The sequence below is a fragment of the Emys orbicularis genome, chromosome 8, assembly GCF_028017835.1.
Source record: "Emys orbicularis isolate rEmyOrb1 chromosome 8, rEmyOrb1.hap1, whole genome shotgun sequence".
Taxonomy (NCBI): Eukaryota; Metazoa; Chordata; order Testudines; family Emydidae; genus Emys; species Emys orbicularis.
Genome location: NC_088690.1, coordinates 89,293,661 through 89,870,376, shown reverse-complemented (window position 1 = coordinate 89,870,376; position 576,716 = coordinate 89,293,661). Strand labels below are relative to the sequence as shown.

The 576,716-nt window shown below is 41.2% G+C and overlaps 2 protein-coding genes and 1 pseudogene across 3 annotated transcripts; 2 read left to right on the top strand and 1 right to left on the bottom strand.

Moving 5' to 3' along the window:
• Positions 1 to 123,223: 123,223 nt before the first annotated feature.
• On the bottom strand, positions 123,224 to 376,446 carry GABRB2 (gamma-aminobutyric acid type A receptor subunit beta2). 2 transcript variants are annotated; one of them, XM_065409096.1, is made up of 10 exons: positions 376,370 to 376,446; positions 376,165 to 376,256; positions 375,201 to 375,268; positions 282,080 to 282,300; positions 222,959 to 223,041; positions 149,862 to 149,999; positions 148,057 to 148,209; positions 146,703 to 146,947; positions 141,807 to 141,917; positions 123,224 to 123,571 (listed from the first exon to the last, which is right to left on the bottom strand). In XM_065409096.1, exons 1-10 carry the CDS (start codon positions 376,444 to 376,446, stop codon positions 123,224 to 123,226), a joined length of 1,536 nt encoding a protein of 511 aa, XP_065265168.1. The 2 variants fall into 2 exon arrangements, with proteins under 2 accessions (XP_065265168.1, XP_065265169.1); XM_065409097.1 differs by lacking the exon at positions 141,807 to 141,917.
• A 64,139-nt stretch (positions 376,447 to 440,585) lies between these two features.
• LOC135882962 (uncharacterized) lies at positions 440,586 to 450,448 on the top strand (annotated as a pseudogene).
• Positions 450,449 to 457,513: 7,065 nt separating this feature from the next.
• GABRA6 (gamma-aminobutyric acid type A receptor subunit alpha6) lies at positions 457,514 to 481,404 on the top strand. Its single transcript, XM_065408853.1, has 9 exons — positions 457,514 to 457,551; positions 457,768 to 457,886; positions 458,415 to 458,482; positions 459,916 to 460,136; positions 460,224 to 460,306; positions 461,465 to 461,608; positions 462,054 to 462,206; positions 466,587 to 466,846; positions 481,108 to 481,404. Exons 1-9 carry the CDS (start codon positions 457,514 to 457,516, stop codon positions 481,402 to 481,404), a joined length of 1,383 nt encoding a protein of 460 aa, XP_065264925.1.
• The last annotated feature ends 95,312 nt before the right edge of the window (positions 481,405 to 576,716 follow it).

Here is a 576,716-nt window from a genome sequence, read left to right as displayed (position 1 = left end):
TTAGAAGTGTTGTAAGCAGGGAAGGAGAAAGAATAAAAACCTCAGGGAAAAGTCCCTGAGGGTTTTTTTTGGCTTTCTGGCTACCACAGACCAGGCGTTCTGTTTCCTTTCTTCTCTCGTCGCCACAGCTGGTGACCCCGACGTGATAACCCCCTGCTCACCGGCTGGATACGCCGAGTGCACCCCCGCGGCCGTTTGCTGCCCCTGATTCGTGAGTATGGGGGGGGGACTTTCCAGTGCCCAGAAGGAGCACGCAAGAGAGTTACAAAAGATTATACGGCAGCGATCATGTGTCGTTGTCTCGGTCGCTCATATTGAGGACCTTCTAAGGGAGATAGATCGCCAGTGCCCCTGGTATCTGGACTGCGGGTCGTTACGGCTTCTTGATTGGATACGGATTGGGACCACCTTGTATAGTGAACCCCGTGCCCCAGTCCAGCACCTGCTGCTCTGGCAGCGTTGCAAGGAGGAGCTGGAGGGGGTCGGCCCCGACGGTCCCAGGCCGGTTTCCCTCTTGCCCCCAGGTGATGGGCCACCCCCCTCCTACCCGCAGCTGACCCTCCGCGGCGGCACCCCCCTGCCCACCGGTCGGGCGGGAGGGCGCTGTCGCCGCGGCGGTGCGGCGAGCGCGCGAGGCCGGTCTCTTGACCAATGAGGAATCTAGCTGTGGGTTCGAGGCGTTCCCCGTCTCTTGGCGGGATAATGGTAACGGGGGGCAGATTGTGGACTGGGAGGCTCTCCCCTACTCGGTTCTGCGCGAGCTCCGCAAGGCGGTTCGTGAGACCGGGGTGCGGTCCACTTTCACCCTGGGGATCTTGGAAGGTGTGTCAAATGGTTATTTCTTGCTCCCCCAAGATTGGAAAGACATGTGTCGCATGGTGCTGTCTCCCGCGCAATACGTTGTGTGGGATAGCGAGTACCAGCGAGAGGCGCTTGCGGCAGCAGCACAGGGTGGGGGGGCTTATTTCGCTGAGCAGGGGGCGTGCAAAAACAAGCCCCGAACAGACCAGAGGCCCCGCACGCTGTGTCCAAAATGCAAAAAGGGCTACCATTGGGCCGCGCAGTGTCGCTCAGCCGGGGGTGACAACCGGGTCTTGGCTGCCAGCCAAGATAACCCCCCAGGAAACTAGTAGTCGGGCCTGCGACCAGCCCGAGGCCCAAGGCCGCGCCCCTCTCCGTGCACGACGTCCCCGCCGCCACAAGGGGCAGTGCGGGGATTGACCTTGTTAATCAGCAAGATATGGATATAATTCTCCCCGGGGAGGTCCTCCTCATGCCGTCCCAGATCCAGAGCCCGCTGCCGGAGGGCATGGTGGGCCTTGTCCTACCCCGCTCGTCCGCCAGCAAGCAGGGCTTGTTTGTGGTGCCTGGGGTGGTGGATTCGGACTATGGTGGAATTATTTATGTTCAGCTGTGGAGTCATCTCCCGAAACAGCTGTTTCAGGGAGATGCCTGGGCGCAACTCATACTTGTGCCCTACTCCCTTCCGGCAGGGGGAAGAATCGTTCCCCGAACCGGAGGCTTCGGGTCCACCGGCCAGCGCACTGTTCACCCGCAAGTGGCAGCGGTTGTTAAAGATATTGGATCACCCCAACCTAAACGCATTTATTGCCTCAACGATCAGCCGATCGAGGGTGTTATCGACTCTGGGGCAGACGTCACCGTCATCGCCGCCGCGCAGTGGCCCGCCCATTGGCCCACGGAGCAGGCTCCGGCTGTCTGGGGTGTGGGCGGGGCGCAGGACTCGCAACGGAGTGCCCGATGGTTGGAGGTTAGGGCGCCCCAGGGCACCCGCCGCGCCCGTATCTGGCCTATTATTCTCCCCGTTCACCTCAACCTGTGGGGCCGTGATTTATTAACAAAGTTCACTGCCACCATCCATATTGATGATTAGGCGTACGGCCCTCCCCCTCCGTTGGCTCACTGACGAGCCCGTATGGGTTGCGCAGTGGCCGCTTCCTTTGGAAAAGCTGGAGGCCCTCCAGCACTTGGTCAATGACCAGCTACGGGCAGGGCATTTGGAGGAGTCCACTAGCCCCTTTAATACCCCCGTGTTTGTAATTAAAAAGAAATCTGGTAAGTGGCGCCTTCTGCAGGATCTTCGCGCCATTAATAAAATTATACAGCCTATGGGTCCCCTGCAGTGTGGTACCCCCAATCCCAATCTTATTCCTTGTGATTACCGGTTATTTGTAATAGATTTAAAAGATTGTTTTTTTACCATCCCCCTGCACCCTGAGGACCGGGCGCGTTTTGCCTTTACCGTTCCAGTCTTAAATCATTCTCAGCCCACTCCACGCTATCAGTGGAATGTGCTCCCTCAGGGCATGTTGAACAGCCCCACCTTGTGTCAGCATTTTGTTGCGCAAGCCTTACGGCCGTTCCGCGCAGCACACCCGGATGCTTTAATTTATCACTATATGGACGACATCCTGGTGGCTCACCCCATCCTTCCTGATGACTGGCTGGACGAACTGCGCCACCAGCTTGCGGCGTGTGGCCTGGTTATAGCACCGGACAAAGTCCAGCGCCAGCCGCCCTTTTTGTATCTTGGTCACCGTATGCTCCAGTCATATGCCCGCCCAGTTTGTCCCGAGCTGGTGCTGCCCGACCCTCTTACGTTTGTGCAGCTCCAACAGTTATTAGGGTCCCTCAATTGGATCCTCCCTTTTTGCCCTCTGACTACCTCCATGCTGTCCCCTCTTTTTTCTGGCCTTCGGCAGGGCCGCCTCCCCGGGGATGTTATTTCCGTTTCCCAGGAACAGCGCCAAGCGGTCACCCTCATTAACCGGACCCTGGCCCAGGTGTGGGTCGACCGCCGAGAAAGGGAACAGCCCCTTTTTGCCATTCTGCTTCCCACACTTTCACAACCGACAGCTGTCCTCGCCCAGGAGGGGGCGGCAGCGCGTCTTCGTTTAATTGAATGGATTTATTTGACCCACTCCCCTCCGCATACTATCCAAACACCGCATATAAAATAGAATAGGGGGGGATGTAGAGACGCATAGCTCCCGAATCGTCAGCTCACAGGTGCGGCACACTGTGTCTGTGGCTACGAGGCAGGAGTGGCCTTCACCCCAGCGTCTGTGATTAGGAAACTTACTGGCTGACTTGATCATCACCCTCGCAGCTGGCTTTCACGTGCACAAGATATGGGTTTGTTATCTTATGTTGTTGTACACTGTATGCTTCTTCTATGCGCAAGAATTTAACCAGTTAGAAGTGTTGTAAGCAGGGAAGGAGAAAGAATAAAAACCTCAGGGAAAAGTCCCTGAGGGTTTTTTTTTTGGCTTTCTGGCTACCACAGACCAGGCGTTCTGTTTCCTTTCTTCTCTCGTCGCCACACCCTCTAGTGAACCTTGGGAAAGGCTTCTGCAGATTTTGGGGGAAAGTGAGCATTGCCACAGTCTCTACAGCTTTATATCCCCTCCCGGCTAGTTTTACTAGACATGCCAAGGCATGGACTGGGTCTCCTATATTTATTGCTTGTCAGTGACATAATCATATAATATTTTTAGGGCCCTACCAATTTCATGGCCATGAAAAAATGTGTCACAGACTGTGAAATAAGCCCTTCCCTGTGAAATCTGATCTCCCCCTTGCTGCTGGGAGCACCGCAGCCGGCCAGGCTGGGGAAGGACAGGACTTGTATCTCTTGCATGGCCTCTCTCGAGGGGAGATCAGACCCCCCTCTAAGTGCGTCTACCTGCTGCAGGAAGCTCTGGGGCTGGACAGCAGGCCCGGAAGTTCCTGCAGCCAGAGGAGGCTTGTAGAAGTGGGTCCAATCTCCCACTGCTGCTGAGAGCATCCTAGCAGGGGGCTCCTAGCTGTTAGTCCCTGCCAGGCTGGGGAGGGACAGGACTTGTCCTTCCCCTGCATGGCTGCTTGAGGGGTGGGGGGCGAGAATCAGACCCACCTCTGGGGTACCTTTGGGGTTGGGACCCCCACAGTTACAACACTGCGAAATGTCAGATGTAAACCTCTGAAAAACATGAAATTGACCAATTTTAAACCTTCTGACCATGAAATTGATAAAAATGGACGGTGAATTAGGTAGGGCTACAAATATTTTATGCATTTACATAAAGTTTAATGCACTTGTGTAATGACTCAGACTTCCTCCTATATGGACTTCCATATGCTCCCATTATATTTGGACCAGTGTTTGGTAGCTGAGATCTTCTTCAGACTCACTATGTCAGCAGCCGTTAGAACCTTGTGTAAAGCTGCTGAAGTTCTGCTGTCTCAAAGTGGCAAATGCAACTAATTAACTCCACCCAGCATACAAAAGAAGTGGGGGCTGCTCTCTACAGAAAGGAGCAGAAAAGAGCTTGACTGATAGGTTTATGCTGTGTTATTATTCTTGAGCAGGGGTTGGTAAGCACCCTGGCGGGCCGGGCCAGTTTATTTACCTGCTGACGCGGCAGGTTCGGCCGATCACGGCCCCCCACTGGCCGCGGTTCACCATCCCCGGCCAATGGGGGCGGCAGGAAGCGGCGCGGGCGAGGGATGTGCTGGCCACGGCTTCCCGCCGCCCCCATTGGCCCGGGACGGCGAACCTGGGGGGGGGGGGCCGCGATCGGAGCCAGTGGGGGCCGCGATCGGCTGAACCTGCCGCGTCAGCAGGTAAATAAACTGGCCCGGCCCGCTAGGGTGCTTACCCTGGCGAGCCGCGTGCCAAACGTTGCCAACCCCCAAGAAGCTGGTTAGTTTGGATGCTAATTCAGGCTATGTGGGATCTTTTAAAACAGAGTATAAACTCCTCTCATTATTTAATAGAATAAATACACTGTGTACAGAACAGCAGTAGCAGTGATAAAGCTTTCTCTGTATTGGTTTCTTGCAGTGTTGGTTTTATGGAAGTTCACACTGACAAAAACTAACATTCTTCTAAGCTTATTTAATGAAACCCAGAAAGGGCTTCCAGATTTACTCAAACATTTACATTGTCTTGTCCCTTGAATATATTGACCTTTCATGTGTTGTTAAGTCTTTCATTCATCACCCTTAGCCACTCTTCCTCTACTGGGGGTTTATCCTGTAAAGAGAACTGGGGCAGGGACAAGATCTGTGCAGCTTGTGAGAAGCATCACAAGAGTGACAGCAGGAAGAAAAGATACCCTCTTTAGGATTTAAGGGTTTTTATTTTAGTTTGTTCAGTTCTAGTGAAACCCAAGAATAAAAAAAATCTCCAAACCCCTCATGGACTCTGCCTACATTCCTGTCATTGCAGCTTAAATCCTTCAGCACCAAAATCAACAAACACAAAACAATATGAGCAAGGCAACTCTTCTGTCTCTAAAGGTTTGTCTACACATAGAGGTGATTTGGAATAGCTTTGTGGATTAAGCTAAACTGGAACAAAACACTTTTTTGCAATAAGTGTGTTCAGACATGGAGTTATTCTGGAATAGTTACTGCGATTTAAAATCTTTTTCCTGCAGCTTGCTCACAAAATCTATTGAGAGAGTTTTGGTAGACTCTCATGTTCATTAAGACATCTATAAATTACAGCAGATATACAGTTATGATTTACACATAGGGTTCATACCTTATCCTTTTAACTTTTGATATTTGTGACGACTGTACAGATTTCTGGTGCTCTAACAGGTATACTGTGATTAAATGGGGGAGGGGGTTCAGCTGCTGCTTTCAAATAATTTCCAACTCTTTTGGAAAATGTTATTTTATTGGACAATGTCAGTTCATTCCTATTGCTCATACAGTTCCATATGTGGAAGTCATCATCAGATAAAACCCTAACAGCCAAATTCAGTTATTCAGCAAACAAGCAGTGCGAGGCCAGTTCACTATAATGGAACCATTTCGGTACGTGAGAGCAGAATTTGGTCATTGATGCAGGGCAGCTAGTGAACTACAAAAATGTTTGTTGTATGAGTATGGATGGCCCTTTGCCTAATTTGGTTTGGCGTATCAGTGCTTAATTCATATATGAAGAACTACCTCCCTCTTTCAATGTGAATTTTAATCCCTACTACTTATTTAAGACAAAATTAAAATAAGTAATCAGTGTTTATTGTACATCTAAACCTGTCCAGGCCATAAGCCACTTTATATTTTTCATAATGGACAGCAAATTATCTAAACTTCCATAGAATTAGAAATAACCCATGATCAATGCCCAGGACAGAAGCAAAAGAGAAGTAATCTTTCAGACGACACCATGAAGATAGTTGGATTAGACACAACACCTGACTGAATGACAGTATTAAAATTGAGTTGTCCCATTTAATATTAGGGCTGGGGGAAGGGACAAGAACAGCATTAAGGAAAAGTGAATCGAATACAACTGCTGAAGGTGACATAGATATTGCCTAATGGCTAGAGCCCTGGACTGGGACTCAAGAGCCCAGAGTTCTAGTCCTGACTCTGCCACTGCCCAACTGGGTGACCTTTGGCAAGTCACTTCTCTGTGCTTCATTTTCCACATCTTCAAAATGACAATAAGGACTCTGACCTCCTTTGTAAAATGTTCTGAACAGATGAACAGAGCTAGATATTATTATTACTGTGACCCTACACCCCATATTCTTCATAGAGACATGCTTGAGATATGAATATGGCACAACTAAGATATGTTTTATGCAAGAGGGGTCATGTGAGGTATCAGTGGAAAGGGTATGATTTACTGAACGTGACTATGCAATTTGTATGCATGTATCATCTCTGAATCTGAAGTTAGAAATATTGACTATGTAATAATTACAACTGTGTTTTCACCTAGGGAACGCCCACCAGACAGTATGCAAACAGCCTGGATGGGCCATTAGGAAGGACAATAGGACTTTGAAGATACTAATCTCCCTCCTTCCTGAGACATTTCCTGGGATACTGCTTTAACACCGCAAGGTCAGGCTATCATGTCACCTGGTATTGGACATAATTTTGGACTTCTGGTATTTTTCCACAGGAAGGAGGTGGGGGTCAAACTAGGAAACAAAGGATTCTCACCATATGCAAATCCTATTTAAGGCTGGGTAGTGAGTTAATCAGAGCTCTTCTTCACTGCCTCCCCCTGGGGAAAACAACTAAAGAAAAAAAGGAACTAAGTGGGCGGGGGGGCAGGGACTGAGACCAGCACAGAAAGGTCAGCCTGTGAAAGGTATACCTGGAGGTTTAAGCTGCAAGCAGTGCAGTTTACCTTCAAGAAACTCTGCAACCTGCATAAAACAACATTTAGGGTGAGAAATTACCATTTGTAGCCAATTTCTTTAATGTATTAAGCTTTGTTTGTGTTTTGTTTTACTTGCTCAGTGATCTGTTTTGTTCTGTTTGCTATCCCTTACAATCACTTAAAATTTACCTTTTGTAGTTAATAAACTTGTTTTTTGTTTATTCTAAAACCCAGTTTGTACAATTCATAACTGCGGGGAGGGGTTTAAAAAGCTGTGCATATCTTCCTCCAAGTTGAGGGAGGAAGCGAATTTCATGAGCTTATGCTGTGTAGATCTCTACACAGCACAAGGCAATATAATTTTGGGTTTACACTCCAGAAGGTGTGTGCACCGGAGTGCTGGACAACTCCCCGAGCGGAGTCTTCCCACACAGAGTGGATTGCAGACTGTGTGATTTTACACCTGTCTGTGTGTGTGCGCAACAGGAAAGGGTGAGGGAGCCAAGCTGGTGGAATGGGCGGGCTCAGTGAGACCCCCCAGGACATCAGGTGGCACCCAGAAGGGTGGTCCAACCCATCACAATTACATTTTTCAGAAATTAGATTTAGCAAACTTGCATAACACTACTATGTGCCTCAGCTAGGCATTTCAGCTGGATGAGCATGCTGAGAAGTATATCTCCCATATAGAGGAAAATAGGATTTGCCATCCTACAGCAGATTATTAGACCATCTAGTTTGTCTCTGGCAAAATAATTACAAACAAATAAAGAACAAGAACAATTAATCTAGACAATTTTGCAAAGGCTTCCAAAGGGAACAAAATTCCTTCCTGACCCTCTCAGGCAGTCAGTTTAATTCTGAAGCATGAGATTGAATTATCATGTCATTATTTTAGCTTGCAAAGCTACAAATGTTATTAATATCAAGTTATGAAGACAAATGCTATGGCTGGATAACCCCAAGTTTTGAATATACATGATTAAGAAGTATACTTAACCTTGCCCTAAATGAGTACTCAAGAGAGCAGCTGAGATTGGTTGTAGAAAACAGATGGGGCCTTTAACCAAAGCTAAAGGCTAATGGCTTAGGAGCACAAGTCCTGTTGACACTATAAGGGAGTGGGAGACAGCTCTTCCTTGCTAGTCATTCTGTCTAACTAGAGGAAGCAGACATAAAGAGACAGAAAAGTTTTGAATTCCTAAGGTAAAAGCAATAGAAAACCAGGGCAACCCGGAGAGTCATCTGCCTACATGGGCTACAGGCAGCTGATGAGACCACCATTTTTAGTGACTTATGAGTGTAAATGGGATTCATTATTAAATACCCACCCCTAATTGAAACAATGTAAGATAAAACATAAAAACCTGTTATTTAGTTCTTTTTCTGAGTCCTTGCTAAAATTAATCTGTTTTTTTAAATTATTAGTTTTTATTGGATTACCATGCTCTATAATTCTGTTTTGCATACTCAGGGGAGAGGGGGCAGTGTTACTAAATATATTTGCATTTAATTGTACAAACACCAATAAGGAAATCTTATTTTTTTCGTTAATTAAACTCCAAAGAGCAAATCATCATTTAGAAGTCATCCTGCAGGGACAGAGATTAGAGTTACAAAAATGAACCTGAAATTTTGTTTTTTTATTTCTTCAGTGTAATATATACATATCTACATCAGGACAGTTTGTGTACCTATTAAAGCAACAAGAACATGGCGGGAAATATGCACTCCCCTCTCCTTTTTCTCCTATGCAAAATCTGCCCCAGTGAATGGACAAAGTGGAAGGAATAAAGTGGAGTCCCAAAATACAAACTGATCTTCAAAAGGAGCACTTGTCACAGTTTCGGAGAACTACACCAGTCAGGTCTCAGGCAGGGATCCTGGTCCTACTCCATTCTGACAGGAGGTTTTAAGGCTGCATATTCTGCTGTCATACACTGTGATATCCCCAGCAAGCCATGGCCAGCTGCTGTAATTTGCTTGATTGCTGAGGGTTATAAACAGCATATTGACAGCAGTTACAAGGTACCACACAACTCTTTCTAAGCAAGCACATTTATTCTGAAAGTAAAAGTATTGCATAATAAAAACAATAAAGAGAAGTAAACATACCACGAGCCACCCATCAGTCTTATGGGGCCTTAGTAGGCCAAAGTCTTTTCAAACTTTCTGCAAAGGTTCTTCCTCTTGGGCAGAAGGTCCTGTCCATTTGCTCCGTGTGTCAGTTCAAACTCAGCCTTTTTTATACCAAAACCCCTCCTTGTGTCTGAGTCTCTGGAAAACTCTGTTTGAACCAGTATATGCTAACGTCCCAGCAGGTAGAACCTCTCTAGTTCTTTAGTCTCAATGACTCACCCCCAAACACTGTTTTTAGTTCCTAGAGGGGCTGCAATAACCCTTCTCCATGAAGACCACCACCACCACACATGAACCATTCATAAAGTTAATATAATGGCCCCAAAGACACTGCATGGGGTTTCAATATTTGTCACAACACTGTATTTTCTGTAACTGCTCCACCTTGTTTACCATGATCTGGGCATCTTAGTATTTGCAACATTCACTTATACTGTATTTAAGATAATTTCTCCTTCTTTAACATGTCAAACTCACTCCTGGGCCAGATCCTCAGCTGGTGTAAATCAGCAAAGGTCCACTGTCTGCAATAAATACAACAGTACTGCTAGACCCAGGCATACAAAAATCATGAGTCACACCTCAGAAGATGATGAAATTGGCTTAAAAATAATGAGATTTAAAAAAAAAAATCAATACACATTCTTGGTTTCTTTTTATTTTACAACTGCTTTCTCAGCCTTTTGAATACTCTTGGGTCACATGTCCAAACTTTTATCTGAAACCATGAGGGCTAGAATTGTATTTTAAAAACATAAAACTGAGATTCTTACATAATCACATGATTCCAGGGGCTGATGCTTGAAGGTAAACACCATATATGGTGAGACTCATGCTAAAAATTAAATTAGCTGGCAACACTGAGTTACAGTCAAATCTAAACTAGAGCTACATCAATTTACAGCAGCAGAGGATCTGGTCTGAAATTCTGTCTCTAATCATTGCTGCAGCGTTCTTCCAGCCTACATTTGCCTGTTTAATAAAACATTAAGACATTTAAGCTAAAAGTTCAACATTCAAAGCAAAAATATTTCAGAGCTAGGGTTTGATTCAGCCCCAGAGTATAGGCCCCCAGTGTCAGAAAGACCACTAGTGTACAGGAGGAGATACAGCAGTGTAATACACCCAGTTTCTACACTCCCTTTAAGATGTCAGAGCTGGCAAACATAGCCCCAAAGTTGGTGGTGCTAGCCTGCAATGGGGCATGGCCAAGATAGAGGATGCATAATTCAGTACACCTTCCATAAAGCTCCTCCTATGGAGCCTGATTGGATGTTAATTTTTCCTTTTCCTGGCCGAACTTCTGGGGGTTAGCAATATTCACATTTTCTTCAAACCCTCCTTGGTAAAAATTCCCATGGGGAGCAGCATTTCAGCATTTACCTGTGGGCAGATGGGACACATACATGATGTCTGGTGGAATTGCTTGAATACGTTTCAGGAAGCTGAGAAATCTGGCCTGGGATTTGTTTTTGAATGTGATAGTTGCAAAGTGTTAGCTAATCAAATCTGCCCCAGTGTCAGTCACATTATTCTCCTGAGGTGAAATTCATGGAGGTAGCAATCTCCACTGGTGACAATTACTGGTTAACTTCAGAGGAGATTTTTTTCTTCCACTTTCCTCCTCTACTACCCTCTAGCAGTGACCTTGGTGTGCAATACAATGATTATTTAAGGATATGAATATCCTGGAAGATAGGGTTGCCTTCTGGGATTTGTGGCCATTATTTTTAAAGATCTGCATTGTCCCTATTGATTGAGGCATGTTAGTGAGGTTCCCTTGCTGGTTTAGTTTTCCCTGAATTACTCCTCCTGCATTCTACTGGCTGAAGATTGCTGTCAGACTGCAGCTGTGAAGTTTCATCGGTTTAGCTGTTCCTGCACACTGCACTGTGTATTAAGAGCTAAGCTGCTTCTTGGCTTTGTGACTGCTGCTGACTTGTGTAATTCAGTACATTCTGCATCTTCCATTTCCTCTCTATTGTAACTCCTTCTTTCACTGATGGCTTCAGCTCCTGTTATTGGTTGTGCAACTGAAACGTTACCTACTGCTATTCAGTATAGACTTCTGTTCCCTATTTCTGCCTTAACTGCAGGGCTGTGACTAGGGTTATTTGACTCTAAATAAAGATCCCTATAGGCCATGCTGGGTTGTGCACACAAACATGGATCTGGAGAGATCAGCCATTAAGCGATATTCTATTCAATTGATTTTACTTGTCCTTAATGTGTACTAGTGAAATCTGCAAGCCATTTGCTATCTATTCATGCCACATGGATTTATGGACATTTGCAGCAGTAGTCGTCTCGTTTTCAGGCTTTATGGTTGATGCACTTGTAGTGTAAATCTTTGGGAGGCTAGGGCACCTGCCATTAGTCAATGTTTTCATATAATCACACTTTACTAGTTTTCCATGATAATGAAACATTAAATGTAACATTCTGCAGTAAATTTGTATCATTCACCAGAAGCGCTCATTAAATCCCGATTGTTTTATTCCCTGAGTTCATTATGCTCTTAAAATGCCATGTGGTCCCTACTATGAAAAGTGACTCTGTAGAAATGGTCTCACAGGGTTTCCATCCTTATCATGTCTCAATGGTTTCTATGTCAAAGGTGCTCAGGTTACAAGTAAAGATTTCCCCCCCCCCCCCCCCCTAAATTCCAGATCTACAAACCCAGCCTGTGATTTGAAAGTCACACACTGTTCTTCCTGGCTTGTACCTTAGCACCACGAGTAATTCTGACCTAGCTGAGATGCATATCAGGTGCCACTAAGGTATGTTTTGTGTGTTCACCTGGCAATAAAGATTTTACAGTTAGAACTTGGTTAGCAATTCTGCTGATGTGTGATGTGCAAATCAAAAAGGAAATCCAGCTCACTTTCCCATCCTCTTGTGGATCTACAGAATTAAATTCACCAATAAAAACTCAGGCCCTAATCCTGCAAAGATTTATGCACATGCTTAACTTTCCACACAGGGAGTACTCCCATGCAGGATTAAGTCACTTATTAGAGTCACTAAAATCAGGAGATTCACTCTGAGGGTGAAATCCTGGCTTAATTGAAGTTAATGGGAGATTTGCCATTGACTTAATGAGTCACAAGGAATACACACAGGGTGGAAGATCTGTTAGGTAAAACAGATTTGTAAATATTCACTTTTGTGACCAGAAATGAACTTTCAAAGCCTTTCTGGACACTGTGTCCCTTAGAGACAATGTTTCACCATAGGGCTATCTGCATATCAACATGGCTTCATCATGAGTTATATTCCAAGTTCTGACCTCAAGGTTTGATTTATTCAGTGAGATTCTGTTTACTTTATGAGATTTATCATAAAGGCGTTAGCCACAACATAGTCCATTGTTTCCCCACATTTCAGTGGGGGCTTCCCACCCATTGATGATAAATCTATGATGGATTGTCAATTGCATTTTCAAGAAGCATCCTGACCACTAAGCTCGTTTTCTAAAATATGCACAGAAGGTGAATACAAAAAGGTCATGAACCCAAATGGAGAAATTATATTGCAAAATTTGAGCATGTTTGCAGAAATCCTTTTCCAGTATTTATGCAGCTCTTGTGTCTGTTACAATGTATGATTATGAATTTTTCAGACAATCTCTCTCACACAAACTAGTCCTCTGCAGGATTGAATAGCTGGAAGAAGAAATCTGACCACAAGAGATACAGTAATTTCTGGATAGAGCAGTTCTGTCTCTGAAAATATTCTGCATCATTGCTCTTTTTATTAAAATGTTTGGTTTGGTTGAATTTACCTCTCACTGATTTGAATATCCTCCAAGTCTATAATTGTGGATGGCTGCATCTCGGATGCTGTTCAAAGGTATTGCAGAATCTGATGTGACTCTCAATTTAGGCTACTGCTGCCAAATCTGCATTCTCTTTTAGTGCTTTAATTTGTAATCATGATGTAATTTGTTATTAAAGACTGAACTCATTTTGACAAATTTCAGAACTAGGGCATTTAAATAGGATTAAAATTCAGCAGCAGCATGAACATTTTAAATTTCATATCGCATTCAAATTGCTGGAATTCTCCTTTCACACTCACTCTATCACTGTGTTATCTTCACTCCTAGCATCTTAATGTCTTCCTCATGCTCTTTGAGGTACCTATACTATTTCTTCAAGCCCCCTTCCTGAATGACTGGGAAGAGGGATTTGATCTGGGAACGGGTAGCAGTAGCTGAGTGGTTCACAGAGTGACTGATTGTGAACAGGACTGTGTGTGTTGGTTCAATGCGGTTATTGGCCTACTGGATAGAGGGGAAGTAGTAGACATGGTTTATCTTGACATGAGATTCTTATAAGTAAAGTAGGGAAATGTGGTCTAGATGAAATTGCTATAAGGTGGGTGCACAACTGGTTGAAAGACTGTACTCAAAGAGTAGTTATCAGTGGTTCACTGTCAAACTGGGAGGGCATACCTAGTGGGGGCCCCTCAGGAGTCAGTCCTGGGTCCAGTACTATTTAATAGTTTCACTAATGACTTGGATAATGGAGTGGAGAGTACGCTTATTAAATTTGCAGATGACACCAAGCTTGGAGGTGTTGTAAGCACTTTGGAGGACAGGATTAGATTTCAAAAGACCTTAGCAAATTGGATAATTGGTCTGAAATCAGCAAGACAAAATTGAATAAAGACAAGTGAAAAGTACTTTATTTAAGAAGGAAAAATCAAATGCACAATTACAAAATGGGGAATTACTGGCTAGGTGGCAATACTGCTGAAAAGGATCTGGGGGTTATAGTGGATCATAAATTGATTATGAGTCAACAATGTAATGCAGTTGTGAAAAAGGCTTATTTCATTCTGGGGTGTATTAACAGAGTGTCACATTAAAGACCTGAGATGTAATTGTCCCACTCTACTTGGCACTGGTGTGGCCTCAGCTGGACTAGTGTGTCCAATTCTGAGCATCACACTTTAAGAAAGATGTGCGCAAATTGGAGAGAATCTAGAGGAGGCAACTAAAATGATATAAAGTTTAGAGAACTTAATCTATGAGGAAAGGTTAAAAAAACTGGGGCTATTTAGTTTTGAGAAAAGAAGAATGAGAGGAGACCCAATAACATTTTTCAAATATGTTAAGGGCTGTTATAAAGAGAAGAGTGGCCAATTGTTCTCAGTGTCCACTGAAAGTAGGAAAGAAGTAATGGGCTTAATCTGCAGCAAGGGAGATTCAGATTAAATGTTAGGAAAAGCTTTCTAACTATAAGGATAGTTAAGATCTGGAATAGGATTGCAAAGGAGGTTGTGGAATACCCATGACTAGAGATCCTTAAGAACAGGTTGGACGAACATCTGTCAGGGATGATTTAGGTTTACTTAGTCCTGCCTCAGCACATGTGGCTGGACTTGATGACCTCTTGAGGTTCCTTCCAGCCCTACATTTCTATGATTCTATGAACATTGTGAGAGATTACCTCACTGTGGGATAAAGGTTGGAGCCCTAGAAGTAGCATTAAGGTTTTTCCCAAATATACCTTCCTTCCAAATCAAGACTCAGGTTTACAGATCTCTCAAGTTGTTTTTTATTATTATTTTGTCATAGTCATGATGATCTTTGGCAGAAGGGAGAAGGGAAAAGCAATGTGAAGGTAAAAATAATGCAAGGGAAAGCTACTGATGAAAGGGTTAAACTGGATTTCAGGAGACAAGAAAAGGTCTCAAAAGAAAAAAAAAATGAAGATGCATCAAAGGGACAAAATAAGGATAGGAGGGATGGGAAGCAATAGATGATAATTTGCCCTCAGTCTGCCTTGGTACTGGGGTAGCCTTAGTATTAATAAGCAAAATATGTGTCTACCCTTACTTCTCCTCGAAGAAGGTGCCACTGCATGGAGAGAACTCAAATAGTCCTCACCTATCCTACTCCTTCCTAACTAAGAATGTTCTTTTTCCAGCTTGGCTACTTGCCGTTCAGCATCTTCAGCTCCAGATTAACCCCAGAGTATTTGGACCATCTGGCCAGACTACTCTCTAAAATTTTGCAGCAGCCATCCAAATAATTCTGGGCTACCTTTTATAAATGAGGGCACAGAGTTGCAAGCAGCAGAGATATGAATGGTGAGGATCTTTTCTGAGTGGCCTGGGTGGGAAATTCAGCTGAGTGGAGGTGGTAAAAAACAGGAATTGCATTGGAATAAAGAACTAGCTAGACACTAAATTGCTTCTTGGGTTGGGGCCAACTATTTCTGAAAGTTATAAGGTTGCTTCACCAGATAGTGGGAAATACGTGAATTTATAAAGCACACACATTTGGATATTTTTTCCAGGATTCTAGTCCACCTTACATATAGGAGCCTCTAGGTACTATCATACTTTTCATAATACAGAATGATATCCCTGCTACAAAATTCTACAGGATGATTTAGAAACCTATAGAAAGGATATAATTCTTTATTTATTTCTATAGGATTTTAGTAGTAGTATGTATTGGTTGTATTACCACAGTATCCAGAGGCTCCAAATGAGATCAGGGCCCCATTGTGCTGGGCCCTGTATAAACACATAGTAAGATACAATCCCCCCACCTCCAAAAATCTTATGATCTAAAATACAGCAATTTTAATTTTACAATATGTATCAACCCATTTTAAATTCTATAGGATTTGTCCATACAAGAAAGCCAGCCTTTCCTTCAGAAATTTGGCAAAATCAAACAGCTAAAAAAGGAATTGCTGGTGAAATAGAGGGATAAACATGGTCAACGATAGAAAGATTGATTTGATAGGAAAGTCATGCACCAAACCTGTCACACTCTGCCTGCATAGTCTCAGAGATTAATTATTACAAGTTATTATCGCTAGCTCTCAGTTTGTTCCTTATGGGATTCTTTGACAGTAAAGAATCCAGCAGTCACAGTGGCTTCTGAAAGTAAATTGTCTGATTTCATCTTATAAGTATTACTCTACAATCCCTTTACTCACAAAGCTTAGAATGGTCTCATTCAAATTAGATCGCTTCAATCCGTATACTCCATTTTCTAACCAGGTTTACTCAAGATTTTGAGTTCTATTTAAATCATGGAGCTAGATCAATTATTTGGTCATTCTCCTTTTCTTTAAGCCATTTACACCTTAAGGGCTCAAACAAATGGACTTTTCAGATCACATCTGAAGGACTCTTTGATTAATCCAGAGCATAGTAACTCCAGGAGTAGTTTGCCTCCTGCTTAATTGCTATGTTACATTTTCACAAAAATGATGGTTAGTACATTTAAATTGGCAGTTACACTGTTTAATTTAAGATGATGCAATATTAAGTCTCAGCATTTTTATAAACCTGATGCATCATTTTGTTTCTCTACTTTCATTAGATTAAGTACAAATGGCAGCATCAGCTACACACAATTCTTTCCCTGTTCCTGGGGAGGGCCCGAAGGGAAAGTAATTTAGGGCCTGATCCAAAGCCCAGTGAAGTCAAGGAGAGTCTTTTAATTGATTTCAATGGAATTCGACTAAAGCCATGGAGCCCCTTCCTGGGTACTCTGACTCTCCCCCCCTTGTATTGGCTTAGCATCGTTGGGAAGCAGAGCCAAAACTCTACCTACTTCCTGAGCTTCTCCATCCTTCCCTGCATATCTGTAGGTCCTGGGTATGTGGCCTTTATCCCCTCTGGCACCTGAAGCTGCAATCAGGGGAGTGATAAAGCACCACCTAGGAAAGTAATCGGGAGATCATACTCATCTTTACTTGGCTGTGCAGCCTCACATCAATACTTACTGAGGGCTAGGTTACAAGCCAGCCCTTAGAAGTATTGACACAGCAGACTGTATTGTTTTCCCTCTTGTTTTAAACAAACAGCCTTTCCATTTGTGTTGGAATTATTTATGGCGTAGGCCCACGTTTAACATCATTGGACCCAATCCATCCTTGATGCTGTTCAAAAGGATATGAAGTTACAGCAGGGATCAATTGTGTCTCTAGGTCTTGTATACCTGGAAAAAGCAGTTTCCAAAAAGATAATGGCTTATGCACTGGCATTATAGTGCACTAATGGAATAGCTAGAGTAAATTTAATTAATATACAGCAGGAAATGGCATCATTCCCAGTCTGGTTTCCTTCCATTTATTTATAAAAGTATTATTTGGAGTTTTACTGAAATGGTGGCTTTCTAACTGCATTTTGTTTACCTTCCTATTACTTAGTAGCTATTTGAGAGTTAAGATGAAATGGACAGTTGACGACATAAAGTGCACCACCTAAGTAATTGAAATTACACGGTTATTCAGTTTATGTTCCAGGGAGCCATTACCAGTAATGGCCGGTACTCACCTAACACTACCACAGAACTTACAATTGTTCATGTGACCAGGTTGGAACTAGGTGACTCAGAACATAGGGAAACATCCCAAGCTTGGACAGTAAATATTTGTGGCATAGGTTATTCTGGGGTCTTAAATGTTTATATGAAGATTTTAAAAAAACATTGTTTTGCTTAGGAGAGTCCTGGTCAAGCTTTGATTTGTGAATGGGGTATGTGTTTGTATTCCATGCACACTAATATTACAATTTTTCTACACTCTTCCTCCTCCCAAATCCTTCTGAGATTACAACATATAAAGAAAGAAACCAAAACAAATGCTTGCACTTCAAATGGTATTCAGTGATTTGCATTGCTGAAGTCCCGTTTTACCTTCTCTCAAGATAGACAAATTGTCAGTGCTGTTAAGGCACTAAATAAGCACTCTGTTGACAAGCATGTTTTCCAGACAAGACTTGATTTAAATCTTTTAGCGCAGAAATAGATTATGTTGACATCCTTATCTGTAATGATGTGCTCAAGCTTATTTTAAAAAGTTATTTCAAAGGGGAAAAGATATATAAAAATATATATAACAGTGCCTAAAAGTCTTTAGAAAGTTGTTTCTTCCATATAAATATTTTGATCAGTTGTCAACTGTGCTTTTTAGTTTATCTTCACAGTTTTGTTCTCAAATGCAGCTTTGAATATTCATACTCCAACAAGAAAAACATGGATAGATTATTATAAAATCTGTTTATTACAGCTTTCCCATATCACAAAAAGTTTAATAAAATCCACAAATTTTAAAAGTTAAAAATGTTTAAACAAAAGGTGCAACATTTTTGAGGGCAAGTATAGCGTAATTTGGGGGACATCTATTTTCTTTGTCAATTTAAAGCACTTCTCTCCTCTAGGTGCATGTACCAATAAATAAAATATTATATACACCCATCAATTAAATACAAAGTAACCATAACAAGCACTCAACGCCCTCTAAAAGTGGAAAAGGGATAGAGAACTTTTGACTCAGACTGAGAGTTCAAATAGAGCCTCAGCTGGTAGTGGATGAAAGTGATTGCCAGTTAATGGCTGATCATTGGTCTATGTGAAATGAGCTTGAAGTTGTCACTTGAATTCTATGTGCATTAGTGCCTAGATTATTAAAAAAAACCATTGCAATTGGCTTCAACTGACACCTTGTTAGTAGTCTCAGTGAAAGACTGAGTGGGCATGGCGAGGAAACTCCTTATTCCAGTTGAAGTACTTTGGGGGTGGGCAACAGGGGAAAGTGTGCGCTGCTGCTGCATAAGCTGTTGTTCTGTAGATAAATGGCTAGATTTCTTCCAGGGCATATGCTAGAATTTGATATAGGTTTACACCAGGTGGTATTAAGTCTGCCAGATCATCGGACGGACATGGTACAAGGCACCTACAACCTCCCCTCCAACTGAGATCCTGCAACAACACAGTGCTAACTACAAGAGAGAGTGTGTAAAACTGTTGGGGTTGTGCAAGTTCACCAGGGGGCCTGATCCAAACCTGATCCAAACCCTATTGAAGTCAATGGGTTTGAAAACAGACCCAACAGTCTGTGAAGTTCATTAATAAACTTTCCCCGTGGCGATGTTATTGCAGATTTGTCCATTATGGGGATTTCACACGTTCTTCTTAAGCCAATGATACTGGCCACAGTTGGAGACTGGTTACCAGACTAAGTGGAGGATTGATCTGAGCCAGAATTGCAGTCCCTGTATTTTTATGTAATAAACTAAATTATTCTTTCATTTATTATCACTGACAACCCAATGGAAAGCTTCAGAGGACTGAAATGGCTTCATAATGAAATATTAGACAAGAATTTTTAAATGGCATGTGGATTTTGGGTGGTTGAGGTTTTAGATACTCAACTTGATACACTTAAAGTGGCCTGATTTGCAGTGAAAGTACTTTGTGAAAACCAGGCCCCTTTAAGTTGCCTCAAGGTGGACAACCCAAAAATCACTAATACATTTTTAATATCTTGGCTATTCACTGTATATTTTTAAAGCATCCATACCAATACCTATTTGTTTTTTAAACTTGCATTTGTTCAACTGGGTATGGCATAAATTTCATAAGAGTTATCAGTGCTTTATTCATTCAAATCATTTACTCATAATACGTCACACTTGGATACTATGAGTGAGAGTTTGTGCTGTGTCATCTTAGGGCCCAGAGGAAAGAGGGACTAATGTGCCATCATGTCATTTTTGTATCCTCCCTAATAGAGCTGGCCCAAAACTTCAGTATTCTTTGATGGGGGAAAAAAGGAGACATTTTCAAAAGAAGTTAATTAAAAAAAAAAATCCAATTTTCCTGCCAGCTCTACTGCCCATACAGGTCTACTACACCTGGTTTAATCTGGACACTGCCACCCAGAATCACCATAATAGCTTCCACTTTAGCCCTGACACCATCCCACCTTTGGCTCACCTCAAACTTGATAGGGGAGCTGTGACTATCTTATTCAGCTCTTATGCTGGAGGAATTCTTTCCTGGCTCAGTCTGGGTTTTTATGGCCCCTTTATACTGTTGCAGTATAAAGCAGCCATAATGTGCAGTAGAATCCCTTCCCATACGTGTATCATATGAGTGTTTCATACATTTATATGTGTTACACGTATGTCAGGTTTCTCCCTGGAAAACACAATGCATAGTTTACAAGGTACAAGAAATGCATCCCTTCACAAAAAACGAAGCACATTTGAAACAATGAGAATTTTATTTTATTTTGAAAACTTCCTGGCTATGCATTGTATATGATACAAGCAATCTGCTCATTTCTAATGATCAGGTAAATGACAGCTTTAAAAAAAAAAAAAAAAAAAAAACCACTATGGAACAGAAGAAATAGAGCTTTAAAAAGGAGAACAGGAGGCAATTCACAACCAGCAGTTGAAACTCCAATTACTCCAAGTAGGCCCCAAGGACAGGGCAATGGGTTTAACAAAATTTAGCTAAGACAAAAGATCCTAATAGAAAATAAACACAAAGTATAATTGTTTCATGATGAAGTTGCTAGATATGCAACAGCCCAATTAAATAAAAGCTTTGATGTATCCTTGCAGAAGAAGCATGTGGAATTTATATAATCTAATTGAACCTCATATTCTAGGCCTGGCATAATCTGGATTCAGGCCAGAGCACAGAACTGAAACTCCTTGATTGATAGATGACCTCCTGCTGCCAATGGATGGTGGGCAGATATCCATTCTCATGGGCCTCTCTACAGCGTATGACACTGTCTACCATCAATGATACTGCTGTCTCACCTGAAAGAGTTGGCAGGGGTCCAAGAGAACACACTAAAATGGTTTCAGTCCCTCCTGGAGGGACGCACCCAATGAGTAGTGGACACTGTACCTCCATCACTAGACCCCTCACTTGTAGAATCCCATAAGGATCAGTTCTTTCTGGTACTGGTCAGACAACATAGACAGAAGTGCCACCAATATGCAAATGACACACCTTACTACTTAGCCTTCATCACAAAGAACTAAACCACTACTGCCAAGATGGCCCAGTGCTTGGACAAGATCAGCTCATGAAGGAAGATCAGCTCATGAAGGAAGAACAGCTAGTTGAAGCTGAACCCAGACAAGATGGTGGTGATTCTAGTAGGCAGAGGAAAGCATTTTGAAGAGTTTGTGCCACAGTACAGACACCTTTGATTGAAGGCACATACCCACAATTAATTGAATCAGTCCATAACTTAGCAAGCTTTTGGATTCCTCACTGATGCTGAGCTCTCACGCAATAGCATACATGAGCAATGCTTTGTAAGATTTCCAAGTGGCTTGAGACTGTTCCCTATAACTGGAAAATATGACCACCACCACCAACTTCACTCCTCTGTCAAAGCAACTTTCTATAATAAGGTAAACAGAAGATCTTTCATTTCAGCTGAACTGATAGTCCTCCAAATACTTCTCAACAGTTTGCAGAGCATAATAATAGAAAAGAGCTAATAATGCTTATTATGATTATATATATTTTGTATTTTACTAATGCCTAGAGGCCTGGGAGCCACGTTGTGTGAAACAATGTAAAAATAAAAAAATAAAACACAAGCAGGAGACAGTTTCTGCCCCAAAGAACTTACACTCAAAGTAAGAGTGAAATGGCCATACAGGGTCAGACCAATGGTCCATCTAGCCCACCATCTTGTCTTCTAACAGTGGCCAGTGGCAGATGCTTCAGAGGAAATGAACAGGGCAATTATTGCGTGATCCATCCCCTGTCGTCCAGTCCCAGCTTCTGGCAGTCAGAGGGTCAGGGACAACCAGAGCATGGGGTTGCTTTCCTGATCATCTTGGTTAATAGCCATTGATGGACCTATCCTCCAAGAGCTTGTCTAATTCTTTTTTGAACCCAGTTATACTTTTGGCCTTCACAACATCCCCTGGAAACAAGTCCAACAGGTTAACTGTGCATTGTGTGAAGAAGTCCTTCCTTATGTTTGTTTTAAACCTGCTGTTTACTAATCCCTGGCTTTTATGTTATGTGAAGGGGTAAATAATATTTCCCAATTCATTGTCTAGACAAGTCAGGCAAAGAGATAGAAGAGATATGTCAGTAGGCAACACAAATATTGAGGGTTTGTCAGCCTCATGTAACTTCCATGCTTCTCACTCCACTCTTTAGTTGTGAGGTTTTTTTTAAAATAAAAATTTTACTAATTTATTAATAATAAAGTGAAACAATCAAAATCCCACCCCAAGTTTTTATTATTATTAATCTATCACTTTTTGAATTGCACCATGTCTGAGTTACTTGAGTTTTGTTATATTAAATGTATTATAGGGCATGTGTCAGAGAGGGGACGAAGGAATGGAGAAAGGAGGGATAGAAGGAAGGAAAGGAGTATAGAAGGAAGTTGGAGTGAGATTGAAGAGCAGTGACTGTGAGGGAGGTGACAGAAAGGACTGGGAGCCAGCAGCCAAATCAGCAGGAGAGAAAAAGTTCAGAATAAAACCTATAGATAGCACACTGATGACATTATCAGCATTCAGTGGCCCTGCTTAAGTTGTTTCTTTAGTTGGCTCCTTCTGACTTGAGTTTCATTACCCTCACTACTGAGGCCGGCTTCACCTTTCTTCCCCAAGCCCATGTGTCTAAAAGCAAGTTGAGGACACCCAATGGAAAACAGTGGAGTCCCCCCGTGCAGTTCGGATTCTAAAGGTCTCTGGGAGGTGGAGTGGTAGACCTGACTGAGCCTGATCTTTCCACCTCTAGCCTTGGTGCTACAGTACCCACTTGAGACTTTGTTCTACATTTGTTCTTGCTGGCTTGAGTTTCTCTGGCCCTCAGGACTGGCTCAAAAGTTTCTTTTGATGTTGGTGATATACTGAATAAGAATTCAGGCTAGTGGTTCTGGAATTGGGTTCAGAGCTGGAGTATACTCAAAAGGAGTTACAGGGGCTCTTTTCTGAAATAAGAAAAAAAATCCTAAAAAAATCTGACTTTAAGAGTACTGTGTGATTAGAATTACACTCGGTCTACTTGGCATATTTTAGATCTTTTGCAGTTTTTCCTTTGAAATGCTTTTGTAATTTGTGCTGTGATTTATTTAAACATATGGAAATCATTATTTCATTTACTCTTACATTTACCTGTTTCTCAACAAGTCATTATGGTCATATAGTCATATTCATTATTTTGTCATTCTTGATTCATACTTATTGGTTTATACTTATTGGCAATGCAAACTGGCCTTTAAGGAAAAGATAGGCAGCTGTGTGTGAAAAACAGTTCCTGGTACAGAGCTGAAGACTGCAATCAACAAAAGGAGTGGCTCTGGTTGTAATTCACCATTAAGGCCACAGTTCAGCAAAGTATTTAAGTGTGTGCTTAATTCTCTCCATATTCAGTGAAGTAAGCAAGCTTGTACATAAATCCCATTGACTTAAAATTATAAAGGACACAGACACCTATAATTATAGCACTTATAGTTGCCTGACACTTTCCATTTTAAGACCCTGTTTTCACTTGCTTATACCTTTGCCATACTTTTACCATTTAGGCTGAAATTTTCTATGCTGGGTGATTGCCACAGGCTGACTTTTGTGGAAAATTTCAGCAAAAGTGGTTCACTGTTTCGGAGAATAAAGTTAGGGTAAAATGCATTGTTTTTACCCATGTTTAAAAAAAAAATCGTACAACTTTTTCATTGAGAAGATCTAGCATCTCCATGGAATTTGGTCAAAGTTTGCCCTGGTATCAGAGATACCTGACTGCCTTTTGTTGTCCCTGTGAAAATCCACCCAAGTTTGTTCAAGTTATGACCCTCCGAAAATCTCAGTTGACTCATGAAACCTTAATTCAACATCCTTATGTACACGCATTGTGATACAGTCCTTAAATACATGATGGCATAATATTTTTTCCCACATGACTCTTACATTCAGTGTAAAGTATGAATGGTGCTCAGGGAATGAATTAGAGTTGTGTAGTGAATGAATATCTATTTACCCATAGGTGAATACCTATATATGCACTAAGGTGACCAAAAAGCAAATGTGAAAAATCGGGACAGGGGGTGTGGGGTGGAGGGAATATCCGTGTAACAAATGGAGATGATAGCATGTAATAGATTACAGACACATGATATATTTACTATATACATCACAAAAATAAAAAGTCTTAGGCATTTGAGATAAATGTGAAATTATTTGCTATTACCACTGCTGTTCATTATCACCCTGATCCGGCAAGCACTTAATCACCTGAGTAATGTCATCCATGTAAGGACTCTCACTGAAATCTGTGGGACTCCTCAAGATACACAAATGTTTAAGTGTTCATAAGATTGGGCTGTCTGCTGGGAAAAGATGAGTGTTTGACTGAAACCACACTTAAATTCTGCTGTATAGTGGACAAACACAGGGTATTGGTTTAATATCTTGAAGGATATCTGCAGGAGGCATGGGACCTTTTAACTGCCTAGGATTGTTCAAGTTTGCCTAATTTTAATTGCATAAAAACTAGGAGGAAAAAAGGAAGTTTCTACCTTAAATTACTTCTCTGAAAACCCAATAGAACTCTCAAAGATTATTCAGTTACAGAATGTTCTGAAAGTAGAAAATAATATGATTTGTTTGGGATATTTGTCTCTGAACCGTAGGACATTCACTTCACAGTTCATTTATGATATAATCACTGATGTATACCGGAGACTTAGAGCCTGGACCTAGTATTGCAACTCACACACCCTTTAATACAAATGGAGTGATCATATACATTCACAACAGAAAACCAAAATAGGCAAAGCCTTTCAGCATTATTATTTGTTGTGAGAAGGTACATGTTTATCAGAACTGTTGATCTGGACTGGAATGGCTGAACTGTTATGTTTATGTGGCTTTGGATAGTATTTGATTTGCTTTTGGCACATGTCTCCTCCACCCTTTGCGATGTCCTCCAGGGTTCTTTGCCTCAGGCATCCTGTGACATCTTGGCACCCCAATATTCACCACAGTCATGTAATTAGGATGCGTTTTGTACAAAATATGCCTTGTGAGGTATCATTCTAAAAGTCTTGATCTGCTAGACATTAATATCTTGTTGGACTGTATGTGCTATCGTCATATGTGAAGTTATGAAGGTTGGCTATGTATGTGTTACTGAAATATGTTGTGAGGTTGAAAACACCCATAAGCAACCTTTCAGGGACAACATTAAAAAGGCCAAACAATGTTAATGGCTTATTGAGGAATTGTGTACTATAGAAACATCTTAGAGATAGCACTACACAGTGGGAACTGTTTGACCCAGGACACAGCAAAAGTGCTTTCCAGCAAGTAGGGGAAGATATAAAAGGGGGGAAATGACATCATGAGGGGTCCTCACTCTCCCTACAACACACCTGGAAACACCTGAAGAACAAGGACTGAACTGTGGCAAGTGAGCATACCAGACTGGAAGGATTTCTAGCCTGTGTATGAAAACTTGGAAAACCCAAGCTGCAGAGCCAAGGCTTAAGAATCTGCCAGCCTGTTTATCACTCAGGGTGAGAATTTGATAATTCATGGCCTACCTATCTAGTGTGTTAAGCTCAGTTTGAGGTTTTGTTTGCTATCACTTATAATCTATTCTTTTGTAGTTAATAAACTTATTTTATGTTTTAATCTAAACCAGTGAGCTTTGACTGGATTGCTTGGGGAAAATCTCAGCTTGGTTACCACAAGCGTGCATGGTCCTCTTCACATTGAGGGAGAGGCTGATCGGGTGTTAAACCCATAAACTGGCCAGATTTGACCAGGGCAGGATGGTACTGCTCTGGGGTCCTAGGCTGGTGGTTAGAGAGCCTGCGTGTAACTGCAGCTGGGTGTGTCCCTACCTGTGTGAATGCTGGTGAAAGTGCAAGCTTGGAGGGCTTTTCAGCTTGTCACAGCAGCACAGTGAGAGAGGAAGCCCATGCTGGTGGGTCAGAGGGCTCAGTGGCACCCCAGTTCCAGGTGGCACACCTGGGGGAACCCGTCACACATCCATTATACATTTGAAATGTAATCAGTACCCTTTTCCTTTGAACAACCCTTACCATTTTACAGGAAAACATAGAAGACATATGACATTTAAAATACTCATTTTGTTCACACATGTTGAATACTAGCCAAACTAAATACACTTTTGATTGACAGAAAAAGGCATTTTGCTGTGGTATTCTATTAATCATCAACTTTTGCTCTGCATATTATTCTATGCCATACCTATGTTTGTTGCTGCTGTTTAATCTGTATTCATATAAGCCACACCATGGAGCCTTTGTTAGAACTCACTTTTTTTAAGCAAATGAGATTACCCTTGTATCAAAACCTTTAGAGAAAACTAATCGTTCTGGTATTTGAACATTTCCTGCAAACATGAAATATATGAAAGCAAATGCTAGATTTTAATGTTCAATTCATTAGACAAGAGAACGTCTAGTTTGATTCCCAAAGGGCCCAATGCCGTGAGGTGCTGAACACTGTCATGATGGAGGATCAGACAGTAGAAGAGCGAAGTCTGTAACACTCAGAAGTTGAAGCTCACTGCGACACTCTATTTAAGCAAGCCATCATGAGGAAGCAGAATAAAGGCAAGAAGTTCTCTGATGGACTATTTTAAATGAATACATGTAAACGATATGAAACCATGTCATGTCCCTAACTATTGTAAACCTGGTTAAGAAAAAGGTTTTCATTGTTCAGCATGATGGTTTCTCAACTTGTGCAAACTATTTCTGTATCTGTCTGGCAGAGGGAAAAGGAAGTTGTGATGGGTTGGACCCCTTAAGGTGCCACCTGATGTGCTGAGATACCACTGAGCCCACCTGTGGATTTGCATTTCCTCTCCAGGGTTAAGCCCATGTGAAGAATCCACCCCTACTCCTGGGATTCCTTTGAGCTGCCCACCCCCATCACTCAGTGTCTGGTGCTTAGCTGTTGGGAGGGGCTTACCTGTCCAGGAAGTGGCTGTCTCCACCCTTCCACAAGGTGGTTTGTTAGCACATTCACTGACACCAGAATGCTTGGAAGAACCCCCTCCCCCACCCCCGCCTTAGAGGGACAGAGTTAGTTTTCACAAGTACAACAGGAAAAACATTTTGCAACAGTGGGACTTGGATTGGGGTACTCTCGGTCACCTCTCTCTCTGTTCCCCAGAGGTCAGCTGTATAGCTGCTCCCCTCAGGGAGGTCAGTTATACAGTTCCCTCTTAAAACCTGAGTCACTGGTGAGGTGCCTGGGATTACAGATGCAGATCCAGCAAATTTATCCTGGGCAAACCCTTCCCTGTAATAAATGGGAAGACACTCCTATACTCCCCCACATTCCTTCTCAAGTTCTTTCTCCGGGCCCCCTTCTAAGGCACACACCGTGTTCTTTAGAGCGTAATCTGCAACAGACCCTTCACTGGTAAGCTTTGTACCCTCCTCCCTCTTTGAATTGGGTTTGCCTCCAGTTACAGAGTCCATGGAATCCTTAATCACCACAGCAATTCCCAGGATTCCACCCCCTTTCTCTGGTCTTTCTCCTAGGACACATTTTTCTATGCATTCTAGAGAGAGTTCTGTTTCTTGCTTAACAGCCACTTCCTGGCAGCCAGCAACCTGGAAAGACTCCCTCCCCCCAGGAGAAAAGCCTGTCTGTAGCCTCTGGGTAAGAGCTGGCCTCAAACACACCCACCCTTGTCAGCAGACAGTGCTCTACTGCTGTAGAGGAATTAAAGAGACACTCTCCCACTTCCTCAGCAGTTTCTGTAGCTTTGCTCCTTCCCACTGGGGCTTCAGCACAAGATTCCTCCTTGCCACTGACACTATCAGGGTCACAGCGAAGCAGGGCCTGGACAAGCATCTACAAATACACAACATTGTCCCATCCCAGAGTAGGGCATAGACATTGTCATAGAAATTCCTGTCCGTTCCAGCTGAGGAATAAGGAGAGACGGACACAGCTAATCAAGCAAGGAGCCCCAGGAGGGGCGATCCATTTATTTCAATTGCAATTGAGTTCGAGCTCATAAGTCAGCAAGAACCAAGAAAACACTTACACCAAAGCATTATATGCAGTTGCTTATGATAATCTATCGCTCTATGATTGGCCAAAATTTGCCATCATTACCATACATAATTAGCAAGCTACATGTATCTGCCCCTTTTATGACCCCTTATTGTTCATCTACTTGCCCCCTCCTCCTTGCTTATTTTGCAAACTAAGCAGTTAGGTATCTACAGGACGCAGGCATAGAAAGGTCCATTGTTTCCAGGTTTGGAGTTTGGCTACATTTCCTCTTGAAGGAACTTCCTGAGTTAAGACATAGCAATAGCTGTGCTGTATATCTTCCATGTGTACGTGACAAATTTGCCCCCTGGCAGTTAAGCAGAATAATTTTATATCAACATTAAAGCAGCTTTAAAAAAACAGCACCAATGTGCCTCTACCTGGAGGAACTGGCCCTGCACAATCTCCTTCACAGACAGGAGCTGCTCAAAACCCAGCTACCCCAGTACTGAGATAAGAGCTGTGGCTCAACTCTACATGTGCTGAACAGTCGGTGCATGCTTCCTGACCTTCCCAGCACCTTTTTTTTTTGAGACAGAAATGTTTCCTACAATTGAACAACACATTTCTCAAAACAAGGACAGCTAAGTGGACAAAGCACCACAAACTGGGGAAACAGGCCTCAACTCCCCACTTTCTTGTAGTGCAGTGGTTCTCAAACTTTTGTACTGGTGACCCCTTTCACATAGCAAGCCCCTGAGTGCGACACCCCCCCCCATTATAAATATATAAAAAGTGTTTTTAATTTAATAGCATTATAAATGCTGGAGGCAAAGCGGGGTTTCAGGTGGAGGCTGACAGCTCGCGACCCCCCCTGGAATAACCTTGCGACCCCCTGAGGGGTCCCGACCCCTAGTTTGAGAACCCCTGTTGTAGTGCTATCGAAAAAGTTACTGGTCTCTGCCTGATTCAAAGGAGGGATTTGTATCCACATCCCCTACCTTCCACGTGACTGCCTTAATCACCAATCTATAGAGTTGTTCTCTCTCTCTCTGGCCCAATGAATAATTATTTATACAAAGTGGAACAGCTTCAATATTAGAGACTGAGAGCAACCCACCCCAAAATAGCCTATAGCCTGGTGGTTATGATATGCACCTGGGTTGCTTTTTTACCAAAATCAACCAGAATTTGCAAACTGGTTCAGTTGACCCAAATCTGCATTTTTCAGTGAAAAAAGATTTTGTGCAAAGATGTTTGCCCAGCTCTACAGCTGAACTTTCAGTCTCCTAACTTGACCACTTGACCTGCACTCACTTGAAGCTACTTAGCTGTTTCATTCATAGCACATTTCACTTGCTCAATTCCCTTTTCAGAAGCCAACTGCCCCTTTCAATTCTGCTCCTTTGGCAGAGCCTTGCTAAGCCAGATTTTGGTTCTCTGACCTTTCATCTGCACACTGCTGTGCACTGATTCTTCTAGAAGCTTCCCTACATTTAACATCAGAGAGAAGTCAATGAGGTCAGTGACTGCAGTGAGCCATGTTCCTGCACAACGAGGCACAGCAATATTATCCTAACTGCCTACAACAGAACTTGTTATCTTAGGCTACAAAACCCTTAACCTCCACCATTTCAGTTAAGTGGGAATCTTTATGATCAAACTCAATACTAGTAGTGCTCATATCCTTGACTTTACACCTTCATTCAACACAGTGTGGGGCCATTACAAGACTCCTATATCCCCATATTCCATCCAGTAGAGGACAATGGTCACATAAGCATGTTCACCTGAATGTAAACTGTCCCCATCAATTCCCCTTGCAATGCTAATGAACCCACAACTAATAACCAACCATAACACAAATGAAACTAGCATCCTAAATTATATTCTGTTATTACTCCTGTCCTCCATATATTTGTTGTAATCATTTCGTTTATACTTGGACTGTAGTCTCTTCCAGAGTTAAGAGGTGTGTGTTTTATTGGTTTGTAAAACATCATTCACGCTTATGGTGTTATATAATTAATTGATTAAATAAAAATAAACCAGAATGTCATTACATGTAGCTCTTTCCCCAGCAGTCCACAAACAAAATATCTAAGCATCATAACAAGTGTTTTAGGCTGTAAATAAAAACAAAAACAACAAACAAACCCCCCAAAACCCCAAGAAGGTGAGTGAAGGCAGAAAATGAAAAGGTGAATAGTCACTAGGGTTGCCAACTTTCTAATTGCACAAAACCAAAAACACTAGCCAGAGGATGGAGATGGATGGCAGGAGAGAGATCACTTGATCATTGCCTGTTAGGTTCACTCCCTCTGGGGCACCTGGCATTGGCCACTGTCAGTAGACAGATACTGGGCTAGATGGACCTTTGGTCTGACCCAGTACGGCCTTTCTTATGTTCTTATGTTCTTATGTAGCCCCGCCCCTTCCCAAGGCTCTGCCCCTGCTCCACCCCTTCCCCGAGGCCCCATCCCTGCTCACTACATTCCCTCTCCCTCAGTGGCTTGCTCTTCCCCACCCTCACTCACATTCACTGGGCTGGGGCAGGGGGTTGGGGTGCAGGAGGAGGGGAGGGCTCTAACTAGGGGTGCAGGCTCTCAGGTGGGGCCAGAAATGAGGGGTTCATGGTGCGGGAGGGGGCTCCGGGCTAGGGCAGGAGTTGGGGTGTGGGAGGCGATGAGGGCTCCTGCTGGGGGTGTAGGCTCTGGGGTGGGGCTAAAGAATTCAGAGTGTGGGAGGGGACTGCGAGTTGAGGCAGGGGTTGGGGTGCAGGTGGGGGTACCGGCTCTGGGCTGGGGGTGCAGGCGCTGGGGATGAGGTGTTTAGGGTGGGCTCAGGACTGGGGCTTGGGCACGGGCTTACCTCAGGCAGGTCCCAGTTAGTGGCACAGCAGGGCTAAAGCAGGCTCCCTGCCTGTCCTGGCACCGTGCTGCACCCTGGAAGTGGGCAGCAGCAGGTCCGGCTCCTAGGTAGGTGGGGCCAGGAGTCTCCGTGCGCTGCTTTCGCCCATAGGCGCCACCCCCAGCCCCCATTGGCCGTGGTTCCGGGCCAACAGGCATGCAGAGCCGGTGCTCGGGGCAGGGACAGTGTGCGGAGCCCTGTGGGCCCCCCCCCTACCTCGGAGCTGGACGTGCTGGCTGCTTTCAGGGCGCAGCACGGTGCTAGGACAGGTAGGAACTAGCCTGCCTTAGCCCTGCAGCACCGCCAACCGGGCTTTTAATGGCCCAGTCAGCAGTGCTGACCGGAGCTGCCAGGGTCCCTTTTCGACCAGGCGTTCTGATCAAAAACTGGACGCCTGGCAACCCTAATAGTCAGGGTTATTTCTTACCACTTAAGGGCTTCAGTGTTCTTGGTAGCCTGTGGGAAAATACAAACATTTCCCATTTATTGTTTACAAAAAGTGTGCATGATCAATTTGTAACAGCAGCTTTCTGGAGGGAAGATACTAATATAAAGGATTTGGTTTCACCCGTATTAAGTGAATTGATATAAATGTCACACATGCTGAGGATCATGTTAAAACCATTCACAGAATCATAAGAGTGTAGGACTGGAGGGGACTTTGATAGGTCATCTAGTCAAGTCCTCTGCACTCATAGCAGGACTACGTATTATCTAGACCATTCCTGGCAGATGTTTGTCTAATTTGCTCTTAAAAACCTCCAGTGGCAGTTTCCACAACCTCACCAGGCAATTTGTTCCGGTGCTTAACTACCCTGACAGGAAGTTTTCCCTAACGTCCAACCTAAACCTCCCTTACTGCAATTTAAGCCCATTGCTTCTTATCCTATCCTCAGAGGTTAAAGAGAACAATTTTTCACCCTCCTCCTTGTAACCACCTTTTATGTACTTGAAAACTGTTATGTCCCCTCTCAGTCTTCTCTTCTCCAAACTAAACAAACCCAGTTTTTTCAATCTTTCCTCATAGGTCATGTTTTCTAGACCGTTAATCATTTGTGTTGCTCTCCTCCGGACTTTTTCCAATTTGTCCACATCTTTCCTGAAATGTGGCACCCAGAACTGGGAAATAATGTCTGTTATCACTCTGAAAAGGAGTTGCAGAAGCTATAGAGGGCTTAGCTAGTAATGAGAAAACTGATGGATGAGTTCATAGTTGGCTCATAGGTAATCTCAGGGTTTCTGTCTGCTAGACCTAGAGTAGCTTTCATATTCAAGCAGAATACTTAATTTTCCATTTGCAAGCCCAACTATTGCCACTAGTTGAGGGGGTCACCACATGGGCTGTTTATAATGGGTGACACCTAAAACAAGAGAAGGATAAGTGAATGCTGCTTACTGTGTTCACAAATGCAGGTGATAATAAAACTGTAACTAGTCCACAAAACAGCCAGCAATGTAATATCTATTTTACAGATAGGAAAATGAGACACAGAGAGGTTATATGATCTGGCAGGAACCATACAAGTAGTCAGTAAAAGAGCAGCAAATAGAACTCTCCATAGGCGCCGACTCCATGGGTGCTCCGTGGCTGGAGCACCCCTGGGGAAAAATTAGTGCGTGCTCTGCACCCACCAGCAGCCAAGCTCCCCCCGCCCCCGCTTCGCCTTGCCTCCCCCTCCTGATTGTGCTGCGTCCCCACTCCCCCCCCCCCCATCTCCTAACAGCTGTTTGGCGGCGCGTAGGACTTTCCAGGAGAGAGGGGGAGGAGCAGGGGACGCATGGTGCTCAGGGGAGGAGGCGGTGAAAGGGCGGGGACTTGGGGGAAGGGGGTGGAATGGGGGCAGGCCCGGGTGGTTGAGCACCCACCGGGCAGAGGGGAAGTCGGCGGCTATGGAACTCTCATTTTTCTGGATCCCAGATCTATACTTAGTCCCTTTGAATGCTTCCTCTCTAGGTACATGGAATGCAAGGTCTTTCTAGTGAAGAGGGCGTAGAATAAGAATCCTTTCCTGATGGGGACCATTATTTGGCAGAGTAACATAGTTAGCTGCCCAAATATTGTAGAAAAAGTTCAGAAATAGTTTCACATTTATGCTGCTGATAGCTAGGCAAACATCTTGCTCTGACATACAACACCCTTAAGCACTTGCAAGCAAGTTGGGAAAACCTTGTTTGTTCACAGTCATGGAAATGATGGAATGTGTCATTCTCAACCTGCTATCAGAATTGGTCAAGTCAGTGTTGAATACTTAGCTCTTAGCCTCTTGTAACCCATCATCATTTTGAAAAGTAAAAACAGCCAACCACCCCTTATACGGTGTTCATCTGAAAAAGTAAAAACACAAAAATAACATTCTCTTTAAAAATGCTTCTTGGAAATGGGAAATATGATTCAAAGTGACACTTTGAATAATATTTTTCCATTTTATTCTGGGCTCTCCTCAGGCTCTCGTAAAATAAATAATATTATCAGAGAAAGGAAACTAGAGAAACTAATAAATAAGAGGGGCATGAAATGAGAAAGTCACCCATAAATTAGGCAAAGAGATACAGAGTAGCAGGGCAACAGGTAAATTTTAAATGCTGAGTAATAAACTATGGCATATAACACTCATATAGTAATTTTGTTTGGCAGAACTCAAAGCATTCTGTAAAGGAGGGTAAAGGATCATTAACTATTTTATAGTTAGGAAAACTGAAGCACGGAATTGCCATCTTTCTCAGGAACAGGGACCGGAGCAGATGACATTCTAATGTTGTTGAAGCCAGCCCATGGAGTGTCATAAATAGATACATTCTTTTGGTTTCATTTGATATTATGTTTGTCTAATAATAATCTAGATGCTGGTATTTGCCAGTGTGGGACTCATGAGACAGGCAGACACGTGGAAGGTAAGGTTCTGTGAAGACCATGAGGCGGGCAAAACCAGGGAAGCACAGAACTTCCATGGCTGCAAGTCAATGGAAGAGCACCTTGTTGGAATGGTGCCAAGTTGGTGTTGCCATACTGACTGAATGGTGTGAGCATAACTTGACATGACTTAAACATGGCTGAATGGCTGCAGAGGATCCTGGGAGCAGGGTCCCTTTAAGCAGATTTGATAAAGGACTGGCAAAGTCTGCGTGTGTGAACAATATTGAACCTATTGGTCAGGAAATATGGGCCCATGCAAAAGTAAATATCCCATGTATAAAGTTCGAGCATGGGGCACAGGTCGACCTGGTTATAGTGACCTTACAGCAAGGACACCACGCAGAGAGCCAGAGTGAATGATTAATGAGTGAGTAAATGTGGGGTGAGCTTCATTCGGTACCACCCCCCCAGCCCATTCTAAAATACTAATCAGATAAAATTAATAGCCACACGCCCACTGGGCATGCTTTTAAGACATGTGACTCCTTTGGGGGGGGGGGCGGGGGAAGTATAAGAATCAAGAAAAAGTAAATTACTGTGGTTGGGATTCCTTAATTGACACTTGAAGAAGCAACACTGCTAGACAGAGTAGCCAAAACTTTGCTCCGTGGGCTTGAGTAGGACTGTGAACCAGAGGGATCTCAAGACAACCAAGGCCTTGCCTCAAGGGAATCCAAGACAGATTCGGGCTGAGAAGAACAGACCTGGAATGAAGAAGCCATCTATAAAATTGGTAACCACCTTCTCTGTTTGCCAACCAGGAACTGCGTGAGGCTAGCGCAGGACGTGTTTGTGAAAGAGAGACTCGTTAAGAGGAATGTATAGCTCTTAATATCTAACACAGGAGTTATGTGCTTGATATAACCCTTTACTGCTTGTGTAATTCCTTCTCAAACTGCTGTGCATTGAAGATAATTACCGTGGACCTTTTTCACTGGTACGACAGTAATCTGCTCCACCAGGAGGCAGTAAAGATCCATTTCAGGGGGAGTAGTGGCCCCTGTTGTCAACACACCTGAGGCAGCTCAGCAGGCATCAAGTGAAAAAACTGTCCATTAAGCAGACTTCTTAAGGGAAGGGAAATCCTTATTATCAGGGGAGGGAAATCTTGGACAAGAGAGTCTGAGAGAGCTCACCTTTGACATCCTCTTTAAAGTCAAGGTGAATACTCAAAAGAACAACAATAAGGTGGATTAATTCTTCAATGTCGAAGGTGTTTTCATAGAACTCTATGGTGTTTGCAATGCTACATGTTCAGCAGAAGAAAGAATTAAACCCTCTAGGAATAGGAAATTGATAGCTCCATTAGTCAAAGAACTAGCCTTAGTTTCTGTATGTTTATTACTTTCATACTTGGTCAAAATGATTTATGATCCAATCTCCATATTTTATTTTGTCTTACACATCTTTCACTATTATGACTGACCATAATTCCCTGCAGTCATTCTAATAATAAAATAAGTCTGTTCATATGATTTTTTCCATAGACCATTTAATTATCATTATACCTGGATAACAAATGATTTGTCACATAAGCGGAAGAAAAACCGGCTCTGTTTATAACTGAATTTTTTAGGTATGGTTAGAGGTGTCTTATTATATATCTCTATTACACCAATTGACCCATTTTAACTTCAGATCTTCTGGATGAAAGTGAGCTTCGAGCCAGACCTCAATGCTAAAGCTTTGTACTATGTATATAGATCACAATATAGGCTGGTCATGACGGGTCACCTTTATGAAGATCAGTTTTAATTATTGCAACATAATAAATATACACATGAAAGTAAAGTGAGTCACAGTGTTGACTACGTAGGGTGAATCCCAGGTCCCACTGAAGTCAATGACAAAACTCCTACTGACTTCAATGGGACCAGGAATTCACCTGTAGCCTTTAGATTTCAAGATTAGTTTTACGCAATGCAAATGAAAATAACTTACCGTAAGTTTGCAGGTGTACTGTAAAGCTCTAGCAGGGTCTGATCCTGAAACATTTGTACACTTAAAGCACCTATTCAGATCCTTGGCTGATTAGTTTTGCACTCACGGTTGCTCATAGGACTTGTATGACTTGTTTCTTTTTGCTTGATATTTTAGGAAGTATTACTTTTTCTTACATAACTTCCTGGAATATTTGTTAAATACCAACAATAAAAAAAAACAGATTTGTCTGTCTAGGTAGTTACATGGTCCCCCATCACCTGGATTGCCTGATGAGGTAAGAAGTATTACTGTCCCCATTTTACAGATGGGAAGCTGAGGCAGGGAAGCTGGACTCTACAAATTAGCCTAAAGAAGATAAACACCCAAACATGGCTAAACTTCCTTTGGCTCCTTTAAAAATTCCATACAGAGAAATTAAGTGACTCACCCAATGCATATTCGAGGGGTGTAGAAGAGCCAGCAATCATATCCAGGTCATTTGAATTCCAGTCCAGTTCTTAACCACAAGACCATTCTTGTGAACACACGATAACCCTTCTAATTCATAGTATGTATTATTTGAATTGCTTATGAATCAGCCCTACTTACTCCTTCCTGAGATCGGTGCAGGCAAGGATTGTAGCCTATGCCACTGCATTAGTTGCAGCACACAGCAGTTATGGCAGCCCTTGACTACAATGGCTTGCATACTAAATGTGTGTTGGGAAACACATGGTTATATGTCTGTCTTTGGGATTTCTTAAAAGAGTATTGAGAAGTCAGGGTGGGGTGGGGAGGGGAGAAGAAAATAGTAAGGTCAAGCAGTTTCCTTTAACACATCCTAATGAAAAACCCCACAATCCTATCAATTCTGTGCTTTTAAACCATACTTTGGGTGAAAGAGAGAGTCTTCATTTGCATTAACAATAAAACCATGTAGCATTACATGCTCTTACCTTTCGCAAAGTGTTTGAAAAGGCTTTCAAATCACCAAGAGTGGGAAAAAGGCCATTAATAACCCCAATTTCTGGTTTGTAGCAAGTACTGTACTTTTACTAGATTCAACAACCTCCTGCATAAAACAGAACTCTCAATATTTTTGTAGGCTGTAAAATAAATATTCTCGCTGCAGGTGGTAATCCTTTCTTTTCAGACTTTCATTTCACATGCTTGTCCAGGCAACGTGAGCTTTAACTCATCAGTGGCATTTACTTGTGGCTATGGAAACCTTTTGGCATTCATACACACAGCTCTCTGCAGCCTTTGAGATAGATGATCAGAAGTGCTGCTGACCTGCTTACAAAACCTATCTAAGCAAGAATGAGGCAGCACAATTATGGCTTAAATCATGCCTCTCGAACAAGAGACACAGTTGTGATGGGTAGCTGCTTTTCACATTCAAGGACCTGATCAAAAATCCGCTGAAGTCAATGGAAACACTCCCGTTGACTTCAGCAGGCTTTGGATGAGGCCCTAAGAGTCCTTATAACCTGCAAATTTCACCGGGATCAATACCGTACACTCTGCTCTTCAATATCTGAGATCTTGGAGAAGCTTTGAGCTGACATGGGCTGTGTTAGCAACAATGCACTCTCTTAGGTGGAAAGCTGTTCAAAGCAGGGCCTGCATCTTTATGCACGTACATGTATATGAAGAGTCTACCACACTGTAGGAACCACCACAATAATAATGGTAATATAAACATGTACGTTTATATTTCTTTCTCAGAAAATGCAACCATTGCTGTTACTAAAATGTCTACAAGAGATTAGCACCTGGATGAAGAACAACTGGCTTGAACTGAACCCAAGTATGACTGAGCTGAGGCAGGTGGAAATGCTTCAAGAAGCTAGCCAGGACATTCAGTTCTCCCTTTATTAAAGGCATTTGCACTCTAATTGACAATGTAAAAGTCTTGGGGTTTTAGTGGCTCCATCACTAGTTCCGGAATACCCAGGTAACAACAATGGCAGGAATTGCCTTCTGCCACCTCCAACTTGTCAGGACACTATGCCTTTCATCTCAGATTTCACTGCAGTGATCTATGTACATGCTCCTTGCCACCAGGAGGAACTATTGTATTTTGCTGTTCATGGAGCTGAAGATATAAGCAATACAGTAAATACAACTGGTACAGAATGCTGCAGCCCATTTCCATGGCAAGGAAAACCACCAAGGACACATATCAGTACCCCACTGGCTCCCGATTTGCTTCTGGTGCTTATTTAAGCCTTGATATTAATCTTTAAGGCCCTCAATGGGTTGGGCTCTGGTTACATCTGAGACTGCCCTTCCATTTGTGGCCCACCAGCCTTGCTCTTCTGGGAAAAGACTGCTAACAGCATCCACTGTGAAGCTCTCAAAAGCTGGAGATAAGAGATTCTTGATCAAGGACTCTTGACAATGAAACAACTTACTAGAGAAAACAAAGGCAGATTCCCATAGCTGACCACTTTCAGAGCACATTGCAAGACCTATTTTTGTAAAAGCCTTTTTGCAATAACCAAAAGGCACCAAAATAAAATACTGTACATAAAACAGTAAACAAAATGTCTCTCCTGGAAAGCCAGGAGAAGGGCAAAGGTCACTATGGGATTCTTACCATATTTGGTGCATAGAAATCATGGGGATATATACCCCTGACATAACTTACAGAGATTGTATTACATAGCAGCATCCAGGGCCGGTGCTACCATTAAGGCAAACTAGGTGGTTGCCTTTGGTGCCCCCAAATCTTGGCGCCCTAAAGTGGTGCCCCCAATTTTTTTTTTTTTTTTTTTTTTTTTTAAAAACAGCGTTCCTGGGCTGGGCTGCTGGCGGTGCTCTGACACATGCGGCTCAAACTCCCTCTCCCAGCGCAGCGGCCGCTCCACTTCTCTCGCCTCCCAGGCTTGCGGTGCCAATCAGCTGTTTGGCGCTGCAAGCCTGGAGGGGAGGAGAATTAGAGCAGGGGCGGCGTGCTCGGGGAGGAGGCAGAGCAGAGGTGAGCTGGGGTGGGGAGCTGCCGCACAGCTCCCCGGGGGGGGGGGGGGAGGGTGCCTCAGGGCGGGGAGCTGCCGCAGGGCTGGGGGGGGGAGGGGAGGAGGGGCGCAAGGTAGAAGTTTCGCCTAGGGCACGAAATTTCCTTGCACCGGCCCTGGCAGCATCCTGGCAAAGTTTGTGATCCAGCCAATGATCTCCTTAGCCTTCCATTCCATACAAGCCTATAGGAAAGAAAAAACGTTAGCCATTCTCAGAATCCCAGGGCAAACAATCTGCACCTCTGTGATGAAAATGTCTCCCCAGCTCTAAGGGCAAACATGAGTTTGTATATAATTTCCTATTAAAGCTCCAAGTGGATTACAACATGCACAGTTATTTATTACCTTCCACTTTTCAAACTAGCTAAGGGGGTGGTACATGACTTTGGGCCCAATCCTACATTTTTTTAATGCAGGTAAAATTTCCATTGATTACAGATGGAATTTTGTCTGAGCAAAGATGGAAGAGTCAGGGCCTTTCACAAGAATGTATGTGCTTTCGAGTGAGAAGAGATTCTGTGTGTGTCACTCTGGGTCCACACCAAGCTATTTTTTAGTTGCCTTTTTGGAGCACTTCCAGTACAACATATTTGTTCCTATATTGGCCTGAGGTGAGTGTCAGGGGTATTGATGCTTTTTTTGCGAAGAATAAATACTTACAACTTCTTCAGAGTGAAAAACTCTACAACTAAAAGCTACTCATTGTACAGAGCATAGAACAAACCAGGCCCCTGCACTCAGGGGCTTGCAATCATTGAACCTGACCAATAAAAGGACTCCCACTAAATGTAAAGGGCTTTGGAGGCGGCCAGTAGACCCCCCCACTTCAGCAAATGGAGCTGCAAATCTCTGTACTTACGTATAAACCTATAGACTCAATAAGGCTCTGAAAAAAGCAAAAAAGGGACCATATATGAAGAACCAATTGTAGGATCAGGGCCTAAGTACATATTGTTTACGGGGGGGGGAGGGGAACTAACCCATTAGATACCAACCAAATACAAGTCATACAGCATTTCAGGAGAACCACAAAATGGAGAAGTACCAACCTTGCAGAGCAACCAACAGAGTTCTTCGAGCCATTACCCAGTTGTGAGAAAGTTCTTTTAGAAGAAAAAAAAAAAAAAAAAAAAACGAACAAAAAATTATGCTTGAGATTCTTTGGAAACAGGCTCCCCCTACAGCTCCTGTAAAACCTAGCTGCTAAGCCTTCTTTCTGAATTACGCAGCATGCACAGTCCAGCAGAAAACCACATGTCTTTTTGCTGTTTATACTGCAGGTACATTACAACGTGATATAGAGCTACCTTCTTGCTCCCTTGCTCAGCCTTTTATACTGTTTGCTTTCTTCTCAGAGCTACCCAGCTGGTCAGTTAATTAGCTCATCAGGTTCCCTACAGGTGCAAGTGCTCCTTTGTACCCTTCCAAACAAACTACTTAAGTCCCTCCTACTCTAATTACACCCAGTGCTGGCTTCCAAAGGGCTCAGTTCATAACTGCTAACCGCACCCTATCACATGAATTTATCAAAACTAGTTGCTATAGCTGGTGGGTTGGGCTCCATTAACTCAGGGTGTTGAGTCTATGTTTCAGGAGTTTTCCATGTTCCGTACCTTACCACAACAATATGAGTTAAGAATTAGGTATCACTTGCACACAACTCAACATTTTTGAAAAGTGCAAAGGCATTTTTTCACATGCTTGACTTGTACATGTGTGCAAGCAAGGGATATGCAGATACATATAGCTCTGTGCACACATAACCCTAACTTGCTTATGCATGGCAGGAAATAGGGCTATAAACCCCACTACATTTAATATCACTGTTCATTACAAATGTCCCAGCTGGGCTTCTCATGGGCACAGGGATCCACACTAGTGGATCACAGAACAGGATCAAGGCCTAAGATAGGAAAAGAGTTTTCCCTTTATAACTAGATCGTTCCTTTGCCGCCACTATGGTTTGTGAAACCATAAATATTGCTTTTATCATAGAGGACTATGGGCACAGGGATCCACACTAGTGGATCACAGAACAGGATCAAGGCCTAAGATAGGAAAAGAGTTTTCCCTTTATAACTAGATTGTTCCTTTGCCGCCACTATGGTTTGTGAAACCATAAATATTGCTTTTATCATAGAGGACTATGATAGTGGGTTTAGCATCAGAGTGCAACTCTAGATGTCAGCGCAATATACCTTAAAATCACATCAGCGTTATTAACTCTGAGGGTCCAATAGGAGTTGTGAGCAGAAGACATGAGGTTACGATAGGGTGACTATATTTCCCTATGCTGAATATGGGACACCTGGTAAAATTACTCATATTCAAGTGAGTTCAATGGCAATCAATTACAACTATGCAGTCCAAACGTTCAAATTGAGATCAAGTTGTCTGAGCCCCTGTTAAAAAGAAATACTGCATAGTTGGATTCTTTTTATTTACCTTCTTATCTTTAAGGCTTTAAGGTTCACACGGGGAGAGGTGACACACACACGGGGAGAGGTGACACACCCACACTCCCGTCCACCTCCCTTACATGGGGGGGGGGGGTGACCAACCGACCCAACCCTCCCTGCCTGGCGCTGCCCCCGGGACAGACTCTCCTAGTACCTGGTGCCACGTCTTACCAAGACAACACGTGGGGGGGCGCAGGCACGCAAAGTCACATGCCCCCCATCCCCAGATTTCTGCAGGGTTCATACCAGAATGTGGCCAGCAGCCTTTCAGCACTGTAAAGGAGGGATGGGAGCTGCTTCCAGCCATGGAGGCGGGGGTGGGGGGGTGGGGAGAGATGACCTGGCCCAGATCTTCAGGTCTTTGCAGAGCTCACCTCTTCTCCCCCGCCCCCTGCTCACCTGTGGCTGGAAGCAGCTTGTCCCTTCCTGCCCACACAGTGTTAAAAAGCAGCTAACACCTCCAGGCTGCTGCTGGCCACCGATATAACCCAGGCGCCTCCTGCCCCTGGCTACAGCACGGGCAGGAAGGGGTTAAGCCCTAAGGATGCATTGTGCACCAGGACCCAGGGAACCTGACTGCAGGGGCTTCAGCGAACCTGGCTAGAGAAGTGGCTCAGCAGGGGAGGCTGCCTAGGGGATGGACCAGCCCCACGCTCCCTGGGGGCAGGACCCAGGGTGGTGGGGGAGAAAGAGGGTGCTAAGCTCCTGCCCTGGGGCTCCTGTGGAGTCTCCAGGATTGGGATGTGAACAGGCTGGAAATCGCTTCCCCCATGCCACTCCAGAGCTTAGCTGAGGGGCGGAGAGGCTTCCCCATGGTTCCTTCTGGCCAGCACTCCGGGCCGGAGGGTCTTGGGGTTTACTGGGGCACCGGCCCAGCCAGAGGCAGTGGGGGAAGGAAGGAGCCTGCCGGTCAGGCTGTTGGTGAGCTGAGTGCTCCGACTGGGGGCTGGTTCTCTGCACAGGGCCGGGGGGATTATGGAGGAGCAGTGGGGCTGGGGTGTGTGTGTGTGTGAAGGGGAGGAGGAGCCCGTAACGGGTTGATTGGTGAGCAGCAGAGGTGATATGTAACTGGCTACCCCCTGGTGCCTACCCACACTCACCAGCCACCACAGCTCGCAGCCAGTGCTGGCTGAAAACAGAACGGGGCCTGCTGGCCAAGAGCCAGCACACAGCGGGGGCTGCGCTGATGGACCAGGAGGGAGAGCGGCCAGCACTGTGTGCTGCAGCTTTGCCTCACCACCAGCCTTGCACGCCCACCCCCATTGCTGGCTACTGGACACCCCCCCCCACACACACACACACTCACCGCTGGTGGGCTGGCGCCTGGCGAGCAGGGATCCGGCCAGCAGCAGGACCCACAAGTACTGATGGCGGGGGAGACAGCAAATATGAGACAGTTTGCCCATTTTTAAGAAAAAGTCAGGACATCTGCAGGGGGGGCTTAAATACGGGACTGTCCCTTTAAAAACAGGACATCTGGTCACCCTAGGTTATTATAACATTTGAAAAGGAACAGAAAGTTATGTGTGGGACTACAAATTGTTACATTCACATAGAAAAATTCAAAGAAACATAAAATGATCTTTCTGGAAAGCTGCTACACTGCAGCATAATACTAACACACACAAAGGCAGAACAAATAGCAAGCTGCTGCCTAAGGCAGAGACAACACAACCCACCTTGCTCCTGGCTGGCTCTTTGCAGACTGCACACTGAGGACCCTGATCACATGGCTTCCCTCAAAGTCTACAGACCTACAATTTAAAGGGATAGGTATAATTTTACCACAATTTTCAGTACACCACACAAATGTGTAACTAAATATGTAGATAATTTCAGACAACCAACAAACACAAATGTGGCCTGTGATCAGGTGATAAGACAAATACAACAGCACACAACAAATGTTTTAACAGCCACGATACCAAAAATAGCATTTAAACAAAAGAGAACGCTCAGTGATACTTTTTAGTTCAAAGTGGAGGTGAAACCACTTGCCTTCATACAAGTTATTATTCAGAAAAAATATAAAGGAAACTTAGAAAATAAAGATCCAGTTTGCCAAGTCTACTAGGCTTTGTGATTAAATCCAGAATACTGATGCACACCTGCCTGGGTAGCATTTGTAAGGGGCCCACTTAAAACAAACAAACACTACTCACACCAGTGCAGTCTGTAAACTTGCTGCTTTTCTCAACCACATAACAGAGTGGAAGGAAACTTCCACTTACAAACCAGGAAGTAAGAGAGGGGTGGAATATGGCTCCAAACCTTAATACTGTGGGTAATTTAGTTAACCCCTTTACTGCAGTAGCTGCCCTGATTTCCCCTACTGTATCAAACTGCTGGTACCCTTTAGTGTCTATAGCAGATGTTATGTTCTAAATACAGGACATGGAGCTATGGATGCCTGGATTCTAATCCTAGCAGTGACATCCTTTATGCAGTTGGACAAGGTACTCAATACACATTCTGTTTCAGTTTTCCCAGTTGTAAAATGGGGACAATAAACAGAGCACCCACCTCACAGGACTGAAGGTTGTATAAGATTTGTAAAGCACTTTGAAGAACTCCAAAATACTATTAAAGCATTGTTACAATAGAGAACTCCATTTAGCCATTAAGGCCCAGTTCCCCAAAGTTCAGTTTATGGCAGAGTTTTATATATTTTGCTTAAAGTATATCCCTTAAGTGCTGAATTTCCTGGCTTTTATAGGTCGAAGTCAGACTCATGCTATGAGTTACAAGCAGGGTTGTGGGGGGTTTTGGGGCAGAGTTTAACCGAAATAATAGCGTGCCACCATTATAGAAGGTGGATCCCATTATAGAAGAGTTTGCACAAAGAGAAACATTCCATTTGTCATGTCAGATTGGTACAGCAAGGTACTAAATATGGTGTTTTGTGTTAACTGTATTAGTAGCATGTGATGAACTCTCCTAACCCCTCTGAGCAAGTGCATTTATCACTGCTGTAGTAAGACCTGTAAAACAAATTGTAAGTAACTCTTGTTTTGTACCTATTGGTAGATTACATGATATTGCTGCCAAACAAGCCTCACAAGCTGCCATACCAGCTGGAGATACTTCTGTTTAGTATAATATAAGTGTGATTCTGAACAGCTTTTATAGTTATGGCTAATTCAGTGTAACTTCATTGTAAATTAAAGAATTGGGACAGCCAATAGTATAGCTATTAAATGAATGAAATGGCTGTGGGACTGTCAAAATTTCTCCCTCAACCTGCATTTAAGAAGACAATCTGAGCTACAGAGGTCTCCTGTCAGAAATAAAGTCAATAATATATTACATTCAAACATGGCTGCTTTGGTATTCTTGCAGGACAAACCCAAGCAAAACAAAACAGTAAAACCCTCTGAACAAGACATCATGATATATATTTTAATGTATTTTAAAACACACCCTTCATTACTTCTCTGGGCATTTGTACTATGACTAAAGAAATCAAAATGTAGTTGATTTCAGTTAACTTGACAAAAGAACTAACTCTGCAATTAAATAAAATGCCCCCCATCAAGCCAAAGTCTGTCCAAACAGATGGGCTTTGCAATGAGATTGAAGGTCAACAGGTTCTGGTGCTGTTTGTACAAATTTTGTCAGTAATTGCCATAGTTTATAACCCTTCTTAGCTACTACTCTAACAAGACTGCACATAGCTTATAAGGAATGGAACCTATAGCAGAGTATCTAGCCAGGAAAACTGAGAACATAATTAGCTCCTCTTATATACAAGATTTTGTTGGCCCTCTTTGGGACAGGGTTAATAAGAAGGTTTAGCTCACCTGTGGGCTGTTTCAACTTTGCCTGCAAGTATAAAAACATCATTTAGGAGCTTAGGGCAGAGGCATTTTGCAAGGGGTTTATTTTTCCTCTTATCTTTTTCCTTCTAGAGGTTTTGTCCCAGAGGCTGAAAGAAGAGGTATTTCCTTGGGACTTGCTGCCTGTGGGCTGGGGGGATGTGGGAATTGATTTAGGCTGGTTAAATCTCCAAGGGAGTTTCCTGTCTGTTTGGAACTCTCTCCTGTTATTTCATTAAATGTTCAAGTATTATTTATGGTGCAACACTTCTGTGAGGTTTAAAGGCCTATTATGTGTGACACGTTATTTTGCACAAACACACTCTTCTGTATGGAATACTCTTGGCTTAGGACTGCTTAATAGACACCCAAACCATAGAGATATATGAAGGAAAATCAAATCTGAGCCCTGTTGAAGTTCAGTGGAGGGGAGGTTGGATTTGAATTCCCAAATTTTAATCCCAGGTCAGATCCCATACTGAGTAGGATCTGCTTTCAACTTCTGTATCAGATGAGGCCTGACAATGGTTCTTATGAGATTTCAGCCAAGATGATAGAATCTTGTTAGATTGAAACCCTCAGATCCCTAATTTGTACTGAGCATTCTACCCCAAACACAATCCTGATACAACTATCACCACTTTGATTTATTTCTACTAGCACTATTGAAGGCTTAATTCTCTTCTTTGTTACTCTGGTGTCAATCTCAAATAACTCCATTAAAATCAATGGAGTTACTCCAAATTTAAAACAGCATAACTTCAAAGCGGCTCCTCTGGACAGAGTGTAACTGAGAGCAGAATTTGGCTCTAAATCTGGTATATGCACATTTTCATGTATCCCCTTTAGCAATTGCTGAGCCTTATCTGCTTTTTATTCTTTGCTTATATTTTTCTGAGCTTTTGTTTGTCTCTCTCTCTCTCTCTTTACCCCCCCCCCGAGTCTTCCAAAGTTTCTGTTTGAATAAGCAGCACCAATATTTTGATACTTATCCAAGTTACCTGAATGTCTTGTTCTCAGTGAAATTATGTGATTGCTCTTATTTTGTTCCAGCTAATTCATATATCTCTGCTTTCATCCTCCCTTTCTCTCTCTCTCTCCTCCACCCCCTTTTTAGGGCCATTTACTCACTGCATACAGAACAAATCCCTAAACCAGGGGTCGGCAACGTTCGGCACGCGGCTCGCCAGGGTAAGCACCCTGGCGGGCCGGGCCAGTTTTATTTACCTGCTGACGCGGCAGGTTCGGCCGATCGCGGCCCCCACTGGCCGCGGTTCGCCGTCCCGGGTCAATGGGGGCGGCGGGAAGCCGCGGCCAGCACATCGCTCGCCCGCGCCGCTTCTCGCCGCCCCCATTGGCCCGGGACGGCAAACCGCGGCCAGTGGGGGCCGCGATCGGCCGAACCTGCCGCGTCAGCAGGTAAATAAAACTGGCCCGGCCCGCCAGGGTGCTTACCCTGGCGAGCCGCGTGCCGAACGTTGCCGACCCCTGCCCTAAACCTTTAAAAAATACTCCACCTTTTCTGATCAATTCATATTAGGTAAGAAAGAAAAATCAAAAGAGATTGTAATCAACTGAGACCACTCTCTCCCAGGGATTTGGAACTCCACTTATTGACCCAAACCTTTAGTCTGGTCTGCAAGACATGGGAGCAAACAATCCCCAACCAGCTTCCCTTTAACACCCGAAAGGAACCTTCCCTCTACCCAATATTTCCTTTTTAAGCACCTCGTCACCAGCTTTGCCACAAGAAACCCAAGGATCTCCCACCCTTAACTTAGATGCGGTTGGAGATGGGGAGGAGTGTAGGGTGCATTGGAGGACAGGCAAGGAACTCAGCAGAGGTGAGAGAAGTTCATCTTCTTGCTAACTGTATGAAGAACCTGTCTCTGTATAGCTATTGTGATAGCTGGGAAATAGTGGGCTTAGGCCCTCCCCATCAACCACTGAGCCCAGGTTACAAATGATTTCTTGGGACAACAAATGAGAAAACAGGAATGCAAGTGAGGATCAAAGGTTAAAAATCAGCGATCCAGAAGAGGACACTGAACAGAGAATCCTGGACAGCACCTGCTGCTCCTCAAAGGTCTTGTCGGTGTCTAGAAAACCTTTGAAACTATACATGGATTGTAACCTACTGCTCCCAACTCCAATTGATTACCCCATGACCTTTTTCTAAAAAAAAATTCTGAAATTAAGCTTTAGAGATAAATGTTGTGGAATCTTGCACACCGGCTCTCTACAAATGTACACACACATCCACTAGAAATCATAACAGGGGCTGATGCTATTTTAAAGAACCATTTTCCCGGGTAGCATCAGTGCAAGTGTGCAATGAAGCAGAGATTCCTAGAAAAATGAAAAGCTATCTGTGCTGCTTTAGCAAAATTAATCATTTGTGTAGCAACATGCTTTAGCAAATCAGAAACTGGATACACTGAATGTGTTAAGGATTAGCTGCCTGAAAGGAAAGTAAGTCTGCTCTTGCTGGAAACCCTTTCATTTTAAGTCATTAGAGTTTGCAGACCCCGGACATATACTTCACCTTCTCTGTAACTCTCCCCTGGAACCAAGCATTTATGGCTGTGATGAATGTAGCCTCAATTTCTGTTTGTTGCAAAATTTCTTCCAGTAGAGTTATTATTCAGTTTTCAATACTTTTTTTTTCTTCTGAACCCTTTGGTCTCCCCCATGGATTGATCACAAACAATTAGATACTCATATTTGATTCCTGATTCTGAAATTCAAGCAGATCCCTGTTTGACTCATTTAATTGTTTCTGTGATGTGAGGGCTCCGGCGAGGGTCTTAGGGTGACCTACCCCAGCTGTATCATACTGTGTCCAAACCCATATTAAAATATCCCAGTTGTAGGTAAGGTGTCAAGCTTGCATTCTGCTAACATTCATGTGCATATAATTCAATCCCCCAAAAGATCATGGATGGTGACAACCAAAGAGGCAAAATCACAAATTAAGTGAATTAATTTGAGCAAATACTCAATGAAAATTGATGCTTGTATTAGCCCAGCTGTTTAATAGATTTACTTGATGTGCATCCAGAGGCATGAAACTGTGAAAAATAGCCCTAATTCCTTTTAAGTTTAAACATTATTGGGGCTAGTGGATTTTTCATTATCAGGAAGACATCTTATAAGACAATGTGCAATTTCTAGTTTGCAGGGATAGTATGACTGACTGGAGTGTGTACAGGAATTTGAGATAGGGTGACCAGATGTCCCAATTTTATAGGGACAATCCTGATTTGGGGGTCTTTTTCTTCTATAGGCTCCTATTACCCCCCACCCCCGTCCCAATTTTTCACATTTGCTGTCTGGTCACCCTAATTTGAGACATATTTGTGATGTCTGTTTAAAAATGTGAAATCACTAAATCTCTCTCCATGTCATCTTGCTGACAAATGTCACTATATTTTGTTCAGCTGTGGCTGAAGCTATACCACTTAAGAGTCCATAGGTGATTTTAGGGGAAAAAGCAACTGTGTTTCTATCAGGGTTGCCAACCCTCCAGCAGGGCCGGCTCTAGCATTTTTGCTGTCCCAAGCACAAAATAAATCAATAAATCAATAAAAAAATCAGCGATCGCGATCGTCAGCCGGGTCCTTCGCTCCCAGAGGGAGTGATGGCCCCACTGCTGAATTGCTGCCGAACAGCCGGACATGCCGCCCTCCTCTTCATTGGCCGCCCCAGGCACCTGCTTGCTACACTGGTGCCTAGAGCCGGCCCTGCCCTCCAGGAATCAAAGATTAATCTTTAATTAAAGATTATGTCATGGGATGAAACCTCCAGGAATACATCCAGCCAAAATTGGCAACCATAATATCTTGATAAAAGCATCTGGTAGAGAGAATATTCAAGCTTCTCCAGATCTCTGTGTCCCAAACTCTTGAGCAGAAATGCAAATGTCAACATACTCAAGCTAGAAAGCAATCTATCGCGAACATTCCCAGCAAGATACCATTTCCTGCAAAATCTGAGAGCTGCAAATATAGATCTGAGTCTTGAAATCCTCCCCTCTCCTGTAAAGTTTGGATAGATTCAGATCTAAAATTTTGTTTCTTGAGGGCAAAATGAGTTCATGTCTATAATTAACTCTTTCACAGATGGCATTTAAACTTCCAGTTTTATAAAAAGATAACAAAATAATCAATTCTCATTTTCTCTCTCTCTCTTTCCCATCTCCCTCACAAGAAATTTACCCCTGATTCCAGCAATGCTAACAGAGAAGCAAGGGATCTTTTATGCCCAGTTTTGCCAATGAGAAACTTGTGCATTATACTGAAACAGAGCTTGGGAAAACCCATCTGGCAAGCAAGCTTGGGAGCCTACAAAGAGCTTAATTAAAGTCAATGGAGAGTTCTTTTAAAAAAGGTGGTGTTGAGGGAGTGGAGAATATTAATCATTTTTTGTTCTGGTTTGATTTGCACAATGAAACAACTCAATCTCCAAGTACACAGAGACTGGCAGCTTTCAGGCATGCTTTCATCCCAAGCCCATACTGCCATGTGCCAATGAGTTCTCAAGATCTGCTGCTTTTTCGGAGGGACCTGAGAGAGAAAACCTCATGATCTGCAGATCTTCTTCCCAAGTGAACAAAGTTGGGTGCAACCCTGCATTGTATAAAGCAAATAACTAAATAAATACCCAAATGATCCAGGGCCGTTTCTTATTTCTTATGAAAGCCTAGACAGCCCATTTCAAACATCAGTGTGTGTACAGACAGCACAACCAAGCGAAAACCAGGAGAGGCAGGTTTCCTCTCTAAATCATAACAAATAGTTGGTGGAAAGAGTGTGTGATAATTATGAAGAATCAAGTAATGGAATCACATTCTCTGTGTCACTTCATGTGAACAATTTTCAGCTTGCTACAAGTCATTTGAAATGTCTTTATATATGATCCATTTTTATTCTCCCTGGACCTGAATTGGGAGATTATTTCACTTTCTGATGCAATGATAATTTGTAACACAACATACAATCATTTTTCACATCAGGCCAGTCTTCCCAACCTACACTTCATATTTCACACACCTACTCATGCTGCCCCATCTTTCCAAGCCCCCCTCATTTGAGTGAAACGCCCAGACCCTGAAATCTGTGCCTTAGAAATGTGCACAAGAACATGTTCCTTGGCAGTGTGACTCACTACAGTGTTTTAGCCTCATTAGTAGGCAAGGCAGATGCCCAGCTACAGATGCTGTCTGCAGCATATACATTTTTATATAACACCTCGTTATTTATATATAAAAAAGGCTTGCCTTGGGAACAGGGCATTAATTATTGGTTGAACAATAGTAAGTAAGATTCTCCTGTACTTACAAGTGCCTTGTTTATTTTAAGCTTACTGTATGGTTTTCTTTTTTAATTTTGTCATGAATTATGCTTACTTAGAAGAAAGTAAACCCCCTTTGGGACCTTTTCCCCTGAATGCAGTGCATATTCCAAAATGTCAATGACAGAGCCTCTTACAATGTAGCAGATGACAGTTTGCATACTTTAATCAAGCTAGAAAGTTTTAATTATACTGCTGAAGGCATCCCATTAACATTTATTTTCTTTAATAAGGACTTGGTGTGGGAGATTAAAAAAAAAAGGTATTGCCTGAAGTTCATAGAAAAGGAAAAGGAGGGACTTCTTGGCATCTTAAACACTACCAAATCTGAACATGATCGCTATGAAACAAAGATATAATTTGTTTTCCTAAATGGCAAAGAGGAGAAAATCATGTGCTTCCTAGTGTTAATTATAATCCATTTGGACATTGTAACTGCTCTAACAATAGTAGGACCTTTAAATACAATTCTCCTCCCTACCCATTTCCCCTTCTCTTGCTTGCTGGTATTCAGTACTGGGAATGGGTGGCCCCATGCAGTTGGGAACAGTGCACCTGAACAAATACAGTTGTATGAACAGCATGCTTGCTTGGCCTATTTAAGCTCACCTTGAACAATGACAAGGCAGGGGATTTTAGTATGGGAACTGGAGCATCAAATATGAGGCCTCCTCAGATGCTTGCTTTGGGAAAGAAAGAGAACATTACAAAATGATTTCACTTTGTAGTTCCTCTTGGTCTTTGAAACAGATTCAAAAAAAGAGAGCAGAAGGGCTTGTCTGTCATCTGGTTCAGATAGATATTTTTGCCCCAATTAAAGGGTAGCAAAACTTCTGAAAGAAATTTAATTTAGATTTAAATAAAGTCCTGGTGTCACCATTTCACCTGTAACCTCAGATACTTTTGAAATATATTTCATGATATGAAACTATAAAGGCGACTAGTGAGTTTAAATGAGAACTTTTGCAACTGGGGCCCTGCCCACTTGTAGGCCTTATACTATAGATTGCTTAGTATTTTTTGTAAGAGTAGGCCAGTTAGCCCCAGTGTGCCATATTTCAAATCAGGTACATTCTGCCTCTGTAAAATTTCTTCTGCAGTCTGAGTCAGATACATTATTTTTCACTCTCCATCCTGAAAGCATTATTTGTGTAGTGCTACTGAAAAAAGATAACTGTTATATCTCTGCCCTAGTGGTGGCAAGGGAGAGTGAAACGATTCCTAGACAATCTATAAAGTGTTTTGGGTTCTTGTTGTGTGAAATGTGCTATATGAATATTGTTAAATGTATATCACAAAGTAAAGTGAATGGTTCAGTTTCACTGCAGTATGAACTACAGGATAGATAGGATGATCATATGGTTAAGGACTGGGACTCCAGAGATCTGGCTTCAGTTTCCAGATTGGCTCAGCTGCAGCCTCCCTCAGTGACCTTGGGTGACTCACTTGCAGACAGATTTACAACGGTATTTAAGGCACCTAAAGATATGGACAGGTGCCTAGTGGGATTTTCAGATGTGCTGGAAATTAGATGCCTAACTTACTTAGGTGCTTTTGAAAATCCCACTAGATATCCATCTGCATCTTCAGTCACCTAAACACCTTTGAAAATCTGGCCCATACAGCCTAATGCAAAACCCATTGAAGTCAATGGAGAGACTCAACCGACTTCAGAATCAGGCCCTTCCTTTGTCTGTACTTGATCCACAAAGGTGCTTAGGTACCTAACTGCCTGTTAGGCACCACTGACAGTCTCACAATCACCACTCTGCTGCCACCTAACTCTGTAGGTCTCTAAAGTCCTGTAGGTGCCTATCCCCAAGTAGGCATGCACAAATCATGGTGCCACCCTACAGCTAATGACCAGCTCAGAGCCTTCACCCACACCTAAGGCCAGGCAAGATTATCAGATGAGGCATTCCCCCATCTACCTCCCCACGGCGGCCAGATCCCATAAGCATTTTCAGAGCATGCACTCTGGATCAGGCCTTACACAAAAGACAGCCAGGGGAAGCAGGTTAGGAAAAGCATGTGGAAGTAATACCCAATAGCACAGTTACGGCACTCACCTGGGAAGTGGAAGACCCAGATTAAAGTGTCTGCTGCGTCTGAGTTGAACCCAAGTCTCTCCCCCTTTTAGGAAAGGGCCCTAGCCATCATGCTATAGCATATTCTGGGGTTTTGCTCAATCTTCCCCATGGGAGCTGTTTAACTTTGTATAAATAATTAAATATTCATGAGGGTGGAGAAAGATTGATTCCATCGCCTCGTGGTTAGGGCACTGATCTGGCATGTGGGAGAGTCAGGTGCTAGTCCTGCTATAATGCCTATTTGAAGTGCTCAGATACTACAGAGAAGAGGGCCATACAAATACTTAGATACGTTTGCTGACCTCTTTAAAATTTTAACTGTGTAACCTAATACTACATTTTATGTATTCATTTATTGATTGCATTGAATTAGTTATAACTTTCCTCTCTTATTCTTAAAAAATAAATCAAGCAAAAAGCTCTTTTTTATGTTTGAACCAAGACAAATTGTTCTCAGCATTTCAGAACACCAATAATTTTAACCAGAACACCATTTTAGATCTACAGACCCTCTCCACAGGTCATTGGACAGGTGGGGTGGGTCTAATGCCTCATCTTCACGCTCTCCTGCCTGCATCTTTTTGGATGGTTTGCAATCCCAGGGGCAGTATGAAGAAGCATAGTCCATGAGGCCACGCATGGCTATTTTGTTGACTTTTGCATGGGCTGTGCAAGGCGAGGGCCACTACAATCTAGTTCTTGGCCACTGGAGTTTGATTAGGACCAGATTCCCAAGGAAGTGTTGTTATAGGACTCCTGCACCCTGAAAGTCTCAGTGAGAACCTCAATTGTGTTTTTCATCTAGAAGAATTCAATTTTCTTAGCTATATTCTCCTACTGAGAAAAACAGATCCTGGCAGAAGGAAAGCAAGTTAGAAAATTGGGTTCAGTTATCTTTTTTTCTATGTTTATGTTTCTAATATTTTGGCCTATATGCTTTAGCGCCATGTCGGAGTGATATTTCTATTAAGAGTTTCCTCTTTCTTTTGACCATTCCCTAGATATCCACCTAGCTCCTACTTTCAGTAGTAGTTAACCAGCTATGTGATTAATTTTCTACTTTCCTTTACCATTATTGAATTTTTATCTGTTTCTTGATCTGAAATAATTTTGAAAGTTTTCCCCATTTCATTCTCTCGTATCTTGGTCTCAGGCAATTCTTCAAGAATAATCTTAGAATATATAGTGTATAGAGGTTTGTTAACCTATTTGTATTTATTTTGGTGTGAATCGACATTAGTTAGGCCAGGAAGACTGCAGATGAGTTAGTCATTTCTCTTAACAAGCAAGAGATTTGAAACAGAGATGTGCAAAAGAAATACTTAGATATTACAGAAATAGCTATGTGTAAGAAGGTCATGTGTTGTCCTAGCTGGATCTTATAAAGCAAACATCAACTGTTCAGCAACTTGACTTATTACCTGGAAAAGCCTGCTTAGACTTGGCCCAGATTGCTATTTAGTCATCACTTGAGTCATAGCATAGAACAGGGGTGGGCAAACTACTGCCCTCGGGCCGGATCTGGCCCCTCAGGGCTTTGGATCCAGCCCGTGGGATTGCCCCCCGTGGTGCCGTGGGCCCCGCGCTGCTCTCAGCAGCAGCCGGCCCAACATCCCTGCAGCCCCCAGGGCCTTGCCTCCAGGCACCACCCCCCGCAGCTCCCATTGGCCAGGAACGGGGAACCGCGGCCAATGGGAGCTTTGGGGGAGGTACCTGGAGGCACGGCAAGGGCAGCGCATGCGGAGTCCTCTGCCCCCTCCTCCCCCAGGGACCATGGCGTGGGGCTGGGGCTGGGCATGCAGGGAGCCTGCCCTGGTCCCGGTGTGTACCACTGCCACCCCGGAGCCGGAACCCCTCCTGCACCCCACCTCCCAACTCCCTGCCCTAAGCCCCCTGCCTGCACCACGCACCCCTCCTGCACCCCAACTCCCTGCTCTGAGCCCCCTCGTACACCCCGTACCCCTCCTGCACCCTAACCCCCTGCCCTGAGCCCCCTGCTGCACCCTGAACCCCTGTGCACCCCAACCCCGTCATGAGCCCCCTCCCGCAGTCCGCATCCCTCCTGCACCTCTGCCCTGAGCCCCCTCCTGCACCCAACCCCCTGCCCTCAACCCCCTCATACACTCCGCACCCCTCCTCTGCCCCAATCCCTTGCCCTGAGCCCATTCCTGCACACCGCACCCCCTCCCACACCCCACATTCCCTCCCACACCCCAACCCCCTGTATACAATTTCCGCACCCAGATGTGGCCCTCGGCCCAAAAAGTTTGCCCACTCCGGCATAGAATCATAGAACTGGAAGGGACCTTGAGAGGTCATCTAGTCCAGTCCCCTGCACTCAAGGCAGGAGTAAGTATTATCTAGACCATCCCTGACAGGTGTTTGTCCAACATGCTCTTAAAAATCCCCAATGATGGAGATTCCACCACCTCCCTAGGCAATTTATTCCAGTGCTTAACCACTCTGACAGTTAGGAAGTTTTTTCTAATGTCCAACCTAAACCGCCCTTGCTGCAATTTAAGCCCATTGCTTCTTGTCCTATCCTCAGAGGTTAAGAAGAACAATTTTTCTCCCTCCTCCGTGTAACAACCTTTTATGTACTTGAAAACTGTTATCATGTCCCCTCTCAGGCTTCTGTTCTCCAGACTAGGTCATGTTTTCTAGACCTTTAATCATTTTTGTTGCTCTTCTCTGGACTTTCTTCAATTTGTCCACATCTTTCCTGAAATATGGCACCCAGAAATGGACACAATACTCTAGTTAAGGCCTAATCAGCGCGGAGTAGAGCGGAAGAATTACTTCTCGTGTCTTGCTTACAGTTCTCCTGCTAATACATCCCAGAATGATGTTTGCTTTTTTGCAACAGTGTTACACTGTTGACTCATATTTAGCTTGTGATCCGCTATGACCCCCAGATCCCTTTCCGCAGTACTCCTTCCTAGGCAGTCATTTCCCATTTTGTATGTGTGCAACTGATTGTTTCTTCCGAAGTGGAGTACTTTGCATTCGTCCTTATTGAATTTCATCCTATTTACTTCAGACCATTTCTCCAGTTTGTCCAGATCATTTTGAATTTTAATCTTATCTTCCAAAGCATTTGCAACCCCTCCCAGCTTGGTATCGTCCCCAAACTTTATAAGTGAACTCTCTATGCCATTATGTAAATCATTAATGAAGATATTGAACAGAACCAGACCCAGAACCGATCCCTGCAGGACCCCACTTATTACACCCTTCCAGCATGATTGTGAACCACTGATATTGGAACGATTTTCCAACCAGTTATGCATCCACCTTATAGTAGTTCCATCTAGGTTGTATTTCCCTAGTTTGTTTATGAGAAGGTCATGTGAAACCGTATCAAAAGCCTTACTAAAGTCAAGATATACCACATCTACCGCTTCCCTCATCCACAAGGCTTGTTACCCTGTCAAAGAAAGCTATCAGGTTGGCTTGACACGATTTGTTCTTGACAAATCCATGGTGACTGTTATTTATCACCTTATTATTTTCTAGGTGTTTGAAGGAGAAGAAAGCACAAACATGCTATAAAGAAATAAAAGATAAAAAATGCTGTTTAACTATGCTGAGGTCTCTGTCGTGCTTGCTTTTCAAATGGAGCCACCTAGCAGCTCAAACTTACTCAAGCAATTGGTACAGTCTATGGCATGTATTGTGGCTGGTTAAGCAACAGCATAGTTACAGGTGTGCCCATCTAGAGCACAAGTATCCCCCCTGATATTTTCTTGGCTAGCCAGTCAGCATAAAGATTTTTTGCAGATCAGCCACAGTCATATCACTGAGAGAAGAGTCCCTTCTCACTGCTGCTAATTATAATAATAATTTCCTCCATAATAAGCAACGCCTTTGAGGCAAAGTGATTAGTTTCTCTTTCCCTCCTGACTCAGAGTCACTGTTATATTGCCCAACCTTCTCTCAGTGAAAACGATCAAATTGTTTAGACTACAATGAGACCAGATCAGGAGGACCTATGTGTTGCAAGTTCTTTGGTGATTCTCAGTCTCTCTCACTCTTCAGTTTTTAGCTGTAAAACAGGAGAAAGAGAACCTTACAAGATTTCATGCTATCATTAGATAACAGACAGCATTCATTTGCAATATGACACTCACATGGAAAAGTTATTTGGGTTAGTAGGTACCTGAAAGACACTGGACACAACAGCAACAACAACGTCTAAAGTGATTGCTTGCCCATCTTCATTAACTCACCTAGGGTGAATGAAAAAGAAGCACTTCCAGAGGTTGGGAAATGGTAGAATGGTAAGTGGCCAATTTTCCTTTTTTTAAAGAATTGTGCCAAGTTACTTAGAGCTTTGCTAGACTACATATAGCCTGTATTCAACTAAGTTAAATCCGTGCTCCTTCTGCCAAGATGAGAACTACAGAAATAAAAAGTAAATAAATAGGGGAAATGGTAATTGACATGTTAGGTAAAAGCAATGCAGATAATGACACTTTAAAAGTTAGGACCTTATAAAGATGTCAGATTGAGAGATCTGAAGATTGAAATCTCTGTACACACACACTAGGTTCAGCAACAGAAGCCTTAGTATAGGTTCCTCTAACTGTTCCACAAGTGTGGGGGTTTTACTCTGAAAATTGATTGTAAAATTAGCATTGTGAGGTTGAGTGTTCATTGACTCTCAATGACTTACAACCCAATGTACTTCCTTTCCAAATACACAGATATTTATTTCTAATTGCTAACTCTGGTTGGCCTCAAATCTGAAAGTCATGCTAGATTCTTTCTGCCTTGTGTATTATTAGCAATACAGATGCTGTAATCCAAATTCTGCCCTCATCTATTGTGCAAACCCAATTTTACTTTCAATTACATTTTTGAAATGCAAAACCCAGTGAACAACTGGCACAGTGATAACCAAGGAAAGGATTTAGTTTTACAAATGGAACTTAGTTAACAATTCTTGTAAGGATGCATGAGCCAGAATAGACTGTCTAAATACATACAGAGTGAAAGAAGGATCTGTTTCAATAGTCATTTTTCAGAGAAGAACCATACTTTAATAAGACCCACCTCTAAGACCCTTTCACTCCATAGCCTTTTTTTCTGAGACTACCAAATACAGTAACACTGAGTAACATATATTGGTGGTTTTCGGCATTTAGACTCCTGTTCACTAGTAACTGAATTGGGACAATCACATGATTCCACCTGGGCCAACAAACTGCTAGAAGATAATTCCTTGCCTCTGATGTGGGATAAAGCAAACCATTAGCCAATATGTTAAAGTCTCTGTAACCTAGTGCCACTCAGTTGAGCTATCTAGTTCTTTCCTATTATATAGAAATGTAAAGTCAAATTTTCTACCCATGTTGTTGAGCAACTATGCACTTCATTTGTGCATTTGCAAATGGTTAATTAGGCACATTTGCACACAATTACCAATATATGTAATAATTACACTTGTAAATTAAGGAAACAATTGCATTGTTTGCAAATCCTTGAAACATTTCCTGTTACCACTACTACATTTCTAAGTTTCATGTGTATAGCTCCAGACAAGATACTGAAATGAAAATATTCATTTCTTGCATGGTAATGCAAGGTCACCATACACTTTTCAGAATCTCTATGGTAGATACCAAATGTCAAATTATTAAATTTACCCACATCTTACGGAACTTCAGTCGTGGTTCTGAACTTCTTCTCAGACTTAGTGTCCATAAGCATTCTTAAGAGATTAGGATAACCTTGAGGTAAAACAAAGCAGAAGTAATTTGTCACAAGTAATACAACCACAGAGGGGATTATGTTGATAAAGGAATAGCTCTGGAACATGACAAATGCAAAATAAGTCAGGCAGTAATGTACTGCATGTTTAAGAACTGTTTATAAAATAGGTATGCTTTGGGAAAAATCATTTCACATACCGTATGGCAGTGTTTGATATATTTCATAAACAGCAACATGCTGCTCTCCAGACGCAATGTTGCTTATCAATCCCCCTCCCCCATCACTCTTTTTAAAGAATTATTAAGGACAATCAAATTCAATTCAAATAAACTATTTTTTATATCTAAAACAGTATGTGTATGAAATTAATTTAAAGTCAATCAGTTCAAAATACATTTGAGAGTAAGTTATTGCAACCATATTTAAAGCAAGAGGAAACATTCTCTGGACAATACTTCAAATGGAGGAAAGGTAGTTATGACAACAATAAAAGTAACTGAAGGTTAATAGCTGAAAAATATTCAGAAAGAGCATAGCTCATCCAGTTATAGTAAATAATGACCAAATAACAGAAGATGAACGAGAACAGGATACATTTTTGTGCCCTAATCTGTAGCAGAAGCTTACGAAATTCTACTCCTTTGCTGTAGAGTATGTCTGGAATCAGTTTGGATTCTTCTAGCTTTTTGTTTGACTTTTCTGGAATTTGGCATGGCAATGTACAGATGAGGTGCTAGACTTATCCAAAGTAGAGTTAACTAGGCAGAACTTCACTCAGAACAACCCAATTCTTGCTCATTTTATCATCCCTTTCAATTCCTCCTCAAGGTTCTGAAGAATTTTCAAGCAAGTTCCATTCTTTTTACCTCCATGCACTTTAGACAGCTCTGTTTCCAATGTTTTTAGTCTAGATACCTTCTGTCCTGTCAATTATTCTCATATATGATGAAGCAGTGTCAGCTCAAAAGACTAGGAACTATCAGTCATTGTTGGTTTGTTAAAGAATTCCTTCATTGTGCATTCCTACTCAAATCTAGCAAACCTTAGCAGTTATCTTCCTCTCAGGGGCTTGTTTCAGAAAGCATTTGTCCATGCAGAACACTTATATGATACAGTTCAACTTTGATTTGTCTTTTGCAGAACTACACCCCCTAATTCTTCACAGAGTTAACGAACAGTAGAGGGAGAGATAAATTAAAAGGAATGATGAGGAAAGATACATTTTTCAAATGATATTTGAAAAGTGATGTAACGTAGACACATACAATAAAGTCCTTTAATTTGTTTTACAGATATATGTACTCCATATACTGAAAAAAAATGGCAGAAAAGTATCATCATTCTCTCTACATTATTTAAAGGCTTTTCTATGGCACTCATCATTGTAGTATCTGAACACCTTACTAACCTCAGTTAATTGAAACTCATAACAGCATCCCTGTGAGGTAAGAAATTAACAATTATAACTGTTTTGCAGATGGGAAAATGAGGCACAATGGCCCAGATCCACTTTAGGGTCCTGACTTTTATTAAATTCAATGGAAGTCAGAAATTTAGACACCTTGTCATCAAATAAACAATTGGCAAGAGGCTTTAGGGAATAGCCACAGCATTTCAATTTGTAGCACATTTAAGCAGCTACAATTCTACATTGTTCAGAGGATCTTTATATCATCTTCCCTATTTATGAAAATTTGTTCTTGATGGGGGAAAATAATGTAAATATTGCCTTTTTCTGTACTGCACAATTATTAATTTGTAAACATAAAGTCACACCCAGAAGGCTCTTAATGGTTACTAATTTGGAATTCTGCTCTGGTTTTAGTGATTTATGAGCAGATTTATTAGAATCTATTTTTACCTAGCTTCGGAACTTCTTATCCTAATGCCAATTAGCACATTGTGAATATTTTTTCTAAAATTCACATACTGAACTGGAGGAACTGAGAATTGGGAAGCTTTTTGGCTTTTACACTACTAGCTAAAGAGAAAAATCTTCATTTGGAGCCATAGAACTTTATAACGTTCACCTCACACGCTGGTGCACAATTTCTCAGTCTCTCTGCAGTTCTATCTGGATTATTGTTGTTTAGCTTTTAGCTAGTTTGTCTTCTTTTCCCCTAATTTGTTTTTTTATGAGCCCTGCACCTTACAATTGAAAATGCTAACATCTAATAATTCCTCCATTTAAAGTCCCTTTTGGTGCCCAAGTGAAAGTTAGAGATGGATCTGGCACTTTCTTTAAATAAGCAGAGAGTAATGGCAATACCCCAACCAACATTCTTGATCCCAGTAAAGCAGATTCTATGGTCTGATGTCTTGGGGAGCTTGTGTTGAGAAAATTGCGGTTACTTCCTACACAGTCACTGGGTCAGCAGTATCTAGCTCATTATTGAAAATTGCTTTAGAACACCTTGAGCATGAAAGGTGCAATTACAGTGCCAAAAATTGTACTCTAGTCTGTATTTCAGATTCTTGATTAAAACAGTGCATGGGCCAGTAGGGTTCCCATTATCATCTCACCTATATACTTTATCCTTCTATTGCTTTCTAAATGAATTTTACAGCTAAGCAAAGTTATTGTAATAGTTTTTTGTTATTATTATAATGTTAGATTGCAATGTTAACATTGTATAACATTCCATTCAACCCTCTGTTGCTGACAGTACCTACTTGCAAAAACTTCTGGGCTGAATGCGCTGTGTCATTTGGAGGTTAATCTCATTTTGTATCATCATAACTATATGCTCATTGAGGTAACCTAGATGAGCAATAGACAGTAGAGCCTGCTGATATTGTGAAAACTTGTTTATAGCAAATGAAAGTCCTAAATTGCTTCAATTGCATTGCACTATAAACTAACATTTCAGTTACAGTCAGCCTCCATTTAGAGTGAAATTATTCTGTGAAATGAATGTCTTCACTGTGAGAGTTCCACGGTACTGGCTTTTTTGTGTAAAAAAAAAAAAAAACAACAGTATGCATCTCTAATTGTACTAGTATGGACAGAAAGTGTTATCTTACAGTTAGAAGGCAGGTCTGGGTGTCAGGATTTCTAATCTAGCATCTATTACTGAGGCTATGTCTACACTACCGTGGTAAGTCGACCTATGCTATGCAACTCCAGCTTTGTGATTAACGTAGCTGGAGTCGATGTACCTTAGGTCAAGTTACCACAGGGTCAACACCACGGGGGGGTCTACAGGAGAAACTCTCCCATCAACTTACCTTACTCTTCTCGTCAGGGGTAGAGTTCAGGGGTTGACTGGAGAGCAATCTGCAGTCGATTTGGCAGGTCTTTACTAGACAAGTTAAATCAACCGCCGGTGGATCGATCTCAGAGCATCGATCCCCGCTGTAGTGTAGACTTGCCCTGACTCATGTGGTCTTGAGCAAGTCACTTAACTTCACTGTACCTCCATATATTCATCTGCAGATAATCATTTTAGTAGCTCTTGTACATAATGAAGGGTATATATTATAGCATTCTGAGATCCTCAAATGAAAAGCAAGCTGTAAATTCAAAATATTAATTATTATTGATATTAAATCATGAGACCATTTGACCTAGGATTGTGGCAGGTCTTACAGGCCATTCACCGATCCCAGGTAGGATCCTGCAACCCTACTGCCCTCCCCTAGGACATACCCTAGTAAGCTGGCTGTAAGGCCTGCAGCAGGTTTCTACCACCCCAGTTATAGTCCAACATGGTTTTCAAGAGTGGTTTCTCTGAGGCCTGGTCTACACTACCCGCCTGAATCGGCGGGTAGAAATCGACCTCTCGGGGATCGATTTATCGCGTCCCGTCAGGACGCGACAATCGATCCCCGAATCGACGCTCTTACTCCACCAGCGAAGGTGGGAGTAAGAGCCGTCGACGGGAAGCCGCGGAGGTCGATTTTGCCGCCGTCCTCACAGCGGGGTAAGTCGGCTGCGATACGTCGAATTCAGCTACGCTATTCGCGTAGCTGAATTTGCGTATCTTAAATCGACCCCCCCCCGTAGTGTAGATGTAGCCTGAGATTTGGTAATGAGGTGCAACTGAAGCAAATTAGGTACAGAGCCTTAAAAAGTGCCTGCACTACTCTCTTGCGAGGGACAGACAAGAGTTTGCTGAATAGAAGCCCAAAGTTGGAGTTCTGGGGACATAACAGCCTGTTTATGCTCTATTGTTGTTTGTTTGATTTCATTGTTTTGTATAGGTCACAAATTGTTGAGCAACATGAAGGGAATGTGGCCAGAGGCTGCATTGCTTTGTGTCTGTTTGGTTGAAAACAATCTATGTAAATACACTGGAAGCCCCGGGGGTATTTTTCTTTTTCCCCCCACTTTGGGTGTCCTGTGAACTCTGGGTGGGGTTTTCAAAATTGCTCATCATTGGCCTGACAACGTTTCCACTGACTGAAATTCCAGTTGACTTCAGTGGGAGCCAATCTAGCTGGGCTGCTGGGAAACCCAGAATTTCAGGGTCTGTGGCTCTGCTCTGGAACAGCCACCATGTGGACATAGCTGGGGCTGGGTATCAGACAACTTCCATGGTCTTCAGCGCCAGGACAACATGCCAGGTGGACAGCCTCAGAATCATGGACCCTGGAATTACCTTTCTCTGCATAAATCTAGGTGAAAGGAAAAACAAGAGAGAGAGAGAATGCCTCAGGATAGGCCAACCCCTCAGCAAACACTTGAGGGCTGTTAAGAGACATTCCCATATTGTTAGCTTTGAAGAGTTTACCTCCGCTCCAGCCAATTTGCAAAACTAGTTTTGTCCATAACCCCAGCCAAATCCCAGGAACACAGAAAAACAAAAGACTACAATAGTTTAAAAAGGAACTCTCCAAGAGAACAAGGAATTATTCACAGGCAGGCTGAGAGAGAGGTTTCTGAGGAAGTTAGGCCTGCCTAGATGACTATCAGAGGATGTTCATTGTTTTAAAATCCTTTTTCTCTAATTTCTTTTGCCTGGTCTACACTAGAAAATTAGATTGACCCAGCCACATTGCTCAGGGGTTTAAAAATCCACACCCCTGAGCAGTTCAGCTAAACTGACTTAAGTACCCATGTAGACAGCACTAGATTGATGGAAGAATTCTTCCGTTGCCTAGCTACCACTCCTGTCTCTGTAGTAAGTGTCTACACTTAAGCACTACAGTAGTATAGCTGCAGTGCTACAGCTGTGCCACTGTAGCATTTTAATTCTCCTGATTCATATTGAGAAAGTAGTGCAATTGTCTAGTTATATTAGGTGCCTGTATATGAAAGCAAGAAGCCTGGGAAACAAGCAGGAAGAACTGGAAATCCTGGCACAGTAAAGGAACTATGATGTGATTGGAATAACAGAGATTTGGTGGGGTAACTCATATAACTGGAGCACTGTCATGGATGGGTATAAACTGTTCAGGAAGAACAGGCGGGGGAGAAAAGGTGGAGGAGTTGCACTGTATGTAAGAGAGCAGTATGATTGCTCAGAGCTCCAGTATGAAACTGGAGAAAAGCCTGTTGAGAGTCTTTGGGTTAAGTTTAGAGGTGAGAGCAACAAAGGTGATGTTGTGGTGGGTGTCTGCTATAGACCACCAGATCAGGAGGATGAGGCTTTCTTCGAACAACTAACAGAAGTTTCCAGATCACAGGCCCTGGTTCTCATGGGGGACTTCAATCACCCTGACATCTGCTGGGAGAGAAATACAGCAGTGCATAGACAATCCAGGAAGTTTTTGGAGAGTGTTGGGGACAACTTCCTGGTGCAAGTGCTGGAGGAACCAACTAGGAGCCATGCTCCTCTTGACCTGCTGCTGACAAACAGGGAAGAATTGGTAGGGGAAGTAGAAGTGGGTGGCAATCTGGGCAGCAGTGACCATGAGATGGTAGAGTTCAGGATCCTGACAAAAGGAAGGAAGGAGAGCAGCAGAATACAGACCCTGGACTTCAGAAAAGCAGACTTTGACTCCCTCAGGGAACTGATGGGCAGGATCCCCTAGGAGTCCAGGAGAGCTGGCTGTATTTTAAAGAACCCTTATTGAGGTGCAGAAAGAATAGCAAATATGACAGACGACCAGATTCACAGAAGTCTTTGGTGAGCTTAAATGCAAAAAGGAAGCTTGCAAGAAGTGGAAACTTGGACAGATGACTAGGGAGGAGTATAAAAATATTGTTCGAGCATGCAGGGGTGTAATCAGGAAGGCCAAAGCACAATTGAAGTTGCAGCTAGCAAGGGATGTGCAGGGTAACAAGAAGAGCTTCTACATGTATGTTAACAACAACAAGGTCAGGGAAAGTGTGGGACTCTTACTAAATGGGGGAGGCAACCTAGTGACAGATGAAGGCGGAAAAAGCTGAAGTACTCAATGCTTTTTTTTGCCTCGGTCTTCACAGACAAAGTCAGCTCCCAGACTGCTGCACTGGGCAGTACACTATGGGGAGGAGGTGAGCAGCCCTCAATGGTGAAAGAACAGGTTAAGAACTATTTAGAAAAGCTGGACATGCACAAGTCCATGGGGCCAGATGCAATGCATCCAAGGGTGCTGAGGGAGTTGGCTGATGTGATTGCAGAGCCATTGGTCATTATCTTTGAAAACTCATGGTGATCAGGGGAGGTCCCGGACAATTGGAAAAAGGCAAATATAGTGCCCATCTTTAAAAAAGGGAACAAGGAGAATCCAGGGAACTACAAACCGGTCAGCCTCATCTCAGTCTCCGGAAAAATCATGACCAACCTGATTGCCTTCTATGATGAGATAACTGGCCCTGTGGATATGGGGAAAGTGGTGCATGTGATATACCTTGATTTTAGCAAAGCTTTTGATATGGTCTCTCACAGTATTCTTGCCAGCAAGTAAAAGTAGTATCGATTGGATGAATGGACTGTAAGGTGGATAAAAAGCTGGCTAGATCGTCGGGCTCAATGGGTAGTGATCAATGGCTCGATGTCTAGTTGGCAGCCAGTATCAAGTGGAGTGCCCCAGGGGTTGGTCCTGGGGCTGGTTTTGTTTAACATCTTCATTAATGATCTGGATAATGGGATGGACTGCACCCTCAGCAAGTTCATGGATGACACTAAGCTGGGGGGAGAGATAGATACGCTGGAGGGTAGGAATAGGGTCCAGAGTGACTTAGACAAATTGGAGGATTGGGCCAAAAGAAATCTGATGAGGTTCAACAAGGACAAGTGCAGAGTCCTGCACTTAGGATGGAAGAATCCCATGCACCGCTACAGGCTGGGGACTGACTGGCTAAGCAGCAGTTCTGCAGAAAAGGACCTGGGGATTACAGTGGATGAGAAGCTGGATATGAGTCAACAGTGTGCCCTTGTTGCCAAGAAGGCTAATGGCATATTGGGCTGCATTAGTAGGAGCATTGCCAGCAGATCCAGGGAAGTGATTATTCCCCTCTATTCGGCACTGGTGAAGTCACACCTGGAGTACAGTACTATGTCCAGTTTTGGGCCCCCGATACAGAAAGGATGTGGACAAATTGGAGAGTCCAGCGGAGGGCAATGAAAATTATTAGGGGGCTGTGGCACACAATTTATGAGGAGAGGCTGAGGGAACTGGGCTTATTTAGTCTGCAGAAAAGAAAAGTGAGGGGGGATTTGATAGCAGCCTTCAACTACCTGAAGGGGCGCTCCAAAGAAGATGGAGCTAGACTGTTCTCAGTGGTGGCAGATGACAGAACAAGGAGCAATGGTCTTAAGTTGACAAAGCCCCGGCTGGGATGATTTGGTTCGGGCTGGTCCTGCTTTGAGCAGGGGGTTGGACTAGATGACTTCCTGAGGTCTCTTCCAACCCTAATCTTCTATGATACTAAGTGTAGACATAGCCTTAGTTCTTACTGTTAAAATAAATAATGCTTTGTTTTTAAAAAGGCTGTTGTGTCACTGTATTCACAACTTGTCACAAAGTCCCAAAGAAAAGAACCACAAATGCCAAAACTCAGTCAGACCTGCTGGGTAAGCATGCTTGATGCTCAGGGTTGATGCTTAGACTGTAGCACAGTCTAAGATTCCCACACCAGGATAGGTAAAGTCACAAGGCCCGACTCCTGAGGGGGTGCCCTCAGAGAGACCACTGAGGTGACAGAGATACTGCTGGTCCTGGATCTGTGACACCCACATTTCCACAAATGGGTCAGTTAAATAATTCCAGAAAAAATAAAATAAAGTGGGAATTTAGACGTGAGGGAAATTTCCATCCCCAGTGAAAAATGTAATATATCATTTCATGATATTATAGCTCAATCCTTGCATAACTTGCCTCCTATTTACATCTCTTTTACAAAGCCTTTTGAATGAAACATTCAAAGAAAAAAATTCACAACTTCTGGAGAACTATGCATATTGGTATTTCCTGAATATCTAGCATTGGTTAACAGTTAACCCCAGATCTTAGGGTTCAGTGGGTGAAAGCAATTTAAAGATGGTATTTCATTTAATAATAATTTAAGTTATACAGAAAAACCATCACTTCCAGCCATAAATAAGAAATGAAATCAATCAGTTAGAAATAGAATTTTGATTTTAAAAAGTTCAAAATGGCTGTTTTGTCACTTATGTTCTCTATCAGGATAAAATAAAAAGTCTGAAGTCATGGATTTCACAGATAATAATAAAGCAACTGCTGTCTTATGTTAACAGTCATTTGGGCCTTCCTCTTTTATAGCTCTTGAAATGTCTGCACAGAAAAAAACTGAATGAAGAGTTTATTTTTGTTTTCTCACAATGCTTTCTTCATTCTGAATATAGCATCTCAGCTGGTATAGATGGGCATAGCTTGCTCTTAGTCAATGGAGTTGCACCACTATCTTAATTTCCTGATAGCATTCAGTCTTTCAAAGCTTCTTCAATAAGGACTCAGTCCCGAAGGGTGCTGAGCACATACAACTCCCGTTGATTTCAGTGGGATCACCTCTCAGGATCAGACCCAAAGGGTCTATCTAGAATTATGTTTAGGAAATGAATTAGTGAACACATGTTAATTAACATGCTTTGAAACACCGCTTATTACCACGTATAGACAAAGACAATACTTTTTAAAAACATGTTAAGTTGTCATGGTCAAGCAACATGATAATTAACACGTTGGCTAATATGTTTGCTAAACACACTTCATTTTTCCAGTCCAAACAAGACCTATGCCTTAATTCTTCTCTTCACTTTATTGCTTTAGATTTGAATAGCATGTATCATTTGTCCCAATCTGACAGTGTAACAAATTCTAATTATTTTCTAGCCATTTCAGTTATTTTTTTATTTCATAATTGTATTAAATGAGACCATGGTCTTCTACATATTCATCCTGAGTCTTTCTTTGTGGGAACCTTCCCAATAATTGCCGAAAGCTCTTTCAGAAATTTCAGCAAAGGCAACCATGTCATCAGCAAATCAGAGATCATTCAGGAAATTCTTGTCAATGACCTTTTCTTCCCATGCAAGGTTTTTGAAGATTTTCAGACAAGAGGTGAAATATTGGTTGAGATTTTGTCTCCTTATCTAACACGTCACTTCAGCTTGCTATCTTCACTCGACTTGTCAAGTTTTAAAAGTTGCTACGCTGTTCGTGTAAATTCAGCTGAATTCAATTTAGTTTTATCTTGTCTTTTTCATACAAAGGATTTTAAAAAGGCTTTACAGTGAATGATAAGAAATAAGAATGGATTACTTTACTAAATTGGGTACAGTTGCTCTCATACAAACAAAGCAAAATGAAGCAAAATGATTTCTGGAGATTGGCTGGAGTAGCAATTTAAAAATCAGTAATAATGTAAATAATCATACCGGTACACTTGCACAGAGGGGAAACAAGGGAAAGATATAGAAATGTGGGGTATATTTTCCAGAATTGCATGATAAATTGTGGGTTCACTCATGTCTTTGTCCAATTTCCCAACACAGAAAGGTATTTTCACAAACCTTGATTTGTTCTTGCATATTGGTATGTGCAATTTGTGCTCCTCAAGCATAGGGTCTGTGTATACACACAAGCGCTTGTTCAAGCGCTTGGAAGACAAGTGAAGGTATAGGGCAAAATCCTACCCTCAGTCCACCCCTGCTACCCCACTGCAGTAACTAAGAGAATTTGGAAATAGCACTTTCAGTCAAGAGGAAAGGGATGGACTCAGCTGCTCTCTGAGAGGAAGTGAGATAATTCCACAGATGGGGGAAACAAAAGTGACCCCAAATTTGCAGAGTAAAAGAAAGAGGCTACAATTGGTCTTGGGAAGAAACATGCAATGGAACAAGCCTCTGGAAAGTGAAAGAGCAACTTTGATTTGGGAATAGATGGGGACATCAATGAAAAATGATAAAGAAATGTGATGTTTTGGAATGGCCATAATAGAAATAAACTGTAATCAGGAAGACAGGCTGTGGGAAAAGACAAGAATGGCTTGTAGAGGTCCCCATTCTCTAGAATTTAATTCACTCTCCACAGGTGATTCAAGTTTGAGAAATTACCTCCGAATCTTGCCAGGGATTATTAAAGCCCTGAAGTAGTTTTAGGAGCTTTTTGCTTAACACTGATAACACTGGTCTACAATTTTTGAGAAGTCGTCTGCTTCAGAGATAAAATGTGCTATTTATTATGTATTTTGATGTGCTTAATTCAAATATGACAATTAAAACAACTGATTGGCTACTGTTTCTAAGATATTTAAGTTTTTACATTTTATGTCTATGTATATTGTGTAGATAGTAGAGTTTTAATCGTAAATTGTAAACCTAGGTCTTTTCATGTGTTTATGGTTGCTTTACATGATGATATTTCACCTGTCCTGTTTATGTAACACTTTAAAAATCAGCAAAAGGGTTATATAAATAAAATTTATTATGAAACAAAAGGCAAAAAACTATTCTGTACATAGTTTAGTCCTATTCAGTGTCTACTCGGCGCTTCTTGGCTTGTCTCTTGTATTCATTAAATGGAGCATCTCCTGTCACTGTCCAGCAATAGTCTGCAAGCATTGATGGGCTCCATTTGCTCTGATAGCGTTTTTCCATTGTTGCAATGTCCTGGTGAAATCGCTCGCCGTGCTCGTCGCTCACTGCTTCGCAGTTCGGTGGAAAAAAATCTAGATGAGAGTGCAAAAAATGTATCTTTAGTGACATGTTGCAACCAAGGCTTTTGTATGCCTTGAGGAGATTTTCCACCAACAACCTGTAGTTGTCTGCCTTGTTGTTTCCGAGAACATTTATTTCCACTAACTGGAAGGCTTTCCATGCCGTCTTTTCCTTGCCACGCAGTGCATGGTCAAATGCATCATCTCGAAGAAGTTCACGAATCTGAGGACCAACAAAGACACCTTCCTTTATCTTAGCTTCACTTAACCTTGGAAATTTTCCACGGAGGTACTTGAAAGCAGCTTGTGTTTTGTCAATGGCCTTGACAAAGTTCTTCATCAGACCCAGCTTGATGTGTAAGGGTGGTAACAAAATCTTCCTTGATTCAACAAGTGGTGGATGCTGAACACTTTTCCTCCCAGGCTCCAATGACTGTCGGAGTGGCCAATCTTTCTTGATGTAGTAGGAATCTCTTGCACGACTATCCCATTCGCAGAGAAAACAGCAGTACTTTGTGTATCTAGTATGCAGTCCAAGCAAGAGAGCAACAACCTTCAAATCGCCACAAAGCTGCCACTGATGTTGGTCATAGTTTATGCACCTCAAAAGTTGTTTCATGTTGTCATAGGTTTCCTTCATATGGACTGCATGACCAACTGGAATTGATGGCAAAACATTGCCATTATGCAGTAAAACAGCTTTAAGACTCGTCTTCGATGAATCAATGAACAGTCTCCACTCATCTGGATCATGAACGATGCTGAGGGCTGCCATCACACCATCGATGTTGTTGCAGGCTACAAGATCACCTTCCATGAAGAAGAATGGGACAAGGTCCTTTTGACGGTCACGGAACATGGAAACCCTAACATCACCTGCCAGGAGATTCCACTGCTGTAGTCTGGAGCCCAACAGCTCTGCCTTACTCTTGGGTTGTTCCAAATCCCTGACAAGGTCATTCAGTTCACCTTGTGTTATGAGTGTGGTTCAGAGGAGGAGGATGGGAGAAAATGTGGGTCCTGTGACATTGATAGTTCAGGACCAGAAGTTTCATCCTCGTCCTCTTCCTCATCTGACTCAAGTGAGAATGATTCTGGTGCATCAGGAACCGGCAGTCCTTCTCCGTGGGGTACTGGGCGTATAGCTGATGGAATGTTTGGATAATGCACAGTCCACTTTTTCTTCTTTGACACACCTTTCCCAACTGGAGGCACCATGCAGAAGTAACAATTGCTGGTATGATCTGTTGGCTCTTTCCAAATCATTGGCACTGCAAAAGGCATAGATTTCCTTTTCCTGTTCAACCACTGGCGAAGATTTGTTGCACAAGTGTTGCAGCATATGTGTGGGGCCCACCTCTTGTCCTGATCTCCAATTTTGCAGCCAAAATAAAGGTGATAGGCTTTCTTAACCATAGTGGTTATACTGCGCTTTTGTGACGCAAAAGTCACTTCACCACAAACATAGCAGAAGTTATCTGCACTGTTCACACAAGTACGAGGCATCTCTGCTCACTTTGGCTAAACAGAAATGTGTCCCTTTGCAAAATCAAACACTGACAAATAAGAGAGCACGACACTGTATGATTTCTAGAGCTGATATAGGGCAATTTGTTCAGCAGAGTGATGTAAGCTTCGTTATGATTGCATCATCCATGACTCCTAGGAATAACATGATGCAATTCATATCATGTATGATGCAATACCAGCTTCCGATTGCATCATTCATTGTTTTGCCTAAAAAGCAAGTACTGTCCAAACCCAGTCATAGATTTATTCATAGATCCAGTCAAAGATGCATTTTAGTCATTTCTGGTTTAAATTGAGATCCCTTCCCTTTATAACTCACTTATCCTCCGCCATTCCCAAGTCAAGGGTCGTATATACTGACCCAATAGCATATCTTGAAAACTAGAGCCAATCAACAATTTTAAGCATCATTTTCGTTCTCAGTGACCCAGAATTAGTAAAGTTTGACTACATTTATTTCAGAAGCATTTTGGCTGTAGAGCAGTGTAATAGGCTGATTTTTCTATAGTAGTTGAAGTCCTTAATAATTCCTTTCTTATAATGTAGTATCAAGAGGTTCGTAAAAAGGTATGAACCAAAACTGAGCAAGAGTGCCATGACTTGACCATTTATTTTTCAGGATATAACTCTTCTTAAAGAAGAGTCTGAATCAAAGTCCTAGCCCTTAATTCCCCCCAAATTTGGGCATGTTTGGGTTCAAATATGAATGTGAACTTTATTGCTTGGGCTCATTTATAACTATTTGTAAGTCTTCATATATTTTCTGGTACATAGTTGGAATTCTAAGTAGGTTTCTTCCCCACTTCATAACTTCAGTTCATTTTAAAAGAATCCAGGAAGAAATGTAGAGGACAGATGAGAAGAGGTACACACAGGAATTTTCAAAGTGTGAGTGCTCCCATTACCTTTATCTATTTAATCAAATGTATTTATTTTATGTATCACTAAGATGCCTATCACCTTGTTATTTTATCTAAACTTTGGTAGTAGGTGTTTGGGCCTTTAATTTGGAGTAAGGAAAGAAGTTGTGTGTCTTATTTCTGGCAACTTTTATATCTTCATTACACTAAGAGCAGCAAATGAGAAGATAGGTATGAAATATAATACAGACAGTTTTAAGACTCAGCATAAAGAATGAAATATAGGCAAGCGTTCTAGAAGAATATCTGAAGGGAAGGCAGAGTTAACGAATGTGCCTATAGAGGAGAAGGTATCATCCACATTCCTAATGGTAATACTAAGAGCCGGGGTTAGCAGGATAACTTGACAGGAAACTTTATCATCATAAAATGACTGATGCGAAACTGAGCTTAAAGTTAAAGCTTATCATTTAAACTTCAGGACTAAAATCACTCTGACAGGAAGTTATAGGCTGAGGCAGTTGCTGTTGCCAGAAGGAGTTTGTATTATTTCTTGGATCCTAGAGATAAAAGCTCTATTCATAAATAATTATTTGAATAATTTTGGAGCAAATGAACTTTGAGTGGATTAATTTTGATACACAGAAAACACATGGAACGAGCCAGTTGCTACCAATAAAAAAACACGAGTTTGCACTAAGTGAAGGCAGGGTCCTCCTTCCGCACACTAACACACAGAGGGGTATTTTTCTGTTACATACTGTATTCTAGAGTGCATGTAAAAGAACCAATCCTAGGCAACAGAAGCATGCCAAGTGAAGGCATCATCCCTACCTCAAGCTCGACCTTGGATCTGTAAATGACTTAATTTTACACCAATACATGTTTGTTCTGACTAAAATGTAAACGTTTCTATTAACAACAATACAGGAACAATAATGTGGACTGAAACAACGTTTTTAAAGGAAATATGCACTGAACTGTCTTCTAAAGGCCAAATTATGCCTGGAATAAGCATAGCTCCCTTTGGCTTCAAAGAACATGGATCAACAAACAGTTTTGGTTAAAATCAGAGCGTAGCATAGCCCTCAGCCTTTACCTGAACCACACCTATTTTAAGGTTAGAAAACATTCATATAAAGGTTTTTTTTTTTGTCCTGAGAGCCCGACTTCAACCAGACCTCGAACAGGAACATTTTCCTCTTCAAGACTTCCAAGATTCCAAGTCTTTTCCTCATTCTCCATAACACCTCCCACAGCTTTCCTACAAATGATAAGCCTAGAGCTCTCCCTCTGTAACCACAAAGATGAGTATCTGATCCCCAACACAGTCACTCTCAATTTCTCCCATCACTGCCCAATGTGACAGTACTGCCAAACACACCTGAAAACTTATTATTTAATTTAGTATCATTCAGTTTGTTAGGCCCAGAATTTAACAATCTGGTATATTTTTTCTTATATCTTTTTGTAAATCCCATGCAATTATTTTTATTTGATATTTTAAACAAAAACCACCTTTAATAAAGATTTTTTTTGTATTAGTCAGCGGCCCACTGAATGGTAGAGCTGGGAAAATTGCAAAAAAAAAAAAAAAAAAAAAAAAACCCACCTAGTTTGAATAAAAACTGTGAATTCTACTAAATAATCCATAAAAGGGGTTGGAAATACTTTCTGCAAACATGTATATGAGCATGTTTTTCTTCACAGTAATATTTGTGCAAAAAGGGCTGGTCTAAGGAACAGGTGATCAGAGCAATCACCCTGGGCACCAACTTCTTGGGAGTGCCACTCACTCAACTGCTCAGCTCTGTACTTGGAAGTGTAACAAATATTTGTGCAAATGTGTGTTTGCACCACAAGTGGCTTATTCAAACACCCCTCCGGTCTATGATTCATTGACCCAATCAGGGAGAAGAAACAATACCATGTGACTCCGGAGCTCAGTCATACAGAGCAAATAAAAAATACCTGAAGCAACAGTTGCAGTGAATAGTTCATGAGCCATATACAGTGAAATTTGCTCTGATATAATATTTATAAAATAATCTTGAACAGACACATTTGTATAAATCACAGTCTATTTGCAGGTGGTCTAAAAGCAGAAAAAGGTCTAAATTGACTGAGTAAATTGTTTTCTACTCATGACCAACACTAAAATCAGCATTAAATCAGAGCATAGATCTGGGCAAATAACTGATGTTTTAGTTTAGTGGCACTTCCAACATTTTTTTTTGGCTCAGGTCAAACCAAATCCAAAAATTGCAAAAATTGTTGGTGAATTGAAAAAAAAAAATGATGTTCATCTATTCATCGTCATCCATAGTGGCAGTTCATTGTCATTCAAAGTGGAAACAAGGTGTAAATTTGATAGTGAGGGTAAATTAACCATTGGAACAATTTACCAAGGGTAGTGATGGATTCTCCGTCATTGACCATTTTAAATCAAGATTGGATATTTTTCTAAAAGATGTGCTCTAGGAATTATTTTGGGGACATTCTATGGCCTGTGTTACACAGGCGGTCAGACTAGGTGATCGCAGTGATACCTTCTGGCCTTGCAATCTATGAATTTATGTAATGACAATGAATAGTCATTGGCCCAGGGCAAAAGAGTGAGAGACTCTGTAGCCTGATAGATAGAGCCCTCATCTAAGCTGTGGGAGACTTGATTAGCACACGCAAGTGAATGAGGACAGACACAGGGATGAATTTTAAGTGGCAGAATGCAACTTTATTAAAATTTAACATTTATGGGTCATCTATCATATATCCCATAATTCGGGTAAACTCTCCACTGTCTACCCCAAAGACATAAGGTACCAAAGAGGGACCCTGTTCTGCAAGGACATTAGGTCTGCCTTTTGCCCATAGACCTGGAGTCCACAAGTGTCTCTTATTTTCTGGTCACTGGCCCTTTGGCCTTTCATGCACTCTGGACACAAATTGCAACAAACTAACAGTCACACAATTTTCTAAATCCTCTACCTATTTAATCTAACTGTGTCTCCATGCTGATACGAGGAAGGCAAAAAAACCAATGTAGCCCCAAAGGGAAAAATTGCTTCCTGACCCCTTAAGCAAGTGATCAGTCAGACCCACAGCAACCTAAAAACCCAGTTCCTATACCATATAACTATAAGAGGAAGGGTGGATTCAGGCAAGAGGCCTGAGAAACTCTGCGGGGGAGGGGAAAGGAGGTTAAATAAATGATTGTGGGAAGCAAAAACTAGTTGGCTTGCACCTTTCTGGCTGTCCAATGGACAACAGGGGGAGGACGGGCCAAAGTTCAAGTCCCTGCTCCAGGGACTATTTAATTGTTTATACACAAGGGAACAGCTTCAAAAAGAGAGACCCATGCCAGAATATCCCACAGCCCAGGCACTGTCCTGGAATGTGGGAGACCAAAATTCAAATCCACATGCTGCAGAGGGGGGAATTGAACCAATGTTTCCCACATCCCAGGTGAGTGCTTTAAACCCCAGGCTAAAAGCAGAGTATGAGCCCACCAACATTCCATTTGTTGGAAAATAAGCTGTTGTCCTGAAAAGTTTCACCCTGCTCCATTAGTGTGTGCTTGTGACAAAAGGAGCTGCCTATTCAAGGGAAAAAAATCTCCTTTTGGAACTCCATGATAGTTCTCCACTCTCTGCATGTGCACAACTTGATTTTGAATCAGAATGTCAAGGATATTGTCCATCATTCAGATTTGTGAAGAGAATTTTGCACTTATTTAGGAAGCAGAAATCTTTGCAGTCTTTTAAATGCTACTATAACAAGTAAACAAAAGGCTGTGAAAAATACCTTGATGCTGCTTTTAAAATAGGGCCTGAAGGTGAATTTCAGACAGTTATTGCAAAATTTTCTAGGAGACATTAGCTGCCCAGTAATTTTTTACCTGAGTAGTTATAAGTCTGATCACCTTTATGAAATGTTTTAAAAACGGACAGAAAATCTGCTGTTACTACAGATAACTTTTTGTGAATGTGCACGGCTATATTTTGAATAGATTGGTGATGTACTGAAAATCATCACTGTACATTTGAATGTGACAATAAACAGCACCTTCATTTATTGTCTCCATAGTTAATAAATATTTTCCTCGCTTCTGTATTTAAAATATATGCTGATGAGCATATAAGACAGATATATGGGACTAGCTCCTCAGCAGGTAGAAATCAGAGTCGCTTCATAGATGTCAATGAAGCAACATCAATTTACATCTGTAGCTGGGCAAAATTTTTCAATCAAACCTTATTTCGGGGGATGGTGGAAGCAGAGTCAGAAATGCAGATTTGGTGATACCAAAACATTTCATGTCAATTTCACCAAATTGTTTTGGTTGGGGAAAAATAAATCTAAAAAAAAAAAAATCGGAAAAAATTGAAATGTTTTATTTTGACATTTTAAAGGGAAACTTTTCAATTTTTTGATGCCAAATGACTTATTGTTTTTAAATTTCCTTTAAGATGATTAAAAATGCTGAAAATCAAAATTAAATGTTTTAGTAAGGGTCAAGTGTTTGATCCAAAACCATTTTTTGTTCAATTTTTCTGAATTGCCAACAAACCAAAAAAAAAAAAAATCTATTATTTGCCCAACTCTGTTTACACCAGCCAAGGTTCTGGCCAACAGTATCTGCGAAAGCTTCAGAAAGTATTGAAAAGCTCATACAACACAACTTTCAAATACTCATGAGTTTTTCTTACCTTATCTTACAACAAATAGATGATATATTGAGGATTCCAGTAAGCGACTGTAATAAAATACTTTCCCCAGTAGAAATTGCAATCTCTTGTGCTGCACAAGAAATGTCACAAAAATATTTGTGATTGTGTTAAAAAAGTTAAAAATATATTAGCATTTTTCTTCCTTGCTTCAAAGACAAGTTTTACCTTCAAGTATTGAAAATCTTTGAATATCAATTTATTACGATTTTTTTCCAGCTTCACTGAAATAATAAAAGCAAGATAATTCATCCATATCTGTACTAGCTTTATTATTCTAAGCAAAATTCCAAAAAAGGAAAGGATTTTACATATAAATACATTACCAACAGTGTTCCTTCCAGCACCTCATCATTTAGATATAAAATTGACTTAATGGATTGTATGAAAGATGGTGTTTCAGTTGTGGAAGAAAGGCTTCATTGAAAGGAGTATTAGTGGAATTAGCCCCTCATGCAGTAATGGCATTCAGCAACCAATATTAAATTTTCAAATCCAGTGTGAAACAAATGACGCAGATGGACATAAAAATATGGGCTGACATGGATATAGATGCTGAAAGGCATTTGGGCAAAAGTGCATTTCATCTATTTGGCCAGTCGATGCAGGAGAAAGAAAACACAGAAGAGGAACCCAGCGCTAGCTCCAATGGTGAGACACTGTGCTTTGATTCCATACTGTAACTCCCACCAGGAGTAAATTGTGAAGGAGTAAAAGAGTTAAAATTGTTAAGGAATTATTTTAAAGGACTAGACATTAAACAAACATTAATTCTGCTTTGCTTAACTACATCTCAACACCTTTAAGTATCGTTGAGCAACCTGCTACTCTGCTGGGACATCAGACTAGGACCAGACTTCCCCTTCTTGAAACTGCATAGGATAAGACTCAAAGATGGACTTAACCAAGTGCAGGAGGAAAACTAAAGACATAAGGAAGATACAAGGTTTCACTATGACAAAATTGCTGCAAAGCAAGGAGTTTGAACAGGGAGAAGTTGTTGGAATTTGGGTGGCACTTGGAGAGACAGGGCTATGGACATACACCTAGTTGCCTCAAGACCATACGAGATTACAATAGAATGAAGATTTCTATTGTGAGGAAACTGCAAACATATGTTACTGGTTGCAATAATTTGCAGAACAAATGCCTTAAGAGTACACACACAGAAGAATGTGCCTGTGACCTCACCTATATGACAACTAGTGGGCTGCCCTGTGGATGCTCCTGCTTTTATAGATATGGGACAACTTGCTTGAACTCCAAGGGAAAAAAAATCACTTGGCACACAGCCATTGAGCGGTCATACATACCAATGCAACAAGAGGCAGTTGTATTTCTAGGACCTGGAGCTGACTGACTTGTCACAGCACCTGAAAAAACAACACATAGTTCATAGTAAATAGTTAAAAAATAACCAGACTCATTAAGAGTAGTTGAGTATTTGTGGGATGTAATGTATTGATAAAAGAAAAAGGGTTAACTTAATTGTTTCTTTTACAGACTGAGGAGTCTGTCTGTAACACTTCTGAATTGTGGATGAATTGATGAAATTGTGTCAGGAAGTTATTGTGTCTTGGAGAGCCTATATGTATGTGAATCCATGCTGAGTTAGTGGGGTTGTGTCACGTCAGGCCAGAGACAATGGTGAGTGATCAGAACTTTGGGTTAAAGTTGGCTACTGGAGCAAGCTCCACCATCATAGATGCCACCCTCACCGTCCCCTGGGACCACAGACCTCCTTCATCTTAATCATATGAGATGTCCTGACCAGACTGGGCCAGAAAGAAAGAAAGACAAACCCAGATGACATCACTAGCTGAATCCCAAATAGTACCTGTGATGTGAGACTTCCTCGCTCTCTCTCTCTTCCCCAAAACGCGCCCCCCCCCCTCCTTGGGTGTTCTTTTCCTTCCAGATCTTATTTCTTCTCTGTCCTATCTCTCTCCTTTTTCCTTCTGTCTAACAAGACTATGGCACAGCCAGCCAGCCTGCATATTTTGCAACACTGCTGTAAGCCTGTAACTAGAAAAAAAAGCAGCTAAATGTAATGCCCAAAACAGCCCAGTGCTAGTACAAGTTTACCAGGACTCAAAGTGGCTGACAAGACTGCATACTGTGCCTGTGTTTCTCCAGCAGTGAGTCTGTAAGTGACAGTCAATACCAGAGATAGAAGCTACATTTTCTATCCTTGCTATTATTTTCTCTCCCCTTTTGTGTTTGTCTTTTTTTGTCTTCTAGGAAATGGGATCAGGCTTTAACAGCAGCAATAACAACAGCTCCAGCCCATCTCAACTAACTTCTTTTCTTTTTCCCCAAAAGGACAGTTATTACCATCTTTAATACCATCTAAAAGATGTCAAACAAGGAGGGGGGAATTTTTCCTCCTAAAATCTCTGTCCAGCTAAAGGGAAAGTGAACAAGGGATGTTTTTAAAATAAAAGCCTTGTCTGATGGTTTACATTTCAAATGCTTTGACTGTTTTTCCTTCATTTCTGTACTTTTAATAAAAGGTTAAAACAATTTTTAATGGTGTGATTGCCATGGTGCTAAGCAGGCTAAGGTTTCTGTATACCAAGTCCCAAACCTAGTTTAATGTTGGACAGTGTTAGGGTTCTGTGGTTCAGGTTAACATCTTTGATTCTTTGAGCCCTTTTTTGCCATATAAATTAATACAACAGGTCTGCCACCCTGAGAGTGTGTCTAGATACCCTGAGTTTGGGGTGGGGTCTGTACTTTGTTCAGACTCCAGGCATAGGTGCTGGAACAAGGTGTGCTGGGGGTGCTGCCGCACCCCCGGTCTTAAAGTGAAGTGGTATACAGGATTTAAAGGGTGGGTCTCAGCACCCCACTATACAAATTGTTCCAGCACCCCTGGCTCCAGGGGCTTGACACACTCTAGGGATCCCTCACAGCAGCCCTCAGCATGGTCTACACCACAAAGTTAGGTTTATACAAGTCACCTTGCAACAATCTGTGTGTGTTTCTGGCCAAGTTAAGTGCCCAGTTACAGGGACACAGTAAAACCACCTCCCCAAATGGTGTAGAGCCATAGTTGACCTACTGAGGCTGGTACCGTGTGAGTGTAGACACTGTGTCCACTCTAAAACTCCTTCAGCAGCCATCCCACAATACCCTATTCCCTGCAACAGTGACCGCTCTGGTAACAATTTAAAACTTCAGTGCCCAGGGTTCACAGAGACCAACAGCCACACACACTCTTTAAAGCTCCTTGCATGTTTTCAAATGCCTTTTCCTGATTGTCTACTTCGGCGAGCACCCCCAGTAGCTCACCCTTCTTGTCTGCAACTGCCCATCTGACCAGGCTGAGTCCGCGCACTAGACGTGCTCCTGCCTGGAGTAGACAGGAAGCATTGGATCTCCTGGGAAGAAGAGGTTGTGCAATTACAGCTACGGACCAGCTGAAGAAATGTGGACGCCTGTGAGCAGATTACACAGGGGATGCAGGCAAAGGGGTGTGACAGGGATCAGCAGCACTGCCATGTGAAAATGAAGAAACTTTGCCAGGGACACCACAAGTCCAGGGAGCACAACAGCCGCTCTGGTGCTGTGCCATTTCTATAGTGAGCTGCATGTGGAAACTGCATCAGCACTCCATAGATCAACTGGATACCTTGGAGGCATCCGAGACAGAGACCCCTGCCATCAACAGCGAGGAGGACGACGATGGGGGAAAATATGGAAGAGAACTCCAGACAAACCATGAACCAGGACCTGTTTGAGACTCTACCATACACTAGCCAGTCCCACCAAGCAAGTGCAGATGAGCCTTGTGAAGGGGAAAGGACCTTGGGTAAATGTGTGCATGCATTTTTCCTTACAATGCTTAAGATGGCACCCAGCCCAGCCCCAAGCAAACAAGACAAAGTTATTCACTGTTCATTGTTTTACTCGTATGAGAAGAGGTAGAGGTACAACAAATAGAGGTAGAGTTGGTATCTCCTTTTCATTCCCTGTAGGGTTTGGCAGGAGTGGGGGGGATATCGGGAGGAGTTTATTTATGGGCACAGGGATGTCCCTTTTATCCTCCTCAGAGATCTTGATGAAGCATTTGTGGAGATACTCTGCAATCCACTCCTGAAGTCTTCTAGGGGTAACTGCCTTATTTCTTCTTCCACAGTAAGACACTTTCCCATGGCACTCCACAATGAGTTGAGCTGGCACCATTGAAGTAAACAGGCTAGTGGCATACGGGCCCAGCTGGCTTCAGGACACCAGTAGTAGTTGTGCTCTTTGTGCCTTTGTGACCCTCAGCAGATATCAGCTAAAAATAGTGAAAATAGTGCCAATATTCAGTACCACTGTGCTATACTCATACCAATAGGGATCAAAATTTTATACCTTCATGCAATAAATATCCTTCTGCTTTCCTACCTTTGCCCCTGTGGGCCATAGTCACCATGGCTGGGCTGGAGAGCGGTGTTGTGCCAAGGCACTCCAGAGCGGAAGTGTCAAAAAGCATTTCTTATTAAAAGTGTTTATGGGAATAAGGGAAGGGCATTCTGAAACTTCTCTTGTGCCTGTAAATCCAATGGTACATCTGTCTGTTTTATCAGCAAGTTCTGGTGTGGTTGCCTCCAGGGTGCCCACTCCATGCCCATAGAAAACCTGACCCTGATGAGGAGAAAGCAGCAGACTAGGCAGGACATGCTCTGTAAGATCCTATGCCAATGCAGCATCAGACCATGAAAAAAGGGCTAGGAGGGTCAAATATGACCAACAGCATGTGGAAAGACAGAGAGGACAGGAAAAAGGCACAGGAGTCACAGCAGGACAAGGAGAAAGAAAAGCACCAGGGCTTAATCACTTTTTGAAGGCAGCAAAACCAAGTTCTGCAGACCCTGGTTGACCTACTCGTCCAAAAATCCCAGACTCCCCAGCCTTTGAAGTCCTTGGAGAACTCCATGGTCACTGCTCTTCGCCCCTCCCCCACCAATATACACCACATAGCATCACAGAGTGCACCATTACCCTTACCACTCTGCGCCAAGGGACAGCAAGTAAAACCACAGCTTCACATATCCTAACCATGGTTCTCACAGGTCAGTGTATTTGTAGTAGTCACAACAGACTACATGCACTCAAATGGGCATAAATGTTTACTTCCTTTCTAATTTTAAATTATCATCCCGTTATGTTAAAAAATATATATATATAACCCTGCCTGTATGGTTTTGTACACATTGATTTCCCCCATGCAATAAAGTTCTATTTTTGGAAAATCAAATTATCTTTATTAGTTCGCCACCAATATTGCAGAACGCATAGCAGTACTCAAAGCACACAGTCCTTCTAAATGCACACCAGCCACCACATAATTTATAGATTCAGGAAAACACACAGTCATGGACAGAAAATGTACAGCAAGCAGTTCTTAGCAGCACTCAAAGCTTCAGGCCCAGAGAATGATCCAGCACAGAACACTACTGCAGCAGATGGATAAAATGCTCTTTCAAAGTCTCCCTCAGCTGCATAGCTCCATTTTGGGCCCTTGTAATAGCCCTGGTGTTTGGCTGTTCAAAGTCAGCAGACAGATGCTCCACCTCAGTTCTCCATTCTGGCAGTAGCTTTTCCCACTTTGCTTCACAGATACTACGCAGGAGACAACAGGCAGCTGTAACCATTTAGATATTTTTCTCACTGAGATCCAAGATAGTGAGTAGACACTGGCAGCATCCTTTCAATTTACCAAAACCACATTCAACAGACATTCTTTACTTGCTGAGCTGGTAGTTGAATCTTTCCTGGGTGCTGTCGAGCTGGCCAGTGTATGGCTTCCCAAGTTAGGGGAACAATTCATAGGCTGTTTACCCCAAAATCTCTATTCCCATTTCAATATTGCCAATGGTAATCCACCGGTCTGGAAAGAATGTCCCTGCTTACAGCTGATGAACCATTCTGAGAGTGGCCAGGAAGGGGTGATCTCTAGGAACTGTGACAGTTTCATTTAAAAAAAAAAAAAAAAAAAAAAAAAAAGGGAAGGATGTTTGGAATACTGGTTGTTGTTAGTGTTGTGTCAAAGTAAACTAGGTGTCTGCAGAGGTCAGAATTTGACCCTTCATATCAAAATACAAGGTTCTACAATTGCTGAGCCCAGCAAAAAGCTGCAGGCTGAGTAAAGTAAGAATAAGAGTATAGAATTGTTGAATGCAAGCTGTTTCTACTGACATTAGAAAAAACACACCACTCAGGCAACCACAGTGTACAATTGAGCCCTGAATATTAGTAAAAACAATTGAAAGACATATTTGAAAGGTTGTAAAGCACTTTGAGATCTCCTTATGAAAACTACTATATAAGAGCTAGGTATTATTATTATTATATATGGCATATATAAAAGGCCCAATACTTGATTTCAATGGTGGCAGTACTGAGTCCAAAGAACCACAATGAACTTCTTTGCAAAAAAAATTAACCTCCTCCATGAAGCATAGCAGGTCATTTTGGGGGGCTTACCACTTTCCTAAAGTTCCTTTAAATAACAAAGACAAAGGCAAAAAATAAATTACGTTAAAACAAATCTGTCGGTCTTTCACTACCGAGTGACATTTGAATCTGTAGCATTTCATCACAGTATGACATATTTGAACCTGTATCAATATTTATTATATTTATCTTTCCCAGGAGGCAGGAGCCAGTTTTCCTATGCTTGAAGAAGCTGTCACTATACCACTATTCCAGTCACATATCCAGTGCAAGAGCTGATGGTTTTAATGCCATTTGAAAAAGAGCAGGGGTGAAATGGATTTTCCCCTTCTGCCCATTTTTCCAAACAGCAATTTTTATTACCTGGTTAAAAGTTTCTTACTGCTGCTTATGTGTGGACCACATTCCCACAGAGAGCTCAGTCAGCACTTTCTGGCAACAGGCTGCCTTGGATAGAAGCTTCTTTTTGTGAAAATTCTAGCTCAGCATGGAGTATGTAGTGTGACCAGTCCCAACCAGAGTGGCATGTGATTGCTATATGGTTGCAGTTTGAAATGGAGACAGGTAGATATATGAGGCTTACAGCTTCATTCTCATTGCACCTTATTTCCAGTGGCTGACAAAAAAGAGCAAATGTTGGTTAGTAATGAAAGGGTAAAAATATTGAGTAAACTCATACTGTATCTCAAGGTCAGTGGAGGCGAGGGATGAGCGAGCTGGGAAGAAAGGACTAAGTGTAACAGAGACATCTAGAATGACAATGGACTGGAGATCATGAAAAGTTGGGCAGAGGGGCAAAGGGTGAGTGGACAATGTTGAATGAAGAGGGGTGGTGGTAGGATAGACAGTACTTGTTTCTTGATAGATCAGAAGGGGAGTAGGATTGGTAAAGAATCTGATTAAGAAACAGTCTAATGAGTGGCCATTTTGGCAGGTGAAAGAGTAGTTCCCAGGCTGACGATCAACCAAGGAGGTCTGAAGAATAGATTGCTGACAGGTTGGAAGAGACATCAATAGGGAAAGTGAATCACCAAGGATGGGGATGATAAATTGTGATGAGTGGAAAAGGAAGAGCTAGGAAGAGCAAACTCAGAAAGGAAGAAGGTGGCTGAAGGGCAGTTCAAGATGAGAGCTACATGGAAAGAGGAGGTAGAAGTAGTGTCTGAAGGAGTATTCCCAAGGGAAGAGCCTACACCATGGTCCTTCAGGATCAGTTCAGAAGACGGTGTGCGAGAGAAGAGGCCACTGTAAGGACACCCCACATGACCCTGCTTTGAAACAGGACTAAATTAAAGTGCACTAATAAACTGTTAGTGCACATCAGCAAGATCCTCATAGACAGTTAGTGCACAGCAGGCTAGTGTGGGGTAGATTCACATTCCAGCTTGCTGCAAACTAGATGTTCATGTAGACAAGCTCTCTGTTGATGGTGAGAGAGAAAATGCAAGGAGGTCCAGGATGGGGGAAAGTGTCACCCAAATCAAGAAGAAGATAGAGGAGAATATGAAGGCAGGGTACAAACTGGTGGTAGGTTGTGGGGTAGTAGGATAAAGGAGTAGGGAGAGAGGGTGAGCATCAGGAGTAAGAGCTGGTAGAGGAGAGAAAAGGTAGAAAGGAGAGAAGGGAGGGGGAAATTAAGATGTGGGGAAGGGTGGTGGGGAAAATGAGGCCATAGAGGATCAATAGATAGATGAGTAGGGTGACTAGACAAGTAGATGAGCAAAGAATACACAAGGGGTGAACTGTCTGGCAAAATTATATTATGCAAAGAAACAAGCAGCTGTTAAAGTTAGTTATATTTACTTTCCAGAGGTGCCCAGTTTTAAAAGCTCTCTAAATTGTAAGTATTGAACAAGGTTCTCACTCAGTCTCTGAGGATTCTGGCAGAACTCAGTCATCCATAGTATGCAGACCTCCTGTCAAGCAAAGACATTCTGCAAGACAGTCAATGTTTTGTGTTCAGCTTTCACGCCTATTGGGAGAGCCTAGTGGTGTATGAAATTTCTGTCCATCAACAAAGTAGGAAGGCTTTTAAATTTTATCTCATTACTCTAGACACTAGAATGAGGGAGGCAACCTAGTGACAGAGGATGTGGAAAAAGTTAATGTACCCAATGCTTTTTTTGCCTCTGTCTTCACGAACAAGGTCAGCTCCCAGACTGCTGCACTGGGCAGCAGAGCATGGGGAGGAGATGATTAGCCCTCTGTGGAGAAAGAAGTGGTTCGGGACTATTTAGAAAAGCTGGACGAGCACAAATCCATGGGGCCGGATGGTGCTAAAGGAGTTGGCGGATGTGATTGCAGAGCCATTGGCCATTATTTTTGAAAAATCATGGCAATCGGGGGAGTTCCCGGATGACTTAAAAAAGGCTAATGTAGCGCCCATCTTTAAAAAAGGGAAGAAGGGGGATCCGGGGAACTACAGGCGAGACAGTCTCACCTCAGTCCCTGGAAAAATCATGGAGCAGGTCCTCAAGGAATCAATTCTGAAGCACTTAGAGGAGAGGAAAGTGATCAGGAACAGTCAGCATGGATTCACCAAGGGCAAGTCATGCCTGACTAACCTAATTGCCTTCTATGATGAGATAACTGGCTCTGTGGATGAGGGGAAAGCAGCGGATGTGTCATTCCTTGACTTTAGAAAACCTTTTGATACTGTCTCCCACAGTATTCTTGCCGGCAAGTTAAAGAAGTATGGGCTGGATGAATGGACTATAAGGTGGATAGAAAGCTGGCTAGATCGTCGGGCTCAATGGATAGTGATCAATGGCTCCATGTCTAGTTGGCAGCCAGTATCAAGTGGAGTGCCCCAAGGCTCGGTCCTGGGGCCGGTTTTGTTCAATATCTTCATTAATGATCTGAAGGATGGTGTGGACTGCACTCTCAGCAAGTTTGCAGATGACACTAAACTGGGAGGAGTGGTAGATAGGATAGGATACAGAGGGACCTAGACAAATTAGAGGATTGGGCCAAAGGAAACCTGATGAGGTTCAACAAGGACAAGTGCAGAGTCCTGCACTGAGGACAGAAGAATCCCATACACTGCTACAGACTAGGGACCGAATGGCTAGGCAGCAGTTCTGCAGAAAAGGACCTAGGGGTTACAGTGGATGAGAAGCTGGATATGAGTCAACAGTGTGCCCTTGTTGCCACAAAGGCTAACGGCATTTTGGGCTGTATAAGTAGGGGCATTGCCAGCATATTGACGGACGTGATCATTCCCCTCTATTCGACATTGGTGAGGCCTTATCTGCAGGGCTGGATTAACTTTTTGTGGGCCCGGCCCCAAACATATTGGTGGGCCCCCATGTGGTTGTGATGAACCCCTTCCAGATATGGTCCTAGCGTGACAGCACCATTGATGCCATAGTAAATGTGGTATTGCCGGGATGGGAATGAAAACATGTATTCAAAAACAAAATAAGATATTTGAAGCCAAACTGAGACCTCCACTCAGCCCATAGAGAACAAACTGGGCTAACATCAATGTACTCAGAACACCACTGAATTTGGTTTGTGTGGGAGTGGGGTTGTTTGTTAGTTTTGTCTTTTTTCTTTAAATACTCAGGGCCTGCTTAGGGCACTGAACACAAGTGCTTAATTAGCACACTTGTGAGCCATATTAAGCCCGGATGCAGCAGTCAGTGGTGTCGCACCTGCATCTCCCCACCACCACCTCCTCCACCCAAAGTTATGTTTCCTAAATACATTTTTTGAAAGCTGCATTTTCTACTTTGGTACAATAATGTTTACAAAACTTTGGTGCGGGGTGTGGGGAGGAAAATTGCTGGTGCCCAGCTTTTGCAGGGAGAAAGGGCCACTGAAACACACACACTTTACCACAAAGGCTACCACAATCCAGCCTCAAGTTCCTACCCCAGTCTTCACACCTGGGCTCTCCTTCCATCCCTCCTACTGTCCCAATCCCACACAACTAACCCCCTAACAAAGGCTCTCCTCAATCTCCCTGCTACTGTCCACTCCCTACACACTTTCACTCCAGGGCTGTCACCTCCCTCTCTTCTACTACCCCCTTCCACACACACACACACACACACACACACACACACACTCACTCACAACCCCCACCTTCAACCCAGACTCTCCCCTCCCTCCCTCCCTCTGCCCCCTGCCACACCAACCCCCACCTTAACACCCTGCTTCTCCTACACCCCCCACACGGAGTAACCGCCAGCTCCCCCATCGCACCCGGACTTGCCCCACAACTGCCCCTTTCCCCCAAAACTGGGCTGCGCCCCCTCCCCTCCCCGGAGTGCAGGGAGGTAGTTTCTGGGCATTCCCACTGGCAGGGGGCGTGGCAGCCAGCACTGACAAGTCCCGCTGTCACTGCCCCCCCTGCTCCCAGGCACCACAGACAATCCGTGTGTGAGGGGGTGCTGAGGAGGTGTGAGGGGAGTGCAGGGTCAGGGCAGGGGCTCAGGGGGCTAGGGGGGTGCAGGGATTAGGGTGGGCTGGGGGATGGGCTGGGGTCGGGGGAGTGCTCACGCAGGGGCTGGAGGGGGTATGCCCCAATTCCAGCCCCTTCCCCAAGGCCTCACCCCAGCTCGTCTTCTCCTCCTCCCTGGAGTGGCATGCTGCAGCTTGCTCCTCCTTGCCCCCCTCCTGCCTGCAAGGCTGATTCAACTGACCAGCGGGGGGCGGGGGAGGGGGAGGAACGTAGCACGCTGGGGAAAGAGGCGGGGGAGAGGCCTCATCCCCACCTCTTCTTCTCCTCCTCCCCCCCGGACTCGGAGCAGCGTGCTGCGGCTCCCTCTTCCCTCCTCCCCCCTCCCCCCGGCAAGACGTACGTAGCACGCTGGGAAAAGGGGCGGGGCAGGAGCCAGGCTGCCGGCAGAGGCTGCCACAGAGCCACAGCAGCCGGCAGCATCAAGCTCTGACCCCTCAGGAGAGAGAGGGGGGGGCGCGGAGGACAGCGTGCCGGGGCCCCTTTTGACCGTAGGCCCGGCGCCATGGCGCAACTGGCGCCATTATAAATCCAGTATTGCTTATCTGGAGTACTGTGTCCAGTTTTGGGCCCCACACTACAAGGATGTGGAAAAATTGGAGAGTCCAGCGGAGGGCAACAAAAATGATTAGGGATCTGGAGCACATGACTTATGAGGAGAGGCTGAGGGAACTGGGATTGTTTAGTCTGCAGAAGAGAAGAACGAGGGGGGATTTGATAGCTGCTTTCAACTACCTGAAAGAGGGTTCCAAAGAGGATGGATCTAGACTGTTCTCAGTGGTACCAGATGACAGAACAATGAGTAATGGTCTCAAGTTGCAGTGGGGGAGGTTTAGGTTGGATATTAGGAAAACTTTTTCACTAGGAGGGTGGTGAAGCACTGGAATGGGTTACCTAGGGAGATGGTGGAATCTCCTTCCTTAGAGGTTTTTAAGGTCAGGCTTGACAAAGCCCTGGCTGGGATGATTTAGTTGGGGATTGATCCTGCTTTGAGCAGGGGATTGGACTAGATGACCTCCTTCCTTCCAACCCTGATATTCTATGATTTGCACATAACCTAGACTTCCTCAGCTATGCAGTTACATCCCCATCTCAGCACCTTTATGGTAGGCAGAGCTGTACACTCATCCAAGTCACAGCACCAGATGTCTTATCAGGCTTAGCTAGTGCCACCATAGCAATATTCACTTGAGTCTCTCTACTAAAGAGAGTAGCTTATTCCAACTTTTAGAAGCATAGTTTTCTCTATCTATCCATCCATGCAGGTTTATAAAGCACCCATACCCATGTTATCTGAGTGTCCCCAAAATTAGAGTAAATGCATAAAGTTGGATCTCACTGTTTCTTCCCTCGAGGCTGCAGAGACTAGACTTTGTGCACTTTTTAAAATTGAGAGAGAGAAAAAGTATCATATTTTCAGGCTTGGGTCCATTGTATGTTTCCTGGTATTCTGAGAGGCTGTCATTTTATCTGAGAAGCAGGCTGATAGTTCTTTGCTGTGGGAGCTGCTGGTTCCAGAAATGAGTCAAGGCATTTTGGATTAACAAGGCAATTTATATTATGGAGTAATTCAGCCAGCTATGATTTAGCAGCTGCTATAGTGAAGGAGAGATGACATTTCTTAGCTTCTTTTATGTTCTGGGCATAGGGATGCAACAATTGGTTGTGTCAGAATCTGTCCATGTTTGCTTATGTTTTGTGCCACTGACACTTGGGTTTTCTTTTTCCCTTCTTCTTTCATGGGTGGTCAGAGAACCATGGATGCTCCAGTAACAGTGTGTTACATGGAAGGATTTTTTGGAATTTGACTGGCTGACAGAGCTTCTGAGGATAGACAATTATGATTGCTTCCTTATATTTGGAGACTGGAGGAAGTGGTGGTCACCGCAGTATTTGTTCCCTGTATCCACTTCCAGTCTGAAAATCAGGTCTAGGAATTATATATATGTGTATAAAAGCCCAAAAAGTTACCTGTGAGAAAGTAAGGGTGAAAAGTATAAAGGAGCCAGTTTCAGACCATCATATCAGAGGATTGTCCACATGGTTGCTGAAATTTACCACAACAATAAGTCTTGGGAAGTTCATCATTATGTCAGACAGTATCTCAGTCAGCTTTTCTAGGAAACCTTTGATTTTTGAAGCTGTAAATTAGCAGGAGACATGTGGGACTTGTCTGTTGATTTGAAGAGTAGCTGGATGTTTTCTCTCGAGGTGGCTTCTCTTAGATTTTAGGCTGGATGTCTCCCTCCATCCTTTCTAGATCTGTGACGTAAAGAAGAGCTTGTACTGGGCTGGAAGCATTGTTTAGCCAGAGTGGTTGTTTCTCTTCTGATTAGGTCCTGGAGACTAAAGCAGCAAGGAAAACAAAACAATGCATCTAAACCAATAGCATATAACCTCCTATCTGCCATGTGTAATCTCAGTGAAGTCAACAGGGCTGTATGGAGAATAACCACTGAAGAATTTGGTCCACTGACCTCAGAGTTCACTTATAAATCTTGGCTGAAGTGGTATATTTGCAGCTTACAGAATGGCTCCAGATACAAACCAGGGGACCAACTGCAGAGGTGAGTCTAAGTACATCTAAATAAGTCTTGAGGAAGTCTAATTTCATGTGATCTACACCTTCCTCTGGACGCCTCAACATGCATTTTTAACAAACAGTCTTTATCTTGTTTTAGACTTATTTAGATTCACACCTACTTACCAACATGTAACTTATGCTCCCTTTACGGTTACACAGCACTTCTGAGTTTGATCCACTGACCCTAAGGGAGGGTATGTCTAGACTAGGATAAGAGTTGTATGTTGTTAGAACACGTTAGCCAGCATGTTCTAACCAATATGTTCTAAACCTCTAGGGTAGACAAGGCAAGTTGTAATTTGGTACACGCTGGCTGGTCGAGTTGAGGGCAGGAGGTCAAAATTTAGAGGAGAGGGGAATCTCTTTGGAAGTTTAGGCTTCAACTCAGCCAGATTAGTGCCAAAGTACAATTTGCCTTGTTCAGATTAGAGTTTTAAGATGTGTTAGTGAGAATGGACTGACTAACACCCAGTTTTTTATTTTAGGAAAACCAGAAGTTGTGACAAAGTAAGAATTTCTTGTGATATTTTTATGAATCCAGTGTGTGCCTTAGTTCCCCCGAGCCCCCGCTACTTTGCATTGTTATCCAGTGAGGGGGAAAGGATTAAGTTTGCTCTCAGGGCAGACTAAGAGACATAGGTGAGTGTGTCTCACCTATCTGTCTGAGCAGACTGAATGGGTCACTGAAAGGACTGGCCGAGGCCAACCCATATCAATGAAAAAGATGAGAAGATAAGGACAGAACATGGACACCTAGCAACCAACAACCCAGAGGGAGGAGGATTTCCCAGCCTCTCAGCAGGGAAGCTGAGCAGAGATCCCAGCTCCAGAACAAAGGATGGAAAGGTGTCAAGGTGGGGGAAATAAAGTGTGGGCTCTGAAAATAGCTTGCAGCTCTCTTCTGGGACTGATTAAGGAAGTCAGAGAGAGACAGAGCCTGAAAAATGGATCTCACTGCAGTTTGGCTGGTGAATTGCTCTGGCTTGACCAGAATGGACTATGCTTTAACCTTTATTTCTCTATGCTAACCTAAGGACTTCCAATGCTGTGCTATAGCTGACTAATAAATCCTCCCGTTTTCAAAACACCACATGGTGTCAGTGCAAATACTTGCTGGGGTGTAGGAGTCCTTGAAGAGTGTACAAGACTTTAACAGGAGTCTATCTCAGTTGGACTCACTGGACGAAACTCATGGTGTGAAGCGGGAGTGCTGAAGCCCAGAAGCTTGAGTCTAGTACAAGGGTGGGCAAACTACGGCCCACCAGCCATTTTAATCCAACCCTCGAGCTCCCACTGGGGAGCGGTGTCTAGGGCTTACCCTGCTCCGGCGCTCCAGCTGGGGAGCAGGGTCGGGAGCCGCTCTGTGTGGGTCCCGGAAACAGCAGCATGACCCCCTTCTGGCTCCTATGCATAGGGGCACCCAGGGGCCTCCACTCCACATGCTGCCCCCACCCCAAGTGCCTCCCCCACAGCTCCCATTGGCCAGGAACCATGGCCAATGGGAGCTGTGGGGGCGGCACCTGTGGGTGGGGCAGCACACAGCAGAGCTGCCTGGCCACGCCACCGTGTAGGAGCCAGAGGGGGGACATGTTGCTACTATGGGACTCCTTGGGGGTCTGCCATACTGAAGGGTTTGCTCTAAGAGACTGTTCAAAAGCTGGGGGACAGCACAGAGCCTGTGGATCCATGACAGAATTCTAAGTTGATTTAGCTTGTTAGAAAAGAGGCAAGAAAAACAATTAACAAGAGTTGATAAAATAAAAAAATATTATAGTAGGCCACTTCCTCCTTTATCACACATCCTTCTCCTTTGGCCCTGGGCATGTGAATGCCACCAATCTTCACTTTCTTACATTTACTCACACTTTGGGAAGTGGGCCTAAGCAGGTCTGAGGACATGTTACCAAGCTTAAGGAACCTTAGTGTAAAAGAGTCTGATTTACATCTCTTCTGAAATTGCCTGAGTGACTCAACTAAGGGGTGGATCCTGCATTGCGTCAGAAGGCCAAATAACCACTATAGTCAATAAATATTTTATCTGAGCCAGAAGTGCAGATGTGTGCCCCTATTCGCCAAGTCCATTTTGAGTGTCTTGCTACCAGTTGGCAGACAAATACCAGTATGTAGATGTAGCTAGACCAACGGTTCTCAAACTTCATTGCACCGTGACCCCCTTCTGACAACAAAAATTACTACAGGACCCCAGGAGGGTCATGGGAGGGCTAAAGCCCAAGCCCCACTGCCCTGGTCAGGGGGCCAAGCCAAAGCCTGAGCCGGGGGGGAGGAAGGGGAAGTGCGCAAAGCCAAAGGGCTTCAGCCCTGGGCAGGGGGCATGTAACCTGAGTCCTGCCGCCCAGGGCTAAAGCCCTTGGTCGTCAGTTTAAGGCCCGGGCCCCAGCAAGTCTAATACCATCCCTGGGGACCCCATTAAAATGTGGTCCCAGCCCACTTTGTGACCCGACCCACAGTTTGAGAACCGTTGAGCTAGACATTACTCGCACTTTCCACAACACCTTTGAGGAAATGTTAAACTGTACTACTTGTTAGGCTGCAAAGAATTGTTCTATTACCTACTAGTTAACATCAGAACCAGAATTAATCAAGTTCTTCTTCAACAACCTTCATTTTTGTTATTTCTTGATGAAAATGGAATGACTAGAATTCTTGTGCTCTTAGTCTGAGGCCCAGCCGTGTCATGATCACAGGTGAGGAGACAATCCTCATACATAGCATTTCTCCTGCGTGGGCTCTTTCCACTAATGCTGAACATGTGCACATGTTTTCTATACTTTTTGACATCATCAGGCTGGCAACTGTCTCATCCAATTAGCTGTCTCATCCAATTAGCAAATCAAGTTACTGCTGTCTCCTTCTTGAATGGTAAATATAATCACTGCATGTGTAACAACTGAGAATGGTGCCCACAGCATCTGCCCACAGACTGCAGGATTAACTGGCACATCCGCAACCCGTCTGCTATTAGGAAAGTGGGGAAAAACCCAGATCAAATCTAGTTAAAGTTAACACTTGCCTCACCACCAAAAACGTTAGTACCCCAACACGTCCTTCAATCAATGAGGTTGAAGTGACAAATTCACTTATCCTCTAGCCACGTACCACCTTCAAATCTGCAAAAATGATACAGACACTGGAAGAAGAAATTCTTTCAAATGTTATGCGGTTACTGTTGCTTGGGAAACGACTTCCTTGGTAACTACAACACATTCTCAGTATGTCTTGGTATCAAATTTTCTCTTGTTCTGAGAGAAGCTAGCCTGCAGTATGTGTGAAGAAAAAAACCCCAAAGAAATCAACCCTGGGAAAGGAAAATGAAGGAGCAAATTATATATGCTTGTTTTTTATTTAAATGTCAAAAGGAAACAAGTATTTGAAAAAAAAATTGGGATATTTTTATATATTATAAGTGAGCATGAGGTCTGACCTAGATGCCTACATGATGCTGAAGTATTAACAATTTAAACAACACTGAGTATAACACAGCAGCTTTTACTGTGGTTGTTTTTTCTGTGATTCAGCTGCCATGGTATTTGCTGCAGAATCCACCCTATGATGTAAATTTGAGCTCCAGAATCATCTTTTAAAAACAATTCTAGCCCTTATGATGCCAAAGAAAATCACTAAAGTATGACATTCAGTTGTCTTCCTATGTAGATCAGTGGTTCTCAACCAGGGGTATGTATATCTCTGGGGTAGGCAGAAATCTTCCAGTGGGTACATCAACTGATTTAGATATTTGCCTAGTTTTACACAAGGCTACATAAAAGCACCAGTGAAGTCAGTACAAACTGTAATTTCACACAGACAAAATGAGAAAGTAAGCAATTTTTTAGGAATGGTGTGCTATGACACTTTTCTATTTTTATGTCTGATTTTGTAAGCAAGTAGTTTTTAAGTGAAGTGAAACTTCAGGTACACAAGACAAATCAGACTCTTGAAAGGGATACAGTAGTCTGGAAAGATTGAGAACCACTGACCTAAAAAAAAACAACATAGGTCTCAGAGAAGTATGAATAACTGCCCAATCGTTTCAACTAGATGTTGACTATGAACCTATTCATGGGAAATTAAATGTCAACATCCTTAATTATTTCAGTGTGGATCATTTTTGCAGAAACGCTCAGAATAAAGGTCTGAATAAAGACTGGGAATGGATGGGTCACTACAAAAACTAATTCCCCCCTGCTGAAACTCACACCTTCTTGTCAACAGTTTGAAATGGGCCACCTTGATTACATTGGCCTCATTAGCACACACAAGTGATTTTTCCTCCCTTGGTATTCACCCCTTCTTGTCAACTGTTGAGAATAGCCCACTTCCACCTAAATTGAATTGGCTAGTTAGCTCTGAACCCTCACTTGGTAAGGCAACTCCCATCTTTTCATATGCTCTGTATTTATACCTGCCTACTGTATTTTCCACTCCATGAATCTGATGAAGTGGGTTTTAGCCCACGAAAGCTTATGCCCAAATAAATTTGTTAGTCTCTAAGGTGCCACAAGGACTCCTCGTTGTTTTTACTCAGCACTCAGTTTTCCAGGCATCCTCTTTGCCATCCTGGATACTAAAAGCTCAACTTCCCCTTATTAGAACTTCCATTTCCATCTTGATATCCTCAACAATGCAGCCAGTATAAAGACCTACAGTATGGTAAAATGTATGGGACGCACGAAAGGAATTAAATTTTATATAACACAAGTAATACTATACTGATGGTATGATTCATTTTCATATTTAATGTTTAATTTAAGTTCAGTGGGCCTGCCTGTTCCCCAGTCACAGCCAACAACGAGCCACTCTGCCAGCCCAAAATAACTAAGCACAGAGTGAACAAGGAAGCGCAGAGGCTCAGATCCTCGCCCTGACAAAGTCTTTCTTGCACCATTCCAACAGCGTAAACCAGGCCTCTGGAGGTATCTGAGGATTCTCCTTGCAGAGACAAAATCCTCTTGTGGCAAAGATCAGGCATTGCCATTCCTCTGTTGCTCCCCCTTCATGACTCGCTCTATGATCGAGGAGAGTATCTTGTCAAGACCTGAGGACTGGGCCCTGAGGACATGAACATAAAATAATCAAATAAAAAGGGTGACGTAAATGTTATCAACTGCATTAACGTGTTTTATATATATATATATAAACTCTGACCTCTACATGACTGGTGGTGTGTCCTTAAGTGACTCTGGTCTAGAGAAACTAACTTGTCTACACCGATGCAGCTGCACCACTGTAGCACATCTGGTGAAGATGATCTATGTCAAAGGGAGAGTGCTCTCCTACCAGCATAATGAAACCACCTTCTTCACACCCCTAAGCAACATAAGTGGTAGTGCGGGGGTTCTCAAACTGGGGGTCGGGACCCTTCAGGGGGTCGTGAGGTTCTTACATGGGGGGGGGGGGTCACGAGCTGTCAGCCTCCACCCAAAACCCCGCTTTGCCTCCAGAATTTATAATGGTGTTAAATATATTTAAAAGTGTTTTTAATTTATAAGGGGGGGGGGTCAAACTCAGAAGCTTGCTGTGTGAAAGGGGTCACCAGTACAAAAGTTTGAAAATTGCTGTGGTAGTGTGTAAAAGCCCTTAGAGAAGTGGTTCCCAAACTTTAACAGTCCGCGAACCCCTTTCACTAAATTGTGACATCTCGTGAACCCCCTCCTAAAAATGAATATTTCCAGGGATTTAAGTTTAAATTTCCTCAGTGTGATGGATTCGCTTGCTTTGCTCTGCATAGCTCTAGGAAGTCTGGAACCACTGGAGAAAGATAAAGTCTCAGGTCTGGTTCGGCATCAAGTCTGTTTCTGTATTTGGTTTTCAGATGTGCATACGAGGAAAATGCTTTCTCGCATAAGTATGTTGTTGAAAATGGTAACAAAACTGCAGCAGCTTTTTCTGCCAGAAAGGGGTACTCGTTTCTTAAACTCAGCCAAAAGTTGATCAATGATAGATTTCTGAAACTCCTTTTCAGTTCGTAATCACAGGAGATCTCAATCAATTTCTCTTTTTCCTTCGTGTTTAATATCTGTGTTGAGAAAGTGGTATCATCAAAAGGGTTGCGAATTCATTATCGCCTGACATAGCTGGAAAGTATTCCCTGAAAGTTGTGCAAAGTCCTTTTAGGTGTGCAATTATATTGGTTTTAGTGCACTGATCCAACTGAAGTTTATGTTCTGCCAGGAAGTCATGAAGATTACTGAAACACTCAGTTTGATTGTTTTCCAAACAACTTTCCCAGAACTGCAACTTCTTTATCAGGGATTCAACTCGCTCTTGCACATTGAAAACTGTTATATTGAGGCTTTGAAGAGATAAATTTAGGTCATTAATTCTTGAGAAAATATCTGCTAAATAAGCTAGGCTCTTGAGCCAGACATTATTTTCCATACAGCTGGCAAGATGGAAAGGGTGGCTGTTGAAAAAAAACTAGGATTTCCGTTCTAACCTCAAACAAGCGCACAAGGATTTTACCCCTTGAGAGCCATCTAACTTCAGTATGGGTCAACACACAGTCGTGTATACTACCCATTTCTTCACAAAGTACGTGAAATATTCTGGAATTTGTTGGCCATGATTTTATGAAATTCACCATTTTCACTGCATTGTCTAGCACTTCCTTCAGTCCCTCTGGCATGCGTTTTGTTGCAAGGGCTTGTCTATGGATGCTGCAATGAGTCCAAGAGACTTTTGATGCAACCTTTTTTGTTCGAGCTACAAATCCAGTATACTTCCCCGTCATTGATGTGGCCCCATCAGTGCAAATGCCTAGGCAACGAGACCAATCTATTTCCTTTTCTTGAAAATATGCATTAGTCAGATTGAAGATATCTTCTCCAGTTGTACGTTCTTCCAATGGTCGGCAAAACAACAAATCTTCTTCAACCATACCTTCATTCACATAACGTACAAACAGTAGCAAAATAGCTAGATTAGCTACATCAGTTGATTCATCCAACTGTATAGCATAATATGGACTATTTTTCACTCTATGTACAATTGTGGTCTCTACATTATTTGACATGTCATTAATTCTTCGTGACAATGTATTATTGGACAAAGGTACCATGGCAATCCTTTTTGCAGCCTTTTCTCCGAGCATGCAATGAACTACGTCTTTTATACATGGACCAATCAAGTTTTCTGCTATGGTATGGGCTTCTGATGCTTTTGCTACTCGGTAGCTCACACGATATGACGCTTTAAGTGCATTTTCATTATCAGTACTTGCTTTGGATATAAAACTGGTAATGTCACTTTTCTTCTCAGCTAATTTTCGCTTGAAAAAATCAACAGGCTTGTCGAGTTGTGCAGGATGCCTAGTTTCTAAATGGCACCGAAGTAGAGAAGGTTTGAGGCTGCTGTTTGCTAGAACATCACCACAAATCACACACAGTGGTTTTGGATGTTCTTGATCACCAATGCATGTAAAGCCATATTTTATATAATCATCGTCATATTTTCTTTTCTTTGTAAGTGACTTTCCAGGACCATCATGATCATTAGACTTAGATTTTCCACAGTGTGGACTTGAGGAAACACTAGCTGATTCCAGCGTCTTTACACTTTCCTTTTTCAGCCACTTATCCATTGAATTTGTGTACAAAAGTTCTAATAAAAATAACAGAGAGAGACTGCTAACAACCAACAAACTAGAAACTGAGAAGATTCACTCACTGAAGCAAATCAGCACTCCAGAGAGAAGGACAATTACTGAGATACCTTAACACTCCTACACTGGCTACAACGTGCTTCTGGCTGGTTTGGCTCGCAAACAGCTGTTCTTCCGCCGGGGAAGGTTCCCTGGGAGGGACAAATTAGCTTGGACCACCCCCCACATGCAGCGTGGCCCCCTGCTGACTGCCCTGGATGCAAACTTCCCCTGCCTGACAAGGACAGGGATCCGAGCTGCCACCTGCACCCCGCATGGAGTGCTGGGGTTCGGGGCTGCTGGCTCCCCCGCTGACAGGGGAGGGCTGGGACTGCCGGCTCAAACTGCCCAGCCCTGCTCTCCATGAGGCTCGGGCTGCTGGCTCCCTGGCTGACAGGAGGGCTCGGGCTGCTGGCTCAAACTGCCCGCTCTCCCCGAGGCTCGGGTTGCTGGCTCCACCGCTGACGGGGAGGGCTCGGGCTGCCGGCTCAAACTGCCCGCTCTCCATGAGGCTCGGGCTGCCGATTCCCTGGCTGACAGGGAAGGGGCTCGGGCTGCTGGATCAAACTGCCCTGCTCCGCTCTCCCTGGGACTCGGGCTGCTGGCTCCCCCGCTGACAGGGGAGGGGCTTGGGCTGCCAACTCAAACTGCCCGGCCTCGCTCTCCCTGGGGCTCGGGCTGCCGGTTCCCTGGCTGACAGGGGAGGGCTGGGGCTGCCGACTCAAACTGCCCGCTCTCCACGAGGCTCGGGCTGCCGGCTCCCTGGCTGACAGGGGAGGGCTCGGGCTGCCTGCTCAAACTGCCCGGCCCGCTCTCCCTGGGGCTCGGGCTGTCTGCCCTGCAACTGGGTCCCAGCAGAGTCCTCTGGCCGCCATTAATGAAATTTTTCTTGCGAACCCCCTGAAACATTTTGCGAACCCCACTTTGGGAACCACTGCCTTAGAGGGAGCATGATTACTGCCATTAGCAGGGACAATTCAATACCTTCAACTCAACCATGTCCACCTCCTCCCACTCCAAATGGTGGTGGTTGTATTTAAATCACCTCTCTTTCAGGAAGTGAGTGCCTTACTAAAAGTCAATGGAAACTTTAATCCCAATATACAGTGTGTACATTCCAGTTCCAGTGGCTTCCCCCATTTCCAGTATTTGGGGACTAATTCAGAAACCTGCACTAACTCTAAAACTCAAACAAACTTTTAAAGTATTCCCACAGTGTAGGCAGTCATTTCTATCAATACTTGCAGTATGTTTTTAGGGGTGGAATTACTCTTCATTTTTTTGTTTTCTGGTCTTGAAAAGGAGCTGGAGGGATGCAAAAGGGGTATGAGAGTGAGACAAAGGGATAATTAGTACTGTCTGTAGTGTGCCTGTCTGAGTCAGCTCTAGTTTCTCATCAAGTGTAATAATGTCCTAATTACAAAAGTTAATGACAAAATAGAGATAAATCAGAGTTAAAGTACATTCTGCCAGGCCTCTCAGGTAGACCCAAAATACTCAGGAGTATAAAGTTGCGCTGCCTTGCCATCCTTGTAAGCATACTTTGGGGAATGCCAGAACTTTTCAGCAATGCCATAATGATGTGGCAATGCACTGGAAGTAGAATTAGGCCGACACTGAGTGCTTATGAAAATTCTCAGCACTCTAGACTTGCACCTCTGGCATGTGATTTTCAATCCATTTCAGGTGAATGTACTTTCATGGCCTGGTAATGTGAGGTGTTGGGTGGCCTCAATTTTAAAGTCAATAGGATCTGAGGAGAGCTGAGTATCTCACATAATCAGGCCCTAATAGGATATAGCTAGAGGTCTGGAAGTTGCTAATGACTTAAAATTCTAAGGGACCTATTGGAGGTAGTGTTGACTAATGTATAGAGCACTGGACTGCAGGAGACTAAGGAGGCCCAGATTCTATTCCCAGCTCAGCCATTGAGCTTCTGGGTGACCTTGGTCAAGTCACTTCACTGCTCTGTGCCTCTGTTTCCCCATATGTAAAATGGGGATAATTATACTGACCTCCTTTATAAAGCACTTTGAGCTCTACTGATGAAAAACACTAGGTAAGAGGTAGGAATTATGATTATGTTATAGGGAGCAGAGAGCCATCTTTCCAATGTGCTTTCTACTCTTCATAGTAAGCATGAAAGTCTGGTGTCTTTAGTTTTAGGGTGAAGATGAAGGGAAAGGACAGGCATTAAAGCTCTCTGAAGATCTGGATTCTGTAATCCTCACTATCTTGTTATTATAGATTTAAGGAAACAAAGCTTCTCCAATAAAGACTCAATCATCTTAATTAATGCCTCCTAATATGTGCTGAGATAGGGACATGTTTAAACGTTTGATCTGTTTTTGGTTTATGAAAATAACTCTAATAATCCAAGTGTTTTGTTTGTTTACAAATAAGAGACTGTTAACTGTCTGATGCTAGTTCTCAGAAATATAAAAAAATATGAATACAGAGGTATTCATTGGGGGTGGCGAGGCAGTTCTGACATTCCACGTAAAAGAATGAGCATATGTTGCAAAGTTATGCCACCTTAACCAAATGATTGAATAGAATAGTATATATATTCTTGGTTTAGGAACTACCTTCACAGGCAATAGCTGTGTGATCTGGATTTACTGCACTGGACACTGGTGAGGTGAATGGATATTTCTGCTTTGCATTGCTATGAAAATGTACCTTGAACCAGAAAATTCAAGGTTTCATTGTCTATCAAAAAAGGATCAGACAGTCCATCAGAATGTCTTTTCATTTCAGTATTTAAATGAAGCAGAAGGATTTCTGCAAATGTTCTGATAAGCCACACTCTTTCTGAATCAAGTCTAGATTATAATTTCAGGTTCTTTTCATGTTGCAGTTTCAGCTTCTATGTCTCCAAAATCAACGGAAGCAGCTAATTGGAAAACGAATTGTTCAAGGCTAGATTCTGATGCCCTTAACTTATATTGAGTAATGTCTTGCTGCAAGTGTAGTCCTATTTGTTTGAGGGGGGAATGCTGCCCAGAATACTCATGCCTACTGTGAATTACAACCAATTATTTGCAGGCACACAACTCTAGGTGCAAAATGGGAGGTTTGTTAGAAGCCAGGCCCAGGTTTAACTGCATGTGTTTTGTTTTTGTTGTACAATGAGATTTTTATATCTCAATGTATTACATATTGCTGGCTTGATTCAAGCAAATTCCTTTAACTTTAAAAAAAATCAATTTGTCGTATACTTAATTTCTCCAAGGGTTCGCTTATATCTGCATTTCATAGGAATTTAATTAAGATCACTGTTCTTTCCTTCACTTTGAGCTTACATTTGCAGGTACATCCTCTGGAGAGATGTTTTATACAAATTTGCAAATGCCCATTTCCATAAATGTGAAGGAGGAGGCATTTTATAGTAGAATGAATCACAAGCTAGCATTTGTCTTCTGGAGTGTTGCAAACAGACCTATTAGTATCATGTTACCTTATGGTGTAAGAAGGGATATGTGGTTTCCTTTGATAGGATGAAGTATAACTGTGCAATAAAACCTAACTACTCCATAGCAGACTCGAGTAAGTGCCTCAATAGTTGGGTACTGCCACAAATGTTTCTTCCTTGTTTCACCTTTTTTGACAACCCATGTTTCCAAAAAAAAGACTGTGGAACTAGGTCCTGTTGAGGTCATTAAAACAGCCTCCCTTCCAATAGGCAGAGTTGCTAAGGATCATCTCTAAAGAGAGTTCTTTCCAGTGTATCTCACTGCAGATGGGCATGCACTGTTGGTGTAATAGTCCCTGTTGGATAGCATGTACAACTAGAGGCTGACCAATTGGTGCCAAGCTGTGCAGCACAGCTGTTCTGTTTTGCAAAGGAGTTGGAGATTTTGAAATTTGGCTTTGTTCCAAATTGGGAGGAAACCCAAACATTTCTAAATTCTGGGGGAAAAAAATCAATTTGGGGTCATATTATATGATAATATAGACTACAAAATAAAAAAATCAAAACAAAGTCTTTTCAAAATGAAAAAATAAAAATGTTTCTTTCTGAAAATGCCAAAATAGGATGTTCCAACACTGTTGACTTTTTCCCCTTTGTTCGGCAACAAAATTTCAGCAAGATCAAACTTTTGAAAGACAGTTTCCTATCAACAGAGCTGCATGGACTATGGTTCTGTTGGAATTTCTCTGATTAACAGTCAGTCACCAATGTCATAATTTGAGGCTTTGCTCAGTTCTCCAGTTATGATACTAATTTAACCTTGGTTTCCTACATACATTAGCTTTAGAAAGAGAAAGAAAAGATCCTTCGCAACAATAAACTCACTCTCCCAACTCTTGGGTGAATTGCATACTTCTATCAAAGGTTCGCCACTGTCCCCAGATTAAACTATATCCAGACCAGCTAAAATGCTGGAGGCCAACCAGCGCCCTGTCAACACGAGTGCTCCTACCTGCCATTGCTAAAGCTGAACCAGTGAGAGCAGCAGGTGGAAGTTCTAGCAAAAATATCCTAATGTCGACATAGCCCAAAACATTCCAAGCAAAATGGCTTCTGTCCTGATGAGTAGCAACTTTTGCCCCAATCAGTTTAACATTCTCCAAACCCATGAGCTGGTTATTTCTCTCTTCTCTGTTTTTAATTGCCAGTTTAGTCACAGCCCACACATTCTAAGATCTCCTTAATATTTATTTGGATCAAACACCATTTCATCTGGATGGTAGCTTAGGGTACGTCTACACTTACTTCCTGGTTCGGCGGCAGGCAATCGATCTTCTGGGATCAATTCATCACGTCTTGTCTAGCCGCGATAAATCGATCCCGGAAGTGCTCGCCGTCGACGCCGGTACTCCAGCTCGGCGAGAGGAGTACGCGGCATCGACGGGGGAGCCTGCCTGCCGCGTCTGGACCCGCGGTAAGTTCGGACTAAGGTACTTCGAATTCAGCTACGTTATTAATGTAGCTGAATTTGCGTACCTTAGTCCGAAGTGGGGGGTTAGTGTGGACCAGGCCTTAGACCATCACAGTGTTATCAAAGCATTTAATAAAGCAAATACCTTAGAGCTAATGTTAATATGGCTGTGACTTCCAAATCTTCTATCTACTATTAGGCTATTTTGCTTTTGCTCTGGCATGTCGTGATAGCATTCCTATGAGAGACTATTTAGGGAAGTGAACACTTTTCTGTTACTTTTGCAACACTTCTAACACAGCAACCAAAAATCAATGACTATAAGCTGAGAGGCACTTACCTTGTCTCTCTCATTTTAAAATATGATTAAGTAGCATTTATGTCTTGATACAGCTGCTTAAAACCATTGTGCCCAACCTTGTGTGGATGCACAGAGCAGGAGAGACTGCAAGAAGCTTCCCAAGCCCCTGCATATAGATAAGCTCTGCCAGGATCCTAGTGAATCTCTTGAGTGAAAGAACTCCGAGTCCAGTGTTGTGACTGTTTCCAGACTCCCCAAGTTAGACATGCAATCTGGCACCTCCATTAGGGGTGGGGGGGGGGAGGGTGTCACTCAGTCTCCCATCAAAGGTGGCACAGAGGTCACCGTCCTCCTACACTTCTAGAGACAGTTACACATTGCTAGACAAAACTCTGTGGTAAATTGAGAATTTGGGAGTGGGATAAAGTAATGTGAATGTAATATGAAGAAAAGAAACACAAGGAAAATTATACTGACTGTACTGTATTAGGAAGGGCAGTGCCAGATGTTACGGGGTCTCTGCTGCATGATTTAGGGCTCATCTCTGCCAGCCCCATCATGGAGTCTACATCACTGCCAGTGCAGTTCAGAGTCAGCTTCCCACCGCTGCTGCAGGTCTAACTGGTCATTGCTACATGTCTTCACCAATCAGGGGTCATCTCTGTTCCCTGGTCTGCTGCAAATGCTGATCGAGACAAGCCTCATCATAGAATCACCCTTACTCCTTGATCTGGTCAAACCTCATCCACTGACTCCTCCTCTCAGGATCTTTGAATAGGGGAACCCAAAGCAAACAATACCTTTAGACAGAGTCATTGCTCCTTCCGATACATCTCGTTTATCGCCTACTTTCCCCCTGTCTTTTTTTCCACTGGACCCAAGCTCCATTACATAGTCTTATTTCACATCTTATACCCTAGTGGAGATCCCTCATTCAGAGCATATTTAGCACAGTTTATATGCCCTTTCATTAGACAATAAGGATAATTATTTATCATCACATATGCACTTACATTTTAACCAAAACACAATGAAAACGTACAGGGTAGAATTATGGGTAACAATATGCAAAGGAAGCAGGCCTAAAATGGCTTTGTCCCTCTTTGCCAATAGAGGGCTCCATCCCTTAAATCATGGAGATTAGAACCAGAGTTGGCTGGCAAACAGCCTTTTACTTCCATTAAAATTTCATTTATCCTAAATCAGGACAAAAGATCAAAATTTTACATTTTTCACCAGAAGGAAAGACTGGAAAAATTCCATTTTGGGAGAACTGACAAAGTTCAGCTTGCTCCCCAATGTGCCTGGGGAGCCAGGCAGCCCAGAGAGCCACCTACCTGGGGAATCAGGGAGCCTGCTGCCGGGGCTGTCAGACAGTCCACCAAGCCAGTTGCCTGGGAATCCAGGCAACTGAAGAGCAGGAAGCTCAGGGAGTCCACTAGGAGGACTATCAAGGAGCCAGGGAGTGCGGGTTGGCAGGCATGTGAGCTGACCGGAAACCAGGCAGGTTTCAGTCAAAAATCTGCATAATTTCCACTGAAAGTTTCAGCATTTCAAATTTGACCAGGCAGCATTTCTGACAGAAAAACATTCCATCAGAATAGGTACAACCAATTCTACTTACAAATTTAATCACAACAGTATTTCTTGACTTTGCATACTGCATGGAATAATCCTGCAGTGAGCACACTCATGAGCAAGCCTTATGTGGCTATGTAACAGGGTACTGGCCAGGAAGTCCTGATCCAGCCCTCTGTTATCCCAGCTCCAATTAAGAAGCATTAATTGGGGCTGGCTGGGTATGCCATGACTAAGGCCTGGTCCACACTACCCCCCCACTTCGGACTAAGGTACGCAAATTCAGCTACATTAATAACGTAGCTGAATTCGAAGTACCTTAGTCCGAACTTACCGCGGGTCCAGACGCAGCAGGAAGGCTCCCCCGTCGATGCCGCGTACTCCTCTCGCTGAGCTGGAGTACCGGCGTCGACGGCAAGCACTTCTGGGATCGATCCGGGATCGATTTATCGCGTCTAGACAAGATGCGATAAATCGATCCCAGAACATCGATTGCCTGCCGTCGGACCCGGAGGTAAGTGTAGACATACCCTAATTGATAGAAGGGAAGCACCTGCAGGCCTCATTAGCCAGGGGGCTATATAGGGCTGGCAGGAAGGCAGTAAAGGGGGGGGGGAGGGGAGAGAGAGCAGAAAGGGAAGAGCGAAGGGCTGTGCAGCCTTGTTGGTTGGAGAAGATAGCTGTCCCCCAGGTTGTTAGTTTGCAATGGTCTGTAAATTGAAGGTGGTGGGAGCTGTCACTGTAAATAAAAGGCACTGGTAATTGCACTCCAGCTGATTTGTTGTGAGGACATGCAAACTCCTTGCTATAGGCTACATGGCTGTGAAAGGCCTTTGGACAGGCTGCATATGTATAGAGGGACAGAGGGAAGGAAGAGGCTCACCTTGCCTGTGGTGTGTTTTGCATCTACCATGAGCACCAGTAGCATTTACTGCTGCCTGTGTATGATCATAAGCTCCACAAAGCCATCTGAAATGAGGGGAAGGAGGAGCCAGGAGTGTTGTGCTATTTGTTCACCCCATGAAACTGTTGATTAGCAATCTTGTTCCTGATTTGCTTTGTAAACTGAGTAATGGAAGGAGGTGGGTGAGAAATTGGTTGTGCTGCTGGTGTGACACTGGCAAACCAGGTCATGCTAGAGTGTATTCAGGTCAATTCACTTGTGTATTAGTAGAGATCAAAATGAATGTAAATGTAAGTATTCAGGTGTTTAATTTCATGAAAATTAGTAAAATGTTCCTTGTATTATTATTTCAACTTCTGTTCCTGTGATAATGTAATAGCAAACATTTATATTGTGTATACCCCTATAAGTAAATAACCATCTGTAGCCAGGCATAGGAGGGTTCCCCTTGGTCCTGCTGCTGCTCTGCTCCAAAAATCACTCAGACTTCTGACTGGTGCAGTTTATTTACATCGTGCAAACCCACCACCTCTCACCGCATATCGCTGGGGCTTTTCTTTCTTGCAGCCAGGAGGGGAGAGCTACCCCTCTCCTTCCACTCTCTGGCTTCTCCCCTCCCCCTTCTGTCTGCCCTTTTGGATTCCTTCCTCTGAGGCTTTTATGCAGCCCCAGTCTAATAAGGTTGGCTGCTGTTCTGCCTCTGCCAATCAGGCTCAGGTTCCTCAAGTCAACTCCAATTCATGTCCCTTAATTGGAGCTGGAGTGAGAGAGGGATGGCTAAGCCATTCCTAATCAGCACCCTGTCACACCATCAAATACATCTTGAAATGATAATGAAGGACTTAAAGACTTTGACAGAAAAGGCTAATTCCAAAGCCAATGGCCATTGTGTATGATGACCTGAGGTCAGAGACAACGTGTAGTGCATGTGCATTCCTCACTCATTGTCATCAAAGGAAAAACTGACATGGGTAGAGCCACTGTCAGCTTGTCTTCTGTCAGAAGAGGATATAAGAATGGAGTAAAAGAAAGCTCCTTCATCTCTGAACTGTTTGGATGTTTACAGGGAAGTGTACCAGATGCAAAGCAGAGAACCTCCGAGATGATCTGGGTACCCTGAAAAGACTTTTGGGAAATTGGCAGTTCATTACATTACGGCCACGATTTGGAATTAGAAACTCTGACTCACCTGTACATAAATTTTACCTGCTTTAACCCCTCAATAACTCTCATTCTTTTTTCTTAGCTAATAAACCTTTAGTTAGTTTACTACAGAATTGGCCCGAGTTGTCTGTGGTGAAAGATGTGGAATACCATTTGATCTGGGGTAAGTGACTGGTCTCTTGGGACTGGGAGAAACCTGCAGTGGTGTTATTTTTGGCTTAAGTGACCATTATCACAAAGTCCAGGCAGGAGAGTCTAAGGGGACTGTCTGTGACTCCATGGTAAGAGTGGTATAGTGATCCAGGAGTTCACATTTGGTACTGGCTTGGTGAAATCTAATTATAGAACACAGCTTGGGATATCTTCCTGGTGTCTGACAGTCTGCTCTGAGGTAGGTACTCACAGTTGTGAGCCACTCCAGACAGAAGGGGGAAGCAGCTGTTCCTGAAGGCAATATAGTTAGAGGGCAGAGGAGGAGTGACAGATGAGAAGGTGACAGCAAGGGGGAAGCAGAAGGGGTTGTTTTGATAGTTGTGGGCATGGAAAGAAGATGGATCTGAAGGCAGGTGGACAGACCCCGCTAAGTATCAGGAGAAAAATGAAGGAGGGAAGCAGGGGAAATTGTTGGCAGCTTTTTGCTGAGGCAGAATAAAAAAGTGGTAAATAGATGTTATCATATTGGGATCAAGGTGGAGAGAAAGAACTGAGGAGGAGACAAACTCACAGCTGCTGGCTTATGTAACAGCACCTGGCTGACATGGAGGGGCAGGGAACTGTTTTTCATGTAGCCTCTGGGACAGAAACAGCAAGTCAGCTCACAGTGGGAAAGATTGGGAGAAGGAGATGCTCCTCGTTGGATTCTGAAACATGAAAGGGTTTAGCAAACCCAGGAGCACTGCGCCAAGCCTATGAGAAGTTCACTGGCATGGTACATTGGATCCAAGGGAGCAATTTTGGTCTAGCAGGTTCAGAATTCTATGTAATATGAAACACAGGATTTGCTGAAGAATGAGCTGTTTAAGATATCCTAATAAACCCAGGCTTTATATCTGATTATGTTAAGGCTCTTCTAATTAGATTCATTTCTATCCAAAAGTGAGCAAAGTTGTCATCTAATTGAAAATCAAGCTTTACCCTTTTTAATTTGTCTCTAATTACAACACATTAATTGTGCAACTGTAAATACAGTACATGCATATGGTTTTGACAAAGGGAACCACTTTTATGTGTAATAAACCTAATGAAGGAGTTCATTCTGCAATCTAAGTAACGTTAATTACACCAAAGTTTCTATACAGTCATCTATGAAATGGAAAAGGAGAAATGAGCCCAGTTTAACATTTTATTAGAATAGCAATATTGAACATGAAGGTTGTGGTAGGAAATTCTGCTCCTGAAAGCACAACTAAATGCATCACACAGACTAAAACTGGTTGTTAGTAAAGCAGAATTCTGTATTCTCACTCCATTTTACAGTAAAGATGTTCTCATATGCTGAACCCTGACCTTTTCACTGTGTTTCTGTCTTCCACCTCCAATTTTAAAGTGCACCTTACATAATCATGAGACCCGGCACACAAGCATTTGACTGTGATACTAAAAATGATTTTCATTATAGAATTATTTCCCCTACCCAAACAAAGAAGCAACAAAGTTATACTGTGCTCCCAGTCATCTCAGTAGACACCATAGCTATTTTAGCTCATCCTAACCTTCTTCCATTCCAAACCTAACCTGTGAACGCTCTAGGCCTCCATAAACATCAACTTAAGGAAAGCCTTCATTATTTATGAACCTCTAGGTCATACGTGAACTTTCCTAATGTCCAGTTGAGCAGAGAGGAGTTTATTTCCCAGCCTTTATGCAGTTTGCAAGGGAATGCGAAGGTTCAAACTTCATTAGAAAAAAATCCTTAAAACTCTGTCTCCTTCCCTCTGCCCAGATTCCTGACATTTTCTCTAATATCATTCGCAACAGTGATATTTACACTGTATATTTATTTGAGTCTGATTTGGTTATTTCCTCTCACCCCAGCCTTGTAAGGCCAACAGGAGTTGATAAACATGTACACAGTAGCATGTCTTATACAAAACTAGAGAGGTCTGGATAGCAAATTGCTTGAGAAAAGAAAATACTAGCTATGCAAGTATATTTTAATCTCCATTTGAGCCATCAGAATATTGTACAACGCTCAGATTTTCATCAAGTGTTTTGAAGATGGGGTTTTGGCTAAGTGGGGCTGTTTGGCCTAATGTACATTGGTATTAGCAGACACACCCAATCTTTAGTTAATTATAAGTTTCACTTTAACAAACAATTTCTGGTATCTGATGTACACGTCTTTGCTCTTTTGGATTCCCGATGGCTAACCATTTTTGGTTCCTGTCCCTTTGGTTCTGTAAAACAAGTGGAATCGCTGATCTCCATGGGTGAGATACTCGTTTGTAAAGCCTGAAGCCAGCCTGAACCCTAACATAGTCCAAGAGGCACTCAAATACTATAGTGTAAACTGTGTACCCTCTGTGCTCAGGTATCTTGGCTGATCCTAACACAATGATAAGCAAGCAGTATCCAGGGAAACCCATGCAGTTGCCTTTCATGTATCACAAAGGAGTTCACTAATTCTCCTGATGTCCCAGGACCACGAAGATATTTTTACAAAGAACTATTTTCCCTCCTGTTTGATATGAAAAATTGTTCTTCATCTTCACTTGCTCTTCTTCCTCCTTACGTTTGCTTCTGAATGCCTATCAATTTAAATACAGCCTCAGCTTCTATTGCCATAGTGAATGGGGCACATCAATTAGTAGTATAGCATTCTTACTTGATTTTTCTTATTATGGAAGTAGTAGGGTACAGTACTGGAGGCAGGTTTACCGGGGAGGTCCTTTATGTAGCTAATTGTGCACTTATTAACATTAGAGTTGCTTGCCATCATTATGGGCCTGATTCTGCTTTCTCGTCTCATACTACAAATCAGTACTAGCACCACTGATTTACACTGATGTAAAACCCATGTAGATGCAGAATCAGGCTCAGTGATTTTTTGGGGGAAATTAGTGAGTTTCCTTTTTTTATCTTTTTGTAGTAATTGGTTTGGGTACAGGGGTTCTCTACAGCTTAAATGAATATTGCTTTCAAATTGTATCATATTACATTTTGAAATTGTGCAACTGAACTCTCATAATCTATTGTGTCAGGTCGACTTGTGCTTCACACATCAACCCTACTGTTGTTTTCACTATCCAGTGTACAAACTGCTTAAGAGAAGAAAAAGCTAGAAACTCTAGGAACCAATCTGCTCCTGTCTGTTTATATATTCCCATAGACTTTTACATGAGCTGGCAGAGAAAATTGCCCTTTGCATGCTTTTGTCTCTAGAGGAGAATTGAAAGTATGTCCAATTCTTATAAAATAAGAACAATCACATTACACACCAAACAGATTTTCCAAGGCCCTGCTCTGAAGTAGAGAAAAAAACATGGTCTGAAAGAAAATACAGGACAATTAAAAAAAAAAAAAGCCCATTTATACATCAAAATTAAACTGGGTCATTATGTAACGTAAAGTACATTTTTGGTGGGTATAAATTTAGCAGCTTTTATTGGCATTATGCATGACAGCAGTCTTGTGGTATTTCAAGTACAGAACAGGTCCCTGGAGACAGTGTCTAATTTATAATGGGCTAACTATAATAAATTGTAGCAGTCAGAAAATGAACTGGTTCTGATGAAATGAGGCATTTCAGTTTATTTGTCTTACATGGAAGTCCTGTGGAAGCTTTAACTTATTTGAGGTCAGATGGAAACATGGGGTTGGGGAGGGGGTGTTTAAAAATATAGAAGCAAGAGTGACAGCTATTTTTTCTCTCTCTTTCCGATAAGTAAATAATTAAAAGAAAGATACTGTGAATGCAAAAGTGATACCAGCACATTTTCTCAGCAGACTAATAAATAACACACATTCCCTTCAAGTGCATAGCATATGGCTTACTGACTATGGGAAGGCAATGTTTTATCATAATTGGTGCAGTAGCAGTACCTGGAGATACACCTGCAGAGGCCACCAACACTGCTTACCTCAGCTTTCCTGCAAATTATTTGTCAACTGTCTTCAGAGAAGCTCTTTATTTTCAACAAGTGTATAGCAGCATTAATTTCACACAGTGCTTGCAGGTATATGGTGGGCGTCTATGCATCTGCATAGACGGTCTGTCTGTCTGTCTCTCTCTGTCTCACACACATACACACAAAGCTGAGTGATCAAAAGCAGATTTGACTTGTCCACTGATGGCTCTACTGACTTTACAGCTAAAGACAAAATGTTTTTTTTTCCAGCACTATTTAAGGCCTGGGGATTCCAGCCTTTTACTGGGCTTTGGCCATTAAGAATTAACTATAAAAGGCTTACTTAGAATCCCTGAGGAGGCCACATCTCTTGAGATCCTTTCATTCTATTATTGGGTCTTTGGAAATAACAGCCAGACATGCTCTGGTCCCACCATCATCCATTCTTCATCCATTCTAAGGGTACATTATTTTGATGTGGAAACAGAAACAAATGAGACCATTATGTGGTTAAATGTGGAGGACACAATTTTACATAACAAATAATAATTAACTGGAGTAAACTGTCCCAAACTAGCTGGTAAGGTTATTCTAGAAGAGACCTCAAACTCCCATCAGTGGCCTATGATGTACGAGGAACCCAAGGGCGAGGGTGAAGGCCATGCCTCCTGATGCTAGGCTTTCATGTTTGAATTCTCATAGGTAGCAAACTTTTTATTTTGTTTCCATCATCCATTCTTCTTATAACTAGGCTCATCCAATCAGAGATACCATACTATGTGATGATGTGACCAATCACAACTAAACAACACTGCTCAAAAATTAAACAAAATTCATTAAAAATAATCAAATGCCTTCAAGCAGCACATAAATGTGAGAAAACAGCAACCTTAGACATTCCTTTAACAAGAACAGAGATAAAGATCATCTAATAAATTATTTGTTACATATCACTCACTAAGGTCTGGCTACCAGGTACATATCCCTGATATAAACACTAGTACAGAGTATGTTCACATAGACTAGAAACTTATAAGGGACATTCTACAACACTCCACCAAGTAGTTAAGGTCTTTAACACAATAACTCCATATCTTCCTCCTTTCTCATACTTTCATTTCATTAGAATTAAAGCCTCCAGTGTAAATTTCCTGGGGTATCTAAGCAGAGCCAACTATGTTCTAATTAAAGTACAGCTTCTCATATGCTATTGTTTCCAGTTCAGTAACATGCATGACTGCCCACAAAATATAAACAAGATGTTCTAGTTTACAGCCTAACAGATGGGTCTAGTTATCCCAGTTATTAAAAGAGGAACATTTCCCCCCATTGTTTAACTGTTCTGACAATTTTCAGGATTTGCTTAGTAGTTGAAAAAGGTGGTTTGTCAACAAGATGTTTGGGTGGAATACGTTGGGGGCAAATCCTACTCACTGGGAGGAAGGGGAAGGAAATTTGGCATTTTTTTTTAAGTGCTGCAGAATGTACAACACATGTCCAGTGAAGGGGAAGTCAGATGGGCACATGTTGTGCAGCCTTCCATTCCATCAGCAAAAATAGAGCTTATTGCAAATGGCTTCACTCTCTGAAGACTAAGGAGTAATGTGGGGAAAGCAGATGCTGAGTAGGTGAGATGCATTTAAGGGTAAAGGAAACATACTGTACCACAAAAGGAACTTGTAGCATTCTTTAGAATCCCATATGATCAGTGAGAAAATGACAGTTTTTCTTTTTTTCTTTTTTCTTTTCTTCTTTGTTTTGTCCTCCTGGAAATTGTTATCTGGATGTCATATTAAACAGGTTCTCTCTCTCTATGATCTTAAGTTAATCTGTAAGTCAAACCTGTTCAGATATTGTGTAACTGTCACTAATTAATGCAGGCAAATAATATCATTGTTTAACCTTCCTTAGCCTGATTTGGAGACCTTCCTTAAGACGTTTCAGGTGTGTCTGATTGACTGGAATCAGCTAACATCTTCATGTTGAGATCCCAAATTCATAGCATCAGGGTAAAGCTAATACTATGAAATACAGGGGGCTTATCCCTGCCCACAATATCAAAACATCTTCTATTTATTTATTTTGAGATATTTATTGTGAATGGGGAAAAGAGAGAGAGAGGGAGAGAGAGAGAGATGAGAGTCCCACTGTCTTGAGTCAGCCATTGCTTGGGAAGGCATTGTCTACATTCCCCCATACTCCATTCCACTTCTTGTCAGTTCTTTTGATTCTTTATATTTCAGTCACGATCTTGAAAGGTGATTATCATATGGTATTTTACCAAGCTGTTGTGGGTTGACTTTACATTGGATGTTGGGAACTAGATTGAGACCAAATTTCATTTGTGACGTGAGACATATTTGATCCTGTAAGGTCTGCCTGTGTAATAATACCCACCCTGCCTCCTTGGTTTGATCTTAGATATGAAAGCTTGGGAGTATAATACATTTGTCTGGTTTATTTCTACTTGAACAGTGTGGCTCAAATGTGTGAAAGGAGGAGTGCTCTTATTGTGTGTGACCAGTGCCTAATCCAGGTGTGCAGATTTAGAGTTTGCATGGGCACCTTTGCAAATGCATATTACTGTACATACAACCTAGGTATGTGGAAAATGTTCACATTCTTTTAAAATATGAGCCTTTATTTTACATCGTGAAATATATGAATAGGAGTGAAAATGATTAAAGTCTTTTTCCTGACATAAGTGCTCATTCTTCTGTTTTTATTATTCTGCCATGTTTCATATCTTCTCATTTTACTTTTACTGAAGGAGAGATTACCGTACAAAGCTTTCACGAAAGAATACCATACTTGATAATGCTACCAAATTTGTCCTTCTGTTGCTTGGTGACAGTTGTGCTGTGTGTACATCACTGCATCTTTTCCTTTGTTGCTATTGTCAAAGAGCATATGCAAGGACTTAGTTTACTCTAACTTGTGCTGCATTGTTCTCTTATGCCTGTTTGTGATCTCTTTTACTTTGCAGTATGTTCATGAATGTTAATGTTATAAAATATGAACAAACAACTGAAGATCAAAGACAAAGGTGATCAGTGAGAGTCTTCAAGATAACAACTTTGTAAATTTTCTAATCTGGAAATTAGTACTTTTTTGGACTGAGAGGTCTGAGACTAGGTTCATGTGGGCTGAAGTAGAAAACAGGGAAAATTAATTAGACCTATCAATTAAAGCATAAGTATGCCAAGGTTTTTTCATGTACACTTTGAAAAAGAGTAGAATAGCGTTGTAGTGCCAAAAGTGTATATACACAGATTATATGGCTTTTTTTCAAATGTTTAGTAAGAAAAAATAACAAACATCAGGAGATTTCATTTTCCAGGTTATGTTCTTTCAAAAAAAAGGGAAAGTTTAAAGGGAATGGTTGCAGCTAGAAGCATTGCATTAGACACTAAAGTGCCAAAATGAATGCACTATGTCAGGTCTGACAACCTGTCATAAAGAGTGAACAAAATATTCTTGTCCACGGAATGAGCTGTATTCTAAAGGTTTCTCCCTGAAATATAACCAGTGTACAGGATTGACAAGATCTTCAATTGATGTAAGTCAGCATATCTCCATTGACTTTAGTGATTTTCACCAACTGAGTGTCTGGCCCTTTTTCTGTATCTATTCACCATTTGTTAATTTATTAATTTCTCTCACTAATAAGCATTCTGCTAAACCAGCCACGCCGAATATCCTTCAAACTATGAGGAGTGTAACAAATTAATAATGTCACAGTGGTCATTAATGTTGATAGTCTAAGGATTTATATTAATGAACATACTTGCTATTTATGTATCAATGTTAAATTTATTAATGTTTAACTGTTACAATCTGTTTGGAGCCAATTTTCATTACTTGACTCGCATGTAATTGTGCAATATTCATGACAGCTATAAATACAAGTAAATTTGTTACTTTAAATAAAAAGAGAAGTTTAATTCACAAAGGGAAAGGTGTTTTATTAGATACTAATTCTTTGTGTGTGTGTGTGTGTATATATATAGATGCATAGTGTATTTCCTTAACTAATCTCATACTCTTTAAAAATATTTGGCAAAACATTTGAATGAGAAAGGTGAATATTATTCCCATTTTACAGTTGAGGAAACTAATGCTCAGAGAGATTAAATGAGTTATTCAAGGTTACACAGTGAGTTAGTGTCAAAGCTGAAGACAGAACAAAGCTATCTTAATTATTCAAACCACTATTGAGTGCTTTTTAATTCTTTTTCATTGATTAGATCTCAGATATTGGAAACATTTACACCATTTAAGAATATTATTTTATTTCAATTTTGGAGATGAGATTTACTAATGAGGCATAAATATTTGTATGCTACTGAAGTGTTGAGCCAAGCTTAAAACATATTTTGTTTGAGCTAGAACAACACTTTTGGAAATTACGCTAATGCATATATCGCACATATGCCACAGATGAGACAAACATGTTGGCATTTTAGTATGTCCCAGGAATCCTTTTGGACCCTCATACTAGAACCCTTCCTTGAAGACCAGCAGGGATATAATGAATTTCTAAGATACATACCCCACCCCAAGCACAAATTCAAAATAAAGTTTTCCTAAACAAGTCTGTAGTGTCTTCCTCCTCATGCCCTGCCTCTGCTGACACTCACTCAAAACGTACCTCTTAATGCCAGTATCTCTTCACCTTGCTGTCAGATGTGTCTCTTGTGGCTCTTCCCCTCTCCAAGACTCTGTGTATGTCTGCTTCTCTCCGTAGTTCTAGTGGCGTCTGTGCACACTGAAGACTAGTAAAACAGGTCAGTCAGTGGAGTTGAGGGATCAGGGGTCAGGTGGAGAAAATAGGCAGGTGAACAGTTTCAAAGAAGCCACCAGCGGCTGTGTGCACTTCCTGACAGGAATGGGAACCGCCTGCAGTGAAGATGGGGATTTGGTTGTTGTTGTCCCCACAGACCCTTTGTTCTCCCTTCTGGTGCCCTTACTTTTCCACTTCGTCCTTCCACATAGGCCAAACTGAAGGCTTTTTGTGTATGTATGTATGTATGTATGTGCAATATTGTAGAAAGTCATCCTGTCTTATCCCCACAAAGTGGCCAGAGACAACTGCTACTCATGCTCTCCCTCCCTGGGATGTTCTTAAGTCAGTATAGCTCTGCACTGCCCTCTTTTCGGGCTGGGGCTTGAATGCCACAATTAGTCATAGAATCAGGGACTGCTCTAAGGCAGTGGCTCTCAATCTTTCCAGATTACTGTATCCTTTTCAGGAGTCTGATTTGGCTTGCGTACCCCGAGTTTCACCTCACTTAAAAAGCTACTTGCTTACAAAATCAGACATAAAAATACAAAAGTATCACAGCATACTGTTACTGAAAAACTGCTTACTTTCTCATTTTTACCATATAATTATAAAATAAATCAATTGGAATATAAATATTGTACTTACATTTCAGTGTATAGTTTATTAAGCAGTATAAACAAGTCATTGTCCATATGAAATTTTAGTTTGTACTGACTTGGCTAGTGCTTTTTATGTAGCCTGTTGTAAAACTAGGCAAATATCTAAATGAGTTGATGTACTCCCTGGAAGACTTCTGCGTACCCCTGGCTGAGAACCACTGATCTAAGGGACTGGCTCTCCACAGAGCAGTAGCCCCCACCAGTCCTCCTTGCCCCTACCCAGTTTCTTTTGGAGTGCCTCGTGAAATCCTTGAGCACAATTGAGGCAAATTTATACCCATGAAGATTTAGGTTCTTTTCATCCTGTTCTGAAGGTTTCTATTCTATGTACCTGGAGCTATGCACAGCCAGAATCCAGAAGATTTCATAGCATCCCAGACCTCTGCTGTTGATTCAGAATATTGTGGGTATCAATTAAAATGAAACCCTATTCTCAGGGGGTAAAATTGCAAGTATGTAAAGATAGACATGATGTTTCATATAATACAACATCTGTGAGTTACACATCTCAGACTCACAGCTACTAATGGTAATTCCCCTCCATTGACCTCCAAACCTTCAGGTTCTTATAAATGCCCAGAGGAAGAGACTCTGATGAGGGAAATCTCTGTACGGAACTCCTTATGGAGCTCTTCCCCAATAATTACATCATGGAATAGTCCACATGGTCTGGTCTGCAAACCTGGCATATTCCTAGGTAAATGTGGAAGGCCAGGGCCTTCTGTGTGGACTTCCCCGCTGTTTTACTCTGTGTCTCCTTGTTGTCCCCCAAACTGAAGTAGCAATACTCCATTGAAGCTATGCTACCAAGTTCTTCCTCCAGTCATGGCTGCTCCCAGGAGGAGGTTTTCAAAGAAAAGATAAAACTTCTGCAGGCTGTATTCACTTTTCAGGTGGATATATGGCCAGATGGACGACTGTGTGTTCCACAGTTCCCAGCTACTCATCTCTATGAATAGACATTGGAACCATGAGGGCTCTATAGCATCTGCAGGAATGATGCCACACAAGCAGTTGACCAATCTCCTTCTATGCTGGAGGGGGAAGATACGCATCAGATGTTTAGAGGTTCTCCTTAGACGTATGGACCTAGTTTTGCCAGAACCATTGATTTCAGTAGGAGTAATGCTAGAATAAAGGCAAAATGAAAACTGAGGCCCTCAAGATGAGGGTAATTAACCACTGGAACAATTTACACCAAGGGTCTTGGTGGATTCGCCATCACAGGCAATTTTTAAATCAAGCTTGGATGTTTGTCTAAAAGATATGGTCTCTGAATTATTTTGGGAAAGCTCTAGGGCCTGTGTTATACAAGAGTAGTAAGACTAGGTGATCACCATGGTCCCTTCTGATCTTCTTTACATCTATGAGATTTCACTCTAAAAATCTATGGTGTGAATAACATGCCTTCCCAACATTACACAACTACATGTACATTCTGTTAGGTTTTCTTTATTTTTTTTAGTTCAAGAATTACACACTAGCCAACATTATTATTATATATTTACATGCTGAAACTGGCTGCAATAAGTTTAAATTCAAGAAAATATCTCTTATGTGCTACTCATTTACAATCATCATTTTACTACCTCATTTATCCCAGAGGTTAGCAGTCCTTTTGAGAAAGACATGAAGATCTGATGCAATGATATCCACTAGTATTTTGCATTTTCTAGCCATTGGAAAATGTGCATTATGTGCATATAAGAAAGGCTACAAGGTCATTAGTAAGGCTGATGATTACTACATTATGAAGTAAATAGTACTAAGTAAAAAAGAGATAAATCAGAACTGTGCAAAGACAGTACTAACAGAACCATTTAAACACCCATGCAAATAAAAATGTGAAGGAAGTCAAATCATAGTCAGCTTGTTAGAATTACTTATGTTTCAAATGTCCATATGATCTTTAACTCAATCCATACGATGGACCATAAACAATAAAGCCTGGTGAATATTTGTCAAATGGCAGTAACAGTGCAAACATACAAAATGTTTATCAAATTGGAATAGATGACCTCATGGCTGAGAGAAACATTAAAAAAAATAGTATGACAGTATAGCTAAGATTTCCAACATTTCATATTCACTGTCAAAGCATTTACTAAAAAAAAAAAAAATCCTTTGATACATATAAATGCGTGTCTTGCATATACTTGCAGAGATGATCTATTTCAATTTAGAATTAATTAATGGATATTTAAAGTGTTGTTATTTTTACAAAGTAGAATAGGGCAGTGGTTTTGATTAACATTCCATTTGCTCCTTAAAAATTTTGACAAAGTTCCTAGTGCATTTTGTTAAACTTTACCTTTGGTGTTAAGCAGTGACTTATTAGTTTTCCCTTTTTAAACAATTTCTGGAGTGAAGGTTCTTTGGCTTTGGGGGACTATGCTAGCTAATGACGGTCAAACATGTTTTTATTTTAAAGTCTACTAATATATATCATAAGAGAGACAGATTTCAGGAACAGATGCAGTAGACAGGCTTTCTGTAGTGAAATCATTATGGACTGGATTCTCCTTTACACTAAAATCCCTTTACTGAACTGGCCAGAGTAGTGTAAAAGGGACTCTCTGTAAATGAGAATCAGGTCCTACCATCTTAATGTTGATCTGAGTACTGAGTGCTGAACTACAATCTTCTGTTGCTTTAATTTTTTAACCATACAAAAATAACCTGTTATGCAAGCAGTAACATTGTTGCAATGACTATTTTACACTACAGTACTTTCCTTGAATGTTTGTATTAAAACTCGTATCTCAAATCCAAATCTGTTTATGCAAAAGGGTGTTTAAATTACTCTGCTAGAGCACTGCAATTATTGTACTTAGTAAAAAAAAAAAAAAAGTCACTAAACAATTACTGTATCTATTGACTGCTCATTTACAGCTTATTTAGTTATTTACATAATTTTAGGACACATTAACCTAAACCATAAATAGAATCAGCTTTTTGCCTTACCATAAAGTACAAATTAGAAGTTAAAAATGTTTAAGAAATCTGATAATATTTACACAAGTTCAGCTTAAATCATGGTTGCTCACATTATATGTTCTATATACACATAGCAAAATGTTATGATCACTACTATTGTAATATTGTACCCTGGCCATCCCCCGCCCTAGGTTATTTTTTTCTATAAATATTTAATATTTTTGCTTTTTTTTTCTTCTTGGTATCAATAGGACTTTTTGTTATTGAAAAGTTACTAGTGGACAGTGTTGTTATTAAAAAAAAGAAGAAATAGGCAAGCAATGTGAGGACTAGACTAATTTCAGATGCGAGGAGGTACAGTATATCATAAATGTCAAACTGTGCAATGCTTCATAAGAATTATATGCATTGATCTGCTGATATAGAAATGCCCAGTTACCCTGTATAGTAAGATTTTTTTTAATACATTAATTTGTTTTCTCAAAAAATTATTCATACTCTGGGTGATGATAGAAACAAAACTGTTATTAGCTTATTCCTTTAACACACCAACATATGAATATGTGTATTTATATAATGTGTATATAAACACATATGCATATATAGATATATAGATATATAAATATATTTGTCTATATACACATACACTTGGATAATGTTTAACATTTTTTTACTTCTCTTATGTTAAGTACTGTGTTAATTATGGAATTGGAACACGGTTTAATATTTATAGTAAAAGTTATCTGACCTTTAATTTTAATGCACACTTTGCCTAAAATGAATTTTTTCCCTAGGTATAAGACCATCCCTCACTTTCTTTATGCATTGTGCTTTTGTACCTGACAGATTTTATGTCCTCTGTATTAGAGTGTAAAAACTCTCTGAAGTATTCTGTAACATATTATTTAAGACTCTGGTTCTCCGTCCCACCCCCGGGAATGATAAAGGAAATATTCAGAATGACATTGCTTGAGTCTTTCTTCCCAGTCATTAAACCGCAATAGGATAGAAACGTAACATTCCTTATGCAAACACAGAAATATGCTGCATGAGTTTTCAGTTCTGAAAATGCATATCATACTTACTAGCAGTCATATACAGTTTATATTTACATATTGATCTCAAATATATCATTAATTAAAACTGTGCCATATTATAGTCATAATTTCCCCATGAATTTCACAAAGATGAAAAACACCTTAATTGCTGGCTGTTCTGTATAATGAAATAACAACATGTGTATTTCTAATTATATTACAAACATTATCTAAATTATAACGTTAATATTTTAGTTAGTGGATCTAACAACAGTGAACAGGAGTGGAAAGGTTTGGAGTATTCTTTGTAGGTAAATTCTAAGGTAAAAGCTAGTCTGGTTGGTCTAATTTACTCAGAGGGTAGTACACATGATAAAAAGCACAGCTGTTGTATGCTGGCGTAATTTATCACTTTTGTCACAAATGTCCCAAGAAGAGGAGGTAATGACTCACACTCCCTTGGTTCTGGTTCTTCCATACCAGGGTCTTGTCAGTTCTCCTCCCCTACACTACCCCCACCTCCCACCCTATTCACATCACAGTGTTTAGCTTTAGTACAAAATTATACCAATCCATATTTGGAAGGGTCTTCCAAAATTTTTTGTACATGACCTTAGTAGCCAAAAGGAAATTAAAGTGCTCCTTCCTCCTATTGATACATCCTTCCCAGTGACACCTGAGCAGAAACCAGACATTTTCTTTTACCCAACAAATAGCAACATTGGAGAGTATTATGGCTTGTACTATAACTTCAAATAAATTAATATGCAGTACTAGGATCTGATCTCCCTGGTTTTGACTACAGCTGACCTGCTAAACCAATGCAGAAAGTAAACATACTCTCTATTAGGTTTTATATTTGAGGCATATCTACCATGTGTGTGCACTGTGCTCCCTGTATTTAAATTATGCTTCTGTGAAACACAAGTGTTAAAGGCTCTTAGTGCATTGAATGAAAACTGTGAGTATAAGACAGCATTAGGTTATCACAAAGGGTGCCATATATAAAAAATAGACTTCTAAGACTGTTACCAATTTGTGGTGTGGATCCTTTCCCGAGAAGTTAGAATGAGTTTGCATGCATGATTCATAGAAGTTCAAACTTCAAATGCATCTACAAAAGCACATTGTTCTGGTTTGTGAAATGCACTGCGAACTCATGTGTGAATGCCATGGAAAGGCTAATCACATAGTCAAAAGCTTGAATATATGCAGTTCAGGGTTTGACCATTGAGGCAGTACTGAGTACCCACCATTCCCCTAAAAAAGAGAGTTGGGGTACCCAGTGCATCTAATTTTCAGGTTCTTTCCCAATAACATTCAAAGCTGTTTTTTCTCTCTTTCTGAAGCAGAAGCCCATGGTAATGTGGCAGAGAAGTAAAAAATAATGGTGTAAACTCGGCCTATTAATTCTCAAAGCTGTTTTCCTCTAATCATTTGTCTCCCCTAAACCCCCTCCACAGAAATTTCCACGAGCTACTACTTTTTTAAAGGAAAGAGAAAAAAATCTGCTTTTTATGAAAAACGTTAAGTAATCATTCTTAAAAGGACTGGCAATTGAATCCTTAAATAGGGAAAACATAGCTGTAAATTTTCCTCGACTATATCAGAAATACTATTATTCAGAGCATGCTGGAATTTGTGGTTCTTTTAAGAAATCTGTATATAGCTGAGAGGTAGCATAGTTAAAACAGGATGTGGCTGCTGCTATCATAACTATTTTTCGTCGAACAGTAGACCGAATAATTCTGTGGAAGTCATTAGAAGTTGGTGCTTTTTTCTTACCACAGTTGTCAATTTTTATTTTTCATTAAATGAGCACATTTTTTACCTTGCCTCGTCCTTTAGGAATAGTTCTCCTATAAAAAAAAATAAAATTACATGGAAGGAAAAACAAGAGGATACTATTTTTTTTTTAAATAAAAAACTCCCATATTTTCTAAGGCAAAATTGAATTTTGCCAGTTTTTAAAGGTAGCCATTAGACCTTCTAAAGCAGGAAATACTGAACAGCGTAGTTAATCTCTTAAAGGCATGCCTACCAAATCATTCCCTTTATAATATCTTATTAAATTAAAAAAAAACAATGCATGGCACTGTCTAGTCCAGCTGGAGAAAATATCCTATCTGTAAATTTTCTATTGAAGTTACAAAACTGGAAACTTTCTGAAATCTGAATTCTTCAAACAGCTAAGATATTAATTCCTGTAACTGTCTGCTCTCTCAATAACTCTCTTTAAATTGGATGTTAGATGCTAAATATAAAAGCATTCTCAGGTGTAAAGCACGGAAGCCTACAAACCTGAAAGAAAATTCCATATGAATCTTTTGGACTAATACAGGGACTATGACTGACAACATTCATTTGTACAATATAATTCTAGCCTTCCTTTTCTCTGGGGCGCAATCTTGAATGGTTGCCACTTGTATCCCTTTTTCTATCCTAAAAGAGCAGGGCACCAATGGTTTCCATTAGCCATCTGTAAAGTTATTATTTGGCCAATCAACATTTGGCACTTTGGACAAATGACTCCATCTCCCAGGAACTGAGCATATCAACATGTCCACCATTTAGGCCATGACAGGTTGGTCCATCTCTAAATCTGATTTCCACATTCCCCCACATATCAAAAGTACAATGAATTGTGACTATGACCTTATGCCAACTCTTTAAAATCCAAAACAAAACTAGTGTTACTTGCTTAAGTTTCTGTGCAAACTCCTAACCCACTCATAATATCAGTCAAAGGTTTAGTCTTTCAATAAAAAATAGCAATTACCTGACTACTGCTCAGAAATCTTTGACCATCATCATCATGAAGGTGAGATGATAGGCACTACTTGTTTTCAAGTTTACACATTTAGAAGGTAATGTATATGTTTCATAAGCATGATAGCATCTTAGTACACTCTTTAATCAAGTATAGATGCATATGTACTTGATGTGCAATTTCACAAAGAAATGGCACATTCTGCTGTTAAAACTCAAACCTGTCTCCCAAATTTCCCTTTTTTATAGTTTAAGGTTTAAACTCAGATATGAGTGTTGAAAAAAAATGACTGAATGGAATTTTGCCTTCACTCTTCATATATACCCACATTTTTAAAAGGGGGAACCAGTTTCTACTGTAACTAAGAATGTGTTTATGACTTAGCAGAAGCAACCGAAACATTATAAAACAGACCGTAGAGTGGGCCAGCAACTAAGGTGTTTTAAAGTAACTTTTGTCCTGAATAGAATTTTTCTAAGTCCCACTTTTGGCTGTACAACCAAATTGAAGAGAAATCCAGTTCTTGCTTTCTGTGTGGCTTTGTTTTTTAGTTCACATAGTAAAGCCAATAGACAATATTGAAGAAGGAAAAAACAACAGGGAAGAATATGCGTGACCATCGATCTATGGCATTTACATCAGTCAAGTCAGGGATGTTAATTTTCAGTTGAGAGGCACGTCTCCGTAGCCTACTTTTCTTTTGTGCCACATGTCGCTCCAGGGCATTGCGACCAAAGCTGTGTCTGGGCAAGCCAGCTTTCCGGTACTGGATGCTTGAAGTATCGTAGGCCAGCATAGTGCTTCTAGGGTCCCCAAGCCCCATAACAGCCTCGGAGGCGGCCATCTCATTTTTAATTTCAAGTGTGCTCAACAAAATGTTTTCATGTGGATCCATCTGTAAGATATAAGAAGGCAGCTTTAGCATGGGGGAAAGAAAAGCCCAATCAGTTGTAAACTGAGACCACACTGACAAAGGTTGGACCTAACAATACCAATCCACTGGATGCCTATCTAAAAAACTTCTACTCCTGTCCTTTAAATACAACCATTACCGTTTTTACTGTCATTCTTTTGTAAATGGTAAGAGTAATAAGGCCTGTCCTGTACATCTGAACAGATTATATTTGCTGGATCCCAGATTTTGTGAGCAGAGGCAATACACAGTTATGACCCAGAGTCAGTGGCCATATCCTAATCTCACATACCTAGCACAAACCTCCATGCATCTTGAAAAAGTACGGTACTGCCCTTGTGCACACATATCTGGGTTTAATATAGTGCTAGGAGTTTTTGTTTTGTTTTGTTTTCTACTTCCACGAAATGCAGCCTCTGTTTTAGCAAAACCTCCAAATGTGCACAACATAGGTGAATTCAGTACTGCTATACATGAATGCTGGAGCATGCCTATGAGGATAAAGCAAACATGATTTCCTCCCCCAAGATATTCAGCAGTTTTGTAAGAAGATCATATAAGAAATCTTGAAATTCTAACACAACCACTGGCTACTGGGAGAGAAAATACAGACATACTCTATGTTATACCTATAGGCAGTCTCCACTCTCCAATGCTCATGATCTTCATAAGCACAGTGCATGTTGGGTCATCTCATCAGACCATAGCACTGGCAATAACACAGGGCTGAACTTTAGAGGCAAGAAAAATATGCATTTATTTCGGAGTGTAATCACATTAAATGTAATTGCACATTTGTTTCAAATGCGGTTACTAACTTTTAAAAAAAATTAATAACTCAAACAAGGCAATTCAATTAAAAAAGTATTCAGTGAAAAAAGCATTAATGCAATGTTATGATTAAAAGCCTGAGTAATCAAAGATATGGGACTAAATTCTACTCTAGTTTAAATCAGGAGTGCAACAGTGGACCTTAAAACTTTTCCATTTAAAAAAAAAAAAATACATAAGCTTACCTAAATACCTGTACTTTTCCCTGCAATTCCCCATGTAGTTATCATAAGAAATATTTTGAATTATGGAAATACTGAGGTTAACTAATGGAAAATATTAGATAATTAATTAGGACAAATTATGAGTTACGAGCTCCTTTGAAAGTTTCTTTTTCCATATTGTCTAATCCAGATATGAGGGGTGAAAATCTGGCCCTACTAAAATCAATGGGAGATTTGTCAGTCACCCCAATAGGGCCAGGATTTCACCCAAGAGGTTTAACAAAGGTCAGGCCTATTACTTTGGTTTTAAAAGGAAGATAGACAGCTGTACATTGATAAGAATCTACCGTAAGAATGGCTTTGGTTTAACCAAATTTGGCCACAGCTGAAGTTCTTTGAGACTGAACTGAATCTGAACAGTTTATCTACCCTCTGGTTCGCACTGATATCAGCCCACAAGGTGTTCTTTAAAGAACATTATAGAATATACTTTGTTTGAAAATACAAGCACAGGAAAAGTTTTATTATAGTCAAATAGACTTGGAACTAGACATGCTACAGTAAACAGCTAAGAACTTTTCTCCACTTAACTATCTATTTCTTTTGCACTGAGTCTTGTATGGCTGCTGTTGATATGTCATTAAGATCACTGAAATGTTAGCGTGCACCCAGCAAATATGGCAGCAGAGCAAGCTGCTACATATACCTGATATATATATGTATATATAGGCAGCAGATAGTGGATTAGTATCACTAAACAGAAAGGAAGTAGTTGCGAGAATATATTTTGTTTTAGATCCTTTATTTATTTAAAATTCTAAACTAGTCTCTGGGGATAGGGGTCTTCTTTTGCACATATCACGTTTGTCTAACAACATGAAAGCTGGAGAGGAGGTTTTGCAAAACCTCAACAACTTTTCTGAAGGAAAATAGAAGTAACCCCGAATACAGTAAATTAGTGTTGGGCGAACCTCCAAATGGTTGAATGCTCAGATAAGCACACAAAAGTTCACATGCGTCTCCAGAACTAATCTGACCTTCCCACACCTGGAACATTTGTTTGAACATCTCACAAGAATAGTATTTTTCACGGTATTTCAGATCTTTCACTTCCAATCCAGGAAGCACAGAGGGATGTGAAAATGAAAAACAATGAAAAAAAATCAACCTAACTTTTGAACCTCAAAAAAGGTTCACTATGAGATTAGAGTGAGGAGTGTCATTTGAACTTACCAGGTTCGCCCAGCTCTAAATAAAATGTACAGGTATTTTTGTTACTAAATTGATGTTTGAGATAGAATGATAATGAATCATGTTTACTGTACACAGCAGGATCCCAAAGCGCTTTACAATCTTTAGAAAGAAGAATCACTTCACAAGCCAGTGAAATGCAATCACCTGTCAGGTGAAATGTGGTGACTGTCTATCAGTGCAGAACAACACACTTTATTTTAATACAGGAAATGAAGAATGCTGTAGCCAATTGAAACTATGGGGTGGGTGGGTGGTGGTGGGAAGGTCAAATAAGCAGAACATAATTACACAAATTGAAATTTGGCCAGGAGGCTTGGGGTTGTGGTACCTACTCTTACAAAAAGTGCCATGGGATCTTTAATGACCATAAATGGTCAGGACCTCAATTTTAAGTCTCTAAGGATAAAAACATTTAAAAAACAATGAAAGATACCTTTGTTGAATACATTTCTGGACAATGATATGTGCCAATTATTCTTCTGTCCTGTAAGTTAATAAAATCAAGACCAGTTTCCTTAGAGATAAGGTAGCTGTTATCTTTCAGTAAAAATTAATGCACTATAGGGTATTAATAGGATATGCATTTTTAATTAAAGGTACAGGGCCCTCTAAGCCAACAACCAGCATAAGTATATTCTGGCTTTAGAGATGCTATTACTGCCTTGGCCCTGCCACTGTAGGTAACAAATTAGTGATGTAAATGTATTTTTTCCGAGTGGTCATTCTGACCCAGGAAGATATGATGATATGAAAAGAATCATAGAAATTATTTTTGGGGGGAAGTGGGCATACAAGTGGTTTCAAAGGTGGTAGGAGAAGGTTAAAAAAATCTTTTGGTGCTGAATGGTTGTTCAACCATACAACAGGACTCCTTATGGTGAACAACAGAGTTCAAACATAATGGAGAAATTCCCAGGGGAGGAGGAAGGGAAGAAGGGAGGATGGGAATATGATGAAAAAAGTAGCAATAAGAACTATGGAAATAAAAGGTGAATTCAGAAGTGGAAAAGTGGTGCCTAGAGCACAGCACACATGCAAGAGTTTTCATCACCAGTCGAATAAGGAGGATGGCAAAATAAATGGCCTAAATGGTATTCATAGGTCCAGGTTGATGTGAGAAAAAAATGACCCTGGAGCCCTATAAGAGGGTTGCTGATCTTTTCTGATGGCCTCCCAAACAAAAGAAATACACAGAGAAGAGTGCTTAAATGTTACCATTGTATGTTCTCCCTGCTATACAGAAACTCCAAAATGATGGCTATCTAAAGGAATTCCTGTTACACTTATTAATCATCCAATGTACAATATCTTAAATGTACAACTTCTACATTCATTCTCATGTGTATATAAGTTTAGGAGGATTCACTTCCACAAACAATCACTCTTCTCTCTAGATGCTGGTAGGGAATCAGTATCTTGGTTTTGGAGTATTATCTCCTGCTGTGTTCAACATTTATTCAGAAGGTATATTTGTAATGGATAACTTAGCTATTCAAAACACATAATATCACTGACATCTTTACTTTCTGGTATTTAAACAAAATTCTTGTTTAATCTATATAGTATAGATACTTGCAGATACCGATTGCTCATTTTAAACACAGAGTGGTACAGAAGAAATGTATAAGAAAGATATGATGGCTGGTATTTCTGTGAAATCTGGGTGAAACAAGAACATAGGTGAGAAATGCATAGAAATAATTCACAATTTCATTAGGTATGGTTAACTCCTGCCATATTTGCCAAAGCAAAATTGGTCCACTCTGCCAGGACAGGAAAAGCAAAATTACCTAATTTGTTCAGAAGCTTAAACTGTACGATTGGGCCTCATCATTTACATGTACTGTGAGCAAACAACTTAGAATCAACTCTCTAGACTGGAATTGAAGGAAACATGCCTTGGAAAGGCTCACATACGTGAAATGCCAAAGGACATAAAATAATCCCTCTAGAAAGAAAACTACTTGAATCTTATCTACAGGAATTGCACTGGCTATAAGGGATAAGGTGTGTAAGAAGGAACGGAGACACTATGGAGGAATTCTCTGTATACACTATTGGGGAAGTTTCTGTATTAGTCTCTCTAATTTCACTCTAGAAAATATTCAAAAAATTTAATGGTTTACAAATGGCAGCCCAACTATATGTAGCTGTTCTGGAGTGGTAAATGTGTTACTAAAACTAAACATGTATGCACTTCAAAATGCATGGTCAATATTTCAAAATCTCCAAAAATGGAACTGTGCCACTAAACATGCACATGTGCTTTTGTGCCTCCATAGAAGAAAGAGGGCTTTACTTTCAGAGCTGTAGGAATTGTTCAGAAAGAAACCTGACACAAAGCAAAGCTCACATGGGTCAGATTTTGTAACAACTTGAAATGTGAGTGAAGTTCACAGACTCTGCAGTTAACCTGAGGTGAGTTGTGAGCAAACATGGGCTGAGTTATGATTTCAGGTGACTTTGTTTGATTTCAGGCCAAGGTCGAAATTCAACAAAACTCTGCAGAGTCCTTCAGGTTCTTGGGTTTATCTAAACCAGGGGTCGGCAACGTTTGGCACGCGGCTCGCCAGGGTAAGCACCCTGGCCAGTTTTATTTACCTGCTAACGCGGCAGGTTCGGCCGATCGCGGCCCCCACTGGCCGCGGTTCGCCGTCCCGGACCAATGGGGGCGGCGAGAAGCGGCGCGGGCGAGCGATGTGCTGGCTGCGGCTTCTCGCCGCCCCCATTGGCCCGGGACGGCGAACCGCGGCCAGTGGGGGCCGCGATCGGCCGAACCTGCCGCGTCAGCAGGTAAATAAAACTGGCCCGGCCCGCCAGGGTGCTTACCCTGGCGAGCCGCGTGCCAAACGTTGCCGACACCTGATCTAAACCCTAAAACTCAAAGTAAATCAAGGGAGTTTAACTCACACAGATAGGAAACTTAGAAAACAAACTGAAAAAAACAATGTGAACCAAGACTGCTGAGCTTTACACATCTCTAATTACTTGCAACAAAATTCCCAGGGCCTAATTTCACCCTCAGATGTGTGTTGCTTTTATGGATTTCAGTGGGAGCTGTGAATGTATACATCTGAGAGCATAATCTGTCATAAATGCTTCAGTATCCTGAACATACAAAATGGCCATGCACCAGAAACAAAAAAATGTATATGGTTTTTAATATCCACTGCACATTCACAGCATTCCAGGACGTGAGGACTTTTATTTTGCAACAGTTATGCAGCATAGAAGAGGAAAAGGCGAGTCTTTGGGCATGACAATGGGGGTTAAAAAAAAAATTCAGCAAACTCCACAACATCCACACTCCGGACCTGTCTCTATGTTCCCTCGGGGTTTGAGCCAAAGCCCACTGAGGTCCATGGAAAGACTCATTAATTTCAAAGGATTTTGAATCAAAAGCTGAATTTGCTCCATGGCTTACAATGTGGAGGACACTGTTGGGAAAGGCCAGAAATGTGATTCTTGGTCTCCTTATATCCAGTCTTGGTCCCTCGACTCTAGTTTACAGCAGCCATTTTGTAGTACCAGTTATCCTTACCTATTTCCAGGAGCAAATGGACACAGGCACCTGAACCAGCCAGTGGAGAGAAGGATGAGGAGCAGTCTCTATAGATACAATTTCTTCCTCCCTACTTTTAGACAGGGAAAGTTTAGCCCTACCTTATCCCCTAGCAAAATGGGAGGGACTAGGAATAAACAAAACCTTTAAATTGTGTATTCAATTTCCATTTCCTTATAGCAACTTTAGTTGACTATAACCCGCAACTAAGTCCCTGAATCAGGGAACCATCCCAATTCAGGATAGCACTGAAGCAGATGCTTAATTTTAATGGGTCTTAAGCACATTCTTAATGTTAAGCATAGACTTAAGTGCTTTCCTGAATCGGGGCTTAAAATATTACATTAATATTAAGCTCCTCACCCCCAAATCTACAGTAGTAATGTATGTAATAGTTGTTAGCTATTATGAATCCTCAGGGGAAGGAAGAAGCATTCATTAGGAGAAGGAAGGAATTTTACAAGACAAAGCAGGTAAGACAACACAGCAATGAACTGATATATAGGAAAACAATAGTGAAGTATTTCAGCTATCCCAAAGGAATCAGCTTACACACACATAACAAACAGACCTTTTTTATCTCTGTAATGATATCTGGCAAGTTAAATACCTGTTATTACTAGAAACACATTATTTAAGCTACACTGCAATTTAGAAACCTAAAAAAAAAGAAAAAGTATGCATTTAAAAATGTAATTAGAACTTCATTGATTGTATTTAAGGCAATCACCACCTCTTTAAGAAATCTGAGTGGAGACAAAAAGGGATGTCTGTAAAAATATGACATCACAAACCACTATAACTGAAGTGGAAAAAAACATTTCATTGTAACCTGTACTAGTTGTAGCTTAAAGCAAACAAAAAAACTGTGAACCAAATTTTCTCAAATGTGCATACAGCATAAACATTTTTTTTCCTGATTGGAAACTAATCTGAAGGTTCTGAAGTTTAAAATTGGACCTGTCTGAACTATCTGATTTTTTTTTTAAATGGGACACTTTTTGTGTACTAGGGGAGGGAGGAAACAAACCTTTACCTGAAGTAATATATAAGGAAGTTTTTTAGTAGAGCTGACTGAAAATTTGAAAATTTAATGTAAATTTTCAGTAAAACTATAAAAATTTTGAGAAATTTAAGAAGTAGTGAAGATAAGGGATTTTAAATCCTTTACTAGGCCATTCATCTGTTTACTGGATGCCCTCCCTATGGAGTACCTGCACTGGACATCCACCCCACACTTACAAATTAAGTTGCGACATATAGCCTACCACCTTTTCTTCTTATCAGAAAAGGTCCTTCCTGACACCCACTGTGGGGAAGGCGAAAAACCTCACTCCACCGAAGCCAATTCCTTCCCAGCCCCTCTAAAAAGGAGTGACTAGCACAATGCCCACAGCAGGTCCTAACCCAACCTGATATTATCCACCTCTCAGGGAGGGAGGGGGGCTTCCGCCTTGCCTGCTGCGTGGAAAAGGGGCTTCCAACGCCATGGGCTTGCACCTTTATGCCTTCTGACCTCAGATTCCTGGGGGGTGAGTCAGCGCCACAAATCTGACCACAAATCTGACCACTGCTCACCTTTTGCAGCAGTTTGACCCCCTTTCCCCCCTCCGCCATAAAGCACTGCTGCCTTCCTTCGGCAAGCCCAGACAAAGTTCCCCCCACTTCAGGTGTGGTGCGGTCATTCTCACTCTTTTTGGGAGGTCATTATCACACATCTTATTCTAATCACATTTACATATGTCTACCTTCTGGGAGGAACATGCAAAACTGCTTTTGTTGCGAGGGAAATCTTTGCAGTTCATTTTAAAGTAGCAGATTAACGGAACACAACATTACCCTAGATAATAATTTAAGAGCAAGAAATTTATTTCCTTTAAAAAGAAATGAATTATAATTGATAATGTAAGCCTGGGGAGGAGGGGCTGAGCAACATTTCAGATGATGATTAGCTGTGTGGGTTATGACCTAACTAAGACAGAAACAAGCTGACGAACAGGAAGCATGTGCAAAAATGTGTCATGTATGTTTTCAGTATCTTAAAGACATTTGTTTTTGTCTTGCGTATGAAAATGTTTCTGTACATAAGGCAAAACTCTCACAGACTTGCTCTCAGTAGCGTCTACGGGAGTGGGATCTTAATATTAATTAAGCTTATGAAGTACCTCAACATAAGGAGCATGCATCAAAAGCCACTATAGAAAGAGCGCCGAATGGCTTATCTCCAAACATTTATAACATCAAATTCTCTATTGCAGCTCTTTGAATGTTTTCTGAAAAGCCAACTATGCTGGAAATATTGATTGTTAACTGGTGGTAGCAATTTGAAAAGATAGACACACAGATCTTACGCCATCATTTGGAAATAGTTGTGTTTTTGATACACAAGCTAGACAGTCAACATAATGCTGATAAGTTTTGGCATATCTAGCCCATTCTCAAAACAAACTGCTGTAAAATGTAGACAAATTATTTTTCCTCCATGAAGTCAAATATATGAAGCCTTATGTGGCAAGCACTCAGGCACCTGGAGATGTTTAATCACAACTTGGAAGATAAGAAACTGGAGAGAAGATTGCATGGCATGTTCCATTCATCTTCATACGATATAATTACTTCGATGCAGGTTTAACTTCAGGATTTTGGAGAGTGTCAGAATTATGATTCTTTGGCGCTCTACTCAAAGCTTAAGGGAGGCACAGGTGTCACTGGACTTAAGAAGCAGTGGCAAAGACTGTGAATAAGAAATGTGGTGACATTTCTCTTGACTACAACAGGGCCAGAATTTCATTCATGATTATTATGGAGAATTATTAGCAAATTTCTAGCCAAAGGAAAATGTTTATATTTTTGAAGGTTATCTTCACAACAAAGGGGCTAGAAATGTATTTGTAAACACAAATGAAAGAAAATGAGTAAAGGAGTGATTTCAAGGTCTGAAAAATTGGCTGTGGCTGTGGGCTTCACTGATTGTTTGGCATCATTAAAATTAGCAGTGCTCTGTTGTAAAGTAATTAGAAAAGCTCCTCTATCATTTAATTTGTTAGAATTAGAACAATAATGTGTGGCTTACCTGTACCTTGATATTCTAGTTTTAGGGCATGTTTGGGGGAAATATGCGTGACAAGAACAGAATGAGGGTTTCTGTTGCAGAAGAAACAGAGGCATTTTAGGCTTTTTTCCCAGTAAAATTCTGCATGGATGTCGAAAATATCCAAGTACATTATATAATTAGATTTATACGTACACTCATTCTACAGTTGGTAAAGAAAGGGAATACATTGTTTTGCCCCTTTTTGCCATTTTCACTTGGAAATTTGATTTTTTTTATGTTCAGATTAGCTATAACACACACACACACACACACACACACACACACACACACACACACACACTAATGTATATAGCCACTCTGTAAATTCCAGAAAATTCAAATTATCAACAAAAAATAGGGTGGGAAAAATTATTTTTGGTGGAAATTTTCTTCTGTTTATTTACCAGCTCTTGTGTGTATGTGCATGTCTATATTGTATATCTATAAACGACAATGTATTGAAAACATTTGCTTGCATGCACACATGCGCACACACACACATACAGAGCACGTGTAACATAGGACTCTATAGCAACATCTTCACTCCAGGTATTTTAAGAACATATTGGGTTTAATCCCAGCAAATCAAACAAAAATGTTATGTCTTGGAAAAAAGTGTAAAATGACTAACAGTTTATTAGGCAACTGTCACACTCAATTATTATATACAGGGGTATCAATATTTTCAGGTCGCAACTGACCTGGGTTATTCAGGTCATCCCAAATGAGTGCTGATAAAATTGTTATGCCACACCACACTATATATTTGGTATATATCATGTTACAACAACCTATTTTACAAGTGTTTTTTAAATTATTTGGATTTGGAATTTTCTTTTGTAGCCCTCTGGCTGTAAAGCCATGTGCTTTAGTTACCATGAGTCCTAGTCTACAGGGCTCAGAGGGAGCCATGCTGCCACGCTTAAAAGTTCTACACCTCTGTTGTCTGATATCTCAGAACTTTATGGAGCAAGAAGCAAGGAAAATTCTCTCATTTCTAAAGGTAATGTTTCCTGCTTCTAGCCCTGCAGGAACCTGAGATAATGGAGGAGTGAATGGTCAGAGGGTGAGTCAGAAACAATGTTACCCGGAAAAATAGCTTTTCTGTAGTTTCCCCCAGCGGAGACTGAAGGCAGCTGTGGCTGTGAAATCTCTGGCAGTTAGGGAGCTGAAGTCCATTTTGGGGTCAGAGCCAGTGTGGGAGTAGAGGGCCTTTGTGTGGAGGGACTCTGGACCCATCAGGTTTGTGAGTAGGCCCCTCCATATTTACTGGGAGAGAGGAAGGTAAAGCACATCCTTCTGCCTCCATTCTGACTGCATGTTGCAAGGTAATCTCCTTGAAGAAATCCTTATGGATATATCAGTGAAAAAAGTCACATCCAGTGACTTTTCAAGGCAGACGGTGGGGACTGAGCAGAGACTGAGGATGATCTGGCCCTTTGTGTTTCAATATAACAGGTAACCTTAATCAGGGCCGGCTCCAGGCACGAGCCCAGCAAGCAGGTGCTTGGGGCGGCCAAGGGGAAGGGGCGGCACGTCGGGCTGTTCGGCGGCAATTCGGCGGCGGGTCCCTCTCGGAGGGAAGCACCTGCCGCCGAATTCCCGCTGAAGAAGAAAGCGGCGCAGTGGAGCTGCCGCTGGAATGCCGCTGATCGCAATTGCGATCGTGGCTTTTTTCCCCCCCCCCCGCCGCTTGGGACGGCAAAAACCCTGGAGCCGGTCCTGACCTTAATGCTGCATTAATGTAGCTGTTTGTCCTGTTTCAGACTGAGGCTGATTTCAGGATAATATATTTAAAACTGGAAAGTAAGAAATAAAGGAAATAAAGGAGAAATAAAATAAAGAGTTAAAAAAAAATAACTTTTCAGCCTACTCTCGCTCTAGCCTGGGGACTCTCACTCAGGAACCTGCTTCCAGTTTTTTTCTGTCCATTTAAAGAATTCTGTGTGAGCCAACAAAAAAAAGTGCAGCAGTGCCCAAAAGAATGTCTGGCAACTTTAAGCTTCTGGGTGAATTTAACCTTTATAGCACAGGGTTGTTTTTTTACCCCCTCCCATTTAATATAATATAACTTTGGAGCAAGGACCGTCTTTTTGTTCTGTGTTTGTACAACACTTAGCACAATGGGGTCCGTTGGATTTACAACTTACGTGCCCCTAGGCACAGCATCTTTAGTGCCCCCCGGCGTACAGCTGACCTTCGTGTTTTCTGTAAAAAATGAAACTTTAACCCACTTTTAACTTTTAGGCGCCTCTAGAATGCAGCCGCCCCTAGGCACGCGCCTACTGTGCCTAATTGGAAATTTGGCCCTGACTGGAACACCTAGATGTTACAATAATACAAATAATAAATAATAATAATACACATGCAGAATATGTCTACATGGAATATTGCAATGTGAGTGCACATTAAGGCCCTCCTGAGAATCAGTACTTTCCACTACTGAAAATCCAAGAATCATAGAATTGTAGGACTGGAAGGGACCTTGAGAGGTCATCTAGTCCAGTTCCCTGCACACATGGCAGGACTAAATATTATCTAGAACACCTGACAGGTGTTTGTCTACCCTGCTCATAAAAATCTCCAATGATGGACATTCCACAACCTCCCCAGGCAATTTATTCCAGTGTTTAACTACCCTGACAGTTAGGAAGTTTTTCCTAATGTTCAATCTAAACTGCCTTTGCTTCAATTTAAGCCCACTACTTCTTGTCCTTTCCTCAGAGGTTAAGGAGAACAATTTTCTCCCTCCTCCTTGTAACAACCTTTTTTGTACTTGAAAAAAAGACAGTTACCTTTTCAATAACTGGTGTTTTTCGAGATGTGTTGCTCATGTCCATTCAGCTTAGGTGTGTGCTCGCCATGTGCACCAGTGCCAGAAGTTTTCCCCTCAGCAGTATCTGTAGAGGACCGGCTCCAGAGCCCCCTGGAGTGGTGCGCACATGCTGCGGTATACAGGGCACTGCCAGTTCTCCCCACCCTCAGTTCCTTCTTGCTGGAAACTCCGACAGTGGGGAAGGAGGGTGGGTTGTGGAATGAACATGAGCAACACATCTCGAATAACACCAGTTATAGAAAAGTAATTGTCTTTTCTTCTTCGAATGATTGCTCATGTCCATTCAACTTAGGTGACTCCCAAGCAGTACCCTTCAGCGGTCCCTGGAGCAGTACCGCGGTCTCAGAGATGCCGCATGCCAGGACCAGACTCCTGCTGGGGGGCGCGTGCCTCCAAAGGTCTGGGCCCGGTGGCTGGCGAGCTGCGCCTCAAGCCTCTCTGCCCGTGTGCAAGGTCAGGGACCAAATGGGGCTGTGCTGTGTCTGCCTATTGCGGTCAGATGCGTGGTGGCTACAGGAGGGCGAGCGCTGGCAGGACTTCCCCCGCGACAGGGAAGGGTGTCGCTGAGGTGGGGACCGAAGTGGTCCGAACGCAGGTTTACCCCGTGACTAGGGAACCGCAGGGGCTGGTGCGGGTGGCACTGGAAGGGACATGATCTCCTGCGCCGCCTGCAGGCCTCCGGCGTGGACGGCACCCGGAGTTGATGGAGGCCTCTGCTACTATCTGGGGTAGCCGGCGGGGAGCGGGTTGGGCTACATCGCTCCACCGGAGCTTGGGCCCGAGATCCCGGTGTGGATGAAGACTTGCCCGGCATGGGACATAGCTCATACCCAGTCTTATCCTTTCCCTTGCGGGAGGTTGGAGACTGGCCTCATCCTGCTTTCTTGGGCTTCTTCGTCGGAGCCACGGATGGGGACGGGTGCCGGCCGGGGGGCGCTGGGTACTGAGATCACAGTACTCGGCACCAACTCGGAGCGTTGCTCCAGTGCCGGGGTGCGGGCTGACTCCATAAGGAGAGCTCTTAAATGCTGCTTCTTAGTCCTTGGCTTGAAGGACTTGCAAATTTTGCACTTCTCACTAATATGTCCTTTGCCCATGCAACGCAGACAACTGCTGTGTGGATCACTAATGGGCATGGGCCTCTTGCAGCGATCACAGGGCTTAAATTCTGGGGATCGGGGCATGTCCTGTTCTGAGGCAAAGTCCCGTACGGAACCTACAAATTCTCTAACTATAGCTATGGGATTTATAAACACTAATAGAAAACTATATACAATATAATACAGTTGATAACTAGCTTGTATGAACGAGGAGCTACAGCACTAGCTGAAGCAGCAACAGTTCCAGAACCATCACTGGTGGCAAGAAGGAACTGAGGGTGGGGCGAGCACACACACCTAAGTTGAATAGACATGAGCAATCACTTGAAGAAGTACTATTATCATGTCCCCTCTCAGTCTTCTCTTCTCCAGTCTAAACAAACCCAATTGTTTCAATCTTTCCTCATAGGTCATGTTTTCTAGGTCACTAATCATTTTTGTTGCTCTTCTCTGGACTATCTCCAAATTGTCCACCTCTTTCCTGAAATGTGGCACCCAGAACTGTACACAGTACTCCAGTTGAGGCCTAATCAGTGCAGAGTACAGCAGAAGAATTACTTCTTGTGTCTTGCTTACAACACTCCTGAAGGTAAGGTAGCAATCATTTCCACTATTTTGAAAATAAGGGAAATAACTCAGGTTTGAGATCTGACACAGCAATTTTGTTTCTCAAATAGTGTTGAGGAGTTAATGGCCTCTGTCTAGTAGAACTTAAAAAAATATTGACAAGGTGTTAAAGTGCTTTTGTATCTTTTACAAGAGCACAAGACACTCAAAATATATAGTTATTTGGTGGGGAAACGTTGCAAAAGATGGACTCAAAGACGTCTAATATCTCTCTCATCAAAACTACATATAGGTAAATCCCAGTTATCCTAATGCTCATGACCTGAATTTTGGATTACCTGAAATGTTTCTCTCTCTAAATTAAAATACTAATAAAAACCTTAAAAACACTCAAAACAAATTTAATTTATCTAAATAATCAGATTTAATACAGGGTTCAGACACACTGAGACATGAGGATAATGAGTTCGTATGTGGTATTCTTGTACATCCCTATGATGATAATATTAATGGTCCTTGCTTCAGCCAATAACCTCAACATTCTTATGCACAGTACCCTAAAAGGTAAGGTTTACTATACTGATTTTAAAAAGGTGCAAATGACTTGTCCAAGGTCACAAGGCTGAAGTCTTTGGTAGGACCAGGCAGAATCTAGCAGTGTGGTTTCCAGTCCCTTCCCTGTTGTAACTAGGCAGAGGTCCCCTTATGTTTTATTTGCAATAAGCTTGATAAGCCAAAAGTTCTTACACTTGACTGTATTAGTGTTTTGTTTGGCATAGTTGTGTCTGCTGTTACAAAATCTGAAATACAAATCTGAAATGCATAAGAATTATATGGGCGAGTTTCTTAATTTAGGGTCAGTGTTGGATGACAGGTTCTTAGATGATGCAAGTAGCCTGATGTGCCTTAAACAAGCAGAGTGTGTGCACACTGTTCTTACATGAATTAAAGATGGCATTGTGAGGATCACAGCCCCAGACAGAAAACCCCACATGGCTGACTTGACCTTTATTCTGATGTCATTTGGAATATCACTATGCACTGTAGAGATAAGTCACCTTCTGATCACTTCTGTAAAAGGCCACAGGCTAAGATGGGAACTTTCTCAAATTGCATTCATATCAAACTCCTAGACAATGCTAATGGGGCAGAGGGTTTACTTTTTATTTTATTTTATTTGGTTTTCAGGTGTTCTTCTGTGATGTGTGAATGGCAAATTTAGGATGAAAGATGTGGGGTCAATACTGGGCTTTTCTGTTTATGGTGCTTTTATTATCACTGTCCATTTTTATGACAGATCTCGTAATCTGATTCAGCAAGGAGGATAGCCTCAGGCTCGGCATCAAGAATAACTCCCAATACAGTTTTAGTAGTAGTGTAAACAAAACAAAAACAAAACACTCATCTTTATAAGGTAGTAAAAAATGGTTTAGCTGAAAATATAGCAGAGTGTTGTTAGTGCTGAATGCCCCCAAAAGCACAGAGGAAAGGGGCATGTGTGATATAGCAGATATTAAATGGAACTTTTTAGGCCCCTGAAAGTGGTGATGTAATAGAATACTGCATGGTTCAGTTCTAGTAATTGATTGTGCATTTGTTTTAAAACTCATGTTGTTTTCCTAGGCTCTTGATGTTTGTGGGCCAGATTTCGCTGTCCTTACTCATGTTGAATAGACTCTACTCTACAAGTAGTCCCAAATATTTCAATAGCACTGCACAGGAATAAAGTATTGTTCAGTGTGAATAAGGATGAAAGAATCTGACCGCATTGTAAGAGGCCTCTGCCTCAACCCTTCTATACTGCACAGTCTCTACACTATTCACATGGCCATGCCATTCTCCATTCCTCCTCACTACAGCCTCCCTTCATCTAAAGTAAAACCTGCTTCCACTTTATTTCTCTCATCTCTGTGCTTAATGACCTTGGAGTATAGTTATTCCACTTTAATACTTAGGGCAAGATCCTGACCCCCACTCTAGCTCATTCTATGCTGTTCTGGTGGTGTGACGGGGCTGGAAAACAGGTTTGAACAGACAGTCAGTGATTCGTCCAGCAAAGGAGTAGCCTCAGGTGATAAGACACTAGCATATCCAGCTCTACACCATTTAAACCATACTCTCCTCCTTGTGCTAGTTCAGATCTGACAGCCTCTGTGTGCAAGTCGGCGTGGTACTCTCCAAACCCTCCCCACCTACCTACTTGGCAGGGAGAGTAGCGAATGTGCATCCCCTGCTTCCCCTCTTCCCTCACATCCAGACCCATGGTCCAGTGAGACCCATGGCTGCACAGGGGTGTGCACACAAGGGATATGTGTCTTATTCCCCAGCCAAACTATGGTGGCTCTGATTTGCTTAGTTGGTGAAACAGTTTCTCAAAATCCCTTTGCCTCCAAAGAGCAACATTTCTACTGTAACTAAAATCTAAAAAGATGTGGTTCCATCTGAATATTGTATTATGGGTTTCAACATTTCCAGAATGAATTTCTCCTATCCCATTTTTTGGCAGAACGTCATCTTTCATTTGATTATTCTACTAGATTGTCACTTGGGGTTGGGTAACAGAAATATACTGTAACTATCAGTCATTCTGACTTTAGCCACCTTATAGAACAGAAACTACTGAATAAAGAATCGTTGTTCTAAAAAAACCCCCACAGTATATTTAAAAAAGCTGTTGTGTCCAGACAAAATATCTTTTCTAAACAGAGATGTCAGCAGTCAGCTCACATTTTAAAAAAATAATCTTCTGACTCAAAGAATCAATTTAAACTGTCTTATAAAATGTTTAATAATATATGTAAATAGGCTTGGTGTTAGACTTCAAGGGGGCAATCACTGAATTAATGTTCACATTAAGATAAAATAGGACCTTGAGTATAGTAAAGTATAAGTATTTGTGTGCATCACATGTTGTAGGTACACAACCTGTTTCAGTTAAAACATCCCGGTTCTTCAAGCTATTTTGGAACTATCTGGGCTTTAAATATAAATAAACTGTATAAGCTGTGGAACAATACAGTTGGTGACACATCACATTGTAAAAAAGTGTTTTGAACATTGAAAAACTAAAATTATTATTTTGAGTTGAACTAGCAAAATGTTGATTTTAAATAAGCAGGGTTCTTCAATAAAATTTTACAATTTTTGCTTGAAATAATGTGGCTTAATGTACAATGGACCACCAACATTATTGCATGGGACTGTGTTGGACCCTTCAGCATGTTAATAAACAAAAACACTGATTGCAAAGAAAAATTAAATATTTGTAGTTAGAAAATGACTAAGTGCAGTATGAGCAAACTGTGTTTACGCAATAGAAAAACTGAGGTAAAGTGTCTGCATATGCACATATGGGGCTGGCTTCCGGACATACACATTGTACCTGCCAGCATCAAGTAGTGCCCTGGTGAGGAAGGTATATTCACTCCTGGGGGAAGTTAAGGAAAACACTTTTATTTCAGTGCTCCATACAAAGAGTCAGCTTTAGCTTTCTGTTAAATAAGAGTCCCTTTGCGAAAGCTGTAGCAGAAATACTCTGTGCTAATATATCCCCCTGCTGCACTGCCCATACCCGCTCTTCCTAGCCTGTGCTGCCTCACAGTTTTGAGGTAGCATTTCCCTACTCTGCTGGTGAAAGGTACTTCACAGTGCTTTCCACCACCACAGTCTCCCCCAGGCAAAATTTCTACTGGCAAGGCCCTTAACACTAGTTTATGGAAGAAGAGGGTATAGAACAGTCCTGCAATTAGCCCAGCATGTTTACTATATGCTTCACTGTGCCATCTATAACATCCATTAAATCGTCATGTTGCAATGAGGGAGTTTTGCTAGTTAATCATTATTATTGCCATTTCAGTGCTCAAGATTTGTTATACCTCCAGAGAAGCCACTAAAAGTGTTAGTCTGAGTCAAGTGGGATGGAGTACTAACGAGAATATTTGTAGAGAAAATATTGACAATTCTGAAGGACATAATGATGGAAGCTCAGCATGGCAAACCATAGGCTGCTTGGATAAATTCAGGGCTAAAAAGAAGCTATATTGGAAATAGAAAGTCAAGAGGTATCTAGTCAGGATTACATGTCCTGCATGGGAGAAGGAAGAGAAGCAGAGACAGTAGAAAATATTGCTTACTAATGGGGACAGAGCTATAAGCTACATCAAGGATAAGACAAATCCAAAATGAAATGTCTGCTAAGCAGTCAGGAAATCAGTGAGAGTGATGGAAGATGGCAGAACTAATGCATTTAGTACCCCTATTTAATAACAGCAAAGACAACATTACTAGGCTCAACAATGTAAGAATAAATCCACAACTTAAAAAGAGATAGAACTTAGCAAAAAGTTACTTGAAGAACCTGCAAGTCTAATGGCAAGCAGACCTACACCCCAGAATTCTGGGGGATACGTGGGTACTGAGATAATAATCATCAGCTAATATCTATATAAGCTGTGGAGACCTTGAGGTCCCAGAAGATGCAAGTGTTTCAACCTGGTACCATTATTGTTTCCACCCTTAAAACTTCACATCCATCCTTTGCAAAGTAATGAAGCAAACAGGGAACAAAATTATAATAATCTAGAAGCAAAAGCATCATGGGGCTAAACATGGGTTAAGAACAAATTCTGCCAGACCAATTTCATAGTCTATTTTGATATGATTGCAAAATTAGTAGATGAAGGGAATGCAGTAGACATTATGTCTGGATTTCAGAAAAGCACTTGATACAGTATCACAGGGGAGGGGAGCCAACACAAGATGTCTTGGACAGAAATACAATTAAAATGGATCAAAAACTGGCTATCTAACCGTATACAGAGAGTAATCGTAATTGGTAGTCCGTCTAGTTGGGGAGAGATTTCCAGTGGGGTCCAGGGATCGGAATTCGGTCCCATTTTGTTTAATATCTTTATAAAAGACCTGGAAGACAAAGTAGAGAATAGGGAATGGTGGTCAAACCTAGAGGCGGCATAGAAAAATGCAAAAGCATTTTAGGAACTATAAGGACAAACTAATAAAAATGAGATTTTTCACTAAAATAAAAGAAAGATTATACATTTGTGACAAAATAATTCTAAATGTCCATACAAAATGGAAAGAAAGGTTTATTGACCTCTAATGCTATTCTTAGCCAGATAGAGAAGTTCACGGTTAGAAAATAAAATCCAATATAATATTAGTTTGGGGCGTATAAGTCATATTATCTCTTCAAGGTGCAGAGAGGCAATACTCCTGCTTTACTACATCAGCACTTGCAATACTGTGTATCATTTTGGGCATTTCAGTATGAAAAGGATAATAAATTGAAGGTACTACCAAGATGACAAAGGTAGGAGGAAACATCACACGGTATGAGGATAGACTGGGAACATTAAATATATACCTATATAGGCTGGAAAAGAGCGGTCAAGAAAGAATGTGTTAACTATATGCAAATGACTTGAGTGTCCGCAATAAAGGGAAGCAGGAACTGTTGAAGTCAGCACAGGAAGGCAAACTTGGAAGTAATAGTATGAAATTGCTTACAAGAAAAACAATGAGACTTGACATGAGGTTGTTAAAAGAGTTAAAACATGGAATAAATTGGCGAGGTCAGCTGATGAAGCTTCAACTTTAAAATATAGGCAGGTGAGGACAAAACACCTGAGAAATACAAAAGGGAAATTCCTGCATACTGCAGGAAGGTGGGGTTTGATCATCTACATGGTCTTTCCAAGCTGAAGTGGCTATGAAGTAAAATAGAGTTTTTCATATAGGATTTGTTTTTAACTAGTCCATGGTTACATATTTCCAGATAATCTATTGTGAAATTTTCCTTGCTCTTGTGTACTTTTTAACAATCCTTGATTTCATTATTGAAACTACACACTGCAAAACACAAAACAAACAAAAAGGATATAGGACCCCCCCCCCCAAAAAAAAAAGAAAGAAAGAAAAGAAAGACAGACAGACATTGGGTTTCTGTCCTACCTGAATTCTCAAAGATAAATAGATGCAAGGCATTTCACATGAATATAGTATGAAATGTAATTGAAAATATTAGATTAGAACACACTGTCATATGGAAAAGCTCATAGGAGGTCCTGGATGAGGGCTGGTGGGGTTCAGTCCAATGTCATAAACCAGAGGCTAATACTTCTGACTCTCAGAACCCCCAACCTCCACACAGATCACAAGGGATTCACAGGAGGCCCTGGACATAAAAAACAAGTCCCTGTGCCTTTCTACTGATTCTGGAACTCTCTACTCCTGGACATCAAGGAGCAAGTGGAGCCAGGCTGCCAATGTTTCTGCCTGCCCTGGAACAGCTGCCTGGAAGGGAGCAGAGCCCTGCAGCACACTGGGATCCCACAGATCCTGCAGGATGTGCTGCCATAATAGCAGGAGTAGGTACAATATATTTTCTTGCGGGAGGGTTTGGGTGGCCAGAAAAAAAAAGAAAAAAGACTGTGATAATTTGCAGGAAAACACTTTAAAACTTTTAATACTTAAATTTAAGCGAGGGATAGAAAGAGATTTGATGTCTATTATAACCAGAGTTAAAGTATTTTTATATGGTTTAAGCAAGATTTGTTTTATTCTTTTAGTGGTAAAATTTCTGTCTATATAAAAACTGACTGTGGGTTTTTTTGTTTTTAGTAGCATAGGCGAATCCATCTCACTGGTGAGATTTGTGGGATCTAAGGCTTTTGTGGCTGGGAGCAAGATAAAAATGCAAGAAACAATACAGGAGTGGTTGGGAGTGGTTATTGCAGGGCGGGATGGGAGTGGGATTAAAAAAATAGTCCCACGCAGGACTCTCCAGGGGAGTTCAGCTGTGCAAGCGGGAGATGTGTTCATTTTTTCCACTGATTCCTCCTGAGAGGACTCAAGGATGGAGGGGATGATGAGTATTCCCTCAAGGGGTAGAGGAGTTGTAGCAAGAAAAATGTGAACCTCTGCTGGTTTCTGTGTTAAACCTTGAGGAAATATATTCCAGATTTATTGGACCAATGGGTAGTTCTACAAAATATAAATCTACCAACCTGGTGAATTGCAACATTTCCAGTGATTATGGATCCTCTTTCTAGCCCACTTCTCTATGATGTTTGTAGTAGTACAGCTGTATGACAATTTAAAGTTTATGGGCCAGATTTTCAATAAGGATCCAGAACTTTTGTGCTGCTCCAGAGATGTAAGAGAGATTCTGGCTGTAACTGGGCAACTGAAAATTCCCTTGGCAAGGGCAAAAGCTCAGCTAGGGAAAGCTGGCTCCTGCATCAATTGCCCCCTCCCTGCCCAGTATAGGGGGCGCATTTTTGGAGGGAAGAGGCAGGGTGGAGCTCTGCTCTGCTTCACTCCACTCCACTGACTCCCACCTGGCATAAACTAGAGCAGGCCCAGCAAAAACAGGTCAGAATCAGGAAGCTGTAACTGACTCCCTGACACCTCCCATTTCCGGCACAGGAAAGAATTTGACCCTCACTGAAGTTATTTAACTCATTGAGATGCAGGGTTAAAACTGAGAATCTCTGACTATGATCCATATCAATGTGCTTGTTAGTGCCTGAATTTTAAGATTAACAGGATGAGCCAAATGGGCGCAGTTTGTCACTGGATGAAGTTATTGGTCATGCCATTATGTGACTGGCTGTGTGTGGGGATAATTATACAGAGGATAGCACAAGGGAACCTGTGAGCTGCAAAGATATACAGTGCAAACTGCACCCGGTAGCTCGGATGACATCATAGTAATTATGTGCCTGAATCTTTTCATTGATTTCACTTGGTTTTGAATTAGGCCATCTGAGAGCAAAATTGGTTTGGATGGTGATGATAGAACCCTAAGATGTGTAACTTTATTCACAATTCTCTGTGTTGTGTTCAGTATATATTTTGATTTTCCTAAGATTCTAACAAGAAAAAAAGTGCTTCTTATTGTAAGTTTACACAAAATACCCTGTTGGGTTTTTGAGGGACATGGTTCTGTTTGTTAAAGGAAAACCAGTTTAAAAAAAAACAAGTGAAATAAAATCTTGTGATTTTTTAAAATTGGTTTTAATTTAATTTAATTATGAATAGTGGAATGATGAAGGGTGAATGGGATGAGCTGTAAGAGTGTAACATCAAAGGTAAATACCAGTTCTCATGCATTTGCCTTAATTCATTTGCATACTACAATCCCATTATATAAAAGCTGTTGTCTTATGGTTTTCTCATATTACAAAAAAATAAAATTAAAATAAAAAAAACATGGCTAGTATATGAAATCTGAGCCATGAAATATAATCCTCCAATTGAAAACATTCAGTAAAGAATGTTTTTTTAGGTGCCAGCTGATAGTGGAATATTAGTGCCTGCTGTTAAAAATACATACTCCCTTTCCATTCCCCTACACCCACACTTAGTACATCAGCATAAAAATATGGGCAGATATTAAGTATTCCGCCCCCAGAGCTGTGTGAAACTTCTCCATTTCCATCCATGCAAACTTTTTCCTCTAGTTTTGAATTTGCACCCTTTGAGTTTCATGTTGAGTGACACAAGTGAAAAATCCCCCAAATTAAAAAAAAAAAAACAGCTGAAATTTGTACATTTCATCTGGCCTCTGAAAATTAGAACTCTGAGAGAAATCACAATTTTTATTTCGTTTTGTGGATTTACACACTTTTTTGCCATTTTGTGCTTGGCATGATTTGGTGCTTGCCCCCCAATTTTGCTTTATGTGAAATTTTACTGAAACTGCTACTTTGAATAATGGCCCCATTTTCATTACACAAAAGGAATGTATGCACTTGAAAAAAGCATGTATATTAGCAACTTTCCCCACCCCAAATGGGCCCATTTTCAGATTCATAACTGAATGCATAAAAAAACTAACAGCATAATTCTGACCCATTTTGCATTTTGCCAAGAATATTTGAGACACTTGTAGCTGATAACATGCAAAACCACCAAGTTTCAATAGTTTCCTTAAAAAAGAAAACCCACATCACATCACTTCAGTTTCTCTGAAACGTTTTAGGAATCTGGTTCAAGTTTGGGGTTTGTTACCAAGGTTTCATACAGCTCTTTCTAACACATGAGCTTATAGCCATCATTTTGGATTTGCTCATTAAGGCCTCTAAGGAACAGGTTAATCTTTGTGGTTTATTTTGAAGCTTTCCTACCTCCATTTTAAGTGAGAACGCATCTGTGAGCTCAGCCTATTCCGAGTATGTGCTTTAAAAGCAGGGGCGGCTCTATGTATTTTGCTGCCCCAAGCACGGCACTCAGGCGGCTTTCGGCGGCGCGCCTGCGGGAGATCCGGCTGGTAATGTGGATTCGGCGGCATGCCTGCGGGAGGTCTGCCGGTCCCGCGGCTTCGGCGTACCCGCCGCTGAATTGCCGCCAAAGCCGCGGGACCGGCGGACATCCCGCAGGCATGCCGCCGAAGGCTCCCTGACTGCCGCCCCCTGCGGCTTGCCGCCCCAGGCACGCGCTTGGAGCACTGGTGCCTGGAGCTGCCCCTGTTTAAAAGAACATTCTAACAATCATAGTTCCAGCTAGAGGAGCATGCATTGCTGAGATAGCTAAGTTTAATGCTTTGCAGAGCTAAGATATGCTTCTAGGAATCTGACTTGATACGTTCTACACAAGAAATGATACTTTTAAGCTCTGTTTGGAAGAAGTGAATTGGCTGTGGTCGCTATGAATGGCTAAAACATATTCCCCACTTCAATTTACCTTATTGACGTCCATTCGCAACTTCTCATTGTTGGCACTGGCAGCTTTTTCTGCCGCTTTCTTTTGACGTTGGGGTCCCCTGCCAAAGAAGATGTAGTTGACCAATGCATATTCCAGCAGGGCCATAAAAACGAAGACAAAGCATCCCATCAGATACATGTCAATGGCTTTCACATAGGGAATTTTGGGAAGAGTCTCTCGAAGATGGGTATTGATGGTTGTCATAGTGAGCACAGTTGTGATTCCTGGAAAAAGGAAGACAGTTCCATTGATTATATTCATGGTAATCTTCTATCATTATAACTCAATCTTTAAATGCCAGCACTGCAGGGACGTTAGGAAGGTATTTTTGTTCTTTGTTAAAAAAGCGTGGTGTTAGTGCAACTTATTACAGTTGAAATTGTCTCAAGACAAATGCACAGTAATCTCGACTCATGCAAATATGCTTTCTTAATGGGAACTGTAGACTCTCCTAGCTACCTGGGTTATCAGCTACCAGCATAGACACACTACATCTTGCCTTACTGCTTTCCTCTAGAATGTTCTTGCTGCCTATCTTTAGATTTGAATTCCTGGGAAGAAATCCTGGCCCCACTGAAGTCAGTGGCAAAATTCCCATTGGATTCAATGGTGCCATGATGTCACCCACTCCTCCCTACAGGCTCCAGTTCTGATTTCCATGGATGGAGGAAGTATCAGCAGGAGTGGGCTTGATTTGTGTTAATTTTTGGCAAGCACCATTCACATTTATATTTGCAATGTATGCTCAGATACCATGACAAGGGGCATAATATAAACAAACCCTGAAAGGATAATTGATAAGATACATTAATATAAACAGCAGTGTTCTCAGCATTATAAGGAGAAGTGTTTTGCTTGTGGAATTTAAGGTAACACTATGGAGAGGACGCCCTCTACCTGGCAAGGGAGATTGGTTAGTCAAATGCACAGCCTGCCACAATTGTATCTACTTCACACCTGAAAGGAAAAGCAATGTATATTTTATACTACAGTATTGTAGGTTTGCTCTGGACTGCCATGAGCAGAAACAAATAAAATACATGCTATTTTTAGACTAAAAACAAGTGCAATAAAAAAACCTGATTGAGACAATCAGGCTAATTCCAATTACAATGATTATATAGTTAGCTAATTCAGACATGAAATCACTTTCAATTTTTATTTAAATTGTGATGATTTAAATGCTGAATCAGATAATACAAAGCTTAACAAGCTAGGCAAAGAAACCCAACAGAGATTTTTTTTTTTTCAAATCATGCATTATACGTTACACCAGAAGCAAGAAAATATATTCTACTAATACACAATGCATGATAGGAGTAAAAATGCCTACCTAAAGCAACTCTTGCAGCTGAAGCATCATAATTAATCCAGAATGAAACCCAGGAGAGGATAGTGATCAGAATGGAAGGCATGTAGGTCTGCAGAATGAAGTAGCCAATGTTTCTCTTAAGTTTAAAGCTGAGAGACAGCCTTGGGTAGGCACCTAAAAAGGGAATATTTAGGCATGGCTGTGATTTACTTTAGTATACCCTTAAAGTTCTTTGCATCATTTCAGTTTTACACTCTGTTTCCTATGTTACTGATTTAGCATACACACAGTATTGCCTTAGCTTGGGGACAACCAACTGCAGATTTTATAATGAAGTCTGTATTCAACAGTATTTTGTACTAAAGGTGTTGAGTCAGTAATACATAGATTCACAGCTGCTGATAATTAAAATCTCCTATAATCAGCTGTCAAAATACATTTCAGAGTGCCAAACTGTGCAAAGGCTTCAGTCTTACATGACTATTGAATACCAAGTAAGGTGTCAAGCAATCTTCCCTATCTGAAGTGCCATACATGGTCACCAGGTGCTAAGGAGTACTGCAGGAGTGCGACTCAGGCAGGGTGATAGTGACCCTGGTGTACAAGGCCCTCACCAACCTATGCACACTGAAATTCCACTATTTTGAAGATTTCAGAACACACATTTTTTGTATAAGTCTCTCCCATAGAGCTGAACTTCACCCAGAATGAGCAAGTGAATGGGACTTTCCTGAACTTGGTTACAGACAGCAGCCGTGTCAGGTACTTAGGAAACAACAGTCAAATGAACAGTACGGGTATGATTCTGCTACCTCTCACATTGGTGTCACTACACTGTCTTAAATGGAGTTACCTCTGATTTACACTAATATAAGAACAGATCTAGGTGCTGTGTCCCAAATGGATCAAGCACCCAAGATTTAAGTCCCTCAGATAATAAAGAAAGCCTCCTCCTTGGGGAGAAGTGAAGCCATAAAAGAAATGTAGCGATCAAAATGGAAGGTTGGAGACCAAATAGTATTGACACTGGTTTTATTTCAATAGCTCCAGCTGGAGTGACACTCAGTTCTCCTAAGAGGTGAGCACATCTCTGTTAGCACAGTCCAGTGTCTTGAAGGTGGAGTTAGAAAAGGGAAATGCTAATGGGACAGATCCACAAGGGCTCTAAGAACCATAAAAACCCAACCCACATGGAGAAAATATTAACAGGCTTTTTTTTTATGCATATGTTGCCAATTCTGCTTCCCCTCTTTGGGCTACATACCGTCTTCCCGACCCTGCTGAAAATCATTTAATTGTCGACCAAGGGAGAATTACAAAATCCTGTTGAACCAGGATTAGAAGCTTGTACAGCAGAAGGTGAACTAATTTGCATAAGACCTCTGTAGCTTGGCTCCATCAACCAAAATAAGAGAAGAGAGACAGAAAGGTTTTCCTGTGGGCTAGGTTATGTCTGGAAGAATTTAGCTCGCTGAGGTGCACAACCAATTTCTTCAGCTTTCATGGGCTAACTTACTGCAGAAGCCAGACAATATAGTTTATTGGAGCGAGCCATAATACTAGAGATTAATGTTTCCTAATTAGAATGAAAGGTCATGAGGGCCAAACACACAGCAATTCTCTGTGTCAATTCATCAGTGATGTTGTATGTACTATACTGTGAACATTCCATCAGAATATCTCATTTGAAAATTCAGAATTGTTTCTCTAAGCTACTCCTGTTACATTTTCATTCAGATCAAGGACTGCACCCTTGCAACTAATCTATTTCTAAAATCATTTTCAGTGAGCAAATACAGTTCCCCTTAAACTCCCCTTCTACAAACCTGTAGAGAAAACAACATTCTTGGTGACAAGCCTGAAGTCTACAATGGAGAATTGTGGCAGTTCAATCTTTGTCACTCCTGTGACTGCATTATCTCCCCCACGCCAGTAAAATTCAATGTCATCTGTTGTATAGCCATCTATAAAACAGAAGCAAAGGGTTATGGCTCTGATATCATGCAAGGCTGTAATGAACAGTTCAGTACATTCATTCAGGAACTTGGAGTAATGTTAATTGTATTTCCTAAAATAAAAATATGAATAATGTAACAGATGTGTACACATAGTCACCAATAATGTACACTCTAGTTATAAAGATGATTATGTAAAATGGCAATTTTAAATATATATATAAAATTTATTGATTCAGTCAGATTACTTTAATAAAATAAACTGATAAAAGGAAATTAGATTATACAAGTACTCAGTACAGGTGGAGTCCAGTATACAGTGTCTTACAGATTTATTTAATCTCAACCATCAGAAAATAGCATGTAATGTGCAATATAATCAGTCTATTGTTAAATATGGAACTTCAGATTCTATATTAAAAACCTATTTTATTTGTTTTTAATTAAAAAGTAAATTCACCCTTTTATTGCCCAGAAATTAGAAGTCAAACAAAAATAGACACAATTAGTGTAGACATCATAAATAAATGTGAGCCCCACCATTTTGGCTGTACAGCAGCACATAAATTGCCCCTAAAGCTGTGCACATATGACATCTGCCCTCTTGGCCAACACAGGGATTGACTAGGGATCCCCAGAACTGAAAGCAGGAGACTCTACAGCAGGGGTCGGCAATGTTTGGCACGCGGCTCGCCAGGGTAAGCACCCTAGCGGGCCGGGCCAGTTTATTTACCTGCTGACGCGGCAGGTTCGGCTGATCGCGGCCCCCACTGGCCGCGGTTCGCCGTCCCGGGCCAATGGGGGCGGCGGAAAGCCGCAGCCAGAACATCCCTCGGCCCGCGCCGGTTCCCGCCGCCCCCATTGGCCCGGGACGGCAAACTGCGGCGAGTGGGGGCTGCGATCGGCCGAACCTGCCGCGTCAGCAGGTAAATAAACTGGCCCGGCCCGCCAGGGTGCTTACCCTGGTGAGCCACGTGCCAAACGTTGCCGACCCCTGCTCTACAGCATGAGCTAAAGAAAGAGGCAGGCTCTGTAGCTCCTGGGTGTAACAGACTCACATCCTCTGTGGACTGGGCACAGAGGGGGGCACATAACACACACTGACAGCAAGAGTATATAAACTAGGGCTGTCAAGCGATTAAAAGAATTAATCACAATTAATTGCACGATTAAAAAAAATAATAAGAATTAATTGCACTGTTAAACAATAATAAAATACCATTTATTTAAATATTTTTGGATGTTTTCTATATTTTCAAATATATTAATTTCAACTACAACCCAGAATACAAAGTGCACAGTGCTCACTTTATATTTATTTTTGATTACAAATATTTGCACTGTAAAAAACAAAATAGTATATTTAAATTCACCTAATACAAGCACTGTAGTGCAATCTCTTTATAATGAAAGTGGAACTTACAAATATAGAATTATGTACAAAAAATAACTGCATTCAAAAATAAAACAATGTAAAACTTTAGAACCTACAAGTCCACTCAGTCCTACTTCAGCCAATCGCTCAGACAAACAAGTTTGGTTACAATTTGCAGGAGGTAATGCTACCCACGTCTTGTTTACAATGTCACCTGAAAGTGAGAATAGGCGTTCACATGGCACTGTTCTAGCCGGCATCACAAGATATTTATGTGCCAGATGCACTAAAGAGTCGTATGTCCCTTCATCTTCAGCCACCATTCCAGAAGACATGCATCTATGCTGATGAAGGGTTCTGCTCGATAATGATCCAAAGCAGAGCGGACCGACGCATATTCATTTTCATCATCAGAGTCAGATGCCACCAGCAGAAGGTTGATTTTCTTTTTCGGTGGTTCGGGTTCTGTAGTTTCCACATCTGAGTGTTGCTCTTTTAAGAACTCTGAAAGCATGCTCCACACCTCGTCCCTCTCAGATTTTGGAAGGCACTTCAGATTTTTAAACCTTGGGTCAAGTGCTGTATCTATCCTTAAAAATCTCACATTGGTACCTTCTTTGCATTTTGTCAAATCTACTGTGAAAGTGTTCTTAAAACAAACATGTGCTGGGTCATCATCCGAGACTGCTATAACATGAAATATATGGCAGAATGCAGGTAAAATAGAACAGGATACATAGAATTCTCCCCCAAGGAGTTCAGTCACAAATTTAATTAATGAATTATTTTTAACGAGCATCATCAGCATGGAAGCATGTCCTCTGGAATATTGGCCGAAGTAAGAAGGGGCATATGAATGTTTAGCATATCTGGCACATAAATACTTTGCAATGCCGGCTACAAAAGTGCCAGACGAACGCCTGTTCTCACTTTCAGGTGACTTTGTAAATAAGAAGCATTCATCAGTATCTCCCGTAAATGTAAACAAATTTGTTTGTCTTAGCAATTGGCTGAACAAGAAGTAGGACTGAGTGGACTTGTAGGCTCTAAAGTTTTACATTGTTTTGTTTTTGAGTGCAGTTATGTAACAAAAAAACCTACATTTGTAAGTTAGACTTTCAGGATAAAGAGATTGCACTACAGTACTTGTTTGAGGTGAATTGAAAAATACTATTTTGTTTATCATTTTTACAGTGCAAATATTTGTAATAAAAATAATAATATAAAGTGAGCACTGTACACTTTTGTATTCTGCACTGTAATAGAAATAAATATATTTGAAAATGTAGAAAAACATCCAAAATATTTAATAAATTTCAGTTGGGTTCTATTGTTTAACAGTGCAATTAATCGTGATTAATTTTTTTAATCGCAGTTAATTTTTTTTGAGTTAATCACGTGAGTTAACTGCGATTAATCGACAGCCCTAGTATAAACTACTAACATTAATGAAGGAGGTGCAAAAGCAAGTAAATAAACTAGGCACAATGGCTTGTAATGTACTAAAAACTCAGGAAAATAAATGTTTGTTAACTATAAAGGACAATTGTGATAGGGACAGAAATTTTATCTGTAGTCTTCGAGGGTAACTGCATAAGAAAGCTTGATGTGCAGTTGAGCATGATTGTAAAATTTTACAATAGGTTAAAAATAAAACCTTTTTTACATTGCTTGAACATACTTGATTTCAAGGATAATGGCCATTTATAGCAAACTGGCAAAACACTGCACAGTTCACAACTATCTGAAAACGTATTAAACAGTCTCCAAATCTCTTAATTTCTGATCAGCCAAGTGTAGAATAGTAGCACTGAAAAGGTAAGGAAATGTACAGTGCTTCATCAATTTATGAAGATGAGAACTCAGGAATCCTTCAGAACATTAGAATGGCTGGGTTCAAAAGCCTGCTCAACATACAGAATTAGTTTTAAAGCAGGCTCATAGTGTGTATTTTTCTATAGCACTGTTTTTGTCAGTTTCAGCTTTCTCTGAAAGTGACTGCTTTCCTTCTATATTTTAGGGTACTAATTGGAAGTCTAACACTCTTTGAGGAAGCAGACAAAGAAAATATAACAACAACAGGAGACGTGAAAAGTAAATCAGAACGCATGAAAATTTTCTCCTGCTGTAAGTGGGATATTTTCTCACTTTGGGCTCTATCCCATGAGGTGCCGAGCACCATCAATTAATCAGCATGCAGGATTAAGCCCCAATACACGGGGCCAAAACTCTGCATGCTATAAAATCTTGCTTTACTCAATGTGGGGGGGGGGTTCATGGTTTGTTAGGTTAGGGCAGAATGTGGCCCAATGTGTTTTCAATTAATTTGTTATCTTTTATTCATAGTATTCATGTAACTGGCCTGATTCATTCTAGTGTAATTGCTTTTGTTTTATTCCCTTTTGAAAACTCCATGCACAACAATTTGTTAAAGTCATCCGTGAAAACAGACAAATAAGCTTTCTATTTATTGTGGACGAGTGCCATTCCAGGGTGTCCCATTGTGACCTAAAGGAGCCCTGCAGGCACCCTGCCCTCAATAGTCTCTCAGTTCTTTGTAATGGCTCACTCTGTAATGGGCTAGAGCACTTGAACAAGATTCTCCCTGTGTGGGGTCTTATTTAGTCTTAACCCTCCCCCCCAAAAAAAAATCCAAAACAAACTCTGAGGCCCTCAGCCCACAGCCCTTCATCTTGGGATCTGTGTAGCTTCATTCAGGTGTCTCCTCCAGGGAGCAGAAATCCCACAGTCTGCCTTCTGTCTGTGCTGTTCCCACGTGGGAACCCCAATTAACAAATGCTAAGGAAGTTGGAGAAATCAGGATATTTAGAGATGTCTTGCCACAACATTTCCTTAATCTTAGCCACAATTAAAAACGTTACATATCAGTCAATGATTGAATAGATTGTCAGCAATTGACACTGACAAACAACCTGGTCAGAAAATGGAGAAAAAATGTGCACATTTTTGTGAAATTTTGTTTTTCCTCAGAAATTTGACTAGTTTTGGTTGGCAAACGCTACTGGTAAAGGACCCAATACTTCTCCACTAGGAAGAGTAAGGATCCATAGCTCAAGATTCAGCAGGACATTCTCCCCAACATACCCAGAACCTCCATAAGTGACATGGGCTTGAGTTCAAGCAGAGAGGACCCAAAAATTGATCGCTCATTTATTACAGGACATGATTTTTCTCCTTTGTTTCACTTACAGACCTTTTCCCCCTGTCACATGTAGGTTTGCCAGAGGAGCCAAGTGTAGTTTGGATGGACAACCTTTACACCAAATGGATCATCCCTTTCTCTGCCTGTGAACTAGGCAATGCCATCAATAGGATTAAAGTTGGCAAAGTTCAGCACTGGCAAGCAACCACAGTGATTTTTTTATAGAACAGAGTCCTCATGGAAGGTCATGGTGTTTGATATTTATAAATACAGTAGATGTCTAATAGTCTAAAATAATGCAAGTCTGGGAAAGAACCAAGATCACTGCAATCTGTCAACAGGAGCCTGATCACGTGTGGTCCAGGAAGCATCACGCATGATTGAAGAATGAGTTATACTGATGCTCCTGAAGTGCTACAGTTGCCACAATAACCAATGATCAACATGCTTTTTGATCTTCAAGATCCACCTGCTGCTAGTCGTTTACATATTTGGAAACTAGAACCATTAGTATACTACAGAAAATTATCTTCATAGAAAGCTACATAGTGGACTTTAAGGTTTCAGAGCATTAATCAACAGTGCATTGTATTTAGCACACACAGATATTTTCCTATGGATAGCAAAGCTTCTGTACAACTTCCATAGTTCAGATTGGGTTGAAATTCTTCTACTATATTGGCTAGATGATTAAAAAAGCAAATTACATACTTACTCCCGAGATGGGAATTATTTTGTTCTGTAGGGGAAATAAAGCATTTCACAGCTTAATTATGCTTTCCTGAAAACTGCCTAATTACACAAGAACCCCCTCTCAATCCCTCATTTTTTCAATGAACCCTATTCTCTTTTGTCCGCAGCCTGGAAATATCTAAAGGTAGATATGGAAGAATGTGCAATACTTTAAATGTTTTTTTCCAACAGAGACGGCCTGAAACTCATGAGCCGGAGTTGCTGGACATGTTTAAGGAACACATAGGCAAGACATACATTTTTCCCTTTGCCACATCTGGCTCTGTAATCGATACCATTGTAATTTCTGAATTAATGGACTGTAACTTATGTGGAAAATGCAACTGATAACCACTTACAGGGTTTTCTACTCCCTTTATATTCATCACTCCACTATGTTACTCATGGTAAATATGCATCGCACATTGTTAGGGTTAGTCCTTTGGTCCTCCAGCATCTTCTGCATGTTACTGTACTCAATGTACTCCACATAAGTTTGTACAAAAACTGTTTTTTTTGGGGGGGGGGGGATCTATCTAAAGCTGACTCCACTTATAACCAAATCTGTTATAATTTCCCCCACTGCCATATAGAAAGAAGACTTTCTTTTCATGCTATGCAGCAGCTACTCCAGAATGAAGAGCAAATGAAGATCTGCCTACCAAAGAAACTGATGACAAAAAGTGGGACACTGGTTACTAACAAGATGTTTCTACTCTGTGCAGAATCCTTGATTTCAAGTGCTATGAGGAAATGTGCTTCATTCTCTCATTCTCTCTCTCTCGCTCTCAAAAAAGGGGGAGACTAGGGTAAGGGGTGCATGGATGGACTTTGTTAAAGATAGATTTAGAGGACCGACTACTATGTTTTATTCTTCCATGTTTCAATGGAAACAATTGTCTACACATTTATCCTGAACAAAAATCCCTTATTCTATGTACTCAGGTCTCTGATCATACTTCAATGCCTAAAAGGGTTTTTACCAAAGATGCCTGGAAATTCTGCAATAGATCAGGTCATCATGATGCCCTTTTCCTTCCCTATTCATGGTTTCTTTTCCAGGAAAGAGGTGAACATTTTAATGAGATATAATGTTTTCTGGTCTACCGCCATCTCTGTTAAATCTTTAGAATCTAAATTTCTGTTTTCGAAGGTAAAAAAATAAAAATGCAGCAACAAACACGCCAGCACAGATCAGTAAAGAAAGGCAGTTGTATGCTATGAAAAAAAATGTAAAAACAGTGTCCTTTGAGAGGTTATGCAAAAGGATTCTACATGATTTATTGTGCAGTTTATTTTTATTTATAGGAAAATTGCTAGGAAAACATCTGCTCACACCATATTCCAAATTAACATTTATTTAATTTCAACATTAAGCTCAGGATTCTAGGAGATCTTCTTGAGCCCTCTAGGAAGAAATCAACAGCATGTTTTGATGTCAGGGTTAATTACTGTACTTTAGAACTATAAAAAGAATAGGAAAAGAAAACAAAAAATAAATTAGCAAAACAAGTTTATTAGTGTCTATAAACTGCATGGTGTGTACACATTAAAACATCAGGATAAATATTTTTTCATTTGGGAAAATAGTTTGAAGAAAGTGTTTTAAAAACCTAAGCCAAACTTTTATGAAACACAACTTATTACAAGTCCTTTTCTGAATCTTTCCTAATGGATATTTAATTACACGTCTCCCACTCAAACTTGGGTTCACCCAACAAATGGCTGTTGATTTCTCTGCCAACACTTTCTGAAGCATTCCAACTTTCCCTTTAGTTTCTTCAAGAAAGAGTGTGTCAGTTAAACAACTCCTGTGTTCTCAATGGGAGTTGCCAGGTGCTGAGCACTTCTGGAAATCTGGCTTCTTCATTTAGGTACCGTGAGGGGAGTTGAGCTCTTTTGAAAATCTTGCCACAAGAATCTAAGCAAAAGATTCCAAAACATTCAGTTTCGCTGTGGTAAAGCTGTGCACAACCCCCTGCTATTTAAGGCACTAGAGAACATTTATGCTACAGAGAAGTTAAAATGGTGTTGAATGAAAAAGCTGTTAATATTCATCAGTAACAGAAGAAAGAATTTTAGGAAATGTCTACAAGTATTCAGAACCCCATTAAAACATTTCTTTCCCCGGTCTAGGTAGAATGAATAGTTCCATTGATTTCATTGCATGGAGGAGGAGAGAGGAATATTACGGGGGGAATTGCAAATGAATGCCATTGTGTACTGCTAAAATACGTACAGGTAATCTGAGACAAACCTAATACCTACAAAACATCAGCCAGTAAAATGAACTGATGCATTCATTTCCCCGGTGGATGTTTTGCCAGTAATAGTTATAGGTCCAATTACCTGTGAACATAATATACAATGTCAGCAGGTATTTAGGCTTCAGGACATCTCTATTTGCTAGTTAAATGATTTAATGCCCAGGCAATTTTAAAGAGTAATAGCAGCCTGGGAAAAAAATCAACTTATAACAATGATAAAGAAAACATAAAAAGAATGAGTAATAGATCAATATTTCTAAATGATCAGAACACTTATGGATCCTGCACACCGAGCATGTAAAGCACACCAAGACTAATACTTCATCATTCATTTTGTACAAGAAGATTCCTAGCAGAAGGCACTGTCTATTTGATTTAAAATGTAATACGATTGTAAGAGAGTTATTGTTCTACTGTATATTAGCCTGTATCTAAGTACGTTACCAGGAATGACTGATTGCTTTCCCCCGCCCTAAATCATCTATATATCATCAGAAGCACGATTCACTTCACATTTAGAAAGTTTCATTTCTCGTTCCTGTCATTTGTCACACATCAAGAGTCAACCAAATCAATACATTGTTCCTGCAAATATAGGATCTGATTCTGAGAGGAGCTAAGCATTCTTAACTCCCAGTAACTTGGAGAGCAGTTTATGCTGTCTTAATACTTCACATGAAAGGGACAATGGACTATGGAGTATTTTGAAAGAAGAAAACAACACACACACAAACTACAGAAAAAGAGCCATGTACTTTTTGCAATTTAACATAAGTTGAAACATTTAAGACACCAGTTAAAACATGCAAACACTATTGCTTAAGACAGAATGGTTTTGCATTTTAAACTGAAGAGGTGGTTAATATATACAGTACATAAAAAAAGCCTTTGTGAGAAGTCTATAAAATCTAATGCAAGGTTTATTGTGTGGAAGTATTTTTGTTCACACAGGGCAACAACAATCAAGACAACTGGGCTATTTTAGAGATATGCACACACACATTATATTGCACACACACACACACACATTATCTATATAATATATAAAAAATGGCAGGCAGTGGCTCATATTTTAGTATTTATATTGTGGTAGCACTGGAGATAAGGGATCAGGTCCCCATTGTGCCCAATATATATATAATGAAGAGGAAATCCCTGTCTCAAAGAGTTTATAATCGAAGTATAATAAACATAAACAAACCACAAAAAAGTGAGAAACTGTTAGAATCTAGTAGACAAACCCAGGTGAGGGTTCTAACTCTGGTTGTCTCTCAGCTTCAGGTGCAGTCACTGTCAGATATGAGTTATCATGCTGGTCCCGTATTTGTGGAGCTACATTAACTGCAAGGAAGCAGAAGCCTACAGCGAGCCCTTTTCAGCTACCTCCTGCTTGGTCTTGGACCAACTGACAGCTATAAGATGGAAGGAATTGCCCCTCAAATTGGCATACACTTTCAACAGTTATAGGTGTCAGCAAGTGTGGCAGCAGAGAAGGGGCAGAACATGACCACCTCCTTCCCCCTACAGGCCTGAAGCCCCAAGACACAGACAGAATTGATGGTACGTGGCCCTTCCTCTCCCCCGGCTCTTCTTCTTTTCACACAGTGACATGAGGCACATCAGAATTAGGCTGCAGATGGCTTTTGAGTGAAACACTATCCACCACACTATCCACTTTTTTCTTCATTATCGCAAAGAGTAGTATAAGAAGGCACCCAATATAAATATGCTGGTGAATTTTTATTACAGAAAAAAAGCATGTTCATAACTGAGAACAAACAGGTGTTGTATTGTATACACAGAAATTATATTTAAAAAAAAAAAAATCTACTGACCAACTTGGAAGGAAAGACTACAAAGCTATTTTAGGTCTCATACCCTGCCTCTGTCAACCAGATTTTCTTTGGCAAGCCAAGGATGTAATCATGAAACAATAGCCTCCCAAAACAATAAAATGGAAAGAACTGGTGGATGAGATTAAATATTAGGTTGAATGCTTTCACTAATAATATATAAGTTTGTCAGAAGCTCTTGGGCTTAAGGCATATGAACCTATTCAAATAAATGAGTTGCTCTGTAAGAAGTCTAATTCAGGATCTTGACATTTGTAGATCCTTTACCATGGAATAAATTGTATACAGAAAAAGGGCTTGGAAGATAAAATTTTACATTTCTAGTACAGTGTATGGCTGAGTACATTTACTTTAAAGGTAACATTCTCCAGTTTTATTTATAGAGTACTTGTGCATACTACCTGCTTCAGGTGATTTCTTTACTGCTGCAGTAGTTTGTAATAACCTACAATGGTATTTAAAGATTATCATCACTATTTTACAGATGGAGAACCTGATACACAACTATGGGTTAGTCATGGACTGTTTACTTTAACTACTTATTATTCATGATGTGTGACTGTCATTTAAATCACATAGGAGGGAGCAATGTATGTATGCATCACATAGGAGGGAGCAGTACACCCCTTGCCATAATATATGTACATATGTACTTTTTATTTATGTAGATTTTGGTCTTACACAAAGTTGACATCACAGGCCTCCCTTTCAAACTTCTGCATATAAAAACACAAGGACATAGAGGACAAAGATGTAGAAGTCAGCCAAAGCATCAGCACTTTTTTCTCCATTGTTGCCATCTATCATTTGACTACTATTCACGTGACCAATACAGGTTAAACCCGCTCACTGCACTTTCCCATTACCCAGAAATCCTAGCCTCAACAGCTCCTGCCCTCTTGTAATGCCTTGTCAAACAGATGGGCTTTGTAGCTTGTGTGTGTGTGTGTGTGAAAATGGGGATTACAGCACTTCCCTACCTCACAGGGGTGTTGTGATGAAAAATGAATTAGATTGTGAAGCATTTTGAGATCTACTGATGAAAAGTGCTATACAATAGTAATTAATTATAGCACTGCCTATGATTAAGGATGCCTGACCCATTTTCAGCTGCTTTTAACTTTGACAAATATTAATTGTTCAGGCTGTAATTGTCTGTGCTGGGTATCTGCGCGAAGCTAATTTTTGTGTGTGGAGAGTCCACAACCTCCCCTGGAAGGCTATTCCACAGTTTTACTACCCTTATAGTTAGGAAGTTCTTCCTAATATCTAACCTAAATCTCCCTTGCTGCAGATTAAGTCCATTACTTTCTTTTCTTACCTTCAGTGGACATGAAGAACAATTGATCAGCGTTCTCTTTATAATAGCCTTTAACAAATATGAAGACAATTGTCAGGTCCCCCCTCAAGTCTTTTCTCAAGACTAAACAAGCCCAGTATTTTTTAACTTTCCTCATAGGTCAGGTTCTCTAAACCTTTTTATCATTTTTGTTGTTCTCCTCTGCATTCTCTCTCCAATTTCTCCACGTTTCCTGAAGTGTGACACACAGAATTGCACACAGTACTGTACTCCAGCTAAGGCCTCCCCAGAGCCATGCACAGAAGGACAATTATCTCTACTTCATTCAATTACCCGTACCTTCATATGAAGCCAATCTAAATGTATGGCCCAGGTAACCAAAACATTTAGACTGGGATTTTCAAAGGAAACAAAGGCAGTTAGATATCTAACTCACACTGAATTTCAGTGGGATTTGGACTCCTCACTCCTTTAGGCTGCTTTGAAAATGCCAGCCTTAATGAATTAATTGAAGATCTTACTTTGACCTTATAGGGTTATTTAAAGCAGAGGAAAATCCAAGTCACCTTACTCATGTTGAAGTCAATAGGACAACTTATGTAAATAAGGGCAACAGGATTTTGCCTATAGTCTAATTCATCTGGCGATGGAAGAAACATTGCACATGGACCATTACTAATGATCCAAGAAATATAAACAAGTTCCCCTCCCCTGCCCCAATATGTGGTCTTTCTGCATAAAGCATTAACATTCTTTTTGCATTTAACTTCAAAAACTCTCCCCCTGGCCTTCAGGCTCTAAGAATTTAAACAGAGAGTAGGTTGTACAATTTTCTGACTACAGTGAAACTCAACTGAGTCTCCCAGCTGCCAGTTGCAGTGATCAATCAGAAGTGAAGGGGGGTGGGGCCGCCACCCTCTTTGGGTGGTACAACAGCAGGGCCAACACAAAAAAGTCTTGGCAGCCAGAACTCTGGGCCTGAAGCTTCCAAGCTGGGACAGTGGGTTCTGGGGACCAACCAGAATCCAGGACAGCTGGGAGGGATGTGATTGTTCAAAAACTATTTTGAAAGTGCTTGCAGATAAAAAAAATAGTTACTTGTGCTTTAAATACCTTTGAAATGTATTTAAATACAAGAACTAAGTACAGAATATTTAAAGTACTTAAGTGGAAATATGTAGAGCACTTTAAATGACTTAAGTGCAAATGTACTTCAGGCCCTGAGTTCTGGCTGCAAGGGCCCTTTTTTTTTTTTTTTTTTTAGTACAAATGTTCTTAAATACATGGGAACACTGATGCATGTGCGCGCGCACACACCCACAAAGAGACGTACAAATAGCCTTTAAGTAACTTTGTGGCCTCAGATCCCTGATGATATATTCTCACTGCATCTGCTCCTTCTAGCCCATGTTCACTTTTTGTCTGCATAGTCCTTATACATGGTTTTCTTCTACTGACAGAGTACTCAGGCTTCCCCTTCATGGAGTGTAGTGTTGACGGCAGACTGTCAGCTCTTTTATTAACTGCATCTGGAACATCTTTGGACTCGTTCCTTTTGTGAAAGAGTTGATGTCAAGAATGGTCTCATCTTAGCAGAACAAAATGGCACCAACTTCTCAGACACAAAGAATAGAATCTTCATTCTTTTCCTTAAGGCATTGTTCCTTTCTTCCTTGAATGAGACTTTAGTTTTCCTCATACACATTATTTTTTCTACTGCAATGAATAGTGAAATGTACACAGAACATATCATATTAAACAGCGTTTTCAATTTGGAAAATTCACAAAACAAATCAGTTTATATTACTAACCTACAGCCAAGTGTCAGACTGCATTTAATTCCGTATTAATCCTCCAAAAAAACTACAAAAATGATTCACAAACACACAGTTGGTTGTGCCAAGCACATCAGGACTGACCAGAGTTCTAAAAAGTAAAATTTCTTTATATCTGAGGAACAGTTGAATAAGAAAAGAAGGTTGTTGCCGTATTTTTATTAAATACTCTTTCACAGCAACACATTCAATTTCAGTAATATTACAATTTAAAAGTGTACTAGGTGGACTACAAGGATGCTAAATAATTATGAGTCAAAGATATTGGAGTGTCCTCATAAATCACAGTTTGAGCATCTAAGTAGGTGTGGTAAGAAATACATGTTTACTACTCTTAAAAGGAGATTTTCAAAGGCATAAAGGTGAATTGCAGTATCAAAGCATGTAGTTGTTACGTATCTCTGTTATGAAGAATGATATTTAGATGGTAACAATTTGCTATTTAAATTTGAATCTCTATCAGTTGTAAGTAATCGGTGAAGATTTAATATAGTAACAGCAATCTCATTAATTCTTATGTATACATGATCTATTTTGTACCTATTTCATCACTGATTGAATCAACTTTGCTGAAAATCTCAATTTCTAAAAGACATATGCAATCAAATACTAGCCGTTTCTAAACAATATCTAAATATACACTCACAAAAAAATAGCGACTTTAATCTTTTCATAGCAGTGCCCAGTATGAAAATATAAATATGCTTCACTATTACATAGAATGTTGATGAAGTTCCAAAGCACAGGAAATGTCACAGCATCATTCATAACTGTCTTCCACACTCAGGTAAAAAAAAGTGAAATGGAAGGAATAAATATTCTCTTCAACACCTAAAGGTTTGCCATGAAAACTTACTTAAAGAAAAACAATGTCCATTTTGCTCATCCCAGCAGAATTAAGGTTCAGGAGAAAAAACAAAACATAACACCTTTCACCATAAATAAACTGTGAAATGCACTAAATGAAACTATTAATCCATGTAGGGGGTCACTGTTATACCTTCCTGCTACGAAGGTCATCAACACCACTGCTTCAATCTAAATACAAATTTCAGAGTGGAGTCTAAAAGGCAAAAATCAACAGAGAAAATGAAACACCCACTAGCTGGATATGGAAGTGTGCCATTTGGCGTTTCACAGATACCAAGCAGATCTCTGAGTTATCAGCATCTGGACAATCAACCAATTCATCAAGAACATCAATATCATTCCAGTTTCACAAAACAGGGTAGAATAGATTTAGGGCTAAAATAAACTTATTACAATTTCCATTATTTTTATACCTTCTAGGTTATAAAATCATCTCCGAAAATTGAATTTTCATGTTCAGGAACCACTTATTATTATTATTCAGGACTCAAGTATAAATTGGATTCTTTTTACTTCTAACCTTCTAAATCAATAGCTCACAGTATCAGCACTGTCCTTAAAAATGAAGTATTGTAGCCATGTTAGTCCCAGGATATTACAGACACAAGGTGGGTGAGGTTCTTTAATTGGACCAACTTCTGTTGGTGAGAGATACACGCTTTTGAGATACATGGAGAAGAAGAGCTCTGTGTAGCTTGAAAGCATGTCTCTCTGACCAACAGAAGTTAGTCCAATAAAAGATATTACCTCACTCACCTTGTCTCGTAGAAATGAAGACCGCTGTATGGAGAGACCAAAAGCATAAACCCAGATGGTGCATAACAAACATCATACATTTGAAAACCACTTTAATAAGATAAAGAATGCCCTTGATTGAATATTTTGAGGCACCATAACTAGTTTAAGAATCCTAGTTCTGTCCTTATTTCCAGGTTATGTCCATAGCAGTAAGCGCTCTGTATCAGGTCTTGCAGTAGCATTTTCTCCTTGAAAAATACTACAACTGAAAAGAATTTTAAATTAAAACTGAGCTAGAAAGAAGCTTAAATGCTTATGACTGATTCAGAATGCCTAGACATTGCCCTTTTCACTCCAAACTCTGCTCCTCCTCACCAGACCCTGAACCTTCAACATACAGAGTGTACCAGATACATTCACACACAGTGCCGAGTATGTGACAGATGATATCATACGTCAGATTCAAAATTTTCATCTGAACCCAACTCTGTGAATGAATCATTTATTTCTTAAGGATTAACTGGGTCATTATATTAAATCCTCCCTTAAACTGGTGGACATGTATTTTGTTTGACTAACATTTCCACTGGATTTGCATTGCATTCTGTTCACTTGCTTCTTAAGGGATTACATAACCTAACATGTACAGTATAAAATCAACTCTCTATTTCATTTCAAGATCTGTAGCCTGATTTTCTGCATCTTCAGATTCACGAGTCCATTGTGACTGGATGTATTCATGAAGACTAGCAAGTCATCACCACCAATAGTGAGGAGGCCACAGCTGAGTCCTGAGATGTAGGTGAATCTAAGCGGTGAAAATCCATAGGTACCTGAGGTGGTAAGTTCAACCCTGCTGTTCAGTGAAGAGAAACACTCACTGCCAGTGCTGCCTAGCGGTTGGGTGGGGGTGTGGCAGGCTGACTTCCTCCCATCCCGGGCATTTCCCTTTTCCACTGTAACTCCACCCTGCAGTGGTCTGTTCTTTCAGGGTAGGTCTACTCAGCAAAGAAAAACCTGCAGCTGGCCTGTGCCAGTCGATTCGGGCTCACGGGGCTTGAGCTGCGGGGCTTTTTCATTGCTATGTAGTCACAGTCCTTCCCATAACTGCTAAATCCAGGTCAGGACTTGGAGAGACCTTGTGATGGACTTTAGACACCACAGGCTATTTATTTAGTCTTGGAGTTAGAGAGTCAGACATTTACAGGATCTGTCTATATCCAGAGTCCTTAGTAAACGATACTCTGCATATTCACTACAACTGAATCCTGACTCTCCTCTATCACATTAGAGATGGAGTTGAACAGGCTTCAGCACATTCAGGTGCTTATCCAAACCAAGCTTCTGAATCTTTTGAAGATTACCACCCATCAGTACCCTGCATGGAAAATTGAGTATCTCCATAGCCAACATGTATATTCTTAAAAACATAATGCAACCAGAAATATAGTTCAAACAGTCATGCATGAATATCACAGTGCTCACCATTTCTCAGCTATGAACCAGGTACTGTACATGAACAAAGTGTATTGGGATGTCTCTGAGACATCTTGGTATAAGGCCACTAAATCTGAATTTAGAAGCCCACGTTAAGCTATTTTTGCAGATTTTGTGCCTCATGACTATTGTTCCCACGTCCACACTATAGGCCACATTTTCCGAAGGGCAGTCTCCCCTTTGAAGGAGCAAATTTCCCCCACAAAAATTTCATCCACAATTGAATTGGACACGTTTGAGTGTATGTGCCTCCAACTATCTGATTGAAAGAGTTAATCAGATACCTAGGAGTATAATTACTTAGCTTTGCACTGAGGATACACTTTGTCAGTGCAAACTGCATTTAGGCCAGTCCTTATCTTTTCTGAAAATTTATCCCTGATAGTGAGTAGGGCCAGAATTTGGCTATATCTAATTGAAATTTATTCCACAGAAAACTGATGTCCAAACAAATATATTCTCTGGAAATAGAGGGGTTAATTTAAAAACAACTTTTTTCACACATTAAAACAATTACTGGAATTTACAAGACATATCAATTTGAATCAATGTGTTTTGGACGCTGCTCCCCTTATCTTACTTAAAATGTTGCTGGTGTTCCAAAATTGCTAGTGTGAGTTTCCAAGGTGACCATTAAAAGTGCTATTAAGGAGTCATATGAGGGAAGAAGGACAACACGATCGTCAGCTCAAATGTTGTTTGTACATAAAAACACTGGTTCTCGATGTCTAGGTTCTCAATGACCCCATCAATAGCCTAGAGTTCTAATGGTGCTATACATTAAAAAACGAAAGGAAAAAATGAACAACATCTGGCAACCTTAATATATTAATAGCAAAACTGCATTAATACTCCACTTTGCTTAATTATTCCATAGCTATATTAAAAATCCAAAGCCGCAAGGAGAAAAACATAATCTGTAAAAGGAAGCCCTGCTGATTGGTGTTCATGCTGTTTGTTCAATTTAGGAAAATATTATTCATTAAGATCTGTTCAATTGCAACTACTTGCAAGGCAATGTTATGACAAATTACCTCATCCTTACCTGCAGTATTCCGGGCAAGAATACGTTTGATTATGGGGGGAAAGGGATGCTGTTCTACACTATTCCTGGAGGGGAAAAACATGCCTTGCAAAAATCATTACATTAAGGAGTTAAGGCTTTAAATAGGTATAATCAATTAGTTAAGAAAAAAGCCACAACTGCACATGGGTTAGAGTTAGGGTCTGGACCCTTAACTATGAGTTTCCAGAAATTATTTTCTTGTAATAACACACGTTACAATAAAACTTCTTTTGTTACATATAATATATATTTGCAAACTTTTTCTTAGCCTAGACATTTGTCTGGATAATTCTCTTCTTTTCATAATGTTGTCAAGGAGAATTACTGGTACTCTTTCCACATGGAACTATTTACACACTAAATGTGTAAAACAGAACACAGCTATTTTGATTAGATACATTTGTCTTCATGTTGGGACAGAACCAATATTTCTTCAAAGCTACAGTAAATTTCACAGAAGTCTTCACACAGGTTGGTTTGCCTCTGAATTTTGAGTGATCATTAGACTGCTCCTGCTGATTTCTCAAATTCTTTCTACCTGCATTTACTGCTCGAAGGCAAGGGCCTGGAAACTCTGTGACTATTGCAGAAGGGAACATACTGCTTAGCAGTTAGAGGCCCAGATGCTTTGCTAGGATACTGAAATAGTGGAGTAAATTTCTACATCCCCAATTCCTCCTGTAAGGATCCAGTTCGAAAAAACGGGGATACAAACATATCAGATGTTTTGTGTTGTGAACAGGCCCGCCAATGGGTGGGGGGGCAAAGGGACAATTGCCCAGGGGCAATTTAGAAGGGCAGTAGTGGTGGCCAGGGGCCCCGGGCCCCGGGCCCTTTTGAATTACCCAGGAGGGCTGCAGGGCTCTTAGGCATGCTCGGGGTGGTACCAGTGGTGGCGAAGGCAGCCGGGCGGGCATGTGGAAGCCCTGGCTTAAGAGAGTCAATTATTATTCAGGTTTAGTTTTGGTTTTCAGGTACCATAAAACTGAAAAAAACTTTTAAAATAGTTTTCAGAGCATCCTTTAAATTTAATATTTCCTTTCCCACCCTTGCTGGTCCTGTATTGCTATTCTCAGATTTCCCTTGTATGGTACCATTCAGGAACTATCATCTTCACAATTCAGAAATCAAGCAACAGCTCCTTCCTCATGTTGAGAGAATCCTTTGGAATGCATTTCTGACAATCGGTGTTCACCTGAGAGTTAATTCCTGGCATGCACAGCTAGAGACGGTACCTATAATTGAAGCAGTTGCCATAAAGCCCTGGTGATACCAAGTTTTTAAGGAGCTGTATTCCACCAGTAGGGTTTTAACCTGCTCATGAGACTTTTATTTTGTTTTCTTCCAGTTCTAGTATCATAACTATGTCCATATGCAAATGTATATTACATAAAGTTGCCTCGTGGGCTGGAAAAGCAGGATATCTGCATGTAAATGTTCATTAAAAAGAACCAACAACAATATTTTAACATATATAAAAGGTAATCAGCCTCAAATATAAGAGTTAAAACACTAAATTTTTATGCTGAGAACCCCATGTGGACTGCACGTCACTTGTGCCTTTCAAATAGATGCCTTTCTTAAAAAAGTCATACACCAACAGCTAAATACATGAATAATAAAATAATGTATAATACACAATGCAGCAATGAAACCACTATTAACATTTTATAATCACTATATTTTCAGAAGGACACATCTGCACAGCTTCACTAATGAAAAGACTGATTAAGATGCAAATTCTGTCCCAATTTTTTTTTTTTTTAAATTGCCCAGCTATATTTGCTTGGAAGATTATGCAGTGAATCAAACTTGTTACTAACTCCACCCCTTCTCTGCTCTCTTCTGCTGCCCAGAACCTCTTATAGCAGCAAATCTCTCCTCCATCCCAACATATACATACAACCCAGTGCTCATCTACATGATACACCATATCACCAACTACACTGTAATTATCAGTTTCAACGCCTCCCTGCCTAGAAAGTGCCACTCTTTACTTGTCTGTCAAATTCCTCAACCAGAAGAATGATTATTTTTGGAAAATGGATCAGCACATGAAACAGAGAGGGCTCTGTAGGGGTATGAATGCACAACCCACAGAAGCCAGTCTCCCAGCCCGGGTTGACAGACTCATGCTAGCACCCTAAAAATAGCGGTGTAGACAGTGCTTTGAAATTGTGGCTTACGCTGGAGCTTCAGCTCTGAAGCCCACCCAACCAAATAGGCTGGGTCCTGTGCCTCTAAAAATTGCTTTGCACCCTTGTTTCATATCAGCTAAAGTTCTCTACCCTTCGGGGCATGCTGCCAACCTCATCTTCATTTCTTGGCCATTTGGAGGTGAGTGAGACAGGGATGGAGCGGGATTCTGGCGGCAATTTTGTCCATGGGTTTATTAAATCATTGTTATATTTATGTTGCTGTCAGGGTTGTGTTGCATTGAGGTAATTGCTGGGATTTGTTTATTTTGTAAGATGACAGATTTTTACGATTATAAGTTTTATTAATATATTGTATGAGATAACATTTTTGTCTGCAACAGCCCACCACCAATCTCTCCCCTCTTCAAGGCCCCAAACTAAATTCACAACCAGTCTTGCAGGGCTTTATTTATTTTCCAAAATCAACAAACCAAAATGAAAAACAACATTAGGCAATTACCCAACTGGCCTTAGTCTCTGCCCTCAAGGTCTTTCCTCCTGTCTCTGGCAGTGCCCCAGCCCTCTGGCCCTTAGAGGGGCAAGCCAGCCTGTTAAGTACCACTGAGCCACAGCCTGGAAATGAGGGCAGTGAAGAGTGGCACTGCCCCAGAGTAAGCAACAGGAGCCACTCAGCTTCAGTGTGGCCGAACAGGGCCGCCCAGAGGGGGTGGCAAGTGGGGCAATTTGCCCCAGGCCCCGGGCCCTGCAGGGGCCCTGCAACCCCTGGCCGAGAAACCCTTTCCTGGCTAGAGGCGCCTTTTTACTTACCCGGCGGCGGTCTGGGTCTTTGGCAGCATTTTGGTGGCGGGGGGCCCTTCAGTCGCTCCGGGTCTTTGGCCGCATTTCGGCGGCGGGTCCTTCAGTGCTGCCAAAGACGCGGAGCGACTGAAGGACCCGCTGCCGCCGCAGACTCGGAGCGCCGCCCGGTGAGTATGTCCGCTCCCCCACTTTGCCCCAGGCCCCCTGAATCCTCTGGGCGACTCTGTGGCCGAATAGCTCCCAGAGCTGTCTATTGCGGTAGGGCAACATGCACTCTGCTACACACCTACCCCAGCCCCTTGTGCAGCCTGCCAGCTCTACTGACTGGTGTGTGAAAGAGCAATGGCTCTGCCCCTTTGGGGCAACATTAGCCTGTAGGGAGAGTAGAGACAGACCAGTCCTTGTGTTCCCTTGTGGAAAGAGACAAAGGATGGTGCAGCGATTAGGGTGCTAGCCTAGGACTTGGAAAAGCTGGGTTCAATCCCATGCTCTAAGGGCTAACAATGCAGGATAGTCTTCAAAATGGCAATATAAATACATTCTAAAATAACATAGTTGAAAGCCTGCCTTGACTCTGCCCTTGCCCAATCTTAGACCCAAATTCTGGTAGGGTGGTTGGTCCCCACTATGCTTGGAAAAACATGGACTTCAGTGGGACTTCACGTGGGCCACACTCTCCATACTGCTGGCACAATCTGGCCTTACCACTGTCATAAATGGGTAGTATATGGGTAGGTCTATACTTACGGTGGCATGTAGAGTACAGACACTGCACAACCAGCTAGCATGGGTATAAATAGCAATGTAGGCAAGTAGAGTGCCCTACACGCTTGAACTCTAACATATGTACCCTACACGCCCAAGCAGTGCCTCCCTCCCTCTACACTGCTATTTTTAGCACTGTAATGTCCCAGTGCCGGAGCCTTTCCCTGTTACAGTGAAAGAATCTGGCAGCAGGAAAAGGCTCGGGCAGGGATGAGGAAACGGGAAAGGCTCCAGCAGCTCCCCCTGATGGAGCTGCAGTGATGGGGAAAGGCTCTGGCAGCTCCCCCCAATGGAGCCTTTCACTGCCATGTGTAGCTACACACAGCAGTGAGCATGGCCACAGCTTGCCTTTCACTATGGCTTGTAGGTACACGTTCCTTACACGCTGCTGCAAGCTTAGAAAAGGTCTGTGGGTGATCCTTTAATAGCATAAGCCAATATACAGGCTCTTATGCTGTTTTTACCACTGGTATAACAAGGAAAAAGGGCAGAGATGGAGGAAAGGAGTATGGCCAGCTGATCTATCACAGGGCTGGGGACCAGCCTAGAGGTCTGCTCTGGAGTAATTTTAAAGCGTGACCCAAGCCAGAGTAGACCACAGCCAGATCTGACTCAAGACCTAGCACATCAGGTTGTTTTCATACCTGACCCAAACCCAACACTTGTAGTCAAATCCTGTTGGGTTGCAAGGGTCTAGCCAGTGGCTCAGACTCCATTTTCTTTCCTTTGTTTCCTCTGCAGAGCTGCTGGATCTAATTGCCGCATGGCCCAATCTCTCTCCCCGCCCACCGGTCCCCTGGCTGCTGCTCGCTGCCCTGGCAACGTGCACCCAAAGGGCAGCCAGTTCTGTGCCCCAGGTTGCTCCCACCAAACCTCTGTCAGAGCCACCTCACCCTTGGGGCTAAGCTGGGTAGGACTTCCAGCTCCCCATGTTTGCAACCCATCTCAGGCCTCCTCCTGCCAGTGGATTTGGCATGGTGGCATTGCCTTGCTGCACTGCGTATGCTGCAGAGTGAGAGGTGGTGCGACTCATCAGCATGCTCACTCCTCAGCACGCACAGCGAGGTGTCAGTGGCTAGCAGATGATGGGCATGGAGCTGCTGCCACCCCAAACCCCTGGGCAGGAGGAGGTGATCAGAAACAACACCCAAGAGAGCCGGGTTGTTTTCATACCCGACCTGAACCCGACACTTGTATTTGGGTCCATTTGGGTTTGAGTCGGGTTGCAAAGCTCTACACTAGCCCTGTAGAAGGATCAGAGGAGTGCAAAGGTGAGCTTTGAACTACACACTTCCCTGTCCTGTGCTCTTGTTCAGACACACCACAGAATCTGGCAGACAGCCTTATTATGTATGTAGATGATCTCCTCCTATGGATTAAAAGCCCCTTGACATCCTTTATAAAACGGATCAACATCTATGAAAGACTTGCTAGCTATAAAATTAATTGAGGAAAATATGATCTGTTTAGAATTTCTTAATGTTAAATACATGACAACTTGTCCACACCCTTTCTTTCTACAATATATGATAAAAATCACATACCTTTGAGTAAACCAATAATCTCAATTAAAATCAAATAAAAAAAACTGGAAATCTGGAATGTGCTGATCAAGACCTGCTGCTTCTCTACCAAAATAAATCCTTTCATGCCCTTGTTCATTACAAATACTTGAGTACAACAAACAAGTGCTTTATTTAATGAGGAACATGGCAACATTTTGTTAAATTGTTAACATTTTCTGTAGGATATGCAGTATGCCTAGTTTGTCTAAGGGTCAACAGCTGAGGATTTGAAATTCATATAATACCATCATTTTGAAAAGGGCAAACTGTAATGATCAGGGTGTGGGTGGTCAAACCTAAAGGTTAGAGTAAGGTGCCAACCCAGGGGTCAGAGCGGATACAGAGTCATGGGTAAGGCACAGGAGCAGGGACCTGGAGTGAGGAAAGCAGGAAATAGGAAGAGATGGGGGTCTGGGATAAGGAGAACAGGAGTCAGGAGCAGGCGGGGATGAAGGCAGGGAAGCAGAACGGGTCCGTAGTGCAGCCAGTCAGGGATTCCTCTCGTTACTCAAACAACTTCCTAGGCCTATTCCTGATTTAAATAGTGCTCCCCAGCCAATCAGGGGTCCTGGACATTTCCCTCAGATGAGGAGCTTTGGGGGTCGGGCCCTTTGTGAGCTAGTGCTTTGCTGGTTCCTTTCTCCAATTGCTCAGCTGAGATGCTGGGTAGCGGCCAGGTTCAAGGTCCATGATCGCTCACACCAACAGGCCAAAAGCAAACAAACCATTAAAAGAACACTGGAGGTGTTAAAAAAATGTAACAAAAACAACACCGAAACAGATCTTTCCCCCCCCAAAATGTGCACAAATATACGTCCCTATTTTCATTGAAAAATTTCAGATTTAGAAATTTTTGACCAGATCTAAACTACACAATTTAGTAAACTGTGGGATAATTCTTATATTATATATACATATTACACACACACACAGAAATGCATTATACATATAAATGTATCAGAAAGTTGGCACTTCTGTTTTCTGTGCTTTTCATCAAAGGCATTACACGTGTCAAAATTTCACAACCAGGGAATAAATCAGAACTTGCATTGAAAAACTGTATATAAGGGGAAGAAATAGTTGTGGAGGAAGTGATAGATACTCAGCTGGTGTCAACTGTCAGTGTAACGATGACAGTTTACACCCACTAAGAATCTGCTGTGTGGACTTTTTTCAGGCTGGGGAAAGAATCAGAGAGAAACAGTGACTCCATAGCTATCATATTGGTTAATTACTTTTAATTATTTGAATGGTTATGACAATATTAGTAAATAGCTGATTTCTGATCAATACGATAAGTTGGGAAGAACTCACTATTAAGAGGGAAAATTAATTCAGATATGGAAAGTCCAGGATCATTTGAGCATCTAAGCTCATGGATGACAACCACAGTGCAAAACAGATGAATTCAGAAAAATGAGTCTTGAAATAAAGATTAAAAAGAGTAGATAATTCCTAAACTAGGAGATAGTTTAGAATATAGACTGAGAAAGGCATTTGGGAAAGCATTTAATTTTCAGCCTTATTTGTGGGTTCAGTAAGTAATTAGGTTGCTGAGTTTTATTGCAAGCTAAATATAATTTAAACCGAAGAGGCAAATGTGTGTAAATAAATATGTCCTATCCTCAGAGGTTAAGAAGAATATTTTTTCTCCCTTCACCATTCACAAATCAAAATTTACATTAAATTGCAGCAAGGGAGGTTTAGGTTGGACATTAGGAAAAACTTCCTAACTGTCAGGCTGGTTAAGTACTGGAATAAATTGCCTACGGAGGTTGTGGAATCTCCATCATTGGGGATTTTTAAGAGCAGGTTGGACAAACACCTGTCAAGGATGATCTAGATAATACTTAGTCCTGCCATGAGTGCAGGGGACTGGACTAGATGAGCTCTCAAGGTCCCTTCCAGTTCTATAATTCTACGAAGTCTTCCTGAGGACTTATAGCTGCTTTGACACTGCAGGGTCACGTGATCATGTCACCTGGTACTGGACTCAATCTTGGACTGCTAGTATTTGTCCATAAAGGGTATGTGGATCAAACTGGGAAACAAAGGATTCCTTTGTAAATCCTATTTAAGGCAGGGAAGTGAGTTAATCAGGGTCGGTTCTTTACTGAATCTCTGCCCAAGATGACTGCTGAAAACACCCAAGACTGATCTGGGGAAGAAAGGACTGGACCCAGGCTAGAAGGTGTCTGGCATGTGAAAGGAATACCTGGAGTTCTAAGCTGCAAACAAGAGCAGCTTGTCTTCAAGAAACTGCAACCTGCTTAAAACAACATTTAGGGTGAGAAATTACTACTTGTAGCCAACGTATTATTAATATTCTTTCTTCTCTTTTCTGGGAAACATCTGGGACCATATCCTAGCACGTCACTCAAGATGCCCTTATTCCACAAGCAGCTCTATTAAAATCAAAGTGAGTATGCATACTACTTATGATGAATGAGTGCAGCAAGAACTATTCCTTAGACTGGGACAAACACAGGCCTAGTTACAGTATCCACTACAATGTAGCAATAATAGACTGTACGTTGTTTAGTGTAGATGAGAAAGCTGAATGGCTCTGCATACTCCTAACAGATAAGGAAAAGACAGTGTAGGTCAAACCTGTCTGGCTTTTTCTTGCACAGATTTCCTCAACACTGGTACACTCCCAACCTGCTTCAAACTCCTGGAGTTTGTGCCATTGCATGTTAGTGAGGGAAGTCAGCGTGGGGTGAGGAAGGAGTACCAGTGACCACAGACAGGCCTTTTTGGCCAATTTTGACCCTCCAAACTTCTAAGCACAGTAAACATTTGGGACACTACTATTTATCTCCTCTCAGTTGCAGGATTAATGAAAATATGCTTTTGAGCCAGCGGGGCTGCCACCTTCCATAAAGGCAAAATTCCTCTTCATTTCAGCCAGTGCTGGAGAACGTGGGGGAGGCAAGAGGGACAAGAATGAGGAGGAAACTTAAATGTTACACCTATTGTAGCTGGTAAATACAATATACATCAGTAACAATTATATACCATGCACTTTTATCTCCAAGACCAGCCCAGTGGTCTAACGGCAATGTAATCAAGGGCTACGAGTTTGGAACAGAGTTTAGTCCCTTGTTCCTTTGGATGATATGGCCTGGGAGAACTGCAGAGGCAGCATCCTTATGCAATGAGAGAGAGCTCTGTGATATTGTAGATGGAGCTCTTCTGCAGCAATGCTGAAAAAAAAAGAATCTAAAAAGAGTGCTGTATCATCAGCTGGAATGAGGATCACTGTTACATGGCGGTCCTTGAATGGGATGGTGCATGGAAAAAGAGATATATCTTGGTGTTCTTCACAAAACCACTTATTAGAAATGATCTGATCATTGTCTGAAGAAGGTTTTTTTAAAAGACTACACCTTTAACAAATCTATTTTTAACTGTCTTTTCAAAAGCCAAGTTTGAAAAATGCTGGCAAGAAAGACTTCAGGGCGTGATTTGTACTGTGAAAATGCCACCTATGTGCTGAAGGCATTTTCTTCCTAACTCATTGCACACCTATGGCATTTGGATACCCTAGTTCAACTCCCACCCAGCAAATGAAATTAACTATCCACTATAAAGTGGCCCTGAGCTATTAGCTAAGGAAATAACACACTTTGTGATTTCACCTAACATCAATTATACATCCGGATCTGTAAAATCATGTCTTTTAACTCTTCCCATTGCTGGTAGATTTCAAATCATTGCAATATGTAAATTGCGTTTTCAAAATTGAGACGGGTGATTTTGGGTGCCCAACTGGAGACACATTAAAGGAGAATGTTTTCAAAAGGTATGGAGCTCAGCAATTTCTGAAAATTGGGCCCTTTGAAGGTGTCTCAAAAGCTAGAGAAGGCTGGGATTTGTAAAGCACAATCCTAATGATTTCTAGCATAGTTGGTTGAACCATCGCACCGCAACTTCTCCCTCCCCTCAACACTGAAAAAGACTTAGGCAGACCTCAGAGCTTACTCACAAAGAAAGCTTATTATATACACTCTATGGTGTGCATATAAAACCATGAAGGAGGAATTATTGCTGCATCTTCTGGTCTTGAGCATCTATACTTTTTGGGGGCTGCTACAGGCATCTTTCTACTGTATGAAGCTCAATTCTGGACATATTTTTCCATGGAGCCACCCCAGTTCGTCTCCATGACAAACTCCACAGTGGAGTCAGTATATACCCAAAATGTGTTGGCAAAAGCTGTGATAGAAGTGATAGGGTATAGCTATACTTGAATTTTTAGTCACGTTTTAACACATTATTCAACACACTTGTAAGTTTCCAAACAAGACACAAGCCAATAAAAAGCAAAGATAAAAAAATAACTACAACGGAGAAAGAACAAAAAAACAGATAGGCAGAGCATTTCAATGATGTTCTCAATAGCCCCACTGCAGCACCAAATTTTGATGAAATGTGAACCTGATCAACTTGATATTAACATCAGTCCAATAGAGATGTCAAAAGTACAGGTTGCAATCATAAAAGCTGAAAAATAAAGTAGTGGAAGATGACCAAACTATAGCAGAAATGCTGATACCAACAACAAAATTGACAGAGCTGTTCAGTGAAGTTTGGAGAAAAGACTCCTCCACGGAAATGCAAGTCTGGAAGGGACCTTAAAAAGTCATCCTGCTCTGAGGCAGGCCCAAGTAAGCTTAGACTACCCCTGAAAGGTGTTTGACTTTATCCAACTTGTATTTTAAAACTTCCATTGATGGGGATTCCACAACCTCCTTTGGAAACCTATTCCAGAGCTTAGCTACCCTTATAGTGAGGAAGATTTTCCTCATATCTTACCTAAATCTCCCTTGTTGCAGCTTATGCCCATTACTTCTTGTCCTATTTTCAGTTGACATGGAGAACAATTGATCACCGTCCTCTTTATAACAGCCCTTAACATATTTGAAGACAGTTGTCAGGTTCCTCAGTCTTCTTTTCTCAAGACTAAACACACCCCATTTTTTAACCTTTCCTCATAGGTCGGGTTTTCTAAACCTTTTATCATTTTTGTTGTTCTCCTCTGGACTCTCTCCAAGTTGTCCACATCCTTCCTAAAGCGTAGCATCCAGATTTGGACACAGTACTCCAGCTGAGGCTTCATCAGTGCCAAGTAGAGCGGGATAATTACCTTTCTTGTCTTCCCTATGACACTCCGGTTAATACACTCCAGAATGAAATTAGCCTTTTTTGCAGTTGCATCAAGTTGTCGCCCCTTATTCAATTTCTGATCCATTATAACCCTCATATCCTTTTCAACTGTACTATCACCTAGACAGTTATTTCCTGTTTTGTAGTTGTGCATTCAAGTTTTCCTTTCTAACTGAAGTGCTTTGCACTTGTCTTTATTGAATTTAATCTTGATGATTTGAGATGAATTCTCTAATTTGTTAAGGTGTTTTGAAGTCTAATCCTGTCCTCCAAAGTGCTTGTAACCCTTCCCAGCTTGGTGTCATCTGCAAATTTGACAAGCATACTGAATAGTACCAGGTCCAGGACTCACCCCTGGGAAACCACACTAGATGCGTCCTCCCAGTTTTGAACTACTCTTTGAATACAGTCTTTCAACTAGTTGTACACTGTAGCCTACTGGGCTAGCTTGCCTTTATTATATTCACTGCTTTGTATTATATTCTGCTTTGCATTATATTCAGCAGTAATTCAAGAAACCTACAGGCCTGTATCCTATAAGACATTAGCTTCAGCAAGTTAGCATAAGGCTTGAGGCCTAGGAACTTTGAACAGAAACTTTGCACAGATAAATGGCCCAACAAAAACCCCCACCTATTTGGGGAGTTGAAAATAGAGTTTAAGGGGAAGTTCTGACCACAGGTACATGAGTCAACCACAGAAGTGTCCTGGCAATGAACTGACATACATAACAGGTACATGAGATACATCTAAGGCTAGCCTGCTTGCTTGCCTATATATATTTTCTTATAAGTTTCTTATTTTCTTTTGGGTTTATTTGTTTTGTTATAATAGGTTTATATTAGAGTATATTTTGGCTGTAACATAAGGTACTTACAGGCCACATCCCATATGTTGAGCTAAGGCAGAGTTAGCATACATATGTTTGGGACCTTTCACCTAGATAGATGGTGATGAGCTAAAGCATAAGGTCCATATATGGCTGCAACCTTTAACATAGAGGATGCGTTGAAGTAGGCTGGCAAAGGGGGCAAAGTTCATATGCTTTTAAACTTACCAGGTACACCACAACTTGGAACTTGGAAAGAACCGAAAGAACTGGTTAGGACAGAAATAACAAACGTGATAGCAAGCCACAAAAGGGCCATGGTAATGAATGAAGGTCAGGAAATACAAATAAGGAAAAAGGGAAAAAAATCCCCTACTGAATATGCATCAAACATAACGCCGTCAGCATAACATATTATAAAAGTGGCATCGCAGCCGAGGGACAGTAGGATAAAGAGATGTAGTCCTTGGGAGATGCCAGAATGATGGTCACTAGTGATGATGGGGAAGGTGATGGTGACGAGAAAGACAATGGCTAACACTTCAGGTAGTTTTACAAGGGATGTGTGAGTATATGGATGTGCAGATGTACATTCTGTAGTATCTCTATCTACCTTACTGAGCTGGGGTGTTTGTGACTGTGCTAAATGTATTTAATAAATTATATTTGTAAATATAAAACAGTTCCTATAATATGAGTGTTCCAACTGTGCACATCGGGGTTCCCATCTATATAATAATTTAAATACTACTGGGCCTGATCTTGGGGCAAGAACCTGTCAATCCTCAAAGTGATAACTGGGGATTCTTAAGTAACACTGGTCTACAATTTTTGAGACGTCGTCTGCTTCAGAGATAAAATGTGCTATTTATTATGTATTTTGATGTGCTGAATTAAAATATGACAATTAAAACAACTGATTGGCTACTGTTTCTAAGATATTTAAGTTTTTACATTTTATGTCTATGTATATTGTGTAGATAGTAGAGTTTTAATCATAAATTGTAAACCTAGGTCTTTTCATGTGTTTAAGGTTGCTTTACATGATAATATTTCACCTGTCCTGTTTATGTAACACTTTAAAAATCAGCAAAAGGGTTATATAAATAAAATTTATTATGAAACAAAAGGCAAAAAACTATTATGTACATAGTTTAGTCCTATTCAGTGTCTACTCGGTGCTTCTTGGCTTGTCTCTTGTATTCATTAAATGGAGCATCTCTTGTCACTGTCCAGCAATAGTCTGCAAGCATTGATGGGCTCCATTTGCCCTGATAGCGTTTCTCCATTGTTACAATGTCCTGGTGAAATCGCTCGCCGTGCTCGTCGCTCACTGCTCCGCAGTTCGGTGGAAAAAAATCTAGATGAGAGTGCAAAAAATGTACACGAATCTGAGGACCAACAAAGACACCTTCCTTTATCATAGCTTCACTTAACCCTGGAAATTTTCCACAGAGGTACTTGAAAGCTACTTGTGTTTTGTCAATGGCTTTGACAAAGTTCTTCATCAGACCCAGCTTGATGTGTAAGGGTGGTAACAAAATCTTCCTTGATTCAACAAGTGGTGGATGCTGAACACTTTTCCTCCCAGGCTCCAATGACTGTCGGAGTGGCCAATCTTTCTTGATGTAGTGGGAATCTCTTGCACGACTATCCCATTCGCAGAGAAAACAGCAGTACTTTGTGTATCCAGTCTGCAGACCAAGCAAGAGAGCAACAACCTTCAAATCGCCACAAAGCTGCCACTGATGTTGGTCATATAGTTTATGCACCTCAAAAGTTGTTTCATGTTGTCATAGGTTTCCTTCATATGGACTGCATGACCAACTGGAATTGATGGCAAAACATTGCCATTATGCAGTAAAACAGCTTTAAGACTCGTCTTTGATGAATCAATGAACAGTCTCCACTCATCTGGATCGTGAACGATGTTGAGGGCTGCCATCACACCATTGATGTTGTTGCAGGCTACAAGATCACCGTCCATTAAGAAGAATGGGACAAGTTCCTTTTGACGGTCACGGAACATGGAAACCCTAACATCACCTGCCAGGAGATTCCACTGCTGTAGTCTGGAGCCCAACAGCTCTGCCTTACTCTTGGGTAGTTCCAAATCCCTGACAAGGTCATTCAGTTCACCTTGTGTTATGAGGTGTGGTTCAGAGGAGGAGGATGGGAGAAAATGTGGGTCCTGTGTCATTGATGGTACAGGACCAGAAGTTTCATCCTCTTCCTCTTCCTCGTCTGACTCAAATGAGAATGATTCTGATGCATCAGGAATCGGCAGTCCTTCTCCGTGGGGTACTGGGCGTATAGCTGATGGAATGTTTGGATAATGCACAGTCCACTTTTTCTTCTTTGACACTCCTTTCCCAACTGGAGGCACCATGCAGAAGTAACAATTGCTGGTATGATCTGTTGGCTCTCTCCAAATCATTGGCACTGCAAAAGGCATAGATTTCCTTTTCCTGTTCAACCACTGGCGAAGATTTGTTGCACAAGTGTTGCAGCATATGTGTGGGGCCCACCTGATCTCCAATTTTGCAGCCAAAATAAAGGTGATAGGCTTTCTTAACCATCGTGGTTATACTGCGCTTTTGTGATGCAAAAGTCACTTCACCACAAACATAGCAGAAGTTATCTGCACTGTTCACACAAGTACGAGGCATCTCTGCTCACTTTGGCTAAACAGAAATGTGTCCCTTTGCAAAATCAAACACTGACAAATAAGAGAGCACGACACTGTATGATTTCTAGAGCTGATATAGGGCAATTTGTTCAGCAGAGTGATGTAAGCTTCGTTATGATTGCATCATCCATGACTTCTAGGAATAACATGATGCAATTCATATCATGTATGATGCAATACCAGCTTCAGATTGCATCATTCATTGTTTTGCCTAAAAAGCAAGTACTGTCCAAACCCAGTCATAGATTTATTCATAGATCCAGTCAAAGATGTATTTTAGTCATTTCTGGTTTAAATTGAGATCCCTTCCCTTTATAACTCACTTATCCTCCGCCATTCCCAAGTCAAGGGTCGTATATACTGACCCAATAGCATATCTTGAAAACTAGAGCCAATCAACAATTTTAAGCATCATTTTCGTTCTCAGTGACCCAGAATTAGTAAAGTTTGACTACATTTATTTCAGAAGCATTTTGGCTGTAGAGCAGTGTAATCAATATAATTAATACGTAATTTAAAGATCGGGCAAGAACAAATCCATGCTGGCTATTCCGTATAACCGTAGTGATATCCTCCAGTGCCTACAAAATTTATTGTTTAATAATTTGTTCCAGTATTTTTCTAGATATCGAAGTTTTGCTAATTGGACTACAATTCCCCGGGTCCTCTTTCTTCCCCCTTATTAAAGATAGGTGCTATGTTTTCCCTTCTCCAGTCTTCTGAGATCTCACCCATCCTCCAAGAGTGATAAAAAATAATTGTTAATGGTTCCAAGATGGCTTCAGCTAGTTCCTTAAGTACCCTAGGATGAATTTCATCAGGATCTGTCGACTTGAGTACACGTAACTTATCTAAATACTCTTTAACCTGTTCTTTCCCTGGGCAGCACCATATTGGCCAACACAGACCTCAAGAAAGACGTGGTATCATGAATAGGAAAGGCATCCCCAACATTTACTAAACTCAACAATGTATAGGAATCAAAGATACACAGAACTGAGAATTTTCAATTCAAATGTAATCTCAGTGCGAACTTATGGCTGCGAAAGCTGGAGATCTACTAAAACGTCAGAGAGGCCTTCGAAAATAAGTGCCTAGGAAAGATTCTGGACATTGATTGGAAAGACTTAATCACTAATAAACATCTGAGAAATCACAAACCAGAAGCTCATTTCCACCAGATTCAGAAGGAAGCACTTGCCATATTTGGGGCATGCACTCTGGATGCCAACATGCAGACTCCCACATAAAGCTATGTGATGGGGTACACAAACCCCCCACTGGACAAGAAGGGGTTAAGGAGCTGCTCTGTGCTCAGCCAACTCTGTCCTGCCACAAGCTGGAGGAGGACTTAAAATAGAAGCAGAACACACTTGAGGGCAGACCAGGGAAGAGAACAGTCCTACAACCCTCAGCTCCTGAGGAAAGAGCCAAGGGAAGGCAGGAACTTCCCAACAGCCACTGCCTGAAGGTCCCTACCTGAGAGAAGGGAGGGCCTGATCCTGATAGTGAGTCATTCCTTGCTCTCTCATTAAATCGGATTTTTTTTTGTTTATTAACTACCCCAGAAGTGAAATACTTTGAAGTGACCTGGCCAGAGCAGGAAGAGGCCGGCCACTGCAGAGGCAGAGCAACAAGCAGCAGCAGACTCCCCTGGAGAGTGTGCTGCCATGCTGTGCCATAAGGATAAGTTAGCAGTGAGCTGACCCCTTTGCAAGCTGTCAAGTGGAAGCCAAGTGGGGTGAAGAAACAAGGGCATTCAAGAGAAACTTTAAAAAGAACCCTTTGCAGGGAGGGCAGCAGAGTCGATCCCAACACAATAGAGCAAATGACAGCCGCAGCAAATGACAGAGAGGAATGGAAGTGATTGGTTTCCATTCTGTGCAGCAACATTGGTGCAGAAAGTATATAAAAACACATGTAGACAGGACACAAATGTTTATTCTAGGTTTAGCTGTAATTAGGGACAAATTTATGTGTCATGGAAGATTTGAGTAGCGCCCACATTAGAATTTACAATTGATGCATTTGAATGCACTATGAGCCAAATGTTTGTGCTACATGACAGTGAACTGGATATCGTAATTGATTTTTTTATGCTTTTAATAGCAAAACACCGAACAAGTTATCAGGCTGGCCAATGGTTTAAATAATAAATTAATGGGAAACATGATATTTTTTAAGAATCAAATATGCAAGAAAATTGGGTCAATTTTTTGGGTGATATTGGAGATTCAGCAAAAAATCCCAAGACTTTTGATTATTTTGTGTGCATAGCATTACTTAACACTTGAGTATTTAGCGAGGGATGCATTCCTTTTGAATCCATTTCTCCTTTCTGTTGGTCTTCTGTGCACTAGCTTTCATAATTAAATAACTGGAATTTTAGATTTTTACTCTAAAGGTAATTTGCCAAATACTGAAAATAGGCAATATTTGACATTTATGGAGGAAATAATTGTATAATTTTTTTCATATTCTTGAAATTGTATACCCTTAAAGCAAACCAGTTCCAAGGCTATCATTACCTTGTTTACAGCTTTTTCCAGAGAGTGTTTAAAAATTACTGCCCTTTTCTTAAGGCTTACAATGGAGTATGCCAGTGTTTCCCAAACTTGGGACGCCGCTTGTTTAGGGAAAGCCTCTGGTAGGCCGGGCCGGTTTGTTTACTTGCCGCGTCCGCAGGTTCAGCCAATCACGGCCGCTGCTCCAGGCCAATGGCAGCTGCTGGAAGCGGCGCGGGCCGAGGGACGTACTGGCCGCCGCTTCCAGCAGTTCCCATTGGCCTAAACAAGCGGCATCCCAAGTTTGTGAAACACTGGAGTATGGGAATTAATTTAACAATTCTTAATTATCTAAGGATAAAACAGACCTAGACTAGATCACAAGGACTTGATGAAGAAGGGCTAAACCCTGATTAGCATAACTGGTACAAATTCCAGCTGGTTCTTGTCTACTCTGACGGGTTAACACTGTTACAGCTAGACCAACTGCTAGCAGCCAATGCCTGAATTGGGCCACTCTGAAGTTTAGACAAGGTCTTAATCTCTGGCTAATTCCCCATTTTGAGGAGTAGTTAGTGCTGACAATCTATCTACACATTCAAAAAAAAAAAAAAAAAAGACATCTATGCTTCTTATTGACTACTTAGTCAACTTCTCCCCCTGCCCCAGATTTTTTTTTTCCAGTCAAGGGATTTGTTCCCTTCATCAGAAAAAGAATATTTGTGAATGAAATGATATCAGTGTCCAAAAGCAAATTTCAATCAACAGTAGATTTGGGAACTCTGCAGGGAACATGCTCATGCACTCTACCTTGACTTTATCCATCATGTATTTCATGCATCTAGCAACCTCAAAGCTAATGCATGATGTTGGATCTATTCAGGATTTGATTGTATTTATCCACGCTATTCCTGTGATTTAGCTTCACTCCTGTGAATGTTGATAACATCTGCAGCTTTTATTCTGAGACTAATTCAATGACACCAAACTTACTACTCCTGGGGGAATTCTGCATCAAAAAATTAAAAATTCTGCACCAAAAAATAAACATTTTGCACACGATATTTTAAAACTCTGCAAAATTCTGCAAATTTTATTTGTCAAAATAACACTACATAATCACGCCAGTTTCAATTATTTTGGTAATTTATTTCAAAATATCTGTCAGCAAGTATGTCTGTAACAATACACACACACAAAATTCCCCCAGGAGTAGAGAGTTAAAGAAACCCATATGACAACCCAGTTCCTGTTTCTCTCCCTCCTCCCTCCACCCCAAGCCCAGCCAGGGGCCAGACACCCACAACCCCTCCCCGCCCCCCCGAGTCCAGCCGCGGCACCCCTGCAAGGCCAGACAACCCCCCCAGAGCCCAGCTGTATCCCCCACCCCAGGCCAGACACCAGCCTCCCCCTCCCTGAGCCCAGCCATGCTCCCCCAGGCCAGACACCCATCCCCCCTCTCCAAGCCCAGCTGTGCTCCCCCCCCCACAAGGCCAGACACCCATCCCCCTACCGCCCAGGGATCCAGAAGGAGATACAGCTTGTTGCTGGGTCCCAGGCTTGAGTGGAGTTTCCTGCATGCCGCCATTTCCTTCCTTCAGGGCATGCAGGGAAATGCAGCTGCTAGGAACTCTCTCCCACCCCCCACCCCGCCACCCAGTGTCTTCTATGTGTGAGCTTGGCTTTGCTGGGTCCAGTGGCCCCTAGTGGCAGCCAGCAGCTGCAGCCCATTTCTGTTAGGGAAAGGAAATTATGTGCAAAAAACATTAATTTCTACAACATTCTGCATTGTGCAATGGCGCAGAATTCCCCCAGGAGTAACTTATTTTGAGCTCTAAAAATCATTGCTAAGTGGCAGTGCTTTCAGAATTTATTTTCCTACTCCACACCAATTTTGAATATAATTAGTTAACAAACCAGGTAATGTTATGGTCTAAGCATCACTCAAACTTATCTCTGTGCCTTGTACATTACATGTAGTATCACCAGTAGCTAGTTGAAGCCTTTCATATCATATTACTTACATTTAAGTATATAAAGTATATATGATTGCTGCAATTTGCCCTATAGCTTCAAAGTCACTTTCATTAAAAGGTATTAGCTTATTATCTTTATTTCTTAATTGATCAGTAAGTAAATTTCCTAACTTAACACCACTTTTCTGAAGATGTTACATTTGACTCCTGTGTCCAGTTGGATCAGATTGCCATTCTCACAAGTTACTGCAGCCCCATGTTTTTCTCTAGGGTATGTACCAAGTTCCATACATATCCACAAGCAAGGCCAATCTATCTGTGTGTTCACTTAGTGTCCACATGTGCACATAACGCTGGACAATTTGGCTATTTTCTCCTATTATTTAATAGAAAAATCATTATTGGACAAGGGATTTTCAAAGTCACAAAAGGCAGTTAGACACCTAAATCCCAAGACAATGTGAAAAAAGTGCTTAACTCTCATTTATGCCTTTCAAAATCTCCCCTTAATTTATTTTTGGAGGGAGGGCTCCCTTGTATAGAATGGAAGGGCTTTTATGGCAATTTTGCTTCCTTCTTCCATTTAGAACTATTTTCTCAGATAGTCACTATCAGAGTGATAATTTGGTCTTCTTTTACTAGTTTTCCAGGAACCACCCTCTCTCTTTCCTACTACTGCTGCATTACTTTGTGAGTGTTGGATACTTCACTTTTTCTGTAGGTGGTGTTAAATCCACAATTACCTACTGGACCCTGGCAAGGCTCTTCCTAAATATTCAAGGTTTTCTTTTTCAGTCTTTGCTTTCTTCTTTTCTTCCTTTACATAAAGCATTTTGCCACAGCTGGGACTTGTACTTTTCATCCACTTCAATTTCAAATGTATTGCCAAGTGTATTCACAGCTACACCCACTCTGCATATGTTTACGGTCTGAATCGTTGTTTCTAACAAGAAGAGATGGGCTGGGACATGGAGCAGGACACTATGTTACAAATGCAAGCCCCAGAGGATATGCTTCTCCAGGCAGTTGCAGACAGCCACCCACTGTAAATACTGGTTCTGGTGGATGGTTCAGGGAGATGGTAGTATTAGGGGTTGTGGCAGCTCGATGGCAGTGAGTGGTACTGCTGAGACTGAGGGATAGACTTATCTACTTTGTTGATCACTGGCTCAGGAGGACCAGCACTCAAAAATGCTTAGTGGTCCTGGAAGCATTTTGTACTGGTCTGCCAGAGTGGTTCTGTCTTGACAAGTCACAAAACATTGGACCTTAAAGCACACATTGGATGGATCACATAAGGGTAGTCCCATCAGTTTCAGTGGTCATATGTGTAAGTGTTATCTGAATTGGAGATTTATGATATACACTATCTGAGATCTTGTAATCCATCTTTGCAAATGACAGAGTGCATTAAACTATGAGGCTGGGAAATTGTGGGAATATTAGTTGCAAAATCATATTGGAATTAAAGTTGTGGAAAAAAGCAGATACCATATTGGTCCCTCAAACCAGGCGAAGTGCAAGTTCTGTAAATGTCAGATACTGCCAAGTATTTGGTGAACTATGCTTGGAGTAAAAATTTAAAATTCTAATGATTTAATTATCAAAACTAATGCACAGAAAACCAGTGGAAAAGCAGCAACCCAAAAAGGAAAGTAATATGCACTAAATGCTCAAGTATAAAGTGGTGCCATGCACCTAAATCCAAACTCTTGGGGTTCTTCTGTGTATGATGAAAGTCACTACGATATTCTTCACCAAAAAATGGGATCACTCTCCCCACCCCCATAATTTATTGTTTAAGCCATTGGCCAGCCTTAATTAATCTTTCCTTCCTTTCCCCTGCTGTTATTCTTCCTTTCTTACAAATTATTACACACATCCCTTTCTGAGTATCTTTGTATGCATTCATTTGGATCATTGGGTATTCAATTATGTTAATCAATATGATTGTAAATTCTAGCGCGGGCACTACAGAAATGTATATTCAAAGATACACATAATTGTCCGTGTTCTGTGTAACCCTAGAACAAAAATGCGTGTCCTAAACACAGAAGGATTTAGCATTGTGTTAAATAACACGTTAAAACACGATTAAAAATTCAAGTGTAAACACTCCCTATTAGTCTCTATCTATCATACCTTATGCCTAGACAGATTTGAGAAACATGCTGTCTCTGTCAGGCCAGTCAAGAGTTGGCTGGGTCAGAATACCAGGAGATCAAAAGCAGAAGACAAACTGGAAAGCAGAACCACAAGTCAGGAACCATTGTCAGGCCAGGTCAGAGGAAGGAGACAAACCAGAGATCACAAGTCAGATTCCAGGAATCACACTGGGTCAGGATACCAGGAAATCAAGCTGGGGAAGCAGGAGCAAGAAGCACAGAATCCAGAGCAGAGTGGAGCATAGTTGTTCAGACAGCTTCCTGTTACTGCTGCTGGCTTAAGTAGGGCTAATGGCCAATCAGCCATTCTGGGACTCCACCAATCAGACCTCGAGGGCGGAGCCTTACTCTAGGGCTGGGCAAGCAGTTAAGCAACTGTCAGCAAGCTGCCAGGTTGGCGAGTGGCTGCTTCCATGAGTTCTGCAGACCTGGGTTTGAGACCTGTGGGTCATGACACAGGTTTTTCTCAGTAACACTCTATTTTGCCTACAGAGTAGCAAAGAATAATAACCCACAGTATGAAATGTATTCTTCTTCATCCCTCAATGCATGTGGCGGACCGCCCATTTCTTTTGCATATAATAGTTGAATGTAGATCCCTTTTAATGGGGTCAGCAATTCCTTTCATAACTTCCACAATATAAATTTGTGGGTATCAGCCATACCAATATAAGTACCTTTACACTAGTATAACTACATCCTCAATAGGGGTTTCCCCATCTTTAATTGTGTTGGTCTCCAAACTGATAAAATGGTACAAAAACAATTTATAGAGCAGCCCATACTCCAGTCCAGGACTTAGGAGACTGTCACAGGGTGCCTCCATCACTACCCAGTGAACTTCACTGTCCGGCCAGTTCAGTTGGTTTCTCAGTCACAAACACACACTGGGCTGTTTGTCTTACATCTCAAGGTGTGTATTTATTTCACTTTTACATAGCAAGACTTGTGCAATACAGGCTTATTGCAAAGGTAGGCTTCCCTGCTGCCCAGCCCAGGCTCATCCTCTGAGTTCCTTCTCCTGAGCTGCCCTGTGCTTCCTGTTTCCTCCCCTTACATTCTCCCCAATTACCTTGTTAGCCCAGTGATTGTCACCGAGGTCCCCACAATCCTCCACCAGAAAAATGTATAGTTTCCCTCAGCTGGGCCTGCAGCCTTATCCAGGCTGCAGCAATGTCAGTGATCAGGGTGCTGCTGTTAGCACCCTCTCACAGAGACTTTGTAGTGTCATTAGGCAGACCAGGATGTGTGTTTAAGTACCTGGGAGTTTGAAATCCAGGGAGAACTGCACAGCATGTTGGAGCTAGTGATCCATGCCTGTCCTTAAAGCCATCAACTCTCCTAGTCAGGATGGACCCAGAACCCTAATGGTTACTACAGAAACACACAAAAATCTATTCATATGTCTTAAAGAAATTAAAGCCTGTAATGTGCAATCTGGTTCTTTCTGCAATATGATAAACACTTCTGATAATGATTTTTAGCACAAACCTATAACTATGCTGGAAACACTCTCCTCCAGAGTAAACTGTCATGAGTATAGTCTCTTAGGATTCAAATGTATTTTCAATCAATTAGTTGCTAATGGGTAAGAATTAAGGCACACCAGTGAAGCGCTCAGCTTCTCAGGATGTTGTTTGGATATCAAAATACATATCACATACATGTTAGAGATGGGGACAAAAGTGATGTGCGAGTCCGACTGGGGGAACAGAATCCAGCTCAGATGAGCAAGCTGTACAAATCCAAAATTAACATGGAGAGACTTTCAAGAAAAAAAACTGCTTTTAAAATTTTAGAGCAGGGATCGGCAACGTTTGGCACACGGCTCGCCAGGGTAAGCACCCTGGCGGGCCGGGCCAGTTTATTTACCTGCTGATGCGGCAGATTTGGCTGATCGCGGCCCCCACTGGCCGCGGTTCGCCGTCCTGGGCCAATGGGGGCGGCAAGAAGCCGTGGCCAGCACATTGCTCGCCCGCGCCGCTTCCTGCTGCCCCCATTGGCCCGGGACGGCGAACTGCGGCCAGTGGGGGCCGCGATCGGCTGAACCTGCCACGTCAGCAGGTAAATAAACTGGCCTGGCCCACCAGGGTGCTTACCCTGGCGAGCCGCGTGCCAAACGTTGCCGACCCCTGCTTTAGAGAAACGTGTAGCTGGAAATTTTTAAAATATTTTATTTATTTATTAATATTGAAATGGCAAACACTTTTGTAAAATGGATACTTGTGAATATGTTAGTTAAATGCAAATCTCCAATTATTACTGCTATGTAATAATTACTAATGTAGTAATTATAGAATATAGTAATGTAGTAATGTAGTAATTATAGTATAGTAATGTAGTATTTATAGAAACATAGAAGATTAGGGTTGGAAGAGACCTCAGGAGGTCATCTAGTCCGACCCCCTGCTCAAAGCAGGATCAACCCCATCTAAATCATCCCAGCCAAGGCTTTGTAAAGCCGGGCCTTAAAAACCTCTAAGGATGGAGATTCCACCACCTCCCTAGGAAACCCATTCCAGTGCTTCACCGCCCTCCTAGTGAAATAGTGTTTCCTAATATCCAACCTAAACCTCCCGCACTGCAACTTAAGACCATTGCTTCTTGTTCTGTCATCTGCCACCACTGAGAACAGCCTAGCTCCATCCTCTTTGGAACCCCCCTTCAGGTAGTTGAAGGCTGCTATCAAATCCCCCCTCACTCTTCTCTTCTGCGGACTAAATAAGCCCAGTTCCCTCAGCCGCTCCTCATAAGTCATGTGCCCCGGCCCCCTAATCATTTTCATTGCCCGCCACTGGACTCTCTCCAATTTGTCCACATCCTTTCTGTAGTGAGGGGAGCCCAAAACTGGATGCAATACTCACCAGTGCCGAATAGAGGGGAATAATCACTTCCCTCGATCTGCTGGCGATGCTCCTACTAATGCAGCCCAATATGCTGTTAGTCTTCTTGGCAACAAGGGCACACTGCTGACTCAGCTTCAGCTTCTCATCCACTGTAATCCCCAGGTCCTTTTCTGCAGAACTGCTGCTTAGCCAGTCAGTCCCCAGCCTGTAGCGGTGCATGGGATTCTTCCATCCTAAGTGCAGGACTCTGCACTTGTCCTTGTTGAACCTCATCAGATTTCTTTTGGCCCAATCTTTCAATTTGTCTAGGTCACTCTGGACCCTATCCCTACCCTTCAGTGTATCTACCTCTCCTCCCAGTTTAGTGTTATCCGCGAACTTGCTGAGGGTGCAATCCATCCCATCATCCACATCATTAATGAAGATGTTGAACAAAACCGGCCTCAGGACCGACCCCGGGGGCACCCCGCTTGATACACCCATGAGTTGGCAGTAGGAGAAACAATCCGTAAAAAGCTGGCCTACCATTTCTTATTTCTCAAAACTAAATACAATACTTTTAGTATTTTTAACATAAAATTACTTTACATCCAAAAATTGGAAAATACCCATTTCTACCCCACAACCTTTTGGGCAAGAAGCCAGTAAAAGAGAAATGTTTCTGAACTCCAGTAACAGCATCTGAATATTCAGCCCATGCATAACTGTTGACACAATGTAAACTAGAAATGACTAACTGTGCTACATAAGTGAAAGAGATCATAGTTAACCAAATACAGGATGATTTTTGAGAAGGCAATATTATGATATTATAAATCACCTTTACTCAAAAGTAGGTGAACTGAAAATGAAAATGTATCATAGACAGAAAGACAGACAGATTGGACTCATATAGGAATATGAAGAGCACAATCTCACTGTGACTCTCAAACATAGCTGGAATCATTTTTTTCACATAATTGCTTCCTTGTAAGATGTAGGGTCATGATAATCAGCCATGCAAATTGCAATGCATTGAAATAATTCAGGACTTTTGTTCTACTTGGCTATAAATAGAGCTTTTCTGAGTCCAAGTTCCAAGTGGGTTCCATTTCATTTTCCCCAATGCGGGAGTTTGAATAAAGTTATGTCTCCTAGTTCAGCAAGTCAGTTCCATACTTTATATTATACTTCCATCTCCTTTCATTTCTGGGCTCCCATACTTCAGTGCCCAGAGCAATAACCTATGATAATAGGACTACATCAGCACTGCAGGGTTCCATACAGAGTACTGCCAATCTTCTGCATAAACCAAACTAGATACATTATTTCTGTTTTCATAGATTGTGCACAGGAGAAGAAGAAATAGTTATGGTTCAGGTAACATCAAATGTTTATGAGCAAGCCTCATTCTTTGCACTGTAACAAAAACATTACATCTTTTATTATCCTAATAAATTAACAAGAAATGATAGTACTGTTGCAATTATGTTATATAAACATCTCATCATAAAGATATATCAATACAGTATATTTTAAGCTCTCATATGTCATTAGAATTCATGCTGAAATAACCTTACAATGCAATCTTTATGGACAGATTTCTGTGGATTAACCAGTTTCAGTTTTCTCTGACATTTTGTTAAAACTTTAATACTCTGAGCAATGGCATTTGACATGCTTTCTGCAGCTACTTTTGCCAAGCACCAGCATGTCACAAAATAGTAAATGATGCCCTTCAGATTTAGGACTGTTAGCTAGAAACCATTTTTTTACAGCAATACTGTATGTTGATTTAAGTAAGATCAATATTGAATAACACTGTACTTTAAGCATGTATGATTTTACTTCCACACCTGTCCCATTAGTCTTATGAATATCTTTAGAAGGAGCATTCAATCAGGATATTCTGAAAACTAGAAACCCTTAAGTTGTTTAAAGATTTTGTCCTTATTCTTTCCTACAATAACAAAACTTACTAAGATTAACTAAATGTCATAAAGTAATATAAATATCACATGTTATTTTATAATATAGGCAGCAGTACTTCAAGTAACATCCTTTTGTCTTGTAGTCTAAGATTAATGAATTGAACTAAAATTGACTTTCTTATAAACGCTAATTGAAAAGAGGTAACTATTATCCCTGTAAAATATCAAATCAATAATGGAAAACAATCAGTTCTGGGCTTTTAAGCCATGGTTTATATTGAGGTAATGAGGGAGAGGGAGATTTCTGCTGCATCAGGAACACTAGCTGGATTTCTGTCTGATTCCTCAAAAAATCATCTTAGAGCTTCTGAAAACACATACTAGAGTAGTAACTCCAGCATTCTCTGAAAGGGTCTAGCAAGAGATTCCCCTACATGCCAAGTCAACAAGGCACAGGGGAGATAACACCACAGTGCCAACATTGCTCATTCACATCTGTCTCCGTTGGGATACTAACTCTAACTCTAGCCAGAGTCAATGCCTATGCTTCTCAATAGCATTGGGCCCATTCCTGCACTGCCATAGGAGTGGAGCCTGAACAGCAGTAATGCCATAAGAGACTTAGGGGTGATAATGGAAAAAAGATTAGATACTAACTTCTGATGCAAAAAAAAAAAAAGAGGTGAATATTATTTTGGGCTACATGCAAACCACAAAAGAGAGGTTATTGGTCCCATAACAGCACCTAGAATATTGTTCTTGGGCACCTCAAGGCCAGAAATATTGACAAATTGAAATACCACAGAGGACAGCAACAAAAGGGCTAGGCACTGGTGGAAATTCCAGGTGAAGCAGAAGAACATCCTTTCATCAAGTTCACATTGTTCTCAATGAAGTGACATTGTATAGTTTATATAGTTTTATTTCCTATCCCACACTAAACCAGGAAAAGAAATACAGCCAGCAGTCAAAAGTAATGAAGCCAGTCCATGGCTCCATGTATCAGCTAAATATCAAATATCAGTTCTCTAGCTCAGAACTCAGCACACTAGCATTCCTCTCTTTTCACCTGCTGTTTTGAAAGCATAAAAATATCTACGTCAAGAAGACACAATCTTCAAAACAACTATTTATTCTCCATAGATGGACCACAGAGAAATGTACAAGATTAGTTGCTTCACAGCACAACACATCATGGCAATTGTAAATATCAAAAGCACATTTCCTATGCATACTGTACCACTTCTCAGTTGGATACCAATAAACTCAATATATTATGTTTTGGACCTTTCATGGGTATCAAGAGGAACTGTGTAGATCATCCATAGGAAGTATCTCACACTTTGTATTAAAAATATATATCTGAACAGCCTATTTTAACATGTTTTTTGGGTAGATCCAACAGAAAAGGCAAGAGAAAGAACAACAGACGCTCACTGCTAGGTACTGCAGTCAAAGGTATTTTATTTCTGCTGTGTGACAGACCGTGGAAGTGACAGAGCATGAATTTATCTTTCTAGATGGGAGGTTCTTAGAGAGTTTACCTTGTGGACTACCTTCTCTCCCATCTAAGATCACAAAACATCCCTGTAGAAGCTACAATTGCCTAAATGGAAATATAACAAAAGTATTGATATATTTGTAGTTTTGTTTTGTTGCTATCTTTTGGGCATTAAGAGGGTTGTCTGCTTTGGGGGGAAAAAAGTGAATCTCACTGTCTACATTTGCTTTTAATTTCCTCTCACCCTCCCATCTGATCTATCCTGCACAGCTAGAACCAAGGACAGCCAGCATCAGGTGACCAGCCAGTGATCTGTACATGACCTGCAAATACCTTGCTGCTGATCACAGGTGGTCCAAGGACACAATGCTGAAGAGGAATTCTCAACTCAAACTATAAACATGTATTTCAGCATCACTTTACATTTAAAGTATTTGCACTGACACAAATTAGGGCCTAGGTGAACAGCTTTGTAGACCAGAGCATTAAGAAATATATAATGCAAAACTATTCACCAATTTATCATGTGACCTCACAGAAGTGTTTTCCCCCCCAAAAAAAGAATGTTTCAAAATTACGGTAATCCAGCCTGGCCTTGTAGGTCTAGTGATGGTGATTTGCTCTGCCATGATGAAGACCAAGGTAACATTGTGGATTTAGGTTTCTGCCCTTAGAGAGAGAAAAGGCATAATATGCATTTAGCTCTTGAGAGATGGAAGCGTCTCATATTGTTGAGCAGTGGCTTCTCCAGTCAATGAAGGCTAAGGCCTGGTCTACACTAGACATTTATGTCGAATTTAGCGCCGTTACATCGAATTAACCCTGCACCCGTCCACACCACGAAGCTATTTAGTTCGACATAGAGCTCTCTTAAATTCGACTTCTGTACTCCTCCCCAACGAGAGGAGTAGCGCTAAATTCGAAATGGCCATATCGAATTAGGCTAGGTGTGGATGGAAATCGACGGTAATAGCTCCGGGAGCTATCCCACAGTGCACCACTCTGTTGACGCTCTGGACAGCAGTCCGAGCTCGGATGCTCTGATCAGCCACACAGGAAAAGCCCCGGGAAAATTTGAATTCCTTTTCCTGTCTGGGCAGTTTGAATCTCATTCCCTGTTTGGACAGCGTGGCGAGCTCAGCAGCACTGGCAACGATGCAGAGTTCTCCAGCAGAGATGGCCGTGCAATCTAATAGAAGGAGGGCCCCAGCATGGACTGATCGGGAAGTCTTGGATCTCATCACTGTGTGGGGCGATAAGTCCGTGCTTTCAGAGCTGCGCTCCAAAAGACGGAATGCAAAGATCTACGAGAAGATCTCTAAAGCCATGGCAGAGAGAGGATACAGCCGGGATGCAACGCAGTGCCGCGTGAAAATCAAGGAGCTGAGACAAGGCTACCAAAAAACCAAAGAGGCAAACGGACGCTCCGGATCCCATCCCCACACATCCCGTTTCTACGAGGCACTGCATTCCATCCTAGGTGCGTCCGCCACCACTACCCCACCACTGACCGTGGACTCTGAGGATGGGATATTGTCCGCGGCAGGTTCCTCGTCGGACATGTTAGCGGACGGGGAAGATGAAGAAGGAGATGAGGAGGACGAGGCAGTCGACAGCGCTTGCACCGCTGATTTCCCCGACAGCCAGGAGCTCTTCATCACCCTTACCGAGATCCCCTACCAACCGTCCCCATCCCTTACCCCGGAGACAGAATCAGGGGAAGGATCAAGCAGTAAGTGCTTTAAATATCTAAACATTTATTTTTACAAGAACTGAAATATTTATAATATTAACAATGGCTGTTTCCTAAAGTGCTTAAACATGTAAACAATTATCTGCAAAAAAACTGGAATATTTACAATAGTAACAAAGGGTTTTTCATGATTTGTCTGCCTTAGGCTCTTCACAATTTAGTCCCAAGTATTTAAAATTTTTTTTACAATGTCCGGTAAGTCATGATTATGCTGCCCAAGACGCTCCACTCTTTAGTCCCAGTGCACCTACGCGAAAATCCGGTCAATATGGCCGGGGATAGAGGCGAAATCCTCATAGGAGAACTCCTCGTAGGTCTCATGAAGGTACATTTCCAGCCTGTTCATCAGGTTCCTGGGTAGGGCGATCTTATTGGGCCCTCCGTGGTAGGACACGTTACCGCGCCACGACACCATCAGATACTCTGGTATTATTGCCCTGCAGAGCATGGCGGCAAACGGCCCTGGTTTCTGAAGGCTTTCTCGAAGCATCCTTTCCCTCTGGGACTCCGAGATCCTCAGCAGGGTGATGTCGCTCATGACGCCCTGCTTTGAATTAGGGAGGGGAATGTTAGTATTGGGACTGCTTTACAGCCACGCGGTGGAGGGAGAGGGGCAGCATACAGGGATCTTTCCCTGGGACAGCCGCGAGGGGGTGGGACAGGGGCATAGTTCATGCTGTCCTGATTGCTGGCAGCAGAGACTGGCATTGCTTTCAATGTGAAAGGAGGCCAGTGCTACTAGTACAGTTTTAAGCAGCCAGAAGTCTACGGCTTACCATGATTGCACGCTACAGAAGTTCAGGTGTCCTGCCACGCTTCTCAGATAACTGCAAGACCACTGCAAGACCCCAGGCACTGAAGGCGAGGGCCGAAAATTCGACCTTGTCCTGAGTGCGCATGTGAGAGGTGCAGTGCATGGTCTTGTTCACAGAGAAAGACTAGGTTCTTTGTACACAACTTCATTTATCTGTCTCAGGAATTCACTCCATTTTTCCCATTCACACAGACACATCTGCGACTGTCTCCCAACCCAGCCTGTCAGCACACTCCCAGAGGCTAGCGCAGATTAGGAGGAGGAAGAAGAAGACGCGGGAGGACATGTTCTCAGAACTAATGAGCTGCTCCCGAGCCCAGGCAGCCCAGCAGACACAGTGGAGGGAGAACTTGTCACAAATGCACCGAGCAGTCATGGAACGGGAGGAGAGGTGGCATCAGGAGGACCAGCAGGCTACTGAAAAGCTGCTTGGACTAATGAGGGAGCAAACGGACACGCTCCGGCGCCTTGTGGATGTTCTGCAAGACCGGAGGCAGGAGGACAGAGCCCCGCTGCAGTCTATCTCTAACCGCCCTCCCCCGCCACCAAGTCCCACACCCCCCTCACCCAAAGTACAAAGAAGGAGGGGCGGCAAGGGCCGTTAAAACTTTCAGTCAACCCCTGCAGACTGCTCTAGCACTAGAAGGCTCTCATTCCCCAAAATGTTAAAAGTCCTTTCCTACACACCTCACAGAAGCCTCCGTGCAAGTTTCAACCCCCACGTTTCATGTCTGGTTCATAATAAAATATTTGTTTCTGTTAATTACTGTTTCCATGATTTTATTTTGGAGGAGAGTCTGTCTGAACGAGGGGAAGGGGCATGGTAATTGGACAGGACAGTCACCTTTACCAGGGTACAGAGGCGGGGTCAGGTCCAGCATCAGGACACATACCCAGTGCAGTGACTAGTGACCCTGGTCAATCTGGGAGGTGGTTTTCATGTTCTGTAAACCCTCCTCCCCCTGCCAGACAGTCACATAGCCGACACATACACGCTGTCCCGCCCAGGAGGTCTGGCAGGCTCTGTTGAAACAACCAGTCCACCACTGCGGAACCTGTCATTCCTGGAGTTTAGAAGCATCATTTGCATCACAACACTAAACCCGCACCCCGCCACAGTCTGCATCCCAGGTTTAAAACATTCCCGCGAAAACAGTAATAAAGACAACGGTGTTCATTAACAAAACAGAACAGATTTTATTTTTTGGGAAGGAGGTGAAGGGGGTATGTAACTGGAGAGGACAGTCAACGGTAACTGGGTAAAGAAACGGTGGCAAGTTCAGGTTCTGAGTCCACAAACTTAAAATTCACTGGTGACCCTGCTCAGTCTGGAAACTGTCTTTCAAAGCCTCCCGGATGCACAGTGCGTCCCGCTGGGCTCTTCTAATCTCCCGGCTGTCTGGCTGGGAGTAATCAGCAGCCAGGCGATTTGCCTCAACCTCCCACCCTGCCATAAAGGTCTCCCCCTTGCTCTCACAGAGATTGTGGAGCACACAGCAAGCTGCAATAACAATGGGGATATTGGTTTCGCTGAGATCACAGCGAGTCAGTAAGCTTCTCCATCTCCCCTTGAGACGGCCAAAAGCACACTCCACCACCATTCTGCACTTGCTCAGCCGGTAGTTGAAGAGTTCTTTTTCTGTGTCCAGGGCGCCAGTATAGGGCTTCATGAGCCAGGGCATTAGCGGGTATGCTGGGTCCCCGAGGATCACTGTAGGCATCTCCACATCCCCAAGAGTTATTTTGTGGTCCGGGAAGTAAATACCTTCCTGCAGCCGTCTAAACAGACCAGAGTTCCTGAAGACGCGAGCGTCATGAACCTTGCCCGGCCATCCAACGTTGATGTTAGTAAAACGTCCCTTATGGTCCACCAGTGCTTGCAGCACCATTGAAAAGTAGCCCTTTCGGTTGATGTACTGGCTGGCCTGGTGGTCCGGTCCCAGGATAGGGATGTGAGTCCCATCTATAGCCCCACCGCAGTTTGGGAATCCCATCGCGGCGAAGCCATCTATGATGGCCTGCGCGTTTCCCAGGGTCACTACCTTTGACAGCAGTACCTTCACGATTGCCTTGGCTACTTGCATGACAACAACCCCAACGGTAGATTTGCCCACACCAAACTGGTTCGCGACTGACCGGTAGCTGTCCGGCGTTGCAAGCTTCCAGAGGGCTATGGCCACTCGCTTCTGGACAGTCAGGGCTGCTCGCATCCGGGTGTCCTTGCGCTTCAGGGCAGGGGACAGCAACTCACAAAGTTCCATGAAAATCCCCTTCCGCATGCGAAAGTTTCGCAGCCACTGGGATTCATCCCAGACCTGAAGCACTATGCGGTCCCACCAGTCCGTGCTTGTTTCACGGGCCCAGAATCGCCGTTCCACAGTATCCACAAGACCCATTGCCACCGTGATGTCCTCGGCACTGGGTGTCGTGGTTTCAGACAGGTGTGTGCTACTCTCGGAGTTCAGGTCCTCACCCCGCTGCCGTAGCCTCCTCGCCTGATTTCTCTCTATCTGCCTCAGTGAAAGGTCGATGATGAGCTGCGATGCGTTGACAACGGCCACAACTGCAGCGATGGTCGCAGCGGGATCCATGCTCGCAGTGCTGTGGCGTCCGCGCTGTCACTGACCAGAAAAGTGCGCGAACTGATTTCCCGCCGGTGCTTTCAGGGAGGGAGGGAGGGCTGTAGTGACGGACGGATGAGGACAGTTACCCAAAAGCACCCTCGACAAATTTTTTTACCCAGAAGGCAATGGCGGCTCGACCCAGAATTCCAATGGGCAGCGGGGACTGCGGGAACTGTGGGATAGCTGCCCACAGTGCACCGCTTCCAATGTCGATGCTTGCCCCGTTAGTGTGGACTGACAAAGTCGAATTACTGTCCTTAGTGTGGACACACACGTTCGACTTTGTAATATCGATTCCACATATTCGATTTAACTAAAATCGAACTACTCTCGTAGTGTAGACATACCCTAAGAATTGACAGGCTCTGGAGAAAACCCTATCAGAGTCCTCAGCTGAAATTATGGTGCTTGATGGCCCCTTGACTAAAGGAAACATCCTGACATTCAACTGGCATTTCAATGACTAATAATCTATTTTGCTTGCTGTATAGACTTGAAATGGCTTTTCTTATATCATATAGTTTCTCTAGGATGCTGTTTTTACTGTCTCAGAGTTAACAAACTTATTGAAACAGTCACAGCAGTTAAACTAAGTGTGTGATTCTGGTCTAAGATCAACCAGAAAAGATAACACATTTGTCCCTCTGAGATAAGGTTTTGTCACCACAATAGAAAACTCCTCACAAATGGTAAAATATATCTGACTGCTTACAAGCAGCGAAGACAAGATCACTAACATGCAGATTTATTACCTGCAGATTTATTCTAATGGGTGAGACTTCACAAATGCAGTGGCGGAAGAGAACAAGATTTTCTTGAACTTTTAAAGTTCTTTATGCCACAAACTATTTATCTGAATGCACAATTTTCAGCATTGGCATTCCAATTTGTGTCCCATACTTTCCATCTGTGAACATAGTGATCTTGTGAAAGAGATATAGGAAGAGGATGCATAAGAACAACTGTATTTGCTGGTAACAAACAAGAGATTGCAGCATGTTCTACCAGGATCACTGGTTGAAAAGTATTCACCCTTAAAGAGTTTTGAAATCAAAGTGAGTACCATAAGGGGCCATAGGAAAACCACCGAATCTAGTCTTTCATCCTGATAGGAACAAGTAATACATGATCTTGACTTTCAGTACATTGTAGTCTGACCATGACCAAAGTGTAATCTTTACTGGTTTTGTCAAAAAAGTCTTGGCCAAATATAAGATCCAGATTATGTTCATACAGAATGCAGAGCACCAGAAATCAACAGGGATAGGCCCTGGCTGCTCTGAGATCACAAGTTAATTCTGATGAAACATTGTTCACAAGGACATCAGAGTCACATAAGAAAATAAGGCTAGCTCAGTGCTGTAGAGGTCAAAATCATGACCAGATCTCATGGAGTTCTGCAGTGACCTGAACTCTACTAATCACATGTAATATTCATCTTGGAACTCTCAAACCAGGTGAGTACATTCAAATTAAATACCTGATTTTAAAATGAAATACCTTCTGATGCTAAAGGCAGCTGCAAGTAACACAGGCACAGCACCTGCCTAATCCTCTATGGGTTGCAGCTGCCAGAAAAGAGCTGATTTAACACTGGGCAAGTTTGGTTATACCTACCAGGTCAGGGCCTCTTTGAAGACTGAACCATCGGTAGAAACATCTTTATGAGCTACAGCTTGCATTAAACAGTATGAATTAATACTGGGACCCTTACTGCTGATACCCTCTGCTCCAAAGATTAAACCAATGGTGTTAAATTGTCTAATCAAAGCCGTATATCTGATGCATGCCCTGCCTAGGCTCCACAAAGCTCAAACCACAGAAACCAGAGAACCAAAGATTCCAAAAATAATCTTCCTTCCAGACTTCTGCATCTCCAATATAAACCTGTGTTTCAATCTCGTAACCACCAACTGCCAGTTATCCAAGCGGTGCAGTTACTGCTGCTGAGTCCCAGGTAGAGTTGTGTAGAGTAGAGTGCAAGATTGACTTCCTAACTGATTGTCACCTCTTCCTCACAATCCAATCAAACTCAGATAAGTGGAAAAGCAAAAACCTCTCCAAACAACCCCCAATCCCTTCAACCATGTCATCCAATTTAGTTCTTCTACTTCCTATCACCCTGTCATTAAAACCACTCATTACCAGACAATTTGAAAATTATGAATTAATCAAGGTGAACTAATAAAATCTGGTCCGGGACAACTCTTCATCATTTATATGACATGCACAGATGGATATTTCAGATCAATTAGCCAGGTAATAATAAGAATAAGTACTTACATCATACCTTGCATCAGAGTACCTCAGAAAGAAAATTTAATTAAGCTGCCGAATGATTATTTGAAGTATTATCATCTCAGTTTTACGTCGGGGGGGAAAAATGACAAATAGTGGCTACCAGACAAAAGTTTGTTTTCATAAACATATAACAGGTTTCAGTGCTTTAACTTATGTTGGTATTAACTCAATTTTTTTTCTAAAAAATAATGCCATAGAAATTGTTGTATATATAGAAATATATAATGCATATGTGTATAACAGTGAGTGTTACATATCTGTACCTATCTAAATCAATCATATAATCTAATGTACTAATATTAATAAGTGGTTGTGTCACATGACAGGGTTAGTTTAATAAAATAATATTGTAAAGGATTTTTTTCCCTATAGCCACACACAGGTATTTAATTGCACACATAGTTTAATGAGTAAGTTAAGCCACTCAGATGTTGTTTTGTAAAAACTAAAATCTTAGTTTCACTTTTAAGTCATTGTTCAATTAATGTATCACAGAGCTTATGTTGAACTAGGACAACCCCCCATTTGTGTGCTTTTAGAAATGCTTAGGGGAATAACCTTGGGTGGGCTTTTTAAAAGCACTCTGTGTTGGTCTATCTCTGCTTCCAATGAAATCAATGGGAGTTTTACCATTAATTTAATTGGGTGTAGAGTGAGACCAACCCTGAGTACTTTTGAAAATTCCACTCAGAAAAGTCTCCCTCCACTCCCATTTGTTGGCTGGATTTTCTCATGGATTGCAGCATATCTACCATGTTTCTGGAAATAGTCTCCTGTTTTAATTTACCGTCTTGTACAAAAAAAGTTTTAATTAATTAGGAACATGTGTATTAAAAAAATCCTCAAATGATGGAAGAGATATTGACCTGATTCCTTGGCATACAGGAGAAGTGGTTTAAAAGATTTTGTTTTCTTATATATTAGATCATAATATCATGAGACAGACTAACGAGCAATTGCAGTTAAAATATTTGTAAGAGGAAATATAATGAATTTGGAAATTAAATAAGAATGCCAATGTTCACACACCAAGCAAGCACAATTCTAGCAATTTATTTTATATTGTTGTTGAAAATGAGTTTTTGTAAGTGAGTTAACAAGACCAAGCTTCTGAACAGCAGTTTTGGTTTTCCTTGTTGTGAAAGGCAAGCTGATGTCTAATCTCATTAACAGATGGCACACATGGTCATTATACTGGCCTAAGGCACACATTAGGGCTATTATACTGACCATGTGCCCACTTCTCAACTTCTCACTCACAGTAGTCTTAAATGCTGAGGTATACTTGAATAAAGAGTTCAGGATTAGATTCTATGTTGGCAAGACATAATACCATTTTTGTGACCATGTTCAACCAGTTCTCTTATGTAAAAATATGAAAACTACACTGGGTGAAGAAAGAAAATTCTGAGGAATGTCAATGCTATTTTGAATATATGGTTCTAGTCTGTGGTTAACTCCAGAATAAAAGATGTTCCTCGCTCAAGAAAAAAGACCACTGGCAGTCACAACCCCTGTCGTGTTTGGGTGTGGCTGGTGGAAAGGGGGGCACAACGTCGCCCTCCATGGACCTACAAATCCAAAGAAGAATGAGTATATAAGCAAATGTGTGAAATTAGGAGCACATATTGGAGCACAAGGAAAATAGCTAAGAGCTTGCACACACGACACCCAGCAGCACAAGTAACAGATTGTCATGTATTGTGCTCAAGCACTTATATCTGCATCATTTACTGGTTCCTAAAACAAAACACCCTTTACACTGCCTGACACACACAGATATCCAGGCAGGTAAAGAATAAACTGGTAACTGCCATAGGCCCCGACCTCTTACTCCTCTCTACTTTTCTCCCATATTCAGTGGGCTGCTAATGTGGGTTTGCAGATGAAAAGCAATTTTATTTAGACACACATATACAGCAATCAAAAATATGTTTTTATTTTTACAGCAATATAAAATATGTAGTTAATAAAACCTATGTTTGTTATAATAAAAATAAGCCATATGAACAAACAAACAACACAACAAAAAATATTGCAGCGCATGAGATGTCATAACAGGGTCCAGAAAAAAATATCAGATTACACTGTAAACAGCATATGCCACATTGTACAATATAAATCTCAGATAGAGAATGACCTCTGAACCTTTTACTCTCAGAGCAAAATGCAAAACCCACTTCTTCTACCAAGCTTGCCCACAATAACAGCAAAAATAAATACAAGTGCACAAAGTTGACCAGAGACGGGTACTTCTTTCTTTGCTAGAACACGCTAGCACTCAGAGACCATGGAGATAAGAACCTCGCTAGACTGGGGGAGGGGCAGAAATGTAACACATTTACCTACTGTGCTTCAGGGAGCTTCCTCAGGTTCAAGAATGCTGTTCTTAATTCTGAAAGAAAAAGAGTGCCCTAGTTAATATAATATGTACACAATGCTCAAGTCAGATGTCTCATAGAAATGTAAAGGAACTTACTCAGACTTACAGAGCAGCCAACCCCCAGTACCCATGGCCTCATAGTACCACTGGCTTAGTGGTAGTTGTGTGTGAGGAGTGCAAAGCTATTTAGCCAGGAATCTATCCCCAACCAAATGCTGACAGAAACTGGACCCGTTGTTGTTACTGTTTATATGACTAATTGGTATGGTTCATTTGGTCCCTGAAAGGAAACAAAAGAGAGAGTGTGTGATAGTCAAAGAGAAGAACAGGGCCCAGGACTGCAGCCAGACCCAGGTATCTCCCAGTGAAGGCAATGGGACTTTGATCACTGGGTTCGTAGCCTGCACTCTGGTCAAAAAGAAACAAATTAACAACCCAAACCATATTTTAAAATAAGTGACTTACCATCCTTTTTTATATCACTCAGGAGGTCTTGGCAACGTCTTGGTACAAGCCAGGTTTCAGACAGTGAGCTGCTGAGACGGCCTTGTATGGCTGAGGTATGTCTATTTCTGCTCTTGTCGAGCACCAGGACTGCAAAGATGAACGCACACGGGACAGAAGTGCCTGCTAAACTTAGATACAAGAATTTCCTATACCAAAACACTATAAGTATCAGCCTTCAGCATGGGCTGTGCCTGCTACCGAAGTCAACTCTCAGCTCTGTCAAGTGCAAAATGCTTCCTCAAATAGGACCATGAACAGGGAGACCTGTAGGGACCTTAGAGGGAGGATGCTGTATTAGGATATGCAGAGCAGCCCTCAAACACTTGTTGGGGATTGCAGTGGCTGAGTGAATAGCAACCTCCTAGTACAGATTTAGATACCTGTATTTGACATGATACCAAACACCCTTCATGACTGGGATGTTCTTAACTTCTCCTGCTGTGGTACTCCAGCCACCATTAGTTCTCTCCTTCTGCTCAGGGTGCTGTACTTGAGAGGGGCTATGTCAACAGAGCAGAAAGGGATATCCTTCCGTGTACATGGCTGAACAGTGATTTCCATCACTGAGTCCTTTTCTTCCATTGTCTTACCTTCTAAAAGTTATAAATGGTAATCGCATTGGAGTGAAGTGGCATCTGTTACATTCTGGTGACCACAGGTATTGCAAAACAATGTCATCAATCGTAAACACCAGAACTGACAAGGAACCACAACACAGAGTCATTACCCACTGGAGCATCTTTACTGCTGATATTGGACAATAAATAATAATAATATACTATACAGCAAATTCCAAAGTTGTAAACTGAGGCATGCCTTTCCAATATGTTCCAATGGAACTGTCCAGTTTCATGACCCCATACACAGTAAAGGCAAACACCATGTTGGGCAGATGTGTAGTATCTGAGAGAATGGATTTTTATTGGACGGAGTAAGTGACTTTCTATTTGGCCAGTGATGGTGTCACAAAAGTTTTCAGGCAATTGTTCCTATGGGCACATTTTCAGGTGAAGGCAACTCCTTATTTGGGGGGGGGGTTGCCTTTAAAAATAAACTGGGGACACCGGTGTATATGCAGAATCTAGCCTCTAGGTAAATGTCAGGAGAAGTAATTTCACATTTTTGCCAATACAGTTCAAAAGGTGTGTGGTAGCTTCTTGGTCTGTGTGCAAGAGATATTCACTTGATTATGTTCCACTTGGGAACCAATCAGATGTCTAATAGCCATCTACTTTACCTTTACTTTGTAATACAGTATAAAATTCTGAAGTAAGACTAAAATCAAACATATGATAGAGCGACTCTTGTTACACATTTATCTCAATTAAGCCGCATTCAGAACATTCTCATGGTAATGCCATTTACAAACATTGCTTATAACTCTTCATAGTTCTTCTGAACTGTCTGTACTGCATGTAATGTAAAAAGAATTGTGAAAACATCATTTCTAGTCTCATAGTGGTAAATAATTACTTAAGAGGCAGATGGAGTGTGTTGGAGACGTATAAACCAATAAGGCAGTCCCTTTTCACAGTTAGAATGAAACATGCGTTGTGAAATGTGCAGACATATTATTAATCTATTTCATTGCTTTCTCTTCTCTTTCCCCAAGTAAAAGGCAACATTAAAAAAAATTCACATCACTAAAAATCGTCACCATAAATGACAACCTCATTGGTTGTTTCAAGGAGGCTCTTCAGATCAGACTAAGGGTATGTCTACACTGCCGCGCTAGTTCGGCGGCTGGGGATCGAAGTTCCGGGTTCGATTTATCGCGTCTGGTGTGGACGCGATAAATCGAACCAGGAAGTGCTCGCCGTCGACTGCGGTACTCCAGCTAGACGAGAGGAGTACCGCGGAGTCGACGGGGGAGCCTGCCTGCCGCGTGTGGACCGCGTCTGAACCGCGGTAAGTTCGAAGTAAGGTATGTCGAATTCAGCTACATTATTCACGTAGCTGAATTTGCGTACCTTACTTCGACTTGGGGGGTAAGTGTAGACCAAGCCTAAGATACACTGGCAAGGGGCAGTGAATATGGAAATATACTTTAAGGCCACTGTATACTGCCAGAGTGGTATAAAGCAGCCTTATCATAAATGAGAATCAGGCCCTTTGTGTTTTCACCAACACAATGAATTCATGGCAAATAGGGATTCTTAATTTTTGGATAGCATTCACTACTAGTGAATAAAGGCACTTAAAAAGCTAAAAAAAACATGCTTGAAAATATAATCTGTGTAATATTTCTCCCAGCTAATTACATATCCTTCTCTTTATAAAGATTATCTTGGAAGCCGGCATGTTTACTTGTGTTGTGTATTGTTACAGAAGCATCAGCCTTTGTATTTAGTCTTGTTATGATACAAGCTGAATATGAGACATGAATATGAATTATGAAACAGTTCAACGTTTTATAATCCAAGGCTTTGATAGGACTAAAATAATGAACTTTTGATATATAAACAAATATCAACATTTCAAATTAGAATCAATGCTTTGCCCATGTCAAATTTACATATGCATGATGGACTACCATATGTGCTTTAAATTTTCCTAAAGCTGGTAGAATTCATAGAATCATAGGGTTGGAAGGAGGTCATCTAGTCCAACCCACTGCTCAAAGCATAACCAATCCCCAGACAGATTTTTGCCCCAGATCCCTAAATGGATTGAACTCACAACCCTGGGTTTAGCAGGCCAATGCTCAAACCACTGAGCTAGCCCTCCCCCCCAAAGAAAGTAGTTTTTCACCTCAGCTGGGACATGAACCCACAATCTCTGGTTTAGGAAGCCAATGCCTTATCCATAAGGCCACTGGGCCATCTAAAGCATTTATATTACAATTTGCATGCCAATATGCTCTAGCAAACTTGCAACGGCATTTTCACACATCGATTACAGTAGCTTTAGATTGATAGGAGATGACAACTGCATCCCCTAGCATTGCTAAAAGTTAGATAAAGGCATAACTGAACTCTCTTTAAATGAACTACTGCTATCATAAGGCAATACTAACTTTCAACTCTATATTCTATAGATGTAAGGCACAGGAAAACAGGACTACTTCCAACAACAGAAAGTAGCTATATTTTCTGATACAGACGGATTTTAAACAGGCTGAATTACCAGTACAAAGCAGTACAAAACAACATGACCAAAATGAATAAAAATAATTTCAGTTCACAGTGTGCTCATCATCAGAAAGCTGCCATTCAGTGACTTGATCTCAAAGGGATGCTAAAGTATCAGAATGGTTAATTTTATACTTGCTCTGCTATTCAAAATCTTCACACTGATTGCAATGATTGAGCTAATCGAGGTTTACCCAGGCTTGTCATTGTCTACACTTAGTGGTCAGGACTGCTGTAGCTGCATCAACTGCTATCCATCATCAATTGCTGAATCCAGGCTATTCCCAACCATTGGCAGAGCCAGAGACACATTTAAACTCTTACAGTCCTGACTACAAATCCTGAGCTCTGGCCACAAATTTTAATATAGAACTGTGTTTCTTTAAATTTCTAACATTATAAGTTGGGGGGGAAAATACCAACACTTTTTTTCTAGTCCTTGTGAAATATTGATCGGCCCCAGACAATAAAGTCCTCTGCATATCCACAGCAGAGATACATAACTGACGAAGAAGTGGGTTGTAGCCCACGAAAGCTTATGCTCTAATAAATTTGTTAGTCTCTAAGGTGCCACAAGTACTCCTGTTATTTTTGCGGATACAGACTAACACGGCTGCTACTCTGATAACTGACAATGGCAATTTAAGGGTTAGTCCACCAATATGTCTTCTCCACCCTCTCTTGGGGGCAGGGGGTGGGGTGGGGTGGGGTAGGGAGGAAATAGCCTCAAGGAGCAAGATGGTAGTATGGTCTTCATGGCCATTTAAATTACTTGTTTCTAAGGGTCTGAGTGTATTTCAGAACGTCTTACATATTATCAAAAAATTCTGTTCTAAACACTAACCAAAAAAATCACAGTCCAAGTATACTCAAAATATACTGTTTTATCCAAGCTAGAGAACTATTACGTATTTAAAACTTACCCTTCATTCATGCAAAGTTGTATATTTTTACTATCATTTAATTTACTATTTTGTATAGTTTTCCTTCTCCATATACTATAAATTTCAAAGTTAAACAAAACTATCATAATTTACATGCTTTGCCAAAGAAAGACGATAGGTTATTTGTATCACGCATTTCCAGGCAGTTTAACAAAATGTGGGGTTACAGTAGGCAAAACAGTTGCAATTATACTTTTAATGTATAATCTACATGCAGAAACATTATTAAGCTAAAGGGCTACATCAACTGATTTTCTCTAACAGAACCCTTATGGGAGGTTGGCAATGCAAACAACACCTTGTGCTTCCTGAAAGCTGAATTCAAATGCGTATCGATAATTAGCAAAACTTAGAAAGGAAACAAGACATATTTATAAGCTAAAAATGACTAGGTAATTTTCTGTTTAAATAGTAAAATACCTACAGAAATATCACATATTGGACTACTAACAGTGATTCCCGAGTCTCAACTGACACACACAACACAGATGGACCATGCTGGTGACCTGCAGTGCAACTGCAACACCACTTTACAAAGTTTGCTACTTTTCCCCCCTGAGCCCCAGACTAACTTTTGTATGAAGCCAGATTATCCAGGAAGTAGTTTGTTTTAGCTCAGATATGTTGTTCAACTGTTTTAATGATATATACCAGCTCTTGGTAATTGTAAGAACAATTAGAGGGATCAAACATAAAAGAGGCTAGGAAATCACATTCCAGAAAATTTCTTCCTTTACTGGAAACAACCTCTCAGAGGGTTAGGGAGTTGATATAGTTTCCATGAAATACTATGAAAATATTAGTACTAAAAACTGTTTTCTTTGCTGCCAATTTTGTAATGAATGTTCAGTACTAACTCTTTAAGAAGTCTGTAGTAAAGCAATGACAATTGTCAAAATGCTTTTCTATTTCTTTTAATGATGTAGACTGTTCACACTATTTTCAGAACAGAGAATAAACATCTGTGGAGAGCGGTTCTCAAACTTCATTGCATCGTGACTCCCTTCTGACAACAAAAATTACTACACAACCCCAGGAGGGGCGACCAAAGCCTGAGCCTGTCCGAACCCCGCCGCCCTGGGTGGGGTGGGGGGCCAAAGCCAAAGTCCTACGGCCCCAGGCAGGGGGACTATAACCTGAACCCGCCGCCCAGGGCTGAAGCCCTCGGGCGTTGGCTTCAGCCCTGGGCAGTGCAGCTTGGGCATCGGCTTCAGCCCCAAGCCTTAGCAAGTCTAACGACACCCTAGCAACCCCATTAAAAGGGGGTTATGACCCACTTTGAGGTCCTGACCCACAGTTTGAGAAACGCTGATCTAAGGGTATCAATAGTACTGGAAGTCACCTACGATATTAATAAGATAAGCTCCAGATTCTTTGATCCCTCTGATGTGTTCAAGCAATGGTTAGGAAGTGAAACAAAAGGATACATTTTGGTCTCCCATGTTTCACACAGCGTAGATGAATTAATGCACCGTATTTATTTTTTCTAAAATGTAGAGGTATGCTTATTTTTGCAGAGCAAAGTAGTTTATGACAATAAAATGACAAGTAGTTAGCATCTTACACCAAGGAAAACATCTGAAACATTGTATTTCAATTATTTTGCACAGTGTATGAGAGATATCCTAAGTAAGGGTAAGTCATGGGTATGTGTTTATCATGAGATGAAACATGTCTCAGTGTCATATATGCATTGTCAAGCATGAAACTTGAGGTCAAGTACCTACCTTCATTATCTCAGAAGTGTAACTATTTCGTAAAGGACAGTTACCTGTTCCGTAACTGGCGTTCTTCGAGATGTGTTGTTCCTGTCTATTCCACAGTAGGTGTGCGTGCTCGCCACGTGCACCGGTGCCAGAAGTTTTTCCCTTAGCAGCATCCGTAGTGGGGGAGCACCGCTGTGACCCCTGGAGTGGCGCCGACATATCGCGCCATAAAGGGGGCTGCGTGCTCCCCCAACCCTCAGTTCCTTCTTGCCAGACAACTCCGACAGAGGGGAAGGAGGATGGGATGTGGAATAGACAGGAGCAACACATCTTGAAGAACGCCAGTTACAGAACAGGTAACTGTCCTTTCTTCTTCGAGTGATTGCTCCTGTGTATTCCACAGTAGGTGACTCCAAGCTATACCTAACGGAGGTGGGTAGGAGTTCTAAACGATAAGTGTTAAGGGTTACCCGGGCGGAGCACCGCCCTACCAAACCCGGCGTCATCCCTTGCTTGGGAGACGATCGCATAGTGTGATGAAAAAGTGTGGACAGAGGACCACGTAGCAGCCCTGCAGATGTCCTGAATAGGGACATGAGCCACATAGGCAACCAATGAGGCCTGAGCTCTCGTCGAGTGCGCCTTGACAATAGGAGGTGGGGGAACCCCAGCCAGGTCACAACACGTGCGTATGCAGGAGGTGATCCAGTGGGAGATCCGCTGGGTGGAAACCGGTTGCCCTCTCATGCGCTCGGCCGTAGCAATGAAAAGCTGAGGGGATTTCCGGAATGGCCTCGTCTGGTCTAAGTAAAAGGCCAGCGCCCTACGCACATCTAGCATGTGTAGGCATCGTTCCTCATTGGAGGAATGGGGCTTAGGACACAGGACTGGCAGAAAAATGTCCTGGTCCATATGAAACGCTGAGACTACCTTCGGCAGGAAGGCCGGGTGTGGTCGAAGCTGGACCTTCCCCTTATGGAAAACAGTGTACGGGGGTTCAGAGGTCAGTGCCCTAAGCTCCGACACCCTGTGGGCTTAGGTGATAGCCACCAAAAACGCCACTTTCTCCGATAAGTGGGACCTGGAGCACGTGGCCAGGGGCTCAAAGGGTGGCCCCGTGAGGCGCGACAGTTCAGGTCCCACGGTGGGACCGGGAGTCTTTCAGCAAAAAAGTTCACTGAGACTGGACACCACTAAGGCTATAAGTATCAGAGGGATGAGCCGTGTTAGTCTGGATCTGTAAAAAGCAACAGAGAGTCCGGTGGCACCTTTAAGACTAACAGATGTATTGGAGCATAAGCTTTCGTGGGTGAATGCCCACTTCGTCGGATGCAAGCATTCACCCACGAAAGCTTATGCTCCAATACATCTGTTAGTCTTAAAGGTGCCACAGGACTCTCTGTTGCTTTTTACTAAGGCTATAAACGCTGCAGCCAAGGCTGGAGCACAAAGTTCCGTCTACCTTCACTGGCGGCAAGAAGGAACTGAGGGTGGGGGGGAGCACGCAGCCCCCTTTTTGGCGCGATATGTCGGCGCCACTCCAGGGGTCGCAGCGGTGATCCCCCACTATGGATGCTGCTAAGGGAAAAACTTCTGGCACCGGTGCACGTGGCGAGCACGCACACCTACTGTGGAATACACAGGAGCAATCACTCGAAGAAGAACAACCATACTCCCTTGAGTATGTTATTCCACTTAGTAAAAGGTATAACTGACCTCTCAGATAAAACAGATATTAAAGGAGAGGAATTAATCAACAGGATGCATGTGGAAACATTGGGGACGGAGGATGCTAGCCCACCACAGATAACTACAGCAGCACAACAGGAGGGAGGAGAACCAGCTGCTCTACAGGGTGGAGACTGACAGATGTCCACTTCAGGCAGTGGACAGTACTCCACCCCTCACCCAGGTCCCCTGTTCATAGAGGTGAAGAATCAGTATGTATTGGCAACAGGAAGTGATAACAATGGCTGTGGAGGAGCAGTGACCTGCCCCCAAAGCTAGGAAGCTCATGGCCACTGCCCCCAAAAGGAGAAGGTATAGGGTGCTGGTGGTTGGGGCCTCCCACCTTAGGGATACAGAAGCCTCCATCTGACGACCTGACACGATGACCTGGGAGGTGTGCTGCCTGCCTGGAGCCCGCATTCAAGATGTTATGGAAAGAGGCCGAGGCTCATCCACTTTCTGACCACTACCGCATGCTGCTCATCCATGTGGGCACTAACAACACTTTCAGGTATGACCCTGAGCAGATCAGTGGTGACTTCAGGGCTCTGGAAGCGAAGGTGAAGGAGTATGGGATGCAGGTGGTGTTCTCATCCATCTTCCCAGTTGAGGGTAAGGGCCCGGAGAGGGATGCACATCCTGGATTTGAATCCATGACTGCGCAGATGGTGTTGACATGAGGGCTTCCGCTTCTTCGACCATGAGATGCTGTTCCCCTGCTTGGTCAGGTGAACCCCTTCTCTTCCCAGCAGACCTTCTTCCTGGAACAGCATCTCATGGCTGAGGAAGCCAAAGCCCTGCTCTGTGGAATCTCCATTGTTGGGAGTTTTTAAAAAGAGGTCAGAGATGTTCTAGGCTTACTTGGTCCTGACTCAGTACAGGGGGCTTGACTTGATAACTTCTTGAAGACCCATCCAGCCCTACATTTCTAATATTTTATTATTATTATTAGCTTCCTAAACCCATTTTATTGCCAACCAAGAAAAGGACATAAACAAAAAGGGTCTGATCTTGGGATATTCCACTGTCCAGAAGAATCTTTAAAAGTCTCTCCCCTCTCTCTTCTGCTCTCACTCTTTCTGACTTACCTTCAAAAGATCATTTAGTAACTTCACAGAAAGATAACCACGGGATCTATTATAATTCGAATACAAAGATCTATTTCAATCCCGGTTTTCTAGAGGAAAAAAATTATCTTCTCTCCTCAACAGAACAGTCATAAAAAAAAAAACTTTTCCCTTTAGACTCTAGAGTCTGAAGAAGTTATAAAGAGAAGAAATGTTGCACTAAACCTTTCAATGAGATGTGACTGCATGTAATCTTGTGGGTATGGAAAGAAACAAACTCCTGAAGAAACAAAACTACCCTCAGCTTTTGATACAAAATTTCTTCCACTCAGTTAAAGAAAGGGTACATTCCATGAGAACACCCATCAGAAAGCATGTACATGATCATCTGTAGTTCTTAGTTTCCCTAATCTTTTTCTCCCCCTCTGTGACCATACTCAGACATTTAAAAAACACTATATCCCCAAATATGAACACTTTACAATATTAAACTAAAATGTTCCTCTGTTAACCCATGGTACGTAATAGGTGGGCATAGGATCAATGGGCACATGGATGCCACCCACCGCCTCCCTACTTGTATGGGAGAAGAGGGGACAGAGTAACTTGGGCTCCCACTGGTCTCCCTTCCCTGGCCTCTGAGCTTGTCCTACCTGCTCCTGCTTCCACAGGATGAGTGGAATCTAAGGAGACTGATGGGCTCATCGAAGGAGAGGCAGGGGGAGGAAGGAAGGGTTGTTTCTGCCCACTGCTAACCTGTAGTCATTTTGCCTTTTTCTTAGGGTGCCAGGGTTTATGCTTATCACCAAATTTTATTTGAGGTCTGAAAGGTCAATTTTCCCATATGGCAAAACTGGCAAACCTTGTGCAAGGTTTTTCACCTTCCATCTAGTATACTAGAGGTCTGGTTCCATTGGAGTTGGTGGGTTAAAAAAGGGTCCAGTGTGAGGTCACTGTAACCCAATGGGCTGCATGGACATGGGCCTTGAGCATGATGAGGGGTATGCCACCATGTCTTGCACAGCATGCAGGTCCCCTTAACTCTCCTACCTCTATAATGGATGACGGGACTAGGACTCTGGCTGCCCGCTTGGGTCCCCAGACAGGCTCTGGGGACATTGCCTGCATACGCTCCTCAGATTTATAGAATCTAGGGCAACTAAGGAAGGGGGACATCAGACTGGATGAAAAATGATCCCCAAACTCAGCCACGAGGATACATCCCAGCCGTGAGTGTACCCTGTTACACATGGGCAGTTTTATAATAATAAAATGTATGGAAAAGTGAGAGAGAGAGAGAGAGAGAGAGAGAGAGAGAGAGTGTGTGTGTGTGTGTGTGTGTGTGTGTAAGAGAGAGAGAGAGATCTACACTGGGCCATGATCGTGGACATACTGGTGAACCATGAAAGGAGGATGGACTGTTCTGTCTCCCGTTTTTCCTCTGAGCAGTATAGGACAGCAGTAGCCTCTCTTTCTTTTATACCCCCTCTTTCACTCTGATGAAATTACAGCCTCGGGTTTAACTCAACCCATATCATTCCCCCATCAATAGGAAAATAAATAAAACACAACCAGACTGAATTTATTAAACAGTGTCCTAGCTCTGAATGGGATGCTTTGTTTCAGATGAATCATGCTCCCAACAAAATAACTAAATTTCTCACTTGCCTCTGACGCACAGATTTTAATGCATCATTCAAGTTTGTTCCTCATGGTGTGCCTAATGGATTACTCAGCTCAGCATGAAATGAAGACATCTACTGGGCTTAAGGCAGGAAGCCTGAAAGCTCTGAGTGGACTGTGCACCTAAACCCACTGACTAGGAGAACAATTCATTCTACCACAAAAAAAAAAGTTGTAGCAGTTAGATGTGTGTGTGCGTGCGCACACGTGTGAGTGCAGATGTGCATGATGGATGTTACATGTTGGTCTGGAGTGGCATAAAAAGTTTCTTGACGGAATCTGGGACAACTGCATTAATCACAAATGGCACAAGTGAGTTATCCAGGTCATCCAAACAAGCATTGCTAAAAGCTGCACACAATACCCTACTCGTATGTATTCTGTATATGCCACATACAGTAACTCCTCACTTAAAGTTGTCCCGGTTAACGTTGTTTTGTTGTTACGTTGCTGATCAATTAGACAACATGCTTGTTTAAAGTTGCGCAATGCTCCCATATAACGTTGTTATATAATGTTGTTTGGCAGCTACCTGCTTTGTCCACTGCTTGCAGAAAGAGCAGGCTGTTGCAGCTAGCTGGTGGGGGCTTGGAACCAGGGTAGACCGGCAGCTCCCTCTCCCCCCATCAGCTCTCCGCTCCCCTAGGTTCCCTGTGTGGCAGCCACCCAGCAGGCTATCAATTGCTGGCAGTTCAGCTGTCCCTCCCCCCACTGCCATGTGCTTCTCCTGCCCTCTGCCTTGGAGCTGCTCCCAGGAGCCTCCTGCTTGCTGTGCGAGGGGGGGGAGAGGAAGAGGGGGCTAATGTCAGGGTGTCCCCCTCCCCCCGTTCCTGCCCCCCCCCGCTTACCCCATCTCAGGTAAGCAGGGGAAGGGGGGGACACGACAGGAGGACTCAGGACGGAGGGAGCTTGCTGGCAGTAGCTGCGGTCTCAACTTGCTGATCTACTTAAAAAGGCAGTGTACTTACAGTGGGGTCAGCGTACTTAAAGGGGCAATGCGCATCTCTCTCTCTCTTTCTTTCTCTCTCTCTCACACACACACACACACACACACACACACACACAAGGTGTGTGTCTCTGTCTCCCGTGCTGTCTCCTCTCCCTCCATTTGTGCTGTCTTGTAGAGTGTGAGGCTACATTAACAACAATGGGTTAACCCTTGAGGGCTCAGCTGTTCCAGTCCATCATTTAGCAGTAAGGCATTCCCTGGGAAATATCCCACCCTCTGACTTCACCACCTCAACCAAGCTTCACAATCATCATTGCTGTGTACATTATTTAATTGTTTGTTTAAAATTTATACTGTGTGTGTGTGTGTGTGTGTGTGTGTGTGTGTGTGTATCTATATCTATATCTTTTGTCTGGTGAAAAACATTTCCCTGGAACCCCCTGCATTTACATTAATTCTTATGGGAAAATTGGATTTGCTTAAGATCGTTTCGCTTAAAGTCGCATTTTTCAGGAACATAACTACAATGTTAAGCGAGGAGTTACTGTACTTTACGGGGGGGGGGAACTACCTTAGGAAAGTTTTAGAGAGTTTTAAAAAGATATTATTTTTTAAATTCCTCTATCTGGAAAGTCATATGCCTTAGTTACCATGAAGCCAAGGTAAAGAACTCAAAGGGAGCCACACAAACTTCTACAATTACCTATGTGTCATACTTTTAAACTCTTATTTTAAGATCTTCCAAGATTAGAACTAAGTGCTTCTATGGCTCAATGGAAAGTCTGGAAGCTCCCTTTCACAAGATGCTCCCTGTTTATAGCCCTGTAGTACTGCAAGGTAGCCAACTCGAAAGCTTGTGAAACGTATATCAAAATCAGTCATGGGCCTAGGGCTGAATGATGATTCTGCCTTAGTTGGGTATATTTTTCAGTGGAAATTCCATACTGGGGGGAGAGAAAGAAACGATTCTTAGGCAGGTTGAAGCTGCTTTGGAATGTTAGAATAAGTCTCAGAGCAGATGAGTATGTAGGACAGGCGGTCAGAGATGCACGATGGTTGTCCAAAGCATGTGAAAAACTCATTGAACACATGATCTGAAATTGATCACATGGATATCACATCTCCATGTGTGTTTATATATATCAGAGATATATACAGATAAATAATGAATTTAATATTACTTTTTATGTTTATGTCTCTATACTGTATTATACAGAGTGTGAATATAACAGCATCATTAAAGCAAAATAAGACATCACTGATGCTTTAATTCAGTGATTAGGAAGCTGTTTTTCCCAGTTACTGTTGTTGCCATTTGAACACAATGGCTTGTTATTACCATGAACCACGGTGTATTATATAACCTGTCTTGCATTGCTAGAAGGGAAGATAGTATGTGTCACCACTGGATATATTTTTATGCCCCCTGAAGCGATTCGTGTGGACTCAACTGAGATTTTACATTTATTAATGACCAGCTTTGGCAGTCTCAGAAGCACCAGGCACAAAGTGAAAATCGTAGGTAAGCAGACTTCTGTTTACATTGACTCAGCAATTGCTTTTTGGGCCCAAATTGATATAGGAGACCATGGAAGAGCAATACACTGCTGATAAATTTAGCTCATCCCAGAAATGCTGGCTGCATCACACACTGACTGAGGAAGGGGTTTAAAGGGTTTGAATTACAACCCAGATTTTCTCTACATTTTAGAAAAAAAGTATTTACATTCTGTAGAGGGTCATAAAGAAGCAACCATTTCATATCAGATGCCATGCACATCTCAGACACTTGTCAGCATGTCAATATTCCACATCTGATAACTCACCTACATAGCTCAAAGAGATGACCAGTTCACAAGGCGTTTGATATGAATGTTAGGCCTTTTATGAGAGAAAATCCACTTTAACTGTGATATGTTATTACTGCCAGTGCTCTTATTAGCAGGTAACTCCTCAGCTTAGACAGAGCATAGAGCTGTCTAAATATCAGCTTACAAATACTCAGAACGCTAGGAACCACATGTTCAAACTGGGGGATTCAATTCAGCTTTTCATCCTTCCAGAGAAGATAAACTGAAGTCCACATAGTTTACTGTGTTTGGGCTTTCAGAAAACAAACAAAAACTTTACAATCAAGGTTCTCTCTGTTTTGCATAACCACTAAACACTGTACGGCATGTTTCAAGAACAGGTGATTGTCTTTCAGTTTTTCACCAAAATACTCCCTTTTCCTCCTGTTGTGGTGCTCTATGCATAAGATGTCCTTTTGGCTGTCTCACTTTCCCTGAAGAAATGGCTGCACTGCACCCACGTACATACAATTTGTACAGAACTTCCGTTTGTTTTGGAAGAAAGGTACCATTTTAAAAGTAAATGCAATGCATTCCACCCTTGTATCAGCGAACCATTTCATGGAGTTCCTCAGGGCAGAAACCATGTTTTCCTCTGTGGCTTTGGCAATCTCCTTTCAAGATCTCAAATATTCACTCTTCAAATATTCAGGGGAAAACTCACATCTTGGTAGCATGAAATATGTTGGGAATAGTGGTAAGAACACTGGTTTAATGCAGAGCAGCAGGGCCGGCTCCAGGGTTTTGGCCGCCCCAAGCAGCCAAAAAAAAAAAAAAAAAAAGCCGCGATCGCAATGGCAATTCGGCGGGAGGTCCTTCGCTCCAAGCCGGAGTGAGGGACTGTCCGCCGAATTGCCACCGAAGAGCTTGACGTGCCGCCCCTCTCGGGAGTGGCCGCCCCAAGCACCTGCTTGGCAAGCTGGTGCCTGGAGCCGGCCCTGCAGAGCAGGCAGTTTCTGAATATTCCATACTAGAGCTAAGCAATATTTTTTGACTTAAAACTTTATTTGGCAAAAACTGCAGATTTGGTGATACCAAAACATTTAATGAATTTGTGCCAATTTTCCTAAATTGTTTTGGTCAGAAAAACCCTGAACAAAATTGCAAAATAACTGAAACATTTCAATATTTTCAAAATGCAACATTTTGAGTGATTTGTTTCAAACGTTACTCTAATTTAAAAAAATAAATAAAATAAAAAAACATTTCAAATGGGCTCATTCTACTTAAAATGAAGGATTTTTGTTGTTTTTTTAACTTTTCAATGTGCCAATAATTTTGAAAATTTTCATTTTTGATTTGACCCAAAACAATTTGTTTTCTGATTTTTCAGAACTGAACTGAAAAATCCAATATTTTCATAGCTCTAATCCTGGTTGTTTCAGTAAGGTCTGGACAAATGCATTCTGTAGCTATTTTTACTGCTGCTCCAAATAGGAGCAGTATGGGCTTCCCCTCTACACATGCTGCCAATGGCACTGGCAGTATGTATTTAGGTGTATGTGGGGTTCTGGCATGACCTTAGCACAGCTGACTAAACTTTCTTGGGACCACAGAGTATGCTGAGCACATCAGCCAGGCTTTTTGCCCAGCACTCAAAGGAGAATTTAGGTCAGTATATTTTCCTGCTCTTAATTGGGTACACTAAGGGGAGGTGAGAGTGAAAAGCTACCTGTATTTTCTGCTATTCCTTAATGCACCTTCATAAGAGATGCCGAGGATTGTGCCATAAAACATCTTTCTGAAGTAGAAATATTTACAATACAAGTGAGCAACCTATAGTACAGAAAGGTTAAGTGAACTACCTATGCTCATGCCATAAGTCAGTGGAAAAGAATCCAAGATCTTAACTTTTAATCTCTTGCATCGACACTTGACAACACTTCCTGTCAATGGGAGTTACAGAGAGAAATTCCCTCAGTGCACATTAAAAATGTACCCCTACACTGCTCACTTTGGAGAATATCCTTACAGCCAAGAGAAAAAAGGGCAAGAAAATGCAAAAAGCAAACAATATTTGAAAGCATTTTTCTTTTTTCTACGCAATCTGTACTTTTAAATGATTAGAAACATATATAAGCTTTAAATTATATATGGAAAAATATCTATTTTTATCAGTTTGTATTTCTGAGCAGCCATTTGCTCAAAATTTTGTAGCATATGTGATATCCTCATCATAAGCCTATAAAGAGAGATTATACAGAAATTTCCCTTCTGTTTGTTTTATATTTCAGCAGCAACTGGGCTAAATATTTAAAACCTTACAGGAGACATTTTCAAAAGGTGGTCTCTTATGTGCACTTATGGAGCAATTACCAGTACTTGCTTTTTGTTGGATAAGAACACAGACATGGACAGAGATACAGTACTGTAATAAGGTGGACAGATTCACTATGATATTTCAGTATAGATAATGGTTACCTGCATGATGTGATTGCCAGAATGTTAACACTGCTGTACTGAACACATTATTTTGTAATGAGATGAGTAAGAATTGAAATGAACTTTAAAGCCTGTAAGTGTCATTGTGTAATTGAAATGGATAATAGTCCAAACGCACCACATGAAACTAGAGTAACTGCATTTGAATATATTCAGAAAAATCCATGATCAAATCCATGATCAATCTGAATGATTTTATAGTGAAAGGCTCCACTGTTTCAGAATAGATTTGTGTGTGGACGGCATCACTTGAAATCCGGAGTCCAGCAGATGTGCAAGAAGGTATTCTATTTATTTATTTATGTACACCTCTACCCCGATATAACGCTGTCCTCGGGAGCCAAAAAATCCTACCGCGTTATAGGTGAAACTGCGTTATATAGAACTTGCTTTGCTCTGCCAGAGCACGCAGCCCCGCCCCCTGGAGCGCTGCTTTACCGCATTATATCCGAATTCGTGTTATATCGGGTCGTGTTATATCGGGATAGAGGTGTTTTTAAATTAGGTGAACCAATGTTCCATGTACTTTCTAAAACATCTGTTTGCCTCCAAGCTCCTTCTAGACTTGTGACTCATTTGCTTACACATGTGGTTCTTTTCAATCACTAGAACTTCAACACACAAATGAATGGAAGGTGGGAGGATCAACTAATCTAGGATGCCACAAGGAGCTTAGCTGTTCATACAGCAGTAGCAGAGGTAGAAGGCTGAAGAGAAGAGTGATCTACCTTCTGATATCAACACTTCATTGAAAAGGAAGCTCTCTCTGTTGCCATTATCCCACTGGGAAGGTGATGACCAGCTGACTTTACTCTAATGTCTCATTTTTACTACTCAGCAATGACCTGTTCATTGGCTGCCAGCAGAAAGAGAGAAGAGGAAAGAGAGATGAAAGAAGATTGAAGACAGGGAAGCTCTGATCTTACCCACCCAGGAAAGAGCTATTTGATAGTAGTAGTACAAAAGCATCACAGAAATAGAAAGCAGATTTTCAAGACATTTCAGTTTTTTATGGATGAACTGTACAAGCCATGATCACAGAAAAACAATGTACCGGTATGTCCACAGATGTCTAAGGCAGTAGCATATATCTCATATTTCAGTCAAAAACTATGGCCCTATTTTAATTAATTGCTTTTTCTGCTTACAGTATACAGATAACGCTGGGCATTAATCCTACTCTTTGAACTGATACTGTAAAAATGCTGTCTTCTGCTTCTCTTGATTGATGATACCATATAGCCTCATATTTTACCTAATAGTAAAACTCTCCATCACAGTAATTTCTTAATCCATGTTTGCAGGAAATTAAATCAAACTCATCCTTTGGCCCAGGACAATACATTTTTTTTTAGATCTGCAGCAAATTTCAATCTGGAAAATTTGACTCAAGCAGTTGTAACGGTTGGACAGATTTGCATTTCTACCTGGACATGCAGATCCATTAATAATTTCAATATGGAGGATTGACATAGGGCTTCAGAACACCATATTAAAGTATTAACATCTGTCTGACTGTTTTCTTATATGGCTCTCAACATCATAATATCTTGAAAGGCGGGTTAAATACAGTCCCGCTTTATCATCTCAATTTTACATTTTGGAACACCGAGCCGCAGACAGGGCGAGTGCCTTGCTGAAAGTTGAACCATATGATAATGACAAAGCTGAGACTGGAACTCTTGAGCACTTGGTCTTCAAATCTCTGTTTAAACCACAAATTTTACTGCCTCTCCAACAAGGACACACACAGAAATGCATTTTTTAGGTTATTCCATGTTTGATTTTTACTCTCCATTGTTCATACATCTCTGCTTCAATATTTTTTTTCTGTCAGATTTGTTCTTTTCCACTTTGCTTATAAACGAATCTCGACCTTAACCAGAGCACAGTTACTGCTCCTCTTACACACAGGCAGTTGGTGCAAACTAAATGAAATGAAAGGCATGCCATCCTGATGATACCATATAAAAGTTCAGAGCTGGCAATATTTCTAATGGATTGTGCTGGAACATTTTCTGAAGCAGAGAACAATATTCGGGAGGTGTGTGTGGGGAGGCAGGGGAGATTCCTTTCACTAAAACATTATTCTCCGCAGACTTAAATCCACAGGATCATTGCTGTTATGCCAGTAGATAAATTGATTCGCAGTATTTCTCTCCTATTAAGTAATGTACTAGCATAGTTTGTTCAGCGATGCTTAAACACTGCAAATTAACAGTGAAATCCTGGCCCATTGAAATCAATGGGAGTCCTGCTACTGACTTCAAGAGAAGGAGGATTTTACCATATATAGATTTCCAAAAGCAAAGTCAGTCACAATATTTGCAACTCAAATATTCCAGTATAAAATAAGGACATTTAAAAAAAAGCAACAACCACTATAACATCAATAATGCTTAGCTTTATGCACTGTGAATGATTTCAATGAGAATACTCAGAGGGTCTAATTCAGGAAAGTATCCCTGTTCAGGAAAGCATAGAAGAATATGTTTAAATAAAATGGAAGTGAATGGGACTTGAACACATGCTTAAAGTTAAGCATGTTCTGAAGTGCTTTCCTGAATAGGGGAAACAGTATGGGAATTAAATGTATGTGTAAATCTAGGCAACTAACGTACACATATACCATATATAGCTATATAATCAAAGTTGTTTTAAAGTATAAAGAGTATAACTGTTTTAACGAATGCTGCAAATTTCATATATTAAAACATTCAAATTATTTTTGTTTGCTTGCAAATCACTCAATAAATTCCACTCAGAGAAAGTGAAATATGTCACATTTCAGCTTCATGATGTACCACAGTTGAGTGATCTACTGTTCTACTAAAAAACAGAGCTCACCATGGAAGTGCTGACGCAATCTTAATTACTATGTCAAATAACTTGTTGCCTGCAATATTGTATTTATCATATGACCATACATTATTTTGTTCCCTGATATATTAAAATTTTCCAAAGAGCTTTCAATGTAAACAGATTTTAAATTTTATTTCACAGCACATGTCTTAGTTGTATGGAAAGCCTGACCTTTAACAGAGAGACTAGTTATTCAATCAACACATATAATAGACTGTATTACACATGCACCGAAAGTCTAACTACGGTGTCGGTGATAAAAAAACATCGACTGTAAAGAAAAATCTAAGCCCTTGTTTAAAAATGAAAACAACCAACAACACAGTTCAGCAGCAGAGAAGGATAAAGAAATGATAGTAATCCTCTTGCTCCTCACATGAACTACAACAAGCCATTTGAGTGAGACTTTTAAAGCTGAAAATTGTCCATCAAAACACAAAATAAATTCCTCTAATCCTTGTGCCACAAATTACTAATCCATCTGGCAAGCTAAATGTGGTGTGCATGTTTACAAGGGTCTAAATATCATCTGACAGAAAGGCAACTAGGTTAGTAACATGTACCCAAATAAATAAATAAATAAATAAATAAATAAATAAAACGTCTGAAACAGTTTGACCATACAGTAAGCAGGATTTACAAAAGTACTTACAGCTCTCAATCTCCAGTGTGCAGTTTTGTTCATCCAGCGGGTATCTTCGTAGATCCATCATACAAGCAGCTGTTGTTGTAATTCTAGAAGAGAATCATATATGAGGGCAATTGTTATTATGTGCGATTCATATCTCTGTTTGATTAAACGGAGTTGAAACAACAGAGAATGGATTCTGCATGATAAGCAATTTTGCCTCTTGGCTTATTACTAAGCTATTGCATGTGCTGGCTATTCGTAAGGGTATGGTACTACTAATCTAGTTTATGGAAGCAAACTCATATGCCAATTTGGTGGACAAGTGGACAGTTTATTATATTTATATGTTCTCCATCACCATAGTATCTCAGAGCCTCACAATCTTCAATCTAGTTATACTGACAACATCCCTGTGAAGTAAGGCAATATTATTATCCCCATTTTACAGATGGGGAACTCAGGCAGAGAAAGACTAAGGGGGTGTCTACACTGCAAAAAGGTATATTCTTAACTCAAGTTAGCAACCCCATGTGACCTAACCTGAGTTAAAATAGTAGTGAAGACATGGTGACAACTTTTAACTCAGGTTAGCAGCTCAAATTCAACCCCATTCTCTCCTATAGGCTGTTACTTGGGGTACGTCTACACTTACCTCCGGGTCCGACGGCAGGCAATCGATGTTCTAGGATCGATTTATCGCGTCTTGTCTAGACGCGATAAATCGATCCCGGATCGATCCCGGAAGTGCTCGCCGTCGACGCCGGTACTCCAGCTCGGCGAGAGGAGTACGCGGCATCGACGGGGGAGCCTGCCTGCAGCGTCTGGACCCGCGGTAAGTTCGGACTAAGGTACTTCGAATTCAGCTACGTTATTAACGTAGCTGAATTTGTGTACTTTAGTCCGAAGTGGGGGGGTAGTGTGGACCAGGCCTTGAGCTGCTAACCCGAGATGCTGTGTCTTCACTGCCATTTTAACCAAAGTTAGGAACACACCTTTTGTTCCAGTATATTCACTTGTACCTAATCCTGCCTAAGGTCACACAGGAAGTCTGTGGCAGAGCAGTGAACTGAATGCAGGTCTCTCAAGTCCTAGGCTAGTGCCCTAGCCACTGAACCCTGCCTCTTCTCAAGTGGAGTGCTGTTCGCTGCCTTGAGAGGCACCATGGTTTCATTCCCAGCTTTGATTTCTCATTTTCCAGATGAGAGTAACCAGCTGGATCATGAGTCAGACAGACGTCCCACAGATTCTCTTTGCTCACCAACTGGGTGATCCTATGAATTTCCTTAGTGCCACTGAATAGTGCCAAATTAGTGTGCGTAAAACAGGCTTTGCATAAAAGACAATTAACAAATAATATTTATTCTGCACAATTGCATATAAAACTCAATTCTCCATTCTCTCTTACACTCAATAACACTGTGCAAATGAAGGCTTATTTTAGTGGTGCATCCTCAACAGCAGCACAACAAATATTTTCAGGACTGTTTTCACAAAGTATTTAGAACGTATTTGTGCCTTGACATTACACTAACATTAACATGCGTCAATTGTGCCTTTTAGATGTTGTTAGAAACATCTGTACCATCAAAAATCATTTACTGCTAGATTTCAGGGAGGAATAGCCCTGAGCTGAATGTGAACCAATGCACAGAGCACAGCAGCAATATTTTATTCTTAAATCTTTCTATTGTGTAGACAAAATCAATTTTTGGTCTTTCTCCCCCACCCCCAAACCACACAATGTTGTATAGAACTCCACTGCACTTGAAAAATAGTACATTTTGGAATCTGCCAGTATACACATGAAACAGCTATGTTCTATCCTCCTTCTAACTTGGGATGTGGGAACCCTTCGGGATTAGTTTACAGATTGATAAACTTTTCCGTGAGATATACAGAACTTCTTTTCTCTGACACAGTACTGACCCTCAGTACGTGCGCTAATATCCATGGGGAGAAGGAATAGGAAAGGGCATGAGGCCTAAACTTCCTCCAGTTGGACTCTTCTTCAAGACCTAGGAAACCCCTCCATTGCTGGGCTCCATTTTTCCATCTCTAAACATCATGGCCTACTTCCAGTCCCAATGACTTATTTAGAAGCAAGAACCATAGCAGTGCCTGGAGAGACCCAAAGATCACTCAAGACCCTTTAGCAATCCTCTCGGGGCAAATATGGCCTTTGGGGCAGTATAACCACCTCACCAGCACCCTTTTTGGTATCATAGCCCCAGAAATAGAGTTGCCTGAGCACGACAGAGATGCTAAAAAGAGCAAAAGGAAGCTCAGCTACATAAACTCTAAAATTGACAACCTCATTACTGGTGAATGAGTCCTTCAAGCATGAGCTGCCGGGTGAGGACTCAACAGAAAGCAGAGGCTGTTATGTCAGGCTGTAAACTGGATAAATGCTGGGGGGCCAATAGCTGGGTGTAACTGTTGTGGTATGCTCATCCCAACAGCAAACACCAACTTTGCATCACATATAGCCATCAACTTAATGGGATAAATATGTTTTGTATTTCTGTAGGCTTCATTTTCACCATTTGATATCTCTCAAAGTACCTTCCACAATGTGTACCATCTATAATGCCTAGTTCAGGTGAGACATTCTCCATGACCCAGAATTCCTGCATAATTTGGTACTGGGACTGCCTATCCATAGGGGACCAGATGTGGTCCAGTGCGGTACTGCAGCCTGTTCCTGGGCTGTCACACTCCTCCTAATTACTACAGTGACCCCCTCACTTTAGGTTTGCACCAGCCTCTTTATAATGCCTACATTTGCCTCTCCTACTCACAGCTCTAATCCTGACACTTTTCCTTTTTCTCTACATTGATCCTATAAACACTCACCAAATCTCCTCTGTCTGTCTCTTTCAAATCTGTGCACACAAACAGTGTGGAAGGTGGGTCTTTAATCTATGTATTGTCTATGTTCAGGGGAGACAGACTTCAAGCTCAATGCTGCTTGAGCATCTTAACATACATTTCCTGAGTTTGACGTGCCTCTGGCACCTGGAGCAGCTCTCCAGCACTCCTGGCCCCTTCCAAAATTACTAGGTGGGCATCCATTCTCCAGGACCATGCCCCTGGCCCACTGTGCAGACAATTCAGGAACAAAGAAGCAGCATCTTTGGGTACGTCTACACTACCAGCCGGATCGGCGGGTAGTGATCGATCTATTGGGGATCGATTCATCGCGTCTAGTGTAGACGCGATAAAATCGATCCCCGATCGCTCTGCCGTCGACTCCGGAACTCCACCGCGTTGAAAGGCGGAAGCGGAGTCGACGGGGGAGCGGCAGCAGTTGATTCTCCACCATCCTCATGGCCAGGTAAATTGACCTAAGATACGCCGACTTCAGCTACGCTATTCACGTAGCTGAAGTTGCATATCTTAGGTCGACCCCCGCCCCCAGTGTAGACCTAACCTTTGAAAATCACCTTCGTACTAAACTCTCTCTTTAACCTATAGATGGACACCCAAAGAGCTATTCTGCATCTGCCAAAGTTTTCAACAATGTTGATCTCAATTTTTCAATCAATGGGCATCACCGCATGTGCTTCAGCAGCTACTTCCTGCTTCAGAATACCGGGGCAGTGGTTGGAAGCCTAAAGAAGAGACCTGCCTGAAGGGGAAAGAAGAAGAGAGACAGAAGACAGCTGTTGAGTCCCATGAAGGGGGGAACTCCCGGAAGTAGAAGGGGTAAACAACTGAAGAAAATACCTGTCCAGACATTGAGGATTATTATAGGTTGAGCAGGTAGCACCACCTGTATTTAAGATTGTCCAACACTTTCCATTATAAGACTGTTTTCTGTGGCTATTAACTTTGCCATTCAGGCTAAAAGTGTTAATTCTGGGTGCCTGCCTCAGGCTGATTATTTTGGGGAAAGTTTCAGCAAAAATGTTTCAGCTGTTTCCAATAATGAGACTAAGGACAGAAATGTTTTGCATATGTTAAAAATATAAAACAAACCCTACAACTGTTTGTCTGAGAAGTTCTAGCACCTTCAGGCTTTACAGAAGAGATTTGAAATTTGGCAGGAGGTTTGTTCTTTTGTCAGGGAAGCGTCCAACATTTGCCAAATTATAAGTTCACACATGTTCAGTATAGACTTCTTAAAATTTGGTAGCTACATTTTTCTGAAGATTCTGTCAGCACTGAGCATGCCTCATCCTATGTGCAGATCAATCTGTAGGTGTGCTATCCCCAGCAACTTTAATTCTGGTATTTCTTCATTTTGAGTGCTTGACTTTGCAACCTTAACATTGTTTTAATGTAATGTGTATGTTTGTGTGAGTATGTAATTACTACTTATAATACAAGAGCACCCAGAGGCATCAGTCAGGAGCAAAGCCCCACATATAATGCTGTATGAACACAAAGACAGTATTTTGCTTCCTCAGAAATGGGAGTAAGAAAGAATAGTTGGTGGTGAGTAGAGTATGGCCTTAATCAAACCTAAATAATAGTTTATGATGATTTATTTCAACCCAGCTAGTTTGTTCATTCCTATCCACAGTGCAGTGTGGCTCTTAGATTTTAACATACATCACAAACTAGTAATAATACAGAAAATAATAATTACAGTACTTCTTGTTTCTCAAGGTCATTTAAACAAAGCACAACTACTCAGTTTTGTCAGCACTGCAAACTCCACCTGGTATCAGAAACGTAAACTGGGATCTTAATAGTTCTGATGTCACCAGTAATAAAGGTACTTAGAGGAGAATAGGTGAACAATTCTGTTGATGTGTGAAGTAGGCCAACACCCTTCCCTACAGCTGTATTGTATTGTATTGTATTCCCTACAGTTGTATTGCCTCTGCGGGGCTAATCAAAGTAAGAAATAGGGGAAACTTATTTTGGCCCCTAAGTAAGTAGATATGACTGAATACACACAGGGAACGAAGCAGCTGAGTAAGGCAGTGTGTGAGTATTTCTGGAGAACTGTCTAAGGCATTCCTAGCTATCATGCTTGCTTGGAGGCTGATCCAGCTCCTATTTAAATAAAGGGCAAAATCTATACCAGAGGAAAGTAAGAAGGCCAAATTCTTCCCTCAGATGCATGCACACAACTCCCACTGAAGACAATAGCAGAATCTGGCTCTTAATTAGCAATCCCACTATCAATTCACAAAAGCTTTGATGTAAATTATGTTCTGCAGCTGACCATGTCGCTTTATCACTATCATTATCAGACTCCTCTGCACATGATGAGTAAGAGTCACTGGCTCTTCCCCTATCTGAATTAGTTATCTAAGCCATGTACTGTAGCTATGCTCAGTGTTCACTTCAACTCCTTGGAAACAGACCTGCTGTGTGACAGTTGGAAATGTTGGCAGCAGTAGGCAGCAGACCCAATTACAAATACGTGGAAATCTGGAGACAAAACTGCATTGTGGTTAATCTCTCTCCGGCACAGGAATATCAGCTTTAAAGAGACATGATCAAGGTTGTTAGAAATATTTGACCTATCTTTAAACCAAAATATATCTCTTTACAAGTTAACTATAAGTGGCAAAGCCCATAGAATTCTGTTTTCTCCTTCCCTCTCCAGTAAAAAATGTCATAAGTGCTTCCTCCTTATAATGATGGGGTAGGGGGTAGCTTTAGCAGAGCATCTATAATAGTGACATTTCTAAAAATATATTGGTAAAGCAGAATGTTCTGTAACTAACTACCAAGATTTTTGGAGTGCAAATGCTTTTCTGCGTGGAGAGCTTCTTGACACATTTTTATAGAGAAAACTAGCATCTGGAATTATTGATGGTAAACTGAGAGAGGCAATAATTCCTAGATTATCACAGAACCCAAAATTGCTACAGAGGTTTCATGGGCATCCTGGCCTATGTAGTCACATAGGAAATGTCCGAGTCCCCTTTGGCCACCAAACAACATTTAGACATTTTGTGCTCGTCTGATTCTACCTGTATAATTTCTGTATGTGGGAACCAGGCTTCAAGAGGACTCAGTCAGCTTGATAAAGCTGGGGGTGTGACATTCTCTGGCTTATTTATGAAGCCGCAAAAGCAATGTTGAAGGAGTTGATAGGCCCCAAGCTGACATCTCTCTGGTTGAACTTTGGAAATGAACTCAGGAAAGAAGAGGTGCCAGACTCATCTAACCATGGAGTTCCCCACCCAAATGGCGATACAAAGGGTAAAGGAACTGTCACAGTTCTACTGCGGCATGGATAAAAAATGGGAAATAGGAGCATTGAACCCCTATTCAAGTCTTTTTTTTTTAAATTAAGACAGCTAGACTGGAAATGGAGTCCACAGCTCCATGGGGGGGGAAAGAATTAGATGTTGGATAGTGTACAATAAGTGCTTGTCTACACTTCACCACAGTTTGGACTATGGGAGCATGAATAGCAATGTACACCAAAGTGCTGTGCTGTAACTCCCTCGTGTGGCTGCTGCAGGTGTGAAGTAAAAGGATCCTAATTTGCATTAACGCAGTCTTCTTCAAACAGGACAAAGTAATGCAAACTAGCGATATTTTAGTTCACACCAAGGGGAGTTACAGCTGAGCACTTTGGTGTACACTGCTATTCACAACCGCATAGTCCAAACAGCAGACAGATATAGCCTAAGAGTAGCTGTCTATTAGCTTTCCTCCTAAATAAGCAGCTCTGCTACTCTCTGCTGAAGAGACAGTTCTGCTCTTTTTGGTTCTGCAAAATGGAATGATCATTACCCTGCTGTGCCACCAGCATGAAAAACTGGAATAAATAGGGTGATTTCTGATGTTGTTTCATGGTGGAGGAATGAATGTCACTGGTTCAAATTTTGTCAACTGATTTGAATAGAGTCAGGATCAGCCTTCCTCCCCACTGCCTCCCCACCAACAGCGCTCTGGTGCAGAACTAAGTTAGAGAGGTAGTATTGACCATTATCCTGAACATACAATTGGAAACCTGGAACAGAACCACAACATCATGTTCATTGTTTAAATCCATCTAAATAGTATGCCATTTTGCTACAATTCAATCTACCACTACAACATCCCTGGCATTAGATTTGGTCTGTAGCTATTCTGACCTTTCCTTATATTATTGCAGTCTACTCCAGATGATAAAATCCATATAATCACAATGGGATAACCATGCAGAACAACTAGGAAGAGCAATTTAAAATTTCAATATTTTATCACTGAGAAATGCATACCTGTCTCAAAACATTCACTTCACTTCATCCTTTCCAAAAAAATATGTAATACACATAGTGCTTGCAGAACATCAGAATCTCATGAGAATGATAGCAGGGTGACTCTGAATAAAACAAGCAAAGTAAAGGACCAATATGGCTGCTCCGCCAATATGTAGTTCACTGACCCCTTACCTTATTACCAACGTTGGAAAACTGAAAGAATTTGTAAGCATTTTTCAAAATATGTTCTTTACTCCACTTGGAAAGAGTTCATGTATATTTCATTCTGATAATGTAAGGTGAACAGTAAATAAAGAATGCATCCTTTCTGCTCTTTTCTGTTGCAATTTTATATCGTTACTGATCAAGTCACCATTCATAGTCCTTGCAGCTGAGAAAGCACTGCAGGTCATTTATACAAAGGAACTTTATTTAGCCTCTGCCAGAAAAAAAAATACTAATAAACTCCTAGGAATGAACTGTTTAAATTAATGGATTTCAGAGCACATGAAGCAAGTGGCACCAGGAAGGCTGCTGACCACCCTTCTGTGCAGGAAGGGGAAAGCCACATGTGTGGGGCTTGATCTGGCAAGATGATATTTCCATATCATAAAGAATCAAGTCTTCACCTGAATTTCAAAATTAATGTGAAAGTCAAAACAACCTTGGGAAGAAAAGGCGCATTTAGCCGTATGAATGCAGCTTATTTAGTAATTCTAATAGAAGACCTAAGATAAGAGCCCAAAGCTCTTATTCTTCTGGCTTTTGTGATTCAGAACAAGAAGGCTGGTTTTCCACAGGGAAAAGTCAATTGAACAAATAGGTTTAAATGGACTCTTCGTGAACAGGGCTACTCTCCAATCCAAAAAGGAAAAAAAAGGGCTAGTAAAAGACTCTACAATAGATCTCAAATTACCATGTACTTCTGCCAAGAATCTTTACAATGGGGCAATAACACACTCTGCAGGTGTCCTCATGAAATTCTAAGACCACAGTGAAATGCACTCTCACTGTCCTAAATTTCAATCATGCTTTAAATTCTGTCGATCAATGCAACAGTCAATGATTTAAGACAAGAGGCAGACAGTCCTCCGAGGCATCGCTCCTGCACAGCAGAAAAAGGGTAAGTGTGTTGTTTATTGTAGCAGTTATTGTTAGGCATTTGTAGCTACATAGATGGGTTGTGAACAAAACTAGCCCTAGCTGAAGACAGGATTTCAGCCCAACCTATGCCACTCTGCCATCTTTTCCATTCAGCAACTGACCCACTACTTTCACAACAGGAGAATAACCCAACAAATTTCTTTCCTTACTTCACATTGATTAAAGGGAGTTTGTCCACATCTAGCTATGAAGAATTTGCCCTCTATCATTGTCTCACTTCCTCCTCCAAAATGGTATTTCATTTCTGCTCAGCTATATGCAATGGGCAACCTGAAGTTCCTTAAAGAACTGGGGAACCTTTTGAAGGATGTCCTGAAGCAAAATATTTTGGGTAATGTGTTACGCATAAAGCAGAAAAAATGGGGTGGAGAAAGGGCCACATCTTTGGGCAGAAGCTCTGCCATCTTGGAAAATCGACTGCGAGTAACCATCTCAGCCAGTAACCATAATGGTTCCAGCCAGCGGCGTATTATCGCCTAGGCCGACAAGGCCTAGGCCTAGGGCGGCAAATTTGAAGGGGCGGCAAATTTGAGCACCCACGGAGAAACTCCCCTTCCCTCCCCGCCCCCCCTACTCCAGCTCGCCTCCACCTCCTCCGCAAGCGCGCCGCCACGTCCTGTTTCTCTCCCCTCCCTCCCAGCGCTTGCACCGCGAAACAGCTGTTTTGTGGGGCAGGGAGGGAGGGGGGAGCAGGGGGAAAACGGCGCGCTGGGGGAAGAGGCGGGGCCGGGGCGGGGATTTGGGGAAGGGATCCAATAGGGGCAGGGAGGGGGTGGAGACTTTGGGGAAGGGGTTGGAATGGGGGCGAGGAAAGGGTGGAGTCGAGGCGGGGCCAGGGGCGGGCAGGGCGGCAAAATCATTAATCCGCCACTGGTTCCAGCACATTTCTAGTGATCCACTTCTATAAGCATTCTAGGCAGCACCTGATTTCCCCTTTGCCTAACACTGCCTCTGGTTATGAATCTATTTATGTATTTCCTCTGATTTCTTTTACAGCCAACACACCCTCAGTGAAAGAAACATGTTTCTTTCTACATTTTTTGTTTGTTTGGATGAGTGGAAACACTTTAGTGCTATCCCACAGAAATTCAGTTTTGAGATATTGATATTTAAAGACCTGATTCTGTTTGGCACTGCCAAGGTGTACAAGCTTTCCCCCCTCCCCCCTCACTCTCTTGAGAAGGGCGAGGATCCACTTGAGATGCTTTCCCTGACAGTGTGCCAGTGAGTATAAAGAGTCAAATTCATCCCTGATGTAACTCCACTGAAATTAATGGTGTTATATAAAGTGATGAATTAAGACTGAGCTATCTAAAATGCAGCAGAGAGGAGCAATCAGTAGAATGAACTGGAAATGGAGCATCCTGCACTGTCCTTGAGAATGACAGAGCTACAGCTCTAGCACGTCACTTTGGAGATCACTAGGAAGAATTTCATGTGACTAAATTTGAATTTTCCTAGGTGCTCTTGCTGCAATGCGTTTTGTCTGCATCACCTGGTGGTATGGCTCCAGCATGCAGGGCAGTTACCATTAGCGATACATTTCTTTCCTCCTACCTCTGAGAATAAGCCCAGTCAGAGAAGATGACTTTATAAAACCAGGACAATGATGAGACTTTTTCTTATGTTTTTAATTCCTTGATGAAAGCTGAAAACTTAGCAATCAGTTTATTCATATATGTACTGAGAACATTAGATAGAAAGGCCTCAACTATAGATTTATTGCCCTGTAATTGGCTGAAGTGCACACACGCACACACACACACACACACACACACAAAAGGTTGGTTCTCTAAGCCTACTGGAATGCAACAGTCAATAATGGGAATGAGTTACGGTGACTCCATTGCACTAGCATCTATTGAATACACCAATTAAATCCACACTTATAATTTGGTACAACAGACACAATGTGATTGTAATTGAATATTGTCGTAGGATCAATGTTTCCTTCTCCTCAAATAAACATTTCAGCTTTGCTCTGGTATTTATGGAGCAGCAGGAGACAATTACCCAGAAACACAGTTCCATCCCATTGACATTATCTTTGTAAATATCACTGTATTATCAACCTTTGACAACACAGCAAAAATTATGCATAAATAATCCAGAAGGTTTTAAAGCATGGAAATTCAACAACTAAAGTATTGCATTGGCACGTTATGTGATAAGCACTAATAGCACCACTGAGATAACACAATGATACGAAGCTATCATTTCAAGGTTCAGTGTGGCCAATGACCATTATTAGGAGAAAACAGTTGGTAATACTCCACCCCATCGTAGTACCAAGCTATTTTTTCAGTCTACTGCAAGATATCTTGGGGGATTTGTGAGACATCTTGCAGCGTTAAGGAATTTAGATGTCAGTACTATTGGCAAAACAGAAAACGATGGAGTACATTTTCAGTCAGGCTAAGAGCCAGCCTATCTTCATTCAGTTGTATCTTGCACCAATAATATTTACATATACAAAATTAATTGCAAGCATATTCTGAGTACCTGGATCTCTAATTAAATGATTAGCGCTTCCATGGGCAAGTACTCTGATTTTTGCCTGAAAGTGAATTACAGCTGTAACCTGAACTCTACCCTTTTTTGCATATGCTTCATAGTTTGGCATTTAAGGTTAGCATTTTCAAAGGAACCTAAAGTTGTTAAGCACCCAAATCCGATTGACTTTCAATAGAAATCAGGCATGTAATTGCTTTAAACTTCTTTGAGAACACCAGCTGTATTATATTGTTTCTTGAATAATACAATATAACAGCATGGGATTTTTTTTAGAATAAACCTTAAAAACACTAATGGGTACTAGTGTGCAATTAATTTCAAGTATACCAAATGAAAACTAATGATCACTATTGATAGGGGATGGGTTCATATGGTAACCTAAGAGTGAAAAATAACTTACGTATATACCTACATCCACACATGTTCTCCCTTAGTTATCCTGAGATGTGCAGCCCCCCTGAATATTTATTAGTGGTGATAGCTCTGCTATTTATTCCAAGATTTCTTCAATGTCAGTGTTCAGTAGTTTTGTAATTATATTTTCTCCTTTTTCAGCCAAATGCTATTTTCATTGCTTACCCAACAGACTAATAAAAACAGGGTCCAAATGCTTTAGAATTATCACATATTGTTTGCTTTGTTATCCGTTACTTCATGCAACTGTGTATCATCAACAAATTCACAAACTGTACTTCACTGTTGGATTGTCTGTCTAGCTAATTTTATATATTTAACTAAAGCAAAAACACAGATCTAAAGACAACTCCAGGAGATCCCACTTAGTGCCCTTCACTAATTTATGCAGTTTCTCTTCCAGACCTCATTTTTTTTCATGCTTTATATCTATTTTCACAATGGCGGTTGAGTTACAAACTTCTGTATTCCCATAGCTCATAAATTAACCATAAGCTTATCATGTGTAATTTTATTAAAAGCTTTTAAAAACATCAAATGTATTGCCATATGCAGTGCTATTATCAACTTTATAATCTCAGAAAAGGTAAGGTGGTTAGTTTTATAGGAACTTCCCTTTTTAAAACTATGATTCAAATTAGTGCTATATTTGCACTCTGTTTTTCTTTTCATACAAGTCGCTCTTAGAAATTATGCTGAAGTAGTGATAATTTGCTTTACAGAATACTACTGCAACGTTGTATTGGATACATTTAACTGCATACTAGCAATGTACAGCAAGTAACAAAGCACTGGAGATTTTAACAGTTGAAAAGTGTGAACACCTTGTCTACACTACCATGGTAAGTTGACCTAAGTTACGCTACTCCAGCTATGTGAATAATGTAACTGGAGTCTACATAGCTTAAGGTCGATTTACCACGGTGTCTACACCACACTGCATTGATGTTCCAGTGAAGTACCGGAATTGACCGGACAGCACTCTGCAGTCGATTTAGCGGGTCTTCACCAGACCTGCTAAATTGACCCCTGCTGCATCGATCACAGCAGCGTCAATCTCCGGTAACTGTTGACATGGCCTGATATTTGTGCTTTATCTGATGTGTGCTTGCCAGAAAGCTGTGAAAAGAGAACTGAGGAGTATACATTTTTGTTCTCAGGCAGCCCCGATGTATTGCTCCAGCAAAAGGTGGCTATTGTACTTTCACGCAATGCCCGGCACGCATTGCAGGGTTGTTGGGTGATTAATGAGACTTAGCATCCAGTTCCATACTGGCTGTGGGCATCTTACCATCATTGCAGCGTATGGGCTCACCACCACCTATGCTAATGATGCAGCTGCAGGTAATTTTTACCAGCAACAGCAGCCAAGAAGATTTGTCATTCCTGGATGACTTTATTGGGCAGATGGGAAAAGGACAATGACATCTGAGCAAGTATGCTTGGGAAGTTTGGTATCAGACAGAAGAACAGGAAAGGGCAGCCACCGCTGGAATTTGTGGCTGCCAATGACATGGTGATCGCTGACCTGCTCTTCCATCACCCAAAGATTCAAAAGCAGACCAGGTACAGCCTGCATGGGTTCACCGGGACTGTTATTGATCATGTCCTTATTAACAATCATTGGCAGTCAACGGTTATGGATGTATGAGTTTACAGAGGTGTTGAACTTGACACTTGGCATCAGCCTCTGCTGACAAAAGTATGCCTCTGACTTCAAAGACAGCAAGTTAATGGGCTGAAATTAATTCAATTTCACAAAAAGCTCTTATTACAACCAAGTTATCAGATGGCTTTCTGTTCTGAACTTCACAGGGACATCGATGCATTAGAGACTGAAGTCTCACTCTGTCATCTGATGTCAAGTCAGTGTGGACCGCTGCCAGCTCTGCGCTGGCACCTCAGATCTTCAAATGTAATCCATGGATCAGAAAGGACATGCTCACAGCCATTGGAGCTAAAAAAAAAAAAAAAAAAAAAAAAGCAAGGCTACAATTTAAGTCTTCAAATCATGTTTATCAAGAGCAAAATCAAAGGATGAATGGGTCTGACTTTGGAATGTCGACAAGTCATTGTGTAAGAAAGGTAAGGAATCCTGGTGGTCAACTCAGGCTTGCTACAGGCACAATCTCCACACTCTCTATTCAACTTTTTGGTGTTTTCAGGGGAAAGTGGCACCAGCTTGTCCAGCGAAGAATCGGGATGGACAAATCAGTTTGTTTGCAGGATCAGATGCATCGATGGGAAGATAATTTCAAGATGTTCCTCAACTGTTCATTGCCTGCAGTCCCTCTTCCATTTGAAGAGGGGCAGGAAGTTCCAGTAAAGTCACCTTCTTTCAGCTAAGAAGAGATCCAGATTGCAGTCCACAAGCTGAAATCTGGTAGGTACCAGGGGTTTGTAACATTACCCCTGAGTTTCTGAAGACCAGTGAGAATATTACTGAACTGTGACTGCATAAGCCCTTCCAGCACATCTGGCATACTAATATCATCCCCAATGACTAGTTATTCTGCCTCCGTTCAAAAGGGCAATAAATCGGAATGTTGCAATCACAGAGGTATTGTGCTATTGTTGGTCTCAGGGTATGTCTACACTACCTGCCAGATCAGCGGGCAGCGATTGATCCAGCGGGGATCGATTTATCGCATCTAGTCTAGACGCGATAGACTGACCCCCGAGTGCTCTCCCGTCGACTCCTGTACTCCAGCGCCGCGAGAGGCGCAGTCGACTCATGGCGATGAAGACACCACGGTAAGTTGATCTAAGTACGTCGATTTCAGCTACGTGAAGTTGCGTAACTTAGATCGATCCCTCCACCCCCCCAGTGTAGACCAGGGCTTAGGGAAAGTCTTTGTTTCTGTATTAATAAGTAGAATTAACAATGTTCTTTATGGCAAAGGCTAGGATACTCCATGTGGCTTTAGACCTGATCATTCCAATGTCAACCAGATCTTTACCTCAAGATAGCCTTTTGCAAACATGGCTGAATTTAATGAGCTGTGCACAGCACTTTCTACAGACTTTTGTCAGACCTTTGAGTCTGTGCATCGAGCAAGTTTGTGGGATCTGATGAGGCATCTCAATGTCCCTGGAATGATAGTGTCATTGATAAGAGAGTGCTATGGAAGCTGTGGAATGAAAAGCTGTGTTTGGGTCAATGGCAGATACATGGCTTGGTTTCCTATCTCCATGGAAATTTAGCAAGGCTGTGTTCTGTCACCAGGATTGTTCAATATCGGCACTGATTGGTTGATGGATAAGCTTAAGCACGCAAGCCCGGAGCAGAACAGCATTCTGTTTCAAGATGTTGAATACACCCCAGTGTCTTGTTACTTAGTTTGGTGAACTGCTGCAGCTGAAGGCCGACCTGGTTGGGCAAGTAGCAGTGTGCAATGGCTTGGTTATTAATCGGGATAAAACTAAGTCCCTGCCATTACCATCAAACAACCTCCAGCTCCAGATTACAACAAGCTCAATATTAACTTGTCCAGAGGGGCATTGAGTAGGTGGCAGCTGTCAAATATTTGGGCAGCATCATTGACAGTGCTGGAGGATGTTTGAGAGATATGGACACTCATGCAGCAGCCCCTTCTGCCATGTTTCAGGCTCATCAGAGCTCTGTGGGGATGTTGTGACATCAAGCTTGCTACGAAACTGCAGATCTATAGAACCACAGTTATACCAACTCTGTTGTATGGAAGTTAAATTTGGGTACTAAGGAAGGTTGAAGAACACCTGATTGATGTTTCTGATTCTCGTCTCTGTCAGCTACTCCATGTTAAGTGGCAGCACAAGAGCCGAAAAGAGCCGAAAACCAGCCACCATGTCCATTAGTTTCAGTTTCGGTGGCTTTCTTGATATGGACATGTTATAAGAATTAAAAGCCAATGAATTACAAAGTGTGTGTACCAAGGAATGCCACTACACAGCCAAAAGCTTTGGTGGTGCAAAAAGATTGCTGGTGATGGACAAACTAAATATACAATCACACCACCATAATCACTTTGCCAGAGAGATTAATCCAGGTAGAGCTCAATTTGCAAGAAGGCCACGTCTCTTTGGGATTTGGCATGATGATGCGTTAGAGATGCCAGGGCACAATCATTTTGCATCATAATGTATACACACATGCATACACACACACACACACACAATATACATATACACACATATGTGCACACTTCTGGCCAAATATTCACATTTGGGTGCCTACTCACAAATTTAAGTGCCTACAGGCACTTCAGAATGTAAATACCCATTTCAGGATTCTACTCCATGATCTTGCAACTGACTCAATATGCACAGACCCTTGTGCCTGCATGGAACCTTCAGTGAAATCAAAGGAGGCTTCATGCAAGCACAGAGGTCTGCCTTGGCAGAGTCAAGTTGCAGAACAAGGTCTAAGTTATTATTTATTCATGTCCTGCAGGGCATCACTGAAGAATACTGAGGAAGGTGCATGGCAGGGTGAGGGGAAAGCTCTACCTGCAGAACAGGTAGAATTTTAAAGGGCTAAACCCATAAGTAAATGACTTAGGTGCCAAAGGTTTGAAAATTGAGCTCCCCATATATTTCACAAGAACATTTAATTTAAATAATTATGCCAATCTCATACTGTGTAGCATCTTTAATAATGAGACTTGGCACTTTTTATCATGCATGTAAATCTAGGGATCTTAATGCATTTTACAGACATCAACTAATTAAGCCTCACAAAATTCAAGAGAGGTAGGTAAATCATAGCCCTATAAGAGAACTAGGAGTTTTCCTAGTGGTACAACAGGGAGACTATCAATGCATCCAGCCCTATGCTCTTATTTGCAGAGGCCAAACTAATCTCCAAGAACCTCAAAGAGCTTTAGAGACCTCAATGGATATTGTGACCCAGGAATCTCTTATTATCAACTGGCCACGGGCAACAAGGGCATGCATAGGAGTTACAGGGACTCTTCTGGGTATGGTATTGACATTCTTTTGGTGAACTAGAACGTGGTATCAGGGTTCTAATAAAAGCCTGTGTCACAATGGTCATCAATATCATTGCAATATGCACATATGGACGTTGTATATGGAGTTATGTATACATACTGGAAATTATGTTCTTAAGGTCTGTATCTAGGGCCTGGTGACCAAGAAAGGTGAAAAATGGGTTTTCTTTCAGACAAGAAATGTTTACCTGTCTACATGTAAATTAAGTATTGTATAGTTCACAATAGGCCACCAGTCTAAATCGAATGCTAATAAAGGACTGTGAGCTTCAAAGAAAGAAAAGTAAAAGCAAACACTGTGGAGGGGAACTGTATCTGGAGGGGCACATCAAAGGTTTGTTTTAATATATTTGGCAGACTCCCTAGCATCCTTCACCAAAGAGGTATACGGGCAGTGAGTTTGCTTCCTGAAAGAGGGGTCTCAAATTGGAGAGAACTTTGTGTGAGATAAGCTTCTTTAGACAGGTTTTCAACTTGTTAGTTAAGTTTAGTCTTTAGCAAGCGTGATATGTTTTTTCGAATATTCTTGCTCACTATGACTTGAATCTCTGTTCTTTGATAATAAACTTATCCTTGTTTTCACTATACGTATACCTAAGTGCTGTGTGTTTAGCAGAGCTGTGTTCTGAGGTATAAATAATAAGCTGTGGTATACTCTTCCTTTGGGAACAGTATGTCTCATAATTCTGTGATTGTTCAGTGGAAAAGGGGCTGGACACTGCTGGGAGCTCTTGGAGGACTTGGCAGTTCGTATGAGCCTAGTGTTACCTGTACAGAGAGAGCGAGGCCTATGGTGTTCTGGAAGATAGCGCTTGTGTTGCCAGAGGCTGGTGGTTTCAGGAAGCTGACCCATATCAGACACACATAAGACTACCTCACGTTAAGGGCAGATGGTGTTGAGGTGCCTCAGAACCCTGGGTACCCATGGGGAGCATCACAGATAAACACTGATTTTAGCTTTTGATATGAGCCAAAGTGATTCAGGCCCTGATTCAAACGTACATATGCGAGTTGAGTTCAGTGCAACTCTTCACATGCTGAAGTGTTTGTCAGATTAGAGCTTTATACAGTTGCATTTAAAAGGACCAAGGTAAATTTACCATACTGCTTAACAGAGCTTGCTGAGATCTGGAATTAGAGGCTGATATTGCCTTCTGTAAGCTGAATGGGCTGCAATACCATTAAATAAAAACCAGCATGACAAACAAGTTAGACTTGATTGGTTTTGTTTCAATGCTATTTCTATTTTCATAAAATTTGTTTTGCTTGTATTAAATGAATTAGGTCATTTGTTATCTAGGCCAGGCTATTGTTTAATATTTAAACAAAAAGTGGATTATTTATTAATTAAGGATTTAGTACTCACATTTACTCTTCCAATTTATTCAGACAAATCAGCCGTGCATGTATGCTATGCAGGATTTAAAATGAAATATACTTAACTAATTCAGGAATGGGACAGATTATGGTTAAAACTTCATGATATGCAGCTTTACAAATAAAGCATGTGGTTTCCTTTTTTAACCCACACTTGGTAAGTAAAAATCTTTGAAGTATGAAATGCAGATTATAGAATAATATGCCAAATACCATGATGAGAACTACTAATATGCAGTATATAAACAGACAGAGACACACACACTGCACATGAGCAGAGATATCAGTCCTACAAGTTGTATCAAAGTGAATAGGACAGATCTTGCTGGATTTTGAATTTAAAAGGAACAGATTCAAAAAGGGAATACATCAAATAAGTACTGAAAATATGTAATATCAGTGCAGAAAAACTGAAATAGAAAATTAAATATAAAGTATTATAGCACGTCAGTCCCATTGGTCTATTCTGATTTTCCATCTTAAAAAATATTCTGAAATTTCAAAAATATACAAGCAACATATTTGCATATTTAGTTGTTTGAGGATAAAAACATTAACACAACTCTTAATATATTTGTTACAATTTTAAAATGTTATGTTGATTAGAAAATCTCTAATGGCAAAAAACAAAGGAACTTCGTCCATTTTCATGCAGTCAAATGCCCATTATTACAATTTATATATCTGTACCAAAGCAGGGTCTAGGGGTCACAACTGAGATCAGACATCCATTGTTCTAGACATTATATAAACACACAGTAAGATGCAGTCCCTTACAGTCTAAGGCTCTGATACTACAACTTGTCCCCTTGGGTCCATGTGCAGCCATATGAAAACTGAGAGGTGTCTCTCCACCCCAAACCAAACTTATTGCAGGATCAGGACCTAAATAGCAACTCAGCCTAAGTGAAAGATATCCCACTGACTGCAATGATAGAAAGGTTTGTGGGGCCTGATTAAAAGCACACTGATGTCCAAGTTAAAGATGTTAACTTCAGTGGGCTTTGGATCAGGCTCCTACGGCACAGAAATAAAGTACTGAGTGATTTTAAGAATAGCTGTATTTGTGGGGAAAGGTGACACAGAGTATCCATTTTAATGAATAAAGCCTTTTGACTGGTACTAGGTCTTGAATCGAAGATGAACATTTTATTGGGTAAATTTTATCCTTTAAAATTGTTGTTTTTCTTAGAGAGAATAGTTCGCAAGTTGTCTGTGTGAAAAACTCTTGTGCAGCAAAACTCTCCTTTTCTCCTTTTCCTTGAGGTGTCTGGCTGCTGCCAGGATAACCAAAGCCAGCAGAGCAAAACATTTTTTTTAATAGGAAAAAATAAATTACTTATCAATGCCTCCTGTCACAAATTAGCAGCCCTTTCTGTTCCCTGGCTCTAGAAGAATTCAAACCAGCTGTAGTGTTGGACATCTACCCTTGACAACCTCTGTGTCATATCTGTTCAGTATAAGAGATGAAATACATTTTGCTGCTTTCAAGCTTTGCAGGAATTAAGTCATTTTCTGTGTGTGTGTTTCATTGAACTTTGTGCAAGGGAGATTTCATCCAAAGAGGAAGCAGTTCCTCGATTTATACATTATAAAATGATAGCATAGGATCCCTCATTAGAATTGGTGCACTAGTTTCAATTCTAGTTTATAGCAAACAAACTTCCACTACAGAAAGCATTAGACATCTGATTCAAATATTACATTATTTTCACATTATGAATGCTGGCCTGTCAAAACACATGGCTGATGGCAAGCAATGGTGACAGCACACCACTGTCTGCATTAATTACTTTATCATAGCATCCCTGCAATTTCATAGCATACCATGAATAATAATGGCCCCTGTCACTCTAGCCACTAGGGAATAGTATTTATGGGAGTAATGCTAGAACACCATGCTGAAAATAAGAGCACAGGTAGAAAAATCCTGGCATAGCTGTGGATTTTCAACCTTCAATATCTTTAGTGTTTACACAGTAGGAAGGGATGGGGAGAGAAGGGAGAGTGCAGAATAAGAGGTCCATGTTTTTATGGACAAGTGGTTTCCCCTCAGTGTTTCTATTATTTGATTTTCAAATGGAATAATTTCTGCTTTGTCCTGAACTAGCAAGACAGTTCCTTATAAATACAGATCCAGCATTCTTCTCCAACTCATCAGCAACCCCATGCATATTTCCAAGAATGCAGTTAAATCCTGCACAGGGGAAAAAATCCATCTGCTGTATTTTCAATTCTCACAATTTTTCAATATTTCACTTGCATACTAGTTTAATATAATATGTCAAGGGTTGACTAGAATTCATCGTTAATCATAGAACCATAGGACTGGAAGGGACCTTGAGAGATCATCTAGTCCAGTCCCCTGCAGTCATGGCAGGACTATATTATCTAGACTATTCCTAACAGGTGTTTATCTAACCTGCTCTTAAAAATCTCCCTCCCTAGCCAATTTATTCCAGTGCTTAACCACCCTGACAGTTAGAAAGTTTTTCCTAATGTCCAACCTAAACCTCCCTTGCTTCAATTTAAGCCCATTGCTGCTTGTCCTATCCTCAGAGGTTAAGAAAAACAATTTTTCTCCCTCCTCCTTGTAACAATCTTTTATGTACTTGAAAACTTATGTCCCCCCCTCAGTCTTCTCTTTTCCAGATTAAACAAACCCAATTTTTTCCATCTTCCCTCATAGGTCATGTTTTCTAGACCTTTAAGCATTTTTGTCATTTTTCTCCGGACTCTCTCCAATTTGTCCACATCCTTCCTGAAATGTGGTGCCCAGAACTGGACACAATACTCAGGCCTAATCAGCGCAGAGTAGAGCGGAATAATTACTTCTTGTGTCTTGTTTGCAACACTCCTGATAATACATCCCAGAATGATGTTGGCTTTTTTTGCAACAGCTTTGCACTGTTGATTCATATTTAGCTTGTGGTCCACTATGACTCCCAGCTCCCTTTCTGTAGTACTCCTTCCTAGGCAGTCATTTTCCATTTTGTATGTGTGCAACTGATTGTTCCTTCCTAAATGGAGTACTTTGGATTTGTCCTTACTGAATTTCATCCTATTTACTTCAGGCCCTTGCTCCAGTTTGTCCAGATCATTTTGAATTTTAATCCTATCCTCCAAAGCACTTGCAACCCCTCCCAGCTTGGTATCATCTGCAAACTTTATAAGTGTACTCTCTATGTGATTATCTAAATCATTGATGAAAATATTGAACAGAACCGGACCCAGAACTGATCCTTTTGGGACCCCATTCTTTATGTCCTTCCAGCATGACTGTGAACCACTGATAACTACTCTCTGGGAATGGTTTTCCAACCAGTTTTGCACCCACCTTATAGTAGCTCCATCTAGGTTGCATTTCCCTAATTTGTTTATGAGAAGATTATGTGAGACAGTATCAAAAGCTTTACTAAAGTCAAGATATACCACGTCTACCGCTAACCCCCCCCCCAATTCACAAGGCTTGTTACCCTGTCAAAGAAAGCTATCAGATTGGTTTGACATGATTTGTTCTTGACAAATCCATGCTGACTGTTATTATCTTCTAGATGTTTGCAAATTGATTGCTTAATTATTTGCTCCATTACCTTTCCGGGTACAGAAGTTAAGCTGACTGGTCTGTAATTCCCCGGGGTTGTGCTTATTTCCCTTTTTATAGTTTTGCACTATATTTGACCTTTTCCAGTCTTCTGGAATCTCTCCCTTCTTCCATGACTTTTCAATGGAATGGCTCAAATATCTCCTCAGTCAGCTCCGTGAGTGTTCTAGGATGCATTTCATCAGGCCCTGGAGACTTGAAGACATCTAATTTGTCTAAGTAATTTTTAACTTGTTCTTTCCCTATTTTAGCCTCTTCTGATCCTACCTCATTTCCACTGGTATTCACTATGTTACATGTCCAATCACCACCAACCTTCTTGGTGAAAACCAAAACAAAGTTATTAAGCACCTCTGCCATTTCCATATTTTCTGTTATTATTCCCCCGCGTCCTTGGTCTTCCTCTTGCTTTTAATGTATTTGTAGAATGTTTTCTTGTTACCCTTTATGTCTCTAGCTAGTTTGATCTCGTTTTGTGCCTGGGCCTTTCTAATTTTGTCCCTACATACTTGTGTTATTTGTTTATATTCATCCTATGTAATTTGACCGAGTTTCCACTTTTTGTGGGACTTTTTTTTTATTTTTAGATAATTGAAGATCTCCTGGTTAAGCCAGGGTGGTCTCTTGCCATACTTTCCTATGCAGTGGGATCATTTGCTCATGTGACCTTAATAATGTCTCTTTGAAAAACTGCCAACTGTCTTCAATAGTTTTTCCCCTTAGACTTGCTTCCCATGGGTTCTTACCTACCAACTCTCTGAGCTTGCTAAAGTCTGCCTTCTTGAAATCCATTGTCTTTATTTTGCTATTCTCCCTCCTACCATTCCTTAGAATCATGAACTTTATCATTTCATGAACACTTTCACCCAAGCTGCCTTCCACTTTCAAATTCTCAACCAGTTCCTCTCTATTTTTCAAAATCACATCTAGAACAGCCTCTCCCCTAATAGCTTTCTCCACCTGCTGAAAAAAACTGTCTCCAATACATTCCAAGAACTTATTGGATAATCTGTGCCCTGCTGTGTTATTTTCCCAACAGATGTCTGAGTAGTAGAAGTCTCCCATCACCACCAAGTCCTGTGCTTTGGATGATTTTGTTAGTAGTTTTAAAAAATCCACCTCTTCTTCCTGGTTAGGTGGTCTGTAGTAAACCCCTACCATGAAATCACCATTGTTTTTTTACCCCTTTTATCCTTATCCAGAGACTTGCAACAAGTCTGTCTCCTATTTCCATCTCAACCTCAATCCAAATGTATATATTTTTAATATATAAGGCAATACCGCCTCCCTTTTCTCACTTCCCTTAGCAAGCTATACCCTTCTATACCAATATTCCAGTTGTGCATATTATCCCACCAGGTCTCTGTGATGCCAACTATGTTATAGTTGTGTTTATTACTAACTATATACTAGTAATGCTACTACTGTTAATGATGGTGGTCAATGGTGATTAACCAGTGGAAAAACATTACTAAGAGTTATGGAAGATTCTCCATCACTGCCAATTTTTAAATCAAGATTGGATTTAAAAAAATATATACTCAAATTCAATAAAGAATAATTCTGAAGAAATCCTATGGCCTGTGTCAGACTGGATGATGGTCCCTTCTGGGGTTGGAATCCTTGAATCTATGAAATTACGTATGTCTAGTTTAAGGTAAAACTAGATTTAATATCTCGGCAAAATCTTGTTGGTGGTTTCTGACTCATTTACACCAGCAAAAGGGAAGCCAGGTTAATGACAATCTGGCAAATAGTGTCAATGTTTGCCAACTGTTCCACATATTTGATGCGAGGTTAAATGACTTTCCCATCCACTTCTCCAAGTCAACAAATGAGAACACTAGTGACCTGAGTGTCAATGCTGTGTTAAGGAAGAGAGCCAGAAGGTGGGTCTGCCTATGTTTTTATCCTCATTCTACAGATAGGGCAACAGACCCAGAGATAACTGGCTTGCCTGGAAGGCTCTGTGATTAGGGGTTAGGTAGCGATTGAGTTATTAGAAGATCTGGAATGAAATCCCTTGCCAAAGTCCCATTGACTTCAATGGGGCTAAAATTTCACCCCAGGGATCTAATCCCAGTTCTATTGGTGATTTGCACTCTTTAAGAATAGTCCTCTACTTCCTCTCATATCTGCAATACAGGATTTTTGATTTTCCACATACAAATTGAGCACAAAATAAGGTACTAAGGTAAGTACCAACTAACCTAAGTAACTGTAAAAGCTGGTCAAGAAAGCTGGAAAAAAATGAGCCATGAAGGCAAATAACCTCTAATGAGCTGACTGTAGAATATAACATGGGTAGATGATTTATGTTTTATGAATACAAACTCCAAATTTCTGAACAAGAAAAGGTCAATACTTTTAACATTATGTAGTGAAAACGAAGTGTACAATTTGCCAATTTAATTCCTAAGGCAAGATGGCTCCAAGAAAAAATGGTCAAAAGCAGAGGTGAAATTTTAGTGACCGAAGTTCTTTGTAGGTTTTGTTTGTTTGGGTTTTTTTTTTTTTTTTTTTGCTGTTTTTCTTATTGCTCTGTTAAAAAAAAAAAAAAAGAGTGTAGGAGTGAATCCATAAAAAAGGCAAAAAGAAATATACAGGACTTTGAATTCCATTAGCCATATGCAAAATGGACTTGCTTCACTAGAGCTGTGCAAAATGTTTGCAGAGAAACGTAACTGCCTATAAATCTTAGCTTAGTTGTGGGCTTGGTTACAAACTCTGACAGGTCTGTGAACATTTTGAGCCAACCAGGACTGACTTATGGTTATGCACTGAAATCATGCACTGAAGTTTCATGTGTTTTCAGTAGGAAAGCAGATAAAACCCAGTGGTTCTGGCAATGATTTGTTTTGATATTTTGAGGCTATTTCAAACTTCAAACTTGGTGGCAGAGATATGAAATCAGATGGTCAAAGGAAGAAAGTATGCATCCAAATTCTCCCAGTAACAAAATGTACTGTATGTCTAACCTTAGAATTTGATTTCAAAGATAGATGTTAAATCATGTAAAATTTACCATAAATAAAGAAGTGAAAAATCTTTAATAAAAACTATTTAAATGATGTCAAAGTCCACATGAAAAGATGGAAATTGAACTATAAAGAGGAGCGGCAAAGCTAACACCTGTACAATTAAAATGTGGTCTAGCACAGAGATGTAGGAAGAAGTAGCAGCATCATTTAGGACTACATAACTCATTAAGTGAGAGCCTAATCTCCATTAGACAAACAATTTAAAGCCCACCACTGACTGAAGCTTCTGCTGTGGCTCATACATTATTCTCAATTGATCCCACATATACATAGGTGGGTGAAACTTATGCACTTGGAAGAGGCAGAGAATAACTAGAAATAGGTTATACGTAGTATCAAAATAAATCAACCACCTAATGCTTTAAGGGACAAAAAAGCCCCTTGAATTCAAGTCAGCCTTACATTAGAGGAGAGAAAAAGGAACACTATAAATTTTACAGGAAAATGATGACTCAGGGGATAAACAAAGTCTGTAACTGAATGAAAAACTGACCCCAGAAACACAACCCGCGTTTCAAATGATTTACAGATTGTACAGACTTTGCATTAGTAGATTGCTGGATGAGCACAGAGTGATGAGGCAGAATAGTAGTGTTAAGCAAAGCCAGAAGAGGAGAGGATAAAAGTTGTTTAACAACAGAGTGAAGCAGAATAGGTGTGTGTGAGAGACATGAATACATTCCTCCAATAACAGCAGTAGGAAGCTGGCTTACTAGCATTGTCCTCCCAGTCAGGGGATATATTTAAATGTAGAATTATTTTCCATAGTTAGAAACGATACCAGAGGTGATACTTAGAAATCCAACTGGGGTGGGAGAGGGAGAATTTCTCTCCTTGCAAATCCTTTTTGCTGAAGTTGATGGGAACTACAGAGTCTAACTTACTGTTGTTGGCTGGGAAATGGTTTCACAGGGCAGACCTTCTTGATGGAGGGGCAAGGGCTCTCTGCTTGTGCCCCACTGGGTGGCATGCTACTTCAAGGATGGAGAACAGTAGGGCAATATTTGCCAATATTGTCTCTCCCTAGCCTGGGAATCACCACCTTCACCCATCGTTCAAACGATAAATCCTTTAACAGAACCAAGTTTGCTAGATCTAGAAGGCAATGGGATGAGAGAAGGCTACTATAAAATCAACAGTAGTAAGTGATAAAAAAATTCTCCCGCCGATGTTCCTGGAAAGATCAATGAGAAGGGGTGAATCTTCACCTCCTAAACATTCGCTCTACATTCAAATTGAAATTGAATCAAAACTTAGGTCTGAAAATATTAGATGAAGCTTTTCCCTTTTCCACTACTGTTCATTTTTAGGTGTATTTTTGCACTTCCTTGCTATAATCACACTGGAAGCAGTGGGTATGTTCACAAGATTTCACACCCAATTTTGCAGACCTAAAAAGGTGCAGATACTTCAAATTTGCATCAACACGTTGAGGCGGTCATACAAATTAAATGCAATCTCCAAACTTATCATCAGCTTGCCTATCACTAATATAACTAATGCCAGTAAAAATGTATAAGTGGCAGATACCCCTCAGAATACAAGTAAATACATTACTTAACATAGCAAAACTAAAAGCCAGGTTCTTTCACATATAACATTGACATATTTGAGTCTAAGAAGGCAGAAAGGGATGATGAGTTTATATGGGAGAAAAACTCCTAATCAATGCTTCTTTACTTTGAAATGTAAATTTATAATGATCTTTTCCTCATTGGCCCCAGTGATCTACCATGTCCATGAAATTATGCATTGCACACATTAGTCAACTATTAAACCTCCCATTTGCTATTACTAATGGTCTCATACTCCATTGAGGCAGCTTGTATAACTTCCCTAAAATGATACTCTAATCAAGTCCTATAATAATTAATAATGATAATAACACTTAGCATTTATTTTCATCCTTAAATACTTACAAACATTAACTAAACAACCTTTTAATTTTACTTTATATGCCCCTTTCCCATTGCTCAGTTCACTATTCCCATTGAAAACCCTCTCAGGAGTTTCTCCATTACTCATCTGATCAGTATAGTGCAGCTTTTCCTAGCAATCATACAGATCACAGGTTTAGACTGTATTGAAATTAAAATTGTATTGAAATAAAATTAACAGATGAAGCTTAGGGAAAATTAAATGAGATAAAACAAACAAGATGACCAGATGAAATTGTTGAAATCTCTCTCAAACACAGATACACAAAGTGCTGTAAAGAGAACACACACACACACACACACACAGAAACAACATTGTAACTGACTTCTCACCAAAGTCCTTTCATGTAACTTTATCTTTTTAAAAATAGCTTATCACCTGCAGGTGAACACTTCTCACAAAGTGATCACTCTATATCTGACCTATCACTCCTATCCTCAAAGGAAACCTGCACAATGCTTTCAAAAGACAAGCCTGGGAGTTTAAATTCATTACTCTACTAGACACTAAAAATCATGAACTGAACAGAGACACTGGATTTAAGGTTTATTACAAAAAACTGTAACCCACTAACCCCCTCTTTTTGTCCTATGATTGAAGGTCACTCTACCTTGAATGGTCCCTTAGAATATGTGCTAACTATTTCCATTAAACAATCTGTTCCACCTTGCATAAACTTCAAGAAGAGCTCTGTGTGGCTCGAAATCTTGTCTCTCTCACCAACAGAAGTTGGTCCAATAAAGGTATTACTCACTCACCCACCTTGTCTCTTTTGGTAGGAAACAGTCAATCGGGCAAAGTATATCAAAAGAGAAAATAATATTTCATTTCAATTTCCTGGATATTTTGGGACAATATAGTTAATCTTTTTATTTCATTTGTATGTAACAACCACCACTGTAAATGAAAGGAGCGTGGGTGGGAGTGGACGGGGAGTAGAGATTTAACTCATTGACTGGTAAGTAAAGAATAACATTCATGGAAAATTTATATTTTAAGACGTTTTCATACAAAGCATTCCAAGTACAAATTCCATAGTTCTTATACTTGTTGGAATATGCAACTCATATGGGCTACACTGTGCCCTGAAGCACACCTCTGTGTAAAGAGTGGAATACCCTGGGAATGGTCTTTGCAGTAATTATGACTCCTCCTGTTGCTATGGTGGGGTGCTGGAAGATCCTATTTATATTATTTCTTGATGGAATAACAGCTTATTTCCTCCCACTTGCCCAGCCCACTCTGTTGACAAATGCGCAGTGGAGCAGAGCCCCATGCTCATTTGTGGGAGGGTGAGCATCAGTTGTGTAACACTCTGGAACTGGACACAAGATCCAGGTGACACTTATGTGATCGTGCCAGGGAATGGAGGGCTTTACTTCCCTGCATGTCTGCCTTAGGGACAGGGATAATGTAGCTCAGAATAAAGTAGAAATAAGGCTATGATTATAACAAATCAAAACCTTCTCTAGCTGCTGAACATGAGTATGGGTATTAGCCAATAAAGATAGGTCTAATAGGGAAATCCAACCTAAATACATACATCAGAGTCTCTAGGAAAGAACATAACACAGACAGACGGGATCCTGAGCTCATTCAGATGGTGTAAAGCAGGCCTCCAAGACAGCATTGTAAATATTCATATTTTAGCCAGAATATCATACACATATAGGGCCCAGTCATGTAACCCACATATGGATTGCAGAATGCTTCCTGTGCAATATGCAGTGCCCTCAACTTCTATTATAGTCAATGGGAGCTTGATACACTGGTATCCAAGGTTGGGGCCCACACTGTATGTTGAGAACACAGGAATTGCCAGACAGGATCAAACTAGTGGTACATCCAGTCTGGTATCTGTATCCTACAGAGGCAAGCATCATACTCTTCAGATGAAGGAACAAAAAACATGGCAGTGAAATACGCTGTGCAGAGAGAATGGTTCTTCCTAACCCTTGTTAGTTAGAAGCGGACTTATAGCCTGAAGCAGGAAGGTTTATATTCATTCCAGTCCCTCTCCTCTCCCCCCCCGCCCAAGCTTCCCAATCCTCACTATCCAGATGTTCTTGTTATCCAGCTAAACATCCTGCTAAAGTCTTGGCCTCGCTAATAAATTGTGGCAATGAATTCCACAGGCTAATTTTGTGAAAAAGACTTCAGTCCTAGGCTGTCAGTTTTACACACTGGAATTATATGAAGTAAAAAGCAATGTATAATTAGAAATTAAGAAAACCTCCCTGAACAATAGGACATGTGCAATAAAAGTCAGTAATTTTCAAAATGTTCATTTTCAATATCTTTTAGGTTCAATGACATAATAAATGTTTCCTTTATTTGGCATGAAATAGCTAATTGCGCCATTACCAAAAACTTAACACAAGAGCCTACAAAAATTAATTGATCTTGACTCCAATATTTCTTATTAAGATTTTTTACTGTCATTACTTTCAGAAGGAAATATCCATCTCAATATAGTTTGTTCTTTACATGCTGCAATTTTTCAATGAAATGCTTCGGCACTAAAAAACGTATTTACTTGATGGCACACAAAGAACGTGAGCAAAAGAACACAACACCAACTGGCATGTGTCTCTTGTGGCTATTACATTTCCTCTTTAGAAGAATTTCCTCCCTTCTGCTCATTTCATCCATGCTGGTTGGCCAGGATCATAAATACCACAATTTCTCTACTGTAACAGAATTGCCAACAACTCTCTAAATCTATGAAGGATTCTTGAAAGCATTAAAAAAAAAAAAGCTATAGAAGATGAGTTGCTCACTAGAAGGAAATGTAGCCTGGGGAAAACTTTGCATGCAAAAACTCCCAAAGACTAATTCTTAAAGAAGCAGAGTAGAAGTTGGCATTAGCCGACAATAACATGTAGTAACTGGACTGCAACAATGCAATGTAACTTTTAAAGTGCACAACAAATAAACATGAAGATAGACAAATGCTTGAAGCAGCAATTCATTTCTTACTGCCTTTGTCTTTTTTTCCCATTTGTGTATTGGTAAAACTAACTCTGAAATTCACATACAGAAACAGATGGGACAGAAATGGGCATCTACAGTACACAACAGACACTGGAGAGATAATGATGGGATGAAACAGTAGATGAAAAGATCACACTGATGAAAGGATAGAGCTTATCAAAGAAATGTACAGTAGTCACAAAATCCTTTATATCCTAAGTTGACCACATGAGAGTGTTCTGTAGTCTTGTGAATTTGGCAGAGTTCAGAAATGTCCCTAAGTGAGGACTTATTAAATAAATGAACCCTTTGGCAAAACAATCCATTTCATGAGTTGTTGTGAGGTTCATTTCTATTATAAATTATTTCTTTATTGTGCTCCAGTGTAAAATGTACCTTAATTCACTGGAGGATTTATCTGAACTTAAGGTGAAGCATTCAAGGGTTTTTGTATGTGTGTGATTCCCTCCCCCGCCATACAATATCAGCTATATTGCTTGGATAGCCTTTCCTTGTTGATCCTGTGCTGATCAAATCTATCATTAGAATTACTACCTACGATTACCAGAGTAAAAGGCACCAGTGGCTAGAGGAAGCCATTCTCAGCAATAGATTGGGGCACGAATGAGGCAAAGATAGCCAGTGGGCACAGCAGGCATTGCCTGGACAGCAGCTTACTACTAGCAAGGAAGAGTAGGCTGCATGGGGAAAGAAGATGACAAAGCCAAGAGGGGAGGAAATTGGGAGAGACCAGATGGGTGGAAGCTTAACCCTATTGAAATCAATAGGAGTTTTGCCATTGACTTCACTGGGATCAGGAATTGGCCCAAAACTGGGGTAGAGCTGGTATATGCAGATCTAACAGAATGGAGTAGAGCATGGGATAAAGTTGTGGCCTGAAGGGAGCTCAGCAGGGGGAAGTGGGCACTTGCTAGAAGTTCAGGGCTTATCTGTACTAGAAAAGTTGCACCCATTTAATTCAATCAGAATTTAATTGATCTAGTTAAATCACTACAAGCCCCTAATGTAGACATCCTGAAACCAGTTTCACCTTTGTTTAAATTGATTTCACTTGGGTCAATAAATGACCAAATTGAGCTAAACCAACTTAAGCAAGAGTTTGCACTGGTTTAGAGTGATTTAATTAAATCAGTGTGACTTTTCTAATGTAGCTCAGGCCTCTGAGACAAGGAAGGATAGAATGGACATACACAAGGAAGGGAAAGAGAAAACCCAATATATGTGGGTTAACTTGCATATAGTAGTTCGATGTTTTATTAATTTTTCATTTAAAAATAATATAAACAACCAGACACAAGACTTCTACAACAGGCTCCATATGACAGGAAGAAAGCAATGCTGCTTTGTGGCCAGAGATAACAGGGTAACGTGCATATTGTATGGTACATAGTGTATGGTAAACAAATCTCTTGTATTCTATTCTCCATCAGGATTCTAACTTGATGAAGCACAAGCAACTTAGTACAGCCATATTATCTACCAGTCAACTTACAGAGCCATATATGCCTTTGCATTCTGAACATTCAGACATGCCAAGTACAAAACACTGACTGCCTAATAATATAACAGGAGCCACTGTGGCATGTGGCAAGTGTCTAACCCAACGGTTCTCACACTGTGGGTCGGGACCCCAAAGTGGGTTGCAGCACCGTTTTCATGGGGTCGCCAGGGCTGACAGACTTGCTGGGGTCCTGGGGCTGAAGCTTGAGCCCCATCACCCAGGGCCAAAGCCGAAGTGAGTCAGCCCTGGGTGGCGGGGCTCTGGTTACAGGCCTCCTGCTTGGGTCTGAAGCCCTTGGGCTTCAGCTTTGCCCGGGGTGGTGGAGCTCGGGCTATGGCTTTGGCTCCCCCATCCAGGGCAGCGGGGTTTGGGTGGGCTCAGGCTTTGGTTCCCTCTCTTGGGGTCATGTATTAATTATTGTTCTCAGAAGGGGGTGGCGGTGCAATGAAGTTTGAGAACCCCTGGTCTAACTTTTGGTAATCCTGACCTGTGCAATATGGCTGGAGTCAGGAAATGAAGATCTGGCTGTTAGTAGCACACTTGAATGTCATTCTATTATTTAAGGGTAGAAATTGGCACAGAAAACTATTATATATATATATATACACACACACACACACGCACACACACATATATATAAAACCACAACAAAACACCATCTGCTGGTTGGAGTTTAATGATGTAACCCCCAGGGACGGCATAGCCAATACCACAACCGGCTCTCCTCAGAGAGCCCCCAGAGTACCTGCCCACCTTTGTCATTCAGGGATGCAATCTATAGAGATGAATCAAACCCAAAGGAATTGGACTGGATTTTCTGAACAGAGCTGCTCCCTTTGCTTCACTCAGAAAAATGGAAACTAGCCACAGATAGCCAGCAGAGAATTCACTTGGCATAGAGCATTCTTTTCTAATGCGAGCAAGATGACTCAAGATACTGGGCATGCTGCCATGACTCAAGATACTGGGCATGCGCTGGAGAGAGCATGGAGGATTTCTGCTCTGCTATGCCTATCCTCCACTGGTGTATGGTCCACTAGGGACCTCAAGCCACTGGTGGAACTTTGAGTTGCCTATCCGTAGGTAGCATCGGCGCTGGCCGTGAGAATCAGAAAGCTAAAACAGGCCTCATGACACCTCCTCAGCGCCCAACTTCTTGTGCACAGCAGAGCTCTGACCCAGGAGAGAATCTGCCCTTATATACATATTTTTTTCTTGCTCCAAATTATTGACAGGAATTTCCCATAAACATTTCCACAGAGGAAGGGAACTGGCATTTTATACCTTCTACAGCAGAACAAAATATACTAGTTCTCTTATCAGCAGCTCCCAAACTAAATCTTTTCTCTAGATTTTTCTAAACGGTGCAGAGTGTTTACCATGCGACTCTATTTGACTTTATAACCCCATATACAGCTTTGAAGAAAGTATGAGAGGTTTTTTTCATAAATTTCAAAGTCTCTTAAAAGTTCACCTGCATTTCACTTTTCAAGAAGAACTGTCAAAGTCAATATTTTTAAATGTTTAAGTTAAATATCAGATTTTTAAAAAGCAGTCTCAAGAGAGAACCTTGTGTCAGCAAAGGAAAATGTACGTAGCAGCCATAGCTTTTTTTCCATATGACATTTGCATACTGAACTCCTCTGTCAACCCAGTTCATCATGCACTTGTACCTCATTGAGATGTGGTGTGTACATTCTAAAGTCTGTTCTAACTGCAATAAAAAAAGATTAATAATGCAACATCGGTTGTGCATTCAGGAAATACGTATCACTGCTGAAGATGGAGAAAAATTAACTACCTCTTGATTGAGAAATTAGCTGGGAAGATCCCACATTTTTGCACTTTCTCTCATTTCAAAGCTGAATCTGAGTTTATAGTTCTTGTGAAAATGTAACTGAGGTATCTGAACATTTGTGCTCATGGCCCCTGCCCAAAACTGAGAGGGACCACAGATTGAATGCTGTAGGGCTCTACAACACCAAGCACTCAGAATTTCTTCTGCTTCACAAACAGCAGCTTCTCAATGACCAATGCCTGGGTCAGATCACAGAGGTAATGCCAGCAACTGGGATCCATTCTGCTGTAATACTACAAACAAATCTGCATGTAGTTCCTTCCTTCTGGTTTGATCCTGTAGTCTCCCTCCAGCCCTGTGACATATTTCCCATCTGTTCATGCAGATGGCATTCTCCAGCAAAGTAAAAAGATCTGGTGTCCCAAACATCCTCTTTATTCAATCTCTTCTACTTGCTCAGGCATATCCTAAAATATTAGAAACACGGATTGTCCTACATAATTCTGAAATTAGGAGAGAAAAAGCACTGATAGAGGATGGCACAAAGTATGTGTATTCCTGTAGGACACAGACATGATTTACAGAAAGGGAAAAGGTTTCAGCGTGGTAGCCATGTTAGTCTGTATCAGCAAAAACAACAAGGAGTCCTTGTGGTACCTTTAAAGAACTTTTGAATGGGCATCTTCAATCCACCTGATGGGAACATGCCTACTATATGCATAATTCACCTGATTATAGCCTTAGAGATTAGTGGTGGGTGAACATTAAAAGACAAAAATATTTACAACTCCAGATGCTTATCCAAATCTCTTGGGACTGCAAAACTGAGCTGAAAACAGCACAAGAACAGAATCTTTTGTAAGATTTCCATTACTGTCTGTTTTATGGGCAGGCCAGAAATATTGCTCTAGTTACACCTCTCTAGGAGCACTCTGGCACATCCAGGCCCACACAGAACTTAGAATGAAAAAGGAATGGGAGAATGAAAGACAGTTCATGGGAATGGGGGAATAACAGTTAATATTATTTTAAATCATACAAATATTTGGTTTGGTTTTTCGTTTTTGGGATAGTTCTTCTTTCCCCTGAATCTCTTTTATCATTTCTATAAAAGACCCTGGTTACATCTCTAACAAAATAAGGCAAAACAATGGGGAAAGTTGAACCTGGACAAATAATTATTCATAGAGCTGGTTGAAAAAATGGGGAAATGTTTGCAGATATTTTCATAAACAATATGATCCTTTAATTAAGTTGGAAATTTTCATTTTTTCTACCAGCTCTATACAGAACATTTGATGTGAAAAATGTATAACATTCATCAAATATCTTATTTTATTAATACTATTCAGTAGACTCTAGCAATAGCTTTCTTTATAAAAGAGAGAGAACGCTCACCTATGCACTGAGAAAAACAACCAGGAATGTGACCGCCTATCTGGGACTAACAGAAGAAGGGGGAAATGAGACCAAACACTGTCAATTCCAAACTTCTCCAATTTTTATTCCTATTACTCACAAAACCTTATAACTTCACTGAAGATTTTCTCTGATGCTATTCCATCCAGGATGCCTAACCCAAAGTCTGACAGATGCATACAAAAAGAAGGCATCATGTGCAAGCAAACTGAGTAGCTCATTGATTTGTTTGGGGAAGCTTTATTTTCTGGAAATGCAAGTTCATACAATATGCAGACAATATGAAGGCAATTTTGCAGGTACCACAGTAGCTCATGTCTGAGTACTCTATAGGAGGGGAACAAGCTTGCATTTCTAGACCAACACTAAACAGGCCACTTCCTTCTCTAATTTCTATGGGACACGGGTGCCCCTTCTGCTAGACTGAGGAGAACAAAATGAGGTAGAAAAGCACCCAGATGTGTGGATGGTGGAGAAGTGCCTCAGTAGCTTGCTCCACCTTACCCCTCAGAGCATACACAATCCCCTCCAAAGTGGGGGATGCTTGCTCTACATAGCATCATCCCTTTTTCCTGCAATACTGCAGAGTGAATATAATATTACATTTTGTTTCTACTCCTGCTGTACGAAATCCCAGTGCAGAGGTGTGTGTGCAGGGGTGAGGAGTGGAGTATCAACTATAAGTGATCAGGTCTTGGCAGTATATAATTATAGAAGATTAGGGTTGGCAGAGACCTCAGAAGGTCATCTAGTCCAACCCCCTGCTCAAAACAGGACCAACCCAAACTAAATCATCCCAGCCAGGGCTTTGTCAAGTCGGGCCTTAAAAACCTCTAAGGATGGAGATTCCACCACCTCCCTGGGTAACCCATTCCAGTGCTTCACCACCCTCCTAGTGAAATAGTGTTTCCTAATATCCAACCTAGACCTCCCCCACTGCAACTTGAGACCATTGCTTCTTGTTCTGTCATCTGCCACCACTGAGAACAGCAGTATGTTTCGGCAGAAGACATATGGCTGTGAGGAAGGGAGTGATAAGATGGGAGCCAATGTGGAAACAGTGCCTTTGTCAGGCATCAAGACTTTCACACTGATCTTGTAGCATCCACAGCAGAAGGGGAAGAATTCCTGTTCTGCAGGTTGACAATGATCTCCTCTCCCACCCTCCTTACATCAAATTCTGATTTGAAGGAAACTTCGCACCTGAGAAACTTCCAGAGTTTCTTATCCCATCATGTTCTTTTTTCCCACCACTTCACGGGGCTGTCCGAAACTATGTTTTACGTTAACAACAGACTGGATCTATAAAGCATCCAGAGTTGTGTACAAAACAGTACACCTCTACCCCTATATAATGCGACCTGATATAACACGAATTCGGATATAACGCGGTAAAACAGTGCTCTGGGGGGGCGAGGCTGCGCACTCCGGCGGATCAAAGCAAGTTCGATATAACGCGGTTTCAGCTAAAACGCGGTAAGATTTTTTGGCTCCCGAGGACAGCGTTATATCGGGGTAGAGGTGTATTAAGTATAGTTAAAAACAGAGGTTCTTCTAACTTCCTGATAATTAACTTTTTACACTATTGTGTATTAGAAACATTCCAGTCTCATTAGGAAACTGTTGGTTGAAACATTTGCTAATAACGTTATCGTGCATGTTCTTCCTCAACACCAACCTCCAGTTCAAATGCTACTATAGGGAGATTTTCCTAGGAGCAGCTATGGATACATTCATGTTTCTGCAGTTCTAAGATACTCTGATATGTAAATCTCAATTTAAGATTATGTATTTGATCATCTCTTTTTTTTTTTAATAAATCTATCTAATATCTTTAGAGCAACTTTACCTATTACATGATCCCACAGCTGATGGAGTTTTTCTTGCTAATAAAGAGTAAATGCCACAGCTTCTCCATTAGGCAATAAAACTCTGGATCTTTTTTCTCTTCATTGCAATGTAATACACTCTGATAACAGAACCCTAATGGTAGAGATTTCTGTGACTTTAGATTTTTTCCTTACTACACCTAATTTAATTAATTATTCACATACTTATGATTTCACAGCCATTTCATATATAGTAAAAGGAAGAGACCCTTCTTGAATACTTATCCCATACTTAAGACCTAGTAAAAGAACTGGAAGAGTAAAGATGCACCTGCCTTGTTTCAGATGGGAGAGATGTATAATGCTTGATTACACCCCCACCTCCTCCTGATGGAAGTGATTTCAACAACAAATCCAGTAAAATGCATCAGGGGAAAGAGACCTGTGAGTCTTAAAAGTATTTGTCACACTCAATAACCCTTTGTTTATTCCAGCCCCTTGCCTGGATTGACTCCTTTTGTAAATTTGCTCTTATGTGGGTAGAGTGGGGAAATGTGCTTGTGAGGAGAATAAAACAGTTTACAGCCATAAAACAACCATCCCGAGGTGCACATGAAGGTTGTCATTTTGTAATTCTTCATAATAATGCTTGGCACTTATGTAGCATTTTATGGGATCAAAGCACTTTACAAACCACTTAATTAATCCTCACAACACCCCTGTGAAGCAGGGAGATATACTATTCCAATTTTATAGATTGAACAACTCAGATGGAGGGGTTTCATGATTTGCCTAATGTCACACAGGAGACTCAGGTCTCCTGGCCTCCAGTTCATTGATTAATAGAAATAAGAGGACTGGCTTTATTGTTCATTAATCAGGATCTTCAATGGGCTTCCTTGATGAGTAAGGAGAGCAGGATCTGACCCATATAATCTGCAAGTATGGATGACATCTTGCTTAATTAATAGGAAAGCTACAACTACTTCTATCAAGCTGGGAATCAAGAGACCTGTGTTTCATTCCCTACTGTGGAATGGATTCACTATGTGACACTGGGCAAGTCACGTACCTGCTCTCTCTCTCTCTCTCTCTCTCTCTCTCTCAGTATTTCCACCTGTAACAGGATAATGACTGCCCTGCACCTTTAAGAGGGGTGGAGTAGGGTGTGGGTATTTGGCTGGCTGGCCAAATGAAGGGAACTGTGCTTTATGGCTGGGGACGGGGGAGATGAAAACTGCTGCAAAAGGGTCAGCATGGTCACTGACTCATCTCCTGGCCATGAGGGGTTTAAAAGGGGCAGCCCTGTGCCTTAACCCTCTCTTTTGCACGGGGAAAGGTCAAGTATTCTTATTAAGACTTAAAAATGCCAGTCTTAATGATAGCTGCACTTGTTCACTTGGGACTGATGATTTATGGATACAACATTGTATTACCTTTGGAGTTATTTTTCTCTGATTACCCCGGAAGGCCCATTTTCAAAAGGGTCCTCCGAACACCTGTGAGCATACTTTAAGAATTCTTACACCTGTGTACACACGTGAAGTAGTGTAACGCTTGCACATATGCAAACCCCAACGGGATTGCCAAGTGCATATTCTAACACCTCTACACGCAAGTGTGGAGACTTTTGAAAGCACTTCCGCAGTTGCTGGCAGCTCAAAGCTTGGTGATTGTATATAGGTGCATAAAGAGACCAGGAGCTGAAAATGTACCCACAAAGTACATTCCTAACATGATGGAAAAACACTTCTTTGCAGTGCTGAAATTCTCAGGTTCAAAGCCATCTTGGCTCCCTCAAACACCTTTTTCCACAAAGCTTTTACGCTGCTTCAGTGTGTTCTTCTTACCATATCAGAAAAGACATTAGAACCAATTTTCTATCATTTTACATATGCTGAGTAAAAATGCTAACAAAAAGAAATACACATTGTATAAAAAAAGGGGGGGGGAGACAGATATACCTTGCAGGCAATGTAAAATTTGCCCTTCAAAAGATAACTGCACTTATTTTGTTCAACATAGGCCTCTGAAAGTTTACATGGCATGAAACACTTGTTACCACTCATAACCTTCGGTTTACACATTTGAATTAAAATTCATATTTGTGTGACTCTCAGTGGGCCAGCAAGTGACATCATGGTGACAGCAGCAGGAAGGGGGCATACTGCCAGAGATGGTACACCACTTTCAAATATGTTTTAATGCCAAAGAACAGGAGTTTGAGCACAGGTGTTTACACCATTGATATGCACTGATAAAATTCAGTGTCTCATGGCCCTCAGCAGGCATGTGGCGATCTGCTGTTGCTGAAATCAGCTATATTTCATACCTATCATGAGAATCATGCATGATGTTTATCAAGAATACTGGCAGCATTACTTAGAGATATTTAGAGAGTGGATCACAGTGACATCCCACAGCGGTGCTGTTGTACCTGTTATGTAGGGTTACCATATCTGAACTTTCAAAAAAGAGAACACTCCATTGGGGGGGGTGTAGCCCCGCCCCCTAGCCACTCCATCCTACTTCCCGCCCCCTGACAGCCCCCCCAGAACCCCCGACCCATCTAACCCCCCCTGCTCCCTGTCCCTGACTGTCCCAACCCCTCTCCACACCCCTGCCCCCCTGACATCCCCCCCGAAGTCCCAACCCATCAAACCCCCTCCTCCCACTCCCTGTTCCCTGACTGCCCCACTTCTCCAAATCCCCAGCCCCCTTACCGTGCCGCTCGGCTTAGAGCAGGTGTCTGGCTCCGCACCCCAAGGAGCGCCCCGCCCCACCCCGCCCGAGCGCTACCGAGCGGCGTGCTGAGGCTGTGGAGGAGGGGGGAAGCGGGGGAGGGGCTCTGGCCGCCGCTGCCAGCCCTGCCATCGCGTTCCCTCACAGGCGCACAGCCCCACCCCCCAGCGCTACCGGGCGGTGTGCTAAGGCTGCAGGGGATGGGGGGAGCCGGGAAGGGGCTTTGGCTGCCGAGGCCCCAATGTGAGCGGCGCTCGGCTGCCCTGTCAGCCACTTTTCAGTCGATAAATAGCCGACTGGGGGGAAATCCCGGACATTTTTAGATTTTTAGAAATCCCCCCCGGACGCTATTTAAAGAGCGAAAAGCCGGACATGTCCGGGGAAACCCGGATGTATGGTAGCCCTACTGTTGTGACTATTGGGCCTACACAGTCGATCTCCATTGTAAGCTCAAATGTAAAAGGTATGTGAGTGTTCATAAGATGTTAACTTATTTGTTATGATTATTGTAAGTTGTTTATGATGCTGAACGTTGTAACGAATGCAAAAGAACCAGACAAAGAAGCTGTATTGGTCTGAACCAAAAAGGCCACACTGATATAATCCAAGGACTGCTGATATTATGCTTGGTAAAAACAGAAGTCATGGAACCAGAAGTTAATAGACCAAAATGGGGGAGACAGATATTAGGCTTAACCGGTAGACAAAATAATGTTGGGGATGAACTGTGATGCCCACTTTTCCCCTTTCTGGGTTTCTTAAAAAGAGACTTTGAAAAAAAGACATGATCAGTTCATATCATTTCAGTTCAGCTCTCTCTCTCCTGTCCCACCTTGCATCCCAGCTCATCCCCCGAACTGCCAGCACTGCAACTCATCTCATTTCAGCTTAAGATATCTAAAGGACTTTTGTCTTGAGCGGAAGGCTGGGTGGCCTTAATCTTGTTCAAGGAGCTTTGTTTTCATCTCTGAGTGCTGAAAATCATCCCATTATCATGCCATCCAGTCCTCACCCTATCAGTAGGGATACCTAATTGCCAGCACTGCAGAAGCACGTAAGATCCTGCATCGTTTTCCCTTCCTGTCCCCCCCCCCCCATGCTTTCCTTCTATCTTATCTCTCACTCCCTTGGCTTTTCATTGAATCCTGAAGTCTGTTATGCTGTATTCATCCAAACCTGCCTTGTCTAAGAAAAGATCCAATCAAATTACATCCCTGACCGGATCATAAACCAGGATACAAGCAGCAGATGTCATGGTCATCTTGCCAGCCAAAAGCATCCACTCGTAACTAACTAATGGTCTAGTGTTCCAAAACATCAGTAAAGTCTGTATTTCACCCATCTTTTCTAGCCAGTCTCTCCTCCAACTTGTGTGTGTCTGTTTGTTAAGAATAGGATAAGTAAATTCCATCTCACATCAGGACTGAGAATAAAATTAACTCTTTCCTTTTCATCAAAGAAAAGTTGTTCTAAAACCAAGAGAGAGTGATATTTGCCTCAAAAAGGAGAAAGGCTTTAAAGGTTTTGACCAAGTTTGTTTTGCATAATCACTCAACCACAGTTTCAATATAAATGCCAGTCTTAAATTCTTATTCCATCTTGTATTTAATCAATACATTTTTAACGTGAATAAATGCTTTTTGAGTGTTTGTCGAGTAATAAAATAAAATGTTTAAAATAGCCCCTAACCTACATATCACTGTTTATAAACGTTTTCACTGACCAACATTAAACACTTTTAAGTTTTATGGGTCTTTGAGATTAATATTCAAACAACATACCTCCCTATATTTATCCTCCCCGCCCCCCCCCCCCCGAAAACCAACTAATCAAAACAAAAAACACCTAAAGGTTTTTTTTGTTGTTTTGGGGTTTTTAATTGTTGCTGAAATTTTCTGGTCCCGTCCCCGCCCCTAAAAACAACGAATACCAAAAACCTAGAAATTTGAAAAAGGAGTAAATATTTTCTGAGAACATTTTTGCTTTGAAAAATTGAAGGCCATTTTTCATTTAAAAAATTGCAATAAAAATGTTTGACCAGATGTTTTGAGTATATTTTGGATGTGCAAAAATGGGGTATGTATTTAAGATTTATCTTGTCTCCACCAGAGCAGTTTTGGGCAATCTGAAGTTCAAAACAGGGACTGATAACATAATATTAATTCTCATCAGCAGCAGAAAGCTGTTTTCAACAGACTATGTTTATTGCCCCACTTTTTACAGCTGTTTTTCCTGCTGCTGCTGCTGAGGCCATTATTATTGTTAAAATATGAAGACCAAATCGTTTTTTCCCCCAATAATGTCTGATGTGAACAATCTGAATTAGCCATTTCTGAATTAGGACTCCCCTCTGAGGGTTTAACAGGCATTCATGAATGGGCTGCTTTTTATTTTGTCAGATTTTGCAGATAATGAGCTGCATCTGAGAAGTTAAATTGCTGAAGAAGTCGATTATACAGCAAAAAATATTTGAATTATTAACCTACAAGAGGAGATTAGGAGCTGTGGAAAAGGAAGCAAAGTCTAGAAAGTTGAAATAACTTCAATTCATGTAACTAAATATTAGTAGCAAGAAATAAATGCAGGGCAGAATAAACCTCCCTCATAATTCTGCACCTGAATAGCAGCTATAAAGCTTCAATAAAGCTTGACTAAGTTCTAATAATCAAATAATTAGGAATCGTTTTTGGTTTTCCTGGAAATTCACAACTGGATCTTTACAAGTAAAGTAAGTTAGGTCTTTGCAAATAAAATTCTGAGAGGAGAATTCTCTTCATTTCTGACAAAACTATGGGGACCTACTTCATTTTACTCCTCTTGCTAAAAAGCCTTGGCCAAGGAAGACTGATGTTGCATCTTTTCTTTTTTTATTTATAAATGTGCGCCCATCACAGTCTCTGGGCCCATTGATCATTCAGTCATTCACAAACACCACGGCTACAAAACAGCAAAACATTCTGACCCAGACAAACTTCACAGAAGTGTGCGGACCTCTCCAGCCATATAGAATTCCTGGAACACACAAGATTTTAAGCTACCCACTAGCCCAGCAAAGATTGCCAAATCTGCTGAGATACAAGATGCATTTCAGTAAAGTTCTGAGGCAAGAGTCAGGCAGAAGGATACTTACCCAATTTTTTTATATGAAATAAACTCTTTTGACCCTACTGGCTGTTTCTGTTACTGGTATCATATATGGCAAATATTTTAATGTATGGAAACCTCGACAAAGCAGTACATTCATAATTACATATATTGCATAACTTGGCTTTGGCTAGGTTTCAATAAATTAAAAGATCTGCCATTTTTTATTGATTGAATGTTTGCTTCAGTATAGTCATTACATTTAATTTTCATATCTACAGCACACAACTGAGCTCTTTGTACCAAGTTCAACTCACAATCTCTCTGTTTAAAACTATTACATCAATTGATTGCTAATTGTTTCACTGATGGTTCTGCACTCCAGCTCCCTTGTCACCATGCTCGATTGATGTCCCCGCAAATCAATAAAACAGCAGGACATGCAGTACTTGGTATATTTGGCAGCAGAGGAGATTTTTCTTGCCAGATGGACCGTGCAAACCCAGCAGTGACAACCAGTTAAAAAAAGGGGGATGGGGAATCCTGTCTATTGAGACTACTTTTAAAATCACAAAAAAGTATCCCCAGACACATTCCATTTATTTTAGCCTCAACACTTTCTGAGATCCATCTAAATTTTCACTATGCACAAAAGCATCATCCTTCTAAAACTTTACAAACACTAATGAAAACAAACTCTTTCAAAGCTAACTTGTTCTTACCTCCTCTGACCTTGTTTGTTTAGGAAACAGACTATTTTAGTCTGCACCAACATGCTACTGTAATGTCATTTGCTTTTTGTTTTCATCAGACAGCCCTCCTTCCATTATGTTTTATTTTAAAAATGACAGTTAAAATACTTCGAGACACAATTTGGGTGAGGTAATATCTTTTATTAGACCAACTTCTGTTGGTGAGAGAGGCAAGCTTTCGAGCTTACACAGAGCTCTTCTTCAGGTCTTCAGAAGAGCTCTGTGTAAGCTCAAAAGCTGGTCTCTCTCACCAACAGAAGTTGGTCCAGTAAAACATATTACCTTACCGACCTTGTTTCTCTAATAGCCTGGGACCAACATGGCTACAACACCACCACATAGTTAAAATATTATAACTTGTATGAGAAAACTGGGCCCATTCCTTTTCTTCTCTTGAAATGTAAATACAATAATTATTTTAGAAGGCTAATTGCCAGCTAATATCCCACTGGTTCTTTGTCACATTGTCACACACTTTGCTACAATTCAGTTTAGTCCTCATCTAATACCCTATGGTAAAATACATTAGGGACAGGATAAAATTACTAAAATCTGGGGTGTCTACATTCATCTTTTTCTCTTTCGTTTCCAGTAATAGGACAAGCCAGGTGATTACATAACTGCTTCCTGATCTCTGCTGAAATTTACCTTAAGAAAGTTAAATCTAATTAGATGTGACATGCATATGATCCAATACCATGTATATGTGCTACTAGGAAAAACATAAAGGTGAGCAGCGTCAAAGGACCAAAAGACAAGGACCAAACTGAAAGAAGTGAAATGGTAGGAGAGCTAAATTTATATCTTCAAAATTAGGGCTATCTTGATAACCTGAAGACCAACTGCAATTCCATGACTGACTTGGAAAGTGTATTTATTAAGATAATACTCCATTTTTGTTAAACAAGAGTTCAGACTTAAAAAAAAAATCCCCCAATTTTAGGAATATGCATCTTAAAGTGAAAGACTGTCACTGAAAATATGAGTGGACAAGAGGTAAGATCAAATACACTATTGTAGCAATAACAACATCAAAGATTTTCAGAATACTAGCAATGTATGCAGGGATGCGTGCAAATGGATACTAACCAGGCATTAAAATATATGGTCCTGGGAAGACTTTTGCTTTCATTTTATTTCATTAGATAACATTTTAATGTAATTTTGTTTTAAAAGACTGTTAAGACATTAAAGGCTGAAGCTGAGCACTTACTGTTTTATCACATTCTGGATTACAACAAACAGAACCTGTGAGTAACTAGGATGTCAAATGAGTCTTGTGGGCAGAGCTGGATTAAGGCAGGGGCTTTAGATGCTGGGGCCCTGCAGAAATAAATCACAGGCAGCAATCTCCAACTCCGGGCCGCTAAAAGTCCCGGGGCGCAGTGGGGCACTCAGGCAGGCTACCTGCGTGCTGTGGCTCCACGCCGCTCCTGGAAGTGACTGGCTGCTAGCAAGTCTCTGCGGCCCCTGGTGGGGGGGGGGGGGAGGGGGAAGGGCGGGTCCCTAACCCTAAACCAGAAACCTGCCAATGGGAGCTACAGGAGTGCTGCTTGCGGGCGCAGACAGTGCACGGAGACACGCTGTCCACCTCCCCCTAGGGACCGCAGAGACGTGCTAGGAGCCAGCTGCTTCTGGGAGCAGTGTGGGGCTATGGCAGGCAGCCGGAAGCCACCTCGCACCTCCTCGGGCATCCCAACCCCCTGCCCTAGGTCAGAATCCCCTCCTGCACCCAAACGCCGTCCCAGACCCTGCACCCTCTCCTGCTCCCCAATCCCCTGCCCCAGCACCCTCCTGCACCAAACTCCCTCCCAGGAAAAAGACTTGTATACAGGGACCCCACAAAATCTAATAGCTGCGGGCCCACAGGAGAGTTAATCCGGCCCTGCTTGTGGGGGGAAAAGTCTGTACACTTTACCTGGGGAAAAATATCTAATAATCATTAACAAAAAAGCAGATGTTTTAATAGCGGAGTTTCTAGTAATATACACAAGGTTTACCTGAGAGTAATTATGAACATTTGAAATGCCTGTATGGCTTTGAAGAATGGGAGGAGAGCAGCTCACAGCCCCTCCCCATCCCATTCCTCCTTGCCTCCTTTAGGGTACACTGCACCTCAGGGAGCAGCAGTCCCTGTACTCACTGTGCAAGGGAGGGGGGCGGAAAGAGAAAAATATAGAAATACGGTTCTATCATCTAACATTTATGGTCTTTGAAAAGTGTCCTTACCTCACTGACGTTTACAAGAGACAAGCTTAACACAAAGCATATTTCAAACATAAAGCATGATGGTTAGCAATTCTATAAGCTATTGTATTCCTCCAAATATCTGGTATATGCAAATCAATTCATACATTTTAATTGATTAAAAAAAAGACTCCTAAATAAAGGAACTGTGTCTGTGAACCCCTTACAGGTTTGTATTTTCTTCTTGACCTTAACACATCATAGGTGTTAGAAAACAGTAATAAATAATAATATTCCCAGCTACCTTTATCTCTTATTATTTTTATTGGTTTTTCTTATTAGCAGGAAGGAGAGGGCTATGTTTCCTATATCTCAGAGCCTTTACTTGGGTTCGCTGACTGAAATAGGAGGGGTTCTCCCCCCTCCATTATGTAGTACATGATTAGTCCCTGTTTCATATGAGTGGGCCTAAGCATTGCTCTATTATTAGAACTGATTACTTTGATCTAGCAGTCTTCCAAGGGGAGGGGGGGGGGTTAAGCTGACTATTACATTGGAAGGCAATATGGACTCTGTGTGGTTCATCCACTGACAGAAAGCTAGACCTCTCTTTCTCTTATTCTTTTCTATTTCCATCTGGAACCATATCTGAGCATGCTCCCCTTCATCTCCTATTCTATCTCCCCTTTGCATAGCTGCATGAGGGCCAGCCACAAGTGCAGCTCCTGCACTTGGGGTAGGGAGGAAGGTGCACACACTGGGGCCGCTGCCTTCGTTCACACTTAGGGGTGCAGTCCACCCAAAAGGTGGCAGGGAGGAAGTGGCCATGAGCTGTCCCCATTCCCTCCATACTAGCTCAGGAACACAAAGAATAACAAGAAGCACCTCGGAAGGGGGTAGCAATGGGTATGCTCCCACTGGGTACCGGAGAACTGCTCTGAGGCAGAACTTTTCCCCTGGCTCCAAAGACGAAGGGCATCTCCACACCACTCTTCACTCTGGGCTGCATGCAGTTTGCAGAGTTTGTCCCAGAATAATTACTGTCCAACATTCCTAGTGCATTTTGGATACCATATTGTTAAAAATATCTGACATTTCTAACCACACAGAATTTTGTGAGAGACAGCAAGCTTCAAAGTGCGGTCTGTTTTCTGCATTCATTCCCTACCCAATACGGATATCACATGGCTTCATTCAATAAGAATAATCAAGTTCTTGGGGATTATCCACTAACTGGTGCTACAGAAATGCCAAATATTGGTAATGTTCCATCTGATTAAACTATATATCAGCTTTAGAGCCCAGATCCTTAAATGTATGTATTTAGGCCTTGCTGTGCTCAACAATGCAACACCTAACTAATTTAGGAACCTAAATCTCATTTTCAAAAGGCATTTAGGCACTTAGGAGGATTTAGGCATTGGGCATTTAGACTCTTAAGTGCCTAAATCCCTTTTGAAAATGAGATTTAGGCTCCTCAGATTAGTATTGCAATGCTGACAGCTGCAAAATGTAACTGTGAATGGGAAATTGTCATTGAGCAGCTCTGTTTCCAGTGGGGTCCCACAGATCGGTTCTTGGCCCTATGTTATTTACAATCTTTATCAACGACCAGGAAGAAAACATAAAATCATCACTGATAGTTTGCCGAGGATACAAAAATTGGGGGACTGGTAAATAATTAAGAGGACAGGTCACTGATTCAGAGCGATCTAGATTGGTTGATAAATTGGACTCAAGCAACAATATGCATTTTAATACGGCTAAATGTAAATACATCTGACAACAAAGAATGGAGGCCATACTTACAGGATGGAGGAGTCTATCCTGGGAAGCAGTGACTCCGAAAAACGTTTGGGAGTCATGGTGAAAAGCAAGGGTTTTGACACAGTCCCACATGGCATTCTGATAAGTAGGCTGGAGAAATGTGGTCTCTACAGAATTACCATTAAATGGATACATAATTGGCTAAACAACCACAAAGAAAGGAGTATGGAATGTCGTCGGATTGGAGGGAGGTCTCAAATGTAGATCCACAGGGATCTGTACTGGGTCCAGTGTTGTTTAACATCTTTATTAACAACCTGGATGTAGGTATAGAGAGCATATTGATCAAGTTTGCAGATGACACAACGCTGGGAGGGCTGCCAATACTTTGGAGGATAGAGCTAAAATTCAGAGGGATCTTGAAACATTGGAGAACTGGTCTACGGACAACAAAATGAAATTCAACAAAGACAAATGTAAGATGCTACACAAATGTAAGATGCATTAACAGAAGCATTGCATGCAAGTCACAGGAGGTGATAGTACTGCTTTACTTGGTGCTGGTTAGGCTTCAGCTGGAGTACTGTGTCCAATTTTGGTTACTGATGTACAGAAAGGATGTAGAGCAGTGGTCTCCAACCTTTTTAGGCCCAAGATCACTTTTTGAATCTAAGGGCAACCCAGGATCTACCCCACCCCTTCCTCGAAGCCCCATCACTTCCCTAAAGTCCCGCCCTGCTCGCTCCATTCCCCCCAATCTCCGTCGCTCGCTGTCCCCCACCCTCACTCACTTTCACCAGGCTGGGGCAGGAGGTTGGGGTTCGGGAGGGGTTTTCAATGTGGGAGGGGGGTCTGGGCTGAGCCTGGGGCAGGGGGTTGACATGCAGGAGGGGCTGAGGGGTGCAAGCTCTAGGTGGGAGTTTGGGTGCAGGAGGGAACTTCGGGATGGGGCAGAGTGTTGGGGTGCAGGAGGGGGTATGGGATGCTGGCTGTGGGAGGGGGTCAGGGCTGGGGCTGAGGGTTGGGGTTTAGGAGGGGGTATGGGGTGCTGGCTGTGGGAGGGGGTCAGGGCTGGGGCATGGGGTTGGGGTGCAGGAGGGAGTACAGGGTGCTGGCTCTAGGTGGGGGGCTCAGGGTGGGGTTTGGGGTGCAGGAGGGTGTATGGAGTGCTGGCTCCGGGAGGGGACTCAGGGATGGGGTGCGGCCTGCCGCCGGGCAGCACTTACCTCCAGTGGCTCCCAGTCGGTGGTGGGTGCAGCGAGGCTAAGGCAGGCTCCCTGCCTACCCGGGTCCCACACTGCTCCCGGAAAGGGCCAACCTGCCCATGCGGCCCGGGGGGATAGCGGGGGGCACGTGGCTCCATGCGCTGCCCCTCTCTGCAAGCACCGCCCCCACAGCTCTCCCAGCCAATGGGAGATGTGGGGGCGGTGCTTGCAGGCAGGAGCAGCGCGCAGGGGGAGACCTTCCAGGAGCAGCGTGGGGCCGGGGTAGGCAGGGAGTCTGCCTTAGCGGCAGCCACACTACAACACCAGAGATCGCGATCGACTCTAGGATCCTCTAGGATCAACCAGTCGATCACAATCGACCGGTTGGTGACCACTGAGGTAGAGGAACTGGAAAGGATCGAGGTGAGTGACAAAAAAGATCAAAGGGATGGAATACAAGCCATATGAGCAAAGACTGAAGGAACTGGATATGTTTAGTTTGGAAAAGAGAGGAATAAGGGGGGATAGGATAGTGGTCTTCAGATACTTGAAAGGCTGCCATAAAAAAGAGGGAGAAAAGTTATTCTCTTTTGCTACAGAAGGCAGGACAAGAGCAACGTGTTCAAATTACAGCATAGCAGATTTAGATTAAATCACAGGGGGAAAAAAACTTCCTAACTGTAAGAACAGTCGGACAATGGAACAGACTCCCTTGGGAGGTTGTGGAAGCTTCTTCACAGGAGGTTTTCAAAAGGAGTCTGAATAGCCATCTCTCTTGGATGGTTTAGAAACAACAAATCCTGCATCTTGGCAGGGGGTTAGACTAGATGACCCTTGCGGTATCTTCTAGCCCTATGATTCTATGGTGGATAATCAGCTGAATATAAGCTTCCAGTCTGATGCTGTGGCCAAAAGAACTGATGCAATCCTGGGATGCATAAACAGGAGAGTCTTGAGAAGGAGTAGAGAAGTTATTTCACCTCTGTGTTTGGCACTGGTGCAACTGCTGCTGGAATACTGTGTCCAGTTCTAATGTCCACACTTCAAGAACGTTGATAAATTGGAAATAGTTTAGAGAAAAGCCATGAGAACAATTAAAGGATTAGAAAACATGCCTTATAGTAAAGACTCAAGGAGCTCAAATCTATTTAGTTTAACAAAGAGAAGGTTAAGGGGTGCCTTCATTACAGTTTATAACAGGGGTGGGTAAACCTTTTGGCCCGAGGGCCACATCTGGGAATAGAAATTGTATGGCGGGCCATGAATGCTCACAGAATTGAGGCTGGGGTGCAGGAGGGGGCGAGGGCTCCGGGGTGGGCCAGAAATGAGGAGTTCAGGGTGTGGGAGGGGACTCCGGGCTGGGGTGGGGAAGTGGAGTGCAGGGGGGGTGAGGGCTCCGGCTGGAGGTTGCAGGCTCTGGGGTAGGGCTGGGGATGAGGAGTTTGGGGTGCAGGAGGATGGGAGGGGGATCAGGGCTGGGGCGGGGAGAGGCTCAGGGGTGCAGGCTTCGAGTGGGCGCTTACCTCAAGCGGCTCCCAGAAGCAGTGGCATGTCCCTTCTCTGGCTCCTACGCAGAGGCGCAGCCAGGCGGCTTTGCGCGCTGCCCCGTCCGCAGGCACCGCCCCTGCAGCTCCCATTGGAACACCGGAGGAGGCCATTGGAGTGTGGCCATTGGAGTGCGTAGGGGCTGGAGCAGGGCCATGGTGCCCCGGCTCAAGCACCAGAGAGGGGCCATGCCATGGCTTCTAGGAGCCGCATGGTGCGGCCCCTGACCCTGTGCCCTAGCTCGAGCACCAGAGCAGGGCAAGCCGCAGACCCCGCTCCCCAGTGGGAGCTCACAGGCCAGCTTAAAACGGCTCACGGGCCGTAGTTTGCCCACCCCTGGTTTATAAGTATCTGCATGCAGAACAAATATTTCCTAATGGGCTCTTCAATCTAGCAGAGAAAGGTATAACATGATCCAATGGCTGGAAGTTTAAGCTAGACAAATTTAGACTGGAAATAAGACGTACAATTTTATGAACAGTGAGAGTAATTAACCATTGGAACAATGTATTAAGGGCCGTGGTGGATTCTCCATCCCTGAGAATTTTTAAATCAAGATTCAATGTTTTTCTAAAAGATCTGCTCTAGGAATTATTTTGGGGAAGTTCTATACAGGAGATCAGACTAGATGATGACAGTGGTCCCTTCCGGACTTAGAATCTATGAAGGCCTAAATACCTTTAGAAAATCTGGGCCTAAGTTAACAAGTAAAGATAAACAAAACAGGGCTTTGGAGCTGTGCTCCAGCTCTGCTCCAGCTTCAGGCAAAAACCTGCAGCTCCACTGCTCCGGAGCTGCTCCGCGCTCCAGCTCCGGGCTCTGCTCTGAAACAAAATACTGTTGATCACACTATCAAATACAAGAGACCTGATTTTACTCTAGTCCCAATGAAACTGAAAACTAATTCCACCCAAGGGAATAGAGTTACGCTAACATGAAGCTGGTGTGACAGAAGAATTAGATACATTATTAGAGTTGGTCAAATTTTCATTTAATTTTTTTAAACAAAAAAGGTTGTTCAGGAAATGTTCATTTTCAAATAATTTTTTTTTAAAGTTTTCGTCAAAAATAAGGTGCTTTTCAGAAAAAGCCATGAAAAATTCAGAAACCTTAAAAAAGTCAAATCTTATGTTTAGTTATATATATATATATATATATATATATATATATATATATATATATATATAGTATGTGTGTTCATATATATATATATATATATATATAGTATGTGTGTTCATATATATATATATATATATATGAACACACATACTATATATATATATATATATATATATATATATATATATATATATATATATATATATATATATATGAACACACATACTATATATATATATATATATATATATATATATATATATATATATATATATATATATATGAAGGTTTAAGAATCCTGTTAAACTGAAAACTGTGGTACAGCCTTAATTATGGTTTTGCTATCCTAGAATATTAAATACTGAGTGTGTTTTTATTGGGGACTACATAAATTTACTAGATTTTTCATTGTTGCTGAGCAAGAAGTTTTATCCTCCTTGTATTTTTTGTTTTTGATGGTTTTTATTTCCAAGAACCAAAAAACCCTCTGTTTTTATAACACCCCCAAACACCAAACAAAAACCCGCAAAAACAATGCACCAAAACAACAACAAAACTACTACCTAGTAACACAACACCCACCGTGGTTCCAAAGCATAATCTTAGTTTGTTCTCATGCACAAAACACAACAGGGATATTACTAACTAACCATAATGTGCCAGCAGGTAGAGACTTTTGGGTGGCATAATTGAACCTGAATATCAGACAACATAATATCAGTTAAATTCCCTGCACTTACCCATGACAAATTATTCCTCTAGAGTTCACAAGGCAATACCTGGTCTGCATTAAAGTTCCAGCCGTGAAATACATTGCTTTGATTTCTGTCAGCAAAAAAACAGGATTGAATTTTGCAGTTTTCGTGGAACTGCCTCAACAATTTCATGTTGCATTAGAAATTATATGCCATTGCAGTTACAAATGCAAATTATGTGATCACCCCAAAGGGAAAGTATAATTTCATGCAGGTCACACTTTTGTTATCGACACACATATCTAGTTGGGATCACTTTTTGTGGTGGCTAGAATAATGATTCTTTATTTCTGTAAAATACTAATCTTTACTTTGAAACGGTAGTACAAGAGGCAGTGACATGTAGTGAATTGAGCATGGAGCTTGGGAGCCAAAAAAAGTTGGATCCTAATCCCAGCTCTGTTACTCACTAATTATATGGCTTTGGGAAAACCAGTGAAGCCAAACTTTTCAAAACTTGGGCCTCTAAAGTTAAGCTCTTAAAACCATCTAACTAAATGCCTTGATTTTCAGGGGAAAATCTTTAAACTATTTTCAGGTCCAACAGAGTTACTTTCAAGAACAGTAACTCACAGAGAGATCTGGAGATCAGATACATTTGCTGAGCTAACTCACTGATCTGACAAGTTTTATACTAAAAGCCACATTTCAAGAGGCACTTGCATGCCTAATATCAGACAGCGTATGCAAAAAAAAAAAAAAAAAAAATCAGCAAAAAAAAAAAAAAAGGAACATAAATGCCCCAATATTTTTCAGACCAGGATACTTACAGTTGATACTTCTAAGCAGATGTGGAGCTACTTTGCATATATTCAAGTGGCAAGCTATTTCTGCTTACATTCAAGTTCAGAGTAAACAGTAAAAATAAACAGGTACACACCACTTTTTTTTTTAGCAGCATATCTATACAGAACAAATGAGCTAGGTGCACACTCCTAGTCATGATAACTATAAGCTTACAACAAATGGAAATTCACCATCAATCAGTTCTAAATTCAAGCTCTCCTCCAAAGCATCAATAAACTTACTCTTTTCCCCCTGTCACCTCACACCCTCTTGGAAAGCTATACATTCATTGAACTCTTATTTAATTTTTCTTTTATGTATTCCTTATCCTGTATTTATTTACTTTCTAAATTTATCAACTCCCCCATGCCCTTATTTCAGCCAGTGTTTCTCCAGCCCTCACTTGCATTTCTCTCTCTATCCTGCTTTTTCTTCTCTCCATCCTTTATTTTTGTGGGTGAGAGGCATTTCCTCCGATTCTCTTATTTTGCCCAGCTACTCTCAGTCACTCATAACCAAGCATTGCATTGACCTTCCCTCTGGAACCCATTCTTGCTGCTCCTTCAGTCAGCCTGAAATGGTTAATACAAGCCACGTTCGAGCCAGTGGCTGAGTGCATTGCCTCTGCAGCACTCCAAGCAAAGAAAGCAAAGGACTTTGCTTGTTCCCTGAACTCTGACAGGCTGCCATCTAACCACCAGTCCAGTTTCTGCTGGTCTCTGCTCCCCTTTCCTTTTTATCTCATATCCTGCTTCTCTAGGCCTCAGTTCCATCCTCATCCCTTTGCTCTCTTTTGGGAATCCACGTATTAGTCTCTAAAAAAAGGGTGTGTGTTTAGTCCTCATTAAACAAACACGTAAGAGGCTTTCCACATCATGCTGTGTCATCCTGGCTTTCCACCATCCTTCTTTCAAGCCACCAAGGCAGCTGAAGCAGCCTCCAATTTGTGTAACATGCTCTTCCCTCTCAACCTCCCAAACTTCTGAAGATTCAGTCTGTTCCTTGAAGCATTGCTGTTACAATAAACACACCCCATACTGTGTTTGGGGCAAGGACGGGGTAGTGTGGCACATTGTGCAGTTCAGCATATAGTATGTAAATAATAAATATTGTTAATCACAACCACTCATTCTGACCTGCTGCAGTCAAACGTGCCGAGACTGAACATGACATCATTCATAAGAAAACAAAGGAATTGGATACCTGCTCTTCATTGCAGTAATGAGTGCCAAGAGCAATTTAAATTTTGTTGCACAGTACAAGGATGGATGCTAACTACAATGTTCATAAAGCAACAACCACAAACCACCCATATCACTTGTAAGTTGGTCAGCAAAACTACCCATATAATAGCTGTCTATATTGATTCCTTTCCCTTCTTGGATCCAGATGTAAAGAGGCTTTTTGTTGGTGGTAGGGGTTTTTTGTTTTTGTTTGTTTTTGTTTCTATTAATTAAACAGAGGCAGATCCACAGTAATTAAGACTGAAGTCTTTCATTTAACAAAGTACAGAAAAGACAACATGGATTATACATGTCCCCACATTGTTCAATGTGCCTAGAAAGCAATATCTGGGAGGCCACCACAAGCAGGTAATTGAATCCCCAGATCGATTGGATCCTGGATGTCTTTGCTGAGACTGACAACAAGAGCACCAATAATTAGAGGCATTTGTGATGTGGACATATGAACTTATTTCACACAGGACTCTGAATACTCCTGAGATAACAACTACTTTTCATCACTAACACTCTGGGATAAGGGGAAAAAAAGATTCAGAACAAGAACCAAAGACGTTTGTAGAAACAAAGTTAAACTCCATCTGTTTTAGTTCAGTACATGCTGAGGGCAGGGCAACATCTGAGAGATTTGAGTAGGAAGTTTGTCACACTGTAAGGCCTGGTCTACACTAGGAGTTTATGTCGAATTTAGCGCCGTTAAATCGAATTAACCCTGCACCCGTCCACACCACGAAGCTATTTAGTTCGACATAGAGCTCTCTTAAATTCGACTTCTGTACTCCTCCAAAACGAGAGGAGTAGCGCTAAATTCGAAATGGCCATATCGAATTAGGCTAGGTGTGGATGGAAATCGACGGTAATAGCTCCGGGAGCTATCCCACAGTGCACCAGTCTGTTGATGCTCTGGACAGCAGTCCGAGCTCGGATGCTCTGATCAGCCACACAGGAAAAGCCCCGGGAAAATTTGAATTCCTTTTCCTGTCTGGGCAGTTTGAATCTCATTCCCTGTTTGGACAGCGTGGCGAGCTCAGCAGCACTGGCAACGATGCAGAGCTCTCCAGCAGAGATGGCCGTGCAATCTAATAGAAGGAGGGCCCCAGCATGGACTGATCGGGAAGTCTTGGATCTCATCGCTGTGTGGGGCGATGAGTCCGTGCTTTCAGAGCTGCGCTCCAAAAGACGGAATGCAAAGATCTACGAGAAGATCTCTAAAGCCATGGCAGAGAGAGGATACAGCCGGGATGCAACGCAGTGCCGCGTGAAAATCAAGGAGCTGAGACAAGGCTACCAAAAAACCAAAGAGGCAAACGGACGCTCCGGATCCCATCCCCACACATCCCGTTTCTACGAGGCACTGCATTCCATCCTAGGTGCGTCCGCCACCACTACCCCACCACTGACCGTGGACTCTGAGGATGGGATATTGTCCGCGGCAGGTTCCTCGTCGGACATGTTAGCGGACGGGGAAGATGAAGAAGGAGATGAGGAGGACGAGGCAGTCGACAGCGCTGGCACCGCTGATTTCCCCGACAGCCAGGATCTCTTCATCACCCTTACCGAGATCCCCTACCAACCGTCCCCATCCCTTACCCCGGAGACAGAATCAGGGGAAGGATCAAGCAGTAAGTGCTTTAAATATCTAAACATTTATTTTTACAAGAACTGAAATATTTATAATATTAACAATGGCTGTTTATTAAAGTGCTTAAACATGTAAACAATTATCTGCAAAAAAACTGGAATATTTACAATAGTAACAAAGGGTTTTTCATGATTTGTCTGCCTTAGGCTCTTCACAATTTAGTCCCAAGTATTTAAAAATTTTTTTACAATGTCCGGTAAGTCATGATTATGCTGCCCAAGACGCTCCACTCTTTAGTCCCAGTGCACCTACGCGAAAATCCGGTCAATATGGCCGGGGATGGAGGCGAAATCCTCATAGGAGAACTCCTCGTAGGTCTCATGAAGGTACATTTCCAGCCTGTTCATCAGGTTCCTGGGTAGGGCGATCTTAGTGGGCCCTCCGTGGTAGGACACGTTACCGCGCCACGACACCATCAGATAGTCTGGTATCATTGCCCTGCAGAGCATAGCGGCAAACGGCCCTGGTTTCTGAAGGCTTTCTCGAAACATCCTTTCCCTCTGGGACTCCGAGATCCTCAGCAGGGTGATGTCGCTCATTACGCCCTGCTTTGAATTAGGGAGGGGAATGTTAGTATTGGGACTGCTTTACAGCCACGCGGTGGAGGGAGAGGGGCAGCATACAGGGATCTTTCCCTGGAACAGCCGCGAGGGGGTGGGACAGGGGCATAGTTCATGCTGTCCTGATTGCTGGCAGCAGAGACTGGCATTGCTTTCAATGTGAAAGGAGGCCAGTGCTACTAGTACAGTTTTAAGCAGCCAGAAGTCTACGGCTTACCATGATTGCACGCTACAGAAGTTCAGGTGTCCTGCCACGCTTCTCAGATAACTGCAAGACCACTGCAGGACCCCAGGCACTGAAGGCGATGGCCGAAAATTCGACCTTGTCCTGAGTGCGCATGTGAGAGGTGCAGTGCATGGTCTTGTTCACAGAGAAAGACTAGGTTCTTTGTACACAACTTCATTTATCTGTCTCAGGAATTCACTCCATTTTTCCCATTCACACAGACACATCTGCGACTGTCTCCCAACCCAGCCTGTCAGCACACTCCCAGAGGCTAGCGCAGATTAGGAGGAGGAAGAAGAAGACGCGGGAGGACATGTTCTCAGAACTAATGAGCTGCTCCCGAGCCCAGGCAGCCCAGCAGACACAGTGGAGGGAGAACTTGTCCCAAATGCACCGAGCAGTCATGGAACGGGAGGAGAGGTGGCGTCAGGAGGACCAGCAGGCTACTGAAAAGCTGCTTGGACTTCTGAGGGAGCAAACGGACACGCTCCGGCGCCTTGTGGATGTTCTGCAAGACCGGAGGCAGGAGGACAGAGCCCCGCTGCAGTCTATCTCTAACCGCCCTCCCCCGCCACCAAGTCCCACACCCCCCTCACCCAAAGTACAAAGAAGGAGGGGCGGCAAGGGCCGTTAAAACTTTCAGTCAACCCCTGCAGACTGCTCTAGCACTAGAAGGCTCTCATTCCCCAAAATTTTAAAAGTCCTTTCCTACACACCTCACAGAAGCCCCCGTGCAAGTTTCAACCCCCACGTTTCATGTCTGGTTCATAATAAAATATTCGTTTCTGTTAATTACTGTTTCCATGATTTTATTTTGGAGGAGAGTCTGTCTGAACGAGGGGAAGGGGCATGGTAATTGGACAGGACAGTCACCTTTACCAGGGTACAGAGGCGGGGTCAGGTCCAGGATCAGGACACATACCCAGTGCAGTGACTAGTGACCCTGTTCAATCTGGGAGGTGGTTTTCATGTTCTGTGAGGGGGGGGGGTTGCTCTGTGACTTTGTGGCTGGGGAGGGCAGTTACAGATCTAATGCATCACAGAGCCCCGCAGCAGGGGAGCTGTAACCCTCCTCCCCCTGCCAGACAGTCACATAGCCGACACATACACGCTGTCCCGCCCAGGAGGGCTGGCAGGCTCTGTTGAAACAACCAGTCCACCACTGCGGAACCCGTCATTCCTGGAGTTTAGAAGCATCATTTGCATCACAACACTAAACCCGCACCCCGCCACAGTCTGCGTCCCAGGTTTAAAACATTCCCGCGAAAACAGTAATAAAGACAACGGTGTTCATTAACAAAACAGAACACATTTTATTTTTTGGGAAGGGGGTGAAGGGGGTATGTAACTGGAGAGGATAGTCAACGGTAACTGGGTAAAGAAACGGTGGCAAGTTCAGGTTCTGAGTCCACAAACTTAAAATTCACTGGTGACCCTGCTCAGTCTGGAAACTGTCTTTCAAAGCCTCCCGGATGCACAGTGCGTCCCGCTGGGCTCTTCTAATCTCCCGGCTGTCTGGCTGGGAGTAATCAGCAGCCAGGCGATTTGCCTCAACCTCCCACCCCACCATAAAGGTCTCCCCCTTGCTCTCACAGAGATTGTGGAGCACACAGCAAGCTGCAATAACAATGGGGATATTGGTTTCGCTGAGATCACAGCGAGTCAGTAAGCTTCTCCATCTCCCCTTGAGACGGCCAAAAGCACACTCCACCACCATTCTGCACTTGCTGAGCCGGTAGTTGAACAGTTCTTTTTCTGTGTCCAGGGCGCCAGTATAGGGCTTCATGAGCCAGGGCATTAGCGGGTATGCTGGGTCCCCGAGGATCACTGTAGGCATCTCCACATCCCCAAGAGTTATTTTGTGGTCCGGGAAGTAAATACCTTCCTGCAGCCTTCTAAACAGACCAGAGTTCCTGAACACGCGAGCGTCATGAACCTTGCCCGGCCATCCAACGTTGATGTTAGTAAAACGTCCCTTATGGTCCACCAGTGCTTGCAGCACCATTGAAAAGTAGCCCTTTCGGTTGATGTACTGGCTGGCCTGGTGGTCCGGTCCCAGGATAGGGATGTGAGTCCCATCTATAGCCCCACCGCAGTTCGGGAATCCCATCGCGGCGAAGCCATCTATGATGGCCTGCGCGTTTCCCAGGGTCACTACCTTTGACAGCAGTACCTTCACGATTGCCTTGGCTACTTGCATGACAACAACCCCCACGGTAGACTTGCCCACGCCAAACTGGTTCGCGACTGACCGGTAGCTGTCCGGCGTTGCAAGCTTCCAGAGGGCTATGGCCACTCGCTTCTGGACAGTCAGGGCTGCTCGCATCCGGGTGTCCTTGCGCTTCAGGGCAGGGGACAGCAACTCACAAAGTTCGAGGAAAGTCCCCTTCCGCATGCGAAAGTTTCGCAGCCACTGGGATTCATCCCAGACCTGAAGCACTATGCGGTCCCACCAGTCCGTGCTTGTTTCACGGGCCCAGAATCGCCGTTCCACAGTATCCACAAGACCCATTGCCACCGTGATGTCCTCGGCACTGGGTGTCGTGGTTTCAGACAGGCGTGTGCTACTCTCGGAGTTCAGGTCCTCACCGCGGTGCCGTAGCCTCCTCGCCTGATTTCTCTCTATCTGCCTCAGTGAAAGGTCGATGATGAGCTGCGATGCGTTGACAACGGCCACAACTGCAGCGATGGTCACAGCGGGATCCATGCTCGCAGTGCTGTGGCGTCCGCGCTGTCACTGACCAGAAAAGTGCGCGAACTGATTTCCCGCCGGCGCTTTCAGGGAGGGAGGGCGGGAGTGACGGTTGGATGACGACAGTTACCCAAAACCACCCTCGACACATTTTTTTACCCAGAAGGCAATGGCAGCTCGACCCAGAATTCCAATGGGCAGCGGGGACTGCGGGAACTGTGGGATAGCTGCCCACAGTGCACCGCTTCCAATGTCGACGCTTGCCCCGTTAGTGTGGACTGACAAAGTCGAATTACTGTCCTTAGTGTGGACACACACGTTCGACTTTGTAATATCGATTCCACATATTCGATTTAACTAAAATCGAACTACTCTCGTAGTGTAGACATACCCTAATGCAGGAACACTCCAATCATTTCAGGTCATTACCAGCTTTGTAGTTTTAAATTGCCATTTTCAGGAACTGTTTTCAACAAAAAAGAATTGTTGAGCTTTCCTATGGTACAATTAGGCTGTTCCATTGTTTTACCATGACACCATTGAGAACACATTTAGCAGCATAACCACCTAATATCACATATAATAACATACAAGACACAGAAGAAACATTTCAAGTCCAACAGCACCTCAGGAAAATGGAGAAAAGTCTCTACCATCAAAAGAAAGTGCAGCCCATTCTGAGCAGCTCATCCCAAAAATGATTTATAAAATGGAGCATCTGGCTTTTTAAAATAATGAATTTACCAGTTGCACCCACCTTCTTTTTTTTCCCTAACCTCCACTTGATATTTTCTATTTCAAATCCTTTACGGAAGCACTCCTGAAAATGACACTTAGTCCAGAAAGTTTATTAAAAAAAAGCTTGTATATCTTCATATGTTATTAAAACAAACATCTTAAAATGTTACTAAAAACGACACTTAATCCTCAAAGTTTATCCAAAAAGGCTTTTATAGTCTTATCTGTTATTAAAACATTTAAGAAGACATTGTTTGCAATATGTCAGCAGTTGAGCCAGACGGGTAGTGAAGATCTATGTACAGTACTTTTCAGTTTGAAACTGATTTAAAAATGTAGTTAAAAATGGATGACACTGACCTGAGACCATAGAGGACTGTTCCATCTGGATGCAAACGAATCATTCTGTTCTTCACAGTGACCCCATGTACAAATGATTTCTTGTCATTCAAGAAGTAGGTATCAGGAACCCAAAGCTGATCAGCTACTCTATTGTCCAGTGTAAGATTTAAAGGTATTACATTATACGACAGCCTCTTATCCCTCCATGCTTGCTGAAAGTACATTGTCAAAGTATAGTCCTGCAATATTAAAAACAGAATCATTATTTGCACTGAAACAGACTATATACGTAGGCATATACCGCAAATATATTAAAATGCAGCTTATACTTTGTGGCAGCATTTGCGCACAGAAACTTCAGGTTTGTATTTTCACAGGTTGTTTATTTATGTGTATATATAGAGGAAAAGACTACGTACATTCTTAATAATAGGGATTGGAATACAGGTAGACTGGGGTATTACCAAATGTTATTGAAATGAATATGAGGGCCTATTAAAAATTTTAACCCTTTTTAACACTGCTGTTTAAAATCTCTCTACAATTTATGGAACACATACTCAAGGAGTTCTACAAGTCTTTGTGTTCTAGAACACAGGAAATTCTGAGATTCCAAAACATGGAATCTGAGCCAAATTATGTGTTGACTTTTTATCCCATGATCTCTGCTGAATTCAATGGTGTAACAAGGAATGTGTGTCAACTCAGAATCAGGCCCTGTATCTCTTCCTAAAAATACACCCAGCCCTTTTCCCATTCTTTTCTACATGAAAAATGCTTGTGACCCTGTTAGCTTTCATTAAGGGCACTAAAACAACAAGAAAGACTCCTAGCCCCAATTCCAAAGAGTCTTATTTATATCAGGGTGGATAAAAATCAATGATTTAAAAAAAAAAATCGGATTTTTTTTATTTAAATCAGATTTTTTTGATAAAATGCTTTTTGAGGAAAAACCCTATCTAAAGATAGTTTTAATTAAGATACATTGTAGCTCAAAGATATCTCATCATGGAATAGGGATTATACATTCTAATTCTATAGTATGAGACAATATATTCATGTAATGTTTAAGAAAAGTTTTGTAAATGGAGTTTCAATAGTTCATGGATTAGGGACCCAATCTTATGGGGTTCCAGGGGCTTCTGTATAGATTATTTAGGTTAATCTTTCTATCTACCCAATGGGACTCGGTGCTCAGACTCTAGAAGATACCATTAGAGATGCTTAATTGTGCAGTTCTTAAACTGTGGATTTGTCTCCAGAGATAACATGCTTGTTAACAGCAAAAATGTTTTAAAATAAATAAATAAATAAATAAATAATATATAGAGGTGAGAAATAACAGACTTCTACCCTACTGTCCCTCTGCAAATTTGTATACACAGAGTCAATCCCTTACCTCTCTCTAAAAGGGCAAAGTTTCAAAAAGTTCAATGAATAGAAGATTGTTGGGGACAGAATAGATCTGGACAAGGAGAAGAAGTCTGGATATAAATGTGAGAAGGGAGGGACAGGCAGTAGAAACAAAAGTGAAACTGTTTTGAGCAGCATATTCCAGAAGTCTTGAGGTCTTTCTGAGTGTAGCCTTCATTGATTTGAGATCTACCATATCATTCTCTCACTAGAAGGGAAAAACTATAATGGCAGCAGGCCATAAAAGAGACCCAGTTTGGGAATATTTTAATGAAGTTCCTCTACCTCTGGGTAAGACAAGCATGCGTGCAAAATGCAAACAGTGCAACAAAGACATGCAAGGCCTGGTTTCCCAAATGAACAACATCATGAGAAGTGTTCCTTCTCAGGAGGAAGCTGCGTTGAAGATGATGAAAGGAACATGTCTGAACATGCAGGATCTTCAGGTTGGTAAACTTTTTTATTTCATACTTCTTTCTTAAGGACTGCCTGTCTTCCTTCTGGACTATTCTTGAATTCTCATGTTTGAGCAAAAAATATAGTTGTTACTCTATGGTGCTATCATTTTAGATGCAGTTGTGATAAAAAATAAATAGCTGAAATAGGCAGATCTTCCTTTTACAATTTCACCTTTAAAGTAGTACTGAGTGTCAGTGAATGCAATGAATAATACTAAATGAGCAGTATGGTAATAATAATTAAATAACTGCATTGACTTATTTCGTTTAGGAGAATCCATCCTAAACATACAGGATTCTGAAGACTATCCACCTTCAAGATCACCATCATTTTCTATAGTTTCAGAGTTATCTGCCAATGATAGTGTTTCAGTCACATCATGTATGTCACAAAGCCACAGTAGCAAAAAGAAAAAAAAAATCTCCATCATCCAGAAACAACCATAGATAAATTTGTGATAAGAACCAGCAGATTACAAAAAGAGGTAATTGATGAAAAAATTGCCCGGTTTCTTTATGCAACAAACTCTCCTTTCTGTATGATTGAGAACCCACACTTCATTAACATGGTTCAGTCATTAAGACCAGGATACAGTCCACCCAACAGAGCAGATGTCACAGGCAAATTGCTCGATAAAGTGTATGAAAGACAAATTGAGCAGTGTGCAAAAGGTCTAGAGGGTGAAATGGTTAGCCTGAGTCTTGATGGGTGAAGCAATGTCCACAATGATCCTGTTGTATGTGCTTGCGTGACAACAGAAGAAGGGAATGTCTTCCTTACAGAAACAATTCATACATCAGGAAATGCACACACAGCAGAATACTTACATGAAGTAGCAGTAAAAGCTATGACAAACTGTGAAGAAAAATTCAAATGTCTAGTACACAGCTTGGTCACAGACAGTGCTGCAAATGTATCCAAGATGAGAAGAAATTTAGAAGAGAGTGAAGAGAGTCCCAAGCTAACAACATACGGTTGCAGTGCTCATTTGATGCACCTCCTAGCCAAATACTTCAGTGTTCCAGAAATAAAGGCTAATGTTGAAATTGCAAAATACTTCCATAACAACCACTTTGCAGCAGCTGCTCTGAAAAAAGTGGGAGGAACCAAGCTAACTCTCCCACAAGACGTGCGATGGAACTCAGTAGTGGACTGTTTTGAGCTATATCAAGAACTGGCCTAATCTGATGACAGTTTGTGAACAAAATAGTGAAAAAATAGATGGCACTGTCATAGCCAAAGTTCTCAACATCGGGCTTAAGAGAAATGTTGAACACATGCTGAGTACCCTGAAGCCTATTTTTGTAGCCCTGAACAAAAAAATAGCTGTTTTATTGCTGACGCTGTTGAAATTTGGAAGGAACTGAGCGAGATCTTATAAAGAGAAATATGCAATGACAGAGTTAAATTACAAGCATTAAAAAAACGAATGGGACAAACACTATCTCCAGCTCATTTTCTTGCAAATATTCTCAATACTCGGTACCAGGGTCAAACCTTAACTGCTGAAGAAGAGAAGTTGGCTATGACATGGACATCCAGCAACCATCCCTCCATAATGCCAACTATAATAAACTTCAGAGCTAAGGGTGAACCATTCAAATAATATATGTTTGCTGAGGATGTTTTAAAGAAAGTCACACCAGTGAACTGGTAGAAGTCACTTAAGCACTTGGATTCAGAGACTGTTGAAGTGATAATCTCACTTTTAACAGCAGTAGCTTCTTCTGCCTGTGTAGAAAGAACATTTTCCTCCTTTGGACTAATTCATTCCAAATTGAGAAATCGTTTGGGACCTGAAAAAGCAGGAAAGCTTGTTTTTCCTTTTCCAGATAATGAACAAACAGGAAAATGAAGGTGAAGACGACTGAGTTAGCTGCAGAAGCCAATATTTTAAGTTGCTCATGTTGACCTGGCTGACATAGTCGATTTAATTTTTGTTTTGTTTTTTAAATATTTCGTTTAACTATTTTAGTTAAAAACAATTTTAACAAAAACAAACCTGATTTTAAAAAACTTGAATGTTTAACTAAATTCAAAAATTCATATGCTTATTTTGTTAAAATATTATATGTTTGCTGTTGAAGAAAAAAATCCAGAATACATAACGTTGTTGTTTTAGTTAAATAAAATAATTTAAATGTCTGTCTGGTGATGTTCTCCTCCTAATACAGCATGGCAAGAAAATCCTCCAAATATTAATGATTAACCTGTTGATTTGGAGATCGTTCACCTCCCGAAGACTTCATAAATATCTGCTTCAATTACCTTTGGTAAATGAAATAACCAAACAATCATTCATTTTCTGATATAGCTGTAAAACTAATCTGAAAAGTTTTCAAAATAAATCACTTAAAAAATGTGTAGTGTGTACCTTCTAAAAATGAAACCTACATCTATCTCTGAGTTGTGAAGAATATGTATTAAGGTTATAACAACCAACAAGAATGCACTTTTATATAGAAATCCATGATTAAATCGAGTCTTCCTGACTAGTGATTTAAATCAAATCCACCCTGATTTATATATTTAATGTTATGGATTGAGTAAGTCCCATTTAGTGCAATGGGACTATTCATAGTGTATAACATTACACACATGTATATGTCTTTGCAGGTTTAGGAACCAACTGACTTTGAATCAGGCTCTTTATGAATATTTTGGTGCTGTGCTGGTCTTTTGATAATTGAGCAGAGAATATACTTGTAAGTGTATCACTATGAATTGTTAAACACAAGAGGAACTATATTAAGTATATATTGTATATTATATTAAACATAAAACTTTTCACTCCATAGACAATACCTAGTACAGATATACAGTCTCTCTCTGACTGTCCATGGAACAATGACTGTAAAATAATGCCAGAGACAGGCAGCCTTCATTTTCAAACTACCAGAAGAGGCACAATGGCATAACTTTAATTTTCGACGAGATCAGAAGAAGGCTCACAGTGTTTTGTTTGAGTATTCCCGTTTAATATGATCTGCATTGCTTTTTGACAATTGTTAGCATAAGAAATATGATTATTGTCCCTTTTAGCAGATGCAGTCAATAAAGCTGCTTTGATTATGAACACCCAGTCAGTCAGAGAATTTATTATTTTCTGAGAGCTTGTATCTATCCATCAGCCTGAGAAAAGATTCATATGCCCCAAACTATCTTATTTTGAAAAAGTGATCTTTTACTGTGACTGTGCCTCACATGTTAACTTTCACCATCTGTCTGCTAATACAGAGAAACTTAGAGATACACTTAGACAAACACAAGTTACTCTGCAAACTGCTATACTAATTCCCAATTAATTCACTTTGTAGCTACACTTCACAGCTATTGTCCAGATGGCAAGAGACTACGGTTGAGAATGGAAACTAGTACCACAGTAGACAGATGAAAGAATTACTTTTTTTCCCCCCAGCTGAAACTCCCTAGTAAAGTTTTCTGTAACTTAGCAGCACTGAAATTAACCTCTCTCAGGACTGTCAAGGGTGCATGAGATTTCACTTTTGAAATACTCACAGGTACACTCTATGACAGAATAGGCAAGAATAATTCCTCACAAAACACAAAAATGGAGGTCTATTAACATTTTCCCATCTCCCACACTTGCCACTTCCAGTGTTACTGTTTAAGGGACAAGCTTTCAAAGGACACGTGAAAATACACTTGTGATGTAGGCACTCCCCAAAACTCACATTTAAAAAAAATACTTTGCATTTCTAGAAATCCCACCTTCAGATGGGGAAACAGACAAAGAAGTTAACTGACTTCTTCAGCATTACACAGCAAGTCCAGGGCAGAACTGTAAATGAAACCCTAATCTGACTTCCTGATTCCTAATCCCAGGCCTGACCCATTAGACCAGACTTTTTCCTCTGCTAATCTTTTCACACAGAGATCAGGTTTGTGGGTGCAATTATTGACTTGATTATGAAACCAGGTCAACATGCAAATACATGCATTTTGAAGATATGACAGGAACAGTTTTTTGCTTTTTTTCAACCTCCATTTCCATTCACTGAACTAGTGGAATGATACTTAAAATACAATATTTGAAAGTTAGCTGATCCTGCTTCTCTTGCAGTGCACAACTCAATGTATTTGAGGTAGGATAAACTCTCACTTTTTTTGTAAAGAGAAAGAAACATTCTCTATAGCACAGAAACTCTCTTTGAATGAATGATTACATTCCTGTTCCCAGTAGAGTCCATCAAGGAGAGTTTTTAAATGCTTTTTTTAGTCTTTCTTCCCATCTGGTTAAAAGCATGCTCTGAGTCAGAATGATATTAATAGCCTTGCTTTCCCTTCCACATATAACGGAATAGTGAAACTTTCATACAGTCCTCTTCCCTCTGCATTCTACATTTAAAGGTGAACAGACCTTTTAGCCTAAATTCTTAGTTCAGGGTGTTACATTTCTCCTGTTGCTGGAATCGCATACACCTAAACAAAACAAGAAATATTTTCCTGTGCACCCTTCATTGCTTTGGTTGGTAGGAAGTCACCTAATATTAATGGATACATGCATTCCTGTATTAAGGACCATGCAAGTAGGTAAGTGAAGAAGGAATTTTCAACCATTATAAAATGTGTTTCCCTTTAAAAATGTTAAACCTATCCGTACAGTCTGTTTATGATATTACATGTGAAAAAGCCTTTTAAACAAAATCAAATGTTTTTCTTAGTTCACCATAAAAGATTCAGATCCTTAAAAACAGGATTGCAGTATCATGTTAACTATTTTATTCTTCTGTCTATTACCAGATCTGCAAAATTTGTTCCATAACCAGACATCAAAAGCTGTTCAGTTATGCATTGCCAGTAAGAAAATGTATTACTCTTCATCACAGTAACATAACACCCCATTTCTAAGTTTATGAGCCATGGCTAACTCTCCTCCAATGCCCTTAGAAAATCAGGGATAGTGAATTCGATGCATGTTCTAAATTATGACCTACATGTACTGATAAATCTTTCCCTGCCAATTACCTACACAACATTAACAAAGAACAACTTTCCTTCTTTATGTTCAATAGAGGAGATGGGCCTTCCTCTACTGAGTTGAAAACCTGGAATCTGAACAACTCCAAACTTCCGAAATCTTTGGAGTGGATGCTCTGATGCAGCTCATCAGAAAGACAGGACCATGCCATTTGGGGCTTGTCTACATGGTACTACAGTGCAAATTAGAGGGGCACGTTTTCTAGGCAGTGGTTCTCAAAGCCGGACCACCGCTTGTTCAGGGAAAGCCCCTGGCGGGCCGAGCCGGTTTGTTCACCTGTCATGTCCTCAGGTTCGACCGATCGCGGCTCCCACTGGCCGCGGTTCGCCCCTCCAGGCCAATGGGGGCTGTGGGATGCGGCGCGGGCCAAGGGATGTGCTGGCCGCCCTTCCCGCAGCCCCCAGTGGCCTGGAGGGGTGAACTGCGGCCAGTGGGAGCCACGATCGGCCAAACCTGCGGACGCAGCAGGTGAACAAACCGGCCCGGCCCGCCAGGGGCTTTCCCTGAACAAGCGGTGGACCGGCTTTGAGAACCAGTGTTCTAGAGCACTGTAACTGCCCCGTGTAGACCTGCTGCCATGTTCTAAATCAGAGGTGGGCAAACTACGGCCCGGGGGATCCTCCTGCCCAGCCCCTGAGCTCCTGGCAGGGGAGGCTTGCGCCTGGCCGCTCCCCTGCTGTTCCCCTTCCCCTGAAGCCTCAGCTCACTGCACCGCCGGCGCAATGCTTTGTGCGGCGGGGCTGCAGAGCCGCGGCGCTGGCCTGATCTGGTGCTCTGTGCTGCGCCGTGGCGTGGCTGGCTCCAGCTGGGCGGCACGGCTGCCTGTCCTGGTGCTCTGGGCGGCGCAGCTGTAGTGCCACCAGCCACCAGTGCTCCAGGAAACGCAGTAGGGGGACAGGGAGCAGGGGGTGTTGTATAGAGGGTAGGGGAGTTCGGGGTGGTGGGTAGGGGGCGGGGGTGTGGATAGGGGTCGGGGCAGTCAGAGGGCGGGGAACAGGGGGGTTGAATGGTGGCAGGGGTCCCGGGGGGGCAGTCAGGAAAGAGGGAGGGTTGGATGAGGCGGTGGGGGCAATCAGGGGCGGGGAGTCTGGAGGCGGTCAGGTGACAGGGAGGGGTCGATGGGGCATGGGTCCCAGGGGGGCCGTCAGGGGGCGAGAAGCAGGGGGGTTGGATAGGGGGCAGGGGCTGGGCCATGCCTGGCTGTTTGGGGAGGCACAGCCTCCCCTAACCGACCCTCCATACAATTTCGGAAACCCGATGTGGCCCTCAGGCAAAAAAGTTTGCCCACCTCCTGCTCTAAATGGTACCCAAGTGAGCATTAATATAATCCAGTTTGAAATGGGGCTATCTCAACATGAACTAGGTACCTTTTAGAGCCTGACAACAGGGTCTATACGGTGCAGTTAGAGAGCAACTCTACAGTTAGAGCACTCTACAGTTCACACACACCCTACTTCGCACTGTGGCATTGTATAGAGAAGCCATAAACTGGAAGAATAGAAGCAAATCCAAATTTCAGAGAGGTTCAGATTTGGTGCTGTAGTTCAGATCTATCTCTAATCAAAAGGACTTAATTTTCCAAAAGTGACCAGTGATTTTGGATGCTCAACTTGAGACACCTTAAAAGGGATCATTTTTAGATAGCAATGAGAATTCTCACTTTCAGAAAATCAGACCTTTTAGGGTATATTAAGTAGCATATCCAAAAATGTAGACACACCAGCTCATTAGTCACATAAGATACAATTCACAGCTCAGTAAGGAAGGAAAAAATCTATTTTTTAAACCTGAACTGAAACAGGAGTAAGGAAATCAAATGCACAATAGAGTCTCGGTTTTAAAGAGGTCTGTCGTGTGAGCATCCCAAGGCACTTAACACTTTGAAAGAGATTACAAACATGTTCAGCTAGAAGCGATATGAAAAAGAAAAAGAGCCTTAATCTTACAGTTAATAAGGGAGTTCCCTGGTGCCCTAAGGACAGAGTTCCAAATGGCATGCAAATTCTTTGTCCTCACAGAACAAATGAGGGACAGAGAACTAGATGGAACTGGAGGACAGGAAAGAGGATTTTGATAAAAGAAAGACAGTCCCTTCTTGAGAAATTCACATGAAATAGAGGTAAGGATTGTTAGGAGGTAAAAATGAATGTGTAGGTGAAACAGGAGCCAATGCACTTAGAAAGCCTGGCACAAAACAATAATTACAATGGGTTGAGTGAAATGTGAAATGAAGGCTCAATGAATAATCATTTCTGCCTCTGTGCGTATGTGCCATATCTACATAGCCAACACAGACGGAGATTATTTATGCACATACATAGACAGTGGATATCTCATCTAACTTTCATGGAGCTTGTTTTCAATCCAGTTCATCTACTGCTCCAATAAATAATTCTTAAAAAACAAACAAAAACAGCGCTATTTTTAGAGCTGAGAGGACCTTGCAGAGTTCCAATCCTGCTAATGGATTTGTAAGGGTTAGAAATAAACCAACTTACATAGGTTTGATTTTGTTGACCTCCCTGCCTCCACATTTCATTCCCAACAAACCCTGAGCCCTACTCTTTTATGTATTAGATATCTCCATGATTCTTCTTGGATCCACTTGGGCTGCTTGGGAATACAGCGATTTCAGGGGAGGAGGGATCAAGGGAGACAGGCTGTGGGATCGGAGGCCCACCATTTCCCCCCAGATCTGCAAACTGATCCAGTAAAGTACATAAATATATGCTCATCTTTAAGCATGTGAGCAGTATATATGAAGCCTTTTGCACAGCTTTCATTACTGTCCCCTTTTTCTAGACATTTATGCTGAGTAAGCCTTTTGTTTCTGTCAAGATACACAAATATCATAAGAACAGCAAGTTCAAGATGAAGTTAACTTTCCTTTGTGTTAATAAAAATTCAGTGATTAGTGTATTAAAATTAGCATATATATGACTATCACACTGGGCTCAGTCATTAACTTTGTGCAAGGATATCTGGAGAAACTTTTCACTGCTGCTAATATAAATACATTAGAAGATAACAACTCATTTCACAAATAGACCATGTTTCAGTCAGCCAAGTTAATGATTGATGAATATCAGTTTGCACTATCCAAATGAAACCACTGGAGGTAATTGTGAGACATCATGGTCACAAATATCAACAACATGCAGATATAACAGGAGTACTTGTGGCACCTTAGAGACTAACAAATTTATTAGAGCATAAGCTTTCGTGGGCTACAACCCACTTCTTCGGATGTGGGTTGTAGCCCACGAAAGCTTATGCTCTAATAAATTTGTTAGTCTCTAAGGTGCCACAAGTACTCCTGTTATTTTTGCGGATACAGACTAACACGGCTGCTACTCTGAAACATGCAGATAACACCCTTCTCTGCTCTTTGTTCACTGGGGACACTGATAACAGTCCATCCAGCTATCTCAGGACCTGGTCAAGTTCAACAAGTGGATGAAAGGCAACTGCTGACACAAAACTTAAGCAAAACAAAGGCCTGGTCTACACTACCAGTTTAGTTCGAATTTAGCAGCGTTAAATCGAATTAACCCTGCACCCGTCCACACAACGAAGCCATTTACTTCGACATAAAGGGCTCTTAAAAATCCTCCCCGACGAGGGGAGTAGCGCCGAAATCAACATTGCCATTTCGAATTAGGGTTACTGTGGCCGCAATTCGACGGTATTGGCCCCCGGGAGCTATCCCACAGTGCACCATTGTGACCGCTCTGGACAGCAATCTGAACTCGGATGCACTGGCCAGGTAGACAGGAAAAGCCCCACGAACTTTTGAATTTCATTTCCTGTTTGCCCAGCATGGAGCGCTGATCAGCACAGGTGACCATGCAGTCCCGGAATCAAAAAAGAGCGCCAGCATGGACCGAACGGGAAATACCGAATCTGATCTCTGTATGGGGAGATGAATCTGTTCTATCAGAACTCCGTTCCAAAAGACGAAATGCCAAAACATTTGAAAAAATCTCCAAGGCCATGATGGACAGAGGCCACAACAGGGACTCAACACAGTGCTGTGTGAAACTTAAGGAATTGAGACAATCGTACCAGAAAGCCAAAGAATCAAATGGACGCTCACGGAGGGAGGGGCAACTGACAAATGTAGCTATCCCACAGTTCCCACACTCTCCGAAAACCATTAGAATTCTCGGTTGAGCTCCCAATGCCTGAAGGGTCAAAAACATTGTCGCGGGTGGTTCAGGGTACATGTCATCAACCCCCCCCCCCATGAAAGCAAAGGGAAAAAAATCGTTTCTCGCCTTTTTTCACTGTTACCGTATGTCTACTGGATGCTGCTGGCAGACGCGGTGCTGCAGTGCTACACAGCAGCATCCCCTTTCCTTGCCTTGCCTTGCCTTGCCTTGCCTTGCGGACGGCAGACGGTGCAGTATGACTGGTAACCATCATTGTCGTCCCGTGGGTGCTCCTAGCTGGCCTCGGTGAGGTCGGTCGGGGGCGCATGGACAAAAAAGGGAATGACTCCAGGTCATTCTCTTCTTTAAGTTTTGTGTAATGGAGATTCAGTCCTGCCTGGAATATCATGCCAGCTGGAGGCTTCTGCCTCAGGCTGCTCTCCCAGTCGGTAGCACCGCGTGGTCGCACCTACCCCAACCTACCCCTTGCTCCCAGGGCTCACAAGCAGATACTTTTTGCTGCAAATAAAAAAATAAAGCTGCCGTTTAGAACTGTCCCACAATACATATATCCTGGGACATTTTGTATTTTACCAGTGTCAGCCAAAGGCCCACACACAAATGGAGATTCAGTCCTGCCTGTGCTTCTATCCTAGTGCTTATCACAGATTCCCATTTTCAGCTAGAGGCTGAGCAAGTGCAGAATGGTGGTTCACTCAACTTCGCTGTGAGCCAACCGCCCTTCCCTCCCCCCTTTGATCTCTGCTTGCAGAGGCAATAAAGTCAGTGTTGTTTCAAATTCATGCATTCTTTATTACTTCATCACACAAATGGGGGGATAACTGCCAAGGTAGCCCGGGAGGGGTGGGGGAGGAGGGAAGCAACGGGTGGGCTTGTTGTAGGGGCACCCCCTAGAATGGCATGCAGCTCATCATTTCTGCGGGATGTCTGGGGCTCTGACCTGGAGCGGCTGTTTGCCTCTCTGGTTCTTTAGTAGGCTTGCCTGATACTCTAGGCAGGACTGACTCTCCATTAGACAAAACTTAAAGAAGAGCTTGACCTGGGGAGTTATTCCCATTTTTGTCCAGGCGCCCCCGACCGACCTCACCGAGGCCGGCCAGGAGCACCCATGAGAGCAGCAGACGGTACAGTATGGCTGGTAACCATCTTTGTTAACTTGCAAAGGCAAGGGGATGCTGCTGTGTAGCGCTGCAGTATCGCGTCTGTCAGCAGCATCCAGTAGACATACGGTGAAAGTGAAAAAGGGCTCCAGGGTTGCTGTGCTATGGCATCTGCCCGGGCAATCCAGGGAAAAGGGCGCAAAATGATTGTCTGCCGTTGCTTTCACGGAGGGAGGATTGACTGACGACATTTACCCATAACCACCCACGACAAATTTTTGGCCCCATCAGGCATTGGGATCTCAATCCAGAATTCCAATGGGCGGGGGAGACTGTGGGAACTATGGAATAGCTATGGAATACCCACAGTGCAACGCTCCGGAAGTCGACGCTGGCCTCGGTACATGGACGCACACTGCCGAATTAATGTGCTTAGTGTGGCTGCATTCACTCGAATTTATACAATCGGTTGCCAAAAATCGAATTCTGTAAATTCGGAGTAATACCATAGTGTAGACATACCCAAAGGTGATGCTGTTGGTAAGGAGGCAGCATTTTGAAGGACTAGCCACCATCACCCCCTAATAAAGATGTCTCCCCTGAAATAGACAAATTGTTTCATAATCTTCTTCTGGACTTTCAAATAGTTACAGCTGCTGAAAAACATCTTCTATCTGTGACTGGCAAGAAGATTGTGCTCTGAACTACACCTCTACCCCGATATAATGCAACCCGATAGAACACGAATTCGGATATAACGTGGTAAAGCAGTGCTCCAGGGGGGCGGGGCTGCGCACTCCGGCGGATCAAAGCAAGTTCGATATAATGCGGTTTCACCTATAACGCGGTAAGATTTTTTGGCTCCCAAGGACAGCATTATATCGGGGTAGAGGTGTATCACGTAATGACATGGCCACAGTAGGCAATAATATGGTGCTTTAAGATACTTCACACACACATAATCTGATAGCAGAGGAAAAACTGCCAGTCATCACTCTGAGAGTGACCTGAAAAGAAGGAAACTCCTCCAACTCTGTACTTTCAATTATCCTCTGGTACATTTTCTAGATGAGATTAATGGTATTAAATTTAACAGAAAGATCTAATAACATGAGAACAGATATCCTCCTCCCATCAATGGAGAAGAGAGATGTATCTATCAACAGTTCTAACTAATACCCTTTCCATTCCATGTTCTGGCCTGAAACCTGCCTTTGAAAGCGCTGGGATTTTTGTGATAGACAACTGTGATTAAATATGGCTTTTACTAGCTTTAACATTTTTGGTGCCAAAAGCTATGCTCAATGAACAATCATATTACACCAGATCATCTTCTATTTAAGCCATTGTTTTGGCATGGTTTTCTCTGAGAATGCTACAAATTTTAACTGGATGCACATGAGGCAGTTAGGTATTATCATCTCCATTTTACAAATGGGTAAAATGAGACACAGTAAGGTCATGTGACTTCTTGTATGTTCCATATCAAGTTAGAAGCATAACCAGAAACAGAATCCATCTGTCTTAGATTTCTGACCTGTGCTTTTAACCACAAGACCAGCCTTAAAGATATGTTGAATAGTCTTTAACTATTGTACCCATAGCACAATTTACCCACAAAAGCCATACATCATTATGACATGTCATAAAATGTAGCTGGAAATTGGTACAGCTAGAGTACCAGATGATCAACAGCAATAAGACTTCTGAGATGTCTACCTTAATTAACTGTCCAACTATGGGACACATGGGTGATGAGCTCTTGATAAGGGTGATCCCAATTCAAAAGACTTTAATTATCTATTTATTCTTCTGGGCTGGTAAAAAAATCAAGGATAAACACTGTGACTTTTTCTGTTTCATCACTATATATTTAATTAACTTTCGCATCTAATAGTAAAGCATGACTCTTGTATACGCAATCAAAACACAAATGTATGTTGCATGCTTTTTAATACAAAAACTAACTATGGGGGGGGGGGAAGGCCTTAACTTGACCCAGGCATAATCAATTAATAACTAACATTTAAAATCAAGAAGGGCCCAAGGCAGACAAGGAAGTTCCTAAATTTCAGGGATGTTGAGAACTGAAGTAGGGTTCAGCTGCAAAGAACGGATCCTGGTCTGAAGTTCTTCAGAGTTTGAGGACATTCCAATCTAGGCACAACAACATTTAAAGCTTTATTCTTTTTCTTCTACATTCAGCAAAAACAGAATTCACAGTAATAAAAGCACCGACTTACATTTTTTTTAGGGGACTACACAGCTATTGAAACACTTTGAAAATAATACAACTGAACTATTTTAGGAGGAGAAAAATAAATGAGTATGAGGAAAATTTAATGCCATATAAATAAAACATGCAGCAGCAGGAAGAATAAGTTATTTATTTCTTCTCATTAGAAATGACTGAAGAACTCATCTGTAGCTTGGTTTAGGTCCATCTCTCACAGGTTTTCTGGTTATCCCTAACTTGTAAAAATAAAAAGTTTATTTCAGTCCCCACCATGACATATTTAAGGCCAGATGCTCTCTTTTGGAAAATGTTTGAAGCTGAACTTTGCCGCATGCTATAATGTATTTATTACATGCATTTATAAGGGGCCCTATCACTGACATATTAAAGTGCTATTCATAAAAGAAAACTAAAAATACAACATTTCCTTATGGAGCAAACAATTTGCATCATCCCACTCCTTCAGTAGACATAGCTGGCAATTTAACAGACAAGAGGCCAGTTTCCTCAGAGGACTAGCCAGTATGTGTCACCACCCAATGTCACAGAAAAAACAAATACAGAACCTAAAGAGGTGCATCATACAATGGGACGCAAAAGATACAGAAAGAACAGGAGTACTTGTGGCACCTTAGAGACTAACAAATTTATTTGTGCATAAGCTTTCGTGGGCTAAAGCCCACTTCATCAGATGCATGCAGTGGAAAATACAGTAGGAAGATGTATATATTATACAGAGAACATGAAAAAATGGGATGTCTGTCTGTATCTGTATGAGTTTTTTCATGAAGTTGATGGATTTCCACTTCATATGGCTAAATGCAGTGCCTTGCATGGTGAGGCTCTGACAGATTTCTTTCAGGAATGAACTCTATAGCAGAGGACTTACCACTGAAAATCCTTTCCAGTCCCTGACCTCCTTTGAAGGCCAAGAATTGGAGTATCCCTGTTGATCGGAACTACTCATTTGGGGCTGAGGGTAAGAGAAAACAGTGCAAAGCATGACCTTGAAGCTTTAGAGAGACTAACAGTGACCTATACAAGAGTAGAGAGTATTGTCAATGTAATGGCTCTGTGCCAATGGATATTCCAAAGCAAATGTCAACATAAATTCTACCAATTCATGTCATTTCAAAAGGTACTAATATTTGTCAGTGACTCTCTAGTTCAAATACACATGGTCAGTGTTCATGGTCAGTGTTCAATCCTTTGATAGAGCTAGATTTGAACATCTTTGGTCTTTCAAAGCCTTTTCCCCTGCACTGGATTTGAAACACACAACAAACTTCCTAAAAGGTAACTCATCATTTTCCTAAATTGGAATTGCATGGTCTGAAGCACATTTATGATTCTTCTGAAAGTCACAGATTCCAACATATAACCCACATGTTTATTCCATGAGGGATTAGTCCAGAAAATATGTACCACAAATATCCCATATCGCAAGCACGGGGAAAAAAACAGGCAAGAGGCATCTACCTAAGGCAGCACACCACTAAGGACCACACATTACTGAGTGTTGCAACAGACTTACATGAAGAATGTTAGCTGTGAACATAAACATCATAGTTATCAGATGGGTTTGAACCCTGGACACTCAGTACCAAAGGCACAAGTCCAGCCCAACTGGCTAACAAATAATTGCAGCTCTACTGGTTCAGGTCTCTTGGGGGGCAAAAAGCCCTTGGTTCAATTCCCACTGATGACAGGAAGTCTGTGGGTAAGAGGCTACATTACAGTGTCAAGACTGTGTGACTAGTTAATGCCTCCTTCCTCAATGCTTTCAGTATCAAATATTTACATTGTTTCTACGGAATTATACTTACACTGAATTATAATTACACTGAATTATATATAACTGGGCAATACAATACTCTTCGCCTTCATGCCCTGCAATATCATGCAATTAGGGCTGGAGCATTTCCTCTCATGCCAATTAATTAAGCAGGAGACACACTTGATTTTAGGCTCAAACAAATCACCCAGGCAGAACCATGACATCACACTTAACCACAGGCTAGCAATGTGTGTGTCATTCTAATCAAAAAGCATGTGCAGCATAAACACAATGCCATTTACTTCCCTGATTTGTTGCCTCCTGACACCAAGAGGCAATGTGATCAAGTACACTGAACGTGGTCGAGAGCCTGGAAATCAAGCTCTGCTACTGACTCACTGTGAGACTTTGGGCAAGTCAGTAAACCTCTCAATGCCTCACAGTTTTCCCAATTGTTCAAAGAGGTTAGTCATCTTCATAAAATGTTGCGAGGTTCTCAGATGAAAGACAGTGTGTGAATGCGAAGTATTAACAGAGAGTTAAGGTGTGTGAGTTAATATCTTTTATTGGTCCGACCTCTGCTGGTGAAAGAGACAAACTTTTGAGATTCACAGAGCTCAGGTCTGGGCATTAATATTAATTAAATTAATTATTTAAAATATTAATTAAAATTATTAAAGTATTAACATTAATTTAGTACATTTTCTTTAAACAGCATGACAATTATTTTAACAAAAAAATTTCTGCCTTAGACAACATCATCATGTTTTACTGTAAAATCTATTAGTACATTCATGTTTACAAAGTGCTCTAAAAAGTGTCAGCAATCCACATGAGATACCCAAATGTAAAGTCTAACCCTTTGGGTATCTAATTTTTTGACGATGAATTTTAACCCAGTTGTGTATCACAAAATTGGCTATAAGGCCAACTGCCAAAGATGTTGGAGGAACTCTGGATTCACAGGTTATTTACTGGTTATTCAATTCTACAATAACAAAATTCCTGATGAGAGCTAAAGTCAGAGAATAGAAACAGTATTTGAGTTTGGAAATCAACATTAACAGGCTGTGACTGAAGGACCACTTGTTATAATTACTCTAGACTATGAAAAACATGCTAATGTTGTTTATTTGTGGTGGTTACAATATGTGATCTTGCAGAACTGGAAAGAGCTAAAAGCAGATTTTTACAAAAGAAAAGAGATTTGTTGGCAAAAGCTACTTTTGGTGATGCTCTAAAGGAAGAGAACAGGAGATGCTGAATGTGTCTTGAAGTCCTTATTGACATTTTTAATGAAATATTAGGGAAACCTGTGGCATATAAAGAAATTTCAAGGACAAGAAGAAAGCATAAACTGCGACGGTGTAATAATTGCCTAGAGCTGGTCAAAAATGATAATTTTTTTCGCAAAAAAGTTCATGAAAAACTTGTTCCTTTTTTCATCCAGTTATAGTTGTAGCCTATTGCCCCAATTCAGCAAAGCACTTAGGACCATGTTACCTTTAAGCAAGCACTTAATGTGCTCCAGTGTTTAGCTGAATTGGTTCCTATATGAACACTGAGACGTGTACTCCTGTGATTTTGTTTGTTTCAATGACTGATTTTCTAATAAGTAAACCTAACACTAAATTCCTAATGAGATTTTTTTATTGTAAAGAAACCAAAGAAAAAAATTGAATGCTTAAAGTGGTCAAGTTTATACTTCTAAGCAACACTAAATTGAAAAGCATATTTTTCTTAAAAGTTGACTTCTAGATAACCATAATAGCTTTTTAGAAAAATTAATTCAATGGGAAAGATTGATAGGTATTTATTTAAAAATAGCAAAATAATATTTTTTTAATTAAATGTTGCATATTGCAAAACTTTGCATGAAGAAGAGCTACAGGATGACGCCCCAGGTATCCATCAAAACATTGCCTTGCTGAGATGCAATCCTTTCATACCTTAATTTAAGATGTGTGTGAAACTAATGGTGAGCTCGTTGCCATCACTATGTATGCCAATATACTGATTAGCTTTGTCTCTGTCTTCTTTCCATCAGACCATATGTAACAGACTTCAAATTCTCCACTCTATGCTTCACTCTAGCAGCAATCGGGACTTGAATGAAAATCAAATGGCCTAAAGATCAATCCAGATGATGATGGCTCATAAAATCTATAAGCACTGGCTCACTTATGGCTGTCTGGCCATTTACTGTCAAAGTGGTTTGCAGTCTACGTACCTTTCAAGTCCCAGATTGCAACAGAGAGAAAGAGAGAGAGAGACAGACAGACAGACAAACATCTCTCTTATATGTGGCAGACCAGAAGATCATTATCTTTCAGATACAGACCAAGTTTACCCATGACTTTTTACTGCTATGCCAGGTTACCTGGACTTATTTTGAAGGGCTCGAGGAAGCTTTGGCTTCTACAGAATGCAGTTGCCTGACTTCAGAGAAGCAAATTGTTGAAACCACATGACGGCTGCACTCATCACCCAGCATTGGCTGTCAATTCAAGGTTTCAATTGCCATTTACAAAGTCCTAACTGGTTTAGACTTAACTTATGTAACAGATTGCTTGTTCTTCTCTGACCCAGCATAGTTCATCAGGACTGCTTAATATAAGGGTGAAACTTGCAGGTGCTGGAGGCAGAGCATTCTCAGCAGGCCCTCACCTCTAAAATTCACTACTGCCAGAAATACATACGAGACTAGGCTACAATGAAATGTACTGCAGAATATATCTCTTTGTCCACACTAAATGGAGGTTCCTAGCTCTATCTGGCATTCAGCCTACTAGCTAGGATTTTCTCCATCTCTGTACCTAAACATCTCAGTGTGGCAAAGGCAGTCACAATGTGTTTGCTTATTATATGTGGGTGATGTTCAATTCCATCTGTCCCACAAGGAAATTTCCACTGCATAACAGTGAGTTCCTGTTCAAATGACACGCCCCTCCTGCAAGAAAGGTAGAATTTTTAAGGCTTCAGGATAGTACATTGAACCTTGATGCCTTTCTAGTGACAAAGTGATGCACACTCTAGAAATACTTGCAAAAACATCATATAACACATGGCAACAGCTACATTCCAAGTGGCGCATCCTGCACACTGAAGCAGAATTTCCCTTATAGGAGCTAAAATGAACAACCAAATGTTCTCTTCAGTGAGAATTGGTTGCGTAATCCTAACTTGCTCAGCAGTTTAAAAAACAAACAAACAAAAAGAGCTGACTGGAAGTTTTGATTAACCTGTTTCTTTAGTGTTCATTGAGCCAAGTAGCACTCTAGCCAACTTCTATCCTTTGCACCCTCGCTTTCAAATGGACAGGCTGAACACTCAAGAGTGACTCTGGTCACAAAAAAAGGCCAGTGTCCATAACACCAGATATCCCTTTTCCACACTCCAAGCAGGAGAAAACAGCTATTAGGGCTTCCGAGAGAGGAAAGCCACTCCTCCTCTAGCAGAGACAGAGAAAAGTGGCAAAATGTAGTGCCAGCAATCAGAAGAATGAAGAGAGAGGTAGAGAGACTTCAAAGATATGATGGTAACATGAACTTTTAGTTCGCACTCGAGGGGTCTAGCGCAGGAGTTACAGCACGTTGGTGAGCATTGCTATTCACACCCCCATAATCGAAACTATAGGGTAGTATATACATGCCCTCAAATAATCTTCATCAGATGACTCTTATAGAGCATACAAGCAAGAGAAACGGGGGAGGAGGATGTGTGTCACTAAGAGATGAACACACTGGCCAATATAAAAGTGCCACTGAATTGCTCCATCTGGCCCTCCTTTTCCCAAAGGAAGTGCGCAGAGGGAGTAGTGTCTTGGATAACAAAAGAATTTAATCCTTGGCACATCCTCCAACCAGCAAAAGCCAAATGATATATTTAATATATTTCTCTTATTATAATTCTCTTACATGAGACAACATAGTCCTTTTATCCAAATTTCACCCCAGCCACATTAGATAATATGCTGTGGTGTCAACATTTACCTAAATTTGTTTATTTTTTTCAGATTACTGCCCTTTGGTATATTTTTCCCCTCTACCTTTAAAACAGAACCGTACATCATCAGCAGGATGCTCTGCTTATATAGTTTGTTATTCAGGTGCAGTTGTGGACTTCCTTCATTTTCCTGGACTGGACTTCCTTTAATAAACTTTCTTTCTGTTCTTCTGTACCTATATGATGTGCATGGTGCTATAGACCAGAGGTTCTCAACTCTTTTCTTTCTGAGCCCCATCCCCCCACCCAACATGCTATAAAAACTCCCTGGCCCACTTGTGCCACAATAACTGGTTTTCTGCATATAAAAGCCAGGGTCGGCATTATGGAATAGCAAGCAGGGCAATTGCCTGGGCCCCATGCCACAGAGGCCCCATGAAGCTACATTGCTCAGGCTTCAGCCCCGGGCTCAGGGACCTGGGCTTCAGCCCCATGCGGTGGGGCTTCAGCTTTCTGCCCTGGGCCCCAGTGAGTCTAATGCTGGCCCTTCTTGGAGAACTTCCTGAAACCTGCTTGAGGCCTCCTAGGGGCCCCCGGATCCCTGGTTGAGAACCACTGCTATAGACACATATCACATGTTCAGTGAAATCTACTTTATTCACTCCATGTTAGGTGGGGAATATGCTCATTTTCTCAAAAAAAATTTCAGCCCCCTTTTCTAATCTCCATGATTGAACTTTTCTATCAACTCTCACACAGCTGACAGAACCATTAATTCTAGCACAACTTGTGAAATAATTTTCATATCACAGCTGAGGTGGCTGTGAAACTGTTACTTCAAAAAAAATCTTCCAAGTAACATTGTCTCTGTGAAAAAGTTAAAGCAAGGGTATTCAAGTGTGTGTTACTATTCTTGTTCTTCCTTTCTTTAAATAAAAAACACTTAGCTCTGCTTGGAAAAAGTGTCGTTTCCATTTAATTGTAACTTTAAATTAAAAGTACCCATAATCCGGAAACATAACAAAGTCTGGGTGCTCAGATCCTCCGCATCAACTGGCCACTTATTTCTGGTGCCTAATTTTAGGCACCAAGTTTGAAAATTTTAGCCATTTTTTGGTTTATTTTCTATCACTTGGACAGCATATTTAAAATACTTTTGAGAGTCTGGTTTCCCTTTTGCCATTCTTAACCCTTGATTCACTGTAGAAAGTATATCTGAATACTGTTTCTACTGTTAAGATTAGCTGCAGTGGTCTCAAACATGATAGTAGCCAGAGGGAAGGATAGCTCAGTGGTTTGAGCGTTGGCCTGCTAAACCCAGGGTTGTGAGTTCAATCCTTGAGGGAGCGCCGCTTAGGGATCTGGGGCAAAATTAGTACTTGGTTCTGCTAGTGAAGGCAGGGGGCTGGACTTGATGACCTTTCAAGGTCCTTCCAGTTCTAGGAGATAGGATATCTCCATTTTACTGTAAAGTGGTGAAATATTAACTAGAAGATAGTTAACCAGCAGAAAATATGCTCCTGGAAAATTTTTGAAAGCCATTTATTTTATAAAATAATTCTGCTGATCTAGGACATTTTCTATTTTATTTTTACACACTTTGGTATGTCTAGGAACAACTACAGAATTATTGTTTTCAGAATCCATCTGCTTCTTTAGCTTATTTCCCATCTCAGTTACCAACCTATGCTTTTGACATCACAATTTACTGTTGTGAAAATGCCCTTAGTAATATAGAATAAAAGTTGGCACGCCATCATGAATACATATTGCAGCTAGTCATACACAAAGCACTTCAAAAGCTCTTTCCTGCAAATACATTAATTACTCCTCAAATCACCACTCTGAGATAAATATTATTGTTTATGCAGTGCTTTCACATGCTAAGCACAGTACAACTGCTAAGTATTACTCCCATTTTACAGTTGAGGAAATGAGGAGATAGAGGCTGAGGACAGAGTTTTGAACGAGTTCAATGAATACTGAATAATGAATACAGCCCTATCTGGGTGAGCTCCCTATAAAAATGTTAATTATAAAAGAAAAATCATGCACGGGCCTCAGAGTATTATATTTAAAATCATTTAAAAACAAAAATTGTTCTAAGATTTAGAGCTAATTTCAAAACTATAAAAATATCACTATTCATTATATTCCCTTTACTAATGTACTATATAGCTGGAATAAAGTTAGCTTAATTAATTCCATTAGCTTATAATGGCCCCAAAGAATCTCTGATGCCTCATGGAAGTTATGAAATCAGAAACAACTTGGATCATGTGTCAGATACTATGGTTTTATTTCTGTTCCATTCTTTAAAACTAAAAGCATGTGCATAAATTTTAAATCCTTAAAATACACTTATTTCTGTTGCTTATTCCTCATCTCAAGTCCCAGTCACATCATAATAATCTCCAAAAAATAAAGTTGAGGTCTCAAATAGAGGAGATTATCCTGACAATACTATTTGAATCTGATGTAGACTGGAGCTACACAGAGGAGAGCCTGCATTACCAGAAGTTCATTCGCTGTATTCCGTATCCTACAGAACCCGCCACAGAAGGCTTCCATAGGATTCCAGCTACTTCAAGGAGTATGGTAGGAGTGAGGGGTGGCACAGGGCAGCCACCTACAGCTTCATTCCCGTCACTGCTGTAGAGCTGCCCTTTATGTCGGTCTATGGGTGGGAGAAGGAAGGATGGCTTCAAAGGACAGCTATGGCAGGGGAAGCCCATGGAGGAGTAACTCCTACAAAGGCTAAATAGACTGAGCATAACAGAGGTAAGTGGGGCATCCTTAGAGCTCCTTACCTCCTTCAGATCCCACAAGCTCAACTTGGCATTGGGAAATACTTGGACTGGGGTACTGGAACCCCACAGAGATGGAAAATGAGTATGAAATTCCAAGCAGCAGCTCAGAGAGGATCTTTTCCCCTACACAACCTGTAACCACAGAGGGGAGAACAGAGTCATTAGTATTTATTAATTAATTATTATTATTATTATTAATCATGATCACAGATTTTGGATGTATATGTGTGTTTACACAAAATTGAATGCTAAACCTAAAATTAACGGTGTCCCTTTAAATTAATATCTCCTCAGCGCCTTACCAAATGCATTGAATGTGGATCTAAAAAAGGAAATGGATCTTGGCAACTGCAATCTGTCAGTTATTTTTAATGTCATTCTTCAACTGCATGTGAATCAACACCAGCAGCAGTTCATTACTATTAAACACTTTCACGGATTCTTCTACTTCTCTGCCCTGCTGATTCCCAAGAAGTTCTCTAAAATGGTTCATTAATCTGTTAGTGACAAACTGATGCCTTGAAAGAGGCAATGTACTCCAGAGAGCACAAATCTCCTACAGATATGTTCTTATAAGCATTTATATATCATGGTCTAATACACCAGAGATTACCTACTGCACCTCAGACTAATGTGTTTATTTCCTATTTACATACACATCTTATGGGAATAGACACAAAATATCTGGTTCAGCTACACTCAGACAAATAACCTGTAGAATCTTCCAACTGTATGTAAAGATTTAATGGGGGTTGAAGAGTGTGAGGATGGGAAAAAAACCCACAGGAACAGTCTGTGCTAGGCTTATTCTCTCTTAACTGTCAGACACTGCAGTGAGCTGACAGTATTAAAGTAAAAAGACAATTTTAAATAAGCACATGTGATTGCTTCCATAGTGATGACAAGCTTGTGGAAGCTGCTAGGAAATCCAGTTTGCACAGCAACCCAACATTTCAGCAAAGAGAATACACTTAATGGTGGCACTTCCAAGAGAATAACTGATGTACCGAGATGAAAAAGAATGAATGTGATTATCCTGCAGGGCAAAAAAATCTGCAAAAAAATTACTGCAGGCGCCTAGACACTAAATATTTAACAGTCATTGCACCCTCATTAATTATACCTTGACTTATGTATGCGTTTTATGATATCCCAACCTATGTTGGAATTAGGCCAGGGCTCAACCATGATGAGGATAGTTACCTCTCATAAAGGGTCATCAGAAAGCAGGCTCCATTAGTTCTAGAACCTGAATCTCAACACCAGTTGCAACAAAGGTGTATCAGTAGCAAATGTATGATGGCCAGAAAGGTTAGTCTCCTCACCACATACACTTTTATGCCAGTTAAGTGTTAATATTTGTGTATGCTTCAAACAGTAAATATGCATCTGAATACTGGTGCAACAGAATGTGCTGCATTAGGGAAGGCACACTACCCCTAAAGAACAGTTATGAAAGGTATTCTGCAGACTGCTTAAAACCCTCAACGCATGCCAGCATCTAATAAATATGGCAGAGTTCTAAGATAATTTTGCTTTGGGCCCAGTGAGGTAAGCGAGATGGCATAACACACTTATTATTCTAAGCTTGCTGTGAACTTTCCTGTCAGGACAATACTGGGCCACATTTCAATAGACAGATTGTGAGCTATTGTGCTAACTCAGTATGCTTGAAGTCCATAGGAAACAAAGAATAAAAAGAATTAATTGAGCACTAAGAGTCAGAAAGTCTTATAAATGAAATAAGTGTAGGTAGTTACTTTCCCCCAAAATAGCAGAAAGTTCTTTATCCCTCAACATTTTACATTCATCTCATGAAAAATGTCTTTTGAAATATTACCATTACTGTGAATCGCTGGAAGAGTCATTGTCATTCTGAAACAATGGTCAGTGGAAATGGCAGTTCACACTGGCTACTAAACTTATGTTGGGTTATCACTTGACAATGCTATTAGTCACTAGAGCTAGTGAAAATGTTTCAACTAAAAACATTCCTGACTAATTATGGGGTTTTCCCCTATTTTTTTTTTTTTTGGTAGAAAAATGCTATTTCCATGACATTTTACAATTATTCAGGAAATTTTTAACAAAATATTTCATTTTGAACCAACATTTTGAACCAAAACATTTCATTTCCATGCATCTGACGAAGTGGGTATTCACCCACGAAAGCTCATGCTCCAATACATCTGTTAGTCTATAATGTGCCACAGGACTCTCTGTTGCTATTTCCAATAGATTTTTCAAAACAAAAACACTTAGCTTTGATCAAAAAGTGTCAACATTTTTCTTTTTTGCCATTTTTTAATTGAAATTTGTAGAACTTTTTGTTCTGTGAAAATGTTAGTATTTCAACTTTTTGTCCTGATTTGGGATAAAACAAATATCAAAATACCAGGTGCCCTCTTCCAGATATGGATCTACTTTTTCAATTATCTCAGCTCATCATATTTTGCAATTTTGGCTCTTTCTCTGTGTTTCAATATCTTCCCCAGAGCTAAAGTCTGGCTTGTGGATTTATCGTTCCCTAGATCTTCCCCTGATCCTTTTCTTAATATAGGAAACACAGTATATTAAACATTCTACAGTTCTCAGATACAATCCACGCACTTTGAACTATCAAACATTTTAGCCAAAGGCCTTCCCATTTCCCTTGCTACTTCCATCATAATTCTGAGAAGAAATTCATCTAAGTCCCATGTTATGTCAGTTTTTAATAGTTGTAACAGCCTTATTATCTGCTCCCATAACAGTAAAACCTTTTAAGATCTCACTGTACTCCATGAAAAAATGTATAGTCTCTATCTGGGATGTGCATTCCACTTTTGTAAATATGGAGAGGAGAAATCATTTCAACCTTAAGAATTATCAAAAAATACATGGAACAAAAAATACAGACAGATGTGGGAGTACAAGGAAACAATGAGATACTAAAGTAATGGGGGCATATAAGTATTATCTGAATATCTAACAATATTTTAATCTATGCAGTGTTATTGTATTCATGTTGGTCCAAGCATATTGCAGAGACAAGGTGGGTGAGGTAATATCTTTTATTGGATCAACTTCTGCTGGTGACAGAGACAAGCTTGTCTCGCCAATATTTTAATCTGTTTATCCTCAGAACATGCTGGTGAGGATAAGGAAATATTATTCCTATTTTAAAGATGGGAAACTGAGGCAAAAAGAGACCAAGGGACTTGCCCAAGGTCACAAAGGAAGTATATGGCAAAGGGGGGAACTGAACTTGGATCTTTCAAATTCCAGGCTAGTACCCAAGCCAATGGATCACTCTTTATTCCTCTTCCTCTTTAATATTAGCTCTGATTAACCAAAAAACTGAAAACTGGGGGATGTCACTGCCACATGAAACACCAGCCATTGCATCAGTCCCACTGTTGTGACTTCACATGGTGTTTATACTGCCTGATGTACGCAGTGTGGGGGGAGGTAGGAAATGATGTGCTGAATTAAGATACAGTACTTCCTTTTTTCCTGTTGATAGCACAGGGTCCAGCAGAAGGTATGCAGGAATTAGACGAGAAAGAACAACTATAGGAAGAAGAAGAAAGGGAAAAAGACAACAGGACAGACCAGAAGGGAAGCAAGAACAGGGAGAAAAAATTGGGGGAAAGGTAAATAGAACAGCATCATGAACAGCATCTATAACTTCTAAATCAGACTGGAAGTGCTGCCTCCACAAGGGTTGATTCAGCAATTGGGGAACGTCAGGAGCAAGATGGAAGCTCAATTCCTCTGATAAAAGCCAAAAAAGGGAAACTAAAAATGACTGATTGGAACAAGAGAGTGAAGATTTATTTATTTAGCATTAGCACAAATTCCAATTGCATCTATTTTCATTTTTTTTTAAATCCTTGGAGGGAACACCTGGGACTATCTGACCCCATTTTCCTCAAACTTTTAAGATTCAAAATCTACAGCAAAACCAGCCTCTTCTCTTAAGAAATCTCTCTGAGTTATTTTTGCAACTACCCAAAAAGCAATACATATGAACAAAATTGGGCAGAAGACACTGAATTCAGAACTGTGTTAGAGAACCTACAAAAGTAGAAATAAGACAATCCACGATTAGTTTATCACTCATTTGGTCTGTAAATGATCTGCATCAACCTCAGAGAGCTACTTCCCTTAAATCAAAAGAAATCTTATGGCTGGTTCATCAGCCCAGTCCGTAACCATATGTAAAACTCATCTGGTCATCTCCTGATTTCTCCAGCAATGAAAACCCAAATATCATTTTGAAATTAAAAATATACTTTTCTGGAAAATTGCAGGAGCGTATCTACGTGCAAATCCTGCCATTTTAGAGCAGGACAGGTGGTGGCTCAGCACACATCAGAAACTGAAGCATAAACACAGTAGCACAGCTGATCAGAAAATGTGGAGAGAATCAAAATACATTTTACTCTTTTTTGCCATATTTTTTATTTGAAAAATTTCCAGCCAACTCTAGCATCAAATTTATATCCAGCTTCTCCCAATTACATTCAACCTGTATTAGACGATTAACAAGTCATCTTGGACAAGCTATTACAGAGAATGAAAAGCAGACACTTGATCAGGAGTTTGATGTGATATAGATCAAATACTCCAATAAAATGTTGTATTTCATAACAATGTACATATCAAAGAGGATATAATGACAATTGGGTCCTCCTCATTCTCAGAGACACGGGAAATTGTCTCTCTTCAATCTTTTCAACAGAACATTGATCATAGCGCTAGCAGATGAGAACACTGCAATCCTGCCTGCTCTTTAGTTCTGTTTTTTGTTTTTTTTGTTTGTTTTTTTTAAGTGGCAGGTTCTGCTTCCTCTGCAGTAAAAGACTTATAGAAAGCATTAATTTCCATCCTCCAGCTCAAGGCATCTAGCTCAAGTAGAAAAAAAGACAAAACCAGGTAGTCATTAGTTTCTTCACTATTCTTGACTTTTAGCATGTGCAAGCTTTAGGAGGTCATACCTATAGTAAGAAAATAGCAGTGACAATGGCATCAATCTTATTGCCTTTTTCCCTTTATCCTTCTCAAATAACTATTTCTAAAGACAGATGTTGATTCTACAAGTACAGCACCTAAATATATGAAATTATGCATGAAGAATGACATCTTTTCGATCCAGTCTCAGCATATATACTCCTGAATCCAGCTGACGTCTCCAGACATTCTCTCATTTCTTCCAAAACCATTTTCTCTTTAATCAAACTTTCAGAAAGGTGATTTTGCTGAAAGCCACTGGAACTTTTTAACTCACATAACTGCTCCGTCAGTCTAACATTTGGAGTCTTGTATGAAATCCACTAGCACTGTCAGTTTCATGTTACCCCTTCCACCAATTAAGAAAATCTAATTAGCCTAAGTTTTCCTTCTTCTCTCTACTTAGCAGTCCAAGTATTTATTTAATGTTTCTGCGGTGGTACTGTGTGAGATGCATCAACACCTCTGATGTTACAGAGTAGGGAGTTGAAAACAAAGTCCATCTTTTGCCCATTAATCACTTTTCTCCCCTTAGGCATTTTCTCAGAATTAGACCCAAATTAGTCTAACCAGGTTATTCTTTAATAGTGAAGGAAAACAAATCTCCAGTTGTGTGTGTTCAAGAACAGTTGTCATTCAAGATAAATCAAACACTCAAAAGGTTTACATCTTCCTCTCCCTCGTCACATGAGGCTGAGTTAATTACCATTTCTCAATTACTTCATATGTTTGGTGAATATCAAAGTGTCTCATTTTGGCACCATGAACTGCACTTGCTCTATAAAAAAGATCATAGAATTTGGGGACTTAAGAAATTCCATTTCTATCTCTCTAGGTTCTTATATCAAGCCCATTCCTGCATCATGAATGCATTTTTGCATTCTTTTCTTCGTTTCTGACAGAGGACTAGAAGAGGATGCAGAAAGCCAACTAATTCACAGGTCAGAAACAGGAATCATGGAGCCTTTCCAAATCTTTCTTCCAAATCTCTCTTCCCTCATTGGGTAGTTTGATAAGGGAGTGTTCGAGCCATGGTCAGGCTTCTGGTGCATATTTGTGAGGATGAAAATAAAAGCTTTTGTTTAAATTGCTCACATGGAATTACCAAATATAAACTGCACAGAAACATGTACGACTGTCTCGTAATCTACAGCATTTTAAAAGTCAAAGAAACAGAATAACTGGATTAATACAGACATGTAAAGCCTGCACTAGTCCTTTACAGAATGTGTTGAATCAAAACCATCAGTATGAAGACTTCATTGTACTAATAGTGTCTGTATTGATAAAAATAGACCATATATCAGTCCAGTTATTAACTTTATTTCTGATTTTTCTTGCTTTTTCATATTATCTTAACATATATTCACTGCCTGTGTACACCTTCTGAAATTCAAGCATCCATAACCAAGTAATGAAACTTTCAAAAGTGGCCACCAGTCACTGAAATGAACATAAACACACATTCAAATCAAATTTAATTGCATTCCATAAAATAACTCCAATTAACTTTAACACAGAGACTAACAATATTTTATTTTTCACACCTGCAGTGGAAAACTCTCATAATATATTAAAAGAAAATCCATTTTGTACACACATCAACACAACACAAATACACTATACTATATAAAATGTTACAGAGGATATTTTCAGTAGTGCTCAGCATTGCCCTAACAGTGCTCCTACTGAAATTAATGGCAAAACTACCATCGACTGTAATGGGAACAGAGTTAGGTCATGCTGACGAGCACTGTTAAAAATTCTACTGATATATTTGATTGATTTTGCACCTACACCATACAGTTGTCAGTTTTGTTTAATATGTTTGTTTTAACAGCTTGGCAAAGAGACTAGCTAACGCCATTTTGTTTATTCTCTCAAATGATTAGTTTTTAAATCACTGAAATGAGAGCATGGCTTCAGCAGGTGTTGAACAAGCAAAATCTCAAACACCCCATATATTTCTATCCTCTTGTTCATACAAGTTTTATACAGTATTTCTGCATGAGCACATAACAGGTTAATCGGTGAGTAGAGCACATCGATTTGAAATCCACTAGTTAGTAGCAGGTTAGTTCATGCACGAAACACACACATTTATACATCAACTCAATGGCTTTGATTATGACACATCTCTTGCGGTTATGAGAATAGTAGTGCTTCTCACTCCGAATCCTATGGCTTCCTTCCTATGTAGTCTCATCCTGCCGTACAGAGTGTAGTTGAAATTTAAATTAAAAGGGACTCTTATGATACATTTCCATGTGACATATAAAGGTCATTGTTAACAGTTTTCCTTATCCAGAGAAGTTCTCCCAACTTGAAAGTGTGAAACTTAAGTACAGTACTTGTCACAATCAGCCTCTAGCTGAAATGCCAATGATCTCTCCGTTTCCCTCTTTCTGAGACTGGGTAAAATTCATCCATGGTGCAGCAAGCCAGCACAAGCAGAAGTTGATCCAATAAAAGCTATCACCTCACCCACCTTGTCTCCTTATAACTGTATCTCCTTCATCCAAATTGTTGAATCTCAGAAAATACATCAAAATAAGGATAAAGAGTTTTGTCTGTTTTAAACACCAGCAAAATTACTTTAGTTCAAGCCTACTGGAGTTGAGAAAAGTACAAACCGATTCTTACTTTACTTATTGTGACAAAACCCAAAATATTTTCTCATGATACATTGTAACATTTTCTCACACTGACTGAGGATTACGAACACACAGAGTAGTTTGAATATCTCACCCTCAATATATGTAACTGTCCAGGCATTTGCATGGCCCTCATCACTGTAGTACCATGACAGGATCTAAGCACCTAATGTGTCAGTGCCACAACTCTAATACTTTAAAAAGAATAATCATCCAAAAATGTGTAGCAGCGCTCATCTAGACTCTCTTCTTGAAACTATGTAAATCTGTAACCATCTGGTGCACTTCAGAACTAACATTATTTTGTTTTGCTGTCAAACCAAATCATCTTTTTAGTCACAAATCCAGAGTAGTAGTTCCCATGTCACTTATAAAGCAACAAACTAAATTGGTTTGAAACCTGCAGTATAGTTAAAATATAGATTTAAAGCCTGTTCCTCCTAACTAATGCTACAGCTCTCCTCTTACAATAACAACATTGGTCAATACAAACCATTTCTGCCATACCTAGCACTTTTATGATTGCTGATTCCTGTTTGTGATGACACTTTATACATGTTTTCATGTCGCTAAAATATTAAAACATTTTAATATGTACTTTTAGAGACAGTGGATGTGTAGACTATTTGTGATTTCACATTTAATGTGGTATTGAACTATTCCCTATTTTAAGCAGAAGATGACACCAACGTTTCAGCAGGTATCAGTTCGTAAGGAAGTCAATATTTAAGGGCAGTTTGTCACCTGATTTGCAACAGGATCTGTTCCTTAGTATTTAACAATAAACTGTAGTTCATACCATTAAATACAGAATATTTGCAAAATACACAAGATAAAACAATTTTTAATTGGAATTTCTGGCCCTGATTGTGCAGATCCTTACTCATTTCCCATTGATATCTATAGGAATACACATATGAGAAAGAGCTTGAGGGACACTTCTCAGGTTTTTGCAAATACAATTATATGAGCAGTTTATATAGGACATCAAATTAACTCAAAAAGAGAGGAATTGAATTTTCCCACTGTAATAAGCATCTCTTTTAATACATATGATAGAAGCTATTAACACCCGACTGCTAACTTCCCATGTCCCAGCTTTAAAGTTAATTGGTTTTAATCATTTCCTCTACATTTATTTTTATGGAGAATAATTAGAGATATTGTCAGGTTAAAAATCATGGGCCTGATTTTTAGAAGTGCTAAACCTGGAGTCAATGGGAGATGGAGGTTTTAAACACCTATGAAGTTCATGCACAAGGTTTTTGTTTAAAATCATATTTTCTTGCCTATGCTGAAGCCTGGCCTCCCATAAAACACACTGTGGGTGCATCTCAGCATTGACATCTCAGATTATGTGCACCCACAATCTGGAAGTTGGAGGTGTTGATATCCAGATTTAATTAAAGGTTCTCTCTGAAAGTAAGGTGTAATTTTTTTTGCTTTGATTGGACATTTTTAGACAAGCACACAATAAGTTAATTGCATAATTTCTTGCATTAGACATCATGTTATTAACGTCATCGAGCATTACAATTAAGTACTCCTCTTAAATTATCTCCTAATCTTTTGCAATGTTCAAAAAGTCAAGATGAGACCTCAATCAGCCTAAGGCATAACATGCTTTTTCTATAGCAGTTTATAATTAACAAATTGCAGCAACACCCCGTGGCCACAAACACTTATTTATAGGCTCACTGTAATATCAATCTTGATATCTGTTCATTCTAGACATTAGATGAGGAAAATGCATAATCGGAGAACCTCACGGAATCTGAGAGGATTACTATTCCTTACAAATAAGAAGAAAGAAACCTTAATAATAGCAACGTTGACATGGGGGGAGAAGGTATATACTTCAAGCACATGCTTAATGTTAAATATGTGCCTCAATCCCACTGAAGTCGTAAGCATAAGCTTAAATTTGAACACTTCCATATATACTTTCCTGAATTAGGGCCTCAAGAAGGATTTTGAAGATAAACGATAGGTAAATTCTCAGACAAAAATGAGAGGTAAGGCCCCAAACCTGCAATGTGATGTACCTTTGCACCCACATGGAGCCTCACTGATTTCAGATTTAACACATGAGTAACTGTAGACATATGGGGTTTGGTCCTGCACTTACTGAAGTAAATGGCAAAATTCCAGGTGCAGGATCAAGTCTATGACTAGACCTGTACTCTGTTTTTGTAGCTGTGCTTGCAAGATCAGGGCCTGAGTGTTTTACAAAAGGAAAGGAAAATGACACTTATATATGGTAATCAATCTGATCCGAGTCTGAACATCCCCAAATTTCAGATGTTTTTGTTTCTATTCAGGACTCTAGTTTTCGGTCCTCTATAAAAAGATTTTCTTAAGATACAAAATTATTCAGATGCAAATTTCCCATAAGTTTGGGGCACAGGAGGACTATAGAGTTTCTATTTGATTACAACCAATTTAATTTGATTTGCAGCTTATTGAAATTATTGCCCTATTAAGTCAGAAAATTCCTCAATTAAAGAGTGGTTTTATTCTAATGTATTATCTTTAAATGCCTATTCAGGAGTCACTGGATTAGACAAGCCAAGGTAATATGCTTGTGATGCAGAAGGAAGCATTAAAACACAAAATAAAAACTACTGGAAATGTTGTGGATGATAAAACAATCCACATAAGCTAATATACACCTTCCAATATATTTTACCTAAAGGAAATTTCTTAAGAACAAATTTATCTCTATACTTTGCTTTGACAAGACACGTAATGGCAAACATCCATCAGGATAATTTCCTAATAGACATATAACACTCCACTCCAGACAACTGAGCCTTCACCTATGAGAACGTCACACTGGGGGAGAGGGCAGGGGAGGAAGCCCTAGCATGACAGTGTTAAGTTCCACCGCCTCCCACCCAAATACGAAGTCAGAATGAGACGGATGTGATTATCCCCTTAATGATATTCACTCAATACATTAGTTACTTGTAAAGAAACAGGCTTCAGGAACCTTTATTAATAGACTACACGGTTTCAATTATGATATGATATGGAAAAATAAAAATAATCTAAACACAGGAACTGCTATATCAGATTAGACCAGTGCATTTTCTCATCTACTATCCTGTCTCCAGACGTTTCAAGTGATGTTACAAGAAATCCTTATAGAATAATTGCCTATACTGTAGGGCAGCGTTTCTCAAACTGGGGTCTGCAGACACCTGGGGGTTCCCGAGGGTACTCCATGGGGTCTGTGGGCCCCACCAATCAACTCCTCTCCCTCCCTCTGTCTCCCGGAGGCTACTGAAGCCAAACTGGGAGATTTTAGGCGCTAAAAGTCTGGCGGCGCAGAGGGGCTAAGGCAGGCTCCCTGCCTGCCCTGGCTCCACGCCGGTCCCAGAAGTGGCTGGCACATCCCTGCAGCCCCTGGGGGGAGGCAGGGGGTCTCCGTGCACTGCCCCTGCCCTGAGCGCTGACTCCGCACCTCCCATTGGCTGGGAACTGTGGCTAATGGGAGCTGTGGGTGTGATATCTGCAGGCAGGGGCAGCGCAAGGAGACCCCCCCTGGTCCCCTGCCTAGGAGCTGCTTCCAGAGAGATGTGTCGATCGCTTTCGGGAGCCGCCCAGAGGTAAGCGCCCCCAGCCGGAGCCCGGACCGCAACCCCCTACCCCAGCCCAGAGCCCGTATCCCACACCCAATCTCCCTCCCAGAGCCGGCACCCTGAACCCCATCCCACATCCAAACTCCCACCCAGAGCCCACACTAACACCCCCTCCTGTACCCCAACCCCCTGTCCCAGCCTGGTGAAAGTCAGTGAGGGTGGAGGAGAGCGAGCGACAGAAGGAGGGGGATGGAGTGAGTGGGGAGTGGGAAGAAGTGGGGTGGGACAGCTTGGGGGAGGGGGTGGAGTGGGGGAGCTTGGGGGTCCCAGAAAATTTTTAAATCAAAATGGGGGTCCTTGGGTTGCTAAAGTTTGAGAACCGCTGCTGTAGGGCAAGTTTCCTCTTAACCTCTCTTAGATCTCTCTCTAAGAGTCTGGATTGTATGAAACAAGCATTCTTTCCCCAGTTGTCATCCACTTCCTAGTTTTTTTGACTGACCCACATGATCTTCATAGTGACAGTGAAATTTACTCAAGTACTTTGCTTTGGACAAGGGAATCTCAATGTATTAACTAGGGGACATTTATTAATATAAGAAAACAACCACATATACATTTGCCATGATTTAACATAACTAGCCATTTCTTGCTTAGAATAGGCACAGAAAAGGAGTGGTAAAAGTACAGCAAAAGAGGATTCTGATTCCAATCATAGGATAGTTTACATAGCACCCGTACATATTATCTATCATTAACCCTAAGAACGACACTTTTAAAAAAATATGGATGCTGAAATCTAGCATTTCTGGCCACCAACCATGCATAGAAAACAGAAAAGCTAATGCTAAAGAAAACAAATTTTTATTCATTTACCTTCTGTGTGAAATGAACTGTGCAGTGAATTATTTCGAAGAGGAAAATTGTAATTGCATGTGTAATAAAGCTGAAAATTAAGGAGAAGCAGATGGGAGACTAAAAGTTATTTTTTGTTAAGTGATAAGAGGATGATTCATAAGTATTTGGCATTAGTTAAAATTACTTGTGGAACAAATGTTTACAGCAAATATGTTCCTCCTTAGGACCTGTGATGGGGCTTGCCCGCCATCCCCTGCAAGGCAAGGGAAAAGAACCCCAATTAATCATGTTCTGCACTTAGGGGGTAATTAAATAATTGCCTTCTGGCCAGAGGAAGCAGAGCAAGGCCTTATAAGTAGACAGAGGGAACTCAGTGGGGAGGGAAGCAGGAGACTGCAGAGAAGATAGGTCTCTCTGGTGCATAGAAGCCCTAGGATAGGGTTTAACAGAGGAAACCATGGAGGAAGAACACTACAGGAGCATGTTACGTTCCTGAGGTACAGCCAACAAGGGGATGGGGTGAATGGGCTTTTAATTTGAAGATTTGGTTGGACATTCATTTGAACTTGTGTTACCCTAGAAGGGATTTAGACTTTCATGTGGGGTGGTTGGAGGGCCAAGCCACAGAACACCCAGAGGGGAGTCAGGAGAAGATGAAGACTGGGAAAGTCCATTGCAGGGCTGACTGAGAGCCCAGCAGGGAGTGCCAGAGATGAGGACTTTATGCAACACTGTGACCAAAGACAAGGGAGGCAGTCCACGAGGTTAGGAGGCACAACTATAGGACCATTTGCTATCACTTCACCCCCCAAGCAAAGACATCTCTATAGCAACCCTCATTTATACAATGGGAAGGGAATAAACACATGGAAAGAAGGAAATCGGCATGAATAATTTTTAAAACTATTGCGTCTTAACTTCAGTGATTGGTGCCCTAGCCTTTCACCACAAGAGACCTGGGCAGAATCCCAGCTTAGATCACAAGAGAAAATGAATCTGGTGGTCTGGTCCATGTCTCAAAACCACCACAGCACTTACCAAGATCTGTTCAAAAGAGAACAAGAGAAGGAAAGCAAAACTAGTAAAGTGGAATATTAGTCCCATGGAACTGGCTGAATTTCAGTTTAATTACCTACAAAATACTGTTTTAATTTGACCACTTTTATTGTCCCTCTTCTACTTCTAGAGAGATTTCTACATGGAGAAAACAAAGCCAAACATGTTTATGGTGAGGATACCTGTTGAGTATTATTTTACATTTATCAATACTAAAGCCTCTGTCTTGTGGGAACCGACGCAGAAGGAATTTAATAAATAATTTTTAGATTTTTCCAGGTTGATCTTTCACAAGATTTTTCCCAATGGTATGTTATCAGAAAATGTAACGCTCCACAGATAGCACCTGAGTTTTATTTTTAATATATAGATTCAAATTATAAACATAGCACTTACATCACACAACTCCACCCTACATTTGGCCCCATTGCAGTGGTAACTCAAGTGACCTACATTTAGGTTAACTCCTATAAAGTTAGCCTACCTCAAGTAAGAGTAGTCAAACTGCAAAACACCCCTGGATTTACACATCATGTTTGGATTAGCAATACAGAGTAACAGAGTTCCCACTGCACTACTAGCTCCAGCAGTCAACAGCTCTCAAGCTTCAACCCACAGCCCTTGATGGACCAGGAAGCTGGAGTTTAAAGCACCACTTAACTCAAACTAGAGACTTTTATGTGTGGATGAGAGAGCTGTTAGAGGCAGCACTCGAGTTCTCCCTCAAGCTAACACTGCAGTGAAAACAAGCCCCCAGTGACACTCATATGCGAGTTTCTCTTTACGATATAGAATTAGGTTCCTTTATCCATTCACAGTTCATACCCTCATCACGACCATTTGACATTCTGGACCACTGAAAATGGTACGTTAAGTCTGACACACAACAGCTTCCTTAAAATCAAAATAAATTAGGTCTTAAATTCTAGCTGCTGTCAGCAAACATTTAAAAAGAGCTGTAAAAATGAATCTGCATATTGGGATTTCACAGCTCTTATTGGCTATCTCAGTCATTTAACGCTAATGCCATATGACTAACTTGCTCTTCAGCATTGTTTGGGGACAGGATATAGATGTCAAGTTGATAAGTCTCTGTGTAGACCCCTCCCCTCCTCAATAACACTGAAGTTAAATGTTTGCCATTGTTTTCCTTGTAGATACTCAGCCACTGAAATTTACTTTGGGCTGAAAATTAGTACACAAATCCCAGGAATAAATGTTGTTGTTTTTTTTTAAGTTTTCTGTATTTGTTGTCTGCTTCAGTTTTACTGTTGAAGTTTCAAATTGGGACATTTGGATAGCACTTGGTTGCTGTACTAAACTGTACAATTTCTGAGGCTGTCCTATGTCTCCTGAAGAATGTTTCTCTAGCTAGTCTCAGGAGGAGGCAAATACAGTGAGCCTCTTTCATTCCTGTTCGATGCAGCTTGTCATAAGAAGCAGACTCTCGAGATCTTAAAGTTTTACTAACTCGCAGCCTTGCACTTATACACAAGTGCTGTTGTGGATGTTGTTCCAGGTGCCCATTTAGAACTAAAGGTGCAAGAAAAAAAGAGGATTTATTACAAAACCCTTAAGATTGAATTCTGACCCTTTAGATCCATTATTTCGGAGCATAAATCTATGGTTGTGGTTTAGATAAAGACACTAAAGCTCTTCTTAATGATGATATTTTCGTAAAAAGCCAGGATGAAAATCTTTGTTTCTCTGTCTGACATCTCCTCCCCCCAACGTTGAGTTGCATGGGTCCACAGTAAACTTTGCAATGTAATTTCAGGGTTAACTTGATTCTTTTGAAACTATTTTTCCCCTACTCTCCCTTTGGGTAGTCAAACAATTAAGACAACACAATCTGTGGCACTACCCCCACAGACTGAGTCATGCACGCCCCATATTCTCTTGAGAAACAGAAATTTGAAAGCTACCAAGAAACTCAATATGGGGGTGGACTGTATTATAAATACTAAGGAATAAAATGTCTGTGGTATGTTCTAATATCTGTGGACTAGGTATAACATGTCTATTTTGCACTCAACCTGGTTAACTATAGACAAACACACCATTTAAGCTTCTAATATATTCACTGGTACATGGTAAATTGACCACTGGAGGTACATTGACCATTGTCAGTCAAAGGTACACAGTACAGTGGAAGCACCATGGGCTAGATTCACAAAAAGCACCTCGCTGCCTCTTTAGACATCTAAGTCCAACGTGTAGGCAAGACTGACTTTCACAGAACCACTGCTCAGCTGCCACCTAACCTTGTAGGAGCTTTAAGTCCCCATGGCGCCTAGGTTTCTGACAGTAGGCATAGGCAAAGATGCTTAACTGCTAATGCTGTCCCACAGTTAACAAGCTGCTTGGAACCCTAACTCACTCCTAAGGTCCGGTGGGATTCTAAATCTAGGCATACCCCCACCTGTCCACCTGGGGGGTCTGATTCAGTAGGTGGGCTCAGGGCACAAAAAAACGATAGGGTGAGAATTATTTTTGGAGGAGGTGTTCCCCCAGCATACCCACTCACCTGTGATATGGAACCCATGGGTTCAAATCCTTGCTCCAAGTAAGGCAGAGTAGGAATTTCCCCGAGTCTCCTACATCCCAGCTGGGTGCTCTAACCACAGGACTATTGGTTATAGTGGAGTAGGTCTCTCTCCCTCTTCACAAGAAAGGGCTGATCTGGTTTAGGTGCCTCACTCCAGATATGCTCACAGTTGAGAATCCCAAGCAGAGATAAGCACCTCCCCTCTGGTCTGTCAATCCAGTACCTCAAGGCCCAGACTGATGGGAGCTAGACGCCTGAGTACCCCACACACTTTTTCCAATCATGGCAGCTTTATCCACAGATTTGCTGGCTTTTTACATCTCCAAGTGTTTGTCCAGGCTGCCTGCTACACATAGAATGATTGTACTGATCTCACTCATAAGTCCCCTACCTTCACCATTATGATGCCTATGCACAAGTTACTGATAGGCAATGACGAATTTGAGGGGTATGCTGGGAATACTAAACCCCAAGTCCTTCTCCCTAATTCTTAGTCTGTGTATCTGTATTAAAGTCTGAGAACTCTAGGGCAGGGGTCACACCTTCTCTGCTTGGCACATAGTGGGCATTACAGGTCAACATGATGATAGAGTTTGTGTTAAGTCCATATATTACAACACAATACATATGCATATTTCACAGGGTCAAAAGTAAACATATAGTATAAATCACATAACTTTCCAAAGAGTTACACAACCAAAGCCAAAATAAAAAAATAAAAAAACCTCCCCTTTAGATTTATAGAAGAATCCTCCAGACAGACAAATTTTAACAGCAAATTATTTGCCTGTAAAGACATACTAATGTTATGCATTTTTGTTTTTGCAAGACAGCATTTTCTAACTGATGTTCTAGATCAAGAATAATATTATTATGCCCCATACACATTTAAAAGGGACATGCATATCTAATCAAGGATGCTGAAATTTTCTTATAACAAAGTAACTGTAACTGATGTTTTGATGTCTAAGGAAATCAGACCATGACTCAGGTTTTTTTTCCCAGAATGGACAAGGATATTCAGCATTTTTCCCCCAAGCAGCAATGTTCTGATGTGCGTGTTTCCCCAGGAATTTTAATTAGCTGCTCACATTTTACATCTGCTTTCCTCTTTTTTTATAAAACTATGTTTCAATGATCATGGATGTCACAGACCTTGAATGACAGCGTATCTGGTTATGGTGGGAAACAACTTAGTTGCATAGTCAGATATTCTCCTAAAATAACAGTTTACTTTATTATGGACTGTTGTGAAAAGGTGGCTTGAAAATTAACTGATGCCATAATTTGTACTTGGACAGCAAGCATAACAACAAGCATGTGCAGCACTAGCATATTAGAAATGAGGTGTGGCAGATTGTTTCTAGCCTCTCCTGTATGAATTTTACTTGCTGTATAAATATTGAAGGCTTTAATACCTGATGTCATTTCTCTGATCTTAAGTAAGGTTACCTGCAAATGGCCTACAATCCTTCTATTTGCACAGAACATATAGTACTACTATAATGAATGCTAGCCCTGTGAAAGAACAACCACCAACTACATATGCAAGCTTTGGCGGAGGGAATGGGGAATGGACAGGGATTAGGAGAAAATGAACGTTCCCTGAGGATTTGCACTAGCTTGTGCAGACCTCCAGGTGAAAACACAATGCACACAAATGGACCAGATTGTCAAGTTCTCTCGCTCAAATTTTACCCAGATCAGAAAGGCAAATAATGGGTGATTCAAGCTGTATGGACTACCATTCATTTACCATGTCTACGTTGCTTGATGGAAAGATGAGGAAAGGCAGCCAAGAGAAATTACAATGAAGTTTGGCCTTCAGATACCACGTAACAAGATGTGACAAGAAACCTGAATATAGAAGCATGAGTCTTCCTTTTCTCAAGTGCTGGATCCCTGAATAAAGAAGAGTAATTCTCATGCCATTTAAATGAAGAAAAGGGAGGTGAACTTGTGTGTGCAGTATTGTAATAAACAATTTTCTAAAACCATAATCACCAACGAGGGCATATGGAAAGCTGCATGGGCGAGCATCTGTTTTTAAGTAACGGCAAAAGATTCCCTTTTGTGCAGGCAAATTAACTGTGCAAATGAGGACTGGAAACTATATTTTAAATTCCACAAAGGGGAAGCCACCCCACAGCAAATGACAGGCATGAATGAGCAAGCTGGTTTCATTGTCTAGTGGAAGAGCCATCTGCATTGCTGTCCACTCCTGTTGCGATTTTCAGTTTGCATAAAAAATACTGATCGCCTCTTGTCATATATGCTGTAAGATTACCACATGCTACGGGTATGGTGAACCATACTGTAAACCTTCATATTCCAGATGAGGAACACTCGTTACATTGCTGAAAAAGCAGACTTTTTAGGGAAAAGGTGTGAACAAGACATGGACAGCTGCAAAATAAGTGTGCATTGTCTATAACAATAAGAAGCCATGCAAACGGGTGGTGGAGAAGGAAGGTTGTCAAGACAGAATGTGACGTGACTTCTGCTCTACCAGTCTAATTAGGGATCCATAGTTTCCCACAGATTTCCAGCCTATATGAGCTTTTCAGGGCCTGACTTCATTCCTCTCAATGAGGGGAAGATCCACTGGATCAGCAGAATCCCCAATCTTGTGGACCAACTTAGTTTTTTCTGGCATGTTTTGTGCAGAAGGGAACAATCTGTCCCTCAGTCATTTCTCTCAGTAATATTGTGTTACTTAAGAGATAATGACAATGAAATAGTGCATTGTCACAGGACAATGGTCTCCTGCTTGCTATATAAATGCCAATGCACAGATAAGCCATTTATTTTCAAAGCAGGAGACGTTAATTCTGTGATAATGTTCTATAACAAATGACATTCTTTCCATTATTCTAAATTGTGAATGTTGATTTAATCATTTGATCTGATGGCTGCTACTGCAAAACAGTGACAGTTGCTCATTGAACTATTCTGAACCAGTGGCATTTGCATTGGCTATCAATAAAACTTTGCATTTCAACAGTATATAACACCTTTCATCTGAGGTTCAGAAGATAAGTGACCTGCCCCAGATAACAGTACAGCTTAATGACATGGCCAGAAACAGATTCCAGTAGCTAGACTCTTATGACCCCATTCCAACCCCTAGACTGGATTAATTTCAGCAAATTAGAGCACTATTTATTGATATAAATGACATTAAAACCCTTATTTGTTTTTTATCAGAATGTTTCCAGCTTTTATTTTATTAGTAATAGTCATCCAGTCAGCAACCTGATTGGCTAGCATAGATTTCACAGTAAAATTGGCTGTGACTATATTAATTGTATAGCTCCTTTCAGAAAACTCAGCTCTGTGGCACCTCACAAAAGTAGATTTTTGTTATATTATTTGTTGTTTCAATGTATATCTGAGCCTTTCTCTGGGAGCTTTCACAATAAATAAGAACACAAGACACAACATTATATATAAAATCATCACAGAAAACAGAGCAATTCAGGGGATAGCTTATGTCATCAGTGCACATCCAGTTTAGACCAGGAAAATGCACACATCTAAAGCCAATCTGACATGCAGACCTGACATGCTCCTCCTCTCTCAGGGCCTGTCTATATGTACAGCACACTGGGGTGCACAGCACACTGGGGTGTTAACCGATCTTGCACCAGCGTGCCACACATTAATGTCCGAGGGGACCTACTACCACATGCTACAGGTTCACTTTGATCTTCCTCACTTTGAAATGGGAGTAGATCAAAGTGCACAAGGGAACTTTTAGCCCATTGTAACAGGGTCTATACTTCAGCTTGCCATGCAATAACTGTTCTTATAGACAAGCCCTAAGAAAACTGCAAGGAATTTGGTACTTTATGCTTCCTCTTTTTTCTCCCCTTTGATAATCTGAGAGGGCAGGTCAGGCACAGAGTGCACAATGGGTGCACCACCACAGCTCTTCTGTCTTTCTCCATGCCCCTTTCATGTTTTCAAACTACCTTGGTTCCTGGCTGCTTCTCAATGCAAGGGTTTTTTTTGGCAAAGAAAATCCAAAAGGAACTTGCACCACCTCTCCCAAGAAGAGGGAGAGAGGAAGGCTGGAGTAGTGGTTAGGGCACCAACCATGGGACTTGCCAGAGCCAAGGTCACATGGACTTTCTGTTTGACCTTAGGAATATCACTTAGGCATGGAGGCACAAAAGGAGTTAGGTGTTGTGACACTGAGCATCACAGTGCCTGACTTTTAGGTGCCTAGAAAATCACTGCAATTCACAAAACCTGAGTTAGGTACCTATGCTCCTATACAATGAGTGGAGAGAGAGTGTACTTTATCATACTGGCTTTTGTAAATGATAATCTAGACAACAAGCCACCTGAGCTAGCCAATGTGCTATGCAACCAGAAGGGTGTGTGCTAAACCCCACCCCCTCTCACAGAGATAGGAACCTAAAACAAGCCTGCAGGGAGGTGCCTAGCTCTGCTTGTGATTCTCAGCTGTGAACCCTCTCCTGGAGTTAGTCACCAAAGCCATTTTTGCAAGAAAACAGGTGGAGGAGAAAAGGGAGGACCAGAACCTCCCTATAATTTTTAGCCCAGTGGTTAGGTTACTCCCCTGGGATCAAGTGGTTAGGGTACTCCCCTGGGATCAAGGCCCCCTTCCATCTGAGGAGGAGAAAGGATTTGAATAGGGATCTGCCACCTCTCAGGTGAGTGCCCTAATCTCTGAGCTATTGGATATTAAGATATGGACTCCCTCAGTCTCTCCTATTGAAGGTACTGCACTTTGGAGAAATACTTGGAGTTATTTGGGCCAGAGAGAGAGAAAGCAAGAGGGAGCACAAGCTTGAGAATGACTCTATAGCCTGGTGGCTAGCGCAGCCAGCTAGGATGTTGGACATCCAAGATCCAGTGCCCCTGCTCCAATGACTATCAACAGTGCAACAGCTGCAACAGGAGAGACTGAGGGATTCCCACCTTAGAATATCCCATAGCTGAATGATTAAAGCACTCAACTGAGTGCTCACCCTTCTTCCCTTTAGGTGGAGGGGTGACTTCAACCGGGAGTCTCACACATACCCTAACTATTGGGCTAAAAGTTATGAGAGAGCTTCTTGTCCTCCTCTCTCCGCCTCCAGTGTTTTATGTGGACTCGCCTGAGGGGCATAATCAGTAGGCATACACAGAAGGCACCTATAGGATCAGGATGTGCACACGACTGAGGCGACCAAATGCCTATCTTTCCCGGATTTGTGAATCACTCTGGGGCTTAGGTGGGAGATAGGCAGCAGCATGAACACCATGCCCAGAGGCAGAAATGTAGGTACCATGGGAACTTTTATAGTTTAGGCACCACAGCATTCAGTGGGAATTTTGTGCATTGCAGTGGTACCGAAAATGGGACTTAAGTGCCTAAAACAGGGACTTCGGTGCCTAATTTATTCTGTGCATCCATGCCTCTCCGTACCTCAGTTTCCCCTCTGTAAAATGGGGATAACAGTGCTTTCCTGTTAACAAGGGTGTTGTGAGAATAAAAAATATTAAAAGATTGTGATATGCTCAAACACTGTGGTAATGGGAATCACTCCTATGATCTTACAGAAATAGCATTTTGGGGAGGAAGAGGGCAGTAAGAAATTACAAATACAGGTCTGAAGGAAGAGACTCAAATTGTGCATCCATGCTTGTACTCATGTATGTCTGGATAAAGAATTGTTATTTACCATCTTCCACTCCCTATGGCACAAGGTAATGTGATAGCTAAAGGAAACAGCACCAGACAGACTTAAAAAATGATCCTGCACTTCATTTCAGGCTCAGTACAGGTCTCTTCATTAGCAGTATCCAAAGGGTGAAAAGCAATAATTCACATTATATAAGGCGGAGTTAATTACCTTGTGTTAGACCCTGAACCACTGATCTAAGAAACATCTGGTGATGTATTTTCTTTAAAAACTTTAGTAGCCTTCTCTGTTTGTTTGTTTGTTTCCAAAATGCTAAGTGCAGTTTTCCTCAGTAATCTTTGCTGACTTTATAAAATGGCATGCTGATTATCTCTCAGTAAGTATTCCATGGCTAATGTCAAACTAATAGATATTAAGGAACTGTGTACTTTTCCCCTTATGTCTTTTGTGAAATTTAAGTGATCTTAAGGTAAAAGCACAAGAGATGTTGTGTCCAATCGCATTTGCACCGAATAGTGTATAATGCAGGAGACAAACGGTTTTATAATCAACTCCTGAAGCATTAGTACAAAAACCTGTTTCAGTGACTTCAGTGCTGGTGAAAGTCTAGCAGCCCTGAAAAGTCCTACCTATATGAATTACAAAAGAGTGCAGCACAGGCACAAGGGCAGCCCCTCAATAAACCTAACGTTGGCCTGGAGAAATGACTTCTTGGATAATGCAGGTTGTCTTGGGTAGATTACAAACAAGAGGGTCAATCATTTATTTGATTTAAACTTTTATTTACAATAAAAACACAAACCTTATGAAAGCACATCACTGCCCTAAAATTTAGACTTAAATAGATGTTTTAAGTCTAACACTAGGCTATTGTTAGTCTGTGTGTAGAGTGTGTAGAGACTAACAATAGCCTAGTGTTAGACTTAAAACATCTATTTAACACATCTAGTCTTGGTGCAGAACACCATACGCTGCCATAAATCAAAGAAAGAAAAAAAGTCACAGCAGGACATCTAAAAAGAAAGTGGTTATCAAACCACTACATAAGTAGGCCGAATTAATGTAAAACTTAATGTTCATAATCTTGCAAAAGTAAAAAAGAAGAGGCAAAAGAATCGAAGTAGAGCTTGAATATAAAAATGTTATAACACCATAAATTCGAATGCCTTTTCTCTATTATAATTGCCTTGAAACTGCAGATGCTTCCCTGTTCTAGGCAATTTTGGACCACTCCACTTAACTCCCACTGTGAGGCTATTGTGCTTCTCAGAGAGAACGGGAGTCCAGATTCCTCCTGAATCAGATTTGTTTGGGTAATGATTTGAGTGTCTGCTTCAAATAAGGCTATGACTGGATGATATGACAACTAAAGAACCTTGTTTCTGTGCCAGGAACCGCCCTTCTGTGGTATAAGTAATGCATAAAATACAGGAATCAATTGTGTATCATCTCTGAAATATTTGCCCCTCAAGGATCTATCTGGTCTTCTCATACAATAGATTGTCCAAGCTGCACAACAGAACTAAACATTTGTGGGCCATGCCCAACACCTGGCCATTTATGGAAAAAGAGAGGTCAAAAATTCCTTTAAACCATATCAAACATAAAAATGGCCATATTATAATAAACCAATGGTCCTTCTATGCTGATCTCTTCTTAACAGAACCCCTCATAATGCATCTACCCTGGATGCTAATGAGCCTCTGCCTCCGAGCAGGATTCAATGCTCATCTAATTTTTATCCTAGCTAGAGTAACCACAGACGCATTGTGAAGTGAACCAAAGAGCCAAGTATGTAACAAATAATTTAAAAACCACCCTTTCAGAATGGTGTTGAAGTAGCCCTGGAGGTCCAACCTCGTCAATCCTGACTGCTCCTGTGGGGCTAATGGGTCTTGCTTTGGTCTGACAGGCCATCTGTCTTCTTGAATCTATTTCTGCTCTGTGAACAAGTGGTCCCATAGGCCTTTTCATGACATTTGGTGTAAAAAATGCTGTGCTTTTAAAAAAAATCTGGGTGAAATGAAACATAATAGATCTTTTAGCACAAATTAATTCTACCATAAACCTTTCTCAGGGAAGTGGGGATCAACATTATGAATTTCTCACCTTGTTGACTGTGTGAGTGAATGGGAGCAGGGGGCTGGTGTAGACAGGAGGGGAGCAAACACAGAAAGTATCTTTAATGCCACTGAAGTGAAAAATTGGTTTTTACTTTTATCTATAGCTTTGGATTTGCAACTATTGCTAGTCAATTAATCTTAATACCTCTAACAACATGGGAGAGGCATATTGATTTTTGTGATGTTTGAAAGCAGTCACTTGGCCAGCCTGAATATTAGTCATGAAAGAAGGAAGCCTGTTGCAGTGAAGGGAATGCAAATATTTGTAGGAGTACTTCTTTCACTGTGCAGGTTTGGAAAGACCAGGATTAGAGCTGCCCAACTACTATACTTTATGCAGGTGGGGAGTAAATGGAGCAAAAAAACTTATCATGGTATGTAAATGTATAGAGACATAAGAAAGCTGAGATGAACAGTATGAAAGCCTACAAAACATCAATAGTCGCATGTTTCATTTGGAAGGTATTAGCTGACGTTCATACAATATGACACAATGTTGATAACAGCTGCCTTTCTCCTATACTGCAGTCACTCTAGAGCAGGGATCGGCAACCTTTGGCATGCGGCCTGTCAGGGAAATCCGCTGGCGGGCCGGGACGGTTTGTTTACCTGCAGCGTCCACAGGTTCGGCCGATCGCAGCTCCCACTGGCTGCGGTTCACATTCCAGGCCAATGGGGGCTGCGGGAAGTGGCGCGGGCCGAGGGATGTGCTGGGTAACAAGCCTTTGGGGGGGAAGTGTTAGATGTTGTATATCTTGACTTTAGTAATGCTTTTGATATGACCTTCGCATAAACAAACTAGGGAAATACAACCTAGATGGAGCTACTATAAAGTGAGTACATAACTGACTGGAAAACCATTCCCAGAGAGTAGTCGTCAGTGGTTTACAGTCAAGCAGGAAGGCCAGATCGACTGGGGTCTCATGGGTTGGCCTGGTTCCAGTTCTGTTCAATATCTTAATCAATGATTTAGATAATGGCATAGACAGCAAACTTATAAAGTTTGCAGAGGATACCATGCTGGGAGGGGTTGCAAGTGCTTTGGAGGATAGGATTAAAATTCAAAATGATCTGGACAAACTGGAGAAATGGTCTGAGTGAATAGAGTGAAATTCAATGAAGATAAATGCAAAGTACTCCACTTAGGAAGGCACAATCAACTGCACACATACAAAATAGGAAATGACTGCTTAGGAAGGTGTACTGCAAAAAGGGATCTGGAGATTACAGTGCATCATAAGCTAAATATAAGTCAACTGTATAACATCGCTGAAAAAAAGCAAATATCATTCTGGGATGCATTAACAGGAATGCTGTAAGCAAGACACGAGAAGTAATTCTTCTGCACTACTCCGTGCTGATAAGGCCTCAGATGGAGTATCGTGTCCAGTTCTGGGCACCACATTTCAGGAAAGATGTTGACAAATTGGAAAAAGTCCAAAGGAGAGCAACAAAAATGATTAAAGGTCTAGAAAACATGACCTATGAAGAAAGATTGAAAAAATTGTTTAATCTGAAGAAGAGAAGACTGGGGGTGGGGGGAAAGAGGGAAGACATGGTAACAGTTTTCAAGTACATAAAGGTTTGTTAAAAGGAGAAGGGTGAAAAATTGTTCTCCTTAATCTCTAAATTTATGAGAGAAGAAGCAATGGGCTTAAATTGCAGCAAGTGAGAATTAGGTTGGATATTAGGAAAAACTTCTTAACTGTCAGGGTAGTTAAGCACTGGAACAAATTGCTAGGAACAGGTTAGACAAACATCTTTCAGGAATGGTCTAGTTATTACATAGTCCTACCTTGAGGGCTGGACTAGATGACCTCTCAAGGTCCCTTCCAGTCCTACACTTCTATGATTCTATTAAATTAAACCTCAGTCTACAGTCAGTAAATCTCAAAGTGAAATATTATAATTAATTGCTCTTTATGGACAATTACGCAGGCCATGTCTCTTCCCTGAGGGATCTTTCCATCTCAATACTTCAGAAGGGTTAGTTTCTGAGTAATTGTGCACCAACAATATTATTGTTATTGTTTGTTCTGCAGTAGCACCTCAGGAGCCCCAGTCATATACCAAGGCTCCATGGTGCTTGGCACTGTACATATAACAAAAAGACAGTCTCTGTCACAAAGAGGTGAGTAAGGGCGTACACCAATCAAGATTCATATGTTCAACTATGCAACATGATGCATGTAAAGCAAAGGTAGCAAAACTGCATTTTCACTGCTTCACAAGACTTTTACCCAAAGCCTGCAGCTGTTTTTTTCCCCTTAAGTTGGCTTTCAGTAGCAACCGCGGCTCCTAGCTGACCCCGCTCCTTACATTCCCACTGTTCTGTATTCTCTGCCCCCATAGTCATGAAGTAGCCATCTGCATTTTGTGCAACAGGCACCAGCTTGCTCATTAAAACCCTTTCTTAAGACAGACAGACAGTGTTGCTCTCTTGATTTGCAATTGTTATATTATATCTTTGGATTAAACTGCAAGATCACAGGAGCAGGGATTTGTGAAGTTCTGCGCATATACTACAGTGCTCCATATAAATGACACTGTCTGACAGTTGAAGGTGAACATAGTTCACATTTAGAATTGGCCTTGCACTGTCTTTTCATCTCAGTCTGCACAAGCAGTAAGATTGAGAATCTGGGAGGAAGGCAGCTGATGCAAATGAGAATAATACACTTGGGGAGAAAATAGTCAAGTTTTATACACTTCTGACACATCTGAGGCCTGATTTGCAAAGAAGCTCTCCTTCTATGTGCATGCCACTTTCATGCACAAACACCCTGATGGGTCCTAATACTTGTATGCTCAGGTAATGGAATTTATAAAATTCATTGGCCAAATAAAATTTACCTACCTAAAATCCATCACCTCAACACAATCACTGCTGAGTTGTGAGGAGCCACAGATACTACAGAAGAGGCAAATCAGCTGAAGTGGGGAAGATGAAGAGGGTGAGCAGCTGCAGAGGTGGAGAAGATACAGAAAAGGAAACAACAGCAGAGGCAAGTGCAGAAATGCTTTCAGCAGAAACAAACGCCCTTATAGATTGGTAAGCAGTGATGGGGGCAGGGGAGCTACAAAAGGGCAGGAGCCCTGGGGCAGAAGCTGATATAGAAGAGGCAATGTCAGCCAAATCAGGGGACCTCAGAGGGCAGAGTCAGCAAAGGAAAAGGAACAAAAGAGGCAGCCGCTGTGGAATCTTCTATTACAATGTACCTAAGTTAGCCATTCCGGGTCAAAGTCCATTGGTGGCAGGTTTCATCCATGTCATAACTTCCCAGTACTATAATCAAACTGTATTGGTGGAGGTTAGCAGTGAAACTGCAACAGCTTGGATAGGCAAAGGGGCCAACCCCACAACAAAAAATGCAGACAACATGGTAATGCAGCTGCTGTGGATGGTGTGAACAGTAACATTATTAATGCATGGAATAGATAGATTTCAAAATCAGAATGAGGATCTGTCTGCTGATGGTCACTACATCATGCATCAACTCTGTTGCGCACAGCAATGAATGTTACTATTTTTTAGGGCTGTCAATTCATCGCAGTTAACTTACACGATTAACTCAAATAAATTAATTGCGATTAAAAAAATTAATCGTGATTAATCGCACTTATAACAATACAATACCAATTGAAATTTATTAAATATTTTTGGATGTTTTTCTACATTTTCAATATTAATTTCAATTACAATACAGAATACAAAGTGCACAGTGCTCACTTTATATTATTATTTTTGATTACAAATATATGTACTGTAAAAATGATAAACAAAAGAAATAGTATTTTTCAATTCACTTCATACAAGTACTGACGTGCAATCTCTTTATCGTGAAAGTGTAACTTACAAATGCAGATTTTTTTTTTGGTTACATAACTGCACTCAAAAACAAAACAGTGTAAAACTTTAGAGCCTACAAGTCCACTCAGTCCTACTTCTTAAAACAGAGCAGGAGACATACAATTCTCCCCCCCAAGGAATACAATCACAAATTTAATTGACACATTTTTTTAATGAGCGTCATCAGCATGGAAGCATGTCCTCTGGAATGGTGGCCGAAGCATGAAGGGGCATACAAATATTTAGCATATCTGGTGCGTAAATACCTTGCAACGCCGGATACAACAGTGCCATGTGAATGCCTGTTCTCACTTTCAGGTGACATTGTAAATAAGAAGCAGGCAGCAGTATCTTCCATCAATGTAAACAAACTTGTTTGTCTTAGCGATTGCATTCTGCATATATTTTATGTTATAGCAGTCTCGGATGATAACCCAGCACATGTTCGTTTTAAGAACACTTTCACAGCAGATTTGAAAAAATGCAAAGAATGTACCGATGTGAGATTTCTAAAAATAGCTACAGCACTCGACCCCAGGTTTAAGAAACTGAAGTGCCTTCCAAAATCTGAGAGTGATGAGGTGTGGAGCATGCTTTTAGAAGTGTTAAAAGAACAACACTCTGATGCGGAAACTACAGAACCCAAACCACCAAAAAAGAAAATCAACCTTCTGCTGGTGGCATCTGACTCAGATGATGAAAATGAACATATGTCAGTCCGCACTGCTTTGGATCATTATCAAGCAGAACCCATCAGCATGCAAACGTCCTCTGGAATGGTGGTTGAAGCATGACAGGACATATGAATCTTTAGCGCATTGAGGACTGCCCAACATGGGTCTAGCCTCTGTCCCGGGTTTACTTTACTTTCGAGCCTTCTTGGCGTGCCCCGTGGACGGATAGCGGTGCCGACTGGTCGATGGCACCAAAGGGTCGCCGCACATCGACACCGCGCTGCCCGGTGCAGACTAGGAGCGGCGCGCCGGAGCCAGGGTCAGCGCTGACTCCATTAGAATAGCCCGGAGCCTAATGTCCCTTTCTCTCTTGGTCCGAGGCTTAAACGACTTGCAAATCTTTCAGCAATCGCTGAGATGGGTTTCCCCCAAACAGCGCAGACAGTCTGCGTGCGGATCACTCAGTTCCACAGATCGCCTACAAGTGTTGCATGACTTAAAACCCGGGGTGCGGGGCATGTCCCAGCCCAGGTGCTCTAGCTAAACTGAACAACTAACTAACTACAGGTACCATACACTGAATGAACAAGCAGTTTTGGGGACAAGCTACAGCAAAGCTGGAGCAGAGCAGTTCCGAAGTACCTTCACTGGCGGCAAGAAGGAACTGAGGGTGGGGGGAGCGCGCAGCGCCCATTATACCGCCCCATGGAGGCGCCACTCCAGGGGTCGCTGGGGCGCTCCCCTAAAGGTACTGCTAGGGGAAAAACTTCCGGCACCAGTGCACGTGGCGAGCACGCGCACCTATTGTGGAATACACATGAGCAATCACTCGAAGAAGAACACCTGTTCTCACTTTCAGGTGACATTGTAAACAACAAGCAGCATTATCTCCTGCAAATTGTAACCAACCCTTTTTGTCTGAGCGATTGACTGACCAAGAAGTAGGACTGAGTGGACTTGTAGGCTCTAATGTTTTACTATGTTTTATTTTTGAATTTTTTTTATATATATTTGTAAGTTCAACTTTCAGGATAAAGATATTGCACTACAGTACTTGTATATGGTGAATTGAAAAATAATTTTTGTTTTTATAGAGCAAATATTTGTAATAAAAAATAAATATAAAGTGAGTACTGTACACTTTGTATTGTGTTGTAAATGAAATTAATATATTTGAAAATGTAGTAAACATCCAAAAAATTTAAAATAAATGGCATTCTATTGTTAACAGTGTGATTTTTTTTTTAATCGTGCGATTAATCATGATTAATTTTTTTAATCGCTTGACTGCCCTACTAATTTTAGCTTGTTTTATTCAACTTCATTCAATTCTTTAGAGCTCTTGGTTCAGTTTACTTATTGGCTATTATTAAAAGTAAAAAAAGAGAGAAACAAAGCACTTGGCAGCCTGGCATGCAATAGGTTAAACAAACATCTTTACTTAGTACTAGCTGAATATACTGTTTACTTTGGGGAAAAAACCCTATAGCTTTAAAATGAAGAGTATTTAATATTTCTTTACTCATTTTTAGGGAAAATATTTCCTTTGAGGTATTATGAAAATGGAGTGTGGAAAAAACCCCAACATTTTCCACCCTACAGACTATGAAAGTGAACTATACTATTCGGAGTCTGAGGGAGCAGATTATGGCATGAAGGTGAAGTCTGGAGGAAAAACTCTGAATTACTGAAATACTTCTGCTTTTCTTTATGGAGAACCATCTAATTATTAAACACGAAGTTCTGGAATGCTTCAATTATCTAATAATTCCAAAATGGATTTAAGATCTTTTGAACCCCATTGATCTTCAATTACACTGCTGACGTGAGTTCCAAATACTTCCTACGTCAAGCTATTCAGAAAAAGCTGCCACCGTTTTAATAAATACGGCTAGTTCTATACTACAAAAGTTTTGTTGGCATAGCTATTTTGGGCAGGAGTATAAAAAATCCACACCTCTGACTGACAATACCTCTGAAAGCAAAACCCCTTGTGTAGATGCAGCTATACGGCAAAAGAGACCTTTTGCTGATATAGTGTATGTCATTCAGGAGGTGGTTTCACTATACTGGCAAAAAATCTCTTGATGCCGGTATAAGCTGTGCCTTCAATAGGGGGGCTCTGCCAGTATAGTTGTATCAGCAACTAGCCCTATCACTTTCATCCTCTATTTCAGCACTTGTGGTCAAGCCAAATCCTGATAGGAGATGAGCATTTCCTGTGAAGTGCTGAGTGTCCTTAACTATAAATTATGTCATGAAATATCTTGCAGGATTGGATCCCTAATAAGGAAGTTGCTCGTGCTGTTCAGGGCATGCAAAGACACAACGCTTTAAAGTACAGCTGGACAGCAACAATAATTCATCATCATGAAAATGATATTACTGAGATTACTAATTTGGGGCCAGAGTCAATAAACCTTAATACTACCAAAGGGTTTGTGGACTAAGGGGTTTTCTAGGGATTACACTGCTTTAACACAGGCCTCCACAATGCAGATGCTGGACAAAGTGGTGTTTGGTTTTTTTTGGTTTTTAATCAAGTTTTGACCTTGTGTAGCAAACAGAATTTAGATTGAGAATGGAAATTCATCTGCTGTCTGTCATCACATCATTTGTCAGCTGTATATTGCCCTAAGCAACATGCATGCCTTTAGCATATTGCTAATTTTAGTTTGTTTTATTCATCTTAGTTCATTTCTTTTGTTCTTGGGTCACTTCATTTATTTGCTGTGACTAAATAAAAAATAAATAAACATTTGGTGAGCAGGCTCCTAGTTAGTGCCTTACAAACTTTTAGAACATCAGCTATCTTGTTCTGACTTATAATGCTCAACTATACAAACCTGAAGACTGGATGCTTATTTTCTGGGATGCTTGCTAGGGATGAAGATATGTGCTCATAGCGGGTACATTCAGCTATGCTATCGTACTTATATCTACTTTCTTAATGGAGACAGTTAATCAGCTAGAGGAGGTTCAAACAGTGCAGATATAGCCATACAAATAAGAAATTATTTCATTTGTTCACTAAAAATCCAATGGATTATCAATATTGTGGAACAAACTTTGGAACAAGGTGTGTGCCAAACAAATGAGGACCAGACTATGGTACACTTATTCACGTTTGGTAATGCCTCATTCTGTAAACAGGCCCACTGACTTCAGTGGGATTTCACATGGAGTAAGAAAGCACTCACTGTGAATAAGGATATCATAATCTGCCTCTAAGTAGACGTACGACCTTACTTTCTACTCCTTGGGGGATTCTGTGCCAAAAAATTAAAAATTCTGCAAATTTTATTTGTCAAAATAATGCAATATAATCACACCAGTTTCAATTGTTTTGGTAAGTTATTTAAACTACAACACAGAAAAAAAGTCACAATAACTATTCAGCATTTCCTAAACAAATGAAAGTTAAGTTACAAATACTTGGTAACTAATACCCTGCATTCCAATTATAATCCTGGACTTTCATATTTGGAGCATAACAATTACATTACAGAACACCAAAACAGAAAAAAAAAGGAATGTCATTTTAAATTGCTCAAACTTTCACACCTGAAATTTTGCTAATCATTGTCCTGGACCTAGCTGGGTACTTTGGGAAGTGCTTGGTTCTGATTGTCCTGACATTTTATTGACTGCTTGATAAATGTTTTATTTGCTCTCAAAGTCTTTTTTTTAAATGGGTAAGTAAAAATCTAACCCCATTGTGCGACTTTGGCACAGGAAAAAAGTGAGAAAGCACATAGATCTTCCTAGCTGATTCCCTTACTCTCATTTAAAAGGCTTTACATCACTCTGGCAATGTAGGAGCCTTAAAACTTCTACAGGTTTTTATGCTCCTGGGGGAATTGACTGAGAATGGGAACAGTTAACTAACTATAGAATAATTAACAATGTTACTATGCAGACAGGCTGCTACATTTCTGCCTCAGAGAATGAGATCAATTAACCATCAACAGCAACATTAACAAAATGTATTTTTTATACAAAAGCTATTTTCTTTAACTTAAAAACAAACGATTTTCAGTAACATGATACTAATATTTAATTAAGTGTTTTTTTCAGTTCTCAAGAAGTTACATTTTATTAGGCAGGCAGGCTGCTATACTTCTGCCTCGGGGATAGAGCCTTCCTCCTGCATAACAAAAAGACCTACCCTCCTCCACGCCCCTCGAGCCGCACTATCAAGAGAGAGGGACAGAGTCTCTCTCCCTTGTTGGCCAGCCCTGCCCACTGACAGTGATCAACGTTTCCCCTGCAGGCACGCACTCCGAGCCCCCTCTCCCCACAGTGATTTGCATCTCTGAAGCTACTCCAGGCACGCTGGAACAGACACACTGTCCAGGCTGCTAGGGAAGAGACGTGTGTCCCCCCCGCAGATTTCTTTTGTATTTTTCTGTGCAGGGGGGGCACAGAAATATGCAGGCCATATGAATTCTGCGCCCCCGCATTGGCGCAGAATTCTGTCAGGAGTAACTTTTGCAACCATCACCCACCCAATCACCGATTTCCTTATCTACTATTTGCAGCATTATGTCCCTTCCACTGCAAGCTCTTTGGGGCAGGGATCATATCTATTGACAGTATATATTCTTTAAGGTGCTATGTACAATGGGTGGGTGTTATGATACCACCACACCTTTCAGATGGGGTATAAAGCTCATGTTATAGTAATTAAATATTCCAATCCACTTGTTGCATGCTATCTCCGATATTCCATCAAAATTCTAACAAAGATCATTACATTCTGGCTACCTAAATTCATTGCACAGTTTCACTGGACTGTGGTACTGTTACTTCCAATCTTAAACTGTTCCATAGTGTTACTCTTCACAATTACACAATCAAGCCTCATCATTCCAACATCTCAGTAATGGCTGAAATTACCTCTATAGCATATCCCTTATCACATAAGGGAGGAAATGTGCCTAATTAACTGATGTCTGTAAAGCACTTTCAGCAACTTTGACGAAAGGCGCTGCAAGAGTTATTATTTGTCAAGTGCCCAAAACACCTCACAGGGGTTATGAAAGACATGGCTTTGCTCTGGAGCATTTACAATATAGTTTCACATACACACATGTATTAAGGAGGTATAGGGAAAGAAAGACAAGGGTTGGAGTACCCGGGGCCATAGCTTCCTCCAAATGTATTGCTCAGCTATTTTATTAGATAGAAGTAAAAAATAAGAAAATGCCATCCAAAATGAAGTTAAAACAGCAGTTAACTGAGAAGATTATTTTTGTAAAAAAAATGATGACAACAGACATGAAAAATACTGGAAAAACAGACAGCATGGGCCATAAGTGATTGAACAATTAATTCAAGGACAAGAACATGAGAATAGACATTTCAAATATTCAAGTATTAGGAGAAAAAGATATCTTGAAACTTGGAAATGGTATTACTTGTACTTCCATTTCACAGGATTATAGATGCATTCACACACACACACTGGACAGACTAATGTGCAAAATATTTCGATTTAAAATATATGAAGGTAATTAAAACCACAGCATTCAAAAATGGGACATATATAATATAATATGGTAACACTTAAAACCACACATATTTGGAGCATAACAAGACAAGATTTTCATTATCCTAATAAGGCAAGGAAAATCCATTAAAAATACTTGTACCTAGGAAGTAAACTGACATTTACCTAAAAGGTGAACACAAAAAGGCAAAGTGATAACCTTGCTGACTGGGTTAATTTACTTTCATAGTTCCATAATCAAGGGATTTTTCCCTTATTCACCTTACTGTTAACTTTTCATTTAAATAAAAATACATGCAATCATGACGTTTAGCCAATTCTGTTTGCCTTCCCCTGTAGTAGCAAGAACCCAGCAAAGAGAATAAACTCCACTCTTTTCCTCAATGTGGTCTATGTCTACATAGTCTATAGTTTTAGGTATAAAGAACTGAATATCACATTCCATGTTCAGAGTTTTCTAAAAAACTGTAAGAGAAAACTGTTTACTTAGAGGAAATGTCCTTCAGACATCAAAGGCACATTAATGCTTATTGTAAGAGTCTCTCAAGACATGCTGCTACCAAGTGACAAACTTCATTTATCATACTTTCTGATGCACATTAACTACATTCATAGAAATTATTTTAGCAAGAGGATCCATCAGATATTCGCATGTTGAAGGCTGTTGAAGCTGAAAATTGTGTTCTCCCAGCAGCTCAAAAGATAAATTAAGCCACATGCACAAAATCAGTAACGTTAAGGCTTTGAGATAATCCCACAGAAGTAAGGCTGACACACTGTCCTTAGCTTGCACCATTCTGCACTATTTTTTAAAGCAATGGCTTAATAGCAAATTGTCGACCCAGATATTTAGCTTACACTCTAGATTTTCTTAAATCCGTCACTGCTGGATCTGTTTTCTTGCAGTCATTATGAATGGACACTCCACTGAAATCAATGAAACAGCAGGTCTGTACAGCAGTATGGAAGAGTTAATATTGTATGCTAACATCAAACCCTTAATGCTCTATTACCCCGTATTTTTTATTTCCATTGCTTCTGTTTATTAGTTAGAGGCTTGGGAAGAACTAGGGGGAAAAGGCAAAAGGAAAAAAAAGTCTTATGAGCTGAGTGTATCTGCAGCAGCTGTGAACAGATAATAATTAAAAATTACTACTACTTAGCATTTTTCATACCTATCCCCTTTTAGAAATATTAACTAACAGAATCTCACAAAAGCCCTGTGAGGTAAGTACTATTATCCCCATTTTATTGGCAGTGAAACGGAACCAGAGAGGTTATGTGACTTGTCCAAAGCACAGAGGGAATCCACGCAGAGCCAGAGTTGAAGTAGGAAGTTCCTAGTTCCCAGTCACATACTCAGAGACAAGACCTCTAATCCAATTCTCCATTCCGCCCAGGCTAAGCTCACAGCAAGAATGGCAAATTCCAAAGCTTACAGAGGAATGAAGTGGAACCATAGGACAAGTCAGAGGAGCCTCAAGTGCTCCTCTAACATTAGCTCTGCTGCAACAGCCCTTCATGGGCTATTTTAGCAGCCCACTGGAACACAGTGCACTTAGCTACACCTCCTCCTTGCGGGCCACACACTGGCAATCTCCTCTATGGAATGTGTGAGGGGGAGGGGAAATTGACTCTTTTTGCTGGCCATAAACTACCAGGGAATCCCTCTAAAGCTGGGGATATTCCTCAGTGTAAACAGTGACTCTGTGGTCCCTGTTAAACACAGCTAAACAAAGGAGCCACATGGAACCCATTTCTCTGTGTATAACATACACTTTTAAAACTGTGATTATTAATGTATTGTACACTTGAAAATCTATGGGTCTGAACCTGTGAGTTGCTCAGCTCCTCACATTTATTAGAGTATCAATCTGTAAAGTGATATAAAACACATCCTGATTCCATTCTCACGTATACCTATATGACTTCACTGGAGCTATTCCCGATTTACGCTGCGGTGAGAAAAGAATCAGGCCCATAAAACATGTGCCTAACGAAGCTATTACCAAATGTTATTGTGCATGCAGAACAGGTGATACTATATGACAAAGGACAGCATCACCATTAAAAAGGCAGCATTTACCAGAAGCTGACACATAGCGGTACTTAAGAAATAGTACTAACGTTATTTCCCTATTCTAAGTATACAGAAATAAATGGTGTATCTCAGATACCATTACCTGGGGGCAAATTATCCTTAAACAAAGAAACATTAATGGTCTTAACTTTTTTAAGGTAAAAAAAGTCACTATTATTTTACAGCACTATTTATTATAACATAAAGAACATTTACATCAAATAGGATTTCATAAATGGTAATAACAAACAACTTTTCCTTTATTATACTAAACACTACAATTGCCTTCAGAGGTGATCCTGGCAATTGCAGATCGGTGAGCCTAACGTCGGTACTGGACAAATTGGTAGAAACTATAATAAAGAACAGAATTATCAGACACATAGATAAATATAATTTGTTGGGGGAGAGTCAACACAGCTTTTGTAAAGGGAAGTCATGCCTCACGAATCTATTACAATGCTTTGAGGGAGTCAACAGGCATATGGATAAGGACAATCCCGTCGATATAGCCGGGATATATACTTGGATGTTCAAAAAGCCTTCACCAAAGGTTTTTAAGGAAACTAAGTAGCCACGGAATAAGAGGGAAGGTCCGCTCATGGATCATTAACTGGTTGAAACATAGGAAACAAAGGGAGGGATAAAAGGTCAGCTTCACAATGGAGAAAGGTGAACAACGGGGTCCCCCACTGGTCTGTACTGGGACCTCGGCTGTTTAACATATTCATTAATGATCTGGAAAAAGGGGTGAACAGTGAGATCATGAAGTCTGTGGATGATACAAAATTATTCCAGATAGTTAAGTCCAAAGCAGACTGTGAGGAGTTACAAAGGGATCGCACAAAACTGGGTGAACTGGGCAACAAAATGGCAGATGAAATTCACCATTGATAGGTGCAAAGTAATGCACATTGAAAAAAATAATCCCAACTATACATTCACAATGGTAGGTTCTAAATTAGCTGTTACCAATGAAGGAAGAGATCACTATTGACAGTTTTGGGTTGTTGTTTTTTTTAAACTTCTGCTCAATGCACAGCAGCTGTCAAAAAGGCTAACAGAATGTTAAGAACTGTTAGGAAAGGGATAGATTAAAAAAAATATATAATGCCGTTATACAAATCCATGGTTCGTCCACACCTTGAATACTGTGTCTAGTTCTGGTCACCTCTTCTCAAAAAGGATATAGTGGAACTGGAAAAGATCCAGAGAAGGGAAACAAAGATGATCAAGGCTATGGAATGGCTTCCATACAAGGAGAAACTAAAAAGATTAGGGATGTTCAGCTTGGAAAAGAGACGACTGAGGGGGGATATGATAGAGGTCAATAAAATCATGAATGGTATAGGGAAAGTGAATATAGAAGTGTTACTTACCCTTTCACACAATACAAAAACCAGGGGTCACCTGATGAAATTATCAAGCAGCAGATTTAATACAAACAAGAGGAAGTACTTTTTCACACAATGCACAATTAACCTGTGGAACTCATTGCTGGGGGATGTTCTGATACCCAAAAATATAAACGGGTTCAAAAAAGAACTGTATAAATTCCAGCTGGATAGTTCCATCAATGGCTATTAGCCAGCCTCTGACTACCAGAAGCCAGGAGTGAAAGGCAGGAGTGAATCATGCCATAAATTTCCCTGTTCTGTACACTCCCCCTGAAGCTCTGGTTCAGGCCACTGTCAGAGACAGGATACTGGGCAAGATGGACCATGGTCTGACCCAGTATGGCAGCTCTTATATTCTTATGCCTCCAAAAATATTTGTGCAATAAAAGACAAATCCTTATGCCACTGTGCAACCTGAGTAATGTGTAATCACCTGAGAGAAGCAGGAGAGATGGGTCCAACATGAAGTGGAAACATAAAGAGTCTTTGGCATCACAAAGGAATGCAGAGTAAGGATTACAGTGGGTGGATGAGCAAAGAAACAACAGCTTGAGGTACTGTAGCATGCAGATGAAAGACAAAGAGATTCCTTGGGGAGTTGCAGCATAGAGTTTTGTTTTGTAATGACAGCATGGCCTTTTCTAGTAAAATAGGGGCATACAGCAGCACATGTCCATAAAATCTTACAGACGGTAACACAAGGAATGCCTCTTTAAAATGACTGCCTTTCTGGGAACTCCTTTGCAGATCTGGATGACTGGAAAGCATTGATAACGATTTATAAAGCAGATGCAACAAAACAACAAATCAAAAGAAGCACAGAAAAATACAAAATCATGATAAGAGATTAGAAATCTTGCGTCATTACTGAAAAGATATGTTGCTGGTTATTTTTTTTTCCTGTGTCAACTTTACAGAAGATGGTAGCCAGGCAATACAAAGGCTATAATAGTGATCGCATGTAAAAGAACTGCTAATGTAAATAGTATTTAGCAAACGTTACTACCAAAAAAATAACCCACAAAGGGAATTAGAAAGACACATCCAAGGTCCATTTGATATGTATCAAGGAGATAAGAATTGATGTGAATAATGACTTACTTGATCAAAGTTACTGCATAATGGAAAAGACAGTGAAAACAATTATATCTTTGTAAACTCAACATCACTTTTTAAGACTACAGAAAGAAAGAATCCCAAAATGACAAATGAGAGGGAATTCAATCATCACTGCTACAACTCGATAGGATTCCTGACAGCAGAAAAGGAAATTATTATGATTGTTTTATTTATATAATATTGACAGAATGTACAAGTTTGTGAAAAAAAATGTGCCATTTAGTATTTTTCTTCAGAAAGGCTCCATTGTGAAAACTACTTGTTAGCTCTTTGCAGTACATTTTTACCTTGCTTCATAACTGTAACTGTTACAGACTGTCAACCCATTATCAAGAGGAAGGTGGATGGTAAGCACTTTCTGAAAATCAGGCTACTTTAAGCTACCTTAAGTTGGACACTAATAAGTTGAAGTCACCTTGAAAAATCTGTGCTATAGCATACTACAATTGAACTGTACCTCTCCTTAAAAGTAAAGTTTTATTTCCCAACTGAATGAAGTACAAGGGTAAATCTCTTTAACCCCCATTTTTGTCAATTTACATTGTCAACATATGCTATATTTCAATTGTCTAGAAATGTTAATGCAGATGGCTTCAGGAACCTGACCGGTGATGAGTTATATTTAGAAAACATGAGGGAAACAGCCTGACATAGCAATTCCATTCTGCTGCCAATGATCTTCTTTTGAGACTAAAACAACATGGCAGCTATTCACACCTTAATAAATAAAGATCTCTGTAAATTCCAGCTATGAATCAGTAATCAGTATTTATTTGTGGAGGAGAGATATTGGCAATTGTTAATTCCTATATTTAATACTGTGGGAACAGACTTCTGAAGCCAGTACTATCACTAAGTAGTCAATAAATACAAATATGTTTTTTTAGAATTTAGCTTTCTTTGCAAAATGCTGTGTCAAAGGTGTATTTTAATAGAGGTGATCTGATGACTAGCACCATAGGGCAGTGTCATGCAAAACGCTTGGATAAGCTGGCAGCTTTGGGATTCCAGCCTCCAGTGGAGTTCTGTCATGCAGCAGAGAAAACAGCCTTGAATATGATGAGGGTGTTTCTACACAAGCCTACTATTAGATCATTTACGTAGTGGTATTGGTTGAAGCCTCATAAAATACTTTAAAGGATTTCTTCAATAATTAGGATTGGCTGATAGGTTGATGCAATTTAAACCACATCTTTCAATGTTTTTCAGCTTTTTAAAATTTATTAATTTAAAAGTTAAGATAACGGTAAACAATATTTTTGATAGTTAAAGGAAAGAATCAAATATTACCCTCACTATGAATAACATTAATTGTAATGGTTTGGCTTTATCATCTCCATGATTTTTTCCCATTAGTAGATTCACTGACAAAAGGAAAAGAGACAAAAAACAGGAATCCTTTAAAAAAAATGGGGTCGTTGTTGGGGTTTTTTTGGTTTGTTTATTTAAACCAGATCTAGGGGTAAATATTTTATCAGCATGAGTTTAAGAAGGATGAATTAGTCATAAGTGGTGATGTTATAACTGTCACTATACAAATCTACCTCAGAAGGGTGTTCTGAGGCTTAATGAGACATTAACGTTCATAAACATCTTTGGGATGTTCAGATAGAAGGCACTATTCTAAGATTTTTTTTTAATATTATCAGTGCTAATCTGCACATCAGTTGATTTTTAAAAGGCAAGTTCCCTTATTACCATGAATCCAACTGTGAAGGTACAGAGAAATATAGATCACATGTACACCATAATAAAACTGTACAAATGGCCTAGAACAGCTCTAATTTGTTCCAAGTGGTTAGGATTATATGGTCCTATACTTAGTAACCAACCCAGGCAAGAACTGTAGGGAGTATATACACACCATTCAAAAAAGGGAAGACCCCAACTTTCTACTGTGCCTGTTTCTACCTTGGATTGTTTACAAAATACTATATTCTAAACCTGCCACTAGTTCAGGAATGAAACTTGTCAGTGATGGACCTTGGACACATAATTTGTGGGGGAAATTCCACATGAAGTAGAACACATGGAAGGAGTTATTTTTATTTGCTAGTTTTTTGTTTATTTTTGAAGCAACAACTTGAAAATTGCTCAGGGAGTTGGAAAGTTAGAAATGGAAACAGAGGCAAGGGAGGAAGTCATAATTCCCAAATAAATGTAGCTTATTTACTTAGATAATAAGCTACATTGGGGGCAGGAACCATCTTTTTGTTCTGTGTTTGTACAATACCTAACACACAAAGGACCATGACTGGGGCTCCTAGTCGTTACTGAAATAAAAACAATAATAATCATAGTATCGCAAAGATCCACAATTACGAGATGGATATTATAATCATATCACACACGTACAGGTGTGAAAAATCTGTGAAGTAGAAAGAACATTTCAAATTAAAGGTAACACTGGAGGTTTTTAAGAACATGTTAGACAAACACCTGCCAGGGATGGTCTAGATAGTACTTAGTGTTGCCTCAGCCCTACATTTCTATGATTTTATGTACATGAAAAGAAATAAATCTCTATTGAAGTTTAGGAATAATTTGTCTATAAATAGTCAAAGATGCTTTAACTCATACAACTATCTACTGACTGAAGTTGCTGAATCAATCAAAAACCCAATCAGGTTTCCTAAAAATAAATGAAAAATTTAAATAGATCTGTTGCTTATTCATACTGACCGCCCTGCACCTTTAAGCGGGAGGGAGGAGGGGGGGGAGAGGGATGGATATTTGGCTGGCTGAATAAAGGGAACTATGCTTTATGGCTGGGGGGGCGGGAAGATGAAAACTGCTGCAAAAGGGTCTGACTCATCCCCTGGGAATGAGGGGTTTAAAAGGGTTTAAATTACAGCCCTGTAATTTAAGCCTCCGTTTTTGGTGCTTTCAGGATCAGCGAGCTAGTACCTGGGTCTGTTACGGACTCTACAGGAAGGGCTCTGGAACTGCGTCATATACAATGGCATGAGCATTCAGTGATATTACACTTGTGAAGGTCAAAGACGGATCAAGTCATCCAGGGTAAATTTGTTATCCTCTGGGAGGGTGGTGAGCCTGGGGTCTTCCCCGTTCAGACTTTGAAGGCCTACTTGGCGATATGGCTGGAGGGGGAAGGCCCCCTTTTTATGCATGGTGACAGGAGTCCCCTCACAACTTATCAAATTGTTATCGCGTTGAAACAGGGGCTGACGAGGTTGGGGCTGCCAGCCCATGAATTTGGTTCCCACTCATTCAGAATCGGGGCAGCACAGCTAGGTATGGGAGCAGAGGCAATCGGGCATTGGCATTCGGACGCATACCAAATGTATGTAAGACCTCAGGTGGTAAGTCAGCATTAATTTGTTGTAATCTCATTACAGATGTTGGACGACAAGCCATGCAGACAGTGGTGTGGATCTGCAGGCACGGTATTGTCTTTTGGGCGCAAAGGCATGTGTCCAAGTTACCCGAGGATTCGCAGCTGCGCTTTGGTGGTGAAGCAGTACTCAGTTGGCGTGCAAAGAGGGACATGTTATGGGATCAACTTATACCGCTGCTGTATGCTGTGTGGGCCAGTCAGTGGCCACCAGATATAATTGTGGTGCACCTTGGGGAAAATGATTTGGGAATGCTTAAAGGGGTTGAACTAATGCTCAGAGCAAGGAGAGACTTGAGGCTAATCCTTCAACTTTTTCCTGGAGTTAACATTGTATGGGCAGACATGCTTCAGCACAGGGTCTGGTGGGGAGCATGAGCCCCCCACCCCCCAACTCCCAGGGTGGACAAGGCAAGGAGGTATGTAAATAGGGAGGTGGCCAAATTCCTTGGGAACCACAGAAGGGGCAGTAATTTCATATCCTGGCATAGTATAGCCAAGCTAATGGCTGGCACCTCCTTGTGGTGGATGTCCAGTGCAGGTACTCCGTAGGGAAGGTATACAGTGATAAATGGCTTGGGAAAGGACTTAAAAAGAGGTGTCGGTAAAGGAGCAAACGGGAAGCAGTTGGGGTACGAAATCGGCAGTGCTCCTGGTACCGGGATGGGCATAACATCCCGGGCCGCCTGCAGGGCTTCCGGCATGGAAGGCATCCGGACATCCGGGGAGGCCTGCTCCGAATGGGCCGGGCTACTCCGCTCGACTTGAGTCGGAGGCCTAGTGGCTGGTGGGGATCGAGAACTGCCCAACATGGGTCTAGCCGCTGTCCCGGGTTTACTCTGGTGCCGCGGCAAAGAAGGCCTCTTTCTAGCCTTCTTGGTGTGCCCCGTGGACGGGGAGCGGTGCCGACTAGTCAATGGCGATGAAGGGTCGCCGCGCACTGACACCGCGCTGTCCGGTGCAGACCAGGAGTGGTGCGTCGGAGCAGGGGTCAGCGCTGACTCCATCAGAATAGCCAGAAGCCTAATATCCCTTTCTCTCTTGGTCCAAGGCTTAAACGACTTGCATATCTTGCAGCGATCGCTGAGATGGGTTTCCCCCAAACAGCGCAGACAGTCTGCGTGCGGATCACTAAGTGGCATAGATCGCCTACAAGTGTCGCACGACTGAAAACCCAGGGCACGGGGCATGCCCCGGCCCGGGCGCTCTAGCTAAACTAAACAACTAACTAACGACAGGTACCATAAACTGAACGAACAAGCAGTTTTGGGGACGAGCTACAGCAAAGCTGGAGCAGAGCAGTTCCGAAGCACCTTCACTGGCGGCAAGAAGGAACTGAGAGTGGGGGGAGCGCGCAGTGCCCCTTATACCGCCCCATGGAGGTGCCACTCCAGGGGTCACTGGGGCGCTCCCTACAGGTACTGCTAGGGGAAAAACTTCCAGCACCGGTGCACCTGGCGAGCACGCACACCTATTGTGGAATACATATGAGCAATCACTCGAAGAAGAACTTGCATTAATTAATCCTGTGGCCTAGATTTAGAAATAGAACTCAGTATGATCTCAGCCCCCTGCTCTAACCACTCAACAAATTGTCACTCCAAAACCAGTTTTCCCACCTAACTATGATTACAATGATTATGTAAGAACATTAACAGTGACATTAGACAGAATAAAAGTATTTATCAGTGACCGAACTCTCATGTATCAGTGCATAAAACCAACATAGTCGCTCAGGGTTAAGACGAAACTTCCTCTATTGTGTAACTTATCTATAATGTTCCATTACAAGGATTCTTGCACCTTCTCCTTAAGTATCCGGTGCCAATGTCCAAGACAGTATATACTGGACTAAATAAACCACTGATTTCATGTGGTGTGTCAACCGCTAAATTCCTATATGTTTACGTGTAATCGTTTCCAGGAAGATGGACTTTCTAAAAATAAGATCAACCATATGCAAAAACAGTCATCTATGAAAGTCAATGTCTATTCAGAGTATTTCTTAAATGAATCCTCACTTAAAATCAGGCACTGTGCATTTTAAACATATTAGTTACTTTACTTCATATTTGCTGCTCACATATGATTCAGCTTTGATCTGCTAAACTGAAGGACAAAAAAAGATTCTTTCCTCTCTCCAGATTTTTATGTCTGTATTATAAACAAAATGTTTCTTTTGCAGAATTTAAAAAGTGATACTAAGATGACACAGCAAAGTGGTGTGGATCAAAATGAGTGGGAAACTGATTAGAAACACAATAATCTCCTTGGATGTTCACAGAACAGCTGATGCCTCAAGGAAAATTTGGAAAAATATTCCGCATAGAAACAATCCTGTGTACATATCATATACAACTGTATTTCTCTTCTTTTCTTCCATCACTGAGAATATTTGTATGAAAACAGATTTCCTTCTCTGTTCATCTGCTCCTACTACTTATAACTCACTTCTCAACTTAATCCTTGGTTTGTGACAGCACCTTTAGTTACAATGGAAAAGACTGGGATATTGCCAAGAACCCAAGACCACAACCCCAATTCAGCAAAGCATTTAAGCTCCTGCTTAAAGTTAAGCATTGGCTTAATTCCCACTGACTTCACTGAGACTTAAGCACCATGTTTTCAGTTAAGCATGCACTTACACGCTTTGTTGAATCAGCCTGATTGCCCATGTTTTTGTGTATCATTCAAAGTGAACAAGGATTGCAGAATCAGGCCTGAAGAGAAATCAGTGAATTCACATGAGGAAGATAACAAATCTTGTTTCTAGAGAAATAAGGTGGGTGAGGTAGTATCTTTTATTGGACCAACTGCTGTTGGTGAGAGAAGCTTTTGAGCCACACAGAGCTCATAGCTCTCACCCACCTCATCTCTCTAATATCCTGGGACCGACATGGCTACAACTACACTGCATACAATCTTGTTTCTACACATTCTTAGTAATGAACAAGACAAGAGACAGAAAAATGTATTAATTATAAATAGGTTTGTTTTTAAACCAAAGGTTTTCCAAGTTTTATGCCTTAACAGCTCTTCAAGACAAAATAGGCCACATTTTATAAATTGCCAGTGGTTGCACATAATTTGTGTGCACACCCACTTGTCTATTTGTGCAACGAATCAGTTACATGGTACACAAATATGGCAGTAAGTACCACAGTTACCCTGCATACACATATACTGCTGTATTTAAAATACATTAATAAAAAAGATTTATTCGTGATTTACACTAATTGTAACCAGTTATGGGCCATGGCATGACATTGATTTTTGAGCAAAACTCCTCATTCATTTCAATAAAGTTTTCTGTTAAATTTTTTTGTGCATGACAGGATCTTAATAAATATCACTAATGCTCTCTATGTGAGCAACCACCAATATAGGAGAGAAAACTGAAAGAAACTGAGCATATGACAGAGTTTTGGGTCAACCATGTCACATTTATAGAAGAGACCAAAATTTGTAATTTGTCATCAAGCAATTCAATGAGAAATTAGAACCAGGCTATCCCATAAGAGGAAATACATTTCTGAAAGTCAGGAGGTCATAAAGAAAATTTCAAGCTTTCTTGTATAACCAAAGGAATACTGGAGGAATCAGGAAGTGGAAACACTAAAAGAAATGCTCACATACACATACTTGAGCCAAACTTAATTAACCCCAGATTATTACTGCATGTGTTGCAAAGTTAATGAAAGTACAGAAGTCATAACCAGTGCTGAATTCCACAGATCTGCAATTATTGAGATTGAACAGCAAAGACTGAATGTTCAGAAGCATACACCAAGACAAGGGAAAGTTCTGCATAAACTGGTAGTATTTTTAAAAAGGCACCATATATTTCAAGAACCGTATTTTTTCCTTTAAAACCGATCAAGCTTCATGTGAACTAGCAATATAGAAAGGACTTTGTTTTAGTGTTTTTATACATAACTATGATTTCAAAGTTAAATTCTGGTCTTATTTTTTAGGAAACCTATAAACAGATCATTAGTACACAGTAATCCCTTTTTTCTTTTTTTTTTTAAAGAAAAGGGAATTCAGTTGGTCTCCAAATAAAAATTTCCAAACTATATCTTTTTGGTATCACCAAGCACTGACTCTCCATCAACACAGAAAAAAATAAGAATTCTTCTATGACTCAGCTAACTTTTCACTTTAAGATCTTTAACAAGTAATGTAAATAAAGATTAAAATGTCTGTTCTATTGCTAAGCTCAAATATGTGCAATAGAATGAAGACTGTATTCGTGGCTAAGAACAATTAGTAAAAAAAAAAAAAAGGCTAAATTTGTTTACCAGCACAATTAACTAATGTGATTTCTTCTACAATAGAACCTCAGAGTTATGAACACCAGAGTTATGAACTGACCAGTCAACTACACACCTCGTTTGGAACCGGAAGTACACAGTTAGGCAGCAGCAGAGACCAAACAAAACAAAAAAATAAACAGGCAAAGCAAATACAGTACATAAGAACGGCCATACTGGGTCAGACCAGTGGTCCATCTAGCCCAGTATTCTGTCTTCCAACAGTGGGCAATGCCAAGTGCCCCAGAGGGAATGAACAGAACAGGTAATCATCAAGTGATTCACCCCTGTCACATATTTCCAGCATCTGACAAACAGAGGCTAGGGACACTTCTGAGCATGGGTTTGCATCTCTACCTATCCTGGCTAATAGCCATTGATGGACCATACAGAACTGAGTTAAACAAACTACTAAAAAAATAAAGAGAAAGCAGCATTTTTCTTCTGAATAGTACAATTTCAAATCTGTATTAAGTCAATGTTCAGTTGTACATTTTTGAAAGAACCACCATAAGATTTTGTCCAGAGTAATGAACAACCTCCATTACCGAAATGTTCATAACTCCGAGATTCTACCGTATTACAAAATGACATCTTATTTATCCGTCTTTATCAAAGGAATCTATTACACTGTCATTTAGATTGGTGTTCTCTTCAAGATCTTTGAAATTAAACAATAAGTGCTTTCAGGCTAAGTGAATATGTGTACTCTCATTTTGAGTTTGCAAGGTGGGTCAATATATCAGTTTTTACTTTATGATAAATGTAATTTAAAATCACTTATCTTACTCATGTCTTAATCATTTCCAGTCTTGACTATTGCATTTCTCTCTTATGGTCTCTGGAAACCCCTATTCTCAAATATCATAGGTACAGAATGCAGAAACATCAGGGAATCAGAAAATCCATGTCCCATCAATTTCTTCACTACAGTTACTGGGGCTCAATTCTGAATGGAAATGATGTAATTGCAACAAGCATATCACTCTGTTTCTCTGTCACTTTGCAGGCATCCTATTGATTTACCAATCCAACTCAGGATTGCCTTCAACATTTTCCATGGAATATTATTACTTTACCTCTCTGTACTCATAACCCTCTCAATATTTTGTTTATGGCTGCTTTTCTGTTCCCTTCCATTTTTCTGTACAGGTGGATATTTTTTGTCCTGATGTGCTCTCCCATGCCTCATGAAGTATCTCTCCACTTCCTCAGATTTAGCTTTTATTTTCCACTATGCTTTTGATTGACTCTCTGGGAAATGTTTTGTGATACTTTGTATGAAAGATGCTACAGAAAACTGAACTTTATTGTGTCTTAGTTGTAATACTATGGTATTTACATAGCACATTTATCCAAGGATCTCAGCAAGCTTCACAAATGCCAAATGAAGCTTCACAGAAGCCCTTTAAGGTAGGGGCTCTTTCCTTACTACCCTCAATCTTACCCCCAAGCCTCTTCTGCACGAAAACTCAGTGGAGTGACTTCCATTGGGAAAAAAAGGAGAGGGAAAACATTGCTGTACAATTCCTCCTTCCTATGATTCTGCATTGGTTGAGGACTCCTTCGGTGTCAAGATGCTGGAGGACGATCCAGATTTTAGTCACTAAGTAAATCTGATGTTATCCCTTACAGATAATTTTGTTATCCTAACATTTAAAAATACTATTCCATTTATTAATGCCATTTTAGGAATTTCTATTAAAAAAACAACTCATTCCACTTCCAATCAGGTAGTAGAATTTTAAAAGTTTGAGTTGCCCTGCACTTTAAATATATCTGCACAAATTTCTGAGTCAGTTGACATTAATAAAGACCTTCAAGGCTTGTGATTACAACTCGTGTTTATTTAGTAGGTTAAATTAGTTCAGGGCGTTTTCTTTTTTCCATGTCTGATAAATTGTGGCATATTTACTAACTAGCAAGTCACAATGATTATACCTCATTCTCTCCACAGTCTGGTATTTTCACTATAGTCTTTCTTGTACATTTTAGACAGTAATTTCAACCAAGATTCTATTCTGTAGGGTTCAGAAATTAGTGGTTTGGTATGCTTCAATAATACAATCTATCTAATGAAATTCACAGGATGGCCTCATGGATAGAGATTGGGAGCCACAATTTGTTTCTGTATAACCTTGGTCCACTCACTTAGCCTCTCTATTCCTTAATTTACTCATCTATAAAATAAGTAAAATAGTGAAATACCTCAATATGGATGTTGTGAAGCTTACACAATTACTGGCTGTAAAATGCTTTGAGAGCCTACATGAAAGGTGCTACATTAGTATCAATGTCTATTTGTAAATGATTTACCAGATTTTGGTATGAGTTAAAATGCTGTAAATCCACAGTAAATCTATAGATTTCAATGCAGTTACTCCAGATTGACACAGATGTAACTGATATAATAATCTGGACATCTAATTTTCTGCTCTCTACTAAAGCTTGTATAAACACATTAAAGAGTCCAGAGGGACATTTTCTCAATATATTACTAAAGGAAAATCTTCAAAACCTCAAACTCAGGAAATCAAGGGCCTGGCCAAGATGCTGAAGCACAGCACTGAGACCCGAAACCAGATAGCTCTCCTAAAACTATTTAGCTTAACCCTCCATCTTAACACTCCCCTCATGTATGGTCAGGTGGATCTTACTAGCAACTAGGAACCACAGCAACTACTGAGATATCGGTGTTAGCAGGAACTTCAGCAAACTATTCTGTAGCATCCTCAAGAAAAGAATAATACTATATGTGACCATCCCCAATGTAATCTAAATTACCTTTCTCCCTTAGAAACAAGCCACCAAACACATTGTCCTCACCCTATAGACTCTTATTAACAAATACACAATATAGAAAAATATTTGCCCAGGTCATAGTCTTCAGAAAAGCTTTGTCTCAGTCTGGTACCCAGGACTGATCCTTAAAATGCTACAAAATGGAAATAATGGGAAAATGTATGACTTCATTAACTCCATGAACCAGTTCATTAAATGCAGGATAGCAAAAAACATTATGCAGAGTTCTTCAAGCAAGAAAGGGCCATAAAACAGGGATCTAACCCCAGCATGACCCTCTTCAATAAATACATCAATAGAGAGACAAGGTGGGTGAAATAATGTGTTTTATTGGACCAACCTCTATTGGTGAAAGAGACAAACTTTCAAACTTACGCATAGCTCTTCTTCAGGGCATGAAGAAGAACTCCATAAAAGCTGGAAAGTTTGTATCTTTCACCAACAGAAGTTGGTCCAGTAAAAGATATTACCTCACACACCTTGTCTCCAGTATCCCCAGACCAACACGTCACAACAATACTGCAAACACATAAATCAATGATTTACCAGTCCAACTGAAACAATCCCTAGACTCCTTCTAAATGACTCGGAGATAAAATGCTGCTCTATGCTTATGACCTGGTCATATCACTTATGCAAGATTTTTATGTTTTTTTTTTAATTACAGAGCCACTGAAATTGAATACATCCTAAATTACACATAGTAAGCCTCATAAGAAATGTATCAAATAGCTTTAGTCTGACTACCAAATCATGACAGGAAATCAGCTCTGTGGGCCTTTAGGGGCTTCACAGAACCACTCACTATATATGACCCAAGTAAAACTATTATCAGAAGTATTCAACAACATAATCCAACCCAATCTACTATTTGGGAGTGAACTCTGGGGCCCAAATTTTAACAATTCACTGGGATAAAACCCCACCAGAAACCCTATATCTACCATTTTGCAAACAAATCTTCCTTGTGTACAGGAACTCCAGCACTAATGACTGCAGAGCAGACCAGGGGCGATACCACGTGCTGGATCAATATGCAGAAAAAATTATTCAACTTCTGGTCCGATCTCAAAGCAACAAATGCTTCCTCCACCAAAACACACTAGACCAAAAATTTAATTCAAATGGAAGCAGGACCCACTCCTACATATCACATTCTGAGCCTAGCAAACCCAACCTCCTGACCAATGGAGCAAAGAACCCCACCTAGAATTGAAAAATGCTCAGGATGCCTGACCGCCACCTACAATACCAGTACATGAGTCACTGGAAAGAATAGACCAAAAACCAACAGTAAACTAGACTGCTACAGATCTCTACCCAGAGCTAACATACTAGCAGACTACCTCACCACACACTAGCAGACTACCTCATCACAATGAAATGTGAAAAATGATTCTCACCAAATACAGAATCCATAACCATAAACCAGAAGTGGAAATTGGGAGGCGCAAAGCATAGTCCAAACCCAGTGAGAAATGACTAAACAGCAAATATGACAGACAAGAGATTGAGACAAAGACATACTTTCTTGTATTTGGGATAGTGCAGTAGAAAGTATCAGAGACACATTTCCTTCAATTATCAGAAATCACAAAAAGATTTTTCTTAAAAAAAGTGAGGAGGCAAAATCGTGCCTGATCCTGGAAGAAAGACAAATGGCAGAGGTGGCAACACACTACCCAGCAATCTGAGGAACAGATAACTGCTGAAAAATGGACTGAGGGTATGTCTACACCACAATTAAAAACCTATGGTTGACCCGTGCCAGGTGACTCGGGCTCGGGGGGCTCGGCATACGGTGCTGTTTAATTATGGTGCAGACATTCGGGCTTAGGCGGGAGCCCAGGCTCTGTGAGGTGAGAGAGTTCCAGAGCTCAGGTTGCAGCCCAAGCCCAAATGCCCCCACCACCATTAAACAACCCCACAAGCCCAAGTCACCTGGCATGGGCCAGCTGTGGGTGTCTAACTGCAGCGTAGACATATGCATAGAGAACTACCCCTGAACAGCATGTATCCATACCATAGAAGGCTCCTACCTCAGACAGCTACCTCAGGGGTCTCTTTCTTATACTTTGGCAATATTTTTTTAGCTTATTGTGCCAATAAAGTCTCACTGAATTAAAAAATTGCATTGCAGGACATCTAGGCATTCACAGTAACTCATGTTAACTACCATAGAATTACTACCCATTAATGGATGCTTCTGGCTAACGTCTTGGAAAAGGATGTCCAACATTAGGTCTCATGGTAAATCAGCTAGCACCTCAAGAAGACCCAGTCCATGAGTGTGAAAGGCCTAATACGCAGCGGAACTTCTTGTGATTCAGATGCACAGAGGCAGGATGCAGTAGACTGGCTTGGGACCTAGAAACACTTGCACGCCCTTAGAGCTGTGATCCAAGGGGCTTGACTTGCCCTGGCATATTTGGGGGCCAGAGGGGAGGCATTCGAGTGTGATAAGAAGCAGAGCTGGGCTAAGGAAGGAAATGAAGAAAAAAATATTTAATGTTTGTCTGTAGTTGGCCCAGACTATCTTCCCCCTGCATCCCAAAAAGTGGCCTTGTAACGTATCCTAAGCAATCACAATGTGGAGCTTACACTTAAAAAAAAAACCTGAATCTAAAATATTCTTTGTTTTCTTGATTTTGCAAATTTAGGGTTTGTGAAAGCTACAAGAGTGACAGCCCAAGAGAGACAGCATCATCTTCCCACAACCCCTGATCTTGCAAGCTTCTGCACTATGTCCACCAATGCGTCTCAATTGTGACCTGGAAGGTCTATCACTAGGGTTGATATTTCAATCTCTTGTCGCATTTTATGCCATAATTTGGCCTCTGTGCTGAAACTGCCAACAAGAGTAAGATTTAATGCCAGTTATGGTGGTTTAACATTCTAAGGAAGAATGATAGTTCAACACCATCACACCCATAAGTAAGGAACCCAGTAACAAGCAGCACCCAGATGCTTTAATTTCTAATTTTGTAACAGTAATCCTAATTCCAAGGATGTTTTCCTACATAGAGTTTTCCTTAGGGGGGCAGAGAAGTAGCTCTCAGAAGAAAAAATGAACAACCCCAGCCAAAAAAAAAAAAAAAAAAGAAACTAACAGATTATTTTATTTTGCTCTGATTTCAACAAACTACTGTCTTAATTTAACATACACATTGTAAATGGAACTTAGCTTTGACAAGAGACCAAAAAAAAAAAAACCAACAATCCCTAAGTGCCTGTTGTTTAAATTCAATTTAAGGCACTAAAAATGCAATTGTTAGTCCTTTGTCACTGCTCTATGCTGTAACAGATGTTTTATGCTGTCCATCAATCATCATTCCTGAAGTTTCATTAGTCTTTAAGTAGACACTACTCAATTAAAGATGAAGGCAGATGATCCAAACCATTTACACAGTGTTAAAAACGATCTATATGAAGGTAGCTGCATAATAATGAAAAATTACAGTCTCCAAGACCTCTCTGAACATAAAATTTTATGACTACCTTGCCAGTATACATAAACACTGAACTCTTCTAGGTTTCTTGAATGCAAAAAAATAATAATAATAATCTTTAAGATATGCAAAATAATTTCTTACACCACACTACATTATAAAACCCATTATGATTAAACCAAATACATTTATTATAAATATCCTACTCTACTCAATTACCAGTAGACTTTGCTCTTTGTTTATTCAAATGTATTAGCTGTGTTTGTCGAGTGCTATTTTTAAACAACATTTTAAAATAGGATGTCTAAACAATGCCTGCACTCAGATTCATATAAGAAATCCCATACTACTATATTACTAGACCAGATTTACCACCATACCTCCTGCTTGACCTATTATATCCTTCCTATTGCTACCAACTCCCCAACATCACATTAAACCTAACCCCACTAATCAACTTCCCAACAGTTCTACATATCTAGGCATAAATGACCCAGCCAATGTAAGAGAAATTTAGTCTCACTTTATAGAAATGTCTGACAATAAATAGAGAAGGATTTTTGTGTGATAATATTTTGACTACTATTATTAATTAAGCTGAGCTCTTTAAGCTGGTATTTTTCATCTGGACCAGTGCAAAGGAAACGGGAAAAAGAGAGTCATTAAAGTACCAGTTAGGATGGGAGGAATAGACATTCACCCTCCCAAACTTAGAGTGTTTGTGATGATGCACTCTGCCCATGTACCCCAAAAGAGTTGACTGTTAAAAGCTGATGGAGGCTCAGCCAGATGCAGGAGTGCCCGTGCTCTCAGTACAAGAGTGACAAAAGGAGTGGGCGCCTATGCATGGACATACATAAGCAGGTCAGTTTGGTGGCCATTATGTCCTGGTCAAGCAAGCTAGAGTGGGATTCGTGGTCTCCAGATTTGTAGTCATGGAAACAGAGCATGTCCCATCCCAAGAATTAGTTCACTTGCAAGGATTGCCTCAGCTCTGTTGCTGATAGTTTCATATCAATAAATGTGTGGCCAATCCAGACAAATTGCTGAAAAACTAAGCATATGTCTTCCTTCTATTCCCTACAAGGCAAAGCACTGTTACTCTTTTACTATCTGGGGTAACAAGATCACCAGGCTGAACCAAAATTTGAGGCCGCCTACCTGAGCTGTCTAGTTGATAGTCATGTTACAAAACAATGCTATTAAGGGACAGAAGTGGTGGTTATATTCAGTTAGTACTCAGTGGTATGCCAGACCAACACTTCTCTGGTGACTCCTCAGCTTCTGCATGGTTGCAATGAAACATTACTGAATAGTAATCAATGCTGTTCCTGAGGCTGCTAACAGAAACAACAGACCAAACTCCGATCTCAGTCACACCAGTGGAGGTAATAATAATATAATTATAGATATGTAACTGAGAGCAGCATCTGGTTAGCAGCTTGGAGAAGTATGAATAGACCCCATTCATTCCACAGGGGTTAACTCTCAAGTCTAACAAAAACTGAATGTAAACATTTTTAACTATTGAACATTTGATCAGAAACATACAGAAGCTACTATGGAATTGCAAGTGGAGTATGGGATTGTGGACAGAGCTTGAGTACATTTTTTGTTTATTCCCAATTTGACTTTAGAGCTGGGACAGGGAAGAATATGGCTTCTACCTTTGTCTTTATACTGACTGGTTAGTTCACCTTAACAGTCAACCGTATAAACTACAGGCTGACTGCAGCCATTTTAATCTGCATTCTCTGTAGGAAAACATGCCAATAAATAATGTGTTTGGTTTGCTGAACTGCAGGTGTTGTGTTTTTGATTTATTAGAGAGTCTATGATCCTGATACAAAGACCCACTGAGGCCCCATTGTTTAGGCTGTTTCTGGATGGGGGAAGTGCTTGTGGTATTTGGGTAGGAACGATATGGAACTTGAAAAAAGCAGTCTGATGGAGCTTTTATGTCAGCTAAGTCTCTCTATTTCAATTATCTTCAGAGCTATTAAATTGTATTAAAGTTAGTCTGATTTAATATTGGTCTCCCCACACCCAACCTCCTCAGTCACTGATAGTGACAGATAACTTATCATAACTAGAGCTTGGCCCCCTTTACTTCAGAATTACCACCACCAGCACCATCCTTTCCTCCTTCAAACCTGATTCTGAAGCTATTCTGCACACACAGCTCTTGTCGATTCCAATGGGAGTTCCATAAGCACAATCAGCTGTAGACTCATGCCCTGGTATTATCACTCCCGGCCTTCATGAAGTTCTCTACACCTCCTCAGTTATAACAGTTACAGATTGATGGATAGTGTGTAATACTGGCACCCTTTCAATGCTGAGATCAATCATGCTAGCTTCAGAATGCATTTTACTTTGCTGAAAATCTGAAATCCAGAAACTCAAACACAGCTGTCCCATATGGCACCGTAAATCGCTGCTGCAGTTCCACAAGCAGGTCTGGATTTTTTTGCAAATGAATGGCAACTATTCTACCCTCAGACACAAAGGCACAATATATGTGTTTTGGCTGCACTGAGAGCCATGATGTCAAATAACCTTTGGCCATCCGAGTTATTTTATATGTCATATTTTGGAGTTGGGACAAGGAAGCAGCAACTGGAACGAGGTAAGGAATAGGTAAAGGTTCAGATTCAAGGTCAGATGAAGACTAGGCCTGTGTTCTAACAAGATTTCAGCTGCGTCTCAACTCAAATAAGAAAACAGACAGATCCAGTTTTGGATCCGACCCAAGTGCAGGTTTAGGTTTGAGGAAACCAAATCTAGTATTCCCACCATACCTAAAACTCTCACATGGGATGCAATTTACTTCCCTTCCTCCCCCCCGATATCTTATTTTTGCACCAAGCTCCAAAGCGACAGGAAAAAGTACATAGTCAACTCGCACTGAATATTCAGTGCAGTAATGTGCCTTTATTTCATGAGCATAAACTTATCAAGCACAACACCTTTATAAACAAATGCAAAAATGGCAGAGGCAGTCATTCTGAATGATTCACAAACAGCTGCAAAAGTATAGTGATGTTGATGTCCATTCATTATTAAAAAATGTTAAGCCAACAGGAGCTGCAGTTGTCCATCTTTCAAGAAGCAAGGCAGGGAAGTGCAAAGAAGAACTGCCATATGGGTCAGACCAATGGTCCATCTAACCCAATATCCTGTCTCTGACAGTGGCCCATACTAGAGCTTCAGGGGAGCATACAGAACGGGGCAGTTGAAGTGCTCCACCCCAACTTCCCCTCCCGGTTTCTGGCAGTCAGAGGTTTAGGGTCACCCCAAGCACAGGGTGACATCCCTGACCATCTTGGCTAATAGCCACTGATGAACCTATCCTCCACGAACTTATCTAGTTCTTTTTTTAACCCAGTTATACTTTTGGCTATTGCAACATCCATGGCAATGACTTCCACAGGTTAGCTGTGCATTGTGTAAAAAGAGTACTTCCTCTTGTTTGTATTAAGCCTGCTGCCTATTAATTTCATCAGGTGACCCCTGGTTTTGTATTGTGTGAAAGGGTAAATAACCCTTCTCTAGTCACTTTCTCCACACCATTCATAATTGTATAAACCTCTATCCTCTCCCACCCCCTTAACTGGCTCTTTTCTAAATTGAATAGTCCTAATCTTTTTTAGAGAGAAGGTGGGTGAGGTAACATCTTTTATTGAACCAACAAAGGTATTATCTCACCCATCTTGTCTCGCTAATATCCTGGGACCAACACAGCTACAACAACACTGCAAACACTAATCTTTTTTTAGTCTCTCCTCATGTGGAAGCCGTTTCATCCCTTAGATCATCTTTGTTGCCCTTCTCTGAACCTTTTTCAGTTCCACTATATTCTTTTGGAGATGGGGCGACCAGAACTGGACACAGTGTTCAAGGTGTTGGAACACCATGGATTTATATAGTGGCATTATGATATTTTCAGTCTTATTTTCTATCCCTTTCCTAACAGTTCCTAACATTTTGTTAGCCTTTTCGGCCACTTCTGCACACTGAGCTGAAGTTTTCAGAGAATTATCCAGAATTAGAGATACATTAATTCCATTGTTTGAAAAGAGTGGAGCAGGTTTTTTGTTTTGTTTTGAACATCCAGCCTTCTCCCCTTCTCTCCAAATAATATTTCATTTCCTGAATAATGAAGAGAATGATAAAATCTTTACCTGTACTGCAGTCAATACATTTAACTAACTGCATGATAGCAAAAATATGATCATTTTTAGTATATTCTGGTTTGGTATCTCCATGCAGTTTTACTTTTTGGTTGTAATTTGCTTTTAATGCATATTGAAAGGAATAACTGTAGATACAAATAATGTCAAAGCATATAGGGAAAAACATCAGAATCCTTTATTCCACTTCCACCCCAGTTCATGCATTCATGTGCAAACGTGTTCTCATTTTGTACTTTCTTCTCCATAAATTATGTGGGTGACAAAAAAAATCTTTTCTTGTTTTTCACAGGGCTTACTCAGCGAACAAAGCTAAAAGATATATTATGCTTATAAAGTTGGCATAAGCGGATAAATGTGGAAACAAACACTTTCCCTCAAAGAAAGATCTTTATTTTGAAAGAAATCTCTTATTTTGAATCTGCTCTAGATAATTACTGCCTTTACAGAGCTGTGAGATGGTTATCTAGTCATTCTATACTGCAGCATAGATGTCTCATCACTAAAATGTCAAGTGACATATCAAGTGCTGATACATCTTTCTGTTCTCAAAAAGTCAATCCAATTAAAAAGTTAATCAAAATTAAATTCGACACTCAAGTCCTTTCATTAGCACACACCTTACCTCAGTCTTGTAACTCAGAGCAAGAGAGTTCCTTTGTATTACTTTATTCAAAGAGGTGGAAGATGCCAGAAAGACACAGCTGGAGACTGAAGTCTTCCATGTACCGGAAGAACTGGTTTAGCATTGACAGCAGCCACATGGGCTTCCCATTACCCCATTAACATACTTCAACCCTAACACTGAGCCCTGATCTACACTAGAAAATTAGGTTGGCATAACTACGTTGCTCAGGTGTGTGAAAAATCTACACCCTTGAGCGGCATAGTTAAGCCAACCTACGTCCCCCTGTAGACAGTGCTAGGTCAAAAGAAAAATTCTTCCCTCAACCTATCTACCACCTCTCAGGGGAATAGATTATCAGTGCCAGCAGGAGAAACCCTACCATTGGCATTGCAGTGGCGCAGCTGTAGTGATTTAAGTGTAGACATACGCTGAAGAACCAATCCTAGGAGTGAGAAAATACTTCATTCTCCATGCCAAGACTGCTTGGTCTCCTTAAGACTCTCCATTGAAACTGCCAATAACAGCCATTATGTTTTTTGTGATGTGTTCATTTGTCCAACAGTAAGTCTTGAGACCACCCATTGACTTCACAAAAGACACTGGACAATTCCGGACATTATTGACCTAGTTCAGACTCACATGTCTTAGAAAGGAAAGGAGTCATCTCACATTGGAAATCTCGAGTCATCTAGTCACCCACTAGCACCACAGGTGCCAACTTCCACTTTCCAGGTGGGTGCTCCACCGCCGCAGCCCTACCCCAATCCCATCCCTTCTCCCAAGGCCCCACCCTCGCTTTGCCTCCTCCTGTTCCTGCTCCTACCCCTCCTCCGAGGCCTCTCCCCTGCTCCGCCTCCTCCCCAGAGCGTGCCCCGCCATCACTGTGCCTCTTCCCACCCCTGCTCCGCCCCCCTCAGTGCCTCCTGCCCGCCGCCAAACAGCTCATTGGTTGGTGGCTGGTGGGTGCTGAGACCCCCTATTTTTTTTCTGTGGGTGCTCCAGCCCTGGAGCACTCATGGAGTCAGCACCTATGATGGGCACACAGGGTGAAACTCAGCCCCATGCAGTCAGTACCACTTTAAACCCTCAAAATAAAGTTTACATGGGACCTGAATGGTACACTCTGAGGTGCACTGTCGGAGTCCTCTGCACAGGGTGAATAACATTTAACTTCATTTCCTAATGCAGCAAGGTAACTGGAATCACTATGAATTTCCCTGAGAGTAGTCACTTCTGTCACATTATAGTAGATCAATGAAAACTGTATTCATTTCTAGGCATTTAAACTAACAAGAATGATTATAGTTAAGGGTCTCTTGGTATTTCCACTGCAAACCTATTTTCAGGGGCTTACACATCAGCCACTGTAATATAGTCTTACTGAAACTTGGTATAAAGGTCTCAGTTATGCTTAACTCTACAAATGTTCCTAAATCTTAAAAAGGGCTTTTTATTAAATTTTAAAAGGGTATTTTTGCAAGTCATTTGTCTATGAGAACAAGTTTAAAAGTATTTTATCCCAAGAAGCCTAAGGATCTTTATATTTCCAGAAACAAGCATTACATCCCTAATTCTATCAGAGAAACAATTCTTTAGAGGATCGCTTATACCAGCATTCAATATAGTGTGAAAAAATCCACAGCTAGCTTAAATACCTACTACAGAAGGGTATAATGGAATGAGTGTTTTCTTGAAATTGGAGAGGATTTCATCATGCTTAAAAGAAACTGCTAGTTCTGGATGGGCTTCTTTGATTGTTTCTGGAGTTACAAGATTAGTATAATAGTGATGGGGTTAGTTACAATATGTTACATTTCATTTGTAAATATGACATGCATAAACATATTTAGTCCTGTTTCCCTCCTCCCTATCTTTTAACTAGAAGAATAAAATAATTTTAAAACAGAAATAAAAAAAATATGAAAAAAATTCTGAAATATTTTATTTGGAAAATCCATTTACTGTACATGGAAACTAATTGGGACTCAAACTGTATCGATGTTTTCAGTGCACGTGTGCCAAACACAGATGAGCGCTAATCACTGTGACAGCTCCAAGGGAGCCAATAGAGCCTCCTATTTCAATAGTCCTTGAAATAGGAAGAATTTCCACAATAGTCTGCAACAACTCCTTTGGAGGCGGCTAGATCTATTCATTCAAAAATATCCACTGTAAAAAGAGAACATAACTATGGATTACACAATGAACCATAAAGACTTTTGGACTATTGGGTAATAAGTATTATCCAAATGAAAATACATATTTACCCTTATGGATCATAAAGACTTCAAGCTATTTTACTCTTTTGGCTAAATGGGTGTGATGAAGTATGTATTTAATCTTAAAGATACCTTTTTAAAGGCCTAAATACAACATTTACATAGCCTAAAGATATATTTTACTACTCAGTAGACTAGAATGGGTCTGTGACTCAACTAAATAATTCACAATTTAAACTCCCATTAAAGATTTAATACATAATAAAATTAAAGGGTCAGATTTTCAAAAAAAGCAATATCCAGAATTGGAGACAGGTTTCCAAAAGAGTTCAGATCCCATTCAGGCACTTAAAGTGGGCCAGTTTTCAAGGGTTCCCATTTAAAACAATGTAGTTATGTCTTTGATAACAATGGTTGCCGTGGGATGCTGAGAACTTCTGAAAATATGGCCACTTCATTTAGGTGCTTGATGTGCAATTAGGGCCTGAATCACAGTCAGCAGGAGTCTTTTCATTGACTTCAATGGGCTTAGGCTAGGTCTACACTACGGGGGGGGGGGGTCGACCTAAGATACACAACTTCAGCTACGTGAATAGCGTAGCTGAAGTTGCGTATTTTAGGTCGACTTACCTGGCTGTGAGGACGGCAGCGAGTCGACCGCTGCTGCGCTGCTGTCGACTCCGCTTCCGCCTCTTGCTGTGGTGGATTTCCGGAGTCGACGGCAGAGCCATCGGGGATCGATTTTATCGCGTCTTCACTAGACGCGATAAGTCGATCTCCAATAGATCGATTGCTACCCGCCAGATTGGCAGGTAGTGAAGACGTGCCCTTAGACATTTGCAAATGAAATAATGGCTATGTAGCACAATGAGCACTTTTAAAAATTTGGCCCATAAGATGCTGCAGTTTTCAGACAAACTAACCCAAACCAGAAAATTCAAGATAAAAATCCCAAAACATTTCTTAGCTCACAAAGCTTTTTTTTTTCACATTTCAATTATGGCCATTTGCTTAACTTCTGTTGTCTGGCTTGTTCCTGCTACTATCTAAATGTCTTTGGCCTGGTCCACACTAACCCCCCACTTCGGACTAAGGTACGCAAATTCATTTACGTTAATAACGTAGCTGAATTCGAAGTACCTTAGTCCGAACTTACCGCGGGTCCAGACGATGCAGGCAGGCTCCCCCGTCGATGCCGCGTACTCTTCTCACCAAGCTGGAGTACCGGCGTCGACGGCGAGCACTTCCGGGATCGATCCAGGATCGATTTATCGCGTCTAGACAAGACGCGATAAATCGATTCCAGAACATCGATTGCCTGCCGCCGGACCCTCCGGTAAGTGTAGACGTACCCACTGAAGCTTATCTGAGGGGAAGACAGTGTGGAAATCTGAACTGCTGTTTACATATGAGGCATTAATTAATTATGGAAATTAATAAATATAGGTAAGAGAATGTAGATGCCTTTGAGTTTGCATTTGTCAGATCATCTCAATATTCCATGCTATGTGTCTTTTCAGATTCAGTGTTAATCTTTTTGCAAAAGAATAAAGCCAACATGTGTTTAAAAACAAGTAGGGCTCAATTCTTCTCTCAGCAACACTTCTGTAAATTCAGAGTGATTCCACTGATTTTCCTACAGAGATAACACTGAGAGCAGAATTTGGCTGTTATAGAGTCAGGGGTCTTCAAATTATTTGATCAATATAAACGATAAATCTCACAGGACAAATTCACACAAGTGCAGCTGCACTTCCATGACTGACACCATTACCATAGCTGTTTTGCTGGAGGAACATGTAAAAGGGGCTGACCAAAAGAATTACTCTGTCAAACAATATTTAGTGAGGGAAAACTTATAGGATTTAACATAGAGGACATGTAAAGAGCATCCCAGGATACACAGGGATGGCAGAACCTTGTTCATGCCCCAAGCGATGTCTGACGACACAGGAAGGATTCAGACTCAGAACATTACCTCTGAACTGCATGAGCCTAATGTACAAATTCTAATTTCAGTCAGACTTGTGCCATCCTAGTCAAGTGTCTGAAATTGTGTCTTTGAGGACAGAATTTTGACCATAACACCACATTTTCAGTAAAGGCTGACAATAATGAGCATACACATTTGTATGTACAAAATCAAAATCTGGCCCCCTAGATGTGCAATTAGGGCCCAACCCAAAGCCAGTAGGAGTCTACCCATTGATTTCAACAAGCTTCGCCATTTGCAAATGTAAATAATGTCTATGCAGCACAAACAGCATGCAAATATTTGTTGCAGATACAATTTAGGCACCTTCATTTGATAATCTGGCCCTTAGCCACAGGTGGCGCTCCAAATGATCATCCGCACAGAGGAAACAGTATTTCCCTTAATGTTTTATTATCATTTTAGTGGTCACTATTATCTCTACACGAGCGGTTACATCTCTCGTTTGGTAATACTGCTGTTTAAAATAAAATTAGAGAGGTGGGAATGCTCATAGATGCATATTGAAGAGTAATTATAATAAAGTACAAAGGCTTCTTCTGTGCTGTTTATCTTTTTGTCAATCCATGGCATGACACTATTACCGTATTAATATGCATTTTTTAATTACAAGTTTCTGTGAATCCTCAGTAGTCAATTTTGAATATTAATAACTCATGCATTTTATTATGTTTTGTTTTTAAGGGCTTAGGTTTGCTTAAAATGTAACACGATGAAATTTTTCATTATTTTAAAGAGGTGTTACAAAAACAAAGAAAAACATCCCCTTTTTATGGATTTGTCAGAAGGGGCCATATCCTGCTCTCCTTATTCACACAAGCCGTTCCACTGGCCTCACTGGGGCAGGCAAGCAAGCGTCATATCTGTTCTGAGACCTTTTCATGCCAAGTTTCATCCCAGTTGAGTATTGAAAAACAAACTATAAACCATGCACAAAGAGGGTGGCTTTTGTCATGGAATACTGATAGACTTAACTTTAGCAGCACTCGGAGGCACCAACACGAACACAGATACCTCTTTAAAACGGTTAGTGACGTGTTTGTAGAGCATGATATAAAAATATTTTTCATTCCACTACAGTTAATTTATAAAGATTTTATGGGATTGCCAATAGCGAAATTATGAAATACAGCAAGCCATGTACTAGCAGGTAACAAAATGCATAGAGTGTCCTTTCCCACGATTTAGCACTATAAGACATTGTCCATAAAACATGGTAAATACAAATACATCTTCTCTTCTCTGGCAGAAGCCAAATTAGTTAAAATATTTATGGATAAGTACTAACAGGAAACAAGATGGCAATAATTATTAACTCAGCTGTACAGATCATCTTCAAGGCAATCGCTTTAAATTTCTGGCAACTATCCATTGGTCTGAAGAATAAATCCAAAGTGATCAATTTAAAATAAACTACTTCTACTGAAAAAAAAGACTAAAACATTGCAGCATAGAAAAAGTGATGTCCAATGCAGTATGTTTAATTTGTTAAAGGAAAGCAAAGAAAAAGATATCAGGATAATCGTATAGAAATGCTGCATCCGTTTTAAAATGAGAAAAGATATTACAAAAAATCCTTGACTTAAATGTCTTAAGTCACAGGATACTGCAATTTCTTGCACACAAGATGGACTGCTGCACCCAGAGCCTCACTGACTTCAGTGGAGCAATGAATGGTCACAGCTGTCCCTCTGTATAAAAGAAATTGCAGAATCAGGTCTGTAGGGTCCAATTCATTACTCCTTGAGCAAGAAAATCTCCCACTGAAATCAGGCCATTGAACTGGGCACTTACTCTCTTCCTTAAAGGTCAGTGCAAAGACCATACATTTACATAGAAGCTGGTGATGACACTGTAAGAGGCGCCTTTCTACGGACTCAAGATTTATAGGTCATGGGCATTTACTAAAGTTTATTTCTGAAACTCTGTGCAAGTCTCTATGGGTATGGCAAAAAAACCAAAAACCAAAACAAAACACAGCAACGACTCTCAGAGCCTGGTCTACAGAATCAGGCTCATGCTAAAGTGCTAATAATAGTTGTGTGAATAACCTCAGTGCTAGCCTGGGCCACAAAGTTGAGAGCAACACACCCTAGAAAGTCAAAGGGAACACCTTCAGAAGTGGCTAGGAGGTAGTCTTTGGGGTGGGGGGGGAAGGAGAAAAGTCAGGGCTTCACTATTTAAAACAGCGTTACGTGGAAGCAGGGTACACACTGACATTCAGATGAAGCACAAAAAGACAGCCAGTTCCAAAGAGCATTTATAAAGTGGGTCATTGCTAATAGCATAAAGAATATAGCTACCACCCTTTAACCTTTGTAAGTTATGTTTTTCCAGCCCATAGTAGCACACATCTCTGTCACTGCCTCTGCATTAAATACTTTTCTTTATTTTTATCTCTTTCATGCCTCTCTTTCTTAAATAAATAGTATAGTATTCAACCACAACTATAATTTGGATTTGATTGCTAATGCTGAAGGAACAAATGCTTCCTGTCTATTGTATGGAGGAAGAGCACACAGGTGGAAGCTAATATATCAACCATTTGAAGGTAGAAAGAGGGGCTTGAGAGTGGCTACAGATAATCAGACAGAGATTGGTACCAGCACACAGAGTTCTCTAAACATAACATAAGCCAATGAGTTAACAGTTAATGGAGAAAGCTACTACAGGAAATGTAGACATGCAAAGTGACCATTTCCTATAAATAAAATACATCTCACTCTCAGCTTTAATTTGAGTGAAGTAGGTGTCCATTTCCCAGGAACTATTTGAACATAAAATACATAATATTAAGAATGCATATTTGGTACTGTACTCAGTTAAAAATGTATTTTTAAAGCTTAACTCAATTCATATGTAGGTGTTTTAAATTTAAAAAAATCACATGATAATATATGCACATTATACAGATCTACTTCATATATTTTAACCCATGCCTATGATACTAATGGCAGCACTCTCACTTTTGAGCCAGGTGCTCATGAATTCAAGTCTTTTACCATCATTTGAGCTCTTATTGGGTTTTTATACCATAGACCTGGGAGAGGCCATTGCACAAATCCTTCACACAAGATACTAAACTGAGGTCCCATCTGTTGAACCCTGCGCTCTCCAGGAAATTAAAGAATTCATTATACTATTCAAAATGAGCAATGGATCATCTCAATATTCAGACCAAAATTCCTTCTTTCAGTAAGACAGTTTGTCATATCCTAGACGTTTGGGAGCTACTTCTGCATTCATAGGAGTTGCTACATTTATCTATATAGCCATGCACTACCAGCTGGGGTGTGCAGTCAGGATAATTTTGGAAGTGCAAAAGTTCTAAATCTATCTGCAGAAATATTTTCAACAGAAGACTCAGACTAGAAGCTTTTTGGGAAAAGACCATTGTCTTTTGTTCATACAGCTCCATGCACACCCATGTCACTGCAGAAATAATAAACCAGTAATGAACAAATAGTAATCTTGTATTATAAAATCAAGAAAGTGATGCCCTCCCAATATGTGACTTTAATTTTCATGTTTAGATGCCCTATATCAAGGCATATGAAATGGCCATGCTCTACTACTCCTGCCCTTGCCAGTATCTCCTGTATGTAAACAATAAGAGGGGATTATTGCCAACAGGCACAATGTTCTTCATCTCTTTCCCTCCTGCTCTCTCTCTCTCTCCCCTTTTCCCCTCATGTTTTATGTCTTTCCCCTTTCTCTATTTGTCTTTTCTTCCTCTCCTTCTCTTTACTTTAACAGGGCTCTATCCCTCTCTTGTTCTGCCCTTTTCTGGTTCATCTGGCTCCAACCTCTCTCCTTTCCCCTTATCAGCGTTACCCACCACACTCCTTCCCCAACAAGCAAATGGTCCCTCCTAGCCCGTCTCCCTGCCAGGCCCATCGAGAGAAATTTGGGCTGCAGTACATCATGTTCACTGGGGTCCCACCCTGTCCAATTTCACTTTATTTGCACAGAGACTATAGACCTTTTGGGGGGCCCAGTATAATTGCTCCCCTTTACCTCCCTTTCATCAGCCCTGCTCCCACTTCACACACCCAGAGGCAATTTCTGACTACCTGAAGTCTGAAAACCCTCATCAGACTATTTTCATAACACCCTACCTGGAATACCTCAAGGAAGTGTAGCAGATTTTAAGAGAACATAGCAGTGAGTATGGACTAGTGACGGAAACTGAAAACCCGAGGTCCACCAACAGAGTACTGCTTTGTCCTATCAAGAAAAGTGCAACAGCACAGTTCTGGGATCACTACATCTTGATTTATCGGTATCTTACTTTGCATTTAGTAACCAACTCTGGGGCACCTTGAGTACAGAAGTTGCAATATAATATTAAACTTAATTCTCTACAGAGCTTAGATGCTGTTAGGGTCTGTCGTAAAAACTTCAGAAGATTGTAAGAAGTGAATCTTACCCTGATATACTAACACTGCCTTTGTATCCCGTAACTCCTTCTTGATGGAAGGATTATACACTCAACCATGACGACTCCCAATAAGACAAACCAGTCTAATGTATTAATTTGGCTCCATGCATGTGTACTAAAGCCACATGCCAATATCTACATAATACTGTTGCTCTTTAAAATTATGTCCAAGTGCACATTTTGAACCAAGTCACTTGTTTAGATTCCACCTTCCTCACCTCAGCATGGATTAATAGCTATAATTAAATTAAATATAACACATCACTTAAAGTAAAACTAATTTGGGGGATAAAATATATCAAGCATTTCTTTCTCTTTTTAGGATATTCTGTATCAGAATCCCAAAAGAGCCACACACGCACACACAAATTGTTTCCAACTATTTAAAAAAAAAAAAAAAATTTGGAACCTAATTCCAGTCCAATAGTCTCTTCTGAGATCAGTATATCATCCATGGAAGGTCAACAAGCAGAACAAATGCAGAATATGCTATAGAGGACACTCAGTGAAGACTTCAGAGGAAAAATATATCCCAAATTTCCTTCTCTGCCACCAAACAAATGTGTAGGTTAAAGTTTGTTTTCTAAACATAATGGAAATATTGCGGGAGGGAGAAGGAATCTTAGCTGCTGTGTCAGTGTCAAAGTCTCTGCTCCAATTATTAATCAAGAGGGTGCAGATTTGGAAATCTGACATCTCAGCTGGCATTAGTTGTTTAAAAATAGACTATTAAGCCCTCTGGAGATATTATCTTTATAATGAGTCTGATTAGTACTAGGGAAAAAGGAAGCTGAGAAGGAAATTCAAGTATAGTAACAAACACCTGGAAACTCTCTTGAGAACGTTGCATTAGGCTCACTGCAATACAGCTCGTCTTATGTAACACAGAATTCATTATGACAGGAAAACCATTTTGGTTTAAGTAGCTATTACACCTCTTCATGTTTATTTTCAACTTTCACCTGCACCAGGAAACCTTTAAGGAAAGCTGCAGCATGACTGGCACAAAGCATACTCTCAACAATGGTAATACAGGGCCTGATTCAAAGCACAAAGAAGTCAATGAAATTAGCTATGGTTACTATTGTGTTGCACAAAAACATTACCTGAAGTATTTTACTCCTGTGCAAAATATGAAGCCTGAAAGCAAATTCAGACATGAAACCTATCAACTCCCAAATGTATCTGAAGGCCTCACTACTTCCCTTTATGTTCATTCAGTATAGCCCAGAGCTGGAAAGTCAAGTACATACATACTCTTTACCAACAGGTTTTGAAAAAATAATTTAAGCTTATGAATATATCTCCAACTTTCTAACTAGGAAAGGTTAGACGTAAATGAATTGCTTCCAGTTTTAATGCTGTTACCGACAAGAGTAGCTATTTTGAAGGCAACTGCAAAGCCTGATTTACTGTGGATGGTGATGATAGAAAAACTTTCTGACTATGGAAGTGTGTGTGTGTGTCTTTCTGTTGGAAAGGATGGGACTCTTAAACTAAGTTCATATTGCAGTTATCAGTGATCGTCTCGTGTTAATGTCCCAGGTTGTACAGTCTCCCTTGCAGGCAAAAAGTTAGTACAAGCTATAAACACATATCGGCAATGATTTGTCTTCAATTGAAGTCAATGGGAACTTTGCCATTGACTTCAGTATGAGCAGCAGAAGGTCCACAGGCAGGAAAAAGGACCTCTAAATGAGATGAGAATCTTTCTGAAGTAATGAGAGCTGCAAAGAAATTCTATCAAAGGCCAAAACTCCCACTTACTTCAAGAGGAGCAAGACACGACCCTATATGTTATGTATTTCTCTCCTTCTCTTCTTGTATGCCTGTCTTTCTAGAAGCTCATTCACTGTTAATCTATCAAGATATATATCCATTGTGGTTTATAGAGTACTGTAAGTGCATTCTTATGTGTTTCTTATTTTGCAGTTAATAGGTTGAGAAAATAATTCTTACTATTGTTGATTAGGAAACCCCTGTCCTCATACTAAAAGATAAAAAAAAATACTGAAGAAAAACTTGTGGTTTCAAGAATGAAATTAGTCATGTTCCAATTATTTAAGCTCAGATACAGTTATATAATATTCACTCTATAACACTTTTAGCCAATTGTGATTGGTAAAACTGAATATATAAATCTCTTTACAACAAACCCGCCTGCCCATTTTGCCAAATTATCCAACAAAGTCCTTAAAAGACTTCATTGTTTTTCTAAAGTAAATTTTTCATTAAAGAAACTTAAATATTCAAGGCACATACAGAAAAAGTTTTCAAAACAATATTCAGTTTATGTGTGCTGTGCCACATTACACAGGTGACTATCATTTTTCAACAGAGATCAAATTTCTGGAAGTTATTTAACAGATTCTGCACCCCCTTAAATGAAAAAAAGATTTGGCATCAATGTCCAGTTTTGCAGAGATTTTGGGATGTAACACTAACCTAACAGTTCTAACTCACAGCACTAGCACGTGAAACTCACCACTCTCAAATGGCTAATGGATGTTTATAAAGGTTCCATATATGCCATATCTGTTCTACCCAGATTTCATTAAAAGGAAGCTGCTTAAAATAAAATGTAATTTTGTTTCTTTAGCACCTAAACTTCCTGAACAGAACATACCAAAGTATCCCATGATAACAAAACTAGAAGTTCAGTGTAAAGATTTTTAGATTGTATTTTAGGCAGCTACTTTAAAACTTAATACTTAGGAAGTGATACTGCTCCTAGTGAAGTTATTGGGAGCTTTGCCATTGCCTCCAATGACAGCAGGACCAAGCACTCAACTAGCAAATCTTCCAAAAACAAAGCTAATATTCTTATAATCCTAAGGTTACCATTTTATATTATGGAACATTTTCTGTAAGTCACAGAACACCTTCAGTTACGAAAATAAACCACAAATGGATGCCAGTGCACTGGACAACATTACCCAGGCAGAACAGCATTTTTGGAAAGTATTAATTCAGATCAGACGATTGAACCATTAAGCAAAATATATTTTAATGGGTACAAAGGTCAAGATACTGCAAAGTGGCAGTTATATAACTTTTTTGAAAAATAATTTTGCATGTATAGTTAGAAGTGCCAGCAATGTTGGACAATTTGTTTTTAAACAGGATACTTATCTCCTTCCCAGTCCATACATTTCATTAATACACATTTACCATGTTGCCTTTGCTGCTAGAATGTTTTATGTCTGTATGTCACCATTCAGGGCCCAAACCAGTTCCCTTAACCAAATAAAACTGAAATTAAGGTTAAGACTGCAGAATTTGGTCCATAACATTAATAGGAAAGTTCAACCTAACCCTTGAAGAGCTCCTTCTCAGATGTTAGTTTCAGGAATGCTGCTGTTTTCTCAACAGCTCATTAGACCCCCAAATAATGGAAGCAAAACACACTAATAATTTAGTTAACTTCTTATTATCCTTTCAGCAACTTCAACATTTTATTTAGTATAGACTATTAATGAAGAGCACAGGAATAGCTTTGATTTACATAACGAAATAAAATGTTTATTTGGGGCTGATTTTTGTGTGTATAGTTTGTTTGTGAAGCAACTCGCTTTATAAAAAAAAAAGTTAGGTAGAAAAACAAGTCTGTAAGCAAAACCTCCATTTGAACTCAATTCCCACCCACATAATCTGAAAGACATTTTTGATGTAAAGCACAATGCTTTGTGACATTTTTGAACTATGTATTAATGGGCCATCACCTCATCCATAAGAGAAGAGATAGCTGCACAGTGTGGTTCCATATCTAGTTTAGTTTGAGATCAAGTGTAAGGAAATCTGGCTGGGAATAGACCTAGTTCTCTACTCAGTTCACAAACTTCCTCCGCACATTTAAGCACTTTTCAGTGACTGGCACATGAAAAAGCATGTAGGTCTTGTAATTGCATCAAATAATTTGCAGGCAGTCCAACGTGGCCTTGCTAGCTGAAGCATTTGCGGGTCCCTTCGCTCCCCAATAGGCACAAAGTGCAAAGAAAAAAATAAATTTAAACTCTTTTAAAGAACGAACAGCACATCGGGGATTTAGTTGAAGGGTATTATAATTTGTCTTTCGGCTGCAGTGGAACCCCGTTATCAGCAGGGGGCGCTCTTGCATGAAGCAAAACAAGACTAACGTTGTTCCACTGACTATAAACTCAAGGGCCCGCTCAATAGCGCTTACAGTACGTCTGAAGTGGTAGCTACTAAACAGTAAGACTGTCAATAAATCGTACAAGCTTTGAACATGTTGTGAGTCATAATATAAAAATAATCCTTATAGCCTATATTGCAGATTATTAATTTGTTGGATTTTTCCGGGGGGTGGCGAGGGCAGGAGGCACAAACCTGAGCATCCCTAAATCCAACCCCCCTCTGATTAAATGCATTTATCCATAGATTTTCATGGATTTTTTTTCACTCCCCAAAATTTGCATGCAAGTTTGGACTGGTAACATTTGCTGTAGCAGATAGGCAAAGGCGGTGTCTTGTAATGCCAAAGAGGAGAACAAGTCCTTAATAGGTTTACAATGCACACAAAGAACAGCAGGAGATTTTGGGGGTGGAGTGGGGGATGGGGAGTATAGTTGGTTGATCACCGGTCGGGGAGTACCAGCCATTGCACAATGTAGCCAGATGAGAAATAATCAGACATTTCTCCCCCAACCCCCAAGCTTATTACCACAATCTTCAGGAGAGAGAGGGGGGGTAAAAAAACTAAATACTCACCATATTGACTTCTGATACCATGTCTATGCTGGCAATGTCTATGTTCATGCCAACAGCCACTGGGGGACCTGCAAACCAACGAGATGGTCCGCAATGTGATCTCTAAGAACTTAACTCATTCTTACCAGAGTTATCAAGACTAATCAAAGGGCGATATGGCACGAGTGTTGGTAACAACAAAACAGGCTCTCCTTTGATACCTGGAAAACCCTCCGTTTGCAGAGTATTCACCCTTTGCCTCCGCCGTCAGCTGTAGGGACATTTTATGTAACATGCACACACGTGTTAATAACGGGGGCTCTATAGACACTGGCTATATAGATAGACACACACAAATCGATTATTGTATGAACCAGTTCGAATCGGTACGTGGGGGAGGGGGAGAAAAGATTGGACTGCACATTTTAACTCTTTCTACTCGACACATGCGACATGCAAACTGAGAAAAAAGAATCTCACCTGAGATTCAAATGATTTATACCCGGCTCTTAAGATTGCTTTCTGGAGTAGTACACACACATTCACGCACACAACTAGTTCAAAGTTGCAGCAAACATTGGGTTAAGTGACATTTTCTGTATCAGTTAACAGCATATCTTGTACTCAAAAATAGTAACTGTGGTCACAGACACATTAGGCTCACTAGAACAAACGCTGGATAAACTTAAGAGATTTGCATCTCAATAAAGCCAATTAACCGAGGGTTTAATTATGGGGTAATAAGTTATCCGCACACACTCTCACAAATGAGACCGATTACAAATATACAGGAGATTTCAATGATCGCATTAAGAGCATCCAGTGCTAAGAAAATTGAGTAACAATTGGCTTAACTTTGGGTCAGCTTGAGAAAATGGCAACATACACACCAAAGCAGCAGCACCCACAACACGTTGAAAAACACACACAGAGGATACACAGCCTGGGTATGTAACAGCTCTCATTCAAAAAGCAATCAAATTACCTCCAAAATCTGGCCTCAGGCGAATGTCATAGCCTTTCAGCAGTCTATCCACGGTCTCTTTTACCAGCGACATATTGCTAGGGTCATTGACACTAAAAAACAATAATACATATTTCTTATTTCTCAGATCCAATCTCCCCATTCGGGGAACAGTGGCAAACAGGGCAATTCAAAGTGAAGGAAAAGAGATGTCTCGCTCACTTACCTCTGTGCACACACCATTGCTATTATTAAGAAGAATGACCAAATCCCAAAGTAGCCCCTTTTCCGGACTCTCAACATCCCTTTAGCTTTTGATATGATTTAGGGTTTCAGTGAAGAGGAGAAGAGATCCAACTTATTCTGGCCAGTGCAGTAATTCTAATGTGAGGCGCATGCGCACGGCGTACCACAACATCAAAAGGAGCAGTGGTTGCTGCTGGAGATGGAGCAAATTTCCTTGCCCAAAAAAAAAAAAAAAAAAATTAAAGGGGAAGAAGGAAATGCATTATTTTTAAAAAGTCATCCCACAGGAGGATCAAGTGTATTTTTTGTCTTTTTGTCAATATATTACAATCTAATATAAACTGCAGCAAGCAGGGAAGTTTCAGGAGTTGCAGGGTACAGCAGTTTTGCAACCCAGCTTAAAGGGGGGCGGGCATGTGCAGGATCCGATTCGAAACAGAGGGGAAAAGAGGTTTAAAAGAAACTGGGGATGCAAATCGTGCATACCGTGCGAGAGGCAGACGCGGGGGGTAGCTTAACTTTACGCTCCCCGGAAACATCAGTCTACGTGGAGAAAGGTGAGGGGCAGAAAAAGGGACCTAGATTTGCAAGGCGGGGTGGGGGGGAGGGAGAGGGTTGAGCCTATGGTAATCTTCCTGGGGGAAAATGAAATGATGACGAACCAGGTTCTTGTAAGAAGGGATTCGGATGTTTCCTACTCTCCTGGCAGGAGCTGTTCCTAGGTCAGAGGAATTGGGGAGGGGAGAGAGGGACTCGCCTTATGACGTTACCAGCCAGGCAATTCTCGAGATTATTTATAACATTAAAAGGGTGGCAATTACAACGAACGTCTCCCTTTTATGTTTCCATTGTATTTTAGCGTGGCTCCTAAAGCGTACAGCAATGGCTGGCAAGGATGGGCAAGTGTGGGGAGGCTGGGGGGGAGGGGATCATGCTATTTTTCCCTTTAGCAGGGAATGCAAATTCCTCAGGTAGATTTAGCCCTGGCTACGGAATGGGGTCGGGGAGCGGGACACCCTGCAAAGAAAACTGGGCTTTTAGTGACCATTCCATACCCGGTGCATTTCCACTCACAGACCCTCCTTACCTTTCTGAGTAAAACACCAGAGCTGCTGAAATGCAGTGTTGGGCCGAATTAATGCTTCAGAAGAAAGCAGAGACGAGCAGAAAACTGATTTGAGGATGTTTTGAGTGACATTTAAATCCTGAGCAGAAGAGAGAGAGGGAGGAGGGAAGGGGGGGAAAAGAGAGGACTTAAATTATTCCTTGCAAATCTGCCCGCTGCTGTAGCTCCTTTTACACCTCCTCCTCCTCCAAATACCCATTTGGACCCGTGGATCTGTGTTGCTTCATTGAACGGATCTGGGGTGTGCACGCGTCCTCGCCTTCCCTGGATTGCACAGGGAAGGGAATTAGGCAGAGCCACTTAATTCCTCAGTTCACAAAAGCAATATTTAATTCGCTGCAAGGGGAAGGAAGGCAGGGAGGGAGGGAGGAGGAAGGCAACAAGGGTGAGTGTTGCAGAGAGAGAGAGAGAGAGAGAGAGAGATGTGAACCATGGCTAAGGCAGAGACGCTTTGAAAGCCTCCGATTTCCCCTCAATAAACGTTTAGTCATTCCACTCACAGCAAATGACAGGAGCTCCAGGCCTGCTAAATCCCCCCTCCCCCCAAAGGGGAATGGTTTAAAACCTTATGCCCCCCTTCTCCACAGACCAAAGCCCGTTGCCTGGTGAAAGGCCATTTCACATGCATGCATATCACGGTCACCAAACAAACAAACCCCTCCGATCGCCTGGACAAGGGTTTTTTTTTAGACGTATGGATATATTTTATAAACTGAAGCAAGAGGTAGCTGAGCCCCGCGTGAAGAGGCAGAGCACAGTCCCCGGCCTCCCTGGGCATGCACTGCATTTAAAAACCAAACCCACTGGCTGGCTGGAGGTGCAGCAGTGAGAATAGCAGAGCTGCGGCTGCAGCGTGCGCCAGCCAGCTGTAGCCAAACTGGAGTGGCCCCCAGACCCGGCTAGGTCCACGTGACGCCAGGCAACATGCGAATCCCGGCAGTGGGTCCCGGTAGCACGGGTTGCTCTTGGCAGATTGCTGGGAGGGGAGCCTCGCTCCCGCTCCTTCCCCCAAACCAACTGGGGCACGAGCGAGAAGGGCTGGGTGGGGGCTCGAGAAAGAGCACCCGAGCAAATAAGATGCATGGGAAGAGGGTGCAACTGAGGTGGCATGGTATGGGAAATAGGTGCAGTTGAGGAGAGGCATTATAGGCAGTGAGTGCAGCTGTCCGAGGAAACAATGGCAAGGGGATACAGGAAGGCGCATGGGAAGGGGGTGCACATAAGGAGGGGCATGGACCAGGAGTGCAAATAAGCTGGCCTTGATTGCAGGCAGACGGTAAAAGCACAGATACTTTGTGGGAGATGGGGTGCAGTTTAGGAGACCTTGAAGAAAGAGCAAGGATGCAAAGGAGGAAAAGCTGAATACATGAGACATAGATGTAAAGCCCAGCATCCATTTAACAAAATTCTGCAGGTATGTTTAAAAAAAATGCAATCAAAGTTCATATATTGAAGGTTAGTGAGTGGGAAGGATCAGAGTCAAATCTTGTAGGGGGTCAAAATGTCTTCCACCTGCCCTTCAAAATATTCCTTAGGTAACACAGATACCAGTTTACCACAGTCTAGTGCATTCCACAGGCAACACATGCAGATCTACCTGTCTGCTACACTCTCACAGTAAATCATATTTATAGGAAATAGGTAGGGTTGAGCAGCCTACCACCACAACCCTCAAATGTCATCCCCAACAAAGTAAGCCTTTTTATGAGATCTGTGTATTTATTTGGTTTTGGTTCCTCTGAAAAATATTAGACTCAAATTATTTTTGAAGGGCCAGAGTAGGGAAAAAAGAGGTAATATGCTTGCTAAGAGGACTGAGACTCTTTTCTATTATGGCAGTTGGAGTTATGGTATAAGGAGAATTCATACATATGAACGCTACAAGGTTAACAGGCTAGAAGAGTTTTCAGGAGCTCTGAAATGTCTTATTTATGTATTCTAAAAATAATCACGCTTGAGTAAAAAAATTTTTTAGCAATTTGTCACACTGCAATGCCCCTTTTTTTTGCTGTTCAAGATTGAGAAATAGGATTTTTTTAGGGCATGATGGATGCTATGTTAACCAACGAAGGTATCTGTTCTCTCACAGCTGGAATGCTTCACTTTCAAAGCACTTGAAAAATGGCCCTCAAAGCAGGTGGTGGACATTCATTTGTACAATTAATCCTGTATTGTTAAGATATATGTATGATATGCATTTCTTTTTTTCTGCAACCACATGATAAAACCTGCAGTCTGGTAGTAAAAGGCATTGATTGTGCACTTTTGTTCTCACCCATAAGGATTTACGTTGGAACCACATCTGACATTTCAAATTCCTAAGTTATTTTCAGCTCTCTGATATTGCTATTATATTGAACTGCTATTAAAATATTTCTTTCTTTCCCGTCAAAATGTGAATCAGATAAAAAGAAAGATCTAAGGTCCAGGGTTGGCAATATTCAGTGCTGGATTAGGGAAAGATTTATAGTCTAATACCATGTGACATCAGGGCTAGAAACAAAGGAGTCAAGACATATACAGAAGTGAATATAGTTCTATACGACAATGTAGATAGCATTTGTACATAGCTTTGGCATTTGAATAGATAACAGCTCAAAATAGTGACATCCTTACACATAGAAAAGTTTGTTTTGTTTATGAATGTATTTATTATAAATATCAATTTTAAAACAGTGATACAAAACTGTATATAAAAATAAAGTATGGACAAGCAACTAAAAACAAACACTTTACAAAAACAGAAGCTACTTAAGTTTATTTTAAAATCTAAGAACCTGATGACACCATACAGTAACCAGGGGCACAAGATCCCTATGTTCACACTGACTTCAGTGGAAGTTGAGGGTGCACTGTACCCCATGGGATCAGGCCCTAAAGCAAGTTGGCCTTTCTATTGATGTAGAAACTGCATTGTGATGACCACCTCCTCCTCATATGCAGACATCAGAGCTCGATGTCCAGGTTCCATATCCAGAAGATAAGATCTGTATCAAGGGAGACTAAGCATTATAAACTGCCATCCAGATGTGCCCCACAGTCACATGAATAGGAAACCCAGCCAGTCAGGTGCATAGTTGTGGCTACTCTGGACAATCCAGACAGTAGCCTGTTGAGCTAATCGGGGGCACCCCCAAATAGCTGTTTGGCCACACCAAACAGCTGATCAGCAGCCACCGCCAAACAGCTGTTTGGCGACTCCAGGAGGGGTTGGGGGAGGTTGGAGAGCAGCGGAGGGTGGGCAGGGGCCTTGGGGAGGGGAAGGAGTGCAGACAGGAAGAGGCGGAGTGAGGCTGGGGCTTTGGGGAGGGGGTGGGGCAAGGGCGAGGCCTCGGGGGAAGGGGCAGAGTGGGGGCAGGGCCTCGGGGTGGAGCACCCCCGGGGAAAACTAGAAGTTGGTGTCTATGCTGCACTAATAATATGAGTGGCCAAATTCAGCTCCATGTTGACAAGCTGAGTATGGTGACTGCACCCCCAGACCATAGATCACTATTCAGCTAGAGCAAACATGAGGGTCACTACAGATGTAGGGTTTGCTCCCCAGGAGATTCCTGATCGTTTTTGTATCAAGGTGGAACAGGAAGAGATATTATTTTCAGATGCTCATTTTCAAGTGAGGCCAGTACATCAGGCTATGGTTGAGTTTTGCTCCTGACAACTTTTGCAGTGACAACTGGTTGGAATGGCAGCAGCCATCCCTATGCACAGATCAAACTGGGTCAGTTGGCAAGATTATTGTTTAGATTGAAAGTAGTTGCAACTGTCTTGGTTTCACTAAGAATTAGTGGAAATAAGTGGTCAAAATGTCCACGTCTTGACTGAGATTCACTTCAATCCTATAGTTTCCTGTGTCAGCAATACAGACATCAGCAGCATACACATACTTCTCAGCCCACGTTCCAGGAAGGTCATATGTTTACATATTGAACAAAAAGGGGAACCAAAATTGACCCTTGTGGAAGCCCTTTGCAGAGATGTTTAAGGTGACTGATTTTCTGCCCGACTTGCAGGATGTAACTTCGGTTAATAATCATTTCTCAGATGAACCACACCTTCAGCCAACATGGAATAATTTTCAACAGCATCTTGTCAGTCAGCCTGATGTGCCACAGAATGTCATAGGTGGACATCAGGTCAATAAGGGCTGCACCAACTTTCTTTCCTGACTCAAATGGTTTTCTATGTCTTGAGTGAGACAGAGTGCCTGATCTTGGGTGCATAGTCCCTTCCTGAATCCATCTTGAATGCAAGACAGCTGAGGATCGACTACCTACTTGTGCAAGCACTTGGATTGGCAGGAGTTAGTCCTACTCAATTGATGAGGTTAAGGTCTGGCATCTCATGATTCTGCAAATTTTATACCATAGTGGAGACCACCAGATTGCCAGACTTCTGGAAAGACCTGAGATATTCGACTTTAAAAACATGACAATTTTGTGTATAAACAAGGTATTGTAGGTAATTTTTAGAGGTTATGACTCCCTTTGATCTCTTTACATTTGTACTCTTGGTAGCTAAAACACCCGGCTTCACAACTAAAGAGATGCAAAAAATAGTCCCCATAAAATGTTAATTTTCTAAAGCAATCTTTATTTCCCTGTAACATATATAGAATATACAGAATATACTGTGCTGTGATGTGAAATAAGAGTTTTGGGCCAGATTCTCAGTTGGTATAAATCAGTGTAGCTCAATTGAAGTTAATGGAGCTAGAGATATGCCAGTTTACACCAGTTGAGAATCTGCCCCTTTGTTTCTTTATTCAGGGCTGTGCCACTTGTGAGTAATAAGTCAAAGGCATGCTGACAAGACCCTTATACCTCTCCTCACTATCATGTTTACATACACACACACACCTGTACAAGTGCAGTTCCCCTCTTTCTTGGCCTTTTCACTAAGATGAAGTATAATACTTCCTTCCCTGACGAACCAAGGGACGCACCCCACCCATGTACCTATTCACTACACCAATACTGACTTGGACTCTAAATACATTCTATGGGTGGCATACCCGAGATCACCTATTCGCTGACGCTTTAAAAACTCCTGCACCCCAATCTGGGTCTATGCTGGTTATGTACTATGTATGTATGTATGTATGTATGTATCTTGTGACCCTTGTAACAGATATTTGTAATCTCTCATAACTCAAGCCTGACCCCAGACGTACAGTACCTTCCTTTTTAACTTGTGTAAATTTGATTTTAAACATTAGCTTTAATACATTTTTTAAATCTGTTTTTATGAGTTTAATATCAGACACATTCCCTACCATCTGATATGTACTTTGTCTTGGGGACTGAATATGTCCTGCAGCCATTGCAGGCGAATGTTTGTGATGATCTGTTTTAATAATTCTTTTCCACCTCTAACTTTTCTAAGATGAGACTTTACTGAATTTCAATTTAAGTCAGAACATGTCTTATTTTACATGAACATTAAAGTTGCAATGTGTTCTACCACTTGGTTTTCTTTTTATCATTTTATGTTTGAAAGTTGAACTGACCAATCTTATGCATAAATTTGGTCTGGTAAATTGTTTAGAGAATAAGTAACATTAATACGGTGTTCACTGTACTTAATTGCAGGAGGAAAGCAGGGACAGGGGAGCAAAGCGTAGATGTTAATTAGCTTTCCTCTGTATGTAGAGTTTTGGTAATTGGAACTCAGATTTGTTCATTGTAGGACAAACTGTATATTATACTCAGAGTTAAAGTATAGTATATGTAAGAGCAAAACCCAGGTCATGACCCAGATTGTATTTTATAAGTGAAAAGAACTGATAGGAAACATTAAGGTACTGAATTCCTGTATGTCTTTTAACAAACATACCTTTTAGCATTGCCTGGGATCAATAGATGTTAGGTGTACATTGCACTAAGGTTATAATACAAAATTAAATTACTGATAATATAAAAATGGAAGTGAAATGGTTGTGTGAGACATCCCCAAATGCTATGATTGCAGAAAAGTGTCAATTGTAAGGAACTGGAGCAAAATGCAAAACGTCTGGCACCTTGAATTATGACAAAAGGAAATCTAAAACTCTTCTTATCAAATCATGAAAGCATAAAAATGTTATTTCCTTCAAAGTGGTGGAGTAAATAAATTAGTGTAACCGGGATGTAGGCAGCAAAATTGAAGTTCCACAGTCATTCAGTGTTTTCAACTTCAGGAGTGAGCCCCATCCCAGATAGTAGTTTTCACTACACTGGCATCAGATTTCGCCAGCGGGAACCATGGAAAGTTGCACTGACCCTGGGTATACTGTGCCTCCTCATCCCAAATGTTCTCTTGGAGCTGTAGTTAAAGAACCTTGGAAAGCTCCCTGGTCCAGAGATGCAAGACTGGGAGACTATCTGTTGGGGTTGGGGAGGGATGTGGGAAGTGGATCTTAGGGTGATACCGGGCAGGGAAGAGGGGTTTTTGTTGACCAAGTAAGAGCTGTTTAATGGGGGGTGGGGATGGCTGGGAGCCAGAGTAAGATGAGAGAGTCAGAGTAACTGGGTAAGAGCGGATTAAACCATTTAAGATGATTTTAAAATAGGACCAAGGACCACAGGGACAGATGAGAGGTCATTTCAGAGGCTAATTTTCCAAGTTTAGCTTGTGCCACCAACTTACCTTTGACATTTAAAAGCAAGGAGACCAGGGCTGTGAAGATAGAGGAATTGGGTAGGGGAGAGAGGAAGGGTAATAAAAACATTTAAGAAATATAAAAATCCATGAACCAATAGGATGTGTGCCAAGATCACCTCACTTCCTGTGTGTGTGTATGTTTGAATTCGTTGTCCCATCCCTCATCTGTTGTTTGTCTTGGGCCCCAGCCCTGATATGTGACCTGTGTAGGCAGAGCCTCATGACTACATGGAGCCCCATTTAAAGTCAGGGCAGTTCAATAGGGATGCAGGGCTCTGGCTGCATGGATTGATTGTAGCATTGGGCCTTCATTAGCAAGCTCTTTGGGGCAGTATCATGCCTTCTTACATTATTTTAGAGCTCCCAGCGCAATCTTGGGTACTATTATAAATAATAAATGATTATGCAAATAGTTGGAGCTGGTTGGAAAATTTGGATGAAAAACAGAAGTGAAATGTTGTGAATTTTCCTTCTTTTTTTCCCAACCAGCTCTCAGGTGCTGGCCACTTGTATATGTCAAATCTTAAGACTAAAACAGATGTCAACCACCAGAAATATTTTAGCGTCTGTGTTTTCACAACACTCATTTCAACTGGGAAAGTACATAGAGTTCAATCTCCCAGAATCACAAATGGAATCCCCTTTATTCTGAGCATTATGAAGTCTCTTGCTGAAAGGAGAAATTAGGAACAGGAGCCAGTAGAGAAGGTAGGAGTTAATCCAAGGAAAAGCAAAATTTTTAGCATGGATATAGACAAGAAGGGGAGAGAAAGGAGAGAGAAGAAAGAAAAGACCAGGGGTAGGCGTACCAGGGTATGGCCCACAGGAAGGGGAGAGTGTGATGGGGTGTACCAGCCCTGCATTGGGCCGCCAGGGGCGGACCAATCATTGTGAGCCCAGGAGGCCACGCCCCCTCTTCCCTGCTGCACATGCTCCAAGTGGAGAACTCAGATAAAAGGAGGCAGCCCAGGCCAATAAAGGGTGGCGATGCAGGAGGAAGGGAGTACACTGCTGGCTCCTGCAGAGGTAAAGCCCAGGGACCTGGACTACCTGCCAGATGACCCGCTGGCTGCGGAGACTGCCATGGAAGCCACGCCACCGCCCATTGAGGAAGCTTCCTAAACTACGCCCCAGCCCAGAGACACGTGAGGCCTATAGACTGTTTGTTTGTTTGCCTTGCTCCGCCCTGCCCTGGGGTTGCAGCCTGTTTGCTGCCCCAGCCAGGAGGCTGCTGGGCTATAGACTACTTGCTTACTTTGCCCTGCCCAGGGGCTGCAGCCTGCTTGCTGCTTTGACCGGACCAGGGGGCTAATTCCACAGACTGTTTGATTGTTTTGCTGCTCAGAATCCATGGATACCTCTTTAGGTGACCCTGTTTGGGGGCCGGGCCACACTTGACAGAAATCACCTGCTTAATGGGAAAGCCCATGACCGAGTGGCAGAGCAGGCCACCCCCATAATGGATTGATGTGGGGGTGCCCCAGCTTGACCAGCAAGGCCCCGCCTATCACAGTGGGTCATTCCTCTAACAGAGCATTTCAAAGGGTGCTCTAGAAAAATGTGGCTGGAAACTACTGTTTTAGGTCTCCAGTCAAACTAATTTCCCAAAAGTGAAATAATCGGTGTGTCTGAGAGGTCAGGCACAGGATCGGCATAAAATGTTTGCGCTGTCCAGATACAGACAGCCCTCTAAAAATATGTATGGGGGAGCCTGAGCTCTAGGAAATCAAACATGGAATATGGCTTGACCCAGAGTCTCTGGTTTGAGACTGAATTATTCAAATTACTCTAATCTGAAATGAGTGAATCAGGAAGCATTTTTCAATCTAATTTATATAGCACTTTCGTATATAGATCAAAGGTAAAAATGCCAGTGGCCAGTCTGTTGTTGGGGGTTGATCCTCAACTGGTGTATTTTAAGAAATGCAAAATATTTGATTGAAAAGATAATACTAGAATTCCATATACTTGATAGAACAAACAAGTACACATCTTCCCAGATCAGTCTTAAGTAAAGCTGCCAGGTCAGAAGCAGAGGAGTCCATATTAAAAAGGAGTTTAGCCTAAGGAGAAATGTAATGGGTGAACTTTAGTGTCATTTGCTTGTCTTCCAATTGCTTTTTGAATCATTATTTTGTAATAGGAACTATGAGAACTGAGGTTTGTAATTTACCATAAGCAAAATTATGGCTGGCCCTTTATGGGTGTTTGAGAAGGGGAGAGAGCTGAGGGAATCTACTCTCCTTGTATGCCGGAGCCAAGCAGAATGCTGCTTCTAGCATTCCATGAGCAAAAGCAGGTAGCTAGTGCTCCCTGCAATGCTCTAGATCAGTGGTTCCCAAAGTGGAGTCCCTGGATCCCTGGGAGTCAACCATGGGTTATGCAGGGGTCTGTCCCTGGAGCCAGGCTGGAACAGCATTCAGGTGCTTTTGTCACATGGAGGATACTATTTTGTTCTCAATGGCGTCCTCCACACAGCGTGACCTTGCACTCACCGTGCGTGAGAAGTCATGCTGCTGGGGAGTTCCCACACTGGCGGGGGTGGTCTGGGTCTGGCCAGGTCTGGGACATCTAGTCAGATGCCAAAGGGGCCCTCAGGGGGGAAAAAAAGAGTTTGGGAACCACTGCTTGAGATTCTGACTTGGGGTGTGGCCAGCTGGTTTGAGGACATGCCGATGCCAGGGCCCTGTCTCTCATAGTCACCCCAGTACCTGCTAGTGTCCAGAGACAGGAGAATACATGGCACATTTCTGCAGAAGGTGTAAACATGCTTTTCACAGCCCATTTCACCATGTCTCTGATGCATTCTGCCTATGTGCTATGTAGGCACTGTGCTTCATAGAACCGCCTCTTGTCCCTACATCTCTTCACTCCACCCCCGAGTGGAGTGCCTCTAGCTGCAGATGCCAGAATTTAGGCCTTTATATATGGAAGGTCCTAGTCTGCATTCACTTATTAAGAGCAACTGATGTGATTCCACTGACAAGATGAGATTATGTTAAATTCTACAAAAGTTTATAGGTATTGAGGATAAGACATTGTCAGAAATAGAGGCGTCAAAAAAGTATAGAAAGAACCGATGGAACAACTAGATAAGCTCAACTGCAATAAGTCACCAGAACTAGATGACCTTTAACCAAGAGTTTTGAAATAACTCAAGAATGAAGTAGTGAGCTGCTAACAAACATGTTTATCATAAAAATTCATAATTTATCAGCTACCAAACAGAAACACTTGAAGTATGGCCAACTACACCTCTACCCCGATATAACGCGACCCGATATAACACGAATTCTGATATAACATGGTAAAGCAGTGCTCCGGAGGGGCGGGGCTGCGCACTCCGGTGGATCAAAGCAAGTTTGATATAACGCGGTTTCACCTATAACGCGGTAAGATTTTTTGGCTCCCGAGGACAGCGTTACATCGAGGTAGAGGTGTATGTCCATCTTTTTAAAAAGGAGCTAATGATGGCCCAAGGAATTGGCAGACTGATGAGCCTTACTTTAGGACCAGGCAGCACAGTTGAGAAACTCATTGAAAACAGAATTGTAAAATTTCATGATGAGTACAAAATGATAAGAACAAATGAGAATGGGTTTTGTAAGGATAAATTGTGCCTCTATAATCTGTTAGAATTCTTTTAAATGATTGACAATGTAGTGGAAAAATGGAGAACTGGTAGATTTAAGATGTTCACAGTTTCTCAATGATTTGGATAAATATCCTTTACAGGAGGTTATAAAGGAAACTTGGTAATAATGAGGTGAGACATTAAGCCCTGTCTTGCATTAAAAACAAGTACACGTTAAGAGGTGAAAAGTAAGAATGACTGACCAGTCTTTGGCATGAGGAGAGATTAAAGGTAGCACTAAAGGTTTGTATGCAAATGTATTTGTTTAAAGCAGTCAGGGAATGGGGCTGAAGAGAGAGACATGAAATTTTGAGGAAAAGACATTATCATACAGTCAAACAATAGACGATTGTGAGCAAGTGAAACCACCTAATAAAAAGTGAGTCACATTGATTGGGCTATATGTAGCTCTCCCACAACTGTTGCCTCCATTTATCTATTCTGTTCTTCAGTCTACCTGCAAATTTCCATTCCATAATCTCCATTTGCTGTCTCCATGAAAATTTACCCATATTGGACCCAAAATTTCCACATGAGCAATACACTCAGTAGAATGTGTTAGAGGATTACTGGTAAAGTCTCTGAACGTTCCATCTGCTTTGAGCATGCTGAAACCCACACAGCCTTGTGCATGCCAGTGCACTGAGGAGGCTCACAGCCCTCATTGAGCCTCCCTCTATGGTAATTACAGAGTTGGAGCTACACATGTAGGGGATTCAGCAGTATCAACATCCCCTTTGGAGTATGTGTGGGGGGGGGGGGGGGGAAGAGCACGCTCACCTGAGCCAGGAGGAGATGAGTTCTAGTTTCAGTTCTTCCACTGTCTGGTGATTCTGTGCACTTCATATCCCTTGCCACTGAGCAAGGCCTCATGCTCCAACCTTAGGCTGAAGATAAATATTCCCATTTTGCAAATGGGGTAAGAAAGTGTACAAGGTTATTTATGGGGGAGCTTGCAACAGAACCCTAGACTCTGACATAGCAAATTAAGTCTCATCCATTTCAGCACACTGCCTTTAAGAATGAGTGCACCTATAAGTACTTGGCTGAATGAACAGCACCCACTTCAGAGCCAGGAATAGAACTCAGGATTATTCAACTTTCTCCTTCTATCTAATAAATAGTTATATAAGCCATTGGCCAAGTGTATGTCATATACCCTTGTTGTGGTGGTTCACATAAAGGATAATAGCCCGCTACTGCTACCAGTTACTTTTTTAGGTCAAGTGGCAGACATCTGTATTGTAGTTCCATCTCTGCTGATGACCCATGGAGGGTTGAAAGATGGTCAATATGGTTCCACATAATGGAACTTCTGGGTTTTGTTTTTTTCAGTTTTCATTTGTCTTTTAAAAACCCCTAAAATTACATATTTTAAGAAAACGAGTAAAAACATTAAAGTTCCAAGATCAAATATGCAGAAGTTAGGAAATACAAGAATTAAGGTTGAGCATGCAATATTGATTCAGCCCTATTGTGCATTTATATCATGATAGAGTCTTTATATGATGAAATACCATTTGTTCTACAGGACTCTTTCCTTATTCAGCGCACAGCACATGAGTCAGAGGCCTGTAAGAAAAAAAACAGTGGGTTTTTTTTTGGTTAAGGCACTGGACTGGAACCCAGGAAAGCTGGGTTCTATTTCGGATTCTGTAACAGACTTCCTATAGGAATTTGGACAAGACAATTCATATGTGCATGGAGACCTAATTAAGGTTTCACAAGCAAGATTAACTCTGTTATTTCCTGACTTTTGAGTTTTTAACTTTGTAGTCTTAACATTATTTTGCTGTAGGGGACTTTAATGTAATAATAATTAATAATGTAGTATTATCAGCATGACTTTTCTCTAATATGCAGATGAAGAAATGGAGACAGGTATGTTAGGGCTTGCCCAAGGTTGCAGTGGGAGTCAGGATAAAAGCAAGGAGTTCATACCTCCCTGGCCTGTGCTCTATTGGAACATCCCGCTCCTATACCAATGGGAGTAGATTGTAAAATTAGGTGTTTTATGTGGGTTTTACACTTTTCTCTTAAGCCCCTGATTTAAGCCACTGAAGTAGGTGAGCTACTTGTCCTATGTGACAAATGGTTCTCATTTCACTGTTTAGTAACACACAAGACCGTGGGAATTGCTTATAAAAATGTAAAGGGATTGTAAAATGTCATGGCACTTAGCCTGCTTTTGAATGAAATTAAAAGCATGTGACTCAGATTTTGACTGAGATGTGCCACAGTCTAAGTGGTATATCACAGCCAAAAATATCAGGTGGAATAGGACTTTCACTTCAACAAGACACATGTCACATGCCATGAAATGCTTCCACCTTAACTGCAAAATAATGCAGTAATTAATATAATATTGCTGCATAGTTGAAGATTAATATATAGTCTGTTTTGCATTTTCTAAGCTTTTTGCTTCTGCATTTTCAGCTGAAAGTTGTTTATTTCTCACAAAAAACTAATCACTAATAACAAAGATGTGTTACTTAGCTTTCCTTTAATAGAGGCCAGCAATTATTATACACTGACTATTCTAGAGTATTATTGTGTAAATAAAAAAAGCTCAATAAGCACAGGAGTTATTATGAAATACATTCTTATTCATTTAATACACTTTCAGGAGAGCCACAGATGTATGTCCACCCCCTCCCAATGCAGTGCTGCGGGAAAACAGGAAGAGATCTCCCAGTATGCAGCACTCCCTGCTTTCTTTACCATATGCCTTCTAAATATGCATCTCTGTCAATATGTTACTTCTATCTAAGGTAACAATCACAATAGAGCCTACTGACTCTTGGCAAATAAGTTCTGATGCATTTTATATCTTATAGTTACTAAATTGTAGCCTAGTTTATAAAACACTTTAATGAAGTAAAGTAACCATTGAATCCTGGCAACTGTTTCACATCTGTCCCTACCAGTTTGAGTTTCAGGAGTAACTCCATTGAATGTCTATCTGTTCCAAATAAAGGCCCAAATTCAGCAAGGCACTGGAGGATGTGCCAAAGGCTAAACCTCAATTTGATAAAATGAGAAATACTCTATACCAGTGGTTCTCCACCAGGGGTACGCAGAGGTCTTCCAGGGGGTACATCAACTCATCTGGATATTTACTTTACAACAGGCTACTAGTGAAGTCAGTAAAAACTAAAATTTCAGACAATGACTTGTTTATATTGCTCTATATACTATACACTCAAATGTAAGTACAATATTTATATTCCAGTTGATTTATTTTATAATTATATGGTAAAAATAAGAAAGTAAGCATTTATTCAGTAATAGTGTGCTGTGACACTTTTGTATTTTTATGTCGGATTTTGTAAGTAAGTAATTTTTAAGTGAGGTGAAACTTGGTGTACACAAGACAAATCAGACTCCTGAAAGGGGTACAGTAGTTTGGAAAGGTTGAGAGCCACTGCTCCATCTATACTGAGCAAAAACGGATCAGTGATATTTATTGGTAAGAGGTACTATAAGCAAAAGTTAACTAAATTTTACAGAGAGAGAATAGAGTATGTTCAGGGATACCATATTCCTTTATGCAAAGCTAAACAAAATTAATTTCAGTGTGGGTGAATGGTAAGCTGGTTAATGGAAACTTAAGCAGGGCTCTAAAATGCTACAAGGAGCAAATAAATAAATAAAAATATTGCAGCATAGTGAGTGGTTTTTAAGAACTGAGGAGGGAAAAGGAAAAACAAAGGGAAAATGATGAAGAAACAGCTAATAATATAAAGATAAATCATTATTTTAATATATTAGTGGAACTGAAAAATAAAGTGTATATCTTTAAAACTGTACACAAAAATGTGATGTATTAATTTTGTACTCTCAGTGGCGGGGCTCAGTTTTGAAGATTTTTATCCTAAAAAAAACCTTTTGGAGACCATTAATAAGGCATCAAAGTAAGCAAGTATTAGTTACTGTAAAAAAAAAAAAAAAAAAAATTGGTAGAGAAAATAAAAAGGTTTCTTTGTATCTGTATTTAAGGAGAATATTAACACTACATCTGTGGAGGATGTGTGTGAGTATTCTCCACGTTGTCCTGGTGAAGACAGATTATTGAAACAGCGGTAGATAAATTTAAAAGTAGTGATGAGTTGGCATCCACAGGTGATATATGAGATTAGGAACTCAATAGTTAAACTATCAGCAATTATTTTTTAGAAAGCCTTTGATACTGGAGTGGTACCAGATGATTGGGTACCAGTGACTAGAGTTTCCAAATTTAAAACAAGTTTCTAAAATGATCTGAAAATTAAGACAGTTCTAACATCCATGTGCCTCATAATACTTATATATAAATAACCCCATCAAGTAATGGAAGCACTGAGTTTCAGTTTACAGATAAGAACATAAGACCAGCCATACTTGGTCAGACCAATGGTCCATCTAGTATCCTGTCTTCCAATATGGTCAATGCCAAGTCCTTCAGAGGGAATGAACAGAACAGGCAATCATTGAGTGATCCATCCCCCACCGTCCACCTGTGAATTTCTGCAATCGGAGGAGTAATAGGAATTTTCCTCCTCCTCCTTGATTAAAGAAGACAGGTGTTTCAACCACCACACCTCCCAAGATTTGCTTGGATTTTGAGAAGATAGGTGACTCCTGCCCGTAGGCCACTTGTGCACATAGGCCCCAATGGCTTCTAATGGACCCTAGATAGTCTTTCATATAGAGTTTATACAGCCAAGGATCTCCTAATTACTGGATGCTCTCAGAACCATCCCCACTATACCATGATCATTTATTAACTGACTCAGCATTTAGATTCTTAGTTCAGCATGCATCAGCAATAAAGAAGAAAAGATCAATAGATATGATTATTAAACACCAGGTGGATGTATACATGACACACACATAAATATAACAACTATACTCAATCCTGGAGTCTACTGAGGCAAAACACCTTGACTGAAATTGAGGGCTGGTTAAGGACTTCAGGATAGGACATTTCAGATAAATGTATACTGTATACAAGTGGTGTGCATTATTTATGAAATAGGCTACAGAAATGGACACCCATATTTTACGATTGTGTGCAATGTGATATAAATTTTTTCACAAGATGTAGCTCTTAATCCACACTTCTGCAAATAGTTCTATGTATTTCAGAAGAATGAGGCAGACAAATCAGTCTGTATTTATTAGATATAGAGCAATCAAAGCACTGGTAACCATTCACCAGGTACATACCACTCACTATATGGTCAATAGAATCCATCAAAATCCAACACACAATGTAGGAAAGATAGGTTCTAAGTTAAGAAGCTTTTTGTATTTAGAAGGCTCAGTGTAAATCTTTTGCAAAGTAAATCAAAAGCTAAGACATCACATATTCTGTTAAAGGGACACTGTAAAGATTTTTGGCTCTGAAATATGACCTCCCATGACAGTAGTCTCATCTGTAAGCTCTGACCCTTAAGAAGTCCATATTTGCATTATTTTGTATATTGATCCATCCTGCCCCTACACAAATAAGTAAATAAACAGATGGAGATATGACTTACTGTGAGATTCACAGGAAACCATTCAGTAAATGCAAATTGTCTCTAGCACATTACTTTTGTTTTATTTTAATTTAAAATAATAATAAAAATACACCTATAACAAGGCTCTAGGGACCTTATCATAGAATTAGTATTACAACAAAACCCCAGCAGCATTTAATTGCTATGGATGATTTATGTACTATTGGTCTAGTAGTAATATTATTGGGCATATACCTCTTTCATCATAGTTTGAGCAACAGCATGAGAAGTTTCTTGTTTCATGTAAAGATGTACCCAAATAGATATTTAAATCTGGGGCCCCTATCTTACAATGAGCTCCATACACCCATATCCCTGTATTTTGTTCTCATGATTTAGTGAGGTTCCACATACACTCAGGGGGCTGTACAGGCAACAATCATTGCACTCTAAAGGACTAGTAGCAAGGTAGAGTAGCACAATTTTTTAGGCCTACCAACTTTGAGCTCAATCCTGCTCCCTTTGAAGTCACTGGTAAAACTTGGAGTCAGACCCTCTTTAACAATATCGCTACCTGTCATATGTAACTGAAGAAAAACTCTTTAAGCACAGCACTACAGACATTTTCCGACTAAATGAAATATTCTTCTCTTCACCAAAATTGCCATCCTTCAACAGTGAATAACATCATTGACTTTATATTTGGTACTACACAAAATGAATGCTATTTAGAAGCATTTTGAGATACAAAATACTGTGAAGTGTGTGCAAATTCAAAATGGGGTCCTAATTTCTGCTTAGCCAAAACTTTGTGCCAATGGTACACATACATTTTAGAATACAAAATCTTCCACTTGTCTGTGCAAACGTTTTTGGACATGCAAACTTAGAGGCCATCTTGAGCCCATTTTGAATATGAGGCGATTTATATCTTGAATGATTAACAGATGTCCTATTGAGCTTTGAGGCTATACTTTATATTAAGTGCTTTCATTTTCTCATTCAGTAAATTTCTCTCTCTCTCTACCTTTTGTTCAGGGCACATGCTACATAGTTCGTGGAAGCTCAAGATTGTAGAGTAGCAGCTCTATTGGAACCAAACAAATCAATATGTAAAAATTAAAGCCTTTTTTAAAATGCCTAAACAATATAAGAATTGATGTATAAATGCTGTATTGGCATTAGAAATAGCTTGAGGAACACAAGGGAGAGTTCTAAACTCTCCAAATTGTAGAAAATTAGAGTATGATTGCTTTAGAGAAGTCGGCCTTTGAAGGAAGTTTAAATATTGAATCAGTACATAAGAATGCACACATTAAAAATGAACGCTAACAACAAATACACTGATGGGGATGGACAAAATAATTCAAGGCTAGCAATCTAATGAACTGCAGCTTAAGATGGCTTAAAAAGTTAAAGGGGCATGCTTTCTCTCATTCTCTGCTTAATGACCCCTAAAATTAATTGCAAGTTATATTGAGTTGTCCCTATCATTTCCATTAATGCATGCCTTCTGCCTATTATAATAGCATTTTACTCACAAAATACATTACACTGAAAATGTGAACATACCAAATTTAAATGTGGTATTTGGAGGATGTTTTAGATACTTACACAGAGTCCCGTGTTCATTTTGATTAAAATACTGAAAGGTAAAATCCTGAGGCAAACAAAAATGAGTTTACTGTATACACATCATCACTGGTTATTTTTTCCCCCTTCAAGTATATACAGCATGCATGGGAAGGCAAGGTAGCTTTGCAACACTCAAAAGCATTTTGTTTCCCCTTTAATGTGTTCAATCTAATTCTTATTAATGACTACAGGCTTGAGAAGACACTAGTGTTTCCCTTCTCCCACCATTACAAAATGAGTATGATTTTCTGTACTCTGCTTCGTTAGCACATTGGGATAGCTACTTAAAGTGGACACCCTTCTGGAACTACGAAGTAAATTTGGGTTTTACGGCCCCCATCCAATAAAGCTTTTAAGCATCTCTCTGTCTGTATCCACCTGTTGTCTCTTTTCTTATATTTAGATTGTCCCAAGGAAGTTACAGAGACCATCTTTTTGTTCCGTTTTTGTAAGTGTTTAGCACAAAGGGAACGTGATCTATGGCCAGGGTTCCTAAGCCCTACTGCTATGCAGACAAACAATAATTAAGCATGTACCTATTTTTAAGCACGAGTTCACTGAATTCATTGGAGCTACCTACAAGTTAACCATATGCCTAAGTGCTTTGCTAGATCAGGGCCCACATTTATTTCATTTAGATATTTCATGTGCTCTGCCATTCCTCCGCCCTAACCCCAAGAAATAATTCTACCAGAAATTTTAAATAAAGATGTGCTTGATGTTTACCAATAATGTTAACTTGGCTCCTGATCCTACAGACATATACTTGCTTCGTTTTACGCACATGAATAATGCAGTTGATGCTTGTGGGACTACACACATACTTGAAGCAAAGCACATGCTTTGGTGCTTGCGGGATCGGGCCTTGAATGTAAAGGGAAGTTTTTGTCTATATAAAGTTATACATCTAGGAACAATGAATATAGGCCACACTTATAGGCTAGGTGATCCTATTTTAAGAAAAAAAGACTTGGGGTCATGGTGGATAATAAACTGGACATGAGCTCCTAGCCAAAACGGCTAATGCAATTCTTGAATATATAAAGAAAATAATTTTGAGTAGGGAGTTTCTATTATCCTGTATTTGGCACTGGTGCTACTACTGGAATATTTTGTCCAGTTCTGGTGCCCACTATTCAAGAAGGATGCTAATAAATTGGAGAGGGTTCAGAGAAAAGACATGAGACCGATTAAAGGATTGGAAGACATGCCTTATGGCAATAGACTCAAGGAGCTCAATCTATTTAGTTTAACAAAGAGAAGATTAAGGGGTGACTATATCACAGTCTATAAGAACCTACATGGGGGGAAAAAGTGGTAATGGGCACTTCAAGGTGCTTGATCTATTTAGCCTGACAAAGAACCAGTGGTGACTTGATCACAGTCTGTAAGTAACCTCATTAGGAACAAAAATTTGATAATGGGCTCTTCAATCTAGCTGACAAAGGTATAACAAGATCCAATGGCTGGAAGTTGAAACCAGACAAATTCAGACTGGAAATAAAGCATACATTTTTAAGAGTGAGGGTAATTAACCATTGGAACAGCTTACCAAGGATTGCAGTTAAGTCAACACTGGATTTTTTTTTTTCTAAAAAGAGAGGATCTATTTCAAACAAGAATTATTCAGGGAAATCCTATGGCCTGTGTTGTACAGGAAGTCAGACTAGATGATCACAGTAGTCCCTTCTGGCCTTAAAATATATGGATCTATCCTATCTCTTGTATCCTGTTAATTCTTTTAAAAAGTTAGATGTGAAATCAAAGATTAAAAAAAATGATGGATATGTTGCCTCCCACTTCCTACAGGATCCACAATATACAAGCTTTTAAGAGCAGACACAGAGTGGATTACTATTTATTTTAAATTAGTATCTGTAAATTTAACCTGGTATTAAAGAGTAAAACTTGGTCAACTCCATTACTGAAAACATGTCACAATTTTGGATGAGTCAGCACAGATTTATACAAAGCTCTCATATTAACAACATACCCATTAAATAATAAATGTCACATGTTAAGCATCTCTTCTAAACTCTTATGCCTATATTTTGGCTTGGATCCTGTCAGAAACAGCACATTTCTTTTACAATTACCTACGAGTATCTAACATAGTATGTCAGGTTTAATCTTCCAGCTTCTAAGGTCAAATTAGTTAGTGGCAACTTCTCCTTAGCCATGGACAAATGATTTTTTAAATTCATTTTGCACTGGAGTACTGCTCATTTATGATACCGTGAGCAAACCCGAGGATAGGCAGGTCAGTGCTTTAGAACAACAGTTATTTGGTAAGAATCTGAGAAGTTACAGAAGTAGAGAAAGAGCTCATTTGAGTGACTTCCCACCCAGGAGTGGCGCCAGGGTTTTTGCCGCCCTAGGCGGCAGCACTCCTCTTCTGAGCATTCGGCGGCGGGGGTCCTTCTGCTCCGCGTCTTCGGGGCTCTTCGGCGGTGAGTCCCGGAGCGAGTGAAGGACCCGCTGCCGAATTTCTGCCAAAGATCCGGAGCGGAAGGACCCCCCCCCCCCACCGCCAAATTTCCGCCAAGGGCGGCAAAATGCCGCCCCCCCAAATCCTGCCGCCTTAGGTGACCACCTAGGGTCGCCTATTGGAAGCGCCGGCCCTGTGCCCACCACATATCCTACTTCATTTGTCTCCTCCTTCCAGGTACCATGCAGAACAGGATATGGTATGTGGGGTGATAAGCACCAAGAGAACTGGGGCTTCAAGTGACCCCCCAAAAAGCTAACTTATGTGTGGGTGGATTGACAAGGGTTTCAGGATTCCTGTTGTGTCCCTCTTCCTCCTGCCTGGCACAGGGAGAGAGGAAATCTTCAGATGTACTGAGTCTTCATTCCCAGCTGACACCCCATCTTTGCTATTAGTCAGCTCAGATGTGTCAATGCAGAAAGGAGAACTAGCAATTCGTGCAGGGATGCTAGGAAAGGCACAAACTCTGGCATCCCTTCCCAAGGCCCACGCTATCATGTAAGACAGTAGGGGTGGGATTTAAGTCTCAAATTGCCTGGGACTCCAGTATGCAAGACTAGGCTAACACAAGGCTGCTTAATGCTGATCCCAGGGGTGAGTGTAATCTAAACCACACAAAGGTTGGGGAAATGGGTGGCAGAAGTAGTATCCAGCCTTCCAGCCTGGCAAAGGGTGGCAGTTGCAGGGGCCACAGCCAGGTGCAGGGACCGTGCTCAACCAGTCACCCAGTGAGTTCACTTAAGGGGAACAGGAGTCAGCTGATTGGGGTATTAAATACTCTGGGCCCAGGAGTGGAAGGTCGAGAAGCCTGGGCAGACCCACCTAGGGGTGGCACCTTCAGTAGGGGGCACTGACAGTATTACACAGCTGCTGCAAGCTAATTTGCAATTACAACAGCAGCTTCAGGCAGCTAGATGTGAGGGGTCTGCACAGGGTGACAGGGTAGGCCCAGCATGGGCTCAAGTTTCAGCAGCAGGACAAGGAAGAGGCACATGGCAACTCATTGGCCATCAGGGCATGTAACCGCAGGGGACAGGGTAGACTTTCCCGGGGAGGGTTTATGGGGGAGCAGGGCTCTGCAGTACGGTTATGCCACGGTAGCTTACCCGATAGCAGCTCACCTACTCAGTGCAACTAAATATAGAATCCTCACAGGCAACTGTGCATGTAATATCCCCCTGGCACAGGAAGGGTTCACAGACAGTAAACATGGACAAGGCTAGCAAAACAGCGAACTGCCCAAGAGACCAAGGGTGCCTAGAACATGAAAAAATTGGGAGGCTGCCCTCGTCATCTAGGCGGGTGTTATGGTACAGGCCTATCCAGACAGCAGCCCGGCCTTTGTTAATTATACGAATATAATTAGGCGGGCACCCAATATGTTTGGGCGCATGTCAGAAGCAGTTTCCATTAAGGGCAGCAACACAAACTGGAATAGGTGGCACCACACACTGGGGTTCAAGGGCATAACACCAAGGGCGCCAGGGGTTTGTTCATACCGCAACAAGCCCGAAAAGGGCCCCGGGCACGTAATAGTATTTGCTGGCCATTTAATAATGGTGGCTGTTTAAGACACCTACCGCCAGCAATTTCATTTCGACAAGGCTATGCCCATGGGCTGTTCAGTATCCTGTGCAGCTTTTCAGAAATGTAGTACAATGGGGCAGTCAATGGGACTAAAGCAAATAGTGCATTATTTGCACAATTTTTGTTCGCAGGTGCGAGCTGGGTCAAATGAGTGTTTTCACCTGTTGGACACATTTCAGGCCCTGGCTAAGTGGTTGGGGAAACCCCTAGCGAAGGACAAAACAGAAGGCCCCTTTCACGACATTAACCTACTTGGGCTTTGAGCTGAACTTTGCTTGCAGGGTTATTGCTGGCAGCGGCACTGGCTAGCATAGCCAGATCACACAATTACATACGAGTCACTACACATCTGTAGTAAGACTTGTGATTGTGGAAAAGTTTTCTAGCTCAATTTAAGGGGGTATCATTGTGAAGGTACAAATGGTTAGAATTTGGGTCTAATATACGGGTGTGCCATTGGTGTGACAACATGGCAGTAGCACAGATTATCAATCGCCAAACTTCCAATCGCACAGGATTGGAAAGTTGGTAAGGGCATTTGTTCTCCAATGCTTAACCTTCAACATCTATTTTTTCTTCCAAGCACGTGCTGGGCATGGATAATGGCATAGCAGACACCTTGTCTCATTTCCAGTTTGCCACGGGTTCTCTGGAACCTCGGAATGTCATGCGGTTGGCGAAATGCAGATTTTTTTGGCTCCAGCTTACAAGTTGTTTATTTTGTTTTCTTTTAAGGAGTCTTGTCAATACAAGGATCCAGAGAATGGGTCGCCTATGCGGCCCTCCATTAAGGGTGGTTGCTGCAGTACCAGGTCAAGGACAATGCAGCTGCTGGTGTTCCTCAATGATCACACATGGGACAATGGGTTATTTCTCCGCAGTAGGGCTGCTAGCCAAAAGACCATTTGCAGATGTCTGGAAACCCGGTGGGGTTGGAGGGGATGCAGCCAAGCAAATGGCTGGTGCCCCCTTGTGGCGGATGTTCAGTGCAGGTACACCATAGGGAGGGCAGCCAGTGACCAGATAAATGGCCTGGTAAAGGACTTAAAAGGAGGTACTGGATAAAGAAACAGAACGGGGGAGTGGGTTCAGGGACTCCCATGACCGGTATGGCAGGGAGCCAAGCCCCCTCTCCCCCATTCTCATAGCCCTCCTTAAGCCTCTTGCAAGGCTGGTGGATGGTAGGGTCCAAGCCATGGGTCGGCTGGGGGACCTGGATGGAAACAAAAGGGGCTGGTGGAAGCCGCGGAGAACTGATTTGAATAAGCATGGATTTGCCTGCACTGTACACTTTATCTGCCGAGTAGTTCCAGACATCTGTATAATAAAATTGCGGCCTGATTAAAACCCATAACAAGTCTACTGTCCTTCTTGCGGTATACCCAGACGATGGGATTTAAGTCTTAAATTGCCTGGGACTCCAGGATGCAAGACTAGGCTAACACAAGGCTGTTCCTTGCCCATTTCAACTTCCCCCTTGAGATTCCAAAGTGCAAAATGGGCCTGGATGTTGATTATGTTGGGGAAGTGTGGACAGTGAACACCTGAGTCAGGATTTGGCCTGCTGGGTCTTTGCTTGATTAAGGATCACAAAAGGAAGCCACGATTATTGCTTGCACATGGTAATATACTATTTAAAGCCAATACATTTTAGTCAAAACATATTTTGCATTTATTTTCCATACAACTTTTGTATTAACTATGTCTAGAGACAGTTAGTGATGTATTTTCATTGAGGTTTTAGTCACATCATTAACAAAACAGCAGCTAAAACTCGGAACACAACTTTGAAAAGTTAGGAAATAAACATGTCTTGTATGTACATACGATCTCTCCACTTCCTATAGTGCATCCTGCCCATCAATGATGAGCTATATTGGAATATCCCTTTCAGATGAAGACAATCCTCTGGAATTTCTTAATCAAAAGCAGTGCTATGAATTTTCAGCTAGCAGGGAATGGTAGTAGATTGGGTATAACTAGGGAAACAAGAGCGGTAAAGAGAAACAAGATGTCCTTGTCCCATTCTACTATCAAGGTCCCTGCAATTCTGTAATAGGTTTTATTGTGCGCTTAGGCAGTGTTTATATATTTTGGACCAAATGTTCATCTGGGCATCAATCCAAGCTTCCAGTTCCTTTGGTGTAATTTTGTGTCTGCAAAAAACTGCCCAATGTGTTCCTTCATGGATGCCAAAATCAGTAGTTAGATAAAAGAGGGCAAAAATGCAGACACACATTTTCACATGTACAAAATTACACCCACAAAAAAAAAAAAGGGAGGGCAGTCCAAGAAAATGTAGAGCTTTGTAATTCTGAAATGACAAATGCACATTACTGTCCATTACTTTGCTTAACACATTCATGATAGACTGAAATACTTTTGTAGTATCTGAATCATCAGAAGGGTACTTTCGTAGCAACCCATGTAGCATTTGCTATCTTTTTCAGTGTTTTAAACTTACATTTTAGTCAGTCTGATGGGGTGGATGAACTTTGCATAATGCCTGGAAAAACGGAGGTTAAAACCCACGTCCTAGGCAAGCAGAATCCCTACAGCTGCTGCCAACTAGTAGGCTTGTCAGAAATTGCTCAGCTGCCTTATGAAACATAATTCGTACCATGCACAGATTCCCTTATAAACCAGCAACAGGGAAAGGACTGGTAGATGAGAACATTGAAAGTTAGATGCTTCCTATTTATGCCCACACTTGACTTTGTGCTGCAGGAAGCCCCCACATACCCTTTCTTATGTGAACCCAAGCCAGAATTACCCAAGACTTAGTTTTATGACTAGACTCGGGCTGCAGGCAGTTTTTACTTTATATTCAATCTAAACAGATTCCTTTGTTCTATTCTACCAGCTGCTGCATCTACCAGCTTGTCACAGTGAGGTTTCCTAGTAGTAGGCTGTGTGGGTAGCAAGTAAAATCAGGCTGCGAATTCCACAGCTGAGTTAATTAGTGGATGTCTGGTTGGAATGCTGGCATAACCTGCCAGTTAGCAGTTCCCATTTTGAAACAGGTGAAATGATACAGGAGTCATTATTTCTCCATATAATTGTATATAGGAACCACCATACATTACCTATGACCGTACAAACTACATGGAGAAAGGCAGGTGTATGGCCCCCATCACTGTGGTGTCTGAGCACCTCACAATCTTTAAAGTATTTATCCTCAGAGCATTCCTGTGAGGTAAGACAGTGCTATTATATTCATTTTACGGATGGGGGACTGAGGCATAGAGGGGCTAAGTGATTTGCTCAAGGTCACACAGGGAATCTGGGACAGAACAGGAAATTGAACCCAGGACTGCCAAGTCCAAGGCTAGTGCTCTAACTACTGAACCATCCATCCTCTCTCTTGCAACGACACAAAAAAAGACCTTAGGGAACAGAGAATGATAGCACCAGCATATTATGGAGGCTGGCTACAACTGGGGAGCAAGAATTGGTTGGGGTAACAGTACTGTAGTCTTTCTGAGCAACAGGAAGCAAGATCAGTAAAATATATATCAGTACAAAGCACCACCAGCCCATTATTCTCACTCTCACACACACAGCCAGACTTTCAGAAGTGCTCAGCACCCAGCAGCTTCCATTACAACATTTATGGAGAGATTTTCAGAACAGTTCAGCAATCAACAGGCTGAGCTCTTCTTAAAATCTAGTGCTGACAGAGCTCTTTGAAAATCTGGCCCCATCTCTTGAAATGCCCAGCAGAGAAAGTTGTAACCACCATTCCAGTTTTACATATGTACAACTTGTCATAAGAAGCAGCAGGACCCTGCTGAAGCATTAAATCAAAGATTTAAAACAAATAAAGGAAATTCCAACCCAATAATCTTAAACTAAAGTTAATATTGCTAAATGAAATTCAAGACAAGATTATTTCAATATTTTTTTAATGTGTGTGTGTGGCAAGACAGGGAAAGCAAGGAGGGGAGGGAAGGCATGGGAGAAGGGAAGAATCATTTGTTGCCTTTCATTTTGTTTTTTGATTTAAACATACACCATATCGTGGATATGGACAGCAAGGGAACAACTGCTATGACCTGCCTTGAATGTTCTAGGTTATCCTTTCTGCCAACAGACAGAAGAGATATGAGGCGCATGAAGTAAAAGCTGATAGACATACTGGAGGACAAGAAGCATGGTCTGGAAGCACTAATTTCAACATTGAGTAGCATCCAATGAATCAAAAGATTCTGAAAGTGTTGCCACAGCTACCACAAGGGGAAGGATCAGCAGTAAGAGAACTGGAAAGAGTAGGAACCAAACAAGTGGACTGGTGATTTGTGACCAGAAGGGAAAGAGAACTAGGAGTCAGTCAAGCAGGCTAAAGATATTAAATTGTTATGTCATTCAGCAAGTCACCTACCAAAGAACATGTCTCTGGAAGAATGGAACAGAAAGCTACAGAAGACATAACTTATGGGCAGAAAGAAGTAGGTAGCTACCAAGAGAGGTTCTTCAACCATCCTAAAAAGGCAAGCAGGTGTAATCCATATTAAGAAGAGAATTCAGCAAAGGACAGCAAGACGGTGGATGGTGTGCTGTCTCCCTGAAGCAAAAATATGAGCTGTAATTACAAGATTGGATGGGATTATGATGTTATCTGGCCAGTATTCACTGGTGATTGTACAATTTGGAATCAATGTCATCACATAACATGGAATCACACAGATTATAGAAGACTTCAGGGCTCTTGGAAAAGAGTTAAACAAAGAGGAAGAGAACTTCTCAGGGATTCTCCTGTTTGCCAAGGTGATTTTACTTCTAAATATGACATTGGTGAGAGGGATACTGGAATATTGCATCCAGTTCTGGTGTCCACATCTTAAAAAAAGATGTTGAAAAATTAGAGGGTACAGAAAAAAAAAGCCAGAAAAATTAATTATTCAAAGATTGGAGAAAATATAAAGCACTGAGATACATAAAGAGCTTGATCTGTTTGGATTATCAAAAAAGAAGCTTGAGAGGAATAGCATAAATACTTCCATACAGTGTTTAAGTTCCTGTACGGGGAGAAAATACTAGGTACTAAAGGGATCTTTAATCTATAAGAGAAAGGCATAACAAGAACCAATGGTTGGAAGCTGAAGCCAGACAAATTCCAATTAGAAATAAGACACACATTTTTAACAGTTAGGATGATTAACCACTGGGACAAATTGTCAAGGGAAGTGGTGGATTCTCCATCTCTTGATGTGTTCATATTAAAACTGGATGCCTTTCTGGAAGATAAGTATTAGCCAAACATATTATTGGTCTTAATACAAGAGTAACTGGGTGAAATGTATTCGCCTACAACACATTGGAGGTCAGACTTGATGATCTAATGGTCACTTATGGCCTTACACTCTATGAATATCATTGAAGTCCAGGGCCATCCCTTGACCCAGTAACTAGTAGTGTGACAGAGATTTTTGGTTTGATATATAATAGGCACAAATAATTATGGAATAAAAACTTTCAATAGCATAAGACATAATTTAGGCAACATGTTGACCATGGTAGGACACAATCCCATTATAGGTAGAGACAGTTGTCCACATAATTCTTAGTGGAGGTTACCTATTGGGGAAACCAGAAAATAATAATATAGGTGCATATCATACCTCAGTATATACTGGGATTCAGAAATAGGTAGTAAGGTCTCAGATAAGCAAAATATTATCCAAAGAATTAATTCTAATCAGAAAAAATAGGGTATACAAATGGCAAGTAAGAGACCATGCATACTTAACCAACAAATCCACCATACCACAAAATTACATTACAAAGTACACAGTACAAAGTAACACTTTTCCACAAGTTTGTCACCATAAGAATTTTAAGACTGTCTATTTTTATGAAACGATCATGGGTTCCATTTAAAAATAAATAAGATGAAAAAGCAACAGAAATTGTTCCAGGGTGAACTGCCGCTGAGAATGAAGATGGTAAACAGAACCCTGTATGGTCTAGTAAACTTGACCGCAGGTACACCTATTTTACAACCATTCTCTTTTGCTAGTACAACCAATGGCAGAATGTAAGGGTATTCAGAGATTTAGATAAGCTCCTCATTAGTTCAGATGCTTGATACAAAAAAAGTGTTTCTAGTACTGGACATTAAGTAGCAACAGTATCTGCAGGTATTAGATAATGATTTTTTTAAAATCTCGAATGTGTTCTAGCACAGTAAGCTGAATCTCATCTGAACAGGAAATTTAACTTGCTGCACTTGCACAAAAGTATCATGAGCTTCTATGGAGTGATTAAAGTTGATCTATCATTATTTATATTACAATAATGCCTAATGCCCATGCCATATCAGGGCCTCTTTGAGGAAATCAGGCAAATCCAGAGTGTGACTATCTTTAGGAGATGCTGCAATTTGAAAAAGAATAACAGAATAACACTAACTACATTGACAGCCCCTTCTACCTGTAAACCTGCAACACTGACATCCCCTCCTGCCTGAAAAACCCTTCTAACACTCCCTGCCACCAAACAAAAAACAAAAACAGGAAATTAATCAAATCAAACAAAATCCCTACTTTGCTACTGCTATTGTTTTTACATGAAAACTGCACAGATACTATTGTGATGGGTGACAGGATAAACCCATACGATAAATAATACACTGTATGAATACCTAAGAGACAGTACTAACCCTGAAATGCTTACAGTTTCAAAAGACAATATAAAGAAAGGATGAGGGAAAAGGAAATATTCTCTGTTTTTCAAATTGAGACAGTGAAGCACAGGGAGATTAAGTGACTTGCACAGGTCACACAGGAAGTCTGTATTCCTCCCAGGATAAAAAGCTTGCACTTTTGTTGTAAGCATCTGCAAAGAGACATCTGGCTCAGAAGAAAAGGTGTAAGAGAGTAACTAGTTCGAAATCTTTGCTTTCTTTCTTTTTCAAAAGAATTCTACTATTTGTTCTTGTGTGGTTGAAGAATGCGTTGCAGATGCAGTAATGTGAAGTACAGAAGGTGCTCTTAGGGAAATGGTATAAATCCAGAACTAAAAACATATTCAAGATAGAGAACCATGAATTCATTAGAGCAATATATGACTGAGATCCAGATGCAGTGTTGGAATACTGAGGGTGCACCTTAGCAATCATTGTTGGGTGAATGAGTTATGTCCAACACCCAATATCCCACTGAAAGAAATGCAATGTATTGAAAGTTCTATCCTCTGGAAGAACACATACAGTGATTTATGAAACATACAGGTGGCATCTGAACCTGTAAAAGCGGACTTAATAAAATCAGTGAAGGATGGGGACAGGCAAGCCTACCTCACCCCCTGTGTGGGAAAAGTTTGTATGATGGTCTTACAGGAGTTTTGGATGACTTCCCAAAAATTGGTGCAATGTGATTCAGCATGGACAGAATGAATCTTTAAGTCTCTATTAAACATCTTATACAAATTTTTATTGACTAGGGTAGATCTGACTTGAGGGCCGGAAAGTCTGACAGCCACATAGCTAAGGGCCCATATGTCATTCACTTCCAAAGACAAAAGGAGAGAGAAAAGTAGCAACAATAAGCTAAATCTCAGTTGGGACCTCTAGGCAGTAACATAACACAAATAATTAAAGGAATTGTCTTAAACGTCACATTCCTGACTGTGGCGAGTGCCACAGAAATGTCAACAAATAAAGAAAACAAACATATGCCTCCAGTGCTTTAGCAGGCTTTTCTGTAGACAAGTTTGCTTAGAATGAACAAAAAGCATTAGCAGTCTCTTTCTCCTTCTGTTGACACATCTTCTTCTTCCTCTCATTGTCATTGTTACTCATTTCTCCATCTGTCTATTTCTTATGTTCCCCCACTCCTGTCTTGTTGATGTTCTTCTGGCATTCATCCTTTCCTCCCCCTTCCCCTCTTGCTGTCCTTCCCTTCAGAGCCACAGATCTCCCTCTACCTTTTGAATATGCCTGCCGAAAGTCAGACTTCATGATGCTAGCAGGCCATCTTACAGGCTGGTTGGAGCCCGAGTAGTATGAAGGGAAAGATGGGAAGAGTTCCAGCAGTCAAGTTAGAGAGCGCAGGGATGGGAGTGGAGGCCATGTGGGACCAGGTTCTTGGCTTGGTCTCTCTGGCCTCAGATGCAGTCATGAAAACCAGATCCATTGTGAATAGGGCAGGGAATTAATGATTGGGCAAGATGAAGGGAAAAGAAAATGCTAGAATGTAGGAGATATGGGCCCCAAACCCATGTCCAAACAGCATAAAATATGGATTTTTTTGTAATAAACAGTTCCATCTAGAGGATAGTTCCCTTTCTTGTATTTTTGCCCCTCTTCCTATCTCCTGTGATTTTGGTCTTCTCAAGCAGTGGTAACCACTGTGTATCCTGCCTGCCCTTGACCAGACACCTCTGAATAAAATCGGGAAATAAGCTGAAGACAATTCAAGATAAAAGAGTTAAAATGTCTAGAAGAAACAAGAACTATAATGCAGAGAAGACAAAATTTCAAACTATTACTCATTTCTGATCCAAGTTTTCAACGATTTGACATATCTAATGTTCCATACAGTTCATTTCTAAATAAAAGAATCTTAAATTGTAAATCATTTAGTGCTACTTACTTTGTGCAACGTATGAAACGTCTGCCACTCGAAATTGCCCACGACTTTAGTAATCAATCTGAGAACACAGCCAATCAAATTCCATCCTACAATAGTTTCCTAGGTAACCAACAAAGATACTGACATGGACTGCACACAGTAGAAAGAAATGGGGGAAAAAACAACCAAAAGCTGCAGCATTTCCACTTTTTTCAGTACTTTTGATTGCATATTGTAAAATGCTGCAAAGACACCAGAATTGACAAACATGGTATCATAAAAAATACAGAACTGAGAGGTAGTGGTAAAGCACGTTTGTCTCTAGTGATTCAGAAGCTTTATGTTTTCTCCCCCCAAGTCTTTTATTAAATTAACATTTGTTCTTTGGATGGTTGGTTAGTCACTCCAGTGTGGATCATTATGTCACAATACAGTTTGTGACACTCTGATTTGTACACAGATTTGTACTAGGATCTTAGATAGCCAGCTATAAAATACAAAGAAATATATCATTTTTTCTTTAGTCTAAGGGAGGAGCCACTGAGCTGCTCATTGGAAACGCTCTCTTCCATCTTCTCCCTTCCAACCAATATCCCCCTCCCCACCTTGTCATTCTGGAAGCACAGTAGGAGGAGTGGTAAGAAATAACTTGGATCTATTTATCCCATGTGTCTCACCAGCATCTGAGCACCCGCTTCAAATTTTACTAATTTTAAAAATTGACTAATTTAAAATATCCGTAAGGGCTTGTTTGCATGGCGAGTTAGTGCACAGCAAGTTGGTGTGCTGTAGATTCACACCCTGGCTTGCTGTTCCCTATCTTGCTATGTAGACAAGCTTTAAGTATTGGGGAAAAACTCATCCGGGTGAAATTCACTCCTGTGCAGAGGGCCAACACAAGATCTATGCACTACTTAAATCCTCAGAATAAGGCTTAAGTTATGCACAGATGCACTGAATTCTAGGTGTGACTATTTTACACAAGCCTACAGCTGCATCTTCAGTGTTTTTGTCATGTCTATGTTACTCCAGAAGATGACAGGCTCATAGCTTTGAGTTGAGAAGGTTTCCCTAAACAGCTTTGAAAACATATTTCAGTCCTCTAGTTATGTTACTTAGTACCAAACTGTAGGGTGGCTACACAACATGTCCACTAGGGCCTAGGATGAGACCAACAAATTTGCTTTCACTTGTGAACTCAGCCAGAATTGAAATTTTTGCCTCCAGAAATGAAAGGATAGTATAGCAACACACTGCATCTACTAGGCCCGCAGGAAAACACATTACTTATATAAGGACAGAGAGCAATATACAGAAAGTTACCCAATATCATCTTCCTGTTGTCAGACCAGCATAATTCTTCCATGGCAATTCTGAGGTGATCATTTTGGTTTGTTAGCATATCTCTAGCAACTTTGAAATGAATATTCATGTTGATGAATCTTTCATGAAAGAATTTAATTAGCCTTTGCTAAGTGTTGGATGAGACAAAAGCTGCTTTGACACTGCTTGTGAAACTGACCCTTCGGCTTGCAGATTGCTCTGGGTGAAATGAAATATGCTGCAGACCTAATAGGCTTTTAATGGTTTAAGTAAATCTGGTTAGGTTGTTAAATTTAACAACTGCACAGTAGTTGCTAAATATTCTAAAATGCAATTTTTTTTACTTATTGGAAAATTAATACTAGTACTGTTTAAATGTCACCAAGCTTATAAGCAATAGCTTATGAAAAACAGGTTATCAAAGTGTAATTTTAATACCATGTAATTCACATTAAATCTTGCTATATACGATTGCGATAAAATACTTTCTGAACACAATACTGATTAATTTAAATTCTGCAAATATTATGAAAAAAAGTGGAGTGGAGTGGAGTCAACTGCCTATATTTAATAAACAGCTCTGTAAATAAAATGAAAGTCAAATTTTCAAAGGAAGGTGCATGCAATGAGATCATAACCTTTTTTTCCCCATATGTCAATTGGATAATATGCATGCTTAACCTTCTAGCTACAGAAATACAGGCTTTTTTAGAAAGTTATTCCTTGTACCTGCCCATTTAAAAAAATTTACCCATGAAATTATAGCCTAAAATAATCTTGAGATACATTAAAAATTAAGCTTCATTTAAAAATCCCCACAAAACATAATAGTAAATAATAAAATCTGTGGGAAATATAAAAATGATTCTTCTAGCTTGCCTGTTTACTCAGATCTAGTTCATCCATTCAAATTGTATAGCTGGAAAAAAAGAATGTGTTTATTAAGAATTTGTATGAGAACAGATTGACCCAAATGTCTGTTACCAAAATAGATTATATTAGCTGGAATGGAGCATGTTGTTTCCCATGCAATCAGCATGAGCCTCATGAAAATGTCAAATCTTGTATATACAGTCTGATGCAGAATGTGTCAAGGTAAAGAATTTTTTTTTAAATGGTAAAATAAGTTCATTAGAAATACCATGGAGTTTTTTCTATGGCACAGTATATGAGGCTCATAGAAATACTACTGTATGTATTTATTGGTTTCTTTTAAGGTGGAGATTTTAAATAATTTATTTCTGCTTGTAAACTGCCAAAATAAAAATAGCTATTTTTAGATATTCTCTCAGGTAATCAATCACTAGGATTGGAAAACAGACCATTGGTGTGGTCTCTTGTGCCCTCTAATACACAGGCCCCCAAAACCTAGGCATCTTGTCAAATCACCTGCTGAGTCTGTAAGCACAGTCACTGATTTTTCAAGGTATACGATAATAAATTGCTATGAATACATAGGACATCTCCCTCTCTCCCCAAGCCACTAGTTGTACTGAAAACATTCTTAAATGCACTGATGCATCTGTGCCTACCAACAAACAATGCTAAGTCTCAGTATTTATATCTCTGAAAACTAAGACATTACCCACTGTGGAAGCTGAAACAACAGGGGAGGTGCAGATTGTTCTGTTCCATTATCACCCTGCCTTTAATCATTTGGTATACGCTTCTGCCCCATCGTATGTCATTTTTAGATTTTGTAACATTTTGACCTGAATATTCAGTGCTTTTGTTTTTGTTTCCATATTATTCATTTTGGCACTCGGGCTGGAGCAAGTTTGGCAGAGCTACTCAGAGGAAAGGTGCTTGCTGCTGGCAAACGGCTGTCTATCTGGGGAAAAAGAGCGGTCATTGAGCAATCCACTGATGTGGTGTGGTCAGAGGATAACGTGCATCCAAAGTTCTGCAATAATTGCATTTCTCTTTCCCTATCAGCCAACAACAAACATTGTGATGACTACTTGCTCTCCTATTCTGCATCACTCACAGGGTGAAAATGTTGAGGCTTCTCTGCACTAGGGGATAAATCCTGCCCTCACCGAGTCCCACGGCACAGAGCCAGATGGGGATCTGCAACCCAGCCTGCCCTGCACCTTTGTTTAGAGGTTTCTCAACTGGAAGTCCCCTCTTTGCCTAACAGGGCTGCTGCTGCTCCTCCTACTGGAAGGAAAGACTGGTAGCCCCAGAAATTCCCTATCAAGCAGCAACCCGGCTGCTCTCATTTTAGTTTCACCTGCCTGAAAAGAGAGGTAGCTCTCCCTCTGCTTTTAGGATTCATCACCGAATTTGGCCTGCTGGTTTGAACATTAGCTTCGCTGGCTTGGGCCGGGTACTGACGGGGAGTGTGACGTGAATGCTGATCCATGCCCCCCCTAATAACATCTAACTCTTTTATAGCCCTTTTCAGAATAGGGAATTTTACTCCCTCCTATTTAACTCTTGGAATGGACACTCCTCAGGATTCATCAGGTGGAGAGCAGCCTCTGTGAAAGTAACCCTGTGCTCAGTCCACTACTGAGGCATAGTCCGATGGCTACAAAGGCATGGAAGATCATTACAAGGACTGCATTAGAGAGAAACCTTCTCACTGGCCAGAGAGCAACAAAGGCCTCATAGGTCACTACTGCTTACCTGGGAATCCAGGATCCAATAGAACCTTGAATCCATGAATTGCCATGGTGCTAGGTGGGCAAAGACCCTCAACATATGGTGCTGATATATTTCACCCTTTCATTTAAATATCTCCCCTCTTTCAAAAAAACCAACAAAAGCCAACAAACTCATGTCAGTTGTTGACTGTGTGTGTGTTCTCTTCGCATGCTGTATTGGCTCTGGCCAGATAGCCCATACAGCAGACTTCGATTGAACTGTCCAAGAAGACTACAGACTCAGTTGAATGGCGAAGGCACTCGGCCAGGTTCATTGCCGACAAAGCACGGTATTAGTGCCTTTTATGGTGTTTATGCAAGTATCCTGTGCCTAGCACGTCTTAGGAGTGTTTGTGCTTTTGCAACACTAGCCCCATACTTATCAAGTTCATGTTCCGGAGAGTGAACCTGCAAGAAAGCATGTTTTGTAACAGGGCCTGACTTTTGCTCATAACCTGACTCTTGCTAACTTTGCTTTAATTAGCAGGGCCTGACTTTTGTTTAGGTCTTAGGTCTCACAAGAGGCCCCTTAAACTAGGCCTCATGTCTCAGGCTCTCTTTTTACTACACAAACAAACAGACATTGCTTCTATCTCATTCTGATTATGTTGTAGCCATTTCACTTTTATCCAGAGCCCTATCATAGTTAGGCTGCGCAAGAACAACAAAACTGTTAACTCTGAGTTGGATGAAAAAGAGTTGTAGAGGTGCATGTCATCAACATAGGCATACAAATTAAGTCCAAAGGTTTCACAATCTTAGTGGCTTTATATACACATTGAACAGGAAGAGTGACTCCTTGTGGGACTAGATATAGGATAACTTCAGGGAAGATGAGTAATTACCAACAGCAACACTCCAGGAGTCCTCTAAGAAGGAGTAAAATTGCTGAAAGAACACACCATGCAAATCCATAAGTTCTTCCAGTCGGATCAAGAAAACTATGTGGTCACTATTACCCAAAAGCTGCTGACAGAGTTAATAAAATCACCATGAACACTTTACCCTTGTTCATCACTAGAAAGAATTCATAAGCTGTTCATATCAATCCAGTCTGTTCTACACATTTGAAATAGAGCTGGTGATCCGTTCACACATCTAAGCCTTGTTTTTGTTTGCAAATAATTAATGAATAGATTGATTTTTTTAAACTAATTGGTTAGTGATTCACAATAATTTAACATTTTTTTTATGCAAACGTATGTTAGCCTATGATTTGCTAATAAGCTACTCAGCACAACCTGTTGCTTCAAGTACTCACTGTTCATATCGCTTTTGCCCTGTATCAGTCATCACCTGAGGCACTTGATATTGTTTCTGCTCTCTGATTGAATGACCCCCAAACCCACAAAAATGTGGTTGTGGAATATTTACATGTTCCCTTTTCACAAATGTTATTGCAAAACAAACTTTTGCTTTCTGTTTTAGTTGAAAGGCTGATCTCAGAGACTTTTTTGTAGTATTTGCCCAGTTGAGTCTGAAAACAGAATACTAAAAGATGGGTAGGTTTGTAGTTTATTGACTATTAATTGGATATAAATGCAATTAATTACTTGGGTAGTACTTTAAAATTTGCTCACTGAGTAATCTCCTACGGCCACATTCCTGCAGTGTAGCCCATCTGGGCACAGTGATGGCAGAAGTGGATTACTGACTCTCATTCTGGGTGCAGTTGAGGTAGGGAGCCCATTATGCCCACAGAATCCTAGGTCTGGGGAAGGTGCAGTGATCAAAGGGAAAGTAGAGTGTTAACCCTTTCCTTCTCCCGTGCTATGGGGGCCACCTCAAGCACAGTGGTCATTTTTAATTTATTTGTTAATGAAGTATTACATGCAGTTGCAACTTTTTCTTGCAAATTTCAGACTAAATGTCTCTTCTCATTTGAACAGACTCTTGACAATTACCAGCACAGAATACAAAAATCTATGGTTAACTAAAAGTCCACAAATAGGGTGTCTTTGTATTGCTTGTTTTGTACTGAACCATCAGTCAAATTTATATATGTTTTTTTTTTTTTTTTTACTGTTTATTACAAAATCATGCATATTCGGTACAAACATATTACGGGATGCTCTTTTGAAACCTATGCGTCTCTTTATGTTTAGTAAGATAACATCAAAAGAAGCCAAAAACAACGCTAAATTGAAAAAAACCACAACCTCTGCTTTCTTGTGTAGCAGCATAAGATATTTATATATGAAGGTATGTTTCCTATTGTGTTGGTTATACAAGTCATCTGTTAAACCCATCAAAGGATTTGGAGTTTTGTTTTTCAGTCATGAGCATTGGTAGTGGACTTATTGTGGTTTACTTGCATTTTTTTTCCCCATCTGTAGTCAATGCTAATATATGAGGTTAAAACACTGGAAAGATTAACATTAGCATAAAAAAATCCCAGTATAATTTAGGTCTATCTATTCTGTACAATGTATTACAGAGGAAATTAACTGAGTCCTATTTCTACATGGAATCATTGATACTTAGTTAGATTTATGATTTGTTTTTTGTAAGATTTACTATAAATTAGTATCGGTATTAAGCTAGAAATGTTCCACAACTTAGTGTCTGTGTGACCTATCATTAGAAACAGATGAGTGTTACCATATCAATGCTTACAACTCCTACTAATCCAGTGTGTTCACAGAATGTAATATGTACAGACACCTGTAATAGGTCACAGACTTCCTAATTTCCATATTCCTATTGAGCTACAGTATCAAAATTGAAACTCAATCATTTAGGAGCCACCCTTCCAAATCTGATCTTCCCTTCAGAAGAAAACAGAAGGCCATTCATTTGTTTTTACCAGATTTCAACCATTCAATTGCCCTTGAGACAGATTTAGAAAGGAATTTAGGTGCCTATAGATGCATATAGGTACTTCTCTAAGTCCCACCAGGTGCCTATTTGAACGTCAATGGAAGTTAGAGGCAGATAATTGCCTGGGCAGGTTAGGGCACCTATCTGCACCTTTGAAAATTTGGCCCCTTGTCTTCAATAACAGGGGTAACAATTTACAACAAATTACAGTTCTTTTTTCTGGTTAGTGAACATGTCAGGTGTGAGAAATTCAAAAGTGTCTGGTGATTCTGAGACATGCCCAATCTGAGACATCTTAAAAAGGATCTGATTTTCAGAAAATGCAGAGCACCCCACCCTCTGAAACTTTGTTTCAGGTACTGACCATTGACCCCTGACCTAATCTTGGAGGGTCTATAGTTTGAGATAAAATATAATTTATCTGCTATGTATGCTTCTGGAAATAATGATGGAAGCTATAACAGCACGTAGAAGAAACAAAATGTATGTATTAAAAATGGGCTTGTCTATACATCTTTAGCATTAAGAGTTAAGGGTTCAGAGTGAGGCCCAGAAAAGTTGGCAGCTGGCATAAGCTAGCGTGAGTACTATATGCTTGACAGAAGGTTATTAAATGATACATGTTTGTCCCAAGGTTATAAAATTTTGCAATATGCATAATTGTGTTAAATAGGTAAACCACAAACACACACATGGTAGCATCTTAGGTATTTTTGCAATAAGGTAACCATGGAGCTAACTGCATTGACATATCAAAATACTGAGTCATTAATTGACACAAATGAGATGTTAACAGTCAGAAATTTTACTATTGGCCAGTATACCACATAAGGTTGGCTGGGATACCACTCATAGGCAGGGGCCAAAACCTTATCAAATATGGTTCAGAACATCTCTGAGTGGAATAGGAAGTGATGTATAGAAGATGTGGTTATCTAACCTGTTGTTGGGACACCAGGAAAACAATGTGGGACAACTGAGTAGAAAGCTTGGCCCAGTGGCTTCCTGTTGGGGTGATCTCCACTTACTTTTCCTTCCATCTTTGGTAATGTCTTCGTAAGGTTTTAAAGTATGCATGCTGTATAAACAAATATAAATAATGCAGGAAACCACTTTGCTGTATTTATCTTATTTTTACACGTATGTATATTAATTTTTCCTGTGATTTCAATTATATTTGTCTGTATGGAGTTTGTGTGTGCTCCACCAATTTCATCTTCTTAATTAACTCTAAGTAACCACCTGAATTGGAAAAGAACCTGTAACAACACTCAGTAATTTGATCAGGCTACATGGGCATCTGAAGTTGAGTAACCAAGAACTCTTAATACTACTAGTTAGTTTTGAAAATCTTGGCCAATTCCTCCAATTTAGTGAAAGGAAGATCAGTAAAAGTCACCAGCTCTGTTTATTGGCTTATAACCAAAAATATTTTGATAAAGTATAATTATTTGATAACTTCAACTTCACTATTACCATCTCACCTTCAATGGTGATTTTACACCATCTTTCCTGGCCACTGTATGAGAGAGAGGACCTGTGGCAAACACAGTATGTGATTATGCAGTTAAAGACTGTAGCATAATACATCCACACAAGATGGTTGACTTAGGGTTGCACAGGCAACTTTAAAGCTGGCATTGTCTAGCTCAAAAGCGCTTGACTTAGCAATCAAAATTTTTTTTTAATGTAGGTTTAACCCCCCCCCCCACACACAATTTCCTATATTTTATAAAAGGTAACAGGCGGAAGAAAATCTAACATGAACACCTCTGTCCCATTCCCCCGTAACTGCAGCAGGATTTGAACCTTCAGCCGTTGGCCCTGACTTCTACCAGTTGATCTACCAGACTATCTACATAAGTGGATAACAGGAAACAGCTGTTACTCTGTGTCGATCTCCTACTCCACAGATCAGCATCAATATTGTGAAGGCTGGCCCTGCCCTAGGAACCTCATTTGGCTGGGGATGGCTAGAGAAGGGGAGCTGGCTTCTGCATCCCCCATGGAGCCCTGATGGGCTAGACAGCTGGCTGGAAATCCCACTCCTACTGCCTGCTGCTAACTCTCCCTCTGATTGGAGGGTGGCATTGCCACTGCAGAAGGAACTGTGGGGCTGTAGGAGCAAGCATGTGCTGCAGGGCCCTAGCTGGCTTGAGAGCCTGAGCTCAAGACTGGGTGCAGGCCCAGAGAGCAGCCTGAATGTTTGGTCCCTAGCAGCCTATACCATGTGTAAGAATCAGCCCAAAAGCAAGCAAATGCCTTCTCCCAGTACTGAGGAGCTGAGGCTGGAGGGGCTATCAAAACTGTTTGTATCTGACAGAAGAGTGTCCATTTTAGGTATCTTACATTTATGCCATACGCCCATTGGCTGACTGCTCTTTGCAATGACATTAGGGTTCTGTCTATGCTAATAAAGGCATTGAGATAGATCTGTGCATTGGAGCATTTGCTAGATGAATTCCGGTGTCCTCAAAAGTTGGGCAAGTTTGGGGCAACTTAGCATTCTCCACCACGTTCTTTGACACTAGAGTAGGAAGCAAAACACATTGAAATAGTGGGTTACCTATGCAGGAGCCCATTTTACAGACAGCATAGCCAAAAAGAGAGCTATGGTATGCTCTTTCTAAGAAGCAGTGTGGCTAAACAGATGGGATTTGGGTCAGGTGTGTTAGAACGCAGAGTTCTAATCTCAGTTTGTGTGACTTCTCTGGTGTTTGAGGCATTGGTTAATACCAAAAAATGTGAAGGGTACAGCCTTATTAGCAGAACAAGTGAATCTAGAACTCATGAGCTCCTGATTCTCTATTATTTGTACATTTCGGTTACACTGGTTCTCATACCAATCCTGGGATGGGTGTGTGTGAGGGGGATCCTGCCCCATATGATACCCTGGAGGAGGGCCCAGACTACTTGGGTCATGTGCTGGATCTGTGCAGTGGTCTAGGGGAGCCTGGCCCAGCTTTCTCTTCCAATCTTCCTCTATTACAGGTGCTTTTGCAGCAGCTGGGCTGGATTTCTGTTCCCAAGGATTCCCAGTGCAACACTTGATGCTACTATGGTTTCAGCAGGAGCCTAGCCTTAGGTTGTTTAAGACATTTGGTTTGCTGCCAAAATTAAACAGTAGCAACACAAGCCAGATCAAGAAAATGATGATTTGCTTCGGTTTATATCGGCTAAATCGGAACAAAATTTCAAGCAGAAGGTAGCTCTCTGATCAAAGACCTGTTATAAGCAATGGAGAGGTTAGAACTTCTCAAATAAAGAAGAACGTTGTATAATTGAAAGTGTTAGAGGGCTTGCTGCACGTTCACCCTGTAATACCCTGGATCAAATCAAATAGCCCCGTGATAATGTAATTAAATCAAAAATGAATCAACCTTCCCCATATAATCCCCACTAGAGTTCAACAGCAATGTAACACAATTCTTCACAGGCAAGGGAGAAGAAGTGAGCCTTGTAGTTTGCCTAGGGACTTTAATATTACTTTGTACCAGCCTGTGACGGGGTTCAACTCACCACCGCTAGCACCCCCGGTCACTCCGGGAATTAGCTCTTGACTGCTCCGGGGCATCCTCGCTGCATGGTAGCTCGCCCGTTGTCTCCATTCTGCTGCCCTGGGACCTGTGTTGCTCCCTGCTTAGCGGTGTCCTCTTAAGGACAGTCTTCATCTGCTTCAAGACACTGCCCTCCAGCAGTGCCCACTACTCTGGTCTCACCCCCTTCTGGGGGGGGGGGGGGAGAGGGTTGTTAACAGCAGTCCTTCTGTTTGCCTCGCCTCAGTGGCCAACCACAACCTTAGAGTCTAGCCCCTCATCTCAGGGGCAGGTCATGGTCTGTCTCGGCCCCTCTCCTCGGTGGCCAGGGGCAATGCAAGGGGGGAAGGAGGGGACCCAGGCCCACCTGCTACTGTGGGTACCAACCCAGGGACCGTCTAGCAGCAGCCTCCCTCTGTCCTCCTTCTCTCCCGTCTCATCTGCCTAGTTTCCCTGGGCCACTTCCCCTTTGGCCCTATGCACCTTCTTGACCCCTTCTAGCAAGGGCTGCAGCCTGGCAGGTATCTGGGCCAGAGCTCTGCTCTGCTCCCCCAAGCCTGCCCAGCACTGCTCTGTCCAAGGTACTGCTCCTTAGCTCAGGACCCTGTCCTTCTCCCTCACTAGTCAGGGAGTGACTGACTTCTTCTCTGCTAGGCAGCCTTTATATAGGACCTAGCCCGGCCCTGATTGGCTGCCTCTTTCCCTGCCCTGATTGGCTTTCCCCAGGCCTTGGCTGATTGGCTGCTGATCTGCGCAGCCTCTCGGGCCTGGTTCAGCCCTTTTTCCTCAGGGGATGGGGCACTGCCCCACCACACAGCCGCTGACTTTGCTCGGGGCACCTAGTTTCTACTCTCTGGTGGATGGATTCAGTGAGTCTTGTAATTCGAAAAATGCTTTGAAATTTATGTTCTTCATTTTTCATCTTCTCAGGAGAACTTTTATATTTGAAAAATCTCATTTTTAATAGTAGGGTAGTTGATCATTCCAAGATGATCTAAATGCATTTAAGAGGAGTTTGGTAGTGTTAAAACAAGTTCTTCCCTCATTATCTTAGCAGTTGCCTATTCATATCTCTAAAAATATAAGCAATAAATGTCATCTAAGCAAAAATCCTTAAGCAGTTAAGGATTTGTACAGGAATTTGTACAGGAATTTCCATCAGCCTACAATCATCACAAAGAACACATATGCCCCACACTAAACTTTTATTGATAAAATAGTTTGAATTACAGTTTTGGATTTTCACTTTTACACTGTTTCTTTGAAATAAAAGGCATAAACACAAGGAATGGGTAAACCTTACACTGAGTGGAGTATTTACACAATGCAACTGCAGTTTAAACTTTTATATTATTTCACTAAAAGGAAGGAAACAATATAGGAAAAAAATCAGTTCTCTTTTTTCTAGTCTACAGCTTTGGAAAATTGATGATAGTCATGAGGAAAATTTCTGGTAGGGCTCTTACTTCCATCATAAGTTACTTTTTAATAAGGAAACCAACATTTACACTGCAATTATTTTTGTAATTTTCCCTCTCACTTATAAAGATAATTCTGTTTTTATGGAATTTATTATCCGTATTAGTGGGAACATAAAGCCTTTATTTAGGAACGTTTATAAATAAAGTATAACAATTCCCCCTTTCTCTATAGGGCAACAAATCGTTGTCAGCACTGAAAAATGTGAATGACCAATTTTTATACCATCTTTTAGGTATAAAAAAAATACCTAAAAGATGGATCATATTTTGTGTTCGTTTTCTTTTCCAGACACAAGGAAATTTGTAGACCATTAGTATTTCTGAATTTTTGTTTTCCCCTTTTAGACCTGTCCTTTTGAAAGATGCATTAATGCACATCCCTTAGGAATTTTAGGAAACTCAAATTATTGATTCACAAGATATAGGAAATATAAAATAGAAATGTTCCAAATTTAAGATCCTTAACCCCCATGTACATAACAGCATATGTAACACACAAGCATTCCCATAGTAATTATGTTCTTTTAACACAGCATCATCTTGAACTTAATATCAAAGTTCTGTTGATGAATCCACAATTAATCTCAAAAGTGGCCTATTTTATATTTGAGAGACAAGGTGGGTGAGGTAATATCTTCTATTGGACTAACTTCTGTTGGTGAGAGAAACCAGCTTTTGAGCTTATGTAACCCACAAACCGCCTGGGTGTGGTGTTCTGTCCCAGCTACTGGCACTGAGACCACTTAGAGAGAGAGTTAAATGAGTCTACTCTACAGCCTTAGCTAAGAGCCAGTTGGCTTTTAGCTCATGCTGTTGAGTGAGGCTCATGTACTAAGCTCCAGAGGTCCCCGCTTCGATCCCGCCCACCGACAACTGAGGTCTGTCGGTGTTACACTTACGCAGAGCTCTTCTGAGAAACTGCTCTGTGTAAGCTTGAAAGCTTGTCTCTATCACCAACAGAAGTTGATTCAGTAAAACATATTACCTTACATCTCTAATATCCTGGGACCAACATGGCTATAAAAACACTGAATACTACTATTTTATACTTGCCACTTCTTTGGATGAATAACATCAGTACAATATTTTTTGTTGGCTACAATTCCCACCTTGGTAGGCTATAAATAAGGAGGTTAAGTCTATTCTCATGGCAATAAAACAGAAGGACCTAATCCTGCTCCCACTAAATGTAAATAGAAAATTTGGCATTGACTTCACTGTGATCTATATCAGGTTTAATGATTTGACACTGCTCTAACTGAAGTCAATGGAAATGTTTCCATGGGCTTTAGATCAGGTCCTAAACCACTGATCTTGCAAGCAGCCCAATTATTTTCAGAGAAGTTACTTATAAAAGAACTACTTGTGCAAATGAGAGCACTAAGCACTGCAACGGATCAAGTACTGTGTGAGTCAAGGCAACTAACATTGTCTCCCCTGATGAATCTCTTTATGAAGCAATATCAAAATACATCCTTTATTTTTAGGCTAAACTGTCACTAAGTATATCCTAATCTGAGTAAACTAATACATACCAACACTTATCTAGTACATCCTTCTTTTCTCTGTTACTTTGGACCAATTCCAATGTAGAAAAAGCACACCACAGAGACAATTCTGGAGTCCCTCTAATTCCTATTTTGGACTGTGTGGTAATTCTTGAAAATGGTTTCTTTTTACTATTTATGTCTTTCTCCCGTGGAAACATCCAAATTTCCTACTAGAAAATATTTCCAAGAATAGGCCTCTTGTCCTTCTGCTCCAAAACATATACACCTCTACCCCTATATAACGCGACCCGATATAACACAAATTCGGATATAACACGGTAAAGCAGCGCTCCAGGGGGTTGGGCTGCGCACTCCGGCGGATCAAAGCAAGTTCGATATAACGCGGTTTCACCTATAACGCAGTACGGTTTTTGGCTCCCGAGGACAGCGTTATATCGGGGTAGAGGTGTACCACAACAACACTTCAGAAGCAGATCCCATATACATCCCAGTGTGCACTTGGCTTCCAAAGCCCAAACCTATACAAATCAAAGCTTAAGCTCCCAACAATTTTTATAGAAAACCTAGTCCTCAAACTAACAAGTCTAATTTTTCCTGACTCCATATTTAACAATCAAAACAATTATTTCCTTAATTTTTAAAAATTACAGAATTGTTTACTGGTTTGGTTATGACCAGAAAAAAGTAGATATTAAAGCAAACTTCTCCATTTTTCATCTACCAAAAAAAAAAATTCAAGAGTACCAAACTTTCGCATCCCTTTACAAGCTTCTACTGCCTGCTCTAATAAGTAGCTTGCTTCTACTTGTTCAAATAATGGCCACAATTTTCAAAAAGTGATTAGTGATTTTGGGTTCCCAATTAGGACACTTCGGAGAGACCTGATTTTTCAGAAAGTGTTGAACAGTGGCCCTCTGAAAATCAAGCCCCTTTATGGTTTCAGGTTGAATACTTGAAAACAGGGGCATGAAAAATTATATCACCCTTGAAAATCTTGGCCTAGTATTATTAACTGGTGCCTGGAGTACAAGAAGTGCTGGTTTTTTAACACTGTGTACTGTTTAGTTGTCCTATGCAGCTCTCAAGAATGTGGTACATTCATCATCTTTTCTCTGGCTCTGCTTCCCTCCATTGGTCACATAAACACATGAAACAAGATGTATTGGTTAAAAGGATATGGTCCAGAGTGGTATATGTAAAAATATCCTACCGTATTGATTCTCACATATTGAGGGACAGCTTCAAAGAAAAAAAAGTCATCTTGGGTTTGTTTGGGGTTTTTTTTTGCCCTGGTCCCTTTTTATCCCATAAACACAGTTTCAAAAAAGAAAAGAACAAGAGGTAGAAATTGATTATTTTCCACACTTCCCTTGAGAATAAAAAAATGAAGAATGCCTATACCTTCAGTTTTTTGAAAAGTTAAGTCCATAAGCTCCATCCAAAACAAGAGCCTCATTGAAACCCATTGAAGTAAATTGAAAGACTCCCATTGACTTCATTCAGCTTTGGATTATGCCTTAAATGCACACATAACTATATTATACTCATGTGTGCAAAAAGGATATTTGAGCACTCAGAGGTAGCTGTATATGTACAGATTATTTTTTAATGTGCAATGACTTGTGGATGTGTATATATGTAGATACCACGGGCAAGATCAGCACTGCAACCTCTAACATTTAGAAGCCCTGCCACCTAGTGGAATCCACAGCCCTGAGCAAGACTCCCAGGCTCCCTATACAATGCATGGTGAGAGTTAGGTACTGAAGAATGGTTTCAGAGTGGTAGCCGTGCTAGTCCATATCAGCAAAAAGAACAAGGAGTCCTTGTGGCACCTTAGAGACTAACAAATTTATTTGGGTATAAGCTTTCGTAGGCTAAAACCCACTTCATCAGATGCATGCAGTGGAAAATACAGTAGGAAGATATATATATACAGAGAACATGAAAAAAATGGGGGTTGCCATACCAACTGTAATGAGACTAATCAATTAAGGTAGGCTATTACCAGCAGGAGAAAAAAAACAGTTGACAAGAAGGTGTGAGTAACAGTAGGGGAAAAATTAGCATGGGGAAATAGTTTTTAGTTTGTGTAATGACCCATCCACTCCCAGACTTTATTCAAGCCTTATTTAATGGTGTCCAGTTTGCAAATTAATTCCAGTTCTGCAGTTTCTCATTGGGAGTCTGTTTTTAAATTTTTGTTGTTGAAGAATTGTGACTTTTAGGTCTGTAATTGAGTGTCTAGGGAGGTTGAAATGTTCTCCGACTGGTTTTTGAATGTTATAATTCTTGACGTCTGATTTGTGTCCATTTATTCTTTTGCATAGAGACTGTCTAGTTTGGCCACTGTACATGGCAGAGGGGCATTGCTGGCACATGATGGCATAGAATGTGAATCACAATTGCCAGCAAACTGAGTAGGGAGCCAACACCTAAACAACCAATAGGAAATGCTGAAGGGTGGCCTTCTCCCAAAAGGAGTTAAATACCTAAATCCAGAGTAGATGCAGCTATCTCCCTCTGCTTGGTATTCACAGCCATGAACCCTCTCCTGGAATTAGGTGCCTAGGCCCTTTCTCTCAAAAATAAATGAAGAGGAGGTGCTCCCCACCACCTTATAACCTTTACCCCAGTTGTTAAAGCCCCCACCCAGGATGTGGGAGACCTAGGTTCAAATCCCCCCTCTGCCTGATGTAGAGAAAGGACTTGAACCCAGCACCCTAATCAGTGAGCTATGGATTATTCTGGGCATGGTCTCTCCATCTCCCTGTTGAATATGTCCCACTTTGTATGACTAATTAAATGGTCACTGGAGCAAGTTTTTGAACTTGGGTCTTCCTACAACCCAGAAGAGTGCCCTGACAATGGGCCTAGAGAGTTGTTCTCATTCTGCCTCTGATCCGAAGAATAATTATTTATACACAGCAGAACAGCTTCAATAGGAGAGATGGAGAGAGACCCACTCAAGAATATCCCATAGCTCAGTGGTTAGGGCACTCTTCTGAGAGCTAGGATCATGGGTTGAAATTCTTACTCCACCGGAAGTTGAAGCTGGGTCTCTCACATCCTGTGTGAATGCTCTAACCACTGTATGTAAGTTATAATGGGGGGTGGAGGGAGCACCACCACCTCCTCCTCTGTTTTAGGTGAGGACCCATCCAGTAGGCGTGCTCTGAACATTACTGAATTGGGCCCCACAGGCAGAGTGGAGGGGGCAACATTTAATTTGCGGATGCTGTCGAGACTTAGACATCAGCTGGGCATGAAGACATAGGCTGCTTTTGGCATGCCCACGAGCAGAAATTTAGGCACCTAGGGGACTTTAGGTGTCAATAAGATTAAGTTGCAGTTCAGTGAGGTGGAGGAGGGAGGTTGATCTAATATGCCTAATATGACAGGTAGGTGCACAAACCCTTTTGTGGATATAGCCCTAAATATTTAAAATTGATCCCAAAGAGTCATATACTCTGTCCTTAATCCACCTGAAAACTTCTATCAGTGTCAATGATCGATCTATGCACATATCATTGTAAGCTTGGTCCATTCCAAGTCTAATTTTCCCTCAGTAACTATTAGCATCCATATTGGGATATTTGTGGATATAGGGCCTAATCATTTCCAAAGTAGATGGAAAGAAAATAGAACAGGAAATAAGATAGGGGCAAAAAGGAGGTTCATTTGGTAGAGTTGCACTGGAGGACATGAGATGGTTCTTAAAAGGACACTGGAGATGTTAGGTTAAATTATATCCTATATTATCTTCATTGTGGCTCAGCTAATGATTTTACTGATCCCTAGTTGTGTTCAATGTCTGATGGTTCATTGGATCATGGTATTAATTTCCTAATTTATTTTCCTTAGTTTCATCTTCAAGGATACTTTAATTGTGTTAGATTCTTGAAAACAAAGGAGAAAAAAAACATCTTTTAGAGGAAACGTTACAGAGATGTTAAAGAGCCTAGTGGGAAAAGTGGAAGGGCAGAAAGTTACACTTAAAAAAAGGATGTAATTTTTGGTAGATCATTTCAATTTTGCCAGCAGGATAATCTCAGAATTTTGAGGTTTTCTATATTGTTTAGCAACAGCCATTGCAGAGAAAAGGAAGCTTAATTATTTTACGGGGATAACAGATTGTAAAATGTGTCTAGGGAGTATTTTTGGAAAAGTTAAATGGAAAATGTGGCTGGATGGGTCAAGAACCATCTTAGACTGGGGTAAATTTGCAAGAGTTTACAGATGCATCAGGTGGAAAGGAATTTCTCCAACATGCGTGGTGAGCGCTGACCTGAGCTGCTGCTGGAAATGAGAATTACAAAAAGTTCCTTTATTTGAACTGTATTAAAACTTGGGTGCCTGAAGCTAAATAAAACTGGTTTCATTTTTAGAAGTGCTGAGCTCTCAGAACTCCCCTTGATTTGCTCAGCCCCTTATAAAATCCCAGGATGTGCCTGTGTGTATGTACATGCTGGACATATACAATGTGTAGATCTACTGGCATATATTGTTGTGGGGAAAAATATTTCTGATACCAAGTGTTAAAAACAGTTGTTAAGGTCACTAAGGAAACAGTTATGTATGATCCAAAAAACTTAATGCTGGGTTTCTGTGCAGAACAAAATTATTGTAGACAAAAAATTAATGATATATGTGGCAGGGTACATGGATAGATCGGTGCATAAAGAATTTCAGGTAAAGGATACCATTGCTCTGGAGATGTTACCATAATCATAAGAGAACAATATAAAAGGAACAGGAAGAAATTTTGAAACCATTCAAAGTATTAGGATCAAGTGAATCAGTTGTGAGCCCATCACCATAAAAATATATTTGTTCCTTGGACCAGCACTTGAATCAACTGAATTAAAAGTCTAACCATAAAATAGAAAGATGACACAATGAATACTCAAGATTCTTTACTTTAGTATGCTCTGTACTCTTGAATTCAAGCTACAGTCCTCCTCCAAGTAATTCCTACTCAAGTCACTTAAAAATCACATGGACAGACTGAATATATGGATTCATATTATGTTATGGAAAGTATTGAATGATTCATAACGAAAACAAAAATATTATTTAAAAAGAAACATATATAGAAATGCTATTTTAAGCATTGTATCAACATGGGCCAGTGACTTGTCCTTCAGATGACATTGGCATTTCTGAATGCATCCTTTATAGATTTTCTATATTTTTCTTGTACTAATGAAATATATCACAAAATACATCTGATCCATTGCAATAGTGTTTGCTGATTTTTAATCGTAAACATAAGGGTTTGTAGGAGAAAGCTGATTTGAAGTTACATTCATCCAATCAGTAAACAGAAACATAACCATGTGGCCTAATGGAACAGTTGATACTGACCAATACAACTTGTATTTTGAGTTTCAGTGATTTCAGACAGGACTTTTGATGCAATGAATGTGCAAATAGCAACTCCAAATATACCAAACCTTCCCTTGCAGTGAAATGATTCTTTTAAAAGTACCACTTCACTATGCAGCACATCAAGCCTCTTCCCTCATACGTATGGCAAGCTCCTAGCAACAGAAGTGGTCCATCTCCCTTTACTGATCATACAGGTAGACTAATTCTCCTATTTCAGACAAGATCACTTTCCAAGTAACTGCATCTTTTCCCTCTAAAACTGGCTTTTGGTCTGACATCTCTTCAGAATGAGTCAAGAAACATATTCTATTATTTTTTGCTCTGTTTCTTCTTTTTCTTCATTCTTCAAGCTATTTTTATATAGCTTAAATCATAGTTTCTTTAAAAACTTGGAAATTATAGAAGAAATTAAGAGGTGAAGATTTTTCAGGGTGCTTTTTTCTTAAAAAACAAACTAAACCAAAAAAACAACCTTCTCTGACTTCTAAACAAAAGGTCTTTGGATTTAGCAACCCTTCTCCAGAAAGCTTATTTGGCATAAAATCAAATGTTGAAGCCAGAAGAAAACTCAGTGCACTGATTTTTTATAGGCACTGTAATAAGGTATAATTTTTCCAAAAAAGGTGACATTCGTGTGCTGTACTACAATGCTTCACAATTGTCCACTATTAATAATGCATATGAATATAGCATATTAGATTGCTTCGCTCACTTTTGATCAGTTTGGTTATTTAGAATTACAGGAGGACAAACATGACTTGGACTTTTTTTCCGCCCCAGGTTGCAGAACTTGTCTGAGTATGTGATCCTTTGTCCTGTTGGGGCCAGGAAATAAAATTTCAGGTTCTTGCAGAATTTCTGTCTGGTGCGCTCTTATTACACTCTCTACCTTTCCTGCAGCCTCTTTAGTTTTCTGATGTACATATTACCATCTTTCAATACAGAACCAGAAAGAGCTGTTTTACTGCTCAGTATCTCGAAAATGAAAGGTGGCAGATACAAGATAACCTGCCTTTATGTTGGCTTTATGATGTCCATCTTGATCCATCGCTTGCTGAAATAAAATTAATCATGAAATCCAACAGGAGACGATTACAACCTAATATAGTCACCTTCATCATCATAGGTTTCTATTATAGTGTTGGTACTGGCTTTTGATCAACATTTGTAAATTCATGTCCATGCGTCATAAAAACCAGAAGTGAAGTGCCCTAATACTGACAAAAATATACATATAAAAACTCCACTTTGATCACAGTTCTGAAAGGCAGAAGCAGAGGAGAATGATCATAATCATCTTTACTTGTATAGTTTTCATAAAGTCCAGTCTTTCTCCCAAGAGAAATCAAGATCAGGACTCTCAAATAAGAAAAACTTGTTCACGTAGCAATGTTTTGGTTTTACATCATAAAAATATTCTGAAAGGTTCAAACAAGAAGCGAGTTTCAATAGATACACTTACTCACGCTCTCCTGTCAAACAGTACTGAGGAGGAGCTCTCCAAAAGCTAAGGTGACAATTCTGTATATTTTCCCCATTCTTGTCTCAGCATCAGGCATTACATTTAAATGTGGCTTTTAATTAAGGGTGTGTGCAAACAGATGCCCCCTGCATTTATCAGATCAGATGGGCTAACAAATGACAGACACAGGGGATGGATTTTAAGCAGCAGGCTGTAACTTCATCTAATACTGGAGTGGGCATTATGTGCCTCACTCCCCTGCTCTCACATATCAGGCATTTACTGGGTTCAGTGTGGGGTTGAGGACTCCTACCACACAACCAATAACTTGGGGTAGACCAGCCTAGGCCCACCCTATGACTCAGCTCATTTCTGAATCCTTTCCACCTCTCCTGCAGAGGTAGAGGTTCCTAAGGGAGAACTTTTGTCTCCCTTTTTCCCATAGGCAAAAGCGCCAGGAGTGCAATCCTGGGTCTCCATTGGCCTGTGGGAGTCGGTCCCTTTTATCCTTGTCTGCGCTGGATACCTGCCGCAAGTTGTGACAAGCTAAAACTTTCGTACTTGCCTAATGTTAAACTTTTTAAGTCCTGGTGCTATGACCTAACTGTGCTTCCATGATGTTGCAAGGAAGGTGCAAAAACGCACCACACCTCTTGCCAATTTGGTTCAATGGGAAAAATTTCCTTGTAATCCCCTAACAAGTGATCAGCAGCATCCTAAATAACACAGCACCAATGCTATATTAAGGGGAGGGAGGGTGGGGTTGCCAGCCATAGCAATAGGCTTGTGAAAAGTTTGAATAAGTTTAAACAGACTGGCTAGTTCATTCTCCCAACTCTATCCAATGGGAAAACAGAGGACCCCTCCCCCAGCCACACATGCTCACTCACATTTCATGCCATCTCCCACCCAGGCACTGTGTACTTTCCCTTCTGTCCACTGAAAGTTCTCCCCTGGTCACTGCGGGGACGGGCATTGCGCTCTTCAGTTCACCCAACGGGGATTCTGGTGAAACATCAGAGGGAGAAAGTTCCAGCAGCTTCCCCACTGAAAATAGCCCAGCAATGTTCCAGACAATACAAAACAAGCAACCATCACCAAGAAGATCCCAAAGATGCCAGGTCCCACCTAATCTGATAGTGGTTTTGAATAAAGAGAGTCATAATACCCTAGTCATATGAACGAAGAAAATGTGGGACAAATTTCCACAGCAATGGAGATATTTAAAGGCAGAAGGGGTAAAGTAGTTCTGCTGAAGGTTTGGATAAAAAATTAAGAATGATTTGCATCTTGTTAGATTTATGGACAATAGCATCTATTTTTGTTTGGATTACTATTTTAGTCTCATGGACTGGTATTGCTATAAATGAATTTATATTGGTTGTTGCTAGTGCAAAGTATATTTGTAAATATTATATGTTTTGCTTTAATAATGAGTTCATGTTACTATCAATAAAAATGGATAGTGCTGTATGCAATTAACATGTTGACAAAAGTCAGTCACCTCTGATAAGCATACACCTTTTAGATTAATGCAGACAAACACATTATGGTGTATCTAATCAAACATCAATATTCAGATGAATGCCAAAGTGTTGTATTTAATTCTTTAATGTTCCTTGGTGACCAAATACGCCAGCCTAGATAGCAAATAATATGGCCTCCTACCAGCAGATGGAGATAGGAAAACTAATGAAACTTTAAAAGGGGACTGCTGTGGTTGAGCAAACCAGTTAGGCATTGTTGGGTTTGTGGATTCATATGTTTGCCAGTTCTAGTATGTGATTTTGGATTAAGCTGCCTATTTATAAATTTAGTTTTTATGGTATTTTCCTCCCTCTGGTGCTCAGAAACTTTTGAATACGAGCACTTTTGAAATTAATATATAATAATAATATGACCAATGCCCACAAAAGAACATCTTTCTTACTGTTAGCTAGGCATAAGTATGAATGTTTGGCTGATTTCCAGGTTATTTAATAAGTTTGCATCCTTTGTTGTACGCCATAAGGTTGGCCTCTTGATTAATTTGCCCCAAAGGGATGATGATGTAATTATTCAGAGGGTTGGACATGAGCATAATGTCCTGATAGTTTTGAGGAAGTCATAGAATCATAGAATATCAGGGTTGGAAGGGACCTCAGGAGGACATCTAGTCCAACCCCCTGCTCAAAGTAGGACCAATTCCCAGCCAGGGCTTTGTCAAGCCTGACCTTAAAAACCTCTAAGGAAGGAGATTCCACCACCTCCCGAGGTAACCCATTCCAGTGCTTCACCACCCTCCTAGTGAAAAAGTTTTTCCTAATATCCAACCTAGACCTCCCCCACTGCAACTTGAGACCATTACTCCTTGTTCTGTCATCTGGTACCACTGAGAACAGTCTAGATCCATCCTCTTTGGAACCCCCTTTTGAAAGCAGCTATCAAATCCCCCCTCATTCGTCTCTTCGCTGTCATTCTCTGTGAGGATTGTAGCAATATGTGTCTGCTAAGTAGCAGCATTAGAGATGGGTTGGAGGTTTCACATATGGTAAGAATTTAATTGATGACACCAGACAAGTTTTAAGTCCAGAACAAAACAAAACTGAGCTCAATAACAAGTGTTTTGGTTTTTCTTTTTTCCAGCGTTTAGACTTCTTTAATTTTTTACATTGAGAAGATTTGGATTGTGTCTCTACCATTGAGGAACAAAGTGACAGTTTACTATTATGGAAAATTGCATATTTATTTTTTGTAGTTTAGTGATACATTAAGAGATGGGTGTAATGGAAAGTTGCCATAAAAGGACAGCTAAGGGAAAGCAAAGTAATGTCTGTGAAAAGGCTATTAGGATATACAATAAGAAATAGAACTGGTCATACATGTTTTCTACCCATCTCTCCCTCCCTCCCACCCTCCAAGCAGAATTTTTTTTGTCAACTCTCAAAACTGAATTTATTTTTTTAATTTTGTTTGCTCAGAACTGATTTTTTTTTCACATGAAAACTACCCTCTCAAAAAAAAAGTATGGTTTTCAAGTGACATTTTTTTTGTTTGGGGGTTTTCAGTTTTCCAATGAAAAAGTTTTGAGAGAAGCAGACACTTTCCATAATTTTTTTCCAGTAGTCAAAAATCCAATTTTCCATCAAAAAATGTTTCAGTGGAAAACTTTTGACCAGCCTTAATGAGAATGATGAATTATACTGATAGTTATTTCTTTTACAGTAGTGGCTCCAGGCCCAGTTGTTCTAGACACTATATAGACTCATATTAAGAGATTGGCCCTTCTACAAAAAGTTTATAGTCTGAACAGGCAAGATAGACACACAGGACAGATGATGGGTGGATAGAAAGGAAGTATTGTTATTAGAGCTGGGCAGGGAAAGGTAATTCTGTTTCGGAGAGGATTTTGGCATTTTAAACTATGATTTTGTTTTGATTTGCAATGAAATCCAAAAAATTTGAAATTCTCTGTAAAAGCGAATGGTGACTCTGGGACAATCTGTCTGGAAAGCTGCCCAAGAGCCATGGAGCCTAGAAACCTAGGATCCCCGACTCTAAGGCAGTCTGCCTGGCAAACTGTCCTTTAGTTGTGGACCTTGGAAGTCCTGGGAGCCCAGGCTACTGAGGGAGCTGCAGGTCTCTGGGAGCTTGGGAGCCAGGGCTCACAGAGCTTCCAGATTCTCAGATCCCCATCAATCAGCCAGTTGGACTGCTGAGGAGCTGGGCAGGCGAGCTGGCAGGAAACCAGGCAGGCTTCCAATAGAATCCTGCCTGCAATCTGTCACAATTGTCAGAGTCCAACCATCTCAGCAAAATGTTTTGATTTCGACAAATTAGTAAATTCCAATGAAAGATTGTTTTGTCAGAATTTTTCCAACCAACTCTCTTTATTACACCTTTTCTGGAGGTTGGGAATTGAGGCACAGAGCAATTAAGTGACCAGCTCAAAGTATCACATGAAAAAAAAAATGCCGGTCAGCTGGGAATCTCCCTATTTCCAATTCAGTACCTTAACCAAAAGACCATCTTATCTTTCTTTCAAGAATAGGGTCCTTATGCAAACATTTATACATGAGTTACCTCATACACAAAACTAGAGTTCAACTGGACTATCCCTTTGAGTGACTTTAAGCACATGCATTAAGTGCTTGCAGGATCAGATCCTAAGCAAGATATCTGTAGACTAACACACACATTGCTGGACTAAGGAGATGATTGCGGAGTTAACATTTCAGGATACAGAGTTTGTTGAACAGTCAAACTAAAACAGGAGAGGCTGAAGCAATATCATGGAGGAGAATATGCTGAGTCTGCAGAGGAAAATGATATTGGTTGACAGATAGAAGTTGATACAAGTTATTGAACTTTATGGAAGTTTCAGAACATAAATATAATTAAGTGATTTCTGATTATAGTTATTGCCCTTCAAAACAGACTTATTGTATTTTTTAAAGAAGGTGCTCATGAGAAAACCAGCACTTTGAATACTGGGGATTCTAATTTCTCAGATGCTGACTGGAATAACAGATATGTAAAAAATAAGTAGGGAAATGCACCCCACAAGGTATTTCAGGATTGCTTTCTTATGCAATTTGTTGAAAGTCTATTGGCCAGAGGACTATTCTGGATCTAATCTGAGGAAAAGAGCCAAGCAAGATAAAGCAGTTGCAGCCAGAGATTGTCTAGTATATAATGATCACAATATTGTTAGTTTATAAATTAATAAATATGTGCTAGAGTAAGCAGTACAAATAATCTAATTTTAGAAAGCTGAATTTCATAGAATACTGTAGAGATTTTGGATACTATGTGCACTTAACTCAGTGACAAAACTCACATTGACTTAATTGGGAGCTGCATCAACCAATTTTTTATTATTTGTAACTCTACAGTATATGGAAAATTGAAGATCCAATTAGAAACACTGACATGGAAATTTCTCCTCAAAAGCAATAGAGGCTAAGGTGGCTAAGTGGAGATCTAAAATAATAATATAAACATTAAGCAGGAGGTATTTTTTTAAAAAAAAGTTACTAACAATCTAGTGAGGAGCCGGATATGGATAGCTATAAAAATCAAGAGAAGCAAATTAAAAGGATAAATTACTGCAAAGAGAAAATAGAATATATTCACAGCAGGCAGGATGTGGAAAAGAGGAAATTGGTCAACAAATGATTATACTGGAAAATCAGATAAGGAGGATAAAAAATAGCAGTCATTAAATTGTTATTTTACTTTGATTGTTTTTAAACATAACAAAGATTAAAAAGATGTCTAACAGCTGTCTCATCTTTTATATATATGTAGATTATATTAGACATCTCATATGTATACACATATTAGAGAAGAGTTAGTAAGCAAAAAACAATTGAAATAGCTGAGAAAAGAGTGGAAACTTTTTAGATGGACCAAATATCCACTACAAAATAAATACTTTCATATGTGCTTATTTTTTAATCTATTTATTTATATAGGAACTTTTAATACATTTACAAATCATTGACCTGTAAATGTCAGAAAAAAATGATGATGATTACAACAGTGGGCTTTTCTTACAATATCATCATCAGCTGCATTGATGTCATTTGAATCAGATTCTTAAAGCTAGGCATGTGTTTTAAGTACCTTAGAGAATTAGGGCTATGATCCCCACTTCTAAAGTAAATGAGAACCAAAATTAATGACCTTTTAAGACTTTTTTTTGTAGCATATCATTGAAGACCAGTCAGATTTCTGAGAACTGGAAAGTGAGAAAGAGGGTTATTTAAAAAAAAAAAGTAGCTACAAGATTAACAGGCATGTTAGCCGCTTTGAAAATCCCAGGCTTTATTTATAGGTCAATTTCATGAGGAAGAGTTTTTTCTTAGCTAACTGGGTTAGGTTCTACCATAGTGTAGTAGAGAAGGCATCAAGATGGAGGAGACATCATTATGAACATACAAGGAGCAGTTTCTAAGGCATTGTGGTGTAGATATTATTTTAGTGGAGAATGCACTGCTCTGGACTATACTGAATTGCAAATATGTAACTGAGAACAGAAATATGGCATCCATCTCACAAATAGTCATAGGATGGCAATCAATAAATATGTACATCAGCTCTCAATTTCCAGTGTTTTTGTGTCCCACTACAGTGATGCTTGGATCAAAGGTTATGACAGTGCAAAGCACTGGGTTTGGACAGACTGTTATTGGAACTTGATCCTTGATCCTTATAGAAATCTCCTGGCTGATTATGTAGATGAACAAAATAAAGGTCCCTTGATCTAGCAAATCACTTCAGTACAACTTAAGTCAATGGGACTCTCATGCACTTAAAGTTATGCCCATGATGAAGTGCTTGGCTGAAGAACATTTAATTAAAATTACATTAATAGTAAAGATTGGGCAATGAAAAACAACTGGAATTCACAACTGGGCACCTGTTCCTCTACAAACAGAAAAACCACATAAGAAAAACTGGACTCGTGGCATCCAAGTTTATACTTGTAGAATCAAAAAGAGGTAAGTTGAATAGAAATGCAATGGAAGAATCTTCACTACATCCTCATCACTTAAGACACATTGATGCCAATAGTGGCAATTGTCATAAACAGACAGTTAAGGGTTAATTCCTCTTTTACCTGTAAAGGGTTAAGAAGTTCACAATACCTAGCTAACACCTGACCAGAAGGACAAATAAGGGAACAAGATACTTTCAAAGTTGGGAGGGGGGAAAACAGTCCTTTTGTCTGTTCTGTGTGTGCTTTTGCCGGATGGAGGAGAGGAACCATCACACTCCTACTGGGTAATGAGTAATTAGAGAAGGAATGTATTAAATTACTTTTATTTCTATTTGTGATTTCTTTTTGCAAAATAGAGGGAGAATCAAATTGGGTTTCTGTGTAACTTTAAAGTTTTGCCCAGAGGAAAATCCTCTGTGTTTTAAATCTGTTTGTCTGGGAGATTATCTTGCATGCTAATCTCAGGTATTCCTTTCACCTTTTTTTTCTTTAATTGAAATTCTTCTTTTAAAAACCCGAAAAAAATGATTTTTCATTGTTTTAAGATCCAAGGGTTTTGGATCTGTATTCACCAGGAATTGATGAGGGAATTCTCTTGAGTCTACCCAGGAAAAGGGGTGTAAGGACTTTGGGGGGGGGGGAGAATTAGTCTCAAATCTGCCCAGGAAAGGGGGAGTTAGGGACTGGGGAAATATTTGGGGGAAGGCAGAATTCCAAGTGGTTCTCCCCTAAGATTTAAATCGTTTGGTGGTGGCAGCTACTGTAACCTAAGCTGGTAAATAAGCTTAGCGGAGTCTTTCATGCAGATCCTCACATCTGTACCCTAAAGTTCAGAGTGGGGAATAAACCTTGACAGCAATGAATGCAGAAACTACAATCAGTGAAAAAAATTGATATATGTTATGACTGTGCATGAAAAATGAAGGAAATGTGCTGTAGTGTATATGGCAGAAAAGTGAAAGAGATACTTTGTTAAAGAGGTGGATGAGGGCAGTGAACACAAAATTACACATGAAAACTTCACATCTAATTAAATAGTTCAGAGTTTTCAGTCACAGTTCACACAGCCATTTTCATGGACTTATCTGTGTTGAATTGAATAAATGTGGGAACTGGAGAATGGACAGTAAAACTCAGGCTAAGCTGCGGACAAGGAATAAAAGGCAAAAACTCATCAATAAAAAGAGAGAGAGAGAGTGGAAAAGGTATTCTTGCAGAAGAAGGATCAAAACAATTTGATGGAGATTTAAATCTGAATCAAAGTTTTGAGAAAAAAATAGGCATAAGAAACTAATACAAATTCCACAAACTATGAAGCCATAGCCATATAACTGAGTCATTGAGAGTACAACATACTACTACTTTTCCGGGCATGTATCAACTGGTAACCTATCTGACTTTTTTCTTTTTGTCTTTTTAAATAGCCCTTCATCTTTAATATACACATGAACAAAAATCTGGCTGGTGTTTCTCAGTGCTGGAAGCCAGAAAATCCATGATGCACAGTTTAGGATCTTGTAACAAGGTGAGAGTTAGGTTCTGGAATAGACATATTCTAAAGGGAAAAAAACTTCAGAACCACGAAGCCTGGATATAATGGAAAGGAAAGACTGTTTAGGCTAGGAAAGGAGCCTATGAGCAGCCATGCATGTGGAGAAGGCTTAGGCTGGGATTTATATAATGTGTAATTTGCTGGAGCCATGTAAGGACTGCACTAGCTTAAAGGGCCCAATTTTTTCTTTTTCTAAAACAGTAATAAGAGGCTGCTCAGAAGACCCCATGCAAATGGAACTGTAGATGTGCATTTGGGGTAAGGAGGCATGTTCCAACTACTGATATACACACTCTCCTTGGCACAGGAATGCACATACCCTATGTATGGGGGAACCCAACCACTGATTTAGACTTTCCAATTTTCCAAGGTCCAGACATGGATCAGTTAGCTACCCAACAGTTTCATATTATGCATTATGAGCCTGAAATCTAGAATTCCCTCCCTCAAGTCATATACTCCATTTGATCTTTGCATAAACCTACCGTAGAGATCAGTAGACCAGAGGCAGTCACGTAGCCCCAGGAATGTTAGAGGAGCTCGACACATGGTCAAAATGTTATTTCTTAATTTAATTTATCCAAATAGCTGCTCAGTTTTTATAGCTGCATTTTACTGCTCTTAATGTTAAGTACTTTTTGATAGCCACATAATTAGGTAGCTTATGAATGATTATTGTAGCTTATGATGAGAAGGCATTAGATCAAGTGTTTGTGTATGGGGGGGTTGTCAGTATATATACGTATATACTCTGCAAGAGTTCTGTTGATTTCAACAGGGCGTTACTAAAGGTGAATAGATGTGGCAGATCTGCCTATCAATGAAAACTATATATTTTTCCTCCAGAATATATTTTTAAATCAACAACCACAACAATAAGCATTTAGCAATTACCCTGAAGGAAACAAATTTCTGTCTTTTCCTCTCTGAGTTTTTGCCAGTTCTCCCTTGTAGTTATGCCTATAAATATTTAGAAAGCATTTTTTACAATAAAGGTTTCGGTATTTTATAACCAATGATAAATTACTGAATCTAATATGTTCATCCAAGAAATTTTTTTGTCCACCGTAAAACATTGGTATGAAGTAGAATGTACAAAAGCATGGATGTATTTCACAGAAAAAGGCAATTTGGGCTAAATTACCAGCAATTCTGAATGTATTTCTACTGGTGTGGCAAATGATCCTAAAATTTCATCAGAGTGGTCTAATGGTTTTATACAGCTGGTAAATTATTTCCAATGTTAACAGTTGTTTCCTTGAGAAATAGGGTATACAAGATATCCTTTAACTTAAATATAACGTAGCAAATGCTTAAACATTATTTAAAATAGTCTTTCCTTGTTTTGCTTCCATTGTAGTCAATGGAAGATGCCAGCATAGCATTAGGGGAGAAGATAACCTTTGATGTAAAACTATATAACCAAGTTAGCTTTTTAATGACTATTTGATTGGGAGATGAAGTTTTTTTAATTGTATTTTTACTGACAGCTGAATTATGGATTTTCCTTTTTTCTTATATCTTTCCCTTGGTTTCTCTTAAATCCTTTTGATATTTAATATATAACAGGGATCGGCAACCTTCGGCACGCGGCTCGCCAGGGTAAGCACCCTGGCGGGCCGGGCCAGTTTTATTTACCTGCTGACGCGGCAGGTTCGGCCGATCGCGGCCCCCACTGGCCGTGGTTCGCCATCCCGGGCCAATGGGGGTGGCGAGAAGCCGCGGCCAGCACATCGCTCGCCCGCGCCGCTTCTCGCCGCCCCCATTGGCCCGGGACGGCGAACCGCGGCCAGTGGGGGCCGCGATCGGCCGAACCTGCCGCGTCAGCAGGTAAATAAAACTGGCCCGGCCCGCCAGGGTGCTTACCCTGGCGAGCCGCGTGCCGAAGGTTGCCAACCCCTGATATATAATATGCTTATTTTGTTTACTATACTAGGTCAGAATATAATGAACACATATGGGGCTAGAAATGTCTTAAAATATAGTGTATAATATGTTGCATTTATTAATTTTTCACCCTCTGAACTCATATGAGTATTTCCTTACATATTTAGTTAATATCTCTCCTCTGTTTCAGTGCTTCTTTTCTTTCCATTGTACAACATTATCTTTCTTCAAGCAACCTCTGGTAACCTCAGATCATCTTAATTCTTTGCAAATGTAGGTAATAACAATATATTCTAAAACTCCCAAGGATGTGAATGAAACAATTTTATTGAAGGTTCTAACATTCAATTACTCTAAGAAATCAGTAATAAATTCTACTGCACATATGATTGGTCCTATGGAGTTCTAGGTGCATTCTTCTCAGATACAGCTTACGTATGTGTTGCATTGGTTAAACAGCCCAGCCAACTATAAGTAACTGCCATACTGGACCTACGCACGGTCACATTCACTAGTATCTTGTCAAGACATGCAACATCAAACACCAACACCCTGGATAAAAATGACTTTTAAAATTGCTTTATTATTCAGGCATTAGAGACTAATATGCTGTCAATATCAATGTAAGGAGCTCAGGGGGCTGCATCTTGAGATACAAATGTCTGTGTCACTTCTGGAGGTGGAATCAGATGCATACGTTTTTTTTTCTTCCCCATTTCTGTGCTCTCCTTACCTGGCGTGTGTATATCTAAGACATTAAAATGAAACATCTGGGAGCTCTGCCATCTCCGCCCTGAGGATTAACTTCACGGTGGCCCTTAAACTTCTCCTATTATGGCTTCTTCTAGAATACCCGTGCTTACATTTGACCCTTGACTAATAGAAGCTCTGCGTTCATACACTGTGAGGATGGTGGCAGGGACGGATAGCTGCACCACCCCTAGATTTTGCAGGGCCCTGTGTGAAATAAGATATACAACACTTCCTGCACTTCCACAATCTGCATTCCACAGCAAAGGGTGGTAGGGTTTGGCAGCTGGATAGGTCAGGGGTTGTTCTGAAGATAGGGGAGGGTTTAAAAGCATGAGGAGATCAGCGTGCATGCTATTAGTGGGAGGCTGGAGAGGATGAGCTGCCGTCATTGACCTTTGAAGGTGTGGGGAAGTGGTTGGAAGAGGTCTTGACAAAATGCTCCCTCAGCCATTCCTCCGCCCCTCCCAAAAATCACAGAGCCTTGGGCAATTCAACATTAGGTGCAGGCCTAGTGTCAGCCATGTGGGTTAGAGATATTATTGGATCTAATGAAGCATTCCTGTTAAAACTGTGTCAGTGTCTCCTTTTGGGATCCTTGAGCACTTTGTTTGAATAGCTCACTCTGAATAGCCTTCATTGGCTTGCATGAGTCAGTTAAAAAATGTGCAATATTATGAGAAATACTCAATTATGTTACTCATATATAAAACAGAAAAATATAAAGCAGATATGTTGTACATCTTTGAATGTGATTTCCACTTAAAGGGAGCATAAATTGTAAATGTATTACAATGTTGAAATGTTTCACCTTTCCTAAATCATGTTATGTAGTCAGATCACTCGTACATTTTGAATTTTATGGTACAGTATGTTTGAATAAAATTTGTGTAAACATATTTATAATTCATTCAATCCATACATTTAATTTCTGAAATACAGTACAAGCAAACATTGCCTCAATGCATCTTCACTGATTTATTCGGGAAACAAATATTAAATAAAAGAGCATAAATAGTACATAATCCTTGTTAGAAAATAAGATCATCCTCTTTTTTGAAATTAACTTTGTCTGCAGAAGATTGGTTATTCAGGAAAATATGTAGGCAATGAATTTGCAAACACTTCAGAAATGTTTTATATAGCTAAAGATCAGAATAAATGTTTAGTATTAGCAGTTGGATTTAAAAGTATGTCACTTCTGAGGAACTGTTTTTGATGGATTAAAGTTACATTGCTTCCCATCTTTCATAAACCTGAAAAAACTTGAGGTGCTTGTCCCTTCAGACTAGACAAATTGAGTCCAATGATGTGACAAATTAATAGTAATAATTAAATGATTACTTTTGTGTATTCAGGTTGTTCTGTTTTCAAAGCATTTGTTTTTGCTTGCCTCAGAGCAGTTTTGCACTAATTCAATGGATCTCCATTATGAATTATAAATTCAATATTATATATTAGTGCAAAAATTAAGTTGTACTAATAAAATAAGAAGTTAGAAGATTCAAAAGTTGGTGTCCCTGCAGCAACATTAATTTGGTTTCATTGCACATGCTGTGTAATTTATGGTATATGTATTTATTTAAAAATAAATAGACATATAGGAAGACAACAAGAAAAACAGGAATAAGAAGTACCGCATTATATTTTGTCTGCTAGCTCAGATCCTGACATAGGGTTGACCTGGGACCTACTTGGAGACTGGGGAAGCCACAGAGCATCTGGAGGACTCACTGTGAAGTCAACAATTTAACATTTCTCTGACACCAGATATCTTAGTGCATTCTGTTGTGCAAAGACAAAGAGTCCAGGAAATTCAGTGGTTGCACATTGAAATAAACAATATTTTTGGGGAAAACTTAAGAAGCTGGGGCCAGAAGACTCCAGGTTCAAATGCAGGATTTGGACAGGCTGTACACTTTGCACAGCTGCTGTCTTAATACACTGTAATAAATATGCACACTTCCCAAGTGGCACACACTTATGCAGACACTCTGATACTATAGTGAAGAGCAAGACACAAGGGCTGATCCTTCAGGACTTTCCATGCTTTTTGGGATGCATTCATGTAAATAAATCTTTACATGACATGTTTGAAAATATCCTAAATGACTTCAGAGCCTATATCCCATTTCCAAAAGCACCTATGTCACTTAGGAGTCTAAGTCCAATGGGATTTGTCGGCAATGGTAGTGAAATACCCCAGACTTGTCATCGTGGGGGATTTCAACACTCATATTGACAATGCTGCAGATGCAGAAACCCAAAACCTCATCTCCTCACTTGTGTCCCTTGGGTTTTCAGAGTCATCTTTGGCCCAATACACACAGCCCGAACTTCAGCCTAGATATCAAGATAAAGGATATTACAACCCACCCACTGTCTTAGACAAACCATTACCTCATAAAGGCAGTAACCAGAGACCTTTCAATGCTCAGGCAACAAGAAAGATCCTGATCTGATCACAAAGACTCATGGATTCCAATAAGCTTGAAAGCCTGCTAAAGTACAACAGTACCCCATCCACAGGATAAGGAGTTGAGAACCGGGTGAATCATTACCATTCTACACTGGCCTTGGACATTGACACGTTGTCCCCCAAACTGCCCCTTCCTCCTCGTTGCTCACACAGATCTCTCCTTGGTTTTCTGACACCCTATGCTGGATGAAGAGAGAGAGTTGGAAACTCAAGCATCAATGGTGGAAAACAGAGGTTGATTCAGACAGGATGAAACATAATGGATTCCTCAAAGCCTATGCTGAAGCTGTATTACAGGCCAAGAGAACCTTCCTATCAGCCTCCACCAAGGCTGCCAAATCCCACCCAAGAAGCTATCTGGCGGGTAAATTGCTCCAGCAATCCTGAGTGCCTACCACATGAGTCATCCTACTTCATTGAAAGATCATGCACATTCAGGAACTCTTCTGAATACCCTAAAAGAGTCCCAACCCAAGACTTGTGAATCTGACCCATGCCCTTCCTGGCTTGTGAAAGAGTCATGAACAACCGATACCAGTCCTGACCAAAATAGCCGATGCCTTATTCAGAGAAGGAATCTTCCCTTCCTCCTTCAAACACTGAAGAAACTCTCTCCTAGATATAAAGCAACAGAGGGTCCTGTGGCACCTTTAAGACTAACAGAAGTATTGGGAGCATAAGCTTTCGTGGGTAAGAACCTCACTTCTTCAGATGCAAGTAATGGAAATCTCCAGAGGCAGGTATAAATCTGTATGGAGATAACGAGGTTAGTTCAGTCAGGGAGGGTGAGGTGCTCTGCTAGCAGTTGAGGTGTGAACACCAAGGGAGGAGAAACTGCTTCTGTAGTTGGATAGCCATTCACAGTCTTTGTTTAATCCTGATCTGATGGTGTCAAATTTGCAAATGAACTGGAGCTCAGCAGTTTCTCTTTGGAGTCTGGTCCTGAAGTTTTTTTGCTGTAAGATGGCTACCTTTACATCTGCTATTGTGTGGCCAGGGAGGTTGAAGTGTTCTCCTACAGGTTTTTGTATATTGCCATTCCTGATATCTGACTTGTGTCCATTTATCCTCTTGCGTAGTGACTGTCCAGTTTGGCCAATGTACATAGCAGAGGGGCATTGCTGGCACATGATGGCATATATAACATTGGTGGACGTGCAGGTGAATGAGCCGGTGATGTTGTAGCTGATCTGGTTAGGTCCTGTGATGGTGTTGCTGGTGTAGATATGTGGGCAGAGTTGGCATCGAGGTTTGTTGCATGGGTTGGTTCCTGAGTTAGAGTTGTTATGGTGCGGTGTGTGGTTGCTGGTGAGAATATGCTTAAGTTTGGCGGGTTGTCTGTGGGCGAGGACTGGCCTGCCTCCCAAGGTCTGTGAAAGTGAGGGATCATTGTCCAGGATGGGTTGTAGATCACTGATGATGCGTTGGAGAGGTTTAAGCTGAGGACTGTAGGTGATGGCCAGTGGAGTTCTGTTGGTTTCTTTTTTGGGCCTGTCTTGTAGCAGGAGGCTTCTGGGTACACGTCTGGCTCTGTTGATTTGTTTCTTTATTTCCTTGTGTGGGTATCGTAGTTTTGAGAATGCTTGGTGAAGATCTTGTAGGCGTTGGTCTCTGTCTGAGGGGTTGGAGCAGATGCGATTGTACCTCAGTGCTTGGCTGTAGACGATGGATCGCGTGGTGTGTCTGGGGTGGAAGCTGGAGGCATGAAGGTAGGCGTAGCGGTCGGTGGGTTTTCGGTATAGGGTGGTGTTAACGTGGCCATTGCTTATTTGTACGGTGGTGTCTAGGAAGTGGACCTCCCATGTAGATTGGTCCAGGCTGAGGTTGATGGTGGGGTGGAAGCTGTTGAAATCATGGTGGAATTCTTCCAGGGTCTCCTTCCCATGGGTCCAGATGATGAAGATGTCATCAATGTAGCGTAGGTAGAGAAGGGGCGTGAGTGGACGAGAGCTGAGGAAGCGTTGTTCCAGGTCAGCCATAAAAATGTTGGCATATTGTGGGGCCATGCGGGTGCCCATAGCGGTGCCACTGGTCTGGAGGTATATATTGTCACCAAATTTGAAATAATTGTGTGTGAGAATAAAGTCACAGAGCTCAGCAATAAGTTGTGCTGTGTCATCATCAGGGATACTGTTCCTGACAGCTTGTATTCCATCTGTGTGTGGGATGTTTGTGTAGAGAGCCTCTACATCCATGGTGGCTAGGATGGTGTTTTCTGGGAGGTCACCAATGCACTGTAGTTTTCTCAGGAAATCTGTGGTGTCACGGAGATAGCTGGGAGTGCTGGTGGCGTAGGGTCTGAGTAGGGAGTCCACATATCCAGACAGTCCTTCAGTGAGAGTGCCAATGCCCGAGATGATGGGGCGTCCAGGATTTCCAGGTTTGTGGATTTTGGGTAGTAGATAGAATAACCGCGGTCGGGGCTCTAAGGGTATGTTGATTTGTTCCTGTGTTAGTGTAGGGAGTGTCCTGAGTAGATGGTGCAGTTTCTTAGTGTATTCCTCAGTGGGATCTGAGGAAAGTGGCCTGTAGAATTTGGTATTGGAGAGTTGTCTGGCAGCCTCCTTCTGGTAGTCAGACCTGTTCATGATGACAACAGCACCTCCTTTATCAGCCTCTTTGATGATAATGTCAGGGTGGTTTCTGAGGCTGTGGATGGCATTGCGTTCTGCACGACTTAGGTTATGAGGCAAGCGATGTTGTTTTTCCACAATTTCTGCCTCTGCACGTCGGCGGAAGCATTCTATGTATAGGTCCAGACTGTCATTTCGACCCTCAGGAGGAGTCCATGTGGAGTTCTTCTTCCTGTGTTGTTGGTGGGAGGGTATCTGTGTATCAGTGCGGTGTTCAGTGTTATCTTGAAAGTATTCTTTGAGTCGGAGGCGGCGAAAGTAGGCTTCCAGATCACCGCAGAACTGTATCATGTTCGTGGGTGTGCTGGGGCAAAAAGAGAGTCCCCGAGATAGGACAGACTCTTCTGCTGGGTTGAGTGTGTAGCTGGATAAATTGACGATATTGCTGGGTGAGTTAGGGGTACCCCTGTTGTGGCCCCATGTGGCAGGTAGGATTTTAGACAGCTTACGGTCCTTTTTCCTTTGTAGAGAGGTGAAGTGTGTAATGTAGATCTCCTGTCTTATTTTAGTAAAGTCCATTTGTGCGGAGGGTTGGTTATTTATGAAAGTCTCCAGGTTGGAGAGCTCTAGATATCTAGCTCCTAGATATTTCACTCCTAGCCAGCTATTTCCCAGTGTCAAACCTGTCATTCCTGAGCAAGCACATAGAGAAGCTACCCAAAGGCCAACTACAAGCTCATCTAACTGAAAATAACATCTGAGACTCAACACAATCTGGATTCAAGACACGATAGGGGTCTGCTTTATGGCACTGATGGATGATTTTCTCCTGTCATTGGGTAGAGGACAGACTTGCATTTTTTACCCTCCTGGACCTTTCTGCAGCATTATACCACTGTCTCATCTGAGAAAAGTGGCAGGAGTCTAGACTAATGCACTAAAATGGTTTGAGTCCTTCCTGAGGTGGAGGGGGGACACACAAAGAATAGTGATGGAAACTGCACCTCCACCACTAGACCCCTGCAACTGTGAGGTTCCACAAGGATTAATTTTCTCTCTGGTCCTTTTCAACATGTACATGCAACCACTAGATGAATTGGTCAGAGGACATGGACTCAAGTGCCAATAATATGCGGGTGACACACAGCACTACTTATCCTTCACCACATAAAGCCAGACCACTATCAGCCCAGTGCTTGGATGAGATCAGCTCATAGATGAAGAAAAGCTGTCTGAAGTTGAACATGAGCAAAAGAGAGGTGATGCAGGTGGGCAGATGAAAGTATTTTGAGGAGTTTTCAGTGACAGTGCAGTCTCCTTTGAGTGAAGGTTCACATCCACAGTCAGTCAATTCAGTCCGTAGTCTAGAAGTACTCTTGGATTCCTCACTGAAGTTCAGTTCTCACATTGAGTAATGCTATCTACCATCTCTGGTTGGCTAGGAGAATCTGTGCCACACTGGTGGATGAAGATCTGGCCTCAGTTATTCATGCCTTTGTCACCTCTCAGTTGGACTACAGAAATGTGTTATAGCGGGGCATGAAATCTTCAGCACTGAGGAAATTCCAACTAGTACAAAATGCTGCAGCACGTCTCCTCAGGAACAGAGGCTACTGTGAGCACATCAAATCTGTCCTCAGCTTTCTTCACTGGCTTCCTATAGAATTTCAAATCAAGTTCAAGGCCTTGGTCCTTTATCTTCAAAGCGCTCCATGGCCTGGGCCCTGGATACTTAAGACTGTTTAAGGTTGTGGGACAAAGACTGTTGTTGACCACTTCACTCTTCTGACGCAATAGAACTCTCAATAATAAGAGTAAAACTCATTTGTGTGGGAGACAGAACCTTCTCCAGGGGTGGTCCAAGACTATGGAATGAACTCCCCCCCAGGAACTAAGGACTATCACAAATCTCAGCACTTTCTGCTCCAAGTGGAAGGCTCATTTATTTGAACTTGTCTTCTCTAATATAAATACACAGCAACAGATATATATAACTTACCAAAACAAAACACTTCACTCCATGTGATTCTTTCTCTGGTGAGAGGATGTGTAGTTATGGTGTTTAATGCACTCATGGAAAGCACTCAGATACTATGGTGTTGAGCATGGTATAAAAATATATATAGAATACAGGCTTAGGCCCCTAAGTCATTTAGGCACTTTTGAAACACACCCTCTGCCTTTCTGTGTAATTAATCTATCTGGAAGCATTCACTTGTAAACTTAAAAAAAATTGCTGTGTGCATGGTCAGATTCCAAACAGTCTTAATTTTACCTAATTAAAATCATTTTTACCTTGAACCAGCAGAACATGACTCCTGTAGAAGACTAATTAGATGTCTAATTTCCACTTTCAAAAGTCTATTTTATTCAGATCAATGTCTCAAAAAATGTGCTTTAGAATTAATAATTGTTTCCTCTTTTTTAAAAAAAAAAAGAAATCTATTTCACCTTCCTCCAATTCTAAGGCTACAAGGGTTTCCCTCATACTTTTGGACAGAAACCAACTGTAGAAAATTTGATCTGAAGAGGTAAATTTATGAGAAAATTATTAGCATCTGAAAAAAGAGTAATAAATGAAATCATTCTGAAAACTTAACTGTAAGCTTTTATTATGTATAAAAAAGCGATATTATGTAAAAACATGGTGATTAATGTTTTATTAATAAAGATCTTGCTTACACAAAATAATTTTCAGGCCCTTACGTCTCCATATCTAAATGCACATCTATTGGAAAAATGTATCCAATAAAAGAGTATCTTACAAGAATAGTAATCTGTTAAGGAAACACTTGAATTCTTGTCATACTACAGTATCTTGCCCTGTCTCAGATTCTGTACTGAATATGTTTTATTTTTATATTATGCATAAATGATACAGCTACAGTTGCAAATATGAACAGAAGAGAGACATTCTTCAAATTTTTAAGTGTCAACATGTTTTGTAACCAAACTGAGAGCCCCATATTACCATTGTCACCTGGGGATCAGAAACTGAGTTTGGATTCATTCATTTTACGCTTTCATTGCTGTATGTGTATAGGTTTTCTCCCAGCAGAAGTGGCAGGACAGTTGACTTCATAAAACCACAGATCTTTAGGGGAGGGGGTGGTACCAGGGGGGAATGGGAGCAGGGGTGGAGTAAGTGTACCGTTTCTTTAAATCTGAAGTATGACAATAGCTGGAGTGGCTGGGGAAAATTCGAGGCTGAAGATGGGCAGTGAAGCAGAGAGAGAGGGAGGAGCTCTAGGACTAATACCTTTTCCTATATTCTAATACAGTCCCAGCCCCATGTTAAAAGAAAGCCACGCCACTAGCATTGTTACATGACAGGGGTTGCTACCACTTAACACTACTTCAGCTTGCATCAAGTTCTATGGCAGCCTAACAATGAAACTGGGCTGTTAGGGCCTCCCACAACAGTTGCTGTTGCCATAAACCTGAGAGGTGTGGGAGGCTTTCCCCATCACCTAGTGCCCAAGTACCATGCTGATTGCGGCATTACACATCTAAGTAGATAAACAGATTACACGTGGGGGACCTGCACAAATTAATCCTGACTTAATCAGCATTGCGACGTCAGCTCCGGCGGATTGGGCGAAAGAGATCACTAAGATCCAACGGCCAAGAAGGCGGTTCTGCAACGCTTTGTGGAAAGCGAAGGACTTGACGAGGCACGAAAGACGTCATGGCCATCCACTGCAACCAAAGAAGTTACCAGTAGTGACGATTTTTCGTACCATTGGTGTCTGGCTTCTAAGGTCGAGAGAGTGGGATTGCTCCCGTGCAACGGCTCTACCACTCAAAAGCTTTCACGCACAGGTCCTGTGCAAATCATCAAACATCATCATCATCATACTACCCAAGTCCTGCGGCGATGGGGGAGGGGCAAAGCGACAGGTGGAGGTTACCACTGGGAGTCGTAGTCCCAATCCTGCATGCAGGCGGCCTGTGGATAGGTGGTCGTCCAGCTCTGTACGTGGGGCAGCAGAGTTGCCTGGCAGCATCCCAGGCGTCTGAGCAGCCCTCTTCAGGACAGCACTGCTCACCCTAGTAAGGGAGGGGCCTAGAAAAGGTGGCCTAAAAATTGCCTGCCCTACAACAACTGGCCAGCAAGCCGCGGCTGGCAGTTCAACCCAATCTGTGGCCGAAACCAAAAGAAAAATTTGAGAAAACTTACCATTGGTGTATGGAATGTTCGTACCCTCATGGATCGAGAAGCTGTTGCAAGACCTGAGAGAAGGACAGCCCTCATTGCTCGAGAACTAGTCCATTATAACATCGATATAGCGGCATTAAGTGAAACAAGATTGCCTGGGGAAGGTTTCTTGAGTGAACCAGGAGGTGGTTACACCTTCTTCTGGAAGGGTAAGACTGAGACAGAGGACAGAATACACGGAGTTGGTCTGGCAATAAAAACCTTAATGATGCATCAACTCCCAGACCTTCCAGTGGGTATCAATGAAAGATTGCTGAAGCTATGCTTCCCACTAAATGCCAAACGTCATGTCACCATCATCAGTGCATATGCACCCACTTTAATATGCTCTGACAACTCAAAGGAACAATTCTATGAAGATCTCGACAGACTGATCAAGGCCACACCTGTAACAGATAAACTACTCCTACTTGGAGATTTCAATGCCTGAGTCGGGGCTGACAGCGAGAACTGGAAAGGAGTAATCGGGCCACATGGTGTAGGCAAAATGAACAGTAATGGATTACTTCTTTTGAGTCTTTGTTCTGAAAATGACCTGACCATTACCAACACTCTGTTCCGACAAGCGGACAAATACAAAACAACGTGGATGCACCCTAGGTCCAAACAGTGGCACCTGATAGATTATGCCATTGTTAGAAGGCGAGACATCCGAGACATACTGATTACCAGAGTAATGCGAGGCGCAGAGTGCTGGACAGATCACAGATTAGTCAGGACGTCTCTTCAACTCTACATCGTTCCTTCTCAGCACAAACGCCCAATGCATGTGTGACCTGCTTTCAATATAGCCAAACTGAAGAATGCTCAATGTTTCAACAAATTCCAGAAGAGTCTTGATGACAAACTGACAGCCCACGGACAACTGATCGGTACTGTAACCGAAAAGTGGGACCAGTTCAAGCAGATAGTGACTGACACAGCAATAACATCTCTTGGACCAAAGAAAAGAACACATCAGGATTGGTTTGATGAGAACCAAGAAGAAATATGCTCAGCACTGGAAGTAAAGAGAAAAGCCTTTATCGAATGGCAGAATGACCCCTCCTCAGTCTCTAAACGGGACCATTTCAAGAACCTTCAGAGCAAAACACAGAAAGACCTCCATCAGATACAAGACAACTGGTGGGAGAGCAAAGCCAAAGAAATTGAGCACTATGCTGAGACCCACAACTTAAAGATGTTCTTTAGTGCTATTAAGACTGTCTATGGACTGTCTTTAAACCAAGGACCACCCCATTGCTCTCATTATACAACACAATGCTGATTAAAGATAAAGAAGGCATCAACGAAAGATGGCGAGAACACTTTAGCAACCTTCTCAATAGACCATCAACCGTGAATAATAATGTCCTTAATGAAATTCCACAACAACCTGCTCTGACAGATCTTGACTTTCTGCCCACTATAGATGAGATTAAGAAAGCTGTTAGCCAGATGAGTTCAGGGAAAGCTCCTGGAAAAGATGGGATACCAGCAGAGATATATAAAGCAGCAGGTCCAGCAGCACTAGCAGCGTTCCACAGCGTGATCATCAACATCTGGGAGGATGAAAACATACCACAGAACCTTTGCGATGCTACTATTGTCTCTCTTTTCAAGATCTAAGGCAGCAAAGCAGAATGTGGAAACTATAGAGGCATATCCCTCCTCTCTGTTGGAGGGAAGATCATCGCCCGCGTCATCTTGAACCGCCTAATAGCCAGTATTTCCGAGGCAAATCTACCTGAAAGTCAATGTGGTTTTCGACCTGGCCGGAGCACGGTCGACATGGTGTTTGCTGTCAGACAAATACAAGAGAAGTGCATTGAACAGAACATGCACCTGTATGCTGTCTTCATAGATCTGACAAAGGCGTTTGATACCGTCAACAGGGAAGCCCTTTGGACCATTCTAACATGACTTGGCTGCCCAAGAAAATTTGTCCAGATTATACGCCTTTTTCATGACAGCATGACAGGCGAAGTATTGTCTGATGGAGCCACATCAGCCCCCTTTAACATCACCAACGGCATGAAACAAGGATGTGTTCTCGCTCCTGTCTTATTTAACCTGTTCTTTGCATGTGTCCTTAACCATGCACTGAAAAATCTGGACCGAGGTATATACTTGAAATACCGGCACGATGGTTCACTTTTTGACCTCCGTCGCCTGAATGCAAAGACTAAGACAGTGCAGAAACTCTTTCTTGGGGCACTCTTTGCTGACGACTGTGCCCTCATGGCTCACACTGAAAATGATCTTCAGCACATTGTCAACAAGTTTGCTGAGGCCTCGCAACTTTTCGGACTAACTATCAGCCTCAGAAAGACAGAAGTTCTCCATCAACCTGCACCTGGATCAAATGCTTCTGTCCCGAGTATCTCCATCGATGGCACTCAGCTGAAAGTAGTGGAGAACTTTAAATATCTGGGTAGTGACATATCCAGTGATGGATCACTGGATAATGAGATCAATGCACGAATATCCAAAGCAAGCCAGACACTTGGCTGTCTGTGTGTCAAAGTTTTAAATCACCACAATATCCGGATGTCAACAAAACTGCTTGTGTACAGAGCTGTTGTTCTTTCATCTCTTTTGTACGGGTGCGAAACATGGACACTATATAGGTGTCACATCAAGCAGCTCGAAGCATTTCACATGCGCTGCCTCCGCAACATCATGAAGATCCGCTGGCAAGACAAAGTGCCCAATCTCGAGGTCCTCGAGGGAGCCCAGATGACAAGCATCAAAATGATGATCATGAAGTCACAGCTACGTTGGACTGGTCATGTCAGCCGCATGGATGCCAACAGAATCCCCCACCAGCTTCTGTATGGTGAGCTCTCCCAGGGCATCCAGCATATAGGTCGTCCACGGAAACGTTACAAGGACACCATCAAAGCCAATCTGCACTACAGCAGTATCAAACCTAGGGACCTTGAGGATGCCGCCAGCGACAGAATACAGTGGCGTGCAACAGTCAGAAATACCTGCATCGCCTTTGAGGAAGACCGCAGCCGGCGTCTACAAGAGGCACGCAAACGACGTCACAGAGCATCAGCAGCGCACAATCCACTGACCGCAAACTTCCCATGCACCATCTGCAGCAAAATGTGCACCTCTAGAATTGGCTTGTACAGTCACCAGAGGGCACACCATAAGACCAGCAACTGATGATCTGCACAGATTTGTCATCATCGGATTCAATGGACTACCAAGAAGAATCAGCATTAACCTATGCTGGGCCAACAATCATATAGAGAGAGTCCAATTCCTCTAGCTCCGTGGAGCTGGGGCTTTCTGGCCACCATGAATAGTTTACTTAGGTTCAGGAGGAAACAGAGAATTCACAGTAGAACCATCTTCTCCCCTTTGCATTCCTGCTCCATCATAATGCCTAGGTTTCTGCTCCCCTGCAGATTAAGCAATTCAGAATAGAGACCAAGTCTTATTCTGTATTTATGAAGAGCTGTGTAAAGGTAAAAAGAACAGGAGTACTTGTGGCACCTTAGAGACTAACAAATTTAAATTTAAAATTTGTTAGTCTCTAAGGTGCCACAAGTACTCCTGTTCTTTTTGTGGATACAGACTAACACGGCTGCTACTCTGAAACCTGTGTAAAGGTACAGCACTATATATTATAATAATAATAAATTATTAATGACACACAGCCAAGTTATCATGGCTGGTGGAACAGTTTTTCCCCCATTTAATATTACGTTACCGTAGTATTGAAAGAACATCCCCACCAAATATATCTTTGTGTCTGTCTCACAAACTCAGGCAGAAGCTGTTTAACAAATGTGGGGGGGGAGGCAAACAGTCTGCCAACATTATGTCACAAGGGCTCGGCTCAGTCTTAGGGAGGGAGCAAGTTTATACATATTAAAAGCTTGCTTTGCTTTGCCCTCTCTCCACCTCCCATGGCAGCATGATCATTCTGCCATCAGTTACCATCTTCCAGCTGTAAGCTGGCATAGGAGACAATGTGGGAGCTATATAACACTTCAGGACTGTCACAAGCAAGGATAAACCGTAAAGCTTTAAGGCTGTTTTGTGACATAAAGAAGCCAGAACAGGAACAAGAATCTCATTTACATGGAATTTTACAAGCATGGACCTTGATCTTTAGCTACATGTATACCATACAGTATCTAAAATGGAGAGGGGTTTCTTCACTGGTAAATAAATAGAGCTGGTCAAACATTTCAAATTCTGAAAAATGTTGACAAAAAAGGACACATTTTTCATGAAGAGTTTTCCCATTTTTTCCTTCAACTCTAGAAGCAAATGAATTTTGTGATCTGAAAAGACACCATCTTTGCCCCTTATTTAAATACAGGTACGTGCAGAATCATTTTCCTTGCAAGGTAAATGATGGAGGAGGAAAAACAAATAGTAGGCATCTCCTTTCTCCAGAGATGAATGGCTCCTACATTAGCCACCTGTAGCATTTTTATAACAGCAAATACTGGAAACGTAATTGGAATCCTGTGGGTTTTGTGTCAGTTTTGGTACTTTAACCCATGAGCTGCCACAATCACTTCAGTCAGACTAGTCATCTAGATAGATTTCCATTTCATGGCTCTGGTTCCAAAACCTTCTCTCAGGAAGTTAGGAACTTGTCTGCACATGTCCAATTGTCTCCCGCACCTCCTTTAGGCAGACAAGAAACTCATTCACTTTCAGGAGTATTGTTGCTCTAGTGACTCAGATGCATTATTTTTCATCACAGTTTTAATGATGTTCCATAAGGTGATAACGTTGACAGCTGGAGAGTGAAACTGTGCCTCCACACTTACAATGTTGCTATCCAAAGCGCCAGCTGTTGCCAGTTTCCCAGATAGTCAGTTCATTTTTCTTATCAGGTTTCCAAACTTTTGGTCTAAAAAGGGCTAGACTGACAAAAAAGACCTTTCCTCAAAGTTGCAATGCCTAACTTTAGGCGCCCTGTTGCCTAGTGGACTCCACAGCAGGTGCCGAGGCTCCCTATTGAATGCATGGGAGAGTTATGCAACTAAGAATAGGATTCACAAAAGCCAACAAGTTGAGCGAAGAGCTGCCTAACCTAACCAACAGAAGAGGAGAGGGGTGGGACTGAGGCCTCAGAGGGATTTAGATACTTAAGTCTGAGTCAGAAGCAAGTGCCTAGCTCCGCTTGGTATTCACAGCCAGCAGCTCTTTGCTGGAGTTTGGTGCATAAGCCTTTTTTTTTTGTAAAAAAATGGAGGGGTTGGTGCCACCCTTAATTAAATAGTCATTAGGCCAGAGAAGGCCTCAGAGAATGATGCTGTATCCTAGTGGTTAGAACACTTACCTGGGGTGTGGGAAACCCCAGTTAATGTCTCTGCTCCAATGACTATTTATACAAAGTGGAACATATTCAACGGGCAAGACTGAGAAACATCCACCCCAGAATATCCCACAGACGTAGGGCACTTTCTGAGAAATGGGAGATGTGAGTTCAAATCCCAGCTCTACATCAGGCAGGCAACCCCGGCTCTTCCACATCCTGGATGAGTGGCCTCACCCAGTGTTTAATTTGTAATGAAAGAGGTGCCAGGGCTCAAGCAACTTTTATAACTGACATGGCAAGCCCAGAGGTGCCAGGGCTATGAACAGTCAAGCTTAGGGGTGCCAGGCCTCAGCCCTGGCAAGCCCTGCCCTAAACACTGGGCTAAAGATTATAACAGCATCTCCTCCTCTGGCATTTTGTACACGTGCCAACTAGTTACATGGCCTCTGAGCAGGCCTACCAGATCGGGTCCTGCAGGCAAGATAGGCAGAGGAATACTTAATACTACCATGGTTTATGTGTGAGTGAGGCAAGTGGGCATAGGACAGGGGCAGCTGTGCGCCTGCCTAATGGCAGATATCTAGGTGCCTAGGGAATGTAGGCACCTACAGGTTTAGGCAACAGCTGAGGAGTGTTTGGTGCAACTGAAGGGAGAGAATTGGTTCAGAGAAGGCTTTGTGCTCTTGTAATCCCAAGGCTGCTCTCTGTTGGGCTGGTCTGTTAGTGCAGGTTAGAACAGACTTAATGCTGCTCTAACTTGTGCCAGCTGCCAAGGGCCATGTTCATACTCCCTCTTTCCCTGCCATCCTCCCTGCAGTTGCTGCAAGGAGAAAGGAACCATAGGAGTTATGCTGGGTGACTGTGTAAGACAGCTTTAGGGCAACTTTGGATTTGTGGAACAGTCCCTGGTGCAGGGCAGGCTCTGACCCTGAGGATCTCTTTGTCTCTCAGCTGGCAGAGATTTGGAGCACTGCAGAGCTAGCACATTCAATCAAATGCCTTTTGTAACTCTGCGTCAATTTCTGTGGCTATGTTGTGAGTAGGCATTGAATGGAATCTCATCCAGCTCTGCTTGACCTAGGAAGCTTGCCATGACATAGGGTTTTGAGGAAGAGAAGGGGGGAAAGTTTTCCAATAGGAAAAAGGGAGAAAAAATACCCCATGCTCTGAAAAGGCCAATAGAAACAAAAGCACCAGAGCAGAGCGCTCTCACTAGCTAGCATACCAGTAGGGTGACCAGACAGCAAGTGTGAAAAATTGGGACAAGGGTGGGAGATAATAGGACCCTATATAAGAAAAAGACCCAAAAATTGGGACTGTCCCTATAAAATTGGGACATCTGGTTACCCTACATGCCAGTCAAAACCAGGAAATGCTCCTCCAGACAGCACTACTAATGTAGGCCCTTGTCTTGCAACTGCTACTCACATGAGAAGACCTTACTCACACAAATAAACTATTGAAGTCAGTAGGATGGCTCACATGATTAAGGATAGTCCATGTGAGGAGGTGTTTCAAATTTGGGCTAAAATTACTGTGTAATTTGAATTCTCTCTCTGTCAAATACTGAGATGTTTTTGACTCTCTACTCTGTCTCTGTCCATAGCCTTTTCTGTGCCTTCACCTGTCGTTGCCTGAAATAGAGAGACATATGCATTATGCCTACCGAAATTTATCTCATAAGATTTTAATTAATTTAGTTTGCTCACATGTTGCATCAACAACTTACAAATGTTTCCGACCAATAAATGATCTAATAATTTTTCTATATCATGGACATACCTAAAACTGAATTTCCAAAAGTATGCACAAATTTTGGGTGTCTCAGTTTTGGGGAGACCTGATTTTCAAAAGTTCTGGGCATCTGCAGCCCCCACAAAATTCCATTAGTCATGGGTGCTCAGCGCTTCTGAAAAATCAGGCCCTAGGCTTATGAAACTGAGGCACCCCAAAATCAGCGGCCACATTGGAAGACATTGGTCTAACCGTGTTAATGAATTAAATATACCGAGGTAGTATATGTCACCATGATCTGTAGCAGTGAAGGTCTCTTAAGGGGAACAAATGGAGTTTGGCTCCCCAGAGGAATGGAGCGTTAATAGAGAAAACTGCTGGTAGCTCCTGCCATATGGACAAAGCAGGATTGGTGAGAGAGGGAGGCCACTAGTGTCTTGATCACTGCTCCACTGACGGCAGAGTCATACTACAAATGGCCTGACTACTGGTACTAGTTAGAGTTGGATCAAGAAGCGAGAATACTAGTCATGTCTATTTTCTGGAGACAGCATTCTCCCCTTCATCTAACTCATGTCCTGACCCACCCTGAATCGCCTTGTCCTTCCACTTTGTACATTAAAAGCCTTGTTTTGAACTGGACTGAAGAGTACTCAACATTGCAGTACTTGATTTGATTAATAAGAAAACATGTGCTCTATTTAAGCAATAAGAACAAGGTGCAGGCATTTCTGGGGATTAATAAGCGACTGGGAGGAGCCAATGGCACTGCAGCACTGAACCATTAATCCCCAGGAAGTGCCTTGCCTTGAAGTAGCTGTTATTATAAATTAAAAAAAGAAAGAGCCAAAATTGGATTTATGTATTTTTTATGTGAGATGTAGTTTCAGTTGATATGTACAAGGCATTTCTGGAGAATGAATGCCCTGTGCTTTAGCCATCATCTCAAGGTTCAAGTCGTTTTGTGATTTCTGTTTGAACACTCAGGGAGTGAGCAATCTGAGAAGGTGCTCTTGCTTTTATTTTGGAGCAACTGCTTTCTTTCCTTATGCAGCAGGTGAAAAGATACCATTCCAGGCAGTGGTCCTGATGTAAGTCAGGGAGTATAAATAGCCGTGCACTGAATATAACAAAGTCTCACAGCAGAGCCAAAAAAAATTGTTAAGACAGAGGTGTTTACATATTTAATACTAATGGAAGCATGTTTGCTAAAAATGGGTATTAGTAGTGTTTAAAGGCTAAATGCAGTTTTAATGTTCTGACTAGAGTGGATGCACATAAAAGCTGTAGAGAACATGCCAGCGAAATCAAGTGTATTAGAGAAATAGGGGGACGTTCAAAGTGGTGGGCCTGTAACCCTGGTTAGCGATCCTGAGAGGGAATAAAACCCCCATGGCATGGTAGCTTTGATTTTCTGATTTCTCTATTCCATACAGTGAATCCCTTGAATACTTAATACACTTACTGTGATGTTTATAGGCTAGATAGTCCCATTCTCACATAATTTCACGCAAAAAGGTCTCTAAATGACAATAGATCATTCATTTTGTTAGCAATTATATAGTTTAGAGAATTTTTACCCTTTTTTGTTGAACCCAAAACTTCAAGGGGGTGGGGGAACACCTAATAATCAAACCAACTGTTGGCCTACATATAATTAAAGAAAGATCTCTACTGTGACATGAACATTCACCTCCACCAGCCTCATAGAATCACACTGCATTGGGTCTATCAATGGGAATTTAAATATATATGCTTACGGCCTCAGTGAAGGAAATGTATTTTAAGCAACAGAATGTTACAAAGAATTAGTCTGCTTTGATCCAGTGACTTGTTGTCCCCGCCTATTGCTATTAGGAGACAAGACATCTAGTTGTTTTATTTATAACAGAGCTAAATGCATGCATGCCAGCTATATCATTTAGTGGCTTTAGAAGAAGTAATAATATCACTGAAAGAGAGGCCTGATCTTACTTTCCTTTAGATCTGGCTATATTAACACAATTGTTGAAGAATGTGATCCTTAATGATCCAATCGTAATACCTATCATTACAACATTAGCAACGATACATAAACTCTGGTATTTAAAATGGGATAGCACCAACCCTGGCAGAAGTAGCATGTTTCCTAATGCTCTGGTTTAAAATCTGAATATAAATAGTTCCATGCAACTCCCCAGTAAAGACCAGTATTAAAAAAGAAAACCAGCTTTGAAGGGTGAACATATACATATTAATGGGGGATTCAAGAAACCCTATGATAGGTTGAAAGGTCTTGTCACAGTTAAATCTGTTGGGAAAGGTCAGAAAACAGCCTACTGGAAAATCGTAGATTTTTTTAAAAGTTCTAATGATGCAGAAGCTGCATAATAATCTCTCTGTGAACCACAAAAATAATAAAAGCTGAGGCCATTTCTAACATAATCTCTATCAGCAAGATGCCAGCGCTTTTCCAGATTTCCTAACGGGTCCCTGCTAATTCCATGCCAAAACTAGCAGTGGATTTCTTCCTTTTAATCTCCCCTAATGCCTTATTCGATTATTGTCACTGCTCTCCGACCGTGCACCGTCCTTTCAAACTCTAATTCCCCAACTGAAACAGTCAGACGAGGCTGAACCGCGGCGTGGAAATCAAACCGCGCGCACACACACGCACGAGAGGGTGCAGAACCAGAAGAGGGAGAAAACAAACAACTCCATCCGCACAACTGCACTTTTAGATCATAAACCACCGGGAATTACCAGGGGAGAGAGGAAAAGATGGGCTATGGAACTTGCTCCAGTTGACTAGGCAGAAGGCTATCTGGGAGTCCTGACCGCAGTGCTGAAGTATGGCTTTGTTGTTCTCTTGGATGTGCATCACTATCTGGTGAGTAAGCTCTTAAACAATACTAAAGACAACCAAAGACTAAGCAACCCAACTGCCCTGCCCGGAGTCGAGTCAATGGGGAAAAGGGGATGGGTGGTGGAGTGTATGTTTCCTGGTGTTTCCCTGACGGCCCTGGCTAAAGAAAAGCAACTGTTGACTTTGCACGGAAGGGGAAGGACTGGCTGGATGATGGCATTGTTGGTGTGTTAATTGCAGTGTAGACAAGGCGCTGGGGAGCCAGACTGATGAAGGGAAACTGTACTCTGAAAACATCACCCGAATTCTGGATAAGTTGTTGGATGGATATGACAACAGGCTCCGACCTGGATTTGGAGGTAGAGGAAACCCAGTCTCTTTAACTGTAGCGCTCCCCTCCCCTTGTGTCCTATCTGTTGTTGAAAATCGATCTTACAGAGGAAACAGCTCAATGCCCTGGATTCCTATCCCCTTCTCCTATGGAGAGTCACACCAGTGGAAGGTGTCCTCCCCCCACCCCCTTCAATATAGATGTGTCTCTTCCAAACGGATACGGGGCGGTTTGCAGAAAGTTTGCATCTGAATTACCCCCTTCATAATGGAGTTGTTTACAGGAGAAACAATTCCTGTTGATTTACACAAAACCGTAGCAATCCAGAAGCAGGAGGTCAAAGTGAAAATTGTTCCCTGCGTACACCCCGTTTGTTTTGTAATGCATTAGGGAACAAGTTCCTCAACAGCAGTTTTGCTGTGCCCCGGGGCCACGCTCATGCACTAGACAAGTTGCTGTGTAGGTATGCGGATTGATGAGTGAAATCCTGTCGATAGCATACATCTCTTTACATCTGACCCTGGCAGTGCTCAGAGCTTGTTTGAATGTCCGCTAGGTGCTGTTACAGAAGTCAAAACGGATATCTATGTGACCAGCTTCGGTCCCGTGTCAGACGTGGAGATGGTAAGACTCATTATAAATTACATACACCAGGGGCTCGGTAACAGTTCCATTTTTTTGACATTCTCGCCACACAAACCGTGGGATCTTTCCAGCATGGGAGCTTCGCTTGTCCCTGGCCCTGGTCTTGTTTTTCAGGATTCATTACGGTGGCATCTGAGTGGACTGTCATTAGAGCAGATTACTAGGGTTTAATCTTCTTGACAATCTCTGTCTCTGAGGGACCGAGCAGAGAGCATTTTACTGTTGGTTCGCATATAGCGAGTTCCACAATTGTGTCAACCTAACGGGCCATGCAATTTCGGCAGCATTTGCAAGGAAAAATTGAGAGAAATGTGTTGCAAATAAGTTTGTTTCCCAAGCTAAAGCAACGAGAGCAATTGTTGATTTGCTGAGTGTTGAATGAAAGGAAGGATTGGTTAAAGATGCATAAGCACCATTAAGAAGATTGTAGGAATGTGTGCTACAATGCATAGCTTTACAGCAGGGCCGCCTGTTAGGAAACAGAGTAATAAAATAAAGACATGAGTAATTCAGGAATACTGCTGAGCTCAACCTTTTCCTTTTCTCAGTAAAGCAGTCGAAGCTATCAGGCGTGGCACCCGAATACAGGTAGCTGCAGACTCCTATAAAAGTTATTCGTTTACAACAACGTACATAGAGACCAATAGCAAGAGTTTAACCCATCGAAACTAAACCATTCCCCATGCTCCCCAAATAATTATGAAAAATATTTTCATTCTAGTAATGGTGTTCGCTCTCCAGCTATGAGTCACAGTGGCTGTATATTCTCTAACTTGGGCGGTTACTGTTAGGTGTCTATATTTGGGCTTCTGAGTAACTTGTTTAGGTGCTTAAATATGGATTTAGGAGACTAACTTTAGACGCTACTCTTTGAAAAGTTTGACACGAACATTAGAAAAAGTTTTTGTAAGCATTAATTTGCAATAGCACTATGAAGTAACTTGACATGCTGTGTAATCACACTATAATGAATATGTATAAGATTTTTGTAGCAAATATGCAAAATAATTTGCATAAGAGATATTGAGGGTGTCTTTTTTTGTTCACTGTCACTAAGTACTGAGAGTTTCTTTTAGCGGTTATAAAGCATATAAAACTAGACAGTTGTATCTCCTTACAACAGCAGTCATTTGAATTAAATTATGTTTTGTGAGAGCAAAATGAACTTTCTTTGTGTTCGTATCAAATTATCTGTTCAATGATTAATTTGCAGCTCTTTATTAAAATAGTAAGAAAATAGGATATTTTTCTCATAGACTGACTTTTTTTTAGCAACTACTTACTGATAATAGGATTAAAGCGATTAAGCAGTGGTGAATGAAATGTGGTTACCACCTGTGTTATGTCCTCCACTGAGTTATATTAGGTCAGTACTTTTGGCCATGACCTATGATTGATTTGTTTTCCTGTAGGAATACACAATGGATGTTTTCTTTCGGCAGACTTGGACTGATGAGAGGTTGAAGTTTAGTGGGCCAACTGAAATTCTTAGATTGAACAATTTAATGGTCAGTAAGATCTGGACACCAGACACCTTTTTTAGAAATGGAAAAAAGTCAATTGCTCATAATATGACAACTCCTAACAAACTTTTCAGAATTATGCAGAATGGAACTATTCTCTATACGATGAGGTAAGATTCTGCTGTGCTGTTTCCTGTTGAACTTGTTTTCTTCTGTTAATGAAGGAACTGAGTACAATTTATTTTAATGTATTTTAGACTGACCATTAATGCTGATTGTCCCATGCGGCTGGTAAACTTCCCTATGGATGGGCATGCTTGTCCATTGAAGTTTGGGAGCTGTAAGTTTTGTAAAAGTTTCAGATTTTTTAATATATATATATATTCATAAAATGGGGTCTTAGGGCAGTCCTTAATAGGAGTTAACTAACTATAGACCCATATCCCACATCAGAATCTGCTCATGCATACCACTAGGACCAGGACTTTGCATAGTCAGTGGAATCCAGGCTAGTGGATCTCATTGCAAGCTCATGGCTATAAATTGTATTGCTTTTTGTTATTCTGACACAGCCAAGTCTATACTGGTACCTTTTAAACAAATCTGTTGTTTTAGCAGTGAAGAAAGGTTATCATTACATGCCCTCATGTATTAAAGAAACTGGTATATTTTGAATGAAGAACTATGTTGAAATGACCACTTGCAATCAACAGACTTTCTGCCCTCAGCTGGAGGGAACCACCCCTCCAATGTGGGCAATAGCAGAGTGAGTGGGATAACTCTCAGGGCCCTGACAGGCTCAGAGACCCACATGTGGTAGATATACCACATCAAGAGGGGGCTTATGTAGAGAGAGGGGGACCCATCATCCCAGGGAGCCATAGTGATAGCTTATGTTTCTTAATAAGGCTCTTTAATGGTAGGTAGATGGGTGGTGGTTGTAATCTATGTAGCGCCGGGGGAAATAAATACAAAGGCCATGGGTACAGGATCACCTTTTATTTATGGAGGGAAACAAGACAAATATTAAGGGAGAACAATGCATTATGAGTTGATAGGGAATTTTAAAATTAGAATAAAAAAGAACCTTAATGTAATTTAAAACCCTCAAGCTGAGGCATGTTGTTAGTCTACATTATGGGTTCTCAACCTGGGCATGAGCACCGTCTGCCATTCCTATGTTGCTAAATGGGAGAAAAGGGTCCTGTGGAGATGTTAGCTACATGGGAGCCAGGGCGGAAGAGGAAGGTTGAGAAGGAGAAACTATTATTACTATTACCCTCATCCTTCCTGTCCCTGCTCCTGTTTATTATGCTCAGGAGTTGAATCTTAATTAGAATTGAATTTTAATTAGATTAGAAAGAGTTTGAAATGGTAGGGACCAAGTCTCCTTGTTTGTACTACACCTACCATAATGGGGCCATAGTATTTATTTTGGCCATTGGGCATTACTGTAATATAATTAATACTATTGATTCTTTTCTCCGTGATACCCCAGATGCCTATCCAAAAAGTGAAATCATTTACACATGGAAAAAGGGACCTCTGTATTCAGTAGAAGTACCACAAGAGTCTTCCAGTCTCCTCCAGTATGATCTTATAGGACAAACAGTGTCTAGTGAAACAATTAAATCTAACACAGGTAAGACATAGCCTCATGTAGAATTGACACATTATAAAACACTCATTGGAAACAAACTAAATTGTTTTCTTTTTATCTCTTAACTGTTTACTCTTCTTCCCCTAACTAAAACTGCTGAAAAGGTTTTGTTTGTTTCCTGCAAAAGATTGATTTTCAACATATTGCTCATAGGTGGGCAAAGTTTAATGTAACTTTCAGGAACACTGCTTTTTCAGTAGCAGAACAACATACCAAAGTAATAACGGATTCACCTTTTCTCTTTATCTCGGTTGATTCACTTTAGCTTCTATTGATCAGCTAAACTTTATCATATAGTAGGAGGCCCATTATTCGCCACTGCTTTCCTCAAAACACAGCATATTAATTTAAGACATTCCAAAGTTTACTCCAGTAATGTTTGTTCATATATTGCCAAAATAATGCTGACATACTTGTCTCCTAACAGGTGAATACGTAATAATGACAGTTTATTTCCACTTGCAAAGGAAGATGGGCTACTTCATGATACAGATTTATACTCCCTGCATTATGACAGTCATTCTTTCTCAGGTGTCTTTCTGGATTAATAAGGAATCTGTTCCAGCTAGAACAGTTTTTGGTATGCTGTGTTAAAGTCTCTGCAACAGCTCATGTCATCATTCCATTTATTCATCGCCTTTCATTGCTTGTTTGTTGCAGGTGAATATTCACTTCAGCTGCTCTATTTTCATCTGCAAAGGAAAATAGGCTACTATCTCATTCAGACATATATTCCATGCACCATGACTGTAGTCCTGTCTCAGGTTGTGTTTTGGATCAACAAAGAATCTGTTCCAGCAAGAACTGTGGCTGGTATTAATGTTTTTACCATGAAATTCATTTGTTGTATTGAATCCACTGTATTGAACAGCTACTGTAGTGTGATGGGAATTTGTTTTTAAGTAGAGAAAGAAAAAGCTAATGGATCCCAGGGAACAAAAATAAATAATTGTATTGAAACCAAATAAATAACGTTAAAAAAATCCTACTAGGAACAGAATTCTGTTCTTGGAAAAGTTACATGGTCAGTTTTGACTGTTTCTGCTGTGTGGTATCCATAGACATTCCAGGCATACGTGTACGGAGAATTTCAGAGTTAAGATCCACCATTCAGATTTGAGAACAGAGGTTTTCTCTTGATTTGTATTCTGTTAAAACCAATACTTAAATTCAAAGAAAGGTTTACTAATAAAACTAATGAAAATTAAATGTATAGTGTTAAATTGGAGAAGTCTATGAAAAGTTATGTTAAAAGAGTGACAAAACGCAAACAAAACCCCCATCACAAGCTCTTTTCTCTGCCTGTCTCTCATGACATTGGGCTGCCTTCTCTCCAATGGCTTGGGTTAAAGGGTGGACTATCAATTGTATATTTTGGATCCTCATCTCTGATTTTTTTTTTTTTTGCTTTTGTAAGTTAGACTCTTCTTCTGTTTACTTCATTCTTAATTTTGGACCTGTACTGTGCCTATCAACATCAACGACAAAACTTCCACCAACCAAATGGTTGAGAAGGACTGGAGTATAATTAGAGCTGGACAAAAAATTCTCATCAAAAATATTTACAGTGAAAAATGGAGAAAAATTGTAAATTTTAATGCGTTTTTCCCAATATCATTTTTCAACCAGCTCCAGGTATATTATTGTAAATTCCTTGGAGCTCAGTCCTGTAGTCTTTGTACAGACCAAACTCCTGTATTTGCCTTTTATACTAAGACTGCAGGATCTAGGGTCTTATTTTAAAAAATGTTGGTTGCCCAACTTCAGGGGAGAGGAGGACTGGCTTTTATGGGTCTCACTTAACTGCAATGGAACTATTAATATATGTACAGCTACTCATGTGCATGTTAGAGCCACTGGACACCTTGGGCCCAATTTTTAGAAATGCCAACCGCACACAACTTTCATTGACTTGAAATAGAGTTGTGCGTGCTTGTTCATTCTTACAATCCCAACTGCAGTTGGGCACCCTAAAAAACAAAAATGTGGAACCCAAAATTAGAGACCACTTTTGAAAATTTGGAAATTAATTTTTATTGTCTTAAGTATTCAGACAGAACTGTAAAGAATAATCAGGTAGTGGGATGAGTTGATATAATAGATTTTAAAGGGTGCTTTATTGCTATTGAAGTGCAGTGTGTATAGAACAAATGTGGGTTGACAATCTGACATCATAATATAACACTCCCAGTACTGTGTAGTTCATGGAACAGTTACAGATGATCGGAAACATATCATGGCATATTTGGAGAAATGTATACTATTCACCTGACAGGCTGAATGGGTGATTTGGAACTGCTCAGTCTATTGGGTAAATAGGTCTTCAGACTAATGTTTTAAAAAATATTTACAAACATCTGAAATGACAGCTCTTATGAGCCATTTCAGACTGAAGAGTAAATACAGAATTAGGAACAGAGGAATATTCTTAGAAAACACAGTAAATGCAAGTGCCATTGCCAGTTTTGCTGAAAATTAGTAATAGCAAGCCTGACACCTTGTACAAAAAATATACCAACTTCATCAGTCCTTACTCAGGGCATTCAGTCCAATGATTATACTGAAAGTTTCAGCAGAGTAAGGACTGAAGGATTTATCCCCATTACAGCCTGAACTTGCAGTCTTTATTCAGAGAAAACGCCCTTGACTCCAGAGAGTTTCACCTGAAAATGATTGCAGGCTCAGTTCCTTACTACCTAGAGCAAATTATCGGGCCCAGTGACAAATCAGAGGTTTAAAATGGAAGACCTGACATCCCATTATGTATAACATTGGAAAACACTGATGTTATAATTATTATCTAAGTGAATTTGGCTAGAAAAGTCATCTGAATTTCCCCAAATTAAAGGTTTAAAGAGGAGGAAAGGAGAAATTAATGATGGGAGATTAAAGCTAGTTTGCGAAAACCAATTCCAATATTATATAAATGGGGCAACATTGTAAGCAGATTGAATCCCCCCAAAAGGGGTGCAAGACTACAGTCTACAAATATAAGGAATGCTATGATCCCAAGATGAAGGAGAAGCAGGGGCCATAAAGATCTGCTTGCTAGAAACTTCTGAAAGAAACAGTGTGGTAGGCAGAACCATCTCAGGTACGGTAATATTCCTTTGTACTGCTATGTACTCAAAAAGGGCAGTGGATTCCCAATGTGCATTTCCCTATATATGTATTACTCCCGGCCTGGAGTGGAATAAAGAACATGGGTATTTCTAACTATGCCTCATTAAGAGTCATATGTAAGTTATCCTTTAGCTCACACCCACTGTGTTCATGGTTTCACCACTTCATCCAGATGCCATGTCTGTCTCAGAGTCCTCACAAAGAGTCCCCTCTATATGAATATTTAGCTAATAGATTCAGGATGGAAAATCTTATGCACAGATAGATATGATCAGCTTTCTCTTGTTTTCGAATCACACTGGGAGCCAGAATTTGACCTTTGATCTATCATATTCATTAAAATCTCAGATGTGGACAGATTCTTAAAGCAAAATTTTATAATGCAAGTAGTGAAATAAAATGAGTTTTACATAGTTATGTTAACTGACCTCTCTTAAATCTTACTGAGAAATATTCAAAATCTACAGCCAAAGATAAACAAATATCAATTGTACAATTTTTTCAACTGTATGTTAGCATTCTGCAAGATAAGGCAGATTTTGTCAGTCCAGAGCATTTCAAGAAAATCACCTTCTAAAATCATACAGCCCTCAGTGATAGGAATCTTCCAGATTCCTAATATCTAAATTCCAGTAGTGATAAGTATTTATACAGACACTGAATCCATCATTACATTACTAAATATTGCTAAATAGCACATGACCATGTTCTAATCTCAGCACATATAATCTTGAAAAGTTCACCCGTGTGCATATGTCAGACATGGACTTTTGACATTGAATTATACCTCAGGCTTATTTCTATTTCTGTTATAAAAATATCTGCCAGATTTTGGGGACGGGAGATATTGGTTTTTTTTTAATCTTCTATTTGTATTTTATTAAAAGCAGGTTAGTTTATGACATTGGAACTGTGGTACTCAACTGCAGATAGTTGACAAGCTGCATCTTGAGAGAGAGTTGCAGAGAGAGCCCTAAAATAATCAACTCACATAGTCCAGAAGCTGCAGTGAGGTGTTACATCAGTATGTGATGACACTGCATTCTCATTGCTAAGCATCATTCATAGCATATTGATGATGAATACAACATAACATAACATAACATAACATTTTCTACCTTCCCACCCACCCTTTCCTGATCATTGGGAGGAGAGAAACAGTGTTCTGCAATCTATTTACTTCAATATATGCTATCCTCAGACCCACCTGCCACAGTAGAGAGTGAACATTGATCTTGGAAGCTATCCTGCCACTGGTCTTCATGCAGAACTCCCATGAGTTCTGTATGACATCTTATGTCCCTTCAATGTAACCCCAAAGTGGGGTGGGTGGAGAAGGATGCTGAAATTACATGTTACTAAACTATAGTATTTTAACCTGGATTATTGCAATAGATAGTGCTCACTAACCCATAGGTAAAATAGGTTTTTGAAATCTGAGCTCTTCCCTTCTTATATGGGAATTGCCTTGTGTGGTCCTCATGTCATTCCTACAACTACCTTGTCTAGAAAGTGGTGCTTCCAGGCATGCTGTTATGTCCATGTTTTAGCATCATTCTAGAAAGAATCCTTACTCACTGGCTGGGTATCTTAACTTTACATTTGTGTACCATTTTAAAATATGGCATACAGTCTAGTGTGGCTTATTCACTATGGTTAGATATACAAATATGAACTATTTGAAGCACAAGGAGTACTTTGCAATCTGTTAATCAGCTGATAGGGAGCATAGTAATGAAACAATAGGAAGTATAATCTATATATTTATAACAATTTATAAGCAATATGGATGTAAGCAAAATCCTAATACCTTAATTTTCATTCTGTTATTTTAAAGGGATTACTACAGTTCTAACAATGACCACTTTAAGCATCAGTGCACGCCACTCTTTGCCCAAGGTGTCTTATGCTACTGCCATGGATTGGTTCATAGCTGTGTGCTTTGCCTTTGTCTTCTCTGCACTTATCGAGTTTGCAGCTGTCAACTACTTTACCAATCTTCAGACTCAGAGAGCAATGAGGAAGGCAGCCCGGGCAGCAGCACTAGCAGCAGCACTATCAGCAGCAACTGTACCGGCAGAGGACGAGATTGTCTCGGTAATTGCTCATTTTTCTAATAATAAGCGTCATATAGGAAGAGACAGCCAAAGTAGTGAATGCAAAACAATTGAACAATGTTAAAGTGATCTTAGTCTGGAACAGATTACATAACTGAGTCACATCAATTCAAACGTCAAGGAAGTTATTGCTCTAACGTCAGAAGGTGAAAGCAGTTCATTTTTAGTTGTTTGTATTAAGTGGAGATATTCTTCTTCAGTCATTCTGATTTATATAAAGCAAAATAATTAAAGAAAAACAACATTAGAGTGTTACACACAAATACTTTTTTCAAGCAATGCTGTAAGTACTGTGATTCAGGGAAATAATCACCAGTATGCGGACTATATCATAGTAAGATTGCAGAATTTGCAGGACACTGTTCAAAAAAGAGTGAGAGCGTGCATTGGCTAGATGGTTACAGGATCACTGTAATATACATACCATAAGTGGGTCAACTGAGGGAAGGGGAATTAGCTTTTACATAAACTTGGCATCTGTTACTTGCATAAAGAGCTGTGTTGGTGGAAGCTTTGAGAAAGACACAGAGATACAGTTTTAAAGGAAGAGTGGTAAATATTCAACACATGCGATAGACAGAAATGCTTTCTCTTATCAAAAGCAAGATATGCTAAATGGTTGAAAATTGGTTTTAAATATTTTCACTACCAAGTCTCCCTAAGTAATGATACAGCCCCCATTATCACCAACTTCAGTTTATTTATATGCACAACACTAATCCAAGCTAAGTTAATATTATTATCATCTCCGATTACAGATAGGGAACTGAGGCACATAAAGATTAAGGGACTTGCCCAGGGTGACCCAGAAAGAGGGTAGCACAACTGAACCCAGTTCTCTTGAATACCATTCCACTGCCTTAACCACAAAGCCATCCTTCTTCTCCATGTCAAATCTCAAAGTCCCTCGCTAAAACATTTCTATTTAAATATGTTTTAGTGCAGCTAAAACTGTAATAGGTTAGGTGTACCCAAAACCATTTTGAGTAGTAGGGTACATTTACTAACAAAGGTGTAGTTGTACAGCCTGTTGCTGTTGCTGCTCCCCATTGAAATAAAAAACAACATTTTCCCTGACATCAGAGCAGAAGAATTGGGCTCATAAATCTCAGGGCTTGTCTAGAAAAACAGCTAGTGTGTGGCAAGCTGGGGTGCAAGTCTACAGTGCACTGGTATGCCGTTCCCTAGTGTGCTTTAATATACTCCTGTAAAGCAGAGTAGATTAAAGTGTTCTGGGAAGTTTTAGTGCATGGTAGCATGGTGTACACGGACAACTAGCATACTGTAGCTTGCCGCACACTAACTGCATGTCTAGAAAAGCCCTCAGTGCATTTTAGTAAAGATTTGTTTTAGCACTGGGAAAAAAATATGAGACTCCAGAAAAGACGGACAAAAATAAAGAAAAGCAGATTATTCTCATAACATCTTTTGTCTTTCATAAAAGTTTAAAGAAACTGTATCACACATTACAACTCAGAAAACGAGTGCTTTTTTCCTGCCCAGATTGTGTAAAATGAGGTTAAAGAAATCCCCCCAAAAACTCAAGCAAGACTGACTTGAGCAAAGCTAGTAATGTGTGATAGAGTTTGCAGAAGTTTGCAATAATGGAAAATGAAAAAGTAGATTTTCAATTTTGATGAAACTTGTAAATAAATAAGCGTAAAGTAAATATAGATGTGCACGTCCAATATTTACATTTTTATTATTCTAAGGAAACCTTAATAATAATTTGCCTCATCAAAACTTACAACAAAAACAGATAATATGTTTGTTAATGTTCAGATAAAGTAATTTTTTTCAAATGTCATGACATTTGAGAAAGGCTCAGTTGTTATGACTGAATTATTATTATTTGACTGAGGACATTACATACCCTATGGGCTGTATATTGTAACAGCACATTAATGCTACAAAGTAAAATGCTACAGATCTAAAGACTAGAAACACTTTAAAAGATTTTAAGTCCTTTTTTTTTTTCAAATATAACTTTTTCACAGGAAATCACTCAGGCAAATATCAAAATACTAAGTTAAATAGATCACTTGGCATGACATAGCAAAAGAAAATATTAACAAAAAGCACATCCCTATCTTAGAATAAGAACCCTAAACTGGAAAGATATTTCGGGTCTGAATCCCTGAATAATCCTCTTCATCATTTGTTTCATTTAAAGACCCAAATATGTAGAATACTAAAGAAAATATAATATGATCTATAGAGTGTCCATTATATATAAACAATGAAATTAATTCATAGAGGACAGAAGGAGGAGAAAAGAACAATGTGATAATGGTCCATAAAGTCCTGCATTCTTGGAGAAGGACAAAAATATAATTTTACACAATTTAGAGTCCAAACACAGTAGGCAGAGACATCAAATTATATCCAGTAAAACACTTACTTAAGTACTGCAGTCATTAAAATTCTGAGATCCCAGAAGAAAAAAATTATATTAGAAGATCCAACTCCTCTTCATAGGTAGACAAACTTTTGCCTCATTTTTTTTTGAAGACACCAATACATACAGTGGAACCTGAATAAGACAAGGTGGCTCAAGGAGGCCTGGCAGGAAAACTTGCCGGATGTAGTTCCTATTTGCTGTTCCCAGAAGTAGCAGTGAGGAGGCCCACCCACAGCACTGGTTGCCAAAGGCATCATGAGCCTGATCCTGCAAGGTGCTGAGTGCCCTCAGCTCCCACAAAACAGAGAGTTTAGCAGAACTCTTCCATTTTTAATTCAAGAGTCTCTAGTGAAAAGAACATTACATTCATGTTGCAATTGTTCAATCAAATACCAAAATCCAATCAGCACTTTCATTATTCTCAGCCTCTTCATCAGTTCTCAAAGTCCTCATATTGGGTTTCAGAAATTTACAATCCAGGATTTTGGGTAGGATTCTGCTCTCTCTTACAGTGAAGTTCGGATTTTGCACCATTCTTATAAGGTGCAAAATCCGAACCATATAAGGCAGAACCATTGCCTTTCACAGAGGAGCTCCCTTATTTTCTAGCGCTAGTGCAGATCACAGTGGGGTTTCAGCTTCCCCAAAACTGGGCCCATATTCAGACAGTTTAACTTCACACTGAGCAATTACAGAAAGTGACTTTTTGCAGTTTGCCCTCCTCTGCATAGTCTGCTGTGGGATGACTCTGCAACAGATGCTACAAAGCAAAGGAAGTGAGCGCCTGGCTGCTGAGGACATTGCTCCCCATAGCTGCTTTCCCAGTCATGCCAGGGCTTGATTCTAAAAAGCCTGGCAGCTCCCACAGCTACTGAAGGGATTTACATATTCTCCATACCACTGCAGCCCAATCTGAACACAGGCTAAAAGTCTGACCTTGAAGAAATCAATAAAGCAAACAAAGAAGTTTGAAATTCGCACTCTCTAAAGTTTCCCTCTCAAGTGTAGAAGTAAGTACAATCAATACTTCCCTCTTTTTTCACCGTTTTAGCAATTAAAACCTAGCAAGTGCGTAGTAAAATATCTAAGAAACACAGTCTACAAATATTTTCCTTAACAGAGCTATTTACAGATAATACATGGCATCTAAAACTAGGAAAGAAGCAAAAACCAACCAAGCAAACAATATAAGCCCTATACAAAAGTCTCCAAATTTAAAAAGGTTGCAGACAGCAGTGCATAGAACTTCTCCCCAAGCAGAACTTCAGAGTTGGTATCTTCAGAGAGTCAGCGGTCACTGTTTATACCTGTGGAATATTGTTCCACTTCCACCCTGCTGGTTTAGCATAAGGATGTACCCATCTCCTCAGGAATAGGAAAGGGAAAACCAAGGGAAACCACAAGAATCAAGAGTTCTTACGAACTAGAAGAAGGAGATGTAGCAAGCAGTTGCAAAAGTGGCTTCTTTAGGACTGCAGCTGCTTGACTCTGTTAGATTTAAAGGGCTGACCCCCATAAAGGCATGCTGGGAAAAATTCTTGTAAGAAGGCAGCCCTGCTTCAAGGGGAGTTAATAGGCACTAGAATGTCATTAAGGAAGGTGTTTTGAGGAAAGGAGGTGTGTGTGTGTTTTGTATACTGCCTCTATATCACTCTCCTATTTGTATAGTCTCTTTTTCCTTTTCTTTCTAGAACCCTGCCCCTTCTGTTTTTTATTCAGTTCCTATGCTTTGGTTCCTTACTCCTTATCTGATTCTAAGTCATATCATTGCTTTCTTTTACAGTTCCTTTTCTCTCTGATTTCTGCAAGGTCTATTTCTTCTTGTTCTAGATCCTTGTATAATATTGTTGCAGGACTTTATGTCTTTTCTAAGATGTCTTCTGTGTGTCTCAGAATTTTTTTTTAAACCAGGCCCCGTGCTATTCTCCCTCAACAATGTTTTAAAGAGGACATTTTTTCTCTAACCCCCCACCTTTCTAAGTAGCCACCAAGTTCTCTGCTTCACGTGATTAAAAGAAATCCCTTAATGAAAAATCTTCACGTTCTCCTATGCCCTCAGATCTTCTTGTCTCCTTTTCTGTTCAGTTCTATTATTTCTCCAGCAGAGTGAAAAAAAACCTTTCTTCCACTATAATGGTGGGTTTTGTTTTGTTTTTTGGTGATTGCCAGGGGTTTAGGTTTATCAGTTGGGAGTTTTAGGAGAAATGTAGTGAGCAGTGTTTGTGTCAGAAGGAAGAGTGCTATCTGCCTTCTGTCTTTATAGAACTTACTCCTTAGATAGTGAAAGCTGATGGAGAATGTTAAGGTTGGGCTAGTTACTGAAGTGTCCAGGAGCAGAAAATATAAAAGGGTTGTGTCTGTGTTAGACTGGAAATCTTTCAGTGCTCCCAATACAATTTCATTAGTGGTATTAATGGGGTGAGTTACAGTGTAAATAAGACACCAGCATTTTTGCCATCATGTCCTCTAAGCCTGCCCCAACCAGTCTAAGTGATATGGTAGTGTGTATGCCCCTGTCTACACAAACACTTCCATTGGTGATATAGTAACAATGAGATAGTTGCACCCAAACATTTCATTGTAGCAGACAAGACCAGAGAGAAGATCTAGTATTGATGAAAATTCAAAGAGTCATTTAAAAGCTTTAGTTGGTTGAATAGTTTTAAACCTGTCAAGTTAAAGTGGATTCAGAATATGTTCAATTTTTTACAATTCCAAATCTAATTTTGTCTTCTACAAAAATCATTCAAAATACAGTAGAAGTGTCCCTCTCACCCTTCGGGATAGTTAATTTTGTTCAAATGCCTCTTTTATTCAAAATCTCTTGCTAATATATTATTACATAATCCTCCACCAAACCTCTGTACTCTAAAAATAGAGAAGGCACAAGGCCAAATTCTATTTTGTCATTCTCAGTGGAGTTGCTACAAACTTCCATTAAGTCCTTGGACTCCATTGTTTTCAGTCAGATACAGTGGGCTGAATTCTGCTCTCAGTGAAGTGATACAAACCCAGAGTGACTTCACTGGTTGCCAAGGAGTCACTATGAATTTACCTCAGGTAGCTCAGAGCAGAATTTGGCTCATTGTATTTTGTCAGCTGCAGGTGATCTCTGTGTGAAATACAAAACTATGGGCATTCCACTCCAAAATATGACAGCAACAAGCTGAGAATGCATCTGGACCCTGATGGAAGCCCATTTTTATTCTTACAGTAATTACATTTGTTCCAGCATATCAAAAACAAACTCAGAATCTATAGCATAGGAAAGCAGTGCAGCTTTTAGATTTTATTCCATTTAAAATATGTGTTTGTGTTTTAAATATGAATCATATTGTTTCTTCCTCACACCTCTCTTTATTCAGTAGGCCCAGATCCTGAAAGTGTTGCACGGGTCCCTAGGTGCCTAGAACCCTCTGGATTTTCACTGACTTCAAGAGGGAGCCAGAGTCCCCCAGTACACTAGAGGACAGGGACCTAAGTCACTTAGTATGGGTGCCTGTTGTACAGTATCCAAGAGCTTTTGCAGCATGACAGTCAAAGAGCTTAACAGGGATTATTTCCTATACAGCTGGTCAGAATTTTTGATGACATTTTGATAAACAAATGAAATGTGAAAAAACCAACAAATAAAAACCCCTTCCAATTAAATGTTTTTGTGAAAGCATTTTGCTGTTTGTTTTTTCAAACAGCTCTTTTTCCTAAGCCACAAAGTGATATGGCTCCGACAGCAGAGGATTCTTATTCTGTCTTTAAGCAACATTCCTCAAGTGTAGAGGAGCCTGATGGTTTTCCAGTATAAAGGATTTAGTTCCCTGAGATTACATCAATCAGAATATGTTGGACATGTTTAATGAGTATCCTGATGTGGCTGAAAGGAGAGGGCAAGTAACTGATGATCATTTGGATCCACATGAGTTAAATGTTTCCTAGAGCTACAGAGCTGGGCGATAGGGATGGGAGAGAGAAGAGAGAGTTGAAATCATACACAAATATATGTTAAATGTCTTGTATGATATGAGGGTTTTTCCCCACTAGCATTTACACATTTTTGCACAGTATTGCAGTCTGATCTCAGTAGTCACAGCAGCACATATTAAAATAGGACAAAACAAATGTGATTGCACAGTAAAATGAAGGAATATCACTTCTTTTTGTATAAAAGCTGCAAAGATTGCACAAAGTAAGTGGAGAGACTGGCTTCTGCTCACAGTTCCACTCCAGAATAATTCCATTTAAATTGCTGGGTTGGCACCAGTGTATCTAAGAGCAAAAGTTGGCTTTAAACATTTAACATAAATAACATAAAATAAATATTTTTTTTCAAAGGCCCTGCAGTGTCAGTCTGCATTTTGATGTGTCATATCATGGAACTGCATTGAGATAGCAAGATCATAAATCTTTAAAAGAGCTTTTTTTTTACCTGCTGAGATGTGATGTTGGAGTTCTGTGTTTCTTCTGCAGATGTTAATAGCATTAGTAATAGCTGTGGGCCCAGTTGTGCCAATTCCTTACCTGTTTTAGATGTTGGTGATGGAATCAACAGATGTTGGGAGCAATGTAGAACTTTGGAGAGAAGGTTACTAATCGAGGGCCAGACAGTGAACCTCTTATGCTGACTGGTAAGCAGTTACTCATAAAGTTGGTCTCGTTGACTTCATTGGGATTACTCTTATGAGTAAGTACTCACCAGTGTGAGTAAAGGCTCAGTAATCTGGCCCAAATTGGAAGTAGATTTAATATTTTCAATGGTGTTTTGGTTTTAAATCTATATCTGTGTCACTGGGATCTAAAAGAGTGTCCTTAGAGTCCTTTTGCCATTAGGTCAACAAACAAAAATAAGAACAAAAGCTCTTAATAATTGATAATAATCAATTATTAATTATTGTTATTATCTAAGTTTTGTAGTGTCTAGGGTCCAGATCCTCAAAAGTAGTCAGGCACCTAACACCCATAATGGAAGTTAGGCCCTTGAATAATCTTTGAGGATTTAAGGCCACTAGTTAGTGATTTAATTTATATTGTGTAGCACTGGTAGGAATGTCACATATTCATAGGTATATTAATAAGAGGAAAGCGGGAAAAGAGTAGGAGATATGCTTTTTTCTTATTTAATGCTTGTCCAGGCATATTTGAGCTTTGGCACTAATTTCATTTTCATTCCAGTGTGATGACAACAAAATTCTATATCCTTAGCCTAGTAAATTACAAAGGAAATAAGAAATATCACATTTTTCTATCTGAAAGTTTAGAGTTTATTGCCATTATTTTCTTTTGCCTTCACTGTACTAACAGAAAAAGTACATAATCTTAAATGAGCAAAGGAGACAGCAATTAGAACAAGTACAAATTGTTTTAAAGTTTGTTGGTATCTAGGCACATACATAAGATGCTCATTTTAGTGCCATGCTACATGCTGCACTGACAGCAAAAACACATATCCACAGTACAAAGGAAGGCAGATTTATAGATAATTTCAAAGTGAATTTTAATTAGAAATATGAAGAGAAAAATATACACACAAAATTAATAATACACACACAGCATCCCTATAAAAACAGAGAAGGCTAGAATACAGAATTACATACACTCCAAAGCGATAGTTGCTCTATCTTTTCTAACTGGAGGTAAGGGCCTGATGCTGCAATTTGCTGAGAGCCTCCTGAGTTGTGCCAAGAAAACCCTAGCAAAGTCAATGAGAACGGAGGGAGATAAGTATCTGGATGGAATAGACTCCCAGCTGCTTTGTGGGCATCCAAAGGGTATAAATTAGTTTAGTTGTATGACCTTAGTTAGTCCTAGACAGCACCTTACTGCTCTATGCAGTACAGCACCTCCTGTTTAATTTTGAGTCATCGTGCAAAGGTCCACACGCATGGGTCAGACTGCAGGCATGGAGCAATTTTTTTCATTGTGCTGCAACATCACAAATGTGCTCTGTCAGCAAAGAGGCCACATAAAGAAGCCAGTTTCTTTTGAAATTTGTCAACTCAACTAACAATGTTTGAGATTTTGTCTTAGGTGCGCTGGACAAGTTTGCTTTATTATATCCCATAAAAGCAGGGATTAACATAGCTTGCTAGTTGTAATAGTTCATATATTTTCTTTCTGTTTAGTGTTTTGGCAAATTTCATCACTGCATCCTAATCTCAATGCTCTTTGTCAAAGAAAACACTCAAAAGGGAAAATCCAAGTAGAGAAAATTAATGACTACAGCAACTACTCAGAGCTCCCGTCCTCACGCACAAACTTTATCAATTTAATTTGAATGAGAGCCACAGGTTGTTGCATCCTCTTGCTGCTGTTCCTTTGGCCAGTGTCTCTGGGTGAGTCTTCATTGGTAGCTGAGAAAAAGTTGTATTATAAATTGGAGAATAATTTACAATGATAGTGTTGGTAAAGACAGTCCATTGCACCACAACAGACCAAGTCCTAGGCTTCCATCTGCCCCTTTTGCATTGTTTAAGTAGCAAACAGGGATCTTTAAATTGGTTTAAGCAGCTATTTGAGGTTTCCCCTCCAGAGAGTTATACCAGCTCTACCTGATGTTCCTCAGTGTATGGGGCATGCCCAAGGAACTGGCCATTAATGGCTGGAGCCATAATGTGTCCTGGCTGCTGGAATAGGCCATTGAGGTGTAACTTAAAGCAATTTGATGCTCCTTTTAATTTAAGTGCTATCCAGCCACTGGCTAGGTCCAGGGTTGGGAGCCTAAAACTATCTTGTCTCTCTCCTTTCATGTCTTCTGCTGAGCACAGCTCAATGGGACCCAAGAATTGGGACTAATTAATATATTCCACCTTGAATCTGTGATCAAGGATTCTGTGACTGCAATGCTAAATGAAAATATACAGGTGGGCCCTTGAAAGTAAGGGAGAAGTTAAAATAAAAGGAATCTCCTGTATCTTGTGGTGGCAAAACCTCCCCACATTTATCATCATCTGATGTGAAGAGCATGTTCCTTCATAGCATGGTAGGGACAGGAGTGCTGGAACAATTCATATAGTGGGAGTGCTGAGAGCCATTGAATCAAACTATAAACCTTGTATATGATGGAAACCACTTCAAGCCAGGGGGATGCGGTAGCATCCCTGCGCCCCTCCCTCCTCCCCCGCTCGTTCCCCTAGTTCCAGCGTCTATGGGTAGGGATGTTTATTTCTTAAAATTTGTGCTATACTAAATAAAGAACTGCCCACACCATGCTCTGGGAATACTTCACTCTTAAAAATATGTCCCCCAATAAACAACCTCCGACAAGTACCTGCAGATAACCCACCCTTGCAGCAACGTAAATATAACAAAGATTTAATAAACCCACTGAAAAAATCACCACCTCAGCTCCCCTCAACCAACTCCCTATACAAAGGGATTTGCTATCCTTGCAATTACAGTGGAACAATAGAAAGAATGTTAATGTACCTTCTGCCAAAGCATCATCAGCAAACAGTGGGCCTATTTTTCTTTTCACTATGGATGTCTACACAGCCTGGGGGAGCGAGCTTCCCAGCCCAGGTTGACAGACTTGGGCTAGCAGGGCTTGGCTAGTGGTCTAGAAACAGCGCTTTGAAGTTGCAGCTTGGGCTGGAACTTGGGCTCTGAAGCCTAGAAATGGGGATGGGCTTCAGAGCCCAAGCTCCAGCCTGAGCAGCAACTTCAAAGCAGTGTCTACACAGTTATTTTTAGAACACTAGTGTGAGCCCCGCTAGGCTAAGTCTGTCTACCTGGGCTGCGTAGATATACCCGTTTCGACCAGCTATACACCATGGTATCTCCTTGACTTCAGTGTACTGAATCCTGTGTAATTCAAGGCAGAATTTGGTCCGATCTATATATGTCAGAATGCTGTTTATTGACAAGTGATATGATGAAATAACAAACACTTAAAAAAAAATTCTGCTCATTTTCCTGTACTGTGGCGAGACCAAGCCCTCTTGTACTAAAGCTAAAGACAAACCACATTGTGTGTCTAGCAAATTCCAGTTTCGAAAGCAGGACACAAAAGCAGAATGGGATAGTGACTCTGAGCGAAAGTAATGGCTCAGGCTCAAACAGCCAGTCTGTTTAGAGAGAAGGATTATTATGATTAGTGCCAGTGCACATGGATAACCCTCTTTCTGTTTCTGTGACACATCTGTGGATGATCCCCCCTTCAAACCTGTCTGCTGCTTGCAGTGTAACTGGAAAATACAAAAATCAAACATCTGTGTTCCAGATAGACATAGCCCCACAGTATGTATGCCACTTATAATCCATCTGCAAAACATGTTACTCTTCAGTTACTTGACATAGTGTGGGCAGGGGGCTTGGGATTCAGGAAAGAAATGGGTGGGGGGAGGGGTAGAAACAGAGAGAGAGAGAGAGAGAGAAAGCATTATCTGTTGTGCAAATAGAAGCTTATTTTTCTCCACTGCCTTCTGTTTATGTCTTCTTAGACCAAATTCTGCAGGTGGATACACATATACAACTTCCATCAATTTCAATGGGAAATCAGCATGTGCATCCATGAGCAGAATCTGGCCTCTTGTGAGAAGTGTGTGGTTCTCTTTCATATAGCAGTGATACCGAATACTAAGAAGATAATTCTTTTACATCCCTTTTGTTTACCAAACATAAGACATATTGTCAATACCAGGTTATCTGGTTATCCGTAAGTGCATGATATTAACTATAGATTACCATAGAATAGAATAACTGTTTCAACACTGTGACGTTGCACTCTATATGATTTTATAAAAATATGCTAATGTAACTGGAATATGCTTCATGCAAAAGATCTCTTGTAAGGTATCATTACAAAGCTTATAATCTACTGAGTATGATCATCGTATTTGTATAAATGTACCACTCTTGTATCTGAAACTAGAAATATGAACTATAACTGAGGGCCTATTGTAATTATGCAAAGTGTGGGCCATTAATGGTGGTTTGGAATCTTAATGGCTCCCATTAGTCAGGACAATTGACTGCAGATGGCTCTGTTTTACCTGTAAGTCTTCCTGTATAGGTGTGTGCTGGCAAGTGGGTAATGAAGTCTTACAGTGACATGTGATCATGTCACCTGAACTGGAATCCATCTTTAACCTACTGTTTTTCCATTGAGAAGGGATGGGTGGGGGGTGGGGTGGGCTGGGAACCCAGAGGGACAAAGGATTCCCGCCTTATGCAAAAGATATATAAATGGGTGGAACGGAACAAAGAGGAGGAAGCCATCATGAGGAATCCCCTAGCTACCACCTGAGCTGGAACAAGGGCTGTACCAGGGGAAAGGATTGTGCCCAGACTGGGAAGGCGTCCAGTCTGTGAAAGAGACTTATTGAAACATCTCTCAGGGTGAGATTTTATCTGTATTCAGTTTGATTAGAAATAGACTTGCGTGTTTTATTTTATTTTACTTGGTAATTCACTTTGTTCTGTCTGTTACTACTTAAAACCACTTAAAGCCTACTTTCTGTATTTAATAAAATCACTTTTTACTTATTAATTAACCCAGAGTATGCATTAATACTCGGGGGGGGGGGGCAAACAGCTGTGCATATCTCTTTATCAGTGTTATAGAGGGTGAAGAATTTAGGAGTTTACCCTGTATAAGCTTTATACAGGGTAAAACAAATTTATTTAGGGTTTGGACCCCATTGGGAGTTGGGCATCTGAGTGTTAAAGGCAAGAACACTTCTGTAAGCTACTTTCAGTTAAGTCTGCAGCTTTGGGACAAGTAATTCAGACCCTGGGTCTTTGTTGGAGCAGACGGGCGTGTCTGGCTCAGGAAGACAGGGTGCTGGGGTTCCAAGCTGGCAGGAAAGGCAGGGGCAGTAGTAGTCTTGGCACATCAGTTGGCAGTTCTCAAGGGGGTTTCTGTGATCCAACCCATCACAAACACATGTTCATCTCTTTATATGCTAAAGGCCCAATCCTGCAGCTTCTGCATTGAAATGAAGTCCATTGCATGGAGCAGCTGAAGAATCAAGCCATTAAACTTTTACAATAAGACACTGGGATGTTCTTAAATGAATGATTGTCATAAAAATCAATGTCCAAATAATGAATTTTGCAGAGTTTTGAAACCAAAACTAGATATCCAACAGCATTTTACCGTGCTATACAATTCAAATATAAAAACATAGAAATAGCCATATTGGGTCAGACAATGGTCCATCTAGCCCAGTATCCTGACTTCCGACAGTGGCCTGTGCCATATACTTCAGATTGTCCAGTCCCAGCTTCTGGCAGTTAGAAGACACCCACATTATGGGGTTGCGTCCCAGACCATCTTGGCTAATAGCCATTGATGGACCTATCCTCCATAAACTTAGCTAATTCGTTTTTTAACCCAGATATACTTTTGGCCTGCACAACATCCCCTGCCAAAGCTGACTGTGTGTTGATTGTGCATTGTGTGAAGAAGTAATATCACAACTCTATTTTACAATACAAGTATTCTTGTTAATCTAATGATATTTAAATTGCTGAAGACTTCAGTCATTGGTTCCAGTCATTCTGTTTCTGCAGAGGATGATTGAAAAAGGTCTTTAGGTTTTCACTAATTCACATCCACAGAGATTATACCCAATTTAAGTGCCAACATTTTTATCCATAACCCTGAAACATAGGTTCTTGGGACACCTTCCTTCCTCAGATTCTGTAAGCCTCAAGCCTAGCTATGATGATAGTAGACAGAACTGAGCAGAATCAGTGAATCCACTGGATTGTTAACTCTTTGGGGTAAGGGCTGTCATTTGTTCTGTGTTTCTACAGCAACCAGCACAATAGGATTCTGGTCTATGACTGAGGCTCTTACATGCTACGGTAATATAAATAATAAATAACAGACTCACATGGTAGAAAAACTTCAGTGGCAGGAATCGAGAGAGAATTAAGATAGAACTGAGCATAGATACCTCCCTGGTGGTTAAGGAGCCCCAGGAGAGTTCATCCATGCTTAATAAGCACAGTCAACCTGTTTTCAGTCTTTCTGAATCAAGCAGGATAGGAAAACATTTAACAATTAACTGGGCATTCTCTGGATCCTTTATAGGGAAGGCAAACACAGAATGCATCAGTGGATCTGGCTGAATTTTATGGATTTCATGGCCTGGTTGAGTTCTGAGAGGGGTAGTTTGGCAAGGGGAACAATGGAGGAACAGATGTTGATGTCAGTGATCAGTGATGGTCAGTGCTATTCTGCAAAGCATGAAAAACAGCAGGGTTTCATTTTTATTAAACATAGATTATGCTATAAAAAAGTGGCAGAAAAATCCTAGTTAGAGAAAATGTCTGTCCTCAGCTATCTGTATGCAACATCAATTGGAGCCAATGGGATTTGTGTGTACATATCTGAGAGTAGAATTTGGCCCTATAAGTTGAGGCACTGACGTAGAAGAGAAGTATGGGATTTATGTCTACTTAATATCTTTTCTTCTGTGTTCTCTCATCTGTCTTTTCTCTCTGGTTTCTCTTCTGATCTATTGTCTTTCCCTCCCTCATCGAACCCACATATATAATAATGGTAACACAACATTATTTGTAGAACACTTTTTCTTCGATCATCTTATATCAAAGCTCTGAGCCAAATATTGCCTCAGATATCTGCATGCATCTTTCATGTTGTGAGAGTGGTGCACATATATACACCAGAAAACTGACTCGGGCCATTAGCATGTCTATGTGTATAGTTCTGTGTGTACTTTAAACTGTGCAAAGAGGAATACAAAAAAAAAAAAAAAAACCTTCAGAAAACCAAGCAGAAAGGCAGAAGGAAGCCTAATTTCAATATGTTGAAAGAAATTGCAAACATGTGTCTCAAATCTCACAGCTGAGAATCTGGTAATGTTTTCTCCCTACAGCATTCTGATTCCAATTGTAACCTGAAGAAGCGATTGAACTCCACAACCTCTCAGACGGACCAGTCCCCTGAAGCCAGCATAATGTCCAATAGTGCATCTCAAGGTCAACCGACATCTATTCCCCCGCCAGCCCCACCACTGCCACCACCACCACCACCACCACCAGCAATCGGAGGCACTAGTAAAATAGACCAGTATTCCCGGATCCTCTTTCCAGTGGCATTTGCAGGATTCAACCTGGTATATTGGGTTGTTTACCTTTCAAAAGACACTATGGAAGTGAGTACTAGTATTTAATTGTGTTCAACTGTTACAGAATGGAAGTATGCTTTAGGGGCCAGCATTTTTTTTTAAATCAGCCTTGGAATTTCAGTTACTCAGTTCTTTGCAGCATGGAAATTTGTAATAATATACATTAGCAGCCAATGAGAAAGGAATATTGAAGACAAGGAAGTAATGCTATTCATAGGGGAGAAATTAAAAACTTTTCTTTCTACATTGGGCAGGTTGGGGGCAGTTGTCTAAGACTGTGTATATGACAGTATTCCTAGCAAATTTTATTTCTTTCATCACTTAATCTTGTTAGGTGTGTCAAGGAATGGTATAGTATTTGTTGAAGAAGTGAAATGAAGGCGATAAGAACCCTAATATCTCCTATGATTGCCTTAAGATGATGAGTTTATTTTGCATGGTCTCTTAAAAGAAAGAAAAATTTAAGATGCATTCTAAACATTAAACAGTAGGAAAAAATTGGCTGCACTTGCATTGTACACTCTCTAAATACTGCTCCATCATATATATATATATATATATATATATATATATATATATATATATATATATATATATATATATATATATATCCCTGGTGCATCTTTTTACCTCAATAAAGTTTGAATACACACACGCACACACACCGTCCCCCTTTGCATAACTCTGTTTAAAAGATTTAGTCTTATTTGCATTAAACAGCACAATGTCCTGTCCTTAGTATTCTCAGCCTCATTCCTAGGTGGTGTGAAAAAGATGCATATGATGCAAATTGAATGCTCCTGGGATAATCTGTCAATGATTAGCTTATCATTTCCAGGCAGTCATTAAAACCCTAAATCTTTCTTCTAATAGCTTAAATTCTCCTTTGAACTTATCGTCTTTCACCTAAATACAGCTGATGGGACAAAAGAATGATGCAAACCATGAGGTGTTTACTTTGTTGCCATGTTGTCTTTGAACCACCTAATACATTGCACTGGATGTTATGAATATACTTTGCTTTGTGTGTGAGAGTTACAGAGAGAATGGCCACATTTGAACAATATTGAATACACAACAGAGAGCGAAAACATATGTATTTCTCTCTCTCTCACACACACACACTCAACCAATCAGAAATATTCAGGTTCTCCTAAAACAAATATATACAATACATAATTATTACATGAACTGGTAGTATAAGAGTTTGCGGGGCAGATACTCAGCTATTGTAAACTGGTGTAAACTCCACTGACTTTATTGGAGCTGTTCTGATTTGTATCAAATGAGGATCATGCTCTGAAATTCTAAATTGAGGATGGAAAATGAAAGACTATTGTTGTTTTCCCACAGTAGCTATGAAAAATTTAAGTTGAACCAGGTATATTACCATAAATATTAACCCTAGACTTTTTAAAGGCTTCTCAAATAGTGCTGAGTGAAATCATTTTTCATGTTTCACTTTTAAATGCTCCCAAAAGACACACACAACTGAGACATTATTTTCAGGACTAGCCTTATGGTATGGCAGAAATCCTAAAGCAGAACTACAGAACTTGGTCAGTGTTTCAGTATTTTTCAGACACCACTCCATAAATTACATTTTGCTTTTCGTTCACTCATTTGTGAAGAATGATGGCTTTGATATTCATTGTTAGAATTATAATCTATTATACTATCTCACTAACTTTTCATTGCCTTAAATGCCTATAGTCATTTTGCTATATTAATCTTTTCTACTTAAGGCATAATTCTGCAAAGCCTGGGCCATGTAAACAGGCCAATTCAACTCAATTGCAGGGTTAGGCGCAAAGTTACTAAACAGGGATACGCTACCGAAATAAATTGTTTTAACAAATTGAATCCTGCCACAATATCTTTGAACGTTATTAATATTTTTCACACCCTGACTACATTGGATCAGTGTATAACTTGTATAAGAAGTCAATGGAGATTAGTCAATAGACTTGCATCTACTTTACGGAAGTGGCACATTCGGTCCATAGAGCCTTACATTTCCAAAAAAAGTAGCAACCTATGCACATTTTTATATAACAATCCAGTTTTATTAGATTTTTAAAAAATCATTTATTACATCTTTTTAAAAAATAAATACCTTAATATTATCCAAATATCCATTACATGTGCAAACACTATGGCACATTCTGTATAGTAATATTATCAGGGACTAGTGTCCCCAATCATGAATGTGCTTAAGTACTTTGTGGAACTGGTGAATAGTTCCACTAATCATAGAGCAAAGTTACACACGTGCTTAAATGCTTTGCAGGATTAGGGCCTACAAGAGATCTGGATCCCTATAATATGAACCATATGAAGGTATAGTTTTAATTATTTATCACGTGGGCTTCACAAATGAATAACAACTTGCATGTGTGTTTGCATTTTTTTAAAATAAATCCACTTTGTACAATCAGATCTCATAATCTAAGCAACGGTAGTCTGGATAAGTAATTGGATGGGAGACCTTTAAGGAAATCATACAATATGTGTTGCAATAAGTGGTGTTGGTGTTTCTGAAGGTGGTACTTTTACCCCGTTAGTCTGTATTCAATCAAGATTTCAATCAGTATGTTTTATGGTGGAGTGTGGGGCTAGAACTACTGGGTCAGAACCTCAGCTGATTTAAACTGGGTGTAGCTCCATTGAGCAAGGTCAACGGAATGATGCCACTTTGTACGAACTGAGAAACTGACCAACCATTTTTTAGATGAGACATAACAACGAGCTCTGGATCTCTTGTAATAAAGATCCATGGCACTTTTTGTAAGAGCAGGTGTGTTAACACAGGTGTCTTGGGTGTTTTCCAATTCAGATCATTATATAGTCTGCCCAAATTCTCCTTTTTATTTCAGTAGGCTACAGTATTCTTCTTTACCTCATGATCTGGAGTCAGACCCTCATCTGGAGTGAATCTGCATAGTTTCACTGAAGTCAATGGAGCCATGCTGATTTACACCAGCTGAAGATCTGTCCCTTAGGCTTTTGGGAACTATTGCTGTGCACTATCAAATAGTTACTGCTTATTGCCCAAATCATAAGTGGCTGCATTTTAGGGGTGAATGAAGTGATCCCTGTATAGTTTGCCTGGTGTGTCAGTTAATACAATTTGTAAAGCACTTTGGGATTCATAATGAGGTGCAGTGCTTCATAAATGTTAAATCGTTATCATTAAATAATTTTCTTATTATTATTTCTAGAGAACAGTACAATTCTGGAAAACGCAATTAAAAAGGAAAAAATAAAAATATTAGATGCACAGATGCAATAATTAGATTTTTGTGTATTGAAAGAAGTGTCTTCCCATGTTTACTTATTCTGAATGTTGTTTCTATATGCAGAACAATAGAAAATGCCACAAGGGAAAAATATACTCTAAATACTAACAAAATAATCAAGGGAAAAATGTTGTCATAATGTATATATAAATCCCATCAACTTCAACAAGCTAAAAACTAACTGAGCATTTATGCCCATTGGTCACAGGTATACCATAGGCTAAATTTATGGCCCCTTTGTACCAATCCATCTGTGCAAGGCAGCGATAAACCCAGTGGATCCAAGCATTGGAGGATTTCTTCTAGAGAGAGGAATCCACTGATGGCAGAGTGCTGACATAGCAGGTCCTATGTCGTACTGTCCTCCCAAGATCTGGATTATGGCGCATGGCTGGGGAAAGTTGGTGCACTGGGACGTTACTGAATCCAGCTGAACTCTGGGTTCTTGAACAGACCCTGGCAGCTTTCCAGGCTGGTTTGTTTTATGCAGTTGATACTTCATGACATCAGGAGTGGGGGTTGGATAAATGGTGTAATGTCAGACCCTCTCCCCCCACTGGTCCTTTGCCAAGTATGACTCAGCTGGATCAGAGAATCTCACAAATAACTTTATCAAATTTTTTGTAAAATTGCTGGTTTGATCTATGTTGGGGGTCCCCCGAGACCTCTTCCACTTGGTTACCAAAGAACTCATTTTGACTCCAGTCCTGTCACTCAGGCTCCTTTATTTTGCATACATCAAAGCTATGCTGAGTTGATCAGATTCAAGTATAGGGGATGGGTATAGGCAAAAGTTTTCCTTATATACATCATTACCAACACTAATAACACATGCATTCTTAACTATACATTGCATCATACGCTTCCGTATTGGTTTGGTTACTCTGCAGGAATCAATCCCTGTACAGCATGCTCTGTCCACACATTGTGCACGCACGACCTACTTTTTACCTCATCTTACATTCCAGGCTTATTTTGTCCATTGTAAACGGTATCCTGATATTCCCACTTATCTCAGCTAACGCAGACATGGTGTCTCTAGCCAACTGATCAATTTACCTTGCCCGTCATGCCCACTAAGAAATGAGGCAAGTAAGTTACTTATGCCCAGGCCTGCATTACGTTTAAGTAATATGACAAAACCCTCTGAAATGAAAGAAAAGCAAATGCAAGTTAAAACAAGAGGATTATGGGAATTTTCTGTTCATGAAGAAAATAGGGTAAAGAGAAATGATTCAAATCTTAGCTAGATCATGAGTGGAAATGAGTTTTCTTTGTCCCTAAATAGCAATTGTCCATATCATAAAACCACCACATGGTTTGGTATTTTGACACACTTGGCCATTATTGCTCAACACCTGTTCAGGGCTGGAGTAGCAGTGGTGTTGCAGGGCCACAGTTGTATCAGCAGAGTTGTGAAATGAAGCTAACACAATGTTCTGCCTGCAGTTTGCTTGGCTTTATAATTAGAGTCCCACTGATTTTTTCCTCTCGTGCAATTCATAACAGGAAAATTGAAGTGTTTGTAATGTTTTATATAAAAGAGTCCTGAAACCACAGATGTCAGTTTCTAGAGCTCAATGAATTTTGGTAGCCATGTTATAAGCCTCTGCAAAGAGAGATTTATAACTGAAATGCTGACAGATGTTTAACTGCAGCAGCATGGATGTACCATTTATAATAGGAAAAATCAAAGCATTAAAACCACTACTCTAAGAGGACTTATTCCCTTTCTACGTAAGGTCAATTTGTAATTAATTTAGCTGCAAAGTATCAGAATGTGACTTCCTCATCACACCTACATGACACTGGAATACTGCCAACTGTATTTGCATGCACACACTCATCTGCTGAGCACGGTGGGAGGCACCATTCCAAAATCACGAGGACAGACAAGCCAGATACAGGGATTTATGAGTGGAGAATCTAACAAATTTGAAAAAAAATATAGGTTGCTTCAGTGAAAGCTGCCCTAGATCTGAAATAGCCCTAACTGTGGAAATAATATGCAAGGGATAATAAATTCACCCAAATAAACTTTGTTCACACAGTTCTACATGAGACATACTGTCTAAAACCAAAGTGCAATGAATAATGTATTAGGAAGATAGCAATTGCCATTAAAAATTTGACTAGCAGTCCATCAACTCCAGTGTCCAGTCTCTGACATTGGCTAGCTGCTTCAGAGGAAGGTGCAAGAAGCCTTGCAGTGGGCAGTTATGGGAACATCTGCCCCAAGGGAATCTTTCTCCATCTTTCACAATCAATAAGAGTTTGGTTTATGACCTGAAGAATGAGGATTTATATCCCTTCCCAAATTGTGGGTTTTTTTGGAACCTCCATATTGTAACTCTTGCTGTTCTTGTTACGCTCCTACCTGGAGATGAGCATGGTGGGATAGAGGAAGGAAGTTTTGCAGGAGCTTAAAGGAGAAGATGTAGAGTTTGAATGTGATGCAGAAATCACACAGAGATGTGAGTGAGGAATTGATTTTAGCAGCAGCAGAGTGGATAGACCAGCAGAAAGAAGTGTGAGAACTGGAGAGGCATTTAACATAAGAATGGCCCTACCGGGTGAGACCAATGGTCCATCTAGCCCAGTATCCTGTCTTCTGCCAGTGGTCAGTGCCAGGTGCCCCAGAGGGAATGAACAGAACAGGTAATCATCAAGTGATCCATCCCCTGTCGCCCATTCCCATATATAATAATATGCTAACATTCATAAGACCTCGCTGACCCTTGCAATGTATATAATATCATGCTTCATTTTAACCACTGGAAAATAAAATGAACTGCAAAAGAACTAGCCAGAGTCATTATCATACATACTTAGAATTGAGCTTTGCTGATCCCAGTAGCGAATGTTGCTTCTAATCCTGAGAAGATTCTCCCTTACAATATGTTGCTGGTTTAAGCCTGCTGAGGCAGCTGGGAATCAATAGCTGAGTTGTGTTATTGATTGACTGCATTGTTAGCAGCACATGCCTGAAATTTCCCTTGTTCCTTTTCTTTCAGTTTTTTGAACCCACTGCAATGCATCTTCGGAATGACTATCAGCCCAACTGATGTACGCAACACAGGTTTGACAAATCACTGACCGTCTTGTGGAGCTTAGTGACTTCAAAGGATGAGTGTCTGTCTCTCTGCCTGCCCTAAATGAAAAATATAGCATATTTATGTGGGACACCATCTGGAAATTTAGACTCTTGGCCGCTTGAAGGGACAGTCTCTGTGCAAAGTTCTAAGGTGTTGATTCAGAGTGCAAGCTCAAGTTCTTATTTTGTTAAATGGTTTAGGACTGAGAATTATACTTGTTCTAATTCTATTATGAATGTTTGAAGGTAAATCTTGAATCAAAATTGAGATTCCTTGTAACATCTCCCTTAAGTACTTTTAAGGGTACTAATGAAAACCTGATTCTGAGCTAGCGTGAGTAGGCTCAGCTCCATTGCAGTCAATAGGGCTGTTGTCAATTTACACCTAATATCTGTTGAGATGTCCTGTCAAAGAGGGTTGAACCCTATCAATTTTTCATGATGAATGCTGTACATTTGTTTGTATCCTTGTTTTTATCATCTTGTTTAAATGTAAAATTTAAATGAAGATTCATACACTGTTATAAAAAAAATCCAAAAAATATATGCCAAGGGGAATGGAACAGGACATGTAAATCACTGCTTATTAATCTGAGCTGGTAAATTAAGATATTGCACTTTATCTTGCCTATACACAGATAAAGTACTACCAGCAAGTTTGGTGTCACTTTCATCACCATTAGATTTGAAGGTACACCTCTACCCCGATATAATGAGACCTGATATAACACAAATTCGGATATAACGAAGTAAAGCAGCGCTCCGGTGGGGGAGGGGGTGTGTGCACTCTGGTGGATCAAAGCAAGTTCGATATAACGCGGTTTCACCTATAATGCGGTAAGATTTTTTGGCTCCCGAGGACAGCGTTATATCGGGGTAGAGGTGTATTTACAATTTGATTCACACTCTTGTAACAAAGAAAGGTCTAGTCTTTGTTGTAGTATTTATGTTACATATTTCTTTGCTTTCTGACATTTTATTATATACCCACCCTTCATCTCCATTACCCTTGTTTAAGAACGTAATTGGAGAGAACTTACCCAATGAAATAAAACTTGAGCCTTCTTTCTAGCAAGCCCAGTGGATATTGAGAACAACATGCAGTAGAAATAAACTAAGAACTCCTACATTTATATTAAATTGTTGTTAAGCTAAATGGAATTAAAATTAATGGGATGATTAGGTGCTGCAGTGGTTCACAGACCTAAGCATTGCAAAGGATTTCTTGTTTCATCTAAACCAAACTTCTTTATCACTCTGAGTTAATATTCAGGGACTAGATTCTCAGCTCTTGTAAGTTCTCAGTGCTTCACTGACGTCACTTGAGCTATGCCAATTTACACCATCTTAGGATCTGGCTTTCGTTGTCTACTTTCCCCCTATTTTAATATGTATGTAGCTTCTCCTGGTCTGGCAACCAGACAGAACGCACTAGGTCAGATCCTCAGTTCAATTTCAGCCTCCCTGCTCTCCACCTGCGTGTACTTTATGTGGGTGGAGTAAGTTTCATGCTCAGTACACTTGGGCTAATATAGTAATTGCAGCCTACACACAGAGATGTCATTATATGCAGTTTATTTTATTCCAGAGGCAACAGACTGGCATGTTTGAATGTACTTGTAAGTGTACTGAATTATTTCCCATTTGCTCTGAAACCAGAATTGTGAAAGCTTTCCCCATTTTTAGTCTCCGTACAATATCTTTATTAAACACGGACCCCTCCCCCCAACTTTGTATTTTATAATTTGTAAATATATTTTACTTGACAAAGAACAAACTAAACTCCGGGGGCCCAAAGGTTATTTGTATTTTAAAATGGATATTTGGCTTGTGTAAATATATTCATTTTTGCTTTACAAACACATTTTATATTAATAATACACACACACACACACACACACACACACACTGTGAATAATCTACCACAGTTTTCAAAATAATTTTGGACAGCCTTGTTTATAAAATATAAATGTATAAAGGTGAAGGGAAAGCTCAACTGGAACTGAAAAAAGCTTAATTTTGCATTTAACTCTGTTTTAGTTAAAACAACTCAATCTAAATATAAGCTTTGAAACAAATCCTTTCAAATGCCTTTGAAAAAAATTGCTTGACACCTACAGCTCCCACTGATTACAGTGTTTTAAGCTATAGATTGGTTCAATGAAACTTATCTAAACTTGGAAATAATGTATTAGCGCCTTCAAAACTGACGTTGAGCTCTCAGGTTTTGAGCCAAATACATTCCGTATAGTATGGGCCCAAATTCTGTTCATCTGACTTCAGTGGGATTTCTTTCTTACATGGGCAAGATGAAGCAAGCAGTTGCCCCTGTGTATCTACTTGGACACTTGAGCATATATAGCTCAAATTAAAAGAAATTAAGGGAAGTAGTTAATTTTTCCTTGCATTTTCTAAATGAGGAACAATCCTGCTCGTAATTACTACTACATGTACACTACTTTTATAAGACATGAACCATTTTAATAGGAATAGTAGGAACTAGACAGTGGTGCTGTAAGTAGTTCCACTCACCACTATTGCACCCCCTTGCACTGGGGTGTGGCATGGCAGGCGCTGCCTGCCTCAGTTTACAAGGAGTAGCAACTGGTCCAGACAAGGGTGGTCTGTACGATAAGCTCAGCATACAATCTTTAAATGGTTAAATAATAACCGCCTTAGAATCTGGCTATCCATTCTTTTAAACGGGCAAACAAATATAAAAGACACACATGTGGCTGCAGTGCTATAAGCCAAGGACCAGATCGGACTGGACCTGGCCTGGCTCTGGGGTTCTGAGTTAGCGCTGAAGAGCTTCTCCTTCATCCCAGTATCCCCCAGCACTACCCTCAAAGGAAGCAGGTAAACCTTCTTAATTGGCCTGCTGGCTCCCTATTCATCCGTATCACCTCCAGGCCCTTCTAGGCCTCTGGAGGACTAAATCTCACAGGTAGCACAGCTGAAGTGGGTTTTTCTTAAGCAGGGGTAGTCAGGACACAGATGCCTCCATCAGGGAGGCCAAGATGGCCTGAGACACCCTCGCACAGGCACTTTGAAAAGCTAGAGATGGGAACATGTATATGCCCAACAGGATGCTCGGACCAGAAGACACAAGAATCTTCATGAGTAATGAAGAAAGTTCCTGGGTTTTCACACTCCGGAAACAGGTTCTATGAATACTGACCTGAACGTTCCTTAAGTCCTAATAAAAAGTGAGCTCTGATTTTGTACCACTGACTATTCAAGATGTGGATTTGAATTAATGAATGGGAAGCATGTAACCATGGTAAGTGGGGAGAAAAAGATGACTAAGAACAGAGAATGGGGCAGAATTATATTGTAGATACAATGGAAAGCCCCTTACAATAGAGAAGTTACCTGTACCGTTATAGGTGGTCCGTGTTTTTCATGGTTTCTAAACTGAATAAAATTCCAGCCAGAGTTTTAAAATGTGGAACATAGGGATTGCCATAGTAGATCAGCACACCTAGTCTAGTATCATATCTCCAGCAGTGGTCAGTACCAGAAACTTCAGAGGAAGATGTGAGAACCTGACAGGAGGCAGATATGGAATAATCTACCCCCAGACTAGGTCTCATCCTAATCTCTAATAGTTATAGATTGGCTTAAACCCTGAAGTACAAGATTTAACGTCTCTTCCAAAGTTTGTGTTATCATTTATTATAACAGCATATCCAGAGTTATCTAGAATCTTTCTGGCCACAATGGATTTCTGTGGCAATCAGTTCCTTAGTCTGATTCTGCATTGTGTGAAAAGTATTTCCTTTTTTTTTGTTTTGAATTTGCCCCCTTTTAATTTCATTGAACATCTCTTCCCTTGTGTTTTGAGGCAGTGAGAAGAGAAGCTCCAGTTCTACTTTCTCAATGCCATTCATTTTTTTAAACACATTTTTATCAAGTCCTCTCTTATTCATCTCCTTTCTAAGGTAAGCAATCCCAGTCTTTTCAGTTTCTCTTCATGTGAGAGATGTGAAAAGTGACTGCAAAAATGCACAGTGTTGCTGAAACATATCTGCTAAGTTTACTGAGGAAAAACAAGTTATTCACAATATAGAGTCAGCATAGCTGTGGGAAGAGTAAGCTATATTCCATTTTCTCTCACATATCCTCAGCTAAATTGTCACCTGAATTCTGACTCCAAAATGTGTTGCATCGGTGATATACAAAGTATAAAGATTACTGCTTGATTTTCAGATATCAGGTTGATATCCCCATGCTGGAATATTGTGTGTTATCTGAATACATTGGACATAGAAGTTACTGACAAAGTGTAAATATGACACACACAGCCATGCCACTTTTGCATTCCAATTTCTGACCATAATTACACAATAAATCTTTCAGACCATCACTTAAACAGGAGCTATTTCCTTAAAAAAAAAAAAAAAGTCACCTACAAAAAGCAGAGCAAACAAGCAAGTTTCCACATACCTTGAGGGTCCAGTTTTGTCTCCCTTGTTTACCAGGCACCACCCTTCTCCGGAACTCTATACTGGACACAGATATTTAGTGGCTGAATAATACACCGCAAGTCAGAAAGCCATTACACAGAGCACCTCACGCAGTGATATTTGCATATTTGTATGGGAGTTAAAACTAGGCACGGTCCAAAGTAGAGGGATGTCAGCTGTGTGATTTGAACTGAAACACTGTCATAATCAGCCTCCATTCAAATTCAAACAGGGTCCACAAAGCAGCATTACTCCCATAGGGCCTGACTTCTGCTACTCTGACATTGAGCAATTGTCTCAACCTTACTGCAGGAGTACTCTCATTGCATTGTTAAAATAATGTAATTCTAAACAATGCAAATATTGAAATGGGTCCTTTCCATTCTTGCTGGTCTAGCTCATTTCTATGTACTGATATTCTTATTTAAAATTACCTCATGGTGACTAGATGTGACCAGCTGTGACTCCCCCTAACCTGAATCTTGGCAGTAGTTTTACAATAAGATGTGTTCTTCAGATGCGAGCCTGTTCAAGCTGCTGAGGCTGCAAACCGTTGTGAAGCAGTTATCACTATGAAATTTCTAAACCCCTTTTGAAGCTAGTTTGGAAGGGCATGCCCAACTCTGCCCCAAAGGACTTTGATTGATGCCCTACTCAAGGAATGTAGTATACGACACTGTATGAACCATGGTTTAAAAGGGTTTCTTTAGCTTTTTTCCAAGTGATGATCATCATCACGTGAATTAAATCCAAAATTAAACCAAGCAAAACTCAGTCCTGCAGGCTGTATCAGCTCACGCTTGCCTAATCTCACCTGATACTGTTCTCACACCACTCTAGTCATTATGAATACGATGGAACAGCATGAATTGAAGGGACACTTTTCAAAAAAAAAAAAAAAAGACATTGTTAAGAAAGTATCTTTCTCAAGGATGTAATAACAAGAATGAAGGAAAATTATTCATTAAGAGCTAGGCCTAGCTACCTCTTACACAAGTATGCAGTGTGTGTGTGTGTGTGTGTGTGTGTATGGGAAGGGGAGAGACAGAGAAAGGACCCTCCTTGTGCTCTTGAATGGCACATGTAAGGCACTCTTCCTTAATTAGAGTCTGATCCTGTAAGTTGCTGATCACCTACAACTCCCATTGACTTAAATGAGGATTGGAGGTGCTCAGCACCACTCAGGATCAGGCCCTTACTTGCTAAAGGCACATGATGCCCTCCCAAAGAAGGTGAGGGAAGGCCAGAGGTTGGCTGCATAGGGAGTCATATGCCCCTTTTCAGGGTTTCTTAAAGGTATTTTTCAGTTTTATGACTTCTCCTATTTGTAGGATTCTCTCTGCGGTAGCATATACGTATCCTTTTTTAACAGCAACAGCAAAATGCCCCAAAGTTAAGCTGCACCTTCAACTTGAACTTAAGTAACTAGAAAAGAGTTGAAGGGGAAAAGTCTCAGTTAAGCTTCTTAATACAGGTGTTTTCTTCTGGAACACACCAGGTCTACTGCAGATATAAGCTCTGCTTGTTGATACACATAAATTCCAGCATTTTCAATCTGAGTCTTGGAGAAAGATCTGTGATTATTTTCAGGGCATAGTATAGCCTCTGTGTCTAGAAACGTCTTGTTTTCCGGTTCCTGAAACTTCTTTGATGCCTCCAGTTTCTGAATCCTACAGTTCTAGAATCATCTAAAGCAGTGGTTCCCAAACTTGTTCCGCCACTTGTGCAGGGAAAGCCCCTGGCGGGCCAGGCCAGTTTGTTTACCTGCCGCGTCCGCAGGTTCGGCCGATCGCGGCTCCCAGTGGTCGCGGTTCGCTGCTCCGGGCCAATGGGGACTGCTGGAAGCAGCGCGGGATGAGGGATGTACTGGCCGCTGCTTCCAGCAGCTCCCATTGGCCTGGAGCAGCGAACCACGGCCACTGGGAGCTGCAATCAGCCGAACCTGCGGACGCGGCAGGTAAACAAACCGGCCCAGCCCGCCAGGGGCTTTCCCTGCACAAGCAGCGGAACAAGTTTGGGAACCAGTGATCTAAAGAATGAATCCAAAATTCAGCTGTACAGGAGAACCTCAATTTTACGAACACCAATCAGTTCTACAAACCTTTTTTCCTGACTCAGAGGGAGAAATCACATCACAAAAGTGATGTTGATGAAGAATAAGTCGACATCCATTCACATCTTCACATTCTGATGCCCTCAGTGCATTAGCATGCATAACTTTGCAGTAGTTTGAAGGGTGAGGAAGAATTTTTCCCCCAAGTCAGACTGGCAGTGACTTTGGGTTTGTTTCACTTTCCTCGCAGTGTGGCATGCGGGTCATTTGCTGGGATCATCTGGGTATCTCTCACTTAATCTATTTCCTGTAAAGGTATTGGTGCACCTCAGTCCTTCCTATGCTCTGCCTGAGGCATATAATAGTTTAGTCTTCTGAGGACTGTAATACCTTGGTCTAAATTCTGTTGTTGCATTAGGGGGCCGGTGCTGGGTGGTATTGGTGGGATGTGATATACAGGAGGTCAGACTAGGTGACCTCTTCTGTCCTTAAATTCTATGACAAGAAGAAATTGATGCAGTGCTCCACACTGCAATTTATGCTCAGTAACAATTATAATTTTGAGATGTTCAGTTTTATGAACTCCTCAATCCCCAATTAGTTTTTAGAATAGGTTCTACTTGTACGTCTCAACCTCAAACCCAGGGACTTTTATGCCTTAGGTATAAAAATAAAGAGTGCTCAGCTGGTGTTTACGATTGGCTACGGTGCTCTTTCAATATCTCTTCTCAGTTCATGCTGTGTTTCTTCCAGCCTCAAACTGCCCAAAAAGAGCTCTTGCATTTTCTTATGCTTAAGTAATGCACATTTTTAAACAAATAAGAAATAAATCTTCAACCATGTTAAACATAATCATATAAAACTGTTGTATCACAAGACTTGTATTTCATAAACCAAAAAGTATATTTTCACTAAACCAAAGCAGAATTGCTCTGCAACACTACCTCGTGACATCCACTGAATAGAACTGTGTGACTTTTCCAGTTTGTGGGATATTCTGCAATTTCTAAATTTGTTTTCACTCCGAATCGGAATGAAGAAAAATAATAATAATAATAAAAAAAATCCCATGAAATAACATTTCAGAAAAGATTCTATTTCATGTCATTTGAAACATTGTTCTGATAACATCAAAATGTGCATTTTCAACATTTTCATTTTTTTTTTAAATAATAAAAATAAATTTTTAAATGAAAAGTAACTTCAAAATCAAAAGCATTCAACTCTGAAAATGTCAAAAAAGAACATTTAGACCTTATCAAAATGCTTTTTTCCAATTTTTTTAAAATACGTTTTGTCACTATTCACACATTTCTCCAGGAATTTTGATTTCAAGGAAATGGCATTTTTCTGGTGGAAAAATGTTCCATCAGAATTTTTTTTTTTACCAGCTTTAATCAAGACCTTTCACAGTAATTATCATAATATCTTGCTAAGGAGAGTAGTAGTAGAAAATGGGTGATTTTACCATATGTGGTACCATACATAGGCACAGCAACTAGGACTACTCTCAACTGGGAAAAAAGGATGCAAAAGAGAGAAGTTATACTGGTATCTGAATTATAACATTTCTGTCTTTGCTCCTTGGTCCTATAGGTCTGTGTTACTGATCAGTGCTTTTACAAGGAGATCATTAGTGCATGAAAATTCAATCTGCTTTTATTATCATGTTCCCTGCAGCCACTTTTTTACTTTACCACTGATATTAGAATCCATAATCATTTTCATATATTCTTAAGTACTAGAGTCAGTCAGAAGTCAAGCATTGCACTAAATTCTATGCTTCTCTTAAGAAATAACTGATCCTTCTATTTTAGATACCATTGGGTATTTTATATTCAACCTTTGCTGTAAATTTTTTTTTGTCTTCTACACACTGTGTTTTAGTAAAATTTCTATAGCGAGGATGTTAATAATTTGGATTTAATAAAGCTAGCAATCCATATGTTAGTTACTGTGGTACTTGTCATAATCCTAGTGGTAAGAACAAGAATATCAACCTTTATATAATCAATGCATGTCTTCTCAAGTTTTAATTGGTCATAAAAATTCCTTTGGGGCTAGAACTTGGGATATTAAGTTTTCAACTTGAAGAGATTGTAATGTTAGGCAATGGAGTCAAAGCTTTTCTGTTCCCCGATTCACTCCTCATACATATATATATATACATGCTAGATGTTAGACAATAAAAGTTTGTATGCATGTAGCTCACATAAGTTATATTTTTAAGTAATAAAGATAACTTATAGGTACTTAACATTTGGAAGGTAGTTAGCATACATGAAAGTATCTTTCTAGCTAATATTGTTTATTGAACAAAACAAGTCTAAGAGCAGTGTCCACGACCACATTGAAATGAGCCCTCCAATGTTATTATAGAGTTAATCAAGTTTAAGAAAGTTCCTAAATACAGAACCACAGCTGGTGTAAAACAGTGCAGCCCTACTGAAGTCAAGAAAGCTATAGGTCTGTCACAGTTACAGGACTAGCTGTACCTAGGTGTCATTAAGAGTATACCCTCTCAGGTCTTAGGCCTTGAGCCTTCATATCTCTCAGGGTGAAATCTCAGTATTATCACATTCGTAGGCCAGGTCCTGAACTAAAGTACCCTGTGGGTAAACTGAGCATACCCAGCAGGTGCAACAGGATTTGTGTACCTGTGGTTCTTCCCTCTAAGTGTTTGTGTCCAAGTGGCTTAATGACACAAAATAGCCTTCTTAAATCAAAGTATTGTTTCATCTTAACAGTAGGAATGAAGCATAACATAAGGGAAAGAGTGTTCTAAAACAATGGAAAGGCTACACATATGACTGTCTTAATGAAGGCTTATCATCCCCTGTATTGGAAGCCAAGGAAGGCCTGACTGCTTTAGTCCCCTCATTGGGTTCTCTGTGTGTCAGTCTGTTCCCTACAAACAGCTCTGTAATAATTGTCTGGCCTCTGGCTACAGAGTATCTGTTTATAGTGCTTTTGATCTGTTGGATCTCAACCATTGGTGAAACAAGCTTTGTAACTTGGCTGGAACCAAGGTAGTAGGTGCCTTTGAGTTAATAGCTCAGCCATTGTTGCTTAACCCAGGTATTTACCAGGAGATGTTTTGTATGGAGCCACTGTCTGGTCTTCCTTCTTATTTCCTAACCTCCTGCTATTAAACTAAACCAACATATGCACACTATAAACAGCCCGAAGACTTAATATAGTAATATGGTAACTATCCCAATCACCATACAGTATTCATGAATTATTAGCACCATGTCCTTCACAAGATCTACTGGTTAAATATTAACAAACATTTTTACAATTTTGTAAATATGTATATATCAGATCTAGAGCCCAAGCACTAAATTACCTAGTAATCTATTGTGTCAACTCCCATAGTATATGCTGCCAAGAGAGGATTTTCTTTTGTTAATTAACTTAGTCGTGAATGTAAAAAGAAAGTGTCACCGGAAAAATATATTCAAATCACAGTGCATTCGGTGATTGAAGGTTATAAAAACACATCTATACCTTATGTTTTTGCATCCAGGAATAGCAAAAGTCTACAAACAACGCTGCAGGTGATTACTCATGCAGTGGGGGGCATATCATCTCCTGTCAATGGGAATTGAGCATATACACGGAGGACAATGTATGGCCTTATCTGTGCACCAGTAAAATATAGGCACAACAGGGGGACTTGGAAAGTTAAGCTTTACCTCTGAATTTTCTGGCTTTTGTGGGCTTATCTCATGTTCTTAATTAGTCTTATTTCAATTAATAATTTTAAAGTTTGGGCAAGGAGAATTTTTTAGTGGGATTCATGGGTAGAGTGAGATCTGAATAGCACTAGCTATATTAATCCACTAAGGAATTTGAAACTCCTCATAGCAGAAAGCTCATTTTTTTTATGTTTTTGAGATATTACCTCCCCAATTTAAGAAATCCATAGGCACAGACCCTGTTTGGGCTTGTGCCTGAAATCATTCTGGCATTTGTCACTTGAGGTACAATTTGTACATCTGTCTCAATGGAAATGAATGTTTTTTTCCTGCTAGACAATATGGACCAGATATACCTTTGCTGGTATAAATGTACATTAGTTGAAAACTTGACCACATGCTTTTAAGATATTTGAGCTGAAGCTTATTCAAACAGTATTTAAATCGATGTGACTAAATAAGATTAAAGTTTGGCTTGTCTTTCTTAGGGCTTGATTCTGATTTTACTTATAACAGTGCAAGTCAGGAGTAATTCCACTAAAGTTAATAGAATTAGTCTGGAGTTAAACTAATGTAAGTGAGATTGGAAGTGGGGCCTTACATAAGAAAGCTGTTTTAAATATGAATTTTTATTTTTATGCGATAACTCAAATGGAATGGTGATGTTGGCTAAATCTAGCAAAGGGCAATCATTTACAAAAAAAATTACATAAGTATGTTTGAATAAATGCAATCCCTAAAAAGATCAGTTATAAAAGCCCAAAGAATATTGACAACTATAATTAATTAAATGAATTAAGGCAAATGTGTCTCTAAAAGCTGCACTTAGAAATGCCTGCCATTACATTTAAAATAAAAAAAAAAAGGTTTGCGTACAATATGAAGGCAACATGAGGCGCTTCAAATGGTGAATAAAAGACAAAACCCTCAGGGGGAGCAAGAATTGAGATGCAAAAGAGACCACAAATGCCTTTATAAGAAACTCTGCATATGATGTATCTATTAATTTATTTTTATTCTTTGGCTGGAAAAAGAGTTTCTAGATCAGAAAATGGCTTTCTGCATTCGAGATGTGTTCATTAACAGCTCCTTACAGAGCAGTTGCAGAAGCATTATTGTGGGGTTTTTTTTAATTAAAACCAGTGGGTAAATGTGCTTCATTCAGCATCGATAAAACAGCCACAGAAGCTAAATAAGGTTTAAAATTCTAATTCCAGCGGCACTATGCAATTCATATCTACATGATTCCAACAACCTAGATTTATTTTAGGAACATGAAGTAATTTGTTCACTCACAAGGTACCATTTCACTAAATTTTAAACCAATCAAGGACTCACCACTTTTATAATCAACACCTTTTTATGTTCCCAAATCATCAGAAATATATTCAGGTCAGAGATGTGTGAGCTTAACACTCTGACTTACTAAGAGTTCCATTTAAAGTTACAGCAATCTAAAGGCATCTCCTAATATATATGCCTTATGATAAGATCTGTGTCTCACAGACATCAACTTGCAAAATTATATATGGAACCCAATCTTTGGGTCTAAAAAATCTATAGTCAGTGTAGGACTTGAGGGAGAGGAGGCAAAATTGGTTATATACTACCTTTGTGCTCTTCTTATCGAGGTGACACTTGGGGTCCACTTTGGCCAGCCACAGGACTGCTCTAAGCCATGGGAAGTGATCCCTTAATGGGACATGATGCCATTCAGAGATGAGCTGGAGAACAACAGCACTTTAGTTACTCTTCCTTCACTGGCCACACCCTTGACATACCCTCTACATTGGGGGCTGAAGAAGGAGGTTGTGGAAACCTAGCTATGCTGGGAAGATCAGCTCTGTACCACCTGGTGATTTCCCATGCTAGGGAACCCCTTAGCTGTCTGGTTAGGGCAGCTTTATAACCCCACTGCACCAATGGAGTGGCACAAAGGGATCGGGGGGAGGGGAGGGGGGGCTAGGCCTGGCCCGTTGTTCTTATTAAGAGCTGGTCAGCACGCTTTTGACAAAATGTACTTTCTTCAACATGGTGTGTGTCATCAAAGCCAATATGTTTCGTGAAGACATATCTTCTTTCATGTTGCTGGTATAGAGCAGTAACTACAATTTCACCTGAAGAAGTATTGATTTAGACTAAGGGTATGTCTACACTACCCGCAGGATCGGCAGGTAGTGATCAATCTATCATCTAGTGTAGACGCGATAAATCGATCCCCGATCGCTCTGCCGTCAACTCCTGTACTCCACTGCGGCGAGAGGCGGAAGCAGAGTCGACGGGGGAGCAGCGGCAGTCGACCCCGTGCCGCGAGGTAAGTCAACCTAAGATACGTCAACTTCAGCTATGCTATTCTCATAGCTGAAGTTGCGTATCTTAGGTCGATCCCTGCCCCCCTCCCCCAGTGTAGACCACGCCTGAGTCTGTGTTTGGAAGATTTCTGAGGTCCAGAGCGCTCTGGTCCCTTCTGACTAGACAGAGAGCATGCAGAACCAGAAACCCTGTTTTGTGAAAATGTTTGAAAGGTTTTGTTTTCTTTCCAGTGCTGAATAAAGACAAATTTCAAAACCTCAAAAGTTGTTGTGACATGGAATTGTCATTCTCTGGTCAGCTCTAGTTTTTAATACTATGCTTCTTTTTAGATGCTCAGATAAGCACATAAATAGATTAGATTCAAATATATAAAAATATAATAATAATAATGGGGGATTTCAATTATCCCCATATTGACTGGGTACATGTCACCTCAGGACGGGATGCAGAGATAAAGTTTCTTGACACCTTAAATGACTGCTTCTTGGAGCAGCTGGTCCTGGAACCCACCAGAGAAGAGGCAATTCTCAATTTAGTCCTAAGTGGAGCACAGGATCTGGTCCAAGAGGTGAATATAGCTGGACCGCTTGGTAATAGTGATCATAATATAATTAAATTTAATATCCACGTGGCAGAAAAAACACCACAGCGGCCCAACACTGTAGCATTTAATTTGAGAAAGGGGAACTACACAAAAATGAGGAGGTTAGTTAAACAGAAATTAAAGGGTACAGTGCCAAAAGTGAAATTTCTGCAAGCTGCGTGGAAACTTTTTAAAGACATCATAACCGGGGCTCAACTTAAATGTATACCCCAAATTAAACATAGTAAGAGAACCAAAAAGAGCCACTGTAGCTAAACAACAAAGTAAAAGAAGCAGTGAAAGGCAAAAAGGCATCCTTAAAAAGTGGAAGTTAAATCCTAGTGAGGAAAATAGAAAGGAGCATAAACACTGGCAAATGAAGTGTAAAAATACAGTTAGGAAGGCCAGAAAAGAATTTGAGGAACAGTTAGCCAAAGACTCAAAAAGTAATAGCAATTTTTTTTTAAGTACACCAGAAACAGGAAGCCTGCTAAACAACCAGTGGGGCCACTGGACGATCAAGGTGCTAAAGGAGCACACAAGGATGATAAGGCCATTGCGGAGAAACTAAATGAATTATTTGCATCGGTCTTCACGGCTGAAGATGTGAGGGAGATTCCCAAACCTGAGCCATCCTTTTTAGGTGACAGATCTGAGGAACTGTCCCAGATTGAGGTATCATTAGAGAAAGTTTTGGAACAAATTGATAAATTAAACAGCAATAAGTCACCAGGACCAGATGGTATTCACCCAAGAGTTCTGAAGGAACTCAAATGTGAAATTGCAGAACTACTAACTGTAGTCTGTAACCTATCATTTAAATCAGCTTCTGTACCAGATGACAGGAGGATAGCTAATGTGACGCCAATTTTTAAAAAGGGCTCCAGAGGTGATCCCGGCAATTACAGGCCTGTAAGCCTGACTTCAATACCAGGCAAACTGGTTGAAACTATAATAAAGAATAATATTGTCAGACATATAGATGAGCATAATTTGTTGAGGAAGAGTCAACGTGGTTTTAGTAAAGGGAAATCATGCCTCACCAATCTACTAGAATTCTCTGAGGGGGTCAAGAAGCATGTGGCCCAAGGGGATCCAGTGGATATAGGGTACTTAGATTTTCAGAAAGCCTTTGACAAGGTCCCTCACCAAAGGCTCTTACACAAAGTAAGCTGCCACAGGATAAGAGGGAAGGTGCTCTCATGGATTGGTAACTGGTTAAAAGATAGGAAACAAAGGGTAGGTATAAATGATCAGTTCTCAGAATGGAGAGAGGTAAACAGTGGTGTCCCCAAGGGGTCTGTTCTGGGACCAGTCCTATTCAACATATTCATAAATGATCTGGAAAAAGGGGTAAACAGTGAGGTGGCAAAATTTGCAGATGATACAAAATTACTAAAAATAGTTAAGACCCAGGCAGACTGTGAAGAGCTACAAAAGGATCTCTCAAAACTGGGTGACTGGGGCAACAAAATGGCAGATGAAATTTAATGTTGATAAATGCAAAGTAATGCACATTGGAAAGCATAATCCCAACTATACATATAAAATTATGGGGTCTAAATTAGCTGTTATCACTCAAGAAAGAGATCTTGGCTAGTGGATAGTTCTCTGAAAACATCCACTCAATGTGCAGTGGTAGTCAAAAAAGCTAACAGAATGCTGGGAATAATTAAGAAAGGGATAGATAATAGGACAGAAAATATCACGTTGCCTCTCTATAAATCCATGGTACGCCTACATCTTGAATACTGTGTGCAGATGTGGTTGCCTCATCTCAAAAAAGATATATTGGAATTGGAAAAGGTTCAGAAAAGGGCAACAAAATGATTAGGGGTATGGAAGGGCTTCCGTATGAGGAAAGATTAATAAGACCGGGACTTTTCAGCTTGGAAGAGACGGCTAAGGGGAGATATGATTGAGGTCTATAAAATCATGATTGGTGTAGAGAAAGTAGATAAGGAAGTATGTTTACTACTTATCATAACACAAGAACTAGGGGTCACCAAATGAAATTAATAGGCAGCAGGTTTAAAACAAATAAAAGGAAGTATTTCTTCACACAATGTACAGTCAACCTGTGGAACTCCTTGCCAGAGGATGTTGTGAAGGCCAAGACCATAACCTGGTTCAAAAAAGAACTAGATAAATTCATGGAGGATAGGTCCATCAATGGCTATTAGGCAGGAAGGGCAGGAATGGTGTCCCTAGCCTCTGTTTGCCAGAAGCTGGGAATGAGCGACAGGGGATGGATCACTTGATGATTACCTGTTCTGTTCATTCCCTCTGGGGCACCTGGGACTGGCCACTGTCGGAAGACAGAATACTGGGCTAGATGGAACCTTTGGCCTGAACCAGTAGGGCCATTCTTATGTTCTTATTAGGACAGACCACACCAAATCATCTCCACATAAGCAACTGCATTCTGTATTAACAGCAGATCACACTGCTTAAGCAGACGGCAGATAAAGATTACTTGGAAGAATTTGGGCCTTTCTGTTTCTAGCTATAGTGACGTTTCTAGAGCTGGCACTAGAGGCAGGAGATCAGGGTAGTTGCCCTGGCCGACAACATCTAGGGATGCCAAATCTGTGGGGAATTGGGGGAGAAGAGGTACCACATCACTTAGTTGCTCCTCTCTGCTTTTTGTTTGGGGGGCTTTTTGGGCTCAGCCACTTGCAGGCACTGAAATATTTTCCTCCCTGGGCTGCAAAACAACAGGGCTGGACCTAGCTGCACCAGTGCAGTTCACTAATATAAATACATTGCACCGGAGTAAAAAACAAACAAACACAAAAAACAGTTTAAACTGAAAATTTTTGACCACTCCTACTTACACTCTAAATAGAGAAGGTAGAAAAGGGTAGGTAGTGAAAGAGTAACAGAGTCACAAAGCAAGTCAGTGGCAGAGCTGGGAATAGAATCCAGGTTTCTGGAGTCTCAGTCTAGCACTCTATCCACTGGATGATGCTGTTTCCTCTAAGATTTCAAATAAGAGGCTATATTATAGTAGATAGAAAATTCTTCAGGATGAGGGAGATTTACATTCTGACATGAGAATGCAGCAAAGAGTTCTTGGTGCACCATATCGTGTGTGGAGCAATCAGAAAAGCTAATTACACTGTCAGCATTCTGTAATCTGCCCAATATAATATGGGGACAATACAGCATACACTGGCTCTGGACTGCAAAATCCAAAATGGCATCCGATGCAAACTTAGACTGTTGCAGATGGTACCTTAATTCCTCTGCTGTTGCAGCTAGTGCTGCTCAATAGCCCTCACGGTCTGAATGACACTGGTTTGGCACAAGCCATAAAAAGGGGGCCATTTTATGTCATGATGGAATAAAACTATCAATGCAGAAGATCATTAACCTTTACATGCAGAAATCTTGGTAAAATAAAGTACCAAGTCTGATTTGGATACTATTACTCTACAAATCAATACTTGCATACTGAGATATGTATGACACACATGAATTCAGGCCAATTGTTAATACAATATAATTAAGAATCCAAATATATCTTCAACTACCATGTGAATTTCACAAATGATATAAACTGAATACAAATGTCAAGTGAACTCGCTAGAAATGCGATACTATTGATCTAATAATATATAATATGTGAGTCCATCAGAAAGATGGCAGTGCAGATGTGCAGACAGAACTGTAAAGATTTATGGCCTATTTTAAAAGGCTCCAAGTGCCTGCAGCTTCCCACTGGCTTCAAAGGGATTTGCGGGTGCTCAGCACTTCTGAAAACCAGGCCATTACCGCACAACAGATTGCATGATCACTGAAGATTTTATAAAGGACCCCTTGGCATGTCATTTCATTATCTATTTTTGTCTTGTTTTATGATTTATTCAAACATTTTAAAAAAGCATTATAAGCCATCTCTGATTGCAACTTACATGATATATATATATCATGTATATATATATGTGCCTTTTACTGGAAGAATAAGTAAATCTGTTCATACCCATTGTCATCCATTCAAGCCCCTGGCAATCAATCTCACAGCATTTCCCTCACATTTCTATGGACTGTGCCTTGCAGAATTTTTCTCTTATTGCTTTAGAGAATAGCGCTTACTGAATCCTCTCCCAAAATATATAGGTTACACTCCTTCAATAATAACTGGAAGGAGAGAGAGACTCCTGCAGAATGATTCCTACACAGATGCTTTGTTATGATAAAGAGCCTTCTCCTGTGAATAATATTCATGCATAGTTTATTCCATGTCATTTTCTGTCAATTGTCAAATAAATTATTCACAAATAACTTTTTGGTACTATTCAAGCAGGTACAGGTGGCAGAACAAGATTTGCCAAATAATTTATTCATTTTTTTTCTGTGAAGCATCAAATAATTTTGTATGAATAATAATTTTCACTATCTGCTCTGATCATTTCATAATTAAGGGTCTCCTGCTCAAACACTCATTTTGCACAACACCTTATTCCACAGGTAAACATCCATAGAACCAGCATCTGTAGTGTCAGTGTCTGGCCCCCAAAATGGTGACATAATTTGGGAAGTTTTCTTTCTATTCTTGATGTTCACGGGTGACCATCAAGGGCCCAAATCTGAAATCCTTATTTAAGCAACACTCCCAATCAAATCAATATTTTTCCTGAGCAAGAATTGCAGACAGCTGTATCTCAAACATATGACAGTATACAGTTTTAAACTTCCCTGCGCTAATGTTGCTTATGATGAAGAGTGTTTTTAAATCTTCAGGAGACCTTTTACTAACTAAATGCTAAATTTATATCCATTTGCATCCAAGACTATGGCAAGCTATGATCAGGGAGCAATGAATCAGTTGATGTCTGTATAAACATCAAAATTGTGCTACTTATACCCCTGGTGTCAGGCTTCATTTTGGAAGAATACTACTTAGTATGTTCATTTGACAAGAGTTGTTAGTCCAACTGAGATTGCATTATGATTCTCCACTATATTGTGGGGTTACAAGATAGGAGAAAATCAGATCCTGTATCTTGTAACAGGTGTAGTGAGTGTAAAATGCTAGTGTTCCCATTTGCTTGTGCTTTACTAGAAAGCCGGTTGAAAAATGCAGCAAAAACATTAAATTTTGTGAAAATTTTGAATTATTGTAAAATTTGAGCCACTCTAGAAGATGGTTGAAAAATGAAACAAAGAAAAACGAAAGAAGCCTGAAAAGAATTTCAATTAATTTTTTTCAAAAATATTTTTCAAATTTGAAAAATAGAACAGTTTTGAACAGCTCTATTTTACACCCACTTTCCACTGATGTCAGTGGCTGCACCAGATGCAGAGAAGTGGAAAATCAGTTCACATGTCTTTTCTCTCTATAGGCTAGTTTATGTCAATGGGAGTAACTGTTCATCCTGAGTCAGGTAGGCAGAAAGACACCTCCCCCACCTCCTCCCGACACACACTTTTGTTTTTCTTGTGTTGAGAAGAGCTTAGCCAGAACAGAAAACCAGGCGCCTAACATTTGTGCTTGAAGAAGTTAATGAGTCTCTGTACACAAGAAGACTTGGGATAATGTTGAAACATCAAAGGAAGTGAGACTATACAAGAGCATTACATTTACATTTGGAAGCTAAACGTGCTGATGAGGTTTCTGCATACAGAGCATTTGTCAGGTTTGGAACACATACTTTCAGAGCTGTATCTCCTTTGAATTTTCATCCCCATGAGACTGTGTTTGCATGAGTGACAAGAATGTCAGTCTTGGTGTTGGGTTAAATGCACTGATGGATTATCTGTTCCCAGACAGACTCCATTCTGCCAGTGAGAGTTTCTAAAACATCCCTGAGCTTCTAGAATTCCCCTAATTGGCCAGCTCTACTCTCTATTCTTCAGTCTCATACTGAAGAGATTCAGAAGTCAACCAACATTTTGAAATCTAGGGTAGGGATAAGCCTAACAGGAAACAGAATTAAAAAACAAACAAACAAACCCCTACAGTTCCTAGGGCAGATCCTTAGCTGGTGTAAATTATCATTGCTCCACAGATTTCCCAGGCTGTACCGAGGACCTTCTTTGCACTCTGCTGTGTGGGAACAAATGGCATTCCCCTACCCCCAATAGTTTCTTCCTAGAAAATATAAAGTTTTATTTATGGTATTATCTGGTTTAAATTTAAATCATGGCTTCATTCTCCTGTATGAGCACCTAAGCTCCCTCTGAGCTGTGTGGCTGTGAAGCAGCCTATTAAGCGCTGCGCAGGCACTCAGGGCTGCGGTGGGGAGATATGCCTCTCCCCTCCAGCCCCATCCCAGCCCTGGCCCTGCTGTGGCCGGGGGAGAGGTGTCCTCCCCTCGCCTGGCCCTGCTGTGGCCGGGGGAGAGGCTCCCCTTCCCTGTCCCAAACCCAGCCACGGCCTGGACCTGCCATGGCTGGGGGGGAGACGCCTCTCCCACGGTCCAAACCCAGCCCTGTCCCAGACCTGGTGTGGCCAGGGGAGAGGTGCCTATCCCATGGCCCCAGCCCCAGACCTGCCACGGTGGAGAGAGGTGCCTCTCCTCCCCCAGCTCAGGTGCTGCTGTTGGGAGAGAGAGCTGGGGGGAGTCCTCTCTCTCCCCACCGTAGTCTCAGGGCAGCCTGTACCACAAACCCTTCATCCCTGGCCCCACCCCAGAGCCTGCACCCTCACCCAGAGCCCTCACCCCCCTGCACCCCAACCCTCGGTCCCAGCTCTGAGCCCACACCCCCCGCTGGAGCCCTCACCCTCCCACACTCCAAACCTCTCGGCCCCATCCCCGCCACATGAATTTTGTTATGTGCACCAATATGGAGGTGATGTGTGACACATCACCTCCATATTGGTGCACATAAGAAAATTCATTCTCCACATGCGTGAGAAAAATTAGAGGGAACACTGATGAGCACCTCAGATCAATTGAAGATGGACAATTTAACCAGTCTTAAAATGTCTGGTCCCTTTGCACTGAGTCAGAGTGCACCAAAGGTGTCCTAACTAACTTATGCTGTCTGCAAATAGGCTCATAGAGCTGAAAATAAAGTTGAGTACCAGTATGTGTGGATCCTGGCCATTTCTAATTTTCCCTGATATTCTGGCAGCTGGGATAGGAAGTGGTATAGGCATCCTTGTGCTGGTAGTAGGAGTAAAGTATCACCCTTTCACTGGGGTGAACCTTTGGGGCTGTCTATACTGCTTTTATGGACAAATTTACACCAGATGTGTCATGCCACTAAATCCAGCCTCACATCTTCAGTATTATTTGATTAATCCATTTTATGGTTTAAAGATAAAATTTTCTTGGGGAATGTGACAGGTTCGGTCACAGAAACCCCCTTGGGACTGTCACCTGACATGCTGAAGTTGCCTCTGAGCCTGTTTTCCTTGCCAGCTTTGGACTTCCAGAACCGTGCCTTGTTGAACCAGACATGTTAGCCTGCTGCAACACAGACCCAGGTCTGGTCCACGCCCCCAAAGCTGCAGTTTTTAACCAAAAACTGCTCAGCAGGTAATCTATCTCCAGCACCCAGACACCCAGTTCCCAATGGGATTTAAACCCGAAACCGTTTTACTCTGTAAAAAGCTTATACAGGGTAAACTCATAAATTGTCCACTCTCTATAACACTGATAGAGAGATATGCACAGCTGTTTGCTCCCCCAAGTATTAATCACTTACTCTGGGTTAATTAATAAACAAAAGTGATTTTATTAAGTATAAAAAGTAGGATTTAAGTGGTTTCAAGTAATAACAGACAGAACAAAGTAAGTCACCAAGCAAAATAAAGCAAAAATCACACAATTCTAAGCCTAATACATTAAGAAACTGATTGCAGATAATATCTCACCCTCAGAGATGTTCCAATAAGCTTCTTTCACAGACTAGACTCCTTCCTAGTCTGGGCCCAATCCTTTCCCCTGGTACAGGCCTTGTTAGTTCCAGTAGACATCATAGGTCGAAAACAGGGGCTCTCTCATGACTGAAGCCTCCCTTTGTTCTGTTCCACCCCCTTTTATAGCTTTGGCACAGGGCAGGAATCTTTTGTCTCTCTGGGTCCCCACCCCTCCTTCTAAATGGAAAAGTGCCAGTTTTAAGATGGAGTCCAGTATCATTTGACATGGCCACATGTCCTGTGAGACCTCATTCTTCATTACCCACGGGCTGGCACACATACACAGGAAGGCTTGGAGGTAAATAAACCCATTCACAACCAATTGTCCTGATCAATGGGAGTCATCAAGATTCTAAGCCACCATTAATGGCCCACACTTTGCATAATTACAGTAGGAGTTATACAGAGTTATACTTCATATTTCTAGCTTCAGATACAAGAATGATACATACATACATACAAATAGGAGGAATATATTCAGTAGGTTATAACCTTTGTTATGATACCTTACAAGAGTCCTTTTGCATAAAGCATATTCCAGTTACATCATATTCACACTCATAAGCATATTTCCATAAAACATATGGAGTGCAACGTCACAGGGAAGCATAGAAGAAATCTGTGAGTGCCTGTCAATACATATTTACTCACACAGTTGCTAAAAATGCATATTATCTGCTCAGTGAAAATGGTTTGGCTCCAGCAGTACTTACAACATTACTTCTGGGCTTTCTGTCAGCATCATCTTCTGCCCTCAGTCCTCACACTCCACTGTTTCAATCTCTACCTGTTACTGCTCTAAGCAGCTTAGAACAATAGCTCTAAACATGGGATAGACAACTTAAGAAGATGATAACAGAGAAAGAGAGACCATCAAAAAGCTGTGGTTAGCTCATACAATGCACCATATAATGAGAAAAAAAACAGGCCACTTATAGATCCCAGTTTTCTAAATAGATAATGATGTAACGCACATCTATTAAGAGTAAAGAAAAGCCTGCTGAAGTCACGTTAAAGATCTTATTTAAATGAACAAATCTGAAATAAATCAGAGCCCACATTTGACTTGCTGTGTTGTGTCTTGGTCTTGCACAGGAAAATTTAGAGATCAAGTGGAAGACTTCATTTTAACTATCCTTGTTTTAGAAAGAGCAATAACCTTATTATATGAACATTCTTGGATACCTTTCTACTTTGGCTTCTTCTAACCTTTTTCATTCCAGTATTTTTAAAAGTTAGTGAAAATGTTTAATTTAGGAATATATAATTTGCATTATATGGAGAAACTCAGGTTAATCTATTGTGTCAATGCATGCAATTAGGCACCCATAGTGTATGGATTATTGACTAAAACTGTAGTCACTCATTGGAGCCATTACAGTTTGTCAGGTCAATAGCCAATACAGTCTATCAGGTCAGGTAATGAATGGATTATTCATTCATAAAACTTTAGTCACTCATTGGAGCCATTACAGTCTATCAGGTAAATAGGAGAGCTTGTGCACTTAAGTAATAAAATTAAGTTAAACCTGTTTCCTATATTTCATGTGCCTGATGAATATTCACATTAATTATCCTTATGACAGGGTAGTTATGCAGAAGATATAGTCTGTAAAACTAAAATAGCAGAGATGTTGCAAGCTGAGCCAAAACACTTGCATTGGCAGATATGCTGGGAAGCTTCCACAACACCTGGAAACTGTTTGGATCTAGTCATTGTTATTACTAATCTCTCTCTTAGGCAAAGGCTAAATTTAATATTTATCTATATATTTATATCTGAACTTAGTTAAACCAAGAATGTTGGGGGAAAATATTCCTCTACAAAGAGCACAGATTTCAAGAGTGAATTTTTACTGTAAAATCATCACTGATAATATTGTATAATAAATTATATTATAATAAAAATTGTGTAATTCTTTAAAAATAACAATGTTTCTTAGCCCTGGTCTACATTACGAGGTTAGGTCGAATTTAGCCGTGTTAGGTCGATTTTATAAGCAATGCAGCTACACAAGCAACCCCGTTCTGTCGACCTAAAGGGTTCTTAAAATCGACTGCTGTACTCCTCCCCAGCGAGGGGAGTAGCACTAAAATCAACCTTCTTGGGTCGAATTTGGGGTAGTGCAGGCACAGCATCGTGCAATTCGACGGTATTGGCCTACAGGAGCTATACCAAAGTGTTCCAATGTGACCGCTCTGGACAGCACTTTCAACTCCGATGCACTAGCCAGGTACACAGGAAGAGCCTTGGGAAATTTTGAATTTCATTTCCTGTTTGGTCAACGTGGCGAGCTCAGCAGCACAGGTGACCATGCTGTCCCAGAATTGCAAATGAGCTCCAGCATAGAGCGAACAGGAGACACTGGATCTGATGGCTGTATGGGGAGAAGAATCTGTGCAGGCAGAACTCCGATCAAAAAGAAGAAATGCTAATATATATGCCAAAATTGCACAGGGCATGGTGGAGAGAGGCTATACCAGGGACATACAGCAGTGCCACGTGAAAGTTAAGGAACTCAGGCAAGCCTACCACAAGACAAAGGAGGCAAACGGTCACTCCGGGTCAGAGCCCCATACATGCCGCTCCTATGACCAGCTGCATGCCATTCTGGGGGGGGGGGACCCTACCAGTACTCCACCACTGTCTGTGGACACCTGCAAGGGGGGAGTCTCATGCAACATGGAGGAGGATTTTGTGAATGAGGAAGAGGAGGAGGAGAATGCACAGCAGGCAAGCAGAGAATCCATTCTCTCCAGCAGCCAGGACCTTTCATCACCCTGGAGCCAATACCCTCCCAAGGCGGTTTCCCAGACCCTGAAGGCGGAGAAGGCACCTCTGGTGCATGCACATTTGTAACTACACTACAGGGGTTAAAAGCAATTGTGTTTAATGTTTGATTTGCCCTGAAGAATTGGGATGCATTCACAGCCAGTACAGCTACTGGAAAAGTCTGTTAACATGTCTGGGGATGGAGCGGGAATCCTCCAGAGACATCTCCATGAAGCTCTCCTGGAGGTACTCTGAAAGCCTTTGCAGAAGGTTTCTGGGGAGGGCAGCTTATTTCATCATCCACAGTAGGACACTTTACCACGCCAAGCCAGTAGCAAGTAGTCTGGAATCATTGCAGCACAAAGCATGGCAGCAAATGGTCCGGGTTTTGGTCGCATTCATGCAGCATTCGGTCTTTATCTTTCTGTGTCAGCCTCAGGAGAGTGATATAATTCATGGTCACCTGGTTGAAATAGGGGAATTTTTGTAAGGAAACAGTAAAAGGACCCCATTCATGCTGGGCTGTTTGCACTTGGCTAAAAGGGATCATCCCGGAGAATAGCCACATGGTGGGGCGATGGGTGTGCTGCACATCCAACCCAAAACCGCAACCCCCTCCTTTTAAATGGCATTGCTTGCTATGGGAAAAGAGGGCACTGCAGTTTCAAACCATTCCCACATGTTATGAAGGCGGAAAAAGCCAATCCCGCATACCCTTTGGCTTACCATGGCTGCCTGGAAACAGAATTCTGTTGCCCAGCCGTGTGTGATGTGTCACCATACTGGCAGGCGCTCAATATAAAAGACAAAATGTGACCTTGTACCTAAAGCACATGTGCTGTCTGCTGTGAATTGCTTCATTCACTGTGAAAGAGTCTCCCTTTTGTTCTCAGAAATGTATCTTCTTAAATTTTACTCTCCCTTTTTATCCCCCCTGCAGGTGCAAATGTTTCTATGCTCCCCGTATCATCTCCGTCCCTGAGGTTATCGCAGATTAGAAGGCGAAAAAAATGCACTCGCGATGACATGTTTTCCGAGCTCATGCAGTCCTCCTGCACTGATAGAGCACAGCTGAATGCATGGAGGCATTCGGTGGCAGAGGCCAGGAAAGCATTCAGTGAATGTGATTGGAACACGAAGGAGGAGATGCTGAGGCTAATGGGGGAGCAAACGGACATGGTTAGGCATCTGGTGGAGCTGCAGGAAAGGCAACAAGAACACAGACCACCGCTGCATCCATTGTATAACCGCCCGCCCTCCTCGCTAAGTTCCATATCCTGCTCACCCAGATGCCCAAGAACGCGGGGGCGGGGCCGGAGATGGAGGCTCTGGGCACCCAGCCACTCCACTCCAGAGGATGTCCTAAGCAACAGAAGGCTGTCATTCAAACAGCTTTGATTTGTAGTGTGGCTACAATAAGCAATGTGGCCTTGTCCTTCCCTCCTCCCCCACCCCACCCAGACTACCTTGTCAGTGATCTCACTTTTTTTTAATAAATAAAGAATGCATGGATTCAAAACAATAGGTCAAAGGGGGGAGGTGAATTGGCTTACAGGGAAGTAAATTCAACAAAGGGAGCGGTTTTGCATCAAGGAGAAACACACACAACTTTCACACTGTAGCCTGGCCAGTCATGAAACTGGTTTTCAAAGCCTCTCTGATGCGCAGCGTGCCTAGCTGTGGTCTTCTAATCGCCCTGGCGTCTGGCTGTTCAAAATTGGCCGCCAGGTGATTTGCTTCAACCTCCCACTCCGCCATAAACATCTCCCCCTTACTCTCACAGATATTATGGAGCACACAGCAAGCAGCAATAACAATGGGAATATTGGTTGTGCTGAGGTCTAACCTAGTCAGCAAACAGCACCAGCGAGCTTTTAAAGGTCCAAAGGCACATTCTACCACCATTCTGCACTTGCTCAGCCTATAGTTGAACTGCTCCTTACTACTGTCCAGGCTGCCTGTGTATGGCTTCATGAGCCATGGGAGCAAGGGGTAGGCTGGATCCCCAAGGATAACTATTAGCATTTCAACATCCCCAACGGTAATTTTCTGGTCTGGAAAGTAAGTCCCTTCTTGCAGCTGTTCCAACAGCCTGGAGTTCCTAAAGATCCGAGCGTCATGCATCTTTCCCGGCCATCCCATGTTGATGTCAGTGAAACGTCCCTTGTGATCCACCAGTGCTTGCAGCACCACTGAGAAGTACCCCTTGTGGTTTATGTACTGGTTAGCAAGGTGGTCTGGTGCCAAGATAGGGATATGTGTTCCATCTATTGCCCCACCACAGTTAGGGAACCCCATTGCAGCAAAACCATCCACTATGACCTGCATATTTCCCAGAGTCACTACCCTTGCTAGCAGAAGGTTACTGATTTCCTTGGCTACTTGGATCACAGCAGTCCCCACAGTAGATTTGCCCACTCCAAATTGATTCCCGACTGACAGCAGTCAGGCGTTGCAAGCTTCCACAGAGCTATCGCTACTCGCTTCTCAACTGTCAGGCAGGTCTCCTCTTGGTATTCCTGCGCTTCAGGGCGGGGGAAAGCAACTCACACAGTTCACAAAGTTTCGCAGCCACTGGGAATCATCCCATACCTGCTACGCCATGTGGTCCCACCAGTCTATGCTTGTTTGCCAGGCCCAGAATCAGCGTTCCACTCTATCAACCTGCCCTACTGCCACCATGATGTCCCAATTGCCACATCCTGTGCTTTCGGTAACGTCTGTGTCCATGTCCTCCTCACAATCACCCTCGTGTTGGTGTCTCCCAGCCAGGTTCTGCACATACTGCAGGATAATGCGCGAGGTGTTTATAATGCTCACAACAGCAGCAGTGAGCTGAGCGGGCTCCATGCTTGCCATGCTATGGCATCTGCATAGGTAACCCAGGAAAAAAGGTGCGAAATGATTGTTTGGCATTGCTTTCGAGGGAGGGAGGGGAGACTGACGACATGTACCCCAAACCACCCGCGACAATGTTTTTGTCCCATCAGGCATTGGGAGCTTAACCCAGAAATCCAATGGGCAGCAGGGACTGTGGGATAGCTATCCACAGTGCACCACTCCATGAGTCGATGCTAGCCACAGTATTGAGGACGCACTCTGCCAACCTAATGCGCTTAGTGGGGACACACACGATCAACTGTATAAAATCGCTTTCTAAAGATCAACTTCTATAAAATTATAGTGTCACTACTGTGATTACACTCTGCAATGGGTGTATATCTTTATATGCTACCAGCATAAATATAGCACAATATTTTGAAGTTCAAGTGTTTAAAGTTAGGCATCTAAATTCATATTTAGGCATCTAAACAGGTGGCCTCATTTTCAAAGTTAAGAACCCAGAGCTCCCATTGACAGAGGGCTCATCTACAATCCCCTGCAGTTTGGAGTACAGTGGTGTCAATAGCAGTGCACACACCCCAAAATGCTGCTCTGTAATTTCCTCATGTGCATGCTGAAGGTGCAAACTAAAAGGTTCCTTGTTCACATTAATATAATCCTCCTCTTCAAACAGTCCACACAGGGGAGTTACAGTACAGCACTTTGGTGTACACTGCTATTCACACCCCAGTAGTCTGAACTGCACGGCAGTAGAGACATAGCCAGAAAGTTTTACTTCCTCTACCGTCCACCCCTGCTAATAACCCAACCTCCTTCCCAAAAAAGTGCGAAGGCACATTACTTTATTATTACAACTTATCCTTAAAGCAGAAACTAAGCATGGAAAATTTCAGCCCTCAAGGTAAATGTTTTGAGCAGTTACGGGAATTAGAAAACAGGGGACTTTTATGGAAACTGTCCCATCTTCTTTATATATATTCATACTATTTTTACACACACACACACACACACACACACACACACACACACACACACACACACACACACACACACCTTTCAAAGCCTGTCCCTTGCCATAGAGCAACTCTTAGAGGAAACCGGCAGCTGAGAATAGGTAAAGTGTGGTGGGTCTCAGCTGCTTTCTCTCTTTCCTTCCAGAATGCTCCTGGAAGATCCCTTCCCTCGCCTGACATGTCCCCTGTACTAGGAGGGGAGCTAACATAGAGCTGACATAAAGGCTCTCTGTCACCTGAGGAGACCCTCTCACTGGGATATTGCTCAGAGATTGTTTCTGCCACCTTGAGCGGTATAACGTGGGTTGATCATACTGGAGGATGAAGCCCAGCATTTTAGAACTAAGTGGCTTCCATCCAAAAAATCAAGCCAACCAAATAATGTTTTGGAGGCTTATTTATGATAGTTAATTCAAAAACATTTCTCATCCTGTGTGACTTAGGACCCTAACCTTTCCATTGACTTTATGAAAAACATGTGTTCTTGCTTGAGACCTTTTGGTCTTACATTTCCATCTCATTACCTCCTTGAAAGATGTGCAAGACTCTCAGCTGTCTACTAGGAGCAAAAAGCCGGGTGGGAAAGTCGCACTTTAATTAACAGAAAAACACTGTTGGCAGGGCTCAAGGGCTTCACTCATTTTGCTAAATAAAAAATTGTCAGCTGTGCTTGTTAACATGAGCAGATAATTATGAGACTCATACATACACATACTTTTTGGATACATTTTCACTTAGCTGCCTTATTAAAATAATGTCAGGTACTACTAATAAATAAGCACAAGGAATGGAAAACCAATGATGTGCTTATTACACTCATGATTTAGATAGCAATTCTTAGTCCTAAAGACAGAGAGAAAACGAAAAACCCTGCATATGTATGTGGGTAAATAGCTATGTATGCAACATTTCCTGCAACCTTGAAGCTAATGGTAGCTTTGCCAGACACTTCAGTGAACACAGGGTCAAATCCCAAATAGCAATTTCATAGGAACATAGAAATTGCCATATTGGATCAGACCAGTATTCCATCTAGTCCACTATCCTGTCGCCAGCACTCCTAGATACCACCTGCTTCAAAGGAAGGTGAAAGAAACCATAGGGAAGGCAATTATGGAATATCCTGACCAAGAAAAAATTTCTTCCTAACCCACATTAGTTAGAAGTTGACTTGTGCCATGATGCAGGGGATTTGGAATTCTTCTGAAACTTTTTGTTTTGTTTTTTAAACTGTTGTAACTCTAAAAGTTCTTGTTATCCACATAAATGGCCAATCCTTTCTGAAGATCCAGTGCCTCTTGGCATCGTGATATTTTGTGGCAATGAATTCCACATGCTAATTTTGCTTTGTGTTAAAATTTGCTACCTTTGTCTCTTGTATATGAATTTTTCACATCACATAAGAACATTTCCAATCTACCTTTCTATACCACTCATTATTTTGCATACTTTAATCATGTCTTCTTTCTATGGTAAGCAGTCCCCGTCTCTCCCCATATAAGAGACTTTCCCTGTCAATAATTTTTGTTGTCCACCTCTGAAACCCCTCAGTTTCTGCAACCACCTTTTTTCTAATGGGCTGATCAGATCTGAACACAGTATACCACACAAGAGCATACAACTAATTCAGATAATGGCATTGTAAGATTGTTATGGCAGAAGTCCCAGACAGTACTGTTACAGTCTTTTAATTTCTATTTCTTAGCATTAGCACTGTTCACTCAGATGAAATGATATATTATTGCTAGTTTTGTGATTAAGTTTCTTTTTGGGAGCTGTTGCAAGTAGCAAGACTGTTTCCTTTCTGACAAACTGTAACTAGAGTCAATTTTGATGCATTGTGGCTTCTTTGATATGGTGCATTGGCGTTAAGTGATGAACCTTTGGAATGAGGGGTTTGCCTGCATACTGTTTGTGACTACCTCTGTTCAAGGACGGCTGTATATAGTGAAAATGAAATAAGAATTACATTAACAATATAGCCAGACTCTGATAACTCACCCACTGAATGTTGTTTGCTTTTTTGACCACTGATGCACCTCTAACTACTATACATTGGAGCTAACAATAGCCTTTGTTCAATTGCCTGATTAGTGTACACAAATCAAACAGTGTGTGTGTGAATGTAGGTTTGTACAGGCATCTTGGAAGACTGGAGGGTCTTTGCAGGCCTGCACTTCTGCCAAGCATTCAGATGTATCACAGTCTTCTAAAATATTCCATTTGATGCACGTACTTTCACCTTTTTATTTTAAATTCTATTGATTCTGTTATTCAACTTTACTTTTGCACCCACAAATTGAATTTAATGGGCAAGTCATAACATTCGCACATCTGACCACATAATTTGCACATACACAGATTGGGTTTTAACACCTATAGCAGATTTGCACTCACAATCCAATTGCAGGTATAAAAAGATTGGTCTAATTTGCACCTACAACAGGGAGACTAGTCCCCTTGAGAAGAGATACGGCACTGTGGTTAAGATGCTAGACTAGGATGCAGGAAATCTGGCTTAAATTCCTGGTTCCACCTCAGGCTTCCAGTGTGACCTTGGATAAATCAATCTCTCTGTGTCTCAGTCCATGAGATGTAAATAATTAGATAACTTTCTTTTTCCCAGCTTCATTCCTGTTTAGACAGTAAACTCTCTTACTATGTGCTTGACTGAAGACCATCACAATGAGGTATCAATTTGCCTGCGGCCTCTACGTGAGATTGTAATTCATATAACAAACAATAATAAATTAAAATATGATCTGTCCATGACCATAAAAGTCTATGTTAATGTCCTTTCTGGTTAAAGCTAATATCAGAGTTTTTTCATCATAGCTATTCTGCAGTTGTTCAGATATTCATATTGCTTGCTGTGAGCAGAAACACCTTTCAGAAGAAGTGATATTTTTAAGTATACACGTATCAGCAGCTGTTATTAAGAATGCAGTCATATCACTTTTGACTCTAACCGTGGGAGTGTGTAATCAGTTCAAGTGCAGTAAAGAGAATTCAAGATAAATTCTAAGTCACAGCTAATTACTATGAATAGACAATATACCTCAAGGAGAATGCAAGTCATTAGATAAGTATCATTGCTGTTCCTAGCAGTTCAGTGGAAAATAAACACCTTTCCATAGGCTACGTCTACGGCTACTCCTGTGAGCTAGGAGTGAGTGTCCCACCTCAGGTACACAGACTCGCGCTAGCTTGATGAGAGTAGCGTGAATAGAAATAGCACTGTAGCTAGGGTAGCATGGGTAGCAGTGGCACATGTGCTGATTTCAAGCGGGTTTGTATTTGCAATGGCTAAACTGTGCTGCCTTTGCCCATGTTACCATGGTTACACTGCTATTTATACTCACGCTAGCTTGTTGAGAGCTAGCGCAAGTATGTGTACACGAGCTGGGAAATCACACCATAGTGTAGACGTTGCCTGGCTTGTGTTGTGCAAAGGAAATTTTGCTTATGAATCCCTTCACTATGTAGAGTGGAGTGAATTTTTTGGTATGCTTCCTGCTCTGAGGCATCCATTTTCAGGGCTGGATTATACAAATTGCATACACTTTTGTGGATGAGGCGTAAACAACTGCAGAGTTGCACAACCCTAGGGGAATGATATAGGAGATTGTGCTTCAGGAGATAGACTATCTCCTGGGGGCAAGGCAGTGGTGGTTCCTGTACACTCATCTGCTCCGTGAGTCCACAGGAGTGATTGCAATCCGGCACTACATATATTTTTTATTCTTCTGTGGTTGTGGATGCCGGGGAGGGTGTTTTTTTATTTATTTGTTTTAAAGAGATAGGCCTTTATGGATAATGACCTGGTTATGTTAATGATAGGCTCAGCTATGCAGAGAAGTGAAGTGATTTGCCCATTGCTCTCCACCCCTTGTTTTGTTTTCTTCCCAGTGACAGTAACACTAATTAAGGAGGAAAACGTACTTTCTTTACTCCTAAAAGTTGTAAGAGAAGGCAGCGTAAAACCTGCAGGATAAATCACTTCCAGTTATGTGTTTATTACAACATGTGGGACGTGAGGAAAGCTTGGAAGGATTTCTCCCCTGTAAACTGTTTAGCCTGTAAATTTGGAGAAAGCTTTCCTCACGTCCCACATGCTGTATTTCTCATTAAATACCCTTGGGTACGTGTCCATCTAGAGCTGGATCTCGCTTATTACTTTTTGCTTCATTTGAGTGTTTTAAATGCAATGAAATATACTTTAGTCTTAGAGATGGACTGAGTTAGTATTATTTGTGTTACCAGAGTGCCTAGGGGCCCTAGTCATACAGCAGGACCCCACTGTGCTAGGTGCTGCACAACCAGAGAGCAAAGAGATTGTCCCAACCTCAAGGGACTATAATTTGAAATATTTAATTTGCTTGGTTGCACAATACAGTCCTCCAATTATTTGACATCAGCATAAATTTATGCTGAATAGTTGGTGGCCGGAATGCTTTTATATCACCTCCAGAAGCATGACGTCTAAAGCATCATGAATAAAGTCACATCACTGGCCAGTATAGCAATAAGTCACAACAGGATGTGCTTTACTAGGCTGTTGGTACATGGCTGTAGTATGAGGAATGAAACTAAAGACTGAGTGATTTCAAGGCATCAAGAAGTGAATCAATACCATACTAATGCACAAGATATACCAGTATCTTATTGTTGGTACATTGCTATTTACTTTAACATATCATTAGAAAAAGTTTTAAAATGCATTAGTTGTATGACATGTATCCTTCCACTATGAAAAAGTGGTTCCTGAGAAAATACTTACTAGGGAAAAGATTCCATATACAGTTTCTATATTATTTTAAATATACATTGTTTATCAATATTATTCAGATCCTCTCTCACTGTTAAAGATTCTGTGAATGATTTTATTTTATTTTTACTGCAGTTTTTAATTAACCTATTCCCCGGTTCCTACCCTCTCGAATCCAGCCGAAACCAAAATGTTTGCAGTGAGTTGTAAAGACTTTCATGGCATTTAAGTTCCTGAAGCTGCTGAGTAGCAGGAGAGGACAGAAGGGAAAACAGCTGGAGAGAAAGTCAGCGAGCCAGAGGTGGATAGGGCCAAGGAAGATTGGATACAGGATTAACTGTCGTTACAGCTAAATCCTGTAAGGACACATGCCAATACATACACATATAATCACTTTTTAAAAAAACAGAGGGAAGGTATTTAAAAAAAAAAATCTTTACCTCCTCTTATTTTGCCTATCCTGTTGCTAGGATGGGTATTAGTGAAAGGGAACCATTTAAAAATTACCATTCTTTAAAGTGCAGCTCCAAAGTTGAAATTTCCAATAATAAATGATACCATAGCATCTGCTAATGCTTATTGGGTTAATCAGATGATATAGCTACATGATGTTTTACAGCTAATGATTGCAAGAGGGACAGACCACCGATACGCTGTACATCCATGCATATGTTAAACGCCGCCCCTCTATTTCAAAGTGCTTATTGTATGTAGAATCTACATGGTTTAACTGCAGTCACAGAAAACTACATTACAGCCATTTCATAGAACCTGATTCAGTCTGCTACTTGCAAGAGCAGACCAAATTATGGGTTATTGTGAAGACTGAATTACTTCATACATTTAAAAAAAAAAAAAAAGAGAGAGAACTGTAAAAAAAAAGGTTAGTGCTTGGAGAAACTGAAACAATCTTTGCTTGCAACTTTGTCAACCAGGGGTTCAAATAAATAAAATGATGCAGTGCATGTTGGAGAGCTGTAATTATCCATCTGGTCTCCATTTTGAATACTGTTCACATTTGAAAATATATGGAGGAGGAGACACAACCTCCTCCTGTCACAAGTGTTTGCAAATTGGCATTCTTTCAAAACACTTCTGTTTTCTTTACACCTTCTCCTCCTCTTCCAAAGCTGGAGAGGGAATGAGTGTCAAAGTAGTTTGAGGCAGCAGGGAACTAAATCTGTGTGAACTTGGCCTGATTATAAACAATATTTGGAAGCCTAGGAGAAGCATTCATGCAGCAAGAATGTCAAATTTAGCTTAAAAAGAACAAAGCTTACATGCTATCTATTTTTGGTGTGGAAAGTGGTCCCAACAGGATTTCATCCCTTAGAAAAATCCCATTCCCAGATAACTACTTATTTAAATCCCTGCCACGGCACTTACGGTTCCCAGGTACAATTCTGCTGATCTTTATCAACACACATGCAGACACAGACATGTGCAGGAACACATGCACAAAGTGCAAAATAATATTGCATGGTAGTGCCAAGCTTGTCACAGTTTGATTGCCCTCCTAGTAAAGGAATGTCTCAAAAGTGACATCTGTGATTTGAAGTGGGAGGGAGTCATGGACTTCCGTTGTCAGCTGGCCAAGGAGTAGCACTGATGTCAACTGTGAAACATCTGTTCTTCCACCTGGAAGAATGATGGTGGCAATCTGCTATCATAGCAGTAGGTGAGATAGAAATGTGTATTTAACAATTATACACTCACTGTCTCCAGCACATTTTCCATTTGGAAAACAGGGCAAATTAGCACACTTAGAATTAGTTTTAACTACTAAGCACGTGGACCAAATTATAGTCTTTATTATAGAAGGGAGCCAAGAATCAAAATGTATTTCCCCATCACCACCAACGGTAACAAAAATAGTTATGCGTATGGGTTTGGAAGGATTACATATTTATTGGCAAACATCAATTGCACCATACACACAAACCACAGAAAATATATTTCCATCGATAACAGAAATTTACAGATAGACAAAGGGAGAAAACTGCTGTTTTGGAATTTATTAGAGTAAAAATCCAGTGATTTAGACTTTTGAATTAGGCTTGTTTCAAATGGACTAGTGAATGAATAGTAAAAACTGATATGATTTGTTGAATAAGGATATTTACTTTGTATATTTTGCTATTTGATGTTGACAATTTGTGTTTTTAATAATTTATAAAGTTTTAACTTTTTGAATCACGTCTGCTGTCATTAAATTGTCTGACACCTCCCACCCAACTTTCCACAATTGTGAAAATATTAATCTATAAAATTGGAAAAAAATGCTTAGAAATAAACAGCAGTATTAGCCTTTGAAAATACATATACAGTAACTCCTTGCTTAACGCTGTAGTTATGTTCCTGAGAAATGCTACTTTAAGCAAAATGATATTAAGAGAATCCACTTTCCCCATAAAAATTAATGTAAATGGGGGGGTTAGGTTCCAGGGAAATTTTTTTCGCCAGACAAAAGACTATATTTTATATCTATATACACACACACACACACATGCACAGTATAAGTTTTAAACAAACAATTTAATACTGTACACAGCAATGATGATTGTGAAGGTGGTGAAGTCAGAGGGTGGGATATTTCCCAGGGAATGCCTTACTGCTAAATGATGAACTAGCACTCAGCTGAGCCCTCAAGGGTTAACACATTGTTGTTGATGTAGCCTCACACTCTACAAGGCAGCACGAATGGAGGTAGGGGAGACAGCATGGCAGACAGAGACAGAGACACACACCCTGTGTGTGAGAGAGAGAGACAAGCATTGCCCCTTTAAGTACGCTGACCTCCCGCTAAGTACACCACTTTTTTAAGTAGATCAGCAAATTGAGACAGCAGCTGCTGCCAGCAAGCTCCCTCCGTCCTGAGTCCTGTCGTGTCCCCCCCTTGTTCTGTGGAGATAAGGTGCAGGAGCACGGGGGAGGGGGACACTCTGACATTAGCCCCGCTCTCCACCTCCCCTGCACAGTAAGCAGGAGGCTACTGGGAGCAGCTCCAAGGCAGAGGGCAGGAGCAACACATGGCAATGGGGGGAGGGACAGCTGAACTGCCTGGCAATTGCTGCTGGGTGGCTGCCACACAGGGAATTTAGGGGAGCGGGGAGCTGATAGGGGGGCTGCCAGTCCACTCTGGTTCCAAGCCCCCACCACCTAGCTCCAATAGGCTGCTCTTCCTGCAAGCAGTGGAGAAAGCAGGCGGCTGCCAAACAACATTATCAGGGAGCATTGCACAACTTTAAATGAGCATGTTCCCTAATTGATCAACTACGTAACAAGGAAACAACATTAACTGGGATGACTTTAAGTGAGGAGCAACAGAGGGTCCTGTGGCACCTTTAAGACTAAGTCTTAAAGGTGCCACAGGACCCTCTGTTGCTTTTTACAGATTCAGACTAACACGGCTACCCCTCTGATACTTTAAGTGAGGAGTTACTGTATATATAAATCAAATTCTGCCCAGTCTAGTTATGAGGTCTGGTAATTTCATACAAAGGAACTAAATCGATAGACAGACTGCAATTAAGAAACCAAACGGTGAGAGGAAACGTATAATCACAAAGGGACAGATTTCATAATAAACTTTATCATGATCCTCTCAGTCATAAGGAAGAGGTGAATTCTGAGATATGACTGTTAGAGGCACAGAATTTACAGCCAAAGGAGTGAGGGACTATGTCGGCTTTAAATTATGCTTGTGCTTTCCCAATTCTGCTCTGGTCCAGAGCCCAGAGCAGCTCCAGCCCTGAGGGAATTTTCAAGTTATAGCAGACTCCTCAAGTTGCCCTATGGGCAACAACCTTGCCCAGAATTTTCACAATGCTCTGTGCTGTAGTCTTGTCCCCAATGTTCCCCTCCCATCGGCAGCTCCAACCCTGTCCTATCCCCTACACTACAATGTGTCAGTGGGTTCTCAAAATTTATATCTATCTTCCTCAGTTGTTGCACCAAGGGAATTCTCCCCCAGCCCGATATGTGCCTGTAGCCTACTTGGTGTACTGATTAATTTTTTAAGACCACAGTTGTCAATAAGTGTTTGGTCTCCTGAATGGCTACCACATCAGGAAGATTGCCACTGATGTTATTAGAATGAGAGACCTGAGAACCACACAAGAAACATCTGCAATTTATCACACATCCCTTTATTAACAAATCCACAAAGCAGATAAGCAATCCCACAAACATGGAAATACCACAGCAGATAGATAATACAAAGTGGTTAGTCCTATGATTAGCATCACTCACAACTCTTTCTGTGAAACTCAAAGTGTGAGTCATTATTGTCCTCCTCATTGCCACCACTACCAGTGGCTGTCATCCTAGTGTCTCCCAGGGCACACAAGCTATTATAGTGTTTATTCTGAAACCCATTGGGGTTCAGACACATTTATGAAGGTTTCAATCCCCTTTCGTTATCTATACTTCCACACCCCACCAAATTTGGTGTGCCCCATTTTTCATGGTAACTAACAAGTTAGCCTCTTATACTCATTCACAAATATGTCACTCAATCACCATAACAACTTGTGGTTAGCCCATTGCTGACACCCTACGTCTGCAATAATCCCCAAAATACTCTAACCAGCTTTAACTGGTACATTGTCTACTACTGTAACTATTTCATCTGGTGACATAGGGTCACTCATTGGTTAGCTGCTCATGTCAGTCTATCTTTCGAGATGTGGCCTTGTTTGGCTAAGCTAAATATCTTACATGCCTGAAGGCCCTGTGTTACAACATTAATACTTGTATTTCGCTGTTATATCCTAAATATACCTAATATCTTTTATAATTGGTTACAGGGCATTAAGAGCCCCTTTCTGCTATTCCAACCTCTTTATCCAGAGTAAAAAAGGGGCTGGAGTGGATGTGAGAATCTCATGCAAGAATTTGACCCAATGTCCATTGAAGTCAGTGAAAAACCTCTCACTGACTTCAATAGACCTTCCCCTGGACCCTAACTGGGTCTGAGTCAGTCCACAAATGACTTATTTGCTAGTGTACCTTCTCAAGATCTTAGGCCACTGCTCAGTCTCTCACAAACTCTAAATTAAACAAGAGACATCACATGGATTTAAGTCATGCTAAACTATATGGAAATAAAAACCCTGCTTCTTTCATTTGATTGTATATGACAGTAAAAAGCAAAAGAAAGGAGACTGATTAAAAATTACTTTAAAATCAATGAAAGGAAAATGTTAAGAGCTAGAAGTTGATGCAAATAAAATAGAAGAATCAAGTATGCAGTTCTTTCCACCAGTATCATAATAGAAGTTACTGATAGTTTCGGGAGAGTGAATGTTATGGACAGTATCCAGTATATGGCTCCAAGTATCAAGCCTGAAGTTTAAAAAATATGATTGAGAATTATGAATCAAGCTATGAATACTTAATTAAGCCTTAATGAATCAGTAAGGCGCACCCACAGATAAAGGTACCTTTTGAGACAGATTTTCAGAAGTGCTCAGAGTTGAAAATTGCAACCAGATTTTCAGAAGAGTGCAGCTCTCATTTAGTTGCCTCTGTACAGGACAGAATGCAGCACACAATAACTTGAATTCTTTTGAAAATCTGGCCTAGTCAACAACAAGCAATATGACACACAAATGTGTTATATTAAAATATCTGTTTAAATACCCTGTCTAAAATGAACAGATACATTTGAAAGATATTTGACCAACCAAATTGAGAAATTTCATATTATTTGCACCTATTATTTTGTTGATTTTCTGCTCACCCTTAGATAAATTCATATAACTATGAATGCCCATGAAAGAAACTTGTTTGTATTCTTAATGGTCTGATCCTGCAATCTTTACTCATGTGATTAGACATACTGAAGTCAAAAGCTTGCAGGACTGGGCTCCTACTTTTTTCAACACTGCCTTAAACCGTTTAGACTTAATATCCTTGCACATTTCCCCCCCTGACAAATTGTTTAAGGCAGCCATGTGGACTGGGGAGGGGGAAAGAAAGAAATGTCAGGGATGAGCCAGCTCCGGGGGCCAGAAAGAAAGTCACGCTGGCACAAGCGGTCACTGAAGCAGCTTAGCAGGTATTGCAATAGGAGGATTGGAGGAAAGATGGGGCCTAGGCAAGAGGCCATCCAACTCCCCTCAGCCCCTTGGACCCAAAACTATGCAGGGTCCAAAACTATTGGGACTCTGACAATAGAAGCTCCTGAGTGCTGAGCACTTTTGAAAATCCGGTCAGTCCATTTAGCTGCCTATAGCAAAATTGAACACTTAAAAAAATCTGTCACATGGTTACACAGGGAATCTGTTGAATAACCAGGTACTGAACCCCAATCTCCCAAATCATAGTCCAGTGCCTTAAGCACAAGGCCATCCTTCCTCTCCCTACCCATTGTGGAATGACATGCTACCCCACATAGGTTGGAAAGCAAAGAGGAGTGAGCTGGAGCATGCCAGGAGAAGAGACTGTGGGATTCAGAATCTATGTGGATCCAGTTTCCTTGGTGCAGAGGGGCTGCATAAGTTGGAAGAACAGTCACAGAAGGTTGGTCTATGCCAGTGGTTCCCAAACTTTAACAACCTGTGAACCCCTTTCACTAAAATGTCAAGTCTCCTGAACCCCCTCTTAAAAATGAATATTTCTAGGGATTTTCTCCTTTACCTGAGTATAAATTATAAAAGCAGTGATCTTGGAAATATAAAATTTGTTTTTATGACGTTTATTGCACACTATTTGTTATTAATTATTAGTTATCATTACAGTATTTTTATTACATTATGAAAACGGCAACACTCTTCCAAGATTTCACTTTCGTAGCTTGTATCACTTTGAATAAGCCTGTTCTAAGACAAGGCTCCTATGTTTCATCAAGGAGTATCAGCTGTGAAACAGCATGAAAGCATTTAAGAAGCCAACTCAAAACAAAGAGTTTCTCCTACATAAGCATCAGGTCTTGAGCAGTCCAGGCAAACAATGCACGTTACAGCAAAGCTTAAAATGGTTCATAATAATTTTAAAAACAATACTAGCTGCCTATTTAATTTTAAAAAGAGCAAAAAATATCCACCTCTCTTGCCATTTCTTATAAGGAGTCTTGAAGTTTAAATCTCCTCAGTGTGATAGCTATGCTTGCTTTGACCTGCTTAGCTCTTGGAAGTCCAGGGGCTCTGGGCTGCTGGCCCCATGCTGCCCAGGATCCCTAGGGACAGCTCTGACTGCCATTAGAGATTTTTTTCCCCTGAGAACCCCCTGTAACATTTCGCAAACCCCCAGGGGTTCAGGAACCCCAGTTTGGGAACCACTGGTCTATGCACTAGTACTGCTCACTGACCACAAGACTGGATCTGCTGCAGAAAAATCTGATTTATTGAGTTCTGTGCAGGAGGAGGAGATTTAACACTAAAACAGATTGTTTAGAAGGGAGAAAATGAAAAAGGAAATATTGTCACACTGGGACCCATGTTTGGATTTTGAGTTCAATTCCACATGCTGAACCCTTGGGGGATAAGAAGCTCATCTTGTGTAAGCATCCTCTCTCAGTTGGTGCTCAGAGGTACGTACTGGACGTGGAGTTTACCTGTAGGTTTAGCTCTCCTTGGCCAAGACATCATTTTTAAGGGTGGCTGCACTGGAAAGGGGAAAAGTATTTGGCAAAAGATCTAACCTATTGGCCATAAAGATTTATTGGAAAAAAAATAGGAAGTTCAAATACAGCAGCAACTATCTTAATAGCTAGCAGGGACCTGCTATGCAACAACAAGGTATTTAATTGTGATGTTTTATGGGAAGACAAAATAAAGATTGAATATGTAAAGTCTGGTTTTCAGAGGTGCTGTGCACCCCAAGCTGCTACTGAAGTGCCAAGAACCTCTGGGGGAAAAAATCAAGCCATTAACATAGTTAAGATATTAGTGAATGTCTAATTGAAGAAAACGGTTTAAAATGCAAGGGAGGACTTTTTGTTTTCCTATTTGTACATTAAAATACTTCTAAGTAGCAGTGCATTGAGGGCAACTAGAAAATTCAAAACCCACATTAATGGAAAATCAGTTAGGAAAAATAAACCAGAAACTCTGTAAGAGAACAAAAACAAATCATAATCATTAAAAAACCCACAATTCTGACAACAAAACACACAAAACAAAAATAACACCCCCCCCCAGCAATATTACTCAAGAAAGAAAGGTTTCAGAGTAGCAGCCGTGTTAGTCTGTATCCGCAAAAATAACAGGAGTACTTGTGGCACCTTAGAGACTAACAAATTTATTAGAGCATAAGCTTTCGTGGGCTACAACCCACTTCTTCGGATGCACGAAAGCTTATGCTCTAATAAATTTGTTAGTCTCTAAGGTGCCACAAGTACTCCTGTTATTTTTTCAAGAAAGAAAAAGTGCTATGATAATCTACAAGTCATATTCCAAGAGCTCAAGAAGGTGACTTTAAAGGAAACAGGGAAACAAGTGGATGACAACATGCATATTAATGAGCCCAAAGCAATTCTCAATTACACCTCATTATCATCACCCATTTCAAAAGTAAAACCCAGATAAACAACTCGTCTTACCCTAGGAGGGCTTGCAAATTGCCTAAGAATAGATGCTTCCCTCTGAGGAACTCTAAGTAAAGCCAAAGAGTCTCCGACTCAAACATTTAGGATTTAAATCAGATAATGAAAGACTTGGGAAGAGACTTTTGTCCAAAAGGACAAAAAGTCAGACCAAAAGACAATGCACTGTACATACCATTGACACATTTTCTCTAAGCACACTCCATGCATGTATTTTTTATCAGTGCATCAAGCTGAGGATTATGTTAAGGTATGAGTTCTCCTAACTCTTCCACTTTCATTTAACCTTGTTACCCAACACACAGCTCTAATCATTTTAAAATAATGCTCCACCACCTGGTTTCTCTGCCTGCTGATTGCTTTCCTGATGTTCACCCATATAGAAACTCTCCCTGTAGCTCACCAGCTAAATATAGCTCCTGTGTATCTGCATGCATGCGCTATGGTATATGTATGGTGTAATTTTTATGGTTTCAATATCAGGAGGTTTTTGTCCCCCAGTGGCTAATGATAAAATGAGTCACTTGACTCTTGTGGCTTCCTTGATTAAGTTTTGGAAGGGGTGAGGCATGGTACAAGGGGTCAGGATTTGAAAACAAGGAGCTTAGAGTCTGAGGCTGGCAGAGAAGAAATGCTTGGTTCCTCTGCATGTGGAGAAACTGAACGAGAGAGAACTCACTGTAGAAAGGAGTCCTACCTGATCCTTTTATACTATAATACCTGGGTCACAAATCTTCCTGCTCTGTGGCATAGGACTCCCTACTAGCTCCAAAATAAGTCTAGAAATTTCCCTTTGACAAGCACTTGGGTATTAGCCAGTTTACAAAGTTTAAGGGTACTTTACAACTTGCCAGGACTGGAAGTGAAAGATTGAAAGCTAGATTGCTGGGCAACCTTGAATCCCCATCATCCTGCATTGTAAAATATGTGTCCTTAGCCATGGCAGGTTATGGGAAAGTGAAGTTTAACACTGCACATGATCCAGGATTGAACTTTGAAAATCAGGGCCTCATCCCAGTGTAATTTTCAGTCTCTGCTTTTACCTGACTCACATGTGGGGGAAATCAAGAAATATTTTGGTGATAGACATAGTCCCTTGTGGCAATGGATAAGTGAGTAGATTTCAGGTGAGGAGGCCAAAGATGAAAATAAGTGCACTTTAATATACAGAGAAATAAGCAATATTTGCATATTAAACCATAAGGGAGATTCAACTGGTTTATGACACAAACCACAGTCCCTCAGCAGCATTAATTTCCTTCCCTCCCCCAAAACTAGCTTCATGATTTTATTTTGTTTTATGAACTGATCAGTCCCATCAACCACCTCATGTTCTGACTGTTCATTATATGCAACTTGTGTTAATTCTTGGCACTTTGATCCTCTGCTATTACAAAACTTTTTGCTCTGAAGTGCTCCATTTTACACAATATAGGAGGCCATTTTGCTACCTTTGAATTTTTTTTAAAATGTACTTTTATAATTGGAATAAAGACTTAAAGTCATAACCTGCTATTGGATCAACAGCTAATGACTCCCCTGGTGTTAGAATCATTCATTATGATTTTTCTAAAGTAGGGCTTTCTATACATTTATTGCCATCATTCATTTATCGCACAGAGAATAAAGAACTCAGCTGCACACTACAAGGCTATATTTTAATCAGAGGTTTCTCCTGTGAATACAAACCTTGAGGGTGAAGTTTAAATGGCTTCTACATATCGAGAGAAATCAGAGGTAAAATTACTCCCTTATTTTATGTGCTGTTTGGATGTACCTTTCGACACAGCATGAAGAAATAAGGAGAAAGAATTTGCTGGTTGAAAAGTTCTGATTCTTTTGACAGAGCAACAGAGGCTACTTTGTGATGGGATTATGAAATTATCCTATTCTATGCACTTAGAAAATCCTCCTTTAGAAAACAACAACAACAAAACAACACAGGTGTTGCTTAGCCATATTCAAAACTCCTGCTTCTTGCTACTCCAGTTCTTAGTAGTGAGAGCAGGGGAGTTGCACAGAAATTAGAAGCTAATCAAAGCCACAATATTGTCAAGAAATTTCACAGCACAAATGACCAGCCATTCTGTACTTTAATGAATGACATTATTATTAGCTAATGTTCCATGACTTGTATCTGTGCAGGAGTTATTAAAAAGCACTAGATCAGATTGAAAATATATTTTCAGGCAATAATAATAATGTAAAGGATCATATACTGTGATAGGCATGTATAATTTTTTTCCACTAGCTAAACATTGTTAGCTGCTTTTCTAGAAATGTGTTGCAGACTTTTCAAACAGTTAACCTTTTGTTTCTGTAAAATGAAAGTGATCACCATAGATTTGTTCAGGCCAAACAAATCTTAAAAGCAGAATTTAACATGAGGGCCTCTCTCCAAACTTTGAGCTCTACTTTGCTCCTGTAGAGTTCTTTCAAATTCCCTCTAGAACTAAGAATAGTACGAACAAACTGTGACACCCTGGGAATGAACTTGACTATATTTCCCAGCAGTCCACAAAGTACTTTCTGGATTCAGGGACATTATTTAAACAGGAAGTTTAAGGTAAAACAGCAGTAGGAGAATAAAGATGCAGAACATAATCCAAGAAATTATGTGATTCCCTCAAAATTTATGTGATCCCACACAAGAAATATACAATGGGAAGAATGTTCTAAGACAAAATCTGCCACTCCTCTAGTTGAGAATTTGAAGCAAAAGCACCACCATTTTGTATCTACTCATTGCACAACCTGCCTGATTTTGCAAGTAGTTTGTATTGACTGACAACTTCCCTGGTATCTTATGTATTTATGAAGTTGCATTTACCTTTACTTTACATTTCTTAGTAAAGTTTCCAATGTTATTAAAATAATGTGTGGCTTCCATCCTACAGAAGCCTGTGGCAAACTGTGAAATATTTATTTTCCAGGGCTTTTTTGTGAAGAAGTTCCATAATAACATTTATTTTACCAATCTTTTTTAAAGTGTATTTGAATTGAATTTTTCTGTTGCTTTGAACTGAAATCTAGGTACTATTAAAGATATTTTTTGCTTGTCTGCTTGACAATACAGTATGTGATATTCCTTTTTTAAAAAAATGAAACCTCAGCAGAATATCATGGTGTTGAAATACCAATTATTTAATGGGCTAACCCAACTTCCATTGAAGTTAATAGAAATTTTACCATTGGATTTCAGTCCTCAGTTTGAAGGTGGTCTCATATTAGTAAAAACTTTGAATATCCCAGTTGTAATCTGCAGGAATGTGAAAAGTCTGGATTTTACATATCTATATTTGGTATATTTCTGTGGCAATTAAAAAGGTTCAGTGCAATTGTAATTTTAATGACATAGGTGCCTAGCTAAGTGTTCTGATGACAATGTGAATAGAGTGCAAGGAGAGTCCTAAAGAAAGAACCCACACACAGAACTACATTTGCATTACATTATAAGGTAGTTTGCATTGATATTCCTTGTCAGAAGGCTTTGCGGTTCACAAGGAGGGCTCTGGATATGTTGTTAACCTACATTCCAGCTTCAATAAAAGGAATACTGTGAGCTTTTCAGATAAATACAATGTAAATGTATGATGAGAGAAGGTAGTAATTCTTCCTAATAATCATAAAGATTCAGAAGACCAGAGTTAAGAGAGAGGGGGAGCATATATCAGTATAACACTATTAATCCATTGTGAGTACTCCTTGTTAATTTAATAATAACTATACTCCAGAACAAAAACAGAAATGGTCTTTGGCCTAAGAATTTATTCAACACAATATATTGTTATTAGCTTTTATATAGCAAATATTACAAGGTAAGTGGTGATATTAATAGGGAGTCTGTTTATATTTTCCCTAATAGTACAAAATCTTCAGCATGCTTGGGTAGTTTTATATCTTTTGATTGCAGTAACAAAGTACTGTGTGAAGGGTGAAAGTCAATAGAAGACTAAGGCCAGGTCTACACTACCGCGGTAGTTCGACAGCTGGCAATCGAACTTCCGGGTTCGATTTATCGCGTCTGGTCTGGACGCGATAAATCGATCCCGGAAGCGCTCGCCGTCGACTGCGGTACTCCAGGTCGGCGAGAGGAGTACCGCGGAGTCGACGGGGAGCCTGCCTGCCGCGTGTGGACCGCGTCTGAACCGCGGTAAGTTCGAACTAAGGTATGTCGACTTCAGCTACGTTATTCACGTAGCTGAAGTTGCGTACCTTAGTTCGAATTTGGGGGTTAGTGTAGACCAGGCCTAAGTGAATTGGTTCAGTGTCCTACCATCCTACATGCCATGTTGACAAAATTGACTTCTCATAGCAGCTCCAATGGAAGAGCAATAGGGACAAAGGAAAGATGCCTACATCCAATGCAACAGATAAGTTCTACCTAGATGTGCCCACAGATTGGCCCAGATGGCAACCCTGCTTTTGTGGGTTCCTCCCACACTCCCAGGAAAAGACAATTGTGATAGTATTCTAAAGTTTGATAAACACTTCCTGCCATAAATCATAATGTTACACACAAAGATGCCCCAGTGTTACCAATGGGAATTTCTCACAAGACAGGGTGTTTTTCTTAAAGCCCCAGTTCCTAGAGCCATGTGATTATTTAAAATGTGAGGCAAAAAGGTAAATTTCTCTCCTTCATGGTTGCAGAGAAAAGCTTGAAAACATGAATCCTAAAGGCTCAAAAACAAATAAAAGAACATACAATTTATTATATTTTTAGGAATCTCATGGTTTCGGAGATCTGAATCATGATTTTACACTTGGAATTGGTGGTACGGTTGTCCTTTTCTGCCAAAGAACATACAGAGAAGATGAAACCATAGGTCCTTCCGTAAGGTCTTCATGTGACCTGGTGATTGATTTTGGAACAATTGAGATGTGCACATTGAAGAGTAGATTTTGACAAGGATTCTAAGATAATGACCTCTCTCAAAAAATGAAAATTACAGCAGATTTTAACCTAGCTGCCAAATTCTGTGCAGCTCCACGTGTGGCATTTTGTGCACTGTGAAACAGTGACTCTGAAAAAGATTTGGGAGGGTCATGCTAAGTAGTCATCTGAACATGAACTCCTAGTGTGATGCTGTGGCTAGAAGCAGGGGCGGCTCTAGGCACCAGCAAAGCAAGCTCGTGCTTGGGGCAGCCCATTTGCAGGGGCGGCAGGGATCCAGCATGGGAGCTGAGAACCAACAGGGGGCCCTGGGAGCTGTAGTTCCTTGGTTAGCTCCCTGCCTATAGAGCCAGCCCTGGAGCAGGGAAAGAACTACATTTCCCAGCATTCCCTTGGCCACTACCAACAGGAAAGAGGGGGAGGGAGTGAGGAAGCTGAGACCTCATTCTACAGCCTGCTTTGAATGGAGAGCTGCATTGGGAAGGGTAGGGATACCATATTTTAATATTCAAAAAATAGGACACTCCACGGGGAGGGAGGGTAGCCCCACCCTGCCACCATCCACTCTCTCCGACTGCCCCCCACAGAAACCCCAACCCATCCAACCCCCCTGCTCCCTGTCCCCTGATCACCCCCTCCCGGGACCCCTGCCCCAACTGCCCCCCAGGACCCCACCCCCTATCTAACCCTCCCTTCTCCTTGTCCCCAACTGCCCCCTCCTGAGACACCCCCCCCAAGTTCCCCCCTAGGACCCCACCCCCTACCTGTCCCCTGACAAACCCCTGGGACTCCCATGCCTATCCAACTGCTGCCTGTCCCCTGAGTGCCCCCCCCGAACCCCTGCCCCATTCACCCCCCCTTCTCCCTGCCCCATCCAACCCCCCCTGCTCCCTGTCCCTTGACTGCCCCCCCGGAACCCCCTACCCCTTCTCCAACCCCCCAGCCCCTTTACCGTGCCACTCAGACCAGCGTGTCTGGCTTCGCGCAGTGCCAGACACGCTGCTGCATACATGCTGCCGTGCTCCCCTGTGGAGCCACAGCCCCCCCCCCCCCCCACAGCACCTGCCTTCCAGATTTGAACACCTCAAAATTCAGGAGTGCTCAAGCTCAGTTACTTCATTTCTCCCAAATCAAATATACTGATCCACTGTAACTTGCTGTAGAAAAAGTAGGATAAAATTGAGCAAGAAATGCTTCCCAGTGGTTATTAGGACTGGAATTGCTATTTTCAACAGCCATTGCCTTTTTTGTTTGTTTGTTTGTTTAAAAGGAAGACAGTGATATCGCATTGGCAAATTCCCCATAGAAAGAAAGAGTGGAACAAAAGAATAATAAAGGCACCTCAACTTTTCCTCATTTATGGAGGACAGTCTTATAATATGCATCCAGATATCCTCCAATCACACAAGCTGAAAATTGTTCCACTTTACTGCAGTTCTGTAACCATATGGGAACCAATCCTGTCTGTGTTCTGTGCACATCTAAAATTCCTGCTGAATGACCTGCCCGGGGAGCGAGTTACCAGTGACCCAGGGCTGCGGTGGAAGGAGGGTGCAGGTCGGGGGGGGGAGAGCCCAGGGCTGGGGCGGCAGGAGGTGTGTGTGGGGGGCAATGGTAGGGGGATAGGGGGGAGCCCAGGGCTGGGACGGCAGGGGGGTGCGGGTGGGGGGGTGAGAGCCCAGGGTTTGTGCGGCAGAGGGGTGCGGGTGCTCCCCCCAGACTCTTCTCCTATCATCATGCCTCAAGCTCAATCCTGACCGAGGCAAAACATCCCCCGGGTATAACAGAGGTACTACATTCTCCATAACCCATTTTACAAAACTCACCACCCTGCAGCACTTTCTCACAATTTAGGGCACTCTTGGGGGTGGGATGGGAAATGAGTCACAAGTCCACCTAATTTAGGCTTAAACAATTTTCACCTTTATTTACAGAATTTCAGACAGAACTATTGATGACCATCTCCCACAACACACTTTTCAAGATCCATGGGCCCTACAGATAACTATCACAACATGTGGTGTACCTCATCAAGTGCACTAAATGCCCCAATAGCAGCTATTTGGGTAAAACCAGACAGTCACTATGCTCTTGAATGAGCTCACACAGGAAAATGATGAAAGACAAACACCACATCATCTATGGGTGAACACTTTTCACGAAGTCATCACTCCATATCTGACCTATCAGTCCTCATCCTCAAAGGAAACCTGCACAAGACTTTCAAAAGATAAGCCTGGGAGCATAAATTCATAACTTTGCTAAACACTAAAAATCATGGAATGAACATGGATTTATGGCTTATTACAAAAATATATAACCCACTAGCATCTTCCCCTCCCCCACCCAGCTGTTTTTCCTTCTCTCCCTTCCTTTGCTCCCTGTGACCAGAAGGGTGTTAATGGACCACTTCACCTTGAATGGTCCCTTGAAATATGTGTTAACTACTTACGTTAAACAATCTGTTCCACCTTCTATTTAGCAGTGACACTCTGAGTTAGTTTCCCAGACCTGAAGAAGAACTCTGTGTAAGCTCAAAAGCTTCTCTCTCTCACACAAGTAGAGGTTGATCCAGTAAAAGATATTACCTCATCCACCTTGTCTCGGACAAAATTATTGTCAGATTTTGGGACAACTTATACTTTCAAGTCAGCAGCACTGCTATGGGTACCCGCATGGCCCCAAAGTATGCCAACATTTTTATGGCTGACTTAGAACAACGCTTCCTCAGCTCTCGTCTCCTAGTGCTCCTCCTCTACTTGTGCTACACTGATGACATCTTCATCATATGGACCCACAGGAAGGAGGCCCTTGAAAAATTCCACCTGGATTTCAACAATTTCCACTCCACCATTAACCTCAGCCTAGACCAGTCCACACAAGAGATCCACTTCCTGGACACTACAGTGCAAATAAGTGATGGTCACATAAACACCACCCTATACTGGAAACCTACTGACCACTATACTTACTTACATGCCTCCAGCTTCCATCCAGGACACATCACACGATCCATTATCTACAGCCAAGCCCTAAGATACAACCGAATTTGCTCCAATCCTTCGGACAGAGACAAACACCTACAAGATCTTTAGCAAGCATTCTTAAAACTACAATACCCACCTGGGGAAGTGAGGAAACAGACTGACAGAGCAAGACGGGTACCCGGAAGTCGCCTACTATAGGACAGGCCCAACAAGGAAAATAACAGAATACCACTGGCCATCACATACAGCCCCCAGCTAAAACCTCTCCAGCACATCAATGATCTACAAGAGGGGTCGGCAATGTTTGGCACGCGGCTCGCCAGGGTAAGCACCCTAGCGGGCCGGGCCAGTTTATTTACCTGCTGACGCGGCAGGTTCAGCCGATTGCGGCCCCCACTCGCCGCGGTTTGCCATCCCGGGCCAATGGGGCGCCAAGAAGCGGCGTGGGTGAGGGATGTGCTGGCCGCGGCTTCCCGCCGCCCCCATTGGCCCAGGATGGCAAACTGCGGCCAGTGGGGGCCGCGATCAGCCGAACCTGCTGCGTCAGCAGGTAAATAAACTGGCCCGGCCCGCCAGGGTGCTTACCCTGGCGAGCCGCATGCCAAACGTTGCCGACCCCTGATCTACAACCTCTCCTGGAAAATGATCCCTCACTCTCACAGACCTTGTGAGCAGGGCCGGCTCTAGGATTTTTGCCGCCCCAAGCAGAAACAATTTTGGCCGCCCCCCCCCCCCGTTTTTTTCTTACCCCACCCCCGGTCCCGCCTCAGCTCTGCCCCTTGCCCAAATCCCCAGCCCTGCCTCCTCCCCCCAGGCTCTCAAGCCTAGGAGGGAGGGGGGAGAAGCGGCGCGTGCGCCGCGGCCACTCAGAGTCTCCCCCTCCCTCCCAGGTTTGAGAGCCTGGGAGGGAGGGCGAGCAGCTGCGCGGGAATCAGCTGTTTCGCGCGCCGCGGCCGCTCAGGATCTCCCCCTCCCTTCCAGGCTCTGAAGCCTGGGAGGGAGGGGGAGCAGCGGCGCGGAAATCAGCTGTTTCGCGCGCCGTGGTGCGCGGGCGGCAGCAGCGGAGGTGAGCTAGGGCGGCCGGGGCACATTTTTAGGGGCGGCATTCTGGCGCCGGCCATGCCGCCCCTAAAAATGTGCCGCCCCAAGCACCAGCTTGTTTTGCTGGTGCCTAGAGCTGGCCCTGCTTGTGAGGCAGGCCAGTCCTCACTTACAGACAGCCCCCCAACCTGAAGCAAATACTCACCAGTAACTACACACCACAACACAGAAACATTAACCCAGGAACCTATCCCTGCAACAAACCTCGTTGCCTACTCTGTCCCCATATCTACTCAAGCGACACCATCAGAGGACCCAACCACATCAGCCACACCATCAGGGCCACATTCACCTGCACATCTACTAATGTGATATATGCCATCATTTGCCAGCAATGCCCCTCTGCCATGTACATTGGCCAAACCGGACAGTTTCTACGTAAAAGAATAAATGGACACAAATTGGACATCAGGAATGGTAACATACAAAAGCCAGTAGGAGAACACTTCAATCTTCCTGGACATTCTATAACAGATTTAAAAATAGCCATACTTGAACAAAAAAACTTCAGAAACAATTCAAAGAGAAACTGCATAACTAAAATTCATTTGCAAATTTAACACCATTAATTTGGGCTTGAATAGGAACTGGGAATGGCTGGCTCACTACAAAAGCAACTTTGCCTCTCCTGGAATTGACACCTCCTCATCTATTATTGGGAGTGAACTACATCCACCCTGATTGTATTGGCCCTGTCAACACTGGTTCTCCACTTGTGAAGTAACTCCCTTCTCTTCATGTGTCAGTATAACAATGCCTGCATCTGTAATTTTCACTCCATGCATCTGAATAAGTGGGTTTTTTACCCACAGAAGCTTATGCCCAAATAAATCTGTTAGTCTTTAAGGTGCCACCGGACTTCTTGTTGTTTTTGTGGATACAGACTAACACGGCTACCCCCTGATAATTGTCACTTATAGTATCTGAACATTTACATTTATAAATATTTATGCCAGACAATAACCACTGACAAGATGGAACAGGCAGAGGACCCAAGTTACTACATTCTGGGGCACTGGAAAGTTCTCCTACATTTCTTGATGGTTGTAGTTTCCTCTGATCCCTTGTTCTGATCCTTCAGACCTGTTCCTTCAGTTTCTGTTCCGGTGTTCTCTAATTTGGGCCTTTTTCACTTGGATTTTTTCGCATTTCCATATTCCTTAACTTTCTCCCAGTCAGCTTTTAGCACATCAAGCTTTTGGCTTTTATGTAACCCCTATTTATACAAGGGCAAGTTTCAATTTATCCCACTTCTGCATTTTTGCTTCTTTATCCAGTTTGTGTCATGTTTTCCTCACCCGGTTCCTCACTTTTGCCAGTAAAAAAAGGTTCTTGTTGTTACAGGTTTGTGTTTTTACCTCAAAACTTCCATTACCTTTGTTCTGTCAGCAATAACATCCTTTTAAGCATATCAACAATTCAATGTAAAAGAAGAATTGGAAAAATCTCACTTATGTCAGCCAGACCTTGGCCTGAGTGGTACCTCATCTGTACTCATTACCGTTGATAATTACAAATTATTAACATACACCGATTTACAGCATTGAAATATAAAAACAAAGGTGTGCTAAATGGTAAAATTAAAAGCTTTGTTAGTTATATGTATATTATCATACTCTGCACCCCTTCATCTATTTGGAGGGGGCAAATTATTCAAACCATTATGACCCTTTTCTGTCAACATCTCATCTTCTTTAAACATCGGTTTTCAAAAGGCCCTTTTTATTCAAAGCCCAGTTTTGTTGTGAATCATTAGGGAAAAAAAAACTTCATTAGAAATTTTCCTGTGTTGCATCTCAATTTTAGGGCCTTGATATTTAGTTGCTTTAATGGTGTCCCAACATTGCCAAGCAGTTTGGACTATGGGGATGTGAATAGCAGGGCTCAGCAAAGTGCTGCACTGTAACTCCCCCATGTAGATGCTGCCAGCACAAACTTAGAGGTCCCTAGTTTTCACTAATGCAGAGGACTAGAGTAGAGGGGAGTTTTATAGAGCCGCACTTTGCTGAGCCTGGCTATTCACACCCCCGTAGTCCGAACTAGAGGGCAGTGTAGACATGCGTATAGCAAAGCACTGAAGCAACTTAGTCTTAAGTTTCCCCTTGATCTTCCACAACTCTTCCCAGGCACCAATGCCTTCCAGACTGCTTTGGTGATTTAGCCCTCCAGCTAGTCCCACCCCTTCCAGGGTATTAAGGTTTCTGGGCCTTGCACTCAAGTCTGTAAATACTTCTTCTTTCCCTGCATCAGGGCACACCCCATTTCTTCTTCCTCCTCACTTCTCATTACTTCTGCTTCTCATCAGGGTTTGTGAAACTTCCTCTGCCCCTGTCCTTGCCCCCTTAGCTCCAGGTGTCCACAAAAATCCTAGGAAAACTCTGGCCTTCTCACTGACCTCTGCTCCTAGGCTCACTCAGGCTCCTTCCAGGATCTTGCCAAGAGACCAAACTGCCATATATGTTATCCGTCAGATCTTCTAGTGGAGAGACTCCCTGCTCTCCCCTGGGTCTCTTCCTCAGCCAGCCCCTACAGAGGGCTCAAGTCAGAGGAACCAACCCACATTCCTCCCCTCTTACCTTCCTATAGCTGGACTTTTCTTGCTTTTAAGTCTCCCACCCTTCCCAGGTGTTGCAGGGCAGAGTTAATTGAAGGGGTAGGATGGCCTCAGGCCTTAAAGGGGAGGGCCACCCTGTCACACCCATGAAGCTCTTGGCCACTCTGCTAAATCTACCACTTAGTGCAAAGTGTTGTAGTGAGTTTGTCAGGTGAGTGCTGGAACTGAGATCTACCAAATTCAATGCATATAAGGGATATCAAACATCCATTAAATGGGAGCAACTATTAATATTTACTGGGGTGGATTCATACTGGTGGCCTACAGACAAAAGGCTCTGAATGGCATTCGCAATATCCTGAAGCATTCAGTCCCCTAATAAGTGCTACACACTTTTATACCTTCAGGAGTGAAGCTAGTTTTCTGGAATGATATGTTCATTAAATCACATTCTGATTTTTTTTTTCACTCAAAAAAGTCAGGATCTTCCACTATGTGCACCCATTGCTCTTAGTCTTCTTACCTAGAATATGTACCCCATACTGTACTTAAAGAGAACTCCCATTAACCAAAACACAAACACTGGAAATAGAGCAGACCCAAGTATAACAATGCCCATGTTTGGGTCATCTGGGGTTCAACCTGCAATCTCTATATTTAAAAGTATAAGCTTCTACCACTTGAATTAAAGAGCAACACACAGTAGCATGGAGGTACTGACAGACTTAAAACCTGTATATGTGCTCTAGATACTAGAGAGGGACAAAGATCCACATTGTTAGTGTAGATTAGACAAGCATATAATCTGGACCATTTCTTCTGACAGGCTGTGTGACAAAGTGGATGAAAATTTGATCTGCCATATTACAGGCCTGGGTTATATTCCTACATTTACTTGCACTGACCTCGTCTAACTTTTCAGCCACCTTAATTGTAAAAGGGTTGTTTGTTGCTCTCCTTAAGATAGGGGTTTGAGGCCTTGGTTAGAAAGGATTGTGAAGTGAACAAAAATATTAAGAGGTGTCAGTAGAAGAACTGGGATTAGATTTTAGACTCCTGTCTTGTAGTTCAGAGCATGTTCCCCTAAATTGCAGGGTGGTGTGTGTCAGAGGGCCACACACATACAAGTGCCTGCCATTTTACCAGTTTTGTGGGATGTTGTTACAGGCCTGCCAAATGTGTGAGTGTCACATGATTTACATGGCAGGTCTGTATCCACTTTGCTTAGCTTTCTTAAATTCCCTTTCCCTGTCTGCCTCATTGCCACTGGGGCCTCTTTCCCTCCCCCTCATTGCTTTCTGGGCTATGCAGATGTGCAACAAGCATCTTTGGAGTCCCACATCATTCTGCTATCTCCCCTTCCTTCGGAAAGTATAGAGTCTGGGGGATTTCCCTCATTCCCTTCCCTATAGGAAAGGATGCGAGTTAAGTTCATAATTCATAACACTTTAGTCTTAAAATTGATTGATTTGTTAAAATACATTGCTAAATCCCAACATAAGGCCCTAGGTCCTGGATTCATGTGATTACATCAGATCCTAAGCTTTCATGAGAAGAAAAAAGTAAGCTGCTAGCCTCATGGTTGTGAAGAAAAGTTTGGAAGTGTGCCCCAAATGTGACCAAACCAGCAATATCTGCCTGTATTGGTTTAGGAGGTGAACTGGCACATTTATATAAATGGGGTGTTAATGCCAATCCCATTGCACTGGGATGCCCAGCAGTGGACTCAGTTTACGGCAGGAGGAGAGAAATGCTGGGGGTGGGGGACTCACCCAATCAGACACAGCCCAGCTGTTGACATAATTTCTAAAGTGACCTTGTTGCTATCTCTGAGGATTCTAATTTGGACAGATATGCTGTGCAGTTTTCCTATGGACCATTCTATTGTCAGTGACCTGGGGGCTGATGTCATGGCTACAATTCTATAGATACTACAATATCTTCACCTGGAAAGCTAGAACAAAATCAACTGGCTGCAAAGGCCACAAGCCAAATGCAGACTATTTTATGGCTTATCAGGAATGGGTGGCTAAATTATTCAATTAATGTTCCAGGCACAGCCCAGGAGTTTTATGATCAAAATAGCCTGTTTATGGTATCAAAATGGTCATCTCCAAAGTGCTGCAGGATACCGTTCTTGTTCAGATACAGGAGAGCCATTAAAGACTGGCCAGGTGCCTTGATATAGGTCACTCTCACATTTTACATAGATTATTAAACAGAAGTTTTATTTAAAGCCTATGAAAATTATTGAAAAGTTAGCTGTGAAATATTAACTTTTGAAGCAACAAAAATAATAATTTCCCTTCTTTAAAAATATCGCATGGTAACTGTTAGAAAGACTAACCCATTAGAGGCCATTTTTTTTTGTCTGTCAGTCTTCTGAAAAACAAGATGTTTGTGCCCAATGTCCAAAGAAGGAATTACTATCTTTTCTTTAGCAGGAAATAAAGGAGTCTACTTGACAGATATTTGTTTTAAACAAAGATGTTTAAACATGCCTCTTGTTTTTAGTAGTCAGAGACTGAGGTCAGTGTGTGGGCATAGTTCAATCACCCCATCACCCATTCCAAGGCAGGGACTAATTCACACCCCTCTCATTGATAGGGAAGGGTTGTGTTATCACATCCTCAGACACTGATGATTAGAACTAGTCAAAAATTGGTGAAGTATTTCATTTTTTAAAATCCATCAGCTGTACATGTGAATTCCATGGGTGTGTCCAAAAGATAGGCTCTTGGGATTATTTTAGGTGAAGTTCTCTGGCCTATGTTCTACAGGAGGTCAGACTAGAGGGTCACAATGGTCCCTTCTGGCCTTGGAATCTATGAGTGTCCGCACTGACGAGTTACACAAATCTGATCTCCCCTTTGAGCCAGGTTAGTTATATAGGCAAGGTTTTACCAAAATCTTTTTCTCCATTTTAGTCTTTCCTTGTCCCACCCCAAACCATTCCCACATCTCCTCCACTTGCTCACTCACCACTAGCAGTCTTCAAGTAGGGGGAACTCTCAAAACTTCAACCCTTCAGTATCTTTTTCCTTCCTGGAGGCTTTTGAGGTGCTGGCTAGGAACTCCCCATCAATATCTCTCTTTGGAAGGATCCATCAGTGTCTACCAGTCCTTTGAGGACTTCTGGGAGCTGCTAGGTGTCTGTGCTAGAGCAACTGGGATAGATATTTGCAGCCAGGAGTGGTGGGAGGAACTGGCTACTCACCCTATGGGGCCTCATATGATTAGAGAGTGATTGTGTCCTGACTCAGCAGCCTCTCTGAAGGTACTCGTTGCAGGGTGGGAGCTGTTCAGCAACCTTGACTGCAGGCAGAAGGGATGAGGTCAGAGAGAGGGTGCAGAAACTTCATCACAAGACGTGCTATTTTGGTTGAGCAGATGGATTTGATTTCAGATCTGAACTGGTAAACACCTGAACCATACACAATTCAAATTTTGGTACTGTCTTGATCCAGCCTCCTCACCCCACCTATATTTATAATTTAGCAAGAATATTTCTATGTACTAAATCAGTATTACTCTTTGAAACATCTAAAAATATCATTTCTGGAGGAAGCCAGCCATTTGAACTATGTTTATTTAGTCTTCTCCAGCTGCTGGAAATGCTGATAGGATTTGAATTTTGGTCTAGGCTGCAGATTTTTCTTAGCAACGGTTGCTATGCAAAATATTTGAAGAGCTTTTATTATTATAAATGATGCTGCATAGAGATTTAGAATATCTGATGCTTAAAGACCTCTGCTGTAAAGCACCACAGTTTTTTAAACTTTTTAACCAGTGGTGAAAATTGTCAGGTATATTAACAACAACTAATATGATCCTTTGCCCTTCCATAGTACTTTTTAGCAATAGGTTCTTACAGTATGTGTACTGAATAACTGAGGGTTAGAAAGTGCCTAGCTTTGCACAAGAATGCAAGGGGAGAGACATGAAATGGACCTTCTCCTCCCCGCTTTCACCAGTGGAGAGAGGTTAAGCTCAATCCTATTGGAAAGCAGAGGCATTGCTCCTGGTTAGTGTCCATGGCAGCACTAGCCTCTTGAAAGAGCATGGGGAAGATCAGAGCCACAATCTGGTTTTAAGTCTCATAGTACCACTAGGAGGTAGACATTTTTATATCCATTGTATGGATGGGTAAACCCAGGATCAGGAAGGTTAAATGACTTGTGCAAGAACCCATTAGATCCACTAGGAAAGCTAAGAATAGAACCCTGCATTCATGACTTCCAGACACTTGCTCTAACCCTCTCATAAAGAGCCACATCATAATTTTCTCTCCCTTCTCAGCACAACTCCTGGAAGGGCTGTGCTTCCATTGTCCCCTACCCTGCACCTGTGCAAATATCTCACCCCACAACCCATTCTACTCTCCCAATGAGGGCTCAGCCATGAATCCTAAGACAATTGTGCTTCTACTAGCATTAACTTAGGTGCAGTTATCTGCTTACAGATCAGCTGCCTCTGTAAAGGCCTATAGCACACACTGCTCCTTAGCTTCTACCTTTCTGTCCATAAGTTTTCCTGGAGCTTGTGTAGAGGGGTTTCTGTGGATGTGAAGTGATTATGCTTTTGCAGCATCATGTCCCCACCCCGGTGGTTCTGCCTTGGTTTATCTTCCCTCCACTCATGCAGCAAAGGGAAGACGATGCCCCAATGACAGTAGAACAATCTGGTGGGAAAAGCCCCAGCAGATCTCATCTGAAGTGAGATATCAGCAGAATAGTTAGACAGCCAAAGAGTCTAACAGGCTGATGGTTAAAAGTGTTTTTGAATTCAGTACATCCCTATATTAGTAGCAATTTGACTGATTTATCTCAGTTTTCCATGTTGCCTATCACCGAAGTTAAGCACTGCAAAGATATCTTAGGTCTACAGCATAAGGACCATAGTGGACTTTATGGAGTTTCCTTCTCCCCTCCATAGTTATATGGCTGGTAGCTGGTCACTGAAGTGGGTGAAATGCCAATTTCTGTGTCCCCACATTTTATCAGGCAAAATGGATATTTTGTTGTTGCAGATGTGAACAACATTGTGAAATATACAATGTTTATTGAAAATAAATAATATTTTGAAAATAATGTAATAAAGTAATATCTTGAAAAATGTAGAGTAAGATTAAAATAATAGCAATGAACTCCTACTGCTGCTATTACTCTGTATAAAGAAGCTTGAAAGACAGCTCAGAGGGCAGACTTCACTTCTCACTATATTCTGCAGCAGAAAAGTAAAAGTAATTAGAACAACTTATGGGTATGAGACATAGCACAAAGGGAAGATATTAGAGATGGGCTGATCTGGATCCAGTTTAGAGTAGATTTCATGGTTTGGGTTTGTCATTAAATCAGGGTAAAAGGTTTATGGTTGGCTGTAGACCCAACAGCACTAAAATTTTGTCTTCTACCCCAAAAATCTCATGAGATCAAGATTAGCTGTTCTCCTGAAAGGTTGCTGCATTTAATATGGAACCCGAAAATAGGTCCCTGTAGGGATAGAATTAGCCCTGTGGGTCTAGGCCTTCATATCTGTCCATCCTTTCCTTAGTTCAAGCTTCTAAAGTGATGTGTGGTAAACAGAACATTATGTCCTTCTGTGGAAAGTGTATAAAACATTTGGTATGTCAAGCAATTCCAGTGAATTTATCATTTTGCTATTTGTGTGGAAAGAAGAAAAATAAAATCTTCAGGAAGTATATATTTTTTTTCACCATTAGGGGAAAAAAGCCAAACAGATTTTTGGAGGATTTTAATTGTGGGAGGGGGCAGGAAATACTGAACTCACACATCATAGAATCAGATGTGAAAACCAAACGCCAGTAGGTAAATTCTGCTTGTTGCCACAGGAGTTGGCTAGTTCCATGTAACCTTTATGATTACCAGCTGGACATCTCACTCTTGTTAATGCTGCAGTCCTCGGTCAAAAGCTCTCATTAATTTCCAGAGGATGTATACCTTTATCAGTTCAGGGTATTGCCCTGATTATGGGGAAATTTTGAAGGAGAAAAGACCAACCACGGGAAGGAAGTTGAAAAGCTGGCTAGGAGGTGAAAAGAATCACAAGTCCAGGTGGGTGGATAACAAAGCTAAAAAGAGGCTGAAATATCAAGGGCCAAATTTTGCACTAGATTACACCTGTGCAATCCTACTGACTTTACTGATATAGACTAGTTAGAGCAGAATTTGTCCTTCAGTATCCATGTGCCTTTCTGCAATTGGTCACTTTAGAAGATGTTGGCCTAGCTAGTTAGTTTCTCACTGTCCAAGTTAAGAACTGCATGTTTCTATTTATAGGAAATGTATTTTTAAAATGTAGGATGCATGTGTTTTCTTTCCATGTAAATGCCATTGTACAGTAAACTGCCCTTATTTCTGTTTATTTTTACAGTGAGCTGTCAGTATAAGAGGTTCCAGAAGCTACCGTTAGCAGGAAAACTGTGCAGTTGGAGTACACTAAGGCCTGGTCTACACTAACCCCCAAATTCGAACTAAGGTACGCAACTTCAGCTACGTGAATAACGTAGCTGAAGTCGACATACCTTAGTTCGAACTTACCGCGGTTCAGACGCGGTCCACACGCGGCAGGCAGGCTCCCCGTCGACTCCGCGGTACTCCTCTCGCCGAGCTGGAGTACCGCAGTCGACGGCGAGCGCTTCCGGGATCGATTTATCGCGTCCAGACCAGACACGATAAATCGAACCCGGAAGTTCGATTGCCAGCTGTCGAACTACCGCGGTAGTGTAGACCTGGCCTAAGACTCCAACTGCACAGCTACAGACTATTACAGGAATGTATGTGTAGAGCTCTTAGTAGTCAGCTCAAGTAGACATTAGAGGCAGGAACACATGAAATCAACCTATGTTGTCATGACTTAAAACTTGTTAGGGAAGTACCTGACTAGAACACTTTCCCAATCTTTCTGTCACTCAGTCACACAACATGACCCATAAAAGTGAACATGAAAAGAGAAGTTCTGCTTCAGGGACAAAGAGAGAAATAAGTGATAAAATCCCCCACAAACATACACTAAAGGAAGAATTTAGCATTTTCTATAGCTGTAAACTTAACATTTTGAACCTGCTGGCCTCTCAAGAGAAAAATGGGATCTCAAAAATACTGCTTTGGCTCTTGTGAGGTATCTGCTCTGAATCATCATCATCCTTATTTTAACCTACTTACTTCAGAAGTGTAAAATCAAGACATAGAAGGGCAAGATGCTCCGCTGGTATAAATAAGCATAGCTCTATTGATTTCAGAGCTCTGTCGGTATAGACCAGCTGAGGATCTTGGACATTATACATTATTTTAAGCTTCCTGCGTGACTGTTGTGGGGCATGGGAGATGTTCAAAATCATGACTATGACCACCATATGGAAAGAAAGATTTTGTTTAACTTTGCATGCATCAAGATATGTCCTTTTGCCAAGGTAGCTATCATTCCTACTTTTGAAAAATACATTTGAACATGAACTTTGCTTTAGCCACTCTTTAGTGAACCATTAGGAATTAACTAATTCACTGAACTGAATGACAAAAGACAAATACCGATAAAAGCCAGTCTTGGCAACAGCTTTAGATTTATTTTTTTTAGTTCCATCTCTAGTTCTAACATCTGTGGGCTTGGGCAAAAGACTGTTTTTTTCTCATGAACCACCCTCTCCACATTTGACTCACTTAACTCAGTGACCTCCATCACAGTGCAATCTGGAAATAAAACAAGTCTGCTCATTTTTATGAAAGCCACTAATGAGTTGTACATACAGTAGCTGTCCTCCCTATCATGTTTACACCTTTTGATTCAGTAGCCAGCTGAAGCACTTGTCTGTTCTTCTCTAAGGAAGGAAGCTCAATGATAGCCATGCCCTTCTTCTGACCTGCCAGAAGGGTGGAGTTTTATCATGTTCCGTGTGATAAGAATACTATTGCAGTCACAGCTCCACTACTTGAGATGTAGAGATGATAGGTTCCCTTCTGGCACTTGTGCACCATTGTCACCTTCGGATCACAATCCTAGGCTTCTCTACATCTGAAGCTGGAAGAGAAAGTGAAGCAGATGGGAGTTATAAAGGAAACCCAGAACGATTGCTGTGGTAACATTTATTTTTAAACAGTGAGGATTGTGTGACAGCTTTCTTCATGCTCCCCTCTGCTTGCCACCTCATGTCAATGGAGGAGGTTTTCTTGTTCCATTCAATCATCTCTGCCACCATGCTGATAGCAGCACTATACATGAGAATATTTCAGCAACTTGTTTCTCTTTGCCTTAGAATTTTCTGGCAGCACATGTGTTACCTTTGTTAATAAGAACAAACCTTCACAGGTATCTGCCCCTTAAGGGCTAAATTGTCATAGAACTTCACAGTACATGGAGACAATGCAAGGAATCTTTCCTCAGACCTTGCATGGCATGTGCAAGTGGTGGTCAAAACTGCAGTCCTTGCACTGAAGGTTATAGAGGGACTGTTCCTTTTTTACATCGTAGGGGTGCACGGTGCTTCATAAGAGATGGGGAGTGGCAAGAAGGCAGCCTTCCCCCTTCAAACTAGTCCATGAGCTGGGCTAGCCACAGTGAGGGGAGAAGGAGGAAGCAAACTACACTATGTACTGGATGATGCAGCCAGCATAGTCCCCTTGTGCTTGGGGAAGAGATTGATGGGGTTCTACTAGCTGAAAGTATGGGTATGATTTGTTAAGGACGTACTCTGTTTTCCAAGGGTATCTCTTCCTGACACAATCCTAGATTACATTAGAGAGTCTCAAGACACAAAATTTGTATTTGAAATTAGAGTCTGAGTACCTACACAGTGGGGTGCCTTTGGATCTAAGATGTCAGGTCAGCCCACTATGAAGATGGGAGCCATTTGTAAAATTCAAAGCTTGAGCTGAGCCTGTGTGTTGCTATAGGGGATTTTGTTGAGGTCTCTCTAGTTTTTATTCTTCTCTTGTTATACTACCTCTTACTGCTGCTGCTCCTTGAACAGATACACTCTTTAATCATTGCATGGTCCTCTTTTGGCATGGTTTTTATTAATTAATTATTGGTGGAAGTCAGAGCACACAGCTTTCCACATGGGACAAAGTTAGAAAAAAAACCCTGTTAGATTAGTTCAGTCCTAACGCTGAAAAAGAAATAGATTCATCTCCTTTGTAGGCTGCAGTTAGATAATTTTATCCTCATTAATATCATTTCTAGAAACACAAGATAAAACAATAAGGGTCTGTGGCAGGGTCCCATTCCAGGGCACCCCTTGTGGCACAGCATGGCTCTGCCAGGCATCTCACCTTCAGTTCCCAATAACTTGTTCATAGCCCAGAGTACTTAAAGTACCATTTGGCTTCCTGCAGTTCAATGTATTGAGTCTTTAAGAAATACATTTACCCTTCAGCCTAAGTCCACCCTCACATCAGGACTTCAGGTTCCCAGCTGCCCCTCCAGTTACCTCTGAGCCAGAGCACTCTGCCAGTCCCATCACAACCCATGGCATCTCAGAAGAGTCTTTTTCACAGACCGCCTACTCCCCTGGTTCTTAACCAACTCCCTGGCTAAGGGATTTCACCGCCCTCCGCCCCCACAGTCCCACTCCACAGAAGCACTCTTCTCTCTCCCAGGGCCAGCTAACAGCTGAGTTCTATCCCGTTCAGGAGATAGCACCCTGATTAATACCCCAGCTTGTCTGCTGCTCCCTAAAATGCCCATTTCCTTAAAGGAGCCATGTCATGGAACAGACTGGGTTGGATCTGAGCCGCACTACATCTTAAAGGGGACAGTTCACATGGTTACATAGTCATATGATCTCATGCTCCTGGACATAGAATGATCACTTACAGAAACGAGGAAAGGATTTCCCATTTCCCATGTACACAGTATACCACAACAAGCTAGATTTATGTATGTGTTTGTTGATTTTTCCTTTCTCTGATGCTCTAGGAATTAACCACTGCCAGATATCAGACTAGATGGACAACTGCTATGACATTTTATGTTTTTTTTATGACTATTTTTAAGGAATTTCTAGACTATAGAGCTGCAGTGATATGAGAACTCATCCTTGATCTTTGTGAATGAGTTAGATGATTCTTATTTGCTCAAAGTGAATTACTAAAGTATCTCTGCCATTTTATTATACAGCCACAGCAACCCAAAACTAATGCTGTACAATGGGAAGAATAATGATTGCTTTGCTATTTATTTATTGATTGCTATGGGCTTTCTGTAGCGTGGGTTCTCTCCTGCAAACACAGGAATCCTAAGGTAAAAGACTCCCATTGACTTCCATAGGCTTTGGATCTGGCTTATACACAAATGAGTTTTACTTCCTATTATTTATGTACTTTTTAGAAAGGCCTAATTCATTTTGTAGAGACCATTTGTGAAAAACTATCTTTAGTGGCCTACATTACTGGTATTCATTCCAGTCACTGCTTGTTCTGAAATGAATTAACTTTCAAAATAAACGAGGATCCGATGCAGTATATAAGCTACTTTTTGCTGTGCCATTCTCTGTTACTATTTGTCATAGACAGATCTTATAGTGCAAACAATGTAATGGGATGACCACCACAGTGATTTTAAAGGTGATCAGTTTTCTAATTTCTTTAGTATTAACTGCTAGTGCTCACAGATAAGGGTTTAGGATTTTAAGACCTCTGGTCATAGCTTTCTTGAATGAGTCAAATCAAGTTTAATTGACACCCCCTAACCCCACAGCACCGTACATACCCAAAGCCTACATCCTGCTAAAGAGGCTGCAGCAGCTCCTAAAACAGGGGTAGGCAACCTTTCAGAAGCGGTGTGCCGAGTCTTCATTTATTTACTTTAATTTAAGGTTTTGCGTGCCGGTAATACATTTTAACGTTTTTTAGAAGGTCTCTCTCTATAAGTCTATATATTATATAACTAAACTATTGTTGTATGTAAAGTAAACAAGGTTTTCAAAATATTTAAGAAGCTTCATTTAAAATTAAATTAAAATGCTGATCTTACGCCACCAGCCTGCTCAGCTCGCTGCCAGCCTGGCGTTCTGTTCACCTAGGCCGGCAGCGGGCTGAGTGGGGCCTGACCTCTGAAGCCCCACACACCCCCAGAAGGGTGGGTGTGGGGGGCTTCAGAGGTCAGGGCAGAGGGCTGGGTGTGTGTGGAGGTGCAGGGCAGAAGGCTGGGGGTGTGGGGGGCTTCAGAGGTCAGGGCAGAGGGCTGGGGGGGTGTGGAGGTGCAGGGCAGAGGGCTGGGGGTGTGTGGAGGTGCAGGGCAGAGGGCTGGGGGTGTGGGGGGCTTCAGAGGTCAGGGCAGAGGGCTGGAGGGGTGTGGGGGGTGCAGGGCAGAAGGCTGGCGGTGTGGGGGGCTTCAGAGGTCAGGGCAGAGGTCTGGGGGTGTGTGGAGATGCAGGGCAGAAGGCTGGGGGTGTGGGGGGCTTCAGAGGTCAGGGCAGAGGGCTGGAGGAGTGTGGGGGGGTGCAGAGCAGAAGGCTGGGGGTGTGGGGGGCTTCAGAGGGCTGGAGGAGTGTGGGGGGTGCAGGGCAGAAGGCTGGGGGTGTGGGGGGCTTCAGAGGTCAGGGCAGAGGGCTGGGGGTGTGTGGAGGTGCAGGGCAGAAGGCTGGGGGTGTGGGGGGCTTCAGAGGTCAGGGCAGAGGGCTGGAGGGGTGTGGGGGGGTGCAGGGCAGAAGGCTGGGGGTGTGGGGGGCTTCAGAGGTCAGGGCAGAGGGCTGGGGGTGTGTGGAGGTGCAGGGCAGAAGACTGGGGGTGTGGGGGCTTCAGAGGTCAGGGCAGAGGGCTGGGGGTGTGTGGAGGTGCAGGGCAGAAGGCTGGGGGTGTGGGGGGCTTCAGAGGTCAGGGCAGAGGGCTGGAGGGGTGTGGGGGGGTGCAGGGCAGAAGGCTGGGGGTGTGGGGGGCTTCAGAGGTCAGGGCAGAGGGCTGGGGGTTTGTGGAGGTACAGGGCAGAAGGCTGGCGGTGTGGGGGGCTTCAGAGGTCAAGGCAGAGGGCTGGGGGTGTGTGGAGGTGCAGGGCAGAAGGCTGGGGGTGTGGGGGGCTTCAGAGGTCAGGGCAGAGGGCTGGAGGGGTGTCGGGGGTGCAGGGCAGAAGGCTGGGGGTGTGGGGGGCTTCAGAGGTCAGGGCAGAGGGCTGGGGGTGTGTGGAGGTGCAGGGCAGAAGACTGGGGGTGTGGGGGCTTCAGAGGTCAGGGCAGAGGGCTGGGGGTATGGGGGGCTTCAGAGGTCAGGGCAGAGGGCTGGAGGGGTGTGGGGGGGTGCAGGGCAGAAGGCTGGGGGTGGGGTGGGTCAGGGCAGAGGGCTAGGGTGCTCGGCTCATGGGGGTGCTCGCTCCCAGCCCCCTGCCCTCTGCGGCTCATGGCAGGGGGCTGGAAGGGATATGCCCTGTTCCACCCACTTCCCCAAGGCCCCGGCCCTACCTCTTCTCTACCTCCTTTACCCAGAGCCGGCTTTAGCAAGGGGCCGCGGGGCTGCCGCGCGCCGGCTGGAGCTCCGGCCGGGAGAGCGGGGCCGCGGGGCTTTTGCGGAGCAGCGAGCACACTGCCACTCCTTCCCCCTCTCTTTGCAAGGGCCGGCGCAGGGAAGGAGAGGACGAGGGGCAGAAAAGCAGGCTGCACCACGGCTGTGGGAAGAAGCGGGGGAGGGAGGGAGCTTGTCTGCTGCACGACAAAGCTTCTGCCTCCTGCCCCAGCAGGGGAGAGCGGTGGGCGGGGGGGGCTGAGTGTGGCTGGGGGTCGGAACCGCGGCAGGCAGCCGCGTGCCATTCAAAATCGGCTCGCGTGCCGTGTTTGGCACGCGTGCCGTAGGTTGCCGACCCCTGTCCTAAACCCTAACCTCTCCTACGAGTCAGTCTTTCTGTGGGGGTGCCTCATAATGGTGCATGGTCATAAAGTCCATGGCCAGGCCAGATTCCCTCCAAGGTGTGCCCCACTTGCTCCCAATTTACAACCAAGTTTCAGCCAAACGACTTATCAAGCCCAACTCTAACCATCAGGGATTCATGCCCAGAAGCTGCAACAAATTCTGAACAACCCTGAATGATGGTACAATTCCAGTGGCCATAGTAATCAACAATAGCCATGAAACCTTTTATCAGCTGTCCTCTGTAGCAATGAAAAGCCCAACCCTATGGCACCAAGTATTAAGGCCTGGAAAATGCACCAGAGGAAATCAACACCCCACAGTCAGATATTGCACCAACACTATGCTATGAGAGAAGAATTCCTTAAAGGAGGAATTCTGTGCTGTAGAGTGGGATCAGTGCCAGATTAAAGAATTTTGGGGCCTTGTGCACTATGGAGATTGCACCCCGGCCCCGATGTTCCTTGCTCAGTAACTCTTTCACCCGCAGTTCCTTTTCTTTAAATAATTTTTGTTTGGAGGAGCCTCTCATGTGTTTCCGAGATGCTATTTCTTACTTAAAATTAATTGATCAATTTAACTATAGTGTGCGTGCGTCTTGATTTTTTTTGTACATGCTACATACAGGTATTCAGGGGCTGCTTTAGCCATAGGCAAACTAGGCAGCTGCCCAGGGAGGCAGATTTTGATTTTGATGACAGAGATTTTGCCTAGGGTGCCAAAACAGAATGGCATTGTGACCCTGTGTGCCAGGTCACAATGTCACTCACTCAAATTTGCCTGGTCACCCCTCCATTATGACAGAGGGTCAGCCAGGCCAAACCTGAGTGGCACTATGACCTGACACCTCCCCCAGCCACTTCTACCATAACCACATGTATGTGCATCATTGATTTGGGCTGGCACAGGTAAGTTTTGGGGGTTTTTGTGTGTGTGTGTGTGTGTGTGTGTGGTGTTTGTTGTTTTTATTTTTTCAGTAGTTGGGAGGCCCTCTGAAATGGGAACCCCCTATGCAAATACCCCAAGTGCACACTGGTTAATCCAGGCTTAGCCGGACACATGGAGATAGAACAAACTTATATTTGCCCTTTATATTAACTATTGGCTTTGAGTGAAATTTTCAGAAGTGCCTGATAGCACAAGAACCTTTGCTTTCAGTGAGACTTGTGCTCCTAAATGTGTTAGGAACATCTGAAAATCTAGGCCTTAACGTTTTAAAAATATTTTGCATAAATGTATTGTGTATAAAAAAGTGCTGAACTTGCAGCCAGGGAAACTGCAATTGCCTTTATCCATGGAAGAGATATGCCAATGTCAATAGGACTTTCCACAAACAAACCCATCAAGGCACCTCAGTCCTTCCTTGGGAATCATCTCTAGTGTTAAGGCCTGATCCTTCAACTGCTGAAGTTAATAGAAAAATCCCTACTGATTTCAAAGAGACTTTGATCAGGGGTATTCCTAGGCCTCTCTAATGAGATTACCAATAGGTTTGCCAGTTAATGAAGGATATGGTAGTAATTTTTTTAATAGGAAAGCTTATGTACTGGAACTAAGCTAATTCAGGATATTAGGGAGACAAGGTGGGTGAGTTAAATGATATTACCTCACCCACTTTGTCTGTCTAATATCTTGGGACTAACACAGCTACCACTACATTGCATACAACTAAATCCAGATAGGTCAGTAGTACCAAATGATAACAACTCTTCATCACTACCTGGTCTAGATTTGAATCACTGTCCATCCATTATTCAGGTTTGTGGCTGCCATTTGTGCCCAGAATGGGTGCTGCCCATGTCCTCTGCCATGAGCTGTGCAACAGGGCCAATCCCTCCATGACTGCCAAGGAAACTTGCCATCTTCATGGACATTGAGAACCATGATAGATGCGCATTTTGTTCTGCATCTGAAAGCCATGTAGCTGTTTAGGCGATCTACTACTTTAGTGCTAGTGTTTCAGTAATAATGGAGATAGGTGAAAATTTCTGTCCTATAAACTGTTTGTTCCCTAGTTTTTAGTGCCCAATAGCTTCCAGCCTGGGAAAATATTTTCACCTTTATATACCTTTCTGTGGTTTGTATTATTCTTTGCTAACTATATTATGAAACTCTGTTTACCTCATTCTGCATCTCTGAGACTTTTTGTATGGTTTCTTCCATCTATCAATTTTGCAAACAAATCACTGTCTGTCACTTGTACACTGTAATCTTTATTCCTCTCTAAGTGTTTCTTTTAATGGTCTTGGAATATGTTCATGGTTACTGCTCCTACTTCTGCCTCCAGTAGTCAGTTACACACATAAATCACCCTAAACTCCCTCAACCCTGTTCTTTCTTTGCTTCTGTTCACATTCTGTTATTTTTGAGTCTCTTATTTTCTTACCAAGTTTTGGGGCATCTATCTTTTATCCACTCTAAAGTATGGCATATTTCAAAATCATGATGCCTCAGTCTCCTTTTCTAATCTAAAACTTTTTTGATTTATTTTACAGTTATCCCACAACACATGGCTTTGTCATATCAGTAATAGCACACAGCTATTGTTAACCAAATAAAATAAAATAAAATATCAATATAAATATCAATATATTTATTAGAGATGCTCAGAACATTTCCATGAAATATTTGTTAAACAAAAAAAGAAATGGTTTTCCCATTATTTTTCCCTTGGTTTTTGACCATTTCTAATATATATATTGGAATCCAAGGACAGAAAGGCAGGCATAGAAACAAGGAATTGCAACACTCGTTTTGCCAAATTTTGTACCCACTCAAATGTCATGGATTTGAAAGCTCAGTTTGAATTAGCACAATAAGGTTCATGTTCTACTTATGGGAGAATGTAAAAAGAACCACAAAGAGGGAGGAAAGAGACCCTATACCAGATGGAACTAAGACTGTTTCCCATCTGTAAAATGGTGTTACAAGTTATATTATTTGTGATTTGAATAGTGTCAGTATGATATGTAGCCCCCTTTCTAAAGAGCAAGGCTGTATACGAGTGAAAGGTATTATTATTCTTTGTTTGATTTATTAATCTAACATGTATTTTTCATTTCTTTTCCCACATAATAGAATCTCTGTTGAGACTATATTGCAAAATATTTCCTTCCACTTCTCAAAGTGGAGGGGATAAAAATTGTATGGATCCTCATCTAGGAGACATCTCTGCACCAGCATTCATCCTCTTTCCCTGGAAAGTTGGTTAGGGTGGTCTAAGAAATGCTTATCCTGTCCCCATCAAGATGACAGGGAATCTACAATAAAATTATGTCTGACTGAGATAGTGTTTGCTTTTGTATTTAACTTTTTCAATAATGGAGTGAGATCAGCAGGAGGGTCTCTGGGAGGATATCTCCTTCAGGGCTGCAAAGAGATCAGCAGGAGGTATTTTCACTCCTCTGTCTCTTTCTGTGGTTTGTATTATTCTTCGCTAACTATATTATGAAACTCTGTGTACCTTGGTCTGCAGCTCAGATACCTTTGTGTGCTTTCGCCTGTCTAGGAATTTCACAAACAAATCACAGTCTGTCACTTGTACACTGTAATCTTTGCTCCCTTCTAAGTGTTTCTTTTAATGTTCTTGTAATATGTTCATTGTTACAGCTTCTACTTCTGCCTCTGATAGTTCCACACACATTAATCACCCTAAACTCCTGTTGCATTCACCTCCTTAGTAGTGGAGTGAGATCAGCTGGAGAGTCTCTGGCAGCAGGTCTTCAGGGTTGCAGTGCCAAGGAAGTCAGCGGGAGGTCCTGGGAGCATTGCTTTCATCGCTGCTTCTCTCTCCTTGCTTTCCTTGGTGTGTTTCCCAATGGGAAAGATTGTTCAGTAGTGACTCAGCTAACACTTTAGGTGAAAATACTGCAAGCTTGGAAGGGTAACAGGGCATATAGAGCATCAGAAAAAGTGAAGTGTACCAGACTCAAAATACATCTATAGAGAGAAATAAGGAGACAGAGTGGGAGAAACAGCGCTAACAGGAGCAAGAGGAGCAGATATTTTTAACAGGAACTCAGAAGGTAGCCACAGAGGTCTGGGAGTTGGATTAGGTCTCTCTTTCTCCCACTGGTATCAAAGAGGATTTCTGCATTTGCATTTGTACCTGATCCAGATTCTGCTTGACAAAACCTGATTCCATCTATGATTCTGTGACTATTGAGGGTCCCTTAAACTAATACTTAAACTAAAATAAATACTCTACTCAGCGTAAAGGTCCCATTGTGCTTTGTGCTGGACAAACTATGGGAGACACAGTCCCTGCCCCGAAGAGCTTACAATTGACATTACATTAACAACATGGGTTTCCACCCATCTTCTTTTCTTTCTTTTTAAAGGAAAGTCTAAAATCCCTGATTACGCTACTTTAAGGACTTAAGGCAGCACTTGTAGCTTAAAATGCTTTAAGACCATCCTTAATAAATAATAAATCCTTAATGCAGCATATGAGATTAAACCACTCTAAATCCTTAGGACGAAACACTCAACCTTCATGCAAAGAATGATTAAACAGGGTGTCGGGGTTGCTGGGACAGGAAGAAATCCTACCCACAAACCTGTGGCTTGGCACAGAGCAACGGTTTAGCCACTCCACTATCTCTGTTATATCCCATTGGCTACAGGATTAGCTGGGATTCCTGCACACACCATAGGCAGGGTGACATTTTCTATCCCCTTCTCACAAGGTGCCCCCACTATCTCCAGAGACAGAGCACTTCCATGTAAGAACATTAGCCAATTTCCAGCCATTCATAATTATTAACACCCAATTAGTTGTTAACCCTTGACCTAGGACATACTCCTCATTGAGTATTATTTATGTAATGAATTCCAGATTTTAGTGTTTAGCCATTTGGGGATTATCCATGTGAAAACAAACTACATATTGATTTTTTTTAAATGGGGAAAGTGTATTTTTTTCTAACCTCATAGATTTCCAAAGTGGATTTTATTCATATTTACCAAATAAATTCACTTTTAGCCAGACACCAAGAATAGAAAATTTCAAAGGTAACTGCTTCGGAAGTTATGAGAATGTATAAACAGGGGATTATGATGGAAAATCTTTTGCAAATTATAGCATTTGCTACTGAGAAAGGACTATAATACAGGAGAGAGACAAGGCAAGTGTTGTGGTATCCAACCTGCTGTCTCTCTCTTTCTCTCTACAATAGGTAAAAAATAAAGGTGAATTAAATCCATCCTTTGTGATAGGCATACAGTAGACAGTATTTGGAAGTGCATAATAAATGACATTACTGGCTTTCAATACAAGAATGAGAAATATTTGTTATTTGTCACAATGTTACTTTCTTATGTGCTATTGTATCGTAAAATAATAATGAAAAGATTTCATTACAGATGGAAAGTTAAAATTAAATTATGATCAATCATAAACAATACATGCTCTTATTAGGACTTTTCATTTCAATTACTCATAAGAGTACTCAACAATATGATACACTGGGATGTGTGTGTTTCTTAAGAGACTTCATGTCTGCTAACAGCAGCTTGGGACACAATAGCAGAGATGCTGCAGCAGAGTAATGGCTTGATCCTTCTAAGTTCTGAGTAGTTTGGCCCCCATTCAGCAAAGCATGTAAGCACATGCTTAAAGTTAAATAGGTACTAAAGTGTCCTGCTGGATAGGGGTCAGAGTGCTCAACATCTTGCAGGATCAAACCCATAATTCTGAAAAATTTGAGTGATGTAAACAAAAGCTACAAAAACTGCCAGTATAGAACCTCCAACAGTGATTAATTTCCCCCTTTTCTCCTAAATTATTGTAGTGGGTCCCAATCAATGGAAGATTTACCTGGGAAATTCTAGAGCTGGTGATAGTGATAGATTAATGAATTCTGGGACCATGTGCACTATGCACATTGGGTCCCCATCACTTTCCTTGTTCAGTTTTGGTACTTTGCTAAGTAACTCTTAAAACTCTAGTAGACAGTATTTGGAAGTGCATAATAAATGACATTACTGGCTTTCAATACAAGGTTATTAGAGATGAGATGGGTCTTAAATTCCAAATTCCATTAACTTTTCTCTCAGGTAGGCTCCACACAAAAAATATAGCAATAAAGCAACTGGAATTGCATTGTTATTCCTTTTTTCAGAGGGACGATGCGGGCAATGCTCCTAATTTTTTTCTCTTTATCTCTTTGTCCATCTTTCCTTTGTTTTATGGATTTTATGTCAGTTTCAATAGTCCAGCTCTCTCTACATTTTCTGGTCTACCTTGTGATACATCGTGTTGTTCACTTAAGTTGTGCAGGCTTAACACTCTTTAGAAAATTTAGTGAGGAGAAAAAAGAATTCATGACATGTTATTTCACATGGATGGATGCAAATAGATCAATTATTAGAAACATGTTCTGGACAAATGCAGAACAATCTTGGTCATCAGTGCCTCAGTTATCGACCTTACCAATAGCAGACCCATGTCCAGTGCTGCTGGCACAGTTTTTATATTGGGAGTACTGACAACCATTGGCTCAAACTGTAAATCCCGTATATGATGGAAAACACTTCAAGCCAGAGGGTGCTGCTGCACCCCCACCACCCCTAGTGCCAGCACCTCTGCCCGTGTCCTCTAATGTTTTCCTAATTCCTTTAGCAAACATTTTAAATGTTCTCTACGATGGTTGGCAAACTGAGGCTGTACAGTACAGATTTTGCTTATGCTCTGAAATTGAAAGGGAAAGTTGATGGTGGGGGAGGGGAGATACTTGGCACACAATCCAGAGATGGAGCTAAAGTAAAAAAAAATTCCTCTGCAAAATAAATGTAATGGAGTTGTGCAAACCATCTTCTTTAGGTTAATCTATTTGTCTCTCTCTCTAAAAAAAAAAAAACACCAGTTCACATTTTCCATTGGACCATACACACTAACAATTGCCTGTAGTTTTACTGTCCTAAAGCCTTAATAGCCAAAAAAATTATGTTTTAGTGACAAGCACAGCATAACCTTCAGCAGCAAACCTCTTTCAGAAAGAACTCATGTGCCCTGACTGCCAAGTGAATTTAAATATGTTACCAACAGCATGAAGAAATAGAGTTTCTATGCACCAGTGTGAGCAATCTCTAACTGCAAGAGTATATTCTCCAAAACAACTGCCTTTCTGTTTTACACATACCACCCATACACACCATAATGTGCTGGAGGGCTCCCACAGCAGCTTCCAGGAACCCCTTCTAAAAATACCATCACCAAATGGAGGGTCGGGGGAAGGGGTTGATTTCCCTTTCTCTGATGGAGTTTACCCCTCTCTGGATACTGCTTAATCATCCTGCAAAGATGACTTTTCCCTGAGGTTTATGAAAAGAATTATGAAAAAAAAAATCTTTTGCTTTCAGAATGTATCAGACTGCACCAAATGGTAGGTATTTTCAAACTATATGTTCCCAGAGGAAAATACCCTTACTACAAGATCTTCACCCTCCTTCTATTTCAAACTACACCATCTGAACACTTAGGCTATTAATCTCACAGGCTCAGCATATGTTCATGTGAAAGCATAAACATTTCCAGCAAGTGCACTCCGTGTAAGTTTGTTTGGTAAGTAGCCTTACCTCCTTCCTTGGTTATGGTTATAGAAAAGCTTCTTCCCTTTTATTTTTTTTTCTTAAAATGTGAAAACAAATGAATAAATTCCCCATTGCTTATCTCTTTGTGGGCCTGATCCAAAGCCCACTGAAATCACTGAGAGTTTTTCCATTGGCTTCAGTGAGTTTTAGATCCGGCCCAGTGAGCATGTGACTCCTCCAGTATGGATGATGGATGCTATTACAAGCTAAAGGGGATGTTTTTGTGGGTGCCGCTAGGTAAAATATTGGCAGTGCATCACTACACACATATTACAGCCATGCTTAAAATGGGCTTAAAATGGACTTACAATGGATACAGCAGAGAAATAAAGGTTGTGGGCAGAGATGCTGTTGTATCCAAAAAGCATTAGGGAAGATATCAGCGATACGGCAATCACAAATGATGTTGCAGAAAGGGGTCCATTTTACTTCAATTGGAGGTTAACATTTTACACAGAAAAAAATAACGGGGCTGTGTCGTTTATTTTTTGCCAAGCTAATTAGTAATTTTAAAACATTTAGCCAATCTTCTCCAGGTTTCTCAATAAACTATACTTTCTGAAAAAGTGCATAATCACAATTCACTCTGTGGTGCATTGTAAGCTTATTACAATTACAGGGACAGATCCTGCCACCCTTACTAGTAGCACCTTTCCCCAGATGCAGTCCCACTGAAATCAATAGAACTATTGGTAGAATACTTATTGTGTTTAAAAGTGGCAAAATTTGGTCTCCAGTTAAAGTAGTCTTGAATCAGTATCATATCTGTATCACAATTTGCTTTGAATTAATGAAAGGTATAAAAATGAAATTAACATATACATATATTTCCTACTGTGCTGCAAGCGCACATATGCTTGAGGGTTGTCATACGAATCCTGGACTGGAGTTTTCTGAATATCATTTCTTTTATGTACCATCAGGGTAGGGTAGAATCTGTGGTTTGATTTAATGACAAGATTGAATTTTATCTACTAAAATTACATCCCAGGAGAAATAACCATTTTTCATTCTCTTATACAGTATAGATTATATACTTTGTTAGCTATTAACTGCAATCTGAATTATTCAGAATTCTTTACACAGCACCCTATGCATTTTATATTTGTCATTTGTCATTCCCACTATACACAACATCAAGCCAATACAAAATAGAAACAGAAACAAAAGCAAAAATGAAAACAAGTAAGCAGAGAGCTTCCTGATTGTCTCAAAGTAGGACCCCAGTTTGGGAAGAATTTAGCCATATGCCTAATTTAAAAAAAGTGATTAGTTCCATTGTCTTCAGTGGGACTATTCACATGCTTAAAATTAAGCACATGATTATCCCCCTTCCCCAAAATCAAAACACTCCAGTATACTCATAATTTTCCTCCTTGGGGGGAGGATGAGAGAACAAATCACCTGCCTCCTACTTACCCATGATTTTAGCTTCCATTGCCCACATGTTACATTTTCGAACAAGGAACTCTGCTTTCTCGCATGCTCCCCCTCATGCATGGGTGGTACTGCCCACCAACATCTGCCAAGCCGCTTCACTGTTCTCCTTCAAATCCCTCCTTTGCTGTGATGCCTACAAAAAAAACTTGACAATGGTGAGGCTGTTATCATTTTGGGACCACAGCCTATCATGCTGACCAATAGTCTCATTATTATCTTGTATGCCCTCATCAGTCCTTCTGTATTCATCTACTCTCTCTTGTCTTATACTTAGATTGTAAGCTCTTTGGGGAAGGAGCTCTCTTTTTGTTCTGTGTTTGTGCAGCTCCTAGCACAACAGGGTCCTGCTCCATGACTGAAGATCCTAGGTCAGTGGTGGGCAACCTGCGGCCCATGGGCCACACACGGCCCATCAGGATAATCCACTGGCGGGCTGCCAGATCGTTTATTTATATTTGCACCACCGCTCGCAGCTCCCAGTGGCCCGCAGACTGCAGGTTGCTCACCACTGTCCTAGGTGCTACAGTAATACAATTAAATAAATAAATTAAATTAAATTAAATAATGTTAATCATGTTGCTTAATGCACTACTGGGAGGTGTTATACTCATTACCATAGTATCTTAAGTATAAGAAGCTATCTAGAATGGACTAGATTAGAATAGAATAGACTGAGGACCTAGTTTGGTAGCATATGGAAGAATATTAGGACACAATTATATGCTTAATGAAGTCTACCTTTTAAAACACTGACTGGATTTTTAAAAGTGTAATAAATATCGAAAAAAATTGGCAACCCTCCAAGCTTCAAATCTACTGCCAGCACAGCAAATGAAACAGAAAGCAGAACCTAAACTAAAAGCAATGATACATATTTTAACAGAAATAATAAATCATTCATCAGTCTTTAATTATGGTATTGTATAATCACAGATTTAAGCATCAAGAATTTGCATTTTAAGTTGAACACTTCCATCTGTCCAGTGCCTGGATTGGGAAGTACTTAAAACATCATATTTTGTTTTAAATTTAGTAAACCCATGTTTGATCTATGATTTTATTCTGATGTCTGGATCTGATCCTGCAAACTGGTGTGCACTTGATTACTTTAATCATGTGAGTGATTAGATCAATGGCGCTATTTACTCACTTGAATACAAATATTCAGCTGCATAAGGGTTTGCAGGCTTGGGTCACTGGTAAAATCTATATTTTTATTTTGAATAAAATGTTTCAGAGCTCTAATTTTAAATATAATCAACAGCCTACAAGCAAAAATTGACCAGCAACAAACCAGTGAGTGTGAGAGAGAGAAGCTTCTGTGAAAGCAGATTTCAATATCAAAATTCCAAGGAGTTATTTCAAATAGTGCGATATTAAGTAGATAGTGGGGTAGTTGATATACATTTGAACATGTCACCACACTAATATTGCAAAGGATTAATTGAGGCAGTTTAGAGATAATGGAAAATTGTTTTAAGCAAAACTAGGAATTTCTTTAAAACCTCTGCTGCCTCTCGTGAAAACAAATCCTAACCTGAGCAATTTCTCCTACGAACAGAATAAATTAGAGAATGTGTGGGTTTGACTATCATGAAGGGTATTTTTTCCCTAATACTGTCATGCTCACATGATGTAAAAAAAAAAAGTTTAGATGAAATAACATTCAATCCTAAGTTAGAAAAAGACATGAGCTTACATTCTAGAAACATAAAGAGCATATGTAGGATTTTTTTAAATGTTAATTTAAAACTGATTGTTCAAGCAAGGTAGTCAGTATGATAAGCAACATCTTGGCTGCATGATGGGTCAGAAGCACAACAGCTATACAATTTATATAAATATATCTGTACTGTATGCTTATACTATATGCCATGTAACAACATTATATATGTATTGGTCTTTAAGTAAAGACAAATGAGGTTATTGTCCAACTAGCAAGAGGGTCTTAGTGCTCAGTTTATAAATTCATAGCTAAATCCACCAAATATACTGCAGAAGGTATAGTCAGCGATAAGCCCAATAGGTATGGGAAAATATGGGCATTTCTAAGCAACATGATGTATAAGTATACACTGTGTGAGTGTGCAGGTGAAGGTAGAGATGTGGGTTTGGGTGCCTGTGGGCAGAACATTTTATTTTTATGATATCTTCAGAATCAATGTCTACTCTCAATAATGGATACCTGCCTGGAGTCCTTGGGTACGTACTAGGACAGCTAGCCCAAGCTTCCCATGCTGCCCCGGCTACACTGCTATTTTTAGCAAGCTAGATTGAGCAGAGCTAGTATGAGTATGTCTACACAACCTGGGAATCACACACCCCAGCTGCAAGTGTAGACATAGCCTCAGAGGTACAGCACAGAACTCGCAACACAGGGAGAAGGGGGGCTGTGGTGACTGTAAACCACCTTTATGCCCTCATGAACCTGGACTGCTCCAGGGTCTGCAGAGGTCCAGAATGTAGTTTAGCCAGTTCCGGGGGCCTGTCTAAGGTACAGCAGCCTCCCCAGGATGCTCATTGGGCCACAGTGCTGCCTAGAATCTACTCCAGGGCTTGTGAGGGGGTCCTCAGAGATCAGTCTGATTGCCATCTTCTTCAGTACCTGATGGCTTTTATGATCCTTTTATCTGATCGCATCTTTGATGTTTAGGCTTTACATCTGTTGTAAGAGGCTCAGAACCTCAAGAAAAATTCCCCAGACACTGGAGCTGGCTCCCTATACAGACAAAAGAGGGTTCTTAACCCTGACACAATTACTTACAGACCATCCTGATATGGGTGCTGCAACCAACTTTTATGGGGTCCCTTGGGCAAATCCTTTCTTTAATTTTCAGTGCGACATTTCATATCAAAAACTTTTGTGAGTAATTCATAACAAGCATTTTATTAACACCTTTCTATAAACATATTTATAGTTTCAATTATAGTTGAACAATGTTTTTTACCCTGGGAATTTCCTTTAGTTGAAAAAAATAAATACTTCAAAGAACTGCTCAGTTATCCCTTAGGAGTTTGCATGTTGTAGATGAACCTCAAACTGCCACACTTTAATGTCTTTCCTGGAAGTACTAATGATGTGATTCTAGAGATAGACTCTGAAAGGCTGAGTCCTATGGTATTTATCTCAATATTTTCGGATGCACTCAGTTAGAAATGAGATCAGATAAATGAAGGGGTCCACATATTTTGCAAAGGGTTCAGAGTAGAAATATTTCCTTTCCTTCTGAAAAGTCATCCACTTTTTTTTTAGACTAATAGCCCCATTTGTCCAGTCTCTGAAAACTAATGCTCTTAGGAAGAGTGCTAATCTATACTCCAAGTTTTATATCTTGACATGCAAATCACATGATCATTGACAATCAATACTTAGAATCATATATCAGGTTCTCTCCTTTAACTAGGAGGAGATACAGGTCCCTGCATCAAAAGTCGCAGTAAAATTTTACTGTGAAAGAACAGAGATCTTGGAAATATTTTTGGTAATGTTCTCATCTGTACATTGGCAAAGAACTGGAATATAAATGAGGTTTCTATGCATTGTCATCAGTCTCATGTTCCTAGTTGTACTGATGCTTTAGTGAAACTTTATTGGCTGATCACATCAGTTGGGATGCCAATGTCAGACAGACTCCTGATGTTGATGTGTAGAATTGGCAGTGAGGGGCCTCTGTTTGCATGCTTGCTCCAGATTGCTTTGAGGCAGGAATATAATTCTGATTTATGGCTCCTGCACCACTTTATGTGGCCTAATAATTTAGAATCACAGAAGACTCAAGCCTCGGCAAGTAATGATGCATATGATGAAGTAATTTGGAAGTAAATTTGTTAAATGTAGTGGTTTATATGTCAGAGTTTGTCTTGTTTGTAGCTGTAAAGGCTGCTAAAAACAAGGGGACGTTTTGTGTTTTGTAAATAGTCTTGTCTCTTTTCTCTTTCTTATTGAATGACAGGAAATGTTATAACTTTTGTGAAGTCACTTCTAAAAAGCACAGTCGATATTTTTTTCAGAGGCAGGACTCAATGATACCATGTGCACTCATCACCCTGTGCTGTCCTGATCCAGATTCTTGACCCAGGCTTTGCGGAAAAACGGAAGAGATTGGCCCCCAGATAATCCATTAAAAATTTTATATTGACTCCTGCGACAGGACTTTGGGAGTTTGACCAAAGCTGTGTGAAAACTAATACAACGGCACATCCTATGAGATGCTGAACACTCACAACTCCTACTGATGTCAAGGAGAGTTGAAAGGGTGTGAAACCTTGCAGGGTAAGACTCATAGTGTGGCCATGATCCCATGAAATTTATGTACCTCTGTCATTGAGTTTCTTGAGCCTTGATTCAAGGAGATCCTGAATAACCTGGGATTGAAGGTAAACATAGCTATAGGAGATACCATTATAAAAAAAGACCAAGGGTAAAATGGACTACATGGGGGCCAGGATTTGACCTCAGTTGTTTAGCACCTGAAGTATTTGGATTAACTACTGTATTTGGAGTACTTTCTATTCTAATGATAATATGTAATATGCTGGGGCAAAAAAGTATTGCAACATGAAAAATCTGCCCACTTTACAGAGCAGGGGTACTGCTGCCTAATATTTAATTTAATCACGTGTATTAATAATTCAAAAATAAATGGTTCCAAAGGACTTGTCACAACCAGGGCATAGACAGTCTGACCTAGTGGTCAGAGAAGGGTTCAGGAGTCAGGCTGAGTCAGCTACCAGCAGGTCAGAGTCTGAGGCAAGCCCAAGGACAAAACCAAGAGTCAGGTATCAGGCCAGGTCAGGTTACTAGGAGAACAGAGTCTGAGACAGGCCAGAGGGCAAACTAGGAGTCATTTAGCAGGCAGGGTCCAGTTGCCAGGCCATCAGGAAAAGGTATTGCAGGAGAAGCAGTCCTAAGCAGGGAGAACTCAGTTGCAGGACAACATCCTGTTTCTGGGCTGGATTTATATAGAGGTTGTGAACCAATAAGGGCCCCCAGTGTTCTGCCAATCAAATTCCAGGATCGGCATCATCTGTCAGGGTTCAGCTTCTATTCTGGCAACTGTTAACATACCGCTGGGTGGTAGGTTGGAACTTATTTGTGCCTACGAGTCTGATAGACCAGTCTTCAAGACACGGTCCCTGATAGGACTAAGAATTGTAAATGTGTGTTATTTTTAGTTATGATTAATGGATTACACTTATATAAAGAGGTTTATTTCTCTTTTAAAGTTCATCATCTATTGCAGAGTCTAGCGAATTTCATAGTTTATGAAAATGATGGATGCAAAGCACAGAGACAGGCCTGATAAACAGTGCTGCAAAAGTTTTCCAACATAATTTTTTACTTACAACTCTGCAGCTTTTGCAGAACCTCAGATAAAGGACTTGGAATTATAGTAGATTTTTCACACTAGAAATGCTCTTATATTGGATTACTTCAGAAGAACTTAGTTCAGTGTTTGCCAAGAACCTAACAATTGTGTAGAAGCCAGATGAATGGGTTTTGGTTTGGGCCATGGTTAGCCATATTTTTAAAGGAATGAGCTCTTCCTAGTCACATCTACTCATTCCCAGCCATGCTCAGATGGTGTTTCTGTTAGGTTCCTCTGATGTTTTGTGTTTTAATACTTGCACTCATGTTCTACTGTGTATAAGATTCCTGTTGCTTCTCTAATCTTCAATGACATCTTTTAAACTAACTTGGCACATTTGTCTCAGTATAAATAAGTTGGTGCTCATTGATGTACATTTCAAATGTAAAAAAATCAGCTGTCATACATTCATTTGTAAAAGCGTTGTGACAAGGCAGTCACAGAGGCTATACCTTGCCCCTTTCATTTCATTGCCAACAGCAGCAGTCCCACACCAAACATGAGCATGCAGAGTTCTGCAGGTAGTGCCTTGAGATGGGGCCAGCAGAACAAGAGAAAAGCAATGGTACAGTGTCTGCTCTCACAGCGACTGGCTAGGCATTAACTCTCCCTTCATAGCTTCATCCCTATGCATAAGATGAAACTTTAGATCAGGCAACGCGGCAGGTTCGGCCGATCGTGGCCCCCACTGGCCGCGGTTCGCCGTCCCGGGCCAATGGGGGCGGTGAGAAGCCGTGGCCAGCACATCGCTCGCCCACGCCGCTTCCCGCCGCCCCCATTGGCTCGGGACGGCGAACCGCGGCCAGTGGGGGCCACGATCGGCTGAACCTGCTGCGTCAGCAGGTAAATAAAACTGGCCCGGCCCGCCAGGGTGCTTACCCTGGCGAGCCGCGTGCCAAACGTTGCCAACCCCTGCTTTAGAGGCAGCACTAGGTGAACCAATGACAGAACAGGTGGAGACCTGCTACTTAAATTGGTGATGGTGCAGTGATAAAAGGAAGGATTGAAAGGAACTGATCCAACTTAAATGGAGCTGGTTAAGTCTGTGGAAGATCCATGCTGGCTGAAACCCTGTTAGATCAAGATCAATAGGTTTTGACCAGCCATTTCTAGCAGATCTCGATCCAAGGCAACATGGACAGGCCAACCTCTCTGCCTTATACGTGCTGCTGCATTCACACAATGATGGAAGACTCCAGCACATTTTCTGCTGAAAGCCCATGTTATTTCTCTTGTCAGTTTTCTCCTTCTCAGCCTTTTTGTTTATAAAGCACAGTAGGAGAGTATGTTTCTGTTTTCCTACCCATTTCATATCTTAAACCATATTTAGATTGTTCCTCAATAGCTTAGCTTCTTTTCATAACCCACAGCTTCAAAAATTCAATTTCAACAAAAACAAGCAACACCAAAATCCGTTACTGATTTATTTCTTTTGCAAGATGATCTTAGTATTAACTCCTGGATCCTTACTGTGTTGTAATCAGTAAAATTACATAGGTCACCTTTTGAGAGTTCTAAATAAGTGTTTACCTTCTTTGTGAGGAAAGCTCTGTGTATGTAATATTAACATGGTTATTTAAAATTGTGGATAGATGGGATATTTTCAGATTTCACATGGCTCCATAGGCTCTTAAGAAGTTCTTGTTTGGATTTCAATTGTAACAATTGGTATATTATGGATGGAAGAGGCCCAGTTCTTATAAGGATCATCCCTGTTACACTTGACTGCCTCTCTCCCTTTGATTCCTTTCTCTTGTAAAAGAGTTTAACAAATTCTTGTCTGGACCCTTTTCCCCTGTGTAGCCAACCAGGCTGTGGCAGTCAGGCCTAGTGGTGGAATCAAGAAGTTGACCTTCTGGTTAGAGCTGGATCCAGGTTGAGCAGAGTCCAGGAAATGAGCCAAGGGTCAGTACCAGAGGGACAGAGGCCAAATGCCAGAGCTGGGGGTAAACCAGGGTTGTAAACCAGAAGCAGAGCCAGGGATCAAAGCCAGAAGACTGAAGGCAGAGGGAAGTAGGGGCTGGAACAAAGCAGGAGCAGGGACTGAAAGAAGGGCAAGCACAGCTGCAGGCATGGTATGTGTTGAGCAGCTGGTGAGGTGCTGTGGAGGCCTTGCTTATAAGCAGGGCTGCTAAACCAGCAGTCTCATAGACTCATAGACTTTAAGGTCAGAAGGGACAAATATGGTCATCTAGTCTGACCTCCCGCATGATGCAGGACACAAAAGCTGACCCACCCACTTTCCCTTGAAGTCTTTAAATTAAGTCGCAGAGAATCCTCCAGCCTGCGACCCCTGCCCGATGCTGCGGAGGAAGGCGAAAAACCTCCAGGGCCTTTGCCAATCTACCCTGGAGGAAAATTCCTTCCCAACCCCAAATATGGTGATCAGTAGAACCCCGAGCATACAGGCAAGATTCTACAGCCGGACCCTTATTTTACCAGCGATGGCTCGTTAATGCCTAATTGACTAAAATCACGTTATCCCATCAAACCATTCCCTCCATAAACTTATCTAGCCTACTCTTGAAGCCAGAGAGGTCTTTCGCCCCTACCGTTTCCCTCGGAAGGCTGTTCCAAAATTTCACCCCTCTGACGGTTAGAAACCTTTGTCTAATTTCAAGCCTAAACTTCCCCACGGCCAGTTTATATCCATTTGTTCTCGTGTCCACATTAGTACTGAGCTGAAATAATTCCTCTCCCTCCTTGGTATTTATCCCTTTGATATATTTAAAGAGAGCAATCATATCCCCCCTCAGCCTTCTTTTGGTTAGGCTAAACAAACTGAGCTCCTCAAGTCTCCTTTCATAGGAAAGGTTTTCCATTCCTCGGATCATCCTAGTGGCCCTTCTCTGTACCCGTTCCAGTTTGAGTTCATCCTTTTTAAACATAGGAGACCAGAACTGCACACAGTAATCCAAATGAGGTCTCACCAGCGCCTTGTATAACGGAAGCAGCACCTCCTTGTCCCTACTAGAAATACCTCGCCTAACGCATCCCAAGATCGCATTAGCTTTTTTCACAGCCACGTCACATTGCCAACTCATAGTCATCCTGCGATCAACCAGGACTCCGAGGTCCTTCTCCTCCTCCGTCACTTCCAACCGATGCGTCCCCAGCTTATAACTAAAATTCTTGTTAGTCATCCCTAAATGCATCACCTTACACTTCTCACTATTAAATCTCATCCTATTATTATTATTCCAATTTACAAGGTCATCCAAGTCTCCCTGCAGAATATCCCGATCCTTCTCCGAATTGGCAATACCTCCCAACTTTGTGTCATCCGCAAACTTTATCAGCCCACTCCTACATTCGGTTCCGAGGTCAGTAATGAATAGATTAAATAAAATCGGACCCAAAACCGAACCTTGAGGAACCCCACTGGTGAGCTCCCTACAACCTGACAGTTCACCTTTCAGTACTACCCGCTGCAGTCTCCCCTTTAGCCAGTTCTTTATCCACCTCTGGATTTTCATATCGATACCCATCTTTTCTAATTTAACCAATAATTCCTCATGCGGCACAGTATCAAACGCTTTACTAAAATCGAGGTATATTAGATCCACCGCATTTCCTTTATCTAGAAGGTCTGTTACTTTCTCAAAGAAGGAGATCAGGTTGGTTTGGCACGATCTGCCTTTCGTAAACCCATGTTGTAATTTGTCCCAATTGCCATTCACCTCAAGGTCCTTAACTACTTTCTCCTTCAAAATTTTTTCCAAGACCTTGCATACTACAGAAGTTAAACTAACAGGCCTGTAGTTACCCGGGTCACTTTTTCCCCCCAGTCAAATCAGAGTCTGTGGCCACTCTTAGTTCTAAGGCAGTGGGCTTCCTGGTTGCCTAGTAGTGCAGTTAGTCAGGGAGCTGGCCAGAAGTTGGTCCTGACTGGTCTGGTCGTTGACATATTGTCAGCCTTTCCCCCTTATTGCAATGTTTCTTTAAATCACTTCTCTTTGAGAGGTGCTATTCAAAACATTTTACTAGTGTGGACACTCTGAAATTAAGATTGCACTTTAAAGATGTAATTATTGGGAAATCTCTGATGAACACGTCCTCCCCATCAAGTTCTCTCTAAGCATCAGAGATTCAACTGCCTTGATTCTGAAAACAATTCATTTTTGAAAGGTCTCTAGAAGACATATTTGCGAATGACTCTGTAAATACATATAATTGATTCACTGTGCAAACTTTTGTAAGTATGCAACAATATTTTTCTATCATTTCCAGTTGAGCCCTTTGTTGAACACTGAATTCATACTGATCATAGGACTCTTAAATCTAAGTTGAAACCATCCTGCTAAAATAAATCCTCCTCTTGTGGTAAATCTCTGGACCCAACAGTACTGAATTTAATCACATACTTTGGCATTTCTCTAATTAAAAACAGTATGAGAATTCTATATCAGATGGTACTATTAAGTTCAGTCTCAATAGAAGAACATGCCATCTTTTCAGGAAGATGAGGCAATATGGGAGAACCCAAAACAAGAGTTAACAATTACTAACTGGAATGTAAGCAGTGGCTAATTACAACATAGCCACTTCAGACCTGCAGCTGATTGGCCTGCCAAAAATAAAGTGCCAGCACCAGAAAGGTATGCTGGAAAACAGTTCCTAGCAGAGGGCAACCCTGCATTAGAGAGAATTAGTAGAGACCAGGAACTCATAAAGAAATGTTTTTGTTTTTTCTGACCACTGATATGGCCCTGTTGCTTCAGTCGCTTAAATTTATGAATGTGAGTAATTTCATTGACGTCAATATAGGGTTACCATATTTAAAAATTAAAAAAAGAGGACACTCCACGGGGCCCTGGCCCCGCCCCCACCCCAACTCCGCCCCTTCCCCGACCGGCCCCGCCCCCTCCCCTGAGTGCCCGCATTCCCCCTCCTCCCTCCCAGTCACGTGAAACAGCTGCCCCAGCGCTACCGGCTTCGGGCAGCCCCCAGACCTCCGGACCCTGCACCCCCGGCCGGGCACTTCCCCTCCCGGGCTCTGGCGGCGGCTGCTGCTCCCTGACTCCTCGGCTCTGTAAGAGCCGAGCTGCCCGAGCGCTACCGGCTTCGAGCAGCGCCCATGCCTCCGGACCCTGCGCTGCCGGCCGGGCACTTCCGCTTCGGGGGCGCAGGGTCCGGAGGCATGGGGGCTGCCTGAAGCCAGTAGCGCTCGGGCAGCTCGGCTCTTACAGGGCCGAGGAGTCAGGGAGCACAGCAGCCGCCGGAGCCTGCTCTAAGGTAAGCCAGGGATGCCGGAAGCTGGGAGTATTTTTCCCAGACATGTTCGGCTTTTTGGAAATTCCCCCCGGACGGGGGTTTGATTACCAAAAAGCCGGACATGTCCAGGAAAAACCGGACATATGGTAACCCTAGTCAATAGGACTACTTATCTAAGCGCCCATGCGTTCCCAAGCCACCGTCACACTGGGCTGCCACTGGGCAGCACATCCAGAACAACTGGAAGTGAGGGGCTAGCAGGACTCTGGTCCCTCTGAGAAGCACCACCCATAAGGATTCTGACTCGGGACAAGGACTGGCTCCACTGATTGTCCAGCGCATATTATTTAAGCCAGAAGGAGGCATAGGAAGCGGTCTGAGCAAGTGACACCTCCTGACTAGCTGGTGCACTACCTCTCACCCTGGCTTGGTTCCTGGACTCTGATTCTGACTCCGACCCCTGGCTTGGACTCTGACCATTAGGTCAGGCCACCCATGTCCCAGGTCAGACAATGTACATGCACAAAGTTAAGCATGTGTATGTGTTCAGAATTGCGGGCTATATCACACCCACTGTCTAATAGTGATTATCTTCAGTGCACAATGTCTAGGGGGTTTGTGGGATTTTTTAATTGACAAAGGGCTAAATATTTTGGCATTTATTACTAGTATAATAGAAACTAGTCTTGTCACATGATTTAGTTTGTAGCAAGTTCTGGCACATTCTACTATCAGTTTTTTGGTACAGATAGTTATGAGACTTCTAGAAAGCAAAATGAATAGTCAGTAAACTAGTGTTGTATAAACTTTTGATTAATTAACATAATGTTAACAAAGAAATAAAGCATGATATTAATTCTGAAACTATTTATTTACATTATGATTCTTCAGTTAGACCCTTAGGTATTCATTTTTTAAAGTCTCACTTCAGATGTTGCATATGCAATTTTGTGCCCAGAAACAAATAGACACACTTTATAGCACTTGTATATGCAATTGAATTGTTAGGTATTAAGTAGGGTCTAATCATACCATACCCATAAATATTTGATCTCACAATTATTTCCACTTTCAAAATTGTGGGGAGAAGGGAGAAGCCATTTTTCAAAATTAGGACCTTCATAAACATACGTAAAACCAGAATGATTGTAGGTAAAAATATTTTACATTAAAAATCATTTCTACCCTAAGGCATGAATAAGCCTCAACTCTGTTTTCTGCTTCAGTACAGGATTTATTACAAGAGATTTGTTTGTTACTCACACAAATGAATGCATCATTTGGAAACACTTATTGGAATGCAACAGGGGTATAAGACAAATGAAAAGCACACCTTATGTAGTAATGTCGAGCCCTACTGAATCTTACATCCACCGAGGCCAAGAAGAATTTTAATAGCATTATTATAAAGTAGAAGAACAAGAACATTGCCATTATCAGGCTATTTTCAGTAATAGATTCCTATCCTGGAATGATTTATGTGTATGATACTTTATTTGCCAAGCAGAAAACTGTGAGGGTTTCCCCCCCCAGCACTAATTAATGAAATAAACCAGTTGAAGCAGAATTAGGATATAGATGGATAATACCCTGCCTATATTTTTATAGAAATGTTATAAACAATAATAGCAGATTTCTTGGTGACTTTTTACACTTTTCTATTTATTTCAAAATTAAGTCCTGTCAAATGATGTTCAGGAAAAAGATTTAAAAATTAAGGCCCCAATTCTGCAGACATTTACACATGTGTCTGACTTTAGTCTCAATGAGACTATTGACATGCTTAAAATTAAGTACATGCAGAAGTGCTTGCAGTGTTAAGGCTTAACAGACTTATCTTGTCAGGTGCTTTTTGGAAATAGAGTGCCCTTCAATTCCCAATGAAATAGATAGAAGTTGAGAGCAATGTAGCACCAGGCCCCCAAAGGAAACATGATTTAGAGGATCAGTTCATATAGTGGGATGACATTTTAGATTATGAAAATAGTATATTTCTCATAGTGAATTATATCATGGAAATCCAGGTTTAACCCTTTAGGGTTTTCAGACCCGGGTTGTTATATCACTGATAATGGACCACATCATAACATCAGTCCTTGTAGTGGATCAGTGATAAGTTCTGTATCAAAAGTAATGCCACAATGAGACCAGCTTGTCCAAGAGACAACCCTTCTCCCAGGACACTCCACTAAAATTGCAATCAGTAGAGGCATTGATCCTAGATATAACAGAATTCGGGTGGCTGGCAGGGCATTCTCCATATGGGATGCTGGGTCTTTGGAATGCCCTCCAGCTGCTGGTCTGATATAACCAAGGTTTATCAACTTTTAGGGCATGTTGCATTTGATTTGCATGGCCTTTTAAGAGAGGTAGAGGAAGTGAGGTATATGTTGATACATGGGAGTGTTTTTATTATTATTACAGTATGAGCTGTTGCTTGGAAGAATGGATGAGCCAAATTAAAATGCCAATACCAAAATCTCATTTTAAATAATTGGCAAGACACTCAGAGCCTGTGTATGGGCACTTTGTGCAAAATTTTATTCCTAATTTAGTTTGATTTAGAATAACAATCTGCTTGACTGTGTTTGTTCTTTGGATGTTTGATTTCTTTTTTCTTAATAGCATAAATTCCAGAATACAGCAGGGAAGTAAATGTTAAGTTCATGCTTAGGTCATATTGGACATGGGGTGTAATGGCTGACAATAGGCCAGATTCAACCATGCTGACAAAGTCCTTTTCCTGAGGAAGTTGCATGGCCCTGGCTGATTTATCCAGGGAGAACAATTGAAGTTATGCTGTGGATGCCATAAGTACCCTGCTAGTAGAGGCTACAAAGGGAATGTGCCGAATCAGAGAATTTCCTGGTCTTTGCAGGCAGGCCCTATGGAGAAGTGGAAGTGGCAGCTGCTTTCAGGCTTTGCAATGCTGGAACTACAGGAGTAAGGGTCTGTCTACACTTTGAGCTGTGGGTAGGTTCCCAGCTTATGGAGACATTACCTGTGCTAGCTCTGATCAAACCAGTGTACTAAAAATAGTGGAGCTATGGCGGTGCAACCAGCAGTAGGGGCTAGCCTCAGATTTGTGCCTAGGGTCTTGGACAGGTACACACTCAGGGTTGCTAGTCACGCTGCCACATTTTTGAGGTGCTAGCTCAATCAGAGCTAGTGCAGATGTTTTGCTCAAGCTGGAAATCACACCTCCAGCTCAAAGTGTAAATATACACTAAGAATTAACAAGATTATGCCCTTCCACTGGTGTAACAGAGTACAGTTTGGCCAAAGGAGTCTCAACCTCCTTTTCTCCCTCCAGGTTTTTGCCTGACTGAGTTGTGCAGTATCAGCTAGGCCCAAAATAAAGACAACAAATAAATTGAAGAGATATAAAATCATATCCAGGTTAAGTACCAGGTATAAACAACCAATAACAAAATAATGCCACATTTTCCCTGAGATTCAAATGTAGACATTAGTATACCGTAATAATTATCTCTCCACTGAGTCTGATTTAAAAGAACCAAGGAAAACATAAAAGGCACTTATAAGTCATCAATTCTTCCAGTATCATCTAGAAATCCCCCTAAACCCACTTACTTTTGGGACTGCAAAGTTTACTCAGGGCTACATTGTCCCAGGCCCTTCTGCTGATGCACAGGCGGTAAGAGAATGCAAGGAGCTTTCTAGCTCCCTTGTATGCCCTGCATGCATGGACCAGGGATAATTGCAGTTTCCATGCTCAGGGATACCCAGAGAATATTCCCTCTAGTAGGGCTACATCTACACTTAGAACAGGGGGTGTGATTCCCAGCCTGAGTGGATATATTTGTGCTATCTCTCATCAAGCTAGCATGCTAAAAATAGAAGTGTAGCCACTGTATCATGGGCAAACCACCCCAAGATCAATGAAGAGAGAAAAAAAACAAAGATATTTATCAAATAAATGTGAAAAAATACATTTGAGGAAATAGTGATCTACTTGTGCATGATCCATGAGCAGAAACATTTGACAAATTAACAGAA

What these genes read in the sequence shown, in the direction of transcription:
- GABRB2 (XM_065409096.1), bottom strand. Translation starts at nt 376,446, where the DNA reads ATGTTGAGAGTCCGGAAAAGGGGCTACTTTGGGATTTGGTCATTCTTC. An exon ending in CACACTGGAGATTGAGAGCT is followed by an intron (nt 150,000 to 222,958) that starts GTAAGTACTTTT and finishes TCTGTTTTATAG; the next exon opens with ATGGCTATACAACAGATGAC. An exon ending in AGCTGCAAGAGTTGCTTTAG is followed by an intron (nt 146,948 to 148,056) that starts GTAGGCATTTTT and finishes TCCTTTTTCCAG; the next exon opens with GAATCACAACTGTGCTCACT.
- GABRA6 (XM_065408853.1), top strand. Translation starts at nt 457,514, where the DNA reads ATGGCTTTGTTGTTCTCTTGGATGTGCATCACTATCTG. An exon ending in GCTCCGACCTGGATTTGGAG is followed by an intron (nt 457,887 to 458,414) that starts GTAGAGGAAACC and finishes AATGTCCGCTAG; the next exon opens with GTGCTGTTACAGAAGTCAAA. An exon ending in TCCATTGAAGTTTGGGAGCT is followed by an intron (nt 460,307 to 461,464) that starts GTAAGTTTTGTA and finishes GTGATACCCCAG; the next exon opens with ATGCCTATCCAAAAAGTGAA.